General features: G+C 44.6%; 3 protein-coding genes and 3 long non-coding RNA genes across 17 annotated transcripts; 2 read left to right on the forward strand and 4 right to left on the reverse strand.

Annotated features, from left to right (window-relative positions):
- The first annotated feature begins 3,330 nt into the window (after positions 1 to 3,330).
- Positions 3,331 to 4,628, forward strand: LOC137853133 (uncharacterized). The gene is made up of 3 exons (XR_011094266.1): positions 3,331 to 3,446; positions 4,301 to 4,404; positions 4,513 to 4,628. It is a non-coding gene; the product is annotated as an uncharacterized lncRNA (long non-coding RNA).
- A 2,411-nt stretch (positions 4,629 to 7,039) lies between these two features.
- LOC137853132 (uncharacterized) lies at positions 7,040 to 24,404 on the reverse strand. 3 transcript variants are annotated; one of them, XR_011094265.1, is made up of 5 exons: positions 24,067 to 24,404; positions 20,444 to 20,553; positions 13,030 to 13,210; positions 10,374 to 11,446; positions 7,040 to 10,335 (listed from the first exon to the last, which is right to left on the reverse strand). It is a non-coding gene; the product is annotated as an uncharacterized lncRNA (long non-coding RNA). The 3 variants fall into 3 exon arrangements; XR_011094263.1 differs by having other exon boundaries at positions 10,374 to 11,657; XR_011094264.1 differs by lacking the exon at positions 20,444 to 20,553 and having other exon boundaries at positions 10,374 to 11,657.
- On the forward strand, positions 13,825 to 16,787 carry LOC137853135 (uncharacterized). The gene is made up of 3 exons (XR_011094267.1): positions 13,825 to 13,854; positions 15,499 to 15,606; positions 16,706 to 16,787. It is a non-coding gene; the product is annotated as an uncharacterized lncRNA (long non-coding RNA).
- Positions 24,405 to 39,848: 15,444 nt separating the features above from the next.
- Positions 39,849 to 56,641, reverse strand: LOC137853139 (delta-1-pyrroline-5-carboxylate synthase-like). 2 transcript variants are annotated; one of them, XM_068675148.1, is made up of 10 exons: positions 56,098 to 56,641; positions 53,427 to 54,635; positions 50,704 to 51,356; positions 48,646 to 48,869; positions 45,397 to 45,534; positions 44,804 to 45,287; positions 42,702 to 42,888; positions 42,346 to 42,509; positions 41,323 to 41,416; positions 39,858 to 40,702 (listed from the first exon to the last, which is right to left on the reverse strand). In XM_068675148.1, exons 6-10 carry the CDS (start codon positions 44,819 to 44,821, stop codon positions 40,524 to 40,526), a joined length of 642 nt encoding a protein of 213 aa, XP_068531249.1. In that variant the 5' UTR covers positions 44,822 to 45,287; positions 45,397 to 45,534; positions 48,646 to 48,869; positions 50,704 to 51,356; positions 53,427 to 54,635; positions 56,098 to 56,641; the 3' UTR covers positions 39,858 to 40,523. The 2 variants fall into 2 exon arrangements, 1 of the variants encoding a protein (XP_068531249.1); XR_011094273.1 differs by lacking the exons at positions 50,704 to 51,356; positions 53,427 to 54,635; positions 56,098 to 56,641 and adding an exon at positions 50,379 to 50,660 and having other exon boundaries at positions 39,849 to 40,702; positions 42,346 to 45,287.
- A 1,125-nt stretch (positions 56,642 to 57,766) lies between these two features.
- On the reverse strand, positions 57,767 to 145,472 carry RIN2 (Ras and Rab interactor 2). 3 transcript variants are annotated; one of them, XM_068675143.1, is made up of 11 exons: positions 145,352 to 145,472; positions 92,575 to 92,669; positions 84,954 to 85,146; positions 84,004 to 84,115; positions 81,800 to 81,872; positions 80,521 to 80,612; positions 76,417 to 77,547; positions 66,949 to 67,254; positions 64,883 to 65,014; positions 62,618 to 62,781; positions 57,767 to 59,650 (listed from the first exon to the last, which is right to left on the reverse strand). In XM_068675143.1, the coding sequence occupies exons 2-11, from the start codon at positions 92,622 to 92,624 to the stop codon at positions 59,339 to 59,341; spliced, it is 2,565 nt and encodes an 854-aa protein (XP_068531244.1). In that variant the 5' UTR covers positions 92,625 to 92,669; positions 145,352 to 145,472; the 3' UTR covers positions 57,767 to 59,338. The 3 variants fall into 3 exon arrangements, with proteins under 3 accessions (XP_068531244.1, XP_068531243.1, XP_068531245.1); XM_068675142.1 differs by lacking the exon at positions 145,352 to 145,472 and adding an exon at positions 106,973 to 107,129; XM_068675144.1 differs by lacking the exons at positions 92,575 to 92,669; positions 145,352 to 145,472 and adding an exon at positions 106,973 to 107,097.
- Positions 145,473 to 148,082: 2,610 nt separating this feature from the next.
- SLC24A3 (solute carrier family 24 member 3) lies at positions 148,083 to 353,307 on the reverse strand. Of its 7 annotated transcripts, none has more exons than XR_011094270.1 (18): positions 352,893 to 353,307; positions 322,802 to 322,939; positions 235,356 to 235,432; positions 224,885 to 224,959; positions 219,562 to 219,646; positions 217,567 to 217,670; positions 199,776 to 199,850; positions 194,015 to 194,040; positions 192,780 to 192,833; positions 191,049 to 191,194; positions 188,315 to 188,475; positions 187,460 to 187,736; positions 186,376 to 186,542; positions 185,040 to 185,154; positions 184,555 to 184,667; positions 154,060 to 154,189; positions 149,172 to 153,132; positions 148,083 to 148,174 (listed from the first exon to the last, which is right to left on the reverse strand). XR_011094270.1 is itself a non-coding variant. In XM_068675147.1 (17 exons), exons 1-16 carry the CDS (start codon positions 353,008 to 353,010, stop codon positions 154,085 to 154,087), a joined length of 1,836 nt encoding a protein of 611 aa, XP_068531248.1. In that variant the 5' UTR covers positions 353,011 to 353,307; the 3' UTR covers positions 148,210 to 153,135; positions 154,060 to 154,084. The 7 variants fall into 7 exon arrangements, 3 of the variants coding, with proteins under 3 accessions (XP_068531248.1, XP_068531247.1, XP_068531246.1); XR_011094269.1 differs by having other exon boundaries at positions 149,172 to 153,135; XR_011094271.1 differs by lacking the exon at positions 154,060 to 154,189 and having other exon boundaries at positions 352,893 to 353,306.
- Between the last annotated feature and the right edge of the window lie 65,668 nt (positions 353,308 to 418,975).

Below are 418,975 nucleotides of genomic sequence, written 5' to 3' on the forward strand. Positions count from 1 at the left end.
GGCTCCACCAACAGCGCGCACCTCACCCCCGCCAGGGTCCCTTTTTATATCTTGGTAAGTCCGGGATTACGCAGCACATCCTGGTATATTCTGCGACTGCGCGCACTGTTGCTAGGGGGTCGTCTCTGTCCCTCTGGTGGTCGTGAAGATGAAGGCCGTAGTCTTCCTCAGCGTTGTGGTTCAACTTCTTTCTTTATTTGGTCATGTTGGCCCAGTGTGAGACAGGAAGGCAGGATGTTGATACACTAGGTTAGCAACTTATCAGGAGATGGTTACATGAGCTTTGCAGCAGTGTTTTTGAACAAAAGAGGCACCCAACATGGCCGCCCGAAAGCCCATGCTGGAGAACTGAATCTCCTGACATGCTCTGGGCACCCAACATGGCCTCCAGGAAGTCCAGTGCCCCAGAACTGCATCTCCTGGCATGCTCTGCGCACCCAACATGGCCTCCATGGTTTGGGTCAATCCTGGACATGAAGACGGACTAGGAGAAGCACTCTTGGAGAGCAGTCCTGCAGAGAAGGGCTTGGGGGTTCTGGTGAATGAAAAGTTTGAAATGAGCCAGGAGTGCATGCTTGCAGGCCAGAATGCCAACTGAATCCTGGGCTGCATCAACAGATGCAAAAGCCAGCAGGTTAAGGGAAGGGATTGTCTCCCTCTATTCTGCCCTTCTGAGGCCCCACTTGAAGTAGTGTGTCCAGGTCTGGGCCCCCCAGAACAAGAAGGATGTTTATCTTTTAAGAGCGGGTCCAGAGGGGGGCTACAAAAGTGCTCAAGGGGATGGAACACTTCTCCTATGAAGAAAGGCTAAGAGAGCTGGGGCTTTTCAACCTACAGAAGAGAAGGCTCCGGGGTGACCCCATTGCAACCTTGCAGTACTTAAAAGGGACGTAAAAAAAAAGATGGGGAACAACTATTCTTAATCAGATAAAGACAGGATAAGGGGGAATGGCTTTAAACTAAAAGAGGTGAGATTTAGATTAGAGGTTAGGAGGAAATACTTCACTTGGAGGGTGGCGAGGCACTGGAACAGGTTGCCCAGAGAGGTTGTGAATGCCTCATCCTTGGTTCAAGACCAGATTGGACAAGGCCCTGAGCAACCTGATCTAGTGCGTAGTGTCCCTGCCTATGGCAGGGTGGTTGGAACTGGATGATCTTTGAGGTCCCTTCCAACCCAAGCCATTCTATGATTTCATGCTGTCGTTCTGTTGATTACTATGTTGGACACTTCATATTTTGAGCTTCCTTTTTTTTTATAAGCTATGTAGGCTTTGGCTGCAGCTCCATAGTGATCAGTGCAGTCTTTCTTCAGGGTATAGATAATTCCCCTTCTTTCTTAATAACTGTAATAGCAATTCCAAGCTGTAAACTACTTTGTCATCCTAAGTTGTCCTTTCTTCTTAGGCCTTAGGTTATATATCAGTGATAAAAGCTTAATTTAATTAAAATACCTGTTTGTATTAGGCGCTGAAATTGAAAACCACTGTGAAAGGGGATACACCACCTACCCTGGCAACCACCAGCTTCTGTAAAAAGGAGGTGAGTGAACCCATTTGTGTAAGGAGAGTTCAAAAAAAAAAAAAAACACTAAATTCAATTGAGCATAGCACTGTATATCAGTAGTATATATTGTTTATTTACTTTTCTGATTAGATACTATAGCAGCAAAGTTGTAACGTATAGTGTGTTAAAGTGATTCTTCAGCCCATAGCAACTGAATAAAGGATGAGCCTGAAGGTAGTAGTATTTCTCATGCTAATGCAAGTCTGGATATTTTTATATCTGATCATATTTCATGAAAGAAAACAAAACAAAACAAAACAAAACAAAACAAAAAACCATAATATTTTCCATAACCAATCATCTTTTGATTATTTTAACATCTTTATCAAGTTTAAAGCAAAATTTAGTTGTGTTTTTATTTCCTGTAACTACATTTTTTTTACAAGGCATAGGAGTGAAAAATGTAAATTACACTTTTCTAGGTGCATCTTATATATAGAAACTTCAGAAGTGCTTGTAGAATTTCAGACTGCAGCTTAATACTTAATATTAGAGAAGAGAGGGGAGAGGGGACAGAACTTAGGAGGTAAGTACAGAGAACACATGACAAAAGAACATTTTGGGGGAAAGGTAGTTTTAACAGTACCATGTCTAAATATCACAAATTAACCATGAAATGAAATCAAACTGTATATGCATGGTGGTGCATATATTTTAAGCCTGTATTTTAATGTTTAATAAGAAATTTCCAGTGTTGCACTGAATATCAGCTGCTTGGGTTTTAATTCCAGTGTTCCAAGAGTGTATCATACTTATTAGTCTCCAAATCCAATTGGTAGGGAGAGTATTTCTCTGCAAGAAAATTAATTAGATTTTGTTATTTCAAATTCAAAAAATATACTTTTAAGAAATGTACCCTGCCAAAAGTATTTACGTGTTCTTACATGTCACATCTCATTCGTGTCTATATGATCAGTATTTCTTAGTATAATTAATATGTATCCCTTATGTTACATCGTAGCCTTGGGAGTCCCAATCTTTCTGCAGTAATTTTCCTCATGAAGTTGTCTGTGCAGATTCCTGGGGCCAGTCCTTGCTGGTTTCTACAGACGCTGGCATCTTGTTAATTGATGGTTAGTAAATGATGCTGTGTTCTTGTGTCAATTATTTATGTATCTGACCATTTTCTTCAAAATAAATGTTCATAAGCTCTGTTTAGGTAATTGGTAAGTCCTCACCTGCAAGGAGAGTACCAATCCAAGTGAATCTATTACATTTATGTAATCTAGCTGCAGATTTTTTCTCTGCATCAGAATTCTTATTTGGAGCCAATTTTTGTGCAGATTTCTGAATGTTTTGTTATTTCAGATGCTGTTATCGTGGCCATCTGAAAAGATTTATGAAGTCAAACCCAAACTCAAGGAGTGTCTGGATTTTTTAGCCCTTGATGATACTAATGAACATGAAGCACAAGGCTTATGTGGTGATGAAAGCCTGTTTCTTCCATAGCAGTGCTTCTACTAGTTTGACCTCTTATCTTCTGTGTGCCACATAAGGCCATTGGGACTAAGGGAATGAAGTTAGTTACCAGTGAAAATTTTCAGACTTTCGAAAGAAAGGTCCCTTTCAGGCTTCAGTTGCATAATTTCATCCATGGCAATGATAAAACACTCCTATAAGGAAGTACTGGTTATGGTGCTGCAGCATACATACGAGCTTTGTGCAGAATGTTTCATTTTCATGAGAAAAAACAAGACTTATTTTATTAGAAAGAAATAGTTCAGAACCATTGACTACCAAATTTTAGCAGAATTTTAAAGAAATACGTGTGTTTTCTTTTTTAGATGGTCAGCCATCAGTTCAAGTATTTGATAAAACTCTCCAAATAAAGCAGATGCATGTGTTGAAAGCTCTGGATCTTTTGATTGCCCGAACAGACGAAAGTAGGAAAGGTCCTTGTTATTTGGTTCTTATTTGAATGTCTGTTTAACTGTTTATTTGGCAGACATCAGTAGAAGGGAATGCCTTAGGTGCTTTTATTTAAGAGTTGTTTTTGTTTTTTAACTTGGAAGCATGCTGTAGAATTTTAATTCCCACCGTGTCCTGGGGTGCATCAAGCACGGCATCGCTAGTAGGTCAAGGGAGGTGATTGTCCCGCTCTACTCTGCGCTGGTGCGGCCTCACCTCGAGTACTGTGTGCAGTTCTGGGCACCACAGTATAAAAAGGACATGAAACTGTTGGAGAGTGTCCAGAGGAGGGCTACAAAGATGGTGAAAGGCCTGGAGGGGAAGACGTACGAGGAACAGCTGAGGGCACTGGGCCTGTTCAGCCTGGAGAAGAGGAGGCTGAGGGGAGACCTCATCGCAGTCTACAACTTCCTCGTAAGGGGGTGTCGAGAGGCAGGAGACCTTTTCTCCATTAACGCCAGTGACAGGACCCGCGGGAACGGGGTTAAGCTGAGGCAGGGGAAATTTAGGCTTGACATCAGGAGGGGGTTCTTCACAGAGAGGGTGGTTGCACACTGGAACAGGCTCCCCAGGGAAGTGGTCACTGCACCGAGCCTGTCTGAATTTAAGAAGAGATTGGACTGTGCACTTAGTCACATGGTCTGAACTTTTGGGTAGACCTGTGCGGTGTCAAGAGTTGGACTTGATGATCCTTAAGGGTCCCTTCCAACTCAGGATATTCTATGATTCTATGATATAATCACCTTTTGTCCTTTTGTCACATCACATAGCTATTCTTAATTATTGTAATTAGGTTTTTGAGCTCTGAGTTTATTGTTCTCCTTTTCAGATCTTTCCACTACTTTCCCTTTGCTGATTTCCCCTGGGCTGCTTACGTACATGCCCTATGGCTTTAGGGTTTGTAAGTGTCTTGAGGTAATCATGTTTTTATCAGTGGCAAGTGCATTAGATGCCTCATTTAGAATAAGGGAGTGCATACAACAAGTACTGTTTGTTGTTTGTTTGCTTGTTTTTCTAAAAGGTGTGGAAAAAAGTCTCTAGATGCTCAGAATCATGCTTCAGAGCAAACCTGAAACTGGCCGTATTGAATCATCAAATGGTTTTGGTTGGAAACAACTTTTCAAGACCTTTTAGTCTGACCTCCCTGCCATGGTCAGGTACATCTTTCAGTAGATGAGGTTGCCCAAAACCTCATCCAGCCTGACCTTGAACACTTCAGGAGATGGGACATCCACATCCTCTCTGGGCAACCTGTTCCAGTGCCTCACCACTCTCATAGATTAGATAAAAGGAATAAATTCTTCGCTAAATCTACCGTCTTTCTGTTTGAAACTATTACGCCTTGTGCTGTCACTACGTGCCCTTGTAAAATGTCTCTCTCTCTCTTTCTTATAAGCCTCCTTTAAGTATTGAAAGGCCACAATAACGTCTCCTCAGAGCCTTCTTTTATCCAGGTTAAAAGAACACAGCTTTCTCAGCCTTTCTTGTAGGTGTTACAGCCCTCTTATCATTTTTGTGACCCTTCTCTGGATCCACTTTAACAGGTCCATGTCCTTCTTGTGCTGGGCGCACCTGAGCTGAACACAGTACTCCAGGTTGTATCTTACAGGGGCAGTGTGAAGTGGGGGAGTATCACTTCCCTCGACCTTCTAGGCCACACTTCTTTTTGTGCAGCACAGGATATGATTAACTTTCTGGGCTGAAGGTAGACATTACTGGCTCATGTCAGATTTGTCATCCACCAGTATATAGTTGGTCTCCAGCTACTCTTAGAACTCAACACTCTGGAAATCTCCCTAGCTGAATAATGTGTTTGTTCAGTTGTACAAAAACGTGGAGGAAATTACTTATGCTGTCACTATTCTACCAAATGTGTTACTGGTTTTTGTTCTGTGATGTGTAACCACATTCTAGTGCTATAGATTATATTCTCTTAAATATTCTGGTATATAAAAACAAAACAAAACAAAACAAAAAAAAAAAAAAAAAAAAAAAAACTTAAAACCCGTCTGTCCAAACAACTTTTTTTTTTTTTTTTACCCTCTTTTCAAAAGGATTAAACGTCCCTAAAATATGCACTTTTTCAGTTAGGTACTTTTTACCCAAAAGTCTGTGAAGTGAATACGCACAGTGCAAGAACAGGATCTGTATGTGTAACACAGATAAAATAATTAGAAATCTGGTTGTTTTATTGTTTTTTACCACATTATGTCTGTTTGCTCAATATTAGCTGAAGTGACATTTACCCAAGCTAAGGGTAAAATGTGGTTCCTTTCATACCATTGGGAGTTGCCCATTTTGGCTGGACCTGATGAAATTCATCCTGGAACCCTTGCAGAACCAGCTGAGATTACCTGAGAGGCATTTGCAGTCATCTCTGAAGACACCTGGCGGGTGGGTGACATTCTTGAAGATCTGAAAAGGGTAGTTGTATCTGAAGCTTAGTTTATGAAACTTCTAGAATAGATAATTGCATTTAATAGTCAAAACGTTGTGATGATTGGTTAAACCTGAAGAGAGAGATGTTACAAGCCATTTTGAGGTAACAGGATTAGGCATTACTGGCATCAATTCATGATGCTTCAAGCATATTTTGATAAAGAGTTTTTGTGTAAAAAGTTGAAGAGATTTTTGAATGCTGTTGTGGGTGCTTTCTGAATCATTTAGAGGAGAGAAAGGTCTTTTGTTCTTGCTAGTATCCCTGCCTCTTGTTTTGTATTTGTATACCACAGTGAAACTGAGATCTGGAGTGGAAGTTATTGTTGCCCTTTATTTTCAGACTATGCCTTAGTCTAGTTTTCCATATGGTCTTCTGGAGACCCTCTTCCTATCCCCATAGTGGCTGATAAAGGAAAATGAGAAAAATAATGAGTTAGATGGGTAAAAGCAATCTTATATTGGGTGTACAAATTGGTATTAAAGACTATATGGGTTTTTAGGATACAATAATATATTACAAGGTTTGTATGTACTTTAAATGCATCCTTCTGATGTACTTCAAGTGCATCGATGTAGAACTGGTATTTTAAGACTCAAGCAGAAAGACTGATGTTTGTGTTATGAAAATGTTCATATAGAATGTGGTATTATCCGGCACTCAGTTCTAACAACCAGGTTTGAGATCACTTTAAGGTAGCTCATTTCAGAAGAAAATCCTGTTTCCACTGCTTTCTAGTACCCTCTGCATTTCTGTGAGAGAGGAAATGTTAACAGTGAAACTAGAACTGAAGATAATGTTATCACTGAGATTTTTCAGGTCAGCATACCAAAAGAAGGGGGTATTTCAGGCACCAACAATACATCTGGTATTAATGACAGATGCAGAAATTGCTTTGGTAGCAGTGCTCTCTTTTCTAACGTTGATTAAATTTATCTTAGTAATGAGAGATGAGTTATAGAAGTGGATCCACTTTGTCCTCCAAACATGTTTATCTTTTTGCTACAACTTATTTTGTGAAACACCTAGACATGGCGAGGGGGAAGGAGGAAGGGCTCCTTCACTTGGAATAATCAAGTCTGTAGGAGGTGAAGAAAAACTCACTTAAAAAAAACGACACCAAAGAAAAGCTTGGATGATAGTCAGTTTCATGAGCAGCTACAGATATATGTAACACCGCAGTGGGGTTATTTGGGACATTTGCAAAACAACTAGTATCCTGAAAGAGGAACGCATTGAGGAGTGCAATCTCTAGGATGCATCCTATAGGACACACCTGACAAAGAGACAGAGCTGAATTAATGAGTAGTAACACTGTTCTTGATCATTTGATTTAGCTTATGTTTTCTGGCCTTCCTTTCAAAAGGGTGAATTTTGCTTGCCATTCTTCCTCCATGAACTCATTCATGGAAGCACACATTCTTGTATGTACATTCTTGAAAAGAGAGAGACTGCATATATTTTATTTTCCTTTTATCGGTGTTGACAGTAAGAATTTGCTGGTTGATCAGTGTTTCAAGTTGTGGTGGACTTAAGGAAACATTACATCTTCTTTTCTCTTACACTTTCTATGGGAAAAGGTCATAAATGTAATACACAATAAATGTTTGTTCATTGTCTTTTGCATTATAAAAACAAGGAGTTCTGTTTGAGGAGCGGGAGTTGCAAAAGCTCCCTGCTGAAGTAAGGAGCTGTATAATGCTTGGCTAGACACTATGAAAATTCTTTTGCTTAATGTAACAAAAAAGAGAACCCCCTCCCCTTCTCTCCTTCTGCATCTCAGTTGCCTCTTTTGTTCAAAGACACTGTTGCAAAGCTCATGTAACCATCTCCTGATAAGTTGCTAACCTAGTGTATCAACATCCTGCCTTCCTGTCTCACACTGGGCCAACATGACCAAATCTAAAAAAAAGAAGTTGAACCACAATGCTGAGGAAGACTAAGGCCTTCATCTTCACGACCACCAGAGGGACAGAGACAACGCCCTAGCAACAGTGCGCGCAGTCGCAGAATATACCAGGATGTGCTGCGTAATCCTGAAATTACCAAGATATAAAAAGGGACCCTGGCGGGGGTGAGGTGTGCGCCGTTGGCGGAACCGAGACTCCCTGGCTACCCAGCGCTGTTTTGCTTGCTGTTACTTACTCAATAAATTCCTTTCTATTATTAATGCAATGCTCTCTGAAAATTAATTAAGGGGGCAACTTATAACAATAAAGGTTCCAGAAGCTGCCCTTATTCATGTTTATCTATTATCAGAATTGAAGGCAGCACATGTGATCTTGCTTTTGTATTTACGGTTGGATCCACACTGACTATACATGTATATTAAGAAAGCGTGCTTATGTTTCCAGCTATACCAGCTAGACTAGTAAGAGAGTACACTTTTGTCAGAAAATCTTGCTTTACTTGCATTTTAAGAAACTTGGCTTTTAGTTAAGAAACTACTCTTAACATAGCTTATTTCCAACTGCAAATAGTAGTGTATCATTTATTTATTTATTTATTTATTTATTTATTTATTTATTTTAAATTTCGGAGTTGTGTATTCCACTCAAGTCTATCTTTGTGGAAAAAACATTTAGCCGTGGTGGTGGATGTTGTGCTATTTTTGCAGTTGGAATATGCCTTGAACCTAACTTGCCTAACTTTGAAGAACTGATAAGCAAAACCAGTCCGCATCCAAAAGGTTTTCAGACTCTGTTAAGGATCCAGGTATCAGCTGCTAGGCTGGATGGTTCCAGAATTTAAAGTTAACCCTTCTTCTCTTGCCTTTAGTTTGTATCTGTCTTATTTTCACTGTCTTCTAGTAGTGTAGGTTTCCCTGTTTTGAGGCTCCTATTATTTATTGCTGCAGCACCATCTGATGGGAAACTCTGCTAGTGAATTGAAAGGGTTGCTTACTGGAACTGTAGAGTCTAGATAGAGTTCACAAGCAGTCTTCCTGTCACATTGCTGCTTACACTCAGAGAAGCAAAATTGTTTAACTTTGCTTTTATGGCAATGCTCTGTCTGTTAGGTGCTTCATCTCTTTGGAAGTATTAATTTCAAACCACCACTGTCTTTTTCTAGTTTGCCGTTTCCTGACTTTCTCCATCTTCAGGAAAAGACTCTCATCTCCTTGTCTTCAGATTGAGTGCTCTCCAAAAAGATATAGAAACAAAGCAGATGATAAGAAGCAAATATGACTGCAGAGAAAATAAATTTGAGAGAACAAAAGGTAGCTTTATTATCTTGTATTAGAAGTGTCCACTGTGGTATTGTGCCAGTAGTTGCCAGGGTTTATTAGCTCCCTTGAGGCTGTTGTAGGTATTCACCTTTAGTTTTATCTCTGGACAGTTAATTCAAACTTTAAGCTTATGTATGAAAATAACATAGGGTACAGTCCAGCCTATCATTTGAGAACTTGGTAAAAAAAAATACCATGTTACTTGGCAATCACTGCTGATGAAAAGCTCTGGTGAAAAACAGATATGTTGCTTTCAGGATTGAGGGGTATAAGAAAAATTATGCATGGATGTAAGACTGAAATAAAGGTCACTGTGAGGTAGAAGAATGTGGTGTAATTGCCTGAAGTAACTAGGAAAATAAAACTAACATTCACATTTTTAAGGAAAAGGTACAGCATTGAAGAGGCTTTCAGGGTAGGGCATAACCGCATTACCTGAGCGTTCCCTAGGCTCCCAACCTTAGATGCTATCGCGCTGGGGAAAGTTGGTGTGCTAGCTCTAAGGAACACCACGGAGCATGGAGTGGAGTGGAGACACCACGGCTAGGCTCTGTAATCAGGTGGGGCCTCGATTGTTCTTGTGCACAAAGCTGCACTTTTTGCCACCCTGAGCCAAAGACCTGTCATGTTTTGACAAATGCTGTACCCTAGTGTACTTTTTGCTCATTATAATATCATTATAATACCAAAACACACCTCCATCCCAAAAGCTACCCGCCTCCAAGGTGTGACCACCCCTCACTGAGCATGCGCTCTGAATTTCTCGGAGCCTATTACTTTAAACAGAGACGAGAAAACTTTACACCAATCATAACTAAGATATGCTTGACTAGAGCCACTCAAGCTCCACCTAAAAGATAGAAAATAATATAAATTGGCCCAAGAGAGAGGGGATGTTGGGGAAGATACCATCGTCAGGGGAGATACCATCCCGAGGACATACAACATCCTTAGGACCTCCTGACTCCTGGGATCAGTCGACGGGCTGAGCCTCTCTTCCCCCCCCATTGGGACGCCTTTGGGTGAGATCTGAATATTTGCTTATAAATCTCTATAGAGTCTTTGATCCTTTTAACGCGTTTATTTCTAGGCTGCGCACCTGTAACACCTGTAACACCTGTAACACCTATAACATCTGTAACACTTATAACATCTATAACATCTGTAACATCTGTAACATCTATAACATCTATAACATCTGTAACACCTACAACACCTGTATAACATCTGTAACACCTATAACACCTGTGTATTTCATGCATACTAGCTTGCTTTTGCAGATAGTCACTATCACCGGCAATCCAAAAGAACCTGATTATCTGTTGCTGTAATAAACCATACTTGATTGCATTGTGATAGCTCTCATTAATGCAACTAGGGTGAGGGTGGTTATCCGTGATAGTTCAGTGTTCTGAATCTAACCAGACCCCCAGACGGTTAATGCATTTTTGGTGAATGTCTGAACGGACCCCCAGGTGGTTAATACGTTTTTGGTGAATGTCTGAGCGGACCCCCAGGCGGTTATTACATTTTTGGTGAATGTCCGAACGGACCCCCAGACCGTTAATGCGTTTTTGGTGAATGTCTGACTGGACCCCCAGGCGGTTAATGTGTTTTTGGTGAATGTCCGACTGGTTCAGTACTCTGAATCCAACCGGGCCCGTAACGGTTAATCAGCTACACCCCTTTAACGCGACAAAGAACAATGGCAAATCTTTTTTAATTAGTAATGCTTAGAATAGTTTGGGTATTGCAAATTATTTTAGTAGATGTAAACATTTTCTGATATTCAGCATCAAGCTTCTTTGGAAAGCTGGAAACTGCAGAATAGTAAAGAAAAAAACATATATTTACTCTTTTACTTGCAAAAGGAGTAAGGGGGAAAATAGTTTTCAAAAGAGTCACAGCCTTTTGTCTTTTTCTAGAATTTAATATTATCCTGTTGGGATGTTTGTAATTGTGTGGTGCTCAGGTATCAGATATCCATTGTACTAACCATCATACAAATACAGAACAAAAACAAACAAACAAAAAAAAACAGTCCTTACCCCAAATACTTACAACCTAAATTGTTTTTTTTTCTTAGGCTGCCATTTGTATGCCATTAATAATCACCATGGCAGTGAACTGAGGATTGTTGTGGCTATTCAGAACAAACTACTTCTCATCACAAAGAAATACAATCCATGCAACAGTTTAACCAGCAGCTCTCCGCTGTCATTACCTGAATCTCCAGTAGACGAGTTCCAGTACATCCGGATACGTGTAATCTAATCACTAATCACTTTTACAGACTGGGCAGCACTCAGCTAGTGGAGGAAAAAGGCAAAGAGTGTGCATTTTATCATCTGGGACCTCCAGACAGATGTAAGTGAGAAGCAATATAATGGTGATCCATCATTTATATGCCAAAGAAATATTTCAGACTTCTTAAATTGTCATCTTGTTCTGTATCGTGCTTCCCTGCTTAGATTACATCCTTGTAAATTCATGGAGTAATGCAATATTCACACTAAGAGCCTGAAAAAGAGAATAATACTATTATCTATCTCATAGGAAATATACCTTTCTGACCCTCCAGTGGTTATGACACTGGTGGATGGACCTAGTGGAGACAGTGACAATATGATCTGTGTGGCGTATCGGCATCAGTTTGAATTAGTTAATGAAAGTATTAGGGAGTCCTATAGACTGCATCATGTTGAAGCAAACAAAGTAAATTTCTAGCACTGAAACTTGCAGAATTGATCCATGCTGTGCTGACCTCCTGGGAGCAGCATTTATGGAGATCCTCTCATCTCCTTTACTTTTCACTTTTTTAACTTCTACTTTAGAGTACTCTGAGGAATTTTTTCCTTTTGGAATGTGTGATAATAATCACTCCTAAGAGAGGTAGTTATAAGGTATGACATATTAGGAAAGAGCCTGTGTTTCAAGCTCTGGAATAGTGCTGTCAGTATAAATGCAAAGCCATTTTTTCTCCTTTCTTAGTCAATATTTTGATTTTTGTCTTTTTTTCATGGTCTCAGTGTTTTATCCTTTAGGAGGTTGCAGCAAAATAATTTCAGGTTTTGGCCACCATTATCTCATTCAGATTTGCCTATTTGCATGTATTAAAACTGAAATATTTGTGTATCTCTTTTAGTTCTAAACTGCTGCTGAGCCAAGTAATACATTAACTATATCTTACTAACTGGGACATAGGGTTGGGATTTAAGTAAACATCATGAGTTTTGGAAAAGGGTTCAAATGTTTCCTGTTGCTGGGAAGATAATGATCTTCAGCATTTTGAAAATCAGATAATTTCAATAATTTCTTAATATGGATGTAAATGTATAGCTTTAAGCGTAATTTTTTTTTTTTAAAAAAAAAAAACCTTTTACAGGGTTACTCTTGTGTTCTGTTGACTTCTCTGCTCATAATGGTATAAGGGACGTCTCTTTTGATTTGATGCTTGTTGATTTTTTTTTTAAATCTGTATTTTCACTCAGATTTGATGATGAAGAGGGTTGGTACTCCTAGCATTGGCAATACAGTGTTAAGATTCTCCACAGCAATAGGAATCTATTTTAATCTGGATTAAGAAGGAAATACAGTTAAAGAATGTGGACAGTCAAGAATCGCCCCCCTCTGTTCTCTTCCCCAGTTACCTTTGTTTCCTTTGAGAACACAGACAAAGTAGGAAGTTAATTAAATCTGTGCCAGTGATTTTTGTGTTGTTGAAATTGATTACCAAATTATTTCCACAGCTCACAAAGCAGAAATGTCTTTCAGTTGCTACAAAGGATGGGTCAAAATGTGTTTTGTATATACATATATATATATATATAAGCTTCCAGGTCTGTTTAACAGTTCTTGCCTTATATTTGTCTTAAATCAAGAGAACACCTACTTTATTGCACAAAGGAAAGCCATGAAGTTCATGAAGTCAATCTCCAGCCTTGCCCAAGTAGCAAATAGTGTGGTCTAGGAGACGTTTGTCTAATCCAGTCTTAAGTATTTCATCAGGGAGGTCTCCTTTTCTGAATGTATATACTACTACTTGTGGGTGTCTTGTTTTTCTTTTAATTTAACTGTAAAAGACAAATACAGGATTAAAGTATGAGAATATAAGTAGCCTATGCTATGCAAAAAACAGTTTATCCAGCAGTGGTTCTCAGTTTCTAAATTCAGCTTATTCAGTAATTCTTGAAGTACATCCACGTCAATCAATGTACCTGTCAGTGGTTTTGATCCAGTAATAGGCACTTTTGATCTTTCTGCTAGTCATGATTTTCAGTCGAGCTTTTTAGATTTCACTTTTTGGAAAGAATTGCTATTTTTAGCATAGCATGTTAATTCAAAGCTATCCTGAAATAACTCAATTTCCCAAAATTTATATTGTCAAGTGAGTTAGATATGTTTGTATCATTTTATACTGAAGGTACAAAATTGAATATGCATTACTGAAATACAGCATTGAATACAAAAGAAATTGATTTCCATCCTGTCGGCATCTTGAAAATGAATCACAAAAAAGAAATAGTATTTTTTTTTCTTTTATCTATAATTCTGCACCAACTGATTTGATTGCTTCTTAGTCAAAACCTGGTCATAGTAACATCAGTATCCTATCTGCCTGATCATTACCCTTTCCTATTATCATTGCAGGTAAACTTTGTTGCAGCTATTGATATATATGAAGATGGTGAAGCTGGCCTACTGTTATGTTATAACTGTAAGTAGTTAGGGAAGACTGAAAATGATAATATCTCAATATCTAATTCTTTGTAATGTAATTCATTCAATTTGTAATGTAATTCATTGGAGTTTAGATCTGTATTTTAAAGTTTCAGTGTTTCATGGAAAGTATTTCAAAATACATTTTTTTTTTCAATTTAAGTGCATATTAGAAGGACTAGAAATGGAAGTACTGTTTTATTGTGATGTGTGTAATTGGACAGACGTTACCATCTTACAAAAGTCCTATTTCTTCAGATCTATCTTATTCTTTGCCTAGTCTCACACTGGGTGTTTCTAGGACATGGACAAATTAGTATTCCACCCCTTTTCTTCTTTGTGCTTTCCCATTCTGTCATTGTGCTTTCTTTCCTTCTGCACACTTCTTTGTGCTGACACATTTTAAAATTGTAATTCTCTTAATCTCTTTTTATAAAACGGCCTTGGATTTCATATGCATATGCTCTTCTGTGCTGTACACATGTAGTTTTGCTTTCAGTCCTCAGGAAAATCAAAGTTATGAGTATGAAACGTCCTTTATGAGGTGATGCTGAAGGACAAAGCACAACATTCTGTTTCAGAGGGCATGTCCTACTTGCCTTTCCAAAGAGAGCATTGATGGAAACAGGATAAATAAATCTACGTATTCTAGCATTGGCCGTTAGATTGGTACCACAGGGAAAAAGTCTCTAAAGTGTATCTTTCTATGCTCTGTGAGGCCTCATTGGTTTTGGTAGTTTAACAAATCCTACCTAGTTCTGGTTCACTCAGTACTACTTCAGAACTAAAAGGTCTGTGACAGAGTAGTGTGAATTCCCAAACCTGTACTTCTGTGCAGAATCAGTTCTACTCTAATAGGCTCGTCACAGAGCCAAAGCTAACAAACTCGGTTGATCCTAAGGTCCTAAAGCCTGTTGCACAGGGTTACAGCAACTTGAATCCCTATTTGTAGGGCCCTGTCACAGGGAAACCTCTTTTGGTCTTGTGACAGTTTTACAATTATGAAAGTATCATCATGGAGCAAGTATGAAAACACATGATTTGACAGTGTTCTAAGTTTGGATTTCAAACAAGACCTTTTTTTTACATTTGTGGATATAAAGTTAGTTTAAGTTTAAGGACACCAATTACAGAAAAAAAAAAAAAAAAGGATTTTACCTAAAAATAGAGAAGTAGTAGATTCACAAGTTATATGATTAATGAAATCTTGGTATCTGTAGTATCCCATGTGTATTACAATCCTCAAAGAACACAAACTGTGCTAGTATGTGGCTACTTGAAGGGTACTTCTTACAGTCAGAGGGTTACAGCTCTGCTTACATCACTTTCAGAAATGTTCTTAACTATTCCTCTATCCATAGACAAAGTAAGGAGCTGATGATTGCTGAAACAGAACAATACTTACTTTGTGAAATCTGACAAGTAATTAAAATGTAGCTCTATTATTTTTATCTTGTAAATGTATTCACAAAGGAAGCACATTTCCTTTATGGTCTGTTTCGATATAGAGGGACTTCTACATAAGAGTTTGATATTTATCTGTGTATTATCCACACTTCTGTAAAATCTACCTGTAATGTTGGTGTTTGTCATTTGTGCTGTAAGATATTGGAGGTTTCTTCTTTTCCTTTTTTTGTTACAGATGTTTGCCAATATAGAAAGGTGTATCCTTTTAATGGAGGTTCTCCACTCGTCCAGTCATCAGCTTACAACTTTCACTTTAGCTGGAATCAAGTTCCTTATGCTGTTGGTAAGAACATACTTCTTTTTACCCTTTTTTCATTACTATTTAGGCTTGCACTTGGCTGTTGGTGGAATTGCAGCATGTGTGCTAGGAATATATAAGAATAAATATAAAATTAAAAATAATTTAACATACATACATCTATATTTAATATAATAAAATTTAATAAATATGGGTTAATAAATTCCTATAAAAAAGAATTTCTTCATGGAGAGGGTGGTTAACCATTAGAATGGACTGCCCTGGGAAGTGATGGAATCCCTATCCCTGGAGAGGTGTTGACATAACACCAAGGTGTTGAAGGATTTTTTGAAACAGCAAAAATCCCATGGCTTGCTGCAGCTGAGCAAACCAAGCTACCAGGGCAACTATGAGAAGTTCCCATGACAGTGTTCCCACATCGCCCAGTTGAGGAATTTAGAAAAATACTGTTACCAGCCTCTGGCTTCAAGGACAAGGTCTACGTGACTGCTAATCACAAGAGGGGTTGTTTTCTTGCAGGTGGGGTTGTTTTATTGTAGTTGTTTGTCTGAGTGCTTTTGACCAATAATCTTGTGTGAAACACTATCCACCCCTGTTAAGTTCACTATAAAAGTTAGGCTATTCAGGCAATAAAATGGAGCATGATCTGACTCTACTGGTGTCTGTCGTGCTTTCAGCCGTGCTTCCTACAACACCAAGGGACATAATGGTGGAACTTGGTAGGTCAGGTTGATTGTTGGACTTGAAGGTTTTTTCCAACCTAGATGATTCTGTGATTCTCTAAGCGTGTTGCATTCATGATGCCACTTCAGCTAAGATTCTGCATATGGTATCTTTAATAAGTGGATCCTTGGGGCCAAGATTTTCCTCTGATAAACTTTTTTTTTTCCTTTCTCTTTTTTCTATTTTTTATTTTCCATTCAGTTTATATTCTGCCAGGCATGGAGAGTGAAGTTTTCTTCAGGCTTGTATCTGAATGTCCATCAGTACAGTAGACAAATCTTGTCGTAGGAAAGGGAGATACCAGAGTAGATCAGATACTCAAGAATTGTTTTCAGGGAGCATCTGAGAAACATTTACATTAATTATTCTTCCTTGCAAAATAATTTTTGTTTCATTGCAGTCTGTGCTTTCCCTTATATCCTTGCCTTCACTACTGATTCCATTGAGATCCGATTAGTCGTGAGTGGAAACTTAGTCCACACAGCAGTTGCCTGAGCTTCAGCTTGTAGCACCAAGGGTAAGACACAAGAAAAGCATATTTGACTATTTGTGAGGTGTTGGGACCTAATTCACATAAAGAGTTGCTGAAGCCCAAACCAAATGAAAACTGACACATTTTCTGATTTGCATTAACTGTTAATTTGTGTGCTCTTAGCTTGTAGTGAGTACAGTGAGAATCAGAATTGATCTAACTGTCCTTTATTGCTTGCAGTAATGCAGAGCTGAAGTATTTGATTATTTACAGGGCAAATGCTCTTCTGAACATCACAGAAGTTCTCCCCATTTACAGTGAGATAGCCTTTCTGTGGCCAGCTGTAGTTAACTTAGCAGCAATACAGTAACAGTGGCAATAGAACATAGTGGACAAACATTTAAACTCTTATTCAGCAAGTGTTTAAGAAAGTTTTGCTGTACTAATGATGAGTTCTTTGTGATTTCAGTCAGATATTTATTTGAAAGCTACTACTGCAGTAAGGGGATCATCTCATAGCAGTTCTAAGGAAATGAGTTCAAGTTCTCCTCAAGCACCGACAGCTTATGAAATACCAGAATGTCCTCTTTCTTCTTCAGAAAGTAACATGGTTTCCAGGCTGCTTGAAGCTTTGATTATTATCTTTAGTAAAATGAAATCAATCAGTTAAAAGATTTTGTTTTCATGGCTGAGAGTCTGGAAGATGGAAACCTTATGCAGAGATCTGAAACACCTGGCTGAGCTTTTGCCCATCTCTTCTGAACGCACAGCAGCACTGTTTTGAAGAAATCATGTCTGTAGGAGGGGAAGAATTAAGCTTCACTAGCTTAATGAGTCTTTGGCAATATGGCCAAGACTATAAAGCAAAAAGAGGTATAAAATTGTTCGAAAACTTTCAGACTTCACATATGCCATTCCTTTCATTTATGAACAGCTAAACTATTGATAGCTAATTAAACTAATGCAAACTAAAGGCAAGTATTTCTAGTCTCAAAAGAGTTAATAAATTTAAAGTTAATAAATGCACAGTAAATTTGGTGTAACATGATCTGTGAACAATCGATCTACAGGGATAAATAATGGAGAAACAAAGGAACACCAACTAGATAATGCAAGATGTATGTAGATCTTGTTCATTTAGATGTATTTAAATCTGCTGCTGCACTGTTGACAGAAGGGGAAAAGAGAAAGGAATCTGAATTTCTGTTTTTAAGACAGGCAATATGCTTTTTCTCAGTAAGCCAAGTTGTCAGTCTGCAAAATGTGGACGTATTTCTTCCTCCTCCTAGCCTATTTATAGTGAAAGATACAGTACAAGGAAGAACTTTGTTTCTTGGGTTAAAAAGCACCCCACATAATGTTTATAACTTTTCATTGGAAGTATTTAGAACTGATACTGGTATGAAAGTGTAATGTTCTTTTTTTCCTTCTGCATTTCAGGTGAAGTTTCACGCTGGAGAAGTGGGCCCACATGAACCTAATGAGGTTCAACAAGTCCAAGTGCAAGGTGCTGCACCTGGGTCAGGGAAATCCCAGACACGAGGACAGACTAGGAGAAGCACTCATTGAGAGCAGACCTGCAGAGGAGGACTTGGGAGTTCTGGTGGACAAAAGGCTCGACATGAACCAGCAGCATGCACTTGCAGGCCAAAAGGCCAACTGCATCCTGGGCTGCATCAACAGAGGAGTGGCCAGCCAGTTAAGGGAGGGGATTACTGTCCCCCCTCTACTCCGCCCTTCTGAGGCCTCACTTGGAGTACTGCATCCAGGTCTGGACCCCCAGCACAAGAAAGATTTGGACCTGTTAGTGCGAGTACAGAGGAGGGGCTACAAAGACGATCAGAGGACTGGAGCACCTCTCCTATGAAGAAGGGCTGAGAGAGCTGGGACCGTTCAGCCTGGAGGAGAGAAGGTTACAGGGAGGACCTCACTGTGACCTTTCAATAATTAAAGGAGTCTTGTAAAAAGGATGGAGAAGGACTCTTTACTCGGGTAGATAATGATAGGATGTAGGAAGTGGTCTTAAACTAGAAGAAGATAGGTTAAGACTAGACTAGGAGGAAATGCTTCACTGTAAGAGTAGTGAGGCACTGGAACATGTTACCAAGAGAAGTCGATGCCCCATACCTGGAGGTGTTCAAGGCAAGGCTGGATGGGGCTTTGGCCAACCTGATCTAGTGGGTGGCATCCCTATCTATGGCAGGGGGGTTGGAGTTAGATGATCTTTAAGATCCCTTCTAACACAAGCCATTCTATGATGATTCTATTGTAACCATATTCTAAGCCAGCTAGGAACTTTTTAGTTAGTAATGAAAACCATCAAGAGAGATCACAATGTTTTTTGTGAATGTTTTACAGAATCACAGAATCACAGAATTTCTAGGTTGGAAGAGACCTCAGGATCACCGAGTCCAACCTCTGACCTAACGCTAACAGTCCCCACTAAACCATATCCCTAAGCTCTACATCTAAACGTCTTTTAAAGACTTCCAGGGATGGTGACTCCACCACTTCCCTGAGCAGCCTGTTCCAGTGTCTAACTACCCTTTCAGTAAAGAAATTCTTCCTAACATCTAACCTAAAACTCCCCTGGTGCAACTTAAGCCCATTCCTCCTCGTTCTGTCACCAGGCACGTGGGAGAACAGGCCAACCCCCACCTCACTACAGCCTCCTTTAAGGTATCTGTAAAGAGCAATAAGGTCGCCCCTGAGCCTCCTCTTCTCCAGGCTGAACAAGCCCAGCTCCTTCAGCCGCTCCTCGTAGGACTTGTTATTAAGACTTTTATTCCTTTATTGAGGCCTTTTGGATGAACCTATTCCCAAGACAGAAGGTGCACAGAAGCAAAAAAAGGATCCTCGAAGACAGTCAGATCCCAAGCAGGGAGCGCTAAGATCAACTAGTAGCGACAGGTAAATATATGGGCTTTAGAAAATAACCTAAGTTAGACTGTAAGTAATTTGGGAATTGATTGTTTCTCAACCTTTTTACTCTAATCTTAGTTCGGTATAGCCTGACTGAGGCCCTTGTATACTACTGAGAATTTCATCCTAATGTGTATTAGAGTATCTGAATACTATCAGTACTGAAATGGTTATACCTCTTGCTGAAGATATGTTATGAGCAAAGCAAGACTAAATGGGACTTTGTGGGGACCTGGTGCAGTTGAGACAGTCATCAGGCCTACAGCATCTGCACTGTGCAGACTCACTTGCTATTTTCTTCATATCCTTGTGTCTCATTATCTCCAAAATAAATTTTGTAAAGAAACACTATTGCATATGTCTGTTTGTATCTGCTTACCAGACCCCCCGCCATTGATTTTTTTTCATTGTTTTTATAACCTGCATTTGTGATAAGTAGCAGCAGAATTCAGCCAAGATACAGTAGACTGAGATTATTTTTTTTCAATCCACTGCAATGTAAAATTTTATTATATTTATTCCACTATTTGAAAATTATATGGAGGGGAACATTCATTTACATTACCTTTGGGCAATAATCTGATATATGTAATCTCTGTTTTAATATGAATTGTTATCAAGGCTCTGGTTCAGTGCTAGCCTGGTGTGGAAGCACAGTAAAACAGAGAGAAATTCAGTTTTAATGGTTTGTCTCTGCCTTTAGGATAACTTGATTGTATAGCCACTGACCCTGCTTGCCCTTACCTGTGTATTGTTTCGCAGTAACTTTTGTGTTCATCTTTGCAGAATAATCTCAGCCTCTTTTGAAAGCTTTTCTGAGAGTCATCATCTTTCCACTAGTTCAGATCCTGATACTGTAGCAAACAGAGAGGAGAGCTCACCATCTAGCTATCCGTTCCATCTGACTACTTTATACAATGAGGACATCACTGACTTGAAGTGAAGACAGACAGACTGTTCCTTACGTTACCTTTTCTTACAGATCTGTGATCTCTGTAGGAATGTCACAAACACTGCTTCTAGTGGTAAAATGTGGCTGGAAGTATTGGTGATTAATCTTTATAGATCCCATGTTGTTCTGGCTTGCTTAGCGTGATTTGGTGATGCTTACATCTTTGACATATGTATGTTTTCTTATCTCAGTTCATGAAACATTACTTTTTTGGCATTCTAAATGTAGGTAATCAATGAGAGCTTCAGGCTGAAAATGAAGTAAAAAGTATTATTTATTCTGAGCTTCTTATAATTGAAGTACCTGAATGAAAGTGGCATTCAGTTAATTGCTGTTACTAATATCTTGAGCTGTTTTACAGGTGTGCACCATGTAGAAAGAAGAATTTGATGATGTAAATGACTCATTTTGGTTTTTCATTCTTAAAAAAAAAAAAAAGCTTTTAGACAAGGTCTTTCCAGACAACGCAAGTGCAGTCTGTCCTTGAAATGATGGAGCTGTGTTTTATTCACTGAGGATTGATGGTTACTCTATAAAGATCAGGTAACACGAACGTGCTGTTTTCTTTTCTCAGACCTGTCCTGGACATTTTTTTTTTAAGAGAAACTTGAAAACTGTTTTGGTATTAAGAATCTTTGAGTAGAATGACTTTTTATAAGAAAATACAAGCTTTCAAATCTTCCATAAAATTGGAAGTCAAAAACACATTGTATTTCTCCACAAAGGGAATGCTGTTTCTGTAGTGCACCTGCAGATTTTCTCATTACAGGCAGAAGCCCGTGCCCTGATTTTCTTTCTGACTACACAAAGATTCCTGTGCTGGCATCAGAATTAATTGTTGTCTGCTTTTACACCAACAATAGAATTCATTGCTCCAAGTAAACATTTTTCTAAATGGACCGGGCTGAAGTTTTACTGCCAAGAAGCTAGTTTTCTATGGTGAAATAGTCATATTAGATCTTTTGTTTTGTTAAAGGACAGTATTTCATCATTAAAGCTTGATTTTTTTTTAACCCTTTCCTCCATGCCAAAAATCAATTTTATACAATGTTGTGAAGGGGTTTGCTGTTTTTCATGAAAAAGTGATGCTTCCAGGCTTTTTATATATGAAGATTTGGGCTTTATTAGGGTATTTCTTGCTCTTTATGTAGAAATATTTCTGTATCCTTGATTTATTTTGTAATACCATTTATGTATCATGATTTCCCCTGTCCAAGCATGACATCTGGTGATTTGTGCCTTTTGCTTCAGTCTGTCTGAATGTAAAACTTTTTTTTTTTTTTTGCAAAGTTTCATGGTATATGATGACTTTATTTCTCCATCTAAGAAAATATGCAAGGCCTTAACTGAAAGGATTACTTCTTATTCTCAGTCAGAGTGGCTGATCAAGAAAAGAAGCAATATTTTAAACATTAATTAGTACAGGAACAGAAGCAGTATTAACCAGTGGCTACTTGTACTTTAGTATTTTTGCACCTAAATATGTATGGAGTTGTGTTGGGTCTGTCTGAGCTGGAGTCACCTTTTCCCTGCAGCAGCCCGCACAGTGCTGTACTCTGCATTCATAGCTGGAACAGCACTGATATCACTCCAGTGTTGTGTCTATTGCTGCGTAGTGCTAGCACAGCATCAGGACTCCTTCCAAGCCCCCAAGAGCCAGCAGGCTGGGGGTGGGCAAGTGATGGGGATGGGACATTGCCGGGGCAGCTGACCTAAACCAACCAAAGGGATATTCCATAACACCTGATGTCACACTCAGCAATAAAAGGGGGGGCTCTCGTGGGGGAGGGGGCTGTTCCCCCTGAACAACCACTACGCGTTTGAGGCCCTGCTTCCCAGGACGTGGCCGAATACCGCTCGCTGATGGGAAGTAGAGAATAATTTTTTTCTCTCTCTGTGCTTCCGCGCAGACGGATTGTTTCTTTTGTTTCTGTTTTTCCTCCCTATTCCCTTTCCCTTTAATTAAACCTTTCTCATCTCAAACCTCGAGTTCTCTGTGTTGTATTTTCTCCCCCTTCCTCTTTGAGGAGAGGGGGAGTGAGAGAGCGGTTGTGGTGGAGCTCAGCTGCCCACCTGAGTAAAACCACCACAGGAGTGAACCTTAGTAAACACCTGAAGTGCCACCTCAGAGTCTTTGCAAGAACTTGTAATTCTTTTTGAGAATGTCTCAGGGGGAAAAGGGGGGAGGAACAGTATCCATTTTCTCTGTTCTACTTACCTGGTTAGCTATGGTTTAAAAAAAAATCACTCTCAAAGTATTGTGTAGTCCTTATTCTGCTGCAAGTTGTAACCACTTGTGCGGACTCGTCGAATCTATTTTAGGGGAAGCACTGTTTGGGCTTGGGTATTTTTAGAAAGCAGAAGCATCACCTTTTTCCATAAACAGGTTTCTCAGTGTAGTATCTTTATTTCTGTTGTGTGGGTGTTTTTGAAGACTGTACTAGTGTGCTGCAAAACTCAGGCTTTAATTTCAATTTAATAAAATTTGAACTGGAAAGTTTGCTTTGAACTTTTAGATTATCAGATTTTAAATGTATTGCAGAGGTTCACTTCTGCTATTCTAGCATGATTTAACATGATTAAATGATAGTTTGATAGTAGTTGAGTACACGTGTATACATATGTTGATTAGAAAACTTGTTTGAAGAACCTGAACAAACACATATTTAGGTATGCTGAAAGACATAGAAAGACCTTTTAGATGGAGCAGTAGAGAGATCAAGAAGAATGGAGAAAGCTTGACTATAACTGACCTAGGGTGATAGTCAGGATGAAAAACCACAGCAGTGGCAATAAAGTATTGCTATGAAGTGTGTGTGTGGAGTTCTGCCTGTAATAGCAGCATTGATGACATCTAGCAAATACTAACAAGCAGCAAGAGTACTGTAAGGAATACAGCAAGTCTGACTGCTTAAGCTAGATGAAAAAGGAAAAAAAAAAAAAAAAAAAAAGATCAGACTAGCTTCATGGTCTTTATTTTATCTGGAACAGGATGTTGGAAGAGTTTGAGGAGGGAGGAAGCACAGATCCCATATCAATTGGCTTGTCTCTCCCCTCCAGTCTGAATTTTATGGTATAGTTTAATGTGTCTGATGCAAACTGTTATGCAGGTCACATTGGGAACTACCAGACCTAAAATAATATTACTCGTACAGGACAGGCAGGATCTGAACACTGGAGAAAATGACCTGTCTTCATGCCTTAGGTATGCAGTAAGTGCCTTAACAGTGCTGTCACTTCTTGAGTATTTACTTCTGTGGTCAACCAGCATGTCATGCAGGCATGGAGGAATAATATTAGACCTAGCAAAAGGAGGTGAAGGAGGGATCGGGCAAAATTATTTTGTTTTATATGACTCCTAGGTATAGTAACTGAGGCTTTAGGATCATGTTTGTGTAGTTTACTCTCTACTTACCATACAAGAGCAGTCTGGAGTATAGATAGAAGGCAGGGAACATGGCAGTTATGCTTCAATTTTGTTTGACACAAGCCACAAGAAGCAGTGTGAAGTTCTTCTTCACATTTGTCTTATCTAAAAGACAAAGTACCATACAAAAATATGAAACTGCTGGGAAAACTGGACAAATAGCCATTATACAAGTAGTCTTCGTCAGACTGTGGCATGAATTACATGCATCTTAGTGTGATGAGACGTTGTTCTCTGAACTAGCTTCTAGACATTGGCTGTCTCAAAGTAGTGTCTTAGATCCATCCTCTTCAGGCTCTTGATCAAAACAAAAGCCAACTGTTGGTATTGATTGTGAGGAATGTTTTAACAATTCCAATTCGTGTCCATAAATTCGTGTCCATAAATAAATAAGTCTGTAGTAATGTAATAATTGCAATAATTCTGTTTGAATCCTGCCTGCCTCTGGGCCCTGCACTGGCAATTTAATTCTTGAACCACAGATGCAGTGTGCTCCGGTCTCCCCCTCATTCCAGTCAGTTTATCACGTCTTCAGAAAACACTCCTTAAATTTATGAACCTGTTTGCTTTTGTTATTCCTGACTTCTAGTTCTAACAGTTACAGTTTTTCTTTTCTGTCTTCTCTGTCGAGATTGATTTAACACTGCTATAGATGTTATGTAGATGACTGTGAATAGCTGGGAAAGAATGTTTTAATTGCTTGTGAATCGCCAACCTGTTTGGGAGTTTCAGAACAACTGATAATAACCGGTGACTGCTGGTGACTGTTATGGGATCCTTGGTATCTGGCCAGGGGGGCCAAGAGATTAAGAGGAAGAAAGAAGAAGCTGGAGGACGGTTGGGAGACAAGACCTGCGGAGAGTGTACAGAGAGTGTTCCATAAACTTGGAATAGTGCCGAGTAAGTACAAAGGGTGAGAGGAAGACTACGAGCCTTCAGCATGAAAGACCCCTAGAGACCCCCAGAGGAGACTGATGCGCATGCTCCAGTAGGAGGAACTGGACCCCGGAAGCTAATTATAATAATCTACTTTTTTAGAAGTAGTAATGAATATGTATTAGTCTAGGTGCATAAAAATCAGCTGCTTGATGTAACTGGTGTGCGTCCTGGTGGAGCGGAGACTCCCGGTGCACCCAGCGCTGTTTGCTTACCTCTATTCCTTTATATTCTTTTAATAAATCCTATTTTTTTATTTAATCCTAATTTGAATCCTGAGCCATTTATAACATGATGGATAGGTTCTTGTTTGTCATTTCTAAAGGCCACATTTTTCATACATCTGTGTAATCTCTCTTCAAACCAGTGTCAGGTGACCAGGAAACATGAAATGGCTTATTGGAAGGCTACTGAGATGGACAGGTATACCATTCTTTACTCTGGCCCCTTGGAATAATGTTTTTTCTCTTCTTTGTAACATGAGTCTACTCATTAAAGCTTAAGAAGTAGCCTTGGACACAAATAGCAGCCGTGTCCACCCTAAGCACAACCTTTCCCTCTTTCACATCTTCTGTTAAAACTGCTACTAGTAGCCTGTGTTCTTAGTGTTGGCTGATCATCATATCCACGAGAAAAAAGAAAATCTTTAAAACTACAGCTATGATGGGTAGATGCTTTTTCTAATGAAGAAGACTACTGAATAAAGATTGCTACCACCTTCAACAGAAGGGTTAAAAAATATTTGGGCGAAATATGGGCGAAAGGGGCTTTGTATGCGTTTTCTGGGGTCCTATTTTAAATTCCTCTCAGATTCCGGGTAGGGATATATTTAGGGTTGTTCAGAAAGAGCGAACACAGAGAGTATTCACAGAGAGTATGCCTGTGAGGTGCCTGAGGATCTGCCTTTTTTTTCTTTAGTGGCTGCTTCTTGTAGTCTCAGAGAGGCGAATCCTCTCCGGAATGCTGAGGAAAGGCAGGAGGGTTATCAGCCCAGTCAGTGTCCCTAAGCAAGGGTCCCCCTAAGGCAAGTCTCTGAAGTGTTTCCCCTCTGTTTTAGTGGTGCTGTGGTACGCGTTGCTCAGAATCTGCTGAGTGTCTGAGGTGAGGTGGGGGGAAGCTGCTTGTACACTGTTGGAGCCTGGGTTGGGGGGGGGAGGTTTGGAGCTGGTTCTACACCTTTGGGGCTGTCATCGGGGGTAGAGGGATTGGGTGCAGGTTGTATACTGTAGGAGCCTGTGTTTGGGGGGGGCTTGGGGCCTGCGTCTGGGGGAGGGGTGGGAGCTGTTTGTACACCTTTGGGGCCTGCATCTGGGGGTGTTTGGGAGCTGCTTGTACACTGTAAGGGCTTGTGTTTGGGGGGGCTTGGGGGACTCCCTCGGGGGGGGAGGGGGGTTGGGAAATGTTTATATAGGGTAGGGGGCCTGCCTTGCAGGGGATGGGAGCTGCTCGTAGAATTTGGGGCCCTGTGTCTGGGGGGGTTGTGGCCTGTGTCTCAGGGGGCTTAGGAACTGGTTGTACACCTTTGGGGCCTGTCTCTGGTGTGGGAGCTACTTGTACACTTTTTGGGCCAGTCGTTGATGGGGGTTGGGAGCTGCTTGTACACTTCTGGACCTATGTTCAGGGGGATTGGGAGCTGCTCATGCATTCTAGGTGCCTCCCTTTTGAGAGGGGTTGGGGCCTTGGGGCCTGCATCTGTGGGTGGTTTGGAGCTGCTTGTACACTTTAGGGGCCTGGGTCTCAGAGGGGGGTCTGGGCTGTTTGTACACCTTTGTGGCCTGTGTTTGGGGGGGGATGCCTGTGCCTGGGGGAGTTGAGAGGTGCTTGTACATTCTAGGGGCCTCCACTTGGGGGTCTTTGGGGCCTCCCTTTGAGGGGGAGGGAGTTGGGAGTTGGTTGTACACCTCTGCATCCCATGTCTTGGGGGGGGCGGGGGGTTGGGACCTGTCTCTGAAGGGGCGGGTTGTGAGCTGCTTGTACACCTTTGGGACCTGTGTCTGGGGGGGGGGGGGGGGAGGGACCTGGGTCTGGGGCCTGTGTCTGGGTGGAGTCCAGTTCTTGGGGGGGGGGGGGGGGGGGGGGGGGCTGCTTGTGGGCAGTTGGGGTCGCCATTTGGTGTGGTTGGTGCCTGCTTCTGTTGGCAGTTTGGGGCCTGCTTGTAGACTTCTGCAGCCCGGGTGTGGAGGCTTTTCTGTAATGTTTGGGGTCTGCATTTTTGCTTTGGGATGCATCTTGAGCTTTTGAGGCCTAGCTGTAGCGTTTGGGGCCTGCATCTGGGGATTTTCTGTAGCGTTTTGGTCACGTGTTTGTGATTTGGGGCCTGTATCCAGGGTTTTGCCTTTTTTGTAGTTTCCATCTTTGTGTCTGTTTCGTTGTTGGTTGTCTGGGGTTAGGGGCAGTTTGGGGTTTGGATTAAGGTCAGTGTCATTAGCGTTAGGGGGTTGATAATAAGGGTTAGGGTTGTGGTTAGAGTTGTTAGGTTTAAGGGGGATAAGGATTTCAGGATAAGGGGATCAAGGCTGTGGGAATAAAAATGTTTTTGCGCAGTTACATCCTTTAGAGGGAAGGAATCATAGAATCATAGAATATCCTGAGTTGGAAGGGACCCTTAAGGATCATCAAGTCCAACTCTTGACACCGCACAGGTCTACCCAAGTTCAGACCATGTGACTAAGTGCACAGTCCAATCTCTTCTTAAATTCAGTCAGGCTCGGTGCAGTGACCACTTCCCTGGGGAGCCTGTTCCAGTGTGCAACCACTCTCTCTGTGAAGAACCCCTTCCTGATGTCCAGCCTAAACTTCCCCTGCCTCAGCTTAACTCCATTCCTGCGGGTCCTGTCGCTGGTGTTAAAGGAGAAAAGGTCTCCTGCCTCTCGACACCCCCTTACGAGGAAGTTGTAGACTGCGATGAGGTCTCCCCTTAGCCTCCTCTTCTCCAGGCTGAACAGGCCCAGTGCCCTCAGCTGTTCCTCATACGTCTTCCCCTCCAGGCCTTTCACCATCTTCGTAGCCCTCCTCTGGACACTCTCCAACAGTTTCATGTCCTTTTTATACTGTGGTGCCCAGAACTGCACACAGTACTCGAGGTGAGGCCGCACCAGCGCAGAGTAGAGCGGGACAATCACCTCCCTTGACCTACTAGCGATGCCGTGCTTGATGCACCCCAGGACACGGTTGGCCCTCCTGGCTGCCAGGGCACACTGCCGGCTCATATTCAACTTGCTGTCTACCACGACCCCCAGATCCCTCTCTTCTAGGCTGCTCTCCAGCGTCTCATCGCCCAGTCTGTACGTGCAGCCAGGGTTTCCCCGTCCCAGGTGCAGGACCCGGCACTTGCTCTTATTGAACTTCATGCGGTTGGCGATCTCCCAGCTCTCCAACCTATCCAGATCCCTCTGCAAGGCCTTTCCACCCTCAACAGAGTCCACAACTCCTCCAAGTTTGGTGTCATCAGCAAACTTGCTCAAAATGCCTTCTATTCCTACATCCAGATCGTTTATAAAAATATTGAAAAGTACCGGCCCTAAAATGGAGCCTTGAGGGACCCCACTGGTGACCGCCCGCCAGCCTGACGCAGCCCCATTCACCATAACCCTTTGGGCCCTGCCCGTTAGCCAATTGCTCACCCATCGTATGATGTTTTTATTTAGCTGTATGGTGGACATTTTGTCCAGTAGGATCCTATGGGAAACCGTGTCAAAAGCCTTGCTGAAGTCCAAAAAAATCACATCAGCTGGTTTCCCTTGGTCCACCATACGGGTGATCTTATCATAAAAGGAAATCAGGTTAGTTAGGCAGGACCTACCCTTCACAAACCCATGCTGGCTGGGACCAATGACTGCTTTGTCCCCCAGGTGCGCCTCAATACGTTCGAGAACCATCTTCTCCATGATTTTACCAGGCACTGATGTGAGACTGACAGGCCTGTAATTGCTAGGGTCTTCTTTCTGACCCTTCTTGAAAATCAGCACAACATTTGCCAGCTTCCAGTCTACCGGGACCTCTCCAGACTCCCAGGATCGTTGAAAAATAATTGAGAGAGGTTCCGCGATGACGTCCGCCAGCTCCTTCAGCACCCGGGGATGAATCCCATCTGGACCCATGGACTTGTAGGGATCCAGGTGGAGTAGCAGATCCCGCACACGTTCAGGGTCGGTTGGGAGTTTGTCATCCCCACCGTCCCGGTCCTCCAGCTCGGGGCACCCTGGGTCCCGAAGCCCATCATCGGCATTGAAGACAGAGGCAAAGAAGGCGTTAAGCGTCTCTGCTTTGCCTATGTCATCGTCTGTGAGAAGACCTTCCCTGTCAAGGAGCGGCCCTATGTATTCTTTAGTTCTCCTTTTTCCATTCACATATCTAAAAAAACCCTTTTTATTTTCTCTCACAGACACAGCCAGCTTCAACTCTAGGTGTGCTTTAGCCACACGAATTTTCTTCCTACAGACACGAGCAGCATCCCTGTATTCTTTCCATGTCACCTGGCCCTCCTTCCAGTAGCGAAACACTCTCTGTTTCCGCCTAATCTCCATAAGAATGTTCCTGGTCAGCCACGACGGCCTCCTGCCCCGCCTGCCTGACTTGCGATATTTAGGAATTGCCTGATCTTGTGCTTCTAGGAGGCATCGCTTAAAGAGTGACCAGCACTGGTGGACATCAAGGCCTTCAAGAGCAGCTTCCCAGGGGACTTTGCTGACTAGTTCCCCGAGCAGCCTGAAGTCCGCCTTCCCCATATCTAGGGATGAGGTTTTGGTGGCACTTTTCCTTCTGTCACCGTAAATTTTGAACTCAACCACTTCATGGTCGCTATGACCGAGGCGGCCACCAATCACCACATCTCCCACCAGACCCTCTCTGTTTTCTAGCAACAGGTCTAGGAGGGCTTAATCTCGAGGTCTAGGAGGGTTAATCTCGAGGCCTCTCTTAGTTCTGTAAAGAATAAGTTATCGGCGCTATCGTCCTGGCCAGGCGGTCTGTAATAGACTCCCACAACGACATCCCCTTTATTCGTTCGTCCCTTGATCCTTACCCAGAGGCTCTCAACTTTGCCATCGCCGACCTGAAGTTCCACACAGTCCAGTCCCTGCTTCACATACATCGCCACCCCACCACCTCGCCTACCCTGCCTGTCCCTCCTGAAGAGCCTGTAACCGTCTATCGCAACACCCCAGTCACAGGACTCATCCCACCAGGTTTCGCTTATGCCGATGATGTCGTAGTTGCGGGACTGGGCCAGGACTTCTAGCTCATCCATTTTATTCCTCATACTGCGTGCGTTTGTGTAGAAGCATTTCAGGTGCGTCTCCTTACACTCAGCACCTTGTGGATCGAACCGAAGGACCTCACTGGCACACAGCCCCTTCCTTCTCAAGGAAGGTGGTATTGAGATATGCTTGCAGTGATAAGAGAGCTTAACAGTATGAAATGTGTTCATTTGATTTGTGTCAATATGGAACAATGCTAGGGCCGCATGATACGATGAAACGTGACCTTATGTCTTACATACCCTTGTATAACCACATGCTCAGTGAAGAGTGGTCGTACCTTGGAGACGGGTAGCTTTTGGGATGGAGGTGTGTTTTGGTATTATAATGATATTATAATGAGCAAAAAGTACACTAGGGTACAGCATTTGTCAAAACATGACAGGTCTTTGGCTCAGGGTGGCAAAAAGTGCAGCTTTGTGCACAAGAACAATCGAGTCCCCACCTGATTACAGAGCCTAGCCGTGGTGTCTCCACTCCACTCCACTCCACGCTCCGTGGTGTTCCTTAGAGCTAGCACACCAACTTTCCCCAGCGCGATAGCATCTAAGGTTGGGAGCCTAGGGAACTCTCAGGTAATGCAGTTATGCCCTACCCTGAAAGCCTCTTCAATGCTGTACCTTTTCCTTAAAAATATGAATGTAAGTTTTATTTTCCTAGTTGTGAGGAATGTTTTAACAATTCGTGTCTGCCTCTGGGCCCTGCACTGGCAATTTAATTCTTGAACCACAGATGCAGTGTGTCCCAGTCTCCCCCTCATTCGAGTCAATTTATCAAGTCTTCAGAAAATACTCCTCAAATTTATGAACCTGTTTGCCTTTGTTATTCCGGACTTCTATTTCTAACAGTTACAGCCTTTTTTTTGTCTTCTTCGAGATTAGCTTAACACTGCTATAGGTGTGACTGTCCCTGTGAATGGCTGGTGAGGAATGTTTTAATTACTCGTGAAGTGTCAATAAGAAAGCTATTTGTGTTTGTATGAAGTCTTTGATGTCTGGGGGTTTCAGAACAACTGATAACAACTAGTGACTGTTATGGGATACTATGCAAGCCTCTGATATCTGGCCAGGTGGCCAAGAGATTAAGAAGAAGAAAAAAAAGAAGCTGAAGGACGGCTAGGAGACAAGACCTGCAGGGGATGCTGTGTAAGCTTGACACGATGCCAAGGAGTACAAAGGGGAAGGACAAGAAAAATCTTGGAGAGGAAGACTACAAGCCTTCAGCATGAAAGACCCCTAGAGACCCCCAGAGGGACCACTGGAGACTGATGCGCATGCTCCAGTAGGAGGGACTGGACCTCGGAAGCTAATTATAATAACCTATTTTTTTAGAAGTAGAAATGAATACATATTAGTCTACGAGTATAAAAATCAGCTACTTGATGTGGCCGGTGTGCATCCTGGTGGAGCGGAGACTCCCGGTGCACCCAGCGCTATTTGCTTACCTCTATTCTTTTAATAAATCCTATTTTTTTTATTTAATCCTATTTTGAAGACTGAGCCATTAACTGAGCCATTTGGGGACTCGTCCGGGATGGCTATGGTTCCTGAATTCTGATTTGATCTAGGAGAGGCACCCCACCATTTGGTGGCTCCTGTTTAAGTCGGGTCGGGACTAATGCCATCCTGAACCTGAATAAAGGTAAGCAAAGAATTTGATTTTTTTGAGCTCCCTTGCCGGCTGCAGCATTGTTGGTTTTTTTGCCCGTAATTCCGCGCGCAAAGATCCAGACGAAGACGATGGAGTCGTAAGTGTTTGTGGATACCGTCCGGTTGGGTAAAGGTGCAGTTGCCAGTGTGTGTGTGAGAGTGTAACTGAGACTTCTAAAGTCAGCGTGGAGGTCTTTTTGTTTTCTCACCGGTTCTACTCTCCTGCGGGGGCGGGCTTGGCCAGTGAAGGGAGTGATTCTATAGAAGTGGTTCCTATAGAATTCAGGGATACGTGGGTGGGTGATAGGTCCTAAACCCCCTGCAAGACACTCTCACTGGGGGCAACCAAGGGCTGTGGGAATTGCCACAAGTAAAATTCCCAGATGGGTCAGATAAAATTGAAGACCGAGGACCAGGAAGGGAGCAAATTACCAGATATACCACCAGAAAGTCCATTATGAATAATGATAATAAATTGGAACAATAGGGGCCCCAGAATATTAAAGAGTAAATTAAAAATGATCCAGTATTACATGATAGAATGACCAAAAGAACCCTTAAGACCCCATGTATTTTGATTAACGGAGGACGGGGTCTGTCAGGCTTTGAACATTAATAGTGGAATACCTGTGGATCCGGAAAAGAGCAAGCTGAAACATTGGAATTAGAATTTAGAGAGCAATTGATTAAGAATGAATACGTGCTACATTTGTGCCTGTGTTACACTTATACCTCCAGATAACAGGAGCCTCTCGGACCCCGAGAACCAGATCAAAAACAACCTCATGGTTTGGACTTTAATCAAGGGGTCTGAGATAAGGAGGACTGTTCACAAAGGGACAGGTTATGCATATGTATAGGAATGTTCATGTATATGTAACTCTTTACTAAAGCAAGTTGCCACGTTAGGCGTGCATGACTTTGGTGGGACTACCCGCCCCGTGCCGCCCAGAACTGAGTAAACAAACCTACTTTACCATCTTACTGATTGTGGAGTCAGCTTTCTGTGAGTCATTTTGGTGAGCCAGGCAGGAGACACTCTGCTCGGCTGCGGGATTGGCTGCAGCGCGGACGCCCCTAGGTGCACCCTGAGTGTTTTGCTCAGAGGGGACTCCACTCTCAGCTGCTCACCGCAGGAGCAAAGATCTCCTGAAGCTGCAGACAAACGGTATGTTTTCGGCTGCTGGAGGGATACTAACTGGAGTCTTAATAATTGTATGTGTTTTTAAATGTCCAGGTATTTTGTGTTGAAAGTATTTGTGTAAGGGTTTAAAACAAAGTGTTACAAATCACGAAGAACACAGTCAGAGACAATACTTGTTTGGTTGGTTATCATTCTAAATTATATTCTTGTGGTATGAATGAGATGTGCTAGAGGCCTCTGTGTGCGATTGTGCTGTGTGAGTGAGACGCAGCGTCGCTGCAAAGCGAGTGCAGAGTTCCGATCCGTGGTTCTGTACTCTCTGCAAGGGGAGTGGGCGGAGACGAACGAAGTGCTTGACAGACTGAAAAGAAGTGCTGTTTTATCCAAGTTTTGAGTGGTGGTGCCTAATATATGGGCCTGACAGTGTATCTTGTGATTCTATTTTTGCTCTTAAATGCTTAGATTGTGACAAGAAAAAGGCGGGAGCATGATCTGACTCTACTGGTGTCTGTCATGCTTTCGGCCGTGCTTCCTGCAACACCCTATGGCAACAACAAGTCAGAACAGGTGCTCTGCAGCAGACCCAAGGAGAAACTCAAATGTCATGAGATGCGACTGGAAGCAACTACCAGAACTGGGATGATGGAGGCATAAAAAGCCTGCCTTTAAGACTAGAGACCAGAAGGATGGGGAGTGAAAACCCCATAAGAAAACACTTAGGAATCAATTCCCAAGCAAAAGCTCCTGATGCAATCCAGATGACTTCTGCAAGAGTGAGGATGGAAACAGATGCGATCTGAAACCAAATATGATGCACGAGACTTGAAACAGATCTGCACTTTAAGCAGCAACTGCAAGACAGGAAGTGCTCAGATCAGCCCTACAATGACGAAACAAGCATTTAGGGCCTTTGGCATGGCTACCAAGTTGCACATCTAATCTGTACAGTGGAAGAAGTCAATGCGGATATCAAGACCTGAGGAGTGCGTAACATATGATGATCATATTAGGAAATATTTGATACAAAGAACTATTAAATGCACAGAAGTGATTCCTTTAAGCTCCCACTGCAAGACAAGAGGTGCTCAGCACCTAATTGAACATCAGCATTATTCCGATGAAGTCAAGTGTTCAGTACCCTCAGGATGGCTTCCCCAGGGCCCGCCAAGCACCAAGAGCAACAGCACAGTACAGACAACTGTAGTGGGTTTATGTGGCAAGGTTTGGTAGCAGGGGGCCATAGGGGTGGTTTCTGTGAGAAAGATCTAGAAGCCGCCCCATGTTTGGGAAGGGCCCCGTTGTTTTCCAGATCTGAGCCAATAAGCGATGTTGTTTTGCGCCTCTGTGAGAGCATATTTAAGACAGGGAAAAAAAACGCTGCGACACACAGCAGCCGGGAGAGTCAAGGGAGTGAGAAACAGCCTTGCAGGTGCCAAGGTCAGTGTAGAAGGAGGGGGAGAGGTGCTCCAGGCGCCGGAGCAGAAGTCCCCTGCTGCCTGTGGTGAGGACCATGGTGAAGCAGGATGTCCCCCTGCAGCCCATGGAGTACCACGGTGGAGCAGGGTTTCACGCTGCAGCCCGTGGAGGAGACCACGGTGGAGCAGGTGGCCCTGCACCGACGGAGGCTGCCGCCTGTGGAAGACCCCTGCCGGAGCAGATTCCGGGCCGGACCTGTAGCCCGTGGAGAGGAGACCACGCAGGAGCAGGTGATCTGGCAGGAGCTGCTGCCCGTAGGGGAGCCAGGTTGGAGCAGTTTTCTCCTGAGGGATGGACCCCGTGGTACGGACCCATATCTGGAGCAGTTCTGGAAGAGCTGCTGCCTGTGGGAAGCCCACGCCGGATCAGTTCGTCAAGGACTGCATCCCGTGGGTGGGACCCCACAGCACAGGGGACGAGAGTGACCGAGAAGGAGCGGCAGAGAAGAAGTGCTGTAGACTGACCATAACCCCCATTCCCCCGTTCCCCTGCGCCGCTCGGGGGGAGGAGGTGGAAGAGGGTGGATGGGGGGGAAGGTGCTTTTGGTTTCTTTCCTTTGTTTCTCACTTCTCTAGCTTGTTAGTAATGAGCAATAAATCTTACTATCTGTCTTCTTATGCTGAGTCTGGTTTGCCCGTTACAATAATTATTGCGTGATTTTCTCGTCCTTATCTCAATCCTTGAGCCCCTTTCACATATTTTCTCCCCATTCCTCTTTGAGGAGGGGGAGTGAGAGAGCGGCTGTGGTGGAGCTCGGCTGCCCACTCGAGCGGAACCACGACAACAACACAGAACACAGATGACAAGCTGGGACTGCCCTGTCTGGCGCGTCCTCACGCTGTACGTGACAGAACTCGCCACACATAATCTCTCTGCCTGACCTGATCAATTCTGAAAGGCCCCATACACTGCAAGGACTTAAAAGCACAGACCCCGCACCCTATGGGTGCATTCACAACCCCAACTCAAACAGAGCACTTGCCCCCCAACTTAGCTTGGCAATGCTGGGAGGCACGTTCCACCCTCATCAAGGAATACAAAGGCTAGCCAGGACATTGCTTCAAGCACAAGACTCCTCTTCACCTGCAGAAATAAAGTGCCATCAGGCACCAGCACACCAGCCAAACTTCTTCCAGTGAAACACCCTCCTCAGAAACAAAACAGTAGTCAACTGACCTGCTCCGCTACTGAAATTAGATAGACACCCTCTAGACAACTCCCCACCTCCCCCTGCCAACCACTCCCCAACACACAGTATTTGCCCCTGGACTTAATTCTCAGGGCTCAGAATCCACCCTCAATGTGGACCACTGACACCAGCTAGGATGTTCCCAGTACCTTCTTCATCCCTGCAAAAGAGGAGTCAACCAGAGGTACACCAATAGACTACTACACCAAAAACAATACCCGTTTTCCAACTTTTCTCCACTCACCTTCCCGATCCAGGCTTAGCACTTCCATTCACTGTGCCAAGCCAAGGTCACGGGGCTTAGACCAAGGAGAAAGAACAGACCAACGTGACAATCCACAAAACAGTCTATACCCACTCCTCTTCTTTCCTCCCCACCTCAACAGCCAAGAAGCCCCAGAGCCACATGCCCCAACCTAGTAACACCGCTTTGCTCACCTAGTATCCCATGCATCATGCTCCCAGCTCCTCTTGCGCTCCGAGCAGCTCCAGCATTTCAGGAACTGGAACCGCTGACATCTGACGTGCCACAGAAACGTGGCAGGAGACATACTCTGCTGTCGCAAGGCACTTGCAAAGCCGGCCTGACAGGCGAAGTGAGCTAACACAGTCCACCGAACATTTAGGCAGCGCCACGCTTAAATGTGCCCGGGCGACTCCGCGCTTAAATGTTCCCGAACAGACTTATCCTTTAGAGATGAAGAAGGTGACCCTGATCACTCTCTTTGCAGTACTGCACTTATGCGGTCAAGGAACCATACCCCATGGTTTTCCCAAAAACAACGTACCTGGCAACCCCTCATAAACATACTTCTGGTATGGAAATTCAAGGACATAAAGACTAGAAGGCTGCAAGGTCTAAAGACTCAACAGACAGCAAAACCACAGGCAAAAGCTCCAGAAATATAACAAACTGTCCCTAAACCTGAAACAGACTACCCCTTACATGCCCACTGCTGCCATTTTCAGATACATGCTCTACACAGGGATGCTTCGATGAATACATTTCTCCTAAACCCTGCTCCATCATTTTAACAGCAAGTTTTTGACTTTGATAATATTTGACATACAGGCAAAGACTCACAGAAAGCCCCATAATTCTGTGAAAATCATAAGGGTCCCAGAACCACAAAGCAAACGCACAAACTAACATCGTCATCCTATCCGTAAACATGCTATAACAATTACTCACCTGAAGAAGAGCTGCATGCAATAAAGGCACCTAATACTATATAGTTTGCTTTAATTTACCAGATTCCAATAGTTGTTACCTCAAAAAGATTTGTGTATCAGTCTCTACTTCGAAATGCATGAGTCCGTAGATTCCGACCCACCTAAAGTACCCTGCAACTGACTGAAGGAAAAACAAAGCACTTACCCCAAAAAGCAGCTCAGGCAGAAGGAGCTCTCTGATGCCATACCTGGGGCTCATCTACCATTTGGCCCCACCCAGCATCCAAACCCAATCACCTGGGAAAGGGGAGGGGTAAAGCACAAGAAAGTAGGAAGAGGATGAGCAGCAGCTGTGGTTTATTTACTTATTACCAAAAAGGCTATGCTGATGGGTCAAAACATGCTACAGGACACTGGGCCCTGCGCCACCTGAGGCCGGACGCCAGGGGCTTGGGATGGCTGGCCACTGCACTGCCTGAGACCGAGCCCCACACCGTGGGATGGCCAGCCCCCGCGCCACACGAGGACAGATGCCCGGGCCCCGGGACCGTCGTCCCCGAGCCATCCGGGGTCGGCCCCCAGACCCTGGTGCAACTAGCAGACGTGTCGCTCAAGACTGGACCCTAGGGGCTCAGGACAGCCGGATCCCCAGTGCCCGGGATGCCTGGCCCCCACACCGCTTGAGTCCGGCCCTGGGACAGCTGGCCGCCGCGCTGCCAAAGGCTGGCACTCTGGAGCTTGGGATGGCCGGTCCCCGTGTCTCCTGAACCTGAACTCCTGGGGCTCAGGACGGCCAGCCCAAGGCTGGCCCTCCACGCTCCTGGACATCCGGCCGTTTCGCCACCAGACGCTGGACCCCCAGGCTCCGGGACAGCTGGCACACGCATCACCCAAGATCGGACCCTTGGGGCTCGGGATGGCCGGCTCCCAGACCCTGGGATGGCTGGCACACTCTCCGCCAAAAGTCGGACTCCAGGGGCTTGGGACGGCCGGTCCCCGCCCCGGTACCAGTGGTCCCCAAGCCACCCGACAGCAACCCCCTGGTTCACAGCACGGCCGGCCCCCACTCTGCCCGTGGCCGGCCCCAGGGACGCCTGTCCCCCGCGCCACTTGAGTCCAGCCCTGGGAGAGCCAGCCGCCGCGCCGCCCAAGGCTGGACCCCAGGGCCATGGGACAGCCCGCCCCCACAGTGCCCGAGTCCAGCTCCCTGGACCCTGGGACTGCCGGGCCCCTCAAGCCTGAGGAGGTCCACCCTGGGCCAAGGGACAGCCAGCCCAGTTGCTGCCAGGACTGAGCATGATCCGTCATTTTTAGAAATCTAGAGTATCCAGACACAGTTGCTGCTGGAAATAGCAATCAGGGACAAGGCCTTTTCAAGCCTTTCTAGGCATGTGGGTGCAAATCCAGCAATTATTTTGAGATAGAACCCGAGAGATGGTCTGGATTCATTGGAAATGCTGACTTTTCCCCTCTATCCTACCACTAATCCATTCAGAGTAGGTATTACTAAGATAAACTTAAAATACATCAATTCTCTCTCCCTATATATATATATATTCGCACACCCCTATAATAATTAAGAAATAATAATTAAGCACAACACTAAAAATCACAAACTAATAAGGATTCTTCTTGTGGGAACTAAATGCACACCCCCCCCCCCCCCCCCTTTCTCCCACTTCCAGGGGGCGTTCCCTGTAAACACTCCAATTCTGTGCAATTCAATTCCAAAGGTCAAGTGACCTCAGTCCCCGAGCCACTCCCAGCCTGGAAGCCGAGCGGCGAGGTGGAACTACATCTCCCAGCGTGCCACGGAAGCCAGCGTGGCCGACTGCCGACCTGAGGACCACAACTCCCAGCGCGCTACAGGGCAAGACACTCCCTGCCGCCCTCTGCTGCGGACACCCCAGAGCCAGCCCCGCAGCCCCATCGCGTGGTCCCCGCCACCCCCGCCTAGGCTTGCCTTAGGTAATTGTGGAGTAATCGCCTTAAACCGTTTCCTCATTAATGGAAACGGTTAACCCAACCAAAGTTAGAACAAACTATGGGGATTCTCCCCTCTGAAGACAGGCCAAGAGAGCTGGAGTTGTTCACCATGGAGAAGAAAAAGCTCCAGGGAGAGCCGATTGTCGCCTTTCAGTGCCTAAAGGCAGCTTATAAAAAAAGTTGGAGAGCAACTTTTTGCTCTGACAGATAATGACAGGGCAAGGGAGTTTTTAAACTAAAAGAGGGGAGTTAGATTAGATGTTACAAGAACAGGGTAAAGAATAGAGGAAGACAGACACAGAGAAGGGCAGAGGAATCAAAAAAGATCAAGAGAGGAGTGGGACAGAGGAAGGAGTAACAGTGGTAGCTGGACAGAGGAATTGCAGGGAATGCTACTGCAGGCATACAAACCTGGGTGCTGCAGTACAGTGCTTTTGTCATTGATGGGCAGTACCAGTTGTGGTTGCAATGCTGTGCAGGTTCAGTGCAAGCAGCTGTCACAAAGTCTCAGGAGAGCATAGAAGCACGAGGAGTGTGGGGCATAATGTCTCTCTCAGGGTTCCAGAGTAGAGTGCAAAGGTCTGAAATGGGTGAGTGGGGGTAACATGGCTACCCAGCAGACACCCAGATGCCCAGAGAAGCCCTGTGTGCCACTGTGTCGGCTCCTGAGCACCATGCACATGCCAGCAGTCTACAAAGTGTGCAGAGGCAAGTTAGCAGCAAGAAACAGATGCACAGGAGAGGATGTCCCTGTGCAGCCTGCTCCCATCCCTCTCCCTGCCCTGCCAGCATTTGCAGCGTGGCACCATTCCACTCCCTCCCCACCCACCTTGACACTCCAACCACCCTGACCTATGGAAGGCTGCACTGAGCCCCTGGCTGCAGCATGCACATGTGAGTTCGCTTCTTCCAGTACGCAAAAGGAAGCATTTATTCAGGGCTTCTTTTAAACTTCAAAGTAGTACTGCATCTGGATGATGGGTTTGGAGGGATTATATTTTATATAAAACCCACGAGAAATAAATATCTGGTAGAAATAGGTAACAAAATTCACGCTGTATACAGTTGTGCTATTTATCTACAGTTGTCAAAAATACAAAGAAATTAGGTAAAAAAGGTTGCTTGGTCGAAACATTAATGAAATATGCGTTCCAAATGGAGTGGTGGAGCGATCAAACAAAGACACTAAGTGTCTTAAAGCTTCAGAGCTTTCAAGAGCTGCTATGATCACATGACTAAAGAAAAGCTACCAAGTTTGTTCACCAAGACAGCTGTTCAAAGTAAAGACAGGGAAAAAAACTTACACTCTACCACCAGGCATCTTTGCTGGAGGGGAGCAAGAGGAGGAAAAGAATGCAGCAAATGTTTAAACTTCTCCTGATGGTATCTGTATATTTTGAAGAAACCTCTCTGGCAAAAGCAAGGTCAGTTTGCAGATACTATCTAAGGAAACAGCAACAGACAGCAACAAATAACGTGTCTCACGGATAGGATCACTTCATATTCATTGTACCGCACAATGACCAAGAACAATGATCCCGGAGATGAAAAACAAAATCTCTCTCCCCAAGGAGCACCCTGAAGTCTGAACATCTTCAATATACATTTTACTCCTGAATTTTCTCACAATGTTCTCAGTTGGTATTTCTCTGAGGGAGACGTAGGCTCTCATGGAGATACTTCATGCTCCCATGCTCTGAGAAGTCAGAAACATGATTGTCCCCTCTCAGTAACCACTTTGTAGTGAAGAGTCCTTCAATTCTCACTGGTCCACGTGCATGGATACCAGAAATACTAATTCCAACTTCAGCAACTGTAGAAAACACACAAGGTAAAGGTAGTTGATCCTCGGAAGATATTCAACTTTGTACTATATAGCTCTGCATCTTTATGTAGAAGCAGTCATTCAGTGTGATCTCCCTTCCTTCGCTCCTCCCCAAGTGTCAGAAGTGAGTTTTATCTGTTCTGATTAGAGGAACTTAACTATTATAAATTGGAATGTTTACACTTGTCTGTTACAGCTTCACTTTTAGACAGAAAAGTGAGCCAGAAAGGTACGCATGTCTTACGTATATCATGCATTCGTTTGAGGGTTTACCCTTTGAACCATAAGAACTAAATTAGTCAAGATCACAATCTTATGTCCTTTTTTTCCTTCCCTCTTCTTAAAGAGACCACTGCATGATCTTATAAAACCCTAATTACAATTTTTTAGCACGCAGAGCACTGCGTGTTCAAGCCTGCTACAGAGATTTCTAGTAGTTTCTACCTCAGGAATTAATGTTTCCCTTGTCTTTTGCAATTCCTAGTACGTGCACGTGTTTACTTAGGTAACTGATACTCAGTTTTGTTCTAGTCTTTCCTTCCTCCCACACTGCTGAGTGAGCAAACAGCTTTTTGGTGCTTAGCTGCCTGCACACAACAGGCACTTACCTGAGTCCAAATCTATATCCATCAGAGAATTGGGTACTGGCATTCCAGACAACACAAGCACTGTCCACATGCTGGAGGAACTCCGCTGTTTTCTCTGAGAAAGAGGCAAAGCAGAAAATAGGATACAGTATATACAGAATGATCATGCAGTCCAACAGGCACAGCCTCATACCGTGAACAGATACAATAGCAGAACTTTTACCTGCACCGTTATCAGACAGCATTTAACAGCCTGGATTAAAACATGTTCACGCACACCTTTTTCAGAGTACATTTAGCACATAGACACAACTGTAAATATTACAAGGAGCTTGCAAAGACAAGAAGAAAGCGAAAAGATGTCTAATTCTTACTACAGTCTAGACCTCACAAACAGGGTAGTCATATGACTGGGGAGAAGTGACAGCAGCCCCAGGCTGCTTGCAGTCAGATGGTTAAACTACATGTTCAGCTGTAAGCTGCAAGTCAGTCACCCAGAGCAATGGGACGAATGCTAAAGATGAACTCTATCTCCAGTACACACCCAAGTAAATCACTGGTGCACCAGGTAGTGGCTTACAGTATCAAAAGCAAACCTTTCAGTGCTACTCATTTAAGTTCTGCAGAAGGTGCAGAAAACAGATGCCTGCTTGAATCTCACACTGATGAGACACATATCAAAATGACCTTACTGTAGCTGACTCTCAGAAGTTTTAGGCTTGTTTCGAGAGTCATCCTTTGGCTGGGAGCAGCTCTAGCTATGTTTTCAAGCAGCAGAGTGTTCAAACCTCATGCGGAGGAGTGGAAGAAGCACAGAGAGGCACATAGGAACAGAAGTTCGCAGCATCAAAGGAGCAAGAAACTGGGAACTGAAATACATGCAGCTTTTACACTACAAATGCGGAACGGGGAGATAAAGGACTGGGAGAGATAAAAAAAAAATGCTTGTGGTCCTTGTTTGCAGGACTTAAAAGTGACATGGGAAGACAAAGTGTATATAGTCTGATCTTTCCCACAATCCCTATTCCCTCTATAGAAGCTCACCTCTTCCTCCTTCAGAGGCCTGAAGACAACTCCAAGATTCAGGAGACATTTCTGCAAAACTGATGTGGTAAGTCTGTGCAATACAAGAACACAAAGCAGCCTGCCTGACAAGAACATGTGTTGACTTGCCGTTGGCCAGTTGCTCAAACACATGCCTTCACCTCCTGGAATAAGGGCACACAACATGTTTTCCTTGAATTAAGCACAACTATAGATAGATGTAGCTCATAGGGTTCCGGTTGATTATGCTTACTACAGACCCAAGATAAGAGAAACTACTGCAAAGTAAGTAGTTATGCTAATAACAAGAGCCCGCAGTGAAACCAAAGCTTAAGGAAACAGATTAGGTCACAAACCAACCTCTGTGACAATAACATCCATGTGAGAACTTCGATACTTGTGGATATGTTCAACAGCCTCTTGTACACTATCTGCAACCTCAATGCAGCACTCCAGATCCCCATATTCATCACGGAGAGATTTCACTTCTGAGGGGCTGAGTGTCAAGTAAGAGGCAAACTTTGGGCCAGCATGAATCTTCACCTGCAATACCAGAAGTGTATGTATTTTGTGCTGTAGATTTTACCAATGCATAACAGGTGAAAAGTGCAGTTTGTTGTTCTGGGTATAGCCAGGATGGAGTTATTTTTTTTCATAGCAGTCCCTATACTGCTATATATTGGATTTGCACCTTAAACAAACCACTGTTCTGGCTGTTGCTGAACACTGCTCACCCGGTTTCAAGGCTTTCTCTTTTTCCCCCACAGTGAGAAGGTCAAGGGTGTGCTAAAAGATAGGAGAGGACATAACTACAACTGATTCAAACTGACGAAAGGGATAGTCTATGCCATATAATCATAGTCAGCAATATAAAATGAGGGGAGGGGAGTTTCGAGGAAGGTAGACGTTGCTCAGGGACTAGCTGGACACTGATCTATTTGTGGCAGGTGGTGAGTGACTGTATTTTCATCACTTGTTTTGTTTTTCCCTTTCTTATTCCTCTTTCCTTTGCTAATTAAACTATATTCGTTCCAAACCATGAGCTTTCTTGCTCTTTCTCCTCCCACTTGAGAGCAGCAGGGAAAAGTGAGCAATGCGTTGACTGATGCTTAGCTGCTGGTCTGGGGTTAACCCACATTTGTGAGACTTGCAACAGGAACCGAGGGAATGGCATAGAGCTGTGGCAGGGGAGGGTCAGGCTGGATGTTAGGGAAAGGTTCTGCACCAGGAGGTGGCTGAGCACTGGAACAGGCTCCCAGGACAGTGGTCACAGCACTGAGCCTGCTGGAGTTCAAGGAGTGTTTGGGCAATGCTCTCAGTTGTATGTCTGATTTCTGGGTGGTCCTATGTGGAGCTAAGGGTTGATCTTGGTAATCCTCATGGGTCCCTTGCAACTCAGGGTATTCTATGATACTTCAGATTTGCTGATTAGAATCCCTACCTTTGAAGGCTTTCAAGAAAGGTGCCTGTAAGATGGCATTTTCCTGTGCAACTATACATTTTGTTGATAATAAAACCCTGACCAGTATTTGTGTGTTTCTTGTTCTCAAGTCTGATTAGACAACAGTAACATCAAGTCCTCCCCACTGTATTAAGGGGCAGGAGCTGTTGGGTGCTTGTGGAAATCTACCCGTCATCACACAAAATCCATAAATTTACCCTTCACTTCCCCCCCTAAAAAAAACATACTTCTCTTAGTATGACTTCTTTAACATCATCAAAACATGACCTGCCTATTTTACGACGTTTTCCTGCATGAATCACTGCTTATATACACTATTTGCCAAATGCAAATGCTATGTGAAAAATCCACTTTTTAAGTGTAATTTAAAGTACTTCACAAATATTTCTCTCCTGATGCATCTCTGCTATGAAACATTATGCATGTCAAAGCGATTATGTAGGATAGTGGCCTTTCACTGTTCCTGTGGAACAGTAGGAGGGGAAAATAATGGGCGGAAATAAAGGCAAGTGAGGCAAAACATTTAAACCATGTGGATGAAGCAGATTTGAGAAGGAGAAACATAAAATGGGAAATGACTGAGGTAAGAAGGTAAATCAATAGATTTAATAAGAATAGTCTTTGGGTCCATGAGGTTGCCAGCCATTAAGTCAGAATTAAGAATAGTAGAGAAAGGGTTGTGGATATGCTCTTCCAAGGCAGAGAATGATTTTTTGCTACTTAAAAGGAAGTAGTTGTATCCCAGCATTGGCATGCACAGCCACCCCGAAGAAGCTGCTTTCAGATCGTTTCCACTGAAAAGCTTGGGGTTTCATGGAGAAGCCGAGAAAGCTCTCCAGAAGTTCATCTAGGTGTACAAAGAGACAAGTGGGTAACGTTAAGTGTTATGTTATCATACAACTACATAGGGCTCTGTCAGCAAGACCAAAGGCTCCTAAAATGAAAAAAAAAAAAAAGTAAATAAAACAAAGACCAACACAAGTATACATGACTAACCTGTTCTACTCTCAACATGTCTCTGATCTGATCAAACAACAGGGTTCTCAGCAAGTCTTGATGAATTAAGTGTTGCCAGAGCGTTATAGGCAGCAGGATATTCACACTTTACTCTTAAACCTCAGTCAGAGACTCAAACAATTGGTTATATGTAACAAACATTTATGACAAAGACTTGAAGAGCATGTGAATTATTATTATGTATGGTTATTATTATAACCATACCACACATATTCCAAATGTGAAGTTCAGTTACACTCATGATATCCAAGTCACCCTCTCACAGCTTACTTACTCACGTGACCTTCTCAATGCTGGCATCTGTGACCACATACACATGACAGATCCCTTCACTGTGTCCCATCACTGGAATTCTCTTAGCAGCTTTCTGGATATTCCTGACTAGCTGGGACGAGCCACGTGGAATGATTAGCTCTATCAGCTTCTCCAAACGGCAGAGATCTACTTCCTCTCTTGTATTCACCTGTGAAAGTTGTGACACAAACAGTCAATGGCCTGAATTCTCAGGCTCTGCCTGTACTTTTTATACATGCCACAGCAAAAAAGTTGTTGATTTAATTCTAGATACTTACTAGTTGCACTGCATCTTTGACTCCATGAATTGAGAGTGCTTCTTGGGTCAGATGGTGAAGGATTTGATTGCTATATGCAGCCTCTTTCCCTCCTTTTAGTAGCAAGCCATTTCCACTAGCTATGGCCAAAGAAGACACCTGTCAGAACAGAATTAAAAAAAAAAAATAAGAGAAAAAGTAATCTGACTCCTCTGTGAGAATAACATCTGCAAAACAGAGTAAAAACAGGGTTTTGAATTCTGCTGACTTACTCAATATTTATATATGGCACCAAGAAATTCTTCCAAGTCAGAACATGTAACTCCAGAAATGAAGTATCTTAACATTTCAGGAACAAACTTGAGCTTCAGGGTACTACTGGCAAATTGAGACTGCAGTGAGTAAGTCAAAGGAAACCCTGAACATAGGCTCTGGCACAAATTTGGTAGCCGTATAAAACCATTTCAGATGCAAGAACTCTTATCCCTAATCATTCTGGCTGGAAGTAGCTAATAAACTCTTCCTATGAAGAACATTTTTGTTGTGTTGTCTTATACAGAAGCCTTTTATTTTATCGCACTGATTTCATGTTTATAACCAGAAGGTGACCTTGCCCTTGGTGGAGGGGAGTAGATGACCTTTAAGTTCCCTTCCAGGGAAGACCATTCTATGATTCTATGACACCTCCCACTAGACCAGATTGCTCAAAGCCCCATCCAACCTGGCCTTAAATACTTCCAGGGATGGGGCATCCACAACTTCCCCAAGCAGCCTGTTCCAGTGCCTCACCACCCTCATAGAATTTCTTCCTTTTATCTAATCTAAATCTACCCTTTATAGTTTAAAGCCATTACTCCTTGTCCTGTCATTACACTCCCTGACAAAAAGTCCCTCCCCAGCTTTCCTAAAGCCCACTTGAGGTACTGGAGGGCCACTATAAGGTCTCCTCAGAGCCCTCTCTTCTCTAGGCTAAACAACCCCAGTTCTCTCAGTCTGTCTTAATAGGAGAGGTCCTCCAGCCCTCATCAACTTCGTGGCCCTGCTCTGGACCTGCTCTAACAGATTTTTTAATTATGTTGGAGTCCCCGGAGCTGAATGCAGCACTCCAGGTGGGGCCTCACAGAAGTGGAGTAGTTAGCGAGAATCACTTCCCTGGACCTTCTGGTCATACTTTTGATGTGGCTCAGGATACAGCTGGCTTTCTGGTTCGCAACTACACATTGCTGGCTCATGTAGAGCTTTTCATCCATCAACGCTCCCAAGTCCTTCTCTGCAGGGTTGCTCTCAATCCACTCATCAGCCAGCCTGCATTCATTCTTGGGAGTGCCTTGATGATGGTGCCGAACCTTGCACTTCGCCTTCTTGAACTTCATGAGGTTCGCATGGGCCAACCTCTTAAGCATGTCAAGGTCAACTCAGACCAACTCCTTTTCCCTACTAGCGTCCTCTGGGTAAAAACAGTCACCATGTTTGATATTCTACCTCATTCTGCTGTCCACAATTTGAAAAGAAAACTGAAAAAATAGGGAATACTTCAGAAAGATACACTAAATGACAATGATCTAGGAACCTTGCCGTACCCAGATACTATGCGTCTTTAACATATAAAACTAGACATTAAAATGCAATTTGATTGTATCTTGTTAGGAATCTGCCTCTCTGAAGATCAGCATCACAAAGGAAAGCTGCAGAGACAAGCTTATTTAAATAAAAAAATCTATTCCATAATGGGTTTCAAAACAGTTTGTTCCCTTTATATAATAGATCATGGCTATACTTCAGAACGATTGCTTCCTATAGATTTCAAGAAATCCAGTCTGTGAAATATGATCTCAGAACTTCGCCTTGTAAGTACTAGAGGCAAACATGCTATTTGTATATGCTCATTAGAAGCTAAACTGTTAGTCTGCAATTGTTTCACCTTTACTGTAACTCAAGGCTGAACTCTGAGCACTGACTCAATTCCATGTATGCTATCTCCAGCTAGCTATCAGGCACACACTACTCCATGAAGAAGTCAAATATCCTCTGTAATTGCTTACCCGAACCAGTATGAGATGCAATAGTAAACTATTGAGGAAGCAACCTATCCTCTGCACTCAGAGTCCATCCTACTATCAGCTATAGCATGGGAGAGAAACCATATTATTCAGATGCAGAGCTAGCAAAGATGATCCTCTGAAATTGCATTGGAGAACTTGAGGATGGGGGCTGGCAGGAAGAAAAGTAACTAACAAGGCAAGTCATCGTAAGTCAGTAAATAAAAAAAAAGGAAAAAAAAGTTCAGGGGTGGGAAGCCAGTAAGAATCAGCCTGATAAAACAAACATTTTATCAGTAAGATAAAGAAGAGAGGAGAAGGGAAGAGATTGGCTATGCAAGGCAAGAGACCCAGGAGGCAAAGGTTGGAGTCTAGGAAGGCAGACTAGAATTTGATAACGAAACATACTGGTTTTCTATGAAGAACAGAGCTAGCAGCAAGGAAGTAACAATGTTAGACAAGGGAGACTAGTGCCTTTTCCTTTCACATGAACTTTGCCTAGAGCATACTCCCCTTCAGTATGAAATGAGGACAAACACTCACAACATTCAGTTATGAAATATGAAGCTGCCCTTTGGCAGTCTCTTTTTAAGTGCCCATACCCGTCCCTTGCTCCTCAAACACTTGCTCATACGTTAGAGAAATGCTCAGTCAGTCTTGCTAAAAATACCAGCATTAAGAGCCTAGACTTACCTTTCCACAAGGAAGTAAAAGCTATCATTCTGCCTCAGTGCTAATATGCAGTATCAGTATGGGACAGACCACTCAAAGCCTACAACTTTTACTTTGTGATAATTTTTTTAGCATATATTCTTAACAGTTGTGGTTTGTTATTAATAATCTATATTAAACATCTGAGTTTTAATCGTAGCCTGCAGTTCAGCTGTACTAGGCATGGACAGGAAAGTGCTCATTGGTAGGAACCTCGAGAGTTGCAAGTTAAGCAGGGAACCTACGTTATAAGACACATGCAGAAACTGCACCACCTGAATGTAAGATAACTCCTCCTTTATGCTGGGTATCAAAAAACAACGCTGAATAACTCTCAACATTGCAGAAGTAAGTCCCAAGAATGTGTCCATGGAAAAAAAAATTGGGATGACAACAGAACTCATTTCAGAATACTACAAGCAAAAAGTCTTTTGAGGCAAGACTTCTTGCAGCCTTCCAATAAGTCACCAATAGAAATACACTTTTGTTATCAAATTATCTCTCTGCCCTCCTCACATACCTGTGGAAGACCGTCAGGACAGGACTCAAAAAAAATCATAAGAAGGACCCCAACAGGCACTGTCACCTGCTCCAACTCTAGATCTTTTGCTATTCATGTTCTCTGAACTATGCACCCGATGCCGTCCTGTGAAGATGCTGCAATTTGACATAGCCCAATAGCCAAGCTGTTCAGCTTTGATGTAGACAGACTTAGACATTTCAACAAAGGAAGTGCCAATCTTCCTAGAAGAAAGAAAAAATTGTGCTCAAAATAGATTTATCTGTCTAGTTTCAAGAAAAAGTGACCTAATGGTCAAACTAGGAAAAAAAAGCAGCTGTTTCCCACACCACAGCAAGAAACCTAAGATGAACAATGTAAAGCATTAAGTTTAGTAGCTACAATAAAACTGCTCAAATTTGACAATGATTTCACATATTTGTGAATCATTTAGGTGTATCACATATACACCTAATATGATATGAATGATTTGCATATGAAGTAACATCCACAAAGTCAAAGTTTGTCCTATTTCTAGTACCGTTACACAACTGTGTACCTGAATTTCTTACAAATTTCTACCCTTGTGATATTCCTGGAAGGTTTGGGCAGTAATTGCCTCTTTCTGTTTCACAGATGAAAATCCCAAAGAGCAGAGGAACACATAGTATTTCAGATTGGACAAGAGCTGCCTGTTTTCTAGTCTGAATACATTCAGGTAGGAAGTTTACTTGGAAACGTCCCTCCAGGCATTCTCCTCAGTAAAAAATAGTTGCCATATGTCTTTTACTGAACATTAAAATTTGTGATGTGCCAGTTCCACACATTTTCTAACCCAAGACCAGCTTCCTGATGCACCACTCTAACAAAAAAGAATGGATTTAGTCTATGCTGCCTGAACTGTACTTTCCTCAGTCAGAAGGTAATGTGGTTCTTTCCGGAAAGCATCATTTTTAAGTACCAACCTTCCCCACAGGGGCCAAACGTTACAGCGGCTGAGGGAGCTGGGCTTGTTCAGCCTGGAGAAAAGGAGGCTCAGGGGCGACCTTATTGCTCTCTACAGGTACCTCAAAGGAGGCTGTAGCGAGGTGGGGGTTGGTCTGTTCTCCCACGTGCCTGGTGACAGGATGAGGGGGAATGGGCTTAAGTTGCGCCAGGGAAGGTTTAGGCTGGATCTTAGGAAGAACTTCTTTACCGAAAGGGTTGTTAGGCATGGGAATGGGCTGCCCAGGGAAGTGGTGGAGTCACCATCCCTGGAGGTCTTTAAAAGACGTTTAGATGTAGAGCTTAGGGATATGGTTTAGTGCGGACTGGTAGTGTTAGGTCAGAGATTGGACTCGATGATCTTGAGGTCTCTTCCAACCTAGAAGTTCTGTGATTAACCAGCCCAGGAGAATATTCATGCTATTTCATGCATGACAATAACAGGGAAGATACTTGCTATATTTAATTTCTAAAGTGAGCCTCCTTTGGCAAAAGAAAACAGTATTTTATTTTTATTTTTTTAAACAGTGCTGTGGGTTGCTGCTTTCAAAGGCCTCTCTCTCTGTCTTCTTTGATGAAAACATCTCTTATGTAATTATGGAAGCTGCAGCAGTTTACACTGACAAGCTCTCAAAGTCCTGGGTTCCCTAATCTGTGACAGCCATAATAGCCAATTGCAGGTGACAGAGTATTCTAGTTCTACTCATTTCCTTTGAGGCCCAGAAAAGCTCATGACAACCGGTGTTCTGTGAAAGGACCCGGAATATTACCTTTATTTTCAGCTTCTTCTAAGTCCTTTTTGCTTGCCGAGGGCATTTCTTTTCTCTGATTAGTTAATAAGTCAGTGAGACAATAAAAAATCTCCGCTCTCCGAAAGAGAAAAGTTTCTGAACTGCATTCTTATATGAAGTCCATGGTGTTTGACATCTGGCTCACTTCAGCTCATTCCTACTGACACATCTTCTTACTGTCTTGATGCCCTGAATACTTGGAGCCAGCTGATTTTTTCCAGGACCCATTTGTGTTATAAACCTGTATTTTAAAACTTACCACATGTTCAAAGCCTTAAAGAGTGAGGACGTACTGTTCTCTCACCTGCTCAGGCTGCAGAGCTGCCAGGGTCCTGCCACCGGCTTGAGACATTTCACCCTGCTGCTCCACTGTAGGGGCCTGCCGAAACAAACAAACAAACAACCACAAGACATGCAGACAAAGGTTACAGCCCACGTGGAAGGAAATGAACACTAACCTTTCAACTTCCAACTCCTTACTCAAAGCAGGAAAACAGGTACGGTCTTAAGAGACATATCAAAGAAATTTACTGTATGCCAGAACAGGAAAATCTCTATCAGATACCAAAATGCTGCCATGGTCCCCGAGCATAGCCCCTTTCAAGGCATCACAGAGATTCAGTAAGACCATCCATGTCATAGGGAACAAACAAGTATACAACTTGTATCAAAAAGACTTGACAAAGAGCAAAAGAATACAGGGACAGCTAAATCTCAGAGTATAAGGAGGCTACTGAAAACAGGGAGACATCCTTTGAAAAAGTTTAATTATATAACTACTGAAAAGAGAAAAGATTGCAAAATAACATGGGAATGTACAAACAATATGGGAAGCCAAAACCAGCCTGAATAACAGCTTGCAGAATAGCTGCTCTCTCTCCGCTCTGTGTACATTGAAGGGCTTCTACAGAAGAAAGGTATTTTTCTTGGCACGGATGTCAAAGAATCCATCTCAAACTGAAACGATACCAAACAAGTTTTGAAACAGAAACAGAAGTAACAAGTCATAAGGCTCAGGCAGCATTTCACTAAGGAGTTCTCAAGGAGCTCATGGATACGCTATGTTTTCACTTTTAACTCTCTTGAAATTGTCTGTAGAACAGATAACTTGAAACATGACTAATACGCCTGGACTTCTATTTAAGAAGTATCCTACAGAAATTGCCAGAGCAGGAATTCCCATGTTAAGGAAAATAAAAGAAGGTAGTAGTGGGAAGCGTAAGAAAAGAACTAGTGGACACTTGATTAATAAGACTTAATTAAGGACTGTTAAAACAGCTTTTTAAAGTGAGGTCACATGTTATAACGTGGAGCGTATTTTTGTGTTCTTTGAACACAAAAGGGGTGTTGGACCAGGTGACCTCTGGAGGTCCTTCCAACCTCAACTCGCCTGTGATTCCTTTGCAGCCACTATTCAACAAAATAGCAAGTACAATTCACAGCAGATAAACATAAAGCAATGCAGAGGCAAAAGGGGAAATCAGGCCTTCGTACTACACATAATCCTATGAAAACATAACTTCAATGCTCATCAGCATTGAACAGCAACTTCTCTGTTTAAGCTTTTGGAAAAGGCCTAGGAAAGGCAACAAAAAACATCACCAATCTAATCAAAACTCAAAGGTAGCCTTGCTATCTCATAAACTGAAGGTTCATTTGCATTTTGGATGCTACACAGAATTATATTTTTGCCCACCTTAAAAAGGTCACAGTAGAATAAAAACAGTTTCAGCCAAGAGAAACAGGGATCACCAAATGTTTGGAACAGTTTCTGTAGAAAAGGACTAAGAAAAAACGTTTTTCACGTGAAAAAGAGATGAGGGAAAAGACAACGTCTCATATCATAGACGTTGAACAGAGATTGATAACCCATGTTCTCTTTCCATACAGAAGGTGGGGACATCAAAAGCTAGCAGGAAGCAAATTTCACTCCTCCAGCCCACAAGCACACACAAAATAAAGGAAGCGGTTCTTCACATAGTGAAGCTAGCTCCACAGTTTACACACATTACCTAGTTAAGGCTCGCGACTGCTGTGACCCATGGATGCTAAGTGTTTACATGGGTTCAAAGGATATGACCAATTTTTACAAGAAATCCATTAAGCATTTTTATGCTCAAAGGCATTTGCTTGTCTTAAAGTGCAAGTCACAAGTATCACTCTATACTTGTTCTATTCTGCTAGGATCACAGATCTTTGGTCTGACTTTCTGTGGCCATTGTTACATTGTCACAGCAAAACAGAGGCAGGAAAACATTCCTACATACGGAAACAAATGACTGAGTCATAAAAAGAATTTATGATAAAAAAATTAATCCGCACACTATCTTAGTTCAGCAGTACATTCTATATGAACACTGTGAAATCTGTTCATCTGATTCGTGTCAATATAGAACAATGCTAGGTCCACATGATGAAATGTGACCTTCTCTCTTACATACCTTTGTATAACCACAAGTCTAAGAGAAACAGAGTGGTTAATGTATATACTTCCTGTACCTTGCAAAAGAATGGTCTAGCAATTCATGTCAGTAGAGTGTTTGGAGGGTAAACCTTGAGACTCGGGTCTAGGGGATAAGAGAACAAAGGAGTTTTCAAAAACTGCTGACTTTTGCATGGGGCGCTGCACAGGTCTCTGATATCCAGGCTAAGAGATCACCACATTAAGGGGGGGGGGGGGAAGCTGAAGAATGACTGAAGGACAAAGCCTGGGAGGAAGACTACTAGCCCTCAGTACGAGCGACCCCCAGAGGGACCACCGGAGACTGATACGCATGCGTCTGTGGGATGATTCGGTTCCTGGGAAACTAATTATAATAACCCTGCCTTTTCCAAAAGTGGTGCTGAATATGTATTAGCCTAGGAGCATAAAAACCAGCCACCTGATGTAATAGGTGTGCGTCTTGGTGGAGCGGAGACTCCCAGCGCACCCAGCACTGTTTGCTTGCCTCTATTCATTTAATAAATTGTAAACCTTAATTGCAATCCTATTTGGGACTCAGTCATTTATTACAGCTGGGGGCTCACCTGGGATGGCTTTGGTTCCTGAGTTCTGATTTGATCTAGGAGAGGCGCCACACCATTTGGTGGCTCCTATTCGAGTCGGGTCAGGAATAACACCATCTTGAACCTGAATAAAGGCAAGCAAAGTTATTAATATTTATTTATGAGCTCCCTTGACAGCTGCAGCACTATATTTTGCCCATAATTCTGTGCGTGAAGATCTGAACGAAGACGACGGAGTTGTAAGTGTTTAAGGAGCATACCATTCGGTTGGGTGGGATTTGGTTGCCTGTGTAAGTTCCGTCTCAGTCACACTCAGTTCCGAAGTGAGTGTGGAGGTCTTCTAACCACGGTTCCAATCTCCAGTGAGGGACTTGGCCGGTGAAGGACTGAAGCGATTCCTATATGATTTGTGGGTGGGTGATAGGTCCTAAACCCTCTGCAATACGCTCTTACTAAGGTAACCAAGGGCTGTGGGAATTGCCATAGTAAAATTCCCGGATGGGTCAGTCAGACCAGAAGAAAGGGAGCAAATTTCCAGACATACCACCAGAAAGTCCATTAGGAATAACAATTAGAAACTTGAACGAGAGGGGCCCCAGAAACTGAAAGAGTAAATTAAAAATGGCCCAGTATTATATGATAGAATGACCCAAAGATGCCCACCCGCCGCCTCGCCCCGTCCTGACCCGGCCTGGCCCGCCCAGGGGTGCCACCGACCACCAACCTCGCTGCTGCCCGACCTGGCCCAACAGCTTCCGCCCATAGTGTATATCGAGTAGACCTGGCAGCTGCCCCCCTTTACCTCTCCCCCCCCCCAAAAAAAAAGGGGGGGGGAGGAGACGTGACACCATCTGCCCTGTAATCCAGCAAAAATCATAAGGGACCTAGAACAGCAGAGCAAACACACAGAGTAACACTGACATCCTGTCCATGAACATGCTATAACGATCGCTCACCTGAGAAAGAACTGCATGCAATACAGGCACCTGGTGCTACATTAGTTCATTCTAAGAGATCCTACTAGTTGTTACCTCAAAAAGACATGCATACCGCTCCCTACTTGGAAACGCATCAGTCCATAGACTCTGACCCACCTAAAGAACCCTGCAACTGACTGAAGGAAAAACAAAGCACTTACCCCAAAGAGCAGCCCAGGCAGAAGGAGCTCTCTTAATGCACATCTGGGGCTCATCTACCATTTGGCCCCACCCAGCACCCAAACCCAAACACCTGGGAAAGGGGAGGGGAAAGCACAAGAAAGTAGAAAGAGAACAGGAGGAGCAGCAGCTTTAGTGTTGTTGTTGTTTTTTTTTTATTATTATTATTATTATTATTTATTATTATTATTTTTTTAATCTTGTTTAGCTCAACAGCAAGCAGAGTGCAGACGAGAACTGTGCTTTTGCTGCACGTCCCGCCCCGCCGCCTGCAGTTCTCCATTTCCACCAGCAGGCGGCAGGGTCTGGCAGGGGTTGCCCCCAGCACGTCTGGGGTTCTGCCGGGGTTCCATTGCGCGGGTGTGCCGAGGCTCCCAGACTCTCCTCTGGGATCCCCGGCCCAAGACCCAACCCCAGATGGTTGACCCCAGACCCTCAAGCCCAAACCCTCGACCCCAAGCCCCAATACTAAACCATCAACCCCGGACCCTCAAGTCTAGACACTTGACCCAAACCCAGAGGCACCCCAAGGCCCGTACAGGAGACCTGACCCCAAGCAATGACCACAAATTCCAACACTGAGTCCCCACTCCCGAGGTGGCCCCAACCCCAGAGCTGACTCCGATCCCTGACCCCTGTAATGGATCCAAACCCCCCAACCTCAGACCCAGAGCTAAGCCTGAGCCACAAACCTGAGCCCCAAACCCAGACCCTCAATCCCAGACTCTCAACCCCGGACCCTTGACCCCAGAGCCCCTGACCCTGAGACCCAGACATGTATCTGAGCCCCAGACCTGGGACCCAATCCTGACCCCCATACCCAGAACTGGGCCCGATACCCATACCCAGACATGGGCCCAAGCTCTGGACCCAGACCCACGCGTGAGCCCCAGACCCGGACTTGACCCCGAGCCCTGGACTTACCCAAATCCAACCCCAAGCCCCAGCCCCAAGCCCCAAGCCCCAAGCCCCAGCCCCTGACCCTTATCCTTTGACCTTGAGCCCTGGACCCAAGCCCTGACCCTGAGTCCCAAACCCAGAGGCTGATTCCAGACCCTTGACCCTGGACTCCAGCACCCCCCCCCCCCCCGGAGTTAACCCCAAGCCCCAGATCCAAGCCCTGGACCCCGGAGATGACCCCAAGCCCTGAGACTGGAGATGACTGAGCCCCTGAACCCTGGAGCTGACCCCGACTCTTGATCCCTGGAACAGACTGTGGAACCAAATTGCAAACCCCAAGCCCCAACCCCGGACCCTTAAGGCTGGATCCTGAACCCCGACCCTCGACCCTGAGCCCTAACCCCACGCTCCAGTCCCAGGCCCCAGCCCCTCAGCCCTGGACCCAGACTTGACCCAGGGCCCCAGACCGGGAGGTGACCAGGAGCTCTGGCCCCAAGCCCAGAGCTTACCGCGCAACTAACCCTGGACCCAAAACCCAGACCCAAAACCGCGGACTCAAACCCCAGACCTGAAACCCGAACCCCAGACCCTCGACCCCAGAGCTCCCATCCCGGGTCTAGCTGTGAGCCCCGGACCCAGGCACTTGTCCCTCGCCGTCTCCCTGGCTTCCCCCTTCCGTTGGCTGAGCTGCGCCTCACCCCAAGGCTTCCTCGTGGGCGGCCGCTGGCAGTGGGGCCTGGCTGCTGAAAGGGTGGATCGGCCTCCTGCTGGCTGCGCTCCAGAAGCCTGAGTGCTCGGTGGGCTCCTGCTGAAGCCGTGCTTGCACAGCCCCAGAGCACTCAGGGGGGTCGGCAGCCGGGGCCCCCGCACCTTGCCCCCTGCCATGACCACTGTGGCGGCAGCTTCAGCTGGCAGCAGCTCTCCAGCAACCTCGAGCCTTGTCTTCTCCGTGGAAACAGTCCTGGGGGATGTTTTCCCTTACCCAGGCATGTCGTAGAATAGCCCTCAGCACAGCACAGCCCAATAATTTCTGTGCTAACACCCAGCACTTTACCCACCACAGGCTTTGTGCACTTGTGTTCCTGGCACAGCAGAAATAGTCTGCTGCCCCCGGCCTGCCTTGTGATACTGCAACAACTGGCATGGAAGGCAGACTGTCTGGAAGATGACTGCTTTTAGGATTACAGACAAGAAAAACAGCACAGAGAAACAAGAGATTTGGCTTAATCTACTGCAGATGGCATGTTGTCTTTTTTCAATATATACTTTTTGTGAATTCACTACTCATACCCTCACATAACCTCTGTTTTTATGTTAAGCCTCTTACTAGCAAGATTTAGGGATTTATTACCTCCAGCTTTATTTCCTTTGCCTTTTTTATTACTTCTCTGTGACAGACAAGAAGCAGCACTGAGTGACCACCGCATTTAAAAGCTTTTTCTTGTTTCTCACTATTTTAGAATATCTATTATCTAACTCTGAGAAGAGATGGAATAACTTGTTTTTACAAGTCCAAATTCCTTTCCAAGTTTTGGTATCATCTGTTTCCTGGCATTATGAGAAGTGAGAATTTGCACAGCAAAGGGAATAAAGCGTTCTACTTTTCAAAAGACAATCGCATAAGATTAGTGGAATCATCCTGAGGTGGTTTGGGCACGTGTTTCCTTTTTTGCACTCTTTTCTTAGTTTCATGCCTGAAATTCTGAGTTTCTCAACACTTTCCACCTCTGCCCCGATCCTTCCTTCCCCTAAGAGAGCTGCCATCATATGGAGATAGTAGAATTTTCTTTAGCACTGAATGTCAGACTTAATTTTGCAATGAGTGGTTCAGCAGTCAAGCTGTCTGCACACTTTGCCTGCTGACTGAACAGTCAGCACACTATGAATGACTGGCTCAATCTAAGAAGCACCAAGTTCACTTCATCTACACAATATTAGTCTGTTTAAATAGTTAACAAAACTGTGATAGTAGTTAATACTGTACTAAAAAAAAAAAAAAAAGAAGAATCAGTGAATTGATGTCTAGCCTTGAGAGTACAACCACTGCTATCTAACAACACAATTATTTTTCTGCTTTGGTCTTAAATCAAATTACTTCATGCATTCAACTTCCCACAAACTACTTTATGTAGCATCATCTTTACGTATTGCATCCTTCCCTTGCAAAGATTTTAAAGTAGGCCAAGCAGTAAAAGAGTAAGTAAAATAGAAACAGTATTGTCTCCTGATACACAAACATTCACATCCAGAAGTGTGAATCACTTCTAAACAAAATGAAAAAATCACAGCACACAACATCCAAAATTATATTCAGTATTACAATGTATTACGTGCAAAACTCACCAATTACCTTTTACAAAACGCAATACAAACAGTTACTAGGGGTTTCAAATACAAGGCAAACTAACATTAAAAAATGCTACAGATCTTTGTATGTACAATACACATTGCTCATGACATACTTCTGCAGTCATCTGCCTTACATTGTGCTGCTCACACTGGATTTGGAGAAAACCCTGCATCCCTCTAAAAAGAGCAGCCATACCTGACTTAAGGAGGTCAACCTGACCCACAGCACAGCACCATCTATCTTGCACAAGTGTACAGAATACACATATTAAATACCATTTTATCTTTGTATATGTAGGACTCTGACTTCACACATCACCCACTGAGTAACTTAGAATCATGAAATGCTACAACACACTCCTCAGTCCAAAGCACATTTTGATGGTGCTGACAGACTATACAAAATGGTTAGCATTCTCATTCACCTTATTAATACATCTGATCTTCCACCAACACAAATAGTACCTGGGATAGGTGCCGTCAAATCCCTCTAAATATCTACAATAATGTTTACATATAAGTTCCTTACCAACCTCCTTTGCTTATTTTCTGCAAGGAGCCTGAACCAGCAGACTAACATGTTTTAATCCTAAAACAGGTTCTCTAACTCTGCCCCTTCCCTACATCCTTTTCTTTCAACTTCCTGTTCCAATCACCTAGTTCTATCTTACACAAAGCATATAAACAATAAACCAGGAAACAGTACCTCAAGTTCATATAAAGGCACTGAAATAACCAGTGCCAATGTTACAATCTTATACATAACAGAAATTTCATAAAAAACTCTCCTATAACAGGAAAAGAAGAGAAACCAAAGAGACTTTTAATGCAATGCTTTAAAACCAGCAAGAGATTTATTCTTGTATATTAAGTGTTAAAATCACATGCATAATTATATAATACTTTATAGTTAAAAAAATATTTTAAAAACCAACCCTGACAGTTTACCTGCAACTGCTATAAAATTTCTAGGAAATATATATAAAACAGGAAGCTTTTCTGTAATAAAAAAAAATTAGAAAAGGATGCAATCATCCAGGTAATTATGAGTTAATTGATGCCCTGCATCGGACCGTCTTGTTTAACTCATGCTGGTGAAACTGAGCATACACCAGACAGTTTACTGAAGTATTTGTCTAGCATACATATATTTAAAATCAAAGTGACATTTGGCTAAAGGATGAGTATAAGAAAATAGATTTTGGCTCACTACAACAAAAACTTGCAGAAGGCCAGAGTATAATATGTTTCATTTCAAGAAAGTCTGTGGTACAAGAAATTCAGCTTTTGTGGGCAGTTTACTCAAACATGCTGGTTGAATATCCTGTACAACTGGTCATATGCATGGTTTATATGTTTGCAGGTGTTTTTGTTGTTTTTGTAAGCAATGCTAGATGTGTCTGCATGTGTTTTACTAGGCATGGATGGTTTAAAACCTGCATAGATTGTTTTAGATCCTAAGGCAGGCAGCCAACAAAGATGTTTTTAACAGTTAAGCAACAGAAATTAAACTGCAAATTACTGATTTTAAGAAGCAGAGTTGTTCTGAAAAATGGCACCATAAGGATCACTGTTAATGCGCTTGTAGACAAAGTGAAAGACCTGGGGTTGTGGCCGGCTATGCAACTCAGCCTTAATCTTCTGAGGGTAGGTATCTTCTGTCAGTTGCTGCCAGGTGTCATCAACGAAAAGAAACAGACTATATTCTTTTGGATTGTCCACTTTAAACTTCTCAGCACAAAGCTGACATACATCTTCGGTAGTGATATATGGCCTTACTAGTAAGGTCTTTCCTGTACATCCACTGTTAACTTCCTGGAATGCAACTCGAAGGTAGTTCTGTAGAATAAGAAAACAGACATCAGAAAATAAAACAAACAAATAAGAACTCTGAAAACTCCAGAGTCAGCAGTGAACACCAAATATCTAATTATGAAACACACACCAGTGGTTCCTGTAAATTCTGCCAACCCCATGAATTGCTATGTTGGTGGTGAAACTGACAAATCTCTTGTGGGCATAATCAAAACCCAGGAAGTCAACATCCCTCTTTTTCCTTAATTTGCATTCTAGTCCTGCAGCTAAGAGTGAACAGATACAGCCTTTAGAGCCAGATGGAAAGCTCTGGCAGTTTCAATAGGACTTCACATTAAGCTTTAATCGGTAACAAAATTCTGAAAAGCAAAATAAACATCTTATGCAGCATGCCCAAGAGACATTGTTGCTGCCACTGCTAGGTCAGTACTAGAAAACGGAAGCTTCATACAATGTTAGTCAGAAAGGGGAAAAAAAGCTTATTTTAAGAAAATAAGGGTGTTGACTGCATGATAAACATCTATTTGTGCTCTCATGCTGTAGCATGCAAAAGGTAGTAATTCAGCTTAATTTACGTCATTTTCAATGACTTAACCAGTAACTATCAAGTCACGTCTGAATATGATGCAACAAATTTTGTGTGATGGCATTTTTTTTTTTTTAATAAGACAGAGGGATGCCAACATTTACTCTGCCACATTTGAGTAAATTTATATAATCTTGAGGCAAAAATTGGATCTTTTTTCTCTATTGAGAAAATATGCCCACAGTTCTGATAACAGGGTTATATTCTAAATATGCTTCGAGAGGAAATGTAGTTCTACCTTACAAAAAGCATTTGTAAAGAAATGTGAAAAGCAACAACTAGAAAAAAAAATAGACACACGAGCAAAGCAGCCTGCTGTTGAATGCTTTTTTTGTTGCTGTTGCTTTTTCTTTGTTTTGGTGTGTTTCAACAAAGAATTAACTGGAATTGAAGACTCAAAAGTAGTTGGGAAAATCAAGAAAGATTTGTTTACTGAGTGAGCTTGTACCTGTGTCTGTATGCTAAATGAATTAAGATGATCTCAGTTCCAAAGAGCATTCCTGTCTTTATTAAAGATTTTTTTTTTTTTTTGATAGCTTGTAGGCTGAAACACTGAAGCATTGCAAGAGCTTTTAAACCACTGGGACTGAGCCCACCTGGGCAAAACTCGTCTATTTTTGTTATCTAACTTGAAGTAAAAAATATAAGCAGCCCTACATAAGGTCAAGTATACCACAGTTCTAATTTCTAGTGCAATTAACACACAGAAGGTGCATTTTTAAATGCATGTGCTTTCAGGCAGGCAGAATTGCTTTAAGGGGAAGCTGATGGTTGCACAAATACTCATAAGTCATATAGTAAGTATCAACGTTATTTTTGCAGTATAAGAAAGTTGTCTAATCATCATCAATATACGGGATTTTTGACTTTTCCATCGCTTTGAAGGACAGAGGATGAAGGTGTTCAGAAGCCCAAAAGCTACAAGGCTGTGAGACCATCACAGATCAGTAGGTGCATCCTGGTTTGATGCAAGACAAATTGGTATAGCTGAATTTGTGTTACAGGTTTGTCACCAGGAAGGTGCTTTATTTCAAGGACTATGGGGCACTGAGAGAAAAGATGGAAAACTGGCATTCTAAGCAGGCAGAAGAGACTCTCTTTTGAAAGGGACAACAGAATGAGAAGCAGTGTACACACTCAGCACCGTCTCTTCCCCCATCCCCTGCACCCTCCCAGTTCCACCATGGCACCCAGCTGCACTTCAGCTTGGCTAAAGTTGATTTGATGAGTAAGAGGTCAGACAGAACAAGATCCTGTCAAAAGAATCTTCCACGCCATCCAGCAGAGATACAAGAGGATGAATTTTCCTATGAATGGTGCAGTGTTTTTGCAAGAAAGAACATCAGATTTAAGTAGCTTGAGACTCCAACTAAACACAAGTAAGCACAATATAGTATGTATCCCAGTAAGATGGACTAGGTTTGAGCACTGATCGTAGAGTTTGGTGTTTCTGTTAATTGTCTGTCCTCCTAAGAGGAGAATTGCACAAGACTGCTTCTTCACCCAGAACTTTCTCGTTCAGTGTTGCTGTGCAGTCCTTCGGGTGGACATGGATAAAGTAGAGGGAGCCTCAATTGGAAGGTTTCATGATCTTCTGATGCCACACCTTCATTTCTCAAGCTCTTAACTACATCAAAACTAACTGAAGGTTGTTATTAATCTCTCCAAAAACTTTGTGCTGCGGACTATTAACAAGTGAAAGAGTAGTCAATCCTTCCTTCTTGACTCCAACATCTTCCCTACATCAGTTTGTGGACTGAAATATCTGAACAGCCGGTCACCAGCATCCTATGGTTTTATGTGAAAGACATGCAGGCCTGTTTTTTAAAGACGAAACAGTCTCGACTTTTGTCATTCTTCAGTTGAAGTTAATGCCCTACTCTGAAAAGAGCAGCAAGAAATGGTGGGGAAAAAAGAAACACACATGAAAAGATCCACATTATAGAATACTACTCTTTGCATTAACTTTAAAACTGTAGGAAACTATTCTCCCACCTCTCCTCTGTGCCACCTGCTGTATGCCACCATTAGTCACTGGGGAGCTGTGCCGATTTATACCACCGGAGACATGATTTGTTCTTTTTAGCAGTAGAGCACACCAAAAAAAACAAACCACTAAATCAAAGATAGGATTCAGTTTGTCCATACTCTGAGTGACTTAAATGGAAGGGAGGGTGGGAAATGCATATTTAGCACTTTCTTCAGATATCATAATTGAATTATGTTATAAAGTACAAAGACTTCAGAACTGAGGAAAGTTTGCTAGCCCCTGTTCTCAGCACTGCTTCACTTCACTGACGTCATACCCCCATGGCAATCATAATGAAACAAACCTCTCAAATTGACATTTTCAACAAAACAATTTCTGGTTGCGTTTGTTTTAGTTCTTAAGCCCTGGGCTGTACCTGAAAATCATCAACGGAAGGTATTGTCCTGTTAGTTGTCCTCCTTTTGTGCCATTGCCGAAGAGTATCTCTGGCTTCTGAACTTAGCAGTCTGGCAGCTTGCTCTTCCTGAAAATTCTTGATCAGTGAAAGTGCTCCATAAGCGCTTGTCAAGTAATAGCCTCCTGTGAAGGACAGCAAGGGAATAAATTCTCAGAGCGGTCACAACCACAACACTAGTTCTTAATTTCACAGTTCTCACACTAGTTCTCACAGTTTCTATATACAATTGCTGTATATTTTAGAGTTGCTGTATTCAACTGTCAAAATATTTATGCTTATGAACAGCTAATTTTCCTGCTACCTATTGCATGGTATGTTAAGAGAGATGCAGTAGTCCATATTATCGCACTCCATATTATCAAGTGGTACAGTAATAATCTAACTCTGGATCCAGTAGCACTGGGGATAGCTGGTTACTTATGTGACTCGTGTAAGATGCTCCTTTGCTCCTGAACATTTTTACAAAGCTGGAACAAGAGTTTTCTCCTAAAGTTTCCAAACATTTACTCCCTTCCCAAGCTTTGAGAATTGATGCAGTAAATGTAACTGTTTAAATGAAACGGAAGTCAGTCTACCACTGTTCAGGAATGCAAAAGCAATTATGTTCAGTGGCAATGAAATAATGACAGATTTAGACTCACACTCTGGAAACATCGCAGAATTTGCTCATTTTTAAAACGACAACTGTTTTTTTCACCTTTTTAGCATTCCCCATAATGTCCATCTAGTTCAAGAGGTGATGTCTGCAGTCCTCCTTACATACTTCACTGTCATTACACGACTAGAGAATACATTTAAAGACAAGATGGAGTTGCTGACATACAAAAGAAGCTGCAGGTCACAAAGGAAAACAGTCTCAGCACAAGATAACAGTCCTCAACAACCACTGGAAACAAAAGACATGCCTCTCATTTGTTTTATTTTTTTTAATTATTTGCACAGTATAGTACAACTATGAATCAGGACAGTCTACTGATGGAGTGATTCAAAGACATACTCTATACTCATACCGTATGCAATTTTCAACATTTCAGAACAGCATTCTCTTGGTCTTTAACTTTGCCACAGATTTTATACGCAAACACATACAAGACTTATGAGCCAAAGTGGACAACACATTACATTTGAACTGCAAAACCCCAAAGCACTAAACAATTTTTTTCTGCGCAGCATAGTTCAGCTGGTGCTGAGGACAGGGCCAAACAACAGCTGGACTTCTTTTGCTGAATTAAAAACACCGTGACTCAATAGTTTGGTAACTGTGTGTTCACCATCTCCAGTTTCACATCTCAAGTATTTTCCATGCAAACGCTCCCGGACGATGCACTAGAGGATGCTGTATACACAAAGGCAAAGAACAGACTAGTGCCAAATGGGAGGAATCCTGGCAAGGCTCTTTCATACATACCAACGTGTAAGAGAATACAGCAATTCCACAAAGCTGAAAGGTAGCAGGGACGTGAAACGCAAACACACAAAATCACAGCTGAGCTTGGTCGAAAGAACTTTTAAAACTTCTTCATAAAGCGGTAGATTTTGGGGCCTACCAAGGTTTTCAGAATATGTTTTTGTTCAAAACATCACCAGGAAAACAGAGAGGAGGGAGATTTCCCTCTCTGTACTGGATTTCAGCCACAGGCCAAGAGTACCTTCGTAGGCTTAGTAAATGTATTCCTAGGGCTCATATAAACCATAAAAACGCTTTGTGAGAAACAACTATTGGGAAGAAGTGAAGACCACCAAAGGGGATGTGTTCTCAAAAGTGCTGCCCTGGTACACAGCTCTCCAAAAGAAAGCTCTCCACAAGCACCAAAGCCAGGCCCCATTAGACATCACAACTAAACTGAATGCTGCAGCCCTATAGGACATTAGCCCTCAGCATATTTTCAGGCTAAACACAGGGACATATAGGGACATACACATTTGGCATCTGCACAGTGCTTGTGTTTGCTTGTCAAGTCATGAAACCCAAGATATTCCCTCATAAAGGAGTATACACCAGTAGCTTCCCTGATCACTGAAGCCTACATACCTCAAGCAAATGAACTCTTAATGTAAGATTGAAAGAATTAGGATGTTCTCTTGTTACGCTATCGGCACCACTGGCTTTAGCACTCCCCTTGAGAGTACTTCTACATGAACAAGGTAACAGCAGCTACACTGTGATAGAAAGTCCCCCTTCCCTAGTTCTTTGCCCAATTCTAATAAAAATAAGAACATTACCTTCTCCATGCAGCAAAGATGGATCCAGCAATTCCATCATGTACTCAATCTCAGTATCCAGCTCCAACATGTCACACTGGGCTAATACGTATGTTAGCACAGGCAAGAAGTCATCAGCTCCATATAGCCTCCCTGGGGTGAAAGGAACACAGAGACAGACAATGTATTTTTACCAGTTTTGTCATCTGAAAGCAAAGCATTGTTTTGCTGCCTTTTCTGACCAACAAGTTTATATTGCTCTACAGCCTTCTGTTCTCAACATGTGGCAAAGAGAATGTAATCTCTCATCTTGAGGACTTTAGTGTTAGGTCAGAAGTTGGACTAGGTGATCTTGGAGGTCTCTTCCAAGCTAGATGATTCCGTGATTCTGTGATCTGGCACTCAATGGACAGGAGACTCAAACTAGCTTGAACCCTTATTTCCAATGGGCACAAATCTGGTGATGCATGCCTTGAAGCATGTGAAGGAATGTAAAGACTGGATTCACCTTGGAATCAGTTCAACTGGTCAACTCCCAAAAGGCTAATCCTGAAATCCAGACTGGCTTCCACTCCACTTCTATCACAGGCTAATAGAAGATGAATAGACATTTTCTTTTTCAATGTAGGGGACACCTACTTTCTGGAAAGATGCAGTCACAAATACCAGTTTGAATTTCAATCTCAGGAGAGAGGCCTGAATATAAAAGCCTTTTAGACATCACATGAAAACTGAGTTCCTTTTCTTGACCTATCACAGTTAAAAATTCTAGTGTGCAAAGCCTCATAAATCATCCCCAACCAGCTGGTGAAGCACCAGCAGCAAAAGCAGCACATGGCTAAAGCACAGATGGCTACCTACATCTGTTTGTGCATTTATCTATCACATTTATTGCGTTTAAACTTTGTTTAGAAAATTAGTATATGGGACAAATTAGTAAAATTAGTATATGGGGACAAATCCCTGAATCTGGATAAACTATGTTAACTGCAAAACTGGTGTGATGACCACTTCAAGCCAACAAGAGCAGGAGCCACCTTAATATTTGGTGAAACTCCAGATGACTGAAGGGCTGATCTAAAGTTATGCCACCTGAAGCACAGACTCCAAATATTACACCATTCACTGTATGGGAGCACATGGTGAAGCAGACACTCAATGCCATCTTCACGAGCTTCACAGGACAAAACAAGACAACCCAAGAACATGTGCCACACCTAGCTTAAGCCCCTCAAGTATAGGCATTAACCAGCAGCAGCCTCTTAATAGTTCTACATGTTGGAATGTTGGAAACACCTTACTCAATATGGTAACGGCAAAGCAAAATGAAGTCTACAGCACTTCAGGCCAAGAATCCTATATCCATTTTAAAATGCAGGTATTTGCACAGAATATAAGCAGGAGCTTGGACCTAAAGGCCACAAAAAGTGCTTGTGGGTCTTTAATGACCACAAGCCTTCACTATTCATCTCAAAAGAAAGCAGGCACCTTAATCAGCACCAGACCCAGCTACAGACTCGATGACTCAGTGCTCACTTAGAAAGCAGAGTACCTACCATCTGCAACAGTTTATAATTGCTTAGGAAAAAAATCTCCCTGTGCCACCAGCACTGGCCATCTGAACTCATGACCTACCAGAGCAGAGGGTCAGAGGGTAATTGGATCAGAGGGTAATTTTGACCACCTATTAACACAGAACCCTTGTAGCTGTTTTATTGAATACACACCACTGAATGACTATACTGAAATACTGAGCGTACCCTTAATTATACTGTCCAGAAAAATACTCAGTTATACTCAGTGGAGAATTCAAGGCTCACATCACAGCCTCACAGTTTCAGAAGCCTACAGTGAAGCAAATATGTTTTCACATTGAATTTGTAGATTTGCTGCCAGACACATCAGAGGTACCAGGAAAGAAGGAAAGAAGAAGAACCCCTCTGAAAAGAGCAAGGAGGTGTGCTATGAGAATTCCAGGAGGAGAGACATATCTGCAAAATCAGGTGGTCTAATTCCCTGCATCAAAAGACAATCCCCAGTTCCAGGTTTGGAAGCTCATTGAGTGTGAACCACAAGAAACACCATACCTGAGTTATTCTCCATAACAGTGTAAATCAATTTGCAAACTCTCAGCAGCAGCATGACTTTCTTTTCAGGCGAATACATTTTCTGCATGGTCATGAACTTGACTTTAATCTTTTCAACATCCACAAAGTCTGGTGTTGGAACAAACACGCCCAGCTCCTGAGGATTCCTCTGGCGCACCAGCTGCAGGTTTTCCTTTAGCTGTTTCCAAGAACCATCTGCAGTATGAAACTCTTTTAACATCGCTTCAATGTGGCCTTTCAATGGCTTCAGAATGCACTTATGCATGGCCTTCTCCAAGACAACATCTGCAACAAGAAACACAAGCCCAGCTGATTTTCTCCTCTAGAGCAGAGTGAGTGTTAATACAACCATTTCCAAAAGAGACGCTGTGGAAAAAAAAATGCTGAGGTCAATTTATTACACAGGCTGAGTTTCCAGATGTTTGTTGACAAGAAAACAAGAATGCAGAGCACAATCTGTATTTCATTTTTATTTATGGCAATCTGGTAAAATGCAAAACAAACCAACCACCACCAGCCAATGACAAATAAACCCACAGACTGGGGTTTACAGACTGACAAAGAAGAGCTGTGGCTCCAGTTCACTTTTTTCTTTTGTTGGCCAGAAGTCTGAGTTTTATTTTACTTTGGAGCTTAGTCTAACTTCCAAACTTAAAACACAAACTTAAAACAAAACCATAACTTCTATCTGTTTTGGCAAGAAGCCTCATCCTTTTTGCATTGTTTCCATCAAACTATAACTCAAGGTCTCCTAAAAACTTCGCTCAGCTTTGTTAAGATCTTTATGAACTTGAACAGATCATGGGTCTTAAACTATAAATGAAAACCAAGCTGTGTTTGTCCCGTTTCAGGTTTCATCATACAAGATTACATACAGCTTTGTCATCAACTTTGAAGTTCTTTGTTTAGCAATAGTGTGCACGTGGTACAGTAAACACTCTTTATTTTTAAATTCTTGTTCTACTCAAGTTTAACATTCATAACTCTACTTTCAAAGTTATGACCACATCAATAGCAAAAGGTCTTTGCTAAACATTTTCCCTGCAAAGCTTCACTTTATAAGCTAATTTCCTCTCCCACTAAGTATCCCTATAGCATCATAGCTCACTTTAATTATTTGCTTACATTCATTATTTGTACCATACGCAACTCCCACAAGCATGAAAGGAACTGCGGACCTTTCAGCCTGGCCACTGCCCCAACACACCCTGGTAACGGAGCAGGACAGAAACCCAGGGTAGGCAGATGTACTTGGGGAACACAGGGACCAGCAGTGGGAAGGGGAGAGGCCAGGCATCACTGTTCCATCAAATGTTTACATACAAGCTTGCAGTGGACATTCCTGATATTAGTGGTGACTTGTTAAGTTTCATCAACCTCGTGCCCTTTCCAGGGTCCTTTAATTTCAGACTAAATCCTTTGCTTCTTCCTATGTGTTTCTCATAGACTGCAATCTGTTCCTTCTCTCCCCTAATTTTTTCCTTACTTTTAGAAATTGCAGACTATTTCAACTGCTCAAGACTTGTTATTTCCAACAAGCAGTTACTTCTGTTTTCTTCGCCTTATTCTCTCAGACATTTATTTTATCCTTGTTCAGCCATTTTCCTTTTTGGGTTTTCATGTCATACCTCGCTTTTCCACACCTACTCCTCTTATGGTGCCTTTGCTCTATCCATAGCCTTTATTCTGTGTTTATCTGGCATGCAATTCCCAAATTTCCAACTCTACTGCAAGCTCCCATCTCCCTTTCCCCAATTCCACTGGGACTCTTGTAGCTTTTTGTTGCTACTTTCCAGGATTCCCTACAGTCACCAGTAAAGGTATGACCAGTCTGACAGATGATCGCAACGGACCATCACACCGTGAAGAGCAGACCCAGCTTCCCATCCAAACAGCACCACCACCAATTGTACTGCAACAAGCGTCAACGTTTCAAATGGCTCATCCTTATCTGCTGTAGTTGGTAGAGCCACGCAGCCACGCCAAACCTAGACAGTAAGCCCAGCGAAGCAGAAATATCACTCTCCCATGCAGTGACCAAAACCACCTCTCCCTCCATCACCAAAATTGTCCTCAGGGCCCATGGGGAAGAAATATTTTTCCACCAGGAAAAACACACTAATCTTACCTACAGGTATGCTAGCTGACTACATTTCTCTAGACTATAGACAGCTCCCTATTAGCTTCAGTGATAATGCATTTTCTGGCTGTTCTGTTTATTTTGTTTTTACTGCCCCTCCACAATTTATTGAATAGCAAAAACACTAACCGCTTTGCTTGTAAGCGGAACACCTCTGCAGTCTGCATTCCAACTGCCTGGTCTCATTTAAGTCAAAATAAAGCAGTCAGTGCTGTCAAACATAATAGATAGAGAACTCTTTATCCCCATGAAATTCAGCTGCCATAGGCTTTCACCCAGTTCTGCACACAGAAAGTGTCTTCATCTTGATGACTTTGGTCACCACCACATTTGGTCACAGGAGACTCAAGAAACTGTAGAATTCAGTGTGAAGAGTTGGTCTGATAGCAAGGGAGCACCTACCCTGGGGTATGAGACCCACACGCTTCTGTGACCAATCCCTACAGGCTCTAGCCTGGGGCTCATACAGCTGCTGCCTGCATTATCAGTACGGAGTGAGCTCCTTCTGCTGCCCATCTCCAGAAGCTGAAGGGGCTGGATGCTGCTGGTAGGCTTTGTAGGAAAATTCCTGGGTGGGGGCCAGGCTTGTTGCTATCTGTTGGCAAGAAGTGGAAGCCTCAGGTCTTCTGCCCTCAGCAGGTTAGTGCCACTCCTGCAGCTTCCAGTACAGATCAATCATGTATTTTTACAGCACTGCAAGATGAGGAGGTGGCAGTTCTTTAATACCTGCAGTTCATCACAGGCTACAAAAGCAGTGTCTAGAAACCACTTCAAATTTACCCAGTCTACATTCCACAGTTCCTCAGGGAACTCAAACTGATTTGCAGCAACCCAGAGGAAGAGAGCAGATAGTTCATGTAGCTGTGCTCAAAGCTCTGCACAAGGCAGTGTGCAGCAGCTCCCTTCCTTGCTAAATAAAAGATGGAAAAGCATCCCAGTACTTGATAAGGGATCACTGCTCAAGGCTCTTCTTGAGGGTATCTGTGCTGTTACCAAATTGAATAAATAAAATCAGGACTGGCTATCTAGTAAAGCATCTTTCAGTACTGTTCAGCATCTGTATTACAGCTAATAGGAGATAAATGAAGTAAATGACAAAGCTGAGATTCCAAAGAGATGCTAACACTGTCTCAGCTTGGTAACAATAGAGGAAAGACTGAGATTTAAGGTAGCAGGTTTGCATACAAGTAGCCAGTAAATAAGGAAGTAAGACATGACAATGTATCCATGTTTTTTACTTTGTTGTTGGTATTTGTAGTAGTTATTTTTTTATATATATTTTCAAGACAAAACAAACAAAAAATCCCTTTTCTTCTCCCTTATGCATTTCTGGCACAAGTGGAAGAACCACAGAGTTCTGCCCTCAAGTTAAAAAGTAGCAAACTCTAGCAAGTTGACGAGGCCAAAAGCATAGCAAGATTCATAAAGATTGGAGTGTTTTATTTTTTCCCCCCATGGTCAATAATATCCATATCTATCCTAGTTAATATTAAAACTATTAATAGTTTTATTAATAGCCCAACCCCAGCCCCAGCAGGGCGCCCAGCATGTCCAGGCGGCTCCTGAAGGTCTCCAGGGAGGATACCCCCACTGCCTCCAGGCATCCTGTGCCAGGGCTGTGGCACCTGCCCAGCACAGAAGTGTTCCTGGTGTTTGAGGGGCACCTCCTGCATTCCAGTTTGTGCCTGCTGCCTCTCGTGCTGTCTCCAGGCACCACTGAGAAGAGCCTGGATCTGTACCTCCCTTCAGGTATTTATAAGGCATGGATGGGATGATCCCCTAACCTCTTCTCCAGGCTGTGCAGCCCCCAGCCCTTTGGCCTCTCTGGCAGGAGAGGTGCTCCTGGCCTTCACTCACCGCGGTGGCCCTGCGCTGGGCTCTTTCCAGGTCATGTGTGTGTCTCTCTTGACCTTGGGGGTGCACAACTGGACACAGTACGTCAAGTAGTAAGTAATTCATTAATAAGAACATTCAAATAATAACCTGTACTATTATTAAAGCCCAGAAGGACAGCATTCCTTGTGATCTGGGTCTTAGACCGATATTCACCATCACTGGACACCTACAACCATGTTTGGGATCAGACCATCCAACTGTTTCCCCTTTCATCTAAACTGCTGTTACTGGCCCTTTCAAAGAAAGCGGCTCCTGGATGTGATCCCACAAAATGATTCCTTGCCAGCAGCAGCTTTCACTGTTTTATTTCCAATGGCCATAATAAGTATAGGAGAGTCTCCCAGACAAATTAACATCTACAGGTTGAGGATTGAGGACCGATCCTTTCAGTTAACAGCTCTGCATATTTCTCAGACTCAAAGCAGCAACACAACCTGCTCCTTACTACAGCAAAAGCAAACTGTTTTTAAATATCAAATAAGCCCAGGGTGTTCAATATTTCAAAAAAAATAAACAGACAAAAGAAAAAAAAAAAACACAAAAGAATATAAATTGAGTTAGGCACCATTTAGTGATCCTGAAATGGTACTTATAATTAGCCTCTAGCCTCAAAATGGAAACTGGAAATGCTTCGATAAATGAATTGCAAAGCCAGCCAGCTAGCTAGTTTCATTGTGACTTGTGGAAACACATCTGTATCCTGTGCTGACATGCTTTTTTTTTTTTTCACTGCAAACCACACAAATCTGAATCTAGAAAGAACAACATATTAGTCATAGTAAATGTCCTTATGCACCCTCTTTACAACCCTCATTGCCTGGAATTGTACTTGCTCAACTCTTCCAGGATGTCACCTTAATACCTTCTCTAAACTGTAAATTCACAGTCTTCTCTGTTCCCTGTTAACAGATAGCATTGCTCCACTGAGATTACCTGTCAGTTTGCAGTCCCCAGATTTACACACAAACCCTGTTTATCACCAATAATGGCCAAACCATTCTTTGGTAATAGGGCTCAGTGGGGAGACAGAACAAGCCTGGGATCCATCACAAAAAGGGACCATTCTGCACAAGCAACATCGCTTGGGAGGCTGAAAGCAAAAGTTTGCTTTGTTACACCACAGGCATGCAAATGCAGGACATTTGACTATACCACATTTGCTTTGTTTTAGATTTTCACTAGTACCTTGTGTGTAGGTAGGCTGACACTAATATCAACCTACAGTTTATGTCAGGATGGCCAGATGTCTCGTTCCTGGTGGATGCCGATAAGTGACCATGGAAGAAACACCTCCAAAATAAACCTCCCCTCATTTTGCTTACATAAAGCACAGCAGTGAGTCACAGACATTGGTTTTAGGCTCGTTTTGCTTCAATCAAACAAGCCATGGGTTATTTAAAACTCACCCCATGGCTGCATGGTGTGTGTTCTCTTCAAAAAGTAGTAATAAAGGAGCAGAGGAATAAGACACAAAGCAAATCAAATGGATGGTCAGGAAAGAGAACTGAACCCACTGTCTCTGCCCAGTGCTTTTACCACTGCTTCCTTCTTGCCTGACAGGGGGGGGTCAGGCACTAATGAAAGGAGAAGCACAGGGGAACAGTGGTCGGCCCCAGCTAAACACTAAAAGGTACAAGGATGAACAACTGGGGGGGGGAGTACAAAACAAAACAAATGCTTAAGCACCTAGAAAGTAACCCAGTGCTAAAAAAACAACCAACATGAGTTTTTTCAAGAAGAAATAATGGCATACAATTCCAATTCCTTTAGGATAATTAGCTCAAAGAAGAAGGGAGCAGTTGGTGAGCTGTATCTTGACCTTTTTAAGACCCTCAACCCTATTCCATACAACCTTCCTATAAGCAAACACGGTCTATAACAAATAAGGTCTAGCTGTAATTATTATAAGGTGGGTATGTGAATGGGTACAAAAAATACTGTACTTGCTAAGAGCCCAATTACCAACAGTTGACTGTCACACACACACACACACAAAAAAAAGAAAATTAGTATGAACTATGGTTCTCAGCAAGAAGAATGCAAAGGCAAAAGCACAAAATGAAATGTGATCAAGCAGGATGCAGTGTCGCCGAAGACAAACTGTATGTCACTGTCCTTTTCCTGAAGCAACCATTTTGAACCATTTTGACAGCAGGCTTTTAAGAAAATACACCCTCCAGTAAGATTTGCTAGCAGCAGGGTCATGCTTGAATGCCAGGAAGCAGTCCTGCTGCCATGCTCAGAACAGGCACTGCCTGACTGTGCAGAGGCCTGCCAGCTGGAGCTGCAGAGGTCAGGCAAACCCACACAGGGACCTGGGAGGCAGGACAAACAAAGCGAGCTTTTCAGTCCAAAAATGTGAATACTGAGGTGCCATATGACCACGTCCTAGACATAAAAAGCTGCTGCGGTGGGGACTACTGATTGCTTGCCTGCCCAGCAACAGGGGAGGAGGTGGTACGGGGTGTGGGGGGGTAAACTGGTCAAGTAATCCACTGACTTTTCACAGCAGAAGGGAAACTCTTCTAGGCCTAGGAACAGTGAACAGGCTTTCCCAGGAGCCTCAAGACTCCTGGTCTGCATGTAGAGGCTTTCAAGCACTGCTCAGAGCTGCCACCACCAGAGTAGTGGGCCCACGTTCTGGAGCGCCTGCCATCTCCTCCTGTCTGTCAGAGCCCTCCCCAGCCTGCTGCAACACGCAGTGTCAGAAAATTATGCCTTAGAAATATACAAAGAAGCAATAGGCACCATTCTTTTCCCAGTTAACACTTCCTTGCCAAACCATTTAAACCTGACATTTCCTGGACTAGGCCCAGATTCAGGCATTGAGACTTGAGCTGCTCAGCTGTCCGGTGCTGTTTGTGACACCTGATGACGGTGAGAGCCCACGTGATGCCCTTCTGCTCACGGCCAGGAAAGGAGGACACCAACACCAGCTCCCAAACATCTGCTACTTAAGCAGCTGTGGCCTGACAGGATCTCCTCTGACCAGCCCAGGTCTTTATGCTGGGGACATATATTCAGATGTTGACAACTTAAAATAAGTAAGTTGTTTTGCACTGTCTCAAACAATAAAAAGCCAACAGTCTTAATTCAGTCCCAGCGCTAAGAATCCTACTGTTCCAGGAAGGGTTAAGAGCCTTCAGTGCTAAGATTAAGGGGCACCTGTCGGAAACCATTAGAGAGGCTGATACACATTCTCCTGATGACTTGGCAGAAGTTAAGTAGTTAGATAAGCTCCCTGACTGTGAAACTTAGATCTCCCTACAGCATCTCTTGTCTGCAAGAGTCTGGAACTCAGTGAAGAAGCAGCTCTGCAGTAAAAGCTATGCCATCAGAAAGACCATTAAACAGACACAGAAATCCCAAACACCAGGGGCTTCACTAAGCCTGAGGGTCTGCTGCTCCAGCAGGAACTGAAATTCAGGAGACATGGGGATAAAGCCAAGTCCAGGTGCCCCAGAGCAGGCAACTGGTAGGAGCAGTCCTGCAGGCTGGAAAGGGATGCAAGGAATGGCAGTCACCAGGCCTGACCAGAGCCTCCAAGCTCTAACATCTACTACCACCACAGGACAGTACATAGAAAAAGCATTTTCCCAGCACTGCAAATGCAGCCAGAGGCCGATGCATTGAAGCAACACCTGCAGCACAAAAGCGTAGGCTGACAAGAAAGGATAAGTGACTACTTACAAAGTTAAAATCTGCGCTGCAATTCTGTACTGAAATAGTCAAGAAAATAGCTGGATAACAGGCAGGGCTACATTTTAAGAGTTCTCTGTTAGGGATGACTAAATCTTGCTGTCGCATAGTTATCTGCTGAGATCAGCAACATCTGACACTCCTGATCACTGTGGCTGCTTCCAGGCTCAAGCAATAGGCAGCAAGCAGACAATTCAAAAGCAACTTCATTTGTTTAAACTACCCTGCTTTATACATTAACTGCACTTAATCACATGATCAGAGCCAGACTTTCTGTCCTTGAAGAAAACTAATGTAATTATGTTTCATAACTTCAGCTACTCCAAACTACTGAAATGTTTAAAAGCAGATATAACTTTGCCAATCTTCAGAGACCCACAGTCTGATTTAACCACACCCTTACAACAAAAAGTACAAGTCAAATCAAGTTTTGACCAAACTACTAGTAAATACAGTTCTGTACTCCCATGACAAATAGCCAGTATTCTGCAGAAATCCAGGGAAAGAGCACCCCCCCACACACTGTTATGTTTGCCTTTTTCTTCCACATAACATACACTTATATTCTTTAATAATCTAGCAAGAACATTACAGTTCTTCAAAAGAGTCTGTCTGGAGGACACTCAGTGTGTATTTGCTTTAGGCATGCTTATTACTTTTCCTTGACTTTGCATAAATGAAGTTGAGGTTACATGAGAATACTTCCTCTCAGTCAAGGACAGACAGAAATGTCAACATAAAAACACCCTCTGCTCCCAGAGAAAGAGGTATCCTGCCAGTTTTGCACTGGGTGAACTGTTGGGACACTGGGTTATAGCAGAAAAACAAGCAAATTTGGACTAAGTGAGCTCACAAGGAAAGTATTTTGCCTTGAGGGATGTTTACCTCCTTAAAATGGCTTACAGGCTCTTTTACAAATACTGCTTAACTCAACAAGACAGGGAGACAGTGAGATTTTATGCAGCAACAACGATTTCACTTTAGTGGATATGCAAGTCTCTCCCTGTTGATAAAGCATGTATTCAAGCCTATAGCTCATCTGCAACCATTTATAAACACATACATGCAACAGAGAGGTATAGAAATCCTGAGATTGGCAACCCCCCCCCCCTCTCTTTTTTTTATCTAACTTTTTAGTTGGCTTCAACTGTGAGGACAGTGCATCTTTGCTAGGGGTGAATGAGACTGTTGGGATGAATTAAATTTATTTTCAAAGTAAATTGCTACAAAATGCCTCTCTGCTCTTAACCATCACTAGTTTCTAATAAATTCTTGCATGGCTACAATGCATACTTAACATATAGTTAAAATTGCCATAGTTTTGGTCCAAGGCATCTAGAAATGTATGAACCCAACTGAGAAAAAAAAAATACATGCACCAGCAAATAAGGGATTTTGTATCATTAACAGTACTGCAGATTTAAAAAAAAAATCATGGGTAAAAAGTTCAACAACTACTGTTGTTATTTTAAGAATTTTTTTTATTTTTTATAAATAACTTTGTAGCATAGTTCTGAGTTGCTATGCTGTGTGGCTTTTTTCCACCTTCTCCCCCCCCCCCCCCCCCCAAAAAAAAAAAAATCAAATACTCACCAGCTTGAATTCTGCTAGCAAAGTCAACATCACTTTCCCAGACCAGCACAAAACCCATCACTATAAACATAGATTATACATTTTTACCTTCCCCCAAAATACAGCACAATGTTCCTTACCTATTTGGTCCTCTGGAATCAGTGATTCGATTGGAGGATCAAGTTCAGAGCTTTGGGACAAATAATTCTTGACTTGGGTCATGAACTGCCGAATCGTTTGCAGCATATCGGTGCTCGAAACGTGGCACTCCTTATTTTCCTGAAGAAAGCTGATATAGTCTTGCACTAGGCACCCAAAATAAGTGCGTTTATCTTGGGACATCTCTGCAATCTTCTTAATCATCCTCTTTTCGGGGGTCATGAAGGAACTGAAAACTCCACTAACTTTCCGTAGCTGAGATTTCACAATCTTGGGGAGAACAAACGAACTGTTTCTTTTCTTCTTGGGCTTCAGCGGAGGTGCCATGCTCTCTTGGTCGCTTTCCCCCTCAAAATCCTCCAGGCTGCTGTTAGTGTCACCCTCATAGCCAAACAACGGCATGCTCCGATCGAAGTCCAGCGAGTCTGACGAGGAGGTGGAAATGCTCATGTCGCTCAGCCTCTGTCTGCCTCCATTCCGGGGTGTGTATGACTCAGAGCTGGTAGCTACACTCTTCTTGGAGACTGCTAGAGCCGGCTCAGGCGGGGTTTCGCCCGGAACACCAGCAGCTTCAGGGACAGGCACAGAGCTGCAGACAGGTCGAATTACTGCTGCGGTCTTTGGGCTACCTTCCACCTCCACACAAACAGCCTGCTTCTTTAGCCGGGGAGGCGGAATAGGGGCTGGTTTATTCTGCAGCAAATCCAAGTCTCTCTCTTTCTTATGGTTGACTGTTTCTGGCATGCTTGCCTGCTTTATAGTCCTGGAAAGCTGTGGACTCGTGAGGATACTATTAATAGAAGGAGGTGGTGGCCGGGGTGGGGGAGAGCGAGGCCTCTCAGTGCCATTCAAGTCCTGAGATCTCAGGCTCTGCCTTTTCAGGCTTCCACTGACATCCTGGCTGTGCACTTTTAAGAAGAGTGGATTAATGAAACACAGCGCTCCGTTGGTCTGGCTGCACTCCAACTCTGAAGGCGTTCTGGTTCGTATAGAATGCACTCCATTTATAAGGCAGAGCTGACGTGAGCCTTTGCAAGCACTGTCTAAAGGCACAGGCCTACGGGGAGGTGAAGGATCCGGGGGGTTGCTGTTAGCCGGAGAGCTCCAGAAGTCTAAAAATCATCATTGTGTTAAGGTCAGAATGCAAAAAAAGCATGCAGAGGACTTTCAAAACATTCAGCTCAACACAAACAGCTTCAAGTAATAAGAAATTCAGACAAGCTTTTATCAAGTCAAGAAAAAAACATCCTAGTGAGCCTCTAGAAGCACTACCAGACAAAACTGTATGCTATACTCCTGGTGCTGCTCTTGCTCATTTAAATATTTCATGACCAATGCATAGCTTCAAATCAGACCAGAGAATTAGGCTTAAAATAAGCTGAGCATCACAGAAAGGAACAGAGACTAACACAGCAATCCTTAGCAATTTGAGGCTAAAATGAGTATAAACCAATTACTAGCATCTCAATCAGGAGGAATAAGCCTAGGTTCTCAGCTGGTATTAATTCACTCCATTAAATAGGACAGAATTATGCTGATCTACACCAGCTGACAACCACTTACAACAACAACAGAAATTTTCCATTTTGTTTCCTCTTAAAGTGAGCAAACAAAACTACAAATGAAAAGACAGCTTGCTTTTTGCTGCATTGGGTGCAACATAGTCTTTAGCTATGCAGAACAAATGCTGGTGTCTCCTTATGAGTGCTGGCCTGCAGCCCTGTGTTTGCAATGGTGACAGTTTGTCTGAGGTTTTAGATACTGAGCAGCACAGAAATAGACCGAATGTGCCATCACAGAACAGCACAGGGTGGAAAACCTGTGCTAAACCAGTAAGTTTCAGCTGCTGCCTCTTGTCCCAGCAGAGCATCAGCATATTTGTGAAACTGAGTCAACAGTAAAGCCCATCAGTTCATGAAACTAAAAAGACTGAAACCAGACAAGCCCTTGAGGACAACAACCACACTGAAACAAGTGAAGAATACCAAAGGCAGACTTTGCTCAAATTTGCCAGTCTTGACACAGCCTCTTTTCCTCTAGTGCCAAGATACCTTACATTGATTGTTGAGCAAAAGTAGGCCCAACTGCATGAATGCCAAATGCTCCTTGGCAGGGTCCATGCCTGACAGGTGGGGTATTGCCTACAGGGCAGAAGACAGGGAACAGCCTCTGGCGATAGGCTGCTGCCAGAGAACATATGTAAGGACAGACATACTTCTCTATGGAGTCATGCAATGACCCTGTTTTTTCCTGCTCCATGACTCCACATCCTGCTTGCAGCATGCCTAGCACATAGGCTCTTACAAAGATGTGCGAGGTAAGCACCACTGCAGGCCAAATAAGAATAGAGACCAAAAGAGGGAACTTTATGCTTAGCATGTGAAATCCAACAGGTTAACAACAGTCTCAAATCTTTTACCACCAGTTCTTCCTCCTGTGCTTTGCTGGGCTCTGTGCTGCTGACCTGCCTTGTACAGTTCTCCTGAGCCTAGAGCATGAAAGAGTGCTGACAGGAACTAAGGCTCTTGTTGTTCAGAGCAGGATGTTTTGTGCCTTCTCGTTGCTTAATTAAAGCTCACGCTTAACAAGAAGGGCCCCTTGAAGTTCTTAGGCATCTTTTGGGTACACAGCATTGCAGGACTGACTTCCTGGAGTGCACCTTTGAACGTGGACATCCAGAACTCCATCAAAATCCCAACTTTGCTGCCCAGCTTTTGCTTACAGAAGCTGTGAGCTTAATCTGGTATATAGTATATAACTTATCCCAAATGCAACCACCACAAAGTTGGAAGCTGATCCATCAGTCTCTCCTCAGCTTTCAAACGCATTATCTTAAAGAAACAACACACAAAACACACAGAGATGGTTCAAGAGCAAGCAAAGCATGGTGCTTTCAAGTACCAAGGACAAAGAGCGTGGTTCATCTGGACAACCATGATGGCCTATGGAGATAATCTTCTATGGAAAAAACTTGCCTAAATGGTCCTTTCAAGGCCTCCAGGGGTCTCAAAGAGACCATCTTCATCACCTTGCATCCCAGTCAGTCCTTTTTCCCTAAACATTTATCTAATAAACAGTTAAACATTACTCTGTATTCCCATGAAAATTCACACTTCCATTTAAATAGCTAACACTGCAGATGAGCAGTGTGGAAGACTTTAGTCTACTCTCTAAAACCAATCCCTGTCAGAGCTACTGCAGCAAAATGAAATGCAAAGCAATGCAATATTTCCCCAGTGTATAGCTTAGCTGCCAAGTCCCACCAAACAGTCCTAGCGAGTCTTGTGTTAACCCTGAGTTACTGAGGATCCATTTTAAAATTAAAGATGACTCAAAAATCTACTGGGACAAAAGACTGCCCTCAGCTAACCCTTCCTTCCTGTAAAAGGAAATGAAGCCATTCAGCACTTTGCAGGAGTTGCTCAATGATTCATCTGGGTTGAGCCTATGGTTCAAATCTTGCCAGGCTTTGTATCTGCTGCAAGCTCAGGATGTATTTCACACTGAGCCTGTATTTGGTTGAAGCAGTCACAGTATTTTCCACCAAACCAATGTGCATGGATACATTCTACAGATGCTATGTATACACCCCCTCCTTTTATTAACATGCTGCTGCTTTAAGCCACACATCAAAATTATCACTATAAGATAAATAATCACATGAACAGAGTTTTATTAATAGTGAATTTCAGTTCCTACACTCTCCTGGCAGCTACAGCTAATTATCAAGCTAGTGCCTGCTCTATGAGCCTGCAGCCAACATTTGCCCTCCAAGGACAAGATGCATCAAAATTTTGCCTGGGCATGTGAGACTTGCTTTACATCAGTCTGAGGGCTGCACAGAAGGAAGGAAGGAAACAGTACTAAGAGGGAAAAGAATATCACCGAAGACACAGAAGGAAGGAAAACCACCAAGGTAACTGTTTGGCAAGTACATGGTTTGGCCTTCCCAGTAAGAGAAGCTTGCTCTTCCAAATGAAATTTGGATCATCGATGACCAATACAAGCTATTTACTGATACAGCCTATTTCTTCAAGCTTACAGCAATGCTGCAGGGAATGACATCTGTGTAGATAAATACTTACTCAATCCAAGCTGAGCAATCTCTTCAAGTTCAATTTCTGTCTTTGCTGCAGCAATAGCATGAGGCAACTTCAGGGTGAATGGAAGGACATCCCTGTTGTGGAAGAGAAAAATAACAATTTTCAAAACAATATCCAAAGTTTTAAAAGCCTTTGTTTTCAACACAGCCTATGGCTAAGCTCTGATTCCTGCTTTCTTCTTGAGCTATGGCTGGTAATAAGAGCCTTAAACACACAATAAAAACGTTACCAGCCCCAGGGTTCCTTTACATTGGAAAGCAGCGTGAAATACAAATGAGTTTCAAGTCCCCGGGACTCTCGTGGGGCTCATTTCCACTGCTCCACCCTATATTTTCTCCCATTACAGCATTTTTTTTTTTACACGCGCACCAGTGCGATGCAAATTGTCATCTGCCTTTAACTCTTCAACTAAGCTTCTTATCTTCTGAATACACTTGTAATTGTTCTTAACGTTGAATTCCATTTTCTCAGAATAAAAAAATTAAATGAGTACTCTGGCAGCTACCCTAAGCATTTCTCAACTAGGATGTATTAATCCTATTCTGTCCTAGGCTGAAAACACACCTCGTTTGAACAAGTCTTAATAACTCATTCTCACATGCAGTTTTTCACTGCATACAAGAAGGTCAATGGGTGTTTAAAGGGAGATGCATGAATGGTGATCAACAACATAAGCCAAATCTAGTGTAAAAAGTTTTTCAGACAGTTTTTAAGGGACAAAGCTACTTAACCATATGTACATTGTGTGTCTACTACCATCAACCAACAGCATACCTCTTGTTCACCCCACTGGTACCATTACACCATCAAGCAACAGTATCTGCTGAACTGCAAAATCTGTAGGTGTAAGTACCTATACAATTAAGAGTAAATGACAGCAAACAGAGCACAGGAATCATACATATGGCTGATGGTGGAATAATTTTTATTACTATTTTTAAGGCTGTAAACAAGTCAACCATCTGTTGTAGTAAAAACATATCATTTTTATCACAAATATTCTCTAAGTTATATGTTTAACTGTTGAAAAAACAACAGCAAACAATACCAGGTTCTTGGAGTTTCAAGCAAATTCAAATCAAGCATATGAAGAAGACTGATAGCTAAAAAGTATTTGAAGAGACACTGCCCACATCATACTACAGACAATTCAGTCTAGAACATCATCATAGACAAAATATGCAGACAGATAATCCTTGACTCCTTGTACAAACTCATTGTGTACTGCAAGAAATTCCCACAAAACATAACACCATCTTACCTGCTAATACAATAAAAAGCAATGAGCCTGAATAAATCAGCAAAGCTTATTCCAGAGCCCTCCAAGGAAAATGCTGCAAAGAAAGTTACAAAAGGTACTGAGTCACACATCTATTCACTCTTTCTTAGAAAAAGTTTAGTTAAATTCATCTCTGATTTTTGCATAAAATTAGTAAGCTTGCATTATCAAACTAGCTACTGTATGGTTAACATAGAACAACTGTTTGGAGGAGTACATGTCTCTGCTAAAGCCCTTTTCAAAAATAGTCTTGCTGGTTGGTTGTTTTTTGCATTCAAAACATATGGTCTAATTTTTGGGACACAGATCAAATGTTATTAGAATTGCACAAGTTTTTGCCAACAGACAACAAATCAACAACTGAGGTTTTGTTTTACCCTGTGTACTAATATGCCTAATTTTAAGTCTCGTTGATTACACCGACAAACTGCGCTCAAGGACTACAAGATATCAAGCAGAAGAAGCTCCTGCTGTGACACAATCTAGATCTTTTACCTCAGTACATGACAGAGACCGGGACAACAGAAGGCCATTTATGAAATATAATGGCTGCATAAGACAGGTTCCTTAAGTACACAAATGATCTCGTGTAGCCTCAGATGACTTCTGCAAAGGGGTGAACATGGAGTCTGACTGCTCCAGCCCATCACAGGGGGGATGGGGGGTTTGTGGATGAGGCAGATCCCCTCATTTCAGTCTAGACGGGGAAAGCCAAAAGCCATGCAAGAGCTTCTGTTACATCAGCAATACCTCTTGGTGAGTAGCAGCAATGTCATTTTGTCAGTACTCCATGTTGCAAAGTCAGCTCCTAAAGCAAGGTCCCAGTGCTACTGACAAACTAGAGCAAAACTTAAGTCAGGTACTCTTTTTTTTTTTTTTTTTTTTTACCTAAACCTTACACTGAAAGACAGGTCAAGCTGGCCATTTACGTGCCTAGAAAAAGGTATTTCTTTAAGAGATGTACTAACAGTTCAGATAATCAACACACAGGTGACCTTGGCAGTTGAGAAGGTTGTTAAGAGATGTACATTCAGATCCCAGACTACAGTGAAAACATCAAATAGGATCGGTGAGTAAAAAGTATCAGAAGACACTTCCCCCTTGTGGTAAAATGTTACTCATGAAAGATAATGCAATGCTCTTTCATTTGCTAAAGGGGAGAGAGAGAATTCATTAGTATAACACATGCCTAAGGACACAACCATAGATCTCACAGATTAAATACATCTGTACTACTGCCAGTCAAGCAGCTTTCCACAAATAATAATTCACTTAGGTGAAAGAGCCTACTTTGTATCTGCATAAAAACAAACAAACAAAACCCAAAAAGGCCAACCCTATCACTGACAGCTTTCTCTTCTCTTTGTCATTCCTTCTTTGCAATTGGAACCAAAACCAGGCACACAATTTGTTGTTGCTGGAGAAAGAAGGGATAGAGAGAAAGGAAAAACTCAAATTAAATTAACTTAGGTCACTAATAGAAGTCAATTACAGACCCTCTGCCTGAGGGCAGTTTAACTGAAATTGTCAGTGGTTGTCTGTGGTTTTCACTGTCTTGTTACAATAAACCCCTTTGCTCCGCTTGCAGTTTCTGCACCACATACACTCACCACTTGCAGCTTCCTTTTTCATTCCTATATCTCCAACATTTTTTTCACATCCTCTCTCAAAAGAGATGAGTGTTTTGAAACTGACTGAATTCTAACATTTCTATTAGAAAACAGTGAATAAACATCAAGTCATTACTGATCTCACAACACAAGCAGTTTTAGCAAAGAGTTAAAATCCACCTATTCATTGCATTTTAAATAAGAACAAAACACATCTGTAAATTTTTCTGTCTATAATAAGAACAGTTACCTTAGTACAATGAGGAAATGTGACGACAATTCATTGACAGCAGACAGGATTAGACCCTGTGTTTCTACACAAGTGGATAACTAGACAATTGCCAACTGATATTCTAACTGGGTCCAGCACAGACTTCAGAGTATCTTCCCTTCCCCTGGGTATGCCTGACCCACTTGCAGAGTTGCCCATACAATCCTTCTTGACCTCAGCAGATGACACGGCAGGCAGTCTGAGACACAATTTTTGTGACTGGATATCTTCTGCTGTAGGTTTCACCAACATAGACTGCTACTGTCTCATGCAGGTTGACAAATAGCTGAAATCTTAAAACTTACTGTATGTGCTTTCTTTTATTGCAAATTCTTTTAGGCAGGACCCACAGTCACTGGGCAGACGCAGAGATATGACTTTCTTCTGTAGTCTTGCAGATTTCCTAACCAGAAATATCTGTTGTAGAGAAGGGAAAGAGATGTGGTTTTAACTTTACCACATATGCCTTAAAAGAGAGAGATATTATAGACAAAAGGAACCATAACAACTTCATGATCTTTGATCTCCTATACAACATCTCAGAATTTCATTCAATCATTCCTCTATCATGTCCAACAGCTTGGTGTAAAACAGTAGTAGAACATTTAGAAAAGTGTTTCATCCTTTTGTAACACAGACATAACACCAAGTCCGTTATGTCCTTCTGTAAGCTCTCTACAAAAACACAAAGCAAATCCCAGTTTTGAGTCAAGCTACAAAGTCCTGGGGAGACTGATGGCGGAGTACTCCTGTGTTGAACAAGCACATTTGTGCAATCCTTCTACATGAGGATGGAGGCAGCGGCAGGGTGCAGAGAGAGTCCACCAGCCTTAGCTGAGCAGAGAGGGCTTGTTTTTCCCATTACAGAAGCTTCAATGCAGGTACTACAAGATACCAATGTATTTCCCATTTAGTACTGCTGTCCCCACATGGAAAAATGCATCTGATACAACCCTGCATAGCAAGGTCTACCTCTGGTGCTCTAATTGTAGCAGTCTAGTTCTCAGCTGCGGAAGACCCCAACCTAGTCCCCAGACATACCAGCCCAGATAAAGGGTCAAACTCCAGCTTGTCCAGCTGCCAAACACGCAGGAATCTCTCACTTGGACTATCCAAAGCACACGCTGAAATAGTTTTGTAGGTGTTGGTTTCACTGGGTTTTGTTTGTTTTAATGGAGTGTGTTTATGTGCCTGTGTGTGTTAATTGTATTTTATGACAAACAGTTGTATCAACAAGCTGAAATTAACTTCTTACCCCAGCAGGCTGGGCACGCAGAATTTCCATGGCTTCAGCATCGTTCAGGCCAAGCTGCAGCCACACAGGATGAGTATGAAGGAGTTTGTCCAATATGCTTAGCTTGTTGGATAGGCTGTCATATCCAGAGTCACGGGGGCAGCCTTTTACATCCTTTTTCTCTGGAGAGACATTACCCATGTCCTTTACTAGACTACAATTAATACAAAACAGTGAAGTTAGATATGTTAGTCACCTATAAATAGTTGCTCAGTTCAGCAAACAGTTATCACATGACTAATAGCACTGCTGGCACCCTAGGTAGGTATTTCTTCTATTAAGAATTCATATAATTAGTATACACAAATTCTGTTATCTGTATGATTTCTCTCCTTCACTTGCCCTCAATTTAAGTTAATTTTAAGATAAAGCCTTAGCACTTAACTCTTAGCTTACTGCAGTTCAGTAATTCCTCCAAACAGATATATATATATATGCATACATGAACTGATTTAACATTTCATCTTATTTCTCATGTGTGTGTGTTGAAAACCCTAGTAACCCTCTCTTCTCTAGCACAAGTAACCCTCCCTAAGGCACAACTTCACTAAGAAATCACCTACAGTCAGAGCATTTTTTTCAGTCTGTACTCCAAATTCTCAGCGTATTTACATTTTTCCAATTAAAGGACTTTTCCTCACAATTCAGTACTACACCTCTCACAATAAACAAGCAAGGAATAGTGAGTATATTTATACTTCCAATTCCTTTGGCTCTGGATTGACTGCTACGTGAGCAATGAAGGCAAAAGCCAAGCTAAGTCAATGTGTCAAACTAAGGTCATTTTTTTTCCTCTAGTGTCAGGTCAGTTAGAGTTACTGATAAATTCAGCAATAAAGGCTGCAGATGCTTTTAATGCACTAAAAATCCAATGAAAAGTACTGCTTCAGGAGCCACTTTTGTTATGCAAAGTTTCCTCACCATTCATGCACTGCACAACACCCAGTACAATTGTATGTGTATCACTGGCTCAAATTCCTCATTTTTGAGCTAAAGTATATCCTGATATTCTTCCAGAGCTAAAAATTACCACAGAACAGTTACTCCAGTAACAGCACTCCTGGTAGTGATATTAGCACACAGACAAAGACCAGCCTGTTTCAGGATCTGACTCAGTAAGATGTCAGGTGCAAAGGCTCTGTTTTTCCTTCTGCCACCAGAAGAGGCCCTGAACAGCAGAGGGCAATGCAGATGCATTTCTGCACTGCAAACTACTTCGCAACAATTCTGGACTGCCTTTTAGACAGGCAGTAAGTGTCACTGACAGCATGTACCATCTTTATTATGCCAGATACAGTAGCCAGAGCAAGTGAGGTAGAGACTTCAGCACAGGAACGCTGAATAATAAAGAAATAAAAACAAGCAACAAGAACAACAACAACAAAACAATGAATCAAATGTTCCCCCCCCCCCCCCCCAGCTTTGGTCAGCATCTTACATGTACATCATCTCTGGATAGGGCTAGAAAGGAAAATAAATGGGGTGGGAAAGTGCTTGATCTTTCTTTCCTTGCATGGTTATATGAAAACAGTCACTGTTATTAAAATTTCTCATTACCTGGATCAATTATCACTACCAGATCACCTATGTGCCTTCTCCCTTACTTCTGTCCTCATTCTCTATTTGCTTGTTTATGATGTAACACCTTTTAGATTTGCAAGGCATCTATAATACAGATACCTTACATCCTCAAAAGCTGACAATAGGCCTTCCAGAGACACAGAATACACAAGAAATGCTGTGTGCAGAAGAGAAGTAGTATTTACATAAATTATGACAGGGCTCTAAATCTGCTGTAATACAGATTCTGGGTTTCCCTTTTTCTACCATGGTCCCAGCAAAACCTAGTATTGTAGCATATGCATCTCCACAAAAGTCAAATCACGAATCACAACAGTGTTTTCATGAGCTGTTCCTCCAGACAATTTTATGCAGAAACTTTCCACTCCCCTTCAGAGTCAGTAACATCGAGCTATGTTACAAACCAGAGATAGCTGGGGCAAAATGAGTTACAGACACTGGCTGCAGTCTTAACTAGATATGACTTGTTTCTGTTCCTAGCACAAGAGGTGGGCACTAAAGAAATTGCTGAGGAAACCCGTACAAAAGGGAAATGACTTCGCCTACAAAAGAAAGTCTGGTTTCTCTTCAGATCGTATAAATCTTACTATGATTCTATGAAGTCACATGCAGAAGAAGGTGCATGACTGTATCAGCTACAAGGTCAGGCACTGTTTGATACCAACAAACGACATGAGGTTAGTAAGAATTTGCAGACATACCTGGGTCACAGCACTCCTCTGCTGTATGGGTGGCTAATTGTTGTCAAACACACTCCAAGTGTTACAAATCAGAAGAAGAATTTGAATGAGGAGTTCCCAGATTCTTTGGAAACCCCAGGTACTTATGTGCTCAAACCATGTGGTCCCATCCAAAAAGGGATGCAACTCATGAGTCCATACCTTACTGACCTAGATACACATGCAGCACTAAGCAGCACCTGCTCCCACCCCCCAAGAAATAAGCCAAAGATTACAAGCATCTGATCAGGATGAGATTTTTTGCTGCTCCTAAAAACAACCAATTCATGTGACTCTGATGTATCGTAGCTAGATCAGTACTAGTGTGTTACTGCAATCCCCAGGAAGGTGAACTAGGAACAAGCAGTGTTCAAACAAATATTTCCTATCCGGACAGTAAAGAATAACACTACTGAGCACCACTTTTTTTTTTTTTTTTTTTTTTAATTTTTCAGATTATTTTGATTAGCAATCTAGGCACTACACAGCTAAGTCTTGACACATGGAAGTTCCTGAAATTTGTTATCACTTAGGTTGTAAAATTATTTGGGACTGGGATTTGTGTGTTGCTTCTTTGGAAACAATATAGCATGGAAAGAAGAACCACACAAATTCATCATAATCACCCGATTAATTTAAGCAAACAGAAGAAGTTGCTGTAACCGCTGTACTAGCAAAATAAGCTGCATATTATGCAACAATTAAATTTTTCCTCGTTTTTTCTTTTTCATTGCTGTTTTTGGTTGGGGAGGAGAAGTGTTACTTGTGTTTTTTTTTTATTTTCTTTTTTTTTTTTTTTTTAAGGCTAACTCCCAGTAAAAGACAATAAAAAAGGATAAATAAGAGGTTGAGGCCTGTAATCAGAATGTTCTTCTCCCTCATACCCACAAGGCTATAACACATCTTGATCACATCACTACAACACAAGTGCTCCTGTCCAGCCCCTCACTCCAGCCTTATGTGAGATTTTCTTTTGGTCTCCATCTGTGTCTTGCTCTGACCTAAGAGCTACAAATCTAAGCTTTCAACAAAAATCTAAGCTTTCAACATTTCTCCCATTTTTTGTGGGACCTGGGACAATTACACAATCTGCTCCCTACCCCTCTGTACCTTCTGTGTCTGCATTGACAGACGCTGACCTGAGGAAGTGATTTCTCTCTTTGGGAGTCAAGGTGCATCCAGCTAATGTGCCCATCCTTTGAGGATGACCAATGCTGTTCCATAGGTTCACAGTGTTGCATGAAAACTGCTCTAGGATTTCCCCCCCTCTCCCTAGTGAACAGTCACAGAATTTACCTGCACTTCTAGGAGTATGAGAGGTGCCGTGAGGACCTAGATGACCACATCTGCTCCCTTGTTATGGAGAAAGCTGGATATCAGCCCACATGAGAAAGCAGCCTTGGGTTTAGTGTATCATCCCCGATGCACTCACTAGCCAGGAAGAAAGGGTTTGTGCCTAGTCGTGAGGAAGGGTAGGGTCTGATGCTATAATCAAGATAAGGACTTGTACTTGAACACACAGCAATACAACTTAACAAGCCTTGCACAACACAACTTTGCGTCCAGATTAATTTTTCTCCCACCCCACTGTTACTCAGCAGCAAGGAATATTCCTCCTGTTTGTTGCCATCTCAGTCACAAGGGCAAAGAGTGAGGCAGATGAAGTGAATCTTCATAGAACTGCAAAGGGATGAGTGTGAACCTTGCTCTAGTCCCACCAAAGGCCCAACCCACACTTAATTCAGTATGACTCCCTACTGCAGAAGGGTCTGGATTTCTGTAAATCCTGCACTCTAACAGGTCTTAATTTCACCAGCCAAGTCAATACAGTCATATCAAACATGAGCTAAGAGAGGGCTCAAAGTCTCAGAAGATAACCTCTGCACCTCAGAAACTGGACTGTCACATTTTTCTCCATCCCATAACTGCTGAAGGGACAGAACAAAGCTGCTGAGAAGGTTGCTGAATACCTACCTACCTGCTGACTATCTACACCTGTCAATGTTAGAGAATCCAATGCAGAACTGCCAAGATAGTTAAGGGACTGAAACACCTATGGGGAAAGGCTGAGAGAGTTGGGACTTTATAGCAGGCTCGGGGGGGATTCCATCTGTGCCTTATGAACACCCGAAGGGAGGTGCAGAGCCAGGCTCTTCTCAGTGGTGCCTGGAGACAGCACGAGAGGCAGCAGGCACAAACTGGAATGCAGGAGGTGCCCCTCAAACACCAGGAACGCTTCTGTGCTGGGCAGGTGCCACAGCCCTGGCACAGGATGCCTGGAGGCAGTGGGGGTATCCTCCCTGGAGACCTTCAGGAGCCACCTGGACATGGTGCTGGGTGCCCTGCTTGGTGGCCCGGCTGGGTCTGGGGTTGGGCCAGATAGACACAGAGCTCTCTTCCAACCTCAACCATTTCATGATAACAGAAGCAAATCAGTGTGCAAGACACAGAAGAAAACTACTTAAATTAATAATCGATGTGGAAAAAACATAGAAGACTAATGCATGAAGGTTGTCCATTGCAAAACAAGTGAGGAACAAGGTTCTGCCCACATTTCTGTCACAACAGAGCAGGGAAGAATAAGCTTCAGCAGCTGACAGCAAAATATCCCTGAACCATTTAACAGGCACCAAATGTTACATACAAACTGGGGCTTTAGAAACTTCCCTACAGAGGAAGGGCTGCAAGCTTCTTCCCCCTCACCTTGTGTGTCTGTTGCCTTTGTAAACAAGAGATTTAGAGCCCTCGAGAGAGGCTGAATGCACCCTACAAGACCATCTGAACACCACCAGCCATGGCACACTTACTCCAATGGCTGCCCAAAGGAATGCTTACACTCCTATCCTACATGGACCTGGGCTGTCATGCCATACAGAAGCTCTCTAGCTACCCTTTCAAAGGCCACCACTACGGTGCTGATCAGAAAATTATCCTATTTATGCCCTTTTTCTGACAACTTCACTCACTTGCATTACTTAGATACGTGTCTGCATTGGGCAAAAGTCCAGGCATCAAACACCTTGGCACCATGGAATATTGAAAATGATGACATGAGACTCCCATTTCCAATGTTTTAACAAGCCTTTTTTTTTTTTTTTTTTTTTTTCCCAGGGCATTTACACACTTACAACCAAAAGCTGTAGGCCCCAGTTACTCAAATCATTATCAGTATTACTTGGGCTACAGGTGTCAAAAGAGACGAGATGTCAAATATAATCAGGGAAATCAAGTGTGAAAGTCACCACGCAGCCACAAAATTCACTGAAGCTGTAGACATGCATCTTCATATACTTATGTTTCTGAACACAGCTGAGACCTCTTGCAAATGCTGCCTTTCTAGAACTAACTACCCTGGGTGCATGTCGATATAGGCAAAGAAGGAAAACTAGCAAGAATAATACACGTTCCTTTTAGCTCAAATTTCTCTACATTCAAATCCAATGCGATATTAAGATACCAACTTCTGAACAGCAGCATACACAGTAAATAAAAGCATCTTATATTAGTTACAGTTTTTAAATAATTACAATGAAACAAAGTTATAATAGCAAACATCCTTTAGGGGAGTCCAATTTTCACGAAGCAATCTGGAAAGCCTTAGTTGAAATAACAAATCTTGCTTTGTAGCTCTACATAATGAAGAGGTTATCAGCGTACTACTAATTAGATAATTTCCACTACCTTTTTCCTTACATAGAAGTATGCACTTCAGAATCACATACTCATAAAACTTGACCGTGATTCATTTATTGAGATTCCATATTTTACATTTAAAGAAATAAATAAATTATTGGATGGCTACTGTTTCAACAGGAAACAAGTGTTCATGGAAATTGCATTATTCACTTTCTGAAGTCAACTTTACTTGCAAATTTTAAACAAAATATATTTTGTATTCCAAACTAAGAGATTTAGTTTAAAGAAAATATATTAAAAAAAACTATCAGTAAAAATCAGAGAATTTAATTTGACTGATTCCAGCTAAGTGCTTCCATCAAGATTTTAGAACTAGTATATCTTAGTCTTTCAAGTTTATGGTGCATCCAACAACACATGAAGCTTTTTCTTAACTCAAAATTAGTTAATGATCATTGAAATTAATTAGGTGAATCCACTGAAATCCAGAAAGTATCCTTTCTTCCTCTGTAGAAGAAGTGCATTGTCAAAACCTTTAAAACAAAAATAACGTGCAATCTGGTCCGTAGCCAAGGACTTTGAGCTCATCTGTCTGATACTCTTTACCACTTGTAAACAACAGTGCTGCTCAGTTTTATGTTACACGAGTAACTGAAATGCAATGGAGTAAGTTTTAGCACACTTCAAAGGTATTTACAGAAATAAAGGGGAAAAAATAATACACCACAGATATAATTCCACATAACTATCTACTTTGTTAACTCACTGCCTTGTAGAAGAGCAAAACCCTCCAGGGCTGGCCTTGACTGTGCAGTCAGGTAGGACAGAACACTTGCATCAGTATCTCCTCTTGCAACTAGTATTTGAGTAGTTAAGTTAAAAAAAAAAAAACTTCTTAACACAATAGTTATAATTTCAAATATCCTCTGGATATAAATTTGTCAGACATTAACAACCAAGAATAACAAAAAACAAACCAAAATGCTAAGGTCCCCAGTATGCCCACTTAAAGTCACATGTTTAAATAACAAATTTACACAATCCACACCTACATGACATAAGCTATTTCAAAAAGCCCAAGCTTATGTCTGCATTATAATATGCATCTCAATTTTGAAGTTAACAAAATGCATCCTTCTACTGTTTTTGTGTTTTAAAACTTGCAATATACATGTAAATGAGCAAGAATATATTCCACAAAAATGCGAGTTCATAACAGTCCATATTTTCCTTGCTAGCCTGAAAAGATGAATGTTATTCTGGGTTGAATCTTCACAAAGACATCTCGAGCAACGTACATTTTTAGTCTTTAACAATGTGAAACCAAAGCTCATTGCCATAAACAATAGGAACATTAGTAGTTTCCTCCTTTAGACATTCATCTGTGTCCTAAGTTTGTAACAAGGAAGCAGAAATGAAGTTCAGTTGCATTTTAGAAGGTATTAGAGCAAATACACAGAACAACTAACCTCTGAGCATTTCTCCAACACAAAGGCAAATTCCTTTATCCAAGAGCAAGATTACCTATACTCTTTGTTCCTAGGACGAAAAGTGCTAGGACATAAACCACCCAAGAAATCAGCACAATAAAAACATTCCTGCCGTGGCACACCTCCAGGAACTTTGAGAATAAGCATTTTAATCACCTTTGCAAATCTGCAGATTCATCTTCCACTGTGAGATCTGTCTGTACCATCTCGTGTTTCAGTTCTCCGATTTCTGAGGCAATTGTGTCAATGAGCTAGAAAGGGACAAAAATAGTATGACGTCAAGTGAGTGGAAGAGGTGTGGAAAAAAAGCCTGGGCAAGTTTAGTCACCAGAGATTACAAACTTTTTTTAAAATCATATCCTATTTGGACTTCCCCTTGCAAAGGAAAAAGTAAGGCTTGGGAACACTTATAATTGTTCTTGGAGAAAGAATAATTCCTGTTTTGTGCCTGTACAAAACCTTCCAGACTGGTCAGCTTGTTTTTTATTATTATTATTTTTATTTGTGTTTTTATTTCAGAAGGTACACTGAGCCATCATTACAGCATTTCAGTGGATAAATAGTAACAAAAACCACAACGAAATGGAAACTGCTTTTCACATTAGGCCTTAAATTGCACTTGAACAGAAGGACTTAATTAAAAGAAAACTGCACTGTAAAACTTCAGCGCATGTGGAACACAATCCTAACTCTGGACACTAGGTCAGGAATCTCATTTTGAAGTAGGCAAGATTAGCAATAAGGCTGCATACCGACAACTGTGGCATTGGCTAGCCAGATGTCTGGGAGATGCTTTGTTGAGAACATGGCAGATGTTAACTGTGAAGCTCACGAGACTCGCTGCCTTGGACATTCATTGCAGCAACTGCATCAAGTTCGCTTGACAGGCAGCGCAGTGACAACATATACATAAAGCTTTGTGCAGCGTTCATCCCTCCTGCTCAGAATGGAACCTGACGAAAGGTTTGTAGTGATGTAAGCTCCACCACCACCCCAGCACCTCACAGCGAGCAAACTAAAATCCCAGCAGATGAAGCAAAACCAGCTTTCCGCTCCAGTTAAAACAGTTGTCCTCTTCTCACCCATGATGCAGCCCTGTATAGGAGCACTTTCCAAGGCTTCTCATCATCAAGCAAGTTTTTTGATACCATTTTACATATTTTCTTCTACCTCAGAAATTCACACCCTACTTTATCATGCAGCTTTACTCTAATTCAAAGCTGCAGGTTCTATTAACAGAAGGCCAACTACAATCCATTTGTTTTAAGTGAGAATTAATACATGCTACGTTAACACCACAGGCCTCTTCCTTTCAAGGTCAGCACTCCCCACAACAGTGCTGTACCACCGGTGATACCGCTTACAGAGATCTTCCTCCTGCTGCCTCTCAAACACCCCGTGAGTCACTGCTGCGAGACATGAGCAATGCCTTCCTGACCACAAGGAGCAGCCGTGAAGGAACCCGTGCTGCCCTGACAGAGCAGAGCAGTTCTGTGCAGGACTCATCACCTCACAGGCCATACTCCCACCAGTACAGTGCCTCAAAAATAAGCTGTGCTGATGGAGGGGGAGAAGGGACCAACCTCATGCTACAGTGTGCTGCCCCCAAACGCGGAGGCTCTGCTCAGTTCCTCAGGCTGGTGTGTCTGTTTGTCCAGCCCTCAGGAAGGAGGTGGTTCAGTTTGCTGAATAGCAGAAGCTATTCATGTGAATAGCTGCTTTCACATCGGGCTAGTTTTCCACTGGTGTCTTGACCAGAACCTGCTCTCAGAGGGTGTGAGACAAGCTCCAGAGCAGACTGCAGGAAACAGAGGACAGCCTCAGGCTGGGAGCAAGCCTGCTCCTTTCAGGTCACTAGATGCCATCAGCCCCAGGGTGCTGCCGCATCGCATCTCACAAGCAGCCTGGGCATTTGGGCTGGCTGTGCTGCCTCAGAACAGAGACTTATGCCCCTGCTTAGGCATCCCAAACTGGCAATGGCATCAGACATCCCAAACTCGATAATCTGACCAGGAAGTGTCTGCAATTCAGACCATTCAGCTTTTTCAGCCATCTACTCACTAACAGGAAACATACTTTTGGACTGACACTAACAACAAGAAAATTAACTACCAGCCTCCGCAGGGAATAAGAAACCACACACTCCTATCGTGCACTGTATTCAGAGTGTGTGTATGGGCATGTGACAACTCCCAGGTTATTTTAAAAAGAAAAATATTTGATCAGACTGACACCTGAAATTATGACAAGCTCTGCCACGGTTTGAAGTCAAACATTAAAAGAACGAAATTTACGTAAAAAATTTAATAACCTGATTGTTTGGTAGCCAAAGACTTCTGTAGATCAGTACTTTTTCTTTAAAACAGGAAGAACAAACTAGAGATGATGCGTACTTAACCAGATTTTGGTTTCTCAGCAGCAATCCTTTTGTATCTGTAAGCAGATAACACTGTTCTCCCACTTTGCTTCATCCACTAATTGAACTCTAAGTAACTTAATTCAAGACACAGAAGCTGATCAGAAGTCTAACAAGACAGAAAAATGCATTTCTCTTTCAAGCTGTGATTAAATAGTAGAAGCGGGAGGATCAGCTCTATTAGGTCTCAGTCTCTGAAGAATGATCTATTGCAATCTGTAGCTGCAGTAAATACTCAAATTGTTCCATTAGTTTCAAACCCAAGTGTTTTCATAAACCTTATTACAGTTAGTTTTAAATAACTAAGAGCACTCTAAAACATTGACACAATGTATTTCTTGCTATCAAGATATATGAAATACAAGTAAAAAAAGGCTAATAAATATATGTTGTGAAAAATATACAGTACAAAGATATGATTTTTCCATTTTTATATAACAAGTATACAGAAAAAGCAGAACGTTCTTTTGGTGAACAAAATCCATTCCAGGTCTAATTACAGCCTACCAGTTACTTAAAAATTTTCCTCTTCCATTTTAAAATCACATTTCATAAGTGACTGAACTGTAGTATGGATAGACAAAGGGTTTGCTTTACTTCAATAAATAGATTTGTTTTTAAGTATCTGCTACGCTTCCCCGGTCTTCATTTATAGTTAGATTTGTTCTAGTGCAATGAGGTAGTCAAATGCTCATACAAGCTGCTACTGCTAAATAAGATACACCAATGAAGAAGCAAGTCTCACTATGTTACCTACAGCTTTTGTAGTCTTCTTATCCCCTCTAGTTCTCCTCAAGCTTTTCATTTCAGTTCATTTAAAACAGCTCTGTTTTAGCACCATTTACCTCTTTAGCACCACTTTTTTGTGTTTTTTGTTCCTCACGCCTTTACTTATGTCTTGGCACATACCCACATCTTCCCTGCTCCAGATTTTCTGTCCTCCATTCAGAAGCAACATGTTTTTAACCTAGTCCCTTTTACAAGTATGCAAACAAAACACTTGCAAACTTTAGCCTCAGAGTCAGGAAACCAAACTTTTAGGTGAAGTAGACAGACTTAATTAAGGCAGTATCCTTTTTGCAATAGACAAAGGCATTAGGTTTCCATCTTCCATCCTACTCACAAAACAGTAGGTTTGCTGTATGAAATCCTTACAGTCTTTTGGGCAGCTGTAGAGGCATTCCGTCTTTCTGTCTACTATGAAGCTTTCAGTATTTTCATTTCTCCTGACCTCACACCTGCTGCAATAAGATAGCATGCAACACTTAGTACAGCAACTTTCTGTTGATGTTAAAATATCTCCAAAATTGTACCTGACCCCAACTAACAGTTATGTTACTATTTGAACTGATGAGATTATAGCCTATTCTCCTTCAAGAACAGAACCTTCTTCCCGCAATAACAGCTAAAAATTATCTTTTCTAATGAATGAAGCAAGCCTCAGATTTTAAATCACGGCATTCCCTGAAGACACTTCATATTCACACTATGTGAGAGTGAAGTTTTTCAATCACAAGCAGTTGTGAATATGAGCAATGTAGCTACCTCTAAATAAGTAAGTTAGGGCTTCCTGGTACGGCTTGCCAGGAATCACCCTGGAAGGAAGGTGCCTCTGGCTGTCTACCAGCACACAACACAAGTCAGAGCCCGAGATCTTGTTCTAGACAGCAACTGATTCAGAAAGATCAGAAGCTGTATTCAGTGTTTAAAATACAAAGTCATGATGTCAACCACTACGAATCTCACTATATTCACAGAATCACAGAATTTCTAGGTTGGAAGAGACCTCAAGATCATCGAGTCCAACCTCTGACCTAACGCTAACAGTCCCCACTAAACCATATCCCTAAGCTCTACATCTAAACGTCTTTTAAAGACCTCCAGGGATGGTGACTCCACCACCTCCCTGGGCAGCCTGTTCCAGGGTCTAACAACCCTTTCAGTAAAGAAGTTCTTCCTAACATCTAACCTAAAACTCCCCTGGCGCAACTTAAGCCCATTCCCCCTCGTTCTGTCACCAGGCACGTGGGAGAACAGGCCAACCCCCACCTCACTACAGCCTCCTTTAAGGTACCTGTAGACAGCGATAAGGTCGCCCCTGAGCCTCCTCTTCTCCAGGCTGAACAAGCCCAGCTCCTTCAGCCGCTCCTCATAGGACTTGTTCTCCAGGCCCCTCACCAGCTTCGTCGCCCTTCTCTGGACTCTCTCGAGCACCTCCATGTCCTTCTTGTAGCGAGGGGCCCAAAACTGAACACAGTACTCGAGGTGCGGCCTCACCAGAGCCGAGTACAGGGGGACGATCACCTCCCTAGCCCTGCTGGCCACACTGTTTCTGATACAAGCCAGGATGCCGTTGGCCTTCTTGGCCACCTGAGCACACTGCTGGCTCATATTCAGCCAACTATCAACCAATACTCCCAGGTCCTTCTCTGCCAGGCAGCTCTCCAACCACTCATCTCCCAGCCTGTAGCACTGCTTGGGGTTGTTGTGCCCCAGGTGCAGGACCCGGCACTTGGCCTTGTTGAACTTCATGCAGTTGGCCTCAGCCCATCGGTGCAGCCTCTCCAGATCCTCCTGCAGAGCCTTCCTACCCTCAAGCAGATCGACACACACACCTAACTCCATGTCATCTGCAAACTTACTGAGGGTGCACTCAATGCCCTCATCCAGATCATCAATAAAGATATTGAAGAGGACTGGCCAAGTACTGAGCCCTGGGGGACGCCACTAGTGACTGGCCTCCAACTGGACTTGACTCCATTTACCACTACTCTTTGGGCCTGGCTATCCAGCCAGTTTCTAACCCAATGAAGCGTGCGCCAGTCCAAGTCAAGAGCAGCCAGTTTCTTGAGGAGAATGCTGTTATTGAATTATATTGAATATATTGAATATATTATTGAATACTACTTGAGGATTTTATGTTAATGGAACAGACCGGCTGTAGGTTATGAGCTTCTGCAACATGCAACCTTGAATAAGGTTGAAGAACAGACTTTGCTGAATTAGCAGTGTGACTCTGATCCCTGTGGCAGAGCCTGACTGGTCCATGAAGGACCTTAAGAGGGTGTGAACCCAGGGCAGTTGCCCCCATCTCCTTGCACTGTATGGAGCCTGTCAGAACCCAAGGATGATTACATCAACGTCTTAAAGAAGGTCAGTCTCAGAATAATCAAGCTAGGATTGACCAACTGTTCATTTTCAAAGGATTATCATCATTACCAAATCGCCTAAAGGGATTACGATAGTTTTACCTTGCAAAAGATAAGTTTCTTTCAATATGGTCTGACTTCAGATTTCAGTTGTTTTCTTAAGACCCATGCACAGTGCATGGCAACCCCCTGGCTTCTTCAGAGAAGTCAGCCATCTGTGGAGAGAAGCTGATCTGGAATCATGGGGGGAGGAAAGTAGCGCTCCACCATCCTCCTCATGTCTTCTCTGGATCTGCAGTCATGGAAAGGCAGAGAGCTCAGACACCTCACGAACAGCCATGGACAGCAGCTGTCAGGCCAGGCCCACCCGGCCCCGATCACACACCTCTCCATGGGAGCAGCCACCTGCACCCAACAGCCCGCAGAAGGTGCAAAGATGGCACAGAGTGGGTAGCAGCTCCTTAGAGGCATGGGAGCACCAGGCATGGCGATAAGTAGCATGGGCAACACATACTTCAGCTTCAAACACGGGAGAGGGAAATGGTAACCAGAGTGGAGCACCCCTCTGTCCCACACTAGCTTGCAAATTGCAGGCTTTCAGCACCACAGCCCAGACTTCTTTCCCCACAAAACTTCCTATGCTGGCAACTGCACAGAGCTGCTATTCCCCACAAACAGGCTGCTGATGCATGACATAAAGCAGGACAGGATTGATCGGAAGTAGCTCCTCCTCAAGGAGGAGGCTTCCTAACTTTTTACACCCACAAGACAAGCAGTAGCCACAAAAAAACAACACAGCAGCAAATAGGCAGTGTTTTCTGACAAATCGGATCAGAGCAAGTGGTTCCTACACCAAGAGCTCACAAAACAGAAGAATTTTTCAGTATTTTTCCCTTGAAGCATACAGCAGGAGGAACGATGCACAGAAACATCCAGGGGCTTTCAGCCACCTCCTCAACACTTGCCTTGCTGTGTTAGCTAGCTGTTAACTGCTTAGTTGTATTAACAATCTTCAATCGTAGTTGGAAAAAAAAAAAAAAAACACTTGAAATAACTCCATCCCCCCAAAAAACAAACATCTTTGGGGACTCTGGAAAAGAATTCTAACCTAACCTGTACTAACAGCATGAAAACACAAAAATTAAGGCTAACACTTCACAGAAACATTTCATCTGTCAGTTTGACCCCAGAAGATGGAACTCATCCATAATGCAAAGGCAGAGTTTAAATACTGCAGAACACTGCCGTTGTTTGGTTATTTCTTTAATTCACTTGTACCTATTTTTCTGATGCTTACCAACATACACTTCATCTTTGCTAGTTATTTGTAGTTGTTTTTGCATATTTGCTATGCTTTGCTAACTGCCTTATTTATTTATTTATTTATTGGTCTGGAAAAGGTACTTGTTTAAGATTTAAGTTACTGAAAATAAATTTTTTTTTGGAGTTGTAACAACAAATCTGAACAGCAAAAAACAAGCATTGCAGACATCTTGAATTTTCTCTGTATCTTGAATGTACTGTTTTCTTGATGCTTTTTAATTTGCACGTCTGCCTTAAAGAGAACTTGTCAGAAGCTACTTTCTGCAGAGGAATTTTTCTGTCTCTAGTGCTTTTTATATATATATAAATATATATATATATATATATATATAGTAAAATAAAATTTAAGAGCTCTTTAAACAGCATGCTTCAAGCAGTCTTACGCTCATGCCTTCTTCCACAGGCTCTGTTTTTGTGTACACCATGTATTGCTCATGACACAAGGGAGCGCATCCTGGAGAAGCAGACAAGCTGAAGTGCTGAGATCAAACCTCATCAAGCCTGAACCTGATCTATAGTCTCCTAGAATATGGGACACTGCAATCAAACTGACTCATCAGAAACCGGCATGTACCACACCTGAACTGAAAAATTAATTTTTTGTTCCTAAATATATTAGATATATAAACAGTCAATATTTTCTGCAAATGACACTCAATGTTTCCTTAAATTATTTCTCATTAAAAAATTTTTTAATCAGGAGAAGAGTAACCATCTTTTGCAGTTGCATCATTTGGGGTATTCTTGCAATTAACTGATGTACCAGCACCTGACAAGTATTTCCCATTAAATGCTGTAAAGTCTACTCATGAATGTATGACATAATTTCTGGAGTATTTAGGATCAACAAAGCTGCTGGTCATTATAAAACGTATGTGACGCTTGCATGACTTGTGTTATACCGGATGAGCTTTTAATTATACATTTCTACAAAACGCTGGAAGGATCCTGGGTGTATAATAGTATTAGAGAACAGGCATTTCTGCTGCCTTTGTTTTAGTGGAAGGCTCAAACTGAATTCTTTAAACAGATCTCTCTGTTCATAAATTGTGCGATACCTATTTTGCTGAAAATGAGAAAACTCACCCACTGGTTTCAACAGACTTGAAATCACGTCCATAAGAGGCAGTGAAAAATGACTGAAGCAGACAGAAATACATTAGAGGACCCTGTCAGTGCAAAACAACGTAGATAAGAGCTAAGTCTGAAAAATCTGCCTGTAACTGATTCCTTCAGAAATATGAAATAAGCATCACCTTGCTTTGCTACAGAAACAAGAGGCTTTATAAATGGAAATGTATCTGGAAGGATGACATCATCTCAAGTGGTAAGGTAGTTAACAGTAAAACAGAAACAAAATTAAAAAGAACTTGTGTAACAGAGTAACTAGCCACTTTTATGTCTAATGTTCTCTCTTTTTGGTTTATTTCTGACAAAATACTGTTCTGTAAGTTGAAAAGAAACAAGAAAACCACTACTGTAAACCCAAATAATTATTATGACTCAGACAGCATGAATTCACAGAGCAGTCAGCATGATATTCCCTAGCCAAACCTATCCTTAACATCAGATTGTCACAAATACCCATGTACTAACTGTTTACACTCTTAAAATCCATGAATGAAATAACAAAATGCAAACACCTTAAACAACATTTCCTTTCATAATGCATCACGCTATGATTGTCAACTGATGCCTCCTTCAATAAGACTGGTCCCAGCTTTAGAAACTGGCAGGGGTGACAATGTAACTACTATACACAGACCACAACCATAATTATCCACAGCTCTCCAGTGTTCTGCCACTGAACACACACATCTCAATTCTACATCTTTCAGAATGTGACATGAGCAGCAAAAATCAAAACAGCGTCCGAGCTGCTCTCCAACATGTTTATGAGAAGCAATGAGCCCTCAAGGTGCTACAGGCACCTTTATGAAGCTGCTCTGTCTACACACATCATTGTTGTGCAGTGGGAAGTACAGGACAGAGGCAGGGCAGGGCCTCTCTGGAGCTCAGCATAGCTAGAGGTTGCTTTACTCATTCAGCTCTTGAAGAGCTTCTCAATTGAAAGCAGAAGCCACCACTTCATGGCAATCAAATTCCTGTCTTCAGTACTGAAATGTAAATAAGCTTGTAAAAGCAGTAATGGAACTGCGATCTTTAAAATCTTTAATGCAATCACATTAAAAGAGTCAACCAAGGTGACCACTGTAGAACGTTTCCAAGCTCTATGCTTAAAACAGCTAACAAGGAAAGCATTTCTAATCTGGCAAGGGAATACAGGCTAAAGACAACAAGGATCATCATCAGAAAGGACAAATGAGCTCCAGCACTTATCCAGCATCTCATTTTTCATTCTTGCTGGAGACCTGCATCCTCTTTAGCATTTCATCTTTTCCTTCCTGTTTTGATAAGCAGAGCATAGCAACCCTCAAAAAGCACCCTGTGTGATGAGATGGCGAAGTGCCAGAGATGAACCAAACTGGGAATGCTATTTCTGGGCTCATCTCTACATGTATACAATTAGATATTTTGATATGCGACTGCAATTGCTGGTTATTTTACTCAGTGAACTATGGATTTCTGAGACCACTAACACTATTCAGCATCTCATTCATCTGTAAGCAGCAAAGTTTTAACTGATACTTGATTTTGGTACAGAATTTAGTGGTGTAAAGTTTCTGATGCCAGTTCAGTACTGCTTGCAATTTAGTAATATTTTGATGAGAAGGTTGATTCAGTAAAAAGGATGTTTGTCAGAGACATGTATTCTGTTCCTTGTTTTACCACAGGCTCCCTCTGTAGCGGCTGGCAAGCGTTCCAGGCCCCAAATTACCCAGCCTAATTCCATCTTGGCTTCCCTTTTCCAGTTTGCTGGCTGAGCCTTCATCAATTGTGAGTACTAGGAATAACAACTTGGAAGAATTTACCCTATAAAGCACGCAGACCTTCACTTTTTGTAAGGTGGGGACAGTACTGTTTTCCTGGTGTAGTAACAGCTGGGAGAATGAGTGCAAAAAAAAAGTAAGAGACGGTTAGAAGCTACAGTAGTGGGAACTATTTAAGAACCAAACAGGAAAGGAAAGGTGGAGTTGTCTACTGGTAGTTGCTAATAACCTTTCTCATAAAAGTTACTGAGAACCGTAAGATACTCTTTTTGAGGATTTAAGTGTCCTGAGAAACTGTATGCCAGCATGCTAAAGTGTTGTTTTTTTTTTCAATTGTAAATGAACATGTACAACGTAAGAGCCATGTGTGGAAGCACGCTATGCAATCTGGGCACCTGGGAGAGCATTGTGAGGTAGAGAGCAGAGTGGGTAAAAGCTGTACCTTAATCACCAGGTCTCCTAAACACACCAATACAGGGCAAATTAAATTAAACAAACTCAAAAATAGCTACTCAAAATTAGCTATTCTAATAATTTTATAAATGCAGGAAAGGGGAAGGATAAAGGTAATCTACTTGTACAAGTGCACAAACATACTTGATCTGTACAATGCACAGGCGATGGATACACTGATTGCCTGAAGTTTCCAATTTGACATCAGAGGTTTCAAGCACAAATACAGACTGGGTAGAAAATGGATAAAAAGCAGCTCTGAGGAGAAAGACCTGGGGGTGTTGGTTGATGAGAAGTGCAACATAAGCCAGCAATGTGTGCTTGCAACCCAGAAAGGCACCCATACCCCGGGCTGTTCCAAAAGCAGCGTGGCAGCAGGGTAAGGGAGGGGATTGTCTCCCTCTGCTTTGCTCTTGTGAGAACCCCCTTGGAGCCCTGCGTTCAGCCCTGGGGCACAAGAAGGATGTGAACCTATCAGAACGAGCCCAGAGGAGGGCCACAAAGATGATAAAGGGGCTGGAGCACCTCTGTTACGAAGCCAGGCTGAGGGAGCTGGGGTTGTTCAGCTTGGACAGGAGAAGGCTCAAGGCAGACTTTACAGCGGCCTGCCAGTGCCTGAAGGGGGCTGCAGGAGAGCTGGGGAGGGACTTTGTCAGGGAGTGTAGGGACTGGACAAAGGGTAATGGCTTTAAACTAGAAGAGGGTGGATTTAGATTATATATAAGGAAGAAATTATTTACTGTGAGGGTGGTGAGGCACTGGAACAGGCTGCCCAGAGAAGCTGTGAATGCCCCATCCCTGGAAGTGTTTAAGGCCAGGTTGGATGGGGCTTTGAGCAACCTGGTCTGGTGGGAGGTGTCCCTGACCATGGTGGGGGATTGGAATTAGATGATCTTTGAAGTCCTTTCTAACCCAAACCATTCCATGATTCTATAATAAACTTAGGATTTTTTGATCAAACAAAGCAAGTTCCCAGGGATGATAAGAGATCTGAAAGGGTAGCTTTGCAGCAGCTTTTATTCTTGCTGTTCATCAGGCCACTGTCTTGCCAGCCCATACTTAGCACAGTTTAGTCCAACCTTAGTTTCTCAATTGACATTGCTTATCATAGCCTTAAACGGTCTAGAGTCTTCAAGTTGATTAGGCATACTGCTTTCCCAATCACTGGGCAATCGCATCTATGGCATTACAAACAGAAAGTACACAAAATACCTACTTCAGCATCCATTTTCTCCCCAAGAGTTAATTACACAAGGAGGTATCAATGCACTGCAAAAAGTTATTTGAGGATTTACTTACAGTCCCACTGACATTATTATTCCTTGAGCACGCACCTAAGTGACAACATAGAAATATTCCTCCTAGCTGAGACCATTTCTTGTGATGAAAATACAGCCATTCACTGGGAATTCACTCAGCAAAATCAAGAAGTAGTTCCTGTCCCCAGATGAATCCTGGCTCTTGCTGACCACACGAAGTTTTGAATGAACCGAAGAGCCAAATATGCTGTCACTACAGCACTGATCATTAGCTTCTTAGAGATTAGCCATGTAAGATTGCCTTAAGATAAAGAAAGCACAGAAAACACAAAACAAACATTTCTATGTGTCTGTGTCATTACAACAGCATTATGAAGCTGCTGACATAAAAATCAGTCCTGCACACTGCACTGGTGGTCATTGAAGCTCTGCGGGCTAATGGCACCAGCCACCACAACCATGTGGTTCCCTAGTGCCTATAGCCTATTGTGAATTTATTTCTATTTATTTCTATCCTGTTTCCTAGAACTTCCCCCAACCATTAGGGTACAATGGAGGCAGTAAAAGAAATGCATTCATCTCAGATGAACCCAGGAAACAGCCAAAACACACAGCACATGACTGTGAGGGGAGTGTGGTGCACTGGGAACAAGAGGCCGTAGATGCTACAGTCAGTGAACTGGCGGCCACTCGCCAATACTTAAAGCTTTGGCTGTTCAATCACATTTGCTGCAATACTAGAAGAAAAGCAGTATGCTTTAACACAAGCTGAGATGGCAGCACACATCGGCATCTTTCACAGGAAGAAGCTACAGCAGGCACAGATATTCTACAGGAAATAACTGAGATCAGTTAATTCAGTGCTCAGAAGCACCTGCTGATTTTTGCTCTGTCAAAAAGCTAAGAGCAAACCTTTGCTCAGTAAGGCAGCAACTGTGACCCTGGCATTATGCAAACAGCAGAATTCTGTTGCAGAACATACAAGTTCAGCTTCGCTGTATTTAACCCTGACCCCAAGCTGGTCTATGCAACACCTTACTCTGTTTCCTCACATCAGAAAAACACGCGTATCTTCCTAGCCAGCAGCAGGACACCATGGATTGATGGGTCAACATGCTTTCAGTACAGTGGTATTGTTTGGACAACATTTTCCCGGTCCTGCTCTCTCAGAGCACGTGGTGTTTGCAGCTGCACCCACACAGTATACATGAAGGTTTTGTTAACTACACTTCAGATCACCTAATCCTTTTCTCTGGAAGAAAACGTTAACTGCAACCATCTCTGCAGTTAACTCCAGCACTGCCTCCACACCTCCTGCATTATACATAAATAAAACAAATGGGATTCAGTGGTGCATTGAAAACTACACTGGTAACTCCTACTCCACCTCTGCTTTTTGCAGCAGAGATGCAGATTTAAAAGCTGACAGTTCTCCAAGGTCTCTCCACCTTGCTGCATAAAAGGACTAAAACGTGTTCCCTCATTATTCCCCTATAAAACAATTAGCTCACCACAGCACAGAAAGCCCCCAAGACCTCACAAAACCTCACAGAGAGCATGAGGCTGAACAAGGCCACAGCGAGCCAGTGTTTACTTTTGCACTGTAATTGTTCAAGCCTGAGCTAAACTCCTACAGCTGAGCAGATGTGGGGCCAATTGGTTACACAGGTTAACTCCACAGGGAGCACTGGAAAAAAGCAAGAGAAGTCACCACATTTAATCCCTGACATAAGTTCCTAGAGATGCAACTCATTTGTAACAATACAAGCAGTAAAGAGGATCACAGAGGACAAACAGAACCTAATGGCTGCAGGCAGCCAACCTGAAGTACATCCTTCCTTTCTCACTGTCCCATTTTCCAGCTGCAGTGAGGTTCCAGGGAGTATCTGAAGGAAAGAAGCTGCTTCAGCTGAGGGCTCTATCCATGCCTGTACTCTCAGGTGCTTTCCAAGGACGCTGGAAGAGGAGCACATATGTTGCATCCTTTTCTTCCTGGCACATTTCACACATTCCCAGGATTTAGCTCTATTCTGTGATGGAAGACAGAAGGTCTCTCACCTGAAACTTACTTCTCACTGGAATATGTTGTAATAAGTGTGTTGTAAACCACATGACATCTCAAAACAGCACCCACAACATCAAAACACTAAATACCATTATTTCTGTTTTCTCTCTATTGATACAATATCAAAGACAGAACAGAACAACTAACTCTCATTGCCTGCATCATGAAGGAAAAGCTGGGCTTCCTCTTAAGAGATAAAGGATTAGATTCCTCTAAAGTGCATAGGCACCTGAAGATAAAGATGCACATGTTGGATTTTTCAGAACACTGTGGTGAGCTAAGCAACAGCTTCTTTGTTTCAAAGATGCACTTCAGCTTTAAAAAACAAAACACAATACAAAAATGACTGAAGAACACATTGAGAATGTGAAGGTAGTCTTTTTGTGATTGTTCAGATTACACACACGAGGAGCTCCACAGGTTTTTTCTTAAAATAGGCTATAAAACTAATTTTCAATCCAATAATGGAAATCATAAACCCATATTGTAACTTCAAACTACACAAATCCAAATTATGAAAGCTCTAACATTGTTATGCCTGCATATAATAAAGCTTATGTTCTCAGTATCACTGGCAAAGAATGCCACAAGCTGTTTTACACCAAATACTCTATTCAGTATACAGGAAAACATACACATGAAATAAATGGGTGGTAATTTAACTACAACTAATACTTGTAAGAAGAGATCCTCAAAGAATGCTTCTAATTTTACAGAACTTTCTACATACCACAGATTGTACTACACATTCTGCAACACCAGTTTCACTTAAAACCGTGCACTTTGTGTGTTGTATTGGTCTATTAAGTTGCAAAACTCAGACAGTGAAGAATAATGTAAACTAAGGCAAGTTTTCTCAGGAAAGGGGTGTTGGTGTTGTTTTTTTGTCAAAGAAAAAAAAAAAAAAGACTTTTTACTGCAACCTAGAAAATACGCAACCTAGTGCTTCCAAGCAAATGCATCTCTTCCTATCAGAATAAATGAAATACCATATTTACCTTAAAGAAACTTCCTCTTTTGTCCAAACAATGAGCTTTCATCGTCAAAGACGACATCGTCCCTGGGAAGACTCCACTAAATGTCTTGAAAATCCTAAAAGCAGAGACATTTTTAATGGTTAGTCCAGTCTGTAGGAAATTCCTTTCTAAGCCACAGAAACAGTCACAACAAGCCTTCTGCCAAAACCCTTTCTGTCAACAACATGGTGCCATTTATTTCGTACCAATGCCATTACATATCCTTTTAGTCTTATTTTTCCATAAATTGCTTCAAAAAGACAGTACTTGAAGTTCCACATTTCTCCCATCTCTTCACAGCTGATCCTGTAGATCTAGGATGATGTTCAATGTGCTCATTAGAAAGGAATGCTAAAATGTAACAATTGCTTTGTTTGTTTGCTTGACCTTAGCCTGAAGTACAAATATAACAAAATGTTACATGTCACTACAATCCACTCTGAAGTATCATAGTATTAGTAGGGCTGACTGAGAAGGAGAAAGAAAAATTACCCACAGGGAAAAAAACACGTTATAATAAGTTAGAAAAATATACCCCACTCCGTTCCCTCCCCCCCCCCCCCCAAAAAAAAACAACACACCTGCTTGAAGTTATTAAAATGAAATTAACTCTTCTGAGAGTCATGTCCAAACCAAAAGCTGAAGATGCAGTTAGGAAGAAGCTAAACTGAATGAACAGTTTAATATCTGGAAGAGTATTACAACATGTAAGCAGCCTGTATGCACATAATGAGAAATATCACAGTGGTGATCTCTAGCTGACTAGCAGAGCTCCTCTCAAGTCACAACCAATTCACATCAGTAACTTGTAAGTAAACGTCAAGTTAAACAGAAACCAAATTCCATGGCTAAGAAGTCCTTCTAGGATTTTTAACAGCAAACATCAAACTAGCCTACTCTCTCCCTCACTCACCTGTCCACTGACAACACAGCAGTAGTCATGTTGGAAGTTCCCGTTACCCAGGGGGCAAGTATTGCATACAGAAGGCATTACAGGTGAAGGTAGGGCTGCTGATTCAATACAAACTTCAATGAAAATAACTGGCTGGGAGCAGCGGTGAAAAACAAGTTCATCTGCATGGCTGCAGATGAAACACGAGCAAACAGCAGCAGCTGGGCAAGAGAATTCTGGGCATAAAAAGAAAAAAAAAAAAAAAAAACAACACCCCTCCTGCATTATGAGAGGGCATCAACAGAGGTGAACAGAACCAAGCAGGAAGGAGGAGCTTGAAAGACAGAGGGTTTAATTGGAAAGCCCTGGCAAGCACACACACTGGAAAAGGGTGAGAAGTAGAAGCAAGATAAAAACATTTACTCTTGGTTTTAAGATGTAGCAGAAAGTTTAACAATGTGCACCCCCCTTTCCAGAGGTCAGACCACAAGAGCACTAGAAAAGGTTACGTTTTTCCATTGTCTCGTTAGCAAGCAGCCATGTTGGGAGCCAACCTGTTTTCCAGGCAGAGTTAGCAGACTTTAAAGGTCAGAAGAAAAACCCAGAACGCTGCATTGCTGTGAAAGCCAAATGCTAGAGGATGACCCAGAAAGAACAAAAATCAGCTTAAAAAAATAAAAATCCAGATCTTCCTTTTAAAAGTCAACATATTTAAAGGAACACATTCTTGATGAGGCTCTAAGACACTGCCATCTGGGTTGCTTTATTAAAAGTCTGTCTATGTAACTCAATAGAGCCAACTGAAGTCCAGCAAAGTGGGTGGGACTGCAGGTGCTGTTAAATCATCTGAGACACGAACTGTGTCCTTGTTTGTCACAAGCAACAGGGCCAAGGAAAGCCAGGTACACAACAGTCGTTCCGCTCTGGGGAATACCAGACATTTCATAGACTTCTCCCATTTGATACTGGGTATTCTAAACAACATGAAGCTTGGCATACAAGAGGGTTTTAATTATACAATGATTATGTTTTCTTTTAATGAATTCTGCAACTCTGAAATTTGCACCTGAAAGGCTGAAGGTAGAGTGAGACCCATGAAACCCCAAAAGGAAGGAATTACAACAAAAATTTTCTAAGTTCATGCTATCCTCTTAATGACAACATTAAAATCAGCTCCATGGGCATGGATTTCAAATGAGTTACATTGGGGGGGTTATGAGCAAGACCATGTATCTGTTTTGCCACCTCTATTCTCGGTCATTCTTCAACCCATTTGCAAACAAGGTCTCCTTCACAGGATTTTTTATTTTTATTTATTTTACCACAAGGATGTCTACATGCGATCTCATTACCAAAATAAGACCATGACAAGACTTCTACTGATATTTCAAAACAGATTCAAGTTTCTACACTCAAACCTACAGAAGAATGCAAGCACACAAACTCAGTTCCCTCAGGTCCCTTCCGAGAACGCATCTCCAAGTCAGAAGAAAGCCTTGGAGATCACTGCTGAATTCTCTGGATGAGGATCTGAGGCTCTACACTCTTCCACAGTCGTTAACATCTATGTACTACTGTTACTGTCCCTATGACTGTAACTCTGAGCCTCAGCTGTGCTCAAGGCCCTGCCCTTCTCAGCTCTCTAGAGCCAGTGAACGGATCCATGCCAACAGCTGGCATTGCAGCCAGATAAACAGATTTGCCTGGCCACATCCCTCAAGAATACAAGGGGGAAAACTGCAAACAAACTAAGCCTAAACTGAATTACAACAATTCTGCCAGACAACAGCCTAAAAAATCAGAAGTTACATTGGGCTAAACCCACATGACATAACGTACTAAAGCCATAAGAGCACAGAATAACACTGTATAACACTGATTCTCCCAACTAGTCAGATAATCACAACCTTTCTCTCAAAATAGTTTCAGTTTTTCTACATGCACTGATGAAATTGATAGGAGGAGGAAGCTTCCGAAGAGGTTACCAGGAGAAGCACTCTGGTGCAGTGAGCAGACTCTTGTGGTTTGTTTGCTCCTTCTGAAGGACACGCTTGGACACAGTCCCTTAAGGTAACACGCAAGCACGCACCTCCACACCACCATCTTCCTGGCTGCAGAGTGCTTTCGAACTACTTTGGGTAACCTAAACACTGGTCGGGTGGCTTTCAGTACTTCTGATTAGAACCCTTTGTTCCCCCACCAAACAGATGCTATGCCCAATGTTGGGGCGGGTGGCTGGAGGCAGGTGGACAGCCGCCCACAGTGAGGGTGGCCACAGCCCCCTCCCGCCCCAGGGCTCAGAGGGCACGTCCAAAGCGGATGCAGAAACAACTGCAGATGGACAAATCATCTGGAGGCTGCATTTGTCCACTTGGTCCTGCCTCTTGCACTTCTGCAGGTCAGCCCAGGCAATGCACCTCTGCCTGGAAGCTGTTTTTGTTGAGCCTGGGCACTGTGAGTCCATCAGAAAGGAGGGATCTCCTTCCTGTGACTGCAAAACTGGGTGGAGAAAAGTGGCAAAGCATATCTACTTCTGTACGTGCCTCAGATGGGCGTTTTCTCCTTCCATGCTTTAAGGACTACGGCAGAGTCTGAATAGATTTGCTTAGACATTGCCTGGGTGAGTGCTCAGAAACCCATCTGAAAACGCCATCAAGCTGCAGGAGCCAAGTTGCCATACGATGTGTGATTTTTCTCCGAGCTGCCCGGAAGGCAGCATTTTCTGCATGTGTTTAAACTGCAGGTGCTGCACCTGCTTAGCAGTCTCATCAGCTCATTCCTCTGAGAGGGCAGCAGGTGCTGGGCTCCTGCCAGCAGCCTTGAGCTCAGATGGCTGCCCCACAGCAGCACAAGCCTGCTTGGCGAGGAGCGCTATATGCCTTCGCACAGCACTGCTAACTCAGGACAAAGCCCATGTGTGCCAGTGACAAGGCAGGACAGGGCAGAGGAACAAGCAGGATGCTTGGGTAACTCCTCTGAAATGCAGTGCTATCTACAACACCTCTCCATGGATGCTGACACCATGCAAGCTGAAAGTGCCTTTCATCTTCTTTCCTCTGCGTCCTTCTCCTCTGGCTTTTCATTTACACGGGAATACCAGAGGACTGTTCAGGCACCTTAATGCAACCGAGACTTTTGACTTCTTGTCAAAACAGCTCCTTCTTGGCTCCCTCTCATGAAATTTTATTTGGCATTTTATGCATTGTTACACTTAGCCACCCAAACTCTGATCACCACCTGTCCATAGTGATCAGGATCCTTCTTCCCTCCCTTCAGTTAATCTGCTGCCTAGACACACCTCTGGAAACCTTGTTTGTGTTTTATTTTTTCCACCCTCATTCTAAAACACAATCCCATACCCAGGAAAATGGTAAGAGATACACACAGAAAAACTCAAATCTTCAGCAAATTTAGCATTCTCATGCATTTTGTTTTCCTGTTCTCCTAATGCATTTGCACTTCCCCACAGAAAGCTGAGTTCATTTATTACTCACAAAGCTCTTGTTTGTCTAATTACTCTGACTGTTTCTGGTTCTTGGCAAAATTAAACTTTTCCTTTTGGAAGTGTTTCCTTTGAGGAGTTAACTGAAAGCTTACTTCCAAGGACACACAGATACAAATGAGCACAGTACCACTTTGAAAACTTATCAAATAAGAGCCTCAGTCTGAAAGCTATCTTTGGTGCCAGGATTTTGCAGACCTCTCGACTCAAATGTTGCATTGTGTTAGCACAGCTGTATCCACAAGCAAAAAGAGAGGGGATTATGCAAAAAGGAGTGTAACTTCCGTCATTCTTCTGACTGCAGAAAGGGTTTACAATCATTTCTCTTTTCAGATGGCTCAAGAGCACATTATTTGTGCTTGTAAAAAACAAATACTGCATACAGCAAAAATGACAAGTCAGTATTTATGCAGTGTCACATTTTTGCACCTTGTCATTTCAGTTGAAGTGTTGGAAAAAAATGGAAATAAACATTCCCTGATCAACCTCCTTTTGCTTCAAGCACTGTTTTTACTTTTATGTTTGCTACCTGAATGAGAGTTTGTGTGAGCTACTCCCCTGAGAAAATTCTGCTTGTCACCAGTACACGAGCAATGAGCAACGGCATTTCTGCCCACAATGAGCTAAAAGCATATTACAAAAGATAGACATACACTATACATGTAGGCAGAAGGGCTCACTACTTGCAGGAAACAAAACTCTCCAAAAAACTAAAGAGGAAGCTAAAATATGCAATACTCCCACTACTTTTTTTTTTTTTTTTTTTGAAAAAGTGAGATGATCACCAGTGAGCAATGCTTCCCATCCCCAGCTTGTATCCCAAGATGCATTTTGCAAAATTCGAAGTGCAATACCTTCAAATTAATACCTCCAACTTCAATGAAGTTGCATACCTCAATAAATTGTTCTAAGGAAGTTACAACTCTCCCCTCGAAGAAAGGAGAAGAATATAGAAGGTAGTTAAAGGAAACAAGCAAAATTAAATGGTGTGCAAGTATTTTAGTCTGCAAAATAAGGTTCCGTTATTCACACCTGCTGACATACCATTTCACGTTTCTAACCTGAAGTTGCTGTATCACGCACCTTCATTCTTAAGTTTCATTTCTTGGTACAGAGAGAGCAAGGCACAGTATACCCCAACAGCAATAATTCTTCCTCTCAGGCAGTTCACAGCATTGGGCAATTTCATTGCAGAATAAAGCTTCCTCTGCTGGGATGCTTTTTGCTCAAGATCTGTAGCAGGGCAGTCACTCAGACAGTTTACATATGAAATGGGAATTACAGAAAAGCAGCCAAGTCAAAGACTTCACTGTAGTTCCGTCTTTAAAAAAATAAAAAAATCCTAGACTCTTATTTCACTTACAGCTTTAATTTGAGATTTGAATTTCTGTGGGCTGAAAGAAGACAGGACTGAAGATCACTAAACCTTTCAATGTCTTCTGACTCTGGACATTACTCATATAGACATCAGCTGGAGCCTGGGAGAGTAAATCCTATTCTTACTCTTCCACAGGCATCCAGTTAGGGTCACTGTCCTACGGCTCGCAACAGGGACAAGAGACAAACACCAGATGTGCCTGCTCTGCTTGCTGAGCTCTGGGCTCCAGCAGCCTCCTGGGAGGAGGACAGTATGGGAAATCAGCTGAGGAACAATGAGCTGAGACCCAGCCAGGGGATCCACATACTTCATAGAATCATAAAAGCTAGAAAAGACCTCCAAGATCATCTGGTCCAACCATCACCCTACCACCAATATCACCCACTAAACCATGTCCGTAAATACCACGTCCAACCTTTCCTTGAACACCCCCAGGGACAGTGACTCCACCACCTCCCTGGGCAACTCGTTCCAATGCCTGGCTGCTCTTTCTGAGAAGATATGTCTCAACTTCCAAACTAAACATCTCCTGGTGCAACTTGAGGTCATTCCCTCTAGTACTATCACTAGTTATCTATGAGAAGAGGCCAATCCCCAGCTCCCCACACATTCCATGCAAAGGTTACCCTTCTGCTTCCAACATTTCCGACTGGCTCATTCATCACAGGTCACAGCTGCTCTCGGTTCTCCTGGCTGATCATTTCCAATGCCGGTATTTGCATCGTGAAGTATCAATGTACCTCATCCTGGCTAACATAACAATGCTGCTAAAATCACAGACATCTTTCCAAGGAGTCCTTCACCTCACTATGCTTTAAGCCATTAAATATCAGCAACTGCTTAAGAAATTACTATACAGACATGCTCAGGCATGCAGGGGCTGTGAGTCAGTCCACACATCAGGGTTTAAGTTATTCTGACTAACCTGAAAAGGAAACAGTCACTGCCAAATTTATAAACTGATCTTTACACATCTGGTTTCAGCTAGCCATTGCTTCTGCCCCCAAACAACATTTTGCCTACAGACTTATTTTTCCCTTTCATTGAAGATCCTGCCCATTGGTAGCCTTTTAAGACATTAAAGGATAAGGAGGAATTACTTAGAACACATTTCATCATGGGACTCTGAGGTTTTATGACCCCTTAGATTTTGGATAGATCTACTGTCCCGCTCACAGATCTCTACCTGCTTATCTGTGCTGCAGTCAAATGTTCAAAGCACCCGAACACTACTCCAGAGCTGGCCTGACCACTCCCACCGAAACAAACAGGCTGCATCAGTCTTTCCAACAGGAGCATATACTTAGGTAACACCCACATCCTCAGAAAATCCTACCTTTAAGCTTTGTTGGATGTGGCACACTATCAAAGGGACTGTGTTTGCTGCTAGTGCTCTCTCTTTGCACCCTTTAGAAAAAACTTCCTCAACCTTCTCCTCTTTACATATAATATTACCAGGTCTCTTATAAGAGAATGATTATATGCTAATGCGTTCATGTCTTGTTTTACTTGTAGAGATGTCAGAGAAATACATTTGTAAGATTGGCTTAGGTCTGGACAACCTTTCAGAAGATTTGTATTCATCTCAAATTCCCCACCCTGACTATCTCACAAAACTAAAATTTCTTGAAGTACTTTGGTAATTTCCCTTTGTTATTTCTGCCAGAAGCAGGAAATATTAAAGCAAAGACATTCAGAAATGTTTTAAAACCTTTTAGAAGTGTTTAACATTGAGCTGCAGTTACTGCAGGAAGCAAGAAAATGTAATTGCTTGAATTGCAGCAGAGCACCAAAATCTAGAAGAAAACGCAGAATTCATGACAAAGTATTGAGTCACAAGCAGAGGGAGACAGCTACAGTGCCTGCACCTGGGGGGTAGGCACGAGGCAACCACCTGCTGGACTCGGCCTGTGAAAAGCACCCCTCAGTGCCTCCCATCCTGTGAAGCCCAGAGAAGCGTGAAGCTTTCCATGGCCACGCTGTAACTAATTACCACCTGCTTTCCCAGACCGGCACCAAGCCGAGCTTGGAGCTGCCACAGGCAGCATCCCTCCAGTTGGCAAGGGGGAGCGTGCGCCTGACCTACTTTGGGTGCGGTGAGCTCAAACACCATTGCTGGAGTAGGTCTGCAGCCTAGCATTAGGTGATTGGTTACGCTTAGTCTATTATTAGACAGCAGTACCTTGTACATCACCTTCTTCTACAATTTGCTTTTGTGCACCTCAAAATTACCTACACACACCATAATTTCTGTACTGTTAAGTCTGGAAAAAAATACAGACATGTAACTTACACGGAAAGCCAAGTCAGGACACCATAGCATGCTTTTGAAAATCATCACATGAAGTTGTTTATTAAACGCACACAACATCTGTAGGACAGGCAAAACTCTACAAGACAGCAGGAACCTGCTTTGAGCAACCTGGTCTAGTAGAAGGTGTCCCTGCCCATGGCAAGAGGTTGGATTCAGAACCCAAACCATTCTATGATCCTATGATTCTAAGAAAAAGCGTAAATAGGATTTTTCTGCTAAAGTAAACAGCCAATGGTTTAAAATTAAACAAAACAAACACAACAATGGAAGGGCAGAAGGGGATCCCTTCACCTGCATTTTTAAGATCTTGCCAAAATAGATATTAACATTTTTCAAATTGCTATGTGATATTTGTCTCTTCTCCAGAACCATAAACATTTAAGGCTATTTTACAGAATCACAGAATCATTTAGGTTGGAAGAGACCTCCAAGATCATAGAGTCCAACCTCTGACCTAACACATCCTCCACTGAACCATATCACTGAGCTCTACATCTAAACGTCTTTTAAAGACCTCCAGGGATGGTGACTCCACCACTTCCCTGGGCATCCCAATCCCATGCCTAACGACCCTTTCGGTAAAGAAGTTTTTCCTAATATCCAACCTAAACCTTTCCTGGCACAACTTTAGCCCATTCCCCCTCGTCCTGTCACCGGGCACGTGGGAGAATAGACCAACCCCCACCTTGCTACAGCCTCCTTTAAGGTACTTGTAGACAGCGATAAGGTCGCCCCTGAGCCTCCTCTTCTTCAGGCTGAACAAGCCCAGCTCCCTCAGCCGCTCCTCGTAGGACTTGTTCTCCAGGCCCCTCACCAGCTTCGTCACCCTTCTCTGGACTCTCTCGAGCACCTCCATGTCCTTCTTGTAGCGAGGGGCCCAAAACTGAACACAGTACTCGAGGTGCGGCCTCACCAGAGCCGAGTACAGGGGGACAATTACCTCCCTAGCCCTGCTGGTCACACTGCTTCTGATACAAGCCAGGATGCTGTTGGCCTTCTTGGCCACCTGAGCACACTGCTGGCTCATATTCAGCTGACTATCAACCAATACTCCCAGGTCCTTCTCCGCCTGGCAGCTTTCCAACCACTCCTCTCACAGCCTGTAGCTTTGCTTGGGCTTGTTGTGCCCCAGGTGCAGGACCCGGCACTTGGCCTTGTTGAACTTCATGCAGTTGGCCTCAGCCCATCGGTGCAGCCTCTCCAGATCCTCCTGCAGAGCTTTTCTACCCTCGAGCAGATCGACACACGCACCTAACTCCGTGTCATCTGCAAACTTACTGAGGGCGCGCTCAATGCCCTCGTCCAGATCATCAATAAAGATATTGGAGAGGACTGGCCCAGTACAGAGCCCTGGGGAATGCCACTAGTGACTGGCCTCCAGCTGGACTTGACTCCATTCACCACAACTCTTTGGGCCCAGCTATCCAGCCAGTTTCTAACCCAACGAAGCGTGCACCAGTCCAAGTCAAGAGCAGCCAGTTTCTTGGGGAGAACGCTGTGGGAGACGGTGTCAAAAGCCTTGCTGAAGTCAAGGTAGACCACATCCACAGCCTTTCCCTCATCCACCCAGCGCGTCACTTTGTCATAGAAGGAGTTCAGGTTCATCTAGCAGGACCTGCCTTTCATAAACCCATGCTGACTGGGCCTGATCCCCTGCTTGTCCTGCAAGTGCCGCGTGATGAAACTCAAGATAATCTGCTCCATGAGCTTCCCTGGCACTGAGGGGCCTATAGTTCCCTGGGTCTGCCCTCTGGCCCTTCTTGTAGATGGGCACCATGTCTGCTAGCCGCCAGTCGACTGGGACCTCCCCCAGTAGCCAGGACTGCTGATAAATGATGGAAAGTTGCTTGGCCAGCTCCTCTGCCAGTTCCCTCAGTACCCTCGTGTGGATCCCATCTGGCCCCATCGACTTGCATACATCCAAGTGCTGTAGCAGGTCACCAACCGTTTCCTCTTGGATAGTGAGGGCCACATCCTGCTCCCCATCCCCTTCACCAGCTCAGGGGGCTGGGTACCCAGAGAACAACTGCTCTTGCCACTAAAGACTGAGGCAAAGAAGGCATTAAGCACCTCCGCCTTATCCTCATCTCTTGCAACTGAGTTCCCCCTCCCCCGCCATCCAGTAAATGATGGAGATTCTCCTTAGTCCACTTTTTTGTGTTGTTGTATTTATAAAAACATTTTTTGTTAACTTTGACAGAAGTAGCCAGATTGAGCTCCAGATGAGCTTTGGCCTTTCTAATTTTGTCCCTGTAAAGCCTCACAACATCCTTATAGTCCTCCTGAGTGGCCTGCCCTCTTTTCCAAAGCTCTTTTTCTTCCTAAGCTCAAGCCACAACTCTCTGTTCAGCCAGGCTGGTCGTCTTCTGTGCCAGCTCGTCTTTGGGCACGTGGGGACAGAGCGCTCCTGTGCCATTAAGATTTCCTTCTTGAAGAGTGCCCAGACTTCCTGGACTCCTCTGCCCTTCAGAACCACCTCCCAAGGGACTCTGCCAACCAGTGTCCTGAGCAGCTCAAAGTCAGCCCTCCAAAAGTCCAAGGCAGCAGTTTTATTGATCCCCCTCCTGACTTTGCCAAGAGTAGAGAATTCAACCATTTCGTGGTCACTCTGCCCAAGACAGCTCCCGACCACCACATCTCCCACTTCTCTGTTTGTGAAAAAAAGTGGGGCACCTCCCCTGGTAGGCTCACTAACCAGCTGCATCAGGAAGCATCTTCCATGCTCTCCAGAAACCTCCTAGACTGCTTCCTCTGAGCTGTATTGTATTTCCAGGATATGTCAGGGAAGCTGAAGTCCCCCTCGAGAACAAGTGCTGGCGATTGCGCGACTTCTACCAGCTGCCTGTAAAACGCCTCTTCTGTCTCCTCATCCTGGTTTGGCAGTCTATAACAGACCCCCACCAGGATGCCTGCTTTGTTGGCCTAATGCAAGCGTTCTCCATTATCACCATTCTGTGACTGTACCAAACAGGAGAAGAAATCCCACAACACTTCTATGTAAGGGATCAGACTTGAACTTGCATCCACGCTATGGCAAAAGGGTTCTTGCATACAAGGGATCTTTACCTAACAGTTGAGGTACACATTTGAAGTGATAAGAAATTCACTACTAGACATGGTAAGGTATCTCCTAGTTCGTTTATTTGCCAAACTTTGTCTGTCTTCTGTCTTGATGTGTGAATGCCATACCTTGCCTTCTCTTCCTTGATTGCAGAGCTTTATGTTGCACCAGTAGATGACAGCAAGGGCCACATCTGATTCAGAGAGGCCCAGTCTCTCTTGGGTCCCCCTCAGTCAGTGGGGAGAACGCAGCAGCTCCGGGGTGTAGGACAGAGCACAGAAGCATAGACACTTTGCAGGTCTCCTGACCTGGCTGCAGGGAGAGCCCAAGGACACAGCTGCCCCAGCTGAAGCATGCCTTCGCCTGTTCTTCCTTTAAACCACGACAATGCTTTTTAGAACGATTAGTAGGCTTCCATCAAGGCTCTTCAAATTCAGTGGAATAAGCCAGACTATTCAGACACAAAAACCAGGACTGTGGCTGATGCTCCAACTTATAATTCTTTTTAAACCAGAACTGACTTCTGGTGCCCTGAGTTCACTGGGCCACTGGAAACCTCCTGAAACACATACAAACATGTCACACGCTCACTTGCCCCAAGAATAAACACCACACTCCTCCTACATCGGGCATCAACAGTTCACACACAAAATGTTCCTTTCTTTAGATAACTGCAATCCTAACATGCTGCCCAAGCATCTCAGACAAACAAGCAACAACCAGATAGAGAAAAACTCATTCTTTAGTTGTAGTGGGTTTACGTGGCAAGGTTTTGGTAGCAGGAGGCCATAGGGGTGGTTTCTGTGAGAAAGATCTAGAAGCCACCCCATGTTTGGGAAGGGCCCCATTGTTTTCCAGATCTGCGCCAATAAGCGATGTTGTTTTGCGCCTCTGTGAGAGCATATTTAAGACAGGGAAAAAAAACGCTGCGCCACACAGCAGCCGGGAGAGTCAAGGGAGTGAGAAACAGCTTTGCAGGTGCCAAGGTCAGTGTAGAAGGAGGGGGAGAGGTGCTCCAGGCGCCGAAGCACAAGTCCCCTGCGGCCTGTGGTGAGGACCACGGTGAAGCAGGATGTCCCCCTGCAGCCCATGGAGTACCACAGTGGAGCAGGGTTCTGCGCTGCAGCCCGTGGAGGAGACCACGGTGGAGCAGGTGGCCCTGCACCAATGGAGGCTGCTGCCTGTGGAAGACCCCTGCCGAAGCAGATTCCGGGCCGGACCTGTGGCCCGTGGAGCGGAGATCACGCAGGAGCAGGTGACCTGGCAGGAGCTGCTGCCTGTAGGGGAGCCAGGTTGGAGCAGTTTGCTCCTGAGGGATGGACCCCGTGGTACGGACCCATATCTGGAGCAGTTCTGGAAGAGCTGCTGCCTGTGGGAAGCCCACGCCGGATCAGTTCGTCAAGGACTGCATCCCATGGGTGGGACCCCACAGCACAGGGGACGAAAGTGACCGAGAAGGAGCGGCAGAGAAGAAGTGCTGTAGACTGACCATACCCATTCACCCGTTCCCCTGCGCCGCTCGGGGGGAGGAGGTGGAAGAGGGTGGATGGGGGGGGAAGGTGCTTTTGGTTTCTTTCCTTTGTTTCTCACTTTTCTAGCTTGTTAGTAATTAGCAATAAATGTTACTATCTGTCTTCTTATGCTGAGTCTGTTTTGCCCGTTACAATAATTATTGCGTGATTTTTCTCATCCTTATCTCAATCCTTGAGCCCTTTTCATGTATTTTCTCCCCATTCCTCTTTGAGGAGGGGGAGTGAGAGAGCGGCTGTGGTGGAGCTCGGCTGCCCACTTGAGCGGAACCACGGCATTAGTCCAACAACAGAAACACGACTTCTCTGCATGGTCAAGCGCATGAGCAGTGGCACTGTGTGGCCTCCTCCCAGGCCCAGGGTGTGGAGGCAGAGCAGGCGCTGCAGGCCACCCACAGTCCCTTCTCTCAGGCTGGCGGGAGCAGCAATGACAGCACATCTCGCCCTCATCATCAGACCCCACTGTCCAGTAAACACTAGGCAGTCAGTTTCCCAACACTTCAGAACATGCACAACTTCCACTTTAAAACATCCTCCAGTGCAACAGAGCATTAAGTACACCGGGGCTCTGGCTCATTTGCTCAAGTGTTCTCAGAAACACCAAGCAGCCTGTTTCAGTTGATTTCCAGTTAGAACAATTCTCTTTCCAGAAAGGGCAAAACAAATCCCGTTTGAAAAACTCCTCCTGATGTAATTGGTTGTAAAGGATTTCACTTGTTTATGTAAAACAGCACACAGAAGGAAAAAAATGAAAGGCAGACAGAACTAAAAGATATTTGACTTTAAAAGCAAAAAGTAGACAGGGATTGGAATGTATTAAAGCAACCTGAAAATAACTGCAAAGGCTGAATTCCCTCCCCAATGAATACATAACTCACTGTACCTTTTAGATGCTTCGCTATTTAATAATAATAAAACAATTGCATGTTAAAGTCTGTACTGGACAGAAAAAATACAAAATGTGGCTTTTCAATTATAATGCAATAGCACTTTATAGGTGTGTTTGTTGTATCACTACCTGCTTAACAAATACTGTTCTGTAAGAAAATTTTCTAATTGCAACTGTTTGGTTTTTTTGTTGTTGTTGTTTTGTTTTTCTAATACTTAAGAAATGCTTTGCAAAGAATATTTTTTGCTTATCTCTGTAGTTAAGAGGAGTAAACTGTCATTCAGGAGGTAGCTAATGCCTAAAAAAGTGACTTGCAGTGTCTCAAAAATCCGTGGAAAAATTTCCTTTGATGCCTGTAAGTACTGGAATGAGGCTCAGTATATGGCACGCTAATTGGCATGCAGGAAGAATCAGGACAAAGCCCATATGTCACTGAACATACCTGCTATTCCAAGATCTACATAAAAGCTTGTACTGCTCGCCCCAAGACTGCTGAATACAAACGCCTGAAGACTTATTTGCTGCGCACCTCAACTTCAACACAGCATAAAACATCAATGATTTAGTAGAAAGCAAACAGCCTTTTCTTATTCTGATATAGATTTTGAGCTCATCTTCCATGTGACACATCCAAATGAAAAACATGTTAGTTGTGCCAGTGGGCCTCCACCAATCTAATATTTTACCTATTAGCTATGGAATCAGGTCATCAGAAATCCACTGTGCTCAAGATCTCATTTTTCAGATGTCCCCAGTGACAGCAGCCACAACTCTTCATTACGCAGGTTGTTCTTCCTCTGAGTGCAATAGGTTCAGGCAGTTACCAGACCAAAACTTTATTTTAGTCAAGTCAGTGGCAAGGGTCAACATTCAACATTCTTGGTAAAAACTCTTAAGACACGTAACCACTTGCAACACTTCTCGATTTAGTCCTCAGCAGTAGTAAAGAACAATCTCATACTTTTTGCCCCCCTTTAATCAAGTTATTAAGTTTTACATGAAATAAGAATTTCACGGACCACATAGACTCAAGCTGTATATCAAAAGCTGTGTTCACAGCATCAAGGAGCTGCACAACAACACACCCCAAGACAACCACTCACAGAAAACTATAGCTGTGTAAGCCTGTGCTAAGTACTGGTGCCTTCACTCTCCTCACCTACATGATTTCATATTAGACAGCAGGTTAAAGTTACTTCAATGATACAAACAGTTGCACCGGTGCCAGAGTGACATAATTCTTTGCTTGCAGCCGTGTAGAAGGTTGCCACTATCCCCTGCCTGGTTGGATAGCACTCTGACACTCACAGCACCAATGCCCCAGAGCAGCTTGGTCAGTAAATCATGCTGACAACCAGTCTTCAAGCCACTTTTAGAGGTCAGTCCAATAGTGAGGGAAGCATTTGATCTTTCTTGTATTATGCATATCTAAAACGAGACAAATCTAAACAGTATGCCATCAATACCAAGAATAAATTATCAGAGAAAACCTTTTTTTTTTTTTTTTTTTTTTAAATTATGCCTCTTCCCTCCAGAACCGATTTCTCATCACACAGGAATTATTATACTTGTGCTATGAAGTGTAAAATCAAAGAGTACCATATCAGCTTAAATGATCAATAAATACGATTTTTAGCTTTGTTTTTATCAGCAAATGAAACGTATCTAAGGGTATACAAATCCATGCTAGGTAAGAAAAATCTCCAGATGCAGAAGACAAAATCTGAGCAAACAAATTGATGTACTTTTGGAGCTACACAACAAAAGGCAAGTAAAATTTGGTGGTCCACTGCCTGCAGGGACAGCATTATTGAGAAAACTATTTAGTTACCCACCCCTAGAAAACACGTACAAGAACGTGAATAATATATGAACATCTACATAACTTTAAATAAATGAGAAAAAAAAAAAAAAAGACTGAACTTTATTTTCCCCTCTGAAAACAAGCAGATGAAACATTCTGGGTCAGCTAGTGTAAACGTGCAGAAATCCTTGGATCTTGGAGGATCAATTTTCATCCTGCCTGTTGAAGAATGCAACGTCCTACATACTGAATTGAACCAGGTCAATAACAACCAACTAAGCTGAGCAGACTCAAGCCATTCCATTGTAGATGTGCTTTGCGTCCAAGAACATTGCACGTCACCAGCTGTATCTTCACTATTGCTTTCTGACCAAAAGGTTAATGATACCAAACAGCCTACATGAAGAACATCACAAACTTTTTTTTATTATTTTTTTTAAACCATTCATCTTTTCCATTCTAATCAGTGTTGGTGAGGCCACAGCTGAGTACTGTATCCAGTTGTGCACCCCCAAGGTCAAGAGACACGCACAAGAACTGGAAAGAGTCCATCGCAGGGCCATCAAGGTGAGCAAGGGCTGGGAGCACCTCTCCTGTCAGGAGAGGCCTAGTTAAGAACTAAATAGAAGATGTATTTATCAAAAAATGAGTATGTTTTCACTGAAAAAAAAAAAAGGAACTATAGCACTTGTCTTTATTTTGCTTAGCACACAAAAAAGACTGCAAGAAAGCCTTCTACTTATTTAAACCAAACTCGTACCCCAAAGACATCCCACGTAAGAATACGAGACAGCAAAACATTTACACCTATACCGGTCTTCAATGGCACATGGCCATTTGCCGAGGCGATCGGCTCCGGGGCAGACGCGTTCCACAGCAGAGCGGGGGATCGGGCCAGGCAGGTCTATTTTCTCCAGCATCGAGCCTACTTGAGGGAGCCGCCAGGAGCTGGCAGCCCTCGTGAGGGAGGCTGACGAGGCGTAGGCAGAGCCAGCAGCGCCCCCTCCCCAGCCGTTCAAAAACTGCCCCCAGGGAGCGCGGCGACCAGGACGGGCAAACAGGGCGTGGCGCGGCAGTTCGCGCAGGCAGGGCGAGCAGGAAGGGCAGAGCGTTTCCCCCACCCATACAAACACCTCCTTAACGACAGCCGTCAGCTAGGTGATAATGGTCTCCACCAGGCACGGTGCGCTCTCCAGGAAGTCGGTACACACCCAGACCGACTACCCGTTAAAAAATGCAGCAGTTCAGGTCACCGGGTGCGGGGAGTGTCTGAGCCTGTTGCTGCCATCGGCGGGAGGCAGAGACACTGCGTGCGCGAGGTGCGAGCAGGTGGATGACCTAGTCCGCGTGGTGGCAGAGCTCAAGGAGGAGGTGGAGAGTTTGAGGGATATCAGGGAGTGTGAGCGGGAGATAGACTGGTGGAGTAACTCCCTGCAGGGCACGAAGGAGAGGTACAGGGGTGAGACACCCCAGATGGGGGTGGACCCCCTGCCCTGTAGCCATCGGGCAGAGGGAGGGGATCTGGGAGTTGAGGAGGAATGGAAACTGGTCCCTGCTCGACCTCGCAGACGATGCCCTCCCCTTCTGGCCCCGCCTTCCCAGGTGCCCTTACGCAACAGGTTTGAGGCCCTGGAGCTCGACAGACCAGTAGCTGAGGAAGAGGTAGCAAGTGTTCCCAGGAGGATGCCTAGGGCGAGGAGGTCGACTCCACGCCTCAGGACTGCCTCCATCAAGAAAGACAGAAGGGTTATTGTTGTGGGAGACTCTATTCTTAGGGGAACAGAGGGCCCTATTTGTCGGCCTGACCCTACCCGTAGGGAAGTCTGCTGCCTCCCTGGGGCCAGGGTCAGGGACATTGCCAGGAAGCTTCCCAACCTGGTACGCCCCTCTGATTATTATCCTCTTTTGATAGTCCAGGCGGGCAGTGACAACACTGAAGAGAGAAGCCTGAAGGCTATCAAACGAGACTTTAGAGGGCTGGGACGGTTAGTGGATGGAGCGGGAGTGCAGGTGGTGTTTTCATCCATCCCTACGGTGGCAGGGAGGGGTACAGAGAGGACACGGAAAGCCCACCTGTTAAACACGTGGCTCCGGGGCTGGTGCCAACGCAGAAATCTTGGGTTTTTCGACCATGGGGCACTTTACTCAGCACCTGGCCTGATGGCCGCAGACGGGTCCCTATCTTTTAGGGGGAAAAGGATCCTGGGCCAGGAGCTGGCAGGGCTCGTTGAGAGGGTTTTAAACTAGTTAAGAAGGGGGATGGGGCTGAAGCAAGGATTGTTGGGGCTGTGCCAGGGGGAACAATGGCAAGGCCGGAGGATAACGTAATGGCCCAACTGAAGTGCATCTACACCAATGCACGCAGCATGGGTAACAAACAGGAGGAGCTGGAAGCCATCGTGCAGCAGGCAGGCTACAACTTGGTTGCCATCACAGAGACGTGGTGGGACCAGTCTCATGACTGGAGTGCTGCAATGCCTGGCTATAAGCTCTTCAGAAGGGACAGGCAGCAAGCACAGAACGGGTGGTGCTGTGGCTCTCTATATTAGAGAATCTTTTGAGGTTGTAGAACTCAAGGCTAGGAATGACAAGGTCGAGTCCCTTTGGGTTAGGATCGGCAGGGACAACAAGGCTAGTGTCCTGGTCATTGTCTGCTATAGACCGCCGAACCAGGATGAGGAGACGGATGAGGAGTTCTACAGGCAGCTGACAGAGGTTGCAAAATCTTCAGCGCTTGTACTCATGGGGGACTTCAACTTCCCTGACATATCCTGGAAGCACAACACAGCCCAGAGAAAGCAGTCTAGGAGGTTTCTGGGGAGCATAGAAGATAGCTTCCTGACGCAGCTGGTTAGTGAACCTACCAGGGGTGGTGCCCCGCTAGACCTTCTCTTCACAAACAAAGAAGGACTGGTGGAGGATGTGATTGTTGGGAGCTGTCTTGGGCAGAGTGACCATGAAATGGTAGAGTTCACTATTCTTGGCAAAGCCAGGAAGGGGACCAGTAAAACTGCTGTATTGGACTTTCGGAGGGCTGACTTTGAGCTGCTCAGGACACTGGTTGGTGGAGTCCCTTGGGAGGCGGTTCTGAAGGGCAGAGGGGTCCAGGAAGTCTGGGCACTCTTCAAGAGGGAAATCTTAATGGCACAGGAGCGCTCTGTCCCCACGTGCCCAAAGATGAGCTAGCGGGGAAGAAGACCAGCCTGGCTCAACAGAGAATTGTGGCTTGATCTTAGGAGAAAAAAGAGGGTTTATAATCTTTGGAAAAGTGGGCAGGCCACTAGGCAGGACTAGAAGGATGTTGCGAGGCTGTGCAGGGACAAAATTAGGAAGGCCAAAGCTCATCTGGAGCTCAATCTGGCTACTGCCGTTAAAGATAACAAAAAACGTTTTTATAAATAGATCAGCACAGAAAGGAGGACTAAGGAGAATCTCCGTCCTTTACTGGATGCGGGGGGAAACTTAGTTACAAGAGATGAGGAAAAGGCGGAGGTGCTTAATGCCTTCTTTGCCTCAGTCTTTAGCGGCAATACCGGTTGTTCTCTGGATACCCAGTACCCTGAGCTGGTAGAAGGGGATGGGGAGCAGGATGTGGCCCTCACTATCCACGAAGAACTGGTGGGTGACCTGGTACGGCACTTGGATGTGCACAAGTCGATGGGGCCGGATGGGATCCACCCAAGGGTACTGAGAGAACTGGCAGAGGAGCTGGCCAAGCCCCTATCCATCATTTATCAGCAGTCCTGGCTACTGGGGGAGGTCCCAGCTGACTGGCGGCTAGCAGACATGGTGCCCATCTACAAGAAGGGCCAGAGGGCAGACCCAGGGAACTACAGGCCTGTCAGTTTGACCTCAGTACCAGGGAAGCTCATGGAGCAGATCCTCTTGAGAGTCATCACGCAGCACTTGCAGGGCAAGCAGGCGATCAGGCCCAGTCAGCATGGGTTTATGAAAGGCAGATCCTGCTTGACGAACCTGAACTCCTTCTATGACAAAGTGACGCGCTGGGTGGATGAGGGAAAGGCTGTGGATGTGGTCTACCTTGACTTCAGCAAGGCTTTTGACACCGTCTCCCACAGCATTCTCCTCAAGAAACTGGCTGCTCTTGACTTGGACTGGCGCACGCTTCATTGGGTTAGAAACTGGCTGGATAGCCAGGCCCAAAGAGTCGTGGTAAATGGAGTCAAGTCCAGTTGGAGGCCAGTCACTAGTGGCATCCCCCAGGGCTCGGTGCTGGGGCCGGTCCTCTTTAATATCTTCATCAATGATCTGGACGAGGGCACTGAGCGCACCCTCAGTAAGTTTGCAGATGACACCAAGCTATGCACATGTGTCGATCTGCTCGAGGGTAGGAAGGCTCTGCAGGAGGATCTGGAGAGGCTGCACCGATGGGCTGAGGCCAACTGCATGAAGTTCAACAAGGCCAAGTGCCGGGTCCTGTACCTGGGGCGCAATAATCCCAAGCAGAGCTACAGGCTGGGAGAGGAGTGGTTGGAGAGCTGCCTGGCAGAGAAGGACCTGGGAGTGATGGTTGATAGTCGGCTGAATATGAGCCAGCAGTGTGCTCAGGTGGCCAAGAAGGCCAACAGCATCCTGGCTTGTATCAGAAACAGTGTGACCAGCAGGGCTAGGGAGGTAATTGTCCCCCTGTACTCGGCTCTGGTGAGGCCGCACCTCGAGTACTGTGTTCAGTTTTGGGCCCCTCGCTACAAAAAGGACATGGAGGTGCTCGAGAGAGTCCAGAGAAGGGCGACGAAGCTGGTGAGGGGCCTGGAGAACAAGTCCTACGAGGAGCGGCTGAGGGAGCTGGGCTTGTTCAGCCTGGAGAAGAGGAGGCTCAGGGGCGACCTTATTGCTCTTTACAGGTACCTTAAAGGAGGCTGTAGCGAGGTGGGGTTGGTCTATTCTCCCACGTGCCTGGTGACAGGACAAGGGGGAATGGGCTTAAGTTGCACCAGAGGAGTTTTAGGCTGGATGTTGGGAAGAACTTCTTTACTGAAAGGGTTGTTAGACACTGGAACAGGCTGCCCAGGGAGGTGGTGGAGTCACCATCCCTGGAAGTCTTTAAAAGACGTTTAGATGTAAAGCTTAGGGATATGGTTTAGTGGGGACTGTTAGCGTTAGGTCAGAGGTTGGACTCGATGATCTTGAGGTCTCTTCCAACCTAGAAATTCTGTGATTCTGTGATACTCCTATACCAGTCTTCAGTGGCCTAACCTAGCTAGGATCCATTAGCACCAAATGGATAAGCTACTTGGTGCAGAAAGCTTGTATTGTTGGTTGTCCTGGCTTTAGCAAGGGGCACAGAGACTCCTCACCTTCCACAATATTACAAAACAGTGCTCCTATCCTGTATTATGGAGAGGGAAAGTTGCTGCCAAGCTGAGAATGTGTGAAATTGTTCCTGAATCACTGACTGTACAGAGCATAAAACACAGACTGAGCCGTATCTGTGAGTGCCAACAACAGCGTAATCCCCAAAGCACAGCACTCTCAGCTATGCCATATACACATCACAGGAGATTAAATGCCTAGACTTGTTTCATAAAGTTAGGAGAAAAAACCCACACAGAACATGCACACAAGAGCCCAGAAAAAACAAAGCAAGTCTGAACAGTTCTTGTTCCTTGTCTGCTTGAGGAACCAACAGGTCAGGACAGGGGCAGAAGCAGGGCACATTGACAGTTCTGTAGAACCAAGCCTGCAGATGGCAGCACGGTTGGAACTGATGATCCTTACAGTCCTTTCCAACACAAAACGTTCTACGATTCTTTTATGCTAACTGGTATATTTGGAAAAATTATACAGGCTTTCAGTTATATAATCCCTTTTTCAGTACTAAAATCAAAGTAAGATTTTACAAACTAATTAGAAGTAAAACTTAAAGTAAAAAAAAGTGGTTTATGTCTGAATGTCTTCCCTGAAGTACATATGAACCTCCTCTGAAAGAGCAGGTTACTGGGTATCTGAAGAGCGAATTAGATTCTATCTGTAGGAGATACATATGTTTGCAGGGGAGGAGATTTAACAAGTCATAAAGTGCTTATTTAAGGAGAAAGACAAACAGTAAATATTCTATACTCCAGAAACTAGTAGCAGAAGGAGAAAGGAATTCATAATATGCAACCAAGCTAGCACCTCTACTGGTACAGAGTATGGAAATAAGCAAGTAAATTTAAGCCTCAGCATCATTTCTAAGACACTCATGATTTCCCTTAAAGGCCAAGGCTATGACTACATAGAGAGAATTATTGTTTTATGAGGAAAGTCACCCACAACTTCAACCAACACCTGTGTTCTAAAATGTTTTCAACACGATTTCTCAAACAACTCACACTCTTGTACTTCTTACTTGGGGAATGGGGGAATCATCTGGGAGATGTTTTGTTTTTGACAGACAAGGTAATTTCAGACCTTCAAATAGTCAGAATCTACAATTTAGTTTCTAATTATATTTTTACCAACAAAACGTGAGAGAAACCAAAGATGACATACTATTCTGACAAATACTGCTTACTGTTTCCTCTTCTATTCAATTTCTTGACAGCAAAAACAAAAATAAAATAGAGCAAAAACAAAAAGGTTATGACACATGCCAATGAAACCCAGGAAATTCAAAGCTTAAGGCTGTTGAAGTATCTGTCCCAAACCAATTCAATTCCTCTTCCTTTCTTAGTAGTATACAATGTGTGACTGACAAGGTTAGCCTCCCTGGCTTGGGTTTCAGTCTGGACAACTTCCAAGTCATGTAAACACAGGCCACCCTTCCTGTCCTCAGGTTGCTCCTGTTGCCCCTCCTTCAGAAGACAATTGTTCCCTGTGACCTCTCCCTACACATTTCCTCTCTGATAACTACCCTGGGCAACCCCTTCATCTTCATGCACCTTCTTCTGCCACTGTAGACTTGCAGTTCTCTTCACTTTTTGCAGTTTTTGCTATTTCCCGCCTCCAGCTAAGACTCTTCTCCTTTTCTACTCCTTTTCTCCTAACATTTGCACAAGGACCCTGGAAAGACAGACATATTTCATTTTGTATGACATCTCCAAGACCTTGCATTTTTTTTCAGAAGTCTGAGCTGCCTTTCCACTCCTCCCCTTCCTTATGCTTATATTCCTTCCCCTTCCAACATGCTTATATTGAGGTGGTGGTCCAAGATCATAGCCCCAACAACTCACCTAGCTGCTTCTTTCCTCAAGTTTCTCAAATGACTAGGACATACTCCACAAAGAGTAAGGAATTGATGCAACAGCCACCATCTGTCTCTTACAGCAGAGACAAAGGCAGACTGCCTTCATCTGGACAAGGGAGGAATAAAGGTACATCCCCCTCTTCAGATTTTGGGATCAGCAGTTTTCCTTTCTCTGTCCTGCCTAGTTTTGACCCCCCAGGGGTATAGGGAAGATTATCACCCTTAGAGTTTGTTTCCCCGGCATCACCAGCACCCACATCAAGACCTATTTGATTACTAAAAGCTTCTGTTTCCCTGCTGGATTCACAAGTTCATAAAATCTACTGCTAGAGGAACTTCTAAAGAAGGAAGTGTGGGTGTTTAATTCTCCACTCTTCATTTGCTTGAGTAAACAATTGGTTTTCTCTTCTCTCTCCAGGGACAGAGTTTCGAAATAAGTGCTTTAGAAGAAAATAAGCCTGATTCAGTGAAATAGTGAAACTGGGTTAAAGTACCAACAACAGGAGACCATTCTGAACTAAAACACACTGGTGACTCCACAAGTTTTGTTTACATAACATAAACCTCTAGTGTAGGAGTTAGGTAAAGAAATACAAATGAGTGAAACTAACAAATGCTAACCTGGATTAAATGTGATGAAACCCAGAAAACAATGTACCAGTCATATGAGAAGATATTTTCTAGCTTTAATTCCTGCTGACACACTGGTACCAGAAGATTTCCATGACTGCTAGCAACAAACACTGGCAATTGCTGTACATAGAGAGCTGGGACTAACCATACAGGAATGTTTACTTTCTCCTTTTACAAAAGAGAAAAATAGTTTGAATAACACAGCTAACAGAAACAAAATTCTTTCTGCAGATGGTAACAAAGGTGCCAATGACTAAAAACAGTTCTTGCAGTTATATACCACAGTTTCAAGACCTAGCATGGCATTGTTATTGCTTCTACATCTGATACCAGTTACTCTTGTACAGTTTCTTTGCACCAATTCTGTACAGTGAAAAAACACATAATCAATAAAGCCTATTAACTGCTCTTAAAATGAACAAGAAGGAACTAGGTATCTTTCTTTTTAGTTAATTCTTTCACAGTTCACGGACCATGACCTCACTTGCAGGATCACTGCTTCCACCTCCTGCATGCAAGGTTCTACGCAGCCCTTACTGGAGAAGGTGAATCTTTACAAAGCCCAGCAAGGAAGTGGTTATCAGCCTCAGTGCACTCTTCCATCTTCTCTTTCATCAGCCCAGAGGCATGGCTGCATTCAGCTGGGCTCCATAACGCCCCCATAGGGTTCAAAAGGAGGAGCAAAACTCTCCTGTTTCCCTTTGCAGCCCAAAGCATAACAGAAGCAGCTGCTGTCAGCTGCCAGCTTGACTTCATTCAGCTCATAGTTTCAGCATTTATCCTTAGCTCAGAGGGATAGAACCATTTGTTTTTCTCCTTTTCCTCTTCAGACAAAAGTTATATTCTTCAGAATGCAACTGCAGTGCTCCTTCCTGTCTGGCGAATCTATTATTCAGCAGCATATAGTAGAAAGAGATCCAAACCATAACCCATTACTGCACTTGTGGGCAAATCACTTTCCACTCTTTGATTTCATTTCTCCCGTGCTGTGCCCGTCTTACTTGTGACATTAGCCTAAGCTTCCTACCATTGCAGCTTCATACAGCACCAGACAATCCCACTCTACCAGCAATGTGGAGTTAAGCAGCAATAGCCTTCTGTCAGAACCCTTCATTCAGTGCACCTTTGCTTCTTAATCGGCTTCTTAATCAGAAACACAGCCTACGAGCAGCTTCAAATAGCTGCCATGCTTCTTAGCGACTTGCCACAAAAAAGCATCTCTCCAGTCTCTTCAAACATGTGAACTCCCAAAGAATCATACCTGTCCTTGCACTCAAACATTTCACACACACACAAATTACACTGACACCACAGGATCATGCCCAAACCTGGAACAGTTTAATTTGCCATTTCATGACCACGAAGGCTAGACCTTGGAGACTGCCCCTGAAAACATTAACTTTGCACATTTCCAACAACTCAAGATTTTCATGTGCAGCCTTGAGAGGTCCAACATGTAAATAATAGTGTTGTGGGTTTTTTTTGATGTGCAATTAGGAATTAGCCTCCACATTCATACACAGACCCAAGAAATCTTAACATGCTGAAGTGGCACTGATTCCAGTGCAAGTATTTTGCTCAACTAGATCTGAAGGAGGAATGTCTAAGGCCCTGCTGGGGTTAATGACTGTTTGAAAAGCAAAGAAAACAGGTTTAAGTAGCAAAGCAAATGACCAAATCACCTTTAATTAAAGCTGGTATGTTTGAGACAAAAGCTTTCAACTGACAACCAGTTCTCTTTGTTAGCCATCACACAGTAGACTAGTAAAAGCAAAGGGACCAACGTGTCACCCTACCGGCAGAAATACCTTTTACCCTGGCATCAATACCTAGTCAAGCATACTCTTCATTCCTGTATGAATAATACACCTTTTCTCTTCTCAACAGGTCTCAAGAGAAAATACTGGTAGGAGTCAACACATGATGTATCAACATCTCAGGAAGCTTCTTCCTGCTATCAAATACAATGTTATATCTGACTATCAGTTTTAAGTTTTATTAAATAAAAAAAATAATAATAATCAAAGCACGTGAATTAATACTGTTTCTCTGTTAACAGTCTTCAAGTTAAAGATTGGTAGTAATAGCACTTCCAGCAGTCATGCAGCACTACAACAGACTACCAGATAATGTAATGGAAACATGATGCAATGGAAGACTGGGATTCACAGTACAAACAACAAAAAAGCATCATATGCTCTACTAAAAATACACTTCTTGTAGAGAAATCCTTTGCTGTGCAAAGTTCAATTAGCATCTAGATAAAAAAGCACAATAACAGGCACAGATGATTTGGGGAGGAATAATAAGGCTACAGCTATATATCTTATATGTTTCTAAGGCTATATATTTAACTGAGATAACTTACCTCTTATTTCACTGGTATTCCATAAAAAGTATGACCAAAAAAAAAAAACCCAACGAAAAAACACACAAACAAGTATCAGGTAAAAGAGACAGATCTAGTTCCTACCTTGTTTCCTTTTTTTTCCTAGCACTGGAAAGTCAATTGCAGAGCTGGCTCTCAAACTAAGCAACAGCTCTGCAGCTTAAGCTTATAAGTGCATTATTTTCTTCATGACATCAGGAAAACTGTAGATGAAAAGTAACTTTAAAACAGCCAATACTGTCAGCTGACAGTTCTCCTTACATGTGACACAATAACGCACATTACTGTGGGAGTGTACTGCTGGCTTGCCAAAGGAGCCTCAGGTTTCTGGAACACAGCTCATGCTTATTTCATTGTCACTGGCATTCCCTGGTCTGATTTTCACACAACTTCGCTATATTCTGTTCATATTTGGATGCTAACCACACAACTTGCTTAAAAAAAGCCTACTACACATCTGCCTCATGTTAACCCCAAAATACTTCCATTTAATTAGTGTTTGCCTGCCAGAATAGCTTTATGTAAGTACTTAAAGGCATTAAGCTAACTGACTGATAGCTGTAGACAATTCTATGCCTAGAAATAAAAAGGAGTTTAAACAACACTGAGGATTTGAAAGATATGCATGGTATGCTCTCTGGCTGTTCTTCCAGAAAGTTTTCTCCCAAAACCCAATCAAATCCTGTCCTGAACACAGAAAACACTTGACCAGAGGACTACTTTATCTCTTTCCTAAGTGACAGCCTCTAGAAAAACTGCTCATGATACCACCTCAAAGCAAGGAAACAGTTTGTAAGAAGTCTCCTCAGACTGCCTATCCTGGCCCAGTCCATTTAAGGGTGTTACATCATCCACACTTAACTCAGAAACATGGAAAGTTTCCAAGACAGGATGCCATAGTTAAGATACTTTACTAAAAGTTACATTATATTAAGTACCAAATAGTCAACATTTCAGCTCCAGTATCAAATCATATTGCTGTTTATTAATAGATCCAGTTTTGCTAAACACTTATCTAACAGTTTAGAGGCCACAGATAAAGACAGAAATGTCTGATTTACATTAACTGTAAATGGTATTTGGGAGATACTGCTAGCTAATGGAATGTCTAAACTTAGGCTGTTACAGTCCTGCCTGGAGTGGTAAACTTGCAGATGTTTTTTAAGAACTGTTGCACACTCCAGTCACTATTGGTATTGCTGCAACTGCGGAACATCCAGTGCTGCTGGAAGCCTGGCAAGTACTTAATGGGACCTTAGCAACCAACTGCACCCAAACCAACTCTTCCAAAAGCTTAGGCCAGAATCTTCCAGAAAGGCTGGAACTGATTCACTTGCTCACTCTGAGTTTCAATACTGAGCAGTTTCAGTGGGAAACAGAAAATATATTCACATATGTAAGCTTGTTGGGCTACTGGCATAGAAGTGGGAAGGTTAGAAGGCAGGACAGCAGATACATTTGGAGCCGCAGAGATCTGTCTGTTATTTGCACATTTTGCAGTGGTATCTCTATCTGGTAGCACTTAACGCCATACATTCAGTCCAGTTAACTAGTAATAGAACTAAACCGTCCTCCTCCCCAGATTCACAGAGATATAGTCCTGCTTCCTCAGTTGAGGAGAAAAGTTGCATTACTTACTGATATCATACATAATGAACTTTTCCAAAGATTCACACGGTATATCTTGTTTTGGATATCGTACACTCTGAATAAACAACACTTCACAGATACCAGGAACAACCTATATAACCTGAAAGTCACAGAATCACAGAATTGAAGCGGTTGGACGGGACCTCAAGAGATCATCGAGTCCAACCCCTCTGCCAAAGCAGGTTGCCCAGGTAGGCATTCAGGCAGGCCTTGAATGTCTCCAGAGAAGGAGACTCCACAACCTCCTTGGGCACCCTGTCCCAGTGCTCTGTCACACTCACTGTGAAGTTCTTTCTCATGTTGGTGCAGAACTTCATGTGATCCGTTTTGTGGCCATTGCCCCTTGTCCTATCCGAAAAGAAGTTGGCCAAATCCACTGTCTCCCACACTTAAGATATTTGTAAACATTAATGAGATCTCCTCTGTCTTCTCTTCTCCAGGCTGAACAGACCCAGGTCTCTCAGTCTTTCCTCACAAGGAAGATGCTCCAGGCCCCGTATCATCTTTGTGGCCCTCCGCTGGTCTCTTTCCAGGAGATCCCTGTCTTTCTTGTACCGGGGAGCCCAGAACTGGACACAGTACTCCAGGTGAGGCCTGACCAGGGCAGAGTAGAGGGGGAGGATCACCTCCCTTGACCTGCTGGCCACACTTCTTTTAATGCACACCAGGATCCCATTGGCCCTCTTGGCCACCAGGGCACACTGCTGGCTCATGGCCAACCAGGACCCCCAGGTCCTTCTCCTCAGAGCTCCTCTCCAGCAGGTCATTCCCCAGCCTGTACTGATACTTCGGGTTGTTCCTTCCCATGTGCAGGACTCTACACTTGCTCTTGTTAAACCTCATTTGTCACTAAGTCACTAGACTTAGTGTTTTAGTTTTGTTTTATTTGCTTACAATCTTTACCACAGCTTTAAGAGTTAAATGCAATCTAATGGCCTACACTGCATTAGAGTTCATTTAACAAATTGCCTCAATTAAGAACACCATGAACAGAGAAAAACTGATGGACCATACATAGCTAAGTATAAACATACACAGCAGTATAAAGTATACACACCTGGCTGAGTGGAAAGTTTGCTGAGCATGAACTGTACCACTGATCTACCTTTCTTAAATTCGCTGGACTATTCACGCACCACATTTCAGCAAAGTGCTCCAATTGAGCTAGTGAATTTACTAGTGAAATAAAGGGTATCTTCCCATTCTGATGGTCTCAAAGGGCACAAAGAGCCTTGACAAAGGAAATGCTTGTAGCCAGTCTGTCCCTACCTTGAAAGGAAACCTCCTTATCAACAGAACAGAACCCTTATCAATGGGGAATGAAATGTCCATCCACATTTGGAAACTGCAATGTTCAACAAAGGGAAAAAAAACAAACCAAGGAATTTTCCTATCATGGCCAAGATGTTGCTTGCCAACACAAGTTTTAACTACACTGATAAAAACCCCAGGCTTTTAGTTGTGACACAAAAGGTTGTAAGTAACAGCGTGTTGATATTTTAAGACTACCTTCTTCAATTCTCTATCCAAATCAATTAATGCCTGTGCCCAATGCAGTTAAACTGCGTAGTGTGTTTATTCCAAAGCCAAGACTTTTCCTTAGTTTTGCATTCTGTACTCCTGTGGTATGATTAAAAACTTGCATTGAACTTTGTTAGGTGGTCAATGCTAGAACTAAAAATGTTCTAGTCATTCTTAGAACATTACCACCAACTACTGAAAGACAACTATTACCTACTTTCCATTCTTAAAACACGTAATATAACTCTAAGCCTTAAGCAAAACACACATTATACAAGCAACACACAGAACATCAGTGAAAGTAGACACAATATTATGTATTCCTTGTCATGAAATCAAGCGAAAACTTAAAACGCTTCAAAGTGGCTCTCAGGCTGTCATATTTAAAAACAAACCATGCCTCCAACTCACTGTGGAGTAGTGAATGACATGGTTCACAAGACATGGCATGACAAACAGAAAATAACCATCAGCAAAGCAGGATGCCCAGTATGTCTGCTAAAAGGGTATGCATGTATTAACATACTAACTTTAGCAAGGAACAAGACATGCAAGAGACCCCACCAAACAAACTTCTTGGCTTCTAGAGTTGTTGCTAACCGTAAGGGAAATGCACTATAAGCAATAGCTAACATGTGCCATCACTCATGAAATACCAAAGGGTGAAACAACATATTTCATACAGATGATGAAAAAAATGAATCCACACTTCAACAAACTAATATTTTTCTTGGCAGTCCATACCTTCTAAAAAAAATTGCAATAAAGTACTTTAAGGGATGTGCTGCAAAACAAATGATGAAAGTATTTTTGTAGGGAATCCCTGCCAAAATGGATGAGCTGTGCATTTACCAGAGTAAAACAACTTAATTATTAATTAATAATTTTTATGGAACCATTACACAAAGTTTGAATTAAGCAAAGGAAGTTTTACCGCTGTCTTGACGGTGATTTTGTTTTGAATTGGTCAGATAATCCGAACATTCCAAGCAATGCAGTTTGTAAAGCATTTACTATGCAAAACAAAGACCACTGATATGAGTTAGAACCAAGGCTTTCCATGTAGCTCCTTGTGATAAGCTGGCACCACTCAAACTTTGCTACTGTTCACTAGGTTATTCATTGTTTTTGTCAAAATAAAGTTTCTTGGATTCTACCCCAGTTTAAACAAAAGCCATGGCCCATTTCTCATGTGGCAGGGGAGGCACAGATGGAATCTTTCCATGCCATTGGAGAGGGTCTGGCAGTCTTGACCCACATTCGTGAACAACTTAATTGAACAACTTTATAAGTTTAACATATTTAACTAGTGGAAAGGTTTACTTGTGGCTCAAAGATAATTCTCTAGCATGTCAAGTATTTATAACCAGTTTGCAAGGACTTCAGTGGGAACTCCCTGCTCTAACAGCACAGAGAAACACTTCAGGATATGAGTTTTACCACAGCTATTAAGTCAGTCAAGTTCAAACTACCAGCAATAAAAGTCACAGGACTGAAAATTTATATTTTCTAACCACACCTTCCAAAACTCAATTCTCATTGAACACTTATTAGCTTCCAAAACCACCACTTTGAAGAGCTGTATCTAGACCCTTATAAAAGCAGTGTACAAAGTAGGGTTTATACTGTGGCACACATACAGACAAATTAAATCACCTGCAGTACCCTAAAGGTTTCCAGATAGACAAACCAAACAGGTGTGGCCCTTAGCAAACACAGAACACATACCCTGGCCTCCTCCTTTGAGGCTATGTGAAGCATTCAAATTATGGTCTTCCATCTTCCATTAACTATTCTGTACACTGTGAAGCAATTTAAAAAAATCCCTAATCAGCCATAGCTAAAATACATGTAGCTTACCATGACAGCTTACCAAGTACTCACATCTCTGTGTTGCCAACATCTAACTTTTCATAAGGAATTGCAGCCTTGGGAAGTTCCACATACAGGCATGCCAAGGCCCCAGCTGGCAGGAGGGATACTTAATGTAATCTTCACAAGAATAAATATGTTTTTAGAAAAATACAACCAGGAGAAATTCAGTTTAGAAATCGAACTTCTCTGCAAAAATTGGTGAGCAGTTTCTTCCACATGCAGGTCCAGATCAGTCAGCAAGCGTACTCAAACTTTAGTCCATGCCTTTTTCCTAAACAGAAGTTATTACAAGGCTTAGTTATGGAATTAACATGAAGCCAGTGTAAAAGGCATCCCCTTGCCACACTGGCCCAGGAGCACGGACTGAACTAGAAAATAACAGCTGGCAAACCTATCTTTTGCTCTGCATCAGGCGAGTGACTTTGTGCCAGAACTTTTGCTTTAAGCACCTGACCAGGCATCTGCAGAGTAGGAAGATGAAAGAGGACACTATACTATAGCAAACACGATTTCTCTATGCACTCAATACCATCTGCTCTTGCCACTCATTCAGATCAGCCCTTCAGATCTGCTTATGTGCTCCGCAGCTTGGAGTCTTCATCTGAACCAGTAAGCTTTGCAAGGAACACAATCAAGACAGTCAAGTGAGCATTTCCATTGACTTCCACACATTCAATCTTAAATATGCTTAAATGTATTTTAAGCATATGCTCAAAAAGCATTATCCATTAAGAGAAAATTTTAAGTGAAAGAATAACAGGAAAACAAGGCTACAGATCCGCACGCAAGTTAGGAAAGGAAATGTTAACATAGGTAATGCAAGCCACACATGAAAGGAAAACTTCGGGTTATTCTCATGCTGGAAGTATGTTTCAACAAAGTCAGGGTCAAAGAACCCTGGAGTTAATTACTGGAAAACATGGATATGTATTCAGCAAATAAAAAGCAGAAGTCACAGACATCACTTTGGATGCAAAAACCGTAAAGAAAACCACTCAGAAAGTCCCAGAAGTGGTTTTTTTTTTTGTTTTGTTTTTTTAAACTTTTCCATTACAAGCCACTTGTGCGACCATGTTCAGAGCACTGTTTAGTGCTGGGCATTTGGCCAGAGACATTCACGTTCTCGAGCTGGTTGAGTAGGAGCAAGAACTGCTCTCATTTGAGGAAAGCGCCTCAAAAATTAAGTTGTTTCTGCCTCTAAGCCTATAAACGTAAGCCTGGGGAGGGAAGCTAACAGTTACCTCAGTGTCAACATACAGGGTTCTACTGGTTGGAATAGAGCAACAATAATCTGCAGTTAATGAGTTGTCCCTTAGTGTTTAAATACCTTACCAACAATTCGCTGATTTCAGCAGACTTAGAACTCAGGAAGAAGACAATGCCTGCTCATGTGCAAAGTAGGGCTTTTACTCCTCAGAGACAAGTCACAGGTAAGAGATCTTCCAAGAACTTTTACTTACAAGGCTATCTCAAAAACCTTGGTCCAAGAACAGGAGAAAACGCAGCTCCTTTGTCTCACCCTCCTGTCACACATCATGTACCAGATTCAGCTGCATTTTATATAACATGCAACACAAAGAGGGTCACTGCTGGCAAATCATATATGATAAAATAATTACACATCACAAAATACCTTTGATTCCTGTCAGAGGATTGGTTAGACCCTGATAATTTCCTTTTGCTACTTTCACTGTCATCTCTGTATTTCTCTCTCATATTCACACTGATGGTAGAATACCTACATACAAACATTTAAAAGAATCAAATAGAATGCCTACAAGTCATACTGAACCACTAAAATTCACTCCTCAGCATTTCAAGAGGAAAGCGATGAAGTCCACATATTATTACAACTGGAGCAAGACATTCTGTATTGTGAGTACTATGTTTAAGTAACTGCAAATCAACTTGGATTGTATTGTAGTTTAATATTCTCCAAGTTCTACTAAGCAACACTATGAATGGGTAAATCATCAATCTTACAAGACATCCAGTGTTAGTAATTTCTCTTTGAGAATACATACACATCTTTCAGCAAGCTTTCAACAAATGATATATGAGAAAAAAAAAACAAAGTAGGCAGAAGTACGCTTTTAGCCATCCTGCAAAAACAAATTTCATCTTGATTTGAAAAAATGAAGCGTGGCCTCTATATTTGCAGGCTCATAAAAATTACAATCGGCAACACATTACAAGGATAACACCAAACTTTTAGGCCCAATTCAACACTTATAACTGACAACATAAATTCATGAGCAACTCCCTTGAAGTTGATAGAACTATGTGAATATAAAAATTAATGTAAAGAGAAGAATTAGGCCCATCCTCTTTTGATTCAAGAACCATTCTTTTAAGTAATGAACTTTCCAAGTATTAGAAATTATTGGATTTTTAGGCTACATTACTCTGCCTTTTGTTTTACATATTTTTTAAAAAAGAAACATCTGGTTGAAAAAATGCAATTACTTACACTTAGTCCTAAAACTCCTACCACACTTCTCTGTATCCTTGGGATACAGATGCAGGATTTGGTTAACACCCCTAATCCATCCACACACTGTGGAATCAAAGAACTCCCTCCTCAGCCACCAGCACCTTCATATGTCTCTTCCTTGCCCAACTCTCACACAAGAGCTCTCCTCAGTCACACTACCCTACGGACAGGAAAAAGCAGGTCAGCCCTGCTTCAAGGAGAGGGGCAACAAAAGGTTGACCAGACCATGCCCGCTGGCACAATCCAGCTGGCCCAGGCCAGCTGTCCTTGTGTAGGAGACTGTTGGAGGCACAGAGAGCTGCTGAAGAAGGCAGAGGCTGTCACCACTACCATCAGCCAGCACCCACAGCTGCAAGCCCTGTTCTTCTCAGCTAGGCAGTCCAGAGGAGCACACCTACCAGGACAATGCTCGCTGCCTGAGAAGTCATTCCTTGTCCTCTCTGATGAGGCACAGGCCATAGGGTAACATTACTCGGAATGAACTGTGCTGCCAGAACACTTCCCTATTGCTGTAGTATTACCAGGTTGGTTCAATGGACACCACATGTTACACCTGTTAACAAAGGACACCTGTTAACAAAGAAGTATGCATTTTAAGCATGCTTTTCACAAGGGATGCTGTGACTAGGTTGAACAGTACAGCAGCTACAGTTGAGGAAAGGACTTATGCTTCCACATTGCACTAACTAACCTTTGTCTTTCCAACCAAAGCAGGCATTTTTCAGCATGGAAACAGTCACGGGCTTGGAATCACTGTTATATCTGAAAGGCCCTTTATCACCTTTCATTTCTTCTGCAACTTGAGGGAAGAGGAAGGCAGAGGGAAGTCTGTGCATGTTTGTCTTAGTCCACCTAAAAGAGGTCCTTTAAGCCAAATTAAAACAGGCTGCAGTATCATGTGGGGCCTAGACCAAAAGCAGAACCAGGCCAGATCAGCACTTCAGATTCACCAGCCAAGAATGTGAAGCAGTAGCAGCCGCTGTTCCACAAACAAACTGTGCTACAGCTCACGGCAGCGGAGACACAGAAAATTCCATGTTCCTGACAGTCTTTCCTCCTTGTCCTGCTCAAACTGTAAATACTCAGATTCCCGAACAACAATGGTAGATTGAACCATAATGTCATTTAGGATTGGATAACTGCAGGTGGTAGAATATCAGAACTAATGATAATAATAGTCCTAGTCTAGGTCATAAGCACCGTAAGTGCTAACAAGTGGACATAGCATCCTTTCCAGCTCTCAGTAACATGCTCTGGAAGACTATACTGCTTCAACAGTATGTGGTAACTGTATTGCATTAAGTATCTTGCTGTAGCACTCTGCATGTCAGGAGGCATTTATTTGCCATGTTCTAAACTGACACGTATTGGAAATAAGAGCCTCGTATCCATCCAATTCCTTCTACACAACCTCTGTGTTTCATTACCAAATGACTTAATTTACCACAGAGTACCAAATATTTACAGTACTGTCCCCTCTCCCAATGCACACCAATTGAATGATAAATGACTTGAACAAAACAAATGCTTTAGCTGGCAACACTTGACTCTGCTTAGCATTCTTCCCGTGTCACTCTTCAGTAAGAATTTTTTTACAGCTTTTTTTTTTTTCCCAAGACACTTATCTTTATACATTCTTATTACAGATGAGAGGTATCATAAATCTCATTTTGGAGACCTGCACAGTATGCCAAGTATTTAGATCCATGGGTGAATGTTGTTTACCCACGGATCCTACAATGCACATGACCACAGCGCCAGTTTCCTGTGTGTTATTCACTGACACACCTCAAGGCAGGGCTACAACTTTGCTGTTCAACCCCTTTCAGCTCCTGATCTGAAGCCACTCAGTAATCATGCAGGCTCGGAAGCAGTGACTGCAGCTTGGTAGCACTTGTTAAGAAAAGAACTGAGACCATGCCTACTTACAGATAGCACTACATCCATTCCCTCCCGCTGATGGGAGGTAAATTACATTACCGATCACTACAACACAATGGCTACACTGTTCTGCTAGACAATAGAAGCTCTTTAGCTTCTGTATTGGAAGAAACGTTTTGCCTTCATGTTTTTTAAAATAAGCACTAGCTCCTTGGGGAAAAATTAAATAACCACAGTACCCATTCACTGCCTCAGTAATTACTATGTTTTGATCCATCTTTATCATATAATTAAAAAAAAAAAAGTCCCTCAAATCCCCTTAAGTAAAAGAACCTAATTGTCTTCTACTTTAGACATATTTCAGAGCAACAGGAGCCAACTTTCCTAGTCCTGTTAGCCACATACCAAAATCTTCACATGGCTATGTGATTCAAAGAACTATTGCTCACTATTCAGAGGGCCAACTGCTCACCCAGAGAATGGGTGAGAAATTGGCTAACAGGCAGGGCTCAAAAGGTTGTGATAAAAAGGGCCACATAAGGTTGACAGATGGTCACTAGTGGGGTCCCTCAAGGCTCCATTTTAGGGCCAGTCCTCTTCAATGTTTTTTTTTAAAGGATTTGCATGTAGGACTAGGTGTTTCGAGCAAATTTGCCGACAACATCAAACTTGGAGGAGTTGTGGACTTGGATGAGGGTGGAAAGGCCTTGCAGAGAAATCTGGACGGATTGAAGAGCTGGGTGATCACCAACCACATGAATTTTAACAAGAGCAAGTGCCAGGTCATGCACCTGGGACAGGGCAACCCTGGCTATACGTACAGACTGGGCGACAAGATGCTGGAGAGCAGCCCCACAGAGAGGGATCTGGGGGTTGTGGTTGACAGCAAGCTGAATATGAGCCAGCAGCGTGCCCTGGCAGCCAGGAGGGCCAACTGTATCCTGGGGTGCATCGAGCACAGCATCGCTAGTCGGTCAAGGAAAGGGATTGTCCCGCTCTACTCTGCGCCACAGTACAAGAAGGACATTAAACCATTGGAGAGTGTCCAGAGGAGGGCGACGAAGATGGTGAAGGGCCTAGAGGGGAAGACATATGAGGAGCAGCTGAGGTCACTTGGTCTGTTCAGCCTGGAAAAGAGGCGGCTGAGGGGGGACCTTATCGCAGTCTACAACTTCCTCGCAAGGGGGACTGGAGAGACAGATGACCTATTCTCCTTAATTACCAGTGATAGAACCTGCAGGAACTGTGTTAAGCTGAGGCAGTGGAGGTTTAGGCTAGACATCAGGAAGAGGTTCTTCACCAAAAGGGTGGTCACACACTGGAACAGGCTCCCCAGGGAAGTAGTCACTGCACTACGCCTGTCTGAATTTAAGAAGTGATTGGACTGTGCACTTAGTCACGTGGTCTAAAATTTGGGTTAGACCTGCGTGGTGCCAGGAGTTGGACTTGATGATCCTTATGGGTCCCTTCCAACTCAGAATATTCTATGATTCTATGAACTAGGATGCAGTAACAGAGTTTCACAGAGGTGATGGCCACATAGTCTGACAGCAAAACAGTGGGGGCTAAGGAACACAAAACTGGTGGGCTGTGCGAAGAACACTGGAGCAATGTGCTTAAGTCAGCCTCAGGAGGCCCTCTTGCATGCCTTGACAAACTGAGTCAGGGACATGTTACCAGCATAGCCTCACGCCACTGATATGGCATGGCGCTGACACAAGAGAAACCAAACTGCTCAAAAAAAAAAAAAAAAAAACACACACACCAAATCCACACCTTAACTGCCACCACTCTCACTAGCAGTGATTACACTTTTATGGATTTGCAAGATGTTCAACACAATTTTCTCAAGCAAACGTGAAATCCTGCAGCTTAATGCGATTAATTTCTCAGTAGGCTAATATTTATATTAGTTGTCCTTTCAGAGCCTTAGCCTAAGAGGAAACCTGTATTACTGCTACTGCACAAACAAATGCTCACAGACTGACTTATCAGACTTACCTTACCCTGGAAGCCCATTTCTAACAGCACAGTCTGATCCTTAAACCCAGAGAGAAGCGACACAAGCAAAAGATTCAAATGCTTACAAGCTTACCAAATACAAACTGATCTACTGACAATCCCTTTAAGAAAATATTTCACACCAGCCTCAAAAGCAACTCAGTGAGTGGATTCCTAGCAACAATCGGCAATCTTGTTTCATATAGCTGTTCCACCATCATTTCTCAGAAAAAGAAGTTAGTGCTGCTGGAATTCTTGGTAATTATTACTTAGTTTATGTTCTTAATTAATACAAGGAATAAGGCAGCAGGTTTACTACAAATCCCCTCAGTGAAATTAAATGCATCCTAGGATTACACACAGCAGAATACAAAAGACTGTTCCACATGAGTGTCCTCAGAATCAGAGCACAGCTTTCCTGCTTAGCTATATGATCATACAATTTATCATAGTCTTTCTGTATCAACTTATTGTAGTCTTTCTTTCCTTGGCTTAATGTAAGTGCTGCTTGCAACAAATAAAATTTGAGTGTGATATCGACATTACTCTCATCCTAAATCCCAGACACAGCACCATACCAGCTACTAGGAGGAAAATTAACTCTATCCTAGCCGAAACGAGGACGCTGCTCAACTAACTCAATACACAGACCCCAATAATTAAATATTTATAGAGCTAAATACAACATTAAATCTAATGAAAATTTACATAAAAACTGATCTGGTTTAAAAAATTGTCATGGCTTAACCCGGCTGGCAGCTAAACACCACACAGCCCTCCCCCCTCCCTCTCTGGGATGAGGGAGAGAAATGAAAAGTGAAGCCCATGAGTTGAGATAAAGACAGTTTAATAAGACAGGAAAATAAAATAATAAATAATAATAATAATAATACTAATAATGTGTACAAACAAGTGATGCACAATGCAATTGCTCACTGCCTGCTGACCACTGCCCAGCCTAACCCCGAGCAGTCCAGCTGCCCCCTCCCCCAGCTAGCCACCCCTATATATTGTTTAGCATGACCCCAGATGGGATGGAATACCCCTTTGACCAGTTGGGGTCAGCTGTCCTGGGTCTGTCCCCTCCCAGCTCTTGCTGCACCCCCAGCCTGCCCGTTGGCAGGACAGAGCGAGAAGCTGAGATGTCCTTGGCTTGGTGTAAGCACTGCTCTGCAACAATTAAAACATTGGGGTGTTATCAGCACTCTTCTCATCCTAAGCCAAAACACAGCATTCTACCAGCTACTAGGAAGAAAATTAACTCTGTTCTAACTGAAACCAGGACAAAAATATATATAAAAGCTTTGCTCTGCAGCTATAGTGGCATGTTTCATCCCAACAAAACACAGAAATACTCACAAAGCCAAAGCAGACGTAGTGAAACTGAATGTGGAGTTGCTGCAGAGTTGTATGGCCTACAACTCCACGTAACTGCTCTTCTAAGCACTGCCTCACCAGCCATACAGCCTGCACCTGGACAAATGGGTGGTTCTGCAAAGAAAATTAATCCCAGTCACTTCACAAGTCTCTCAGCTGTTCTCCATAAACAACCTTCTAATGGCAAACGAACACCTCTGCCAGCCCTGTCACATTTATCCATACTGCTTTTGCCTGCACAGAAATACCAGGTGGAAACTGTGCTCCACCCAACCCTCATGAACACAGGCATGTAAAGATGTGTCCTGGGCAGAGGGGATAATGCACAGACGGGCTTAAGTGTTATCACCTGGAGAGGCGTCAGGTGAGCAGAGCAAGGGGGAGCTGAGCATGCTGAAAAGATAAGAAGACAAAGCTGCGCTAACAGGGCGCCTGCTTTTCTACACCTCTGGAGTCAGACCCGGGCGATTTAATATGCATCAGCACAATAACGCTTACGAGGAAAGAATTAAAGAGTGGAACTGCCGAAACCGAGGCTTCGGGCCGCCCTTCTGGGCGCCAGGAGCCCCCGTTCCGGTCAGGGCCGCGCCGCAGACGCCCAGGCCGGTGGCTCTGACCGCAGCCGGCACCGCGGGCCTGCTCCGCCCGCTGGGCCCCGGCACGCTGCGACCCCCGGCCCCGCGCCAACCCCGGAGACCCCCGGGCGCCCTCCCCCCGCCGCGCCGCCCGCTCACCTCCCGAGGCCGGCCCGGAGCGAGCGCAGCCCGCAGCCGGCCGGTCCGGGTCACGGGGAGGAGCCGCAGCCTTGAGCCTGCCGCAGGGCCCGGCCCGGCCCGGCCCGTGCCGCCGCGGCCCCTCCCCTCAGCCTGGAGCCGGCTCCCCCGGACAAGGCGCCCGCGCCCTGCCCCCACCGGGCTCGGGGAGCTCGGCACGGCCCGCGGGGGCCGCGGTCCTGGCCTCCGGGCCGGGCGAGCGAGGCCGCGCCGTTCGTTGCCCCCCGCCTCGACGGGCACCTGAGGCGGCGGGGCCGGGGACCGGCGGCGGCCGGCAGTGCTCGGCGGGGCCGGGCAGCCGCTGGAGGCCCAGCCCGGGCCGCTCCCCGGTGCCGCGGTGGCCCCGGCGCGCTGCCGTACCTGTGTGCGCGCCGGCGGAACGGGCCCGCACAGCTCCTCCTCGCGGTCTGCACCAGGCGTGCTGGGAAAAACAGCGTCCGAGCGGTTGGGATGTGCGCATTCCCCAGGTCGTTCCAGGGTCCTAACAACCAGTCTTTCACAAGGTTGTTGTGCTGACTGCAGGGCGAGTTACTTCAGTAACAAAACAACGAGCGCGAGATTTTCCTTCCCGTTTGGCAGCCGCTTTCTCCATAAATAGAACGCCGGTTGTGAAATCTGTTCATCTGATTCGTGTCAGTATAGAACGATGCTAGAGCCGCATGATGAAATGTGACCTTCTCTCTCACATACCCTTGTATAACCGCAAGTCTAAGAGAAACAGAGTGGTTAATGTATATACTTCCTGTACCTTGCAAAAGAATGGTCTAGCAATTCATGTCAGTAGAGTGTTTGGAGGGTAAACCTTGAGACTCGGGTCTAGGGGATAAGAGAAAAAGGAGTTTTCAAAAACTGCTGACTTTTGCATGGGGCGCTGTACAGGTCTCTGATATCCAGGCTAAGAGATCACCACATTAAGGGGGGGGGGGAAGCTGAAGAACAACCAAAGGATAAAGCCTGGGGGGAAGACTATGAGCCTTCAGTATGAGTGACCCCCCAGAGGGACCACCGGAGACTGATACGCATGCGTCTGTGGGATGATTCGGTTCCTGGGAAACTAATTATAATAACCCTGCCTTTTCCAAAAGTGGTGCTGAATATGTATTAGCCTAGGAGCATAAAAACCAGCCACCTGATGTAATAGGTGTGCATCTTGGTGGAGCGGAGACTCCCAGCGCACCCAGTGCTGTTTGCTTGCCTCTATTCAATTAATAAATTGTAAACTTTAATTGCAATCCTATTTGGGACTCAGTCATTTATTACATGGTTAAATGCCAGCAACCGCATTGAAGATAGCAGCTGACAGGTTGAACATGATTAGGAACATACTCGAGGACCCACAGGGGTGGAAAATCATATTTAAAGGATTTTTGGAATTACTGCAATTCCAAAATCCATTTTATTAAAGCAAAAGGTAGCTTTGCAGAAATACCACAAAGCAATACTGTCTTGGTTACAAGGTGATGACATTTACATTAATCCAAGGCTTCCATTAAAATGGCCATTAATCCTCAGGCATTGAAAGAGACGTGGCTGGCTCATATTGATGCAACCACAAGCAGCTTCTCTTGCTGCAGCTTTGATGTAATCTATATCTGTCCTTTGACACAGTGGTGTGAAACTTCTGGTACAAGCTGGAGACAGCTGAAGTAATCCTACTTGCAGGTTGTAAAAGCTGCTGTGTGCTCTACAATCTGTCTCGAGAGCTACTGAAACCTTTCTGCTCCAGATGCCATGCATACCACTCTGAACTTCAACATTAAAAAACATTTCAGGCAGCCTTGCAGATGATACTAACATGCAGTATTGCAGTGCCTAGCTTGGCATAACTCATTGGAGCCCCATCTTTCCTCACGAAGTGTGGTGAGCTACCACTGACCCTTAAAAGCAATTGAGAGCAGTGCAGTGAGGCACCTGCCAACCAACAAAAAAAATTGACCCACCTCAGTAAGAGTGGCAGATATGGGAGAGATCCAGTCCAGGGCTGCACGCAGGCACGCCTCTTCCCTTGGGATTCACAAAGCCCACCAGCCCCCTGACAAAAGAGAACGAGGCCACCATAATAAACATGCTCTTCTCATAGACCTCTCACGACTGCTACCATGGGACAGCCACTTGCTGAATTCACGTATCAGATCAGGTCTCATGTCACCCCTACTCACTGGGGTGGGGACAACAAAGTTGCTTACCTTGCACACAGCAAACAAGAGGCAGTAAATGAGAGGCAGGTATTGACATACATGGCCCTGCCGAACTGGAGCAGTGCTGAGCTCCAAAGACTGGAGGCAATTTACTTGCAAAAACTTTGCCACACACAGTCTTCCAAGTACCTGAGAAGATACCAGGTGAAGTTTCATGGCTTGTGTTTCTTATTTATCCCTAATTGAGACCCTTTAAATCCAACTGCAAGCATGAGTTTGGCACAGTCTTCTAACAAATGCAGTAAGCCTGCAGAAAGGTTGATTTTTTCATGAGCCCTGAGCTACTGGGCTGTATTTGCCATCATGTGAGCATGGGGCAGAGATCAACATGTAGGCCACAGGCTCTAAGCATAGTTGGGATGCCCCTCAGGACTTGACTAGTCTAGACAAGAAATGGCACTTTGCCTTGCCAGCGTTGCTGCACTGCTGCAGACACCCCTGCGAGGTGAGGCAAGGTAAGCTTTCCCATGTAGGTTGGTTTTGACAGAGGCTGGGCAGCATGTACTTTAGCTCTGTAAAAATCAAAATGCCTGTTTCCTATTTCCATCCCAATTACAGAGCAAAACACTGTTACTGGTGTTTTGAGTGCATACCTAGGAGATGGGAAATGCACTTGCTTATCTGCTGTCACACTCTGGCAATTGCAGAAAGGAGCAGCAATTATATCCTTAAGCTAGCTTCCCTCATGGTGGCCAGAATTTGTGTGTCAAGAGACTGTGTGCTTCCACTGGCTCCTATCCTAGAAGCCTGCCATATCACCGTGAGCTTTGCAGAAGGAAGGAGAGAAACCGAAGCACTTTGTAGAGAAGGCAGACGAGTCACTGGACCTACCTCCCGCGTGCTCAGCACATTGCTGCTGCCCCATGGGAAGGCCTGTGTGGTATCCCAGCCATGGGTTTGCATCCCCCCAGCGTCTGGTCATGTTCACTGACAGCTTCAGAGTAATCTTTTTTTACTGTAGAGCATGATTTGTGTTTCAGTTGTACGTGACAGTGATGTCCTGGTTTCAGTTAGGATAGAGTTAATTTTCTTCCTAGTAGGTGGTATCTGTGTTTTGGCTTAGGATGAGAAGAGTGCTGATAACACCCCGATGTTTTAATTGTTGCAGAGCAGTGCTTACACCAAGCCAAGGACTTTTCATCTTCTTGCTCTGTCCTGCCAGCGGGCAGGCTGGGGGTGCAGCAAGAGCTGGGAGGGGACAGACCCAGGACAGCTGACCCCAACTGGCCAAAGGGGTATTCCATCCCATCTGGGGTCAAGCTGAACAATATATAGGGGTGGCTAGCCGGGGTGGGGGGGACAGCTGCTCAGGGATTGGCAGGGCAGTGGTCAGCAGGCAGTGAGCAATTACATTGTGCATCACTTGTTTCGTACACATTATTAGTAGTAGTACCATTATTATTATTATTATTATTATTATTCTGTCTTAATAAACTGCCTTTATCTTAACCCACAGGCTTCAAGGCTTCACTTTCCCGTTTCTCTCCCCCATCCCAGAGAGGGAGGGGGGAGGACGAGCGAATGGCTGTGTTCCGACCAGTTAAACCACGACACTTCAGTATGTTATATATGGAGTGGTAATTCGTGTCGAGAAAATGGTTGATATTCATAAAGAAGGGGGAGATTTGGGAGTGTGGCCACGTGGGTTGGAAAGCCCCGTGGTTGAGATAACATTAGACTCTTAATGATGAGGCCATCAGGAATATAAAAGAGTTTAGAGGGAACAAAGAAGGGTGATTCAGGAGACTCCATGCAGTCTCTGGTTTCTTGTTCTCCAGCCATTAAGGCATGGATGTTTATGGGTGTTTGCTGTTGCTGTTTTATGCAAAGTTGTTTGACCAATGAAAAGTTGCTTGGAAAAGAACTGCTGTGGGGAGAAGGGTATAAGAGGGGAGCCTGTCCTCAAGAGAAAAAAAAAAAAAGGCAACAGGATGAAGTTACATCATCAATAAAGAAGCAGAAAGAAGGAGTGAAAAGGAACAGGCTGACAGAATGGAGACCAGGACGGGAACAGGCACTTTGATTGCCTCATGAAGACAGGTTTGGCCAAACTCAGCAAACTGCTCAGAGACACTCGTACAGAAAGTCGCTGGAAATGGGCGCACTGGAGCTGGAGAGAAGCTCGAGCTGAGAGAAGCGGAGCCATGCACACAACTGCCCCTTGTTGGTAAGCAGCTGCGCATTATGGGGAATCATACGTCCTTAGGAACAAAGACTGTCCTGGTAGCCTTACAGCTTATTCTCCTTATTAACAATTGGACATTTTATGGGCCTGAAATACGGGACCAAACTGAGGTCAAGGTGTGGGACTCTGCAACTAAAAACAACAAGGTTGCAGTGGGATTGCTCAGCACCTGGCAAGCAGTCTCTGAGGCCTTAAAGAGCCGTGTGGAGCCACAATCACAAGCGTGTGGCTTGCCAGACAGTGAGGGAGCTGCGGGCTCCTGTACTGATCTGACTGCTACGCCATGGGCCCCTCTGCTGCTACAGCCATCGAAGGCTTTTGCTGTTACCCCCCCTGTTGACCTGGACGTGCCTTTTGACCCAGGCCTCACTGGCCTTGAAAAGGAGATGGATGTGCTTTTCCTCGATCCGGGAAGAACGGGATACATAAGGCCTGAAGACCGAGTTGCTTGACAGCTTAAAGCGAGACATATTGCTCAAAAGGAACGGAAAACGGAGACATGTATGTAATCACGAAAAGGAACGGAAAATGGAGACTGTTAAGTCATGGAACTTAAAGGATTGTTTGTTACCTTTCCTGATTGTACGTATGTATAGGCGTACTCAGGTTTAGTATGTAAAAGCAATGTTCTGTATATTTAGAATGTTTGATGTTTGTGTGTGCGTGTTGGTGGAGCGTAGACTCCCCGCACACCCAGTGCTGTTTACTTGCCTTTTATACCTTTTATAAATATTACTAAATTCATATTGAATTGAGACTTCATTTATAACAAGTACATTCAAAATCTTATCTCTTAGCAGTATTTTGTGTATTACACTTCAGGCTGGAAGTCAGATTTCTTGCTCTGATTTGTAAAACAACACCAACTCTCAGCTATTTGTTACAACAAAGGGAGGAGGGAGGCGAGAATCAAACTGCATGAAGAAGGCACAACAAAAACTGCTTAAAAGCAAAACTAGCTGTTTTGCTCAGTTTTCCCAATGACTTTTTCATACATTGAGCAGGGGGAACATGGATGCTTACACACAGGTGAGCCTAACATAGTCACCATGACTTGCTGTTTGCTAAAAGCTTGTTAATGGTATTAGAGAATGTTTCTTGAAAGAAATGGTATCTTGTGGATTTACCTGGTTTTCAAGATATTTTGGTTCCCTTCCCAGCTCTGCCTGTACAATTCTGAACAACTAACTCTTTCTACTGGTCACACCATTAACTGCAGGGCATGAGCACATCTTAATATATTAAAGATTACAGTGCTCTTGCACTTACTGAACTAAAGGCTACATGAGTAGGACAAAAATGAGGCTAGACAAATATGGAAAAAAAAGGGTTGTTTCTGCTTCTTTATAGGGCCTTTTCAATATGGAAAAATAAAAATGTCCATCTTCCATTTTCTGTACAAATGACAGACACACTCTTTACAATTCCTCAGTCTTGTTTCCCTTCTATAAGACTGGAAAGGACTGGAATGAAATTGTTTACAGTTGCTTTTCTCTACATCCATGGCAGGAAATTACCCTTTTATTATTTAATGGCACTGTGCTCTCAAGTTCATCTCTCTCAGCATTGTCCCATTAAGGGAGATCTGGCCAACAGCTTTGCAACACTCCCCCACATCAAGGCAAATTTTCATCATGAAATTCTGATGAGAGATCCAACAAGTTGGATCTTCACACTCCTCTGAAGAAAATGAATAAGTGCAAATGCTGCATAATTACATTTCCAGCTCAGTAGCACTTTTTACCTTCCCTCTCTTTAAGCGGAAACACTAGGTTGAAAAGCATATTCAAATAGAACGTATACCTGTGCAGGGACTCGGGAGCACTTTGACACACCAGCTCTTTAAGAAGGTATGGACCAGAACCCTAATTTTCTCAGAAAGCCCCCACAGAGTGCATGCTAAGAGCAACCCAGGGCACCACACACGTTCTGCCCTCTCAGAGGACTCATGCAGGCAACCCTCTCTGCTCCTGTGTAAGGAAGGATCAGGTGCCACAGCCTCCACACCTGCTCTTGCCAGCAGCCTTGCTGGATTAGGGATCAAGGCAGGAAGGAGCAGTAATGAGCTTCTGGCTGCCAACGAAGGCTCATTCCAGCTGCATACATGCCAAAAACTATTCCTCGCTCTACAGTTTGAGCCAAAGTGACATGAGAGTAAGGATGAGATCTCTGCCCAGAGAGACAATGACTGCCAGACACTAGCTGTGATTAATCCCAATGAATTTGGGGGGAGTCAGAGCCATATTCTAATCACACTACTGAATACTTTTCTTTTTGACAGCACGTAGGGAAGAGGTAGTAAGATCTGTGTTTGGGTAACTGTCTATTCACTCCACCTCAATTTGGAATTGCTGATGTTGCAGACATACTGCAGAAGCACAGCAACATGAGCTGACTCCAGTCTGGACATCAGTTTTGAAGTGCTCAGAACTATCAGCTACAGAGGAAACTAGTCTCTACCTTCATTATGGTGGTGGAGGTACTGGCAAAGGGGAACACACTCTCATTGTTGTCCAAAAATAGATGCTGGCATTTCCAGTCCTTCTTTTAAGACTGTCTTACCTTGCAGGAAGGTAATGATTGAGTCATCCTTTCATCTTTCCAACACTACTGGAGAAGAAAAGAAGGGGAAAAAATGATAGTGGAAAAAATAGATAGTCTGGCCATAAAATTGTTTGCTAAATAAAGTCAACTGTGCTACAAATCTCCAGTTACAATGAGAACTGGTATATAATACCAATATAAGAGAAAACAGATCACTGGAGAGTACTGTTAACAACTAATTTTCTGTCACTTCTGTAGGATGTTATACCAGTGAGCTGTTGAGCTAAGCCCAACAAAAATGTATTAATACAATTTCAGCTTCTTAATTAGTACCGTCAACTTCTGCCTTTTGCTTCCCAAGACTTCCACTGCTGCAGCATGCCATTGTGCATGTGCTTTTTTGTGCCTGTAGGCAGTGGCATTCTAAGGTGGCAGCAATCATTTGCTTTTATCATCTTTTGGCACCCAGACCAGACCAGAACAAGCCTAGAAAAAAAATCAGGCCCTCCCTTTGCTTGGGTACCAACAAGAGTGCCACTATTCAAGGAGGGAAAAAAAAAATGCCTGTAGCTATGTTAAAAGCTCTTGCCTTTATTAGTAGACATATTAATGTTTATCAACATGCTTTCAAGCTGTACTCAAATATTTTGCCAGTGGTTTGCAGTTGCTTGTAAAAGCTGCCTGTTCCAGAAGCTAGTGTGCAGTCCTGCAGTTCAAGATTTCCTCAGATCAATTTGAGTTAAAGCTCTTGCTCTCTAGTGCTGAGCAAATTCAGCTGTGTGGAATAAGGAAACCTACTACAGAGATGAACAAAGTTGACTTATGAGTAACTAAATATTGTTACTACTCCTCAGAAAGGCCAAGCACAATGAAGCCAAATAGTAGGAGGTAAGAGAACTAGATCATGCCTAAGATGCAATACACGTGAGATCAAGTTCATAACAAGTTATAGCCAAAGACCTCCATCAAGTTCAGGAGATTGCTACCTACTTGTATAGGGTGTGCACTCTTCATGCTAGAGGGAGCTGCGATAGTCAGGAGTGAGGACAGAACAGCAACTGGCCCAGGTTCTTGAGCCATTTTCCATTAAATCAGATCCATACAGTGATAGCAGCCAGACCTGAACATAAAGATCAGAATAACAAGGGTAAGTAGTTCTGTGATTAAGGATACCAAGATCTGGCCTACTAGATTTAATACTTTAATCTGCTAAGTGTATCACAGCTCTAATCACAGTCACGTGGAGTCTTTGAGTAGCTGAAGATTAGAGAGACAATTGATAATCCCAGCTGTGCCACACAGATGAAAGGTATCAGGTGGACTTGCAGAGGAAATAAGGTATATAGAAACTCATTATTTTCCTACTGAGACAAAAATATCTCTTAGCATACGACAGAGAGTACACTCCAGAAAATTGGAAGCAGATATTGAAAATGAGCAAATCCTGGCAGTCCTTATGCATATGTGATGAAACAGTTATTCATACACAATCCATCAAGCTCTGTCACTAAAGAAGAATACTGCTTCTGATGGTATTTGTAGGTCTGTGTGCCCTAGATGACATTGCTCTGCAGCGTTAGAAAATGCAATTCTCGAATCCATGCTTTCACTGCAGTCAACACAAATTTTAGGCAGAAAAGTGTTGATTTAAGTTCACACACACAAAAACAATAGCAGCACTCCTTTTTAAATGTTACTTGAGACATTTCCACTGCAGCTGATACATTAATTATACCACATTTTTTATTCATTCTTTAAAGGCTCACTTGTAAAATTGTCTTGTGTGAGCAATTATAATAAACAACCGCTCTGGTTTGAAGTGCTTTCATTGCACCTGCTCTCTCCAGGCTATGGTATTTAATTGTTTTTGTTTATTCCATCCTACTCTTCTCTAGTGATTTGCTTGGCACCATGAAGAAGGTTACACCAATTACAGAGCGCTGTTTGTTCCCAACAGTTGGAGGCTGAAGACAAGCCTCCTTCTCCCTCACTACTGCTGCAGCCCACTTACAGCAGCTGGAGGGGAAGTGGGCAGCTGCTCAGCTGTGCTAAGAGGTCTGATTATCATCACCACAGGGAGGAAAAACAAACATAAAAAATCAACATACCTGCAGTTTGTCCTGAGTTCTGTGCCTGCATACTTCCATTTCAGAAGCATAGCCATATGTCTCCTCTTTGCTTCAGGAGCTTTTCAGAAAGCACAATGGGTTGGGAGTTCCTGTGTGTAGTTCCCAGAACCAGGGATAAGGAAATGCTGACTAATAAGAGGTTTTGGCACTGAAACCGCTAACCATTAAGCACCTTCTTGCTAGGGTACAGTTAACATGTCTAGGCACTCTGTGCAAGGACAGGGAGAAGCCCCAGTTGGAACATCTGACTGGCCAGCCCACTGAGCTGGCAGATACTGTAGCCATCCACTGAGGGCTGTGACTGAGAGCTGCAGGGAAATGCCTCAGCCCTTCTGGGATGCATGATCCCATCGCTTGTCTCAAGAGGTAGGTCTGTCCACAGCCTGTTTCAACTGAATGGGTGCTGACTGCACGTCTTTTTGGATGCCAAGCAGAGGCAGTGGTATCTCCTACTCCGCAAGCACATGCTGTTTTTATTTCCTGTGTCCCGGGAAGCTATAAAACACTTTGGGTGAGGGTTGTCTCGAAGCACTTCTTTGTTCAAAAAATGAACAGAAAGAAAGGAAAATGCTTCAATTCTACCAGCATGAGGTAAAATTCCTGGTACCATGATCTGCCCTGCAACCACATTCTAGTTTTCCAACCTGTAAATTAAATGGAATTTTTATAAAGTAAAGTAATTACAAGGCTGAATCAAAAGATGCATATTTGGCATATCACTCTGTCAGGGAGTAGGGAGTGGGAATATCTTCAGAGTCCAACAGACACCTGGAACAGCTTCAAATTGTGATGAAAATAAAGATTATCTTTGAACCAGTAAACTTGTTATGGGGATGTCTCTACAGTGATAGCGCATCCTTACAGATTCCAACATACCTTTTACGTTGCCAGCACACAGAGTCAGAATGCAAACAATCGAACCAACGGAAAATATTTTCAAGATAACTGCTGGGCTTGCAGCAATGAAAGACATTTTCTGCACTAACATCAAAGGCTGTACCTCATCCCTTCACTCATGGACAGAGATAAGGGATCAGTATGCACATCTTTTCTGCACCCAGAAATAGCTGCGTATGGGTAATAAATAATCCCTTCTGCATAGGATATACCACCATTTTTGTGGATGTGGGAGGTATGGAAGAAAGATGTCATTTTGGCAGTGGCTGTTACAAAGACGTGCAAAGACACTTCAGCTGAGGTAGCTGGTCCCAGTTAATTGCCTGTTCATTCATAGATCTAAACATTGCTCTCAGAGAAAAGATGGGTGTGTGTGGGGGGGTGTCAGATGAAGAGTCACAACCTTCTTATCAGGTTAGGTAGAAGAAATGAGAATTCTGCCACCAGGGCAGGCTCAGATTGAGCAGGGAAGCTCAGCAGTCTCTGTTCTGCTGGCACAGAGCATAAAAATGGCCCAAGTATTTTGCTACTTGAGAACTACGCCTTCTAACAAGCCCTCTCCACAGGTTATTTGCAATTTTCTATAGTGTAAACTGGATGCATCTGAACCTCTTATAAAGCACTTAGTCCTCATTACTATTCTGAGCATTACTGAAAGTATCACTTCAGGAATGACTTCAGAGGACTGGACCTTGTAACCACAGCTGGCTAGGGCTGAACGGTCGCAGGCACAGAATCCTGCCAGCTGGGAGAGTGACAATTACCTCATACTATCCTATGGCTTCAAAAATTGACTTATTTCAGTGCAGTAATTTCAGACCTATATTATTGTAACCTAACAGAAATTAGCTCATTAGCTAATAGCAAATACAATTCCCTCAGTGTTTGTTTCTACAGAGGAGTCTGACATGTACAGTTCACATGAGCCAGCTAGCTTCTGCATGAACTACTGTGGTGCACACAGCTTTACAGCAAATGTACGTTAAGTGGTGGAGGAAATATGAGGTATAAAAACTCTCTTTCATTCTTCCTTCGCTCCCTCTCCAGCTCAATGCTCAGGTCAAAAGAGTGGTACCAAGTATTCTCACAATTCTGCCAAAAAATGAATAAATCACTGGTATTGTGACCCACAGGGGTGTTCAATGCCTATGTCCAAGCATGCCCTGAAGTGTTAAGTTAGTACAAAGAGAGGATATTTTTATTGATAAACATTATATTGTCTTAGTGTAGATGTCTGACACATTATTAAATCAAATGACAAAACATTTAAAGTAATTCATTCTAATAAAACTTTTTGATATTCCATAGACAATAGTGCTGTGAATTTTGTTTATAGTATAACACATTAAAAACACGGAAATACAAGTTTCTAATTTCATAGGTTACCAGCAAACAGAGAAAAATGCATGCTTTAATTTCTGTTAAATTTGTAATTTACACAGGCAAGCAGAACAGCTATGCATAAAAGACTATTCTACAACAAGCTGTAAAACAAACATACAGAAAGACTGACCTTATAATACTCGTACAAGTATGACAAAACCATTGTAACTCATTTCAAAAGGTAACAAATGTTTTGTCTGTGGCTCCACCATGTTAACATTTCTAAGCTGACTTAACAAAAAGCTATTTTGAATAGAACTGTATTACTATAAACCACGGATTTTATTTTTTTTCCTGGCTGACTGTAAATAAACATATGCATTATGTGCATTCGCACTCAGTTCCACCTGCATTTTCTTCCTTATGGTCAGAAGTATCACACAATCTTTGCATTCGGATAACATTGTTTGATCCTGAATTGAACAAAAGGTGCTTGTATCAGTTGCTTTTTTTTTTTTGCTCTGCTTCCTGCAGCTTCACTGCACCATCAAGTAGAAAACTTATCATGCATGCAATTCAGCAAAATCTGTATGCTTTCATCACAGTTTGAAAAAGCCACAGTAGGGATTGCATTCAACTGTTTAAGACTCCAGTAACGTTACCAAACAAGTTTTCCACAAGAGCCCCAAGCTGTTAGCAGATCCCAAGTGGCTAGCTGCTGGGCCAGCAGATGCCTGAGCCCCACTGTGCCCACAGAGGGCCAAGAAGCACCAGGCCTGTCCGACTGCTGCACTGGCCACAGCAACACAGGACCATGGCCAAATCTTACTGAAGGATACCAGGCACACACTACTTTGGCAGACAACAAACAAAAACAAACAAACAAAAAACACAAAACGACCAAAACGAAAAACCAGAAACATCTTACTTCTTCTGCTTCAGTCTTGAAACCAAACATTTAATGTGAGGATGAACAGAATTTATCATTCTGCTAATCATCTTTTGCAAATACTGCCTGCATTAAGGGCCTAGTAATGAATCCCAGCTTTAAAAGGACTGGCAACAAAGACAATAGAACTGCTCCTCAAGGGAACATTAAACAAAATTCATTCCTAAATCTTCATTGCATGGCAAAGACCTAGTCCCTCTCTCAGGCATGTAGACTGCTACAGACATGTTTGCTCAAGTGTTTATGTAAGAGATAAAATGCACGCTTGTGAAGCTAGCATAAGAACTGAGTGAGAGACATTATTCCTGGTGTACCTCTCTCCCTGATAAAGGGATGCCATGTTTCTCACTGGGAAGAAACCCCTTTCATCAGGAGGACAGGAGTTGTAAAGATCAAATAGTATTCAGGTAAAGCACCGCATAAAAGCAATCCCTGCAGAGCTTGCCAGCATCCCAGCTAAACAGCAACCAGCTGTTTGTGATGCCATAGTACTCTCATTTGCACTTGCTCTCCCTGTGTGCAGTATAAATACGGATTCACGCTTGTGTCTTGTGCTTGTCATGTGTGTAAAAAAGTCCTAAGAACCAAGTTATTCCACAAACTTCCCGCTTTGGCTTCTTTCATGAACTCATCATATCGTAGTTTGAGTTCTCTGCTTGCTCAAACATTGTATAATTTCGTAACACAATTTTGAGATAAAGAAATGTATGTTACAATCAGACATTTTGATTCACCAGTGACATTACTGAAAGAAAAAGATTGTTTTCTGAAAATCCAGGAGGAAGAACTCATCTGAAGTCTGTCCTTGACAGTATGTGGAAGTTCACTTTATGCAAATCTTCACAAATACATGAATAATTATGAAAGATTTATGCAATACATTATGCAATCAGCCTTTATCTTCATTTAATTATTTTTTTTTCCTAATCTGAGAAATCCCCAAGTCTTTAAGAGGTGCTGAAGTACAGGCTTCCAGCTTCTGCCCCTCCTCCAAGTAAATTTTTATCTGTAAAATGACTCCACCATTGTTCTTTTATTTCCCAGCACTGAGCCCTACTGTAATTCACATTGACAACAATGACACATGATATATTTTTCTACAGTGGAGATCTACTGACCTACCTGAAACCAAAGCAACACAGCAGAAACAGGGAAGTATGACATCTGTGAGTGGTGGGCTCATTTTACTTCAGGATGTCAAGGGGGAGATCCTTGCCTGCTGTAAATGGTCATCACTATTATGAAGCTGGGACAATATATGTCAGCTTCACCCAAGCATTTGCTGGTACATGAAAACTGTTTTAAAGAGAAATCATTACATTTAACCAGAGCTGAATTAACATTAATTGTTAAAATGACCTGTGAAAACTGGGCAAGGGAGGATTATTTTAAAAAAACAAACAGGAACAACAACAACAAAACCAACAAAACCAAGCAACAACAACAACAACAAAAGAAAAAAAAAAAAGACCCACCCTATTTGTTCGTATTTTAAGAAATGTGAATTTTAATTGCTGAAAATGGTACCTCGTGACAGTGGTATTACAAACATGACAGAGTGAAGTAAGTATTTGCTATTTGTATATTTCTACTCTTGTGATCAAGCCGTGAGCATTGCAGAAGCACCTTTGGGTCTCTCAGTGTTACCCAGCTTCTCTAGTAAACTAAGTTACATGAAGCAGCTGAGAAGGTCTTGACACTTTTTGTGGCCACTCAGGAGAATGTTATAATGCTTTCAATGGTTTAATCTGACTAGTTCAGGAAAACCTGCTACGTGCTTTAGCTTTAGGTGGGAACTGAAATTAGGTTCCTAATACCCCTGCCAGCATCTTGATCTGGAGGCTCAACACTTAGTGAAAGATAAATAAATAAAACATAAATACTTCAGTGCAGAATTTCCCAACCTTCTCAATGTCTCATGCATATTGTTTTTTCCTTTTGTTTTTTTTAAACCTGTCTTTACATTCAGAATATGCAACTGGAATTTTGAATGAGTAATAATATTACTATTATATTATTGGATGTACATTTTTATTATTATATTACTGGATGTACAAAGATAAGCAGTTTAAACTTTTGACCTGCTGTATTGTAGACATACCACTGCCATGCACCATTAACAACACCTTGCTAATACAATGTGGAAACAAATAAAAACTCATAACCATCTTTTGTATTTATAAATAGATACATGTGAAACTACTTTAAATACTGATATAATTTAGCATCTTAGCAGTTGCCGTGACAGGGCTTTATTCCTAAGCAAATGGCAGCCAGTTACCACAAGGCTTTATTTTAAGAACAGTAGACATACCAGATGAAGTGTGTGTGTATATATATATATATGTATGTTACTTGAATATAAATCCATGTTTATACATTAAAAGAAAAATAAGGCCAAAAACCTGCCAACAAAATTACATGAATTTATGACTGATTCTCTTAGTAAAAACAGTACAGCAGAGTTTGGCTCCATAAAGCTTAAAGTGCCCACGTCAGATACAGAATCACCTAATTAGATCAATTATGTTTATTGCAAAATGAGTGCCTTTGCCTAACCAAAACTGCAAACAGGGTTGTATCCATATTGTTCATTTTGCAGCAGACAGAATAAATATACAGTGTATTTGTAAGTGAGTCAGGAATGAAGCCACTGAAAATATAAAATATCATCACATACAAAGTTCCCTTTTTCATCTTAAAAGACCTCCTGTGAAAAGTTTTCCCCTGTACTGTGTGGTACTGGTTATTTCAGTAGTTTGGGGTATTTTAAAGGCAGATGGTAGGCATACACTGTCTTAGAGTCTGGTGTTTTGAGCAAAGATATTCTTGCATTTTATCCCCTCAGTTTAATGGGTCAAAAACTATATCCTCTTTCTTTTAGCCCAGTGCATGGATCTTGTGTTAAGGAGGGAGATTTAGGTTAGCCTTCAAAGCCAGTGTTTCAGGTTGTGAGCAAGTGGAAGCAAAACCTTGCATTTTTGTAACAGGACAAAATTAAAATCCTAAGTAAACTAGCAGGTTGTTGGGTGTACAGGTGTGTCTGGTTTTGAAAAAGATTTCATTATGCCTCCCAACACTTTTACAGTATCTGTATATTTCATCTCTATCAGACGTCCTCCTATATACAGCATCCTTATCCCAGACAGATGTGCTCTCCTGAAACAACTGTACTCCTAGAACTGTTCATTGCACTGCTTAAACAAACTCCCATTGTTCTGACATCAACCAGGGCACTGTTGTGCAAGCACCTCTGCTAGACAGTGTTGTCTTTAGCAACATGACAAGGGAGCTGGCTGCAGAGGGTGAGCAAGGGTCACTGCCTCTTCACCTGGCACAGCTCCAGACATAGCACATCTGTATACAGGCTGGTGCCCTTGATGCAGCATGAGAGGGTGCACTGTATTTATAGATAACATGAGGCAAAGTCAAGCCCTCATCATTCAAATGATCACAAATGACAGTATTACAGGGTGTATCTTCTCCCTCACCTTCCCCCAGCTTCCCATTCCCTTCTCCCTTTGCTGTACAGCATAGCTGTCATTATCTTAGCAGTTGCTAAGAAAACTACAAGACATAATTCTAAGTCTGTAACAGCCAAGAAGGAAGTTTGCCTTCTGCTGAAGACTGGATTTGTTTCTATAGCCACAGTGTGGCATCCTAATTAGCCATCCTACAGAAAATTCACCCTTCTCAATAAGGACTGTCCTCAACAAAGTGAAATCAAGAAATGACATGGATGCTAATACAGAACCAAGTCCTGTAAAGCGTCTTCACTACCACAGTCCTGCCAAGAGCAACTATACCTATTTATAAATAAGCTGCACCAGGACTCAAAGACAGGATGTAAATCATGTTTTTGCATCATGACTTTCAACTTAATTTCAAGTGTTGGCTCAAGAGCAGTCAAATAGCACAATTCTGTTGACTTCTGAGGGGCCTGGAGACAACCCTTCATACTTCATAGTCTTTGTGCCTACACATGTGATTGCATGAAGCTGGGACACTACAGAAAACTACTGCTGTGGTATTTTAGCCCAAAGGTTGAATGCAAAGTTCTTTTTCTACCTCTTCCAAAAGCAAACCAGACCCTCCAATTCAAAAAATATATATAAATAAAATAAAATAAAATAAAATAAAATAAAATAAAATAAAATAAAATAAAATAAAATAAAATAAAATAAAATAAAATAAAATAAAATAAAATAAAATAAAATAAAATAAAATAATCAAGCCCTATGCGTGCTTTAGAAGCACAACAAAGAACACCTGCTGAGTTCACTAGCATATGGCACGCAGAGGAACGGCCCAGTTCTCCTTTCTGTGCTAGCAGGAGCTGCTGATCAGACACCCACAGGGTGCCACAGAAGGTATGCTGCTTACATCTCACCTGCAGGCTGCCCCAGGCTTGATCCATCTAGTTTGGTGAAGAAACTATGCTTTAACTTTAATAAGCTCAGCAACAGGTCCTGTTTGCAGAGGAGAGCTGCTAACATGGGCTACTGCCTCCTTAGAGACCCACACAGGAAAGCACCATCTCAAACTGAGATCTGTAAAGCCAAATCTAATTTCCTAAACTGCATCAGTAGTAAAAACCTTCTCAGTAGCTGAGTCCTGGTGAACAGTTTTTAAAACTTTGACAAAAACTTTTAGAAGTCACGTTCCTTATTTAAACCCACGGCACATTTGGTATGGGTTCTCCTCATTGGCGTTATTTGCTCATTAATCATACAATATTTCCTCCCTGCCTCTTCCAATGGGAACACTTTGCTGCAGGTGCTCCCTACAAGAGCCTACACACTTTGACTTTAAGTGCTGCTTTTGTCAAGCACTTAAATAAAGCCTGGTGATGCCAAAGAGCTGGATTCAATAAAGCGAGCTTCTCAGCAAAGCACCTAAGCATGTTCTTAACCTTCAATGCACTGACTTGTGCACAACAAGGTATGAGCTCCAAGTTAAGCAAGGGCTTTTGTACTTCGTGGACTTGGAGCTTAGGAGCCTGGCCATGCACAGCCTGACCAAGCATGCTGGAATGAGAACCAGGCCAAGGAAGAGGTGTAAATACCCCTGTGCCCCTGCACTGGCAGGGTATGACCTCAGGAACAGTGGCAGCGCACTCCCACCACCATGCTGCAGGAACATGCACTTTGTGTTACCCCCTGGACCCTGAAGCCAGGGCTGTGAGAAATGAACCTGAGCTGAGCGGTGCAGGCCATGCTCATTCTGGCTGAGAGAAAGTCAGTCTGTGGCTACCCCAACACCCTCACCCCATGTGCTACTGTTGGACAGTGGATGTTATTACAGGGAGATGGAGAAGACATGCTCTGGGACAAGAGCTGCATGGTGGTCAAGATTTCCCACAGACCAACCCAGTCATGGAAATCAGTAGCTGCACAGAACGAGAAACATCCCAGAGAACAAAAGCAAATCAGTGCTCCTGTTGTCCCATGGTTATTTGCCTTTGAAAACTTTGAAAACTGATAAGATCCTTTTTCACAGGAACTAATATAACAGGTCTCCTTCAGAGTTCTGGTGGTTTGCCTACTTCAAGGACTGCTTTACCCAAATGACCTCATCTGTTATAAATAGACCTCAGTGAACGAGTGAAGAGGTTTTTATTTTTCAGTCCTAAGAGCAGAATTTCCTACTGGTAATATCCCTATGATTACTAAAGAATGCTTACATTACAGGTCCTTCTCCACAAGACCTTTCTGCAGTGAACTCCTTCCATGATGAAATCTCTGTCTCTACAAAGTTAACAGAACTTGTTTCTTCCTTTGCTCAAATGTCTATCTGCTAGGAGACAACACTTATCAGAATTAAGGTTAGGACTCGGACCTATGGGAAATCTGTGTCTCTGCTATGAAAAAGGAGCAAGTGTTATTCCAAGCTAGCAGGGAAATATCAGTGACAAAGAAGTGTTGTGTACCAGCAGCCCCTTCTTCCATTACAGTATGAGATCAAAAAACATTCAGCAACAGGGATTACTCCTCTGGGAATCCCTGCTGTCTACTTTGTCTGCCAGACGTGCTCATGGGAAACCCACAAGGCAAATACTCTAAATCTGAGTAAATCTGTAATCAGCTACAACTGTCCTCGTGGGTTCAGTCATTTCCCTCAACTGACAATAAAAAATATTATGTGAAACTGTTGTTTTAAAGTTAGTACATTGATTTTTAGCACCATTCAAACTCTACCTGGTGAGTGAATATTATGTTGACAAGATTTGTCTCATTCTTTTGGTGTGGAAATTTTAAAAATTGTTCTACAAGGCAATTAGAAAAAGGGAAATAAAAAAATACCTAAAATATACCAGGATATAGTTATTTTAACTATACAAATACATCACAAAATCTGAAGCTTTACACAAGTTGTGCTTTTAAAGAAGCTTTTCTGAAATTAGATCTTTCTGCCCAAATTTCCCAGAATCATAGAATCATTTAGGTTGGAAACGACCTGTAAGATCATCAAATCCAACCGCCACCTAACACTGCAAATCCACCGCTAAACCATGTTCATAAGTGCCATGTCCACACCTCTCTTAAATACCTCTTGGTATGGTTACTCCACCATCTCCCTGAGCAGCCCGTTCCATTGCCTGACCACTCTTTTCATAAAAGAATTCTTCCTGACCTCCAGTCTAAACCTCTCCCCGCACAATTTGAATCTGTTTCCTCTTGTCCTATCACTTGTCACTTAAGACATGAGACAAAAACCCACCTTACTATAACCTCCTTTCAGGTAACTATGGAGAACAATGAGGTTTGTTCAGCCTCCTTTTCTTCAGAATGAACAGCCCCAGTTCCCTCAGACCCTCACGTCTTGTTTTTTAGTCCTTTCATATTCATGAATATTCAACCTGGATAACTCGGCCTAAATCTCTACCTATTGCAGGGTGGCAAATGATAGATTTCACAGCCAAGCTACATATCCCGGCTTGCAATGAAAAGAATTGCCATTTTCTTCCCTGACTGCTTTCCTGCTAATAAAGAAACCTTTTCCACAAGGCATGGATTTGTCCACAGCTGAGATGGATTTTGGAGATTCAGACCAACAACTCAGAGCAGATTGTGTGGAAGTAGATGCATTTATGAAATATGCTTCAGATTTGAGGCCACTAAGTGCTCACTACTAACAGAATATTCATGTAAAGCTCCTGAGAGGTGCTTAGTCACATTAATAGGAATTAATTTATCTATATTGAAAATAAAATAAAGAGTTAACTCATCCTTAGAAAAATACAGAACAACAGTCCTTACCAGGAATCACTGCCGCAAAGATGTATATATACTGACCTTACAAAAAAAAAAAAAGGAGTTTTACTGCTAATTTTGAGAGAGGTCAATTTTCACTCAAATTAATGAATATTAAAAACTCTCTTCCATTAAGCCTTGCATTATATATGGTACACTCATTAAGTTTATTCAAACTCTGTAGTTCCTCTAATTTGAAGCAAAGTCACTGAGGTCTTGAGGTCTTTCACCACTCTCCTTTAAAACATGGCTTTGAACTGATTCAGTTAAAGTTGTACAAAACCTAACATGGACAGTCTTACCTGGGTTTAAGTCTGTTATAGAGTAACTTAAGTTGGTTACCAGTCAAGTGAAACTTCATGATTACAGGGTGGATTTAAATCCAGCTAAGCAGTGTCCATCGAGATTGATTTTTAAAGTACATATTTAAGCAGTTTAAAATTTCCAATGCTGAAATGTTGAAATAGATAAACCTGATACTATTGCATCTCTGTGAGATTATTTTGAAAGGATTAGGGCTTTCAAAAATCCTGATATAAGAAACATTTGTCAATCAGCAGAAAGTTGTGGTTTTCTAAAAAGTTATGCAACAATATTAAGTTTACATTTTATTTTACAAGTATTAACGTGGTTATTTGGAAAAGTCATATAAAAATACTGTTCTGACAGCAGGATATTAAATGTTACCCTCAGGTTGCTCCACCTACATTGAATGTAGTGTTTCTAAAACTAGATTGCTGTTCTTCCTGATCTGTTTTGTCAAGGAAAAAAAAAAGCCAGTCATACATCTGAAAGTTCGGAATGAGCATTCGTTTTCACAGGCACAGACATCACAAATCCAAAGCATGCTAATTAATTTCAATGACACAGCTGAAGACAAAAAGCTAAAAACAAGGCAGGAAGTGTAAACAGAGAGGAAAAAAACACAACAAATTACATGAGTGAAAATCTCTTTTCGTGCAAACATTTCAGATTGGTGTTCTGATTGATAGAAGCTATCTACCAAAAAGTGCAGTACATCCAAAAATAAAAAAAAAAATCAGCTGTGGTAGGGACAAAAGCAGTTTTTGCAGCATGACTTAAGACTTCCTCATGTCATTTCATTCCACTTTTGAAATGGTGTCAAAGGAAGGCTACTTGCACATCGAGCAGAACTGCCACTAGCCAGGGATCGCATATTTAACACCAATCGAGACAAAATCAGGTCAGAGCAAGAGCTGTGGTGAAGCGCTGTCCACTGAGGAAAAAGCTTTTTCATCCCCCTTTGAAATGCTCATTAAGGATTGTATGAAACTGCATGGAATTGAAACAATAACACTCGACTGGTCCCAAGACCAGAGCAGCCTCAAATGTGAAGGTAAACGTTGCTTTCAGAACAGCAAAAACCCAAATGAGTCACAGTCATGTCCTGAGCCCAGCCCGACTCTGACCCCCTCCCGACTCTGACCCCCTGGCCTCCTGCAGGTGGGAGCAGAGGCACTGTGAGCAGAGGGGCTCCATGCCTCAGCGAGCGCTGGGCGCTGTGGCCCTTGCACCAGCAAACAAGGCCCAGCCACCCTCATGCCTGCAACTCTCAGAACTGAATGCCCGAAGAAAAAGAACCCACTCAGCTTTGCGAGGTAAAGCTATTAGTATGTTCTATACTTGCATGTACCTGTCTGTTCAAGTTCTGGAGATGTCACACAGGAAGGATGCTAAAAATTGCTTAGGTTGTTGCTGTGGGGACTCTTCTATGAGCTTTGATTATGCTAGCAAACTTGACAGGCTCTCATTTTGGGAGACAAAACATTCAGTTGGTCTATTCTGTTCCAAACCAGGTCTGCACCGGTTGATTTGGTTGCAAATCACAAGCACAACTCACTGAAACTGTCAACACAGGAAGTGCTTATCAAGTCATACATGGCACAGATAATGGCAGTTCAATGTACCTTTTGCTTCTGCTTAGAACAAATAACTCGCAGAATATTCTTGCACAACACACACATTTCAAAACAAGGTATTTCAGGTTTCACATACAATGCAAAGCTACGATATGCTACAGTATTTAATGCACACCAATAAGAAAGGTTCCTAAAAAAATAGTCACGCAGTTTTTGTGCCATGGGATAGGTAACAGCTATTTCGTAGAAATAGATCCAACTGGCTCCATTGGAGCAGCAGTATAAATATTCAAAATAGAAGTAATAATAGGCCCTGGATGTGCGACTTTGTTCTTTGTTTTGTTTTGTTTTGTTGTTTTCCTTCCCCAAATCTGTCCTTCTGCCAGCAAGGAAACACTGCTTTGGACTGACTGCATCTTGCTACAAAGAGTATAGCTGTGTGTCTGTGGGGTGGATTTTATTGAAATGTGCCACATTGCTGCTAACATTGTTTGATTTAAGGAAGTATTTTAGGCATTTTAGTGGTTATTATTAATCTCATTAACAAAGAAAGAAAGAAACAACAACAAAAAAAGCAACAAGATGGGCTTCCTATCACAGGCACAGTTAGGAGAAGGCTGCTTCAACAACAGGCTGCATAGCTCAACAGGTAGCAAGACAACTGTTTTCCAGAATGAAAAATGATGATGCAGACGTGTCATTGACTCTCTTTTCTCTGTCCCTGGGCCCTTCCTTCTTCTTGCCAGGGATCCACAAGCATGCTTTATTCACCAAGGCCAGCAGGGCATGGCTTTTTCCGATGGACTTCCCCAACATGCACAGTGCAACGGCTGCCAAAGCCTCCACACATTTAGTGTAACAAAGAAAGAAAATAAGGTGCAGAGCTGAATAGAAACCACAAGGTGTAAATATTTTGATTTACATCATTTTGTCCAAAGAAAAGTATGCCAAAATAAGCAAGTCCAAAAATGCAAATGAATTGAAAATTGGATGTCTGTAAATAGTATTTTTTTTTTAGTTGGAGGGTTCTTTCCTACTATGGTTTAGGTATTTTTGTTGTTGGTAGTGGTGCTTTTTTTGCTTGTTTGTTTATTTTTTTGTTTTTTTCTGAGACCTAGGGTTTGTTATACTTTCACTACCAATATTTGCCACTGTTTGTACCATAGACAAAAACATTCACCTAGCTGGTAGTATCTTATCACACTTCATAGTAGAATTTATACAAGAAAGAAGAAAAACATACCAAATGAATCAGAAGTGATCAGTGCTTAAAGTAAATACAACAGCCAGCACTGGCAAGAATCCACAGTATCAATACATATGAATGTAGTTGTGATAGCATTTCTGATGGGGTGGAATCTGCCTGCATATTAATACAGAATTATACAAAATTTAACAAGAATACTGGAACAATGAATAGTTAAATTTCCACAATAACTTAAGATCTGTGAGCGAGTCTGCATTGAAGATATTCCACATTTTAAAAGTGCCATCTCTCTCTCCATCTTCCTCCCTCCTAAAGGAGATGTGATGAATCCACATGATTCTTTATAAGTTCAACTGTTTTCAAAAAAAGACAAATATGTGGCCAGGTCCAGTGTATTCTTTAAAGAGTGGCAAATTATGACTTCAGTAACTATGTCTGTGCAAAATATGCCTCTTTCCTTTTAAAGAAACCAGTGTCTGTAACTCATTTAGAAAAGTTTTGACACATACTTATGTCCTTCTCAGAACAAATAAGACATAAACTATAGAATCCCCCCTAAACTACAAGAAGTCTGATGAAGCAAATAAAGTTCTGACCTTCCATGTCCAGGTGTAGATCACTAAAAAACAGGACGCCTCCTTGGTAGCCCTCCTGGGCTGGCAATCAAGCTATTGCTTGGAAATACCATAAACACCCTATTAATAAAACACCAACATTAATAGTAAAATGGTAGCAGTGTTTATCCTTTGAATCCACATTTACCTCACATTCCTCATCACACCTGTACAGGACTCATTATTTATGGTAAAGAGTCTGTCTGTTGCCTTGACAGTCTGCTTTTAATAAACAGTAAGTCCACTCATATGCTGAATTAAATTCCCATATTACACTGCCCTGTGACTTTTGGATTGTTATAGAAGACCCAAAGCTCAGAAGGAGAAGCTGAAAGAGAGGACATTGATCTCAGGCAATAAAAAATCACAACCAAAACAAACAACAACAACAAAAAAAGGGAAAAAAAAGCAACCAAAAAATCCCAGAATTCTCATTGAAAATCAGCCCCAATACGGTGTACCCTCTTCAGCATTGTAGCAATAGTCTTAAGTCATAAATTAGATTAGTCTTCCATCAAATAACTTAAAAAGGAATTGTAGCAGACCAGTTTTGCCTGGCTTGATGCCAGTTAGCAGCCAGTTCACCTAGAGTCCCAGTCACTGTTCAAAAACTGAGCTAGGAAATTACATGAATCTTGAAAAAAAATAATCTTCACATCAATGCAGGATTCTTCCAGGTTGTGGGGTTCAGGGAGAAGGTAAACTGAGATGGGGCTACAGGTCCTATGAACAGTGAACAGGATATACTTCACGACTTGGAGGTGCACCGCATTCAGGAGATGCCAGCCGTGGTTTGTATTGCACAGGTAAGAAGGAAGTTCCTCCTGACAGTCTGCCACCTGCATTAGTGATCTCTGCACATTGGCAAGTTCACAAAAGTGAAAACATTGAATTCTGTCATGATGGAGAAACACAGGAAGATGCCATAAAGGGAAAGGCACACACACCCTAGCTTCTTATCCAGTTTCCATTTGTTCATGTGGACGCCAAAAACCTAAAATAAACACAGAGTAAGCCACCACAGCAGGATAATTTTGAATAAAGTGGTAAATCCCGTTCTCAATTACAGGAGCATGAAAATGACTGTCCCCACACTGAACAAGATCAACTGGAAGCAATCACAATGTAAGTTAACTGCAAAAAGTAAGCTGAAGAAAATCTGAGTAGCTCCCCCGCAGTCACTGGAGCCACACTGACTTGCACCATGTTGATTGCTGGCCCAATGGCCTTATGTTTCTGCACTTCGGCAAGAACAATCCCATTTAATTCAACAGAAGTGCCTTCAAGGGCTAAATTCCCTTCTCCTCATTTGAAATACTTCAAGTGCCTCTCTGTATCTCAATCTAGAGCTGAACAGGCTAAGGCTGTGCCTGAATTTGTTTGGTTTACTAGAACACAAACCTCTTGTAGTTTACGCCTTGTGTCCATGGGAACTGTGCTGGTGTGCAATATGGAGGGCTGCTCCCCTATAGCAGCTGGTCTTAGGAGTTCGAAGATGTCACAAGGGTCTGCTAATCCTCTTCTCTTTATCGGTTCTAATCTACTTTTATGCTGGACTTGGACAGGTCAGGCAATGTAATCCACCAATTTCAATAAATGTTGTCACATCCAGGCAATACTTGTTCTGGCCTGTGTTGCATCTCTGAAAGTTTTCACACAGGGCCAAAGCAAACCGTACAATATTTTGTGTAGCTGTTCAACAGGAAAATGGATCTTGTTATGCATCGAAGGATCTGCTTCAACACTACCATGAAAAATGATTAGTGATTGCTAGTGGACCTCCCAGGGGTTATCCCATGGGAAGTACGCAAATATAAGAGCCATCTTGTGACAGTGATAGCTTCTGCCAAAAGCCAGACTAAGGTCTTGAAAAGTTTACAATAGGAGTGATCATTCCTATCTCTTAACAGACTTGAAATTGCTATTGCACCTAGAGATGAGAAAAGAACAAATGAAGGAAATGTCTATAAAATCACTCTTTTGGAAATGAAGAACAAAAGACTATATACATACTGTGACAAAAACAGATGCCAGCAAGAGACCAACAGAATAGATAAGTCCTCTGCTGTTTAACCGAATCTGGAAGAGAAGGAAGTTTATAAAACTTTGTCACAATTTCAAGCAACAATATTTCTCTCTGATGATGATTCTATAATCCTAAATTGCTGAATTGCTAAACACTGCTAAACAAGCTGTTAAAGCTAACTCAGACCATTACATTGCAGATTTTTTTTTTGCCAACTCTCTATTGCCAAAGAAGAAAATATTACTAAAGAGCAGTGTGATTAGGACCTGGTAGCATTTCAAACTGTTCCACTGCCACACACGCTTTGTCTCCCTCATATTGTTACGTCACAAAAATAAATTGTCTTTTTGCCAATTAACTCCTGTTTAAGTCATGTAAGAACAAGTGGGGGAAAGGAATTTTTTCATTCAGTCATCAGCTAGTGCTTCACAGTGGGGGAAAAAAGCAAGGTCATGCACAAACATTTAATTTCTTCCCCATTCTCACTCACCTCGGTGAAGGATGCAAGTCAGCCACCTCAAGACCTGAGCCTCAGCTGCTGAAGATCATCATGCACTGTAGCACAAAGCCACAGGCCAAAGGTTACTTAGTGCTAAGGCAATTAAGGCAGAGAGATCAGGTCCTCAAAACTGTGGAGCTATTTACCTGCCATTTTTAAGGTGTGCATTCTAAACTAAGGCACTCACCTGCATCTTTAAGCCCTAGATATGTTTAAACGCATGACTTTATATGACACAAACCTACAACTATGAATTAAAGCTACAGGGAGTAAGGCCACCTCTCCTACCCCATTCCCCATCTAGGATCATGTTTGTCCTCCATTTCCCTTTCTTCTCTTTGAAACTTGACCTCCATCCCTCTGGGCATTCCTGTTATTATCTCCAGTAGTATCGCTGGCAGCCTCCTCAAGGGAGCTCTCAGGGGAGTCTCTCAGGGCACTGCTGCAGGGGCTGCCTCCTATGGAGGGCCAGCTTCTCCAACAGGCAGCAGGGAGGCTGTGTGCTGCTGGCTGAGCAGTGCGGCTGGCTGAATTTTAAACCTGCAGACCACCAAGTATCAACCATTATCTTGAGGCTGTTGTCAGGTAATGCAGCCTGATGTGCTTCTCCCCGCTCATTCCATGCATCAAAGCCACATGTGAAGCTGAGTTTCAACTGACAGTTACCATAACTGATTCCAACAGACCATTTCTGTTCACTTAAGTTTCCTGGCTAGAGGTCAGTCTTAGCTAGAAATGGTGTATGAGTTATTTTCCTAAGGTGCTTTAGATAAGGACATTGCTATTGTTTGTCTAGGAGTTCTTGAAGTTTAGTGCTGGTATATTTTCAGTCAAACCACCCTGTGGCTGAGGTCGATCAACAAAGCTAAGCGCAGAAATCTTCCTTAAACAGGCTGGTGGCCAATTCTTAATTGGTCATCTTATTCTACATCTGTATATAAGGAAAAGCAAAAGCCTCAGTCTATTCCTGCAAATGATCTGCAGACGAGAAAAGAGTTCCGAGAATGAAAGTTCATCCACCTCAAACACATTTTTCTCCCTAACAGATGGATTTCTGTCTCATTCTTGAAACTGTTTTAGTCCAATAAACAATTCAAACTAGATTTTTATGCTACATTATTTTCTCAAAAGTCAACACAGAGAATAAGGGTACACAGTGTTATCACTGGCCACTTCTCAGTGCTGGCATCCTTTCAGTCAGACTGCTACCACAGTTATTTGCAAGAGAAGCATGGATTGCTAATGTAATAATAAGCAGCACTACAATTTCCTGAATGACATTGTACAAGACTACTAAGGCACTCATATAATTTTGCCTCACAGTCAGGAGAAACTGTTCACCTGGTGAGCTAAATATTACTTCCAAATCCTAAGGAATTATTTAGCTTCATTCCCCAAATGCAACTGAGGGGAGAATCGGACTTCCAGAGTCAAGGAAAGGATTATTGGTCCTGGCATTTTGCCAACCTGTGCCTGCAATGAACTTCATACACCTTCCCGAAGGTCCATACTGGAGACAGGGGCAAGCATGCTGCAAAAAGGCAGTTCTGGGAGGACTTCCCTCTTTACCTCTACATGCTTGAGATTCAGCATGACGAAGCATTGCTGTACTTCTAATACACCACGATAATCATGGATTTATCCTGTACAACCACTATACACTGGAATTGTTAGAGCATTTGTACTCCCAAGAATCCCACAAACTTGCCAAGATATGTTACTTGCTTAGATTTGCTGTTATTTTTTGCACATGAAAATACTGGCTTAAACAAATAGAACATTTTGCTTCACTGATTTTTGCCATAATATAAACAGCAACAGCCACAAAGACCATTTGTTCTTAAAGGTATTGCAGTGCGTCTTCAAGTCATAAGCTCTAAGTGTATGTATGCTCAGAGGAACCATTACATTCACATGGTCATTACATGAAACATACATACAATATTCTCACTAGACTGACCGTCCAAAGAAATCAAAGATTTGGATGGCTTCAAAACATGAAGGCCAATTTTGGCAGTAACTACCTAACTGAAGGTGAAAAATGTAATGATCCTACTGATAATGTAAATTGCAGGCTGTATGTGGCAGACAGGAAGAAGCCTATTTTTGTAGCTATGGAAGAAGTCTCTAAGGCAACTTCTACTTGCAGCTTCTATTACCAGTTCCATGCAAAACTCAAAGCTTTGCTGAAATAAGATCTGTTCTTGAGATGAGACATACATCACATTCTGACCCAGAAGACCTTTTTGTTTGATACCCTATAGTATAAATCCTTTAACACTAAGGAGCCACAGAGCCCCAAACATATCTGCTGCCTGCACTTCATCCACTCCCATGCATCCACTCCTTTCCTCCTGCTTCCACTAATATGAATGGTCCATACAGGACACCTAACCTGAATTTCCATTTTAGTTATTCTAAAGTCAAAAAGAAAAAAAAAAAAAGATGTCAATTAAATTCACTTCGTATAACTAAAAGAAAAATTTAAACCCAGCTCCCCTCTACCCCAAATAAACTGCAGCTGGCCAGAAAAGACAGATGCTATTTTACAATAAATTCCTGTCTGGATTTTGGTCAGAAATTTAGTTTGACTAGGACCAGTATCTGTAAAAACTGTCAGTATGCAATACATCAGTCGGAAAGGAATCTACAGGAAAAGGAAGCAAATGAAGCAGCTGGGATTATTTTAGAATAAAAAATGTCTGAAATCAAACTGAAGTGCAGCCTTCACTTCTCAATTACATCACTATCCTCCATAAAAAGAACAGGCATTTGGAAAGACAGTTAGTAAGGCCTGTGTCTATAGTTTGCTGAAGACAGTGCTTCCAAAGATGTTTAGGGATGCTTTCTTTGGATTATCTGCAAGGCCATTCTTTGGAAGTCTTTCACAGGAATAGGAGTTGCTGTTAAGGATTATTCAAAATTAGAAAGTGTATGCTAATTATGTATGACAGGTTTATGAATGTACCAGTAACACGTGTCATGCTGACACCATGAAGGCAAAGCAAATGCAGCAACCCCGTGTGGAATTGCACTGCAAGACTTTAGTTTTGCTGCAGGTTAAGTTTTCAGCCCCCTCTTTACTTAACTAGCAATACTCCTGGCCTGGGATCAAGCCCAGCTCTCACTGTTGGCCAAAAGTATTAGCTATTAATTAACGTAAATTACAACTTTCCTTTATGAGGCTTAACTAGTCCTACAGAAATAAAGTATTTCATGTGAGGAGTGAAAGGATGTTTTCTAATGCAGTTTTCACTTTCTGCAGGGCAAAAATCAGACAATTTATTAAGATCATTGCCTTTTTTCAGATTACCTCACTCTGCCACTGGACAGCAGGATTAAAACCCTTCCACATACATAGTAGAGGGTGGTTTCCTTGGGGGGAAAAATGCTAGCTGTGGAATGTGCTTTGACAGGAGGTTCATTTGGCTGAAATAGATACATATCACAGCTGTACTTTCTGGAAGAAAAAGTGCAACTCTTTGGGTACGAAACCTTGTTGGTGAGCTCACAGGGTGATAAAAGCTGTGCAGAATTCCAGTTGCTTCTGCAATGGCTTAAGGGGTAGTGCACACATGGCATCTCCCTGCTATGCCATGGAACAGGCAGAAAGGGGACATAAGAAGACAGACAGCAGGTGATACAGGTTATAAAGCAATGAAAAATGAATGAACAACAGCAGAAAGATAGCTGGAGCAAACTGACAGTGATATAAGGGCCTGTCCTCACAGCAGATTTGCCGTGGGAGGGCTGTGAGATGGTATCCATGGATGGGCGCTGGGTGCAACTCCAGATGCGCTGGATTTGCAGTACACGTATGGCACAGTGCTACTTTCTGAACATACAAATGTCCAATTAATCTGGCTTGCCACCTGTGTGCAGAGCACCTGTGGGTAGTTAGGGTCTGGCGGCCGGAAGATGTGGCGCTGTACGGAAAGGTGGAGCCCCTCCCTTGATGGGCAGTAGTGCATGGTCTGTGATGTAAGCAAGAGGAAGTGACACTATGGGCCTCGGCTATATAACCCCATGGGACTCGACAATAAATGCCATTTGCCATCCACCACATTGGTGTCTGTGAGCTGATGGACCGAGCGGCCTGGGGTTGGTCGCCGTGCCGTTCCTGCACCAGGTCGCCACTGCGCCCTGAAAGGAAACAGCACCTCTGCATGGTGTGTGCAGAGAATCCAACAGCATATGGTTCAGTAGGTCTGACCTCACTGGACTTTGGCACATGTAGAGATGGCAGAATTCAGGCACTGTGCCCAGGGGCTCTTGCTTTATTTCAGGCAGCTGTGTTTTGAGATTCTTGCAGACTTTATAGCACATACAGAGAATGAAAGCTGTCTGGGTCTGATCAAGTCCAACGTGAAATGATAGTCTGATCTTTGAGGGATGTTTTTTGCTAAATATACTAATATAAAATATACTAATATAAATATTCCAATGAATAAAGATCTCCTGGGAGTCACCTGAAACTCACTGCCAAGTTTTTTGATGGCTGCAGCCAGAAAATTTGGAGATGATCTCTAGTAAGTCTTGCACTGGTAGTTTGAGGGATTTCCAGTGTCAGCTCTCCACTCTGCCAGCACTGACTTTCCTGACATACAGGTGACAGAAGTATGTCCTCACTTTAGAGCAGTCCCCACTTACCATAGCTGAGGGAGAAAGGCGTGAGCAAATAGCCCACCCTGTTCAGGGTACAAGCACATATTCGCTTCTAAAAAATCTGCTACTGGGCATTGAAGTATTTAATTATTGCAGGAAGAATAACCAGAGGACCTCTGTCAAAGCTGTTGGCTAGGCATAGACTAGCTTGGGAAATAGAAAGATAATGGAAAGCCTCAAATTTTAAGAAAAACAGTATTTAACTTCAACATACAATGTTGTTGCTCATCTAATGCCAAAAAAGAGAGCATACACTTTCAAACGAGCCAGGTTCAGATTTGCTCCAAGTCTGCTTTGACTCTGGAAAGTATTGCACTAATTGGTGCATAGCTGGGGTGGCTCATCAGAGCAAGAAGGCAGGTATAACAGCTTCCAACTGTTTTCTCCTACCTGATGACATGCTAAAGGTTTTCCTGCAATCCCCTTCTGTTTAGGCCTACATTAATGCCATCTGTCCACAGCAAGAACTGCAATCACAAAAGTCATACAAGTAAGCGTGCTGCTTTTTTAACTCCCTCTCCAGCTCTGGTAGCCTCTCACCATTTTCTAATCTAATGCCCATCTATCCATTTAAAAAAGAAACCAAATGGAACTATAAACTGCTTTATACTGTATTGTTTAGTAGTTTTGAGATAGTTAAATTCAAATTAGACTGAATGGCCACTGTTCACTTATTTCTTCTTCCTCTCATTTTAGTTCTACATTTGCCTAAAGGGTCTCTTTTTTTCTGTGATTGACTTTGGAGTACCTGCTCCTGATTTACAAACCTCCCATAAGCCTACAGCTCTGGAAATACCGTTTCAACTGATGAACTATTCCCATGTCACTGATTATCGGTGCAACCTTTTAACTGTGAGCTCAGAGACCCTGAAATCTGGTAGAAAAGCTTAAGAAAAATATTTCTTTGATCTGTCAAATTAGGCTACAAATCAATCAAGCAGCCTTCTCATGAGACAAGTAGTATTTCCTGCAAGACACAATGGGATAGCTTTTCTTAGGGTACATGACAACGTGTGAGCTCAGGAAAAACAAGGCTAGCAAAACTTTCAAAACTCACAGTAAGTATAAAAGGACTTAATTTCAGGTTTTAGCAAAGAGCAGAAAAATGGCCTCGATGGAATCTTCTTAATTATGGAAGAGAAGGCTCAATTCTCTGTTTAAAAATAGGAAATGCTTCTTCCCCTGGAGAGAACTGTCTGCAAGTGAAGCATTTGCTTGTACCGCAAGCAGGAAAAACCAACATTCCCAAACTCTCCTTTGAGGTTTGGCTTGTATCTAGCAGCTAAAGCAGACCAGAAGAACTCTCAGCTTTGACTGATCACACACGAAAGACTTGCAAGTTCAAAACCTACTCTGTTTGAACTTAAATGGAGGCTATCTCCCTGTCTCTTGTGTAGCAAACACAAAGACGTTGCCACTGATCCCAGCCATTCTGAGACAGCATTTGTAGGCAACAAGGAACTGAGGCTGAAGGAGGAAAAACAATGGAAATAAAATCAATGTGATTCCATTCTTCAGTTTCCCTTCAATTCCTGGCAACTGCTGAAGAGAAAACAAAGAACTAGTGCCAAAATCCAAAATGGTTTTGCTCCAACGTCCAAAAATGAGAGAGATTACCTCATTCAGGAATATTAAAAGGACTCTACTAAGTTTCCAGTACCTCAGCTGCAATAAACACAGGTCCTAAATCTGTTTGAGGATCCTTTTCCTGCAGTGTCCTTGCCTGACAGTGGAAAATTCAGTGTAAAATCCTGCATTCCTCACATCTTGCCATAAGACCAAACTGAAACTTCGCAAACTGGAACTTCAGACAGGTGCTGCATTCCTGTGTGTTTAAATGGTGCTTCCTTCCTGAAGCTCTTCTGAGACACCTGAGAAAGCATTCTTGCTTTATCACACAATTCACTTTGAAGAGGGTATACACCCTGGAGTATGCAACACTGAGTGCTGCATATAGACAATATATTAAGCAAGAAATGCATGAGTTACAGTCAGAGGAAATTCCTCTGTTGTTAGGAGCTTTGTAGGGGATCAGGCACTTTTGCTCTGATACAGAATAATCATCCTATACTCCCTGTCTGGGGAGCAATGGGATTCAATACATTAAAACTATTACAGGAAGTTGGAGAGATTGGTTACAAGCCTCAGTGTGCACATGGTGCTATGCCCATCTACAGGCTTTTGGGATCTGACAATAAATTAATCCCTTAATACTTGCTGAGCTGCATACTGCTGCTGCAGTGGTACCATCACATTGCACAGGCTACTGTGAAAGCTAGAAAGAGCCTGGCATTGCAGTCAGGTGTGCACATGGCACCCCAGCAAAGGGGGAGGCGTAACATGCACTGCAGTGCAGGTTAATGCTGGGGGGAAGCAGGGACCCCTGCTGATACTCAGCATCACCATGTTAGTGGTTGCCCTGATGACTGACAGAGACATTGAACCTATCCTCCCTTCTTTTTCTAAGGATTCAACGTGGTCTATATGCAGATACCTGGGCAAAAATGGGGCAGGGAGCAGATACACAGGTATTTGCTGTGAGGAGGTGAAGGCCAGCTTGGGCTTAATTTCCTGTGATTCATCACCGTGCCCTGGAATTAAAACAGTGAATAGCAAACTGGCCAGCAAGTAGCAAACCAGTAAAGTTCGCTTACTTGCTCAATGAGTTTCTCTCAAGTGTCCACTTACCTCTGGATTCTCTGATTTCTAACAAGGCTCACAATGGGACTACTCCTCCTCTTTTTATGGATAGGCATATGAGCGTACTTACAAATGCAGATGTGAGCAAATGAACCTGGCTGTTTATCCTTAAGCTAAAATTCCCACTCCCTAAAATACTCCTGGCTTTTGTCTGTTTAATGGCTTTGCATCCAAACAAAAAATCCAGAGGAAGGCAATTGGATAGAAGACACAGAGTAAATGTCCCTCCACAGGATTACAGACTTGGCAACATGTCCAGGATTCAGAGCTGGAAGAGATGAGAAAGCGAACTTTTTCAAAGGTCTGTCTAGGTCTAGAGGGATGCTGCTTTTTCTCTGAAAGCCCTGCTGGCATGCTAGATGAGCTACACTACGTAACATCAGGTCAGAGCTGCAGCAGGAGGGTGGCCAAGTGACCTCTGAGTAGCAGAGATGGAAGCTCCAGTGGGAAGCACACAGGGAAGGCAGAACTATTGCCTAAACATCAATGGGTGTCCAGAAAACAATAGGACTCTTTAAAATATAAATATACTGATGGATCAGAGACTAGACATCAGAGAAACAGAAGGGATCTGATGTGCAAGCTGTTTGAGACTGTCCAGATCTGCCCTTTGGCGGAAAGAGGCCAGAGGCCTGGTCCAGTTCTAGAACTGTTGTACTGACACCTGAATTGAAGGCGAGGGCATGGGAGGATCTTTTCTTCTCCTCATAAACACTAACACTTTTCTGGAGAAGCATGAGATGGAGCATTCTGTTTCTTGGGTTTGTCCTGACTCCAGTCAGCACTGGAAGGAGAAGAATGAAAATCCAGTATTGTACATTGATGATCACACTGAGAGATCTGGTTCCTGGTAACTGATGCACACAGGGGAGGCAGGGAGAATGACATCAGAGACCATTGTCTGTCTGTTTTGAGACATTGATTTTGCAAAATGCTGCCCTGTGTGCTGGCTTCCCACATGGCGTAACATAGGGCAGCCCCTCTGTTCAGACTGGGGCTGACTGCTCTGCAGTCTCCACTCATGGGCTACCCATAAAATGTTTCATTTCAAGTAGGAAAACAGAAGAAAGGGAACTTAGTTCTCTAAAACAGTCATCAGATACTTCCTGATGGAGCCTTAAAAACAAAAGAAGGTTGTCCATTCCTTTCTTCTTATACTAAAGGAAGAATAGAATGAATAATACACTGAAACACACGATAACAACAGTCTGGGGAAAGGAGCAGTCAGTACTGGGACAGGCATTTAAAATGATTGCAATTTAGCAACCTAGCACCAGGTTGTGTCTCTGGGGATTCACAGTCTATTTGCAGTTCTGCCACTTCACACACTGCTGTTCACACAGTTCACACACTGTTGTGTGACCTCCAGCAAGTCCATTAATCTCTCTTTAATAGGTCGCCTCTGGCACTTTTCCTATCTTTTCTATTAGATCACAATCTGTATTTCCCCCCCCCCAGCCACAATCTCTTGGAGCACTTAAAACAGTAAGTCCTGCACTCAAAACAGTAAGTCCTGATTCTGCATGGGGCTTCTTGTCACAGCTGCGAGGTATACGGCACAACTAGGCAGTGACTGGGCCTTTGCAGAACAATGCTTTCAACATACCGATGTGCCACAACCAGCTACAAGCTTGCAGGCTGCACCTCATCTAAAGCTCTCTGCTTGCCTCAAATCAAAATGCACCATCTGTACAATGGGCTCTGAAACCCCCACCTGCCCTTGGGCAGCATAAGGAAGGCTCAAACACAAGCTGTTTGAACAAAGGGTGCTACAGCAGCTGCAAGCACCATTAGCAATGAGACCGCTCTCCATGTTCAGAATGAGATCCCGTAAATCTCTTCCTGGTTCTGAGCAGCTGCTTGTCTGGTTATGGTGTGAAGCCACTTTGCCGCATGTGGCTGAGAAAGGTCAGGATGTGCACAAACACGACACTACACTGTGATGTGCATGTGCACACCACAGCACGCAGACAAAGGGAAAGAAAAAGGGAACAGATCCTGCTCTCCCTTTCAGCACAGTAACATGTGGTAACAGAGTTCTGGTTTTATGTCAGCATAACAGGGAACACAATTTGGCCACAAGGGATTCTGAATCAGGCAGCCTGAAACAAGAGATACATTGAGATTTTACAGAGTATGATGTTCAAGAAAGCCCTGAGTGTGTAGACTTTTAGAAAAATAAGGTTAAAGGAGGCTCCTCTGCTTTAGAGCTTAACTTTGAAATGATGCAGTCTACCTTTTTATGACTTACACAAAAGGTATTACTGTCTTAACAGCTTGTCTATAAAATGCATTTACTCTTTACTTTCAGCAAAAGCTTAACTTTGACTTCACCACAGTTCTCTTGAATTAAACATTCTGGAGAAGAAAGGATTTTTTTATTTTTTTTCCCTTTAGCAATCTGTTTCACTCTGTATACAAGAGTACAAGACAGGAGAATCATGATGGCTTTGAGGAATTCCTCTTTTGGAAGCGATGCTACAGACAAATTTGGGATCCTTCCAAATAACAAACGAGCAGTATTAAATTGTGATTATTTGCTGAGATCACCCAGTGCTTCAGACTTGCACAGTCACATCCAGCTGGCCTGAGCCTTGCGATCTCCGTGAACCTGTTGAGCAGCCCTTGCCCATGCAAGCAGCCCAAGGCTTGCCCCTGAGAAGCTTAGGATGCACAAGCAATCTGTGTGCTGCCCCTATCAACCTCAGTGTGGGCACATCAGCAAGGTGGCTCCCTGAATAATAAACAACACCTTGCAGCTCTTAATGCTGGCACCAGGCTATACCAAACCTGACTGAATTCTAGCTTTTTGTGGCAACTCAATAATTACTGTGTATGGGTGTGTGTGAGGGGGTGCTGTTTTGTTTTGAAGTCTACTTTTTCAAGGATTTGGAGAGATATAAAAACTGTAAGTGAAAACCAAGAGAACACTCTTTGGTAATTGTGGGGCTATTTCCAAGGCTCTTTTTTTTCTAACCATGTGATCACAGTGTACAATGAACATTTTGGGTGAGCAAAACAGTAGCGACATTGTTGTGCCCCCATGAAAGCTGGCTGCTTCTGTCCAGTCACTTGATTTCATTCTTTTCAAGGAAAAAAAAAATGTAACAAGTATAGATGAGCTGTGGATAAGTAGGTAAGTTACTTGTTAGAGGAAAGTATTTTATTCCTAAAGCATTGCTTCCTTTTGTCATTCCTATAGTCAAGAAGAGAAAGGGGGAGATCCAAGGAACTAGATGCTAGTCAGCCAGACCTTGATCCCTGAGAAGGGGAGGGAGCAAATAATTCTGGGAAACATTTCTAAACATATGAAGGACGAGAAGGTGACTGTGAGTAGACAGATTTATGAAGGGAAAATCATATTTACCCAGACTGATAGCCTTTTATGGCAAGATGGTTGAGGTAGACTTGGACGAGGGGAGAATAACAGATGGTGTTTGTGTTGACTTGAGGCTTTTGACACTGCCTCTCATAGATTCTCACAGACAAACAGAAGAACAGACTAAATAAATGGATGGTGGAGTGGACTGATAAATAGGTGAACTTCTGTGCTCAAAGGGTTGTGTTCAGCAGCATAATGTTCTGCTGGAAGCCAGAGCCTAGTGGTATACCCCAAGGGTCAGCACCACATCTTCATTAATGACATGGACGATGGGGCAAAGGGCACCCTCAGCAAGTTTACAGCTAATACAAAACTGGGAGGAGTGGCTGATGCACCAGAAGGTTGTGTTGCCATTCCGAGGTACCTGAACAGGCTGGGAAAGTGGGCTGGCAGAAACCTCACAAATGTCAACAAAGGGAAATGAAAAGTCCTGCACGTGGGAAGGAACAACCCCATACACCAGTATGCACTGGGGCCAACCAGCTGGAAAGCAGCTTGGCAGAGTAAGACCGTAGACACCAAGTTCAAGTCCATGATGGACCCTTGTGGCAAGGAGCACCAACAGGGTTCTGGGCTGCATTAGAAGTGCTGCCAGCAGGTAGGGAGGAGATCTTTCCTTTCTTCTCAACATTAGTGAGACACATTTGCTGTGCTGGATCCAGTTCTCAGCTCCCAAGTACAAGGAAGATAAGGACTTACTGGAGAGCGTCTAGTGAAGGGTTGCAAGGATGATTTAAGGGACTGTAGCATCTGATGCACAAAGAAAGAATGAGAGAGCAAGGACTGTTCAGCCTGGAGAAGACTCAGAGGCATCTTACCAGTGTGTATAAAAACCTGATGGAAGAGTATAAAAAAGGTGCAACCAGACTATTCTGAGTTTTGTCTATTCAAGGACAATAGGAAATGCATACAATTTAAAATACAAGAAAAATACAAGAAATCATTAAAATCTATTTTTTTCTTTTTTTTTTTTTTTTTTTAAACCATGAAGGTATGGAAGGTGGTTAAGCACTGGAACAGGCTGCTGAGAGAGGCATTGGATTCTCTAACCTTGGAGGTATTAAAGACACAAATGGACATGGTCCTAAGTGTCCTGTTCTAGCTGGCCACTCTTTGAGCAGAGGTTTGGGGACTAGATAATTTCCAGAGGTATCCGTCAACCCCAACAATTCTGTGATTCTACATTCTTAACTTTGCAATCACTCAGTTATAGTAAAGAAGAATCTCTCCCACACTGCTACATGAGAGTGGTCCAGATTAACAGCAATAAAAACAGCAGCTTCCCTCTGGAATTTCATGGCATCTCTTGCTCTTCTCTCTCAGAAGGGAGCTTCCAACAGCCTAGTGTATAGCGATTGTCTGATTTATTATTTGGGAACTACCAGGAGGTTTCACTGGTGTTGGGTATATTTTCTCATACAGAAAAGCTCTGCAGTGTTTCCTGATGATGGTCAGGCTCTGAAATAGCCCAGTTATTTAACAGCTTCCTTCATCTTTCAGTGTGTTAATGGCTTAGGAACACTAGCATTTTTCTTACTAAAAGCCCTAGAGGCTTCCTTCATCCTTTACATCCCACCTATGTATTTACCCTATCTTATTAAAACAGTATCATTCTCCTTATTTGGAATATATTCAAGTGCATAAAAACACCATATGCTCTAGTGAGCTAGCTTATTTCAGCACAGACTGCTGCCTTTAAGGAAGAAATGGAAATACCTGTCCTCCAAGAGATATGGAATGTATATTCACAAGTAATTGCCATTACCCCCAAATCAAAACAAAGCAAAACTACTTGTTTCTTCAAAACCAATCCACAGAATGTGGTGTGGATTGCGTTTTTTTTTTTGTTCTGTTTTGTTTTTGTTTTTTGATAGATCTAGTCAGTCTATATAAAAGCCTTTGATAGAAAACAGATATGTGTATAAATAAATAAAAGTAATGCAAACAAATGTAGGACTTACGTATGATCCATAATTCACTGCTAAGGTCTGCAAAGCCCATGGGAGACCTAGGCCAATTAAAATATCAAAAACATTGCTTCCAATGGAGTTGGATACAGCCATATCCCCCATACCTGCAAGAATGGAAACAACCAAAAATCAGAAGTCTCAGAAAGACCCTTATGCCATCTTCTACACAATTCTACAACAAACGTATTTAAATCTTATAAAACAATAACAACACCAACAACACATCCCTGCTTTTTTGGGAAGCTTTGGAAGTTGGCAACGGTGCCAAAACTTGTTCCACACAGTCATTAAGAATCTGTTAGCTGCTTTGCAATAGCAACAAAATTCTTTTCCGCCTTTGAGCTTGTTTTAAAGTTCAGCCTAAGGGAAAGGGCTATGAAAGTTTTCACATCCAGGATACACCTTTGCTACCTAAAGAGGACAAGGACACACAGAAACAATTCAACAGTAGCCTGACATCTCTGTGACGAACATACCTTGCCTTGCTACGATAAGGCTTGCCATGCAGTCCGGCACACTGGTTCCAGCTGCCAAGAAAGTGATGCCCATTATCACATCTGGAATTCCCAGTGTGTAGCCAATGATTGTCACCTAAGGAGAATTAAACTGTCAGGTGGTCTACAAAGCTTAAAATCAGACGCCAGCTTGGCCTAATTCTGCAAGATGCTGTGAGACAATGTTTATTGCTCAGTGCAAACTGACACTTTCTCTAAAGAGAAGCAATGACAGTTTTTTTTTGTTGTTTTTTGTATATTCATCATCTAGCAGAGGATAGCACTGACCTACTACATACTCTCTTTGATTAGGTGACTAGGTGCTTTACACCTTTCATCCACAATGTTCCTAATGCTAACCTGGAGAAGAGGCTATATGGTGGTCACTACCCTGTGTAACAGTCTCCTGATATTGTCTGGAGCTCATTGACATTATTACATAGAAATAATAGCTAAGACGATACCAAAACAACCCCAACATTCATTACATTATGAAAAGGTATATACAAAAAAAAACCAAGCCACTGCAAACAATTCCTATTGGCAGAGAGGAGATACCTTTAATTTCCTTTGTTCCTTTGCAATAGAGTCTATGATTGATTAGCACTCTTTGATCTGATATAGATTTTAAAATTTCGGATGCTTTTGTTTAATGATACCACATTTTCTATTAGCCATGTTTAATTGCACAGCAGAAAGAGAAAAGCTTAATCAGGGATAATGCTTGCCCTTCTGAATTCTCTACAGCATACTTCAAGAAATGTGAACCATAAAGCATGAGAAGCAGAACAGAGACCCTGTGGGTTCTGGTATTTCACCTATGGAAAGGGGGGATAGCTTTTTCTTGAAAAACATCTCATCCTCACAGATGAAAAGCAGAAGAAAATATGTAACTTTCTATTTACTGTCCAGGGTAGCATGGGTTATTGAAAACAAAACCAAATACACTCTCTTCTGTAACTGGTTTGAGTAGTTCCTAGGGAAAACCCCAGCATTCATTCTTGCACCTAGTACAAGAACAAATCGTGAAGGTAGAGGAAAAGTTTTATTGTCTCCCTCCTCCCAGTGGGAAAGCTGTGGCCACTGCTTTAGTGAGGTACCTCCATGCTCCTCAGGTCCCACACTGAGACAGATCATGAGTTGTGCACTCCATCACAAGAGCAGCAGCCAAATCCAGGCTTCCCTTACTTTCCTGATGCCAGTGCCCTACCATTGTCTAATTCTTCTGAAGAGTATAGACCACCTAATTTCTCTCAACTGACAAAAATCAATTTTGTCGCCTTCTCAGGCTGTGCTTTCTGCTTTAGTGGCTACATACCATCCACACCATCATGTACGAGAAAGCTGCAATCCAGAGGGTAGAAGAAGCAAAAGTAACCATGAACCATTTTTCCAAGTGGGGTTTGTTACAGTTGGGCACTGTGAAATACAGGACAAAACTCAATGGCCATGTGAAGAGCCACTTCAAGACTTCTGTTTTGCCAGCTGTAAAACAAAAATGTGAAAGAATCATGATTCCAGCCTGTTTTAGTTAATTGTAACAAACAAGAAGCCAGAGCTGCCTCAGCCCAAGGTCTAATTGAACAGATAATGACATTTCATGTTTAGAAGACCACAGCATGAGATCAAAGGCGGGAGATAGGAAGGTAAAGAAGGGCACAAGGAAGGAGTATGCAGTGCATGCCCTTGAAATCCAGTGAGTGTGATAAGCAGTGAGTGAGAACAAAACTGTTAACACTTTCTGTTTCTGTTCCTGCAGGTGCCACGTAAGAACCAAGTTCTAGAAAGAGATATGATCCATCTTCAACTGCTAAACAGGAAGGTACAGAAAAGATGGAGCCAGGCCCTTCTTACGAGTGTACAAGGAAATAGTGAGAGACAATGGACCCAACTTGCAACAAGGGAAATTCTGAATAGTTACTACCATAGTAGTACCACTGACATAGGAGCACACCTTATTTCCCAGCAAAGATAAAGCCTAGGCTGAGATGCATCTGACCTGTTTTCAGGCAGCTTGCCAGTGGCCCCACCATCCTTGGCTTCCTCTGCAGCCAACGGGGAGAGGTAGTCCTCTCCAGAGAGTGACCTGGATTTTGGGGCAGAAACCCCCTGGCCGAAATTGCTGCCTCTCCCCACTGACTGCAGCAGCAGCACTGGACAGCTGCAGGGCCAACACATAAGCTGCGGCCAAGGTGCACCTGAGCCCAGCGGTCTGCATCCAGAGAACTTCCTGCTATTTTCCAATTCATCTGTTACCTGTGACCAGGAACTAAACTGCAAGGTAAAGGCTGACGGGAGCTGTCACAGAGACACTTCTACCCCAACATGCACCTGTAATGTTTTCTGGCACAGTCAAACCGAGTTTTGTTTTCTGGAACAACACAAATGCATGAGCTTCTTACTGGGTAGGTCAAAAGGTGTGTATGGCCCTTCATGGTCATCATTGTCATCATCTTCATCCTCTTCCTCATCATTTTCGTTGTTCTCATTATCCTCATTCTCATTTTCTGTTTCAGTGCCAGCCTCAGCCGTGTCCTCCTCTCGCCGTGTGCTGTTCATGCTCCGCTCAGCTGAGTTGCTTGGGCCTGTTCCATTCTCTACCACATGTTTGATCGGTATTTTGATTGCTACTTCTGATTCACCATTGGTGTAAGTCCTGCTGTTTATCAGTCTTTGTCTCTGTAAATGCAGGAAAAAAATCTTGCTCAAAGACAGATTCTTTTTAATTAATTAATTTTTTTATTTATTTAAAGAGAAAAATGTATTTATTTAAAGAGAGAAACAGAGAGAGATGTGCAGAGTTTTTTAAACAAATGGTTTTAAAAGGGATGAATTTTGATCATGCATAATGCAATGGATGCTTGAAGACAAATCTCACACAGATACAACTTTAAGAAGAGAATGAGCAGTAGATGTAGAATTGACTACAGGCATAAAACAAGACCAGGGTCAGATTCAGTGTAGTACTATGTTATAAAATAAGTGTAAATGATGCTAACATCAGATCAATGCTGGGGGCATCTGCAGTGAGCAACAGCTACAGGTAGCATAACCACATAACAACCACATTAACTTTCCTAGAATCCCCACGTGTACAGATATCAAAGGATGATTTAATCATTCTCAGAAGGATGAAATCTGGAAAAATGCTATCAGGGATCCAGAAAACTACTGAGGTCCATTTTGACCTGAACAGTGTCACAGGAAAGGGAAAAATCAGAATGAGAAAGAGGGGGAAAAAAAGATAACAGACATACCTCATTGATTAGCATGCGGCTAGCCATGGAAAGACGTGTTTTGGGGGGAAAGTGGCTGGTTATCATGATCCGGAGCCCAGCCTCAGAAAATGAAAGCTGGTGTGGGTAAGCAGACAGCAGCTCATCCACCATGATCACTGAGGCTTTACGGTGGAAATTCCCTGCAGCCAAGAAATGAAGAGAAGCTGAGGCCTTTGTTCACCACCAGCCTCTCTCTCCACCCTATGTGGCTCTTGGCAGAATAAATCTGCGGGTTCCAGAGCTCCTTCCTGAGAACCATTTCTTCAGCTACTGCCTCCTCTAATTTTAATTTCTGTCTTTACATGGCAGGTTTTATAAATAAATCATCAACATGGTACCGCCACACATGATGTTATCAGAAAAGTAAATCTACTCTGCACAGTTCATCATAGGCTTCTGTTAAGTGGATTGTTGCTTCCACACCATTGAGGTCGGGGTGGTGCTGCATTAATTCCACTATTAAAAACTGCACATGTGCAAGGATATTGGCCTCATCCACCACTGACGGCACACTGGGTGAGAAAACTGTCACTGTGTTCTTGCAGAGTACCAGTGTAAACAAAAGCAGGTTCCTGCATCCCAGCTTGCAGTTCATTTCTGGAAGCTGCCATCAAATCTGGCAGCAAACACAGATGCCAGTCCGTGGGGTGCAACCCACAGCATGAGAGCAAAGAGCAGATGCGCTCCAGCTGGGGCACAGCACCAGCATCTGCCACCTCTGTGTGACAGGCCCAGACTACTTGGGTTGTAAATCCTGGGCCAGGACTGGGACTCAGCAGTAGGGAAACCTAAGATCTTCCCTGCACAACTGTGCTCAGCACTGGCAGGTGTTTGATGGTGTCAAACACTTGGTGATTGGTCACTTGGATGGTGATTGCTTATCACCATCCCTGTTAGTCTTAGAGCAGAGTATCTCCTCAGCCTTAGGGCCACTTTCTTTTTCTGAGGAGGTTTTCATGGATGGTAATAGACATGTGGGGCCACCTATATTCATAAAAATCAAAATAGCCAGATAGCTCTTCTTAATGACTTTATCAAACTGGCATGTCCTATGTGGTACAGAATCCTTTCAACTTGATTTTTTTTGTCCTCTGTTCAGAAAATTAGGAGCTCAGAAAGCAAACAGTACTGGTGGAAACCCTCAACACTCTGGCCTGCTGAAATCAGGGCTGTTTGTGACCCCTCACTACTGCTGGTGTGCACAGCACACTCAGATGGCTGTGTGCTGTGCACACACACCACCTATCTGAGCCTGGTGGCCTGCTGCCAAGTAAACACAGGAACAATCCACAAGAAAATGAAGCAATACTTTGGTCTTCCTTCCTCAGCCAGTTTGAGTAAATGCAAATGTTCAAAACAAAAATTTACCAGCAGCTGAGCAGTGTCTTGCAAAGAAACACTCTGGTAAGATTTAAACCAAATCCCACAATCAGAAATGCCTCATTTGTGTGTAATCCTGAGGTCACTGGGTAAACCCGAGTTTATGCTTCTGTTTTATCAACCTAGCTCTACTGGTACAGTGCAGTTTCGCTGTTGAGACCCGAAGGCTACAGTAGACTGCCATTCTAGTAAGAGCAACTTCCCCAAACCACAGTGCACCACACTCACAAAAACCTTCCCTCCACTAGCAACAGGGCAGTAACATGATAGCTGGCATCTGGTAGACTCGCCAAAGGGTTTCAGGTCAGCAAGAAAAAGCATCTACATTTCATGCATACTGTATATGGACTATATTTTTCATTCACTGTTCATGGGAAAACAGCTGTTTTTGTTAGTGTTTTTTTGAGTCCAGCACAACAAAAAGGGCAGCTCATCTGCACTCAGAGACCAGGACTGCTTTAGACAAGAAAACAGCTCCTTCTCAAGTGAAACCAGTGACACGGGGCAGGGGCAGCTGTTATTCCTGAGAATAGGTGCAGAAAAATGCCAGGCAGTTACTGCACATGCTTGTTGCCTGTTGCAAAGACGAAATATGACTTCGTATCTTCTGTACATGCAGTTTAACCCATGCTCACACCAATGCATACACAGAACTACCGCACCTGAGCTAGGAGTGGGTGACTTTTTAAGATGAGGACATAAAATATTTCTTTTAATGTGATCACAGCTGAATTCAAATGGAAGAGGATTTCAGCCAAAGTGAAATCATCCACTTAATAGATCATTTATACGGAAAAGTTGTGCAAATTCAAGATACCACGCACAGTAAAAAGCATGTTATCTGGACCAACGTAAATTTCCCTCCTTCCCTGAGGAGGCACACACCCTAGTTTAAATATGGCCTTATTTCCTGTTCAGTTTATGCTGCTTTGGAATGAAACTAAATATACTGATGATGCCAAATGTGAATGAACATCTTCAGTCAAGAATAACCACCTCCACAGGAGGACTTGCACTGGTGTGGCTGGACAGTCTAAATAAGAAGCTCCTGTGCAAGTCAGGCTCGAAGCTGAGGGGGTGCTTTCAGCCAGGTACTTGTCCAGCAGCAACAATTACCCTGAGAAGGCCTGAGCTGCCTCCGCTGTGCCAAGGATGCAGTGGCTGGGGTCACTGTTTGCCCTCAGGCACAAGAGTCATGGCCATCTGGTGGAGCTTACAAAGGGCCACCTCCCTGCCTATCTCAGTGCTGATCAGGCAAGACCAGCCCACACCACAGGACCAGCAGACAAATTTGTAAACATTCTGAACGATGCAAGCAAGTGGGGTGACTTACTGGAACAGTTACCTTTCTTTAGTAACACCACTGTAGCATCACAGTTGCTGTTATCATCCATTTCTGTATTGTTTGCTAATCCATTCACCATATTTGCAGCGTTTTTCGTCTTCCTTTCAAAACAGTGATGTATGGTAGAGTTGTACCTGCACAAATGAAACAAACTCTAGATGTACCTTTTTGCTGCTTCTATGTGGATTTCTTGACACTGCCTTTCCTACACTCAGGTCCTGGTTTCAAGGAAATCTAGGTATAACACGCCACAAATCTAACTGAACTAAATGCAGTGCAACCTCTCCGATTTATCATATTTCAAAGCCTTGTGGGCACAATCTCTAACAATATGCCTTTTTATAAGTAGGCAATATTCCCACAGCAAATAATGATTATACATCATTGTGCTTTTTTTTTTTTTTAAAAAAAATAAATCACAGTCACTCCTGAATATGAGTGCTATTTTACCCGTGGAGGCATACTAGAGAAACACAAGACAACCTGCTAAATTCTGGTCTCAACTAGAAAATTTATTTATTTATTTTTAATCTCTGTTTCTTATCATGTTTTGAGTAGCCAGGTGCTGACATAAACATGAGCTAGGGATCTCCCCACAATACTCAAAGGCAAGGGTGGGCCACTGTGAGCTCCTGGCCAGGGTCCCTAACCAGGCTGACAACTTCACCAGCTGTCTCCAGACACGTCTGAAACATCTGTTCAAACTACAGCATCACTTTTGGGAAAACAACAACAACAACAAAGAACAACAACAAACAAACAAACAAAAAACACAACAGCAAAACAAAACAAACAAGCAAAAAAACAATTCTAGATTTAACAGTAAAATTACCTGCTGTGCTGGCCAGTAAATTGTTGCAAGGTTGAACTTACCCTCCACATTAACGAGGAAGTTTCTAATTACTAGAAGTGAGATGAATTCTGACTTTGTTCCCTTTAATCCAGCCTGACTGCTTTGCTGTTCTTAGAATTGCTCTCATAATATTTACCCTGTTCACAATTTCAAAACAAGCCTCTACTCTTACTTGTTGAGACAAGACCACTGGCGTGCTTGGCAGCTGGTAGGTTTTGTTTAATGTTCCAGTTTCAATCTGGGTTTCTTTTCCACTGGCTTTTAAAAACAAGGCAGGAGGAGGGGAACCAAACAACAGAACAAACTTCCCTAGCATCAACTTGGGTGAAAGCAGCTACACAGGACATATGCTTGGAAAATAAGTGTGGGTTGTGCTGCAGTTTTGTCGCGGGTGTCAAAGGAAGGAATAATGAATCACTGTGGGGTTTTGTGCCCCCCCAAAAAGCACAGTGGAATTTTCCACACGTTTGTTTCTGAGCAGGGGTGCTAAAGCAAAGAATGAAGATGTTGTTTTGGTGGGAGTCAGGGATGGATTCAGGCCTCTGCTCTGCCACAGGCTCACTGAGTTAGCCTTGGTCAGTTCACACAGGGTGAGATCCAGACAGCATCATCTACCTGTAGATGTCTGATACTTTGAGCTGTACTATGGGGATAAGCAGCCCCTCCCTGCCTCATCAGAATACATGACAAATAGATACATGACAGGACAAGATGCTTTGTCCCCTGCTGATGGTGGTCCTTCTGGCATGCAAGCTGAGCGATGCAACAGAAGCCCTGACTACAGCACGCTGCCTTTGCAGCCTCTGCAAAAGCACTGGAGCTGGGAGCCTTCCAATCTAAACAAGCCAGGGATGCATTTGACTTACTTCATAATAACGATGTAGATGGCATACATCAGCACCAAGACTAAGGACTCCCACCTGCAAACAAAAGCGACAGAAAGCGCATCAGAGTGAGGCCCAGTGCCCACTCCTGTCACGCCACAGGCACACGGAAAGGCTTGACCCTCCCAGCACGCCTTAACACTGCCCTGGAAGAGGGGATGGGTGAAGAAACAACTTGCATGCCCGAACGCCTGCATTGTTGCTTTGACTTCTGCTCTGGTTTTACTTGGCCAGATCAGTCTGCCAGCTAGAACAGATGACTGAAACCAAGAGTTCTGAGAACAAGCGTGCATCCAAGGAAGATTGACACTTCTGTAAGGACAACACGTGTAGGACTGCAGCAGAGGGAGTGTACAGACTGTTCTGCTCAGCAGGTGTGGGTGCGAAGAAGGCTGTGGGGGCCTTCTGAGCGTGCTAAAGCACTCTAGTTGTGATGAGATGACCTGAACAAGGGCTGGCTGCTCTTTACTGCTGCTGCACAACCACAGAGCAGGCAGCAGGCAGCAGTTTAAACAACCCATCAGACTGTGATGGTTTCTTCTGCTGCTTCTATGTCAAACTAAAGGAATTTGTGTAAAAAGAGGATAGATTATGACTTTAAACTTGTTCCTAGCCATCGTGTTTTTTTTCTGTCCTTTTTCATTGACCAAAATGCTGTATTCTGCATAGATTACTCTGGCAAACTGCTAGTCCCTGTGGAAATAATCCATTATCACACTGCTACGTACTAGAACTCATGGGCTACCTTCTTTTTAATGATTTTGAAACGTTGCACTAACCATACCAACATCTCATTCCTGGCAGTTCACCACAGCTTCCTCATTGATGTGTTTTGAGTAGAAGGACAGTCAAACACAATTGGGCCTCAAGTCAATTTTAGTTAAACAAAACAAACAAAGAAAAAACATTGCAAAACTCAGTGTTTCAGAAATCCCCCTCTGAAATTAAACATAAATCCCCCAGTGAGAAGGAGTTTAAGAAAACACACAACACAAGAAGCCTGACTCCCCCTAGTGCTTGTAATCTAAACAATGCTGTCTGTGTGTGAAATCAAAGCTACCACTCACTATCCAAGCCCTAAGACGTGCTGAAAATACAATGATCTTAGCAAAACTTTTGATTCCCCCCTTCTCATGAACCCTGTTTATTGCAGCTTTTGTGTGGTAAACAGGAAAATGAACAAGAAAGAAATGGGATCCACAGCTGGATGTACTTACCAAGAAACTTTTTCGTCATAAATAAACTGTGGAGGAAAGATTTTAAAAGAGGCATGTTAGACAGGAAATGTGACAGCGTGCATCAGAGCTGAAAACAGCCCACCACATGAACAAGGGGCATGGGGGGCAGAGCAACCCAGGGCCTGGGCAACAGGATTAGGATCTGGTCTGTTTTCCTCTGAACATTTCAGCTCCCAGTTTCTCTCCCCTAGAAAAGCAGGGTGGTACTTCTTCCCAAATAGCATTGGGTCCTGCAGAACTGGCACTGTTGCAGCACTGAGCAGAAGTGCTTACAAGGAAAACAGAGGTGACCTGAAGAAGGGACAGATACTGCCTCTCCTTTTGAGCTGCTCTTAGGTGGCAACTGGGAAGCAAATACACAGATTTACAGCCACTTCTACAGCCGGCATGAATGACAGGTGCTCCAAAAAAATGTCTGGCTAAAACTGGCCATGGGACATGATTTCCTAAGAGCTAAGTTATCACCGCAGGAGCTGGATTTAACTGCTGTTACAGTAATTTTAGTACATCTGCAGACCAGTGTTGAAGCCTCCCTCATGATGCTGTGCAAACCTCTTCGGAAAAGAAACGTGTCTTTCTTCTGCATATATAAGATGCCATGTGCTGGGGAACAAACAATGCTGTGGCAGAGAAGTGCAGGGGTATTTGCCCATCTTCGCTTGGCTCCATTGTTTGAGGAGGCAGATGTTAGGAGCTCACCGGTAGATGGCTGCAGTGTTCCACGGCTGGGTACTCTCCCAGCATACACCCATCACCACCAGCACCTAGGTGCTGGGAGAACAGGGGACTTCCATGGTCGCCTTGCCGGTAGCACCCCTCTTTGCTTCCCCTTCCAGCTCAAGCGGACACCTGTTGTGAGGGCTGTTCCAGCTGCCGGTCCCAGAACCAGGGATGCCCAGCCTGGCTCGCCCAATGCATGGGGAGGCCACGGCGGGGAGGCTGGGATGCCTGGCGGGCAGGACAGAGGCAAGGGCCAGCCGGGCAGTGCTAGGATGCCTGCTGCTTGCCACTTGGTCCTGTCGAGGCACCTTTGCCTGCCTGAAGAGGTGGGAAGGCTGTATTTCCACTAGGAAAACACATCCGTGGAAGCGGCACCAGGGAACACCAAGGAAAAGGAAACGAGCTTCTGAAAGTATGGTGAAACACTTCCTTTAAGCTACAAGGCTTGTAAACAGCAACTCCTGTTTGACAGCACGCACCAAATAATAGCTCTATTTGTTACTGGAAAAACACGTGACAGCAAAACATTATGCATGTTATGTCACAGTGCCCAGGCACCATGATCCAACCTGACAACAGCTATTTTAGGTTACAGCATTTTGGTGTGATAGGACACAAAAGCGTGTTGATCTCTGTGATTAAAAATAGCAACAATCACACTTTTTTTCACTAATGACAATGACCACGTCCCTTCAAGGTAAGAAACAGTGGGATCTTTTCCTTTCAAGGGAAATAAGGAGTAACAGTTTTGCCAAGCTCTAAAAGAAGACAGGGCTACTTTGTAATATAACAAAAATCATACTGCTAAATCAACATGAGGTAGATGTGATAAGGAGAGTTTATCTGCTTCTCATCTCTGTGATTTAAAGTTCACTCATTTTCAACTGGCATGGAGCACCAAACAGGTGAGTTTGCTGCTTTGCCATTTATTACTGCAGCACTGCAATTCCTTTGCTGGTGGAAATGGAAGGAAACAAACCCACATGGATTTACCCAGCAGAATGCTAAACCATTGAATCTCAGTGTTGGCAGGGATGTATTTGTTTCCCCTCAGGTGTATTGCTGGTTAGCTTAGATACCCATGGAACACAACTCATATTAGAGCACCACAAGTCGCTGTTGAAAATAATATGTGAGCAACCTTCTACAAGCAGTATCATTGCTCACTTAAGACAACTGTATTTTAGCTGTAGCAAAGTCTCAATGCCCTGGCATGGCAAATTATCCCTATATAGAAAAGCATTTAAGTGACTCCTAAAATTTAAGGCCTGTACAAGTGTTAGACTGTAAGCGACATCCCACTGCAGAGAATGCCCACTAAGGGCAGGTTTGAGACCACCTCATGAAAGTGAACAGGTACAAGTCTATGGGGCCTGATGAGATGCATCCCAGGGTCCCGAGGGAACTGAGTTGCCAAGCCTCTCTCCATCATATTTGAAAAGTGCTGGCAGTCAGGTAACTGACTGACTGGAAAAAAGGAATCATCAGTCCCATTTTTACAAAGGGTAGAAAGGAGAACCCAGGGAACTACAGACTGGTGACCCTCATGTGAGATGTGAGGACAGAATGGAAGAAGAGTTCATTAAGAACAGCCCTGCAGAGAAGGACTTGGAGGTTCTGGTGGACGAAAAGCTTGACATGAGGTAGCAGTGCATGCTAGAAGCCCAGAAGGGCAACTGCATCCTGGGCTGCATCAAGAGAGGAGTGGTCAGCAGGTGTGAGATACTAAGTTATATTTTTGCAGTAGAGAATTACTTTTCTGTATTCCAAGGTAGTTGTGTAGTCATAGTAAGGAGAAATGCTAAGTAGGTAAGTGGACAGTAGAAGGCCTTACTGTTCCAAAATAAGGTAGAAGCTTGATGAAAAACAGGATGAGCAATGTGAGAACAGTAAAACAAAGATCACAAGTTCTCAACACATAAAAAAGGAGAAATTAAAGGGTTGAAAAAAAGAAAAATGGTACATATTTGGTACAGAGGAGCATCAAGTAGCTTGTGAACCTGTAGTACTCAGCCAATGATGAAACAGGGGAAGTGATCAGGTGTTGGGTAATAGGGAATAAAAGGTTATGATTTGTTTACTAAAATGCGCTCCTAATTGACAGGACACCTGCCATTGCAATTGCAAATAAAATAGCTTCACAGAAGATCCTGTCTGAAGAAAATTATTTGCGATGTTTCTCACACAGGTGAAGGGAGGTGATTGTGCCCCTCTGCTCTGCCCTCCTGAGGCCCCTCCTGGAGTACTGCGTCCAGGTTTGAGACCCCCAGCACAAGAAGGATGTGGGGCTGTTAGAATGGGTCCAGGGGAGGGGACAGAAAGATGATCGGAGGGCTGGGGTACCTTTCCGATTAAGAAAGGCTGAGAGAGCTGGGGCTGTTCTGCCCGGAGAAGACCTAACTGCAGCCTTTCAGTACTTAATGGGAGCTGATTAAAAATATAGTGACTTTTTACATGGGCAGACAGTGAGAGGAAAAGGGGGAATGGTTTTAAACTAAAAGACGGGAGATTTAGATTAGATGTTAGGAAGAAATTCTTTACTCAGAGGATGGTGAGGCACTGGAAGGGGCTGCCCAGAGAAGCTGTGGATGTCCCATCTCGGGAGGTGTTCAAGGCCAAGCTGGAAGAGGCCCTGGGCAACCTGATCAAGTGGGTGGCATCCCTGCCTGTGGCAGGGGGTTGGAACTAGGTGATCTTTAAGGTCCCTTCCAACCCAAGTCATTCTATGACTCTATGAAATGAGAAAAGTGAGATAAAGTTGTGCTACACTCTGCTGTGAGCCAGCAGGGTGTCTCCTAGTGGAGACATCAGGGCTTGGAGAGTCAGTTTTGAATCACGATGTGCTCCCACCTAAATGTGATTCTACCTTAAAAAGAGATGTAAGATCTGAGCTACTGTAAAGCCAGGGGTCCTTGGGTGAATGATGGAGAAGAGAGAAAATTCTTAAACTGAAGCAGTGTTTAGACTCTGAAAGGAAAAATCCGCATTTGCTTTCAACTGGGGAACAATACTACATACAGTAGGGGTGGTATATCAGTCGAGTCTTTAACCATATAAAATGTTTTCCCTTCCTCTCATTTTACTCTGTTTTTCTTTAACAGGTGTTTAAAGGACACATGCAATGACTTCTGTTGAGTACCAGTGAAGAGATGTGGGGACCATTCTGCATCTCCAAAGCCTCAGCTGGCCGTGATTCTAACATCCAAATAAGAGCTCTGGCAATACCTCCAAGTCTCAAGTTGCACAGTCCTGTCCCGGCTGCACGAAGGACTTTGAATGTCACAGTGTAAAATGAGCACAAGAGTGGGCACACATCTGGAGAGAAATCCGAGGCTTAAGAAAAAAATAATAGTACCCTGATATAATGGGGTACAGTTCCATGAGAAAAGGATATCTGCAGTTTTCTAACTGTGAAGAACACCTCACACAGAAATAAACTATAGGAGAAAAGTTTTAAGGGTAACAGAGGTGGGTGTTCAATGAGTAGTATAACTTACTCATTACATAGGATATGTAGCTAAGAATTTCAGGGACACACTGGACATGATAAAGAATGGTTCTCAGTGTCCTGAAGCAGTTGACAGTCACGAGGATGAACCAGATACAAGGAAAAAAATCTGCCTTGCCTTAAGAACTTAAAAGCCAATGACAGGTTCAACAACAGATTTTTAACTCACCTGCCTCCACACACTATATGATGCACCCAACACAGACAACAAGAGGCTAAATAAATGGCAGGTAGCTGCCCACATCTGTGCTTCTCCTGGAATAAACTAAGAGAATACCTGCTAGATGTCTTTATGCTTGTGCAATGTAATTTATTACAATTAGTAGGTGTGGTTGAGTTTATTGGTTAGGAACACTTTTTGGCATGATGCTACTTGCCAAGTTGTCAAAGCAAAAAAAAAAAAAAGTGTTTTGTTTTGCAGCCCATTACTAACAATTATTTAGCTTTTATTCTAGCAACCATATTGATGCATGCATTAAATTGAAGACAAGTTCATCGGGTGCAAAATGGCTGACCTTGCAGTAAGCAGAATAAAAGTACAAGCAGGTTGAGGCAAACCCTCTGAGATAGTACCTACAGAATACATACAAGGCATACATACATGATGAGTGAAGGCAAAACAAAGCACAGTGTTGAAACTGTGACTAAGAAACATTGCATGAACTTCAGAAATGCAAAGTGTCCATCTTCTGACTCTAAACTTCCCTTCTTCTTATTTACATAAGGAAGTTAACTTCACAAAATCACTTTCTTAGGGAATGTATGGCCCTAGACTATATGCCCAAACAAATAAACAACAAAGAAAAGTAGTAACTGTTACCAAAAAAGTCTATTTTTGCACTTCCTACTTTGGTATTTATTGCAAAGATAATGCTATGGCACCGTCTTGTACATGCATTTTTCATTGTATAGCCCAACTTTCAGAGTTGTAGGGTATTTACTGAACTTGGTGGAAGCTGGAATCAGAGTAGCACTATGAGTTAGTGGAACTGTAGCCTTCATTACAGGATTTGCTGTTAGCATGCACTGTACAAGACCTTGCCCCCAGTTACACATTACTTTAATGTTTTGTAGTTGTTGAGGATCTCTGTCCTCTGGGCACAAACGCTGCCTCCTTACAGGTCAGTTAGATACTTCTTGCAGCAGAGCCAGAAGGAAGTTGTGAGAGTCACTGTCTGCAGAGAACAGAGCGACACATGTTCTTCAGTTGGGCTGCAGCATGGGTTTTCAGCTCTGCGGCCCACCACTGTACTAGGACTGGGACATGCTTCCCCCCAGCTGTTGCTGCAGCCTCTATGGACATTTCTCCATCTCTTACCCTTGGGCCATGCTTTCCTACAGAATGAGCGAGACCACAAGTACATTTTTCCATAAGAAGAGAACCACGTGGCTCCTGGAGCTACGATCTCAGCCACAAGACTATGGTTTCTTGGTGGGTTCCCTTTACAGGCAGCAGTAGACATGTGGGCTCCCAAAGAAGAATGACATGTACAATTGCCTTCAAAAACTTACCACAATGAGTGCAACAACAGACAGTGTATAGTAGATTGAATCTCTCAGGAGACTCCATGACGACAGTGCAACAACCTGGGAAAACAGGCAAAGAAAGGATGTCAACCAGGCTCTTACCAGCACAACTGCCATGTCAACAGCAAGTGCCATGGTCAAGCCTGTCACTCGGTGAAAGCTGTCCCCGTGCACGTTTGGACACGGTGAGGAGATCGCAGGTATGAGATGAACTGGCTTTCTGAGACTGCTGGTGGAATAGCTGCTAGGGTGGGATGGCCAAACCTGAAGAGCAGTAAGTGCAAGGTCACAGACACACAAAATCAAAGAAGTGGTGTCAAACCAATGGAAAGGGTAATCAAATCCCATGTATTTATGGATGACCGAAATGAGCCTGGGAGGCTACAGACACCCTTTTACCCTGAAAACCCTGCCCTGCGCCAGTGCAGCTCCCACCACTGAGCCAGCAGTAGCAGTCCCTGCAGGCTGAGCTGCTGCCAGGGCTGGCACACCATGTCACAGAGGAGGCTGCACGTGCTGCTGCTGCTGCTTGGGCAGCAGAAGGGGCTCGGCTCTACCAGCAGGGCAAAGAAAGTCAGCACTGTGTCAGTGTCACTGTGTCAGTGCCGACATCCAGCAGTGAGCATCCCAGCTGAGAATGGTCAAAGAGATAATAGCCCAACCAGGCCTACAGGACAGGATGTCCACTCTTTCTGCTCCCACCACCATATTTCTATTAATTTTCCCCAGCCTGGCAGTCCTGTCTTCCTTGGGAGGAAACCATCCTGAAATGCTGAGCAAGAGCTCCAGGTACATGAAAGTGCAGTACATAGGGCAGCCCCCAGGTACTGCTCAGCAGCACACACACTCCCCAGCACACCCCTACCCCACATGCCTGTGTCTGCCAAGAGTCCAGATGCTGGAGCCTCCTATGCTGGGTTTCCAGGAAACTGCAGGCTGCTGGATTTTACACTGGGCTTGTTCTTGTGAAAAATAATAATTGAATAATAATTCATTCACGGGAAGGAACAGAAGTGGCGCTGCAGAATGGCTATCTGACGGCATGGAGCAGCCAGACCCCCAGCACAGCGCTAGCCTGAGCCTCTGCAGAGCCACGGCTTTGCCTGCTGGTCACGGGCATTGCTGCAGTTCTGCGCATATTTGCACAGGATTTGGGACAACTACTCAATCGTCCAGCAAATCAGCACCTTAAGATCAAAATCCAAGTGATTTATAGGCAATAGAGGATAAAACAGAATTGCTGTGCAGTTCATTTCATTTGACACCTTTCAGAACCAAAGAAATGAGGAAGAACTGTCATTGTAGGCTGAATGAGACTGGAATTCAGATATTAGAGGACGTAACACCAGTGAGTTCAGTTAGCCTTTAACTTCATTACAGGCATTTGAAAGGGCCGATGAAAAGCAGTCATGTGATGGTAACATTTTCAGTATGCCAAAACTCTGATTACAGTTTTGGCAGTGCTGGGATGTTCCCCACTCTCAGTACAAAATTATCCTCAAATCTTTATTTTTCATTTCCATAGTGCATTTCAAACATCATTGGTCACATTCTTCCCAAGTGTAAACCACATGGGAGGTGGCTAAATTACACTGTTCTGGTTTGATCCCTAAATGTAAAAATTAATTTTCTGACAACATCCTCCAGTCTTGTTCATGCATGAAATCAGCCAAACAAACAGGAAGTTCATTCTCATTTCTATCTATAGAAAGATCCTATTTCAGAGTGCTTGCAAAAAGTAGTTTCCCAGATTTCTCTGCTTATCAACTCTTACAGTAGTGGAACTTTCCTGATTGCTAGCAAAATAAATACTTAAGATACTGAACATTATACTTTAAAATCTCTGTTCTATGACCTCTTAACACTTAAAGTTAAGTGTAATTTATGCCAAGAGTAAAGCCTCTTTATGCAAATATTGACAGTAAGAAACTCTTACAAAAATCACAAACCAAACCAACCAATCAAAAAAAAAAAAAAAAAAAAAGACAACAACAACAAAAAACAGGCCTTTAAAGTCCTTGAGTCAGATTACATTTATACCAGCTGACAATGAATATCTATTCATGTAAGAATAGATAAAAGGCAATGATTTATCATGGAAATTTCCAAATGTAGAAACCTGGAGTTAGGTGCATAGTTCTGCTCAGAGACCCTTAATTAAACATTATGGATAGTTGGACTCCTTCCTTTTGATTGAGCAATTTTTGTAAGAGAGTTTATGAAATGATTTGATATTATTCCAGTCAGCTTTACAATGCTATTTAAGGTCCTATGCGCCTTTCTGAGCACAGATGCTGGTGGAGCTTTGATAGCTATAAACTTTAGATGTGCATAATAGAAGTTTTAACAGTTCTGAAACAAATGACTATGGGACAGTAAATCCCAAATGAGCAGGTTTGCTGGTAACCGTAGCTATTTATCTAATTAAACACTCCTTTGGGTATAAGGGGTGTCACCATACAGCAGAGCATACCACTAAAAGCAAGATGTTGCAGTTACCATGAGTTAAGCTAGAATCTCTCCTGTTCTTTGACATTCTACAATAGTCTTGAAGGTAGTCTGTATTTTTCTCCCAGTGATTTTTCCTCAGACACCTGAGTGAACACATTAACACCCAGGCCCTTAAATACAGCTATCATTCAGATCTGAGTGAAGGCACTTGTACAAACTGCTCACGTTTCAGACATCCTAGAAGCTCTCCCTGATGCAGTAAATATGGGCAATTAAATCTCAGGTCTCCTTAGGGTGAGCCATTTAACTGAAGCCTTTGAACCATTTGATCACGGGGAAGAACAATCTGATATAAGGAAGCTGTGTGCATAGGGTAACCACACACCCAGGGTAAAAGGAGCTAATTAGTTAGCACTGAGAGAAATGGCAGCCCTTTCAGCCTGCTGACAGGGATCTCGTAGTTTCATTATAACTGTCAAGACCTTGAACGCGCAAGTCGTGCTATATATTCTTGCTGCAGCCAAGGACTGCATGTAAATCTTAATGCATTGGAACCCTCCTAACTCACAGTTTAGCAGATCATGACTAAGGCAGAAAGGAAATCAGGGAAGCAATAAGCTTGGGTAAAAATGTGATGAGATTTAGAGTTTTAAATCAGAAATACTGTAAGCCAGAGGACAGCTGGTCTTCTGGGAGCTGAGCACCAACAGCCAGCTGTAGAAAAGCACTGACTGTCACGTTGCACATTTCCTGCATTCAAAGGAAGTACCTGAAATTCAAACCCCAGACAAGAGCCCAGTAGCCTTCACTTAACTATGACACTGGGGACTAAATGTGGCATCTCCACAGCAGAAAGGAAGAGCTCTTCTGTTCAGGCTTCAATGAGAGCAATTGCCCGTGATCCAGGCACAGAGAAGGACCTATGGCTTGCACTCACCTGCATGCTGCAATACCGCTCTGAAGGGTAAAAACATCCTGTATTAGCAACTGGGTTTCTCATTGATAAACTCTCACCCTGCACACTCTCATGTATGACATTGACTACTCAAATGTTTATTTCCCTTTCTGAAGGGCTGGAGAGCAGAAAAATCACTATTTGATTGGTTCCAGTTTGACTTCTGCGGTTCTTAATTCCTGAACCTGCAGCCTCATGCAGCACACACAATTTCCTCCATTTAGTGCACATGCAGAGATAACCAACCAGGGAGAAAAATCACTGAAGACAGAACACTGACAGCTGCTGTGCTTGGCACCTAAGTTAGTGCAGGGTGCCCAGAGCCTCAGTGGCTCAGGGCTTCCCCAGTCTCCCTCTGTGAAACTGACCCTTCTTCTCTGCTCTTCCAAATGACTTCCCTCCCCTTAACAGAACAGAGGCTCCTCTCACTGCGTTTCCCATCCAGGAAAGACCTGTCAACAGAGGCCATCCAGCTGGCTCTTTCAAATCCTATGTGCCTGCCCTCCCTATTATCTATGACATGCCTGAGAGGAAGCATGTGATGCCAAACATGGGTGCTGCCACCTTGCCATTTCCTGCAGGACAGATAAGGGAGTGAAAAGACAGAGAACTCCAGGCTGCAATTCAGCATTGCAGAATGCTCTAGAGAGAGCTCCACCTGGGCACAGACACTGCAAGTTGACCTGTAGCAAGGGGAGGTACCTGGGCATGTTTTCGATGTCACCTGCTGCATGATGCTCCAAGGAAATGAGCACAGTATAGACTGCAAATATGTACAGACATCATATGTACAGGCTGTGTAGATGTATACATATCATTCCAGTGGGTCATTTCATGAAGAGAATTACCTGCAGTCCACTGTGAAATCCTTATCTATTAATGGGCTTCAGTGTCATTAATTGCATTGGTAACAATAGTGATATTAGTTGAGGTTTAATTTTACTTGCTCTACATGAATATAAACAGCAGATAAGCTGCCCTCATAAGACGGCAGCTCTAACTGGAGAAGTTAAAAAGACCCCTCAGATTTCACGCTGCCCTGGCACCTGCCATTCTGTGGGGAAAAACAACAATAAAAAACACCAAAAAAACATTTATTTCTGCCTATCCTGACAGCAGACTGGGAAATTCTGACTTCTGAGAAGCTGAATATCACTGGACTGTCTTTGGTGAATCTGTCACAGGCCTTGCCCTCTGCGACAGCCCTGGGGGAAGCTTGATCTTCCAGGTCTAAACTTCCCTTGACAAAGCATAGGCTCTGCCTTTTAACTTCGCAATTTATTATTTCAGGAACTTCTTTCTCAGCTCAAGTAATTACAAGGATCCTGCCACCCACCTGTTCACCCTCACTGGTCATGATATCAATGAAGCATCACATATTAAAATGAGATAGTGGCACTGCCTTATTTATATTCATCTTTATATCTAAATAGGCTATACATTCATCTATGACTTTAAACAAGAAGCCACTGGAGAACCTCTGTGCACTTCCTGGGAGATATCTCCCCCCCATCTGTTATACTGAAGAGCAGTGTCAGTCTGGAGGGGGAGGTATTCACTTGGGATGAAGCAATGTAGGAGTGATTCCTTATTCTGCTCCCAGCCCTACAGCTTAAGCTCGGATGAATTACATAAGCAATAGAATTATGTACCCAGTCTACAGTCCAGAGAGAGGAAGCAGTGCAGGTGCAGTGGGGGCCACCCATGTGTCCTCCCGCCTCAGTGGCTCCTGGTCCTCCCTGGAGGATGTTTTACCTATCACCTCAGTTGCATCTTCCCAGCAGCAGTCTTCATCTACAGTCTGCCTTGTGACTTCTGGCCACGAGCACTCCCTCCACAAGGCCTTTGCAAATGGCCTTTTTGGGGATACTTTTCTAGCACATTTTGAACCTTCACATTTCTAGCACATTTTGAACCTGAGGGAATTTCATCTCAACAGCATCTCTCTCATCTGCCTAGTAAAATGTCCCATGAACTGGTCTCACAACCTCACCTCTTACCGGAGAGGACAAATCCTGCCAGATGGGACAGCGACATCTCTGCTGCCTCCATTCAGCTCTGGAGGCAGCCCTGCTCCAGGACGCAGCCAAGGGTGGTACCCCCTGCCCAAAGACAGCCTGAAAGCAGCTGGCAGCTTTCAGCCACCAGGAAAATCAGGAAAGGGAGCACTAACGGTTATGTCTGTGATTCAAAGGTGGCAGACTGTGTGCTCTTTGAAAGGTCATGGCCAAAAATAAGATGGGAAATAGCAACTGTGTGTTTAATATTCTACACATGCTTTCTCTCTCTCTTGCTCTTAAATGTATCAGTCCTACAGCAATTGTAGTGAAGATACAAGGCAGGAAAGAACTTCGTAAGATAATTACTGCCGTCTTTCAGTAGAGCATACAAGAGAGGAACTGCCTGACCATCAACACCTGCAAGTTAATTTTCACAAAACCTACCTCATTTTGGGAGTTATTACATCCCACCTGCAATGAGCAATAAGTCAATCAGAAGCTTATAATCATTAGCTGCAAAACAAACACAGCAGAGATCACAGGGTGTAAGCTTCCCCTGGCCGCCCCCAAGTAACTATCTGCCAGAACCAAACAGACCCAAACCTGTGAGTCAGTGCCACTTATTCCCACTTTAAGGTCCCTGGGGGGAACACACACATCAGTGAGAGCAGGGTCCAAACAACTCTGGGTATTTTGCGAGGAGCTGGGGTCAGAGAGCCACAGAGGAATGAGAAACCACAGTAAAGAAAGGCATAGCTTGCAGTGCTGGACAGCCCCATTTTGCAGGTGAAGGAAGGTGAAACTGACTGCCAAACCACTAGGCAAATGCACGAGGGCCCATCTCATGACAGCGCAGCAGAAGTCCCTGACCCCACCCACGTCCCTTTGTAGCATCAAACCACTCTGCTGTCCTGCAACAGCTGAGGCTGAAACTTTAGACGGCTTCGCGCACAGCCAGCCACTGCTGCCTGTGCAGTCTTCTGGGAACACCAGGAGGCAGCTGACAGTCCCTGTGTGGGGACACGCGGCACGTGATGAGCATGTCCTGGACCAAATCCTGGGCAGCAGGCAGAGATGTTTCTTTCTATACCCCACCACGATGTCTCCCTGCTGCTGACATGCAGTGATCACAGCCATCTCAACACCCAGGACATGCTAAGCATCCAGCTGAGTCCCTTGATCATAACCTCTACCTCCTGGCAAGGATACGCACGTCCTGCGATGCAACATTTGGTCTTGCACAGGGCTTTGACTGATAGTAAACAACCCTATCCCTCCCCACAGAACTTAAGCAAAACAAAATACAAGCAATTGCCAGGCCCCAAAAACTCCAGACCTTAAAAATACATATCTCTAAGACAGTAATTGCTGAGCTGCTCTGATCTACTGGGCTCACTGGGACAAAAGCTTCTTCCATTTACCAGGCCCCTAATTTTACTGCTGGTTAGCTATTCTCTGCAGAGTTCAACCATCTCTCCAGATCCCAGTTCATACATTGCAGATCGACTAAATCTATAGTCATTATTTCCCCAAGAATATTTGCTTTTTTAAGCAGCTCTTGGTATTTTCATTACTGTGGCAGCAATCCGTCTCTGTGACATTCTCAGAATGGAAATAGTGGACACTATCCAAACCTCAGGACAAAGCCAAAAATATTTCCCTGCTCCACTGGTACTCAAAATCATCCATGAGATGTTCAAACCAGCATGCCTTTTCAGCCAGATTCCTGCAGAGCCAAAGTAGCCAGATCCCAAGGACTTGCATTCACAGACGCCTCCAACCGCAGACAGATCCTGTGGAGGATTAGCAGCAGGGCTCAAAGACAGATCTCGACGTCGTACAGGAAGGTGCACTCAGAGTGACGCTGCCCAGGCTCTTCACACCGGCAAGCCCTTTTTAGACACGCAGAGACTTTGTGATTTCCCCTGCTTTTGCAGTAGAAATGACTGTAAAGCAACTGCATCAATGGTAAGTCTGCAGTATTGATTGCTGTGTGAATTTTGACAGAGAAAACTTGACCTCAAGAGGCAATGGTGTTTAGTGGCCATTAGGAACTGATTTGTTTTGGTGCTGAAGGGAATCTATTTTCAACTCCTGATTGCATCCTCTACTTCTGTCCTATTACTGAGTGTAATTCTGTGATGAGAGTGATTTCCTGTCTGCCCACCTGAGCCCCTGAGCCCTTGCTATCAGCTCCCACTGCACACTCTGGTCACCAGTTTTCAGGCTCAAGAGCTATGTTCTGGCTCTGTATTTGTAAAATGCACACTACGGAGGAGTCTTAATCCATGACTGCGGCTGCTAGGCGTAGCTGCAACACAAGGACCTTCAGAGAAAACAAAAACCATCATCAGATCCAATCTCACTGGCCTCACCATGCGGTTTCTGGTTCAATTTAGATGCAGGAGCCAGGCCCCTGACACCACAAAGTCTAGGCTTACTTGCCTCTCTCCAGAGAAATGATGCAAGCCACCCTGCTTTAAGCCACTTTACTGAACTGGCACCCACTGCAGCAATACTGAGTTCATGCATGCTGCTGGCATAGTTCTGGGAAATAAAGTGACGTTTGGAACAACAAAAGGCTTTTAGAGTTATCATCAAACCTCTCCAAAAGGAGACCAAATGTCACACCATGGTGTGACAGATACCTCTGACAGAGCTCATTCACCATGCACAGATTGATGTGCATGCAGCATCGTGAAAGAGAAGGCATGACCCACAGGACAAAGGACCTTTTTCAGTGTTTTCTGGGGAGCAAATGAAGTATCAACTTGTACAATGGCTACAAATTTGCTTTAAATCCACAAGTCCCTGATTCCCAAGGCAACACCATTTGTGTTAAATGGGGAGCTGGGAAGGAATCTAATCCGTTTTATCACTCAGAGTTAGTCTGCTATCTGCCAGTGCCAAACATCCCAGCAGGAAAACTCCGGGGAAAGGGAGCACTTTGCTGCATTTACAGTGGTTGAGCATTCTCCCCGATTTCCCCTTCAGGGAGCAGTACAGGTAACATACAGGTAAGGATGCGAGAGGCAGAGGAGCCTGTTCAGCAGCATGCCCAGGTGCTGTGAAGCAGCTTATGTCTGCTGCTATCAACTGCTGGGCACACCCTCTTTGTTCTGGAGTGTGCAGGGGCTTTACCAGGGTGTTCAGAAAGGCTGCAGCCTCTGAACTGTGAGGACCTTTCGGCAGCACCTCTATAGAAACTGATGCCTCTCTTTTCTGAAACCCCAGCAACTCCTTTTTGTTCTGCCTGCAGTCTGCTTATTGATGGCCTGACTTTCTGCAGGACAGGGAGTGACTCTACCAACTTCTTCCCTCTGCTCTTCTGATGCTTGGGGTTTCATGCACACATGGTCATTCCCACAGCTGTGTGTTCCTGTTACGCTCCTGTTAGGAATGTGGATCTCGTTTGATTTGTTATTGGGTCCCTTCTTTGCTTTCAAGTCTGCAACAGACATAACAGTGAAAGAGCAGGCCTACAGCCACTAAAAACCACTGGCAGCACAAAATTTCATAGTGTACAGGGCTACAAGAGCAGCATACAGACCCAACAGTTGGCACTATGTTCTCCTTAAACTACTGCTTCACTAGCTAACATGTTTTCTGTTGTTGGTCACTGAACAAAGAAAAGTAACAAAAAACATTCCAGTTCCCCCTGCCTAAAACTCCTCTGCAATCCAGAAGAGAAAAAAGCTCATGAATACAATCTTAAAACCAAAGGTCAGTAATGACCCCAGTCTGAATTACTTGTTCTTTGAGAAATTAAAGCTTAAAAGATTAACATGCATGCAAGTGAACTGTATGACACAAATAGCTTAAAAATAGATTACGAAAGTCCCAGCCTCTTCAATAAAAAGGGTTCTACCTGGTTATTAAACCTCTGTTCATAGTTTTCTCTACTCAGCTCTTCACTATTTGCAACATTGATTTCTTAGGTATATTTACACACCCTGAACTAAAGCTGACTGCATATCAGCTCATGATTTTGAGAGGCATTTTTAGTTTACACGATGGCTTACCATGACTTGGACAGCGGAAGAAACTTCTGAATTTTACTTTCTCAGGTAAAATACCACTGAAGCAGAAGAAAGCAGAGCAGATTGCTTAAGTAGTCCTTTTTTTTTAAACGCCAGTATAGCAGTATACATGAGGAATGACATTTGACCACCAAATAGACCCCTTGACTGAAGAATTAACCAGAAGAGTCCCTAAAAATACAAGAATGTTTCCAACACAATAAGTCGTTGGCACAATCCAGCATCAAGGTGTGGGAATAGAAATGTTTTTGCAGAGTTACATTGTTTAGAAGGAGGGAATGTGGTACTGAGATATGCTTACAGTGATAAGAAAGTTTAGCAGGCGACCTTGTAAAATGCAGACAACTAGACTCCTTAGGACAATTAGGTGAAAATCAAGGTATCAAGTCAAGTCAGATAAGTGAAGAAACATTACCACTTCAAGCAGTAAAAATGTCAAAAGAAATTCGAAATTTAACAGGCCGGCAACTGAAGGCCATGCATTGTTTGTGAAGCATCAGATAGATTGTGAACCTGGATTACCCACTCAGTGGGGAAACAGGGGAGGGTCCTGCCATCAAAAGGTATATAAACTGTGTCTTGGAACTAGTAGATGCGCTCTCTCCTGCTTGTGGGGCGCCCGCCATTGCAATCGCAAATAAATTACTGCTTCACTGAGATCCTCGCCTGAGCCTAAGTTATTGGCTACGGAGTGTTTCTCACAAAGGTACACCACAACCGGAACAGCCAGTCTCAACCTAGGGAAGGGTGAAACAGGGAAACTGGAACTCAATTGCCAAACACAGCTATTTAGATGGTAATTAACAAATTCAAGTTATGCACATTAAAAATTACTGCTTAATGCTTGCAGCTCATATGGCTGTATCGCTTTTACTTATGCACTTTTCACCAACCTCTCCTAATCCTTCATCCTCTTCTGTGCAAGAGGCTGCAGTACAGTGTTGGATGAGGACAGAAAAGGACTGGATAGAGCAGCAGAGCTGCAAAAAGCAGGAAGAATGTAGACGGAGGAATTTTTAAAACTGAACAAACTCTGCTTGGGTTGACTTGAACGTGAATGTGAACTGAATTAAGCAAGCATTGCTTGCTTCCGAGAATCCCACATCCTTGCCACCAAGGATGATGAGAAGGCAGTGGAAGGAGATGGAAGAATCTGTGAAGCACAAATATGAGAGTGAGAGAAAAGACGACAAAGAGACTGAGGCTTGGATGGGACCTTGGGCTAAGGTTAATCTCCCCATATCTCTCCAGGGCTATACTGTTGATTTGCTGTCGTGGAAAAATCCTAATGGGAACTGTCACAACACAGGCGGAAGCCTCCATGCCTGTATCTCTGCCCTGCTATGCAGCACTCACTACCATGAAGTACTGACAAGCTTCTATTTGAAGGGCTGCATTTTACAGCATTGCAACTCTTGCAGCATTCTCTCACTTTCTTGTACCTTCTCTTTGCCAATAGAAAGCAAATAAAACAGACACAACAGTCAAACGTGGTGTTTAGGATATGTGACTTAGCTGTACAATTGACAGATAGCATCCCAGCTATACTGACAACAGAAGAAACAGCTATAGAGACATCCGTTCTGCAGCACATTAGCATTTGGCAAAGCAAGAACAGTATTAAAGTATTTAAAATATTTTATCTTAAAGTATTTCCATATACTAAAACCATCTACAGCTTAAAAATTGCACCTAGTGACTAGATGAAATTAGTCAAATCTTCCTCTGTGTATGTGTGTATGTGCATGTAAGACAGAATCAGAATATTACCACAGGATCCAAAAAGAAAGAAAGAAAAGCTTCTAAGGCTCACAGTCACAGTCAGGTAGGCTGCACTCAGTCATCCACATGGGTAAACTTTCTCTGTAAGTACGATTCGGTTGGGGATTTCAAAACAAATCAGAGGTTTAGTTTCTCAGCTTCCAGAAGCCCAGTTTAAGATACTGTAAAAGTCTGATTTTCAGAGTGTGCATGCTAATTTAGAAAATCCAGCCTTTGCATGTAGCTTTGGTTTGGCCATCCAAAAATGGAGGCAGCTTGAATCAATTGTCACTTTTTGAAAACTAGTCCTTGTGTGCCAAGGATAAAGACCTTGGGAGATTTCATTGCTCTTATCAGTGAGAACAGACAGAAAAATCCATGCAGTTCAGAATCCTCACTAGTGACCTGCAAAGTGTCATCAACACTAATTGGAAGAGAAAATCAACCTACTTTCAAGCTACTGAAGCACACTTTCCTATTTTTCAGTAGCAAACCATGGCACGAATACTTACAATTTAGAAGCTCCTCAGTTTCAAAATCAGTAAGAAGCCAACCAATTCTTAGGGTGTGATGGGGATGGGTAGAGGTGTCTCTGACTTGTACTATTGTACTACATTTTAAACTTTTTTACATGTACATTTTCTGTATTGCTTAAAGACAAGCAAGGGAGACAAGAGCGTTTATAGTACTTAATACTAACAGAGATGTCTTCATGGTTGCTTAAAGCAACTTTGCTTGCATTTATTAATCCTTCCCTAGAGCTTGCAACACAAAATTTCAGCTCTGGGCTAGCGCAAGACAGCTACATGATTAATCTCCCCAGTCTGTTGACATTATTCAAACCAATCCAATTTCCATCTCGACTCTGTCCATTCTGTCTGGGCCACAAAGAAAAAAGGAGCACAACAGTACATTAAAGCTGATTTTCATCTACATCAATTGTTTTTTAGCATAAGAGCAGTTCTTCAGGAGACTTACAACACTACCACAGTTATTTTGAAAACCCTAAAACAAGGCATAACAGCAGACGGTATAAACAAGTTGTGTGGCTTTCAGACACCCATCCTGCAAGCAGATCACTGTGCAGAAATGAATTACTTGCAGGACTGGGGCTCTAGCTACCAAGCTGACAAATTCCTTAAAAATCCAAAATTAAAAACATAAATAAAGAAATGAAGTGGAAGATTTTCTAATTACTGCCTTGCCTGAGTGCCTCTGGCAGCCTGCTCCCAAGCTATTTTAGACCAGCTGCTAAGCATGAAACACTTCTCCCTGCTCCTCCTTTTTTCCTTTTGCACTGCATTGGCTCCTAGCAGCTTCTTCCCACTTGGGAAGTGCACAAGACACAGGGCTCGGTGTTAGATGAGCGAAGCATGAGCAGGTGCCTGTAGTCCAAGTGGCCACAATTTCCACAGCCCCTACCACCTCTCCGAGCAGGCTCTGAGCATGGAGCAGGAAGCCTCCTACCTGGAAGGCAGAGATCAAAAGCAACATACATGTGTGTTGGACTGAGATGTAGCCTGAGACCTGCTGGGGGCCTGGAGCAAGGACAGCATGTGGGCACAGGGCAGAGGGTGTCTATCCTTTTTAGACTTGCTGTGCTGGATGAGAGAGCCTTGCTACAGGCCCTTTAAGGACAGGAGATTCATCCTGTAAGGAAAGCTCTTCGCTAGGCTTTAGGAGCCTCTTGGGGAAACTCTTTTTCTGCTGCAATTACAAAGCAAGGGCCATGTGGTCCTCTGGCCACAAGCCACTTGCAGGCAGAGTAAGGGCTGTGCAAGATGTGTCGCAGGCTCCAGCATGAACTGCCTGTGAGGTACACCATGTATCCAGCTGGTGGAGGACATCAAACCAACAGAAAATGTGATTGCCTTGGCTCTCAGGCAGGCTCCTGTGCTTACCAAGGTGCCTCCCCAGGATGGATGAGGTTAGCTGGGAGGAATCAGATCAAACAGACACAGGGAAGAGGATTGGGGAGAGGAGAAGAAACGTAGACCTCTGTGGGACTGAGGGAAAGACAGGCACTTGAGAAACAGGTATAGGGTGGATCAATGATCTGGGGGGGAACCTGGAGAAAGTTCTTCTCTTGAGCCTCAAGAAATGGATAGAGGGGGAACAGAGAGACAGATCACACAGAAAGAAACCTGGAGTAGCTGGTTGCTTAGCAGAAACATGATTATATTAGTGAAACCAAATACTAAATGTGACATGATGAGGTACGTAAGTCACTTGCTAATTCAGACAAGAATGGTCCTAGAGATGAAACCTGGGTTCATGATGACTGAGGTGTTTAGTGCATGCCTTTGTAGAAAGTAGAGCATATGTTGGGACCTTGGAGAAGAAAAGCGTTTCACACTGCTAAAGCAGCTGAAAGCTCACTGGGAGAGCTGAGCTATGAGCAGCCACTGCCACCACACTCAGCCCAACAAGGAAACCCTTGAGCAATGCTGAGCTGGAGCAGCAGGAGCAATGGCAGGAGCATCCAGAGCCAGAGGGAGCTGCTCTTTGAGCAAAGGAAACGCCACAGGATGCTATAGGTTCAGCAAGAAAAACAGACCCATGCCAACTCTAATTGGCACCTAAAATGACAAATTTTTATTTTGCCTTTAATCTCTCTGTGCTTTGTTTCCCTATCTTTAAAACACCTCTTCATCTCACAGAGGTTTGGGGAAAATTAATTGTTTATCAACTGCTCAGATACAATAGCAATGAGATCAGCAGAAGTTCAAGAGGAAATTAATAATTCTGCCTCTGGAACAGGGTTTGAATAGAGCCTGGTAAATAAGGCAGAAGGGCACACACTGAACAATGAAGAGAAAACAAAATAATGAATAGCTGCTCATTAAAGTGAGCAAAGTCCATTCTGTGCACTGAAGGAGGCAGAGAGCCTGTGGAGAAACCAGCATGCGATCATGTAATTAAAGACCATATAATAATGCATACATGGTGGGGGGGGGGGGATATTAAGGTTGTGCAAGAAACCTTAATGCTGCTATTTTATAACTTTTCAGTGTTTGACTTTTAACCTTAATAATGCTCTTTTAATGCAGTTTTTAGGTGCATAGTGTCATACAGAGGTGTGGGCACCATACTTTCCAGTTCCAGCAGTGGGATGTCTATTCTGATTTACTGAGAATTGTGCACTTACTAGCCATTAAAGGCTTAGAAAAATAATCAGAGTTAGTGTTCAAGTAAATGCATACCAACTTTTTGGGGCTGCGTATTTCTTTTTTTTTTTTTTTTTTTTTTTTTTTACAACAAGATGCATGTAGCCAAACCCAGTATTTTCTTAAGCCAAAGAATAACATGTACAACATAGCACATGCCGACTACAGCCTAATGTAAAAATAAAACATATCCTGGATAGAGATATTTTTGAATTCATTTTTTTACTGGTCAAAAAAATAGGCTTTCCTATTCTACTGAATAGTTCTGCAAAAAAGAGTTTTTACAGAAATGCTAAAGATGTCCCCTACAAGCTTTAGCTCTGGGTATTCCAGACCATGGGCATTTCGCACTTCCAAGCACTCTGCCACCCATCAATCACCCTATAATCTGGATCCAGCACAGAGATATTTCTCCAAGCTCCATGCCACACACCGTGAGTGGGGACAAAGCAGCACTGCCACGGTGTTGTGGCTTGTTGAGATCTGTATCATGCGCAGCTCCCTGTCCACTTCCTGGGCTTGCAGCATCTCCAAGAAGCCCAGCAAACCGGCAGAGTGCTGTCAGGTACTGACCCCCTAGCATGGTCCCAACATCCTTCCACAAATGCAGTTGCAAATTGCCCTGATCAGCACACAAATGCTCCCACTGGCACATTCCAGCCACTGCTAGTGGATGATACAGGAAAGCAGCAGTGGGACTGCATTCCTACCCTCTGCAGTTCCCCATGTAGAAATCAGCACAGCAATCACCTTGAAACTCCCTCACTGCCAGTAGGATCCCACCCATAAACCAGACACAGGGCGGCACATCAACCTTTCTGGTCTACCCTGGAAATTCTGAGCAATCACCACCCAACTGCAGAGCATTCAATGAGAGGTTTTAAGGAACGTGAAGGACACCTAAGCACCATTGGATTGGAACTGCATGGGATTAATTCTCCACTTAGGCCACTTCGCCTGACAAACCTGAAAGCATTCCAGCCTCAAGCAGAGATGCTTTAACACAGCTTTCTAGGATGATGGGAGTCCCAGAAAACTGTGTCTTTGTGAGCCTTCGGGCAGGCTCAGAAGACAGCAAATTCTGGCTGGTAAATCCCTGCCCACTGACGCACTGGTCCCACGTGAAAAACAGAGGACTCTGTCTGCTGACTCCTCAGATCTGAGCTCTGAAGAGAAAACCCTACCCTGCCTGAGCTGGAGCACAGCAAGCAGCTGAGACCAACAACCTGCTCCAGACTCACCTGGCCAGTACAAGGCAACTCAAATCCGTCATCCAGGTCCATTAATTATGTTAGAGCATGTACAGAGAAATTACTGATAAAAAAATCCTCTCAGTAATAACAAAACATGCACTGAATCACACCAATAAAAGCAAATGACTTTTTGATGAAGCGTTGGGAGTGGAAAAACTGAAGATCACAAAACAAAACAGACAGTTTTTGTCAGTATCAGAATTATTTAAACTGAGGTTTCCTATTTGCTCACTTAAATCATGATTCCAAACAGTGATTTAAATTATTCCAATTCTCACAAATCTATTCCAGGTTAAACTGCACCAAACAAGCAAAATGACCTGATGAAATCACACAACCATCACTAGTGGAACCAGGGAAAAACAAAATCAGGATAAACCAGTTCAAATCTCAATTCTCTGTTTGAAAAAGGACTCACAGACCGTGCGTAGGATGATTAGGACAGCCAATCCTTTTCTGAACTTCTGAAAGATATCATGCCTGGAAGACTGAAGGCATTTATGAGAACATTTTGGCTGTGTTGTGCCCTCCAGAAACAAACACCTCCCATCCGCCAACAAAGATGACTGACATCCTCTGTCAACTCCCAAACTCCATCAAGCCTTTTCCACTAAAAGCTGTTATTTGTAGCTAGTTTTTTTGTTGTTTTTTTTTTTTTTTTATCATGTTTCGGGCTTGCAGTTAATATTGTCAAGAACAAAAACTGGAAGAATTAGCTCCTCTGTCATCGTGCTAAACAGTTAATCTTCTTCATTTGATTGAAAAAAGCAACCTGAGGAGACAGTCCTACTGATTACAGGAGAACACCTCTGGGGAACACAGCTTCAAGCACTGGGAAAGCTTCAGTAATTAAAAACTAGCCTGAATAAATTAGGCTTTTGCAGTAAGAGTTACAGTAGAATGACTAATGTATTGAGCAAGCTTTCAGCTGTATGTTCCCATACAAATCAGGGAGCCCAAATGGTTTCAAAGTACCTCTGTGGATTCTTCCCCAAGCCTCCCCATAATGAAAATGTTTATCTTCATCCTGAAAAAGTTCATGGTTAAGGCAAATAAAAATGGATTACGAAATTTCCTGGGAAAGCCTGAGCTCTCTGCTTGTTTTCTTGACCAAGTCATAGAGGCCCCTCCTTTTAGGCTTTTCTTCCAGAGCTAGTTATCCTCTTGCTCTTTATTGATTCTGTTATCCTGCCTAGCCTCTTTGCAAAAGAAGTCTGTACAGTAAAATTTCAAAGAACATTTTACAAGATAATAAAAATACTGGGCATGTTGGCAAGTGCTAAGGTGAATGCAGATTTAGATGTTTAATTATACAGAGTCAATCATGTCTGCAAATCAGACAGCAGCTCAGATCTCACAACTTAATTACTTTAATTTCAGATGAATAACTCGTTGTCATATTTAGTTTGACACACCAGAAAACAGTTAGAAATTATACTAGGGGTGGACAGCCTTACTGCTAGTAAGGTAAGATTTCTTGCATCATTGGTATTATTCAAAATCTGACTGGACAAGGCCCTGAACAACCAGATCCAACTCTGAAATTAGCCCTGATTTGAGTTGGGGCTGGTGGGGTGGTCAGGGGCTCTAGATCAGAGACCTCCATAGGTCTCTTCCCATGTAAACCATCCTGTGAATCTGAGGACATAAATAAGAGTTAAACTACAAGCAAAGACTGAATCTTTCTTGTATAATTTCCTAAGTCAAGTCAGTTGCCAACAACACCTCTCACACAAAAGGCAGCATCAAATATGATGCTCCAGAAGTGTCATGATTCCTTTGGAGGCATCTTTCACAGTTCATTGAACTGCATTTTTACCAGCCAGGGGCACACACATTTTCTGGCTCCTTTGGTCTAAAAGAACCAGATACAAACATCACAACACATCTTTCAATAGCTAGCAAGAGGATCTGTTAAATAACCATCCATTATTCCTTTGACCACTCACATGTCTTGGACAGCTTAAAACGTCCAAGCTGACATTTGCTATTCTGCCTTTCATTTCAAAAAATGCAAGAGGAACAGTATAGGACTCTATTAAAAGAACAAAACCAATGAACTTTGTGGCAAGGTTGCGAACCTGGCAACTGATTTCACAGTAGAGCCAAGGCATGCAATAACTGTTAGGAATCATTAAATGCCTCTTACCTGTCCTGCAAAAAGTCCACACACACCAATAATACAGAGAATGTTAAATACAGCAGAGCCTACAATGGTTCCAACGCCTACATCTCCTTTTGTGATAAAAACACCTGCAAAACAAGTTCAAGGCAAGCTGTGTAAATTGGAAAGCACAGGGTTTTTCCTCTAAAATTGCCCCATTAATGAATATAAAGGCATGCACCAGTTCTGTTACTTTTACTCATATTTAATAGGGCAACTTGCAGAGAAAGGTACTAGGGTGAATAAAGGTGGTAGAACTTGCTGTGGGAATTCAGATGTATTGCCTAATGAAAACCAAATGCCTTAGACATTTCTAAGTCACCAACCTCCTGGTCTTGCAAACCAATGTTATGGCAATATACATTACAAAAGACAGTAAGCTCCATGAGAGCATCTTATAGGACACAAATCTGGAAGAAACTACCTCCTGTAAGGAATCCCCTTACCAGTGCTCTGCTCTTCCCCATATCCCCACCCCTACTGACTACAACAGTAAGGGAAGTAGGAGCATGAACAGGAATAGAATCAGAAATGTCTGGCCTCTTGTTATTTGCAAGCTGAAAATGATGTTGCTCAGAATAGGTTATGGGGCTATGTTACAAGCTCCTTTCAGAGCTCTTCTGTCAGATTTGGTTAAAATTGGCCAAGGAGGTTAATGGTGAGGGAGAAGGGAGATGAACTGACAGACACATGCATTGTGGTACTGCATAAAATTTTTTCCTTAGGAAGTCAGCCTAAAAATAACACTCCATCTCCTGCTAGTTGTCAGTCTGTTTAAATTCACCACTTGCTTTTAAGTTTCCAGCAGTATTTTTCTGGCCAGTGCAGTTTAGATTTTTTTTTCTCCACTTTTCCCTTTTCTGAGAAATGTGTTAACCAGAAGTAGGCATGCCCCAAATGACATTCAGTATCTGGTGGATTACACCACAGCAAGATTTTTAGGGCTTCTCTCAGCTGCCTGAAGGAGTCTGATTTTATTTTTGCCTTGCTAGTATGCAAGCCCAACTGCATAGGCTTCCATTTTAGCTTCCTAGGTTCTGAGGCTTTGATCATCTCTCTCTGCAGAGTATGCAGCTTGGTGTGAATTAATTTGTGCTCTGCCTCTGGTAGATGTAACTGAAATAGAAGGATCTTCTAGAGAAAGTATCTAAGCCCAGAAGAGTTCAATCACTTCTCCTCAGTGACGGAGAGGCCACCTTAACCTCCCATCTATTGTTCTAAAGATTACCTACCACTGGAGATGAGGGCGTATAATACCGCAAGAACACTTTCACCTTTACACCTGTTAGCATACATACAGAATCATAGCAGTTCTCGACTGAAGTCCCCTCATAGCTCAAGGCTGTTGAAAGAACACGCGAGTCTCCTCAAGCTACATACACCCAAGTACTGCTGAATCTCTTGATCACACTTCCCATAAGCAGAGTGCTGCAATGGTAGTGCAATGATCTCACCAACCTGTTGCTGTGAATAAAGGTCTCAAATTCTCTTTTCCTCCTGCTGTGGCTTTCCCTGAAGGAAGCAGTGTTAGACAACTAACTGAGAATGTCAATCTCAGGACACTGAGAGTTTGCCTGGGGACCAACCCAGGATACTGAAGGCACTAAGCTGTAGAGGTGGTGCAGCAAACAGCATAGGAAGGTGAATAGGAAAGCTGCACATGCAGAGATCAGTGCTCTGCAGTTTGGCAGTGCTACAGCAAGGGAAGGCTAATAGATAGTTAAGGTGAGCTGCCTGCATTTCTGACCTTGGTTTGACTGGTCAAATTGAACTACTTCCAGCATAGCTCTGTTGTGAAATAACAGTACATTTTTAAAAACTCTTCATCTACTGAGGATTTCCCACAATTAATCCTGTGAGTGTCCATGAGGAGAGGGGTCAGGTATTATGACAAACATTATAGGTGCTTAGTAATCCCATTTCAACTCTGAAAAACACTGAGGGAAAAGAGGAGGTTTCAAGAAGCAGCAGGTTAGTTACCTATGACAGATGTAAACAACTCAGGAGCAGAGCTGCCAGCTGCCATGAAAGTTGCCCCAGCCACATCTTCGCTAAGATGCAAGCGCTGCAGAAAAACACATCAGAGTTACTGATTACAACACTGACAGATCGATGGAATTCAACTAGAAACATTACACTGTCTGCAAAGAGTGGGAAACTGCCAGTATACATTTAAAAGTTAAGCATGGGGGAGAAAGTCATCAAAGGCATATATACAAGTTGTGATATACACAGTTTATCTCATCTACTTTGGCCTGTAATGGGCAGAGCTGGAGCTCAGGCTCAGTCCAACCCATGACCTTCTTCCCTGAATACCCTTTCAGCCTTGTGAGATTTAACCTCTCCTCATATCCCTTTCGCATGGGTCATCATCAAAGATACTTACCTCCTACGGCCTTCCACTAGATGTGCCCAGGGACTGTTCTTATTTAAAACAGTGATTTCTGGAAGGAAAAGGACCCTCTACTCTGCAATTTTTGACATATGCTGTTTCCAAAGATTTACTTGGTTAATTGCTTCCTTTATGCTTTCTGCATTCCCCCTGCTCCATCTGTACAAGTTACTGTTCAGCAAATGTGACAAAGCTGTTAAAGACCACATGACTTTTTGGCACCTTCCACAGTTTAATATGAGTAGCTAAAAAAAGCCACCCCCTGCCATACAGTCATAAACTGCTGAGTTGTTACTACACAAAGCTGGCTTACTCACATGCGTGCAAGTCAGCGGCTGCCATTTTACAAGCAAGGGGAAGAGAGCTGAAAGTGGTGGAAATATTTCCCTAGCAGAACCGATGGTTTGAAACATCACAGCCACCCTGACAGGCCAGAGGAAGCCTTCCTCTCCCCTCTGCCTTTCTCAGCTACGCAGGGTTTCTCTGAAGGTCTTTCATTATTAAAGTGTATTTGCAGAGACAAGGCTGCTCCCAAACATTGCAGGAATCCCCCATCTCCAATCTTACCTTGATTGAAGATCCCATCATGGATAATTTAAGCTTGTAGGAAAACTCAACTCTTCCCACTGACCATACTCACATAATAAAGAATTGTGTGTATCCTTCAGGGACAAGTGAAAAGAAGAACTGCCCTAATCAGGAATGCTTCTAAAACAGGAGACCACTGCATTGCTACACTGTTATAACAGCTTGTGGAACCTGATAAAACATGGCTTTACGGAGGATGATTTTAGATAGATTAAAACTATTATAAAAGAAACTCATAGCAACAGAAGTAGATTCCCACAGACTGAATTCTTCTGCAGAGTTCTCAATGGATGTACATAAATGGTCACCCTACAGTAATCAGTCCACACCTACATGGTACCTTTTGAAAAGAACACCAGTAAAAGAAACCATCAGTGTTTTCTGTGGGGATGGTTAAACTTAAAGCCATCATAAGTTCCCTTGAGGATAATTTATTGCTATACATATGATGATTAAGCTAATATAATAGACCAGAAAATACTGCCCACTGCATGGAGTCAAAAACATATTCTCTGGTATTTGTACACTGTATTTGCAGTTGACTTTACAATGTTAGTTTTGTCATGTAAACACATTGACACATTGTAATACCAATAACAGAGAGTAAGTAGACAAATATAAGTACAAATTGTTTTAGAAAACAAATGAAAGTCAGGGATTTGGTTGCAAGTACATCTGAACTAAGACAGAACATGAATGTCTATCATAACAAGTGTTCTTGAACAAATTCTAATCTCTATGCACATATTTGGGAGTATAAATGCCTAGTTGATTTAACTTAACAACCACTTTCCAAACTAGATGGAGCTAAGCCAGAAAAGGGGCATTTATTTCAAAAATAGTGCATCTAATCTGGAAGCAACGATAAAATAACTATTGGTGGGTCTCCAACGCCAAAAAAATCCTCAGAGAGGGGGGTCTGAATTCTTTTTTCTGGAATATGACAGTATGTGGTAGCAGAATTACTGATGGCTGATGTTCAGATCAGCAGCAAGTCATTACTGTTTAGTTTGTTTGCACACTATGCAGATTACCTGTACTGCAAAACCCAGTATTGCTGTACTATCTGTGTTCCTGACAAGGGGCACACTGTCTTATGATTCTTTTTTTGTGAGTTAACGACCAAGAGAATGGCCTTGAAAATTTCACGGGTCTCATCTCATCAGGCAATGCAGGAGGACTGTGGTGGTCTCCCTCGCAGAGAAACCCTGGCTCCCTGAGTCAGCCCACTCACTGTACTGGGTCTTTTTGTGGGGGAATGTATTCAGTAGTGTGAGCAATGGTGGTAGCATCTGCTGTCATTGGGCAGGGATCAAACCTTCCCCTTCCTAGAAAAACAGGCAAGAGCGACTACTACCAAAGAACTACAGAGGCCTTTGCAAAGTGACCCAAGCATTTTCCCATACATTCTTGAGTGCTAACATCGAGGACCAGCCATGAAAAGCTGGATGTTTTGAAGGCGAGCTGCTCTGGACTGATAAAACGAAAAGTTGGTTGGAGCAGGAAACAAGAATGCTTATGTCTTTTGCTATCATGTAATTGCAGAACTGCTCAATTATGCATAAAATACATAAATAACAAGACAAAGGTCAGCTATGGGGTTGGGTGGTTTGTTTGTTTTGTGTGTGTGTGTGTGTATGTATTTTTCTGAGAGAAAATGAAGTCGGAGCAATAGAAAAAATAAAATTCTGATACGCTTATATAACCCATTTTGATAATCTCTAAAGACACAGTATCTTTCTTCTGAACAGTAACTTCTTAACAGAAGTATGCTAGACATACTATTCTATTGCTATGCTTTTTTTCTTTCACACACAATTAGGTAAAGCTTATTATCACCTCATTTTACTGGTGGTATTGGGTAACACAGTGGTTCATAACTGTTAGAGCATATGAAGAGTTGTTCCATAACACTGAGACAATAACAAATGAAGATATAGTCAACTGAAAGTGGCCTTCTAGGAACAGGGGGTTGTAAATATTACATTGAAGTCACATGGGGAGGGTGTTTGCTTTTTAGACATTAGATGCACATGCAAAACTAAACACTCTGAAAACTTGTTAGGAGAACAAACGGTGCTGTAACTTCTGCCACTTGCACCTTTATCACTGACAAGTGTTTAAGCCTACAGACCTTCTGTAGAGAGAGCCTAGAGAGGCTAATGATGGTAAAAGGAGAGGGACTCCTCCAGTCTCTGAACCTCTGATTTGTAACTAAGAACACTGTATATGGTGCTTCCTATCACTATTTGTAAATGCAGCTGAGAAACAATGTTTCTATTGACCAGTGCAGGAAATAGAGGTACTGAAAAGTGAATAGCTGATCCTAGGCCACATAGGAGAGTTAGTGGCAGAGTTATTACAGGAGCTAGCTCTCTCTAGACCCAGACCAGACCTCTGCCGTAAGCAAGGCCACATGGTCAAAATGTATGTGTAGATGGGACCTAATGAGTGCTCAGTAGGAAAAAAAAATAATTTCCCACAATCTTCTGGCTCTATCTGTCTCTCTGCACAGCAGGCCTATAGATGGCACCCCAAAATGCAAGCCTGTCCTGGACATTACCTCCTCAGCTCAGGTTTCATCCATCTACAGTGGCCTGAGCTGGTCTTCTGGACCCAAGTTTCCTTGCTCTGGAGAGGGGAGGTTAAATAACTCAGCATGTCTGCATCTCCAGCATCCTAAATCCCCACTTTCACAACCCTGTCTACTTTCCTGGTAACACCAGGCTCCCTTCCCCTAATCTCATAAACTGGCTGTATTCAGATTCAGCCTAGATTCTCCTAGAGAGCTCAGGAACTTCTCAGGACAGAACATCCTGCCACATGTTATCATCCGTCAGTCACCTGAGTATTTATGCACCAAAGCAGTGGGAGTACCTCGGGACTTATTTTTGATGAAGAAAACCAGGCAGTGTGGTAGAGTGCTGAACTACAAATATCAAGTTACTTTAGAGTCAGATTCTATTAGAGCTGTCATCACAAATGATTTCTCCTGTCATCTCCCATGCCCCTTCTTTAGTCCCAGTTACAGCTGTGCTGAGCGACACTTACTAGCGGGCAGACCAGCAGGCATCTTCTCCAGATGACAGAGATGTCATGCTGGCAAGAATGAACCATATTGTCTACACGCAGCAGAGATTTCTTTGTCTGAGACTGACACTGGGGAGGGCTTGCTTCATGTGTCACTTCAGGCACATGGTCTGTTTTTCCTGCCGCTGTCTGAGCTGATTCAGGCTAAGACACAGTCCCTGTCTCCTAAAATTTCTGCACACCAGCCTTAGGAAAAGAAGGATGGAGCTCCTTGCAGTTGCTGGAGGTGCTGAAGATTGTCTTTACAGCTGACCTGAACCTAGTGCTCTGCAGCATCCTGAATCTAAGTCAAGCCTTAATTTCTGTCCAAAGCCAAGGCAGTCAAGCCCAGCTCCACAGCAAGTCAGCTCAAAGCAGGCCTACCTTGGCTGGGCAGCGGGAGGGAGGTACAGCTCGCTGGTCCCATGGGCAGTGTGGGGCAGGACGCAGCTTTCAGGCCACCGGCTAGGAGCTCTGCACCTCTCCCTTCGTCTGCATTTTTACCAGTGCATCTAAACTCTCTCGTGCATTCTTTTCTTTCCAAGTCTGATGCTTGGGAGGTTTCTAATTTTTAAGTTAATGCTGTATGAAACTCAGAAACACCCCGTAGATCAGTATTTCCTTGCAAAAGTCAACAGATAAAATGTTATTAGCTTCCAAGTCATGGGAGAACTGAGCACCATGCCCAAAGCCATAACTGAACTGAACTGCCGCTCCTTACGGGCAACGCACACCTTCACAACCCTCTCCCAGCCCCTAATGGTTGGACCTTACCTCCAGGGCACGGTTCCATCCACAGAGGGGACAGAGCACAGGGCAAGCTAGCAGGCTCTGCTGGGCTCACCGCCTGGAAACCTGCACTGCAGCCAGCATTGTCACAGGAGCCTGCAGGGTCAGGGGGAGGTGGAGTTTGCGAATCACTGCTACAGACAATGTGCTTTTCCTATGTTATACACGGTCTCCGTTTTTCAAGAAGTAAGATGCATATATAGGCAGTGTTATTTAAGAGGAGACTGCTAATTTTATGAGGGAATATCAACCAAGTTCACCCACCAGGAGACATGCAGCCCATCTCCTGCAAGCGAGAACTATGAAGCTGAGCCAACTCACACAGCCAGTGCTGAGCAACTAAACAAAAAGCATGGGGAACAGTCTAAGACAAGAGTAAATACACCATCATCACACGTTCGGGCTCTCAAGGAGAACTGCTGCCGAAACAGCACACAAACTCATGTACAAATTTCTAACACTTACTTCACAAATCTTTTCCAATGAAGGGACGAAGAAATCATCGCAGACAATTGCTAAAGCATAAAACATATACATGGCCTGCAAAAGAGAAAAGAAAATGTTGAGTTTGGAGACTGTCAAGCAAAGAAACTGAACTGCAGTGTCCCAACTTATCTTAGTCTTGTTTTTGTTTTGATATACACTTGTAAAAAAAGTTTTCTCTTGTGAGAAAACTTCATGGGGCCCTCTGGGATTTAACAGAAAGATCATTAAGTATTTAGATAAAAGCTCTATCAAGCTATCAGAAACTGCCAGCACTTTACCATAAAGACATTAAAAAAAAATAATCTCTGGATATTACTTAATTGACCTTAATTGCCCTCTCTGTTGTGTAGTGCAAAGCTTTTTTATTATTATATTCTGTGAAAATCTGGATTATTGAGGAGCAGCAGCTTTTGAAATACTAGTGTTCTGAAAAAAAAAGAGGAAAGGAGCTTGTTTTCTGCATGTTATCTGGGACAAACTAGCAGAGTTTTAAAGCCAAGCGTTCTGCGCAACAGGGGAAGTGGGAGAGAAGAGAGCACAACTGTACCCTTGGACGACCTGTAAGACAGGCCAGCACTTGTCCTTTACAGCACTCCTTGGTACGAGGCATGCAGCATATCTATTTCATTTGGCACTCCCATGAGGAACCAGAGACAATCTATCTGCGCATGCTGCCAAAAAAACTGTTGCAAGAGATACTACCTCACCATCTTGCCTCTCATTCCTAGCAGACTATGGTATCAGCAAAGGTTTATTTATTGCTGCATGCATGTAAAAGCACATGTATGTGAGAGATCCTTAAATTGTATGCATGTAAACAGAGAGGTGAGGCCCCGGACATAAGCCTGGAACAGACTGCGCAGCAGCAGCCAGGTATGTCTGGAACAAGGAGTATGAAGGGCTGTGCATGGTGAGGCAGGAGAAATGGACACCTGAGCTCCTTCTTCATTCCCCTGCTGTGATCGCACTGCCCACTTCTGGTAGAGAAGCGCCCCACTAGGAGCTGCACCCTGTGCACACAGCCCTTCATTGCAACCCATTTCTGATGTCATTACAATTTTCCAGGAACAGGTTTAAATGCCCACTCCCCACCAAAAAAAAAAAATAAAATCAAGAACATAATTATTTAATTATTACTCTACTGCAAAAAATCAATAATTTCTATGAAAATCTCTGCCAAACAATCTTTTCAAGCTCAAAAATAACCCAAATATACTTGTTCAGTATTAGAAATAGGAATTTCATCACAATGGATGATTTTAACGCCAATTTGAAGATTCAGTGCTGGACAGTTAATTAGGTAAAGGAAGCAAATGCCTCACAAACCTTGTGCAAAGGAAGCAGCCTCTGAGAGTTAAGTGACCAAGTCCCATTGAAATACAATGGATAGCAGGTGCCCAACTTCAGCCTGAATTTTTTAATATGCTAATCATATTAATCTGCCTGGGCCATGCTGGCATTTTTCTTTCCCAAATGCACAGCAATGCCTTTCAAGAACACTAACCTGTACACCATCATCCCTCTAAATTGAGTGCACTCTCTGTATTTGATATAATCTACAGTCACAGAGCGCTGGGCATCATATGGTTCCTTGGGATTCCTGCAATCTGCTATGGTTGTGATAGCCAAATTCTCCTGAACAAAGACAGGTAGATAGAAAACAGAAAGCCAAAAGCAGATAGCATGCCGCCCCCCCCCCCCCAGCTCCCACACCCTCTGCCAGATCAGGTCATTTCAACATCTACCTCAATACACGGTGCACAGTTTTCTTCTCCTCTGTGCTCCTACTATTTTTTCAGATCATGCAGAACTCCTGCACACTACGTGGTACGCTGCAGGTAGCTTCAGCCTGGACAGAAACCAGGTGCCAGGTGTCCATCAGTTTAAGTTCAGGCAAATGTTTCTGAGAGTTTTTAAATGAGTGCTCAAATGACGTGACAGGTGGTTTTGCATCATCTCCAATGTTAATGATAGCAGGAAAGCATACCCATGTCCCAGTAACCATACACGTGTAAAAAAAGCTACATTTCATTCATTCTAATGATTTTTAGAGTGTACAATCACAAGCCAAAAAGGTGACAATGGAATTTTCTTTTGTCCACTCTGTCTTATGCATTTGTAGGATCAGGTACAAGAGAAAAGCTAAAAAAGGGGGACTGAAATCAGGAAGGAGTGGAAAAAATGAATGTGAAGAAACTACCACCACACTTTCTCTAATCCTTTTGGAGGTGCTGGGGAACACCAAGCTGCCATGCCTGCTGAAAGCAATGACCAAAGCCTGCTAAATCAGGAAGACTGCTGTGGGCGACTTCAGCAAGTTTTACACCAGGCTGACAGAACAGATCAGGCTGAACCCATACTGACTTCAGCATTTATTTTTAATGACCTCATTGTTGTCACAATTCTGGTTATGGCTGGGAGTCTTTCCTAATTTAATTGGCTTGAATGCAATACAGGATAAGGAGTCCAAATCTATGGAGTATCTTGTGAGAAAACAACTTGGTTCACAAGCTAAAATACTGGCAATTACCTTTGGTAAGTGAACATGTGATGACAACATTGCTTCCTTGAAAGTGTTTTTGTTTGTTTGTTTGTTAACAAACAAAAATAAAGCTTAAAGTTTGGGCCAGCAGGAGCACACAAAAAAAATTAAATTTTATCGCAAGTCAGACTTGTAAAGATATAGGTCAGACAGCAGTCCAGGCTACTTAATGTGGAAAGAAGGAAGAGAGCCAGCATCAGGGCAAGCAACTCTGTTCCATATGTCAAATATGGACAAATGCAAACAGCATGGCTTTAAGCTTTTGCAGCCAATTAGGTGGTTTGAGCTGCCACCCAAGTTCAGCTGTGGCTCTGTTACTGTGCCAACTGCTTGCTCCTCTGCTGGCCAGCCTCTCTCAGCTTCATGTGACTATGTGGTGCTCCCAGCTGGCATATACAGGCACACCTGCACTCACCTGGGGTGCGGGGTGACACCAAGCCACTGCATCCCTGTTCCAGCCAGCACTGGTGGCACCTAGGAGCACTCACCCAGACCGTGTCTGTGATGACACTGGATGACACAGGGAGGTGAGCACTGAAGTGCCAGCTGTACATTAATGAACTTGCCTCTTTCCCCTACAAGCAAAGGGGCAAACCCCCACAGCTTCCCTAAATCCTAAACACAACTAGGGCTTCAGTGATCCAGCTGGTTGTGAACCTGGCTGGGCAGAGCCAAAGGAAGAATTTACATTGCAAAGAAGGTGAAACCAATGTGAATCCAAGGGGTCGCATTGCCTCAGCCTTCAACAAACACAAGCAAACTTCATATGGCTCAGGAAGGCAGCAGGGCAGCACTGCTGAAGTCAGCTCCACCTGCACGCAGCTACTGGGGACAAAGGCAGAGCATGAAGGAATGTGGATGGGCTGGGGTAGAGCTGAAGTGAAAGGTGTAATGGCAATGGAGTGAGATGATGGGGAGGACAAGAAGTACATCTCAGCCCCAAGCACTGCTTGGTCGCATTCGGCTAAAGTGAAGACATTAAAATCTTTGAATAGGCAACCTTCTTAAAAGACACTTCTCCTCCCCAAAAGGCCATTAAAAAAATGATGGAAATATAATGACCCTGTATTAAAAGATTATAAATTCCAGATTAAGTATTACATTGGGATTGGTTTTTAAATGATGCTTCAAATAAACAAGCATCAGAGAAGTAATTGCAATCTCTACGTGAAAGTAGATTAAACATCTTACTTGAAAAACATATTCTGCTGCTCAGGACATTGGTGATTATTGCTCACATTTGTCCAGCATCCCTTTGAATTTCCTGCACCAGTCTCCATCCTTGCATTAGAGCCTCCTTTACTGAGCGAAAGCCGGAAACGTTCCACAGGAACGTCTAAGCGCTGTAGGAGGCAGCAGCTTCACTCCGAGAGTAGGGGGGGATCAAAAGGAAACAAGAAAATTTTGGTCAGTATGATATGGAATTATGCTGAGCACCTCTTCAATCACAGCCAAATATATTTTAGGGCACTGTGGTACAGGAACACTGAGGGTTTAGAGGGTAATGAGGTAGCAATGAGGCAGTTCAGCAGATGTTTGGAGAACACTCTCCCAAGCCAGAGAAGCTGCTGTGGACAGACCGAAGGTGCCTGCCAGAAGATTTACAGAATGGGAGCAAAAGCCTTGGGATAAGCAGTGGTGAAAGCGCCTACCTGACTCTTCCTGGCAGCTGAGCTGTGCCAAGGGACAGAGGATGAAGGACTTGTCCTGCCTCACAGCTCATCCCTTCCACTCCCATCCAAGCCCCATATGACTGCAAGCTCTGTGAGCCACGTGCCAAGTCATCTTCCAGCTGAAGGATCGAACCACACTAGCCTTATTATCCAACCCTCCCCAAGCAGCCAGTGCTAGCAGCCATTGCCCACCCCAACACAATTCCATCTCTGTTCCATCCAATGGGTGCTGAAAAGGCAAGGATGGACTTCCAGCCTGAAGCAGCATTAAATTGAAGAAAGAGCTGTATATATTTTCCAGATACAGCACGTGATTGGAGGTACCAAGCACAGGTCCCATACCTACAAGGCTCAGATACATACTCACCTTTCTACTTAAAAGTTTGTTCTCAACGGTTAAAGATGTCACAACTGGGAGACATTCATCCCTACTTTGTTTTGGGAAATCTGCTTTATATCACATTACTTTATGAAATAACCAGGACAGCTTACACAGACTTGGCCTATATAAGGATCTATTCTGTGTTTCACTTTTTTTTTTTTAGTAGCCTGTCTATCATTAAACTAGTATCTGTACATAATTCTTGTTCATAATTTTCCTATATTCTAATGATCAGGCTGGTTTTAGGATCAATTTAGCTACAGATCTAGAGATTACTCTAAAACGGAGCAATACTCATCCTCAGTAAAGCAATCAAGTTTGACAGAAAACATCACAAGCAGAGCACCACTGTGTCACTGTTCTTGTAGCTCAAACTTCAGGTCTTTTGTGTCCCCCAATACTAGTTGCTTGGATGAGTTGAGCTTCATTGTTTTTCCCATCAACAGGTTCTGCATTTCTTTGGTAAAGAATGCATACGGCATGGTTCTCCTAAGAAGTTAATTAGTTTTGTTTGTTTGTTTGTTTTACGTGAAATTTGTTTGCCAGTCTGACCTGCTTCACCTCCAAAATGACAACCTGTTATAAGTGATGCACATGCCACCTTGCACCACAGCGCTTCACTGGAACCACTGCAACCAAGCACAGAGCTTTCCTTAATTCTGACTACATACAAAACCACCTAGAAGTCCACTAATAAACAGAAATTTAAAAACAACAACAACGAAACAACACAAAACAACAACCAAGCAAGAAACCCACACAGTCCAAGCTCACTTGTAGCAGTGGGCTGTGGTACCAGGATGTGATCAGCAGCAAGCTGTGTATAACTATCGCTTTGTATTGCATGTCATCAGTAAAGTAAGTGTGTTTAGGGCACCACAAAACCATCAGCAGAAGGAGACATCTCTGTGACAGAGAAACACGATCTGGCCGGTCTCTGACATGGCAACAAGGAAAGACAGGACGGGTACAGAGTGACCTGAATTTTCTGAGCCGCTTGCAGCCATTGGCAGGAGCCCTGTTTGTGCAGCTCATTCCCAGAGCTGTTCCCCCGACAAACCTCTGCAGGTGCAGGCAGGAAGGATCCCTGCAGCCACTCATGCCTGGGCTCTGGCAGGAGCTCACCTGCTGCTGCACACCAAGACGCATACCCATGCAGGCACACGCAGACGGCTCGTGTTCTGGCACTGCAGAGCACTGAGAAAAGGGGACACCGTGCACAAGACCGCAATGAAATGGGGATCAGCACGTTCTGGGACCAGTCTGCAGTTGGGAGGAAAGGTAGTGCCCATCCCTCTGGGCTCTTCTGGGGGAACCCGCAGCAACACCCAAACCCTCCTTCTGCTGCAAGCACTCATATTACAAGTGCCTGAGTGAAACCATCTCTCGCCCCTGGTTCTGGAGGTACCAGGTGCCTATCACTGAGTGTCCACACAGGCATCAGCATGAATCCACCAGAACAAATCAAAAAAGGTAAAATGCTATGAGAACATCTAGAAATCTACATCCCTTTGGGGACAACGTTAAGATTTCAAAATGAAGCTCTCAAGTACCGGGACACTCCCAGATTGGAGGCTTTATGTTTAATCCTTTAGTAACGAACAGCACTGGACTCTAAAAAGCCAGACCCTGGTTCCCTCCCATTTGAACATCCCAAATGAGTGATTTAGTGGGCATGATGTTGTTTGTGATAACATGCCCTCTTCTCAGAGAGGACATGACAATCATTAATAGCAGTCAAGCAATCAGCTGATGAGCTCTGAAGAATTACCTAGGGGAAAATTAAACATTATAGCTCCAAACCAGCAATACATTTTCATTGGCCCACTTTCCTCTTGAACTGAAGTGTTTTACATTTCTACTGACTAAAACTATTGCTAAATTGCTCCTGCCCAGTTGCTCTTAGGTTTTTAAAGTGTTTAGTAAGTTACTATTATCTTTGTGAAACATCAGAACACGTTAAGTAATTCTTCACAGCCTCACTGCAGGATGTGCTGAGGTGTAAGACTTTCTGTTTTCACTGTCATTAAACAATAGGGGGAAGATGCCTTGGGAATCCCCTGAAAGGCTATTTAATGCATCCCCCCAAAGTCCCAGTTCATACAATTTGACCCCTGGTTCTCTGTTTTTTTTGATAAACAAGTTTTACCTTGATGTCTTTTAGAAAGTAACATAAAAATGTTGGCAAAAGGGGATTGGGAGAAAGAGAACAAGGTTTTAGTAAAATAAATAAAAACAGTTTAACAAAGTCTCTTTCATTTTACAGCTCGGTCTCCTCAAACCTGCAGAGACAGTTGGTTCTTTCTGCATCTTTTCCTACAAAGTGCAGTTCTGTGCGTGCTCTAATTTGATCAGACATTTGGTAACTGAATTGCTTGAGGGTACAATCAGAATTGGAGATTGATTACCCCAATACTATGACAACCCCTTTCAAGCAAGACTAAAGAGACAGGTTGCTAAAAGTTGACAGTTGTCTTTTTTCAAAGTATCAGTTCTCTCTTTGACGACAGGTTACAGATACTCCACGGTAAGAGGAGACAAAGCATTTGCCATTGCTCTGTCTGCTTCCTACTGCATCCAACAGGCTGGACCAGGCCCAAAGACAGGAAAGTTTGTCCTGGGGATTCACAAGTTCACAGCTCAGGGCAGAAAGACACTGGGAAACTTCTCAGCTGATGCCCGTGGTCATGGGCTGTACACCTTCCAGCAGCCTCAGCAGCGAGGGTTTGTCTGGAGCCGCGTAGTTCTGGAGCATGCCCGTCTGAACGCAGACTTGTCTGTGGTGGGGTTCTGGACAAGACAGCCCATGGGCAGTCCTGCTAGCTGGGCAGGGATCATCCGTTCCACCCACCACATTATTCAGAGCCAATAAAGCTGCCGAAGGGAACCAGAGCGCACCAAGGGACTGAAGCATCTGCTTGCTAGAGGGGAAGTGACCAGACATGCTTCTGTTGGGACAACAGATGCTTACATCTAGTTCTTACTAAAAACAGATTTTTCTTTTTATTCTGAAGCAGGTAGTTCACCTTTGATTTTCAGTCCTCAAAAATCTGCTTTGTTGTATGTTAAAGTATGTTCAGCTTGTTCAGAGCTGACAAAAAGGCTGTGGAAAAACAAATTATCTTGAGAGCAATTATGAAGCCCAAATCATAATTTGAAATAGACTGGAAAACAGCCCAATTCACAGTTTATGTAGTCAACTGTATGAGAATACTGTGTGATTTCACTGTTACTAATACTGAAAAAATACAGTCCAGGTCTTGCCTCTTTTAAAAAGCCTGGAAAAACACATGTTGAGGTACAGATTCCACTGAGATTAAGAATTACTTTAGCAACCCTTATTTTTCATGGTCTCATTATAAAATTATTCCTGTAACTCCAGGGTTTTTTTTTTAAAAACATTTTTTGTGTTGAAATCTAAGAAACACAAGTTTACAAGGCAACAGCATGTTATTATAAACATCATATTTTGCTTAGAGTGGCTACACAAGAGTCTGCAAGCTGTTTTTCATATACAGAGATGAATTTAACTATAAGAATGTAAGCCTTTTCTTAAAAAACTCTCATAACACTTTTCTATATTACCCACAGTAGAGTTACAAGGGGACAAACTATGTACCAGTATTTTCCAAGACCTCATGATGTGGTTTACACATTTGCCATACAGATTAAGAGCAGATAATACAGCTTCTTGCATTAACAAACAATCAAGAGTGACCTTTCCATGTCAAAACACAAAAACTGTGTGAGGCTACGAACACTGCAAGAGAAACAAATAATCAGCATCTAGCATGCAAACAAACAAATAAAACCCATCGGCCAAGATGCATGTTACATCGTGTGTGAAATTCCACACAAGGCGCCGCGCAACATGCTGACTGTGACAGTAAAACTGACAAACGTTCTGAAATTAGGAAACGGCAGGCCAAGGCTGTCTGGGACACATGAATGTTCTCCATGGCTGTTCATTGAGAACCACTTAATCCCAGGAGCACCGTTCCCCACGCCATTTAAACACAACCCCAAGCTCCGCACCAGGCCCTTGGAGAAGGGCACCAGTCCAGCAGTTGGTGCCAGGAGGGCACAGAGCTTGCACAACGCGGAAATCTGATCCTGGTGGCGCGGGGCTTTTCAAGCTGCCCATGCATGGTGGCCACGGTGGTTTAGCAGCCGGTGGTCCTGTGGCTCGCAGCTGAAGTGGGCACGCACAGAGGTAGGGGAGGACCTGCAGAGTGGACCACAGACAGGCAGGTGAAACCCAACCTGTGGCCTTTACCCCACATCTACAACGGGGCAGCTGAAGATCCACTGAAGATGTCTTTCTCTCCACTAAACACAGAGCAGCTCTGGGTGACTAGCTGCAGCAAGGCATGACTCTGAGAGATGGTTTATCTGGATTTTTTGGGAGTATTCTTGTGGGTGCTGAAGAATCCAGGTTAGGTCCAGGGTTTGCTTTCTAAAACATCCAACAGTTAACTGTTCCCATAGAACCTTGGAAACCTTTGGCTTGCCAAAGTCAATAGTGATATTACTCAACAATTTATTGTAGCCGTTTAGCCAAAATAAGATCATAACAGAGCACTCACATTACATGATGCAATACAATCTAATTTATCTTTAAAGAGAAACCATGAATCACTCAACATAGTTAATGGTGACTGCTCATTTAAGTTGACTAAAAATTAAAAGATGCTTTTCATTCATTACAAGCAGGTATTTTCTTTGCTGCTTAAGAATGTCTTCTCCCCCTTGACGAGTACCAAGTTGGCAGCACTTCGTAAATTTAGGAGACATTAAAGAAAAGAATCGTCTTTATCCACCTAACAAAAGTTGAAAAAATGATCTGGAGGGAAAGTGCTTCCTTCTGTGAGATTACTGCAGCTGCCTGTATGGACTTGTAACAGTGTCTTGTGACCTAACACACCACGGTTATATCCAAGTAAATTTATTTCCAGTATCCTGAATTTTGACCTTGCTCATACACCGCATTTACAATGACTTGCTTGGAGCAGAGATCACAAAACTCCAAGCCCAAAACTGCACACCTTTTTGACTAGTAAGACATTAAAAACAGCATTTATTAAAATCTTGCTGGCCCATTTCTAAACTTTGAAGCCCAACATTTTCTAGAATTCACAGACGAATCCAGGACCACTGTGCAAATGTGAAGTTATGATCACTTAGATGTATTCAGGAAGTAAATACTCACCTCAGCAACTTGAGAGAGGTTTTTGTTTTGTTTTGTTTTTGGCCTGTTGTTTAACTTAGCATGTCTCTAAGCTCTGCATTTGGCCAAGTATAATAAAGACAGTGAAAGGGTCAAAAGTCGGTGAGACAACAGTGCGGTGGGGCACATTTGTTTGATGCCACCCTCTGGAGAGTGCCTGCAAAAGCCAGCAGCCAGGACTTGATAACTTCACCAAACTGTCCCAGCATGTCCCATGTGCCAGAGAACGTTCTCCTTGTCCCACCAACCTGGGAGCATCTCCTTGCACAGAAGCATTTGGCAGAGGAGTTGGCAGCGTGGGGTTGCGCTGCTCTGCTGGCAGCACTGCACAGCTGCCCAATAGCTTCAGTGAAGCCCTTTGCATGAGTTCATTCAGCTGACAGCATGCATTCAGGGGCTGCAGTTGGTTGGCCTTTTAGGAGTTATTGTAAAAACTAAGAAGAGAGCATTAACGCTATACTCAGATGAGTCACTAAAACTCACTCTCAACCATGACTGAGAACAGAAGGGGAATGTCCGTGTGCAAGAGCAGAAAACACTGTGGGTAGGGAGTGGTATCAGCTGTCAGCAAACATACCGAATCCAGTCCAAACTGATAGGAAAACAAATGCAGTCACAAAACTTACACAAAGGACGTGCAGGATGACAGCTCCATGCCTCCTGTCCTCGTTTGTAAAGATGTCATTGGGAAATTCATGGAGAGCTGCAAAAGGGAAAAAAAAAAAAAAAGCCCAGATGCTTTATCAAGTACTCAAAACTGCCACAAGTACTATTAAGAAACATAATGAAAAAAACACTGGAGTCCTTCTGTGGGGCAAAGGCTCAGCAATCTCACAACAATCACGCCTATGGGCCCTTACGCACAGGCTCTTTGTTCTGCCTTGGTGTTAGCTTAGCATAACTTGTCTTCTGTCAGTTATATGCCTTGCTCCAAGTGCTTGTGTGTAATTTGCTTCCATGGTAACTGCAACTGCATACCTAAAGACACCTTGCAGAGAGCAGATAAACCCCAAGAACACATCACCACGCTCTTTTGGAAAAGTTGAAGGGGAAACAGCAAGAGCTGTTTGCTTGCTAGAGCAAGCGCTAACAGGTCACTCTCAGAAAGCATTTCTAGCTTATGGCTTTGCACCGGAAAATGGATGGGTGAAAGCAGAGGGCAGGTGCTAGAAATATTTCAAATAAACCTCATTTACTGACCAAAAAGTCTATTGCTAACACACCATTGACCAGTACCCGCACTGAGGCAAGACACAGCGCACCTCCAAGCACCAGGACTCTGCCTCTGGGTACTCAGCTGCCACTTTTACCAGGATGACAACGCATACACACAGAGAGACACCAGGAAATGATTAGCTAGGAAACAGGGGCTGGGTCTCAGATCCCTCATGAAATAAGCAAAGGGAGCTACAATTAGCACTGTGGGAAAGCAGCACCTATCTCATCTGAATGAATGCCGGCTTGATGCCTTCGCCCTCATCTACACACAGAAAATGATTATTTTGAAGAGGCCGCCAGCAGCTGCCGTGATTCAGTGTCTTGCTCTTGCAGAAGGCATTTCCCCTGTGTATGTGATGGGGGGCATCGTGTGCGTGCCCCTTGGCCTCCTGAGGTGATGGGGAGGCCAGGGACAGGTGGCTGCTTCAACCGAGCCGCAGCCCAACCATGACTGGGTCTGCAGGGGATGCCCTATGGTCTCTGCATGTCACGGCTTCGTCCCCTCAGCCAGCTGCATTCCTCCCTCCTTCCAGCTATTCTAGTTGATACTGTTATATATGGAGTGGCAATTCATGTCAAGAAAATGGTTGATATTAATACAGAAGGAGGAGATTTGGGAATGTGGCCATGGGGGCTGGAAAGCCCCATGGTTGAGATAACATTAGACTCTTAACGACAAGGCCATCAGGAATATAAAAGAGTTTAGAGGGAACAAACAAGGGTGATTCAGGAGACTCCATGCAGTCTGGGGTTTCTTGTTCTCCAGCTGGTTCTCTTGTTCTCCAGCCATTAAGGCATGGATGTTTATGGGTGTTTGATGTTGTTATTACATTCAAAGTTGTTTGACCAATGAAAAGTTGTTTGGAAAAGAACTGCTGTGGGGAGAAGGGTATAAGAGGGGATCCTGCCCTCAGGATAAAGAGAAGGCAACATGAAGTTACATCAATAAAGCAGCAGGAAAAAGAAGTGGAGAGGAACAGGCTGGCAGAATGGAGATCAGGACGGGAACAGGCACTTTGATTGCCTCATGAAGATAGGTTCAGCCAGACTCAGCAAACTGCTCAGAGTAGCTCGTACAGAAAGTCGCTGGAAATGGGCGCACTGGAGCTGGAGAGAAGCTCGAGCTGAGAGAAGCGGAGCCATGCACACAACTGCCCCTTGCTGGTAAGCAGCTGCGCATTATGGGGAATTGTACGTCCTTAGGAACAAAGACTGTCCTGGTAGCCTTACAGCTTATTCTCCTTCTTAACCATCAGACAGTTTATGATCCTGAAACATGGGACCAAACTGAGGTCAAGGTGTGGGACTCTGCAACTAAAAACGACAAGGTTGCAGTGGGATTGCTCGGCACCTGGCAAGCAATCTCTGAGGCCTTAAAGAGCCGTGTGGAGCCACAATCACAAACGTGTGGCTTGTCAGACAGTGAGGGAGCTGCGGGCTCCTGTACTGATCCGACTGCTACGCCATGGGCCCCTCTGCTGCTACAGCCATCGAAGGCTTTTGCTGTTACCCCCCCTGTTGACCTGGACGTGCTTTTTGACCCAGGCCTCTTGGCCTTCACAAGGAGATGGACATGTTTTTCTTCAATCTGGGAAGAACGGGATACATAAGGCCTGAAGAATGGAAAATGGAGACTGTTAAGTTATGGAACTTAAAGTATTGTTTGTTACCTATCCTGATTGTATGTATGTATAGGCATACTCGGGTTATTATGTAAAGCAATGTTCTGTATACATGTATTTAGAATGTTTGATGTTCGTGTGTGCGTGTTGGTGGAGCATAGACTGCCCGCACACCCAGCGCTGTTTACTTGCCTTTTATACCTTTTATAGCTTTTATGCCTTTTATAAATATTCTTTTATGTTACTAAATTCAGAGTTGAGACTTCGTTTATAACAATACAGCGCAGTCACTGCTCCTTTTCACACGAGGTTCGTGTGAAACCTCTCCTGACATTTAAGCCTGTAACTTGTTACTCCAGACACTGGAAACTCAGAGGGCAGTTCATTTTGCTCCTCTACAGCCATGCTTCCTGTGCTGCAGGAGTTACACCTTCCCTCCAGCGTCTCTCCTTGTGAATTCCCAGCACCAAGTTCTCCAACATTATTGCGCAGCTAACATTTACCAATCCCTGGAAATACTTAATGCTCTCCACAAGGGCAGCAGCTTCCTTCAGGTGCTGCCCCCAACAGCAGACACACTAGTCTGCTGGGACCTTGCAACAACCCAGCTTTCCAGCTGTTCTGGCTGGTTTCCCTACACAGCTATCTCTGATTGCCCTCGCTGAACAAATAACAATGCTGAGATGCTGGAATTTCCTCTACAGTAAAGTGTTCTGATGATAACCTGCTGAATTAGGTAATTAGCTAGGGTCTGAAAGGGGATGCAGACCAAGACACCGGTGGATAGACTGTGCCATTTACAGAGGAAAAAATGTTTTACTTTACCTGCTTCTTAGCTCATTTGTGCATTTCAGATCAAAACGAATCATTTCTCTGTCTTCAAATTTCACTCTGCCTTTTCTGATTGTACATATGTATAGGCATACTTGCATTTAGTATGTAAAGCAATGTTTTGTATATTTAGAATATTTGATGTTTGTGTGTGCATGTTGGTGGAGCGTAGACTCCCCGCACACCCAGTGCTGTTTACTTGCCTTTTATAGCTTTTATAGCTTTTATACATTTTAGAAATATTTGTTTTATAAATATTACAAAATTCAGATTGAGTTGAGACTTCATTTATAACACATGGATGGAGAAAGGCAGGCCAGAGACCTCCTGAAGACCACAGTTCATCAGAGTAACACATATCTGAAAGGTTAGAAGCGATTTTTCTGTGAAGCTGCTGTTCTCTGTGCCACAACAACTGGCAAGAGCACCCATTTTCTCTGCATACTCTTACCATGCTAGACCAGAGATGGTCAATTAGTTTGTGTAAAATTGCCAAGCCTCAGGTCCTGGCCTTAGCCACAGACCCCACAATCAGAGCCATGGCAAGGCAACAGCTATTTACCACAGAAGTCCAAGGACAGTATTCAAGGACTCCCCTGGCATGGCCTCTACACGTCCCCAATAGCAGTTATTTCCTTGCAGCAAACTCAAAGGCAAAGTCATTGTTGTTCTGAATGAAGGATGAAAGTGTTTACTCTGCAGTAATGCTGTACTACTCAGGCATACTCCATGGTCTAATTAGCCTCAGAAACAGCATCTGTCAGTAGAAGCGAACTGTGAAGAGACTTCATGCAGAAACATAATTATTTCAAATAACTATAAGATAGAGCAAGAGAAAAAAAACACCATCATCTATATCAGATGCTGTTTAATTCAGGATAAGTGGATCCTGTTTCTGACCTCAAGAGTCTCACCATGAATTTAGGCTGTTTCTTGGAAAAGAGAGTTTTACCTTGCTTCTCTGTGATCATGTTATCAGCACCCAAGGTCTCTGTTTCAATACAACTACACTGCCAGACTGTGGCCTTACTAAATGATGTGATCTTCAGAGTTTCTTTATATACTTCTCACCACCAAGAGAAGTTTAAGATTTTCAATTCTCAAAAAAAAAAATATATTTTTTTTGAAATCATCTTCCTGTGACTGAGATATATCCCCAGTGTTCTACAACACCTTGCAGTCATCAGCTGCCCTCAGGTAGCTAAGCTCACACAAAGGAAAAAAGAAGGCAGTCTACATGGTCAGAAGGTGATGTGCTAAAGGTGTCAACTCCAATTCCTTCCACGTTTTGAAACTTCAAGGTGGCACACTTTGCATACAAGCAGGACATGTTATAAAATGGAAGTATTCATTCACTGAGGATGCTATGACAGGTAACAACGTAGGACAGACCCAGAAGAAGATACTCCCTTGATTGCCTGTCAGCAATATTACCCACAGTAATCTAAATGTGAAATCCAGCTGCTGTAAACCCTGTCTTGAGCAATCAGCAAGGGTATGCACAGATAGAAGAACTGAACCGTACATGCTCTGGTGCTTGTACTTCTCTCTAAGCATCCCCTACTGCTCACTTCTAGAAATGGGGTGCTAGGATAGGTGGCTGTCACACCTGTTTCTTAGCTTAGGCATTTTTCTAAATGACCAGAGGAGAAGAAAAGGACATTCTGGAGATTGAAGGGAGGTGATGGAGGTAGAGCTATGACCTCGTGGTTGCTCAAGCATGCTTCTGCTCCCTTCCTCCTTACTGCAGAGAAAAATACCAGCTCCAAAGTAACGAGCTTACACCTAAAGGAGGTTTGCAGTTCACCTGGTATTATTACCAGGATTAAATCCCGCACAGTCATAAAGCCTTGGAAATGACAAGCATCCAGAAAAGCTGATGGCCCGATGTGCCAATCCAGAAAATGGCTCAGCAATTTAGTTTGTTCAATGTATCTTCACTACAAGCAATACGTTTTTGCTAGATTAGCAATTCTCTTTCCAAAGTCAAGTAATTGGTGTAACAATCGAAAAGAGCATACAATACAGTTGGATAACCTTTTGCAAATACGGTGTTGCAAGTCACTTGAAGACAAATCACTTTCATTTACTCAAATGCTTTATTGCAGTTCTGGATGTTAATTGAATTATAAAACACTTAAAGACAGTCTGCCAATTAGGGTGTGCAAATGGCTTTTGGTAATAAGCTGAAAAGCGAGTGTGAGGAGGATGTTCTGGCATTCCAAGTGCTTCCTTGGTAATTCCAGCTCTGAATTGCACAATAAATGCTGAAATAATAGTTTTCTTCTAATGGTCAGTTACACACATTCAGCCTTGAGTCAGAAAAATCAAGCTGTTTTTTTTTTTTCCCCAGGCTTTCACATCATTATCATTAATAAAGCTTCAGCAATTGGAATTTAATTAGCAATTCCATAAATGATTAAATGGAAAAATAATCCAGCTAACTCTCACAGCTCTGCTGTCTGTGAAGCAATAACTGAGCAAAAAGTAGTTACATCAATTTTATTACAAATGTAATAAGCAAGAATGTTACCCAAGCACTGAATCCGAGGAAAACGTTCTTGTTTACATAAGCAGTCTTTTGACCAAAGACTAAGTTTATTACTTTTCACTGTATCCTTAAAGCAGTGGTAAATGCAAGGGATCCTAACCGACTGGTGGGAGCTACATTTGAAGTACAGAGGGTGACTTCAACCTGCTGACAATGGAGGAGCATCCAAACACCCTCTAACCTGTAGTAAACACCGTCCCAGATGCAGGCAAGGCCATGAAAACACAGCAGTAGCACCAGGTAGGAGGGCTGAGCCCAGGGGGTCCCCAGGAACCCGAGTCAGAAATGCTGGGCCAAGGCCTGGCTCTGACTCACCCACCGTGCTGGGACAGCCCCTCACCTTGCCCTGGTGCTGGCGATGTCCCACCACACAGCAGGACTCCTTGGCCAGGGCTTTAACTCTCTTCAGAAACAGAGCTAGTGAGGTCAGGATGCCCTTCAGCCTCCAGCACCAGCACATGTACTGTGCCAGCCACACACAAAGCTGTCAAAAACATGCTCAGGATGTGATGTGCAACCTGAGGCAACTGTTCAGACAAGTACCAGCACAAAGGCAAGAGTTTAAAAAAACAAAGAAAAAACATGGAAGATGCAAGACAATGAGGTTAAAAGAGAGGAAAGGAGTCACATTTTCTCTGCACAATATTATTATGTGAAAACCAAATGTTTTCATTACAGTTTTGTTTAAGAAACTTTCCTGATTGTTCACCAGACCTAAGACATTACAAAGGAAACACGGGGAGGTACGCTTTTAGCCCTATGCAGAACCGTTTGCTAACACATAAACATATGCTTCTCTCTCTCTCCTGCAGCTGCCAAGGAAAATTTAGCATGGCAATTCTTAACAGCCACGATGAAAACCCTATCCCTTCATTTAAAGTCTGTGCCTGTTCAAGGAGACTGAAGTGCACCTAAGGTAAAAGCATGCAGAAAAAACAGTGTGAAAAATAGAACAGGCTTGTAGCTATGGGAAGGAGATGGGGAATCCTAGCCATCCTTTCTGTGAACAGTAGAAAGATTTAATCCTTGCTCAGGTTCAGGTTCCCACCCCCATGCTGTAAAGAAATGCACCTCCTCATCTGAGAAAATCTCTTGTGACTGTCACTGAATTCTCTAAGACACCGTCTGAACACAAATGCTTTTAGTTGCTTAGACTTGGATGCATGCAATTATAAAATAATGTATGCAAATTTGAAATCTGCTGCATTTTTATGAGATGCATCAGGTGCAGATGAGTACAGATAAGAGAAGAGCTCTGCAAAACACAGGAGCTCCTTTCTGAGAAGAAATAAAGGATGTTGCTGGTACACTACTCCAACAACAGCTGCCCTATTTAGCTAGTATAGAAGCTCATAGTTTGCTATTTTGCTTAACAGAGCACTCAGCTTTTGTACAGAAAATAGGGGCAGATTTTGCCAGGCTTATTTTGATTGCACTGGAAAAAAATCAACTCTGTCAATGAACCTAAACTCAAAGAACTAAAAATTTCTGCCTAATTGATCCACTCTTGTCCTGCAGACTTTGAGGGTGTTTGTCCTGAAAACTGCAGAAGAGCATGGTCTTTATGCAAACTCCGCACCAATACCAACACCACCTGCATGGTACGATGCTAGCTGCCAGAACAGGGCCATGGCCCTTACAGCAGCAGCACAGCACCCAGCACTTGCCAATTCCTGCCTTCAAATGCCCACAACTCACCTTTGGTTTTTGGGTAACGAGAGGTACCTTCTCAGAAAACACAGCTAATGAGTCCACAGCTCAGCATGCCTTTTTTGTTGTTAAGGTGCAGTCAATCTTGCAGTGGCAAAATAGCATTCCTAGTACATACAAGGGTTATTAGAATTGGGCAGTAACTGGAACTAGGTGGCTCCATCAGCAAGTTATGAATGAGCTTTGTCAAGGAGCCCAAGTAATAGTGGTGCAGACCAGCACAGGTGTAATGAGCTCTGCTCCTCTGCATCGGGGATCCTGCCCTAAGGGATGCCACAGCCCCCGAGCACGAGCCACTCCTGGAGAGTACTCATGAGGACACGGCGATACATGCTTCCCATCCAGACTCAGACAATTTTGTATCTGGGCTTCATAGAGGAAAAGTTATTTTAGTCGTAATATGAGTTGTAATAAATTATTGTCTTTTTATTCTAAATCAGCATGCAATTCATTAAAATTGTAATCCTGTTCAGCCTTGGTGCTAGATGACTTAAAAAATGATCCGCATTTCCACTCCGTTCAGAGGATTTGCTGGCGCAATACAAATTTGCCTCTGTCAGAGTCAAGCTCCTTCAAGGCAGCTCACATGCTGTGCCAGGGAAAAGCACAGAGAGAAAGCACAGAGCTGCTGTATCCTGAATATCAGCAGGAAGCGTTGCCCTTTCAAAACCCTTTTCCCTGCAACTCCTTTCCCTCTCCTACCTGATGTTTCCCGCCTGAAGTGTTTCAGTGCTGCTCCCAAGGCTACGGGAAGGTAATGTGGCTCCCAGAGAAAATCCTGGGTTTCCATTGAAGCAAAGAGGGGCTACTGAAATAAACGCCTAACCCTCTGTAGCACAGGTTTAATGTTAACAATGAACCACTCGTGTCGAGAAAATGGTTGATATTAATAAAGAAGGGGGAGATGTGGGAGTGTGGCCATGGGGGTTGGAAAGCCCCATGGCTGAGATAACATTAGACTCTTAACGATGAGGCCATCAGGAATGTAAAAGAGTTTAGAGGGAACAAACAAGGGTGATTCAGGAGACTCCATGCAGTCTCCGGTTTCTTGTTCTCCAGCCATTAAGGCATGGATGTTTATGGGTGTTTGCTGTTGTGACATTGTGACATTGTTTGACCAATGAAAAGTTGTTTGGAAAAGAACTGCTGTGGGGAGAAAGGTATAAGAGGGGAGCCTGCCCTCTGGATAAAAGAAAGGCAACACAATGTGATGAAGTTATGTCATCAATAAAGAAGCAGAAAGCAGGAATGAAAAGGAACAGGCTGGCAGAATGGAGACCAGGACAGGAACAGGCACTTTGATCGACTCATGAAGATACGTTCGGCCAAACTCAGCAAACTGCTCAGAGAAGCTCGTACAGAAAGTCGCTGGAAATGGGTGCACTGGAGCTGGAGAGAAGCTCGAGCTGAGAGAAGCGGAGCCGCGCACACAACTGCCCCTTGCTGCTAAGCAGCTGCGCATTATGGGGAATCATACGTCCTTAGGAACAAAGACTGTCCTGGTAGCCTTACAGCTTATTCTCCTTCTTAACCATCAGACAGTTTATGATCCTGAAACATGGGACCAAACTGAGGTCAAGGTGTGGGACTCTGCAACTAAAAACGACCAGGTTGCAGTGGGATTGCTCGGCACCTGGCAAGCAGTCTCTGAGGCCTTAAAGAGCCGTGTGGAGCCACAATCACAAACGTGTGGCTTGCCAGACAGTGAGGGAGCTGCGGGCTCCTGTACTGATCCGACTGCTATGCCATGGGCCCCTCTGCTGCTACAGCCATCGAAGGCTTTTGCTGTTACCCCCCCTGCTGACCTGGACGTGCCTTTTGACCCAGGCCTCATTGGCCTTGAAAAGGAGATGGATGTGCTTTTCTTCAATCTGGGAAGAACGGGATACATATGGCCTGAAGACCGAGTTGCTTGACAACTTAAAGCGAGACATATTGCTCACAAGGAATGGAAACCGGAGACTTGTTTGTAATCAAGAAAAGGAACGGAAAATGGAGACTGTTGAGTCATGGAACTTGGAGGATTGTTTGTTACCTTTCCTGATTGTACAAATGTATAGGCATACTTGAGTTTAGTATGTAAAAGCCACGTTCTATATATTTAGAATGTTTGATGTTTGTGTGTGCGTGTTGGTGGAGCGTAGACTCCCCGCACACCCAGCGCTCTTTACTTGCCTTTTATACTTTTTATAAATATTCTTTTTATAAATATTACTAAATTCAGATTGAGTTGAGACTTTATAACAGACAGAAGGTAAGGGTGCAGAAAGGCCTTGCTTGAAACAATCACATGAGTGGGCTGGAGTAGAGGCACTAGATACCCAACTCCAACATTTAGGGGCCACAGGTACTCAGTACTGATGGTACATTGTCAGAAGTCCCAGAGACAGCTACTGCTGGAAGAGGGCGTACATGTGCAGTAGTGCTCAGCACCTGGGTACTAGCTCTCACTTAAGCTGGAGGGGTTAGCAGTAATGTCAGGGTCACTGCCTTGCTCCAGAAGCACCCCCTTGACACAGTGAAAACTCAATAACCAAAGTTGTTAAGTAGGTATTCTTTATTACAGCACCGGGTGCATGGGGGATTGCTCCGCCTAACACACACACACTAAGGGTTACTGGCAGTGTGCTTATATTAGTGGGACAAGTACATATTCATTGCATTTCCTGTCTCTTGCTTATTCATCAAGTCTCTGAAGAATCATTAACACAGATTCACACCCCTATCCACGTGTGTACTGGAGTCCTTGGGTGGTTGTCAGGTATACTCCGGTGCTCTTTTGATGAAGGCCAGAAGTCTTCCTCACTGCTAAACTCCTGACCCTTCCTTTCTTTGACAGACTTCATCAGTCAAGCCAGTTCTTTCTGGTTTCAGTATCTATGCACAGTCTTTTACTCTTTTGTCTTTGGGGTTGTTAACATGCAAGTGTGCTAGCTATGACCTAGGAATCAACATCCTTTAACTTGTTCCCTGTCTCACCCTGAACCCCATCATCTCTGGCAGGCCCTGCCAAACAAACGAGAGGGAGCAGGATGCCCCAGAAGCCTGCCCCAACACAGGGCAGCCACCCACCAGGGAGCGTAGACTTGCAGAGCGCTGCACCTAACTCCCGGTGGCTGCAGCCTTGGCACACCTCGACACACCCAGGAACTGCTTCAGTCCTGCGGGACCAGATAGCAGGGGGCCTTGAAACCTTTGCTTGCCTTTAGATGTAGCGAGAATCATCCACGTTCTCTCAGGAGGAGAGAAGGGCAAAGTATTTTTTTCTTCTTTTAAATGGTGCTTGAACTACGGTGGCTTGGCCTAGGATTTGAGAGAGCCAAGCTATGCTGATGTATCCGTAACAAATGTGCTAATGTTTTACTGTTATCACCACTTAACAACTGACAACAAGGAGCCCAAACACTGCAGGGGGGGTATGGCACACCTTTATAAATCATGCAGCGTCCCCACAGCTGAGGGCACCCCTATGTGCTGCAACAGCTTTCACAAGGGTTGGCTTGCACTGTCCAACACGTGTTCAGAGAGTGCTCTCTGTATCTTTGCAGTTATGAATGCTGATTACTGAAAATTAAACATTTATGATGGATGTTCAGGCAGCAATGAGTTTAATTGCACTCATCTACTTCCTTTGGTTACTGCATGCTGATTTACTTGCACAGGATCAGAGGGCCTGTGCCTAACACAAAGGCTGCTGATGGCACACATACCGAACAAAAGCACTGTAAAACTTTTCCTGTCTTGCTCTCCAGCAACCATCATCAGTGCACACCGAGCTGTAGCACCATGACAGGGAGCCTTGCTGCAAGCCAATGCAGGGAGCCCATCGCAGACCAGCACTGACTGACAGCCAGGATCCTTTCTGCAGCACATCTGGGTGGGTGCTGGGTTGCCCTTGGAGCAAGGGGGAAAAAAGGAGGCCGTGTGGGTTGCCCTACTCCCCAGAAAGCCTGTGCTGAAAAAGCAAAGCTGTGTAAAACAGCAAAAAGCTCCAGCTCAAGTACATGTAACAGCTTGGAGGTGTCCTGCAACTCGCGAATGCGCAGGACTGCCAACCGCCACCCTGAGCCCATGGGGTAGCACTGCTGGGGTGCTTGAGCCCCACGCCCGGCTCAGTGCCCCCATAGCAGCATGACAGGTAACACCGTAGGGCAACTGCTTTCCCAAAACGTTTTCAGGTAAGTGCAGCTTCCTGACACTACCAGACCAAGAAAAACAAGCAATAACTCTAGGCACACCTTATTTTTCCATGTTCAACACTTCAGATGTTCAGGGCTGTGCACAAATTGTGATGTGCATTTGCCTTGAAATGAGGCACCTATGAAGTGCTTTACCTTGGGCACCCATACCCTGTTCCCCTCTTCTTCTGACTCTTGGTTGTACTTTGTATTGCTGTGTGCCCCCAGGCTTCAATCCCGCTCCATCATGTGGATTCCCCATTATCCCAAAAGGTATACCCAAAACAAGAGCAAGATGCAGAAGAGTTTTCCCTGAAGCGGACACTTTCCACAGATGTGTACATCTAGCAATTAAAAGCCTTGAAGGAATAAGCCTCTGCATAAGCAGAGCCCCTATGAAGTCAAAAAGGTTCTGCCTTGGCCTCAGTGCAAACAGATGGCTTGTGGGGTTAGAGAATCAGCTGAGATCTGAGGACAAGTAAGCATATCTAAACACAAACAGTGAAGAAATGAGAAATAATACTGTGGAGCAGTAAATGGTCGAGCAAGAGTTTATGTTAAATACAACAGCAAGTGACCATTAAAGAGAAGGTCATAATTTCTTTTTTTTCCAGTGGGTGACTTATTTCTGTCATATTAAGATTCTGGCAAATATTTTCAGCTTTTGTATTTCATTTGAAAACGCTAGTGTTGTTTTTGTTTTGTCTTGTTGTGGGAGGTTGTTTGTTCCACACATGCATACACACCCATCGCTAGTAGTAATTGCTGCTTGTAGAAGGAAATGCATAGAGGCATTGGCAGAACTGCCTGCAGGTTACAACTTTTGCAGACCTAAGCACAACTGGCCTTGGATCAAGATATTTCCCTTGACAAATGCAACACTTGTGCAAAATTATCCATTACCAGCCATACTCTGGTCAGAAATAACTGGCACAAGGAAAGTTCTTAGCAAAACCACAAGAAAAGAACAGATCTCTAGCTAGTTCCTGTCCTCAGATGAACTGCCAGAAACTCCTAATAACTTATTGGCCTAATTACAGCTACTCTAGAGTTACTGAACTCCTTCTGAATGGAAACAGCTCTTTCATTAGCTTTGTTTTGGGGAACCAGCATGTATATTATCTTCATTGATGGGAAGGTTAATGAAAAAAAGCTATTTTTTGCAAGAAGCACATTTATATAGCCAGCTGGAAAGGAATAGATGCTCCATCACATCTAGGGGAGAATTTTTATTTTTTATCTTGGGAAGAAAAGAGAGAGACTTTGTCATCTCAAGCACAGGACGCAGGGATGTCATGAGCTTAAAGGAGAGAAGCAACCTCCCCCCTGTATGTTTCAGCCATATCGTCATTACGGGGCAGCTGGAAACTGAGGTTAGCACAAGCAAAAAATAGCCACCTGCCAACAAGGGCAAAGCCTGCCTCGCCCAATTCTACAAGCCCACTGTCCCTGGGAGATTCCGGTGCCAATCGCCTCCGGGCATCCCTCGACAAGAACCATGAAGGCCTGGGCCACTGCTGCTGTGCTCGGCGTGCTTTATATATAATGATTCCTGTTTGTGCACAACTGGTCTGCACAGGCATGAGCAATTCCAAACCACTTGATGCTTCTGGTTTGTTGCAGAAGTGGGCATAATGAAGCTTAATAACAGGCTGCATGACAGATAAATGTCCAGTTCAAGCCCATTTATCTCACAGCATGATGCAGCCGGGACCTCACTCACCTGCTTCGCTATGTTCTTAGCAGAATTTTCTATGTCTCTTGCACAAAGTTCCAGGAACACCTCCCAGCACAGCCTCACCCTCGCAGTGCTCTTCACCTGGTCCTTGCTTTTAACCCTGCCTTTAAGTCATAAGCTTCAAGTCAACAGCAGAAGTGACATTAGCTGGGATATTAATCCTGGCTGCTCTGCCCTGCGGAGCTGACACCAGCAATGCAAATCCAGGGCACCACTGGCAGTGTCACTATGCTTTCTGTAAACCTGAGCGCATGTCCCCACTCAGCGCCAACGCCCCCAGCCAGTGCTGCATGCCACTCTGGGGGCCAAACATGAACAACCCTTCCGTGGGTTGGGGGACATCTGGATGCTTCAGTCCAGAGGTGATCCAGCCAGAAAGGAGGGTACACTGCACATTTTCACACAGACGTGGTACTTCAGATGTCTCCTCAGCATAACTGTACTTGCAGTATTTCTTTCAGCAAGCTGGCACAGCTGAACTGGATACAAGAGAGAGGCTGACATCTCTGCATTCTTTGTGACTGAGGGAAACCACACAAGTCTCTTGCTTCCACTTCCATTAAATCTCATTTGTGAAACTGCCATCCGTTGTTCTGCTTCAAACCTGAACTGCTGCCACCTGGCAATCAGCTACCCTTTTCCTCAGCACTCACTGTGCTCTCTGCTGATTCCAGCCGCTGCACCCTGGGAGTCTGCACAGAAATAAGTGTGAGTGATGTACGCTGCTTTGGAATGATGCCATAGTGTTGTGAGGTGTTCAGACTGCAAGTCTCTACGTTCTTCCAGTAAACAAGAAGCCCTGGTATTTGACGTTTAACCTCAAAGGAATGAAGGCTCCCACTTTGACTATTTATTCTCATGCCTTCACCAAAATATCCGATTTAAACAGGAAATATGGACAGAAAGACAGAAATTGAAACTCTCTCAGCTGTTTCCTTGCTACTGGTTCAGCCTTTTAGTGGACACAGAGAGCTGAAGTCGCAGCCTTGTCCTTTCTCATTTGCATCCGAGCAGGGAATGGGGTCAGCAACAGCCTAGAGCGAAAAATTACTTTGGACAACTCTGAAATATTTCTTGCCTTCTAACCATTTGTTTACTCTCTCCTCTCCCCAGCAGGCAGCTTCAGCTTGAGTCAGCCAAAGCCAGTGCTGCCAGGTAGAGAGCACAGCTAGCAAGGGGACTGGCTTTTGCACAGAGGTGCAGGGCCAGCACCCGGGCTGGGGGACACGTAAGCGGGTGGTGAGACCCTGCAAGGAGAGCAGCAGCGCAGAGCCCAGTCCAGGCCTGAGGCCTGCTGCATCCCAGCCGGGCACGTCAGCACTGCAGCACACTGTTGGCAGGTGCGGGTGCCTGCGTGCCCCTGAGTCCCCAGGCAGAGATGCGCATCCTCACCCACCCAGAGCTCCTCTGGCCCACCCTCAGCCTGGTGCCTCCCTGTCTCCGCAGCCCTCTGCTGCCGCCTGTGCTTCTGACCCCCCACTTTACCCCAAGGGTTTGGGGCCACACGCGGGCTTGAAACAGACAGGATGCTTCAGTGTGGTCCAGAGCATGGACTCCCCGTGGCTCACGCCACCCTTCTGCCACACCTCCTTGCAATGCTGCCCGAACCGTGACGCTTTCTGCCCAGTGCCTGGTGCCACTGCCATTACGGCAGGCTGCGGGAAGTAGGATGGTCCTGCAACTGCCCTGCCCTCCACCTGGCCTCCGCTCCCTGAGGACAGCCCAACAGTGCAGCTGCCATGGGCTCTGCCATATACATGCTGTCACTGTGGGGATTTGTAGCCTGCACATGAATCTGCGTTTAAACTGTCCCAGCGCATCTGCACAGCAACTCTAGTACTCTTTGAGCTCCCTCAAATTTCTAAATGCATAAAGCTATTACAATCTTACAATCTCTCTGGTTTTGTTTTTGTTTTTGTTTTGTTTTGTTTTTGTTTTTGTTTTTTTACATTAGGCATCCCATTAACTATTTCCTTACTTTGATGTAATCAGCGTTTTATATTATGTGGAGATTAATCCTCGAAAATGAGGCCAAATGGCCTGTCCTTTCCACAGCAGGCTGGCTTCAAGCGCAGGAGCCCTGTGTGTGAGGTGCAACAGCCATCGTCCTCTTGTGCTGGGGAGCAGCCCCGACCGACCAGCCTCCTGCTCTCATCTGCTGCGGCACAGCCATCTGCCAGCTCCCCGCAGCAGCTGCAGGGACAGGTAACACGGACAGGTAACAGCTCCTTAGGGCTGATAGAACCTGCCTTCCACCCTGGCCTCTTGTCTCTCTGCTCCTCTGTCTCCACTTCAGACATGTTGTCCGAGGCACAGGTTGCACAGGTTCAGACAGGGTAATTTATTCGCCTTGGTGCCAGTGGTTTGAGTCTACTCTGGCTGCCTTTGAACCTAGTCCTTTGCAGAGCAAATATTTGCAAAGTTGCTGTATGAGACCACCTTACAGAACAACCTTTTAGAACTGCTTCTTTCTGTTCAGCCCACCTCCTTGCCACATGCAGCGCATCTATGCAGGATGAAAGATTATTTGTTTTTCTAAGTATAGGACCCCAAATTTTGTTAAGATTTTTCCTTTAGGCTTACATTCCAGACACACAAGGTATCTGCACCCTTCCCCATCTCAGTCAAAACAGAAGCAAAGCTATCGTTTCATTTTTCCATCTCAACAGTATCATCAGTAAGGTACTTGAGTGCTTAGGCTGCCTCATCTTAAGTAAATACATTTAGCAAATCAGAGTGAGTTACATACTGCAGACATCCATCTTTTTGCTCTTTGCATATAAAACTGAAACTATAAATTTACATTCCTAGATTGCAAAGTGAAAAAGATATACATAACTAATGAGAGGGAAATCAGAGTAATCCTTTACTCTAATAGATTAATGAATGTACACTAAAAGGAAATTCTTGGGGATGTAAACAAGTGGCATTCACTCAAATGGAAAAGATGATTGCTGCAATCTATCTTGCAACCCATGCCCAGTATCAGCAATACTGCTGAAGTAAACCACCACTGAAATTAGCCAATGAAAACCTATCTGAAGACAACCTGATTCTCTGTAAACACGTTCACCAAAATGTGAGCAAGCATTTCTGTGGCAACCAGATATCCACCTGCATGTGCCCCCCCCAAGAGAAAATTGTTTGCAACATTGCAGAAATGTTTGTGGTATCAGTCTTTAACAGCAACCTTTAATAAAGAAACAGGTGGGGAGAGATTTTCAGGCGACAAATAATGCAGCTCCCCCAAATTCCTGTTGTGCTTTTACAGCTGATAGGTTTGTTAGGCTTTTTTTTTTGTTTGTTTTTGTTTTTTGATGGTTTGTTTTTTTACAGATACCTTCAGGACTTAGGCGCAGTTCCTTTGCAAATCTGAACAATGTAGAAAAAATGGCTACAACATACTGATGTCACCTCAAGACAGAGTCAGCTGTGCCTATGCACAATATAAACTCTACACGTGTTAAAAAGAATCGTTTCCACTGCTCTCCAGCTGTATTCCTGCTTGTGCCTTGTGGGATGGTCCTTTGGCTCTCTGAGACACAATGACACTTCTGGCGTGAACTCAGCCATGACCAGCAACAGCCCCGGCTGCCTCTGGGAGACAAAGCTACAGTCAGCTCTCCCCATCTGGTTACACCACAGTGCAGTACCTTTACTGGTTCCCTTCAGATTTCATCCTGTCTTTTTCAGACCTTTTCTCCAGTTTATCAAGATATCAGATTAACACTCGGCTACTTCAAACACACCCAAGGACCTTCAAATCTTCATGTTTCCTGCACAGCCACCAGGTCCTCGATGTTATCTGCTAATGGCTGGCAGACTATTTAATCCAATTCTTCAGCTACCACACCATGTAGTTCAACACATACAGGCTTAATTTGGAGGCTTCTAAGTTATCTAATTACTGTCACTAGTTCTTTCCCTACTTCATGCTGAGATTTAGCCATTTTTCTTCATATTATATGCATTAATCATGGTGCTTGCCAATGACCATTTTAGTGAAGACTGATACGCATGCTGTCCCAAGAAGCTTGATAAATCACTTTCTAAAAACAGTCAGGACTCCCATTTACATTAAAAAATTTACAATAAATCCCCTGAGCCTCCCAACTGCAACCTTACGCTGCTTCTGCTTTGCTCCTGGGGAGAAAATGAAACCAGGCCTGTTCCAGGGCGAAGCACTGACATTTCACCTCTGGCTGCATGACCCAGAGCAGCACCACCTCCACCCAGCCCGGCTGAGTCCTGCAGTCACACAGAATCACAGAATTGAAGGGGTTAGAAGGGATCTCAAGAGATCATCAGGTCCAACCCCCTGCCAAAGCAGGTTCCTTAGAGAGTCCTGCCATCTGCAGTCCTCGCACACCTCCTGCTCAAGGGGTGGCCTGGCGAGGCCACCCAACCCAAAGGGTCACCACAAAAATGCCCTCTTGTAGCATGCTCATTGTCACCACTTACAACATGAAAATATTTAGGTGTCTCCAGCAATTGCAAGCCTTACACTGAACCGGCTGAAAACCAGCAACGACTGGACAGAACTAGATGAAGCAAGCTAGATCCTCTGCTGATGAAAACCATCATGGCTCTGATTAAACTAATGGCACTTCAGCAATTAGCACTGAGGATCTCTAATCAACTTCAGTGGCCTGCTACAAACTGACAGCAGCAGCAAGTCTGTCACAATGCTTCTCTGAAGTTGAATGCTGAGGGCTTAGACCAGTGACACTGAAATTTCTGGCTATCCTGCACTGCCTATATAGAAGGGATGCTTTGGTGTTCCCCACATCTCAACTTGAATTTCACAGGAAAAAGCTCAGCAGAGTTTTCTCAGTTACCTATATAGTGCCATTCTTCAGTCTTTCTCCTTTTGTCCATCTTCGTTAGAAGAGCTCAGTGCTGTTTAGGGCGATTCAGCCGGAAAGTATGAGCTGTCAGTGCCCAGATCCTTGGAAAATTCGTGCACAAACTTTGCTCTGAGCAGCCATCAGCGTGGCAGGATGGAGGGTTGAGGACTGCTCTCTGACGTGTGGAGCAGCTGGAGCACAGCAGGCTGTGCACTGCCCTTTCCTCTTGACCTTTGCTTACGGATTTCAACTTTGCTCATCCATTTTTGTTCTAGTTGGTTTCCACACAGAAAAGACACTTAAAGACGTCTGCAGTTTGGCTGCTGGTTAACTGTTTTTACTCACTAATGAACTCACTCAGCTGGAGGAGCACCACAAAACCTGCAATCCAGCTAGCTGACATGACAGCACACGTAATGTTGTGATGAGCGCTTTCACCTCCATGAACGCACTCTGTATGCGTGCATACTGCTTTACTGGCTGACAGCGAAATACAAACTGACACATGAGCTTCATTTATGTGGCTATAAAAAGGTCTTACAGAGCCTACATACATGTACATGTATGTATGCACAGACCTGTATTTATCTGCATGCACTCCCCCCATACAATACTACCTCTATCCATCTTTATGTGTCCAAAGTAGGGGAGCCTTACCATAAAGGAGAATTTGTCTGCTTGGTTTTATGCTGTGATTATCAGGAAAAAGTGAACAAGCATCACATGTACATGAAGCAAAGCACACAGCACGGTCCTTTGCAGGTACATATTTTGCTTTATATTGACAGCCAGGCTTAGAGCCTAATCTCCGGCACAAAAATCATGTCAATCAATGTCACCATAATATTCAAACATCACAAAGACAACACTGGTTTTAAATAGGTACCAGCAGCTGCAGAAGATGAGGCACTTCCAGAACTCCATCTCCGAAGGGCCTTTTATCTCTCTCAGAAACTGAAAGCCCCTAAATATAGGACTACTATTAAAAATTCATGAGCTTCAGTAGCTATTTATCAAAGCTATGGCAATAGGATATTTCCATGATGGTGAATGGCTTGACATTCATTACTAATAAGCGAATGTGCACTTTATTACCATTTTAGAACAGAACATTGCTATCGATGCTCAAGGAACATAGCATTATCTTCTCTTTCCCGAGAAGAGAGTCAAGATTGGGGGAAGTGTAAAACATAAGGATCAGGGCCAGATGGAGCACTGCCTTGTAACCGGTGCCACAAAAAAAGAGCAGAGAGTCCTGGTGATTGGGGACTCCTTGCTGAGGCGCACTGAGGCTCCTATCTGCCACCCAAATAACATAGCCAGAAAAGTGTGCTGTCTTCCTAGGGCACGTGTCAGAGACGTTAGGAAGACTCTGCCATGACTCATTAAACTGGAGGATTACTATCCTCTTGTAGTCATTCATGCTGGATCCCAGGAAGCCGCTATTAGAAAAATGAAGAATATTAAAAAGGACTTTGCATCCCTGGGGAGGTTGTTGAGGGGATCAGGGGTGCAGGTAGTGTTCTCCTCTGTCCTCCAGCTGGGTGACTGGGATGCAGATAGAAGGAGCAGAACAGGACAGGTAAATGACTGGCTGAGGGGGTGGTGTCTGGACCAGGGATTTGGGTATTTTGATCTTGGGCCATCCTTTGAGAGGCCGGGTATGTGGGCTACAGACAGACACCAACTGAGCAAGTGGGGTGCAAGTGTGTTGGGGAGCAAGCTCTCTGGACTGATTACCAGGGCTTTAAACTAGGTTTGATGGGGGAAGGGAAGGGAGCTATAGGTGACAGAGAAGGGCTGGGGGAAGTCATCACTGCTGTCACTGTTGAAGACAGGGAAAAACTTCTGAGCTCTCCCATAGGATTGTCTGAGGGCTCCTCAGAGAAGGTAGTATTCCCGATCCCCCGTCCGGTATCTTCTTCTTGCATCCCCCCAGGGGTAACTGCACCTGCTGCTTTTATTTCCCATGCATGGAGCATGGGAAATAAACAAGATGAGCTCAAGATCTGTGTTTGGTCGCGGGGCCATGATCTCGTTGTGATCACTGAGACGTGGTGGGACAGCACACGACTGGAACGCAGCCATGGAGGGCTATATCCTCTTTAGGAAAGACAGGCTGGGGAAGCAAGGGGGTGGGGTTGCCCTTTATGTGAGGGCGCAATTAGAGTGTACCCAGTTCAGCTGCGGGAGGGTGTAGGACAAGTGGAGAGCTTGTGGGTAAGAATTAAGGGGTGGGCTGGTATGGGAGACACGGTGGTAGGGGTATACTACAGGTCTCCAGATCAGGAGAAAGAAGTCGATGAGGCCTTCTACAAGCAGCTGCTAGTAGCCTCACAATCACAAGCGCTGGTCCTCATGGGGTACTTCAATTACCCAGACATGTGCTGGGTAAGCAACTCGGCCAGGCACAAGCAGTCCAAACGGTTCCTACAATGCGTTGAGGACAATTTTCTGACGCAGGTGGTGGAGGAGGAGCCAACGAGGCAGGGGTGCTCCTAGACCTCGTTCTTACCAACAGGGATGGTCTTGATAGGGATGTGAACGTTGGAGTCAGCTTGGGATGCAGCGACCATGAGATGGTGGAGTTCCAGATGGAACTAGGCAAAGGAAGTAAGGCTAAAAGCAGGATTGCTACCCTGGACTTCCGAAGAGCCAACTTCGACCTCTTCTGGGACCTGCTTGGGAGTATCTCATGGGCTAGGTTGCTAGAAGGCAAGGGTGCTTGTGAGAGCTGGGGTACATTTAAGCAGCACTTCTTCCATGCTCAGTGTTGGTGCATCCCGAGGAATAAGAAATAGGGGAAGGGGGGCAGGAAACCTGCATGGATGAGCAAGGAGCTCATCAATAAGATCAAAAGGAAGAGGATGGTCTATGGAATGTGGAAAAAGGGCCTGTCCTCTTGGGAGGAGTATAGATGTGTTGTCAGGGCCTGCAGGGACGCGATGAGGAAGGCTAAAGCCCACCTAGAGATGAGGCTTGCAAAAGAGATAAAGGATAATAAGAAGGGTTTTTTCAAGTATGTAAACAGCAAGAGGAAGACTAGGGATAATGTGGGTCCCTTGTTGAATGAGGGGGGTGTCCTGGTCACTGGAGATGCTGAGAAGGCAGAGATACTGAATGCTTTCTTTGCTTCAGTCTTTGCTTCAAGGACACTCCCCCAGGACTCCTCGCCCCTGGCAATAGGACAAAGGGTCTGGGAAATTGAGGGCTCCCCGCTGGTGGACGTGGGAGTGGTTCGGGAGTGTCTGAGTGGGCTCAACGCACACAAATCCATGGGTCCCAATGGGATGCATCTGCGTGTGCTAAGGGAGCTGGCAGATGTGATCGCTGAACCACTCTCTATCATCTTTGAAAGGTCCTGGAGAACGGGTGAAGTGCCTGAAGACTGGAGGATAGCTACTGTCACTGCAGTCTTCAAGAAGGGCAGGAAGGAGGATCTGGGAAACTACAGGCCAGTCAGTTTCACCTCTGTCCCTGGAAAGGTATTGGAGCAGCTTGTTCTGGATGCCATCTCCAAGCAATTGGAAGAGAAGAAGGTTACGAGGATTAGTCAGCATGGATTCACGAAGGGGAAGTCATGCTCGACCAACCTCGTTGCCTTCTATGATGGCATCACCAGCTGGGTAGGTGGGGGGAGAGCGGTGGATGTCATCTACCTTGACTTTAGCAAGGCTTTCAATACTGTCTCCCATGACACCCTACTAGCAAAGCTGAGAAAGTGTGGGATAGAGGAGTGGACGGCAAGGTGGGTTGAGAACTGGCTGACTGGCCAAGCTCAGAGGGTGGTGATCGGCAGAGCAGAGTCTGGCTGGAGGCCTGTGACTAGCGGTGTTCCCCAGGGGTCGGTGCTGGGTCCGGTCTCGTTCAACATCTTCATCGACAACCTTGATGAGGGAATAGTGTCTGCCCTCAGCAAGTACACCGATGACACAGAGCTGGGAGGAGTGGCTGACACGCCAGAAGGCTGTGCTGCCATTCAGTGAGACCTGGACCAGCTGGAGAGATGGGCAGGAAGAAACCAAGTGAGGTTTAATAAGAGCAAGTGTAGAGTCCTGCCCCTGGGAAGGAACAACCCAAAGTATCAGTACAGGCTGGGGGACGACCTGCTGGAGAGGAGCTCTGAGGAGAAGGACCTGGGGGTCCTGGTGGATGACAGGTTGGCCATGAGCCAGCAGTGTGCCCTGGTGGCCAAGAGGGCCAATGGGATCCTGGCGTGCATTAAAAGGAGTGTGGCCAGCAGGTAAAGGGAGGTGATCCTCACCCTCTACTCTGGTCAGGCCTCACCTGGAGTACTGTGTCCAGTTCTGGGCTCCCCGGTACAAGAAAGACAGGGATCTCCTGGAAAGAGACCAGCGGAGGGGCACAAAGATGATACGGGGCCTGGAGCATCTTCCTTGTGAGGAAAGACTGAGAGACCTGGGTCTGTTCAGCCTGGAGAAGAGAAGACTGAGAGGGGATCTCATCAATGTGTATAAATATCTGAGGGGTGGGGGACAGAGGATGTAGCCAACCTCTTCTCAGAGGTTTGTGGGGATGGGACAAGGGGCAATGGCTGCAAGTTAGAGCACAGGAAGTTCCGTACTGACATGCAAAAGAACCTCTTCACAGTGAGGATGATGGAGCATTGGAACAGGCTGCCTAGGGAGGTTGTGGAGTCTCCTTCTCTGGAGATATTCAAGGCCTGTCTGGACGCCCACCTGGGCAGCCTGCTCTGAGGAACCTGCTTTGGCAGGGGGGTTGGACCTGATGATCTTTCGAGGTCCCTTCCAACCCCTACAGTTCTGTGATTCTGTGATTATCACCAGGAGTTAGCACTAGGCTTTGCTACAATACACATTATTTCTGCCATCTGGATGCCTCACGCTTACTAGTTTACAAATGATAATGCCAGCTTTGTTGAACATGTCTGCACAAGTCTCCTTAAAAGGTTTGGGTGCTGCTTTGCAGAGCTGGAGTATCACTTCAGTACTCCTCTTGACCAACTGTATCCCACACAACACTTGTAATATGAATTCTGCAAATTCACTTAATGCTCTTCCCAGAGCAAAGCTATGCTGCAGAATGGGAAAGACTGCCACAGTTCCTCAGTGGCAGAACCCACTGCAAATGTGCATCACCATCCTGCTAATTGCACTGGAGCAAATCAGCAGGTAACGAGTACATCACAAGTCCTCCTACAGTCTCATTGCAGACGATGATGCTGATTGCAATGCTGCCTTCATTATCAAAGGCAGCATCGCAATCTGAGCATTTACTCCCACTTGCAGTCTCCTACTGTACTTGATCTTAAAGGTTTATCACAATACAGCCTTACTTCTCATACACAGAGGTAGGAGATCAGTTCCTTTATCTGTGATGCTTTTGTTCTATTATGTCTTTTCTATGCACAAACTTTTAGACACCTTCACACTGACATGGAAGAAACATTTTCTGCTACATGCTGTGATGGCTGAAAACAGCCGCGGAAAGGAAGGATTGACTCCTCCACTTTCCCTTTTACACAGGAAAAAAAAAAAAAACGGACACAAAAATCAGGTGGTTTCATTTCAATGAATCTCTGAGGCTTTGATAACTTGACCAACAGCTGTCAGCCTGCAACTGCTTACCTGTCGCTAAACACTTCAGACACAAGTAAAAAAGCTTCGACTAAAATAAAGTAGTAAATAACCTGTGGTCAATCTGGCTTTGAAATCCAAGCAAAAATTGGCAATTTGAGCATAGTGGAAAGTATTGCTAATGTATAGCTGAACATTTAGGAAGGCGACAAGGCCAGAATTAAAAGGGACTGACCAACCTTGGATCTGTTCCTGCTGATACCCTTACCACAACACAACTGACCATGCTATGCATGAGGTTTGGTGCACAGCTGGGAAGCAGAGGACCGAATGCCCAGCCAGAATACCGGTTGCAATGGCAAAGTCTGCAAAATTCAGGATAAACTCATAACCATCCTATTGTAACAAAAGAAAAAAACTGTAAAGGGAGACTGCCAGCTGTTACTCTGATGCCACTGTCCTGAGGAGATGTTACTATGCCAAGACTGTGAAGGACTTGGGCAAAAACTATATTACAGGATCGCTGCTAGTCTCCTGGTGCTACAGGAACGCATGAGAAACGGCTTCTCGCAGCCTGGTGCCCCTGCATCCCACAGCGGCACCTCAGGAGGTGGCCATGTCCAGACAGGGCCACTCAGGGCAGGCTGCACAGGGCTGCGCCCCGCCAGGCTGCGAATAGCTCCAAGGACGGGGATGCCACAGCCCCTCTGAAATATACTAAAGGGAGGATTTTGCCAAAGATTGATATTATGGCAAAAGAACAACTGTTCAGCCTTCTGAAAGTCAACCCCAGCAAACTGCGGAAAGCCAAGCATGCTTTGCTGCTTGTTTCTAAGTTTGAAAAAGAAAAAGAGCAACACTCCTTTCTTGTTCATAAATGAACTATTCCCTCAACACCATTTCTCCCTTTCTTTAATTTGTAAATCCTTTGCAGATCACACACTGCAAATATTGTTCCAAAACAACACACAAAGTTTACCAAGAAACTTTATGTTCTGGTAGCCATGGTTGTCATTCGAAAGACATTATTTAAAATGCTTAGTCTTTTCCCTTGTAGGCATTTTTGAGGCATCCAAGGAAAAGCTTTTTGTGACTGCTGATAACAAAAGCACAGTTCTGTTCTAAGAAATATTTTATTTTTGGTATTACTTCCTCCAGGCACCTACTTTCTTCCAAAGGAGATATAGTTAAAGGGAAGAACCTCAGCTGGCATAAATGAAATCCTTACTATAGACTTCAGGAGATTGGGAAGAAAAGCTCTGAGTCAATAGTAGTGTGCCTCCCATGTCATTTCTCTTTGGCTAAAATGTGTAATTCAAATGATAAAACACTAATCAAGATTATGAAATCAGAGTTAGGGGGCTGAAAAGTTGCTCGATCAATTCCTCTGTCCTGCAAGCCCCACGTCTGCCAAAAGTCTGTATATCTTAGCAGAAGAGACCAACATAAATCATCATTATTGTCAGCAAGAGAAAGAGCGAAAAAACCTGCACAAGTGCCAAGAGCAACTGCGCACAAAGCCCCTTGCTCCAAGTGCCTGCATTGAGATAGTTGGTGCAGGGTGTAGCACGGGCTGGGCTTTTCTACTGCTGCTTGTTTGTGTGTAAACATGAGGAAACTCAGGAGGGAAAGGGGAGAAACTGAGAGAAATATCGGTGCAATGAACTTGTATCACTTAGAAGCACCACGAAACGAGGCAGTTGAGCTGGAAAGTTTTCTGAACTAAACCATGTGAAATTATCTGAGCTGTATCTGCATCACCACGCTTTTAAACCCATTCAGCAATGTGCTGAGGCATGTGCTTACTTTTAAGTACTGTGGGACTGCTCCTAGGCTTATGGACAGCAAAAGATGAAAGGTGTTTCTAAAGCACAGCTGTAGAGGATGCGCAGGATACGGTGACATGATCTTCTAGGCTTCTACAAGATTTGGCTTCCAAAGAGGCAAGGATAACCTCCTGCAAACAGGAGGAAGGGTGATCTGGAGGAAGGCAGCACCCGGAGGCACGGACCTGGGCCACCCAGCTACCCACCAGCGAGCCGCAGGCCTGGCTCCTCCATCAGCCCCCCAGACAGGCAAGGTGTGGTAAGCTGACAGGCAAGCTGACTGCTGTTGCCAACAGGGCACCTCAAACCTGTGAGACAGTTCTACTCTGCCACATTGGCCAGCCCCACAAGTGATCTTCAGGCCTGCCCAAGGCACAGCCCAGGCTAATGCCTGATCAACAGGATTTTGGTCTGTTTGGTGATAATTACAGGGAGCCAGGCTTCAGGCTCCTGCCCCATAAAGGAATCTCAGCCATGTGTGGCTGTGCATATCCAGGAAGGGGTTTTCCTCTTCAGTGCCTTTTCCTGACTGGATTTCAGTGAGAGCACAAGAAATCCTTGGAGATGAATGCACAACATCAGAAAGCTTTGTGCACAGCGAGGCCCCCAGACCTTTAAATCCCAAGAGGATTTCTGTCCCAAGACAGAATTTGCTTCCTCCTTCTTTAGAGAAAATAAAAAAAATAAAAAATAAAAAAAAGGAGGAAACTACAAGGGCAGCAGTAATTACATGTAAATCCCCACATGGGCAGGACTCTATTTTACATGTGGCTAGAGAAAGAACCATCTGTTTTACAAAGATACTAAGCTCTTTTTTTATCCCAATTATATTCTTTTCCTCCTCCCTTCCCCCTAAATGGAAGCACTGCTGTGGTAATATCAAGAGTCTTAAAATAAGATTATGTTTTTAAATGAGAGAGTCTTTAAAGTGGGATTATACCTTACAACAGCCAACTAGGCTTTCAATCAGTTTCAGAGGATATGCTTACAACTTCATTACTCTGCAAGAGGCTGCATTCATGCAGCAACAAATGAGAAGCGCTCGCATAATGGCAGATGAGCTTAAAGAAAGCCTTCTCCAACTCCTTTCCCTCTGCACACCCACAAAAGCACTCCGGTCTTCTTCCAGTGCTTTGTCCGGCGTGCGCTTTACCAGTGCTTGTGATACTAGCCCTTCAGCAGGTATCCCTGTCATTTCCCTGAGAAAGAAAGCTGTGCTTCTTCCTCATCCCAGCTCTTTGCCTACTGTTCTTCTGTCCTGGAGGATAACGGAAGCTCCAGCAGAAGTAACTTGCAGCTCACCCACAGAGAGGTGACAGGGCTGTATGGAGCTGCTTAGGCCTGGCAGAGGAGGAAAAAGGGTGGTCTCAGCTTCAGAGGTACAACCAACCTGACAGGCAGTTGAGAAAGGAAAATCCAGCTGGCAAGAAGAGGACCCTGGCACACCACAGAAATCCATAAGGGGGCTATAAACCATTCCTTCGATCGTGTCAAAGCTTCAAACACAAGGCCAAAATCTCTTCCAAGCAGTTTCTGTCTCAACACAAGGCTCATCAGCATAAACATAAAAGACTGCACAAAGCTGTCTGGATTCATAAAATTATATTCCTCTGGTAAGACAACCTTAGCTCAATAAATACATAAGGAAAGTGGTCATCAGCTCCACAGGCACCCTGATTTCCTCCTCACTAGTTGTCTGACTGTACAAAATAGCTCGAGTTTCAGGGGACAGACCATCTTGCTTTGTTGGGGCTGATTCAGTCTAACAAGTTTCATCATCCAAAACTGGGACTTCCAGGCTCCAGCAGAGCAATGAGCAACAGCACCATGGCTCAGTGGCTGCCTCATGAGGGATATGACCTTTTTAGGCAGTGCTGCTAACGATGAGATAAGATAGCAAGAAGAGCAATCCACACACATGAACCTCAATGGAGATAACTTCACTACTCTTCCATTCACCTGCAGTTCATACACCAGCAGATCACTTGATCCAAACAGGGATCGACAGCTTTCATACTACCAGAAGTTCTCCTCACCTGTGAAGGCCACTGCTAAGCATTACTGAGCTGCAGCAGGTCACAAAGACAGTGGTGACAATATTCGTTGTGTCTGCTGTTCACTGCTGTGTGCATGCTGAAACACGACCTGAGCCCCTTCTCAGAACCACTCATCCTGTTTTGTACAGCAAAACCATGTTGTGAGGAGGTCTGCCTGTCAGGGTGGTGCTTGCAGTTCTGAGGGACCACAACTGCAGCTGGAGATAGAAGATCATCACAGAGGTGTTCTCCTATCACAGCCTTATTTCATATCTTCTGCTTTTACCTCAAACAGCTCACGCCTCGCCACCCTACTTTCCCTTCTGCTGTCCTGTCTTGCAAAATAAAAATAAAAAATAATAATAATAATAAAAAAAAAAAAAAAAAAACAAGCAGAACAGCTCTGATTCCTGATATCTGCTGTGGGAATTTACAACAGCACTCTTCCTAAGCTATGTTTAGGACCTTCCAGATCCATGGTAAAGATGCAAGTGTTTAAACTTCATGTGTTTCAAATTGCAAATTCATTGAATCCCATAGTTGCAACTCCGTTTCTTTCTAATGTAGCCACATCCTGTAATAAGTACCGGAGAATGACTCCTGAAAGCATGAATGCAGAGAAAATCCACTTGCATAACATGTGGCTGTTGTGGTTTAACCTGGCTGGCAGCTAAACGTCACACAGCCGTTCGCTCACCCTCCCCCCTCCCTCTCTGGGATGGGGGAGAGAAACGGGAAAGTGAAGCCTGTGAGTTGAGATAAAGACAGTTTATTAAGACAGGAAAATAATAATAACAATAATAATAATAACAATAATGATGATAATAGTACTACTAATAATAATGTGTACAAAACAAGTGATGCACAATGCAATTGCTCACCACCTGCTGACTGATGCCCAGCCTAACCCCGAGCAGTCCAACCCTCCTGCCCCCAGCTAGCCACCCCTATATATTGTTCAGCATGACCCCAGATGGGATGGAATACCCCTTTGGCCAGTTGGGGTCAACTGTCTTGGGTCTGTCCCCTCCCAGCTCTTACTGCACCCCCAGCCTGCCCGTTGGCAGGACAGAGCGAGAAGCTGAGACGTCTTTGGCTTGGTGTAAGCACTGCTCTGCAACAATTAAAACATTGGGGTGTTATCAGCACTCTTCTCATCCTAAGCCAAAACATAGCACCCTACCAGCTACTAGAAAGAAAATTAACTCTGTCCTAACTGAAACCAGGACAGTGGCTTTCATTTTTAATGGCTATAAGGAGATAAAGCATATTTAAAGCAAAGCCAAGAAGGAAGCTAAGCATCCCCATCCATTTTATTGGGCTGGGGACAAGGTGAGACCCTGGTGCTACACCACTATGGATGCTGGGCCAGAAGCACTGCCCCACACAAAGGCACCAAGAGGAGAAATAGAAATGGCTGAGGCAGCCCAGCGCAGGAGGACAGACATGAGGAACATCTCAGGATGTGAGCTGTTAAAAGCTAAGTGCGGTGTAAGCAGCTGTAGCAAATGAGCCAGGCTGTGAGTCTTCTCTAGAGATTCAGCACCTGAAAACGAGACTTTCCTCAGCTCCTGAACAATGCAGGCACCAGAGAGGTGACTGCACAGGCTAATTCCCTGATCTGACCTATATGCCTCTGTATCACACTTCAGGAACAAATGCTAGGCATTTCCAAAATGCTTCAGGGAGGTTTAGCTCTAAGGGCACTGTATTTCAGTGGCAATCACACATCTAGGTATAGTGTCCCCCTTGGTGGTGTAACCATTGCACTTTTCTGCAGTGAATAATCTGCAGGCAGCCTTACAAAGCCCTCTCGCCCCACTCCGAGCAAACACTTCATCCTAGGGGTGCCTTGTAGGAAAGGCTGCACTTCCCAAGGCCACCTCCGCAAGGTGGTGGCCAGGCCTCATACCAGAAGCACAGAAGCATGAGCACAGCATCTGCTGCCTTTTGCTGTGCTACCAGTCAAAGCTGGGGTAGGCAGCCTCATGGGAGCAGGCCCACCTCCTGCTGCGTGCCTCATGCTCATCGCCAGCAACCACATCCCTCCAGAGAACAAGGCATATAAAGCGTGAACCTGAAGGAGACTGCCCCGCAGGCTGTGCTTGTGCAAGGGGGACTCGCAGAGACTTGTATGTGCAGGCACGGGAACCTTTCCAGCAGTGGGAACTCTGGGCATTTGTAAAAGACAGAGGGCATAATGCCACACTAAACCCTGCCAGCTCCACGGCGCAAGGCTGCAGAGTGCTCAGCTGTCACCGAGATCTCTAGGAAATGTGCACAAAACAGTGAGGAACACTGTGGCTGAAGCTGTCTTGGGAAACAGGATCGCTTACAGTCAGGCAAGGTGCTCCTGTGCATGCTAACAACCCCACTCCAGGCAGGGTCCTCTGAAGCAACAGGAAGGCTTAAAAGGACAACTGTTACCAACAGCCACAACAGCTTCTCAGGAGCCCAGCGCTGATTCACCTTGTGGAGCTCCAGACAGGCGGTTTGTTTTTTCTGGAGCTGTGGGAAGTGCAGTGCCTCCAGAGCCGCCTCTGTCCCGCAGGAAAAACACGGCACCGTGTGGCACGCAACCATACACCTGCAGCTGGGGTGTCAGGATAGACCCCTCTTAGCCACCAGCAGCTTGTAACTTTTCACTGAGGAAAGCTTGCTGATCGTCTGGCTAACTTCAGATCTAAGGTTCTTCCTTCAGCTGTGCACCCCTCTCACCCCTGCTGCCAGAGAAAACAGAGGGCAAGACACATCAAGCACAACTGTGTTATCAAAGACGAGAATTAGATAGGTCCCGACTCACAAATTCTGTTAATCAAGGAGGGAATAAAAAAAATGCAATGTTTTATATATAGTGCTGCTACTGACGTCTCTGGTGATAGGCTCTAAACCCATATTTCCTAAGACACAATGGTGTAGCATGACAGCTCACTGCTGCACGGGTGGGTGGGAAAGAGGGTCATTTAAGAGGAAATGAGGATATGACACTGTGTTGCGTGGCAGAGTATCCTGCAGTGTCTCAGAAACAGTGAGTATTTTTAAAGGCTTAAAAAGCCAGTGGGTTAACATTGCATGTCCAATCAGCCGTTCAGTTCACCAGGGATCAGCTGGATGCAAACATGAAGAAGAGGCAGTAAACTGTGAGCAGTGAGGAAGCTCTTTCTTGCTGTAAGTAGACTGAGGTGCCAGTGCACAAATCAGGCCTGGCTGAAATTAATGCATGCATTAGCATCTTCTAACATCTCCTCCTGCAAGCTCTGAGTCATTTCTAATTCTGTAAGTTCCCTCTGAGGTCAAAAGTTAGACATTGTTCTCCCTTAAAAACCTAGACGTCAAGAGACATTTAAAATGGAGCTGATTTCCTTCCCCCAGTTATCATCTCACATCAGTCAGAAGTAAAAAGAAAAAAGGTACGGGCTAGTAAGGTTGAAAACAGAATTGCTAGGAAGGAGACTAACGTACTAATTGCATCACTCTTCATGAACTACAAGCACAGTTTTTTCCTGTGTTTCTGCAGATGGCTCATTACACCTTGCAGGGGGATCTGTGTTATCTGAGTGCTTGGACAAGCCTCTGGGTGGACACCTGTACGCCATAACCTGCTGCCCTCTGTGCATCACAAGCCTTGCCCTTCCTGTAACCGAGGCAGAAAAAAAAACAACTCTTTTCCCTCCCCTCTTCTGCCACTTTCTTCTTCCTCACTGCTTCGGGATGCCTATTCCCTTCAAGTTCCCCCTGCTCACGGCAGGGGACTGTGAGCATCCCCACTGATACCTCCTCCCAGCGGCTGCCCGCAGCCACCCACCTGCTTCCGCTGCCCGCACAGCCTCTGCTGCCCACACAGCCTCCACTGCCCTTGCTCGAGCCTCCTGCCTGGTCTCTGGGCTCAGGACAGCTGCAAAAGGTGCCACATAGGGAACTGCTGTGACCACGAGGGCTGGGCAGCACCACCGGTGTGAGAACCACTGGGAATCACGGCCACCACCGGCACCCATGTAAGCCGAGCCAGGAAATGCACCACTCATGGCCATGTCTAAAGCTATTTACGTTTGTTTATATATAAAATATTTGTAATATGATGTTCCTGAAGTATGCATGCTTTTCCCAAGCCATTGCATATGAAGTCTTCTCATCAGATTATTAAAAAAAGAAAAAAGGAAAAAAAGAAAGACCTGCCATGTGAAGATACAGAGAATATTTTATTAAAAACAAAACTCCCTTTGCTATGCAAAAAATGAATCTAAGGATTTCAGAAGAAAGGTAATGTTGTCATTTTATTTTACCGGTTCACTAAAATTCAACTGTCAATAACTGTCTTTTTTTCTCTTTAAATGGGAAAAAGCAACACGGTAGTGCCTGACCCTGAGGATGAGACAGCCAGGCACGCTGCACTAAAATCAGCATTACCTCATTCCAGAAGGGGTCTGAACAAGAGGACAAGCAGACCCTTGCAAACCCAAAGATTTCCCCAGAGGCTTAGCACCACCATCACGTGCAGGGCCGCAGGTGCCAACTCCCAAAAGGCTTAAGGAGGAGCTGGCCCCCAGGACAGGCAGGCATGTGGGAGCCAGACACAAACCGCTCCGGACCCCTACCCTCGGTCACGTGTGCCATTGAGCATGAGGCGCTGCGACTGCGTACGAGGCAAAGCCTAATATTTGCATTTTTTGACTGCTTTCAACAGCAGCCATGACGACTTTGCTCAGGGCCACACTTGGAAAGTTCTCATGGTGAGAAACTCTTGTCATCCCAAATAAACTAAAAATTGCATTTGCAATGGAAGGCTTTGATTAAAATTGGCATCTCTGAATCTCCGTTTGCCAGCAACCACATTACTTCAGAGATACTTTATGACAAACACAATATGGAAACCTCAGCAAGGAGACTACAAATTGGATCCATGCTGCTGTAATCCAAGATGAATGCAAAACCACTTAGAAAGGGCTCTGTTAAAGAAATAATTATTGAAACGAATCAGGGACAAAATCTGCAGGAAAGCTTTTCTTCACCACCACAACCTAAGACTAAATTTTTCAATGAAAACGGAGGCTCTCACGTCTTACCTCTAGATTCCTAGAGTAACAGCTTTTTCCCCCTAAAGCAAACACTGCAAAATCAGGAAAGCCATTGCCAAAGCAGCAGCATTGTTACCAGCATGCAAACAACAACAGGAAGGTAACTTGGTTGTTGAAGCCAACACAGCCCCACGTGATTGCCCCATGTAATATTAATGGCAATCCCTTTTATTTGTTTGCCTTCATGGTCACATTGCTAAAACCATAAACACTGTAAGAGGAGAGATTTATTAGGGGAAAGAACTCCATTCTTCAGGGTGACATAACCATAAATCAGATGTCCGTCTAATCAACACTCAATAATCAGCCACAGTGAAGGTGTTTTTTATGGCTTGGTTAGAAAGCAAAATATTGCGGGGATGTTGTCAGCCACTTAATATTAGAGATTTACAGTGTTTCTGGTACAGACCCTGATAGAAGAACCAGTAGTATTTCTAAGGCAGGTCTCAGTGAAACAAAATACAACCAAAGAGCAACCAAATATTAATAAGACTAAAAGGCGCAGTTCTTTACTCAGGAAAATACTCTGCTGGAGTATCTGCATTTGCTCTTCCCCAGCTTCCCAGCTGGCAGGCTGCTCTGCTCTCAGTTGGACTTCCAGACCGCACATGTGAAAGGACAAGACTTCCAAGGGCTCCACAGGTCTGCCATGGATGCAACAGAAAGGTCCCAGCAGCTCTGGTTGTGGCCTTTGACCCTTCACTTGCTATCCCAGGAGGGATTTTGTTGGTTTTTAGTCAGGGAGGAGACAGGTGAATTCATAGATGCACTTCGTGGAGGCAGCCTGAGTCCCAAGGATAGCTCCAGTTTAGCTAGGGCTCCAGCGTGGTCCCTGCATGGACAACTGCAGGGATCCTGGAGAGTGACAGTAGAAACCCAAGAACTGCAATGCTAGTTGAGATCGATGCACCTCAAAATTATTTTGCAAAAATAATTCCAAAACGATTGCTCTGTCGTGCACTGGGTAACACAGTAACTAAAGGCAGGACATGAGTTCAGAATTGGCTAAGAGGGTACCAAATATTTGGATGACAAATACTAATTTCTTCCACTTTTAGAGGATCCTTTCCACTGAGATTTCCCAAAAGTATTGCAAAGGATTTGCTAATCCCTACAGCACCCTCACAGAACAGGTATTATTATTCTCACTTTACTGAGCAGTAAAGTAAGATACATAGAGGTTAAGTAACTCTCCAGATACCGTAACAGCAAAGAATAAGGCAGACTTAGAAATACAATTTGAAGACTTTTTTCCTGTTCCCTTGTTCTTACTACCACATTTAAATAAACGTTCCTTTCTTAGACTGCAATTTCCAATTAACATTTGCTAATTATTAGTCATCTGAAAGAAGACTAAACAAATATTCTTTTTCACTGCACAACTCAATAAAAGGAGTTCATAAATGCTTACTCAGAGTCGAACATGGGCAGCCCATTTTGCAAATTCCTATTCCTTCACTTCTCCAATACCACCACGCGTTGCAATTTCATCATAAATACAACATTTTGCTTTGAGTGGCATTCCCCCACCTCCCTTTGGCTGCATTGATTTCCAAGATCTTCATTTCTCTCCCTGCTCACCGAGGGCAGTGCAAGCTTCAAGGTTCCCACATCCATAGAACATTATTCTAGTGAGCACACTGGCTGCATGACAATGGCTGCAGCCTTCCTCTCATCCTCTGTTGCCCTGACACTCTACCATCATGTGAGGATGCCGAAACCAGACAAAAACATAAAGCTGAAAGACTCAAGGCTGGGGGACATCATCGAGAACATCCCCACAAAACTGAACAAGCAGATGGGTTGTGACAGCACCTGTCCTGGCAGCAACGCTGGCTATAAAGCTGTTACGAGCCTACAGACAGGCAGGTAACAGCAGGCAGTGTGTGCCAAACAACAGTAACAATAATAACAATGCCCTGATTCCCTCACTTGCTGTGTGTGGCCTGGGTGACCACTTGCACTTCAGATGCACAGACCGTAACAGCTTTCCCTGTTCCCTCTGGGTTCAGCACCACAACAGAAACCACCCCACCCTCCCCGAACCCCAGTAAAATCCCTCAGAACCTAATTTCATGAGACTCAAGCCACACTGCTTTATGGAAAAGTAAATGATTTTGTTCCATGCCTCCCTCCCCTCTCTCGAGCTGCCCTCCTGTAGTTGCCTAGGCCAGAGCTCACCGATACCGAGAGAGGTTTTTTGCTGGCTGCTGAGGGCTCGGAGCTGGCCTCACACAAACCCTGAACACTTGCTCTCCAGTGGCTCGGAGTAGGTTTGTACCCACTGGTCCTGCCACCACCACCTCTGCTGCTGTAGCCCAGCAGTGCCAGGAGCCTGAGGAACCCACACCAGGCACCAGGCCTGTGGGTGGGCTGGGAAGAAAGGAGAAGGTCTCAAGTCTTAAAGAGGCTGGGGCTTCTGCAGCATGGGAACAGGCAAAAAATAGCTTCCTACAAACGAGGAGGATTTAAGACATCTCAAGTATCAAACATACATCTTGTTGTGGACACTAATGATCAGGTTGCCATTTCCAGGTATTTACTCCCTGAATTAACTCCCTGGTGAACGAAGTAACCACCAGCATACTGACACCAGACAGCATCTCCTCATCAGCTGATCTGCTTTTGAAAAAAATAGCAAAAAGTTAATTTCTGCAGGACAGCTGTCTGCTGGAGGGCATGGATGGGGGAAGGAGTAGCTGGGAATGGTGCTCTCTCCCTCAGGACCAGTTACAGCCAGAGCAATAAGGATGGTGTCACACAGGGCAAGACAGGGTGGGCTCCAGGGTGACCAGCTAGGAATGCCAGGGCTCTGTGCCCCCTAGAGATGACCTGGAACAAGGATCCAAATCACAAAAGTAAAGGAGGGAGGATACATCCCCATCTTGGTTCTCAATCACCCTGCTGGAAATCTGGGAACAATACTTTGGCTTTCTGTTGTAATGTAAGTTGGCATTGAGACCAAGAGCAAGTTGTGGCTCCCAGCAACTACTGAAATTCAGCTAAATTTGTATGCATTGACTTTACTGAAAAAAGATCCTTGCTGCATTTTTAATCAAACAGGACCAAGAACATATTCTGGTACAAGGCATAAATTCTAGTTGGCACTCTTGCACATGCTGAAGGGAATGCAAGCTGCAGTACTACCGCAAACACCAAGCAAGTGTTTCAAAACATTACTGACTTCACAGGATTTCTTTCAAACTTTCTGGAGGCAAGCTCTCCCTCTAAGAGCGCGCTGTGGTTACACTGAAGCAGCTGTCAGTATTGTCTGTTGAGACAGCAATAGCTGTTTTAGTCAGATCATAAACTGCTGCAGAGATACAAACCACTATTGTCAAGCATGCTGCAAAGCCTAGGCTGCTCTTTCAGAATGGCCATCCCTCCACTTGCCATTTGAGTTGCTACTAAGCAATGCCCTCAGCGATCATGCAGGGTAGCACGTTTTCTTTTCCCTTATCATACCAGATTTTTTCTCCTGACCCAATGTGCAGGTTTCTCTGTTTAGCTGCAATGGAGTGATGCCAACTTGTGCTAGCATGGATCTGGCACCACAGCCAACATTCCTTCCAAAATACATTACCACATTGTGTCACAGGCTATGAAAACAGTGTTTTCCCATAGCAAGGCTGAATTGATCAGTAAAGCAGAATATTCTTGCAAGAGCCTGAGGGAGGGTATTAATCTATAGAGCAGAATATTCTTGCAAGATGCATACAGAAAGTATTACTATCCCCACCTAATGTATTTTCCTATTAGTTTCCTGAAAGGCTTCCTGACTCATGACTGGGTCAGCCCAGCACAGCAGTGGCTTTTCCTGTGCTGTGCTGGATGAGACTTTCTGGCACTCCATTGAAGCCTGCTCTCTCTCCGTCCAAGAGCTACAATTGCCAAGTTTTCCCTTTTGAACTGTTTGATATATGCAGTTAGAGTTCTCTAATACATGGATATGATCCCTGGGGAGGATTTGTGGTTGGTTGGGAACATTTCCTAAGGTGTTTCTGAAATCTCTTTTAACTCTGATATTTTCCCTCTTCCCCATCATTCCTCTTATTGCTGCCAAGCTGGAACATAATGAGTTCATTTAAACTGGGACTGGAAACACTTTGAGGGGATCCATGGAGTTTTAGCCATTCCCATTTCAGGGACTTTGGACATTATGTCTGGCTGAAACTTCTCTTATAACAGGTCTGTTTAAAAAAAGCAAAACAAACAAACAAAACCAGTAAACAAATAAACAAAACCCCTGTCTAACATCAACATTTGCCCTTAAGTAGTACTTGAACGTTTCTCAGGCCGTCTAATGAGGCAATACACAAGCTGACACACAAAGAGCTCACTGATACCAGACCAGGGAGAGGATCCCCAAAGTCTTTGTTAAGGTCTTGCCACCCAGGGTAAAAAAGCAACAGCTCTTGAAAAATACCAGTTATTCTGCCCAGAAATCTGCCCGTGATTCCCTCAGAGCTAGCCACATCTGCTGCCTTAAGGTTTTCAGCATTAAAGGGTGCGCCTTCCAATGTTCAGGGCAGGTTGCAATGCTCCAGTGAGAACAGAAAGGCCACACAGGAAAACAGTCTCATCTCTCAGTTAAGAAACAAGAGGCTTCATCCAAGGCCTAGACCAACCTGAGCTGGGTCCTGCACAGACAGACAGTAAGATCAGCTTGTATTTTCCTAGTGAATAAAATGCTTCTGCAAGAGGGTTCTCCCAGTTTTACCCAGCTGGCTGGTGGCAGAGCTGGGATGAGGAGCCACAAACTTCATGCTCTGATCACTGCTTTCAGCTGCTAGGCCTGTAGCTGACATGCCCTATGCAACATCCAACACCACCCAGGATCCCTACTATTCAGCATTTTACAGATTGGTAACACCAATTATCCTGTTATTTAACTTCAGTGGACTGTGAAGACCAAAAATTTTAAACTCCTTTAGACAGTGGATTAGTCTAGTTCACTGAAGGTAGGTCCTGTCAGTGCCTTATAAACACCACGATCTGGATGCAATCGCTGAAGAGCCATTGGCTATATTGGAGCTTGGACAGCAGTTTGGCCCACTGCAAAAGCTCATCTCATGTACCTCATAGATACAATAATTAGGAACATGGCACAGACTTTATAGTAAACTCTGTTGCTGTTATTCAAGTCTTAAACCTGAAGAAAAAGACAGACATTTGTGTTGAAGAGACACTGGGACACTAATGGAGAAGACCAATCTGTGGAAAGAGCTGTCAGAGACCTACAGTTTTACAACCCATGACACTCACCTGTAGAACCCACTCTGTGGGACATAAGCTGAAAATAACTGCATTTTGCACTCAATGCCACTTCAACTGGCATCAAGAGATAGCAAAGGTCACATGTTTCATTTTGGCACTGCTCAAACACAAGCACCCCTTTCTACAGAGGGCAGCCAGACCAAAGGTCCTATTTCCAACACCAGTTACAAACTTCATGTTTCACCTCTATCCTCAGCAGTTGTTTTCAATTTCTATTGTTTACCCTCATATTTATTCCTAAAACAATACAACACGTTCAACAGAGATATGTCAGGAGAATGCAGTGCACACAATAATATCAGCAAGCAGGTCACTGGAAGTTTAATGGCTAGATGCCCATCAGATAATAATTTGCAAGCTGTTATTCAACACATGGGTGAGCACACTGGACCCTGAACTGCATGCAAAAAGAATGTGTTTTGTTTTTTTTTTTAGAGATTAAACAAAAGCAGCATATGAAATGAACAATCTACACAGGAATGGGGGTCACTAAGCTACACTCATCTTTATTTTCCTATGGTACATGGATGGGAAAGGTGTTCCCATCCAAGCACTAAGGTCACAGATCACTCTTCTACCCCAGGGATGTCATGTGGTGGTTTTACCTTGCTAGGCAGCTGAACTCCACCACAACCACTCTCTCACTGCACTTCAGCAGAAGAGGAGGGGAAGAAGAAAAGAAAAGAAACAACTCATGGGTTGAGGTAAGGATAATTTAATTAAAGGAAAATAATTATTAATGAAAAATTATTATTAATTAAACAATTTAACTAAAGGGAAAAGGGAAGAAAAAAAAAAAGAAAAAAAAAAAAAAAGCAAAGGTTAAGTGGAAGTGCAGAGGACAGAAATTACTCTCTACTTTCCACAAACAAGCGATGCTTTACCACGTCCTTGAAGCATGGCCTCAATGCACGTAACCGTTGTTCGGGATGACAGATGTTTTCACAGCAAGAGCCCACCCCTGCCCTCTTTTTCCTTTTTCCACCTTTTATTGCTGAATGTGACATCATATGGTATGGAATATCCCTTTGGTTGGGTTAGGTCAGCTGCCCTGGTGATGTTCCTTTCTCACTTTTTGCCCATCCCCAGCCTGCTAGCTTAGAGGCAGTCCCAATGGGACTGCTGAGCCAGCATTGCTCAGCAGTAGACACAACACTGGTATGATACCAGTCCTGTTCTAGCTACAAGTGCAGAGCACAGCACTTTATGGGCTGCTGCAGGGAAAGTTAACATCCCAGCCAGACCCGGTAGAAGCTCAGATACAAAACACAAAACAAAGCCCATGCAGTCACTGAGACCATCAGCTTGTCAAGGCAGGGAGCCTTTCAGGCACGTCTATGCAGGCTGCTACACAGTGGGGCTCTGGTCCCCAGGTAACATTCTAAGAACAACTAGTAAAGAGTGAGGAAGCCAGTCCTGCAGAGCACTCCTGCGCGGCACAGGAAATGAGCTGGGACCTTGCTGGTTTTCTAAAACAATCCTCCATAATCCCAGAAATCATGTTCTTTCATCCCCTTCACAAACTGATCATGCTCCTTCCTAAAATTTGGTCTGTTTTTTTCCCCACAGCTCTTCCTGGGCTGCTCTTCCAGAACACTGCTCATCCACTGACTAGAAATCTCTTGTATTTATTTCTTTATTTTATAAATAACTGTATTTATTCATGGCTGACTTATACCCATTAGCTCTTGTTCCAACCCTGTCCACAAGTATAGTATTTATCCCTTTAAATTTAAAAATAGCACTTAGTTCACTAGGTTGAATCAAACAAGACTAAGGTGCTATCTTCTTGAGGCTTCTCAGTCCCCTGAAATCCTGTGAAATCCTACTATTGTCCTATTTACCCACTCCTGTTTGAATTATTCTTAGTGTGATGACACTGTGGGAATAAAAATGTTGTTTTTGCACAGAGTTATGTTGTTTAGAGGGAAGGATTGAGATATGCTTGCAGTGGTAAGAAAGCTTAACAGAGATCTTGTAAAATGCATACAACTTAGGAGCAACTAGGTGGAAATCACAATGTCAAGTCATGTCAGGTAAGTGAAGAAACATTACCCCTTCAAACGCTAAAAAAGTCAAAAGAAATTTGAAATTTAACAGGCCAGCAACTGAAGGCCATGTACTGTCTGTGAAGCATCGGATAGGTTGTGAACCTGGATTACCCAGTCAATGGGGAAACAGGGGAGGGTCCCCGTCGTCAAGAAAGAAAGTATATAAACTGTACTGTGTGACTAGCAGATGCACTCCTGTTTGTGGGACACCTGCCATTGCAATCATGAATAAAATTGCAACTTCACTGAGATCCTCACCTGAGCCTATGTTATTGGCTACAGAATGTTTCTCACAACACCATTGTACAGAGTAATATTAACGAGGTCTCACCACAGTTGTGGGTTGGAGCACAAACACTTCCTGATCGCTGCTGGAAACACTTTGTGTTAATCTTGCAAGAACTCACTTCCCTTCTTGCAGAAGCTGTGCTTTGGGCCTCCTCTCAGAATCACAGCTGTTTTGCTCTTCCTTACGAAAACCCAGTCTTCCTCTGATTTTATGACACCTCCCAGCTGCCTGCCTTCTGACTTTGAGCACAAAAGTCACTAACAAATGCATGAAAAAGACCATTCCAGAACAACCCAAACTTGGTGACATGGACGTGGTCTCAAAACTAACTGTGCATCGGGAACTTCTTTCTCTTGCTTATCCAACTCGTTCAGTTTAACCATAAAAACAAGACTGATGTCTACATGCCTGAAGAACTAGCTCAGCCCACGTTTCAAAGTTAAGCTGGTTCTCTTTGCTCAATCACTAACAAAATCGTGAGGATTGTGAAATCACCAGAGACCAGACAATATTGTTGAGGATGTCCAGGCTATAATACAATCCATCTGGCTCTTTTCCAGGTTACTCCTTCTTATGTCCCTGTCAGGAGTGAAAAACTGTTGCTGATGTCAGTAAACACAAACAGATAGACTACATGAATGAAAGAATATCCGATAAAAGCTGTAAGTGAATTAAAATAGCAACTTGAATATGAGCCAGCAGGGTGACCTGGCAGCCAGGAGGGCCAACCGTATCCTGGGGTGCATCAAGCACAGCATCGCTGGTCGGTTGAGGGAAGGGATTGTCCCTCTCTACTCTGCGCTGGTGCAGCCTCACCTCGAGTACTGTGTGCAGCTCTGGGCACCACAGTACAGAAAGGATGTAAAACTGTTGGAGAGTGTCCAGAGGAGGGCGACAAAGATGGTGAAGGGACTAGAGGGGAAGACGTGTGAGGAGTGGCTGAGGGGAGACCTCATCACAGTCTACAGCTTCCTCACAAGAGGGAGTGGAGGGGAAGGTGCTGATCTTTTTTCCTTAGTCACCAGAGATAGGACCCACAGCAATGGTGTCAAGCTGAGGCAAGGGAGTTTTAGGCTAGACATCAGGAAGAGGTTCTTCACCAAGAGGGTGGTCGCACACTGGAACAGGCTCCCCAGGGAAGTAGTCACTGCACCAAGCCTGTCTGAATTTAAGAAGTGTTTGGACTGTGAACTTAGTCACATGGTCTAAAATTTTGGGTAAATCTGTGTGGTGCCAGGATTTGGACTTGATGATCCTTATGGGTCCCTTCCAAATCAGGATTCTATGATTCTATGGTACACCAAAGAAGTGATCTCTGACAACATGCACCCACTAAGTTCAGGGTAGTTTAAAGAGAAGCACCACACAGTATTAACCCAAAAAGGACATGAGGGACAGGGGTTCAGGGCAAGGTAAAGCCAAAGGAGGGGACCCTGTCTCAGGACAAGCACAGCTCACTACCCAGAACACACTGTGCGGTGGCCCCACACTCTACCAGCACCTCCATCTGAGGGATTGGGCAAGGAAAGCCATCGATGGTAGGTGGTGGCATGGCATTTGCATGGATGATCTGCCAGCTTTGGACTTCCATGAGGGTTGGCTGGAGTGTATTCGGTAGAGAGGAAGCTGAGGCAATCAGCTCTGGGGCAGACGCGTTCTGCAGTGGAGTGGGGGATTGGGACAGGCAGGGCTTTTTTTTCCAGCATCAAGGCCACTCAAGGCAGCCAACAGAGCCACCAGGAAATCTGGGAATCTGGGCAAGAGACTGACTCTTGGTATCAAGCACTGGCACAGGCTGAGCAACGGCCCTGCCTCTCTCTCTCTCAGCCCTGCCCTCCCTCTCAAGGGACTGGTAAGGGAGCCTCCAACCCTGAATCGCCACAATTGATGGACTTGCAAGACAAGGGAAGCTGGATCCTCATCTCTGCTCAGAGCAGGAGGAGGAATCTCCCCCTTGAGCCTGAAGTGCCCCTACACAATAGGTACGATGCTCTGCGGCAAAAAAAAGAGGAGAGGATAATAAAAACAACCATGGTTATGGTCAAGCCCCAGGAAAGGGCAACAGTATAAACGTGGACCAGCAAACCACATATATAAGAACCAGTGTCACAAAAAAAGCACTAAGGGTGTTGATGATTGGAGACTCCACTCAGAGAGGCACTGAAGCACCCATTTGCCACCCAGACACTCTCTCTCAAGAGGTTTGCTGCCTGCCTGGGGGGCCTGCATCTGCAGCATCACAAAGAGGCTACCAAGCTTGGTTAAGGACTACCACCCATTCTTACTTTTTCATGTAGGGACAAATGAGGTTGCAACAAGGAAAATACAAAACATCAAAAGGGCTTTATGTCCCTTCGAAAGATTTTGAAGGGACTGGGAGCACAAGTAGTGTTCTCCTCAATCCTCCCAGTTGGAGACTGGGACCCAAAGAGGAGGCAATGTACAAATCAGACGAATTATTTGCCATGTAGCTGGTGCCATGCTCAGGGTTTCGGATTCCATGATCTTGGGCATTTGTCTGAGAGACCAGGAATGCTGACACCAGATGGGGCATGCCTGACAAAGCAGGGCAAAACCATCCTGGGCAGCAAGCTGCCTGGACTCATTAGTGGGGCTTTAAACTAGACTCAGTGGGGGAAAGAGACGTACCTGTAACAGATCCAAAAGAACCAGCAGATGCCAATACACTAGAAAACAATGGGGAGACACCCGTGAATCGTCCCATAGGAACTGGGAATGACTCCTCTGAAAAGGTAATGCAGCCTATAGCCCAGCTGAACTGCCTCTACACCAATGCATGCAGCATGGGGAATAAGAAGTGGATAGATGGTGAAGAGTTGCTGCTGAGAAACAGCCATGAGCAGGTTGAGAACCTGTGGGTAAAAACTAAGCATCGTACCAGTAAAGAGCACCTTGTGGCTGGGGTCTACTACAGGCCACCCAATCAAGGGGAGCCTTTTGCTGAAGCCTTTTTGCTACAACTACAAGAAGTATCATGCTCACGGACTCTTATCCTGCTCGGGGATTTCAGTCACCCAGATGTCTGCTGGGAAAGCTACACAGCAGGCAGTAAGCAATCCAGGAGATTCCTGGAGTGCATTGAGGACAACTTCCTCGTCCAGGTATTAGACAAACCAACCAGAGGAGAAGCATTTCTGGACCTGGTGCTCACCAATGTGGATGACCTCATTAAAGAGGTTAAGATTGGAGGCAGTCTGGGTTGCAGTGACCATGCCCTGGTTGAGTTTGTGATCTCGAGGGATGTGGGCCTGGCAAAGAGCAAAGTCAGGACCCTCAACTTTAGAAAAGCAAACTTCCAGTTATTCAAAAAATTAGTGGATGAGATCCCGTGGGACACTGTCCTTAGTGAAAGAGGATCTGATCAGAGCTGGCAACTCTTTAAGGATATTTTTCTTGGAGTGCAAGAACTCTCCATCCCCATGTGCAATAAATCAAGCAGGGAAGGCAGGAAACTGATGAGGCTGAGTAATGACCTTCTGGTCAAAACTAGGCAAAAGGAAGAACTGCACAGGCAGTGGAAACAAGGCCATGTGCCCTGGGAAGAGTACAAAAACGCTGTCCAGATATGCAGGGATGGGATCAGGAAAGCCAAGGCACTGACAGAGCTAAACTTGGCAAGGGATGCAAAAAAATAACAAGGAATTCTACAGATATATTGGCCAGAAAAGAAAGACTAAGGAGAGTGTACCACCTCTGAAAGAATGTAGATCGAGGACTGGAAACAACAAATATGGAGACGGCTGAGGTACTTAACAACTTCTTTGCCTCAGTCTTCCTGGCAGACAGGCTTCCCACATCTCTCAAGTCTCCAAACCTCTACGCAGGAGAGGGCTGGGGGAGCAGAGTCCCTCCAAGTGTAAGCAAAGAGCAGGGTCGGGACCTCCTGATACAGCTGAACAGCTACAGGTCTATGGGGCCTGATGCCATCCATCCCAGGGTTCTGAGGTAATTGGCTGATGTAGCTGCCAAGCCATTCTCCATCATATTTGAAAAGTCACGGCAGTCAGACGAAGTCCCCAGTGAGTGGAAAAAGGGAAATATCACTCCCATTTTTAAAAAGGATAGAAAGGAAGAACCAGAGAACTACAGACAGGTGAGCTTCACCTCTGTGCCTGGCAAGATCATAGAACAGATCCTCCAGGAAGCAATGTTAAGGATGCAAGACCATGGAGGTGAGCCAAGACAGCCAGCATGGCTTCACCAAGGGCAAATGATGCCTGACCAATCTGGTGGCCTTCTATGATGGAGTGACAGCATCAGTTGACAAAGGAAGACTGGCTGGTGTCATCTGCCTGGACTTGTGTAAGGGTTTTGACACGGTCCTACATGACATCCTGATTTCTCAATTGAAGAGAAATGGATTTGAAAGGTGGACCATTCGGTGGATAAGAAATTGGCTTGAAGGTCACACCCAGAGAGTAGTGGCCAATGGCTCTACGTCCAGGTAGAGGCCGGTGACAAACGGTGTCCCTAAGGGGTCTTTCTTGGGACCAGTGCTTTTCAGCATCCTCATCAATGACATATGATGGAAGTGATTGCACTCTCAGCAAGTTTGCAGATGACACCAAGCTGAGTGGTGCAGTCGATACAACAGAAGGAAGGGATGTCATTCAAAGGGACTCAGATAAGCTTGAGAAGTGGGCCCATGCGAACTGAATGAGCTTCAACAAGTCCAAGTACAGTGTGCTGCACCTGAGATGGGGCAATTCCAAGCATGAGTACAGACTGGGAGAAGAACCTATTGAGGGCAGCCCTACAGAGAGGGATTTGAGGGTTCTGATGAGAAGCTTGACATCAGGCAGCAGTGTGTGCTTGCAGCCCAGAAGGACAACCATATCCTGGGCTGCATCAAGAGAGGAGTGGCCAGCAGGTGGAGGGAGGTGACTGTCCCCCTCTGCTCTGCCCTTGTGAGGCCCCACTTGGAGTGCATCCAGGTCTGGGGCCCCCAGCACAAGAAATATGTGGGGCTGTTAGAATGGATTCAAGGCAAGGGCCAGAAAGATGATCAGAGTGCTGGAGCACCTCTCCCATGAAGAAAGGCTGAAAGAGCTGCTATGTTCAGTCTGGAGAATAGAAGGCACCAGGGAGACCTCATTGCTGTCTTTCAATACTTAAAGAGGTCTTATAAAAAGGGTGGAGAGGGACTCTTTACTCGTGTAGATAATGATAGGACAAGGAGGAATAGTTTTTAACTGAAATAAGGGAGATGTAGATTGGATGTTAGGGAGAAATTATTTATTCAGAGGGTGGTGAGGCACTGGAACTGGTGGCTGCCCCATCCCTGGAGGTGTTCAAGGCCAGGCTGGACGAAGCCCTGAGCAACCTGATCTAGGGGATGGCATCCCTGTCTATGGCAGGAGGGTTGGAACTAGATGACCGTTAAGATCCCATCCAACCCAAGACATTCTATTATTCTATGTTTCTATGATTTCTATGATTTCCAGAACAGACTGGATTTACAGAACAGACTGGATCCACGTGTTCGGTTGTACCGCTGCCGGGAGCACAGCGAAGCCACAGGAGGACGCAGAGCCCCCGGCCCAGCTGGGGCATGCTCCATGCTCCAGACGTTCTCCGGGCCCACGGGATGATGCTGCCAGGGGAAGGCAGGGTGACGCTGGCTCCTAGGAGGGGCTGGCTCGACAGGTGAAAACTCACATCCATGCTGATAAAGCGTGTATATTGTTATGTTCAAATCGAGGCAGGTGCAACTATTCAGTTGCAACCCTCTCCACTCCTAGAAAAATGGTATTTTTTTCAGCCTGGGTGTCCATAACAATAACTGTCTCTTGGAGAAATGAATAGTTGCAGACTTCTAGTTATCTGCATTGACGCCTTTCTAAAAAGGGGTGTCAGAGGCAGTTACAGGAATTTCTTGTTTAGCAAATCAAAGTCTTATACACGGACTCTAATAATATTAGTCAAGTAAAAATGTTGTGGTTTTTTGCCATTTTTTCCTGAAAATAACAGTTGCCTTTCATACACAACCACAGGTTAAAAAAAAAAAAAAAAACAGATTATGAGATTAAACTCTCCATAGGCAGTAAAATGCCATCTAGTTTATGAATCATTCTAGGTACAACATTTCATTCTTCCAGATGAAATGTTTTTTTACACACACTAATAAATGTGCTTTGCTTAAAAAAAGGCTTAAAAGCCACCTTCCCTCGGGTAACATCCCATAAACCCCACAGTGTTGCAACACTACTTTTCATTCTTTCTTGAGAAAGAACAAATGCTTTTGTATTTATCACCCCAATCATTTTGTCTTTAAACGAAGCTGTTTAATGACGCATCCTTGGCAAGCTAAGGCTATGCTAAACAGCAATTAAAGCACAGCAAAACAGGACAGTCTGGAGGATGGGGGACCAGGCTCAGTGGAAGCCCCTGAAGCACAGCTGAGGCCAGGCCACCTCCAACAGGCAACTACAGGATGGCTAGGTGGTTGTGTCGACCCATCTGCTTCCTCAGGTGACCTCTAAAACAAACTCATTATCATTATTGCGAAAGGTGTCTGCTGTTCACAGAAAACCTTGTCGTTTCTTCAGGAAACCCATATTAATTTTTAAGTCCTTGGGCTTCTTTGGCCATAGCATGGCTAAAATCAACTGTTGGACTTGATGATCTTAGAGGTCTTCTCCAACCTAAACAATTCTATGAAGAAAGCAACATCCTTTCTCTTATAAAACAGAAGGCTTATGAGAGTCAGAAGAGCTTATGGATGCAATGGGCAGAAACTATGTTGAGAGAGGTCTTTAACACCCTCCTCTCTCCTGCCAAGTGAGCACCTCATTATGGTCATGGTGTTGCACACTGATTCCAAGAGGCTCGTGCATCTGCTGCAGAGATGCTGAGATGTAGGTGATTTTAGCAAATACTTTCCACTGAAAACAAGAAGAGTGAAGCAAGAACCCAGTTTCAGACTGCAAAGCAGCCATGTGGGCTAAGCATACTTCTCCTAAGAGCATCACCAGGAAATCATCCACCTGGCCTGGTCACTACTTCTGTGTTATTCCATAGCGTGGCTGCGAACGTGCAAGCAAACCACACAGCCACAGACTGCCAGGAAGATTAACGTGCACTGCTTGCTTTCTGCTGCTAATGGCTATGAATCCTTTTTGGAGCTGGGCAGCTGTTAAATGCTAGCAGAGACTGTTAGAGACTGCTTAACGTGCAGCATGAAGAGAAACCATACAGGAGCAGAAATCTCCCAAGTGCTTCTTTCAAGCAGTGTTTCATGCAGATGTGATGAAAGCCTCTGGAGCCGTGTGCCCAGCTCCCAGAGCAGCGGCTGGGCTGAATACATGCAGCAGGGTACACAGGTGGCCTGGAGCTGGTGATAGGAAGCTGAGGGGCAGCCAACCCCCTCTCTGCAGAGGGCAGGGCAGGGCAGGGCTCGGCGCTGTCCCACTGCACTGCTCACAGCTCTCAAGGTTTGTGCAGTCCCGCACATGGGATTTGGGCGCTGACACCCACCCCACACCGAGCACACCAGCTTTCAGCAGCTACAGCTCAGTTTCGCAGCATCTCCCCTCATGGACCATGCAGCCACGCCAGCTGAGAGCTGTGTAATACCCCAGGAAAGCCTTCCAGCCACTGCAAAGGATTGGACGTACTGGTTTACACTGGATTTCAGTTTTGCCCCTCATTTCCATGCTGTACATCCACTCAGTTAGATTTTGAGATACGTCACTCATTTCAGACCCAGACAATGTTTTGTTCCATAGAAACCTAGAACTAACTTGCCATTTAGTACTGTAAATCATTAACATCAAGAGTGCTTGATCATGAACCCTAAATTTGGAGCACTTATACCATGTTTAAAAATACATGTAGCCTTTTTTTAATCTGCATTATCTGTAAGATTTATCTCCTCACTAGTCATTACTACATTATTTCAAAATCTTCTGCATGACATTTTCAGTCTTGAAGGTCCCAGAAAAATTAACGGTTGCATTTGACTTAGAAAACCACACATGCATTTTCTTTAAGGACACATATATGCAAAATTATTTGGCAGAAACGTGAACACAAACAACTATTAGGAAAGAATTACAGAAACTTAGAAACAAGATGGAGATTTTTTTTTTTTTTTGCTTGAAGCAAAAGAGAGGGAAAAAAAGGCTCAGCTCAGCAGCCAGCTGCCATCCACTTCAGAAATTACAGAACCAGCTGAACTGAGTTCTTCATTAGTGCTCATAGTGCTCTCCCAGCCACTGTGAGGATTTCTGTCTTTGCCTCCCACTCCACAGGGAGGCAAAGACAGAAAAATCTGCCAAGGAAAGAAAGGTGGACAGGACAAACCTGCTGTTCTAGAATGACAGACTCTAGCATCCAGCCTGCCCCAGCCATGTGTGTGAAAAACACTGTCCTGACTAGGACAGCAAAACTACCACCGTTACACACCTGGGCGACTTGCCATGACTGGACAAAGCCAGGAAAAACAAATCTCCTTTCCCCTTGCAGTGGCGAGTACCTGGGGTGTAAGTTTTGATTGCCCACAGCTTAGCATGAATGGTGTAAAAGCAGTGAATAGCAGGAGGTTTCTTGGCCCATGCTTCAGCACCCAAATCTCCTCTGCCCTGAGCACCAAGGAGCTGCTCTGTACTGAGCTGAGAAAGCAAGCACCGCATGTATTTGAAAGTTGGTCTACCAATTTTCCAGGCATATCTGGCACTTGAGAAGATGAAGTTTAAGGCCTTGGTTTTGCAAATCCATACTAGTGCTTGTAAGGACCATGAAATGATGCAAGCTGTGGAACTACTCATGCACAAATCCTGAATAAGTATGTATCAAGCAGGTAACAGAGAAAAAGGGCTAGGAAGCAGGAGCTGTATGGCTATGGGAAACACGAACAGTAAGGCATGCTCAGGAAGCCACTTTGTCTCAAACAGAAGGAAAAGGCAAGGATGAACAGTTTATTTTCCTCTGTGACAGTCACACTAGAAAGGGTTCTTGAAGTATTCAGCTAAATGATTGAAAGTAATACAAGAGTTGAACAGCAAGCAGGCAAATGCACCAGCTCTTCTCCTCCAAAGCATTACATTCTCATCCTGACTTTGATGGCACTTAAGTGCATCTCCAGCCTTGGAAATTGCTTAAGTAAATGCTGAAGTCCTGTAAAAAAAAACAACTTGTTTTCTCCAAACAAACGTGCTTCCCTCACCCGTCTCAGCTGGCACCCCTGGCTCCCTCTCCACGTCCTGGGGAAACTCTGCAGGAGCCCCGAGCCTCAGCTGAGACCTCTGGCCCATGGCTGGGTTTTTAGGAAATAGAATTCACGTGAGACCTCAAATGTTGATTAGATCCGAGCCCCGGTCTAACCCCTCCAAAGTTATGTAATCCCGAAATCCAAAAAGCCTTGCAGAGCTTACGCTTGACAGCGCTGGTGATGTCACACTGCTGAAAGGTTGCCATGGAAACAGCTTCGTTCCCCTGCCATATGCCCGTAGCTCTCAGCACTAGAGCCCAACGTCGCCTGCTGAGCAAGCGTGACATCCCCACCACCACACCAACGTGGGACAATGGCAAGAACACGGCTAACAGGACAGGAGGGTGCCCTTCGGCTCCCCATGCTTCTTGCAGCTGCAACTGCCGAGCTGCCTGCTCTGCTCCTTGTCCCCAGCAGAATAAAAGCAGCCAGCACCTAATGACCTTTCCCCGCTGAACAGAAATCCCACAGCAAGCTGACCCCAGCACAAACTGTATGTTAATGCACAGCCACCATAGGGCACTTCCTCCAGGAACAGATAAATGCAGCAGTACCTTCCTGCCGGTAACGCTGACACCAAGGCTTGAGGCACTGTTTAAACAGTTTTCCACGGCTCCTCAGGAGGCTCGGGACAGGGTTTCCCCTGGATTCCCACCCAAACAATGCTCATGGTGCCTGGCAGGCACGTTGGGATCTGCTGGGCCACAGGAGTACAGCGCGTTCATTACACAGGTGTTACAAAACCAACACACAAACCATGCCCAAGTCCCTACAACTGGAGGGGAGACCGTGAAAATGTTACCCAGACCTAAAAGCAAATAAAAAGAACGAAGATACTGGCTTTAAAAACCTCTGTTGCCTCCCCACCCCCTTAGCCAATCTAGCAATTCCTGTGCAAAGGCAGCAGTAAGTTGTTTTTTTAATGGGTAAAGTTTAATTTCCTGACATCTCTCCACCTTGGTCCACTCCCACCTACCTTATGAACTAAAAGGAATACCCAAATTAAACTTTGGACTAATTAAAATCCAAGCAAAGGGAATGCCCTTGTAGTTTTATTTCCCTCAAAAAAATTGAGAAATTCTCCATTTTTAACCTTCCTCTACTTTCAGTGCATTTATGATACATTCTTATGTAAAGGCTATAAACTGATTTTGTGTGCTCAAAGACACAAAATGCTTTTGTTTGGATTTGCTATCCATGTGTAAAAGTAACAAAATGCTAGGAGTGTTTAGCTCAGCCCTAATTTTGAAGACCACCCAATGTAGCCATGACTTAACAGTAGATCATAAAAATTATGTCCCTTGAAGCACAATAGACAGATGATTTTATTTTTTTTCCCCTCTGTGAAGTGCAAGGACTAGCTTAGCAGTGGAGTAACTCAATTCTTAATCAAAGCAATCTGCAGCTCTTCACCTTGGTTTTCGAGGCAAGTCTTCAGCACCATGGCATTAACTCCCTGCCACAGCCCTGGTGAGTGGAGAGCCACCGCACAGGCACCTGAACCTTGGTCCCTGCAGCACTGGGTGGATGACAACCACTGCCTCCTGAACTTACTCACTGCTTTTCAATTAACCTTGTGCTGTTGCCTGGTCACAACCTGCAAATGCTGTCTGCCCTTCCACAGTGCAAGCAGCTCTTAAGACGCCAGTACAGGAGAAATCAGGCAGAAGAGGGGGCAAGACAGGACCACCTGGGACAGGGGGATTGATGCCATGCGCAGGGGGCCAGCTCGAGGTGTCCCTCCTTGGGTGCCCATGCAGGTGGCCCTGGCACCCCAAGCATTCCTCTCCATCAGCACCTGTCCAGGGACACAGGGAAGCAGCCAGGCGGGTGCTCCGGAGGTGTGGACTCCCGCCTGCCTCCCCTGCCATCCTGCCCTGTCCTACAGCCTGCGAGAGCAGTGTCCCTGCTCGGCACCAGCAGCTGGGGGGCACAGACTCCCCCAGCAGTGTGCTGAACTGCCAGTCGCCCATGGCTGGGAGATGCACAGGTCTGGCTTGTCACGCTTACCCTCCGGAGCACTTCCCACAGTTTCCACTGTGGGGCTGAAGAGCCCAGAATGGATTTCTGAAGAATGCATCACATATACTTTGGCAAAACCAAGGGAATAGTTTCAAGAAGGCCTGAGGGAACCGTCTCACTAAATGGACCGCTGTTTCCTCATCTCCCACGAAATCCTTGCCAAAAAGCCTACAGCACAAGGCAACAAAAACAAATTACAATGGTAACATTTATTCAAATTAAATGATGGGCCCATACTTTTGGGCTTAGCATTGATTCCCTTTTTTGGCATTCATAATTTTAATAGTTATACACATGTTCCAGCTTAGTTACCCCAAAACACTATCAAAACATTACTATTTCAGGACATGATACTGGTCTTTCTGGAGGCACAATCACAAAAAAAAACCTTCTGAATTCTGGGCTTGCAGCTTTCAGCTTCATCAGATGTTATTCACTTCAGTCTTTCTCCAAGAACTGAAAAATATCCTGTATTTCACACTTGGGCAAAAGGCCCAAGGTGATTTTGCTTTATTTTCTTCCCTGTGTTCTTTGCTCCACTGCTTCCAGACCAAGTGCAGCTCCAACTCTTCTATGATTTCAAACAGAACACCAACATCTCCAGCAACCACCTCACACAGGCCACACAGCCTCTGAAAATCTGCCAATAGCTCTGCCAAGGGGGGACACACGTTTCCTTGGATGCCACCTCTTTGCTAGCACCCTGTCCCATCTCTTCCACATGTACAACCACCCAACCCTGCAGAATGCCCATGCTTTTTCAGGAGTGCTACAGCAGCACTGCAAAACCTTGAAAAATCTCCGTATTCTCAATGAGTGCTTTTGCCATCCTTATTTATCGCTGCTCAGTGAGTGTTCCTGCAGCACCTCCAGGGAACAGGGATGTACATGTTATTGCTCAATAGCACTGCTCAGTCTGCTAAACATCAGTCCTTATTTCCACTGCAATGCTATGCAGGAAGGTTTGCAACTTATCTATTTAATACACATCAGGCTGAAACACTGCTCCCAGGTCTCACAGCTTTGTTTGCTTGGTGGTAGCTGTATTTTATTTAAACTAATTTTGTAACTTCCAGCGAAGTCCTGAGGTTCCTTTTTTTTTTTTTTTCCTGGGCATCTCTGGAGAAACACTGTTGCATTTTTAAACAAACAAATTTTAAAAACTTTTGTTTGTGATGAAAAAAAGCGGCAAGGGAAGTCCTGAGTTGAGAGCCCAGCTGCCTACCATTACAACTGACCCTGAATTTATCCAGCTCCATTTTAACAGCAGATAGCATTTGGAATTTTCTCCCCATGACGCATTTCTCCTATCAGCTCCAGCTCATGATGACATGCAAGCACCTCCTACCATGAGGGCAGTCTAAGTCAGCGTGCACTCATCCCTAGCAGGAAGGGTGAATTCCCATATTTGCTCCTTCCTTCAAATGCTTTCACAGGCCTGAAGCAAAACTTTGCAAACAACCATTGGATGCTTCAGGTAAAATACCACTCACCTCCTCTGAAATCCGTGGCAAATCAGCCAGGGTTTTCACAATGGCACTGTGGTGCTGTACAATTCATAGTATTTTCAGGGCCAGGAACTAAATCGTGAGCTGCCAAAGCAGTTTAGCTGTCAGTGTCAGGTGAGCCCCCGTGGCCAGCCATGTGAGATGGACTGTGCCAGTCAGCAGGCAGCTCGGCAGGCAGCCAGGCCTCTCCGGCTGCGAGTCGGGCGTTGACGCCTTCCCTGGGACAGCGAGGAACTGCTTCCCAACGACCCACATTCAAAAGCAGATCCTCTGCCATACGGATTTATTTTCCCTTGCCTTGTTTATTTTTTTGCAATGCTCCATCCCACATGCACCATTTGTTCCTAAGATAGTCCAACTACCATAAACTATCATTTGGCGGTAATTTTTTGCAATCAGCAGGCAATATAATTAACTTCTCCAAGTCCAAGGCCTCCTTCTATAGCAGTATTATTCCTATGGCATGTCTCGTGCAAAACAATGACATGCTGCTTACCAAAAGCTCTAATCAAAATTCTTTCATTTCAAGCAAAAAGAAAAGGGAATGGCATAAAGAGCTACATACTTCTCAGAATAGTGCTTCATAAAAGAAATCTCAGAAAATACCATTCAGCATGCCTAAGCAAAGAAAGCTCCCTCACTCATTCTGTTCTGTTCTTCCAAACATAGTCAACACAGTTACAAAATGTACAACATCTCCCTCCTGTTTTGGGGCTCCACAAAACCAGCTCCTCTGGCCGCAGAGGGATTGCAGAACCGCAGATAGTGTTGGCAACCCAGGAAAAATGAATTTGGGACTTTCGGTCTCCTTGTGCAGCAGCCCCTCAAGCCCAGAGAGCAATAGAAGCCCATGCAAGCAGGGCGGTGACCCAGGTGCATGCAGGAGATGAACCACAGCTCCTCTCCCATCCCAGCCCTCCCAGGCAGAACAGCTGGACCTTGCCTCAGAGAAGCCTGTGCATGCTCCCTTGGCTACCACCAGCTGATGACAAGGCAGGGCAGCACTATACAGTGGCCTGGGGAAGGAGGTAGAAAGACCCTGGCAGATGCCACAGGCTGTGCAACGTGGGGCAAGAGGTGTGGGGACAGGCAGGAGGCAGCTGCTGCAGCTCTGGAGCTGGCAGCAAAGGGAAGCAACCGAAGTCATCTGTGCCACGCACAAAGCCTTACCGAGGTGCTGCAGAACCTTGCTGAAGCAGGTCCTCCTCTTCAGGCTTCAGCTGCTAGGTGGGGATGCTTAACAGGTTAAATAGCCTTTTGTTAACTGCAACTGAATAAGTGGTTTTAAGGCCTTTTTATTGTCTTAGACTTCCCTGAAAATTTAATTTTTACCACGATTCTGATACTGGTAATGTTCTTCTGGATCTGGATAAACTACTCACACATGCTTTTCACCAATTCCCACTCCTTCCTTACTCTAAATACTCAAGCTGGTAAATAAATATTTTGCCTTCCAATGCTAATGCATAATGTATAAATAAGCCCCAAACACAAAGAAATTAAAAACAGTTCCCATAGAAAGGATTTAGATTTTTTTTTCCATAAACAACAGCTGGCAAAGTATCTCAAAAAAAAAAAAATCCTGCTTTGCTGATACATTTAATTGTCTCAGGATCTAATCCTCTTCCAAAGTGGTTAGCTGCAGCCAGTTTCGGAAGCCCAGCATTTCCATCCCAAAACCATGATGGAGCTACCCCCATCTTCTGCTTTAGAAACTCACTACCCGTCCAACCACCCTTCTGCTATGCTTCAGCAGTCCCTACAAAGAGTTCAAATAACCCTGCCTTCTGTCCCTCGGCTGGGCTGAAAGGCCAGCCTTGAGCACCCTGTAGGGCTGTATCTCAGAGACAACACCGAGATGGGCCCCAACGCCGTGCCCGTGTAGCACAAAGCTGCCAGCACTGCAGCAGCCCACGCGTCCTCTGCTGAAGCATCCTGCTAGCAAGGGGGAACACCCGGGGGCCCACGGATCAGGGATTCCCTCCGAGAAGAGCGGCATTGTTGGCGTTGTAACACCCTTGGCTGCTTCGCTGAGGTTTCCAAGCAATGCAGAAGTCAACTTAGACTAAAAGCAAAAAGACAATTCTCAGTGGTCCAAAAATAAAATTCAAATTCTAAAAGGCCCAAGCTTTTCACAACTTTTAAAATGTAGGGGCTGGGGGGAATGAACAAGATGACAGAGGGAAATACTTTGACTTTTCTGTAATTAGTTTTGCCTCTACAGAAGCAGTTTACTGAAATTCCCACAACACCCTGCTATGTTTGTTTGTGCCTGCATTCTGATTTAGAAGACCAGGGCTGCCATATTGCATCTGCCATCAAGCACACCTAAAAGCAGATACATTTGCACTGGCAACAGCACCTCAGATTCCAGTAACCAAATCACTTTGCAGGAAGGAAGCCGGCTTGTTTTCTGGTCGGTTGTTTTCTACCCTGACACTCAACCCGCGCCTCCTCTGCAGAGCCAAACACCCCAGACCTTGCCACAGAGCAGCACAGCTTATCACACATGCTGCACAGTCCTGAGCCTCCCTCTGCCTCTCCTTTTAGAGCAGGTAAACATGTCACAGTACTTTATTCTATATGACCTCCCTCTGCTGCAATTTATAGCACCTATGTAGCAATCAAAAGAGTAACAAACTTGACAAGGAATTAGACCTACTACCTTCAAAATAGCAAGCACAAACCTCTTCTTTCTTTTGGTTTCCCATACATCACACAGCTCATAGAAACATCACATGAACTTTCACACATCCCCCCCCAGATTACAGATAAACTATGTGGGAAGCGTTTCTTCCACTAGTCCTGTGGAAACAGTAAATCAGACTGTAAATTAGGTCCGATTTGTTGGCATGTATCTCCCTAAAACTAGGCAACAGACCCTGCTTTAACACATCCACCCCTCTGTTCAGCTGGGATTTAGTGGGGATTTGCAGCATCATATTTCCACTGAGTTCATAGGCAGGGTGCCCAGAAGGGGCGGCTGCGTCATCCAGTCCCTTGCAAGTAACACCCAGACTTCACCCCACTCCCGGGCTCCTGCTGGAACTGGTACTTTGGCTGCTGGTGGTTCGTGCTCTGCTGGCAGTGGAGGTCTGCAGGACCACAGGCTGCTTTAACAGGGCTGGGAAAAGGAGCAAAAGCAAAGCAAACCTTCTTCTAGCTGAATTTGCTGCAGAAAAGCCTGTACCTCCAATGGGAATATTTCAGGGATATGCAAAATCAAAATAGGATGGGGAATGCTGAATGACAGCACATTCCCTTAAAAGGCCATCTGATCCTGATTTATAGACTAAACAGCAGGGAATTTCCTACATGGACAAACCTGCCAGGAACCTGTCAATCTGGTCCTTCCTGGCACTAGCACTTAATGGGCAAAGCATTTCAATTTGCTCTTCAGAGGAAATTTGACATATGCCCTCATACTGCGTGCACATGTTTGTGAATACAGATGCATGCATGCATGTGCCCCAAAGTCTCCTGCTGCGATCCCAACCAGTTTCAAGGAAACTTAACAAAGCAGGTTATTAATAATGACATATGCACATACTCAGCTCTGGATTGCTGGGCTCCCTCTCCCTTTCCTGCGTGATACCCTGTTTATTACTCCTGCACCAAAGAAAAAGTTAAAAATCCCTTCAAGTCTTTCCCAGGAGACATTGATTTAATCCAAACACCTCCAGTATGGATGCAGTGTAGGTAGGGCAGATGATGTGCTGGCTTGTAACAGAGGCTTCACTTAGAAAAAAATTAAAAAAGAAAAGGAGGGGGTTGAAAGACATGTCAAAAATGAAGAATCCAAGTGCAAGCTGAACATAAAATTAATTCAATGGAGGCTTCATGAATAGCCTAATTTCTCTGTTGCTGGCTTCCCCACCCCCAGCACATGAGAGGTGGTGGCTCAGTGGAACTTTCCATCGCCTGGTCCAAGTATTTGTCTACTCCTGCATCCTGATTAAATCTGTAATCCTGGTTACCAGGGAAGGGGTCAGAGAAAAGGGAAGGCTTAGCATTACCTGCCAGAGCCTCATGCTCAGTAGGTATTCAACAATCTCATTTTAAGATGCAGCTGATGTGGTGGCATTTATTGGCACCCCTATGCCCCCTGTTGCTCTGAGACCCCTTGCCGATCTGCACCCACCTGCCTTGGAGGGGCTGCCAGAGGGTTTACAGAGCCCAGCGCTGCTGGCAGCACAGCCTTCCAAAGCTTGCTCCAGCATGCTGCCCACTTGGGGGAGGCCCCCTCGTCCCACCTGAACTGGGCAAGACAAGAGCCAAAGGCCTTACCTTCACAAAAGTGATTTCTGAACCATGCATGGTGAGTTGTAAGGAGCCTGATCGACTCAGGATAGGGCACATCTTACCATGAACACAGGCGGGGGTCCCCTAAGGCACACAATTGCAGCTGAGTTTTACAATGTGGTTGGTTTAGTTTCTGCTGGCACTTGCCCCTACAGCCCCCAAAACAGCATCCTTCTGAGGGATGCTGCAACTGGGCAGCAAAGAGCAGCACTCCCAGCAACCAGAGGCAAATGCTCTGCAGCAGCTCTACAGTAACTCAGTGAACCGTGGCTCTGCAGATCCCCATTTCAGTTTTAACAATGAATAATTAATTGCTGCTTTGTTTTCTAGTGAAACTCTATAGCAGTAATTATCCTTGTTTTAACATGAAACAATTATCACCTCCTCCTCTCCTTTTCTTCTCCCATCAATTAAGAGAAAGGAAGACAGCATCTCTTGCTCATGCCTAATAACAGGCATTTACTAGATGAAGCTGGTGTCGTGGGTAATTACCAGGATACCACTGAACGTAATGTCGCTCAGCCAGGACATGGTAGCTTGTCAGCCTGCAAAGGGACAGAAGCATTGTAGTGCTCAGGTCACCTAGAAATCGCAGTCATCAGCGCAAAAGCTAACTCTCCAGTAACTTGCTTCTGATACTGTTAATGAGTGCTAATTAGAAGTGGTCATTCAGCCTGTCAACTCCTGCCTGTCCATCACCAGAAGCCTGTGTTAACACTAATTCTGTATTCGTCAGGCTACAGACCTGGATTGCCTTAAGCTACAAATACACTGGTCATGACTGCTGTGGGTTTTTTTAACCTCTCTTTATCTTTTAACATATGCATATACATATAGAACTGAGGAAAGGTTGTGTTCCAAAGCATTTCCCCCTCCAGCATAAATGCACAACCACTGCTGTGAAAATGACCTCTACAGTGGATTCCTCACCTGGCCTTATGCCTGCAGACAACTTCTGCCACCAGGACTGCTAGTGGAGACAGAAAGCTGCAGGGCAGCCTGGCTGACCAACTTCTGCCACCAACACAGTGACACGATCAGTCCAGGGGAAACACACAGGGCGGGGGAAGGCTCAACCTTGCAGGGTGTGCCCGAGTCTTCTGTCAGTATCCAACAGCAGCAGTGGTGGGTATGCCTGTGGGAGGCATGCCCAGGTTGAAGAGCTGCTCAGCCAAGTAGCGGAGCTTCGGGAGGAGGTGAGCAGGCTCAGGAGCATAAGGCAGTCAGAGATGGAAACTGACTGGTGAAGGTGTACTCTACCCTCTCTGAGACAGACTCACAAGCCTGCCAAAGCACAAGTGTCTTCTTCTACACAGAAGACAAAAGTTCCCTCATCCCACCAGGCAGTAGGAAGGGACCTAGGCCTAGGAGGGGAATGGAGGCAGGTTCCCGCTCGGGGTGGTAGGTGAGCCCTATCCCTGCCCACCTCACCTTCCCATCTACCCTTATGTAACAGGTATGAGGGTCTGGAACATGACAGTCAAAACAACGATGTAGGTGAAAGCCCATCCCAGTTGGAGAGGGTGCCTAAGGCAAGGCAACCTACCCCCCACATTGCTTCATCTTCTGTCAGGAAGGGAGTCATGGAGGACTCCCTTCTGAAAGGGACAGAGATCCTGATGTGCCAACTGGACCCAACCCACAGAGAAGCCTGTTGCCTCCCCGGGGCTTGGGTGAGAGACTTTGCTAAGAAAGTCAAGCGCCTGGTACGGCCCACCAACTACTACCTACCACTGGTCTTTTAGGCTGGTAATGACGAGGTAGCAATGAGAAGTCCGAGAGCGATCAAAAGGGACTTTAGGGCGACTAGTTAAAGATTCAGGGGCACAGGTTGTGTTTGCCTCTGTCCTTCTGATAGGGGGGATTGATGCTGACAAGCAGACTCATCACATTAATATGTGACTTCAGGACTGGTGCAACTGGCAGAACTTTGGGTTTGTTGATCACGGGAAGGTCTACACAATACCAGACCTACTGGCACCAAGTGGGATGTGCCTTTCTCAGAGAGGGGTAAGGATTTTTGCTCAGGAGTTGGCAGGGCTTATAGATAGGGCTTTAAACTAGCGTCGAAGGGGGAAAGGGATAAAACCAGGCATGCCAGTGATGAGCTAAGGGATGGTACGCTAGAATCAGAGGGACTGTGTGCTAGTGAGGTCCTTCGGTCTGCTCCACAAGGTGCTGTGTGTAGGGAGGTGCATTTGAAGTGCTTCTACACAAACGCATGAAGTATGAAGAATAAAACGGATGAGCTAGAACTCTTGGCCCAGTCCCACAGCTACGACATCATCAACATAAGCAAAACCTGGTGAGATAAGTCCTATGGCTGGTGTGTTGCAATAGATGGTTACAGGCTCTTCAGGAGGGACAGGCAGGGTAGGCGAGGTGGCAGGGTAGTGATGTATGTGAAGCAGGGGCTGGACTATGTGGAACTTCAAGTTGGGGATGGCAAAGTTGAGAGCCTCTGGGTAAGGATTAAGGAACGAACAAATAAAGGGGATGTTGTTGTGGGAATCTATTACAGACCACCTGGCCAGGATGACAATGCCGATGAATTATTCTTTGCAGAACTAAGAGATGCCTCGAGATCAACTCCCCTTGTCCTTATGGGGGACTTCAACTTGCCAGACGTCAACTGGGATCACCACACAGCTGACACAAGCAAGTCCAGAAGCTTCATAAAGCACCTAGATGATAACTTCTTGGTGCAGGTGCTACGGGAGACAACTAGGAAAGATACCCTCCTAGATCTGTTGCTGGAGAACTGAGAGGGTCTTCTGGGGGACGTGGCAATTGGCAGCTGTCTTGGTCATAGCGACCATGAAGTGATTGAGTTTAAAATTTATAGCAACAGAAGGAAAACTGCCACCAAAACTTCAGCCCTGGATATGGGGAAAGCAGACTTCAGGCTGCTCAGGCAACTAGTCAGCAAGGTCCCCTGGGAAACTGCTTCTGAAGGCATTGGTGTCCAGCAGTGCTGGTCAGTCTTTAAGCACTGCCTAAAAGCACAGGATCAGGCAATTCCAAAATATAGGAAGTCAAGCAGGTGGGGCAGAAGGCCGGCCTGGCTGACCAGGGATCTTCTACTGGAGCTTAGGTGAAAAAAGAAAATGTACAACTGCTGGAGGAAGGGTCAGGTGACGTGGAAGGAATACAGGGACACTGTTCGCATTTGTAGGGAGAAAATTCGTGGGGCCAAAGCCCAACTAGATTTGAAGCTGGCCAAGTCCATGGGAGACAATAAAAAGTTTTTTTTGTTTTTAAGATATGTGAACAGAAAAAGGAGAACCAAAGAAAACATAGGTCTGCCACTTGATGGGGAAGGTGACCTCACAGACAAGGACATAGTCAAAGCAGAGACATTTAATGCCTTCTTAGCCTCTGTCTTCAACACCGATGATGGGCTTCGGGACCCAGGGTGTCCTGAACTGGAGGACCATGACAGTGGGAACCATAAACTCCCAACTGACCCTGAACATGTGCAGGAGTTGCTGCTCCACCTGGATCCATACAATTCCATGGGTCTGGATGGGATTCGTCCCAGGGTGCTTAAAGAGCTGGTTGACATCATTGCGGGACCTCTCTCAATTATTTTTCAATGATCTTGGGAATATGGAGAGGTCCCAGTAGACTGGAAGCTGGCAAATGTTGTGCCAATTTTCAAGAAGAGCAAGAAATAAAACCCTAGCAATTACAGGCCTGTTAGTCTCACATCAGTGCCTGGTAAAATTATGGAGAAGATCCTTGAAGTTATTGAAGCGCACCTGTGGGACAATGCAGTCATTCGTCCCAGCCAACACAGGTTCATGAGGGGTAGGTCCTGCCTCACAAATTTGATTTCCTTTTATGATAAGATCACCCATCTAGTCGATCAAGGGAAAGCTGGTTTGCTGATGTGATCTTTTTGGACTTCAGCAAAACTTTTGACACTATTTCCCATAGGATCCTACTGGACAAAATGTCCAGCATACAACTAAACAAAAACATCATACGATGGATGAGCAATTGGCTGATGGGCAGGGCTCAAAGGGTTGTGGTAAAAGGGGCCACATCAGGCTGGCAAATGGTCACTAGTGGGGTCCCTCAAGGCTCCATTTTAGGACCAGTACTCTTCAATGATTTGCATGTAAGACTAGAAGGTGTTTTGAGCAAATTTGCTGATGACACCAAACTTGGAGGAGTTGTAGACTCTGCTGAGGGTGGAAAGGCCTTGCAGAGAAATCTGGACAGATTGGAGAGCTGGGTGATCACCAACCACATTAAGTTTAACATAAGCAAGTGCCAGGTCATGCACCTGGGACAGGGCAACCCTGGCTATATGTACAGACCGGGTGACAAGATGCTGGAGAGCAGCCCCACAGAGAGGGATCTGGGGGTTGTGGTTGACAGCAAGCTGAATATGAGCCAGCAGGGTGACCTGGCAGCCAGGAGGGCCAACTGTATCCTGGGGTGCATCAAGCACAGCATCGCTAGTCGGTGAAGAGAAGGGGTTGTCCCGCTCTACTCTGCACTGGTGCAGCCTCACCTCAAGTACTGTGCAACACCTGTGCTGGGCACCACAGTACAAAAAGGATGTGAAATTGTTGGAGAGTGTCCAGAGGAGGGCGACGAAGATGGTGAAGGGCCTAGAGGGAACAACATATGAGGAGCAGCTGAGGTCACTTGGTCTGTTCAGCCTGGAAAAGAGGAGGCTGAGGGGGGACCTCATTGCAGTCTACAACTTCCTCGCAAGGGGGAGTGGAGGGGAAGGAACCGACCTATTCTCCTTAATCAATCACCAGTGATAGGACCCACAGCAATGGTGTCAAGCTGAGGCAAGGGAGTTTTAGGCTAGACATCAGGAAGAGGTTCTTCACCGAGAGGGTGGTTGCACACTGGAACAGGCTCCCCGGGCAAGTAGTCACTGCACCAAGCCTGTCTGAATTTAAGAAGTGTTTGGACTGTGCATTTAATTTAGTCACATGGTCTAAAATTTGGGGTAGACATGTGTGGTGCCAGAAGTTAGACTTGATGATCCTTGTGGGTCCCTTCCAACTCGGGATATTCTATGATTCAACCTGACAAAGAGGCAGCCGGACATCTGGTGCAACCTTCTGCATAGTGACAGCTCCCCAGAAACACTACCGTTTTTACAGAAGCACCAGCACTTATTGGCCTTTGAAGGATATTTATCACTATCCAAAAACTGTAGCATAAGTCGCAAAATCCTAAAACCCTGAAATTTGGGTTGGAAATGAAAACAAATATGAAAATCAACCATTAACTTTGCATGAGCAAACATGAAATGCAGAGAGGCTTTTCCTTGCTGCAAATTGCAACAAAACCCACAACAAAGCAGATGAATACGGGACACACAGGCATTTACCTGGTTTGAAAGGACAAAGCAGCTGTCATCCTTTATTACTTTTGTTTAAGAGTATGTTTAGCCTTTGCAGACAGTTCTATATTTGTAATGCTAACTCTTCAAGCAGACAAGAAGTGCTGGGCTACCCAAGCTTTAGCACATGGCTCCTATTCATCACACACAAGATTTTGGCAACAGAAGAGGAAGGCTGCTGCAAACAGACTTAGCAAGGATAACAGCTATCATCTCTTCTGTGGATGAGGTTTTGCAGCAGAACAGCTAAAGGGCTAAAGCACTGACTTAAGAAACAGAACAGTGTTTCTCTGCCTGGCTTCTCAAGAGATCCAGGGGATCATTTGTGTTAGCAGTTATCTTAAACCTCATTGAATCAGACTGTAAGAATTACACAGAAAATTCCTTTTACTGTGTGGTTTTATAACACCTGGCATGAAAGACTTTGATCTGATCATGACTGCAAACCCCTCTGAAAAAACTAAACAGGAGATCTGTTCCTTAACCCAGTATGACTGCTAACCACCAAGGGAGCTGCCTACTATAGCTGTCTGACCTATCAGTGTGAAGGAAAGGAAAAGAGCTCTTTTCTCCTCTTCCGAAAAGGGAGAGCAAGGAAGTAACAAATAGTTTGCACATACGGGTAACTGGTGTCTGGAAAATCCTTTACACAGTCCACGAAAAAAAATATCCATTTTAATTAAATACTTTCATTTTACCCACTGCTGTGCACTAAATTAAACTGCTTCAACATTAATATATAAAACCATTATTCTGAGCATGCATAAGTGAGTTAATGCACGCATCTGTGTATAAAGACTGTACAATTAAGCACTGTTTAAAATGCAAATGACACATGATAAAGACTCCATCCTGATCATATTAAAGCTTGACTGTGAATGTTGTACTACATCCTCAGTTGTTTAAAACCAGTGTAAACAAAACGAAATCAATGGAACTAGTAATAATTTACATCAGTGGAAAATCTGGACCTTTGATTTTTAAGTACTTAATACTAGCAAGAATTGCAAAACAAGCAACAGAAAACCAGTTTGTGATATGTAGCCAGATGTTACTTTTCTTCTTTTACAGTAATAGCTCAAAAATGACAAATTTAAAACAGAAGTTCTAATAAGACTTGTTCTGGGATGGATCTTGGAGTTACATCAGCTTTCACCCCTGAAGGCAGTGAAATTTAAATTACAGCTTGAGGCCCTCATTTACACATTCATGAGTAATTTGTAAAATTCCAGAACACACTGAAATTTAAAGCATGTGTATATAACTATTTGCTCTGATTTTCTTCATTATCAGCCTTACTCTCTCCACCCTTTTAGCAGCACAAAGGGACTTTAAAAGAGGAGAAAATTGTATTTGTATTGCTGAAGGCTCCTCTCTATAGGTGTAAGCTTGTAGAAAGGGTCTTAGCAGAAGTATGAACGAAACCCTTTCATTTGGGAGCTTCACACTTCAGTGTTTCACTAAATAAAAATAACTTAAAGCAAATGTTTAGTTAGGGCTCAAACTAGTCAAGATTTCCATGCCTGGCCTCCTTTTTTCTCTTTGGGATAGTACCAAAGCACTAAAGGCCACGAGATCTTTCAGAACAAGGGAACAATAACAGCTCTATTACTGTTCCACCTCCAGGTCAGACCCTTTTACATGAGGTACTGCAGTCACATCAAAGCAGATTCTGAAGTACATCACAGCTGGATGGCAGAAGGATCAGGCAACACCTCTGCGAGCCGTGGCTGCGAGTCATGCTGTGCTGCCACACCTGCCACCTCAGCCCCAGCAGGACAGCTGCTGTGACCGCTGCCTGGCCTCCGGGAAGACATGGAGTGCCATGCTGCTCCTCCTCACCTGGCCTGAGCCCCCATGAAGGCTGTTCTCCGAGCAGGAGGTTGCCCTGTCCTCTGCTGGCAGAGCTGGCCCGAGCAGTGGATGGCAGCCCACCATCCTCTTCTTTCCCATGTTACGCCCGTTTCACTGGTGTGCTGGCAACCACAGAAGGATAATTTTGGCAGGGGAATAGCAGAAGTGATCTACATCACTTTCAAGCTGTGAGGAAGCAATTTAGGTTGTAACAGATGTGTATGCTCTCACTAGCCCTATGCTGGTCTGAGAAGCATCAGCGTGGAGAAGGCTAGGGCACCCACAGCCTCTCAGCAGGCTGTGATGAGGTACCCATGCCTCAGCCCCAGACCTTTCAACTGCCTCCATTTTAACCGACCTGCTCTCTCATCTGCAGTGACATTTCGCAAACTGTAACCCAACCCACACAACACGATGGTTGCCGCTGTATTTTAAACAAAAGGCTGTGTAGCGCAAACAAGTCCTTTATTTAGTGACATTAACCTTTTTTCAAAGCCTACCTGGCATGACGCCTACAGACCCCACGCTGGGCCCCACGCCAGGGTAACGCACTCCCTGCACCAGGCCTGGGGCCTGCAGGATGCCCTCCCTGAGCACACCTCAGCAGGGTTTATGGGGATTTTAGGGGGGATTGGCATCATTCTGGTAACAAACCTGAGCAACCACACAACCACGCTTTGGACCTACAGATCCTTAAATTTGGTGCGATCAACTTGGAGCATTGCTCCACCCACGTTTACATGGTGCTTCGCACAGACGTTGCTTAAGAGAGCCAGAAGCACATGCTGAGCCCACTCTCATGTTGGGTAACTCTCACATTTTACCTACAGCCCTGCACCAGTTTAACCAGGTTCATTCCAAATTCTGTCTGTTACCAGTGATCTCTCCTCAGGGGACAGAACTAAGATTTAAGAAGTTTTCTGTTATTTTGGCTTAAGCTTAATGCCCCCTGCTGAGGCACCCCCTCCCCCAAGTTTGCTCTCTCACACTGCCTCTCGCCACAAGCCCATGGCACCCCTCTGCAGTGAGGCCCAGGGTCACGGCATGAGTACAATTTGCTGCATTCACTGCAGCAACAGCGAGGCCATCAGCTTGCCCAGCAGCAGAGGTGCCTGGTACTGGGCCCACCTCCAGCCTGTACTGCAGGCAATGGGTTCATTTGGTGCTCACATGGTTCTCACACCTCTTTCCATAAGCACTCAACTATAATTCGCCATAGGTTAAATAATTGTGGACACCTGAAGCTTGGGCCAGCTTGGGGCCAGGTCAAAAAGCCTCAAACCTCAGGCTCTGCTAAAACATTGTTTCGAGTTAACATGCAGCTTCTCAGCCTGTAAGCAAGATGGAAAGCTGCATACATGCAGGGATAACACAGGTATGTAGCAGGTATGCTACACACAAAAGCAAGAGCCACTGCTGTCAACTCAAGAGCTCAATCCAAGATACAAACTATATGGACATAAGAAAAAAAAAATCAGCCTACCATCAAAGACTACCAAGATTTAAAAGTAAAAATAAAAGGCAATGCCTCCCAAACCCTCCCCAACTCATATGGAATAATTCTCTGATCTATGCAGAAACTCAAAAAACATGAGAATCCTTTGAAACATTTTACATTTCAGTGCATGCCCTCTAAAGTTATCCTTTAAAACAGCACTTGTGCATAAGTTCACACAAAACCACCTGAGCAACAGAACTTGCTGTAGCTACGACTGGATTTCAAACTCCATGTCAACCTGCCCTTTTCAATTACTTCTATCAAACACACTTCTTCAGAGCTGGTGTTTTGCATAGCCCTCCTTAAACCCATATTCATTGTGAATTTTTCTCCTCCAAAGTTTGAGCAAAGGAAGTTTACTCATTATTTGGGTTTGAAAAGATACTGTTCTCCATGTGCTTTGATCAGAAACTTTATTCGAACAAAAACAAGGCACTGAAATCAGAAACTTCCGATCAGGCTCTTTTGTAGATCTTGTTGAACCTGGAATTGCTAACCCTGCATAATCTGTCTAATCCAGAAATTGAAGATCTTAAGCCTTTGACATACCAATCTAATCTGTAAAGAAAGCCAAATTTGAACATTATAATTCAAGATACGTAACCAGGTGTAATATTTTTAATGAGAAGAGCAAATACAGAGTCAGAGAGAACAGTGGATTTTACAAGACCTGGATTCAACAGACACTAAGACAAGTGACTGCATTCCCTAATTCCTTGATATCACAAGTCCAAAAAATTAACAACCAAAAAATTACAGTAGCTTAGATTTATTTTTTTTTATTTCTTCTTTAAAATCACCAATCTGTTATGGGTTCACTAATGGCTATACCAATATGGCTTCAATAAAATTAGTGAATTAGTAAAAACGATGACCTTACTGCTTAAGCCTAATATCTAAAAATGGCAATTTCTACCTCTGTCTTAATATAAGTAATGCTTTTTATGGTACTGCAAAACTACATGTATTCTTTTGCTTTGACAAGTGTGAAACAAAGTGAAAGCCAGCATATGGATTTCCATGAGCTGCACTTTGTCTCTTAACGTCATGGGGACCATGAGCTGGGGGAGCTGCTGCACATGGGGGAAGCAGACCACAGAAACACAATCAGGAGCTCAACTTCTATGAGATGCCATAGAATGGTGAACTGCAGTTGTGTGCCACTCAGTGCTTTGGGTTCAGTTAATGATAGAGCAAGAACAGAAGGACACGCTGGTTATGCAAAACCCCACCATGCTGGCATTATCATGTGCCAAAGCTGCAGATGCTGCTGCCATATTCATCTCTGCTATATAGAGCAGGAACAACCTGATGGTCAGGAATATCTGGTGCAATCCTATAGAAAATCCTCCTTGCTCCCACTTTTGGGGAAGGGACATGTATCTGTCCTACCTGCTCAAATGAATGTTGAAAATAACGTGTCGTTAAGGGCTAAACCATCAGTTGATGTCAACCAACAGAGCCTCTCAGACTTACATCTGTATCTGTCCAGAGTTTGCCTATAGGTTGTCAACTTAATCTACTGTCAACAACAGGAAACTATTTGAATTACTCACAAGTCCACCTCCCAAAAACTGTTTGTGCTATAGAATAGCCATGGCTTGCAGACTTCGGCAGCTCTGTGAGAACTTGCATCTGTTCTAAGCTCCAAATTAGTTTTAAAAGCCAGCTGTCATTCGCCCTGGGAGAAACCAGCAGCATAATAAAATGTTGCAGGAAATACGTTCACAAAAAAAGGAGCATGGTAGAAATAGAATACTGGGGAGAATTATGACATTATACAAAAATGCAGCGATATTTTCAAAATGCCTAAGTGGACAATTTGCATTTACCACAACAGAAGTATAACTCATGTATGTAAAAAAAACAAACCACACTATCCTGGTATCTGGTCAAACTAGGACATCTACATCTGAAACACATTTACTTTCATTACAGCTGTGAGCTGTTATTTGTATTAGAGTAATGTCTTGAGGCTATGATAGGCTGAGCAGCTTGCATCTGCTAAGTAAGTGTCAATTTCTGATTCCACTACAAAGATGGTCAAAAAAGCACCACAAACACAGTCACTTGCACAGATTTTGAACTGGTAGTAATTCCTTATAGTGCACATCAGCACAGTTCAACTGTGCCCTGCAGCGCCAGTCAGTATTAGCTGGGCTGTCGTGTCACAGAGGCAAGGAGGAGACCTGACCAGCACCTCCCAGCAGATCCATGCCTTAGCAGGGAGCGGAAAACAGCAACGGGACTGAGAGCAAGGCAGCATCCCACCTTTCCCCTGAGCACCTGCAGCAGGCATGCATGGTGAGAGGCAACTAACAGCTTTCACCACAAATATCTGAGAGGACCTCAGTGGTTCTTTCCAGCTAACAGCCCACAAACCTACAATAGTTCAACTTTCCATGCTTGGTACACAGAAATCCAAGTTCCTTTTCTTCCAAGAGAAATGGGTATCTCAATTTTTTTCACCTCCCTAGAAATTGAGCTCTCAGGCTTCACATAAAACTCTTAGATTCCCAAAGCAATGCACCATAGCAATGCAGCCTGGCAGCCTCAGGTATCAGAGAAGTTAAAAAAAAAAAAAAAAAAAAAAACACTTCAGAAGGGTAAGATGTAATATTTATTAATCCATCTGAAGTACTTCTTTGTTTCTTCATACCTTTTAAATTCAACGATTTGGAAGCAACAATTCCTCTTCAGCATTTTAAACCTATCTGAATGTAGCGGAAAATGCAGCAGCACAATCACAAAAAAATAACCCAAGATCAGTAAAAGTTACAGAAAGGAAGTCTTATTTCTCTAGATATCAAGAACAAGTGGGAAAAAAGAAGGAAAAAAGAGTTCTGGGAATTTTCAAGTCATTTTGGAAAGGAAAAAAAAAATCATTAAAAAGAGATACATTCCTCCCCCACCCCCCCCCCGATGTCACTTTAAACATGCATTCTTACTACATAACTGTAATAAATGATTGGTGATATACTTGGGAAAATATTTTCCTCCTCATTGTACTGAAGAATGTTGATATTTGCTACCTGCATTTTTCTCTGGAGATAATGTAGACAGCTCCTTTAGAGTTGATGGAACTGGAAAAAAAATGCATTTGTCCCTCATGAAGTCGTGTGTGCGAACACAATCCATCAGATCTTCCACAGAATACCCAAGTTCCATTGCGAAACAGTTTCCTTTCTTAAAAACATTTATTTTTACTGTGGCCCACTCCATCAAGTACGACTGGAATCCCACGAGACCATAACTTAAAAGCCGTTTTATCCTGACACATCATCTTTGAAAAGGAAACAAGAACTTAAGACAGGGATAAAAGATACACCGGATAAGCACTCTGTCATGCCTATTTTTTAGTTGCTTGGCAAGTCTACATTAACAGCAAAACCAGTTTGAAACTTTGCACACTTCAGAGCAGACAGCAACCAAGATACCTGCTCCTAGAGCATGTCGGTGTGTAGGTCCTCAGGCACTGGAGGCCTGAGGAGGAATGACCACAAGGGCTTTCTTGGTCCCTGACAAGCAAGGGAAGAAGCTGCTCCTGCAGGCACATGCCACCAAGGCTCCACATTTTCAGCAGAGAAACCAGCCTGCCAGCTCAGCACCTTCCTGACTTCGTTCTCCCACACAGCAGCCCCTGCACATGTTTATCAACACACCTCCTCCTCCCCTCTGCCAGCCCCCTAGGTTATGTGGGCATGCAGGAAGCCTCCCTCCCTCGTGATTGCTCAGCTTTTCCTCACAGCAATGCAGCTCAATGTCTGCCCTGCACTGGTCACACTTGAGTCACAGGCTGAGAGCATCTTTAGTAAAAGAAGATTCGAGAGAAAGCTTTTTCACCATGACTGGTAGCTTCAGGGCCAGTATTTAACATCTAGACAATATTTAACAGCAGCCAAAGGCTGCCCAGATTAACAATCCCTCCAGAACAAGTTTAAATGATGCCTTGTAGGTTGCAGGTGGGTCGCTTTACTACAGTCCAAATGAAGACTAAAAAGATAAAAAAAAGTTGTAGCCCTATCTTACATGGCCCCTAGGTAACATATAAGGCTCAGCTAAGAATTAACTGGTTTTGCTTAAAGCTAACCAGCAGGCACATGGATTTAGTAAGTGTGATACAGGGAAGAGTTACCATGCAAATTTCTGACTGGCTCTCAGATTATGTCCTGCCTGTGTCTTTGATAGCCACAGGTTTGCAGGTTGAGATCTCCACCTTGTTCCCAACAGGATAATTCTTTTCTTCTAGTCATCAATTCTTGAGACTATTAACATTCTTCTGGGGTAGCAACAGTCAATTATCTTTTGGCATTCTTTGCTCTAACACCCAGCATGTCATATAACTCTTCCATAAACACTTTGCAAGGCCCTTATTGCATAGCTAGCACATGACAACATAGTAATTTCCACTGGAAATAGTAATTACTATGGGAACATGCTAATCACAAGTATCACCAATTAAGCAAACAAGTCCCAGTAGGTGAGAATTTGCAGATTGCCGCTGCACATTCTGGCCATGCTGTGATGCAGAAGGCTGAAGGCTGAACACACGTAAGCCAGGAGCCGATGGGTCTAATGAGATTCGTTTCTAATAGAAGAAGTAGCGGTTTAATTACAACCGTTTGATACATATGCAACAATGTACTACTCTGTAAAAATAAACAGCTTTCTGACAAGGGCACTATGTGCTGACAGGAGTTCATTACTCTTCCTCTGCCTACAGGATGCTGGTTTCGGGATTTCACAGAATCACAGAATTGAAGGGGTTGGAAGGGACCTCGAAAGATCATCAGGTCCAACCCCCCCTGCCAAAGCAGGTTCCCAAGAGCAGGCTGCCCAGGTAGGCGTGCAGACGGGCCTTGAATATCTCCAGAGAAGGAGACTCCACAACCTCCCCGGGCAGCCTGTCCCAGTGCTCCATCACTCCATCATCAGAAGTTCTTTCATGTGTTAGTGTGGAACTGCCTGTGCTCCATTTTGTGGCCGTTACCCCTTGTCCTGTCCCCGCAAACCACTGAAAAGAGGTTGGCCAAATCCCACTGTCTCCCACACCTCAGGTATTTAAACACGTTGATGAGATCCCCTCTCAGTCTTCTTTTCTCCAGGCTGAACAGACCCAGGTCTCTCAGCCTTTCCTCATAGGAAAGATTTGGTTTTTGCTTTGCTGTTCTGTCACTCAGCTCTGCTCCCTTTTCTAATTCCTTTGTTTCATCAATGCAAGAGAGCACACTGAGGACAAACATGGAAATACCACTGGTATCTCTTGATTTTAATCACAGATCTTGTATTATTTCTCTCCCTAATGCTTCAGCTCCTGAGTCACACAATCACATGGGGATACTCGCAAAATTTCAGCGTAAAGAAAGCTATTTGCTTCCTGTGTGCTCAGAGAGGTCCCTGTTTTCCAGGGAACTGCATGACTTTGAGGATCAGTTCAGTGTTTTTAAGGTACTCAGCAAAAAGCAACTGTTCTGAGCTTCTTCTTCGATGCATGGTCCAGGTACTGTACAGAGCTTTAAGTACACAACAGTTCCTGCCTGCAAATGAGTAATACATAGATGCTTTATGAACTTAAATTTAAATGCTGTGTTGGGCTAGAGATGATTTTTGTAATCCAAAGAACAAAGATAAACCACAGCCAAAATATTTCTCTCCAAGCATAGCTGAATGTAAAGGCTTTCCTTGAAAGGCCTTCTTTCTCAAAATCTCCCCACACACACTTTTGGCTCTAAAGTATTGCAAGTCCTCTGGTATTCAGGCTGGAATCAACTCTCCATGCAGAGGGCAGGTACTTTATTCAGTGTAAGAAGCTGAGCCTTATCCACCACACTTTCCTAGATTTTGCAACATTTAAAGCAGAAAGTTTGGATCTGCTGCCTTATTGTATCAGCTCATCTGCATATGCAAAATTAAGCACTGAGCTGCCAGGGAAGGTGAAGAAGGGCTAGGGAAGCGAGGGGTGGGGGCAAGGACGTGCACAGATTTTGCAGGTGGGGCTGGCTGCCAAGGCAGGGAGCTATTCCTCTAAAAAACTGATTTCTTTATGTTCAACAAACTGCAGCTCAGTTGTGCAACCAAGAAAGCAAATGACTTCCCTCCTAATGACTAGTGGAGACAGAGATGGATGCCTCTAAACACTGTGGTTCAATTCTTCTGTCAATGAAACCCTATCTATCCTTTGGCTTTGTCCATGTGACTCAGTCCTCTCCAGTGTTGCCCCATTCGGGCAAGCACATCTGTTTATAGAAACATGGAAATGTTTACCCATTTTTTCCCCTCAAATCTGTGGGGGAGTTAAATGCCTACTGGCAAATGCGTATGAATATGGTTGTTGCATTGCTCTGAAACAGATCATTAGCTCAGCCACTGAAAAAGAGGATTTTCGAAGGAATCTGCTCACCTATATGCCAATGTAACTCAGCAACACTCTGGCTGTCATAAACTTACACAACAGGAAAATCCCAAAGAGTACTTCTGACATCTCTTACTGCAAAAAGATCCTGCAATTCCCCAGACCAAGGCCCTGCAAAATATAACCTACAAAGCTACCCACAGCGAGTGCACAGCACAGCTGGAACAGGTCAGTTCAAATACTCGCTTCACTTGAATTCAGCTTCAGAGCTGCCAAACATGTTTATAAATAAAGCAGCAAAACCAAGTCACAAAGTAACTCCAGAGCTAAAAGCTTCTCACTGCCAAATCTCAGCCTGAGGATAATTGCTCTGACACTGTGTGCACATGTGTACATGGCCGAGCCAGGCGCGGGCAGCACTGCCAGCACCCTCAGTGTGCTCCAAGTGCTCCCACTGCTGCGACAGCCACCAAGTGCAGGAAGACACCTCTCCAGCAAGCAGCCCAGTACTCTGCACAGCCTGGCACGAGCCCACAAGGACATAAGGCTTCCCGAGGCTCCTGCACGCAACTTGCCAATCACTGCATCATGGCTGGTGTCCTCCACACGACAGAGGAATACTAGTGAGCAAGACAGCCTTCTTCTCTTTTCTTCAGAAAAGAGAAAGGGATGCTGTATTTTCCACTCTCCTGGCCAGCTATTGCAATGGCAAATGGTTCCTCCCTGTAAAAACTATTTCTTGACATCAACCTTCCCTGCTAGGTTCAGGGCGATGCCACCCATTTGCTGACACACTGATAACAGAAGATTAAATGCTTTCCCAGTAAGGAAAATAAATTCCCATTCTAGCTCACTGTGAAATAAATTTAACTGCACCAAGAGAAGAAAGAGAAGGATGGTATTTTCAAAAGTTTGCAGAAAATGTCTGGCACCTGAGAAAGCGTTCCTTCCTGCACCAAGGACCAGATGGTTGGAAGAGACCCTCCAAAAAACCAACAGCATGAGTAACCAAGCAGCACCACCTGCAAATTATCTTCATGTATCCCTTGTAGCTTTTTATAACCCATAGGCCAACTTCTCTGACATAGGCCAATGAGAACACATGGTCAAAACAAAGTTGTGTTCTCCCCTACGTCCAACAAGGCCCGTCCTAACTGCAATGTATGATGTGAGGCTTGTAAATAGCAGAGATGTGCATGCATCTCTGCTGACCCAGTTTCACCTGAATTTGAACTTGGCTCCAGACACACATTCTGGCTGCCAGAATAGATGCGGACAATTACTGGTGAGCAAGCTGGGTGTAGCCATTTTCAGATAAGCACTATAACAGCCTGTACTTAGTGCATTTGTGCCAAGCCCGTGGAAACCAGGGGTGAAAAGGGAAATCATTCACAATATTTCTAACAGACCAAGACGACAGGCTCAGCAAAGAACTCTTCCAAGCCCAGCAGTTGCTTCAGGTATTCCCCTGGGCAAAGAGTATATGCCAATGGGACAGATGGCCTACTTAAAAATGACATTTATTTCAAAAAACAGGTGGCAAACATGGAGCTTTGCCAGTGTCAGCATCCCATCATCTCAGCTCTTGGGACCAGGCTTGACAACTTCAGATCTTGTTCCCACAAAGTGAACATTTCTTCTTCCTGACTGTAGGAAAAGATAACCTAATCCCATCCTAGCACACAAACCTAGAAGAAAAAATCATGTTTTTCTCTTCTGCATTTTTAACCCCAACTTCATTGTATTCTAGTATGTTACCTTTGGTGTTGAAGCCTTCCTTTCTTGTACCAGCCAGATGGAGAGACACAGCAGCTCTCCAAGGCAACAGTGCATCACTTGAGAACCACTGCTCTCAAAGCGAGAGACCTGATGGCCTGCACTGTTACTGCATGAGAAAACATCACTTCAACCTGTTTACTGGGGAGTCTCAGCAGTGCGTACTCCAAGCCACCAAAACAGGACTCCCAAATCAGGGGACACGACTAATTTGCAAACCACCAAAGAAAAAAGTAACGGTGAATGACAGTATACCACACCACATTCCCCGAAACTGGAACTCACTTGACTGTTGTGATGTCAGGCACGAAAACAAACAAACAAACAAACAAACAAACAAAAAATAGATAAGAGACAGGACACAGAATGGGAAGATTGCTATGCCTGCTGTCAGAGCATGTGTAGACAATAAATACACCACTGCAGACTGCAAGGCTGCATCCCAAGAGAGTGAGCAATACCCTCTGACCACCGAGGAGAGGACCCTATCTGGAGAGTGTTACTTGCTCCCCTTTCAGCCTTCGCTCCAGAGCTATCACACTGTCTTCAGAGAAGCTGGCTCATGCTTTCTGTCAAGTCTTCCCCTTTTTTGAGGGGAAGTGAGGAAGAGAGCAATCAACAAACAAAAGCAGAGTGTGGGAGCGGAAAGTCTGAGCAAATTTCTGTCAAATTCACAGAACTGTTACAGCTAGGGGAGAGAAGAACGTATTTTTCATATTCCTCAAGGATGTTTGTTATTAGAAAAATAAACTGCTGTAAGTTTAACGTTTCCACAAGCAAAAGCAAGGTTATGCAACTTGTGAGGCAGAAATAAATTTCTGTTTGTTTTGCAAGAATAGAAGTAATTTTGCTTGAGGAAATGTGATTTTTTAATTGCATTTTGGTTCAGACAGAAGAGAGAAAAAGAAATCACTCTCCAAAAAGCCTACTGCATTTGATTCTGAAGGTTGCCTTCCTGAACTCAGCAGCGATGGGTCAAGCGCTGTCTTGCTCACTGTGTCAGCAGGTACCTCCAGTACCTCCGCTATTGCTCAGCATTCCTGGTGCTGCACTTGGGTTATATAGCACATACATGTAATTACACAATAACAAGAGTAATGTTATAAAAGTAATAAAAAGGTAAAAAATGCCACTAGAAATGAGAGTATTTCATCAAAAATGTGGGAATTAAGGGCAGATTTTTTTTGAATGCTAAAAAAATGTGTGTGTGTGGCTGCACATCAGTCACACTCATGGGTATATTAAAAGTTGACTGGAAAAGACAAGTTGCAACAGTGCTACATACACTGTGGAACTAAAAATCCAGGGTTCATCCCAGCTACAGAAGATACAACTTCTGCTAGACTATATAGATAGGTCAGAAAATGTCTTCCAAGTCCATGAAGTCAACCCTCAATAATTGAAGAAGTTCCTGGTAAAAACAGCACTAGGAAGAGAGCACCAGCTGGCTCTGCTGAACAGCCTTCCTGCTGTTCCAGGGGTGGGAAGATGCAAAAGGACAGTGAGGAATCTCATTTTCTGTGTCTTCTCATTTCCCATCCACCAGCCCACCCTGATAAATCAGACCACAGGCTTGTAAAGATACCACACCCTGACTTCTGCTTTTGTAAAACGCCAAGGATGCTTAGACGGGATGGAGCCTAAGCCTGACACTGTATCTCCACACATGCATACCAAGAGGCAAGAAATCTGTGTTACCTACATAGATACAGGAGTCACTGTCAACCTCTACAGCCAAGTATCAAGGCTCCACTAAAGGGTTTACTGCTTCTGGTAAAGGTAGAAACCCAGCATGATCTTCCAACACTTAATTTCTATGACCTCTAACCCCAAGTAGTGATAGACAGTGCTGTACGTTTGTAAGCACAAAAATGAGCTGGTATCTCAGAAAAACTCCACTCATTAAAATACTCCAACTTCTGAGGGAGCTGGGGTTGTTCAGCCTGGAGAAGAGGAGGCTCAGGGGCGACCTTATTGCTCTCTACAGGTACCTTAAAGGAGGCTGCAGCGAGGTGGGGGTTGGTCTATTCTCCCACGTGCCTGGTGACAGGACGAGGGGGAATGGGCTAAAGCTGTGCCAGGGGACATGTTGGATATCAGGAAAAACTTCCTTACTGAAAGGGTTGTTAGGCATGGGAATGGGCTGCCCAGGGAAGTGGTGGAGTCACCATCCCTGGAGGTATTCAGAAGACGTTTAGATGTAGAGCTTAGTGATATGGTTTAGTGGAGGACTTGTTAGTGTTAGGTCAGAGGTTGGACTAGGTGATCTTGGAGGTCTCCTCCAACCTAAATGATTCTGTGAAATTTTTTCCTTTTCAGCATAGAGACAGTTTTGGCTGTAAACTGTCCACTTGGGCTGTGCTTCAGCACATCCATACCCAAAGGTTGCTCAAGGGAAGAGGACTGTGCTGCTCTGTTTTCATACAGAGGAAACAACATTTCAGAGATCACATTTCAGCTAGGAGAAGACTTACTAGGTACAGAATGCCTGCACAGGAACCAAAGTACAATTGCAAAACTCCTCTCTCAAAGCAAGAGAAAGTGGTATAACAACAGACCACATTTTCTCCTCCTCCTGTCTTCAAGCCACACCATGTATCAAGGAGAGCTTGGTTACCAACTCTGTTCACCAAGAAGACCCATGCTGGATAATCTCACTGCCTGATTTGAAAAACAAAGATGAGCAAATCTTTAAAGGAAAAGAATTCAGAGAATTAAAGGAAAAGGACTTCAGAGCCTTGGGGAAACTGGTCAAGGGTCTGGGAGCACAAGACATGTTCTACACTATCCCTCCAGTTATAGGAAATAATGAGGAACTGGACGTGATGAGCCAGTGTGTTAATAATTGGCTCCGAGCCTGGTGTCACCGGCAGGGTTTTGTTTTTTTTTGACCTTGGGTTGATTTACATGAGACCAGGCCTGCTGACAACAGACAGGAATAGCTTTTTTTGGCAGAAAAGGGTTTTAGGATGGCAGTTGACAGGGTTCACTGACAGAACTTTACAGTAGGTATGAAGGGGGCTGGAACTGGGGACACTATAAAGGAGCCTGAACATAACACACCAGTCCTTGTGGGTGAGGAACGTGCTAGCAAGACCTTGCAGTCTCGTGGCTTGGTGAAGCATGAGGATGACATAACATTTTGCAGAAAGGACACAAGGGTTGGTGAGAGGTTGGTAACTATGGAAACAGCTAAGTATGGTCAAGAGGGTATCAGGGCTTCTCCCTCCCAAAAAGTGGCCCAGCTGAGGTACATTTACTCTAATGCATGCAGTATGGGTAACAAACAGGAGGAGCTGGAGGCCACCATGCTAGTAAGGAACTATGATGTAGTTGGCATCACAGAAACCTGGTGGGATGATTCCCATGACTGGAGTGTGGTTGTTGATGGCTACAAACTGTTCAGAAGGGATAGGCAAGGAATGAGGGGAGGAGGAGTTGCCCTCTATGTTAGGAAGTGGACAGATTGTGAAGAGCTGTGCCTGAGAAACAGCCATGACCAGGCTGAGAGCTTGTGAGTGAAAATCAGGGGTCAGTCTGGTAAAAGACACGTATCTAGTGGTTGGGGTCTGCTACAGGCCACCTGATCAGGGGGAGTTGTTGACGAGGCCTTCTTGCTTCAGCTGCAAGAACTGTCACGCTCACAAGCTCTTGTCCTGATGGGGGATTTCAACCACCTGGATATCTGCTGGGGGTAGAGGCATGGCAGGTTCCAGGCAATCCAGGAGATTCCTGGAGTCTATTGAGCATAACTTCCTGGCCGAGGTAATAGATAGACCAACCCAAGATGAAGCCTTACGAGACCTGGTGATCACCAGTGTGGAAGAGAGCATTAGAGAGGTTAAGATTGGAGGCTGCTTGGGCTGTAGTGACCGTGCCCTGGTGGAGTTTGTGATCTCGAGGAACGCAGGTCTGGCAAAAAGCAGAGTCAGGACCCTGAACTTCAGGAGAACAAACTTCCAGCTGCTCAAGGAATTACTGGCTGGAATCCCCTGGGAAACTGTCCTTGAGGGCACAGGAAGAGAACAGAGCTGGCAGCTCTTTACGGACACCCTTCTGAGAGTGCAAGAGCTCTCCATCCCCCAGCAGAAGAAACTGAGCAGGGGATGCGGGTGACCAGCATGGCTGAGCAAGGATCTGCAGCTTAAACTGAGGGAAAAGAGGGAAATGTACAGGAAGTGTAGCCTGGGAGGAATACAGGGGTGTCGTCTGGATGTGTAGAGACAGGATGAGGAAAGCCAAGGCACAGATGGAGCTGAACTTGGCAAGGGATGTGAAAAATACCAAGAAGGGATTCTACAGATACATAGGCATGAGGAGACAGGCCAAGGAGAGTGTTCCCCCTCTGGTAAACGTGAAGGGAGAACTGACTTCCTCAGACATGGAAAACGCTGAGGTACTCAGTAAGTGCTTTGCCTCAGTCTTCACTAGTAGTCAAGTTTCCTATGTCTGTCAGGATCCTGAACCTCGAGGAGAGGGTGAGAGGAGCGGATTCCATCCCACTGTGACAGTGGAACAAGTCCAGGTCCGCCTAAGGAAACTGGATGTGTATAAGTCCATGGGGCCAGATGGTATACATCCTAGGGTGCTGAAAGAGATGGCTGATGTGGTTGCTGAGCCACTCTCTATCATATTTGAAAAATCATGGCTGTCAGGCGAAGTCCCCAGTGACTGGAAAAAGGGAAACATTACTCCCATTTTTAAGAAAGGGAGAAAGGAAGACCTGGGGAACTACAGGCCGGAGAGCCTCACCTCTATGCCTGGGAAGATCATGGAGCAGATCCTCCTGGAAGACATGTTAAGGCATGCACGAGACAAAGAGGTGATCCGAGACAGCCAGCACACCAAAGGCAGATCTTGCCTAACCAATCTGGTGGCCTCCTATGATGGAGTGACAGCATCAGTGGAAAAGGAAAGGCGATGGATATTATCTACCTGGACTTGAGCAAAGCCTTCGATATGGTCCATCACCACAGTCTTCTCTCTATATTGGAGAGGTATGGATTTGAAGGATGGACTGTTAGGTGGATAAAGAATTGGTTGGCTGGTTGCAGCCAAAGGGTTGTAGTCAACAGTTCTATGTCTGGGTGAAGGCTGATCAAAGTGGTGTCTCTCAGGGGTTGTTCTTGGGACCAGTGCTCTTCAACATTTTTATCAAGGACATAGATGACTGAATCAAGTGCACCCTCAGCAAGTTTGCAGATTACACCAAGCTGAGCGATACAGTCGATATAATAGAGGGAAGGGATGCCATCCAGAGGGACCTGGACAGGCTGGAGAAGTGGGAACATGAGAACCAAATGAGGTTCAACAATGCCAAATGCAAGGTGTTGCACTTGGGCTGGGGCAATCCCAGGTATTTATATAGACTGGGCAAAGAAGAACTTGAGAGCAGCCCTGCGGAGAAGGACTTGGGGGTCCTGATGGACAAGAAGCTGGACATGAGCCAGCAGTACACGCTTGCAGCCCAGAAGGCCAACTGCGTCCTCGACTGCATTAAAAAAGGGGGCAGGGAGAGGGAGGTGATTGTCTCCCTCTACTCTGCTCTTGTGAGACCCCACCTGAAGTGCTGCGTGCAGGCCTGGGGCCCCTGCCACAAGAAGGATGTGGAGCTCTTGGAACAGGTCCAGAGGAGGGCCACTAAGATGATCAGAGTGCTGGAGCACCTCTCCTATGAAGAAAGATTGAGGGAACTGGGCTTGATAGCTTGGAGAAGAGAAGGCTCCAAGGAGACTTCATTGTGGCCTTCCAGTACTTGAAGGGAATGTATAAACAGGAGGGGGAATGCCTGTTCATATGTGTTGATAGTGATAGGACAAGGGGAAATGGTTTTAAACTAAGACAGGGGAAATTTAGGTTAGAAATTAGGAGAAAAGTTTTTCACTCGGAGGGTGGTGAGGCACTGGAACAGGTTGCCCAGGGAGGCTGTGGATGCCCCATTCCTGGAGGCATTCAAGGCCAGGCTGGATGCAGCTCTGGGCAGCCTGCTCTAGTGACTGGTTACCCTGCTCAGAGCAGGGGTGTTGAAACTAGACGATCTTTAAGGTCCTTTTCAACACAGGCCATTCTATGATTCTATGAATTCAGAAAACAAATTTACACAAGGTGGTTCAGGTCTTGTCTTGGCTTAAAAACAAACGAACAGAACACCACACCACATACTTGTGGGTTAAAGTTTGCAGTTCAAACCAAAAAGTGCTTTCTAAATAAATAGTAACAAGCATAAGCAAGAAATATGGAAGAATTACACACTTCATAGCTAAGCACTGCAAGTTACATTATCATAATCCATGACTCACTGGAGAAATATGGATAAAAGGAAAAGTTGCTGCTGAAATAAGTGAAGGAAACAAAAGAAATAGTTGCATAAAAACTTATTTGGCTATTTAAATTAAACGCTTTTGTGCCTGGGGGTATAAATGAATCTAGCAAGCTCTTATAGTTTCTGTAGGAATCACACATTTCCTGTTATTACTGATAATGACGTCAAAATGGCACACTTAAGCAGGACTGTTATTTTATCTTCAGCCTTTTCAGCACAGGAGCAGCGACTAAGTACGTGGGAAGCGGTAACACTGGGGGAGGAACATGATGACAGGTTGTCAGCAGAAACATATGTCAGTCCAGCGAAGAGCTAACTGGCAGTGGCACCAGGACCTCGGCTTGCCACGAACAATTACTCCTCAGCTGGCAGGCTCTGCCTGCTCCCCGCAGCTCTCCAGCAGGTTGGCAGGCAGACCAATCTTTGCCTCAGCCCTGTGGCTGCCAGGTGCTCCCACTGCATAACGGGACCTGTCCCCTCCTGTCCCTTTGACCACATTGTCAGTGCTACACAAGCTTTGCAGTGCTGTAGACCTGTTAGGACTCCAGCTAACACCCATCTGACCCTCCTCCACTTGGTTTCTCGTGCTGTCATCATCTACGGGAGGTCTCTGCAATAGGACAAATGCAGTAAATGACCAACATAAACAAGTGACCAGACTGTGGTCGCTTTCCCATGCTGCAATACTGCTTGACTCCCTCAGAGACTTCGCTCCTATTCTCAGAGGGCAGATTGCCTCTGGGAGCCCATCACATTTTTCTGGTTGTCCAGAGGGACATTGTAGGATCCTCCTGAAAGGGATCAAGCAGCTTTCAATGCAAGTTTCTAGACAGATCACACCCCATCCCAGTGCAGTCTGTGAGCTTCTCCCCACCCCACAGGAACAAGGCCTTAGCCCAGCTCTCCTGTTAAGACTTCAAAATTAAGTCTTGACTAACAGCAACTTCCTCTGAATTTCTCAAGTGCAAGCCGAACTCCAAATTTGGTAGCACATGGACCTGACGCGAAGCTCAAGATTAAATTACCTGAAGCCTTTTTTTTTTTGGCTTCCAGTGGGTCAGTCACACTTTTATACAGGACTACATGGTTAAGTGATACTTTGCCTGTAGTAACATAAGTATTTCTGACTCTTTCCTCATATTTTTTTATTAAAAAATGTTTGCCAAGCCTAATCCCAAATCACAAGTGTTTAAACAATATCACATTTTTATTTTTTTTAAGAATAAACCTTATCCACTTTGTTCTCCATCTGTAGTTCCATACACCTTCACACAGACACTACAAGGACAAGATGGCATGAGAGGCCAGAACATTTGCTGCATGACAGCTGTCAGATACTCCCATGAACAGCCACCAGGGAGCCAAGAGGGAAGGACTGAGCATGTATGACTACAGGATTGGAAAATAAGAAAGCAGAAGACAAGAGTAAAGACTCTTTAGTAAAAAAAAATCTATATATGTACTTTTTTCCTGTTCTGCCTCCATAAGCATTTAACACAATCAAATTCTACAGAAGAATCAGGGCAGAGCAAATGTTGAACACTTTTTTCTTTCAGCAGGGCTCACAGCAATAAGGCTGAAATTGACATTTACAAGCATGATTGCAGATCCTTAGATCACACAGCAACAAATAGCTAAAAAATGTAGTAGACTTGCAGAGATAGGGGGTCATCTTTTAAGGGCAGGATCTCACCCTTGGCTGGGGGATGCGTGCCACCCACACCACCCATAGCGGAGCACCAGCTGCTGACAGAGACGGGCCCTCAGCGGGCCATGCACGTAGCCTCCTACTCATTCCGTACGCACTGACTGAGCACAGGAGCTAGCAGGAAGGCTGCTGTGCCATCACGAATCAGCTACCTCCAACAGGTTTTTCAAAGGAAACATAGTGGTCTCTTAATTGACATTTATTTCCAAGTGCCATATTTCTAGGCCCAAAAACTCCAGGGGTTCTGTGAATCGAGGCTACCTAGCACAGAACAAGCGGTACGTTTTAAATGTAACTGCTCAAAACGACCATGCTATCATGCCAATTGCAACAGCTTCACAGAGTGAAAAATTACAAAAGGAGGACCAAAAATTACAAAATACAGTTTTTAGGCTGGATTATGTCCATTTCAGCCCCTTAATATTTCTACAACATATGTTTCAAGTGAAAAGTCAGCAACAACAACAACAACAAAAAACCTCAAACCACTATTTCAAGCAGTTCTCATAATAAAATGCTAGTAGATAGTCCATTCAATAAACTATTAGAAAAAATAAAAATAGCAGCTGGCAAAAGTCATGCTAGGGTTTTAAGTGAGCCTGAAAATATATACGCAGTTAAAGAAAGAAAAAAAGATGTTCCCTTTAGCATTGTGTTTACTGCTACCAAACTACAGTAGCCAAGCAATGCAATATATAAAGCACAATACGCTTCAAAATAAGGCATTTTATCCTTGGCTCCCCACAACCCAACATGATGCAAAACTGCCTTTTTTAACCCTCCTTTTTGCCTAGCTGTATGTTTTCATAGACCTAAAATTTGAAAACATACGGGGGGGGGAAGAAAAAAAAAAAAAAGTCTTTTTAGACAGCTTTTTCCTTCAAATCCCCAGCAAAGGGAAGAAGCAGCACCTGAAGACCAAATGGATGTAAGTGAAACTCCTGTGGGGATGCTAAGGAGGATTAAGCTATGACAATTCACAAATAACAGACATCCCAGGTTATGCATCTCATGTCGTATTATTCTCAGCAATACCACAATTTTAGCAATTGCCTCAATTTACTTAAGCAGCACTGTAAAGGCAATCCCTAAGAAAAGGCAAAGAAAAACAGTTGTTGAATTTTTATGCTCATTTCTATGATAATTCAGGTCTGTTGAGTAACTGCCTAACGTGACTAGGAAAATTAAACTTATATTCACATTTTAAAGAAAAAGTACAGCATTGGAGAGGCTTTCAGAGTGAACTGAGACGTAGCTGCATTACCTGAGCCTTCCCTAGGCTTCCAACCTTAGATACTATTGCACTGGGGGAACCTGGTGTGCTGACTCTAAGGAACAGTACGGAGCATAGAGCAGAGTGGAGACATCACAGATAGGCTCCATGACGAGAGGAGAACTCGATTGTTCTTGTGCACACCGAGACCGATAAGCTGCACATTTGTTACCCTGAGCCAATGACCTGTCATGTTTTTGACAAAATGCTGTACCCTAGTAAACTTTTGCGCATTACAATATCATTATAATACCAAAACACACCTCCATCCCAAAAGCTACCTGCCTCTAAGGTGAGACCACTCCTCACTGAGCATGTGCTCTAAATTTCTCGGAGCCTATACCTTTAAACAAAAACAAGAATGATTTACCAATTATTCTGTGATAACAAGATATGCTTGACTAGAGTCACTCAAGCTCCACCTAAAATATAGAAATAATATAAATTGGCTCAAGAGAGAGGGGATGTCAGGGAAGGTACCATCCTGGCTTCTGGGATCAGTTGACAGGCTGAGCCTCTCTTCCACCCACTTTGGGACACCTTTGGGTGAGATTTGAACGCTTGGTTATACTGGGTGTCTCCGTGGAAATTTAGAGATCTCTAGAGTCTTTGTGCCTTTTAACGCATTAAAAGCCAGGATGAGTACCTGTGTATTTCAAGCGTGCTAGCTTGCTTTTGCAGACAGTGAATTTATCACCAGCAATCTAAAGAACCTGTGTACCTGTTGCTGTAATAAATTGCACTTAATTGCTTTGTTCCTAGCCGTGAAAGTTCTCATTGAACGCAACTAGAGTGTTACATTGTTGGAGAATGCGTGACCATGATAGTTCAGTACCTGAAATTTGACCAGGCCCATAACAGTTAATTGCGACCCCTTAATGCGACAAGGTCTCTATTTTTACTTCAGAGCTAGACCCTGGGCTTCAGGGCTTATCCATCATTAATATAAGCCAATGAAAGGAGGTCTTCGCTGCCATCAAAGGGTATTGAATCAAGTCTTCGATCAGCCTTGGTTAACAACAAGTACTAGTATCAAAATTGTACACCGATTTGAACCACTCCAACATCTAACTATACTTTTACACATGAAAACTGTTGGAAACAGATGAGGCCTTCTCATTGTAAAACAGAAGCCAGCAAACTAGCCAAAAAATGCTTTTCTACCCCATGTAAAAAAAATCTGGAGAAGTGAGGGTGTGAAGGGAAAGGAAAGGGCTTTCGCCCAGGAATCAGCTCTGGAAATAAGCGGCTCTCCTGCCCCAGCTGAGCCCATGTGTACATGGAAGGAGTTATACGGGCCAAATATCAATATTGGGAACCCAGGAGATCAAATCAGCAAGGAGTGTTTAAAAAGAAACTTTTAATTCTATTGAATCAGTAAAGTTTTGACACCAGCTCCAACCACAAAGCTCACTGGGACAGCTAAAGGCATTCACAAACACCAGCTAACAAGAAGTACCCAACAAGCAAAACCCTCCTTTATTCTCTTTTCTTCCATTTAAACAACTACAAATAATCAATGAGTAAAATAAGAAAATAAATCTTTCAGCTAGTGATGCAGTTAGTTTAAGAACAGGACTTTTATCAGAAATATTTTACCTCTTCTTACTGCTAGTACTAAACCAAAATCAATGACAAGGTAAAATTCCACTTTCCTGCCTCCACATGCTTAATTTTTTTTTATGATTTGGCAGCTTACAGTGCAGACAGGATCTCTGCTTGCTGTCTCATGTTCTAGGTCTAAACCTGCAAGTATCAGTGCATGTTAACGCTGCTTGGATGACAGTTAAAGCTGTGTTTGACTAGAGCAACCTCAGCAGCCCATTTCCATCCTTGGGTCCCATTTCAATTTACTGAATGGCTGTTTCTCTCCTTTGCATCAGGAAGAGAGAAACAGGATAACGTTGTATGGGCTCATAACAGGTGGCCCATTTTGTGCAAGATTCAGAAGTCTGGCATCACTCTGAGTTGCAGGGAAAATTGAGAATTTTGAAATTCTTCTCAAAGTACAACTAAGAACACTTTGCTTTTTTATGTTACCATAAACAGCACAACAAACATGCAGAACAAAAAGATTTTTCTAAGCTATTAACATCATTTCTTCTACCAGCTCTTCTTTCACTTGCTTCATTAGCTGAAAAAACAGAACTGAAACATTCTGTGTGTGGCTTGAAGTTCGTCAGCAGATACCTTTCACAGACACTTCAGTAGAATCCTGCCCCCATTCAACACAATACAACTTGAACACTTCTGAATGCCATCCGGTATAGTTTTAATGATTTACTAATTTGCTAATGTTCCAAAAGAAAACTGAAACAACACATGGACCCCAAACTTTGTTACTTCTGCTTTCTTTCCTACAGTAATTCTAACTGGTTCGCCATTAGAGAATGTATTCTGTAGCAATTCCATAACAATTCAAAGAAAAAACAGTAACTCACATCAGCGTTTCTACTTTCTCACTCCTCAACACTATATAATGCACTAGTAATTATTGTTTTATCTTCTGGGAAGAAAGGAGAAACACAACAAATAAAATCCCATACATTTCATACAGTCCATTTTATTTGGCAAAGACAGAAATAGCTGAGGATGGTGAGACAGCAGAAGCTTACATACATGTATTTGGGGAGGGGATTATTATGTGTGTTGATATGAGGCTGTAAGATAGAATCTGCACTACTCTGGAGATACGCAAATAAGTAAAGAATGGAACAAGAATAATTTTTGTACTAGTTTCTGCTGTCTAAAAAAATACGATCATCCATTTCTCCAGAAATGTTAATAAGGCTTACAGGAGAGAAAAAAATATACACAGAGAAATGCAGCAAGAACTGTATTTATTAGAATTTCTCCTGGGCCATATGACCCACATAAGCCCTGAAAACCCTTCCACCTCCCCTATCTGAACTTTGAGGAAACGAAATCCAAGCTCCTCTGTGAAAAGGAAAAAGACTGAAGCTTCCCCTTTTTACTAGTGATACATTACAATGACTTCTATTTGCATAAAAATAAAAACAACATAATCAGTTGGATGTAAATCAAAAAGATACCCCATCTTGTTCTTTTCCCTAACGTCCACAGAAAGATTTCTTTTTGTACAGGGTTTCAAATGATTTCTTCTTTTAATAAAGGGAAAAGAAAATTGCCTCTAAATAGAAGGGGACTTTAAGAATACTCAAAATACATTGAAAAATGGTCCAAACAGCTCAGAAAATGCAAGCTGAAAGAACACATCATTTCATCTCCTACAGTTAAATAATCCCACTGACCCAACCAGTTGTGGTTCTAGCTGTATTTGGACCCCTGCGGCAGTGGGACACATGAAGCACATGAATACAGACAATACGTGTTTGTGGCCACTTCCCCAAAAAGCTTCTGAATAAGTCAATCAACTTCAACCAAGCATAGCAGAGCAGTAGAGTTTCAATGCCATCACGTTCCTATGACTTTCATAAAAACAGGAGTCATAGAGATGAGGAGGATCCCGGTAAGGTCCTTCTCTGAGGAAAAAGCTATGTTATGATCTAAGCTCTATTTCACATCAGCTAATCAACATGGAATTTCAACTGTGAAACTTTAATCTACAAACTAAATTTCTTTGGGTCCACTGCTTGCTGGAACTACAAGTACTAAAGATATGACTACATACTAATATCACAAATAATACTCCTACTAACACGTATATTCATTATGTAAATCCCACCGCAAAAACTGAATGTAGTGTTTACGCAATAAACACAGACGGTATTCCTCTTCAGATCTCAGCACTGAGCTTTTTGCACAAGTATCAAGATTTGACAGTCAGCGTATGTTAAATGTTGTCTTGTACATTAGCTAACAGCAGGCCCTCTTCTTATCCCCACCCACAGAGGGGGGTACAAGATCCATATGGTGCACATACACAAGGAAAAAAAAAAAGGATGTTTATAGACCTAAAAATAAGGAAAAGCTTTTGGCAGTAAAGGTGAAACTAGTACAGACATCTGGAAGTAAGAAAGCCAACCATAAAACTGAGGGGCTGGAAGCAACTTTCATTCCTACCTGGTTCAGTGCAATTTCTGACATAGACCTGCCCCCCATCCTCTGGGACCTCAGTCGTGTTGTCCTCATTTGCTTGCAGTAACTGTCTCCCACTCCATTTGTCATTGATTTCCACAGAAAAGCTCAAAGCATCATAACCTAAAACAAACAAACAAACAAAAAATCAGTGAGACTGCACAGGAAAGGTGACTCGTGATTCTGTTCCTAAATGTTTAGAGCACCCAAGAACATCTGCATTTCAGACTCAGTGCCCCTTGCATTAAAAACAGAGGCATTTCAAACCCCACTGGAAAGGTATGCTGCTGCTAGTTCTACATCCCAGCTAGTCCCAAAAACACGAGGAGTGTAGTGTGTTTACGTGGCAAGGTTTTGGTAGCAGGGGGCCATAGGGGTGGCTTCTGCAAGAAGAATCCAGAAGCTGCTCCATATAAGATAATGGCCCCGTCACTGGCCAAAGGCAGGCCAATAAGCAATATTGTTTGCACCTCTGTGAAAGCATATTTAAGAGGGGGAACAAATTGCTGTGGTACAGCAGCTGGGAGAGAGAGAGGAGTGAGAAACAGCCTTGCAGGTGCCAAGGTCAGTGAAGATGGAGGGAGAGAGGTGCTCCAAGCACCAGAGCAGAAGTCCCCTGCAACCTGTGGTGAGGCCCACGGTGGAGAAGGCTGTCCCCCCGCAGCCCATGGTGTACCACGGTGGAGCAGGGTTCCACGCTGCAGCCCGTGGAGGAGACCACAGCAGAGCAGGTGGCTCTGCACCGACGGAGGCTGCCGCCTGTGGAGGAACCCTACCACAGCAGATTCCAGGCTGGAGCTGTAGCCCATGGAGAGGAGCCCACGCAGGAGCAAGGTGTCTGGGGGGAGCTGCCGCCTCTGGGGGACCCAGGTTGGAGCAGTTTCCTCCTGATGGATGGACCCCATGGTACAGACCCATATCTGGAGCAGTTGATGAAGAACTGCTGCCTGTGGGAAGCCCATGCAGGATCAGTTCGGGAAGGACGGCATCCCGTGGGAGGGACCCCATGTTGGAGCAGAGAAAGAGAGTGACTGAGAAGGAGCAGCAGAGATGAAGTGCTACAGACTGACCACAACCCCCATTCCCCTGCACCACTTGTGGGGAGGAGGTGGAAGAGGGCAGATGGGGAAAAGCATCTTTGGTTTCTTTCCTTTGTTTCTCACTTCTCTAGCTTGTTAGTAAGAGGCAATAAATCTTACTATCTCCCTACTCTGAGTCTGTTTTGCCCATTTCAATAATTGTTGAGTGATCTCCCTATCCTTATCTCAACCCTTGAGCCTTTTGTGCTGTATTTTCTCCCCCTTCCCCTTTGAGAAGGGGGAGTAAGAGAGTGGCCATGGTGGAACTCTGCTTCCCACCTGAGTAAAACCACCACAAGGAGTCAGGTCCATTCCTTCACAACTTTACTTATTGAAAATGTTCATAGTAAAAGTGTGTCTAAAATCTCACAAGGAGTTTTAAGTGCAAAATCGGTTTAAAACTGAAGTATCATCCATTGTTGCCAGGAAAAAAAAAAAGTGAAAAAAAAATCCATGAACACCTACAAAATTCATTAGCTCTGTAGGCATCTCACTGCTCTTCAGTACCACAGTACCAGCAAAAGTCTACCGAATTTTGCACATGGTGAGAAAACACTTAAGCCACTTCTGCTTAGGACTGAGATCAAGCTGGCTGCTGAATGAGTCCTAAGAGAGGCAGGCTTTGACACAGAAGACAGGTAGGCTTCTCTGTGATTAATAACGTGCTCAGCAGGTGCTAGGAAAGCTCTGCCTGCACAGAGTGTGTGGCTTCTTGTGCCTGCAGAGGCACAGCTCAGCAACTTGCACCATGACAGGCATCAGGAGAGGGAGACTGCAAGAGAGAGGGTACTGAGGTGCAGGAGCAATCACCGTTTAAAATTATGTCTTGTAATAAAGGTTGGAAAGCTATATTGACCAAACTGGTCAACGGGGACCCATTTCAATATCTTGTGTCCAATGCAATGTTCAATTTCCATGTCAGTGGAAAGGCTCCTGAACCTGCTCCCCATGGGCCAGCCAGCAGCTTTTCAATGCGTTATGAAACATTCATGCATAAACATGAAGTGTACAGCTTCCTTCAGGTTCTGCTCACAGAGCAGAAAACAACTGATAAATGCATCTTTACGAGAATATGGCCATATCTACCCTCAGAACAGTTATTAAGCCCAAACGCACCGTTATTCCCACCCAACACAGCCTCACTTCAGCCACTGAGATCACAGGGTATGGGGCCAGAGCATGCCTCTGAGCCACTTCAGAAACCTTCCCTACTTCAAATTGTCAAGTAATACCTACAGACATCAGGGAGGTACTTTATGGAAAAAGGGATAAACCTCAGCCCAGCTGGTGTTAACCATTTTAGACCAGGGGTCTGAATTTACTCTCTACCATGCCCTCACATGTAAAGTCCTTCAAACGCAAAGCATGTGTGCATTAATGACTTCACATTTTCCAAACATCAGCCATCTTGTTTTTGCTTGCCAGTTTCCTTGCTAGTGAGACCCAGACTGGATTGCAAAACCACTGCATGCCATCACACATGTTTTCAGCACTACACACAATTGCTGCTGAGAATACTAAAAACCAATCCCAGAAGTCTATTCCTAGGCCATCAACCAGTGAAACAAGAATCCACCTGGAACCTGGAAGACAAGTAGCAGAGTAGTAAAACGGGGAGACTGGAGCAACACGTCTTCAACTCCAGCAAAAGATGAATAAAGGGGGGATGAACATCAGGACTTTGCTGCAGAGAAGCCACAAAGAACTCAAGAGAAGACATTGAGAAGCAAGTGTATGCAATAACAGCTGGGCAAGAAACACACTGAAAGGTAGACTGACTGGGTACCAAAACCAATTTGCATGCAATAAACCTGAAGACGTATCATGCCACGCCACCAGCTCCCATTTACAGCACAGTGTATCAAACTGCAGTTGTTCTAGGGCAGCTTCATGATCCAAACTCATTGACTGGTTGCAGCTGAACACTTCACTTGGCATTCTCCTGCCAGACTTACAAGGTATGGGATGATTTCTGAAAACAGTATGTAACAAGTAACCCCACAAATGTAACATACAATTACTTTGCCCCATTACTTCTGACCCTTTCCTTGCTTTACTCCCATCTTCAGCTTTGCAAGGTACCATGAAACAAAGCTCTATTTTAGCAAGGTCAACAAGAACAGATGGCTGTTTTCCATGGCATTCTTAGTACAATGCTGGTCAGCCTTGGACATGTCATGTCTACCTGTTTAACTGAAAGGACATACTCATGTATCGGTTCCATGCTTCCTATATAGTTCTCAATTCAAATGAGGAAAAAAAATATATTTACTTAAAGAAGCCAAAGCACCCAATTCAAGCAGGCACCTACATCAACCATCTTGCAGGAGAGACCTTGAGCCTGACAACAAACAACATGTGGAAGATCTCTACCCACCCATCCATCTTTCTGCCAAGCAGATCTGGGGCTCTCTCACAAGGACTTTGCTACTCAAGTTACCCTTCAAGTGCCTATCATGGCCTTTCTCCTGAACATGCTCAGGCTGTAGCAAACCCTGGCTGTCCTGCCAACTGGCAAGAACATGCAGTTGTTTGTCCAAAATATAGGGCACTTTGAAGTGAGCCAGAAATGGCAGGCTTAACTCTACAGAGGCTGCAGTCTGCACCCTGTGGCTGGAGACTTAAAGCCACCACTAAAACTTGACCCTTCCCAGTTCTGTTCAGTCTGAAGGACGCTCTGAAGAAAGACCACAGAGCACTGGAAGTGAGACTCAAGTCTTGGGGACATGCCTCAGGGGATGCCTAAGAATAACAGAAAAGGTTCCTTGTGGGTCCCAACCACTTCTCTACTTTTCTAACTCATTCCATTGAGATGGAGGTGGCTAACCTGAGACTTTCCTGTCTTGCCCACATCAAAGCATGGTCAGGGCAGCTCCCAAGTCACAAGGGGGAAAAATCACACATTGCACAGGCAGCCTTAGGTACCTTGCGTCCTAAACAAAATAAATAAATTAATAAATAACACACTATTCTCCACTTGCTATGCTTTACAAACTTTACAGAATGTTCTTTGCTATTTGTTTAGTCTGTGAGCGTGGATGAGAGCTTAAGCTGTGAGTTAAACGTATACAAACATCACTGATAGAAGCGGACTGCATTTCTCAAAATGAGTGCACCCAATAATGTAACATCAGGCATCTTCCTTAATAATAAACATGCTCTGGTAATCTGAACTAAGCAGCTTCGGTTCCACATGCTAGCTGTTTTCAAAGCACTGAGGCTCCTCTCCCAGCGGTCAGAGCTTCACTGCACATTGCTACAGGGAGGAAAAGTGCAAGGAGAACCCACAAGGACTGCAGTGACCCAGAGGTTCCTGCAGAAACCTCTCCCACTTCCTCCCAGCACAAAACAGCTTTTGGCCTCCAATTGAAAGCTTTTCCAAAAGAAGGAAAGAGAGGAGAAAAAAAAAAAAAGAAAGAAATAGCCATCTGAGATAGATTAGGGGGCGGAGGGAGGATTAGTTTAGAAGTACCTGCTTATAACAGCTTCATTCTGCATTCACACAAATCGCAACTAGCAGCAGAATCTGTCTGCAGCCAAACTTGAGGGCACGACTGCAACTTGCACCAGCAAAAGCTTTCCTCTCACCACACCAGGTTTATTACGCAGGCCAGCTGTCCCATGGCAGGACTCACACTCCACTGAACCCAAAAGCCCATAAACAAGGGACCTCGCCCTATTTCACCTCCAGGACAGTTTCAAACAGGCAGCACAACAATCACAGTCTTGAGAGCAAATCTTTTGCAACACGTGCTTTTGGCTCCTCATTTCTGACTGTGTCTTGCAATCCTTTATTCATCTGCCCTAATGCAAAACTTATGCTGACATGAAGCTTCCCATCAGCTGCCAGAAGTTGTGGGGCCCGAGCCCCTACTTTGTTGAACAAGAGCCCAATCCATTGATTGAAATATATAATACACAGCCAGCACAACGTAGAACAAAAGTCCTATCTTCTGCAGAAGGACTGTGAAAACAGCAAGGAGTAAACAAAAATTGTTCAAGGACAAATAACAAAGGTTAGAAAAAGAAAGCCAATAGTTTTCTATCTGAAGACACAGTTATTCATAATTGGATGATTTTTAATGGGAAACATGTCAAAGCCATTTGTTTCAATTTCTCAGGCTAGTTAAGAACTATTAAACATCTTGTGTTAGCTATATTGTCATTTTGTTCAGGCCAGTATCTCTGCTAGACATTTTTCTTATTAATGCGTTAGTTGCTGGATTTATAATAAAATAATACGGGGACATTATAAAAACTTTGCTACAGTAGAGATTTTTTTTCCCCCAACCTTCTGTCCCATGGCATATTCCAGAGAGAATTTTTTTTTTGAACACCGATCATTGCCACGAGGTATTTTCCATAACTCCAATGATCTGGCACCAGTTTTGAATTAATGCCTCTGAAGCCAGGTTCTTTCTAGAGAGCTTTATTTTTGCTTACTCCCAGAGGTATTTCCATGGACAAGTGGCACCTGGATCACTGTTCCCTGTTTCTGTGCCTGTAGTGCCTTTCATAATACATGTAAGACAACGCAGATGGTGCACTTCCACTGGCCTTGCCTCTTCCAATAACACAGCAAGCACAGTAGTGTTTGCTTGCTGCAAACCCTTGTAGCTGCCAGGTTGGGGTGGCAGTCCTATGGGAACACGCTCTCCAGCAAGACTGCTGATCTGCTCTACTTATGCTGATAAAAATGAAATAAAGTGGAAAGAAGAACTGACTGAGTCGCCCAAAGCTTCTAAAAATGCTCAGCATCTGACCCTAAGCTCCATGTGGGAACTCTGGAGCTCCTTAAGCTGTTCCAGATGGCTCTGCCTGCCATTCACTGCTTCCAGCGCTGCAGAAACACAACCAGGCACATCCTCATTGGCATTTTTCAGCACGAAGAGCTGAATGTTATGTTATGATGAAGACTATGTTATAATGAGGCCCAGCACGCCGGTGCTGCTCCATTAAGTGCTGATCTCAGAGGCGTCTCGGCTCTCAGCGTCGAGCCATGGGACCTCATCAGGCCAAAAGCGCAGCTGGACCTCAGCAGGGGTGAGTGATGCAGCGCAGGCTGCAGGCCCCTGCGGTTTCCCAGCAAAGGTTCCCAGCTCGCCTGCAGCCACATGGCTCCCCAGCAAAGAACATTTTCACACAGGTTTCACCAACGCTCCCACAGAGAGCATTGTCCTTTTACTGCCATAAAAACGAGCACAGTTGTCCCCCTCATTAGGGCCGTTAATTACTTCTGGTCCAGTAGCACTGAGGGGCTCTAGATGGAAGGAGGTGCTGATGCTACTCTACTGGGCACTGCATGCAAGCAGCACCCATCCCAAACACGGCACTGCCCTAGAGCGAGACCAGCACATATTGCAAGTTCATACCTACCACGAGGCCCAGCAACTAACATACATACAGTCCCTGCTCTAAATGCCTGCCACCACATGAGGGGAGCTATTAGCAGCTTTCTCTCCAGGCTGCTGGTTTCAAACACTCCTCACCCCAATGCCATCATCAGATCAGAAGGCCACTGCATGGACCCAGCCACGAAACATTGCACATTGCACCCAATCCACAAAAAATATCTGTTACCCCACAACTAGAAGGAAAAGAGAAAGAAAAAAAGTTAAGAGGAAGGTGAGAGGATAAATCAGGGAGTTAAGGGGAAGATGAGGGGATGAATCGGGGTCTTGAAAAGCTCTCCTGAACCACACTTATGTACAGACACAATTCTACTCGAGTGCATCACAGCACTTCTCCTTCAGAGTGGGGCTGAGTCAGCAGACAAGACAGCCTTAGGTTAATGGGAGGATTAGAAAGCACTCAGACACAATGTTCAGCTGGGATATAACTCCTTGAGCTCCAGCATATAAACTGATCTATAGCAGCGGAGGATTTGTGCTGCAGCTCAGCACCAACGCTGGGGCGCAGAAGCGCAGTGGCAATGAAAGGCACTAGTAGGCAGCGAGGAGCTGACAGAGCAGTGGCTGGCCAGCCAAACTCACGAAGGGACAAATCGAAGGAACAGATCCGTTGCTGTGGCCTTTTAGAAGCACAATGCTTTTAGAAGCACGCTGCTTCGCAGCGTTGGCAGGTATCCTCATCTCTCACTAACAATAAACTACTTTCTATGCGAACTGCTAGGTCCTGCTGGCTGAAGCCAAAAACAGCACAGCTTTTCTGGAATATGTTTGCCCTCCCTCCTCTCTCATCTGTCCCTTTTATCTATTGTTTGGATGGTGGCAGTTTCAGTTTTTTTAATTATTTTTTTTTTGAACCAGCTGAATTATCTCCCTCCCCATGAAGTTTCCCTACTGTGAATATAACAGGGCAAGTTTTCTGGGGGAGGAAAGACCTGGAAGATCCAGCTGTCTGCTGGCTCCGGCAGGTGAGCACCTGGCCAGCCCACATCCCCATGTCTCATCTCCCTGGCACGACAGATCTGCCACGGATTTTCACAGGGTAATCTGAGCTCAGGATTGCATAAGCGTTTCAGAAATGGATTATCTTTCTTTCCAGTCTGATCTGGGAGATGTTCTCCTTTCAGAACCATCAGCAGCAAAGACCATAAATAGAGCATCCTCAGGGAAAAAGCAAAAATGAAAAAAATACACCTGGCAGCCTGTTCCCTCTATCTGATTTCAAAGCTGTATTTCTGTATCAGTCTAGGTGGAAAGGGCAGGGGAGACACTTTGGCCAGGCCACCATCATTATTAATACTTGCATAGAGCAAGCAGAGCAGAGAGGCCACAGAGAAGTTACAGGCACATGATAAATACTCCAGGACCCTGCATGGAAGGCCTAGCCAGATGGCAGGCCATAAGGAAGGTGCAGAGTGGAGAAGCAGCTTGCCCTGGAAGATCACAGTGCCGGCCACGCAGCACAAAGGGAGGTGGCCGCTCATAGGCCAGCATACCGGGAAGAGCTCTTGGGAGCCTGCAGAATACACTCGTTTGGATGGTGAAATCCTCCGTTAAGGCACGGGCAGCCGCTGAGGAAGACCACGGCAGCATCACAGCCATCACTGCGTGCCCAGAGCAGCAGCTGCGGCTCCCCCAGGCAATGTGGGCAGGAACGTGCTGTGACTGTCCCCCTTGCATGGGACGGGGCTACCCCCTGCGACCAGAAGATTTCCCCACAGACGCTTGCTCCATGGGAGAGACGATTTTGGTTCCCCTGGAGCAGGGAGCAGCATGCAGATGCCTCCCTGCCAGGCAAAGCGTCAGTCACTGCTCTGTAAAGTTGCTCTCCAGCCTTTTCCACCCCCGTTGCTCCCTTAGGAATGGCTGGAGCGTTCCAGGGGAGATAGTGCACCCTGCCCCAAACTTGACCTTTCTGCTGTCAGACAAGGCAAGAACACTCAAGCTCCCGAACACAGCCAAAAAGGGGCAGAACCAGGGTCATAACTCTTAGCCCCTGCAGCACCATGTCTGTACGTAATCACTAGCAGAAAAAAAGAGTACCCACAAAACTCCCAGATGCAGTTATATCCCAACTGCCTCTTGCTCTCTGTTGCAGAGGTAAACACAACTGAAGTTAGAGATCCATCCCAGTGTCAGGGCTGCTAGGAGGAACCAGCAGCCTGGCTTTTCCCCTACCAGCAGCTGCCCCAGCGAGTGTCTTTGTCCAAACCAATCCTCCTCTCCTCCAACAAGAAGACCCCTTCACAGACACCAGATGGGCTGACTCTCTGTGCCCAAAGACCTGTCTCAGTCCCAACACACCACATGGTATCAGCAAAGCATTGTGTTTGCACCCTCAGAGGAACAGAACCTACCTGGGAAAACCACAGGTGCTGGCCCCGGCACCACACAGCCTCCACTCTCAGGCCTGCCTGGGTGGGCTCCAGGCAGAGGCTCGGCAACTGGTACCAGCAGAGCACGTGGGAGCCTATGTGCCCCCCAAAGCAGCTTCTGGCCCTCCTGGCTGCTGTGGAGCCCACAAGCAGCAGCTGGAAAGTGGCACACTCAACACAGCTCAGCTGCAGGCCATAAAGCTGAGCATGCTCTGAAGGCCAGGTGACACCTCCACAGCAGTGTGAAGAATGGCAAAAAAATGTAACTTCATTTTAACTCAGGAAAGTTACCTATTGTCTGAAAATGAGATTTCCACATGCACTCTGCTCAAGCCTCCCCCTATTCCCATCTTGTAGGCAAAGAAAACTTCAAGGTTTTCTGCAGACACAGGCAGATGGAGAAGGTCCATGCAAAGCACGCCACCTGGCACAGGTGTCCTGCTGGGGGGACACTTTGGAAACATGGGGGAACTCCTCTGCAGCGCCTGCCCGTCAGCAAGGTCAGCATCAGGCTGCTAGAGAGTGAAGCTTGCCCATCCTTTAGCTTAAAAGTATTTCATCCTGTGGTTTACCTCAGACCAACCTCTTCCACGCCTTCACGTCCAACCTACCTGGGAAATGCAAGCAGCTCAGGCAGATGGCAATAGGACAAGGGGAAACAATTTTAAACTAAACAAGGGGAGATTTAGCTTAGATGTTAAGAGGAAATTCTTCACTCAGAGGGTGGAGAGGCACTCAAACAGGTTGCCCAGAGGAGCTGTGGATACCCCATTTCTGGAGGTGTTCAAGGCCAGGCTGGATGGGGCTTTGAGCAGCCTGGTCTGGTGGGAGGCATCCCTGCCCATGGCAGGGGGGTGGAACTGAGTGGTCTTTAACATTTTTTCCAATCTAAACCATTCTGTGATATACGATTATCTCAGTGCTTTACATAGCAAAGCTTAGACGATGGACAAGTATCTGCAAGAGATCAAATCTACTGTTCACTGCTGTTTCACTTAAAGAGAAATACCACCAAAACCTACTCCCAAATGGGAAAAACAAAGGTAAAATGAACAATGGGGACGCAATAACTAAAGGCAATCACAGCATATACAGTAAGACTGAGGAAGGCATTGCCATAATCTGGAGCACAGACTGAAACCTAGATGCTGCACAACACAAACCTGCAATTTTACTGCATTCTCTCATGTTTGCTAATTAAATGGGTATAAAAGAGTCTCCTTCTTTTTTCTTCCAGAGTGGTAGCACTCCTTGTCACTGCTGCAGAAGCCACGAGGACCTGAGCTTGCTCAGCTAGGAGGGACATCAGAGGGGTGCAGCACTCATCCTCTGGGCAGTGTGCAGATTCACATGAACCTGGAGATTTCTATAGGCACTTCTTCAGCATCTTCTCAACGATGTTAGTTTTAAGCATGATAACTGAAGATGAAACTTCTTGTTTGCTGTCGCACGTCAAAGATTGTCACAGCATATCAGATTATCCTAGGCTGCCTTGAGTTTTCATTGCAGAGTTCGTGCAGAAATTTGTCTTTATTATTCTATCAGTTTGACCATTAAATTAGCCATTCCCTTCTTCTTGACTTACATCTACGTACAACAGAAATAGCTGAGCAGTTAAAAAATACCACTTGTAAAATCTCCCTTCACATCTCCTGTGATTCAAATCCTCTATAGACTAAGCACTCTTTTTTTCTTCTTATGATAATCTTTTCGTGCCCCTAATCATTTTCATCATTTTTCTTTGGACTTTCCTCTCTGCCTCTGCTGAAGCCACATGTGACACTCAAGGTGACGGTTTCCCGGTGATCTATACAGCAGTGCTCCGTATTTTTAATCTGATTCTCCATTAGTTTCATTTCTCTGGGGTATCATAACTCTTCTGCCAGCCTTTTCATTTCATTAACATTTCACCTTTTACAAATGCAGGGCCTGAACACTGGTGATATTATCTCCGCTGCTTGGCAGCTGCTGACTGCCAGGCATGATTTCTGCTGCACCCCAGCATGGTACATCTTTCTTGATAGAGCTGGTGCCTGTTTCTTCTACCCTGAGACATTCCAAAACTGGTACAATGCCCCAAGGCCAGCCAGCAACACGTGCTGTTTGCCTCCCATTACTTCTCTGGCTGATGTAGGGATGAATGATAGGGGTAGATAAAGCAGCACCTTTTGCATTGCCCTGCTGCAGAGGCCAGCATTTTTTTTTTCCCCAGTAAGCAGAGAAGATTTTAGGAAGGAAAAACACACAAGGAAGACAGACATTAAATCTCCATTGCCAACACGACCTCAGAGCAGTTCTCTCCTCTGGCCCATACTCTCTCCCAGGTATGCTCCTTGACTTGCTCCCCACAAGGCACACCGGACAATCCTAAAATGCAGTCAGACTCCTCGCTGACTCTTTTCTTCTGCATTTCACTAGAACTCCCACCGAATCCCTTCTTGTGTCAGTAACCTTCTTGACTCAATTTACTCTCCCTACTGCTGGCAAGACAAAAGCACTGTTCAGAATCTTCCCAGGCTACTGTCCAAAATGTGGGCTCCATACAAAGCCCGGTGAAGCCAGAATTAAGGTTCCTACAACTTCAGAGCACAAGCAAACAAACAAAGGGCAAGAATCACAGCAATAGTACATTTTACTGGAGTTACTTTATGGGTGGTTACACCACAAGTCACCCAGGTCAACCCTGACTGCTGTATCAATTAAGTTACGCATAATGATTTTCCTCATTCAGAGTAGGCAGCAGGGAAAAATTAGCAATAATGAATTAAAAATAACCTAAAATTGATTTCCCATCAGTTATAGTGCTATTTTTTATACGATTCCAAGACTGTGTGGCTGCTTGAACCTAGAAATCAAAGCTTTGCATGGTTGAAAAAGCAGTAATTAGGAGCCTCACTGTTATCAAACAGATCCTTTATCTTGGAAGACTTCGACAATGTCACACAGTGAGAGTGTAATTATCTGGAGGAGACATATCTTTTAAAAGCAGTGGAAAATCAGTTGTATTCCAAGCCTATATGACAAGGGCAAATAGCTGGCGGTTATGGGGGGATTTTATTTGTTTCTTTAGGAGATGAACACTCATGGCTTCCTCCTCCATATTTACGTATTTCTCACCTAATTCTTATCTGACACAGTGGGTGGAAAGACAGTTTGGGGTAAGGTGAAATGTATTAGTCGACTTGGAATAAAGAATCACAGAACCACAGAATCCTCTAGGTCAGAAGAAACCTCCAAGATCACCTAGTCCAACCTCTGACCTAATACTAACAAGTCCTCCACTAAACCATATCACTGAGCTCTACATCTAAACGTCTTTTAAAGACCTCCAGGGATGGTGACTCCACCACTTCCCTGGGCAGCCCCTTCCCATGCCTAACAACCCTTTCAGTAAAGAAGTTTTTCCTAACATCCAACCTAAACCTCCCCTGGCACAACTTTAGCCCAGTCCCCCTCGTCCTGTCACCAGGCACGTGGGAGAACAGACCAACCCCCACCTCGCTGCAGCCTCCTTTAAGGTACTTGTAGACGGCGATAAGGTCGCCCCTGAGCCTCCTCTTCTCCAGGCTGAACAAGCCCAGCTCCCTCAGCCGCTCCTCGTAGGACTTGTTCTCCAGGCCCCTCACCAGCTTCGTCGCCCTTCTCTGGACTCTCTCGAGCACCTCCATGTCCTTCTTGTAGCGAGGGGCCCAAAGTTGAACACAGTACTTGAGGTGCGGCCTCACCAGAGCCGAGTACAGGGCGACAATCACCTCCCTAGCCCTGCTGGCCACACTGTTTCTGATACAAGCCAGGATGCTGTTGGCCTTCTTGGCCACCTGAGCACACTGCTGGCTCATATTCAGCCAACTATCAACCAATACTCCCAGGTCCTTCTCTGCCAGGCAGCTTTCCAACCACTCATCTCCCAGCCTGTAGCTTTGCTTGGGGTTATTGCGCCACAGGTGCAGGACCCGGCACTTGGCCTTGTTGAACTTCATGCAGCTGGCCTCAGCCCATCTGTCCAGCCTTTCCAGATCCTCCTGCAGAGCCTTCCTACCCTCGAGCAGATCAACACACTCACCTAACTTGGTGTCATCTGTGAACTTACTGAGGGTGCACTCTATCCCTTCTAGATCATCGATAAAGATATTGAAGAGGACTGGCCCCAGTACCGAGCCCTGGGGGACTCCACTAGTGACCGGCCTCCAACTGGACTTGACTCCATTCACCACAACTCTTTGGGCCCAGCTACCCAGCCAGTTTCTAACCCAATGAAGCCTATGCGAGTCCAAGCCATGAGCAGCCAGTTTCTTGAGGAGAATGCTGTGGGAAATGGTCAGGTTCATCTAGCAGGACCTGCCTTTCATAAACCCATGCTGACTGGGCCTGATCGCCTGCTTGCCCTGCACGTGCCGCATGACGAAACTCAAGATAATCTGCTCCATGAGCTTCCCTGGCACTGAGGTCAAACTGACAGGCCCTAACAGGCCTATAGAAACAGGCCTATAGAAACTAAAGAATTTTATTTTGGTTTGGCTGTTCCTCTTTTACACTTACAGCTAAATATAACTCTGTAGAACTAAAATTTAGTTTGAAAATATAATTAAAAAAAAAAAAAACACTGGGCAGAGAAAGCTGCAGCTCTTCAAAAAAAAAAAAAAAAAAAAAGAGAGAGAGAGAGAGAAAAGAGAAGAAAGGATGACTTTTTCCCCACTTTAATTCTAGACTATACCAGAGTGTCACCATGGCAGCTCTGTTTGCACAATCAGCACTGAATTCACCCTGCAGTTCAGGTGCCTCACTCAGGCCTCGTGCAGCAGTCGAGGCTGGCACCAGCAGCCCTGGCACCTCCCTGTCTGACAGGATGGGCCAGAATGATGTAGAGAGCAGGAGCAGAGCCTGTTCCCCGGGTGGAAGGGACCCTTGCACCAATGGAGCAGGCCTGCTGTGGCCCCTCCAGTGAGCTGCATGCTGCAAGCACCAAAAAGCCAGCTCTTTCAGGAGGGGAAAAAAAAATATATGTGTGTGTGGGGACAATAAGTTATGAGCCCTGGCTCCCGGTCTGGTAACCAAACATCAGGATGCTCTGATGATAGGGCAGCCATCAGGAGGAAAAAAAAAAAAAAAAAGAAAAGGCAGACAAGGGTTTTTTCATGCTTTTCTCCACAAAAGATAAAGAAAAAAAAGGACCTTGCAAAAAAAAAAAAAACAAACAAGCAAGAGGGAAAAGGGAGCTTTTGTGTCCAATTTCAATGCAAACACATTTTTCATATTAAAAAGATTATTTTTCCCTTCCCTCAGCCTTACAGCTCCTTTCCTCGCATGCTTCTCTGCAACTGTGCTACATAAATCTGGAACTGTTATTTGTTTAATCATTATTATTTACTGCCTATATACATCTGGAATCATGCTAGGCACTTCACAACACGGAGATGAGGTCTCAGCCCCAGAGAATACATCAGCTCATTTAACTCCACTGTACAACACTGGAACTGGATTTGCTCTCTAAAAGTTCTCTATACAACATGATAACATGCTAATAGCTAGGTAACTAAGTCCAAAGCAAGAAACGGCACACAGAGGCCTGGAGATACGTGTAGGACACAGTGGGCTTCGGCAACCATCACAAATCACTCAGGCCTCATGCTGAGATCTCTTGTTTAAGTACCCACTGCATTGGCACAGGTGAAATCGCAATAGAGCTAGTGCAAAAGCCAGTGCAAAACATAATGAAATGACAGCATGGAGGAGATAGGAAATGTGAACCTACACTTACACACAGAAGTGCAAAGCTAGGGCTTAGGATGGGCAATACCCACCAGACTCAACTTTTACCACAGATAAGAGCATGCTGAAGGGCAGCCAGCTGGCCTCACAATTGATGCTTCTCCACCTTCTCTGCAAAATTTAATTCCCTGCACTAATGTATTTCATCCCCTGCGTGCGGGGCAAAAGTTAACACAGGAGAACCACACACAAAGAGCTCAGAGAAAGGCCAAGAAAACCCACAACGCAGTGTTTTAGATGTTTCAGGGTCCTTCCCTCAACCCTCCTCGCTGCCATTTGCCAGCAAGTGAATCTGGTCTGGAGCTCCCTCCACAAGCTAGCTGCAAGCAAACAGCCTCCAGGAGCCAGAGGGAATCGCTGTCAGCGTCTTCTCAGAAAATCTGGTTCTTCCACAAAGCAGACCCAAGCACAAGGCTTCATGTACTGTTAGATCAGTAACTCAATTTTTTTTTTTTAAAAAAAAAAAAAAAAAAGGAATGAAGCACTAGTTTCAATACATCTTCCAGTTGCCATCAGCATCTCCTCTCTCATCAGCCCTCGATATTATCCCTTCTTGCCAGTTCTCCAGCCAACAAATATCTCCCTATGAATACCATCAACCATGACTACTTGGGGTCCCAGCTGCATGCAGGTTTCTCATTCAGACTAATCTATGTGTCACTAAGCCAGGCTGAAAATTACCTTAGTGACATATAGCATTTCCCCTATGGCACCTGCTTAATTAAATATTGAAAGAGCTATTACCTTTCAGGGATGCCTGTGCACTGGCTGTGTCCATTATTTATAACATAATGTATTCATTATGCATTTTATCCATTGCTCCTGTCTGCTGATCTCGTAACAGTCCCTTAAAAACAATTTTGAGCAATTAATCCTACCTTAATTACAGACAAATATATACAAAAGCCTCAGGACATCTCTTTCTTATATTTATTAAAAGTAAGTAAACATCTAAAAATACATCTGGTAATCAGGAAGGAAAGGGACGAAGTGCCATGGTAGAAACCACCCATAACAATGAACAGGGGTGAGCAGGGACAGTTAACAACCCTTTAAAAAGCAGGCTAGGAACAGGCCAAGTATGTACTGTCAGAATCACAGCTTGACAGGACACAGGGGAATGGCAGGTGATAGCAGACCTTTCAAGCAAACAGGGTTGTCCTCTGTGTTAATCCCACTCCTCACAGCAAAACTGGGACCAAACAGATTCAAGTCTTAGGAGCTGGCTGAGATAGCTTCACGGGAGCAGAGCTAAGGGAAGAAACCCCAAGGAAGGCAGCTTCTTGTGTTTTTCCAATTTTATTTGGATTTTACAACTGCCAGTTGAAGGAAGAGACCGTGGACATTGAAACAACATTTGCTGAGAATCTAGGGTGACTTTTTGCTTCCTTTACAGCTCCTCATTGCTACACTGCAGTTACTTCCTAGCGCAGTGAGAGGGGCCCAGAGCGTGTACCTTCTCCATGTGAGCCCTTCCCCATGACCTGCTCAGCCCTGGGACAGCAGGAAGAAGCACAGCAAGGGAAAAGTTAATTCCTACATCCCTTTCGTGGCCCATAGCTGCCTGTCCTGGCCAGCCTGTCCTAGTGCTGGGGCTCTCACTGGTGCCACAGCTAAGGTTCCTTCCCTCGTCAGGCAAAGCTCAACAGTAGTCAACACAACCAGGGAGGAGAGAGTCTCTCTCTGTAGACAGCGCTGACCTGCCATGCCAACCTGGAGCGCAAGCCCCTCATTCTCCACATTCGCTACAGCCTCCTTTAAGGTATCTGTAAAGAGCAATAAGGTCGCCCCTGAGCCTCCTCTTCTCCAGGCTCAGGGGCGACCTTATTGCTCTTTACAGATACCTTAAAGGAGGCTGTAGTGAGGTGGGGGTTGGCCTGTTCTCCCACGTGCCTGGTGACAGGATGAGGGGGAATGGGCTTAAGTTGCGCCAGGGGAGTTTTAGGTTAGATGTTAGGAAGAGTTTCTTTACCGAAAGGGTTGTGAGGCATGGGAAGGGGCTGCCCAGGGAAGTGGTGGAGTCACCATCCCTGGAGGTCTTTAAAAGACGTTTAGATGTAGAGCTTAGGGATATGGTTTAGTGGGGACTGTTAGCATTAGGTCAGAGGTTGGACTCGATGATCTTGAGGTCTCTTCCAACCTAGAAATTCTGTGATTCTATGCAGGACTTCCCCTGAGCTGTCATTCATGCTGTGTAAATTATGTCCTGGGCTTGCAATGCTACCAAACATCAGGCTGCAGACACCAGCAGGAAGGTAAAGCTCTGGCTTTCACCACATCCCCACCAATGCTCACAGAAGGCCACCACAGACAGCCCACAGCTCACATGGGAGGACAGAGAGACTTGAAGCCCCAGGAGAAATTACGACGACTAAACAACTTTTTACCCCCAAAAAAATATTTACTTTTGGAGAGGGAGAAGGGACCAGAGCACCCCCCCAGAGATGGTATCAGAATACTGATCTCAGAAAGCTTCTGCCTGTGTCAAACCACAACAGCACAGTTACAGGGACACTTATCTGATGAGGAACTTGAGAAAAAGGACAGAAGGCCAAGTTTAGACAACAGCTCTACACGAAGCTTTATTTTTCCCAATAAGATAGTCTTGTATAGTTTATTGGTGAGGCACGCTGGAATGCAACTGACCTCAGTTACACTGAGTTACACTACACTACAAAGGAAAATAACAAAATAAGAAAGGTTTATGTTATTTCTACCAGAAAAATAACGCTCTTGTTGAGCCAAGCTACAACTACATGAGCAGCAGTTAACAGTGTAGGGGCAGGCTTTCTCTAGATGCAATATAGCCTTTGCTAGGATGTACTTTTCAGGGAGAGTTCACTCAGGAGAGGAAAAAAAAATACACTAATCCTCTCCCCAAACTCCCAAAATAGGAGGACTCCCCTATGTGCAGCCCTTTATGTGTCTGAATTCAAGAAAACGAATTTGCAGGAGATGGGGCAGCCAGGTAACAGTCAGGAGCACTGGTACAGATCAACAGTACTGCCATTCTCCCAGTCAACAGGTGTCACCACTGAGCTATCTCAGGTTGCCCCTTTTTCCTCCCCCAGCTAAGAGCTAGTCAGTCCTCATTCCTGCAGACAAACCTGGCTGTGAAGTTCAAACTCGTCTTAGCACAGGGGTGCTAGCTGTCTCCCACACCTGGGGAGGATGCATGTGGTGATCCTCATAAACAGGGCAGGGAGGACACAGCTAGTGTCCTTCTGTCTTGTTCTGATCTGTGCCATCAGGGTCACTTTCCACATCAGGAAATCAACTGCAGGACTCCCTCCAGCGAGAACCAAGCCATTAAGTCCTGTGCATCTCTGCTGGCAGACCCTGCATTTTATTGCAGTCCTCTTATTCTCTCTCCCCCTTTCATACTAATATATCATTTATTGAAAAACTATTCAAAGGTTGAAAAAAAAAAAAAAAGGGAAAGAAAGAAAAAAGGAAAAAAAGGGAAACTAATCTCCAGAAAAAATGAGGAAGCACCTTGTGAATTCTCATGTCAGCTTGTCTAGATGCAAACTAGGAAAACCCCTCTGCAATTTTGGAAACACTACTTTCAGCTCTTTTCTGAGGAGCCCTGGTAATGCACAGGAAGACACACAGTCATAAGTAATATCCATATTTTAGGCAACTTCACTGGCTTAACAGAACTAACACGTACGTTTATCACTCAACACTGGTAAATCACACTTTAGAAGATTTTATCTTCTGATCAGACTCAGCAATCACAAGTTTTCTTCTGCTGAGCACACAGGTCAGCTCTTTCACCAAGGCATACAACTCAACAGAGCACACTCCCAGGGAGTACCATGCCTGAGCTGGGAGCCACGCTCCCCCTGCCCCACTGCAGAGGCATGGAGGGCATCAGAAGTCAGATTCTCATCTGGGATCTGTGAGTGGTACGGGTAAGCGCAGACTTGTAACCACCTCAGCAGTCTCTGAGCAAGGGATGGAGAAGAAAATGGTATGATGATGTAGAGGTGTGTGGCAACCCACTCATGAAAGTCTAACCAAACACACCTTAAGGAATAACTCCAGATAGCAAAAGCTAGATCAGCCCTGTCTTTTCTGATCTTTCTCCTTCCACCAGTGAGAAAACAGCACGAGAAAGATAATGGTGTCTGATGCCATCTAAATATTCAGAAACACGGAAAGCAGAGAACAAAAAACGTCATGTCAATCCTTGAAAAACACTTTCTGAAAACTTCACCCCAAAAACAAGTGAGGACTCAACACAATCTTTGTCACCTTTGAAATCAAGAGAACATCATCACTGATTTCAGTAGATTTTAGACTAGCCCTGAGATGTACTTACAGGGTGATAGTAACATTAACCTTTCAGAAACTTTGTAGGAAGTTTTCTGCACTAAGCCTTGACTGAGGTTTGTGGAGTTTTATTTGCAGACCAACTAGAAGGCTGCCTATCCCTGCAAGGGGGTGATGTGAATGGACACTCCCTGTCTAAATGGCTCTCTACATTCTTGCTCTTTTCACCTTGGTAATGGTTCCCTACATGCAAAAGGAGGCAGACACAAAAAGCAGATGCAAAGCACATGCAGGAACCAATTGTGAGCAGTGCAGCAGTATCTCAGCCTCTGAGAGATGAGCCTGGCCCAGCTCAATTCAGGCACCCACTCGTAGAGGAAGAGCATCTTTGTAGTAAAATCCCAAACTGGAACTTTCCACAGTATTTTCAGGAAAATAAATAATACTATAAAAAATTTATTTTTTTAATCAGAGATGCTGGCACAAAAAGGAGATACTCTGCGTCATACAAGAATCAAGTGTTTGACACACTCCTTTCTTTATAAGGCTTTAAGAAGTGCAGGACCCTTCAAGATGCGATATGCATTCCTTATTTACCCTGTAGTGAGATTCTGCAGACCCGAGTTTAATCCACTGCTTTGCTGCGTGAGGTCACCTTGGACAAGTTGTTCTGTCCAGATTCTCAGCTGGTGTCAGCTGGCACTGTGCCACCAAAGTCAATTTAAACAATTTGAGACTCCAGTCCTACAGTCCCTTGGTCCTCAGCCTCCCTTTTCAAACAGCACTGCCAACTGATAGCAGCTTGGCTTCTAAGATACCTTGAAAATGTGCAAGTGGTACTGTACGAGACAGGTAGTTAAATTCACACAACTCACACTGCCCTTGGAAATTACATATGTTTTTCACTATGATGAAACAAAAAGCCTTTGGTATTTTTGAAATATAACCTTATGATCAAAGCTTTAAAAACAAAACCACCAATGCTGTAGTTTTATTTCACAGCCTATTACACATCAGCTGACACAAAATCCCTAAGGATTAATTTTAGCATAAATTTTAGCATAGAGCAATGGGTGATGATTGGTACTTTTTTTGATTCCTCTCCTTTTAAGTTTCATCATCTTTCCAAAATCTTCTCAAATTTCTCTCTAAACTTGCTTTCCTCACCAGTGGCATGCAGGAGTGCTTGTCCATTGTACTTGATGCCAAATACCTGATACTTCCCTGCAGAAATCCTGGACTTCAGGGGGAACTTGGGATTCACCAAGACAGACCTTCCTCCCTGCCCCACCGGGAGGTGGTGAACCTCTCCCCAGCACCCAGACATCTTCCTGTCCTCCTCACAGACAGCCTGAGCTACCCCAAACACTTCCCGGTGGCCTCCTCTCCTGTACTGGAGAGCCCTTCCCCTGCCCCTGTCCCCATGCAGGCCTCATGTCCCCCAGGGACATGCTGCAACAACAACATCCAACCCTGATGCCTTTGCAGGGCGTGGGGACATGCCTGGCAGCATGGGAAGGCACCTCGATTCTAACAGCCCTGCCCAACCTCACCGGGGCCTCCGCTCTCACCCCATGGCTGAATGGCTCCATGGCGCTTAGCCCTGGGCCCCTTGCGCCTCCCAGGCCATGCTGAGGGAGATCCACCACCCACTCCACAGCACGGACGCTGTGGCATGCAGCATGCTCAGACACCCCACTTGTCAGGCATGCAACCAATGCTCAGCCGGGATCCTTAAAGAAGCACCTCTCACATACATTCCCACACAGGTCTCTCCCACCCTGGATGCGGCACCAGCTCTGCCTCGAGGTGCAGCTCCAGCTGCAGCACTGGCTGGAGCCTGTAGGACAGCTCCTGAGGCCACACGCCTTCCCCCTCAAGCACAATGAGCTTGGACACGGCTGTGAAACTTACCGACGGTGTCAACATCGTGTGCAGGAAGGACAGCTGCGAGCAACAACAACACCGAACTCCTGCAACCCATCTTTGGATTGCTTTTTGATTTAAGAGGCTTTTACATTACTTAGTTATGTTCTTGGAAAACTGTTCCGCTTCTAAACAAGCTTGATTTGTAGCCTCCTTTGATTTAGTGCAAGAATAAGTCCATTTATTTGTCTTTGCAATCAGCAGTCAAATTAACTTTTTTTTTTAAAAAAAAAAAAAAGAATCACCTCTTCTTCCTCTCCCTCTCCCTCCCCTCCTATGACACTGCTGTCTGAGGAGGAGTCCATAGCTAGTAATACCTTGCTGTAGGTACAACTGATTTAACCTGTTGAACAAGCATATCAACAACAAGCTGTATATAACATTTCCTTGGGCTGGAAGCCCTTTGAGATAAGGGTCTTTTTAGCTCATTTTTTGTAACAGGGTTTGTGATAAATCCAGTAGAAGCCAGTACAGACTGTGGCAGGATGGCCTCTGCTCAGCTAGACCTGAGACACTATGCATGTTCAGCTGAAAAACCGTAACCATGGTACCATATGTTGGTTACGCCAAGTGACCAGTCCAACCAGCTGTCCAGCACACTACGTGGGAAGACTTTATGCCACCCCACCACTGATCTCTCCTGACTGTGCAGTTTGGTAAGGCTCCAAAGCGTCCTCTGTACTGAGCTCTGCAACAGCACCTCAATAACTGGGAAGGAAGCACAGCATATGTGTCAAGCTGGATTGTGGCCAGAATCTTCACCAGCTCCTGCACGGCCTGGTATTTACCAAGCACAAAAGCATTTAGCAGTTCTGTTTGCCACCACCTTGTGGAGTTGCACATCATACACGCCTACTCGTCTTTAACAATAGAAATCAAATGCTGTGAGCCTTTTAGTACACACTTCACTTTGTGCACTGTCAGTTGGAACAGCCTAAGTTCTTCTGTCCCTAAAAACAAACTGTTGTGCTCTGTTGGTGCATTCAGTGCTCATTTTAAAAAGTTCCTTTCTGTCCCATTCTGTGAGCTGATGAAATAAAAACTGACTACTGCAATGAGGTGCATTAAGAACTGGAGGGCAGATCTTCTCTGAGGAGAAAGGAATGTCCATGTAAGGCTCATTTTTCCCCCTGCTTTCTGTTGCAGGATGTTCTGGCCATCTTAGGGAAAAAAAAGCTGCTGAGTCCATCTCTGAAAGAGAATTATTTTAATAGCAGACCTTTTGGTTGTTTGTAGTTCAGTTAGCATGTTTTTGGCTTGCATATCAAAAAGATTCTTTTCCTGGTTTTTAGCAGGCTCTTTCACAATTGAGCTATTAAAATTTGTTTGCAGTTCTTGTTTAATAGGTGATGCCTGCTGCAGGACCAAGCACTGAGGATAAGGCTTGGCATCCCACAGTTTCTTCAGAAGAGCATGCTCAGCACCATCCAAACACACGTCCTTCCCCTCTTCCACCATCATAAAAGATAAGAAGATACACTACGTTTACACAGAGCATTCTGGCTGCGCGCTTCTTCCTCGACCACCATGGGGCCACAAGAGACTTCCAGCAGCTGATTTGTAAGGATGTGTCAGTGCACTGTGGATGAGGCATAAATCTGCAGATCTGCACTCCATCAGGACCTCTGTCATTCCTCTGCTGGGAGTACCCTGGTAACTCCTCTCATCTCAGTTTTCCCGCTTTATAATTTGAGGCTACACTTACTTGCCTTATTCCTGAGAAAAGGCTGTGGACCGAGGAACAGCTCGAGTGAGCAAGGATCTGGTTAACCTTACATACACATGAGCCTGCTTCAAGTCAACCACATTACCTTACATGCTGCAAGTTAAGCACTTGCCTCCTGGATCAGGGCCTAACTGCCTATGGACACACAAACATGGCTGTTATCCAAAGTACTGCACACACTACTGGAGGTATAGAAAGGTCAGACCAGACTGTGAATCTCAGCCACTTAGCACAGCTGTTCAGTTCACAGCTCAGCAAAGGAATGTTTCAAAACAACTAAATCTGTGCCTCCAAATGAGTCCTGACACTCCCTTGTGCATAAGAGCGTTTTTCCTCTCTGTAAGGTATATGCCCTTCTCTACACACAAACTCACATCCACCAACACAGCACCCGTGACCCAGCGCTGCTCAAGGCAGCCTGCAAAGCTGAGCAAGAGGATGGTGTGGGGCAGCACGCAGGACTCAAGACATGCTCCTTATCCCCTCTCTCTGGGCCTGCAGGAAGTTTCCAGGTCCTGAGCAGGACTTGGGGACCAGCTGCTTCCCACAGGCAAGGCCTGGAGGCAGATGACATTCAATCCCACCTCTTTAATAGTCCCCATTAGCCAAAAAAGTCCATATAAGGCAAACTAAGACCCAGCAAGTACTGTCCCACATAGCCTTCTCCCTGGACACCACATCTGGACTCCTCTTCAACAACTCCCTTTTTTCAGAAGAACAGGACCCAGGACTCCTCCCTGGAGACCTTGTGCAGAGCTCCCAGTCTCAGAGATACTGCCCAAAAAATTTCCACTTAAACATCTTCAGTCCACGTCAAGCTGCAGCTTTTAATCCAGCCTGAGGTTGTCTCCAGTTGCCGGGAACTTCTATTCATCAGCCCTTTGTGCTGGATGCAGTGGCCCATTCTGCTCACTTTCCTCGCTTGTCCTTCCATACCAACCGAGACAATTAAACACAAAGAAACACCCTAATTTCCAGTCTTCTCCGCCTGCTTCCAAATAACATCTGGAGATGTTATTTGTACCCATTTCATTTTTAAATGTGAGCGTTACACTGAAATACAGCCATGCTTGGTATGAACACATTCACTGTATATTCCAAATGTCTCATGGAGGTACAGATGCTCCTTTGATCTAGCTGGCTCCATTGCCAAAGCAATGGAAGCCTCCACATGCTGCAAAAACATGAGGTGCAGTTTGGTGGTCTGATTCCATGGCCACCCCCATATCAAGGCAGCTTCATTGCTATCAGTTTCCAAGCCAGCAAAATCAGATCTAAGTCTACCCTGAAAAGACACTTTTCCTACTGCCATAGAGTCATAACCATCTGTGGAAGACAAGGCAAGGAAAGATAACGTAAACTTTGTTGGGAGACACAATAAAGGGTGATGGAACTGCCCCTTAGGATTTCAAGTAGCAAACTGCAAAAACCCTACTCAGGATGCCCTTGGCAGTAAATAACACAAGGACAAACTGTTGAAAGCAGGAGGAGTCTAACAGTCCAGCAACAATCCCGTAGAAAGGTGGAGGCAAGACACCTTAATCCTTTTAGGAATCCATTCATGAACTGCAAATTACACACACTTACTGCTTTCAATTTCAAAGAAGTTCCCTTTGATGCTGTGAGTAATTCCACTTTGGTGCAGACCAGCCACAAGGATTTACTCATTGAGAAACCTTAATTTTTCCCAAAGTGTGTCTACAGGACATAACGAATAAAGTGGCAGGACTATAAACATCCTGCCCACACTAGGGCACACCCACTGCCCCTTCCCATACAGCCACAGTAGCGGAAAAAAATTAGGATGAGGTTACCAAAGGCTCCTGGGCACTGGTCTGACTTGACTCTTGGTGATATTAAAGGTAAAACCTAGAGCAGAACAAAGCTTTTGAAAATCCCCAGTGCTTTTTAAAATCTGATGCTTAAAGATTCTTCTAGAGAAGGGCATGGAGCAAAAGAGCAAAGTGTGTTGTTGTTTTTTTTTTCTCCAAAAGTGCAGCAATGTAACTCAACCGTCTTTTTGCCAGCTGTAAAAAAAAATAAAATAAAATAAAATAAAAATGTTGTGGTGTGCCTTACAACAGGTGGCAAAACATAGCCCTGTGGCAGAAAGATGCAGGCTCCCAAGGCAGCTCAGCAGACACTCATTGTGCCTGTGGAAGAAACCTACATTTTTGCAGACACTGGCTGAAGGAGTTGCACTGGCTTCTAAGTAATAGGAGTAACTAGATGCGTCCCTCAGGCTGAATGCTCCACGAACCCCATGTGGTTTTCATTTGGAAAACAAACAAACAAACAAAAATATACCTCCAAAGTTTTCAGTGACGGGTTTCATGAGATCTGGCTCTTTTCTTTAAGAAAAGGAAGCCTCTATGAAAATTACATTTGCTATGCTTCTTGTAGACTGGAAAGCTAGATTCAATGGGTAACTTATTTCACTCCCAAGACAAGAGAAATGGGGAAAAAAAAAAAAAAAAAAAAGTAAAACAATTTAAAAGGGGGGGAGCAGGGATTATTTCTCTTGCTACCGTGCAGTTGCCATCAATTTAAAGAAAGAAGGACAGAGACAAACCAGAGAAAAATGCCCTTGGAAGCAGGGCCACCTTGAGGGGCAAGGCACATTCCCCAGCTGCAGTGCTGGCAGCTGATCTCATCAACATTCTCCCATCCCAAGGCAGATTTTTTCCCTGAAACACTCCCAGGAGGCTACAGCCACGAGTACATCCCATATATATTTGACGGGTCCAACCAAGTCCTTCCTTCTGACAGTGTGACCAAAAACGGTCGGTGCGACCAGGCAGCCTTCTCCACATTAAGGACCATTGAAGATTAGCTGCAGGAGGGACCTCCTGAAACTGGGCTTAGAGAAAATCAACAGAACAGGCTAGCCTTACCATATGCCAGGCCACCCTGACCTCAGGCACCACCCAAGGACTCTTGTTCAGCCCTGGAGCGTTAAATCCTCACCGTGTCATTTCAGTGTGCTGATTTGGAATCAGACTTCCTTTATTTATACTGAGCTAGTTTTCTGCTGGTTTATCTTGCCAAAAAGACTCAGACAAGGGACACAGAAATGACAGAGCCCATGTAAAAGAAGGCTCCGAGGGAAGGAGCAGCCACCAGCAGCACAGGGTAGGACTGATCATTTGCAGTTAGATCAGCACGGGCAGACAAGGAGCCACCAGCCTATCTTCCTTCACAGGCACTGAGGAAATAACAGCAGCTGAGCCATCCTGCTGTTCCTGGCCTCGCAGCCTTGCATTCACTCTGTTACAAACCACTGGGGAGGCCAGTGACTGTTTGCCTTCGTGCCCCACTGAACCCATTCCTGAGCACCCTGTATCCACATCCCAACATCCATGATCCAGCAACTGTAGGCAGTGCGGTGCATTTACCTCAAACACAGCTCCAGCAAGGTGTCCAGCCCAGCACGCATCCCCATGGTTTTGCAGCAGTTTCACCAAGAGGCTCCAAAAGCTGGCATGTATGGAGATTCGGACGTTTTCAGGGCACTTTGTGGAGACCCTGAAACAAGGCTAAGGCTCAGTCCAGCACACGAGCCCCACTATGCCAGTGCCAAAGGCTCGGGCTGAGGGCTGAGCCCACCTTCCGGCATGTCCCCCCAGGTGCTCCCAACACACACCTGCCCTGCCAGCCCCCAAGTTGCCAGCTGGCCACACAGGAGACTTTACTCTGCCTGCCGCTGGTGTGGGACCTTGAACAAGAACTAAACAAATGAACAAATCATTTCCTGCGAAGCCAAACAAGCTCCCTGCCAAAGAGGTCACATACCATGCTCTGGCCTGACACCTCTCCCTAGTTTATGAGGGTAAATTCCCATATCCAGGGGTCCAGCGATTACAGCATTACATCTGGGCTAGGATTACTCTCATGCAGTTCCCGCATCACTGAAGAGGTGAGGAAAACAACTGCTCTTGTGCTTTCATTGCATGACCTCTGAAGTTTGGTTTGGGTTTCTTGGTTTAAGCAAACCTAAACATTCAAATGAAATCAGGGAGTTTTCACTTAACTCCCAGCTAGAGGACCAGGATCTGTCACGCCTAGGGTCTTCACTGCTATTTTGGCAGTAAAAAGATCTGCAAGGAAAAGCCCTGTGAGGCAGGGCCCATGACAAAGCAGTCAGAAGGGAACAGCCTACTTGGTTCATCCCTGTCCTGCGAGCTTCTCCAACCAGTGCAGAGATGGAACGAGGACACACCAGGGCATTTGCTCCCAACCTTCCCCACAATGCACAGGATTGTGGAGAGGCTGGCTGTAAGCCTGCTGTTGTGACATGGATGCTCGCAGCCACTCACAGCCCACACAGACTGAGCAACTGCCATCCTGGGAGAACAGCCGGAGCTCTGGATTAAGAGTAAGTCCCAGGGCTAGTCAAAACGCACCCAGCAGGCCTTGCCTCACCATTCTGAGTGCTTCATTCCTGTCAAGTTAGAACAAGACTTAAAAGCAACCCAGATCTTCCATGCTTGAATCACGCAGGCAATTCCGTTTGCTTGGATGTGCCTATCCCCATGAGTAAGGGCTGCAGATTCAGACCCAGCTTTTCCTTACCATCCTGCCAAAAACAAGCATGCACAGAAAGAAGAAAAAAATCCCACTGACTGTTGCCCCTGTTGTTTCTCCTGCCCGTGAGAGCAACCTGATAAAAGGCCTGACTCAGAAGCTTCTCTCAAAAAACCTGAATCATTGCAGTTTGAAAGATGGTCTTATGAAATGAAAGATCCTCTCCACTCACACCTCTCTTTACAAGTGACATCTTAAGAGTCAGATTGATGGGGGGGGGGGGAAAATAGAAAAAAAAACTCATACTTTGTCTCTTTCTCCAAGGATGGCAGATTTGGGCAGTTTTAGAAGTCACTTATATTGTTCAAGTTAATGAGATGGTTTTTAGAACTTGCTTTCAGCTCCAGTCCCATTTAGCAGACTGAAAAGCACAAGGCATTCCAGGCTACTGTGTTTTGGGTCTGTAGAGCTGGATTTACTCTCAGTTACACCTCTGACTTACCAGTATGACTTCCTTGAAGTCAAAGCACAACCACAGATTTACGCTGTGCCTGGAAGAGGGAAAGAGGCAATCCAGCTGTACTTTTACTGCTAGGATGAACTTTGTGAACTTGGATTTCTTCTTAACTTGCGCTTTATACATTTTTGGAATGCTCAAGCCTTGTAGAACATAAAGGCCTCTGGAATGACCTTCATATAAACATTACAACATTACAGCACTTTGCTATTACACATCATTTAGCACCAGGAGATCTCAAAGTGGCTTAAAAAGCAGGCCTCGTTTTAGAGACCTGGCCAAACGAGACCCGGAGAGACCAAGTCACGCAGAGAAGCAGCAGATCCACCAGAAAAGAAACCCAGAGCTTGAACTCTGTCCTCCGGAGCCATCTGCTCCCAACAGCGCACCCACCAGACAGTGTGGTTACCTGCCTCCACACAAAGAGCCCCAGCCTACTCCTTGCAGGCAGACGCAGGCACGTCTGCCTTTGGAAAAGGGCTCAGCACCTCACAGCCCTCAGCAACCACAGGTTACCCATGAATTCAAAAGCTGCACTCCTCTGGATCCAGGCTGTGGCCACCTCAGCTGGCACAGAGATGGCAACTGAGGGTAATGAGACCAACCAAGGAAAACAGAAGCATTAAAAGCAAGAATATATAATCTAAAAGGTGATTCAAATGTGGGGTTGCTGAGCTGGCTGGGGCCTGGACGCAAAGCTTTCATGGGACCGCTCATGCCCCACCACACCGCAGCGAATACCATGACCAGCTTCATGGCACCATCTGATTCTGAAGACCACATCCTGAATCTGCTGAGCACTGCCCCAGGAGCAGAGGCTGAGTCTGCTGACCCCTGCAATCCAGCCTCAGGGATAGGAAGGGTGATGCGATGTGACACAAAGGTGCTAAACTCCAGACAAAAGTTTGCGTTCCCTCCAAAATCACATTGTTTTAGAGGAGAGAATTTCAAATTGATAAATTAAAATGTATCTTTCCACCCCCTACCACGACACAAGCTCTAGAGCACGCAGGCTGCAGGCTGTGACCACCACTCCTACAGAGCCCAGCAACCTGCGTCCCGATGATGAGGCAGCAGACCCAGAGGGTGCTGTTCAAAACCTCCACCCGCGCAACCATTCCTCTCATCTCCCTTTTGGTTCTGTGCAACCACCAGCATGCAGGGGGCTACATCGATCGCACCAAATGCTACCTCTAATACAGGATTTATTCTGAGCTAGCTCCAGTCACAGACGATGTGAGATGCTCTCATGAATTGAATCAGAACAAAGAGAGCCCCAACAAGGGCTAGCAGTGCCTGCTAGGGAACACTTTGGGCAGTTTTAGTAAAATGGTGAAAAAATTTATCTGCAGTAAGGATCTCTGCAGTCTCTGTCGCGTTCACTCAATGGATGGAGCTCCCTTTCACATCAGCAGGAATACCATGCTCAAGAAGAGCAAAGCAGAGGATGGGAGTTCACACCACCCTTCAGAAAGATGAGTGCTCCCTGTGCCCAGTTTAGAGCAGGTCTGAATTTTGCGTTGCCGCACCACCTGAAAGCGTATCACATGGCGTGGGCAAGCAGTGGGCAGCTGGACTGCAGCTGACTCCTGGCCTCCGCATGGGGCACATCAGGCAAGCATGCTGCCACTGGTGGCCTTCACAGTGCTGGCATGCACGTCACACGCTGGTGTACACCGCATGTGTGCTGGCAAAAGTGTACCTCAGTGCACACATGCACTGCTGTTTGCTCACGATGAGCTGACATTTACCTTTCCTCACCTCACTTGCAGAGGCAACCAGCCACCACCTTTGTGAGAAACACGGATAACTTTCAGTACATGCACATTAAAAAACAAAAAAAAGGCAAAAAATCTGATTAACTGAAGGAATTAAAGCCCAAAAACTTAAAAACCCATCCAGGCATTGTTTCACTCCATAAAACATCGTGCTCGGGTCCCAGATAGCGTTTGCCCTCTTTCCTAAACATCAGCGCAGCATTCCTCGCAGCACGCCAGACACCCCTTAAGACGCGTCTATTTATTTAAAAAGCAAATCCGAGCCGCGGAGAGGGACGCGATGCTCCGCCGCGGGGAAACGAGCCTGGCGTGAGGGCTGCTCCGCGACTGCGAGGCGCGACGCCGGCGGGGCAGGACCCGCACCGGGACCGGGACCGGGACCGGGACCGGGACCGGGACCCGCCGCCTCCCCGCGAGGCCGCCCCGTGCCGCCCGCCCCCCGGGACCCCGCTGCCGGGAAGTGCCGTGTCCGCCCCCCCAGCCCCTGGGGAGCCCCCCGCGGGCTCGCCCCAACGCCCCCAGGCGCCTCCCGCCGCCGCCGCTCCCGGGGCAGCCGAGGGGCCGCGGCGGGAGGAGGAAGAGGAAGAGGAGAAGAAGGAGGAGGAAGAGGAGGAGGACGAGGAGAACGAGGAGGAGGCGGCGGCGGCGCGGCCCGGCCGCCCCCCGGAGGCAGCCCCCGGCCCCGCCGCTACTCACCGCCGCGGCCGGCTGCGCAGCCGGCCAGGAGCAGAGCCAGGGCGCCCAGGGCGCCCAGCTGCCCCCGCAGCAGCTCCCCGCGCCGCCGCCGCCGCCGCTCCGCCGCCGAGGCGCCCATCGCGGCCAACGCGCTGCGCTCCGCTCCCCAGCGCCGCGCCGCGCCGAGCCGAGCCGAGCCGAGCCGAGCCGGGCGCCGCAGCGCCGCCCCCGCCCGCCTCCCCCCCGTCGCCGCCGCCGCCGCCCGCCCCTGCGCGGCACGGGCAGCGGGCGCGGCCCGGCGTGCCGGGAGGGATGGCGAGGCGCGGCAGCAGCGGGGCGCGGAACCGGCCGGCCCCCTACGCGCCCGGCCCCCTCCGCCGCTCGGGGCGGTTTCCTGGGCGGGCGGGGGGGGGGAGCTGGGCCTGCCGGCCCCCGGTGCGCCCCGGTCGTGGGTGTCGCGTTGCCCGCGGCGTCGCGTCCTCACCCCTCGCCTGCGTGCACAGAGCGAAGCTCCGGCAGCGCCCCGGTTCAGCCTGGCGTCCCCGAAACTGGAGGCATCGCGCGGGACCTCCAGGGCACCCAGCCCCGGCATCCCGACGGGTGAGCTGCAGACACAGACAGGCAACGGCTGCAATCGACGGGAGGAGAGAGCACGAAGGCACAGGCAGCACTGTCTTCAGTGCGAACATGCTGAATTAAATCAAAGGAGACGGATGCAATGACAGAACAGAAACCCTCCAAAAATATTTCAAACGTTTCATCGTTTCAAGGTAGAATGCTTCTGACAAAAACTTAGGCTGCAGGCAGCAGCATGGAGGACACTTTCTGGTGGCGGCCTGGCCTAGCCCAGCCACTCCGTGGCTCCCCACTTGCTCATGGAGCCCAGAAGGCTGCAGGGCGACCCTCCTGCACCCTGAATGGCCAGAGGTCACACCTGACAGGGCCACCGTGCACCACATAGTACCCTTCCCGACAGCGAAATGCTTTTTGGCTGGAGATCCACATTTAGATCAGAGGAACGTGCAAGAAGACTGTTCCTACAGCCTAAGTATTAACCAACAGTTGCTATGGCTAGATGCAGAAATAACATCAGCCTCATTCATCTCGATTAGTTACTAAACACTCATTAGTGGGGCCTCGCTTTGGGGCTGGCCTCCCATTATGCACTTGGCTTCTAGCCCCTGCCCTCTGGGGGCTTCTCACAATCCTTAACTTAAGCAGGGTTGTCAGCTTTGAACACTGCTTCTAAAGACTTATCGATTGTGCCCAGACGCACAACTTCGGAAATGCTGCTGTCCCTGTTGGCTCCGGGTAAGCCAGAGCCAGTTCCCATCCAGACAGTAAATACAGTGAGTTAACAGCTGTCCTAGAATGAAACTATGGAAGTTGTGTTCTGCTTAGTTTGTTGGTTTGGTTTTGTTTTGTTTTCCAGGTAGGAAACACTCCCTTCCCACTGGCAGGGCAGGTTTTATCCTATGGCCTTTAATACCCTGAAACCTATAGCACTATCGAGCACTAAAATAAATTGCCACAATTTATGAAAGGTTGTACCTGTCTCATTGTTTGCTCTTGGTTGATACCATGTAATAGTAATCATCCAGCTTTAGGGGGAGAGGAGGTGTGGGTGTGAAAGTCATTCTCGATGATGTCCAGGAGTACTATGAGCATGCTCCCAAAGGTATTCCTTTTACAGCTGTACCCTTTTGAAGTCTGCAACTACTTGAAAACATTACCCTGAGAGTCACCACAAAATTACTGGTCACCCTCACCCTTCTGTTCCACTGCAGAGCTGCTGGAAATACAGAGGTGTGGGTAAAAAAGAAGACCATGCTAAAAAAGACCAGTAATATCTATCTGGGAAGTCTCTGTCATTTGGGAGCAAATTTCCCACTCAAACACAATATCATTTAGGAAATTCCTTACTAGTGTAGTAGACCCAATGTGCTACCTGACAGTTTGTGAAACATTTCCATTCCTGCGCAGCGTAAGACAGTGGGTAATTCCCTCTTCTCTCCCACTGATAAACCCGTGTGTGGGTGGAGCAGGTTTTAACTAATCTGTCTACAGGAGGAAACAGAAGGAAGACGACTCACTGTGGATGTTACTCTTCTGAAAGACAAGTTCTCACATTTATCTTCTATAGAGCCTTCTGCAAGAAAAGAAGGAAAAGAATTAAAAAAGGAGCAGAAAGACTAACATGCTGCTGGATATATACCATGCTTTTTGACACCTTTTCCACTTTTTCCTATCACTCTTGTTCCTCTTCTGACCATATCAATACTCTTCGAGAAGCCTCTCCTGATCACCTAACATTCAAGTGGCAGGGGAGCTTAATGTGTCAGACTGAAGCCACCAGATCATACTTATGTACCACCCAATTCTTCCTCTTTAAAAAGTAATAATAATCTGCTGATCCCAGCACTTCTTGAATGCTAACCAGTGAGACTGCATCCTGGAGGCTTTACGACTATTGGAGATGTGGCGTAATTAGCAGAATCACCTCATCTTCTTCTGAGTTCCTTCTCCAATCCAAGCAAGGAGATCCTTTTTAGCTGGCTTCAGCTTCAGCAGAGCTGGGGAGGGGATATAACAGCTGCACAACCCTTCAGTAACTAGTCACTGTCGGATAGGAAACCGTTGTGGCTTTGAACAAATGCTCATAGGCTCCATTCTTGTCACCTGGGTACCTGTGCATGGTGGGATCCCACCTGTAATAAGAACTGACAGACTGCCTGGCTGAAACTCTCAGATCAGTTAGGCCAGCAACTGGCTCTGAAGTATAAAAAGTTAGCAAGGGTGACTTGTAAGTCTCTGTCAGAGCAACAGTGTTCGAATGTGCCGATTAAAAAGAACTGAGGTGCTGCAGAGAGTTTTCCTTTGCAGTGCTTTAGTGATGCATGTGGATTACGCACAAGCCATGACTCTGTTTGCTGCCATGTTAACTTCTCCTGGAAAGGCTACGGGAATGCTTTGCTGCAGGCTCCAGAGGAGGTCCCAAATAACTTTACTAGGTCCCTAGGAAGTTTCCCAGAGAGCTGACTCTCTGAGAGGCAGCATGATGCACTTTTGTTCTTTCCAGAGCCTCGTCACAGCATAAAACCACATAAAACATCAAGAGAAAACTGTGTAAATCATAGGATACAGATGTGCTGAGATGACAGCCAGATGTGCCTTAGCAAAGTTAAGGAACAGTCATGACTGTTTTGGGGAGAGCAAGCAGCTTTGTGTACTTGGCATTTTCCCCTGGAAACTATGCCAAGTTCTGCTCTTCAGACCAAATAGAGATTTTCTTCTGTTTGGACTGGCAGATTATGCTCACAAAGAGCTTTCAACTCTGAAGGAACATATTTAGGACTAATGCCAAGCAGCATCTTTAGGTAGTCACTAGCCAGTGAGGCTCCAGACCGCCAGGTGTGGCGACCTCAGGCCAGCAGGCAGACACCCAGCAGCATCCGAGGGCAGCACTTCGAGCCACTTCTGAGAACCCAGTGGGGCCCGGACAGCACCGTGAGGCCCTTGGGACAGCTGCTGCTGTTGAGCCTTGCCCAAGCTTCTGCTGGCTATGCAGAAGCCTTCACCATCTCATCTTACACATCAGCTGGTCATACGTATGCTTTAAGCAGTTTATTGGTTGAAGCCCAAGACTGAAGGCAAAAGGCTATCAGCAGGACGGTGATAGCTGAGCATGGTTGCTTTTCTCCTGAGAAGTACAAGGGGTTGGTGTAAACCAGCTGTTTAACCCACAAGCCTTAGGCACATATCCTTTTTGCAAACCTCAAAGAGGATGCAATTAAATATGTTGCCAATTACCACGGATGGTTACTCCCTCCTTCCTGAAGAGGATCTCCTGGTGAGCAGAAATGTTTCTACGAGTGATCCTCCTCTGCTCCCATGCAAAGTTAGCTGTCTTAACTCAATTTGCTAATGATACTGCTTTGAGGAACTCTAACTGCATTGCACTGAAGCAGGTCAGGGAGCACACACTCTCCATCCACGGGGTGAGCCGCAGGGCAGTCACTGCCAACTGATGGCCAGCAGCCGAGGTGTGGGATATCTTCAGGTAGCTGGTGGGCAGCACCACTGAAGGAACAATAAACCATTTCCTTTCAGTCGTGTGCTCCTACTCAGGGCCCATGGCAGTTCAAAAGGTTGACATGATTTCCATTTAAGAACAGTTTACAGCAGCTTGGGCTACACCTCTTCCCATTTGATTTAAGAGCATTTAAATAAGTTTGCATCTGCTTACATAAAACAGCTTAAGGTCATACCTTTGGATAACGCTGTGTCTTCCTTACCTAGAAGGAGGCTAGCAGTTCTCCCATCTGGAAATATTGGGTAAATGCCTGTGCTTATGTGCTTTGGGGGAATTCAGGGTTTTAAGGAGACGTCACTATAACACAAAACTTACTGCAACCAGAAGGTGGCCCATCTCCACCCAAAAGCTAATACAACAGCCTCCCCTTTCTCCCGAGAGGAACAGAGGCCATACCTTTGACTGATCCTCCAGCTCTCCAAGCCAGTTGTAGAAAAGAAGGGCTGGGAGCACTTTGCCAAAGCACGCGAACCCTGCCAGCACCACAGAAGAGCAGCCCTGGCCCTCCTGCTGCGCTGGATGGGCAGGTGGTAGAGGCAGAGCAGGAGCCTGCAGGGGTGGGAGGTGAAGAGGTGGGGAAGTGCTCAAAGGTGCTGCAGGGAGCCAGCAGAAATGCCTGAGGGAGGAACACATCTGCCACGCACATGGAGCTCACCACAGTGCCCACAGCCACCCAAGAGCCACCGGCGTCCTGCCAGAGGTGGCACCAGGGTGTCTCAGAGCTGTCCTTGCTCGGCTGAGCGCTGAGAACCAGGAGATTGGCCTCTTCTGGGTCACTGAATTGGGGAAATGCCCACGGGAAATGCAGAGAGAACAACTCCAAGCAGCATGTCAAACCGAGGCATCTTGTCTGTTCCCAGAGCACACACGTCTGTAATCACTGTTTTGTTTCTCCCTCCCATTGGTGATGGTGGTGCCTGTTGCACAGGAGGGAGCAAAAGGGAAAAGCACTCTGTCTTTCAGCTGTTTAGGAAAATACTCATGACAGAGCTAACTCGTGGCTTGCCTTCTCTTGGAGGCAAGAGAGAAAGGAGGGCAGTATCTTTTGGCTTTCTTATTCCATTTTTTTCCTGTTTTCTCTGATACTCTAAAGCTTTCCCTGTCCTTTCTTTTCCTTGACTGAAGATTCACAATTAAATATATTAATTAACAGGAGAAAGAGATAATGTATTTTGTATATATGCTTGTCCTTTTTTGAGGCTTTGATATTTTTTCTTGCTGTTCTCCACTCACACTAGGTATCATTTTCCCTTTCTGAGGCCAGCCAGGGTGGGAGCTGAACAGGATTGGAGAGGTGCCAAGTGTGACTGTACTCCTCTTCCTCCCCATGGTGGTTGCACCCCTGTGGCTTAAGACAGTCATTAATGTGAACCCGGGGGCTTCGCCTCCCCTGCTCAGGGCAAAAGGACCAGCCCAGCTGTGTTGCTTGGAGAAGGGGCTCAGGCCATCTCCCTGCAGAGAAATGCTGCTAACCGAGCCTGCAGGCTGCAGAGCCATACCAGCATCTCCCAGGCTGGCGGGCACAGCACTCATGCTGCCACATAGGGACCGGATCACAGATGCAGCAGCATCCCAGCACACTGCTGCATGGAGCTGAGCACGTGTTGCCCCTGGGGTGGGCAGTGTTCGTGGAGCTAGCGCCCTGATGGGCAGCCTCCAAGGCGCGAGAATAGTCTCACCCCTCATCAGCATCAAGCCACAGCCGCAGCACTGCCCAAACCAGGGGTCTGTCACTTGCCCAGGCCTGCCTCAGCACCTCGCTCCATCTGGCAACCGAGGATCCTCCTCTGCCCTCCACAGACACTGCTCTCCACTCGCCAGTGCCATGCAGAGGCTTGTCTGTGTGGTTAAGCCTCTGCTATCTGCATATTTCTGGGAATATCTTGTATTTCAGTGGTGAGAAGTAATTATTGAATTGAATCTGTAAAGCATGAAAGCCAACTAGGCTTCTTTCAGGATGAAAGAGGCGATAAAAACGCTGGTATTAATAGAAAAATATTTGTTACTTCATGGGATATCAGGGCTTCCTGTGGTTTGAGGTTACGCCTTGCATAGTTTGTTGCTGAACGCCTTAGGATGACTCTGCTTTCCTCTTTTTCTTTCAGCAGCCAGTTCATCCGCTCTCAAACCAATGATAGGGTTTGCACACAGGGCAATTCTATATCTCCTTATTGGATGTCCTCGTGCACTCTGCTCTACTTCCGCAAGCACACGCAGGTGCAGAATGGGCTGGTGGGATGCCTGCATGCATCATGCCTTGATGAAAGGCTGAAGAACAACACGTGATCAATAGAAATGCATATTGAGAGCTGCTATTCTACTAGCCTGATAACAGTAGAAAGCAGCAATATTTGAGAAATTAAAGGGACAAAAATTCAAAACCAAATGCAAATGAAATCCTATTACACACAGCAAAATTAGCCTGAAGGACCCATTGCTCCAGTAAGTTGGTTTCGAGGCCAAAAAAATCTCTGAAATGCAAAAGAAGGTTGGCTCACTATGTAAACATTTTAAATAGCAGTGTCAGAAATAATCCTAACATTACAATATCCAGAGTTCCCAATTTACAGCTTGTCAAAGTCCTAGAAAAGAAAGATCATCCAGAAATCTAATGTGAAGTTCAGGTTACCCTAGGTGCCTCTGCATGTTTACTGCCAAAACCTCCACGGTGCTCAGCAGTGGTGCAGCTCAGCAAACTTTGTCCTCCTCAAGACCCACATGGGTCCAAGACAACCAGAGAGCTGCAGAGCAGCTCCGGAGAAACATGAGGTGAGGATGCCACAAGGACCTGTCAAGAGGATCATGCATGGCACACATTCTCCCTTCCCTGGCCCTGCTGCTGATGCTCCTACTAATGCAGACAGGGATGCAGCTGGTCTTTGCTGCAAGGGTACAGTGCTGACCTATGCTATCCACCAGGACCCCTTCTGCAAAGCTGCTCTCTCACCAGCCAGACTCAGTCTGTCCTCCCTCGGTCAGTCTGTCCCAGGTTCAGGACTTGGAGCTTGCCTCTGCTAAGCCCCATGAGGTTCCTGCCTGCCCATTCCTCCAGTATCCCTCTCAGCAGCAGCCTGGCCTTCCAGCACGTCAGGATGCGAGCATCCTCCAGCTTGCTGATGGTGTACCCTGACCACCATCTGGGTCCATCATGAAGGTACAAAGCAGCACTGACGCTTCAGGAATGCCTCCTAACAGCCTCCAACTGGGTGTCATGCTGCGGTTCAGCCAGTTCTTCCTTCTTAGTTCACGTGCCGAACAGCAAGAGGATTGTAAGAAATGGCAGCTCTCTTGGTACAGATTCAAACTGCACCCCCTCCACTGACCTATTAGTGCTTTCCTGTTATTCTACAGAGGTTAGAGGAAGCAAAGAGCAATGACTACTCAATACATGCTCCAATCCCAGGGTGCAGTACTGTCTGTTACTCAGCTTGGCATCTCCAGCAAGTCATGGCCAAGGGCCTCTCCCAGGATCCTTACTGCCTTGGCCTTGCAAAATCAGCTGCTTTGTGGTAGCTCTGGTGGCCTCTCCAGGTTGTTCTGTGTGACTTTCTTCCAGACATCTGATAATTCTTCCTTTCCTACTTTCCCCATGCTCTCAATGGTGTTTCTGGATTTAGTGAAGGTTGGAAATTGCTATTGCTAGCAGCAGAGGAACCTGTGGTCTGCAGGAGGAACATAAAAGCTTTAGAGCCCAGGGGCTGTTCGTTCCCTTAGCACCGGAAGGACCTGTATGTGGCAGAGAGCTGTGGGCTGATCTATGGGTCTATATCCAAAACCGGCTCATCAACACTTCACATATTAGCTGATGCAATCAGATCGTGGTGCTGCAGCTTCATCAGCTTCATCAGCTTCGTCGCATAACTCCCAATTATAATAAGAAATGTTTCTGCTTGGCTGAATGAACTGAACTTACTGGCTCAGCTGAAGTAGCTTAATTAAAGTCACTGGAACAAAGTAGTGCTCATCTTCCCCAGTGAGTAGATATGTGGTTTAATGCTTATCTCCCCCCTACCCTCCGCTTCTGATTCCGGATATAGGAGAAGATGGGAAAGTTCATGTAGGAAGCCTCATCAGGATCATAAACTGTGTGAAATGTAAAATCTACTTGTAAACATGCTCATTGACAGAATTTGTCACTGGTTGTCAATAACTGAGCACAAATGTGTTCAAGTACTAATCACCAGCTTGTGATGCAGCTCAAGCTGGAGCACAGCTACCCTGGTGGAAGGACCAGACATGCCTCCCTGCAGATGCTGGTGGGGCAGCACACCTGTGGCACTCTGCAGAAAGCCACATTTCCTGTACGAGCATTATTTGGCTTCCAGAATAGGCAGGTAGATCATGCAAACACTTAAACTTCTACTCAGACTCAGTCCTGGTGCCTTTCCAGGCTCTCTCAGTTACCAGGCAATGCATCCTTGAGCGTGCAGGTTGCTCCCAGAGACATCTAGTGAGGAGGCTGAGCAATGGAAATTAACACAGCCATCCAGAGCACTTTTACCAAGGCATTTGCCTCCCGTGCTATGCATGAAAGAGGACTTTGAATTTCTGGTCTCTAACATCTATACCTCTACCAGCTTCATTAAAATCACACATGTCATTTTATGTGGTGAATATCTAATTTATTAATCTTATGCTGAATTATACAACACAGGCTTAAACACATGGGAACCTTGCCTCCTCTAGCAACAATCCAATCTAATGCATCAGCTATAACCTCTGCAAAGGCAACTCACTAGGACTCGGGGCATTTCACCACACTGAAAACCCACATGCATTAGGCATTGCCTAATTGCATGCTGGCGAGGCAGTAGGTGACCAGGAGGCGTGAGCAGGTGCAAGTGAAGTGACCGTTGGCTCCCACCGCACCCTGCCTGTTGCCCGGTCACCAGGCCGCATCCTGCACATCCCACATCCCGCAGGCCACATCCCGCAGTCTGCCCAAAAGTGGCACTGCCAGGTGAGGGCAGCATTAGCCCTGTGGGGCCTGCCAGGCCTCGCTGCTCTCCCACAAATCCCGCGTTGTGCAACACCATCTCACTCGTGCCACTGCCAACATCTCACAGCTGTCCCGCCTTTCTCAAGGATTACCAGTTCCCAGATACCTCTTTCAGGGTGTCAGGGTGTCACCCCTTTCCCTGCCCTTTACCAGCGACTGGAGAAGCGGGATGTACTGGCTCTGGTGGCTCTGTTAGCCTTGCAGGTTCCCAGGGGCTTCAGACATTCCAGACAGTTCAGCCCCAGCACCACTCACAGACCAGTTTCTTTGCCCAGCTCTGGGTGGGAGCCGTCATGACAAGCTGTTTGAAGTGACCCTCCGGTGACATGGTTACACTTGGTGAAGCCGTGGTCTGGGGCAGACCACAGGACAGTCGCGTGAGAAGGAGACATACATTGACCATGGCCGAGCCAACAAGCAGGGCAATTGCGAGAGAATCACTATTAAAAAGGAAAGCAACTGCATCACAAAATGCACTTGCTCTCTCATTTGTTCTAATGGCAAATTGGCCCTAATCATTTTTGGTAATACTTATCCTGCAACATGAATGACACATACATCAAGTTTGTGTGCATCAGGGCATCACATTTTGTAAAAATGAATATCAGACCCATTATCTGTTAAGTCAGGCAGGACCACGAATCGCTTGGTGAACACCATTCTCTCACCTTTGTGCAGAGCCCAGCAAGCAGAGGCTCGATGGGGGCGGCTGCCAGGACTTGCTATGTCCGCAGCCTGACAGCCCAGCAGCACAGGCATCCCAGCAGCCCCAGACAGGAGATGGAGCCCTCAAATTATGTGCATTAAACACAGCTGAAGGGATAGAAAAGAAAGTTTCCAGTGGGTATGTTTCAAAGATGTTCAAGATACCATATTTTTTCCTGAATATACATGTCCTGTATTTCTATTTCTGCTGGCTATTTAGAAAGAAATAAAAACTCACCCAGACCATGACTTCATTTCTCCATATATATATATATATATATATTTAATTTCACACTTTGGGGCCTATCACTTGTCTGGCACAAATGGGTGTAATTCTGCTGGCTGCCACACTACTGCGTGCCTAGTAAAGCCGGGTAGGCTGGACAGCAGTGCAAGATATTACCTAGACAGACACACTACTCAGGAAAATAATCTGAATTAAGTCACTACTTGACTTTAAGAGGATTAGCTAAACTGCATTCAATCCCTCAAGAGGAAGTTCTTCAGAAGCAAAATGACCTAAATTTGATCTACCTCTAGTCATTTTGAAACTTAAACAATATTAAGGCTGCTTTAAATCCGACTAAGATTGACCCCTGGAAGTTAAATGCAGTTTAAGCAATTCACTTAAATGGGGAAGGGGGGGGGGGGGAGGGAAAGGAAAAAAAAATCAAAGAAAATATTCAAAAGCAACTGGTGTTAAACCACAAATTAATAAATCTCATTCTCCATTAGTTCATTAGTTAATGCTGGCTGTTAACAGCAAATTTTTATTTTTTTTCTCCTAATTGCCCTAAAACAACACTTGACCCTAGGCAAAGAAATTCACAAGAGAAAGTTAAATTTCTGTTGAGTATCACTGTTTTTGTTTGTTTGTTTGTTTGTTTTGTTTATGTTTTTGGTTGGTTGGTTGGTTTTGTTTTTGTTTTCCCTAGTTCCAACAAAACAAAATGGTAGACTCCTCTGTTTCCCATGTTCAGTAACATTTTTAGGAGAGCAGTTCTCTGTCAGCTGAAGCTGGTGTGGCCATGCCAGGCACAATAAGCTGAACATCTGCTTCAAAAGGACAAGAACAGAGATGAAGAAAACATCAGCCATAGAAGAACTGAACCTTCAACAAAAATGAAATACGCTTCATCGAGAAATACCATAGCCTACACACCACTGTGAGGTTCACACCACGGGAACCCTGTTAGATCTTTATCCACCACAAAATGAGACCTTCTCAAGATGATAAGAAAACCTAGTCTCTGCCCTGTGAGCAGCCCTGTCCCACCTCCGTGCTAGAACCACAGGAGGGAGGACACGTCCCATGTGTCTTGTATTTCTCGGAAAAGAACTAAGACTATACACATGGCAGAGCACACATGCATACATCCTACTGACACAGAAGTTCAGGGACTTTTTATCCCCACATATTTAACTAAGAGGGGTGCTACACATACTCCCACTATGCAGCTGATTTGCACACACCAGAAAAGTCTGCAAGACCAGGGTGTCCAGCTGCCCTGTTAGAGGTAAACCACATAATCTCCAGGTGTTGGATCATCTTGTGATCATCCATTGCAACCAAAACTGCACAGATTTCTTGAATATTGAGGGGGAGGGGAGGAGAAAAAGAGGGTGTACTTGGAAATTTGAGATATTTTATATCTAAAAGTAACTTCACAAATGTTACCATCTGCCCACTCAATGTTATAGAGATGTCATTCATAATTTGCTTTTTACATACCACTCCATGATGTGACAACTTCACGGCCCAGAACTGGGCTACCCAGGCTGTGCTCCTGTAGAAATTGCTTTGGTGTGACAAATCCATTTTGTCTTTTAGAAGCTATCAGATTAGCACTCAGGTATTCAGTCAGCCGCTTGTTATGCATTTTGTGGGTATTATTCTGCAACATTTTGGATAATTGCAGGTTATGTTGTTAATTAAGGAAGTAAATGAGCCCTCAGTTTCCACTTCTAGCAAAGCCGTACTGTGTTACTCACAAGCTTAGCAGTACTTGTGAGGGGATCTTGGCTACAACAATATCAACTGAATCACAGAAATAAGCAAATCAATGCACCTCAAATAAAAACATCCCTCAATGCCAAAATTACATATGCCAAGCTGGGATTTGTGTATTAAAAAGCAAAGAAATGAAACAGAAGAAAGTTTGTAGTACTGACTTTGGAGTTGCTAATTTCCACCCCCGAAACACTTTTAAAACTCCTGCAAAGAGTATTTTAGGAAGTGCACAAAATAACTGGCTTGCAAGGACTCAAATGTCAAGAAATGGATGAATGCCAGCCAGAACCACAGTGAGGACCTGTCCGTCTGTCTGTCCATTGCAAGCACCACTATGTGAGGGCCATGGTGAGTGGTGGCTGTGGACTGGCTACCACCAGCACCACCTGCCTGCAGCTAGCATCCCCAGTCTGGACCATGCCCATGTTTGAAGAGCAGCATGGATCATACCCACATGCAGTCTGCACCATCATCCCACTTTCCAGCCGTTCCAACTCGTTAGGGTTTGCTGATTGGGTGTGCAAAGCTAAGAAATAGTCTGACCATGGGGTAAGACAGCCTGATATGTGCATCTGCCTCCTAATTTTAGAGCCCAGTTATAGTCATTTCACTGAATTCCCATACTGACCCACTGGGAAGGGAGAAACTCTGCATTTTTTAATTTTTATTTTTAAATAAAAAAAAACAAGTGATATACTCCACTCAGCATTATCTTCTGTTGGCAGAAGCTTTCCATTATTTCCCCAGACCCTTCAAAGAGGTATATGGTACTCAGTGTTTGAGCTGTGCCTCATGTGACCTGCACTGATGCCAAGGGACAGCAGGATAGGATAAAAACGTGTTGATTAATTTTCCTGTAGTTTGCATCAGGCAGTGCATTAGATGGCAAATGGTAGGCTGAATAAGCTTTAGGTGATGTTTCACAACTGGGTGACTGCCAGAAACCTGGTAATGCACTCCTGTAGGTGATCTTGTTGTGCTGTGTTTGCTGTCCCTCCACCTTTCCTCTGTGTGATGTTATCCGTCAGCCCCGTACCTATACACCATCACACAAATATCCTTTTCTAAGTGTGTCTGTTTAGAACAAACTAACTTTGGTTTACAAATGGCAGCAACACCCCAGCACTTGGACCTGCAGGCAGTTTCTGTAAACAAGCATAGTAAGATAAAAATCATTGCTCAGATGGGAGAACTTGTGGAAAGATGTGTTGTGGAAAGAGGAAAACACATTTTGGAAAAAGCAAGTGTCACGGTTAAGATTTGGATAATCCATCAACCTAAATTTCATCCTCTAGATATTCCTTTGTTTATCCTTCATTTACATCCTACAACTATTTTTCAATATTTCTGATTTGGGGGAAATAGTTCCCCAAAATTACCCTTTGGAATGAGCAGGATACACAAAGAACTCCACCCAGTGCTGATGCCATCCTTTTGCCAAAACCTACTAGTTCTGCACACACTGCATAGCAGCAGCACCAAGTGGTAAGCTTGATTGCAGTGCCTTATGAGTTCACAGCCTCTTGGAGACATCCACTGAAATCTGACTGGGCAGTGCAAGTTTCAAGAAACTTCTCTGCAACTCATCCAGGTAAGAATATTTATATACACATATACACAAACACACACATGGGTATACACATACACATGTGTGTATATACATATACCTGATTAGCCAATGCCAGGGGGAGGAAGCTGCATCAGATGCTGAGCTGGAAACAATTAGACTATTCTTTTGCACAGCAGAAGAAGCAAATTCCATTGAATGGCATTTGCCCTTAGGCAGCGTATTAATACAAATGATGATTATAGAGTCCATTTGGTACAAGTAGTGCTGTTTGTGACAAGGGCTGAGTGCCCTTGGGAGATGCCTGAGATAGCGAATGCATTGCATGCAGATGGAGAGGAAGGCATGTGTTGGCTTGTGCACAAGGCAGGCAGAGCATGCATGCCTGTGTTTAAACTTCAGGTCTTTGAACTGTGATTTCCTATAAAAATTTTCCTTTTACTGTTGACCTCAGATCAAATTCTGTTTTTGAGAATCACAAAGCACAGTAAGAGATACAAGGACTACATGCTACTACTAGTGTTCAGAGAACCAGACACTTGGAGCACCAACAGAAACTACCTGCAGGTAAGTCAAGAGCCAACAGGACCCCACACCCACCAGGAGGTCAGCCTCTGTTCTGTGGATCTAGGGATGAGCTTGCTCTTTTACTCATTCACATAGTTATGGATGCAGCACAGTATCATGAACTTTTTTAAAAAATAAATAAATAAATAAATAAACAAAGACCTGGACTTGGCCAGCATTACACATGGCAAAGGAAGGCGTAAGAGCTTCTCAAAGGCAGATGTTGATTAGTCCTCCCCTAGGAGGGTGGGACTCTTACATTGTATCCTAATCTTTCAGAGTTGGAGATAATTTTAGACCTGGCTTCATGAGTTTTAGCATTTAGCCAAAAATGTTTTTATCATTAATTGCAGTCACTTTGAGTGTTCTTGCTGTCCCTAGGATTCTTACTCCCTTCTTTGGATCATGCTAAGATATTTGTTTGGAGGAGCATCTCTGTTCAGAGCAGTGCTGAAATCCAGAAGCTCCAGAGAGCAGGGGCAGCAGGCTTGGGACTCCTGACGGTGACCTTGGGCACCGACCAGCCCCTGCCAGCGCCCATGAGGGCAGCTACGTGAGGGCTGGTGCCGTTGCTGTCCTGTCCATTCACATCTCCCAGCCAGGATTTTGGGACAAAACACTGCCCATCTCCATGCCAGCATCAGCAGCCCCTCATGCGAAGCCTTCTGACAAAGGCTGCCAGAACACTGTGCCAGCCCAACTTCCTCACACAGGGCCTGCTCCTAGGTGCTGCTATACCACACCTCACCCAGAATTCTGAGCAGACACACTAATATGTTGCAAAAAGGCTTTCTGCAGAGACACTGGTATATTAGCAAATCTAGCTGCTAAAAAACACAACTATATTTTCTCCCATTAATTCCAGATCAAACATTTGAGACTCAGCTCCAACCTCACAGTAAATTCCTATTGGCTTATGGTGAACTCAGCCAAAGGCAGTGCATGGAAACTGCGTTTTGCCTGCTTGTATTCATTTGCCCTACAGAGAGCTGGGACAGAGCCGTGACTTGTCTTCCTTGAACTCCATGGTACTGCTGGGAATGCTGCTTTGTGGATAAACAAACAGCACTTGCTGGCTGTGCTGGCCACAAGATATCACACGCTGTGAAGTCAGCCAAGGTACCTTCTGAGGCCCAGGAGAAGGTGCATGGCCACACTCCTTTGGAACAAAGCTGTGTGCAGCATCTGCCCTTTGCTAGCCCATCACAGCCATGGCTGCAAGATGTGAGCAAACAAACCAACCCAGCCAGACAAACAGCAGCCCAAGCCCACATGGCTTTTCTGCCTGAGGTTTAACAGCAAGCCCACAGCAGAGGGCACTTAACACTTAGAGCAACATTGCCTGGACCCTTGCCTACATCATTAATTCAGGGTACTAGATCTATATTGGGATTCCAGTTCTTAAAATGACACAGGTCTGAAGTTGACCCAGCTACTTCACATTGAAACTGAGCCAACACCACACAACAATTGTGTCACAGGCTCAGAGCAAACAATGCTGGCGGGAGCCACAGCAGGTCACCTGGAACAAGTCACAGTTAGGCTATGCTGAAAAACATTTGGCAACCTGAAATTACCAAGCCTAATGATGAATTAATGATCTGACCCCTTCCACAAACAGATGTTTCAGTGTGGTCTTCCAAAGGCAGCTCAGCACAGCATCTGAGGTGGAAATGTTGCATCTCACTGGGCATGAAGCCCTTTTGTAGGCTTATGTTGCAAATCATTTCCAGAAGTTCTCAGCATGAGAGATTCTGCTGACCTCAAGCAATTTCAAAGCAAACTTGTGGAAATTTGCATGTAGGGAAATTAAATGGCCAGGCGGGAAAAAACAAAAAAGTCTGTTGTGCAATGCTTTGCCCACATCTGGCTCAAGGTGAGCGGGCTGCTGGGCATTGCATGCTGGAATTGATTGTCCAGCTGATAGTTCACCAAACTTTGCTTTTCAGCAAACACAATACTTCATTTCTGACCACTTGCTCATTATTGTTCTGAGCTCTTGGAACCCAGAGGTTAGGAAAGTAAGATGACATGGAAGTGATTTCAATCCAGTTTGTTACAGCAGTAAGAGGCAACTGGTAATCATTAAGTGATTAAAGCAGTTACTCATTCCCAGTGAATGCCGCATATACTAAATTAGGTACAAGTTTGACTTAGTGGATGTAGTCAGAGACAATCTCCTACTATCTGCAGTGAGCCAATTAGAAAAGCCACCGACAACCAACTGCTAAGCAAGCAATGGAAAACAGCAATAAAATGAGCAAGCTTTAAATGCAAAACCCTGAAGCCAAGTGCTGATTCTGAGAGGCTGCGCTGTTGCACAAGGACCAGGGAGGAGCTGGGGCTGACCCATGCCCCTTTGCCACCCAAGGGGCTGGGGTCCCTAGGGTGGCACCATCCTGCCCCAGTGGCAGCACTGGCCCCTCCCCAGGGCCACGGAGGGAAACCTGCAGCTCCTCGTGGGCATGCTGGTGACCATGACTTCAAAGAGCCCGCGCCTTTCCTTGCCTACACCCTGCAGTTTCTCCCAGCCCAGCCATGCTGCGCAGAGCAAGGGGTCCAGCTTTGATCTGAGTTGGGCTTGGCCAGCTGCAGCCAAGAGCTTCAGGGCCACAAGCACATGCAGCTTTTGTTGAGCCTGCACCAGGGGCAGGAGCTGCCAGCAGCTGTGCAGGAAGGACCATCCATCTTCCCCAGCAGTGCTGGATGAGCAGCTGGGCAGTGGGCACACAGCCTGCACCTGCAGGGGCTTGTGCACCACAAGGCAGGACCACAGCCACACTCAGCCTCCAGCTTCCAAAGCCTTTCACAGCCACGGAGCTGGGGCAAGCAAGCTGAGAGGAAGAGTGGGGCTGAAGGAAGCTGAGCAGGGCATCAGCTGGGAGGCAAGGGCTAAGGACACAAAGGCTTGGGGCTGAGGCAGCTGGAGAACAGGTTTCTATTCCTAGCTCTGCTGTGTCCTTGCTCTGACCTGCACCAGAACTCCCTCCACACTCACTGCACTTTCCTCTCCTGCTTTCATGTGGTATTGCAACTGCTCAAGGCCAAAGCTGGCCTTTCTTGATATGCTCGAGCTTGATCCTGGCTCAGAAGCAGTGCTGTCATGCAACAATTAATGGCTGCTATTGCAACACATACACTGGCTGCTAAAACAACACTGGCTTCATCACTCCCTGAGTATCACTGGTACAGGAGAAACACCAAGACTTCTAAAATGGCAGGTGATTTATTAATTGGAGGATGGAGAAATTGCCAAGCCCACATGCATCTCTCAGCATATGCTGCTGGCACAAGGTGCAAACAGTGCGTGCTTAACCGTGACAGTGAGGGAGCGGGCTAGGCTGTTCAGGGAGCATAGCCACATAGCAGCACTCACACCTGGCAGCAAAAGGGTGGTTTTCCACCGCAGCTCACCCTCTTTTTGCAGGATAGGAAGGGAAGTCATTTTCTTCTCTCTTTCCCAGAGCGACCTTGTTGTCAGTAAGTGGTTTGGCTGTTAATTGCTTTGATTGCAAAGCAGGAACACTTTGGAAGCCCAAGGCCAGCTGCTGCCACCCAAACAATCTGGGAAACCAAGTAGCAGCAGCAGCTCAGCTTCATGGCTAATGGAGAGGGCAGAAATAGGAGAAATCCAGATTTCATAGAATCATAGAATCATAGAATATCCTGAGTTGGAAGGGACCCTTAAGGATCATCAAGTCCAACTCTTGACACCGCACAGGTCTACCCAAGTTCAGACCATGTGACTAAGTGCACAGTCCAATCTCTTCTTAAATTCAGTCAGGCTCGGTGCAGTGACCACTTCCCTGGGGAGCCTGTTCCAGTGTGCAACCACTCTCTCTGTGAAGAACCCCTTCCTGATGTCCAGCCTAAACTTCCCCTGCCTCAGCTTAACTCCATTCCCGCGGGTCCTGTCGCTGGTGTTAATGGAGAAAAGGTCTCCTGCCTCTCGACACCCCCTCACGAGGAAGTTGTAGACTGCGATGAGGTCTCCCCTTAGCCTCCTCTTCTCCAGGCTGAACAGGCCCAGTGCCCTCAGCCGTTCCTCGTACGTCTTCCCCTCCAGGCCTTTCACCATCTTCGTAGCCCTCCTCTGGACACTCTCCAACAGTTTCATGTCCTTTTTATACTGTGGTGCCCAGAACTGCACACAGTACTCGAGGTGAGGCCGCACCAGCGCAGAGTAGAGCGGGACAATCACCTCCCTTGACCTACTAGCGATGCTGTGCTTGATGCACCCCAGGACACGGTTGGCCCTCCTGGCTGCCAGGGCACACTGCCGGCTCATATTCAACTTGTTGTCTACCACGACCCCCAGATCCCTCTCTTCTAGGCTGCTCTCCAGCGTCTCATCGCCCAGTCTGTACGTGCAGCCAGGGTTTCCCCGTCCCAGGTGCAGGACCCGGCACTTGCTCTTATTGAACTTCATGCGGTTGGCGATCGCCCAGCTCTCCAACCTATCCAGATCCCTCTGCAAGGCCTTTCCACCCTCAACAGAGTCCACAACTCCTCCAAGTTTGGTGTCATCAGCAAACTTGCTCAAAATGCCTTCTATTCCTACATCCAGATCGTTTATAAAAATATTGAAAAGTACCGGCCCTAAAATGGAGCCTTGAGGGACCCCACTGGTGACCGCCCACCAGCCTGATGCAGCCCCATTCACCATAACCCTTTGGGCCCTGCCCGTTAGCCAATTGCTCACCCATCGTATGATGTTTTTATTTAGCTGTATGCTGGACATTTTGTCCAGTAGGATCCTATGGGAAACCGTGTCAAAAGCCTTGCTGAAGTCCAAAAAAATCACATCAGCTGGTTTCCCTTGGTCTACCATACGGGTGATCTTATCATAAAAGGAAATCAGGTTAGTTAGGCAGGACCTACCCTTCACAAACCCATGCTGGCTGGGACCAATGACTGCTTTGTCCCCCAGGTGCGCCTCAATACGTTCGAGAACCATCTTCTCCATGATTTTACCAGGCACTGATGTGAGACTGACAGGCCTGTAATTGCTAGGGTCTTCTTTCTGACCCTTCTTGAAAATCGGCACAACATTTGCCAGCTTCCAGTCTACCGGGACCTCTCCAGACTCCCAGGATCGTTGAAAAATAATTGAGAGAGGTTCCGCGATGACGTCCGCCAGCTCCTTCAGCACCCGGGGATGAATCCCATCCGGACCCATGGACTTGTAGGGATCCAGGTGGAGTAGCAGATCCCGCACACGTTCAGGGTCGGTTGGGAGTTTGTCATCCCCACCGTCCCGGTCCTCCAGCTCGGGGCACCCTGGGTCCCAAAGCCCATCATCGGCATTGAAGACAGAGGCAAAGAAGGCGTTAAGCGTCTCTGCTTTGCCTATGTCATCGTCTGTGAGAAGACCTTCCCTGTCAAGGAGCGGCCCTATGTATTCTTTAGTTCTCCTTTTTCCATTCACATATCTAAAAAAACCCTTTTTATTTTCTCTCACAGACACAGCCAGCTTCAACTCTAGGTGTGCTTTAGCCACACGAATTTTCTTCCTACAGACACGAGCAGCATCCCTGTATTCTTTCCATGTCACCTGGCCCTCCTTCCAGTAGCGAAACACTCTCTGTTTCCGCCTAATCTCCATAAGAATGTTCCTGGTCAGCCACGACGGCCTCCTGCCCCGCCTGCCTGACTTGCGATATTTAGGAATTGCCTGATCTTGTGCTTCTAGGAGGCATCGCTTAAAGAGTGACCAGCACTGGTGGACATCAAGGCCTTCAAGAGCAGCTTCCCAGGGGACCTTGCTGACTAGTTCCCTGAGCAGCCTGAAGTCCGCCTTCCCCATATCTAGGGATGAGGTTTTGGTGGCACTTTTCCTTCTGTCACCGTAAATTTTGAACTCAACCACTTCATGGTCGCTATGACCGAGGCGGCCACCAATCACCACATCTCCCACCAGACCCTCTCTGTTTTCTAGCAACAGGTCTAGGAGGGCACCTTTCCTAGTTGGCTCCATTAGCACCTGCACCAAGAAGTTATCATCTAGGTGCTTCATGAACCTCCTGGACTTGCTCGTGTCAGCCGTGTGGCACTCCCAGTTAACGTCTGGCAAGTTGAAGTCCCCCATAAGGACAAGGGGAGTTAATCTCGAGGCCTCTCTTAGTTCTGTAAAGAATAAGTTATCGGCGCTATCGTCCTGGCCAGGCGGTCTGTAATAGACTCCCACAACGACATCCCCTTTATTCGTTCGTCCCTTGATCCTTACCCAGAGGCTCTCAACTTTGCCATCGCCGACCTGAAGTTCCACACAGTCCAGCCCCTGCTTCACATACATCGCCACCCCACCACCTCGCCTACCCTGCCTGTCCCTCCTGAAGAGCCTGTAACCGTCTATCGCAACACCCCAGTCACAGGACTCATCCCACCAGGTTTCACTTATGCCGATGATGTCGTAGTTGCGGGACTGGGCCAGGACTTCGAGCTCATCCATTTTATTCCTCATACTGCGTGCGTTTGTGTAGAAGCATTTCAGGTGCGTCTCCTTACACTCAGCACCTTGTGGATCGAACCGAAGGACCTCACTGGCACACAGCCCCTCTGATTCTAGCGTACCATCCCTTAGGTCTTCACCGGCGTGCCTGGTTTTAGCCCCTTCCCCCTTCGACTCTAGTTTAAAGCCCTATCTATCAGCCCTGCCAACTCCTGACCCAAGATCCTTACCCCTCTCCGAGAGAGGCCCATCCCATCCGGTGCCATCAGGCCCGGTGTAGCATAGACCTTCCCGTGATCAAAGAACCCAAAGTTGTGCCGGTCACACCAGTCACGAAGCCACGAGTTTATGCAAACAGCGCACCTTTCAGCTTCCATCCCCCCTATCGGAAGGACAGAGGCAAACACAACCTGCACGCCCGAACCTCTAAGTTGTCGCCCCAAATCCCTAAAGTCTCTTTTGATCGCCTTCGGACTTCTCTTTGCTACTTCATCGCTACCAGCCTGAAAGACCAATAGCGGGTAGTAGTCAGTGGGCCGTACCAGGCGCTTGACCTTCTTGGCAATGTCCCTGACCCTGGCCCCAGGGAGGCAGCAGACCTCCCTACGGGTAGGGTCAGGCCGACAAATAGGGCCCTCTGTTCCCCTAAGGACAGAGTCACCCACAACAATCACCCTTCTTTCGTTCTTGGTGGAGGCAGTCCTGATGCGTGGAGTTGACCTCCTCACCCTAGGAATCCTCCTGGGAACACTTTCTACCTCTTCCTCAGTTGCTGTTGATCTCTCATTCTCCAGGGCCTCAAACCTGTTTTGTAAGGGCACCTGGGAAGGTGGGGTCGGAAGAGGAGGGCATCGCCTGCGATGTCGAGCAGGGACCTGTTTCCATTCCTCCTCAACTCCCAGATCCCCTCCCTCTGCCCGACGGCGACTGGGCAGGGTGTCCACCCCCATTTGGGGTGTCTCACCCCGGTACCTCTCCTTGAGGCCCTGCAGGGAGTTGCTCCAGAAGTCTATCTCCCGATTTGCTCATTACCTGGCTTACTCTTTCTCTTCCTCAGTCTGTTTCTGATTTCTCTCATCACGTGCCAGTTACCTGTTCCCTCTGGCCTGACCTCGCTGTCTCTCTCCTGCTCTCTAGCCACTTGCTTTACCTGTGCATGTGCTTTTACCCTCGAGGAATCAGGCACCATGTTCCTGCAACGAAACACCTGAATCACCATCAGGGGTGGGAAACTGCTCCCAGCCCAGAGCTACTCTCCATCCCATTGAGCAAACTGCTTCAGCAGCCCCAACTCCTTCACCAACACCTCTTGGAGGACTTAAAGCAAGGCTTTAAAACAGGCATGTGATGACAAGCACAGCTCCCTGCCATGTCTGTGTGGCTGCTGGCATGGGGGCTGCATGGATTACTTTGTGGAGCGAGACCCTGCCAGTACATTGTGCTTTGGAGAAAACTTCATTTCTGGTACTGGCTGACAGTTAATTATAGAATCATAGAATCATAGAATATCCTGAGTTGGAAGGGACCCTTAAGGATCATCAAGTCCAACTCTTGACACCGCACAGGTCTACCCAAAAGTTCAGACCATGTGACTAAGTGCACAGTCCAATCTCTTCTTAAATTCAGTCAGGCTCGGTGCAGTGACCACTTCCCTGGGGAGCCTGTTCCAGTGTGCAACCACTCTCTCTGTGAAGAACCCCCTCCTGATGTCAAGCCTAAATTTCCCCTGCCTCAGCTTAACCCCGTTCCCGCGGGTCCTGTTGCTGGTGTTAATGGAGAAAAGGTCTCCTGCCTCTCGACACCCCCTTACGAGGAAGTTGTGGACTGCGATGAGGTCTCCCCTCAGCCTCCTCTTCTCCAGGCTGAACAGGCCCAGTGCCCTCAGCCGTTCCTCGTACGTCTTCCCCTCCAGGCCTTTCACCATCTTCGTAGCCCTCCTCTGGACACTCTCCAACAGTTTCATGTCCTTTTTATACTGTGGTGCCCAGAACTGCACACAGTACTCAAGGTGAGGTCGCACCAGCGCAGAGTAGAGCGGGACAATCACCTCCCTCGACCTACTAGCGATGCTGTGCTTGATGCACCCCAGGACACGGTTGGCCCTCCTGGCTGCCAGGGCACACTGCCGGCTCATGTTCAACTTGCTGTCTACCACGACCCCCAGATCCCTCTCTTCTAGGCTGCTCTCCAGCGTCTCATCGCCCAGTCTGTACGTGCAGCCAGGGTTTCCCCGTCCCAGGTGCAGGACCCGGCACTTGCTCTTATTGAACTTCATGCGGTTGGCGATCGCCCAGCTCTCCAACCTATCCAGATTATAAGGCCTATCAGCCACAAGGCTGGGTAGTGGAGGCAGCTGGAATCTTCCGGGGTAACAAATTCAGCCACAGTAAAACCATGGCTTTGACTTACGTGATTTTTTTTCTTTTTTTCTAAGAAAATAAGTGGGTTCTTTACTTCCTGCTACTTGAATGGGCAGTTAGTCACACTTTCAAGTGTTATTCTCTACTACCAAAAGGGGTAGAAATGACTGGAAAATAGCAAATAATATGACAAAAGAGAACTCAAATCTTCTTGACTACAAGAACTTGGACTTTAAATCTCCATGAATCTTGTAAGATAGAAATGCAAGATTTAGCAAGTCTATGAATATTTTAATTGAAAAAAAAAAAAAAAAAAAAAAGCACCAAATTTCAGTTTATGTACACACACAAGCATATGTATCTGCACACAAACTAGGAATGTACATGCTCTGCCACCTTCACTGGCCTGTCCCCTCTTGCTGAGGCTGAGCTCAGATGCCACGATGTAGTTTAACCTGGACCAAAGGGAGACTTGCTGAAGAGCCTGTAATTCCAAGAAAGCATGCCACCCTTTTACATCTCCTCTAGACCCTGCTCCTAAAAATACTCATGCTGGTGCCAGCAGTGAAGCACTGCTAAGGCAGGAGCCATTTCGACATCTGGGTGCAGCACCGTGCTGAGACTCGCGCTCACTGCCTCTCAGCATGCCAAGCAGAGCCCCAGAAGCTTGCTTCCCAGGCAAGATAAGAATATTTCATCTGGCAAAAAAAGAAGGCTGGGCACCACTGTGAAGGTAGGCTGCAAATGCAAGCTTTAAATACAGCAAAAAACTTGTTTTCCATGGCTGCAGTGAATGCGGTGAGCAGCAAGGGAGCAGTGATGGAGCACAGGCTGGATGTTGGGAAGCTCTGTGGCAGGACAGCCAGCAGCCCTCGAGAGGGGCCCCAGAGGTGACAGCTAGCATGTGTGACATGTGGAGAGGCTGGGAAGGGAAGGAAAGGGAGAACGAAACTTCAGGCACTTTATGGGAAGGTGCTGGAAGGTCGGATGAAGCTTCAGAGATGCTGGTTTGTGCTGCTATGGTGGAGACACACGGACAGGCCATGTGGAAGGACTCGGTAGCTCACTGCAGGGCCAAAGGATGAAGCATTCGGGGCAAAGGCCAAGAAAAGCCCTGGCAGCACCTTTGGCCTGGTTTTGGCGAAGGATGGGAGAGAGCAGGAAGCTGGCAGGGCCCATGACAGCCCAGGGCTGGTGGGGTGGTAAGGAGCAGACTGCCAAGGTGGGGGAATGTCACATCACACACAGTGCTGTGACAGGCGTCAGTGGGCGTAGGAGCCACTAGGACCCTGGTCAGCACCTCTGACACCTGCAGGCACTGGTAGAACTAAGTGGGCACGGCCTGAGGCCAGGGAGTGGAGCAGAACAGGCCCAGAGGGATAGAAGAAAGCTATGCTATCAAAAGTGAGCAGCAGTGTTGAGCCATCTGCTACCCGAATGCTGCATCGCAAACCACACCAGAGAGCAGCTCAAAGGGATGCTCTCCAGCATGGCGTCACTGTGGCAGCAGTGCCATCAGAGGAAAGGGAGGGCTCTTCATGCGCTTGTCATAATGGGAGAAACATCCTGGGGTGGAGGTGGTTTCTCACAGAGACCTCTGCACCCACAGATCGCCTAGCGCTTGCTTGCAGGCATTCAGGGGAGAGCCCAATGCTGCACGTGCTTCCCATGACCCAGTGGGGCCAAGCTCTAAAAGCAAGGCACGCTGAAAAACAGTGTCCTTAAAATGAAAGCTCCTGATTTCTAGCTAGCTACCTACCCCATTATTGTTTTTTTGTTTTGTTTTGTTTGTTGTTGTTGTTGTTGTTGTTTGTTTTTCTTCAGAATTTCATCTTAGCAAAAGTGCTAGAAATTACCTTTTTTAAGGGGAAAAACTTTCTCCTATCCCCAGGAGCGGGAAGACTTTTAAGAAGACATCAAGATATAGACAGCACAGTAAGAGTTAGAAAGGTTTCAATATCCTTAACAGAGGCATCCCTGGTGCCAGGTGTGGGCTGGGGTAAGAAAAAGGTGCTGGAATCTGGATTGTTTCTTTCTCTTAAACTGAGATGATACAGAAACGGTATTGCAATGACTATTTTTGGGTCTGCCTAAAAACACACAGCTGTATTTTCTGACATAAATTATGAACACTGCAGAAATCCAAACATGTCTTTTTGTAGCTAGTCATCTGGGCAGAAAGCCAACAAACACTGAGCTGCCAACCCCAGCTATTCAGAAACCATGAGTCAGGCCCCCCAGATCCTGAGGTTGACTCAAGCACTGTGAGGCTTCAAAATACAAGGTCCAATGGTGCTGTGCTCAGGAGGAAGCTGAAGCAGCGCCATCACTTATGACTGCCTTGCTCCCCTTCTCCATGTGGTGCCAGTTCTGCAGCCCTTGGCCATATGCATGGTCAGGGACCCAAGGGAAACCCAGGTCAGAGATGCAGAAAAAAAGCTGGTATTGGCAGCTAACACACACTTGGCGCCTCCAAGCACTGCTCTGACAGGCGCTTCTCAAGTGATTTACTTTAGCAATGCACTCATTTTAACTAAAGTTAAACAAGACCATATATTTTTTTTCAACATTTATAGTGCAAAGAGTAAGCACAAGAGACAAACCTAAACTTTGCAGAAGTCACAGTGCCCATAATCACTACTGAAGCCTGCAGCCCCATCCCGTCTTCCTGAGCAGTGTACAGACCTCAGGACAGCAGACAGAAATAGGTTATTTCCCTCCTAGGTATGCAATGTTGAGAGGGAGAATTCCTTAATGTCTTTGTGGCCTTGTGGCTGTCAAAACCAGAGAGCAGATTACAGTACTTGAATCCTTCTTTAGTATTTTGACTGCAACAAGCAACATCCCAAGTGACCTGTCACAAAAATTCAACCTCAAATTTCTTGAAACAAAAGCAATGCAAGGAACAAACCCTTTTCCTATCACTTTTGTAACAGAATTGAATATAAATTGCTGGTTGCACTTCTGACATCTGACTATTGTGAGGGCAGAGAAGCAGTCAGAAGATATCCCAAAAGGCACTGCTGCTGTAGCATTGTCAGTGCTAGGATGCTCTCACGTGACGGAATCAGCACAAGATGTGCTTCCTCAGCCTTGGGCTATACCTTTTCCAGAGGGCTCCCAGGGCCCTATGCAGAGGTGACCAGCTGATGTCTTCAGACCTGGCCAAGACATGTCAGAAGGCCTCGTGGTTCCAGGAGGCTATATCCTGCACAACACAGGGCACCACTGCTGTGTCATACCTGGCCTGGCTACAAGGCTGGGCTCAGGCAGGAGATGTAGCATGGCGCAGAGACAGCGAGGCCATCAGCAGGAGTGCCGCCATGTTACCCAGGGGAGCAGGCAGGTACCAAACCCCACACACCATGGAGTCAGCTGGTGTTAGCTTTGTCCTGAGGACAAAAGGAGAGTTCCCTATCAAGAAACAACAGTAAAGCTGTGTTATATTGCCAGCTTGTTGTGATATACAAAATACATAAATATTCGGAGGAAGGTGGGGGGCACAGAAAGGCTGCCTGAATGCCATATCATGGGGCATGCTTGTATGAGGAGCACTGTGAAATGTTTTAGTGCAATACTAAATTAAGCCCACCTTCTTGTTCTGCAAATGCCTGCTACTGTGTGTACAAGGGAACTGTATACAGGAGTAGGTCCGTAATTCACACAGGCACTTCAGAAGCAAGGTACAGCATGCAGCACAGGCAGTGCATCCTTCCTGAAGGTGACTGCAGGCTCCTTCGTGAACCATGCAAGCCTCATGCACCTGACCTAAAAACAGCTCCAGCCTCCAAACACACACGTTGCTTTTTTCCTGTGGATTTCAGACAGCTGAAGACAGGCAGGTATTTTAGTTACCTCTGAAGCTAGCGGGAGGAAATGAACGAATCCTGAGTGTGGAGAACACCCACTCCTGAGCACAGAGGCCTTCTGTCTCACCTGCTCCACTGGCAAACCCACAGTTTGACATGGTCAGCTCACATTCTGCTTTCAGGAATTCGGGCCACACTTGCTGTGCTCAGGAGAAGCAGTGGAGCAGTGGTACAATTAGCCATGCTGGCATTCTGACATCCTCCCCTTCACCCTTTTCCATTTGAAATACTTTAGTAACTAAGGAAACAGCAGTTCTGTGGCTTGGTGCACCACAATGTCCAGAGGTAGAACTGGACAGTGATCTGCCTGGCCACAGCCCCAGCAGCAGCCCGGGTGCAGCAGGACCCTCAGGCATCCCTTGGGAGCATCAGGCTGCCCACCTACCCAGGTGCTGAGCATGCACCGTGGGACTGGGCCAGCAAACACGAGCATGCCTGCTCGCTCACCAGAGTGCAGGTTGCAGCGCTACACACAGGGAAAATGCTATTGCTCAAAAGCAATACAGCTGAGTGAATCCTGGAAAGAAGCAGATGAATTATGTTCACTCACAGTTTGGCTACTTGCATTATATTTATAAACCTTCATAATTTTCTTTTTTCCTCTTATTTTTTTTCTACTCACATAAAACAGCCTCCAGAAAGGGCAGAGCAATCAGACTTTTTTTAAAAAACAACAACAACAACAAACATCTGTTTGTAATGAACCTTTTAGCACTGAAGAAGAGAAAGCAAATCCTTCTAAAGAGAAAAGGCACAAGTACACCAACACAAGCCTCTGCTCCCTCCCACCACTAATGTGCACCCAAAACCTCACCACGGTGTCACGGATGCATCAATTTGCCCTGTAGCTCCACAATCTCACTTTGCTGTTCTGTTTCCCAAGACTTAATGCACTTGCATATAAAGGAAAAACAAATTAGCTTAGGCTAATGCATTTTTCCATTGCCAGTAGGCAGTGCTGGAAAAGTATATGGAGGAGATCAAAGAGATAGGGTCAGAAAGGAGAACGTAAATGTTTATACCCTGCTAAAAAGAACAAACTGCATTCCTACTGTTTAGGAGCACACAAAGTAGGCGAAACAAACAAGCAGATCTGCCTGCTCCAAGGCAAGGCTACTTCATAACAGTGTTCTCACTACGTTTTGCAGGGGTGCCCCATTTACTCATGCTGCGCCTTGCTCCACATCCCAAGCATGTGCCTCCCCCTGCTCCCTCTGCACTCCCAGGTGGGACCAGGGCAGAGCAAGTGCTGAGGTGCCCATGAGGCTTTCTCCACAAAGCAGCAACAAAGAGGAGCAGAACTCCCCCAAGGCAACTAATCTGCTTTGCTGCCTGTGGCTTCCCTTCACAACTTTTAATGTTCCATATTTTCCACCCTAAAGCAAGTCAGGAATTATGTGAAGCACATTCACCTAAATAGGCATAGCTTGGAAAGGGGCTTTCAATTGCAGGCTGTAGCTGAGTTTTACAGCCCTGGGACTGCTCAGTCCTAGGAAAGATGTCATGTCATGCACAGGGCTGCCTCCCTATGCCGAGTCCTGCTCATGCTTGGGTGCTTCTTGCACGTGAACACAAGAGATAAGCCCAGGATCCCTCCTCATCTCCACATCTCCCCTGTGTTCAGAGCAAGCAGCAGAACCATCTTAGCAGTTGATGCACAATTTTCCGGAACCCCTCCGATACATTAAAAGGTTTTCTGCTACAGCTTCTTTCTAGCATGCTTACAGACACAGACAGGGATTTTCTATACCAAGCTTGAGCCAGAGAAGAGAGAGTGAGACGAGAGACATCCGTCCTCTTGCCTGAAGGCAAAAGTAACCATATCCTAATGTTTGCAAGGAATTACTTAATTTGTTCCTAAATTCTACCAGAAACTTTATTCTAGCACCTCACTGTCCTTTCATTTATAAACCTTTTCCTTCTGCCTAACAAACCACCTCAAGCAAGATCCAAACCCACTCCATCCTTTTCCCACCCACAATAAAAATTCATAGAAAAAAAGTGTTAAATTTTGGAAGCATTTTGTAAAAAGAACGTAACCCCTATTAAACTCTGATGAACTAAAGGCATTTCAGAAAGCAACCCAAATAGCACAAAAAATTATAGTCTTAATTTCAAGGCAGTTGAGAGGGTGTCTCACCACAGGCGCAGAAAGAACATGGACGTAAATTTGAAGAGTTACAGCCCTGTCTACGTGTGCTATCCAGCTCTGCAGCACTGGCTGGGAGCCTGCAGCCTGGAACAGCCCGTGCAGCAAACACCAGTGAGGTGAGGTTGATGATGGCTGTACTCTGCCAGATGCCAAGGGTGTCTTGCACCATGCTCAGTGGCTGGGGGCAGGCACAGCAGTGCCCAGCACCCTTCCATACCTCACCCATCAGAGCACGTTTCTCTTGCTGTCTGCTTGTGCCCCAGGACCCTGGGGCTTTCTCAGCCACTGCTGGGCAGGGTGCAGGCACGTCATCAAGGTACTAGTGCAAAAATAGATCTGGTGAGGCGCTGGAAGTGATGCTGAATAATTACTGTTCCCAAAGCTATTATTAACCTTCAAACAGCAGCTTTTTCAGGCCACAGGCTGCTGGATGGGAGACAAATTGATGAAAACAGGGAGGAAATGGGGTTACCTGAATTAGGCAAGCATTCAGCTAAGGAGCAACAGAGAGGCTGTGGCTGCTGCCATATGGAGCTCCCAGCCCACTGGAGCCTGGACACAGCTGCTGCCAGCAGAGCCTGGCTCTTTCAGGACAGGCAGCACACTCATGAAGGACTGACTCATCATGGAGTCAGGCTGTTACCTGCCTGCCCCTTCCACCCAACCCACAGCCTGCAGGGATAACGGGTTCTCTTAGGCAAGTGCCATGCTGTCTCTTATTAATGATGCTTGTGTCTGTGCTCCGGGCACGGGACCCCACTAAGGGCTGAGAGGGGACAGCCACATCCTGCCTGCCACTTCCCGAAGTGTCCCTCCTGCACATACTGAAGGAGTTCTCTGTTTTAAGTGGTTTCTTTGCATGGGGAGATGAGCGCCACATCCTCCAGCGTAAGTTTTCCGTAGGCCCTTTTGTTAGGAAGAGTGACTTACAAGAATATCATTGTGAGATGTTTTCTCAATATATTTTTAGACAACAGAGACACTGGTCCAGTGAGTTACTGCTCCAGTACTCCCCTTAAGCTGGAAGCAAAGCATTGGGATCTAGCTTAATGGATCGCTTCGCAGCGCCATTGCCATGATGCTCTGCTCCCAGATGTCACGAGCTCTCACAGCTGCATCTATTTCTGTCACTGCATGTCTCAGTGACGTGTTTTGCTCCCTCCTTGTGTACAAAAGAACCAACACATCCATCCAAAAGCCTTTCACTTCAGCTTCACTATACCCTGTGCTTGATCCGACCATGCACAGCAGCGTCTGTTCTGAGCACAGTCAGGCACAGCAGCACCGCTGAGGTGCGCTCCAAGGCTGGGCTCAAGGCATTGCACCATTTCACACTCACTCTTGTGAGAAGAGCACTGTGCACATTTAGCACTGCTACAGCATCATGAAAATGAGCAAGGTTTGTGCAGTAAGGGAAAATCCTGGTTCTGTTCAGCTTGTGAGCAGTGTATGCTCTTTTGCAGCGCCAGCCGCCATATTTTACACACTCTGAGAATTTAGCACAGTTAAAACAAGTATGGAAGGCAAGATTTTCCTGGCAGCGTGACAGGTAGGCACCTTTGCTGCTCAGTTTGACACATCTTGTGATGGGAGCATCCCGATAGGTCTACAAAGGGTTGGGGACAAAAAAAAAAAAAAAAAAAAAAGACATCTGACATTAATTCCTCTACATGTATAAGCAGACAGGCTAGAGCTACAGGCAAGTCACACAAAAGCTCCCCAGATCATAGCAACAAGACAGTTTTGGAGATGGGACCTGCCAAAACAAAGCATGTGGAAAGCAGCTGCAAAAAGCTCCCGGGGGGCACCATATGGGGCTGGGGCAGCCACCCAGTGCCACAGGGGAGCAGCTATGGTGACTTGGCCACTGCTGTGCTGAGCCTGAGCACAAACCACCTACAAAACCCACAGCAACACTTCAAGAAGCCTTCACCGGACCAGCAAGAGGCAGAGAAAGGAGGGATAAAAACATGAATTATTTCCCAGTAAATCACCACCTAGCAGCTCTTATTTGAACACAAAAGACATTCAGCACTGTAGGAGAGAAATCTCCTGCTTTGCAGTCATTTCCCTGCAAGAATGAGTAGAAAGATGCTCTCAGCCAAAGTTTCATTTAAATCTGATGCAACCAACCAAAAATTTTCAATGACACATTTTGTTTTATACCACTGTCCACTAAGATAACAAAGCAGAAAAAAAAAAAAAAAAAAAGGCAAAAAAAAGCTGTGTGCAACGTTTGAAAAGTTAAGACACATTGTGACAACATCTTTCAACAATAAATCATTGGTATTACTAAAAAGAACCCGTGAGCTAGGTATTTTCCTTTTCATACAGCTTTTAACACGCAGTGGCTCAGGACACTCAGCTCTGTGGCACACAGCACTGCTCATTTGTGGTGTTTGCCCCATGAACCAGCCTGGGCTCCTATACCCTCCTGGTCAAGCCCTGCCGTGCACTGCAAGGAACCCCCCTGCATCACATCCTGCCCACTGCATCCCCCGACTCCACAGGGTCTCAAGTGCTCAAGCTTGGATCAGCACTTGGCAAGAGCAGAGCTAAAAAGCACCATCTGTGGACAGACCTTTGCTCATTTTTCAACACTAATGATTTTAAAAAAGCCAGTGTGCAAGCAACTTTTAAGAGACGAGGAAGCAAAGAAGACAATTTGAAGAAAGATCCTGGAAGGATGCATAGTCACATCTGCTAAAATTTAGCTTAGAAAAATTGCTTAGTAAAATGGTCATCATTCAAAAATATGTTTCTACAAATAAGCAAGTCTCTTTGAAAGGCAACATTTAGGTCTGTGCAGACGCTAAGTCCAGAGCTTTGAAAAGTTCTACTCTAGCTCCTTACTCTGCTGGATTTGCCAAGTCAGAGGTTGGCATACCAGGCTTCTTGTGTTTGTTTCAAAGCTAAAGTGTTTCAGAAAAACAAAAAACAACACTAAACACTCACAAATGAAAACTGAAACAACAAAACAAAAGCCAAAATGCAAATAAACCCCACCAATCCCCATGTGTGACTTCAAAAGCAAAGAGCTCCCCATCCCACGAGTGGGGCAGGAGGTACATCCATCAGGGAGGGCTGTAAGTGCCACTCCACACTGTCCTGAACACGAAATTTGGCTAACTCAGTGGAGAAAACAGCCCTGGATGTAAGGGACTGTGGAGACCATCAGCAGCAGTGAGGGATGGACGAGGGGATAGATGCAGTGGTTGTCTCCCATAGGAGGCACCGCTCGACACCACTCTGAGGCTCGTGGGATAAAAAAGGTGACTGTTGCTCTCTAGGTGGTGCACAGTAATAGTACAATGGACTTTTTCTGTGGGTGAAAGCAGAGCTGCTGGTGTCAAGAGTGTGGGAGACACAATGGAAGAAGACACCCAGCAGAGCGCAGAGGCAGCAGCACTGTCTGCCATGGGACACTGTGGTGCCTGTAGCCACATGGGCTTCCAGAGGGACCTGAGGGTGAGCTAGGCCACCAGCAGCTGCCAAAGAGTAGTACCACAGCTTGGATGTGACTTCCTTTCACCCAGAATAGCAGCAGTTCATCGGCAGGTAGGGGTGTGCTCATCTTTAGCAGAGAAGCTTTCCACTTAAAATAGACACAAAAAGGACCAACCTACACAGGCAGCATTGATAAAACTTGTTTCACTAGCTCAGAGCAAGAGCCGGGCATGGGTGAGGCCATAGCCTCCACGGGTACCAGAGCAGAGACCTGCTGCAGAAGGATGGTCAACATGAAGAGGGCTTGCTGAGCCAAGCACAGCCGTGCCTAGGAAATAAGGGAGCAGGTCAGTGAAGTGCTACAAGTTATTTTGAGTCCAAAACCTGCCACCATGCAGCCACCAACATGGCACGGAGGGAGCTGCAGCCAGCATCTCAAACAAGATTTGCCGAGAACAGCTCTGTCTAAATCAGAGCATTTTTAATTCAGTACTCACACCGGCTCCAAAGTCTCCAAGGAGATTTCCTTTGGAAATTTTCTATTGAGAAAATAAAAATCATTTTTGAAGAAAAATAAGACCTGCAGTAAATTGCCAGAGTACAAGTGTAAGTTTCAATACATAACGATTTTCAGCCACTCCATTGCCAGGTGGTACTTTAAACAAGAGTTATGGGAAATATCTTCATTCAGATGCAGCACGTCATACTGATACCTGCTGGGCACCTCTAGCAGGCTGCCTGCTATGCATGAGCACCACAGGATGCTCATAGAAATCCCACCAAGAGGCATTTACTATAATTTTACAAGCGCATTGGTTGTAAATACACAACCACTTGTTAGCACACAGCTACACTGCGGGTGCTTGGAGGCTGCCAAAAATGTATATTGAACTGTAAATAACCAAAGCCATAACTAAAACCACACACTAGTGAGCTGGCTTTGCCACAGGGCTGTAACACCAGTCCCTCTGTGTCATTTGTATCATAGCCATCTCGCCCCAAGGATTTGTGGGCTTTTTACCCCTGTGCCCTCGGAGAGCTACTCTCAGGCTGCAGCATATGGATGGTGACCGGGTGGGCACTGGCAAAGCTGCCTCCCATGGGTCAGGGCAGAGAACAGGGACGAGAAGGTGCAAAAGCCTAGCTTGTAGAAAGGGGGTAGGTAAGCAGCCACTTGCTCATCATTCCTGAATTTCATTCCTCAACGTTTATAAATACAAGGGAAAAAACAAGCAAAACCCAAGAAAACAAAACCAACCCAACCACCATGTCTTTTTGCTAAATAAGGCCATTTGCAGCATTTAGGGAAAAAAAAATCATTTCATCTGACTTCAGATTTGCCTTGCCACATGGAGCTGAGAGGAGCAAAGCAAGCACAAGAACAAGACTGGTTGGGCAGAGCAGTCCAGAGGCAACACTGTGCTCATGGCCAGCTACAGGCAGAGCCCCCATGAGTGCTGCATCAGAGGTCACCAGAGCACAGGGCAGAGAGGGGCCAGGCACAGTGCAGGGTTTGCAGTCAGCACAGCTCTGCAGGGTACCAGGGATGCTCTCAGTGCTCAGCCCTGCACCAGCTATACTGCGGGTCTGGGCACCCACTGGTCACAGTCAGGCAGGGAATAAGCATGCCTTTCTCTTGGGGTGAATAAAGCTGCTCTACCACTTCCTGCCTCCCTGAGAAGCACACACGTTTACTTTCTGACTTCTGAAGTGACTGTTCTGTTTTCATCTAGCATTTGCTAGCCTACCTTTCAGGATTCAGAGGCTGGTGGAATTTCTTGTGGCCATGCTGGTTTCAGGAAGAAGCTGTGGATCAGGCAGAGATGTTCCAAAGGGCTGGAGTCCGCACAGGGCTGAAGTGGGACTGACTCGTCTCCTGCACGCCCCCAGTGCCCAGTGGTGGGAACACGAACATGCGATGTCCCACAGGACCACGCCAGTGGGACCAGGCACCGGGCAGCCCCTGGTCCTGTCTCTCTAAAGAGCCATGTGTTTCTGGGAATGCGAGCCCAGCTGCAGCAACGAAGGGACAGCTTCATGCACAGCAACTTGCGTGCCCTGGCCATATTTAAAATGATGTAAACTCCACAAGATTACATGAAGGCCTTCACTCTACAATGGGTACTAACAGCTCTTTTAAATACAAGTAAAGATTGTATTGGGCAGACCACAGCTGGCATTTCAGGTTTTTAATTAGTCAAGTTGTTGTCACTGTGAACACCTCCTGCCTTGGTATCAATGCTGTTTTGTGTTTTTTTTTTAATTTTTTAAATGAGCAGTTATAAGCAAAAAGCTAGAAGGGGAAGGCTTCAAAAGACCCATGCTGTCTGCAGCAGTCTCATATTCTGGAGTAATGCAAACATGGCAAGCATTTGGATTGAGAACAACAATCACCACCACGTCACCCTTGTTAACAGGTAAGGACAGCTGTGGCACAAGCATCCTCTCAGACAGTGGCCAACAACAGACAACAAGGGAATGGCGCAGGGCTAGGGCACAACCAGCAGATGTATGGACCCAGCACAGACTTTCCCAGCAGCCAGCACTTGGAGATTGCCAGAGTTGGAAGCTGCCTCTGAACCCCTCAGCAAAGCAGCCACCGGTGGGTTTAGACCAAAGATTTGTTTAATTGTTTTTAAGTGTTTCTAATTTTGCCTTCCCTAAAATGTCAAAAATCAGAATTTATCACTTACCCAAGCATAGGCTAAACTCTCCCCTTGCATGTCAGGGGGACGGAGAGAGGTGTGAGCAGCTCCTGGCTTTGGGCAGTGAAGGACATACATAGGACCACACACTCCATCCAGGTGCACCATGTATTTTAAAATGAACACTCCTGCAGCTAGACCTTGGGAGCCAGTTCACCGCAAAGCTGCTTGAGAGACCCCAAACCAAACCCAGGCACTCGGGGGTATTTTGCAGTGTTTTTCTCGTTGCTGAAGGCACCACATCCCTGGGTCAGTTCGCTTTGTCAAAGGTACCCGCACCTTTGAGGCAAGGCACACACAGCCGGCAGCTCCCATGTCCCCTTCCCTCAGCTTGCCCAAACCTCCTCATCTCTCATGCTCACAGGAGAGTATCTCTGCAGACCGCCACTTCCCAGCTCCAGCTGTCCTGCTGCAGTTCCCTGAGGCTGCCCTGCCTCTGATGAGTCCAGACGTCACCAGCTGCAGGACGCAGAGCAGCACACAGAGCGGGTGACTCATAGAACCCCTGAGAACAAAAACATCAGGAGAGCAGCCTAGCACGAGCTTCCAGAGGAGAGATGGGTGAGCTGCATGGGCAGGTGTTTCAGGCCTCTTAGTTCTGCTGCTGTCAGCTGTCTTGTAGTACCTCAGGGAATGATGAGCAAACAGGAAATGTGCTAGCAATGCTTGTTTTCTTGAGATCCTCCATTCTTTAAAAAGTTTACTAGAGGAACGTGTTCCACTTGAAAAGTGACTGGTAGCTGAGCTTTGCCTTAACTTGGTCTATATGGAGAGATGGGGCTGCCCAGCAAGGCAGAGGCCAAGCACCAAAACAGACACAGACACCGCCACAAAGACAGGCCCATGGGGAAAAGCCTCAGCATGAGCTTGCTGGGCAATGTCCAGAACCGAAGTGCACGTTCAAGGAAGCATCTCGACTTACTTTTGGCAAGGAGCACACACGCTGGCAGTGAACATCCTGCTGCCATCTGCCCACAGGAATCCCTCACTCAGCCAGGGTTACGGTGTGAGAGGTGTAGAAACCCCGCTAGCCCTCTTTCTGCTGATGCCACATGCAAACATCTGCATCCAATGGCTTTGGTTGGGTTGTTTCATCACACAACAGCACAGGTCTCCAGCGTCATAGTTCCACTTTCCCTGCTTTCCTGTCTTCTAAAGCTCCAGGAAAGTGGTGGCATGGCGAGTAGCCACCAGATCTCCAGCAAGCCCCTCCAGGGTCCAGCATTGCTCTCACATGGGAAACTGCTAAAAGCAACAGAACAGGAACATATGTTACGGCAGGTGGAGAAAGTCAGGACTCTTTCACCTCACAGAAGGAAAAGTACCCAATTGCCACAGCATGCAATTCAGTAGTGAATTATTTGACATTCCTCAAGTGCCCACCTGCCCATATCTTTTAACACTGTTAAAAGTAATGGGCTGTCCACAGCACTCTGGACAGCATGGGAATGACTGCTCCCTAAGACTTGGTTTTCAGCATCCCCCCCCAGAAACAGCAGGGGTAAGACCCACAAGTGGCACTTCTGCAGCGAGCCCCACAGGTGCTGGCAGTGCACTTTGCTGCACTGTCCTGGGCCACACCATGCAGCCCTGGCTGGGACTGCAGTTGGAAACTGTGGTTCTGATCTGTCTCCAGCTTTCACAATGTTTTCCACCTCAGACCCTGGGGATTAAGTGTTATTTGGTATTGCAAGTGTCTGGACTGTGCAGCACTTGGTTGCCATCACGGAGACATAGTGGGACCACTCCCATGACTGGAGTGCTGCAATGTCTGGCTATAGGCTCTTCAGAAGGGACAGGCAGCACAGAACGGGTGGTGCTGTGGCTCTCTATATTAGAGAATCTTTCGATGTTGTGGAACTCGAGGCTGGGAATGACAAGGTTGAGTGTCTTTGGGTTAGGATCGGTGGGAAGGCTAACAAGGCTAGCGTCCTGGTTGGGGTCTGTTATAGACCGCCGAACCAGGATGAGGAGACGGATGAAGAGTTCTACAGGCAGCTGACAGAGGTTGCAAAATCGTCGGCACTTATTCTCGTGGGGGACTTCAACTTCCCAGACATATCCTGGAAGCACAACACAGCCCAGAGAAAGCAGTCTAGGAGGTTTCTGGGGAGCATAGAAGATAGCTTCCTGACGCAGCTGGTTAGTGAGCCTACCAGGGGAGGTGCCCCGCTGGACCTTCTGTTCCCAAACAGAGAAGGACTGGTGGGAGTTGTGGTGGTCGGGAGCTGTCTTGGGCAGAGTGACCACGAAATAGTAGAGTTCGCTACTCTTGGCAAAGTCAGGAGGGGGATCAATAAAACTGCTGCCTTGGACTTTTGGAGGGCTGACTTTGAGCTGCTCAGGACACTGGTTGGTAGAGTCCCTTGGGAGGCAGTTCTGAAGGGCAGAGGAGTCCAGGAAGTCTGGGCGCTCTTCAAGAAGGAAATCTTAATGGCTCAGGAGCGCTCTGTCTCCACGTGCCCAAAGACAAGCTGGCGCAGAAGAAGACCGGCCTGGCTCAACAGAGAGTTGCAGCTTGAGCTTAGGAAAAAAAAAGAGGGTTTATAATCTTTGGAAAAAGGGCGGGCCCCTGAGGAGGACTATAAGGATGTTATGAGGCTGTGCAGGGACAAAATTAGGAAGGCCAAAGCTCATCTGGAGCTCAATCTGGCTACTGCCATTAAAGACAACAAAAAATCTTTACAAATACATCAATGCAAAATGGAGGACTAAGGAGAATCTCCATCCTTAACTGGATGCGGGGGGGAAACCTAGTTACAAAAGACGAGGAAAAGGTGGAGGTGCTTAATGCCTTCTTCGCCTCAGTCTTTATCAGCAATACCAGTTGTTCTCTGGATACCCAGTACCCTGAGCTGGTGGAAGGGGATGGGGAGCAGAATGTGGCCCTCACTATCCAAGAGAAAACGGTTGGCGACCTGCTACAGCACTTGTATGTATGCAAGTCGATGGGGCTGGATGGGATCCACACGAGGGTACTGAGGGAACTGGCAGAGGAGCTGGCCAAGCAACTTTCCATCATTTATCAGCAGTCCTGGCTATCAGGGACGGTCCCAGTTGACTGGCGGCTAGCAAACGTGACACCCATCTACAAGAAGGGCCAAGGGGCAGACCCGGGGAACTACAGGCCTGTCAGTTTGACCTCAGTGCCAGGGAAGCTCATGGAGCAGATTATCTTGAGTTTCATCACGCGGCACTTGCAGGGCAAGCAGGCGATCGGGCCCAGTCAGCATGGGTTCATGAAAGGCAGGTCCTGCTAGATGAACCTGACCATTTCCCACAGAATTCTCCTCAAGAAACTGGCTGCTCATGGCTTGGACTCGCATAGGCTTCATTGGGTTAGAAACTGGCTGGGTAGCTGGGCCCAAAGAGTTGTGGTGAATGCAGTCAAGTCCAGTTGGAGGCCGGTCACTAGTGGAGTCCCCCAGGGCTCGGTACTGGGGCCAGTCCTCTTCAATATCTTTATCGATGATCTAGAAGGGATCGAGTGCACCCTCAGTAAGTTCGCAGATGACACCAAGTTAGGTGCATGTGTCGATCTGCTCGAGGGTAGGAAGGCTCTGCAGGAGGATCTGGACAGGCTGGACCGATGGGCTGAGGCCAGCTGCATGAAGTTCAACAAGGCCAAGTGCCGGGTCCTGCACCTGGGGCACAATAACCCCAAGCAGAGCTACAGGCTGGGAGAGGAGTGGTTGGAAAGCTGCCTGGCAGAGAAGGACCTGGGAGTATTGGTTGATAGTTGGCTGAATATGAGCCAGCAGTGTGCTCAGGTGGCCAAGAAGGCCAACGGCATCCTGGCTTGTATCAGAAGCAGTGTGGCCAGCAGGGCTAGGGAGGTGATTGTCCCCCTGTACTCGGCTCTGGTGAGGCTGCACCTCAAGTACTGTGTTCAACTTTGGGCCCCTTGCTACAAGGACATGGAGGTGCTCGAGAGAGTCCAGAGGAGGGCAGCGAAGCTGGTGAGGGGTCTGGAGAACAAGTCCTACGAGGAGCGGCTGAGGGAGCTGGGCTTGTTCAGCCTGGAGAAGAGGAGGCTCAGGGGCGACCTTATTGCTCTTTATAAGTACAATAAAAGAGGCTGTAGTGAGGTGGGGGTTGGTCTGTTCTCCCACGTGCCTGGTGACAGGATGAGGGGAATGGGCTTAAGATGCACCAGGAGAGTTTTAGATTGGATGTTAGGAAGAACTTCTTTACCGAAAGGGTTGTTAGGCATGGGAACGGGCTGCCCAGGGAAGTGGTGGAGTCACCATCCCTGGAGGTCTTTAAAAGACGTTTAGATGTAGAGCTCAGTGAAATAGTTTAGTGGAGGACTTGTTAGTGTTAGGGCAGAGGTTGGACTAGGTGATCTTGAGGTCTCTTCCAACCTAGAAATTCTGTGATTCTGTGAGTGTGTGTTTGGGAGCACCAGGAAGAGGAATATCCTGCTTGGGAGGACAGAGCCGGACACCGGCCTCAGCCACTGCTGCATCAGAAGACCCAAACATTGCATTTCCAGTGCTTATGAAAGCTAAAGCACTGGAACATCCCTAGGGCTGGAAAACAAACAATCTGAAATTTATCCCCAAAAGCAGATGCTGAATCACTCTGATGAGCAGTAGGTTGTTTACTGTCAGTTTTTATGAGTTGGACATGAATCATCTGGCAGCATGGAAGAAAAGTAAGGGAACCACACAGCCATTGTAACAAAAATTAAAGAAAAAAAGAATTAGTCTAATTTCACCAGCTTTAGGGATTGGACAATTTTCAGAAGCTTGAACTACATACATATCTCCTTTTCTGCCTAGATTCATACCACCCGTTCTTGGGAGTGCATTAGGAACAGACCCACCTGAGGCTGTGATCAACAGAGAGATGAGCACACACATGGGGAATTTGTTCTCCACTGATGGTGAAAAGCAAGTGGGAGAAAATTTTATATCTAAACTGAGGTAGAATTATTGATGCTCTTCGAATTTCAAGTTTGAATTACATTTTGACTGCCTGGATTTAGGCATTCTGTTCCAAGAGAAATGCTCAGAGCTGTACAATTTATTAACGTATAAGACTGAGAAGACTCCTGTGCTTATACATATACATTGCCTAGGGTATCACAGGCAGCACCATTTACACACCGCCATGTGTTCTCTAGCCACCTCAATGGTATGCAACACACAGCAGCTGCCACCTGCGATGAGGACAAACCATTACAGTGCTGCTGAGGGTGCCACATGGTTTGCAGGGTTGTTTCCCCACCCTGCAGCCAGAAGCCACTGCAGAGCAGGGCACTGGGAGCAGAGACCAGGGGACATCTCCCCACAGGTTTCCAGGAACATGGGACAACTCCTGGAGGCACCAAGACCATGGACACAGGGCACCCAGAGAGACAAAAAAAAAGTGTCTCTGGATGGCACCCGGCAGCTTGCGCTGCACCCAGGGCATGTCCAGCAGCAGCTGTTTGCCAGCAGGCCCTCTACCCCTTCCCCTGGGCCAAGCAGGAGGGAGCTCCATCCCAGGACCCCAAAAGCCAAGTCTGAAGTCTGTGTCTCCCCATCGTGTTCAAAGCATCCTGCTACTTGCAAATGCAGAAAGAAAATATACATCCTGCTAAGGCGCTTAAAAAAACACTGGGTACTGCTTGAAACTCTGAACTCAAAAGCTGTAATCTGCAGCAGGTTGCTTCCGAGCAAGTTGCCAACTGCCGAGGTGGCCGGACAACAGCCCTGCAGCACCAACAGGGCTATCAGGATCTCACCTTTCAGCATCTCCAGGGCAACTCTCCACAGCCCCCAGGTGCTGCTAAAGTGCCCAGGTTAGGGATAAAGGACCAGGAGGGGACAGCCCAGGGAGGAGGAGAGCCTCCAGGATGCATCCGTCTGTCCAGGGACATATCTGCTGCGGTCACCTTCACTGCATTCAGATGGCACCTTGGTTCTGGTCTTTTTTGTGCTGCTGTTTCAGGTTTCTTCACCTATTCACAAAACAAAGAGAGGGAGAAACATTTAATGGGATAATATCCTTGCAGAAGATATTTGGAAAAAAATAATAATCATACATCATGCATTTGAAAAAAAAAAACGGGGGGGGGGGGGAGGGGGCAGCTCTGAGAATACGTAAATCAATAAAATAGGAAAAAAGTGCCAAAGCTGAAGTTTTCAGATATATGGAGAAAACTGAATTATCTTAAACACCACTAGCTCCTGAGTCTTGTTAAAAATGAGGTCTCAACTCAATCTGAATTAAGTAACATTTGTACTTATAAAAGTTATAAAAGGTATAAAAGGCAAGTAAACAGCGCTGGGTGTACAGGGAGTCTACACTCCACCAACATGCACACACAAACATCAAACATTCTAAATATACAGAACGTGGCTTTTACATACTAAACCGGAGTATGCCTATACATACGTACAAACAGAAAAGGTAACAAACAATCCTTTAAGTTCCATGACTTAACAGTCTCCATTTTCCATTCCTTTTGAGCAATATGTCTCGCTTTAAGTTGTCAAGCAACTTGGTCTTCGGGCCTTATGTATCCCGTTCTTCCCGGATCGAAGAAAAGCACATCCATCTCCTTTTCAAGGCCAATAGGCCTGGGTCAAAAGGCACGTCCAGGTCAACAGGGGGGGTAACAGCAAAAGCCTTCGATGGCTGTAGCAGCAGAGGGGCCCATGGCGTAGCAGTCGGATCAGTACAGGAGCCCGCAGCTCCCTCACTGTCTGGCAAGCCACACGTTTGTGATTGTGGCTCCACACGGCTCTTTAAGGCCTCAGAGATTGCTTGCCAGGTGCCGAGCAATCCCACTGCAACCTTGTCGTTTTTAGTTGCAGAGTCCCACACCTTGACCTCAATTTGGCCCCGTGTTTCAGGATCATAAACTGTCTGATTGTTAATAAGGAGAACAAGCTGCAAGGTTACCAGGACAGTCTTTGTTCCTAAGGACGTATGATTCCCCATAATGCACAGCTGCTTACCAGCAAGGGGCAGTTGTGTGCGTGGCTCCGCTTCTCTCAGCTCAAGCTTCTCTCCAGCTCCAGTGCGCCCATTTCCAGCGACTTTCTGTACGAGCTTCTCTGAGCAGTTTGCTGAGTCTGGCCGAACGTATCTTCATGAGGCAATCAATGTGCCTAATCCCGTCCTGGACTCATAGAATCATAGAATCATAGAATCATAGAATCTCCTGAGTTGGAAGGGACCCTTAAGGATCATCAAGTCCAACTCTTGACACCGCACAGGTCTACCCAAGTTCAGACCATGTGACTAAGTGCACAGTCCAATCTCTTCTTAAATTCAGTCAGGCTCGGTGCAGTGACCACTTCCCTGGGGAGCCTGTTCCAGTGTGCAACCACTCTCTCTGTGAAGAACCCCTTCCTGATGTCCAGCCTAAACTTCCCCTGCCTCAGCTTAACTCCGTTCCCGCGGGTCCTGTCGCTGGTGTTAATGGAGAAAAGGTCTCCTGCCTCTCGACACCCCCTTACGAGGAAGTTGTAGACTGCGATGAGGTCTCCCCTCAGCCTCCTCTTCTCCAGGCTGAACAGGCCCAGTGCCCTCAGCCGTTCCTCGTACGTCTCCATTCTGCCAGCCTGTTCCTCTTCACTCCTTTTTCCTGCTTCTTTATTGATGTAACTTCATCCTGTTGCCTTTTTTATCCTGAGGGCAGGCTCCCCTCTTATACCCTTCTCCCCACAGCTGTTCTTTTCCAAACAACTTTTCATTGGTCAAACAACTTTGAATGTAACAACAGCAGCAAACACCCAGAAACTTCCATGCCTTAATGGCTGGAGAACAAGAAACCAGAGACTGCATGGAGTCTCCTGAATCACCCTTCTTTGTCCCCTCTAAACTCTTTTACATTCCTGATGGCCTCATCGTTAAGAGTCTAATGTTATCTCAACCATGGGGCTTTCCAACCCCCATGGCCACATTCCCAAATCTCCCCCTTCTTTATTAATATCAACCATTTTCTCGACATGAATTACCACTCCATATATAACAGTCTGATAAGCACTTGTATTTGGAGGATGATCCTCGGCTTTTCAGAGTTCCTTTTCTGCCCAACACAATCCACTGGTATGACAAAGCACAAACACAAGGGCCAAAACTGGGGAGGTGAATTCTGCCAAACAATCCCGTTTTGTTTTTTAAGAGGCATCTTTGTCACCTTCAAGTTCCCAAGAGCAATGCAGCACACAAGACCTGCAACAAGAATAAATTTATTCCTACATAGATATATGTTCTACAGGGTCATATAGGATAGAGGAGATCCATGTCAAATCAGATTGGAAAGAGCAAGCGCTGCCTGTCTGCCTGTTTGCACAGAGCTTTCCATGCTGCAGAGGGCGAGCTGAGCAGCACAGGTTCCACTTTTGCCTTTCTCCCCCATTTTTCAGAGGGACAGGCTGCATCTGGCACTGGGGACACTGCAGATCAATAGCTTCTTAAGTGACGGCAGACACTTTGTTCATGCAGTTTGTCAGTTCTGCCAATTTCCATGATCTACTGAATTTCTCAACCGCTTCTGCCATAGCTCTACCTAGATAAAGCACACTATTCATAGATATGTCACAGCCAATGTCAGACATCTCCAAAAGGGTGGCATTTCCACAGAATCAGGCAAGCTGCTGCTGCGTTAGGGGTGCTAGCAGCTGATGCAGTGAGAAAACAGCCCCATGTGCCCCCTGGGATGCCTGCCCTTGGCTGCTGTAGAGACAAGGCCCTGGACACAGGCTTCTCACCAGCAGAGCCTGCACTTACCTGGCTCTCGCATGGGCTTGTAGCAGGCATTTAACCACACAGGACAACAGCACGCACATGCAACCCATGCAATTGGCATGGTGCAGGCAATTTGAAAGAATATTTTAAAAATACTCATTTGCAAAAGACTGAGTTGCATGCAAGCTGAAAAAAGTTGAGATTGGTTAAGATTTGGTATTAAAATGAATAAAACTAGAGGCACACAGTTCTGACTCAATGTAATACATCTTGAATGCTTTCTATGCAGTGTTTCACACTTGTCTCACCTGCAGAAATACTGTGAGCTGTTCGCATCAGCTGCCTCTAGCTTTTGCTGGCTCTGTGCAGCACTTGTACAGGTGCTGCATTTTGCACTGTGGAGCTGATGTCTGCTCTTTTCCCAGGCTCCTTGGGGTGCTTTGTGGCACGAGATGCAGCATGGCACTGGGCTGCAACACAGAGCCTAGCTGCATCAACGTGGGGCTGAAACACTCATGGCTGTAACACAGTGGCACCAGACACCCCAGGTGCTGGGCTACAAAGTGCTGCAGGCGGTCAGAATCACACACATGCTTAAAGTCAACACCCCTCAAACCTTTAAGACAGTCATTACTGCTGCTATGCTTCTAGCTATCAAGCCTGAAAGCTCAAAAGGGGAATAACTTCAGATGCAGAGAGGCAAGCACTGACCCTCATTCCCCTCAAGCCCCAGCACTCTGTTTTTGCAGCCTTGAGGACTGCAGATACGTGTCCTGCACTGGCTGCTGGCACACCGAGGTGAGTGATTGTGCCAGGGCTGGCACTGCCCCTGTGTTGGGGAGACTCAGCATCTCAGGGGAGACTCACCATCAGGGAGGACAGGAACACACTAAAACTTGAGTTTGCTTAAGTAATAAATTTAAAGTGTGAACCTGATAATAAACACGCAACAGCCATACCTGACTTTGTACAGAACTGCTCTCGTTTCACACTAAAACAAGTTACAACATGTTGGAGAAAAACAAGAGGACGGATTAAGTGTGCTCTTATAGTGCTCCTGTGTTGTTTTGCTAAAACCAACAAAAGAACAAAATTTTCTTATATGCACAAGAACTTTACTGGAAAAGTGAAATTAATACACATATTTATTCACCTATTATTGAAATAGAAAAAAAATGCAGAAATAAAGCAGCATGGTTTAAGCAGTAAAAGAATAATTATTTCTCATTCCAGTACAGAATATTGTATTAGTAATGAAGTTAAACAGTTTTGGTCAAAAAACCATAGGCTTTTAGATAGAATTCAGTTTTCTACATTAAATCAGCTATAAGAAGAAACAAACAACCAGATCTATTTCCTGTCCACAGCCCATGGCAACTTAAATATCCAAGATTCTACATGGGACTCCAGCAATGTTGTGCAAAACAATATAAGCCAGCTTCTTTCCGCACATTTGTAAACTAAAAACAGAAAACAAAACCAAAAAATCACCAACCCAGCTTTATACGAAGGCATTTAGATAAGGCACATTCCTAATGAAAAGGGAAAAACGTATAATTGGATGATGTGGTATTATAGTATTATTTCCAACAGCGATGCAAAGCTGCACAGAGGTAAAACAGCTGTCAGATAAGCTTCATGATTAATAGCAAGAAGTCTTTGCTTTCAGTTCTGTTGCTCTTATAAGATATTCACCAAAGTCACAAACTAAAAACACAAACAACTTTCATAAGACGAGCAATGCAGCTTTTCCTTCTTACAATCCTTTCAGAGAGAAAGAAAGGCAAGAACTTCGCTGCAGTTTAACCTTCAACTCCAACCACTTTTTTGGAAACAAACATACAAAACTAGCCACATTCATTTATAAAATCCACTTAGTACGCATTCGCTCTGATTCAGAGAGGACCAAGCAGAAAACACACTAGACTTCCAGTTCTGGAAGCCACATGGATGAAGCTACAGGTATTCATGTAGCATGGTCTGGCCCCTGGCTAGACCATGAAGCCCTCAGCCAGCACACAAAAGACCAGGCAGGACCTTGGGTTAGCAGCTTCTGGGCACCTTGTAAAATGGGACACCTGCCCTCATTATGGGGGTGTGAGCAGGGAAGATGTCCTGGTTTCAGTTAGGACAGAGTTAATTTTCTTCCTAGTAGCTGGTAGAATGCTATGTTTTGGCTTAGGATGAGAAGAGTGCTGATAACACCGCGATGTTTTAATTGTTGCAGAGCAGTGCTTACACCAAGCCAAAGACGTCTCAGCTTCTTGCTCTGTCCTGCCGACGGGCAGGCTGGGGGTGCAGCAAGAGCTGGGAGGGGACAGACCCAGGACAGGTGACCCAAACTGGCCAAAGGGGTATTCCATCCCATCTGGGGTCATGCTAAACAATATATAGGGGTGGCTAGCCAGGGGAGGGAGGGGCGGACTGCTCAGGGTTAGGCTGGGCATCAGTCAGCGAGTGGTGAGCAATTGCATTGTGCATCACTTGTTTGTACACATTATTAGTAGTAGTACTATTATCATCATTGTTATTATTATTGTTATTATTATTTTCCTGTCTTATTAAACTGTCTTTATCTCAACTCATGGGCTTCACTTTCCTGTTTCTCTCCCTCATCCCAGAGAGGGAGGGGAGAGGGTGAGCGAACGGCTGTGTGGTGTTTAGCTGCCGGCCGGGTTAAACCACAACAGAAGAGAAAGGGGAAAAGGCTCGAGCAGCATGGATGCTGCCCAGCCAGATCCAAAGCACCCCTTGGCCACCTGGTCCTGCACAACAGATCCACCCCTGACTCCCTGGGGAACGAAACAGTCACCCCCACAATGCACAGCAGAGCTCAAATGCCAAAGCCCACACCTGGCTGCACAGAAGTGGGGTTGTTCCTTAGCACCATTTTGCTGTGGTACTCTGAACACCGCGTTGAGCTCTGCTCCGCTTTTACACTGTCAGGGAAGAAAGGCCACAAGTTCCTCCAGTGAAAATTTATTTTCCACCACCAAAAGCCTGGTTCGGTCTCACAAAAACAGCATCCTTACCACTTAAATCAAACAAGATTAAGGCTTTCTGTACAAACCAGCTGTGACTGCTTCCCTCGCCAAGTTTCGAAGTCATTAAAAATTCAGGATTAAAAATACAGCAGAACATCAGGGAAAAGTTCTGTCCTGTCAAAACAGGGCTGGCAAGCACCAAGCCCACCCCAGCTGTCGCTACCCCATTTGCCAGGATGGCTGCAGCAGAGGTCACTTTGGCAGACTGGAAGTGCCTTTGCTTCCAACCCAAAGAGGTAACTGCTGCCGTAATGGGAACAGGTTGCTTTACACATAGGACTGGAGCACCAGAGACACACAATACGCACTGGAAGTGAGTGGAACACAACATCTTAATGGGTATTCTTCCATTTCACGTGGATGGCAGTAGGAGGTGCCAGCCCTTTCCAAATGCAACTCTTGAAATGCTTCTGAAATGCCTAAATGCCCTTCTGCAGCAGTAGCTTTTAAATGGAAAATGAAACATCTTAACTATAGAGACATACCCCCTCAACAAGCTGAGACAAAATGATGTTCACTTAGAAATGTGTTCATCACAGAAAGCAGGATGAGAAATGCATGTACTTTACTAGTATATCAAAGATTGACATCAAGAAAATCCACAATGAGCTATAAATGTAAGGAAATTTCATCGTGTTTATGGGAGAAGCAAGTTTTTTCCTGCAAACAGATGTGAAAACAAGGCGGTGAGAACAAAGACCTTGTTCCGTAAAGTAAATTTTTACTCATCCCAACCATTTTCCATGGCAAACACAGACTTCTGTCCCTGTGCTGAACAGAGGGTCAGTTTGCTGGAATGAAATGCTTTATGGACCACGAATTTTAAACACCAACCTCCAACAGCTCTGCTGAATGTTATTAATAGAGCAGAAAGCAATCCATAGATATGCAAACAAGAAAAGATAGTATGGTCTCCCTAAATGGTATAATCCATCTGAAAAACAAACAAAGACATTTCAGTAAAATCACCCAACACTTCCCATTATACCCCGCAGCACTAGCTACTCTTAGTTTGACAACCCATCTTTTATCTGGAACTTTCCAGACTTGCTTCTGCACATCACTGAACTCCTTCTGTTTCCAGAGGTGGGAAAAATAATACTTTCCCAAGAAATATTTCTTGAAATAACAACATAGAAGAAATTCACCAGTGGGCTTTTAGTTTCTGTGTTGGTTTGATGTCCCTGCTATTTCCAGCCCAAATGTGCAACCTCCAGCTCCTCCCCTGCACACAGTGAGCCACGAGTCCCCAGCTGCAGGTGAGCCCCGTGTAACACAGGGGCTCAGTATTACCAGGTCACTCCAAATTAGGCTGTGGGGATGCTTCTAATCCAGCTCCTCTGGACAGGATGGATAGTGCTTGCAGGGCTGTCCTTGGCTCAGTTTGCAACACAGGAGCTATGCACAGTTGAAGTGGCTCCAGAAACCAAGCAGCAAGCATGCTGCCTGGCACTGGAGGAGCTTGTGTGGGACCAGAACTGGATTTTGCTTGTGTTATAACTGTCTCAACAAGGCCATGCACAGAAAAGCCCATTTGAGTAAACTTCAGTGTAGTATCTTCAATGGCCAGAGCAGAGCATTTGACTTTGCAACTTCAATATTTATTCAGTGGTGTTTTTAGCACAGAATATATTAACTGAAAAAAAAAAAATAATTCAAGTTCAATCCACCAAAAAAAATCAATTTTTATGAGCTAACTGATTTACAAGATGTTTTCGGAGGAAGAAGCTGCTAGCTCCATACCTTGTAGTGAGGGCTGCTACTGCAGAGAGCAACCAAAGATGCTGCCATGTATCCATCACTGGGGCAATTCCATCATATTCATACAACTGCTCTCGGGATGCGCTGATCATCGCTTCAGAACGCGCCAGCACAGAAATCAGATAGAACACATCTCCAGCAATGCTTTCCATTGCCATCTTGGTAAACATCTGCTCTAAATAATCATGTTTCATCAATAATACATAAAGAACGTATTCAGCATGGGTTGTGAAACAGATGTATATTGAACCATTCAATGAAAATGAAATTTCCATAAAGAACAAACACAGTCACGTTGTACTGAAGCAGGAATCCTGCATTCAGTAAAAGCCAGCATAAGTAGTTTTATAAATTGGGAACTTTGTTTTTCTTTTTAAATTTTTGGTTGTCCTTGTTTTCTGTCATTCTTATTATTGTTTTTCACATGATCGTTCTCCATGCTCTCTACAGAAAGAATGCTTGATCAGTTCTTCCAAAAGCCAACAATAAGAAAATTAAATCCCTTTGGCATCACTGCACAGAGCAGTTGCATAACAAGCCCAGTATATATAGAAATTGCGTTCCAAGTGTTTACATAAGAGCTCCAAATAACACAGATGTAAAAAAAAAAAAAAAAAATCAATTTACAAGCCAGCCCTGCAAGCGCTTTTGTGTCTAATAACTTGGAGCAAGTGGATCAGCTTACTAGTGGTACATGGTTAATATTGTCCTTGTGCTGTTTACATAACTGGAAAAGAAAGATTAAAAATTGAAAAGGCAATGTGTAAAATAGTGACTGGCACAGAGGCTGATGTTTTAAAATAATACAAGCTATCTAAAATATTATCCAGTTTCTTGTATTCATGCAAATCACCGTGTACTCTCAGATGAGACTTCCACAGGTATTTCTGCATGTTCTTCTCCCAATCTTAGTTTTAATGCCTGCATCACAGATCAAGAAAATCTAAATTTGTTCCACAAGCTTTAAAGCAACTGAAGTCCTAAAAGCAACCATTACCAGGGGGATCCAGGCTTCTAGTAATTCAAAGAAAAACAAAACAAAAACAAACAAAAACAAACAAAACAAAAACAGGGTAACTGCACAATATAATGCTGTCCTATGCAGGAGAGGGATGCTGTGTGCTGAGGAGGTTGCTGGGTATGAATTCACATCAATTCTAATCCAACCTATGCATCTACAGTCTGAAGGCTATACATTTGTCAACAGGCAACAGGTATGAACTAGAAACTCTGATGAAGTGGTCAGCAACACTGAAAAACAAGTCATCCAACGTTGAAACATGGGATTAGAAATTAGAAAGCAATTGATTAAGAATGAATAAGTGCTACATTTGCGATTGTGGGAATAAAAACGTTTTCACAGTTACATTGTTTAAAGGTAAGGAATGTGGTATTGAGATATGCTTGCAGTGATAAGAAAGTTTAGCGGGCGACCTTGCAAAATGCAGACAACCAGACTCCTTAGAACAATTAGGTGAAAATCACGATGTTAAGTCAAGTCAGGTAAGTGAAGAAACATTACCACTTCAAACAGTAAAAAAAGTCAAAAGACATTTGAAATTTAACAGGCCAGTAACTGAAGGCCACGCATTGTCTGTGAAGCATCAGATAGACTGTGAACCTGGATTACCCACTCCGTGGGGAAACAAGGGAGGGTCCTGTCATCAAAAAGTATACAAACTGTGTTTTGGAACCAGTAGGTGTGCACGACTTTGGTGGGACTACCCCCCCCAACCCCCCCCCTTCCCCCCCGTGCTGCCCAGCACTGAATAAACATACCTACTTTACAATCTTACTGATTGTGGAGTCTGTTTCCGTGAATCAATGTCACTGAGCAAACTTGTTCATTTCTAGCTCAATAAAATGTTTTATGCATGGATAAAGGGGGATTCTGGGGAGCAGAGCCCCACAGCCCCACACAGAACTCGGAGCAACAGGCACCAATCCCTGGGGGCACAAAGCCACGGCTCTGAGGGGGACAAAGGGGTGTTCCACAGGCAGGGAAGGCACAGGCCAGCTGCAGCAGGCTGCAGGCGGGCAGGGCAGTTGCAGGCAGACAGTGAGGAAGAGCTGGAGCCACAGAAGGGATGGAGCTCTGCTGGGGTGTGACAGTGCCAAGAAGCCAGGTTAGGATGCACCCCAAGTGCAGTACATTACAAATACTACCCAAAATTATCCCAGTAAGAAAAGCATTTATAAACATAATCTGACACTTACGTTAGAAGAAAAATAAATTTCTGGAATTGCCTTTCTCTAAATGGGCAACGTGGGTTAATAACAGATCATCTGCCAGTACCTGGAGTATCTTGCAGAACCAGATTTAAAAAGGCAATTTTTTCCACGTGCGAAGCTGCAGGAGGTCAAAAGACCAAACCACAATGGAAGAGATGAGGGAAGCTCCAGCTGTAAGGAACAGAGAAGAATAATTGCCAAGATCGCAAAGCAAGAGGCAGCTGCAAGTACAGTGCTGTGGGGGCTGCTAATGGGATTGAGAGCACTGCATTTAATGTTTGCATTAGCAATCCAGTCAGACTGCCCTGTTTCAGCCACAGTCAAGTTTCTTAGCTGTAAAACTGGAGCAGAGAAACCTGCAGGAGGACCAGAGAATGCTGTGAACCATATGGAAGTACAAGACAAGATGCTCAATGCCATGAGCCAAATCTACTGTTAGTAAGTGCAGAATATATACATACATACTATACACAAAACAATATATGAGCGTGCGACTTTCATATCTTGCATACAGTGACTATAGGTGTAAAACAAGTACAAAAAGGAGTATATTTTAGAGCAGTACAACTTACAAGTCAGCCTGCAGGCAAGAGGAGGCCGACATGAAGCCAAGCCCACAGGAGATGCCGGGCAATGCGCCAAGGCCATGCTCCTGCCACCTGAGCCCTGCTTTGGCTGCTAGTGCAGGGCAGGCTGTGCATGGGCCCATGTGGGACAGGGGGAAGTTTCACGTGTGCCTCAGCCCCGTCATCTTCTCCTGACATGCTTTTCTTGTTTCTGGTGGGTTTTCTATAACCTGACATATACATATAGAAAACTGACTCCACAATCAGTAAGACTGTAAATAATCCCACCAAAGTCAGACGCACCTAATGTGGCAACTTGCTTTGGTTATATGCAGTAAAGAGTTACATACGTATGAAGTTTCCCAATACGCCTATACATATGCATAACCTGTCCCCACTTAGTATTAAAATTAGCTACAAGAAGTCATTTCCATAAATTCCTCTTGTCTGCGCTTGCTCGGTGCCTTGTGGTGGTGGGTGCTGAGGGGATAAAGTAAGATGTCTTCATCAGGGTTGAACTTTTCACCTCATCTCTTTGCCCATGCTCTCTGAGGCCTTGGCCACAATCTGGGCCATGAGGTTGTTTTGGTCTGCTTCTCGGGGTCCAAGGGGCTCCTGTTACCTGGAGGCCTAAGCGCAGCACAGGCACAGTACATCGCAAATTGTAGCACATATTCATTCTTAATCAATCACTCTCTAATTTCTAATCCCATGTTTCAAATCCACAAGTGTTTTTTTTTTTTTTTTTTGGTGGGAAGGCATCCTCACCATGCATAGAAAATACTAGAAACCAGAAGGCGAATAATCAAGACAATAACTTTAAAAATTGAACTAATCTAAAAATGTAATTACAACAACTGCACTAACGTTGTGTTTACAGCACTATGATATTATTCCTATGCTGCCTCAACATGAAAGTACAAGCTGCAGCATCTCTGGGGAGCCAAAATGCCACCAGCAACATTGTATTAAAGGGTTTGAAATGAAGTGATAGAGAAGTTAAAATGCTGGATCTGGGCTTTATTCACATTCAGGAGAGAAATCATTCTTGGTTGCAGAGTTATGAGAATACCACACAACTGATAGGTATCTGGAATTCATAAAATGCATTTCTATTATCGAAATCCTGCCATCATTTTACATTGCAAATCACTTCCACTCCAGTCTCAGGAAAATCCCCTTGTTATAAATAAAGATAAAACTCAATCTAAATTTAGTAATATTTATAAAGGCAAGTAAACAACACTGGGTGCGCGGGTAGCCTACACTCTAGCAACACGCACACACGAACATTGAACGTTCTAAATATATAGAACATTGCTTTTACATATTAAACCCGAGTACGCCCATACATACGTTCAATCAGAAAAGGTAACAAACAATCCTTTAAGTCTATTACTATTAATGTCCATGACTGGGGGAGCATAGTTGGAGTTGGTAATCCTGGCTGAAGTGCTCCCATATCTTCCATGACTTCATCAATTTTTCTCAGATCATGTAACAGTCTCAATTTTCCATTCCTTTTCTTGATTACAAACACTGGAGAATTCCAGGGCTCATCGCGGGAACAATGTGTCTCACTTTAAGTTGTTAAGCCATCAGCCTTTGGGCCCTATATGTATCCTATTCTTCCCGGATAGGAGGGAAACATTTCCTTGTCCTTTTCAAGGCCAATAGGGCCTGGGTCAAAAGGCACGTCCAGGTCAACAGGGGGCATAACAGCAAAGGCCTGTGATGGCAGTAGTGGCTTTTACAAGGTCGCCTGCTAATTTTTTTTTTTTTATCACTGCAAGTATATCTCAGTACCACATTCCTTACCTTTAAACAATGTAACTGCAAAAACAACATTTTTATTCCCACACAAGCACATGCATGGTGCTTTACAGGACAGATGAGGACAGGTCCAGGGACAGATATATTCAATGCTTTCATTCTTCTGATCTCTCCCACCACCACATCCAGATCCAAGACACAGTCTAAAATAGAATTCAATTTATTTCCTTCTGGACAGTGATGGAACAAATGGGCTGAAGGAGATCAGTTCAGCTTTCTATTACTGTGCACACATTAAACATTAAAGTTGCTATATTCCTTCCCCTAGTAGAAGTATTAAAAATGCACAGAACATTTCCAATTTGAATTCCATAACTATCCATAATGCTTTCATTGTTTTTTTGTTTTGTTTTGTTTTTTCAGTTGTTACCCTGTCACTTCCCCAAGCAGTTTCTTAACCCACTTCCTTATCCTATTCTCTCTGCTTCGTACTACCTTTGAATACAGACAGATTCCATCACCCCAGGTTCAATCTAAACAAGAAAACAAAGAAGCCCAGGAAGCATTCTGGGCATGGCTAACCCTGTCTCAGCAACGAGTATATCAGACCTCATTGACAGAGCAGAGCAGTTTGCTACACACTTAGTATTGGCCTCTAACTCCCAGTTTCATCTTATCCGACCTGGTTCTTTCGGGCTCTCCCCAAACCTCAGATGGTGCTCCTGGCAAGGTTCATGCTCGCTTCCACGGTAGAAGACTGCTTTCCAAAAACAGGGTATTACCCGAGGGACCGGTAATCTGCAGGAGCAATAACGGTGTATTATGCATCCTGGGGAAATCCCCTTTTCCCTCCTAGCCCCAGAGACAGCCTTCACAGCCCATCAGCACTCTGCTTTAAAGCCACCACAAGGAATACCAGAGGCAAACTGCCTTACACATAGCTCCAAGTTTGCATATGAAAGGAGAAAAAAAAAAAAAAAAAAACAAACAAAGGAAGGAGTAACAGAGCATATTACTAAATTCAGATTGAGTTGTATCTTCATTTATAACACTAGGTACATGGCAGAGAGTAACCTGCCAATCCCGAAGATAAAGCGAAGGAGAAGGGCTCACACCCACAACTAGATAAAGCTTTCTGCTTTAGAAAGCCAGAATTAAACCTCTCCCTGTCCCAAAATTATAACATAGGTGTGTGTGTGTGTGTGTGTGTGTGTGTGTGTGTGTGTGTGGAGGGATGATCAGGATGTTAAAAAAGCTTCTTCTCAAACGTATTTTTCAGATGATTCATCACCAGGACTGCAACTGTTGATGTGACTTCTATGGATAATTTCTTTGACCATGAAAACCTGTTTATCAATATTATTGAAATGAATACATCTAACTTCGGAAAAAGATATCTAACAATAATTTTCCGGATTAAAGCTGGAAACTACAGCACGTGTGATTTCCACTGCTCTGCTAACAAAAGTCCTTTTGTTATCTGTATCACAACCAAGAGTGAAAAGAAATACTTTATCTACCCGCACTCTGAAAGACTGTAACATATTTCATTGAATTTGTCCACACAAATGTTACGCATTCAGCCAATTTGCTCACATCCCCATGAAGAAACTCAATTTTTCTTGTTTTCTATAAAAAGGAAAAAAATACTGTCAGTATGAATCCCACAGTGTAGGTGCTAAGCCCCTATTTTTTCCCTAGAGAAGTGTAATCACTGTCATCAACTATGAACGGAATAAGAGCATCTTTACACTGACCCTTTGTCATTTATGCCTCTGTATTCTCTCTCTCAAGCACTTTATAATCCATGGCTCTGTTGCGTCTTTCAAGCAAAACTTTGTGATAGACTTACAAAAAAAAATGTTTTGATAGCTCAGGTAAGTGTCAGCTAGTTCTTTTTTTTAACTTTTTTTTTTTTTTTTAATTTTTGTTATAAAAACACGTTCAAAAAATTGTGAATTTGCAAGTTGCAGGTCTTCTGAAAAGGCCCAGCTTCAGCACATACTGGCGATCAAATACAGTTTTTCTTTATACTTTAAATGTATGTAATTTGAGTAAGATTGAAATAGATTACAGCAAATTAAACTCAAGTAGATACTGCTTTTTACTAAGGTTTCACAAATTGCTGGGACATTCTCTCTTTACAATTTTTATTCTGTAAAGGGCATTTATTTTCTGAATTAATTCTGAAAGCAATGCATTTGTAAGATTGCATCACAAGGAATGAATAAAATTATATTTCAGTTATTTATACATTACACTAATGACACATTACAGAGGAATTATAAAGATCAGATAACCAACTGATACTGGAAAAAAATAAAACAAACAACAAAAATGACATTTTTACTGTAACATTCAATGACGTTAAAGAATTATTCAGCAGGCATTAGTTGCCTAATCTCTGGCTGTCAGCATTGCAGGATGGTTTATCTGTCTCTTCCTGCTGAAGAAAGCAAAGACAGAAGCACTGCCGTCACGCAAGCTCCCAAGCATGAACAGAACAGCCGGCATGACCACAGAAAGAAATGCAGTGGACAGGGAAGACAAGAGAAGGACAAGTTTAAGTTTGTTTCTTCCCCAGGCCATGTTCGCACGATGTGGGAGGGATGGCAGCACATATGTCAAACATCATCGCGGGCACCAGTGGCCAGCCCCAGGCAGGGACGCCCATCAGCAGCTGCAGGAGCTGCAGCACACGTGGACAGCATGTCTTGGGAGGAAGAGGGAATAAGCCTTGATTCTGGCTGTTCCCATACAAGGTCAGCCTGGAATGCACCCAGCAGCCACACGGACACTGGGCACTTAGTGTAAAAGCTTACCTTTGGGCAAGGAACAGTGCCCTGAGCATGTCCTGCAAGCCCCATCTTTAGGTATGAAGAATGAGATTCATGGAGGAAGGGAAGAGACCAAAGCAGTCAGATGCTCACACAGCAAACAGGAAACTGAAGCAGGAGGCAGGCAGGTAACCTGCATCTTCTCCAGGCTTTTGCCAATGTCACTACCACCAGCAAGGCATCAGCAGAAAAAAACGTCAACAGGGGAAACTGGCAGTCCATAAAGCGAGGGCAAAACCCTTGAAGGAGCCAGCTCCTCCCCAGAGAGGGGCTGAGGCTCGCAGAGCCCTGCTGACCATGGGGTGGTTGCACCCTCACAGGGGCAGGGGTAAAACAGCGCACTTCATTTTGAGCCACTCCATGCCATCCCCCAGCAGTTTACCTGTCCCCACCACACCAGCTCCCACCAGGTGACCTGAAAAAATGAATGTCTCACCAATTTTGCTAAGAAGCTGTTATATATGGAGTGGTAATTCATGTTGAGAAAATGGTTGATATTAATAAAGAAGGGGGAGATTTGGGAATGTGGCCATGGGGGTTGGAAAGCCCCATGGTTGAGATAACATTAGACTCTTAACGATGAGGCCATCAGGAATATAAAAGAGTTTAGAGGGAACAAAGAAGGGTGACTCAGGAGACTCCATGCTGTCTGGGGTTTCTTGTTCTCCAGCTGGTTCTCTTGTTCTCCAGCCATTAAGGCATGGATGTTTATGGGTGTTTGATGTTGTTATTACATTCAAAGTTGTTTGACCAATGAAAAGTTGTTTGGAAAAGAACTGCTGTGGGGAGAAGGGTATAAGAGGGGAGCCTGCCCTCAGGATAAAAAAAAGAGAAGGCAACACAATGTGATGAAGTTATGATCAATAAAGAAGCAGAAAGAAGGAATGAAAAGGAACAAGATAGCAGAATGGAGACCAGGACAGGAATAGGCACTTTGATTGCCTCATGAAGATAGGTTCAGCCAAACTCAGCAAACTGCTCAGAGAAGCTCGTACAGAAAGTCGCTGGAAATGGGCGCACTGGAGCTGGAGAGAAGCTCGAGCTGAGAGAAGCGGAGCCGCGCACACAACTGCCCCTCGCTGCTAAGCAGCTGCGCATTATGGGGAATCATACGTCCTTAGGAACAAAGACTGTCCTGGTAACCTTGCAGCTTGTTCTCCTTATTAACAATCAGACAGTTTATGATCCTGAAACATGTGACCAAACTGAGGTCAAGGTGTGGGACTCTGCAACTAAAAACGACGAAATTGCAGTGTTATTGCTCGGCACCTGGCAAGCAGTCTCTGAGGCCTTAAAGAGCCGTGTGGAGCCACAATCACAAACCTGTGGCTTGCCAGACAGTGAGGGAGCCGTGAGCTTATCCACCGATCCTTCTGCTACACCATCAGCCACCCCGCACTGATACTGCCATCACAGGCCTTTGCTGTTACCCTCCCCTGTTGACCTGGACGTGCGTTTTGACCCAGGCACTATTGGCCTTGAAAAGGACAAGGAAATGTTTCCCTCCTATCCGGGAAGAATAGGATACATAGGGCCCAAAGGCCAATGGCTTAACAACTTAAAGTGAGACATATTGTTCCCACGACGAGCCCTGGAATTCTCCAGTGTTTGTAATCAAGAAAAGGAACGGAAAATGGAGACTGTTACATGATCTGAGAAAAATTAATGAAGTCATGGAAGACATGGGAGCATTTCAACCGGGATTACCAACTCCAACTATGCTCCCCCAGTCATGGACATTAATAGCAATAGACTTAAAGGATTGTTTGTTAAACACTTGTCAGAATTTGGAAAACTTTGCCATGTTTATGTTTCAATTGATACCTTTTCTGATTGTACATATGTATAGGCATACTCGGGTTTCTTATGAATATGTAAAAGCAATGTTCTGTATATTTAGAAAGTTCGACAGTTGCGTGCATGTTGGTAGAGCGTAGGCTCCCCACACACCCAGCGCTATTTACTTGCCTTTTATAAATATTACTAAACCCAGATTTAATTGTAGCTTCATTTATTATATGCACCATCCAGAGGGGAGAGGAAAAAGCTCTGTTTCTCTGCTCTCTAGCTTCCTACAGATGCCCTTTCCTGGACAAACCTTGCAACAGCTCAGTTCCTCCGAGCAGGAATGCAGGCAATCCTCATAGAGGACCAGGTTGCTGCGTTTATACACGATTTGGGTTGAGGACATCTTGTGCTGAAGCTATGAGGGTACAGATGAAAATAGGTGCACGCATGATGGAGGTAGTGCTTTTCTGTGTGTGTGGGGCGGTGGTAAAACATCACCAGGGGACATAGAACAGAATTTGGAGGTAAAGGAAAACCACCTTCTAAACAAAATACTTTGCCCATTTAAGGCAACAGAAATATCAGCCACATGCTGTTTACAGATTGTTGGTTTATACAATTTTAATTGCAACGTGTTCTACTCTCAGATGCTTTAGTCATACACCCTTGTAAAGAAGGTTAGCCTGTTAACTGATAAGCATCAATTTTTTATTTTTTAAAATTTACTAATTACACTTTGGGGTGGTGGGAGGAACAGGGTTGAAGGTAATTCTGGTAATAAGTTCCACTCTTTGAAACATACACTGTTGGTATTTCCACTGGGGGAGTTAACAGCTTTGCTCGAAGTTGCAGTTACAAACCCTAGCCCTCTGATGGGACTTGGGTACACAGAGATACAGAGCAGAGCGGGACTGGTGGGCATGGCTGCTGGGGAAGTGCCCAGCCTTGCCCAGCTGTGGCCAGAGCTGGCTGCAGGGCACTGCCACACACAAGCCCCAGGTCACACATGCTAGAGCAAGCCTTGCCACAACAGGAAAGTATGTCTCACCTGCAGAGGCTGCCTACTCCTCCTCCTCCCCAAAATACTGCTCTGCAGGAACCAAGCCCTCTGTCTGTCAGCCCCTTGGCTTTCCACACTTGCAATGCTCAGCTGGGACTGCAGGAAGAATATTTTCAGTATGCTGTCCTCAGTTTTAACCTAACTTTGAGCTCTTGCAGAAGCAGATAAACCATCTGCTAATAAAACACAGCGTACAAGCATATACAAATGTTTATCTTCCTTCAGGAGCAGTGTTTTATTGACTGATTGTATCTACACAAGTGGAATGAAAGCACAAATACTGTAAATCTCTCAAAGAGACATCTTTTTATGAAAAGCAGGAAAGAGGCAATTTCTATAAAGATAACTTGCAGAATTAAGAGTAAGGAAGTGAAGAATGTTCTTAAAAAAAAAAGGAAGAGCAGACTGCAGCTTCTGAACTTCAGTAATTTTCAGACACACCATCATGGAGTGAGCTTCCAGCAGCTACGATTGCCAAGTTGGTTGGCCTGCCCAGGCAGTGACAAAGACTCTTGTACCAGGTATGCAGCCCATACTAAGTCCTATCACAGGCCTTTGCGTAACAGCAAAGGTGACCCCCTGGTGACCTGAACATGCCTTTTGACCCAGGTCCTATTGGCCGAGTTGCTTAACAACTTAAAGCGAGACATATTGTTCCCACGACGAGCCCTGGAATTCTCCAGTATTTGTAATTAAGAAAAGGAATGGAAAATTGAGACTGTTACATGATCTGAGAAAAATTAATGAAGTCATGGAAGATATGGGAGCACTTCAACCGGGATTACCAACTCCAACTATGCTCCCCCAGTCATGGACATTAATAGTAATAGACTTAAAGGATTGTTTGTTAAACACTTGTCAGAATTTGGAAAACTTTGCCATGTTTATGTTTCAATTGATACCTTTTCTGATTGTACATATGTATAGGCACACTCGGGTTTAGTATGTAAAAGCAATGTTCTGTATATTTAGAAGGTTCGATGGTCATGTGTGCATGTTGGTAGAGCATACATGTAGGCTCCCCGCACACCCAGCACTGTTTACTTGCCTTTTATAAATATTGCTAAATTCAGATTGAGTTGTATCTTTATAAGAAAAACAAAACAAAACAAAAACACCCAAAGGTATAACTGATAACCTATTTGCTCTGCAATAATCCTGCAAGCATGCCACATTGCATCTCTGCCCTCTGTCCTTGCCAGCTTGTGAAATTCAGGTCATGGTCTTTGTGCTATTACTCAAAGCCCTCCATCTCCAGGAGGCTGCCTATAAATATCAGAAGCCATTTCCTTCTCTGTGTAGCTTCAAAATCCCAGTATAACAAGGCTGCAGAGAGGGCACTTTGGATCAAGGCAGTGGCTGCGAAAGATAAGGGAGCCTGCTAGAGGAGTCATGGCCTCCACTTCCACAGCTCACCTCCCCAGAGCCACCACTTGAGGAGCTTCCAGCTCAGAGCCAACTACAAAACTCATTTCTTTGCCTGAATTGACCTCACAGAAGTGCCTTCTAAGCAGGGAAACATAGCAAGCCCATAAAGCATCAAATAAAACAAAACCCTAATAAAAATAATCAAGTTATCCTTCCTATGTACAAGGAGAGGAAGAAGGAGAAACAAGATTATTTCCACGTTTAAGTGCTTGTGAGGAGCTCAGATGCTACAATTGCCATTATATCAGTAAGGAAATGGCTGACAGCTGGCTCATCAAGGCATCTACAAATAATGCAATGCATCTCCAGACCTGTAGTTAATTTGCCAAAACATATATTACAACTAGCCTGGACACTACGTTCTTTTAAGTAGATGAATCAACTATAGGGTGACACATAGTATATTAGCATTAATCGTAAGTTTATATTACCTATGTTACCTATATGGGTAACATAACTGTGTTATAGGTATTTTTATGTGCATATACCCAAAGCCTTCCATGCCAATTCTGGAAACACACTTTGCAAGGAGAGAAGCAGTTCCCCGTGCTCTGAGGCATCACCCATCACTGGATCAAAGCACCATCAAGACAAGGACTGCCTGGTGCCTGTGGCCGAGTGGCCCTCTGCAGTTATCACCAATCAGTAGGCGTTTGGTGTGACCTCCTGCAGCCCCATGGGTGTTATACACCCGTCCCCTCCCTCAGACAGCTCAGACCAGCCACCCGTACAAAGGGCTGTCCAGTGAGCAAGGATCTCCTCTGTCACAAGCTCAACTCATCACCTGTTTGAGCAGCTCCTGCAGGCCTGCTCCCATAGGTTTCCCACATCAGAGGGGAACAAACAGGCTTGCTTTTTTGACTGCCCAAAGCTCTGCTTCAGCAGTAGCTCAGAGTGGCCAGCTCAGGTCCTCGAGTGCCCGCAAAACTGATGAAATAAATAAATAAATAAATCACTGGCCTTAGTTTTAAAAGATGTAAAGTCTGAATGGATATTTTTGATGAGAACACAGACCTCTGTGAGGCTGTTCCTGCAAAGTCATCTTCTGCAGCATGCTTTACAGTGTCAGATTTTGCTGTGTTTAGTCTGGCATGGGAAAAAACAACAGCTGATTTTATCATAAAATTTCAGAATTTGAGTCAAAATACATCTCTGCTGACTGCTTTTTAGAAGCCAGATGTGTCATTGCACCATTAAAAAGAAATTACTTCTGCATCTGTTCTAACCATCCAGCAGTAATTTAATCCTGCTTAGTGTCCAGAACACAACTGTGAAGTACCACTTAATAAAATTGCAATTGGTCTAGGAGCAGATCTTCAATCCACTATTCTGTATGCCTCCCCCCCACCCCCACAACTTTTTTTTTTTAGGACAGTTCTTTGCTTGAAGATTCAATATCACCAAAACATACCCTAGCAGGTTTGCAAAGATTAAAATTGAATTTGGAAAATACAAAGAATAAACCTTTAAATGATCTTTGAAGTGCATGGGAGAGTATTCAAAAGGCTTATAGTTTAAAAACAAAACAAAACAAGCATGCAATGATCCTGCTGTACTTATTTTTAACATGCAGTTTTTCTAATCCTCATATTTGACAACATTGTCCAGAACTGGGCTTTAGCAGCACTGCAGTGTCTCTCAGACACACAAAAGACCTCACACTTTACCACATTCCTCAGGTAGCAGCAGGGATGTTGCAGGCTCAGTTTAATGAGGCCAGTTGTGTTCTTGTTTTGCTGTTCCTGTACAGGGCCAGTCTTCATGCTAGTGGAGGTCTGTGAATTATTTCCCAAGACAGACTGTGGGAGCTTTACAGCTCCAATTCCCCAGCACACCACAAAATCCCTGCCACAGGTGCAGGACAGGAGCAATACAATGTCATGGGCACCAGCTGCTCGAGACAACCACAGGCTGCCCTGGGAGCTGCAATTCTCCACCTTTCCCTCCTGCTTTCTCACCCACCAGATAACACTTTGGAGCTCTGGCTTCCCCAGCTCAGACTCCTTCCCACCTCTCATATAACAGGAAGAAGTTTGGTTGATAATGCCAGATTCTACCCAAAATTTGTGTTTTTGTATAGAACTCTCTTCATATAGATTGCTGACTGCCTTTTCCTACTCCATCCTCGCAGTCAGGTCTCTGTGGCTGCTGAGAACATCTGCAGACCTCCTCCCCTTCCACTGTTCTTCCATAAACACTAATTTCCCAGGAAGGTCTGCCTGAAGTTCATAACCCACACCTTTGTCTTCAGCACAATGGGAGTTACTGATGGGCTCCTCATCCCTCCAGCCTCCTCGCACCTGTCTCCCCACAGCCTCAGCAGATGATAGTCACAGGACCAAGCCTCTCCACTGCCACCCCATCCTCTTCCTCACATCCACACTCCAGCCACATGGCCCGCAGCGCTCCTGAAACTGGGCCAGCAGTGCAGGAGGATAGGTTGCCATTAGCCACAATGCCTAGTTGTTCACAGAAACCCGTCCCTGAATTCAGGCGTGCAGAGTTGATGGGCTTCTGCAACTCAGGCAGCTGAGGAAGACCAGGGTTATAAGCCATCCCCCTCTCATGCTGTGGATTCAGTGACCCTTTGCAACTCCACCAGCCAAGCAGCACAGAAGCATGCTGCAGTAACAGGCGTCTGACGCAATGAAACTGGGCCTGGAGGCATCTGCTGAAGTGCGTCCTCGTTCAGTCAAACTCAGGCATCTTCAACAGTCCCATGGGAGACAGTTGTGGCCACATCTGCTGTGTGGAAGGGACAGTTTTATGCGTCTGGGGGAGGCATCTGTGCAGGGGCTGGTGCTCAGGAGCATTTCTGGAGACAGATGCTCAGACACTGACAGTATAGCTCTCCATCAGGGAGAAGACAGATGACATTATAGCCTCTACTAGAGCCGCCACCTCAATTTCTTGATGCACAATGTAATTTAGGTCAACATCACTTTGACACGTGTTATAACCATTTCAGCCTTGCTCTTCAGAGCAGCGCGAAACTCAGAAGCCTGCAGGCGGTCAAAGGCATTCTCTAGTAGGGAAAGAGTGGGGAGGCAGAGGAAGCAGCTAGGAAACAAAGCTGAGCCTAGGTACGGCCTTGAGCAGTTCATTTGCATTTGTTCGCATCTCAAAGATTCAGGAAAGGCCAGGAAGCTCAGAGCTCAGGACAGAGGAGAGCACCCCAGTGAAGTGGGAACACCTGGAAGAAAAGCCATTTACCTTGGGGAGGATGAGGCAAAGGGCTGCGGCAGTGAGACAAGGGTAGAATAACAACAAAACCACAACAACAACAAACTTTTCAAAGCAAACTTTAAATTGCACAAGTCAATTTTCCACTTCTGCAGTTACCATCCAACAGGGTGTAGGAAACTGCAAAGGTGGCATAAATCTCCTCTAAACTACCTCTCATCTAGTGCAGCTGAAATATTAGTTCTCTCTTAACCTAACAGAAGCCAGTCCCACCTGTTTAATCAAGCAGGCAGTTCTTCACCAGCATGAAAGCTCTTTAGATCTACCAAAAAATAATCATCCTTGCAAACAGTAAATTGCTATTACGCTATTATCAGGGCTATGGCTTGCCAGGATACAAACACTATTTCAATATAAGGATGAAAAATGAAATAAAGACACCTAATGATATGTCATCCATACAAACTAAAACGGTCTGTATAAAAGCCACCACTGCATTATCAATACACTTTATCGCCAAGTTGCCTCAGTTACTAAACAAATGTATGTGAGTTCTTGCATTCCTCCTTATCACTAGGAGAGGAATTCTGCTGAAATTATTCAGAATCTTATTAATTATTCAGAATTGTATACATATGCATTGTGTGGATTATACATGTTATAAATGAGGTCTCAACTCAATCTGAATTTTGTAATATTTATAAAACAAATATTTCTAAAAGATATAAAAGGCAAGTAAACAGTGCTGGGTGTGCGGGGAGTCTACGCTCCACCAACACGCACACACAAACATCAAACATTCTAAATATATAGAACGTGGCTTTTACATACTAAACGCAAGTATGCCTATACGTTTGTACAATCAGGAAAGGTAACAAACAATCCTCCAAGTTCCATGGCTTAACAGTCTCCATTTTCCATTCCTTTTGAGCAATATGTCTCGCTTTAAGTTGTCAAGCAACTTGGTCTTCAGGCCTTATGTATCCCGTTCTTCCCAGATTGAAGAAAAACATGTTCATCTCCTTTTCAAGGCCAATGAGGCCTGGGTCAAAAGGCACGTCCAGGTCAACAGGGGGGGTAACAGCAAAAGCCTTCGATGGCTGTGGCAGCAGAGGGGCCCATGGCGTAGCAGTCGGATCAGTACAGGAGCCCGCAGCTCCCTCACTGTCTGGCAAGCCACACGCTTGTGATTGTGGCTCCACACGGCTCTTTAAGGCCTCAGAGACTGCTTGCCAGGTGCCGAGCAATAACACTGCAACCTTGTTGTTTTTAGTTGCAGAGTCCCACACCTTGACCTCAGTTTGGTCCCATGTTTCAGGATCATAAACTGTCTGATTGTTAAGAAGGAGAACAAGCTGCAAGGTTACCAGGACAGTCTTTGTTCCTAAGGACGTATGATTCCCCATAATGCGCAGCTGCTTAGCAGCGAGGGGCAGTTGTGTGCGCGGCTCCGCTTCTCTCAGCTCGAGCTTCTCTCCAGCTCCAGTGCGCCCATTTCCAGCGACTTTCTGTACGAGTGTCTCTGAGCAGTTTGCTGAGTTTGGCTGAACCTATCTTCATGAGGCAATCAAAGTGCCTGTTCCTGTCCTGAGACATATTGAGACATATTCCTCAAAAGGAATGGAAAATGGAGACTTGTTTGTAATCAAAAAAAGGAGTGGAAAATGGAGACTGTTGAGTCATGGAACTTGGAGGATTGTTTGTTACCTTTCCTGATTGTACAAATGTATAGGCATACTTGCGTTTAGTATGTAAAAGCCACGTTCTATATATTTAGAATGTTTGATGTTTGTGTGTGCGTGTTGGTGGAGCGTAGACTCCCTGCACACTCAGCACTGTTTACTTGCCTTTTATACCTTTTAGAAATATTTGTTTTATAAATATTACAAAATTCAGATTGAGTTGAGACCTCATTTATAACAATTACTCGGAGAGCCTGAAATTCAGGTACACACTTATCCCTGGGTTTGTACAGACTGTCATAGAGAAATACACAACCTGCACAACCATTAGAGAAGTTTCTTTACCAGATGTGGTTTGTTTAACTTTCTGTGGGATAGCCCCCCCCCCCCCCCCCGGAATAAACAAGCCCATTAAGCTTTCACGGTCTCATCACTGCTCCAAGGAGGGAAACAGGGAGAGCACTGTGGGTGTCCAGCATGCCCAGCACTCTGTTTCCTGCACAGGTGCCTCCTGGCCAGGACAGGTGAAGCTGAGTCCCCAAGACCCAAGTTAAGAGCAACTGCATGTGGAACAGCTCCAGAAGACCCAGGGCGAGGGGGTGAAGAAGAAGGGTTTGGAGATGCCACTTCCACACCTCCCTCTTGCTTCTCTGCACAGGCCTGCTCTCCGTGCCTGTAGGAAGCACCCGCAGGCAAGGCTGTGGAGTGAAGCTTCCCTGAGACCACTGGAGGGGGCCAGGATGCTCAGCACCCCTAGCACCACTTTGTAACAGCAACGTGGTCAACAGGACTGGCAGAGCAGGCAAGAGAACAGGTAGCGACAAGTGACCACTGGTCTGAGCTCAGAGGAGCACCTTGCACAATTCACGTGACACTTGTGCCTCTTCTTCCTGAGTGTGAATTGTCACCATTGTAATACACATTTATTGTGTATTACAATGGTGACAATTCACACTCAGGATGAGTTCATTGTTTGTTATTTGTCTTTTGTTATATAAAAACAAGGAGTTCCGTTTGAGGAGCGGGAGTTGCGAAGGCTCCCTGCTGAAGTAAGGAGCTGTATTAATACTTGGCTAGACACTATGAAAATTCTTTTGCTTAATGTAACAAAAAAGAGAACCCCCTCCCCTTCTCTC

This window comes from Anas acuta, chromosome 3 (assembly GCF_963932015.1).
Source record: "Anas acuta chromosome 3, bAnaAcu1.1, whole genome shotgun sequence".
Lineage (NCBI taxonomy): Eukaryota > Metazoa > Chordata > Aves > Anseriformes > Anatidae > Anas > Anas acuta.

Bases quoted from the DNA above. Each gene is read 5' to 3' on its own strand.
- LOC137853139 (XM_068675148.1), bottom strand. The intron at 41,417-42,345 runs GTGAGCTTCTAT...CCTCTTTCTCAG, and splicing joins GGCCTCTGAAGGAGGAAGAG to AGAAAACAGCGGAGTTCCTC. The intron at 40,703-41,322 runs GTAAGTGCCTGT...TGTTTTCTACAG, and splicing joins GGATATAGATTTGGACTCAG to TTGCTGAAGTTGGAATTAGT.
- SLC24A3 (XM_068675145.1), bottom strand. From the start codon at position 353,010: ATGGGCGCCTCGGCGGCGGAGCGGCGGCGGCGGCGGCGCGGGGAGCTG. The intron at 188,476-191,048 runs GTAAGTCACCCC...TCTTGGCTGCAG, and splicing joins AAAGAAAGGTAACTGTTCCA to GGAATTTCCACCGTAAAGCC. The intron at 171,401-184,554 runs GTAAGTCCTACA...CTTCTCTTCCAG, and splicing joins CAGTGAATTATGGATCATAC to ATTCGGTTAAACAGCAGAGG.
- RIN2 (XM_068675142.1), bottom strand. From the start codon at position 107,029: ATGTCGTCTTTGACGATGAAAGCTCATTGTTTGGACAAAAGAGGAAGT. The intron at 92,670-106,972 runs GTAAATATGGTA...GTCCCTTTCTAG, and splicing joins AAAGAGGAAGTTTCTTTAAG to CTCATTGACACAATTGCCTC. The intron at 84,116-84,953 runs GTAAGAAGTTAA...TCTCTACAACAG, and splicing joins TGCGTGCCCAGCCTGCTGGG to ATATTTCTGGTTAGGAAATC.